General features: G+C 36.5%; 3 protein-coding genes across 5 annotated transcripts in view; 1 reads left to right on the forward strand and 2 right to left on the reverse strand.

Annotated features, from left to right (window-relative positions):
- Sec13 (nuclear pore and COPII coat complex component secretory 13) overlaps positions 1-26875 on the forward strand; it is a 42075-nt gene extending 15200 nt beyond the window's left edge. Inside the window, exons 4-9 of the mRNA XM_090369697.1 lie at positions 868-1019; positions 4023-4156; positions 9036-9175; positions 15957-16077; positions 20437-20580; positions 26691-26875. Coding sequence (XP_090225823.1) covers positions 868-1019; positions 4023-4156; positions 9036-9175; positions 15957-16077; positions 20437-20580; positions 26691-26795 — 796 coding nt within the window. The 3' untranslated portion in view covers positions 26796-26875. The remainder of the gene's footprint in view (positions 1-867; positions 1020-4022; positions 4157-9035; positions 9176-15956; positions 16078-20436; positions 20581-26690) is intronic.
- Positions 26876-47847: 20972 nt separating this feature from the next.
- On the reverse strand, positions 47848-453443 carry LOC150088835 (RNA-binding protein 5-like). 3 transcript variants are annotated; one of them, XM_090369695.1, is made up of 25 exons: positions 453367-453443; positions 415586-415673; positions 385226-385407; positions 372931-373033; positions 370899-371321; positions 339714-339783; positions 313131-313204; positions 267398-267511; positions 249264-249324; positions 240484-240546; positions 223357-223584; positions 207103-207145; positions 189215-189272; positions 182274-182315; positions 174993-175056; positions 151119-151138; positions 143338-143412; positions 133508-133811; positions 129907-129998; positions 122354-122600; positions 114230-114456; positions 106517-106591; positions 63385-63497; positions 54755-54884; positions 47848-48102 (listed from the first exon to the last, which is right to left on the reverse strand). In XM_090369695.1, exons 3-25 carry the CDS (start codon positions 385396-385398, stop codon positions 47977-47979), a joined length of 2925 nt encoding a protein of 974 aa, XP_090225821.1. In that variant the 5' UTR covers positions 385399-385407; positions 415586-415673; positions 453367-453443; the 3' UTR covers positions 47848-47976. The 3 variants fall into 3 exon arrangements, 2 of the variants coding, with proteins under 2 accessions (XP_090225821.1, XP_090225822.1); XM_090369696.1 differs by lacking the exon at positions 415586-415673 and having other exon boundaries at positions 453367-453397; XR_016546742.1 differs by lacking the exon at positions 63385-63497 and having other exon boundaries at positions 47985-48102.
- A 20366-nt stretch (positions 453444-473809) lies between these two features.
- LOC150088836 (phosphopantothenoylcysteine decarboxylase-like) lies at positions 473810-485322 on the reverse strand. Its single transcript, XM_090370935.1, has 2 exons — positions 485137-485322; positions 473810-476196 (listed from the first exon to the last, which is right to left on the reverse strand). The coding sequence occupies exon 2, from the start codon at positions 476172-476174 to the stop codon at positions 475554-475556; it is 621 nt and encodes a 206-aa protein (XP_090227061.1). The 5' UTR covers positions 476175-476196; positions 485137-485322; the 3' UTR covers positions 473810-475553.
- Positions 485323-502050: the final 16728 nt, after the last annotated feature.

The raw sequence follows: 502050 nt of genomic DNA on the forward strand, positions 1-502050 counted from the left end.
GAAAATCGGAAGAATATATGTGATAATCGGAATAATTAATATGCACTGTAATATGTACATAATAACTAGTTGACATTTTTGTTCACTGACATTTGTGGGTGGGGGTTAAAATTTAAAACATTAAAAAGATAAGCAATCAATAACAAAGAACATGGCACACACAAATTGCAAGTAACACGATACGCGCAAGTCAGAATGGAGTAACAAGTTACGAATCTTTAAAAATAGGAATGAAGAGAAGATTATGAAAATTAATTTTTTTATATGATTGAAGATTTCATGGAAGTGTAAACACATTTCACCATAATAATCCACAGAATTCCAGCTTTCGGTATTATCGCAAATTCAGTAAGATCGAGTTTACTATCCATTTATGATAGATTGCGCTAACAGAAAAGCCCAATAAACAGGTGACTGCTAATTGTTTTATGGTTGTGACCTCCAGAAATCGGACCGAACCACGTGGTACGGTCGGAGACAATCGTATGGTGTTCTCCAGTGCTGTGGTTTCCTGCCCCGATTAAACGGCATGTTGTCCCAATTAAGCGAAGTAAACCCTGGCTATTTTATCGATTGGGTTCTGTTTTTTAAGATTTGCCCCAAATAAATGGCCGCCCCGATTAACCGGTGGCCCAAATAACCGGAATCCACTGTATATAAAATAGTGTTGGAAAAATATTTGTTTTTCCAAAACTATATCTTCTTTACTGAACATTGTAAGCTATTTTATTTTGTAACATACATTCAATAAGTAATGAATGAATCATGTTTCTTCTTATGGATTACTATTTTTTAGAAATATATAACTGATGTTTTCTAAAATAAACATTCATTTTGTTTCTTTTTCTTTTTTTTTTTTTTTAATAGACATGGAGGTCCAGTATGGCAAGTAGCATGGGCTCATCCAATGTTTGGGAATTTGTTAGCTTCATGCTCTTATGATAGGAAAGTAATCTTGTGGAAGGAAACAGGTGGAAATTGGGATAAGATATATGAATATAGTGATCACGACTCTTCAGGTTTGTTGCTTGTTATGTACTTGTGATATGATACTTGTTATGGAATCATTTCTTTACTTTATTTCCTTGCTCTCTTTCTGAATTGTACTGGTCCGCATATTGCTACGTATGTTTGAAAACAAAAATGTATGTATGTAAAATAGAACTTAGTTTTTCTCCTAGCAGAGGCAGTGGGATTTATTTCCTTATTATTAAAAAACAACCAATTCAGTGCACAAATCAGCCCACATACAGAATATAATGCAGACATGATACACAGAACATTGTTAATCCCCATTACAATACACAATATAAATCAACATGCCATGTGAACTGGTGCACTATGATCAAAAATTGCTCAAACACTAAAACCACTTGATGCTTGCAAGAAAACTATGTTTTCAATAATAAGAAACATAAACAAATCTAACTAATATCATGCGTATTGCTTATTTTCACATGCCTGCTCAATGTTTGCCTGGGACATTGTCATGGTTAACTACAAATCAGATTGTAACTGTATGGAAGTTTCTTGTCTTACATTCTTATTATTTAAATCCTAAATGGTTTTAGCCAGACCAGTGGTATCTTTGAGTTTAAAAACTTCCTCATGTGTAAATGTGGATTCAAAATATTTCTTTTGCATCCACATTTAGATGAAAGAAATTTAAGTGGACTAATATGGTTAATGCCTTACCTTTTACCATTATCATAAAGAATTCCTTGATTCTGTTCTTTGCAGTATTACTTAAGACTCCATTGGCATGTCTAATCCTCTGAGTGACTTTATTGTAAACTAATTTGTTTACTGTAGGGGTGAGGATCCCCTGATAATTTATAATCATCCCATGTGCCTTTCTCCCTTGTGTCTCTCTGCCAGAAAGGTCATCAGTCATTTTGACATCCATTTTGTTCTGTGCCTCAAACAATATTTTTTCATTGGTATAAAAAGCATGGTAGCTTTTAGAATAACTTTCTTGAACATTTAGCAGTTATATTTGTTGAAATTATCATTTGGTCCCACTGTGAAACAAACTTAAAAGATGTTTAAGACCATTGTAATCCCCATTACAAAAAACAAAAACTCTTTCCCTTTCCTTTAATAGTAGTTATTTCTTTAGATAGGTCCCTCATCGATACACTGTGAGTACTCTTTTTCAGTGATTTCTTTATTTGGAGATTGCTAATATCTGATGAATCTTTACTGATAACAGAACATTCAGAATACAGTGCACACTGCTTAATTGATAACAATAAGTGATGAAACAAGAATGCAGCTGTTAATGTTATTTAATGATGCAGGGTGAAAATGTGTACATAAAAAGGTGTGAAGTGGGAAAAAAAACATTGAAATCAAGCAGTATAAAATATTTTATTTTAACTATCCAATATTTTTTCAAGAGAGTTTTTTGAAGTCATCACTGATAACAAAACTATCATAATATTTATGGAAATCCGTACAAACCATTAAAAACAAATAAAGAAAATATTAAAATCAAGAATTAGAAAATGGCTAATGCTCTACTATAAAACAGTCAGATTGGTAGTAGCACAGTTATAGTACTTTTACCGTTAACATAAAGAATTCGTTGTTATTGTTCTTCACGGAGTAGCAACACCGACAACCACATGAACCATACAGAGCAACATCAATTACTGGACACACAGCATATCAGAGTTCAAGAACAAATCAGGATGTTACATAATTACTTTCACTGCACATGCATAAACTGCAATAAGGGAAAACTTGCTGATTACAAGAAATGTTCGGTTTTTATATGTGTTAGTGCATGTCTGATTGGGACGTCATAAAAGTGATAACATTACGCGAATGATAACAATATATATGACCACAATAAGTGGGGTACACGGTATTTCTTTTCCTTTATACCACAAGGGAAAGAAGTATTCTGATATGTTGATGTAAAGAACGGTTGTCCAGCAAAATTAGAAGTGTCTTACTACTAGGTGAGTGACCAACCCACAAATTCCAGCCATTATCTGTAAACATTAGTTTCTCTCTCCTCCACCCCCTCCGTTGACAAATAATAAGACATCTTGGTTTGCTGACCTGTTTGTCTGCAGAGATGTCAATTATTCTTATCATAAGCATCCGTTTTGGCATAGATACATTTGTTTTTTTATAGGCTTTGGAGTGTACATATGTAAATTTGTTTTCTAAGGTCATTTCATAAACAAATCAAACAATTTTGTTTGATTTATTTACAAAAAATTAATGTAAAAATTATTTTTAAATCTTTCAGTATGTACTAGTGTCTCTTATGTGCATTTCCACCTAGTAGTAGGCAGTTTTAAGATGGTAGCACCAAAATAACTTTGAAAATCAAATTAGATCAACTGTTGTTGAACAACCATTGTTGTCCATTATGGGTTTTAAAAAAAGCCAAAATTCTATGGAATTCGGATCTAGAAGCTGATGAAATTGAATTAAGTGACAAATAAATAGAGGATACTACTTTATTAAAAAATAACTGAAATTTTTTTAGAAAATTAATTTTCCAATTTGGGTTTAAAAAAGCCAGAAGTTGATGAAATTGAATTAACTGACAAATAACTAAATAAGAGGATGTTACTGCATTTATTCCCCCCCCCCCCCCCCCCCAAATAATCAACTGAAATTTTGGAAAATTTTATTACAGCTGTTTAACAATTTTTTTTTAATTCTTACTTGACTTTTGCCAGTGATTTCATTCTACTCTTGTACAGTCAAGTCAAAATAAGAGTAGATTAATATTTGAAAGCATTTGTGGTATTTATAAAGTTTTCATTTTTAAAATTTTTTTTAAACATTCCACAATAAATTTCACTTTACAGAGCCAGCTTGCAGCAAAAAACTTAGTGCTGTAAACGCAGCCATATTTTTGTCAACTCATTCAAGAAAAGGTTTAACAGATAACTGTTATTAATTTGATTGTTCTTTATAAATGATAGCAATTAGTAAAGATTATAATTATTAGTTTCCTTAATCATTTTCTTCATGAAGTTTTGATTTCTTCTAAGCAGTAAACTCATTATCTTGGGCACCTCAAGAATTCGGTCTAATGTTGGCATGTGGAAGTTCAGATGGTGCTGTGTCTGTAATTAGTAGTTCTGGAGATGGCAGTTGGGACACAAAAAAACTGAATAATGCCCATACAGTAAGTTGCTTTACTGCATGACTTTTAAAATTTGCTGAAATTAAAAAAAAATTAAGGAAATGCTAATGTGCATGAAATGAATGTTATTTTGGTTTGTTGTTCTTAGGACTTCTAAGTGGTAATTGCCACAGCTAGGAGTAAAAACCTAAAATGCTTATGCTGGTTTCTAAATGTCTCTAAATTCTTGATGAATCTTTTCTTCAGGCCAGTGAAATTTCTAGTGCTCACTGAGAGAGGAGCTGGGTGGAGTTTCCCATATTTTGGCCTGAAGATATGACATAGCAAGAATTCAGAAGCCTAAACATCATAAATAATCTATTGTTGTTATTGCTAGGTGGGATTGTATCATTTAAAATATTGTTTCCCTCATTTTCATATTCTTTAATAAGCATCTACATAATATCCTCTTCACAATGTGTCGAGTGACCAACTAGCAGTAAAAGATGGGATTGAGTTCAACTAACTCACTCCCATCATCCAAAGAATTGATTACTTAGTCAGAGACAGTCACATTTCTATACCAGGCTGTGTAAAGCAAGTAGTCAGATACCAAGCAATAATGTGTGCAATCCAGCGAGAGAATGGGTCAGCAGCACAGCCTAACTGACTGGTATAGTATGGTTTACACAAGATGTGACATTACAAGTATCAAGGACACTGCCATTGTGCTGGGTTTTTCATGCATCAGCTGCTAACCTGAAACCATCTAGCCAGTGGCAGCTCTGTGGCCTTGTTTATGTGAGAGACTAAAAGAATGGTGAAGAGAATCATACAGTCTGATGGATTTGTTATAGCCAGTCAATTGATGATGCATTACAACAAGGTTGTGAAGAGGTGTGTATCGGAACATGGTGCATCAAGCCGTATTGCATATGTGATATAGCAGCAGTCCATCTTACCAGGTTCCATTCTTGTTATTCAGAAACAAACATTTATGTACAGTGGGTGCAGGAAAATCATCACTAGGCATTTGGAAAATGAAAAAAAGTTGCCTAGGTGATGAATCTCAACTCCACTTGTTCTATATTGATGTCAGAACCTGGATATTAGCATTAGTAGAGGCATATGATGCAAGAAAGCAAAATTATACAGCATCAGCCAAATAAAAACAAAAAAAAAAAAAAAAAAAACATTTCACTCCAAATGTTTGTCTAGTTCTGCCTTGAATTTATTTAAGCAATCCACATCTACATCAACAGATGGAAGTTTTGTTCCAGAATCAACCACCCACTGGCTAAAGGCAAATATCTACACATCTATTCTACAATTATCTTTCCTCAATTTGAATTTATGCAATTAATCTCAGCAAGAGGAAGAATCCCATCAGCATTGAGCTTGCTCAAACCATTCAAGGCTTTATACACCTCCACCTTGCAGGTGCCTAGTCTCCAGACACTGTAATTTGGAAAACTTGAGCCTTTCTTTGTAAGAGCAACCCTTTGTTCCATTCACTAATCTTGTTGTCCTTCTCTGTATTTGTCCCAGCAGCTCTACATCCTTCCTAAATAGAGGCCTCCAGACCTGTATACAGTACTCAATGTCTGGCCTGACATTGCCTTATACAAGGGGATAATCATCTCCTTATCCCTGCTACAAAAATTCTTGTATATCATTGACAAGACCATGAGCTACTCTTGCAAATGATCTACACTGCTCAGAAAACTTCATATCTGACTGCACGATTACCCCCAGGTAATTTTAATTCTCTACCACTCTGAGTGTCGTACCACACAATTCATGCGTTACTCTGGGGTTACTGCTACCCATATGCAGTACTTTACATTTTTCAATGTTAAACTTCAGTTGCCACCACTCAGTCCATCTACCCAACTTTTCTAGACCAGTTGCAGTAGTGTACTGTCATTAGTGTCATTAACAACCCTGCTAACATTCATATTGTCAGCAGACTTAAACATTAAGCCTGATATACCATCATCAATATTATTAATAAATACAGAAAACAACAATGGACCCAAAACTGAACCCTGGGGGGACTCCACTAAAAACATTAGTCCACAAAGAGTAGTGTCCATTGATTACGCTGTCTTTTCCCTTCAACCATCCTTTTATCCATTGTAACAACTTGCCCTTAATGCCTTACTGCTCCAATTTGTATAATAGTCTTCCATGTGCCACAGTATCAAAAGGGTTTCCTAAAATCCAAGTATATGATATCAAAATTATTTTTTTCATCCAGTTCCTTTGTGACCACATCATAGTATCCAATCAAATTGGTCAGACTTCCCCTTAACAAACCCATGCTGTGTCCAAGATATAACTGAAGTGTTGTCTAGATGATCCTGCAGTGCTTCTTTGACCAATGCCTCCATTTATTTCCCTGGAACAGAAGTTAAACTAACAGACCTGTAATTAGTTGTCACCCTTTGATCCTCCTTTGTGAATTGGGGCCACATTTGCACATCTCCAGTCCATGGGTACCTCCCCTGAGTCCAAGGAAGCTCTCATAATTATGACTAAGGGTTTGCTTACTTCCTTTGCTGCCTCCTTTAATATAACTGGATGGATATGATCTATGCCAGGTGCCTTTCTTATGTTTATCTTCAATAGTTTCTGCCCCACTTTGCTCTCATTTATTACAAAATCATTTAGCTCACTGCCAGAGTTTAATACACCTCTGGCATTCTCCTCCCTGAATAACTCCATATGTAAATGTAGATGCAAAATACTCATTCAGTTTGCTAGCTACCTGAGCAGGATCATTTGCTGTTTTTCTTTGCATCCTTTGCCAAAGATTTCTCATAATCTGCCTTTGCCTGCCTAACGTCCTTTGTGACTTGATTTAAATTTATAAAATAAATTTAAATCAATATGAAATAAATTAGCCACACCTAAAAGGTGTGGCTAATTTATTTCTAAAATTAAATGAGAATTGTTGCTTATCAATACCTTACTACTGTGCATGTCAACAACATTCATATTGTGCTATAGCTTGTTTTTTCCTGTACAGATCAGTTTTTGTTTTGTTGCAACTGGTTAAGTTTTGATTGAACCATGCCTATTTAAGTGAAACATTGTTTTAACCCTTCAGTGGAAAAATGAATGATCATAATTTAGAGCAAAGAATTGTTATTAAATTTTTGGATTCAGTAATAACAGGAGATGAATCCTGGATGTTTCAGTATGATCCACAAACCAAGCGTCAAAGCATGCAGTACCAAACTCCTCTTCTCTCCGTTTAAAGAAAGCAAGAGTGTCTCGAAGTCAGTGTTGATTAATTTTGTTGATTGTTGTGATGTTTTTCATCATGAATTTGTCCAGACACTCTACATTGAGATTTTGGAATACTTGGTGAAAAAATTCAAAAGACATGGCCCAATTTATGGCCAGACAAATGGTTTTTCACCATGACAGTGTACCTTGTCATTCCTCTGTTTCAGTGAGAGTTTTTAATGAAAAACAAGTTCACAACATTGTAACACCCACCTTATTCTCCAGATCTGGTGCACCGACTTCTTTCTGTCACAAAAATTAAAATCCAACTCAAAGGAAAATGATTTGAGGACTTAGCAGACACAATGCAATGCAGAAATTAAAGGCAATATCTTCTGAGGACTTTTGGTGCTGTTTTAGATCCTGGAAATTGCAAATGGAGTGCTGCATAGGTGCAGCTGGGGAGTACTTTGAAAGGGATGAACGTTGAAATTTTTGTATTTAAAAATAATAAATTATTTTAAAAATATTCTCATTTCTTTTTAGCCACACCTTGTATTGTTGCTGCCATCAGTTGAGTAAATGAGTTAAGTGCAGCTGTGATAAATTTTGCCTGCAGAAATGTTTTGTAGGTGCAATTCAGTATAACTAGAATCAACTATGTAATTGAATCGTTCAATCACTTGAGGAAAACTTCTATAGAAACATTTTGCCTGATGCAAGAAGCCTATGGTGAGAAAAAACATGACAATGCTGATGTTTTTTCTTTGTATAAAATGTTTTCTTAAAAGTAGGAAATCCAGTGGATGAGCATTGAGCAGGAGAACTTTTATCCAACCAAAATGAAGGTTTGGTGTACATAGCTGCTACTGTTCACAAAAATTGTTGAATGGCTGTTCATTAGCTTGCTGAAGCATTATTAATTTTGATAGGCAGTGCACATTAAATGTTTTACAGACTGACTTAGGAATGAAGCAAAAGGCTCAGTTGTTGGATTCCCAGTTTGACAGTGATGAAATGCATTGCAATGCATTTTGTCACTGCCATTACCATTGAGGAACTGCAGATGTTTCTTTACAATTCCACTACTAAATAACAAAGCAGCCAGTGGAAAACTCCCAAGTTCTCTGACTTCATCAAAATTAGAAACATCAGAAAGTTCTAGAAAAGTAAAGATAGTGTTTTCAACCAAATAAGCATCTTGTATCATTATTTCAATGTCAAGGCATGCTATGTCAACATTTTACACCTAATGCCATAATATATCAGACAACAACCGAAGAAACAGCCAACAGACATTCTCCTTTATCACACTAATGCATCAGAATTGAATCACATCATCCCTGCAGTTCAGATTTAGAATCTTATGAATGTTTCTGGAATTGAAGAAAAATTTTAGATAGATTATTTCTATCAGCTGAGATATGTATAAAGGCTGTGGAAGCAAAGAATGGTTTGGATGATGTGCATCAGTCATGGGTCAGCAGTGGCCACTGATAAGTGCATTGCATTCCAAGGCAGATAATTTAGAAAGACAGATAGTGATCTAGTTGATTACGTATTATATACACTTGTTATTACATTTTGTACATCCCTTGTAGTTCATTTGCTACTTTTTAAAAAAATAGTGCTCTCTTCTCAATGTTATTCTATATATATTTTATAATGTTTATTTTTTATTTATTTTATTATCTTTTTTCTTATTTAGATAGGATGCAATGCTGTAAGTTGGGCACCAGCTATAGTTCCTGGTGCTGCACTTGAGCAGCCTGGATCTCAAAGACCACAAATAGTCAAAAGGTTTGCCACTGGAGGATGTGACAATCTAGTTAAAATGTGGAAATATTCGTGAGTATTTTTTCTTAGAAAATATCACTATTAGATCAATAAATGATTATCATGGCAATCTGAATATTTTTAAAAAATTTTAATGTGAATATTAAAATGTATTCATATATTTTTGAATAAATCTAACTTTTGCACTCTGTTTTATGAAAGAAATGCTAAGAGATTTCTTGAAATTAAGCAGTTTGAAGTAAAAATAAAATTTATTCACTTTAATGGAAACAGTTATGCAAATCACCTTACAGAAAAGATTACACTTTTCTCTAAGATGATTTTTTAATTTCCAAATTAAGGAGGTTCATTGTTATTTTGCTGTCAGTAAAAAAAAAAAAGCCTCTTGGAAAAGATAATCTTATTTTTGGTAAAAATTAATCTTATTACTTAATACTTTGTGAAAGAGATGTAAGTATTAAGTAATACGATTAATTTTTACAACGAACGTTAATTGGTAGACCATAGTAGGCAGAGAAGTGCTTCTTTGGTTAATGTATACTAATCCATATAGGAATTTAGTTATCATTATTTTGTGTGAGAAAAAGCATTGGTTCGAAATTGGAAAAAAAATTATATAATGAAATGTTGGAAAGCTGGTATATAGGCAAGGTGATAAAAATGCCTTTTTCATCTGGCTTTTTTGTTAAGAGTCTTCTTCAGGAGCTTCAGATTAGCGATTAGCTGTACAAGCCATAAACCTCTGATTGTAATCATTGATGCATCATGTTGTGTAGTTATTGTTGCTAGTCATAGATTAGTATTTGATCAAGTGTCATTTCACTATGAACAGCTGAGAGAAAAGTCAGAGAAACAACAGAAAGAAAATCAGAGGTTGGACAGGAATAATGACTGATAGTTTGATTTATCTTGAGCAGTCATTTGGCTTGAGAAAGGGGGGGGAGAGTCTGAGTCTTAGCTTCTGTGATGAGGCAAGCATGTTGAAGTAATGGTGAAAGGTCAGTTTGTTAGGGTTCATAAGCGATAAGATATAGTTTGTTTAGCTGTTGTAGAAAGCGAAAAATAAAAGTGCCAACAAGTTTAGCATATAAACATAAAAACTGGTGGTCAGTTGATGACATCTTGATTAACTCTTCTGTGGGTGTGTACATATATATTTTTGATGTATGGGCTCTGTGTAGTACATATATACATTTCAAGGCCATTTCATGTGTCCATTTATGTATAGACTGTCTATAAATTTTCAGATATATAGGTGTTGCTGTATCTTTTCTGTATTGACAATTAATTGTGATTATAGTTTATAATAGATAGTAGTAAGAAAATAGCTTTGAAAATCAGGAGAAAAACTTGTATGTGTAAGTAATTGTTTGAATTGCATACAAAAGCCAAAATTGAATAAATTCTTGGAATTATAATCTGTAAGTTGATGAAACTGAATTGTGTGATATATAAATTGATGTAGAGAAAAATAGTTGCTTTTTGTTTATCATCAATAAACAAAAAGCAACTGTCTTCTTTGATTATAAACAAAAAATCGACAATGAACTTTATTTTATTATTTTTTTTTTTCACGATTTTGTGCATTAATTTTTTATTTTTTTAAATTCTGGGGTCTAATTTTGGACAATCAAGTCAAAATTAGACTGCATTAATATTTAAAAAGTTTAATATGTAATAGTTAGTACAAATGCATCATTTTAACATAGCTATCTACCAAAGTAGTTAAATTAATTAATTAAATTGGCATCGTTTTGGTTATATCTCATACTTTATAGTCTATTTAAAAAGTTTTATGGTGAAGGTATTCATTTTTACAGAACTTCAAAATTACACAAAGAAATGCACTCCACAGAGCCCATCGCTGTTGAAACTCACTGCCACAGTTCACATGCATATTCCAGGAATTCACTTGCATGAACCCGCATGCATTTGGGGACCTTAAGCATAAGTGAAAGTTATAACTAACGTGATTTAAGCGTTCACAAAAAAAAAAAAAAGGCCATTACATCCTAGTGCACTTGTGCTTATATTCATTTTTTGAATAGCATTGCACTCCAGAGAGGATGTTTAGTATTTACTTACTTTATTAAAATTGATATTTTAAAAATGTTTTTCTTGTTTGTTAATTTTTACATTCTGTCAGCTCTGTGCAATACACATATATAGTATGCCTGAGGTCATATAATGGTGCTTTAAATACAAAAGTGCTTCTAAATTTATTTTTATATTTTTCAGTGGAGCATCCTTGTTGATGTGTTGATCTCCATTTTAGACTCACTCTGCACTGATTACCACATATATTGACTTGATTATACAGCATGTTCTTTGACTTTGTCATAACTTCAGAATGACCTTAGTCATAACTAAGGTCATTCTGAGTGAAAAAATACACTTAATATGATTAGTGTAAAAAAATACACTACAGATTTTTTACAGATTTATACACTAATAACTCTGATTCTCATTGATTACTGAGCTGTGAGTATTTGAAATGTAGATTGATTTGAAGGAGTTGGAAGTGGAAATGGATTTGAAAGAGTTAGGTAAAAAACTATTGAAACTATTGAAAAAACTGTTGAGGAAGAAGGCAGAAGCCTTTGAAAGCTTCAGTTATTTTAGCGCTTTTAATCTAGTATATTTTATTGTATTTTAATTCAGTATTTTATTATCATTTTATTTGTAAATTCACTGTAAACTACATTTGTTTTATCTTATCTTAATTCAGTATTTTATTATCAGTAACATTTTATTTTCATAATCACACTTATTTTGTTTTGTTTGATCTACTGTAAATTTATTGTAAATTTAAATATAAAGCTTTTTAAGATTTTGGTTTTCGTTTTTACTTCAATGGTTGGTGAGAAACGCTAAAAATCATAGTGGAAAAAACATTTTTTTTTATTGGGAAAAAGATTAAATTGCATTGTACATTACATTAATCAAATTGAAACATTATTGCATTGTACAATTTTTGTAATCTAACCATGTTTTCCTCCTCACACACATCCTCTCTTATTGGACATTTGGCTGTCAGTGACACTTGGTGCCGAACAACCTTCTCACAGACCTTGGTGAACATTAATGAACACTCATCAGCCTGGTATTCTTTGTTGTGCAGATCTGATACACAAAAAGAATAACCACATATTCTTCACTGGAAGACATAAATGGCATGTTCTTTTCTGACAGAGCATGATCTGTTTGCTAGTTCACACGTCACTGGTTGAGCTGGCTTACATAAATATCCATGCCTACTGCATACGTATGCATAGACACTATGTTTAAAATACCACTGGTTCCACAAATGTTGAGAATCAGACCATTGATATAACATTTTTCACTCAGAATGATCCCAAGAATTACCTGAAGTTATGACAAAGTTGTCCAATGCTGTGTACTTTGTTTTATATGTACAGTAAATTAGCAGAGGGACATGATGCAAGAAAGCAAGCTTATATAGCATCAGCCAAAAAAAAAAATCCTTATTTCACCCATCCACTCACTCCAAATGTTTGTCAAGTTCTGCCTTGAATCTATTCAAGCTATCAACTTCTATGACAGATGGAAGCCTGTTGAGGCTTCCATCATTAACCACCCGCTGACTAAAGGCAAACTTCCGCACATTTATCCTACAACTGTCTTTCCTCAATTTGAATTTATGCCCGCTCAGGCGATTATTCTGAGCAAGAGGAAGAATCCCATCAGCATTGAGCATGCTCATATCATTCAAGGCTTTATACACCTCAATCAGATAACCTCACAGGTGCCTAGTCTCCAGACAGTGTAATTTGCAAAACTTAAGCTCTTTCTTCGTAAGAGCAACCCTTTTTTCCTTTCACTAATCTTGTTGCCCTTCTCTGTACTCATCCCAGCAGCTCTACATCCTTTTGAAATAGAGGCCTCCAGACCTGTATACAGTGCTCAATGTGTGACCCGACCATTGCCTTATACAAAGGGATAATCACCTCATCCCTGCTAGAAAAATTCCTCTATATATATCATTGATAATTTGCAGACCGTCTACACTGCTGAGAAAACTTCATATCTGACTGCACAATTACCCCCAGGTCCTTTTCTTTCTCTACCACTCTGAGTGTAGTACCACACAATTGATACGTTACTCTAGAGTTAATGCTACCCATATGCAGTACTTTACATTTGTCAATGTTAAACTTCAGTTGCCACCTCTCAGCCCAACTACTCAACTTTTCTAGATCCTGTTGCAGCAGCGTAGTGTCATTAACAACCCTGTTGACCTTCGTATCGTCTGCAAACTTGGACATTAAGCCTGATATACCCTCATCAATATCATTAATAAATACAGAAAATAACAGTGGACCCAACACTGAACCCTGGTGGACTCCACTAATAATATTAGTCCACGAAGAGCAGTGTCCATTGATTACCATTCTCTGTCTTTCCCATTATAGCCTTACTTGCTAATGTTCCAATAAAACCCAACTCTGTCTTCTCCCACTCAACCATCCCTTTATCCATAGCAGCAGTTTGCCTCCAATGCCACACTGCTCCAATTTGTGTAGCAGTCTTCCATGTGCAACAGTATCAAAAGCCTTCCTAAGATCCAAGTATATGATATCAAAATTATTCTTTTCCATTCAGTTCCTTTGTGACCACATCATAGTATCCAATCAAATTGGTCAGACAAGACTTTCCCTTAACAAACCCATGCTGTGTCCAAGGTATAACTGAAGTCTCGTCTCGGTGATCCTGCAGTGCTTCTTTAACCAGTACCTCCATTAATTTCCCTGGAACAGAGGTTAAACTAACAGGTCTGTAATTACTTATGTCGCCCTTTGATCCTCCTTTGTAAATTGGGGTCACATTTGTACAGCTCCAGTCCATGGGTACTTCTCCTGAGTCCAAGGAAGCTCTCATAATTATGGCTAAGGGTTTGCTTACTTCCTTTGCTGCCTCCTTTAATATAACCGGATAGATCCGATCCACCCCAGGTGTCTTTCTTATGTTTATCTTCATTTTCTCCTACACTTTGCTCTCAGTTATTACAAAATCTTCTAGCTAGCTGTCAGAGTTTAATTCACCTCTGGTATTTCCCTCCCTGAATAACTCCTCATGTGTGAATGTAGATGCAAAATACTCATTTAGTTTGTTAGCTACCTGAGCAGGATCATCAACAGTTGAACCATCAATATGAAGTGGACCAATCTGATTCATCCCCTTCCTTCTAGAGTTTACATAAGTAAAGAACTCTTTGCTGTTTTTCTTTGCATCCTTTGCCAAAGATTTCTCATATTCTGCCTTTGCCTGCCTCTAACCCCCTTTGTGACTTGGTTACATCATAAATTGGTTCCACTGTGTAGAATTTAAAAACTGTCTCAGACCACCGTAGTCACTTTTACGAAAGCAAAAACCCTTCCCTTTACCCTTGATGGCAGTTACCTCTTTGAGTAAATCCCACTTCAGCACACTGTGATCACTGCAACCTGGTGGTTCTTTTATCTGCAGATTCTTAATGCATGAAGAGTCACTACTGATAATCAGATCCAGAGTATTACTCCCTCTAGTTGCCACCCAAACATGCTGCTGTAGAAAACAGTCATCCAATAAATCCACAAAAGCCTTGCTAGTGTGCGAGTGGCAATCCACAAATTCCAGTCAATATTTGGGAAATTAAAATCCCCCGTTATAAGACAATCTGATTTACTGGCTCACTGTATTTCTCTGTACAGTTGTTTATACTCATCAGAGTCATTAGGCCTATAACACACTCCTACTCTTAATTTTGCTTTCCCAGTGCTTATGTCACACCAAACTGACTCAACACTGCATTGTTGAGTCAGTTTGAGTCGAGTCATTACATGCCTATCCTGTCTCCCCTCTCCCCTTCCTATGCTGTCTCTCCTTCCTGTACACATTGTACTCCCCAAATTTGTTTTCTGAATTCCTGTGTGATACCACTTCTCTGATACCCTAACAATATCTGCCGTTGATGTTTTGACCAACACCTCAAATTCATCAAATTTATTTACCAAACTCCTAGCATTGGTGTACACACAAATATACATGCACCTGTTCCTATTCTTAGCTACCCTAACACATCCCATGTATTTACTTGTTCTGCAGTGACTCCCAGCAGTCTCTGAAATCCCCTGCACAGTGTTTTCCAGGCTGCTGCTCATTCCAATAGAAGTAATTCCTATTATAACACTCTGCTTATAGCATTCTCTTGATTTTAACACTTTTCTTCTAGTTCCCATGGTCAATTGTGTGAAGTACCATGCATTTGTTTTTTTAACATCTGTATAGTACTCCTGTTGCAGTTTGTGTGTGCAGGTTTTTGATTTACTTTTAAGCCATTGCTTCATAAACATTGCAAATAAAAAAAAAAAAAAAAAAACCCTGAAAAATCAGTGTTATTCTACCAAAATATTGAAGAAATATAAAAAAATAGCCACAAAAAGGTGATTCTGCTTATAACACTTTTCCCTTTTAAAGAACTATAATAGGAGTTTACTGTATTTGTATTAAAACAATAATATAGTATATTCATTTATTATTTTATGCAGTAAACTTTTTAAAATTTTCTACATATTTAAATATTCTCCTCGTTATCAAATGGAATCATGTTTCAAATATTTTTTAGTGAATATTAATGAGATGGATTACAGATATTAACCATTATTAAGGGTAACACTGAAAATGGTAAAGAAAATTTTTAGTGAAGTTGGGCTAGAGGAAAATCGTCTCCAACTTCAAGCTTGTTTAATTCTTAATATTTATTAATTGATAGCTGTAATCAAAGTTAAACTGTTGAATCTAATATTACATGGTACTTTTTAATTCTTGCCAGGGAAGAAGAAGAGCAGTGGGTAGAAGAAAATAAACTTGAGGCACATTCTGACTGGGTTAGAGATGTTGCTTGGGCTCCTTCAATTGGTCTTCCAAGGAGTACTATTGCCAGTTGTTCGCAGGTGGGTGAACTGTTCCCAATAGCCGTTTAACTAATAGCACCAGCATTTGTAAAGTTTAGCACACCAAGTTATTTTCAATGTATTTTAAGAATTCTAATGGAATTCTAATCGTTAGGCTTGATATGTTACAGTATATTATCATTCATTGTTCCTGTATCGGTATCCTTTATTTTAGCATTGCATCAGTAAGAATACTTTGAAAGTTTTTTACACTGTTTTAAAAGGATCTTAACCAGCATGTCTTTTAGTTTATTGATATTAAGAACTCACAGTCAGTAGTGCATGTTACTTTGTTTCTTTGGGTATTTCTCTCACTTCAGTTAATTAATTGTTGCATTATGCATGTAGTTGAATAGGTTAGCTATGTATTGTCCTGGATCCCAAGTGGTAGATGACTCTCATCAACTGGTGCAATACTACCACTTTGCTTATTGGAGGCTTGAAGTGGTGAAATCCATGTTTAGTTTCTAGAGCAAAGTTTCCAGCATCTCCCCCCCCCATACTTCTCTTTCAACCCATGCACGGTACTAAGTACCATAGGTTTTAATACCTTTCGTGTTTGGGGTTTTCATAAAAAAAAAAAAAGTGGTTCTTATGTAGAATCATTTTCAATACTACCTTTCAGTCTATTTACTGGTCCATAGGCATACATTTGGAGACAGCAACTATTTTTGATTACATTCCTATCACTTCTGTCAGTATTTGTCATCATTGACTGCACCGTAAAACCGAAACAAAACGTTCTCGGCTCATGCATAAAAGTCATTGAATTATTATTATTTGGTTATTATATTAATCACACCCAGAACATTAAATGTGTTATATTTTCAAGTTATTAAAATCCAGGAAGAAATAAGTAAAATTGCATAATGAAAGCATTAAGAGTATACTAGGATTATTTAATTTATTAAATAACAGAGCATGAAATACATATTGCATTTCGTGTACCATTGATTATAAAGTATTATAAAACGTGGAGTTAAAAAGTAAAATAAAAAGTTAAAAAAATAAAATATTGTCACGAGGTATGTGCAGCAAAGTGAAAACAATTACTTTATATATTATTAGTTAATTTGTAACAAGATAATTAGATTTTTACTTTTTGCTTCTATTAATCACAGAAAAAGAAAAGTCAATTTAAGAAATAAAAATATAATGCACCTGAAATATGTGTACATCAGCTAACTTGTTTAGGCTTTTATGAGTTTGTGCAGAATAATTATAAGGTGTGGCTACAAGACTTGCAATAAAATAAATAATGAAATATTTTGTACCTTATAAATTATCCCCTTCAAAATGGAATGTTTTTCATTCTTAAATAACTTACGTAATTTTTAAAGAGAAGTATATCTTTCTAGTCAGCTGTCACTCCACATTTTTGTTGCCAGTTGTTCTTTTGGATTAGAATAAATTATATGAGATGCTTTAAGTATTAGTTTTTTTTATACTCTCCAAACAGAACCAATATGCTGTTATAAAGTTTTGTGTGCAGAGAACTTGCCCAGATTATGGTATACAAGATTCCATTACTACTTAAGCAGGATCATTTTGCTATTATGCAGGTTTTTTTAAATGTAAATTATGTATATTAACTCGTGTTTCTGAATGTAAGTTGCCATCCACATATAGTAAACCAAATTAAAACTGGGTTTTTTTTGTGTCCTGTGAAATGGTTTTGGGGATATTGGAATATTTCCACCACCTTACAGCTGGATGTCTGTCTGATTTTCATATCTTTACCTCTAAAAAAGGGCACTGAAGGGATGTCAGAGCCAGCTGTACACAGAATGCTGCTGGTTGCATGCTTTTAGTGGAACAGTGGGATGCATACCTAATGCTAGAGGTATTCTTGTGAAACTTAACAGATCAGAGGCAAGTGCTCTCAAACAAAACTGAGGTTGATTTAATACAAACAGTTTTTTTTTTTTTATTTAATCAACCTTACATTGTAAGAAAATTGTATTTTTCCCATGTACAGGGTAGTGTATACACTACCCTCCAAATATCATCTGGCCACCCCCTGTTTTCATGGTCTATTGTACCTTCCTGGGTAAACAAGTGACTCAGACTGATATATAAGGAAGATGTATGAGGCATTCAAGTTTGTTCTAATAATGGTATGTGGAGCTGAGGTGATTGATTTCGAGAGGAGTTATCATAGTTGGATGTCACGTTTCTGGCTTGTCAATTAGTGGAATTTCTGACAGCTTTCACGATCCAAAGTTGACTGTTGGTGATGTTATGAAATGGAAGTGTAGCTGTACCACTACTGTCCAGCAACATATAGCATTAGTAGAGGCATATGATGTAAGAAAGCAAGCTTATACAGCATCAGCCAAAAAAAAAAAAAAAAGACCCCATTTCACCCATCCATTCACTCCAAATGTTTGTCTAGTTCTGCCTTGAATTTGTTTAAGCTGTCAACTTCTACGACAGATGGAAGTTTGTTCCAGTGATCAACCAGCCTCTGGCTAAAGGCAAATTTCTGCACATCTATTCTACAACTGTCTTTCCTCAATTTGAATTTATGTCCCCTCAGGTGATTAATCTAGGCAAGAGGAAGAATCCCATCAGCATTGAGCATGCTCAAACTGTTCAAGGCCTTATACACTTCAATCAGATCACCTCGCAGATGCCCAGTCTCTAGACACTGTAATTTGCGAAACTTAAGCCCTTCTTCGTAAGAGCAATTTTTTTGTTCCATTCACTAATCTTGTTGCCCTTCCCTGTACTCATTCCAGCAACTCTACATCCTCCCTAAAATGTGGCCTCTGGACTTGTATACAGTACTCAAGGTGTGGCCTGACCATTGCCTTATACAAGGAGATAATCACATCCTTTTACCTGCTAGAAAAATTACTGTATATCATTGACAAGACACCATGAGCTACTCTTGCAGACTGTCTGTACTGCTCAGAAAACTTCATATCTGACTGCACAATTACCCCCAGGTCTTTTTCATTCTCTACCACCCTCAGTGTAGTACCACATAGTTGATATGTTACTCTTCGGTTGTTGCTACCCATGTGCAGTACTTTACATTTGTCAATGTTAAATAGACAGACTATGGAAGCTCACTCTGTGTGATCAGAAGATAGTTGGAAGGGTAGTATGACAAGCTCATCTGAAATCCCTGCAGAACATCAACCAGGAGTTTAAGGCACCAACAGAGATTGAGATCTGTATGAACACACTGCACACAGCTCCACAGCCTTAGTTTTTGTAGAAGAGTAGTGGTGCATATGCCAAACATTACCCACTTCAATCAGCGATCTTTTCTTGCATGGTTCAACAAATGCTGTTTGTTCATAGAGGAGTAAAAATCAGTTCTGCAGTGTGATGAATCTCACTACACTATTCTAATCAGATGGGTGGTTGCGGGTGCTTAGTTGATGCCTGGAGAATGTTTGCTGTTGGAGTACATTGTGCCTAAAACAGCTGACCAACAATGGTGTGGAGCTGTTTTTTCATGGTATGGCCTGGAACCTTTGGTGGTTAGATGGGAACCACAATCATCAGTGCCTACCATAACGTTCTTGCATGGTTCAACAAATGCTGTTTGTTCATAGAGGAGTAAAAATCAGTTCTGCAGTGTGATGAATCTCACTACACTATTCTAATCAGATGGGTGGTTGTGGGTGCTTAGTTGATGCCTGGAGAATGTTTGCTGTTGGAGTACATTGTGCCTAAAACAGCTGACCAACAATGGTGTGGAGCTGTTTTTTCACGGTATGGCCTGGAACCTTTGGTGGTTAGATGGGAACCACAATCATCAATGTCTACCATAACGTTTGGACAATTATATACCCTGTACAATGTGGTATGTGCCTACTGCCAGTGCTGCTTAAGAATGGACACGAATCATTCTTGCTGATGTACAAAATATACATCGGCAAGAAGTACAAAAGTTGAATTGAGATGGCTGGTGCAAAGTTCTGATTTAAACATTTGGAACATGTATGGAATGAACAGTAATGTTGTGTGGATCCACATATCCTACCCTGATAACTTAGCTGCTCACTGTTCTGCAGGAGGAATGGAGAGCTATACCACTGCAATTTCTCATACATTGGTGGAAAGCCTGATCAGGAGGGTGAAGTGTGTTGTAGCAGCCAAAGGGGGAACCCACTCACTATTCAAGTGAGTGGTAGTGACATCAGTGTGAAACCCTATGTATGTCCCAATACTTTTTCGGAGACTAGTTCAAGAAAAATTATTGGCTTTTGTACTGAATAATTCAAGATTAATATTAAATGAGCTAGGCATCGAATAAACATTAATAGTTCAAGAGAAACTTATTCTTTTAAAAAATGTATGAATCTGTGAGAGACTAATTGAGTGTATTAATCTCTGTACTAGGATCGCCGTGTAATCATTTGGACTAATGATGGTACTACTAGTAATTGGTCCTACAAAATTTTGCATACTTTTGATGATATTGTTTGGCACGTTAGCTGGTCTGTCACAGGGAGTATTCTGGCAGTATCAGGTGGAGACAATAAAGTAAGTTTTGCATTTTAGACATGTATGTATAAAAATTTCTATAATATTAAAATATAAATGTTAAGAAGTTTTTTTTAAAAATTTTTTTCCAAGAGTTCATAAGACAGTCCACATCACAGAGCCTACTTCATTTCTTACTAACACAACTATGCACTTTTTTTTTGTTCAACTGTAGCACTATTATTGATTCAATTTCAAATAAATATGTATTTAGTCCCAGTATATACCAAGTGGCCACATTTATTAGATACACCAATTTAATAGCAAGCAACACCTCCTTCAGCCTTCCGAACAGTCTTTATGTTCTGTTAGAGCCTAGACTCCATGAGGTGCCAAAAGCATTCCACACTGGCCTTTGCAGTCTTAACTGCTTTCTGCATTTGTCTCATTTTGAACAGTGGTAGATCCTTGCCACAAACAGTCTGTTCCACTTCATCCCACAGATGCCAGACAAGCTGTAATTGCTACCTGGAAGTCTAAAACGCTGATGGAACTGATATTTGGGTGACCTTCAAGTCAAGTGGACCAATTTCGGCAAAGTCTGGATGGTCTGCAACAGCCAAATCCTCTGCTTTTGCACCTTCATGATGGTGGGACTGTTAGTAATCCTGGGTATAACCTCCATGCACAAGCACTGTGGGTAACCACCCAGATGTGAATCAACGTAAGCAGGGGTCAAGGTGTGGCACCCACACCACATGGAGGAATGCCATCCATCTGTGTTACCGGGCAATATTAGGTGGTAGATGACTCTCATCAACTGGTGCAATACCACCACTTTGCTTATTGGAGACTTGAAGTGGTGGAACCCATGTTTAGTCTCCAGAGTTAAGTTCCGATCAACCCTTCCCCATCTCTTCCATCATGCAGTATGACTGGTGACTTTTGAGGTTATGATGAACATTATGGTGAGATCCAATCTTCCTTACATTTCGAGAGTACAGCTCTAAAATGGTGTTCACAGGCCAGCCGCTAGTTAGTACACTGGACCGAACCTATTGGTAACTCTATAGGAGGCTTCTTGATCAGCTAGTGTTTAATCTTGCTACCTCTACTCTGCCAGATAGTGACTGGAGGGAGTCCGAGTAGTGTGTATGCGGAGGGCATTGTCAAAGCCACGTTATGTTCAAGAATCTGGGTATATTCTTACCATGTGTATGCTATATCCAAAAATTTCATTACTTCATACTTTTTCTTACTATTGAATACACCATGAATTGTCAAACTAATAAGTTTATCTGCGAAAAGATCTAAACCTCCCAAACACTTCCTAGTTCATTTCACAAATATACGTGGTCTCAATTCTAATCTCAGCAATGTCCATTTCCACTTTCAGTCTGCTAAACCCCATGCACTTTTTCTGACAGAATCTCAGTTATTGGTTGATTCAACTACTGCTCATCTCAGTTGCTCAAATTATTCGCTGTATGATTCATTTTGCCTCAAAGATGGTACTTGTGCATATGTCTGTTCCAATATTCCCTGTCAGAGACTTGGTAATTTGGAATCTTCTCTGGCTTAAAATCTCTCTCTACCTCATTGTGTCAATTCATCTGTTGTCTCTACCATTCTCCAAAATCATTCTCTACTAATCACTTGGAGCTCTTTGACTACCTCTCTTTGCTACTTGACTTTCTCCAGTCCAACTTTCCTAACAGTGAGGTAATTTGGTGATTTTAATGTTCACAACTCCAGCTGGCTTCCGTTTTCTAGTCACACTGACTCAGCTGGTCAAGATGCTGAGGCTTTTGCAATTACCAATGACCTTGCACAGACTGTTCATTTACCTACAAGAATACCGGGCAATCCTAACCATACAGCCAATACACTTGATCTTTTTCTCACAAATAACCCTTCTAAGTACACGGTCGAAGTGAGTGGTCCTTTAGGCACCTCAGATCACAACTTGGTGATAGTCTCTTCTCCAATGGAGCCTTTATCTCGACGCTATTCCAAACCTTGTGTTGTTTGGCATTGCGAGATTTCTTTTCTCTTCCTTGGTAGGATTACTGTTTCAAAACTTCTGATGTTAACGTTTGCTCAGATCGTGTCAGTGAAATTATTCTTGTAGGAATGGAATCCTTTATTCCACACTCCACTTTAAAATCTCATCCTTTATCTAAACCTTGGTTTTCCAATAAATGTGCTAAGGCTGTTCAAGAGAAGAGCGTTGCATATCGTAATTGGCTTGTTTTCAATTCTTCAGTTTCATTTTTTGCCTGCACCAAAGCTCGCAACATTTGTAAAGCAGTTATTAATCAGTCCAAACTAGATTTTGAACAGGCTAAGAGTAGGAAACTTGCTTCTTGCCCTAATGGTAGCCGAGCATTCTGGTCTTTTGCCAAAGCTATTGGCTGCAACTTTTGCCCATCTTTGCTCCCACCTCTGTCAAAACCAGATAGTTCTGTTGTCACTTCAGCCAAGGATAAAGCTGACCTGTTAGCATCCCATTTTCCTTCCAACTCATGTATTAATGATCTTGGTAAAACACCTCCCACCATTCTCAACACACTCCATTTAATGCCTCCTGTGGTCTTCCGTCAAAGGATGTCAGAAGGATTTTTACGAATCTTGATTCTAAGAAAGCTCCAGGTCCTGATGGTATTTCTCCACTTGTTCTCAAAACCTGTGCTCCCAAAATTACTCCTGGCAACCCAAAGGTCGCGGTTTCGAATCCCGCTTCGGGCTTGGATCAAAGTACTGCAAAAACCTTGGGAGGTGCATTATGGCCACAGAAGCCAATGCGCCAACAACTAACAAAAAAAAAACTCCTGTTCTTTGCTGCCTTTTTTCGCTTTCTTATTCCAAAGGTGTTTTTCCTTCTGCTTGGAAATTTGATCATATCCAGCCAGTTCCTATAAAGGGTGATAAATCCCTCCCATCCAATTATTGTCCCATTGCAATTACTTCTACTCTTTCTAAAGTAATGGAGAAATCAATTAACTGCCAACTCTTAAACTACCTAGAAACCTTCCGTCTGATCAACGATCGCCAGTATGGATTCCATCAGTGTCGATCCACTGGTGATATTCTTGCTTATGTTACCCATCTATGGACAAATTCATTGGAAAAATTCAGTGAAACACAGGCAGTTGCTCTTGATATCTCAAAGGCTTTCGATCGTGTTTGGCATAAAGGTCTTTTAAACAAGCTTCCATCTTATGGTTTGCCAACTGTTTTCGTAATTGGTAACGAGTTTTCTCTCTGATCGCTCACTGAGGGTGATGGTAGGTGGCTCTCTGTCTTCTAACTTCTCACTAATGCTGGTGTCCCCTAAGGTTCAGTTCTTTCCCCCCACTCTTTTCCTCTTGTATATTAATGACCTTCTTCCATGGACTGGAAATCCTATCCCATAGTTTTGCCAATGATAGCACATTGCATTCCACTTTCCATTTTGGCCGACCGGGCTAGCCGAGTGGGTAAAGTACCTGCCCGGCAACCCAAAGGTCGCGGGTTCGATTCCCGCCTCGGGCTTGGATCAAAGTACTGCAAAAACCTTGGGAGGTGCAATATGGCCACAGAAGCCGATGCGCCAATAACTATCAAATCAAACTTTCCATTTTGAGAAACCTTGCCCTGCTTAATCAGCTTCTGTTACCAATTCCTTAAATGCAGATGTCCAGTGGGGCAAAGACAACTTAGTTGATTTTAATCCTTCAAAAACTCAGCCTTGTCTTATATCTTGCAAAAAGGATTATTTTCTGCTCCTACTCTTATCTTTGGTGACACTCCGATTTCTAGGCAAAATTATATATCTCTTTTGGGATTACCCCGACTTCTAATCTCTCTTGGTACAAGCACATTACAAATATTGCTTCCTCTGCATCTAAAAAAACTTGGGTTTTCCTCTGCATCTAAAAAACTTGGGTTTTCCTCTGCATCTAAAAAACTTTGTTTTCTCTTTTGCTCTTGGCGTTACTTTTCTTCCAAACAGCTGTTCACTCTGTAGAAATCGCAAATCCTCCCTACCATGGAATATTGTTCCCACATCTGGGGCGGTGCCCCCAAAACCTCTCTCAGGCTTCTAGATTCCATTCAGAAGAAGGCTGTTAGGTTAATTAATGACTCGTCTCTAACAGAGTCTCTCCACTTGCTGTCTCATAACGTACTGTTTCTGCTGCATGCCTTTTCTACAGATACTTCCATGGGCACTGTTCTTCTGAATTGGCTTCTATTATTCCCACTCTCTCTTTCAAAGCAGTCCGAACATGTGCCGCCACCAACCAACATCCATTTACTGTCCAATTTCAAACTCATAGAACCAACTTTTCATCTTCCTCGTTTATTCATTCAACTGCTGTTTTCTGGAACAACCATCCTTCGTACTTATTTTCTGAAAATTAGTCTACAGAAGTTCGTCTAATGTCAACAAATATCTTCTTTTGTCTTCTCAACCTCCAACCTAAGCATGGTACCAAGTACTATAGGTTCTAATACCTCTCGTGTTTGGGGTTTTCATAAAAAAAAAATAATAAAAAAAAAATGCTCAGTTTCGTTGAGATCTAATGACTGAGCAGGCCAATGTATGGTAAAATCACTCACCCTCATGTTCCTGAAGTAATTCCCAAAATGATCCCTGCCTTGTAACACAGTGCATTATCTTACTGGAACATTACCAGATGGATAAGTTGTGAGCATGAGGGAATGCATCTGGTCGGCAGTAGTGTTCTAGCAGATTTTAGCATTAAGACATTGATTCACCACTAACAGGGGTCCTAATGTGTGTCCCAAAAAATTCTGGCCTGCAATATAGACACCTTTCATGATGGATCCATTGATTTCTGTCATTGCCACAATAACCTTCTCCTGCCATCAGCATGAAACAATTAAAACCAGGTTTTGTTGGCCCAGACAACCTTTTTGCAGCCCTCATGTCTCTGTGTTAGTGTTCCTGTGCCCCCATGTCTGCTTGTTTTTAGCCGATAAGAGTGGAACCATGTTAGGTCATGTACTGCTGTACCAGTCTAAAATCGAGGGTTTAATGTCAGGCAATGTTAACTACAAAATCGTTTTGTATTAACTGTTTTTATAATTTTCTTGTAACCAAGAAAAAGTCATTTGACATTTTCTTGGTTTACTGGAAATGTGCTTATAGCCCAAGCTAACTTTTAAAGTACTAGAGAGAGACATTTCTATGACATGATATGCATTGTTATTTGTATAAAGTAAAACTAAAGTTATCTATCTCAAAACAAAAATGCAATTTTGTAGTTAGTTTTCTGACACTAAAGCCTTGAAATAAGGTGTGAAATACTGTGCATTTTGCTGCAGCCCTTTGCACATTACTGTTGTGCTTTATTTTCATATGACTGATTGTAGCCTTTTGGTAACATTGCCTGTTTTTTTTTTTTTTTTCCCCTCCACCTCTTCCAGCCTCCTAGATCAACAAGCTGTCTCCTGCCACAGGACTGCTGTTGGCTAGATGTTTTCTGGTTGTTGCACCATTCTTGGTACCATTCTAGACACTGGTGTGTGTGATAGTGCTGTTGTTTGCTAGATATGCCAGTGCATGGACCTCTGTGTCAGTGTCCAGTCCATTATAATTGCATCAGCACACCTAACAACTATCATACCATGCTTAAAGTTGTATAGGTAATATTGTTGACCAGTTCTCTTGCTGAAGTGTGCACACATGTATACACATGCATCTTGGTTTATCTGATTTATATGGCATGTTATGGGCATATGGCACTGTTACTGATGTTTTAATTGATTTATTCAATGATAGGGATGTAACTAGTAAACCGGCCACTTGATATAAATATACTAGACTTTTATATGTAGGTGCCATACAAATTCTCCCAGTACAAAAGAATTTTGTACTGAGGATCAAAGTTGATCGTGATTAGTAAGAGGTGTTATATATTTTAAGAATAAAATAAATCTAATATCTCATTTTAATGGGATATTGGACCATTCACTATTAAAATTCGGGTAGTTAAAGTTTACATTAATATCAGTATTTTTATTAAAATAAAAATCTATATTTTTATATTATTAACATAAAAATAATTAAAATATCCATAACTTGATCAAAATAAATTAATCTTTGGATGCATATTTGTATATTATATTTCTGTCTTCTATGTAATTTTTTTTTTATTTTTAAGGTAAGTCTTTGGAAAGAGTCATTGGATGGTCAGTGGGTTTGTATCAGTGATGTTAATAAAGGGCAAGGTCAAATCAATACTGGAACATCAGAAAGAACTTTGTAGGATGTGTAATATGAATGATGGCTTTTATTTTGATTTGTGAACTTACAGTTTTTATGGACTTGTTGAAACCTACATTAAGAAATTAAATAAAAAAATAAGTTTTTGATAGCATGGTTTTATTATTTTATTAAATCTGTTTACCATGTTCTATTAAATTAAGCTTGTAATTTAATCATAATTTCCTTAGAAAGTATTTACCATGTTCTATTAAATTAAGCTTCTAATTTAATCATAATTTCCTTAGAAAGTGTTCCGATATGTATAGTAGTTACTAAAATAAGTCTCGTTAAAATTAGTATAGTGGAGATCCTGCTGGGTTGCACTTTGTAATAATTGATTGTACCAAAATGATTGTTACTTATGGAATTTTTATATTAAAAATATAATAAAATTGAGTGCTGTCAGAAGTGCAGATATAAATAAATGTGTATCATGTTTACAGAAGTGTGTATTCATAGCCAGTTTTCTGGATAAAAACCCAGCATATGCCATGGAGGAAAACCACAGTAGTTGGTTAGGTTTTTAAAAAGTACCACTGACTTTAATGCTGCAGTTCATACAGTTTATCATATTGCAGCTTCTTCAAATTGCACTGGTTTGAAAGATACTTTCCAGAAGATATGGAGAAGTTTGCATGGATCCAAGACCCATTCAAGGCTAAAGCCCCATCTGAATTTACCTCTGCAGAAGCAGAAAATCTTATTGAGCTGTCTTGTGACAAGGCTTTAAAAACAAAATTTGGCAACATGGAACTGAGTTTTGGATATCAACAAAAGATGAATATCTGCTGCTAACTGCTAAATCTCAGCGAATCCTAATTCCATTTGCAACGTTATATCTTTGTGAAGCTGGGTTTTCAATGGTTGCTGTGATAAAAGGCAAGTATCGTGCAAAAATCAATGTGGAACAGGAAATGAGGGTGGTGGCATCCGGTCCGATTCCAAGGTTTGAGTTGTGCAGGGCCCATCAGGCCACGTCCCATTAGTATGTAATTGTGGTTATTTGAGAATGAAATAAAAATATTATTTTTTCTTTCAATTTATTTGTATTATTTTTTCAAATGGCTACCAAGTTGTTTGGATCTAACTACTAAATAAACGGAACTGTTCTGTATTTCTTTTGGCCTAGGGGCACCGTGAACCGAGACAGTTTGGGAACCTCTGTGCTAATACAAGAAAGTCGAAGCTCAGTGAAGTGTCAAATGCAGTTCTGTCTGTAATAAAAAAAATAAATAAAAAGTACACTGTTAGTGATACTTTTTAGTATTTTATGAGTTGTGGTATATCCACGAAACTACTATTTCAAACCGAAATACAATGGCTTTCTTGTGGAAAGATATCACTGTCATCCCACAAAAGGTGAAAAGGCCTGAGTTCAACTTCTCAGTGATGCAAGGAACTTTATAGGCTTTTTTTCACATGGCTTGAGTTAGTTGGTCTCAAGCAAGGGTTGCATGGATTTTCCTTCCAGCAACTTAAGGTTTCATCCAGCAAATCAACCAAATACAGACACCTCATAGCCTCAATTGCTTTGGTGCTTAAAACAGACAAACACACACCCCATTGAAGGGTGTTGAGGTATGGAACCTGAACTTTGCTTATTTCTTTGTGATACAAAACCAGATATATCTGTCCATTTTAATGGTCAGGAATTTCATGCACAGACATTATTATGCCTTAACAATTTTATTACTACAAAAGATATTCCACTTTCGACTAAAATTTGAACAGTTAAAATGGACCAAATTAGTTTTATCCACAAATATTTTCTGAATTTAAATAAGGATAAGTATATACATTTGGATAAGAACACCATTTTCTACTGCTTTAAAATCATTTTTGCAGTCAGCTCAAGAAGTGATGGAAATAAGATCACAGCCTCTGTTCTTGAAATAGATTAAGCAAAAGAGAACTTAAGGATTTTTTGATAAGGCAAGAAAAAGAAGATCCATCAGTTGCTAAAGTTGCCTGAGATATCATAAATCCTTTTTCCATCAACATATCTTTGCAAAAGTGCATTTTCATCATTTTTGATACTCAAAAAGAAGCACAGGGCATACCTTTCAGCACAAGCTTATGAGGCAAATATAAGAATGGCCATTTCAAATATTGCACCTAATATTAATTTATTGTGCAAAAAATATACAGTCGTGCCCATCTTCATAAAATGGCATGTAATCTTGAAAGGCTACAATAAATTTTAAGTTCATTTTGGTAATTTTATGTAATTGTGAATTTTTTTTTTTGTATGTAAAGGAAATTTATGAGTATTAAGTACAAAATGCTAAAATAATTATATATTGTTATTGGTCCTAAAATAATTGTTATTGGTTGTTGTGTGGAGCCTTGAAGCTTTCTAATCAAATCTGGGACATCACATGATAAAAAAAAAAAAAAAAAAAACTATTTACACTTCTGTCTTTGCTAGTCATTTTGAATTCAGCTGTGAATTCAAAATGACTAGCAAAGATTCTCTGTAGATCTTTTTTTGCTTTTTCTCCTGTCCGTCTCTCTTCTCTCTCCCCCTGTCTCTCTCTGCGTCTGCACTCTTTTTTCTCCTCTTTCTTCATCTTCCCTCTGCATATATACAGGGTGTTTCAGTTAAACGTTTCAGAACTTCTAAGGGGGGTAGGGTACATCCTGACAACTCGAAATCATATAGCAATGTGGGGTCGGAAATGCTTTCCTGAAGCGGTGTTGTACACAGAAGCACCATAAAAAGAAAAGAGACCGTAAGTGAGAAATCGTTTTAATAATACATGAAAAGAAGCAAAAGGTACATGGATTAAAGTAAGTGTTCGAAGTTTCTTCCACGGGCTACAATGCACGCCTCACATCTCCGATGCATGGACATCCGAACATTCTGGAATACTCCAGGCAAATTTCAAATTTCTTGAACAAGAACGCCAAGTTAGTAGGATGGATGATTACACGAACGCAGAGTTAGCCGATATGCATTTGGCATACGGGGCTGCAAATTGTAGTGGGCCAGCCGCACAGCGTTTATACGCGGAACGATATCCGACGAGGCGTATTCCCAGTCATAATTTCTTTGCAAGACTGCACCAGAGGTTAGCTGAGAGGTTCATTTGAAAGAGCTGACAGGGACAGGGTAAGAACAGCACGGACTCCAGCCGTTGAACAGAATGTGCTGCAGCATGTACAGGGGAATCAAAGAACGAGTACACGAAGTCTAGCAAACGCAGTCGGGGTTTCCCATTGCAGCGTCTGGAGGATTCTCCGAGAACAAGACATGCATCCGTTTCACGTGCAGCGTGTCCAGACAGCAACCGGAGGATTATGCACCTCGTATTGCTTTCGCACAGTGGTACCTTGGAAAATGTGCTACAAATCCCCTTTTTCCTGCTGAAGTGTTTTCTGATGAGGCATCCTTCATAAGGGAAGGAATTTTCACACGCATAACAGCCATATCTGGGCGGTCGAGAACCCGCATGCAATACGACGTCGTGCAGCAGATTCGATTTTCGGTCAATGTATGGGCCAGTATTATGGGAGATCACCTCATCGGACCTTACCTGTTACCGTGTCGTCTAACCGGACCTATCTACTTGATCTTTCTGCAGCAAGTATTGCCACAACTTTTGAGAGATGAACAGATTTCTGCATCGACGCAACAGACAATGTGGTTCCAACACGATGGAGTCCCTGCCCATTATAGCGGAGATGTTTGTAACTACCTAGATGTCACATTTGGTCAACAGTGGATCGGACGTGGTGGTCCCGTGCGTTGGCCTGCTCGGTCACCCGACCTATCATGTCTTGATTTTTATTCCTGGGGTCATATGAAATCGCTAGTTTATGACACCCCTGTTGACAATGCTGAGGAGCTGGTTGCAAGAATCGCAGTAGCTGCCAAAGAAATTCGAAATTCGCCTGGAATATTCCAGAATGTTCGGATGTCCATGCGTCGGAGATGTGAGTCGTGCATTGTAGCCCGTGGAAGAAACTTCGAACACTTACTTTAATCCATGTACCTTTTGCTTCTTTTCATGTATTATTAAAACGATTTCTCACTTACGGTCTCTTTTCTTTATGGTGCTTCTGTGTACAGCACCTCTTCAGGAAAGCATTTCCGACCCCACATTGCTATATGATTTCGAATTGCCAGGATGTACCCTACCCCTCTTAGAAGTTCTGAAACGTTTAACTGAAACACCCTGTATATGTCCCTTTTTGAGTTTCCTCCACTCTTATTGGTCAAAAGGCTAGTTTTGTGGGGAAATGAAAATTCCAGGGACTTATCTTGGAGACCTGACACAGCTGAAATGGAATTTATGAGGAGTAAAGGAGAACTTCATATCTGCATGGGCTGCATCTCTAGACTACCCAGCGGTAGTTACCAGATATAAAGTCTGCTCACTCCTACACAAGGGATCTCCAAACAATAAGCACCCCATAGTTACCTGGTTCAGATCACACCCAAAAGTATGTTCCTTAACTGACGTTACTCTCCTTTCTCCGACGAAAGTCATACTTTCTCACCGTTTTTATAAATATTACGTCCACGACGTTCGTCCGATTCCGATTGAGTGACGATCTCTTGCTGTGAACCAGCCGGACTCGTAACGGCAGAATAGTGTTTCAACTGTTGCTTTCCCTAGCACGGTGTCAACAAGCGTCTGCTAGAGCGAAAGAAAACAAAAACAGCCTTTTACAGGAAGTGGATGTTATTCTATAAATATAGTAGTGGCAAAAATATCAGGTGACTGCTCTTAAAGGCAAACAAAAAGTAAAAATAAAGACATTTTTACAATAACCAATATTATCTCCTGATGTCGGATTGAACTGAAGCTGGTAGGCCATCGCTCAAGGTTTGGCTTGATACTTCGAAGCTTATTGTTAGGTGATTTTCCCATGATAACTGCCATTGGCACACGCATTTTTTCTGGATTATTAGTCGATAGTCTTGATGAGGTACTTTCCACTTGTTCTCGGGTAGTAGGTGAGCCGATTTGGCAGCATTGTCCGCTAGATCATTTCCAGGAATTGCCATATGTCCTGGGACCCAGCAGAAGTATAAGTTTTTTCCAAGTTCTGATAAGGTATGTAAAGAGGTGACTATTCCTTTCACGAATTGGTGGATGATGTTTGTGATGTTTTTTAGTGCTTGAAGTGCACTTAAATAAAAGAATCTGAAAATTATGATGTAAATATCAGGACTCAATGTAACCTGAATTGCTATTATTTCGGCTGTAAATATACTGAATTCATGTGACAACTGATAGGCTAATGTGACGTTTGGATAAACTGAGGCGATTCAAATGCGGGCATCATTTTTCGATCCATCTGTATGTACTATGACAAAGTTGGGAAACTGGTTCACTACTGCATGGTATAGTTGCAAGAAGTTTTCTCTATGTAATGTAGATTTATTCCATTCATGTATATGTAAGTCACATGAATGTAGAGTGATATTTCAAGGAGCAAGAGAGGATGGGAGACTATGTGCCACATTGTCTAAGGTTAAATTTAGTTCTTCTAAGAGGTGTTTTATTCTCGTACCCAAAGGACGGTTAGCATCAGGGCAGGTTTTGGGATAACTTGCTGTACTGTGATGTGAAAAGTATCTGCCAGTTTGGTTGTTCTGGCATAGATCTAATTTTATAGGCATAACGTGGTATCAGTTGTCATCTGATCGAGAGAGGGATTCGTGTGCTTCGGCATATAAGCTATGTATTGGAAAGGTGCAATGCGTATTCCACTATGATGGATAGGATCAAGCCAGTGAAGGGCACTAGGTCTTGCTGAACTATACACTGGTGCTCCGTAGTCAAGTTTCGATCTTATTAAGGCTCTATATAGCCATAATAAATCAGCTCCCCACTTAGTTGCAGAGAGAACTCGGATGATATTTAGTTTTTGTTGACATGATGTTCTTAGTCTTTTTAGAAAGTGAGTTTATGGTCTAAAGCGATTCCTAAGAACCGTATGCTGTGATGAACTGATATTGGTTGGCAAGTCAGTTGTAGTTCCGGATTGGGGCAGAGTTTGCATTGCCGGCAAAAACGGATGTAAAATGTTTTTTGCGGACATAGTTGAAATCCATTAGTCTGAGCCCATGAACAGATCTTAGTTATTGCCCCTTGGCTCAACAGTATTCATGTTTTTTGTATGACACCAAATACTAAGGTTGTCTACAAACAGTGCTTTATCAATAGTGTTTGGCAATGGTGTTTATTGCAATTATAAAAAGTGAAGCACTGAGTACAGAGCCTTGAGGAACTCCTTGTGAAAATACTTGGGACAATGGGATTTTAAATCGAACCTAGAATGTATGCTTGCATAGGAAATTCTGTATGAAACTTGGGAGGTGACCTCGAAGTCCATGGCGATGTAGATCACGGAGTATTCCATACTTCCACGTGGAATCAAAGGCCTTACTGATATCAAAGCAGACTAATACATGATGTTCCGATCTGAGGAATGCATTCCGAATGGAATTCTCTAGTCTTACTAGTATATCTAGTGTAGATGTGTTTTGTCGAACACCGAATTGTGCAGAATGTTGCAGATTGAAATTTTCCAGGTACCAGATCTGTCGACGGTTCACCATCTTTTCGAGAATTTTGCAAATGCAACTTGTCAAGGTGATAGGTCTATAATAAGTGGAATTTGTTGGGTCTTTACCTGGTTTAGGGAAGGCAAGGACCATAGCATGATGCCATTGTTTAGGGAATTCATCTTCCAGGAAGAGTCTATTGAATAGATGAAGAAGTGACTGCAATGATTCGGTACTTAGTTTCTGTATCATCGAATAATGAATATTATCTGGTCCTACAGCACTGCGTCTAAATGTTGACAAGGCTCTGTGCAGTTCGTGGTTGGTAAAAGGTAAGCTGTATTGTTCATCTCCTTTTGAAGAAAAGTTTTTTTGTTTTTCTGAACTTGTTTTCAATTTTCTGAAGGTCGGTGTATAACTTTCAGGATCATTTACAATCTACCCTCTCCATTCCATGATTGGCAGGTGTCATTTGATATTTGCCACTAATTTTTCTGATTTCTTTCCAAATTTTATGTGTAGGAGTTGCTTGATTGATAGTTGAAGTGAAGCGGATCCAAACAGCCTTTTTATTGCAGCGTCTAACATATCTTGTTCTTGCTCTAGCGTGCTTATATTGAATGAGATTGGTTGTAGTTGGATTCCGGCAAAAAATATTCCAAGCTTTGCTTTGCTCTTTTTTAGCCACAAGGTATTCATCACTCCACCAGATTTTTGGATGAATTGGTAATTTTGAAGAGGATTTCGGTACAGTTTGTTCTGCTGCATGTAATATTGTTTTCGTGACATAGTCAACCGCTTCTTCAGTTTCGGAATTTTGGGATCAAGCTTAGTTAATTTTTTATAGGACTGCCAATCTGCTTTATCAGTAAGCCATTGTGGAATTTTAGTAGGATGATGAGAGGGCTTATTAAGTAATTCAATTGTTATGGGGAAATGATCGCTATGTAGTGGATCATTGTTTATTGTCCACTTAAGAGTAGGATACAAAGGTGCTGAACAGGTAGACAAGTCTATTGTAGTACTTGTTCCTGAAGGAAGGTGACCCATCATTTAGAAGGTTTTTATTGTCTAGACACTGTTCAATTAGTTTTCCTCTTTGATCGATGTTGTTACCGCATAGAGTGTGATGACCATTTCCCAGAATGAGGAAGGTATAGCTTCTTGGTGGGGATGTATAAGGAGTAGATTGTGATATGGATGTCAGCAGCTACACGGCCTGCTATTGCCTCGAGGGGGAGGTCAGTAAGACCTGTTTGGTAGGAAAATGTGGGTTTGTTAAAACAGCTACATCACCACATGCAATATTCTGATTGGTTGTCTTTTCTAAAAATATTATACTAAGATTTTGGTATATTTTGGGGTTTTAAATATGTCTCTTGGAGGCACAGACATTGGTGAGTATTTACAGGTAAGATCGTATAGATCATCGATATTGGCACGGAATCCACGACAATTCCACTGTATTATTCTGTTCATTATTTATCGCTTGTTAGACTTTCTGAGCATTTTCGTGTTGCTGAGGTTTTCTGTTTTTCACTCTTGTTTTTATCTTTTTTTTTGGGAAGGAAGGCCTTTCTGTGTCCATGTCTTCTTCAACAAAAATTTGAAGGACAGGGTTACCTGCTGATTTTTCTTTAGTGTCCATTTCTTGTTGGTAACTAGAAGTTAGGATATGTTTTTCTTTGAGTCCTTGATCGATCCGGGGTGTGGAGATTTTCGAGTGGTATGGAAATTGGTGTATTGACTACTTGGGTTTGAGTTGCACTGCACAAAGATTTTGCCTAATTCGAGGAGGACTCTTTTTGGGGTACTGTTAGTTCAGTTTCCTATGCAGTTGATTGAAATTTTTTTGTGGCTTGGGCATGCGTAGGTCTGTTTGCATGAGTTGGTGGTGAGATGATTCTCTTTGCTTCTTGATAAGAAACATTATGGTTGATTTTATATTTCTGGATACGTTTCTCACTTTTTCAGCACTCACATGTTCTATCATAAGCAGGATGATCTTTTTTGCAGTTCGGACATACTGGTTGAAGAGCATTACAGTTTTCGCAATCATGTTCTACTGAACCACACTTTGCACAAGTAGGGGTTCCCTGGCAAACTGTCTGGGAATGTCCGTACTTCTGACATCGGAAACACCATAGAGGGTTTGGGACATAGGGTCTGACATTGCATACCAGATATCCAGCCTTAATGAATGATGGACGATTCGGTGTATTAAAGGTCAAGATCAGATTGTCATCTTTTCTGTTGAGATTCTCTTGCCATAAATAACTCCTTGTTCTTTCAGTTCTTCTAGCATTTCCTCTTCAGATACATCTAGTAAGACCCAGTCGAGATCATTCCTTTAGAGGTGGTCAGTGATCTGTGGGGCGTTAGTTACTGGGAGTCCTGCAAAGAAATTAATTCTCAGAATGTTTGGCATTAGATGTCTCAATGAGAATATCTCCTGACCTGAGTCTTTTTATGGATTTCGGAGATCCAGCTCTACTTTCCAATTCCTTTTGAACTCTAAATGGAGAAAGTTTGCCAACTGCATTCTCACCAGTTGAGTGGATAATCAAATAAGTTTGAATTGGATAGGCCTCTGGCTCAGTTTTTTTGGCACTTTGCAGTTCCTGCTGTGGAATTACCTTTCTTTTTAAATATATCTGGGTTGTGTCTGGCAGCCCAGATAAGTCTGAGTTCGACTTACTCATGATATGCTCTTTTTGGCCCTGGGAGAGTCTTTTTCACCCAGGTTACCAGCCCTGCCACATGGAGGCAAGAGCTGTACCACATAGTGACCCAAGTGAAGAAGAGGGTTAGTTTTAACTAAAAATAAGAGGGATTAAAGATTGTTTGTTTGTTTGGTTTGGTTTTATTGGCGCATTAGCATCTAAGGCTATAATGCGCCAAGACCAGGTAATATATAAAAATTTATCATCTCAGTGACCTAATTAATTAGGCCACCGTGTCCAGATCTAATTACAAAGATAAATCAATAAACGAAATAATAATAACATAAATTTTAAATACGATTAAAAACGTTTATTGCTTTCAAAAAGCTAAAAATAGCAGACACATTGTCATTGTCGGATAAAATCTGACTGAGTGTATACGGCTCAGTCAGATGGTTAAAAGCGGTAAAACGGATATTGCTAAAATCTGGACAGTCAACTAAAATGTGTCTAATAGATAAAATTGTGCCACAGGACTCACACATAGGAGGGTCATCAGCCCTCAGCAAAAACGAATGAGTCAAATGACTATGTCCTATGCGGGTCCGGGCGAGAACAACTTCCTCTTTACGATTCCTGCGCAGACTAGACTGCCACGGTTCAATTAAAGGCTTTATACAATATAGTTTATTCGCAGTCTGTCTATTCCACGAATCCTGCCATTGGGAGTGTATCTTTTCGTGTATTATTCGCCTGCAGTCTGTATAAGGGACTGACAGGCAGCGATTATTATTGGGAACTGCTGATTTGGCTGCGGTGTCAGCCAAATCATTTCCCTTAATCCCAATGTGGCTGGGAATCCAGCAGAAGCGGATATCATATTCACGTTCTCGGAGGAAGTGAATCTTCTGCTGAATGCTAGACAGAACTGGATGAGAATTATATCTCACAGATATTAAAGCCTGTAACACGCTGAGAGCGTCGGTATACAGAATGAACCGTTGGTATTCGCATTTACTAATGTGATCCAAGGCTAACTCTATAGCGAGCAGCTCTGCAGTAAATATGCTGCATTCAGAGGGAATCTGCTCTGATGTAATTCTGTCTGTAAAGACAGCAGCAGATCCCACATATGATTCCGACTTCGAGCCGTCTGTGTAGACTGGCGCGAAGTCAGAATATTCCGCTCGGTGTGCTGAATAAAGCTGCAGGTAGACAGACGATGGAGTGTCCGACTTTCCCCAATTTCTAAGTGACAAGTCACATGCCGGGAAATGAGCATGCCAGGGTGGAAGGGGTTGCTTCGGTGTTTGGGCAACCTTGTCTACCTTGATATTAAATTCTTTGAGTAGCTCTTGGACACGAATACCAAAAGGTCGGTTGGCAGTCTTACGGGTGTTATACAAATTTTCCCATCGTGGCTCAAAAACGGATAGCCACGTAGGATGGTCTGGCAGGGATTTCAGTTTGAAAACGTAGTTTAGAGACAACTGCTTACGACGAAGCGATAACGGCGGTTCGTTTGCTTCGACGTATAAGCTCTGGACTGGAGATGTTCGATATGCTCCAATAGCGGTACGGAGTGCCAGATGATGGACAGGATCAGGGATTAAAGAAAGGTGCCTTTCCTTTCTAGGTTATAGTATTTGAATATATCTATTTAATTTATAATACTCAGGAGTTAATGGACTTCCGAAACTCAGGAAAAACGTATTTACAGTTAAGCTACTATATAATCACTCTGAAAAGGCGCTGTGGTCACTTATATCACTTGGGGCCTTACCAACAGCAAATTCTAAGGCCGAAGCATTCAAGGAGTTAATCATGGAATCTACTAGGCTTTTCATACCGATTATGAAATATTGTTCAAGGTTTAGGCCTAAATGGATGTCAGATAAACTAATGAGACTCGTGGCAGAGAAGAAAATGCATAAGATAGTCTCTAATCAAGTAACAAAAGAGATTAGGCAAGCGAAGGCAGATTATGAGAAATCTTTCGAAAAGGATGTTAAGAAAAACAGCAAGGACTTCTTTACTTATATAAACTCTAAAAGGAAAGGAATGAATCAGATTGGTCCACTTGATATCGACGGTTTGACAGTTGATGATCCTGCTCAGATAGCTGATAATCTGAATGAGTATTTTGCATCTACATTCACACATGAGTTAAAGGAGGAAAATGCCAAAGTTTATCCAACTGTGACAGGGTGCTTAATGATTTTGTAATAACTGAGAGCAAAGTGGAGGAGAAATTGTTGAAGTTAAACATAAGAAAGGCATCTGGGGTTGATGGTATCTATCCAGTTATATTATGAAAGCTTCCTTGGAGTCAGGGGAAGTCCCCACGGACTGGAGATGTGTAAATGTATCCCCACTTCACAACGGGGGATCTAAAGGTGACACGAGTAATTACAGACCAGTTAATTTAACTTCTGTTGTGGGTAAAATAATGGAGTCACTGGTTAAAGATGCATTGCAGGATCATCTAGACAAGACTGCGGCAATAATTCAGACAGCATGGGTTTGTTAAGGGAAAGTCTTGTCTGACAAATTTTATTTGATACTATGGTGTGGTTATAAAGGAACTAGATGCAAAAAATTTTAACATATACTCGGATTTCAGGAATGCTTTTACACTGTTGCGCATGAAAGATTACTGTATAAATTTGAGCAGTATGGTATTAAGGTGGTTGACTGGGAGAAGACAGAGTGGTAATCAATGGGTGCTGCTCTTCATGGACTAATATTATTAGTGGAGTCCCTCAGGGTGGTTCGGCATTGGGCTCACCGTTGTTTACATAATTATCAATGATATTGATGAAGGTATATCATGCTTAATGTCGAAGTTTGCAGATGATACAAAGGTTGGTAGGGTTGTTAATGACAGTAATAGCAGTGTGCTTCTACAACAGAATCTAGAAAATTTGGGTAGATGGGCTGAGACGTGGCAACTGAAGTTTAACATTGACAAATGCAAAGTACTGCATATGGGTAGAAGTAACCCCAAAGGAATATACCAACTGTGTTGTACTACACTGACAGTGGTAGAACATGAAAAAGACCTGGAGTGATTGTGCAGTCAGATATGAAGTTTTCTGAGCAGTGCAGACAGTCTGCCAGAGTAGCTCATGGTGTCAATGATATACAGGAATTTTTCTAGCAGGGAAAAGGAGATGATTATCCCTTTGTATAAGGCAATGGTCAGGCCATGCCTTGAGTACTGCATACAGGTCTGGAGGCCTCATTTTAGGAAGGATGTAGAGTTGCTAGAACAAATACAAAGAAGGGCAACAAGATTGGTGAGGGGAACAAAGGGATCCTCTTACCAAGAAAGGCTTAAATTCTGCAAATTGCAGCAGCTGGAGACTAGGCACCTGCGAGCTGATCTGAGGTGTATAAGACCTTGAATGGGTTGAGCACGCTGAATTCTGATGGGATCCTTCCACTTGTTCAGATTACGAACCTAAGGGGGCATAAATTCAAATTAAGAAAAGACAGATGTAGAATAGATGTGCGGAAATTTGCCTTTAGCCAGCGGGTGGTTAATTGCTGGAACAAACTTCCATCCATCTTTGTGGAAATTGATAGGTTGAATAAATTTAAGGAGGAACTGGACAAACATTTAGAGGGAATGGTGTGATTTTTTTTTTTTTTTTTTTGGCTGATGCTTCATAAGCTCATACATTTGCTTTCTTGCATCACATGCCACTACTACTACTGTTTGTAAAAAAGCTGTACAATGATAGGTAAAAAGGTTTTGAATTTTTGAAATGTCAAAATCTATGCAGACGAGTGTAATCAGATGAAGAGCTAGTGGTTCATTCATCCTGAAATTCTTAATGCATGAAGAGTAACCATTTTCTCTCTAACACACTGCTGTAGAAAGCATGTCACACATTGCATCCAGAAGAGCCTTGACACTGTGAGCTGCCTACCACAAGTTCCAGTCAAAATCTGGAAAGTTAAAATCCCCCATTATAAAACATTCTGATTTGCTGGCCTATTCTATTTTGTCTGTGTAGTTGTTCATTATACTCTCATTTTTGTTTTCCCAGTGCTTACATCACACCAAACTGAATGAACATTATAACAGCCACCAACATTAATTGGGTGCACTTCTTAGATTCTATGTGCTGCTTCATCAAAAATGCAACTCCACTTCCTGCCTCCTCTCATTTATACACACAAATTTTACTCCCCATATTCTGATTCTGCATCCCCTAAGTTTCTGATACCCCTAAGATGCCCACATTTGATGACTTTGCCAATACTTAAAATATGTCAAATTTATTTACTGTGCTTCTAGCATTAGTTTTTACACTAGTATTTGGCATATAGTGCAGGGAAGCCACAGGGTTTTGCTGCACTGGCAAAAAAAAAAAAAATACAATAAGAAAATACAAATTACATGCTTCGTTCCTCACCCAGGTAACTTGCATTTACTCAACCTATCAGCCTCAACTATCTGCAAGGACAACTTGTCCAGCAACCAACGACCACTGGCTAAAAGAAACTTCCTACAATCTTAATCTAAACCTTAACCCCTATAATTTCAATTTATAGGCCCTAGTTCTTGAATTATTTATAACTGAAAATTCCACATTCAATCATTTTACTAATCCCTCTCAGAGCCTTATAAACTTTAATCAGGTCACCCCTGGGGTGCCTCGTTGCCAAGCTCTGTAGCCGCATAATCAACCTTTCCTCATACAGTTGTCCTTTTGTGATCTCACCGTTTGAGTTGCCCATCTCTGGACCTTTTTAAGAAGCTCAATGTCTCTTTTTTTCAAATGAGGTCTCCATACTTGAACAGAGTATTTGAAATGTGTTCTAATAATTGCCTTATACAGTGGGATTATGACATCCCTATCTAGACAGGATAACATTTGATAAATCAATAGGACATCATGGCTTTCCTGGCTGCCTGTATACACTGTTCAGAAAACTTCATATCTTCCTGTATTGTAACTCCCAGATTTTCTTTCGACGGTTTTGAACAAAATCCAAGCTTTACTATGGAAGAGGTAATACAAGTACACCATGATAAAAAAAAAAAAAAAAGGAAAAAAGAGCATCAGTGAAACAAAATGATATAAGAAAATTTTTTGAAAAAAGCAGTTACTATTCCTAAAGAAACCAAGAAAATGTACCCTCTACTACAGATGAAGCATTAGAAGAAATGGCACCATCTACATCTAAAGCAGACATATTTGAAGGAGGATCAGCTAGAATAGAAAATTTTTTTTCTGTTTTATCTTTATGTGCAGTTAATAAAATTGTATTCTTAATCTCTATTTCTTATTTAGCCTCATTATTTCTGCATTAAACATATTAAAAATAAAACTTTCTAGATAACGGGAAAATTGAAATAACGGCATCTTAAATCCCTGAAGGTGACATTATTCTGAAAGTCTGCTATATCATTAGCTTTAGCCCCTGGTCCTATTCCACTATCCTTGTTACTCAATACATTCCACTTCTCTCTACAGTGGAATAGACACTGATAACCACTTTTCTTCTGCCATTTAACCAGTTAGATGCATGGGAATGGGCATGAGTGCTTTCGTAGTGAAGTACCATCATTTTCTCTTTTCACTTCATCACTTCCTTTTTTTACTCATTTTCCTCTGTTCATTGCACACATGAAGGTTATTGACTGGCACCCAATCCATACTTCCTGGTGATTGACCGGATCTACTGTTGAAGCTGGGAACATGCATTAATCTGCTTACTATGGATATATGAAAAGCAAGTTGACCAGTGTCTACTGATGATACCAGCTAACCATGATTTGGGGGAGGGGAACACATATATATAGCCTCTAAATTTTAGTATATGAATATCATTTATTTGATGAATTGAGACATCTTTAATCACATTTTAAAAAAGGCTGGATGTCGATTAATAAAATCATGGACTGCACATAAGCAACCAATACTACCAGAGGAAAGACTTGTTTTTACTTTGCAGTAATAAAATCAATTAGCATTAACAAACATTTCTCTGCAGCATAGCATTCCTATTTGAGACTTATTTGTTCCACATTGTGCATTTTAATAAATACATGAATAGCCAGCACTGACAATTGGCAAAGTGAAACTAATATATAGGGTGTCTCAAAAATATTGGTACAAACGTTTAGGGGAGATAGGTAACATCTAAAGGAATGTGAATCGGAACCCATAACTGGAAACGTCACTGTAAGTCGGTAGATGGCGCTGTTCATCACTTTGCGAGAAGGAAAATTTCTGGTTTACTCATTCAAGCAGTAGTCGCCGCACGAAGAGCATGCACCTAGTGGATGGATTAGCAGAGGGCAATGGACAAGCCGCTCAACGAATTTATGGAGAACGCTTCCCAGACAGACATGTACCAGACCACTGTTTGCATCAAAATTTTGCGATTATGGGTCATTTAGAGGTAACAGTAGTGCGGGCAGACCACGTTCGACGCGAACTCCCGCCAGGAAAAAAGTGTGTTGAATGCCGTCCAGAATAATCCTACCAGCACACGTGCCGTTGCCTCTGCCTTAGGAGTGTCTTGTTGCAGTGTACAGCGTGTCTGGCATGACGATTCCTTACACCCCTTTCATCTCCAAAGGGTTCAGTTACTGCTCCCCCAAGATCATCCTGCACGTGTGGCTTTTGCGCAGTGGTTTCTCCAAGAAAGTGTTCAAGACTGAATTTTCCAGCCTATGTTTTGTTCACGGATGAGGCTTATTTCACTCGGGAAAGCTTATTCAGTCAGCACAATGCTCAGGTATGGGCTCACGACAACCCATATGGTGTGCGCCCCCATGTGGCACAACATCGCTTTGCAATAAATGTGTGGGCAGGTATGATCGGTGACTGATTAGTCAGCCCATACCTGTTACCATCCCGCATGAACTCCACTAAATATCGGATCTTTCGTGAACAAGTTCTACCAGGGTTACTTGACAATGTTCCAGCAAACGTGAGACAACATTTGGTTTCAACATGACGGGGTGCCTGCCCATTATGGAAGGTGTGTTCATGACCATTTGAACAGGCATTTTGGGCGTTGATGGATTGGCTGTGGTGGACCTGTTGCCTGGCCCCCACACTCACCTGATTTATCGAGCCTTTATTTCTTTCTGTGGGGGGGGCCCCTCAAATATATCGTTTATGAAACGCCTGTGGAGACGGAAATGGATCTCACGGCGAGACTCATCTGTGCTTCTGCCACTGTCAAAGAAACTCCAGGTGTGTTCGACCATGTCCGCCAATTCATGCTGCGTCGATGTGTCACGCATGCATCCATCTTGTACTCCATTGTTGTTAATATTATGTCAAATGAATGTTTGCCACTAATTACTGTCTTGTGTCATTTCTGCTTCTTGTGCCTCTGCTACTACTTTCCCGTGACGTTTCTGGTTATGGGTTCCTATGCGATTCATATTCCTTTAGATGTTACATACCTCCCATAAACGTTTGTACCAATATTTTTGAGACACCCTGTATATTCCGATAAGCAGACAGATAAGCACAGCTGTGCCCCCAACCAGTTCCAACTTTTACTCTGTACTCCTCTGGGTTTGATTTCTGAAATACTCTTCAATCAAAGTTGTACTTAGCTGATCTTGGGCAGAGGGAGTAGGGTTTCCCTGTGAGTTATTCTAGATTTGTCAGTTCACATAATATGTAAACTGGCCTGTGAATGCATGCATCTACAAGCAAAAATACAAAACAGATATGAACAACTCTGGTGTCCAAATAATTTTTGAATTTGTGTGCATGCATTAACTTAATGCCATTTAAGCTGATTATCTGGAAAGCTGTTTATCACAGAAAGAATGTTGCCACAAAGCAGGCAACATGCTTTATATGTGTTTGTACCTTAACATACTTCTGCTGCACAGACAGACCAATGAAATTTATATTCGCACGCCTGAGATAATACACAAAAGCACGGGGTTTCTGGCGCAGTGCACAATATTCGTGAAGAGGTGTCAAAATACTTTTTGGTCATACACTATATGTCTTTCGTGTGAAATTAGTGCCTGAAAGACAGTAGGGGATTTCTTCAGAAGCTTGCTGAATCGAGGAAGGCATGACAGCATATCAAAATGCAGGTCTTGAATGCTGTCACAGTAGTAACCCATTCAAGCTCTTTCTTGAATGGGTTACCAAAAATTGTAATTTTTTTTTTTTAGCAAACCATTATTTTATGTTGCATATAGTTTCCCTTTTTCATTTACTTTCTAATTCTTTAATTTATAACAGCAAGATCTAAATGAGACTAATAAACAAATTTGACCAAAAGCAACTGCATGATATCACACTTAACTAGAAATGGTATCTTAACAGTTTTCCCAAAGGAAGTTCAAAGAAACGGAACATATCTTATTAAAGCAATCAGTACAGGTAAAGCTTTTGATAATTTTAGCCCAAGTCGATATTATTTCCCAATTGAAGTATAATTATCTGTTTTGGCTGCTTCATGATATCATCATGCTACAAACAGATACTGTATATCAACAATATACAGTATCTGTATATTGTATATCACCTATACCAAAAAAGTTATCAAAGCAAGCATTAGTGGATTATTATCTAAGTCATATGCTTAATACAATTACTGCTGTAAAATAAAAATAAAGAGAGGTCAAACTAACATTCCAGGTTTTATTTTACATTCTTTGTCACCACTCATTCTTCACTACCCTGTGTATCTGCTTAATTTTCCTTCGTTATATCTTCAGTGCTGGCAATGGATATATAGCAGCAAGTTCTGGAAAGTTACAAATACCCTGTTCTGTTGATTTGAAAAATTCACTGAAAATAACATATTGCCTTTATACAAAAAAAAAAAAAATAATAATAATAATAATAATAAAATAAAATAATCTAAATTTTTTTTGAACTTGCTCAACTGGCATCATCAATTGTGATATTGGCATTGGATATTTTCATGATATATGAATATAAAAACTTTTGGCATAAATTGACTTCTCTCTTCAATCCAGGACGCAAATGCTTGTGCTGGATATGAGTTGTATTATTTATTTATAGTGTAAAATTAAGTACACTAAGGATAGGTTAAGGAAAGTGATGTGCTAGAAATTCAGTGGACATCCAGTAAGACAATTACGATGCCATGGTTTTTAATAGTTCATGTAGTGGAATATGTGAAAGTGGCTACAAGTAATAAACATAAAACAATCAGAGCAGAATATTATTAGTGGGAATAGAGATGCAAATTTGAAATCTGTTTAAATCCTTGTCTTAAGGGTTTCAGTTAATTTATATCACAGAATGTAGTGTACTCTTAACTGGTAGTGCAGTTACCATGTAATGCACTACCAGTTAGATATAAAGATCAAAAAGGCTCACAGGTATTCTTATTCCAAGATAATTCTTCTGAAAGTCTTCACTTACAGCAGGGGTCGGCAACCTTTTTTTGAGTGAAGAGCCATTTTTGATCTAATTTAAAAAAAGAGAGAGAGAGAGAGAGAATCCACAGAGCCACCCCTCAGCTCTGGGAGTTTTAAAGAAATGGAATAGAGTGGGAAGGTGTTTTATTAAAAATATATATACAGGAAACCCTTGATTAATGCGGTTTTGAACAATGCGGTTTTAATTAGTGCGCAAAATTTTTTTTATACTATCCCCTTAATATATGCGTTATCAAATTTGATTAGTGCGCTGTTTTTTTCTTGTGGTGCTTGGCAACTCACAACGGCAACTAAAGTGGCAAATACGTGACACGCACTCACCAGGGTCTTCTAACTTAAATGAATGGGAATCGACTCCAAAATGCTCGACAGCAGCACCCCATACCACTCTGAAATTGAAATTTGCTCTGGTAACTCGTATTCTTTTATTATTAATATTAAACTTCTTTAATATTATGATATTAAAGAAGCAGTTGAGAATATATACAAATCGTGGGAAGAAATGACGAACAGCTGCATGAGAGCTGTCTGGCAGAATCTTTTGCCTGAATGCGCAAATGATTTTTGCGGTTTCATTAATCCTGTCAACAAAGTTATTGATGAAATTACTACAATTGGAAAAGACCTCGGCTTTGAGGAAGTAGATTCAGAAAACGTTAGAGAATTATTGGAATCGCATTCAAAAGACTTAAGTAACGACGATCTTGAAATTGAGCATCAACATGCATACGAGGAAGAAGACGAAAATGAAGCAGAAGAAAAGCAATTTGCTCCCAAAGAAATTTCATTCAAAAAACTTGAACTATTTAATACACTTTAAAAAGCAAAAGAACTCATACTAGAGATTGATCCAGATGCAGAGAGAAGCATGAACGTTCGTTGAGGGTTAGATAAGCAAATTGATTGTTATCGCAAAATCATGGAGGAAAGGAAGAAAGCTACCACTGTTCAATCGAAGTTAGATAAGTTTTTTTTGCAAAAAATAAAATTTAAATCATACTATCTTTTTTTAAATTTATTCCTCAATAATTTAAGAACTATGCAGTGCATTATAGGTACGTATTGAGTAAGAAAAAAATACATTTTTACAATTTCATAATTTTCAAGGATTCATTATAATTATTCCCATTGTTTCTTAAGTTTGATTAGTGCGGTATATTTCAAGGATTCATTAACCGCACTAATCAAGGGTTTCCTTGTATTTTGAAATATTATTTATTAATTGAAAAAACAAACAAACAAACATCCAATTAGGTATGAATTAACATTACTTTTGCTGCTGAACTTCTTGAGCAAGTCTCTCACAACAATCAAGCAAGTATGCCGTAATTTTCATCTTTAAAGATGCTGGGAGACTTGCCTTGTTAAAACGGTTCCTTGGTTTATTTTTAATATAGTTCACGTTCGAAAATATTTTCCCACAGAAATATGTCGAACAAAAAACTGAGAAGTCCAAACGCAAATATTTTCAAATTTATATACTTGTCCAGTAAACTACTCTGTGCACAATTTCGTCTTGCTTTTTCAACTCATCTATCACCGTCCATTTGTGTAGAATTGCAAGGGCAGCCTTTTGCCTTTCCAAATCGTCAATTTCAGTTTTAAGGCATTTTAGTCATGCACTCCACATATCCTTGATTTTTAAGTCCTATAACTCCATTTTAAATTGTGCTTCATGTGGGTTAAAAGTTAGAGCCGTAGTTACATGTTCAAAGAACCGCAGGTTGCCAACCCCTGACTTACAGCATACATCCATGGTATATTTTAGTCTTTTCAATGTTGAATAATAATTTTAATATCTTTTGAAGGATACATCCTGTGCACTCAACTTTATTCTGAAACAGGCTGCAAAAGTACAACTTGGTCTGAGTCGAGAAAATTATAGGTCAAACTCCAGATTTTGACAAATGGACAGGAACAAAGCAGTGATTGGCAGGTGCCACTCACTGCTTTCCCCTCCCCTGTCCTCCTTTATCCCCCCCACTTACTGCTATTTTAAAATCAGGAACTCGTTTTCCCGATTTTAAAACAGTAGGATGGGGGATAAACAACCTACCTAAGCTAAGCACACACCCTCCTTGACAACACAAAACAAAACACCTTCGCAAAAATCACCCAATCACAGAACTCAATTGTACAATCACTCCATTCTATGACCACGCCCACTGTGCAGAGACAAGTGGTACCCAAGTAATAGATTTTAGCCAAATTATATTTTTAAAAAGAGTGAAAAATACATATTGGTTATACTTCATCATACTTTCAAGTTCAATCATAATAACACAATAAGGCTTTATGGTTACTAGTGATTAATTATTATTCTGATTTTATGATTAATGGTGTATTGCTGCACTTCTTACTGTATTTATTTTGGAAAAGATTTATAATGTAAATAATGTGCCACAAGCAGAATATATAGAAATGAATAATAGTTGTTTTATTTAAGATAGGCTGATAATGTTATGCTATGACACAGGGGAAAAATATACAAAATGGCATAAAAAACAAGATATCTACAACCACTAGTAACAAATTCCACTTGGTGGGACATCCTCCTTGTTAGAAAAATCATTTTAATGTACACTTATGATAGTTCATTGTATCTCGTTTGCATTGCCTTCTTAACTGCATCTTTATATGAATCACCAGCTGTAGTACCATACGTGGCCCCTTTCATTCCTAATCCTGCAGTTGCTACACGCCTTTGAACCTGAAATTAAGAAGTTATTAAATGATACTATCAATAAACATAGATGGCATTTATTTTGTTTAAAATTAAAATAAATATGAGATTTTACTTTTTGGTATGAAAAGTTAAAGGCCAAAATATGGGAATTTTGCTGGAACAGCCTTAAAAAAAAAAAAAAAAAAAAATCATATCTTATTAATGAATTATACCTTATGATCATTGATATCAACAATCCAGTTGCTCCTTAAATTTTTGTTAAACTTTCAAATTCATGAAATTCAGACTAACAGTTCTCACAAAAGTAAGTATTTATACCAGCTTATCTCTGTCTCCCTCTTTCAATGTGAAAATTCCAACTTCACTTTGCCCTTCAAGTGACACACCATGATCAGATCTTCTTCAAGATGCCTGTTTTCCAACCTCTCTAACCACATATTCATATGCTTGTCCCTTTGTTATTTCCACTCATATTTTGAACCCTTTCAAGAAGATTGTTGTTTTCCTTTAAATGCAGCTTCCAGACCTGAATAAAATATTCCAAATGCAGTCTCACCACTGATTTACATAATGGAACTATAAATCCCCTTCTCCACTGATATAAAGGCACAACAGATCACTGATAAGACATCACGCTTCTTCCTATCTGCTGAATAGAAACTTTCATGTCTAACTGTAGCATTACTCTTATCATTTACACTAAAACTCCCCCCCCCCAGTGTGGAGTTAGTTGACCTACGTAGCATAGATAAGGTGTCAGTGGTTCAGTAGGTAGTAAAATTCTGAGTGTGATGGGTAAAAGGAAGGATTTATCAGACTATGGTAAAGGATAGATTGTGGGTGCTTGACAAGCTGGTGCCTCAATTTCCCAAACAGCTGACCTGGTGGGGTGTTAGAGAGCCGCCGTTGTTAAAGTGTACCAGGACTGGCGTCAAAATGGTCAAACAACTACCCGATTGCAAAATTGCAAAGGTTGATGTTATGAAAGAATAGCTGCTGTACTGAGGGCAAAAGGAGGACCTACAAAGTATTAGGTAAGTGGTCATAATTCAGTGATCACTCAGTATATATTATAATGGCAAGTTGCTATAATGGTGAGTGCCGGGTCTGACGACTCATCCAGGCGAACAGGCACAGCACTATTGAAGAGTTGACTACCCATGGACCAACCCCAGAACAATATCTGTCATGACCATTGCGTTGCACACTTGCACATATGGGCTACACCAACAGACGAATACTACTACAGCATCCACTCCAAACCAAGGTTCATCGGCGTAAAAGACTTGCCTGGTGCAAAGAGCATGCAAGTCGGACCTTAGAAGACTGGAAGAAGGTGTGCTGGTCGTGTCATGTTATTTACTCCACACTGTGGATGGTCGTGTACGGATTTGGCATCAACAACGTGCTCTTGATCCATCATGCATGGTATCAAAAGTGCAGGCCGGTGGAGGCAGTCGTATGGTGTGGAGCGTGTTTCACTGGCACGAACTTGGATCCCTGGTGCATGTGGAACAACAACCAGTGGTTTCTGCTATCGTCAACTGCTTTCTGACTGTGTACACCCCGCTATGTTACACTTTTTCCAGAATGGCGATGGTGTCTTCCAAGATGACAATGTGCTGAGCCATCGGGCACTTGTGCAGGAATGGTTTGAGAAACACAGTTCTGACTTCCAGCATATAGAGTAGCCTCTGAACTCCCCCAATATCAATCCCACAGCACACTTGTGGGACACTATGGAAAGGCATATCAGGCATCTGGATACACCAATCACCTCTTGGTTGGCCGTACCTCCTGAACTCTTCCGACATCTTGTTGAATCAATGCCGCGTTGGATAGATGCTGTACTGAGGGCAAAAAGAGGACCTACAAAGTATTAGGTAGGTGGTCATAATTCAGTGATCACTCAGTGTATATTATAATGGCAAGTTGCTATAAAAGCTCCAGCTTTTATAGCAACTTGCCATATGGGACCAACGTCAAACACTTTGCTCAGTCACTATACAATTCAAAACTATTTCTTGCATCCAGCTGTGGTTATAATAGTTCATCATGGTTGGATAAGCAAGGGTTTCTCTTTGTAAAGAGAAACTTGTTGTGATCTGTTCTGCGATCCATTTAAGATATTATATGGATGGGGGCATACTTCTCCAATACAAGGTGATTCCCCCACCTCCAAAGTTCAATGATGAACCCTAATATTTTAAGTAAATGAATGGAGTTATATTTCAATAAAGATGTTGAAATAATATTCTGCATTATATTTTTCTGTATTGCTGTCTTGGGGAAGCTTTGGCCTACCCAGTGAGAAATCTGGGTTTATGCTTACTTCAGAAACATTGTTATCCATAAGTTGACCTAAAATTAATAGTGGCATAGTATTTAGGGTTAAGCACCACCTGTGGTTTCCGACATCTACGCTTTGACCTAAAAATTAATATCATTTTCAGTCAAATAACATCTTACAGGTGACAAAATCCATTACTCATTAAAAACTCAAACAATATATCAAATCTCAGTGAGCAGCCAAGCAGTGTGCAGAATCAAAATATAATTCAAAGGAACATTTTTATTATATTATTTAAACATAATCATATTAGCTTTAAATATTAAGTTGAAAAATAATATAAAAAATTCCTTAAAAGTGTACATTTGAATGCCTTTGTCTTTCGTGATTATTGTGATCATCCAAAACCAAGAACCAGATATGGCTGCCTACGATAGTTTCATCCAACTTTCTCTTCATACCTCTTCTCCATTAACTATGTCCTGCTGGGATCTCTCTCCACTAACAATGCCCAGATTTGGTCCAAAAACATCCAGATGAGAGGTCAGGTAATGGAGGTTGACTGACATTCTGCATCTCATTTTTCTTCTTTTTTTCAATAAACTTACCAATGAGTTGGTAAGTTTATTGAAAACTTCACACCAGCATCTGCTTAACTCGTGAACCCATAAATTTTGAATCAGATAATTAGGAAACATAGAATCTATATGCTTGAAGGTATCACCTTGAAGATTCAATGCTATAACGAATCGTTTGACCAGTTCCAGCATGACATGGAGTAGTGAAAGCAAGACTTAGTTTTGGTGGAACCAAGGGATTGTTTACTACACTGTGTGTGCTAGGCGTAAACAGTTCTGGCAGATCATTCTTTTCTCCTGTAGTGCTGATCTATGCTGTCCTAGAGGCAGAGAAAGCAAGGGAACTTGGTGAAACCATCTTGGAAACCTAGAAGAAATCTCAGAATCTTGAAGTCACCAAGTCATTTAATTTATATTGGTTATACTTGATCTTCTCTAACACATGCTTCACATTTCTGTAGTCTTCTTTAATATTAATAGTGTACAACAACAGAAATCAATGAAAAGATGCCACTCTTCTGGACTGACTAATACCAATTTCTTTATAAAGACCAATCAAATTAAAACAATAGCACAGGAATTCTGCAAGTATAAAAATGTGCATAAGAGAGATGAAGTCTTCCAGCTGAGATCCAGCAGATTCCATTCTTTCAAGCTCTGCACTGGATTTGGTTAGACCCTCAAGTCCTCTAACAAGTCATCCAATTCTTGATGATTAGGGAAATGTGGCACTTTACTTGAACAGGCTTCTGAGGTGTAATACCAATTATCCTGCTCACTAGATTCATCATCCAATTCTGAAGTCCCTTTTCTGGAAGGTGCACTGAGTGGCAGGTCTTTACTGAGTAGCACTAGAGCAATAGAAAATACACTCTATTGCTCAAGTATATAGGATCCACTATAATTTTTCAACGTGCACGCACATCTCCATATTCGAGGTATAGCAAAAGGCATACATTTACAGCTACCACCAAACCATCCCTCTAATGTTGATCTGCAACTACTCCAGCGGAAATGAGGTGCCTACAACACTTTGTCTTGATAAACCACAAGTATTCCAAAAGAGGCTTCATATATACTGTAAACGGTAAGTACTATCAGCAGTGTTATACCTATTTCAGACCTATATACACTGTAAAAATGTATACAAATACTACACGATGATGCTCTTATGACGGCACAGGATTCACCATACTACATACATCTCTCTCTCTCTCATACACGCACACACACGATGACTTCACTAGATGTCTATAGGGATCTGCAGCCATGCTGCCTACAAGGCTTTCCAGAATATCAGAATAGAAGATGGTCATGTGTCCATATACCTCACTTCCTGTTTCAAAAGATCTCACAATTGTTAAATTGAACTGAAGTCATGCAAATTTGGAGGCCAATGAAGGTGGGTGACATTTTCACTGTGTTTCCGAACCACTCATGCACTGTGGGCTTGATGACATGCCACATTATTGTTTTGGAAGATTCTGCTTCTATCTGGGAAAAAAATGCAACATGACGGGTGCACATGGTCTCTTAAGAGCTGCTGGTAGGCCTCATCAGTGAAACACTGGTTCATAGCACCAAAGGTCCTAGTTCTTGCCAGCAAAACATGCCCTATATTAAGCAACTACTGCCACCTGCCTGGATATTGAGGCTGTGCACAATGGGTCCACAGACTTGTGTGACTTGCTGCAGGTATTTGGACTCATCTAACCAGCACACCCGTTTCCAGTCCTCTTGGGTCTTATTAGCACGTTGACACCACAGTATTTGCTGTCGATAATGATTAGCAGTGAGGAGAGGGTGTCTCTTGGACTGTCTGCTCTGGAATCCCATACGTCTGAGCATTCAGTATATCATTTTAGGATATGGTTCTTGCATTCCCCATATTATTTTGCAATGTCAACTGTTGTGCAGTAACTTGCTGTTCAGTCCATACAACATGCTACATTCTTCGCTCACTACGAATATCCCCCTTGCATAATCCTTTAGAGTTCTGTTGGCAGGTGGTCGTTTGACCTGTTCAACACCATTTTTTGTACACCTTAACCACAGTAGCCCATGAACAACTGACAAGATGTGCCATTTCTGATATGGAAGCACCCAATGCATGAGCTCCCACAATCATGCCCTTTTGAAACTCCGTGATATCTTTACTATATCCCACAACTTTATCAATTTGACTCGCACAATCAGATGCAATTACCACTGTCCTAGAGTACAAAGCCATTTGGCTTTTTATACTGCAAGCTATGCAGCATAGTCCATTATGGATGGGGTATTCATAATTCAGTGATCACCGAATGTATAGTCAAGTATATATATATATATATTTTTTTTTTTCTTCTTCTTACATAGTATTACCAATTATTTTTAACCCACAAAAATTCCTACTTCAATTTAATCAGAAGTACTTTCTGCCATCACTGAATTATATCCTGTCTAGACAGAAGAAAGTATTTTGAGATCCAGATATCAAAATGCTTATATTTGTTTTCAATCTGTTGATTATTGGAAACCCTCGCACCAAAGATGATTAGACACAATTTTTTAGAAAGGCTTGCATGCTTGTGAAAATCCTTTCACTTTCATTCAGAGCGAACAAAATACAAATATGCTGTCTTATATAATTTATTTTCATTATAAATTAAGAAGACTTACAAATGTTTCACAAGCATAAACATTCAATAAAGTAAAATACTATTAGACAGGTAGGGAATAGAGTTAATACACATCAAACTAGCCCGAGTTGTGATTTAAATGTTACTAATTTTCACATAACACTACCTTTTCATAGGTAGCTAGTATTCACATTTAGAAAAATTTGTTATGATACCGATACACCATTCATCACTTCACAGTGAAAGTCAGGCATATACTGAACTACTATAATTCAGAGTAGTTTGGGCTCCATAATAAAATGTAATTACAGTTGATGGGATGGGGAAGAATTATAGGGGAAACATATAGTCTGAACAACATTTTTTATTAACTGTTAGTACAAATTGGTAACACAACCAGTCTTAAAAAAAAAAAAAAAAAATAAATAAATAATAATAATAAAAAGCCTATTATTAATAGCAATCTTATTTCTGATTTTCAGCAAGTGTATTTAAGTCCCTCGCTTCCTGCCATGATGGACTTAATGTACCTTTCATTTGTTAATTCAAGGCTTTGATACATTCAGTAGAAATTATTTATTTATTAATTTATAAATGAGAAACCTGCAAATTCTTTAGCTATTAAAACTTTCCAATTTTATTAAGTTCAATTATTAATATTATATATTTACAATTGAAATCACTATCTTCTGGCAACAGCACAAAATCAGGTTTTCCAAGTTGTGCGGGAAAATAAGATTACATGAAATATTATGGACCTTACCAGTGTGGTATAAACAAGTTTTTAAAGTTTTTTAATTATTTTATTTCATAACAAACAAAAAGACTTATGGCACACTTCTTTATGAGATTTCTACTTCATTATTTCTTTAGTCTTTTTACTCTTTGCAATTCAGTGAGTATGCATTCATAAAAAGTAAAACCATAAAATGAAAAGGTCACCTTACCATATATATTAGTTTACCCAGTGATAAGTCAGGTTCCTTAACTGCAAAGCAAAATAACAATGCTTTCTTTCTTTAACAAAAGCAATCTTTCATGTTATAGCTATGTTGATCAGTTATTTTATACATTCCAAAGAAGTAAACACTGTGGAGTGATATTAAAGATATCATTATGATTTATTTATACATAAAATTTTTTTTTTTGTTAATTTATAAATGAATTTCTATTTTCAAAGAACCTACCTCTACAATGCCAGACCTCCCCTGTCCTGTTTTTCCAAGTCCTTGGCCTTCACTCCATCCCATTGCTTTTAACATTTTATTACCTATATTATCACTACCAATTCCTTCCTTTGTGGGTTCCTCGTACGGTCTACAAAAAAAACAAACAGAGAAATAAACACACTTCAAAATAATGTATAGGAAAGGCAGCTTTTACATGCTTACTTGTTATAAGAATTACAGAAAATATTTGTTTGGGCTGTTTAAAAAGTATCCAGGTAAGGTTTCACTGATGAATAATGCACAGTGGATCAACCTAGAATTCAACAACTTTCTAACAAATCACTACTTAGGGATGGAATCACCAGACCAACTTATATAATTTTAAATTTAAACTTATCTATGAGTACTGTGTGTGTGTGCAAGCAAACATTTTTATACTCTTTGCATGTTAACATGTGTTGTGTACCGTACAATAATGATAAACTGTATTATGGTGCTTTTTAACAGTTTTGAAATTTTTACATAAAAAATAATAAATAAAATAAATCTACTTTATCAGAAATATAACCAAAGAATCTCTTCTCCTTTTCTATAACATAAATGAGTGTAGTATAATATCCATGCTTAACACCTTGAAACCTATAAATTCACAATGAACCAAAAGCACTGTGCACTGTTTTAACAGTTTCAGGAATTGTATCAACCTATAATTATTATACGGGGGAAGCCATCTCTCATTAGGTTTGAGGCAGCTCCATTAACCAACAGTATTCATTAATAAATACAAAACAAAAAATGGCAAAAGTTACAAAAGGAATCTTTTCATAATGGCATTAATCTCATTTGTAAGATTATCACATATCTTGGATTACACACTATTTGCATTACAAATAAATAGCATTATACTTTCTCTTATGATAAATGATGTTCACTTATAGTGCAATACAAAGACAACTCTATAACAGCCTCAAAAATGAGATTAACGTCACTGCAAAAAGTTTTTTTTCTATTCCAAACTTCAGTCAAACAAATGCCTATTTAATAGCAAAGGTGTAAGTTCTGCTATTTTTCTATTAAATAACTCTTAACATAAAGGTGGAGATATACATTATAATCAGAGTGGGGCTTATTCTTGAAGACTTCCACCTCCTCCACAAAAAAAAAAAAAAAAAGCTTTTCCTTAGTGTACCTCTATTGGTTAAATCACACAAAACTTTCAAAACCAGGAAGCTCAATCTTAAATTTCCTTTTAAGTTAAGGCCAGTGTTTGAATTGAGATAATGCCTGTTTATCATTCAAAATTCAAATAAACCAAATAAAAATAATAAATTCTTGATTATCCACCGTTAGCAGGGCAAATATCCCATTAACAGAAAACCAGTGAAATCCTACAGCAATAAAAAAACAGTAAACATAAAGGATGCTCAGTTCTACAGAATGTGTATTGCACATATTATCCTAAGGGAGCTTACAGGTTTTGCATATTATTTGTAGTAACTACTGAGTGAAAGTTATCCTTTAACATAGAGTAAGAAAGTGATTCAACCAACGTAGATCAAAGAATTTTGTTTGTGATGTTGCTATGGTAGTTTTTGGGGCAAGGGCTACATGTCATTCTGCACCTACCAACAAGAATATAATCAAAAGGAGTCAATGTAATTGTATTTTTTTTATATATGCAAAACATTTCAGATTTTCATTAAGATAGAGAGGACATATTCAACAAGTATATGCTCTCCTGTAAGGGGGAGTGTGGCAGTGAGTAAATGGGGAGAATGGATCATACCTTATGAAAAGGAATGGTGAAAAAATCATGTGTGACCTATGGAAGTTGAAGGTTCACAATCGTGACTAATGTTTAACGTTTGCAGGGATTTATGTGCTTGATTTGCTATATTAATCTACAGTGACTTTTACAGATTCTTCTTATAGCAGACCTCTAATGAAGAAATAGTACTTGAAAATATGATAAAAGCTGTACCAGATGAATGTTTCAACACCATGGCCTGCACATTTTTTCCTTGATACTCCATTGGCTTTGGGATGCCACTGTTCAGAGATATTTCAGTTGAGATTTTGTGTATTTTAGTAAGGAATGGATAAGAAGAGGTATTTTTTTGCAAAACTAATAAAGCACTCTATGAGTGCATAATTTACGTTTTTGAAAGAAAGGTGGAGAATATTTTATAGTGCTACTGTTATTGTTATTTTGGTTTTTAGGAGCATTAGCAACTAAGGCCATATCGCTCTGGGATATGCGGTGGTCATTCCCTGACCTTTCCGCATCCTCCATATTTGGTGGTGACGGGCTCGAACCCCGGTCTAATCAAGAAGCGTGTGCTACGCACTGCTGCTCCTTCCCACCTGGCTACGGAGGCGCCTATTTTATAGTGCAAGCTTCATGATGTGTAATTCAGTAATATTAGGGAAAGCAGCTGCAGCATTCACATTCTTATCAAATTTTGAACCACCCATGTAAAATTTAGCAAAATGCAGAAACTGTGTATGAACTGGTAGTTATTAAATATGGACACCTAATGAATGAATGATTTTATCAAGGTGAACATTACAGCACTGTGTTAGAAAAAAAGCTTTGATCTGATGAGGATGAATGTGAACATTTCATCAACTAGATTTGGAAATGTTGTCAATCCAATTGTTTTTTCCAAAAGTGCAGATGGCTGTGCACTAGGGTGGTAAAGTTTAAAAAACTCACCAAAGGAGAAGTGTCAAAGAAAGTTATAGTGATATAAGTGAAAAGAATAGTGCTGAGTGTACCTTCTTAACAAATTCCAACCTGGGAATTGACATGTTATTTGCTACAAATGTTAGGATCTGTTTTGGAAAAGTGCTGGGGCAGTGGCTACCAATGTGATGACAATCTTTCACTAAAGTAAGCAAGGAACAGACCTAAAACAAATGCAATGCACATTTCAGATCTAGAAATGTCACAAAAAGAGCTGGTTATTCTAGGCAAGGAAAGATTTTATCTAACCTTAGGAGTTTTAAAAATGGAGAGAGGATAGAGATGGGCCTGAAATCAATTAGATCACTACATGAAGGGCATTTTGGGACAGTCAGCTCCAAGTCAGTAAAATAAGTGGAATACAGGCTTCATAAAAGATTGTTGAAAAGGATAGTCACTGTGTTCCTGACAAAGCAGCTTGCTATCCTCAGTGCTACTAAAGGTGTTGGTAGTAGGGAACTGAAGATAAGTTTGAAACAGTGACTTGAGACTGGCTGGATTTACATAGAAAGTGATGGGAGATTCTTCAAAAGTTCTGAACTAGAGTACATGGATGGTCCACTATTCTATTTTCCAGGTGAGGTTGAATGGGCCATTAGAAGAAGAGAAGATTCATTTGTCATACCCAAATCTTGGTGGTATTAAGGGAGTTCCTGCTTCATGGCCCGAAAGGTAGACCTACTGGTTGTGAAGTTGCCATATATAAGTTGAGAGGATTGCCTTCATAGGTAGTACAGACATATTGCTTGTCTCTAAAGGCCCTGGTGAAACTGGCATCACACCATAGTTTGCATCTTGTGCAAAGTTCATATACATGGCATTTTCAACAATTAATTCTAACCATCTAGAGCCAGGAGGTTGTCGGAAAGATCTGAATCAAGATATGCCATAGGAAAAGATACAGCCAATACAATTTAAGTAGCTGGGACTGTAGTTTTGCTTAGTGGCTGCTGCCGAATTTCTAGATTTCTGCCATGGATGATGGACAATTCAGAATGTAATTTAAGTTGGAGATTGAAAGGATAGCTCAAAATGAATATGGTAACTTAAGTTACTTGACACAATTAATAAACATTCAAACTTGTAGTGTTTTATACATTCTAGAGGGAAAGAGGAATCTAGTTTAGAGAGAAGGTCGCTAGATCAGAGGAAAACTTGGCCCAGAGTTTTTAAGATCAGTGAAGTAGCAGAGTTACATATCAATGATATTAAGACAGTCTTTATGGGTTACCTCACAGATGGCTGGAGGCAGAAGGTAATGGCTGATAACTATTAGGAGGCCAACAGCAAGGAAGAAGGTTTCCATTGTAGCATCAAAGTGAGCATTAATAAGCTTAACAGATTTGATAACACTGAAATTTTTTGAGAAACAAACAACAGTGCCCCTGCTCTTCTCATTATTTCATTTCAAAACATGCGTCAGGTGAGTTTTGGTGTTTAAGAATCCATATAAACTGAAAGGCACCATCTGGAATTGAGGTGATGATTTACCCCCCTGCCTTTTTTTTTTCTTTCTTTCACTCTTTGCAAGAAAATTCTAATATTCATTACCTGGATGGATTTTATTAGCTAGGGGATCGGAATGCAGTTGTGGCACTGTTGTAACAAACTGTAGTCAAGTATTCCACGGAATGCAACTCACAAACAGGAATTCTATTATGCCAAGGAGGAGTTTTTCTTTTCCTTTGCTCACCATTTTTCCAATGATCTGTTCACAGTACAGCAAGAAATAAGCAAGCAGACAACAGTGATGGAATCATGAGAGGCTACTGTTCCAGTAATGCAGGGAGTGTAGTATAACACACCAAAGGGACAGAAATAACAGCAAGGTATTAAAAGTTACCCAAAGTTGTGCATCCACAACTTTTGACGGCAAAGGAATTATTGCAGGTCAACACAGGTAAAATTATTGTAGCACACATGCATTTGGGCAGTCACACACAAAGCACAGCAATGCCATCAGACCTGCAGTAATGAGCAAAAGCTGAAGTCAAACGAAGAAATCAAGTTATGTTTTTATAAGTTAAAACACTGTTCAAAACAAGTGGAGGATAATTCAAGGTCAACCTCATTTGCAACAAAACATATGTTGTTTTCAAACATTACATTAATTTTGTTTTAATAATAGTGTTCTAATGCAAAACCTGATTATGGATTTAAAATAGTTCAATTGTAATGAATTTTAATGAAAGAGAATGGAAAAATGTTAACCACTCAGTTATGATATCACGAGATATAGAGAGGTGAATTTTATTTAAACAAAGAAAACTATGGGGTATGGCCACACTAACATGCTCCTATGAAAGCACAAAAGCAGGGTAACCACCATGAACAACAGTTCACTGAGGTATAGACAATATTTATGAAGTGTGCATATTCTATGGTTAGTTGGTTTTGTGGGAAGAATAACCCAAGTTGCTAGAAGGGAAACTATGCAACCTGTGGGTACAGGCTGCTTCTTACTTTGACTCCATTTCCACAACTGTTCAACACAAAGTGGAGCGTATTTTGTGCAAAACCCATGATTTATCTTGGTGGGCAAGTTTTATACTAAAATACATGTGGTATATCTTTTTAACAATTTTTTTTTTCATAGCAAGGCAACAATAAATGTAACAAAATGTGTCAGGTTTATTTTCACAGCCTTTTACAAACAGAAATATAAACAAAGTTTCATTTGCATAATTCTGTATGAGCAACCCAGGGAATGATGCTTCCTTGCAAGATGCTGTTCACTAATATACTAACTCTCTTAACTTTACTTTTCAATAAATTATCTACCTAGGTACTTTCCATAGTTATATTTCAATGATTCATGATTTACCGTGTTCCTACATATCTCAACTTGAATCATACTAATTCTGATCCCACTATTTTTAGGTTGTGCTGCTGTAACAGGAAGAAGGAAAACACCTGTATCAAATTATAGATTTGTTGAAATTGGAGCATCATTTAGTCATCAAGTTTCTCACCAAAGAAGGAAATGGGCCAAAGGCCATTCATGAAAGGATGGTGGCTGTGTACAGTAGCAGTGCACCTTCAGAGTACCAGGTGAAATTCTGGTCAACACAATTCAAGTGGAGTAGCGGATCCATGTCCAGGAAGGCCTGTGACAGTGACCACTCCAGAAATGTGCCATGCTGGGGAAACACTTGTGCTGAATGACAGATGTTTAAAAGTGTCCCAAATCTCTATGGAATGTGACATCTGAGGGAGCAGTTATAACCATCCTCTATGAACATTTAGGCATCACTAAGGTCAGTGCAAGGTGGGTCCTCAGATTTCTGACTCCTGTGCAGAAGCAATTCAGAGAATGGTGTTGTGAGGAGAATTTAGAGCTTTATGGCAGGGATCCTGAAACATGGGTTCATCACTGGGATAATGAGACCAAGCAAGAATCAATGCAATGGAAACACAAGGGTTCTCCCCCAACCCAAAATATTTCAGACACAACCTTCAGCTGAAAAGATTATGGCCACCATTTTTTTGGGATGCTGAGGGAATTTTGTACATTCATTACGTGGAACACAAGCAGACAGTCACTGGGGAGTCATATGCATCCCTACTGTACAACCTAAGGGATGTAATAAAGGAAAAATGCTGTGGAATACTTTCCAGAGGTGTGCTGCTTCTTCAGGACAGTGCACAGGTCACATGCTGTTGCTTTGAGGGACTGTGACTTTATTTAAAAAAGTGTATTGAAGTTCAGGGGAGTTACAATGAAAAATAAAAACAGATTTTTGCATCTATCTCATTACCTTCATAGGCAGGTAAATAATTTATTGAATGCCCTCATACATACAGAGAGAGAATACCTTTGCATCTTTTATTCAAAAACATGAAGATTATGCAAAATTGCATAATATCATCATATTAAAGGGGGAAAAAAAAGCCATGCCCTGCACAGATTTACTTGATCAACAGAGATCTCCATGTGGGTGCTGTGATTTTCTGATCACGTAAGTGTGATGCTCGCTTAACCAGACAGCAGCAAGAAAGGATAAAAAAAAAGTTATAAGTAGATATTGCCATTCCATTACATGCAACACTCAATATTTTTGGGAAAAGAGCAAGAAACAATTTAAAACAGTATAAGTCAATTATATTCCTTACTCTGGCACTATACACAATAATCAGAACAAATACAAGATACCGTACAAATTACTATTACAGTAAGTCCCCGACATACGTAAGCGATACATTCCAGGACTTCTTACATAAGTCGAGTATTATGCAACTCGGGAATGACTAATAAAATAGTGCTACTATATCCCTGATATGCTAAAATTACAAAAACCACACAACATCCTCAGAAGAATGAAGAAAAATAGTTATATATAGTTTTAATTAAAAACTTTATCTGGGTACAGTGGTGAAGTAGACAGAGTGGCACATAAGAAAAGAAAATATAAAAAGAAGAAAAAACACACGTTACTGTAAAAACTGATATGCATTTCGTAGCTTCGGTTATTATAGTTGACTTCGCCACTTCTCGCATTCTGTCTTTTGTTTTTTATTATTGTGTTTACTGTTGACACTGACATCTAAATTCCACACAATACTTGTTAATTTTTGACCATTTTCGTACATCCTTTATTATTTTAATATTCTGATCCAAATCGATCACTCCTTTTCTTGGTACATACCACTGTTACACTTCACAGGGTTATGGCAGAAACACTATTATTACCTCACATTTTACTAAAGCACATTTCCGAAGGTCACTACCATAAAACAATTTGCAGTTTTTCCAGTTTACTGGGCTTTTCTGTTGGTGCAATCTGTTATAAATGGATAATAAACTCGATCTTACTGCATTTGTGATAATACCGATAGCTGGAATTCTTTGAGTTTTTACATTATTATGGTGAAATGTATGTCCCCCTTCACTGAAATCTTTGGTCAAATAAAGAAACAAATGAAATCTTTAGTCATAAAAAAAAAAAACACAAACTTTTCAGAATTTTTTCTACATTTCTGTTTTAAAGCTTTGTAAACTTGTTACCCCAAATCTTACTTGTGCAATTTGTGTGTGCTGTGTTTGTTGTTATTGATTTATTATTATTATTTTACTGTTTTAAATATTACAATCCTTTAAAAAAAATTGATGGAAGTCCGAAGTTATGTAACTCGGGGACTTGCTGTACTATTATCATGGGCCACATGTTGTTTGGGCTGAAAAACCTGGATAGATCATAGGGCAAACTTTATTCCCTCTGCCTGAGATCAGTTCTACAGCCTCAAATGAAAAGGTTTTAGAAAAAATACTCCAGTAATCAATGGGAACAGGACCCAAAGTTCTCCACATGAGTGATAGACAGTGCTGTATTGTGCTGGCTAAAATGCCACAGAGGATAACAAAATTGGAGTTTTTGGGCTTTTTCAAAGCCCACAAACTCCAATTTTGTAACTGAATTTCCCTTCATAGGAGCATGAAAAAGTGTAGCAATATTTTTTGTGATTCTATAATTCATTTTTTACACTTGCAGAAAAATAGGTTTAGATTCTACATAAATTATATTAGATCAGTTGTATGGGCAGGAATATTGTAAATAACCAAAATGTGTAATTTTTTGTATCACAAGAAAATGTCATTATTTGTCTTATATATATATATATATATATAAAAAAAGATTCATTATTAAAAGATTGTGTGTAAGAAATCAATCATGTAATTCATTCAACAAGCTAAGCAAACCTATATGTCATTACCAAATGGACTAATGAACATGATTATTGAAGAAAAAACACATCAACATGCACATTAATAATAATATAGTTTTAGGCACATGATCCAGGTTACAAAGATTTTATAACTACCTAATTTTTTTCTTAAAATAATAAGTAAGAAAAAAAACAAAGAGAATGTAGATTATAGTTTGATTTATAAAAAATATCTTACACAGGCTGTTGTTCCAATTGTTTTAGATACTTGGCCTTCAACTTGTTGGGATGTGGAGGATCTGGCTGGCCAAATTTCTCTCTTCGCTCCTTAGCTCTGTCTCGATAGCCAGCCTGCATGGAACCATCCATTTTACTGTATAAACCTTAGTTACACAAGATTTAATTAACCTAGCCAGTCTAATTTCCAATGCAAATCTCAAGCTGGAATATACCTGTCACTCAATGCTAACCATCCTACAGAAACTCCAGAAGCAAAGGAACTTTCAATGTACCAATGCACGTACATGTGCAAATGTTTTGAAATTTTTTTTTTTTACAAGTTCAGAATAAACTGTTTGCTTATTTCTTTGAAATATATGACATTTGTCTAATGTGTATATAAAATTAACATATATGAGGGTGTAAAGTATAAACAATACAAAGAATAAAGTAATATTTAAATGGTGGTCTTGTCCTACTGTCATAAAAAATAAAAAAATGCCATACCTTTCATGATTACACTGGTATGTAAAAAATTATTTCTTTACACAAATAGCACACACCACTGATAGTATTATTAATGAAATTTAAACTTGTGTAGAATAAGTGAGTAAAATTTAATTTTGTGCAAAAATTCAATAAACCTAATAACAAAGAATTAAAGAATGGGTTCCATAAGTTTTCATTTGTAATAAAAAGTGCAATGGAAGATGGATAACATTTGTCTGAATGTAATTCTATGCAGAGAAAACTATTAAACTTTCCCAACTCTGATTTTGTAAAATCACAAGGCAGGTTCATTCCTATTAACTGACTTTCCCAACTTTTTGATTGAAAATTTAGACAATCTAAAAATACAACAGATTATATAACTGAAAGCCACCCTCAATATAATGTTAAACTCCTCATTAAAAATTTAGACGTTCTGTCTGCAAACATAGCAGATTATTTAAGTAAATTTTTTTGGAGCATATAACATGCAGAGGATATAATAATGTCTTTAGAATGGATATTACAATGCAATTTGTCAAAATTCACATCATAGGTAATGCCTTAAAAAACCTATATTTTTCATAGCATAAAAGTGGAAAGGAATTTGGAGTGTAAAATGGATACTATCTTGGATGGGTGCTTGCTAGACAGCAAATATCCATCCATAACATAATGAACTATATATGTCATATTTAATTAGTACGCAACATGGATAATTATATGCTGAGACTGACTGAGTGAAGAGGGTGTTGTGTGTTTTTTTTTTTGAATTAATTGTACAGATCCAATAAACAATGTAAATTTTGTTTGAAACTCTGTAACCTCCACTTCTACTGAATGCTAATAACCTAGTTCACAAATATCACCATAATTTTTAAATAACAGGGTGCTTAAAGGATAAGAATAGCATATATGGCATAAGCTATCTACATTATAATGAAACTTATACTACAAAAAAGTTACTGAACTTAACCTTACACTCTTACTTTATATAGCTACAAAAAAGACAAAAGTGCAGTAAAATTATGTTTTAATAATACTATTATATATTACTGTTTTATTTTAGAGAAGTGCCAAAGGACAAAAGATACACAAAACAGTTTTTCTTCATTATATATATGCCTACAATCAGGGATGCACTGTTATAATGGCTCAACCAGGTTCGTAAGTTATATTTTGAATGTTCTGCTAAGCTCAGTTAACAAGCCCACTACTGACTGGCACTGGCAGCAAACCCATGCCTACAATATGGAAGGATCATCATTATTTTATGATTATAATAGAAATATGTATAGAGTTTAATATTAATTTAGAGAAATAAATACAATACAATGTTCAACACTGTGTTCAAAATGAGTTTTGGACACAACTGATGAAACCAAAGTCATGCTCATTGTTCTCATACTAAATTTTCTGTTAAAACAAATCTATTATTTGTATCTGAACAAGTACCATTTTTCTGAATTGTCCCTCATTTAAAATCAGTACGGACGCCCCCCTCATTTAAAATCTGCATGGATGCCCCCCCCAATTCTCAATTTATTTATGCACCTCAAATTTTGCCCTTTCAGATCGGTGCAGCTGTAACTGCAAAAAAAGAATTTGTTATTTTTTTTCATCTACTGGTTACGGGTTGAATAAAACAATAATAATAATACAGTTACAGTAAATTAGTTATTCAGAATTAAGGCATGTCTTCTTTACTGTTCTAATTAATTATGGTACAAGGAAATTTTTTAGCAGGGCTCAGGATAGCAGTTGCTGTTTGCAAGCAAAATTAGGAAAGCTAATAATTTTTCAGCATTGAAAATATCACTAAAAAAAAAATCTGCCGCCAGGTGTGACTGGGTGAAGACGTAGACTACTGTAGCTGCTGCAAGTCAATAAGTTTCCTTGAAATTTTATCGTATTTTTCATTAGTTTAACATATTAATTTGTTTTACAAATAGATTAAATAGGCTTAGTGGCCTTCGTTGGCTTATTTATTACTTGGCTTTTTTGAATGTGGCTAATGACTTTGTAAATTACAACTCGCTATTCATACCACTATCGTAACCAGTGTTTTTGGAGGGAATATTGCAGCACGACCAGTAGTGCAGAAGAATAGTAAGGTTTAAATTGTAATAAATAAGTATTTTGAAGGTTTTAATCACTTTTTGGTTATATATCTTTTGTATTTTATCATATTTTAGATTAGTTAACGTATTAATTTATGTCTTACAAATAGATTAATAGGCTTAGTAGCGTTTGTTAACATATTTTTTTAAAATTTAACTAGTGACTTTGTAAGTTACAACTCGCTACTTGTAATGGTGTTTTGGCTGGAATATTGTGGCATAACCAGTAGTGCAGAAGAACAATAGGGTTTTAATTGTAATAAATAAGTATTTTGAAGGTTTTGATCACTTTTTGGGCATATATCTGTTGTATTTAGCTAATTTAATATTGTGATTGTTATTGTATAGCGTATCTCGAACTTGATAGCTAAGGTATAGGGTAAAACTATATAGCGGAATACGTATTACTGGATTAGCTTAGTACAGTATTGTATAGTCGAGTATAGTATAGTAGATTAATCAATTTTTATTGTTAATTAATTTCATCGTATTTAAGAAAAATCATGCCCCAAACTAGAGCAGGAAAGCAACGTGCACAAAGTAGCAGGAGTGCTGTGGATCGAGGAAGAACCGAAGGGGGTGATTCTCCAATGCATCACAGCCTAAAAAAAGTCCAACTTGTGAATGTTTGCAGACCTATCTGAAACAGGACATGATCTAGCTGAGGAGGATATTTTAGTACGTGCTAGGGGCAGCACAGGGTATCAAGAAATTAGGCACCAACTCAGCATTCTGAGAGGCATCTATGAGAGTTTGAAGAATAGGGTAGATGCTCTTGAAGGAATTGAAATGGGAGCCCATCAAACTCTCAGCTGACCAACTCAACACCAGAGCTCACTCTTGTGAGCTCTGGCGTTGAGTTGGGCAGCTGTAACCTTCAGGGCAGAATGGGATGGTCACACAAGGTGCTAGTTATTGTGGGTGACTATTGTCAGGGAGATGGGAAATACAGTGAAACTTCTCCTAACGGACACCTCTCGTTAACGGACATTTTCAAATTCCCCAACTCACCTCCATTGGTTTTAACGTGTTTGCAGCTTCTGTCTAACGAACATTCTCTGTAACGGACGCAGACAGGCAATTTGCACTGTTTCGTTTAGATTAGCACTTAATTTGATCTCCCCATAACGGACAGCGGGCGAGCTCACGGCCCTTTTTCTAGGAACGTTTCTTCCACGTATTGCCTCAATTGTGTGTTTATTTTCTATTTCCGATTCTCTGAATTTTATCAAGGTTTACGTCGCGGTTCTAAACCCTTTTTCAAGAATTTTAAGGCACATGTAAAACTTCTGATGAATTCGGTATGTGCAGGGAGGGAGGGGGGAATATGGTCGGCCTTTCGTCTTTTCAGTTTTGTTCAGTGTCGTGTGAAGTGCACAATGTCTTCTCCTAAACATTTAACTTTAAAAGATAGCCGAACTCATTAATGCGTATGATGGGCAAAAAAATAGTGTTCGCAATCTCGCTGTAAAATTCAAAATCGGGAAGACGCAGGTAAGCGACATCCTAAAGAAAAAAAATGAACTGCTCAAACAATTTTGGCAACACGTAAATGATCGTTTGTTTGTTTGTTTGTTTTTTAGGAGCATTAGCAACTAAGGCCATATTGCTCCGGGAATATGCGGTGGTCATTCCCTGACCTTTCCGCATCATCCATATTTGGTGGTGACGGGCTCGAACCCCGGTCTAATCAAGAAGCATGTGCTAGGCACTGCTGCTCCTTCCCACCTGGCTATGGAGGCGTGCCCGTAAATGATCAGCAAAAATCATTCCCGAAAACAGTTGTACTTCAAATTTGTCGCGCACGTGCTAAAAAAATTCCCATTAATGGGCCTATTATTAGGGAAAAGGCTTTGGAGGTTGCGAAATCTATGGGAGTAAATGAGTTCAAAGCTTTTGTGGGATGGCTAGACAAGTTCAAAACTCGGCATAAAATTTCTTGGAAAACCGTAAGTGGTGAAGGTGGATCTGTTGATACTGGGGTTGTAACAGAGTGGACCGTCAAATTGGAAGATTTATGTCGTGATTTTGAAGCTAAGGATATTTACAACTGTGACGAAACAGGGTTGTTTTTTTTAAAGCTCTTCCTGAAAACACGAGTCTAAAAAACGAAAAGTGCCAGGGCGGAAAAATTTCTAAGGGACGCTTGACTGTACTATTGTGTACAAATATTCTGGGAGACTTTGAACAACCTCTTGTTATAGGAAACCCACAAAATCCTCGTTGTTTCAAGGGCATAAAGTTGAATATTTTGGATGTTGACTGGAAGTCTAATAAAAAAGCGTGTATGACACGAGATATCATGAGCGAATAGATAAGTCACTTTAACCAAAACATGATTCGTCAAAACAGAAAAATTATTCTTTTCATGGATAATGCTGCATCTCACCCGCACATTGAATTGTCCAACATTCAAATCATTTTTCTGCCACCAAACACATCTGCAGAGTGTCAGCCCTTGGATCAAGGGATAATAAAAAAATTTAAACTTCACTACAGAAAACGTGTTTTAAGACATCTCATTGCAAACATGAATGATGTAACATGTGCGAGTGACCTTGCAAAGAAAATCAGCATCCTAGATGCGATTCAATGGATTTCCTCTTCAGTAAACGCAATTAGAAAACAAACTGTCGTGAACTGTTTTGTAAAGTCTGGCTTCTCAAACGCAAAAATTGAAGTTGTGAACAGCAATGTGGAGCACCGAGAAGAACAAGAACTTCAACATCTATTGATAACGTACGATACTTCCGCTACAAGTGATCCTAGCTACAAAGATATAGACTCAAACCTCACCACGGAAGATGGTGCTCTAGATATCAACGACATTATCATCGATATTGTTCAAGAAGTTCCTCATGAGGATGAAGAAATGGAAGGAGGTCATTCTGTCGAAGAACATATTAACGACGAACCACCGATGAAAATAGAAGCGCTCATACAAATCAATCGTTTAAAAATGTTTTTCGCCGCTGAAGAAGATACTTCGATGGTTTCGAAGAAGGACTTTTCGATGGTTTCTTCACTCCAAACAAATGTTGAAAACAAAAGTATCAGCCGGAAGAAGGTGCAGAAGAAAATAAGTGATTACTGTATGTATTTTTCTTAAGATAAAGTCATAATATGCATAGCACAATTGTATGTATATTATTTACAAAAATATTGTGCAAAATCTGTATATAATTTAATTTAATTTTACATTAAACGTTTAACGATTTTTCTTTCTTTCTTTCTTTTTTTTTTCTCCCTCAGACTTCTTGTTAGCGGACACTTCTTTCTAACGGACACATTTTCGTTCCCCATGGCTGTCCGTTAAAGGGAAGTTTCACTGTATATAGTGCAAAGAGGATAGTTGAATTGGACCAGGGTATGTCTGCCAGGGGCAAAAGTTGATGACGTTGTAGAGCAGATATCATCTTTTAAGAGCACAAAGGGTGATATTGTTGTACACGTTGGCATTAATGACATTAAGATTAGGAGATCTGCGGACTTATTTAAGAAGTACAGGTCAACGTTGAAAAAAATTCATAAGTTAGGGTTAAATTTGAAAGTGTCTCCAATTCTGCCCATACACGATGGGAGGGAGTATATGATAAGAGCCTTGTCAATCAATTCGGCCCTGGAGAGACTGTGCCAGGCTCATGGGGTAGAATTTTTCTCAGTGTGGTCTGTGCTTGTTAACAGTATAGTAGATTAATCAATTAACAGGAGAGATTGTTTCTACAGGGATGGGATACACTTAAATAGAAAGGGTGCAAGAATATTTGCTGATGCTATCAAGGCAATGTTAGGTGGGTTGGAAAACTGCTAGCTTGGGGGGAGGGGGGGATTCACCATTCTTGTTTGTTTAAGGGCTTTACGGCGCAAGGCCATAATGTGCCTAACTATGGTGATGTTAAATACATGGTTTATGTACAAAAATGTTGAAGTTCATACTGCGTTGTACAGTTGTATCTGTTTTAGGAATGAAAAAATTTGATCTGCCAGGAAGTCAGCAATACTGAAAGGAATGTTCATCCTGGAAAAAGAGGTAAACATAGCTTGTCGGTCAGTATTGTATTTGGGACAATCAATGAGTACATGTTGGACAGTGAGCTGAGTGTTGCAGCTTGTACACAGTGGTAGGTCAGTGGCTGCAAGCAAATAAAGATGTGTCAGGTGCGTGTGACCTATCCGTAATCGGGCTAATACGACTTCTTCATGTCTGTTTTCACGTATACTAGATTTCCATGGTTTTAGATTTTTTTTTATGCCAAGTAGTTTATTGTTGCCTTGATTCTGCCAGATATGTTGCCATTGTTCAAGGCATCGTTTCTTTAAAATATACTTGTCGTCACATGCAGGTGCAGGATTGGTCTACAGCAGGGGTGGTCAACAAGTCGATCACGCCTTTAATTTCGGTTGATCACGTAACAACGAACTTTAAATACTGTATAAATAAAAAAATAAATTAACCAAAATCTAAATGGTATTATTATGCACCCCACTGCATACGTTTATTACAAATCTGCTGAACCACGTGACTACTCTTGTTGTCGCACAGCTGCTAGGCTTGTCTAGTGAAAATTCACACAGTTATGTTGTGGAGAGCAGTGCCTGTCGAATTCTTATTTAGCTTACTTAATATTAATAACTGGACAGTATTTATACGTTAATTTAATACCCTTTGATTTAAAATGAATACTATGAAAAAGAGTAAAACGTATCATTTTCATCAAGAGTGAGAAGTAGAATACTGTACAGTTTTGTAATGATAAAAGAAAAATGTTTGATTTGCAATGCTTCCATGGCTTAAAAGTGCTCTTCAAGATCTGCAATTATCTCGAAATACTGTGTGCGATGCATCAAAAAAATGAGTAAAAATGTGAGCGAACAACTGCGTGCTCATATTGCTAAGTGAGTTTCCTTTTCTTTACAACTGGATGAATCTACGGATGTCAGTGATACAGCTAAATTGTTCGTTTTTATTTGTATGGTTTTCGATGATTCTGCCACTAGCGAAGAACTGCTGGGTATGGTTTTGTTAAAAGAAAGAACTAGAGGTGTTGATTTATTTAATATACTTAAAAATTTTATTGAAAAATTTAAATTACCATTATTTAAGCTCGTATCAATAACAACAGATGGAGCTAAAGCAATGACGGGGCATCTTAACGGATTCATCACATTGATCCAAAAGGATGATGAACCAGCAAAAGATTAAATACTAAAAGTGTTATGGCTGTAGCTTTCAAAATTATGAATTCCATCAGAGGACAATCCCTTCAAAGGAGACACTTCGAAATGCAACTCTATGAAAATGAACCAGATCTGATATTACATGCACATGTGAGGTGGCTGAGTCGGAGTAAGTTTCTACAGAGATTTCGGTATTTGCTGAATGAAATTTTAAAAATTGTTGATCAAAGGGGAGATGATTATCAGCAGCTACAAGATACGCAGTGGTTGTGTGACCTGGCTTTTTTTGTCAGATTTTACCAGTAAATTAAAGTGATCTAAATTTGAAAAAAATTAAAATGTGGGTGACACGATTCATTTTGAAAATATGCAAGATCATTTGCAAAAATATTATTTATTATTATTATTAGCCATATGGTGCAAGGAAGTCCGAGGCTTATGCTGCACCAGCCAAAAAGGTTTTCTGAGAGACCGAGAGAGAGAAGTAGAAGGAAATCACCAAGAAAGAGAAGAATGATGATATCTAGCTCAGGGCCTTAGTTATGCCAAGCTCATACTCACCAGATGTGAAATCCTGCTTTTGAATTTAATAGTGAGAAATATGTTTCTGAAATTGAGAAAGTTATGGATGATTTTGAAACCAGATTTGGTTATTTTAAAACAATTGAAGACATTGTTCAATATATTTTTATCCATTTAATGTCGACTTAGATACGAAACAAAAATTGCAGAAAAAATTGCCGAGATTCTTCACATGGAGAAAATATTACTTGAAAATGAAATTATTACAATGCGCAACAATATCTTCCTAAAAGCCAGATCAAAGTTTCCCTCTACAACCAAGCCAGTTTTCTCATCCGAGTATTGGCTTCTCAAGTGGGCGTGCCACAAACTTAGCAGCCTGCTTCCCCAGCTCTGGACCACCACTTTGGCCAACGAATGCACTTAACATCCCAAGGCTTAAGTCGCTCATTATTGAAAGGAAGCTCGTCACAACAATCAAACTCAGGACCGGTCTCATCTCCTCCCCCTCCTTCTGGGACAACTGTGCATGGAGGATCCCCAGCTATGCCCTCTGCAAAGACACCTCCACCTGTCAGACAGATGCTATCTCAAGTCCAGGACCCAGGACTTAGATGCCGACTTCAACGAGTTCTGTCGAGATCGACAATATAGGAAAAGAATACTCAATGGGATGGTCAAGGCTACTACTATTATAATCTGAGTCTTGAACAATGTGCATTCTTAATCCAACCAATTATATACATATTTATGCACTTCAATGTATATCCTGTAGTATGTACTTTTAAAAAAATGGTTGTACACTCACTTAGTGTTCCATATAAGTAGTATACTCGTCATTTCTCCATTTTCCTGTACTTTATTTCACTTATTTATTGTGCTATTATTTATTTATGTATTTTTGGCTTATTGAAGCAATAATATCTTTGTAGTACATTGTTAACCCCTAGCCACTGTGCCGTGACAGGCTGTTGCAACTAATATTATGTAAATTATCATTTTAGACATTGCAATAAAAATTCTTCTCCTTATCATCAGAAAAAGACTTTTGGAAATATGTTTGCCGAGAGAATATCTGAATGTAAAAAAAGAGTACCTAAATGTAAAAAAAATGCAGTGAACTTTTAAATTCCTGTTTTGGTTCCACATATCTATGTGAATTTGCCTTTTTGTATTGAAACAAAGATGAAGAATCACTGTACTCTTACGGACTTGCCTACAGGAGATTCTTTACTGTCTTATCACAGTAAAGAATCTTTGCCTTATCACAGCATATCCCAGATTTTGAAAGCTTGGTAGATGAAATAAAGACATAAATTAAAAATTTAAATATACGTTAATTTAAAGTAAGAATTCTGAATTGTATTTAATTTTAAAATTTATAAACAACAATTTTCAATATGTGTTGATTACCTTTTTTAGCCATGTGCAATGAAATTCTTGAGTTGTAGATCGTGACACATTTTGAAGAAAAAAGTAGATCGCATCACAAATTAAGTTGGCCACCCCTGGTCTATAGGATCAGTAGCAGTTTTGGCAGCTAGGTCAGTCTGTTCATTTACAGAAATTCCAGAGTGACCAGGGATCCAACAAAAGAGAACTTGTTTCGTCTGGTTTAATTTAGTCAGAGTATTCCAGGTCTGTCTAAGTAAGGGGTTATCATTCTTTGCATTGTGTTGTATAGTTTGGATAGCACTAATGGAGTCAGTATAAATAATGCTGTGCACTCTGGTTCTTAAGAGTGTGTAGTTTAAGGCTATGTGGACAGCACAAAGTTCTGCAGTATAGCATTCAGTGGGGAGTTTTTTTGGACATGATGTTAGGAAATACTGCTGCTTCACCAACATGCTTTTCAGTTTTAGATCCATCTGTGTAGATCAGTGTGTACTGGTTGTGCTGGGTTCTGAGATTAGTGTGGCATGTATTTGTAGCATGTTCTGTTGAGACATGGTGCGTTTTCCCCAGGCTGTGAATGAAAAGTCACACGGTGGTATATGATACATCCATGTTGGGATTGCATGAGAGGCAGTAGGCTGTATCTTACTCAGATCAATTTGCCAGTCAGCTTGTAGTGAGCAAAGACGTATCCCAGTAGGTGGGTTTATAGATGGGTAAGCTCTATAAAGGTTTTCCCGTTTAGGAGAGAAAACACCATTCCAAGTGGGGTGTTTTGGATGTCCTTTGAGTTTTGCGGCATAATTTAATAAAAGAATTTGTCTGCGTAGCTACAAGGGTGTTTCATGTGCTTCAGCATATAGGCTCTGAACCGGTGATGTAGGGTACGCCCCCGGTGCAAGACGAAGAGCGCTGTGGTGTACAGGATCAAGCCAATGTAAAGCGCTTGGTCTAGCAGAGCTATATGCTACAGAACCATAGTCCAGACGTAACGGTCGGCTCCCCACATTGTGCCTGATAGAACCCTTAAGATGTTAAGCTTTTTATGACAGTTAATCCGGAGCATTTTTATATGATCAAGGAAAGTGAATTTTTGGTCGAATATTACACCAAGAAAGCGGACACTAGGGACCACTGGTATGGCTTGATTTTCTAGTCTAAGTTTCGGATGTTGGTGTAGGTTACACTTCCCACAGAAGTGTATCCCAACCATTTTTTGGTGTGAGAGATGAAATCCATTGTTTTGGGACTATTTAGCTATTTGTTGATGGCACATTGTAACTGTCTTTCAATCATTCGCAGATTAGGCGAATGGCAGGCGATACTGAAGTCATCAGCATACAGGGTAGTGGATATTGTTTGTGGTAGGTTGTGTGTTATTGAATTCATTATTATACTAAAGAGAGTGGCACTTAGCACTGACCCTTGTGGTACTCCTTCCTGGATGAATTTTGAAGATAAGTGGTTGTGAACTCTAACTTGAAATGAGCGGCAGTGCAGGAAGTTTCTGATAAACTGTGGTAGGTAGAAAGAGTTCTGTAGAATGGTGATGGGAAAAATGAGGTTTTTTTTTATGACAAATGAAAACTACTGACTATTAGCACAACTGGGATGTAGGGTGCATTCGTATAGGGTTTGCATAATACCATATCTCCAAAAAGTGTCAAAAGCTTTTTCGATGTCAAAGAAGACCATTGCAAGATGTTCTTTTTGGACGAAAGCGTCAAATGAATGTTTAATTCTGTCTTGATCAAAAGGTCAAGAGTGGATCTACCTTCCCGGAAACCATACTGCACTGGATTCAGGAGATCATTTTGAGCTAGAAACCAGGTTAGTGAGGAGTTGACCATTTTCCCCATGATCTTGCTCATACAACTAATAAGTGCAATAGGTCGATAATTTTGTGGATTTGTAGGGTCTTTGCCTGGTTTTGGAAAAGCCAGAATGTATGCACAATGCCATTTGTCGGGGAATGTGTTTTCTTTGAATATTCTGTTATAGAGGAGTAACAGAGCCTTGAGGGTCGGTTCGGTGAGTTTTGCTATGATGCAGTGGATTCCATCTGGCCTTGCTGCACTGAGTTTAGTTGTCGACAGAGGCAACTCTGACATTGTGAAGGGGAGATTGTATGCAGAAATTGATGCTGATTCAAAATTGATAAGGTTTTTTTCAGATTGTGCTTTGTGTGCTTGAAAATATGGCGAGTATGATGTCATAACCGATATTTCCATGAAAGATCTACCCAGGGTGTTTTGCAATCTCCTCTGGTTTTGTGATATCATAGCCACTGACAGTGAGCATGGGTGTTTTGCATACATCCGCTGTATTTTTGCCCATATTGTTTGAGTTTTTGTCGTTCTTGTGATTGTGGAAGCGAAGCGTTTCCATGCTTCCCTTTTCCTAGTCTGCCTGAATCGTTTTGCCTTTGCTCTTGCTTGTTTAAAGTGGATGAGGTTTTCTGTTGTTGGGAACTTACCGAAGATATTCCATGCTCTATTTTTCTGTTTTTTAGCTGCACTGCTTTCATCATTCCACCACACTTTTGAGCTGGCCAATATTTTGGTGGATTGTTTTGGAACTGCTTTGTCTGCTGCCTGCAGTGTTTGGGAAGCTGTATCACAAATTCTTCTAAGTCGGCACATAGCTTATATTTTGTTAGGTGGCAAGTATAATGACACTATTGTTAAATCAAAGTTAATATTAACTCGTGCAGCAACTGCCTCGAGGTTTGTTTTTAGCGGAAGTGGCTTTGGGGGTATCTGGGGGTTGATGATCAGTGCTACTCCTCCACGGACAAAACTGTTTGAATTTTGTGCAACACGATCTTGAAGATGTATTATGTATTTCCTGTATATATACTAACAGATTAGAAAGAATACTTTATGACAATCAACCAAAAGAGCAAGCTGGCTTTAGGACAGGATTCTCAACTATGGATCACCTTCACGTAATATCACAGATAAAAGAAAGAAAGCAAATGAATATAAAACACCATTATGGCATTTGACTCTATACAGCATAAAGCAATGTTTCGGGCAATGGAAAGACAAGGCATAGATACCCCATATATTATGATTTTGAACAAAATATATGAGAATGCTACCTCCTTTATTAGACTAGACAAAGACAGTAGCAAATTTCAAATTGAGAAAGGAGTTTGACAAGGAGACACAACAACGGAGATGGACAGATGAAATTCACAAGTTTGTGGGTAGTAAATGGATGGCCATTGCACAAAACAGAAGGAACTGGAAAGTTGCTGGAGAGGCCTTCATCCTGCAGTGGATTGAAAATGGCTGATGATGATATGTATTTCCGAAGGGAAACGTTTATATTTGATGTCAGATTGGTTTCCTGTAAGCAAATAGGGTCATATTGTGAAAGGCGATCTCGGATGTTGGACAAATAACTACGATAGCCTCTGCAATTCCACTGTAAGAAGGTAAGCATTATTTGGGTTTAGTGGAACCTTTGACTTCTTTTCGAGGGACAGAAGGTTTACATCGTTCAAGTTTACCTTTCCCCTTCTTTGGGAAATAAGATTTCCTGTATCCATATCCTCATTGGTGAACACTTCTAGAATCTGTTCATCTTGATTTAAATTGTCTTCTAAGTCCATGTATTCCATGAAACAGGAGTGGTAGATACTGTTGTATTCTGCTGTTGAACGACATCTGGTTGTACTGCGATTGGCGTTTTTATGGCTTTGCTTTGTTTTTCGTTTGGTGTTTTGGTACTGCGGACAACAGTGACCTTGCCCATTTGGCTAGTGATTTACTTGGTGGTATGGTTACCTCTGGTAGAAATTGATATATGTAGTAGTAGTAATCATGGCATGTGATGCAAGAAAGCAAGCATACAACCATTCCCTCTAAATGTTTGTCTAGTTCCTCCTTAAATTAATTTAACCTATCAACTTCCACAACGACAGATGGAAGTTTGTTCCAGCAATTAACCACCTGCTGGCCAAAGGCAAATTTCCACACATCTATTCTACAGCTGACTTTCCACAATTTGAATTTATGCCCCCTTAGGTTCGTAATCTGAACAAGTGGAAGAATCCCATCAGAATTCAGCGTGCTCAACCCATTCAAGGCATTATACACCTCAATCAGATCACCTTGCAGATGCCTAGCCTCCAGCCGCTGCAATTTGTAGAACTTAAGCCTCTCTTGGTAAGAGGATCCCTTCATTCCCCTCGCCAATCTTGTTGTCCTTCTCTGTACACCCTCAAGCAAACTACATCCTTCCTAAAATGAGGCCTCCAGACCTGTATGCAGTACTCAAGGCGTGGCCTGACCATTGCCTTATACAGAGAGACAATTACCTCTTTCCTGATAGCAAAATTCCTGTATATCATCGACAAAACCCCATGACCTGCTCTGGCAGCCTATCTGTATTACTCAGAAAACTTCATATCTGACTGAACAATTACTCCCAGGTCTTTTTCATTTTCTACCACCCTAAGTGTAGTACTACACAGTTGGTACGTTCCTCTGGGGTTACTTCTACCCATATACAGTACTTTGCATTTGTCAATGTTAAACTTCGACTGCCACTTCTCAGCCCATCTTCCCAAATTTTCTAGATCCTGTTGAAGTAGCACACTGCCATTACTGTCATTAACAACCCTGCTAACCTTTGTATCATCTGCAAACTTCGACACTAAGCCTGATATACCTTCATCAATATCATTGATAAATACAGTGGATTCCAGTTAATTGGGGCCGTTTATTTGGAGCAAATCTTAAAAAACAGAAACCAATCGAGAAAATAGCCAGGGTTTACTTCACTTAATTGGGACAGGAGACCACAGCACTGGAGATTACCCTACGATTGTCTCCGACAGTACCACGTGGTTCGGTCGAAATTCTGGCGGTCACAACCATAAAACAATTAGCAGTCACCTGTTTATTAGGCTTTTCTGTTAGTGAAATCTATCATAAACGGACAGTAAACTCGATCTTACTGAATTTGCAATAACACCGACAGCTGGAATTCTGTGGGTTATTATGGTGAAATGTGTTTACACTTCCATGAAATCTTCAATCATATAAAAAAATTAATTTTCAGATCTTCTCTTCATTCCTATTTTTAAAGCTTTGTAACTCGTTACTCCGTTCTCACCTGCGCGCATTGTGTTACTTGCAATTTGTGTGTGCTGTGTATGTACATATTACAGTACGTATTAATTATTCCGATTATCACGTATATTCTTCCGATTTTCACGTATCATTTAATTTTTTTTAATTGGTGAGGTAATAAAGGGTAAATTTGTGCTTAATATCATCTGAAAACTTCGACACTAAGCCTGATATACCTTCATCAATATCATTGATAAATACAGTGGATTCCGGTTAATTGGAGCAGCCGTTTATTTGGAGCAAATCTTAAAAACAGAAACCAATCGAGAAAATAGCCAGGGTTTACTTCGGTTAATTGGGACAGGAGACCACAGCAGGAGACTATAGCCTGTGGATAATATTCCTCGTATTTTCGCTAATTAAAATCGCTGTTTAATAGAATTAAAATTCAATTCACAAACGTGATCACAATGACCAGCACTTACTACACATCATATAGTGAACGGTACTTTACTATGGTGAGTTCGTCATAACGTGATTTGATTGTACAGTGAACCAATTGTAAAGGGGGGGGGGTTTACATTGTATTTTTAACTATTTACGTGAAACTTCGGATAATTGGGGCAGCCGCTTAATTGGGCCAAAATTCACTAGTCCCAATGTGTTCCAAATAACTGGAATGGACTGTATACAAAACAACAGTGGACCCAACACCGAACCCTGTGGGACTACACTAATAACATTAGTCCACGAAGAGCAGCACCCATTGATTACCACCCTCTGTCTTCTCCCACTGCACCATCCTTTTATCCATTGTAGCAACTTACCCTTAATACCACTCCGCTCCAATTTGTACAGTATTCTTTCATGCGCAACAGTGTCAAAAGCTTTCCTGAAATCCAAGTATATGATATCAAAATTATTTTTTGCATCCAGTTCCTTTGTAACCACATCATAATATCTAATCAAATTTGACGGACAAGACCCTTAACCAACTCATGCTGTGTCTGAATTATTGCTGCAGTCTTGTCTAGATGATCCTGCAATGCATCTTTTGTTTCGTGGTTATTTGTGCATAAATGGGCTTATTAGTATAGTAGGGATTTTTTAGCCTCTTTGTAGGTTACATTATGTTCAGTTTTGTACCGCTGTATCTTTTTTTCACGTTTCCAAAGGGAACACTCCTTGGATTACGACGGATGTGCCCCTTTACAGTTAAGACAGATTGGTGCTGTGATCCACATGTGGCACAGGCAGCTACTCCTCTGCAGACTGTGAGTGCCCAAACTTCTGGCACTTATAGCAGTGTAATGGGTTTGGGATGTACGGTTTAACTCGGAAGTTAAGATAGCTTGCTTTTATCACTGCTGGTGGCTTGTGGTTGTCAAAAGTATTATGTTCCGTGAAGGAACTAGTATGCTGTCTTTCTTTGTCATAATTCTTCTGACATTAATGATTCCCCGGTCATGTAATTCTTGTTTTAGTTCTTCGCCTGACACATTCATGATGTCCCATTCGGTGACGACACCTCGACATGTTCAGGGAAACGTGGTGAAACTGTGACAGAAGTTCCACCAAGTTTTCAGTTTTTGTTGTTGCTCAGACTGTCGAGCAGTGGCAACTTCAACTAGTAGATCTCCTGATCTTAGACGACAAACTGTTTTGGGAGTACCTATTGTGCTTTCTAGGCATTCTGCAATAGGAATGGAGAGAGTTTTCCAACTGGTTGTTCTTGAGTTGACTGAATAATCAAGAAAGTTGGAGTTCGGATTCTGCCTACATCAGTCTTTTGACGTTTTGCTGCGACAGAACCAGACTCTCTTGTTATTGCCTTGTTAGGGTTTCTTCTGTGCACCCAGTGTTTTTCTGGGGTTTATGAACTTCTTGCTCCATTTCGCCCTGGAAGGGAGACCTTTTCCTCTCCAGATTACCAGCCCTGCCACATGGCGGCAGGAGCAATGCCACCTTTGTGACCAAGCGGTAGTGAGTTAGTAGTAAAATGCAAATAAAGGAAAAAAGAAAGACGGTTACTTTTCCTCCTGATCAAGTAAAGTTATTTCTTTACTGAAGCTTATTTAATTGATTGTTAGTGTAATGCTGTAAATAAAGAAGACGATTTTATTTATTCAAGAGAGTACAAATTCAATGGCAAAGACACTTGATCACAAAATCACTTGGCACCTGGGACTGGGGATTCACAGACTAATAGATTAATGCTAGCCAAGGGCAGAGGTGAAAGCGATTCTTGCACTGCTTCTATTGGAATGAGCAGTAGCCTGGAAAGTGAGGTAGGTACTGGGGATTTCAAGGGCTGCTGGGAGTCATCGTGGAACAAGTAAATATATGGCTTGTGTTAAGGTAAGTAAGAGTAAGAACAGGTGCATGTACACAAATTCTAGGAGTAGAGTTTTCTATCAGAGACATGTCGCACAGAGATAAGGAATGCAGAATTGGAATTTAGGGAGTAAAATGTGTACAGAAAGGATAGACAGGGAGGAGGGGTGATGCTGTTAGTTAAGAAAAGCAAAATCTAAGGAAGTGCATCCTGAGACCTTGTTGACAAGGATGGACAGTGCAGTACTGAGTCAGTTTTATGTGACATAATCACTAGGAAAACCAAGTCGAGAGTAGGAAAGTGTTATAGGCCTAATGACTGATGAATACAATGAACTGTACAGAGAAATTTGGAAATGGGAGATTTTAACTTCCCAGATATACTCTGGAACTTGTGGGTTGGTCACACACACACTAGCAACACTTTTGTGGATTTATTGGATGATTGTTTTCTACAGCAGCATGTTCGAGTGGCAACTAGAGGGAGTAATATTCTTGATCTGATTATCAGCAGTGATTCTTCATGCATTAAGAATCTACAGATAAAGGAAACACTAGGTGGCAATGATCAGTGTACTGATGTGAGATTTACTTAAAGATGTAACTACCATCAAGGGTAAAGGGAAAGGTTCTTGTTTTCGAAAAGGTGACTACAGTGGTCTCGGACAGTTTTTAAATATACAGTAGGACAAACTGATGATGTTACCAACTTAAAATTCTAAATGGGAATCATTCAAGGAATTAATCTTGGAAGCTACTAGGATTTTCATACCAATAAAAAAATACTGTTCAAGGTTTAGGTCTAAATGGATGTGAGACGACCTAGTGAGACTCGTGGCAGAGAAGAAAAATGCATGGGATGCATATAAATTATCAGGAGACACAGATGCCTATGGCTGATATAAGATAGTCTGTAATCAAGTCACAAAGAACGTCAGGCAAGCAAAGGCGGATTACGATAAATTTTTGGCAAACGATGCATAGAAAAACAGCAAACAAATTCTGTTTGTCAGCTACCTCAGCAGGTAGCTGACAAACTGAATGAGTATTTTGCATCTACATTCGCACATGAGGAGTTATTCAAGGAGGTGAATGTCAGAAGTTTATCAAACTCTGCCAAGAAGCTAAATGATTTTGTAATAACTGAGAGCAAAGTGGAGGAGAAATTGTTGAAATTGAACATAAGAAAGGCTCCTGGGGTGGATTGGATCTATTCAGTTTTATATCATATACTTGGATTTTAAAGGAAGCAGCAAAGGAAGCAAACCTTTAGCCATAATTATGAAAGCTTCCTTGGACTCAGAGGAGTCCCCATAGGCTGGAGATGAGCAAATGTGTCTACCTAATTCAAAAAGTGGGATCAAAGGGTGACATGGGTAATTACAGACTGTTAGTCTAACTTCTGTTCCAGAGAAAATAATGGAGTCACTGGTTAAGGAAGCTATGCAGGATCATCTAGACTAGACTGCAGTTATAGTTCAGACATAGCATGGGTTTGTTAAGGGGAAGTCTTGTCTGACAAATTTGATTGGATACTATGGTGTGGTTACAAAGGAAATGGATGCAAAGAATAATTTTTATATCATATACTTGGATTTTAGGAAAGCTTTCGATACTGTGGCACATGGAAGACTACTGTACAAATTGGAGCAGTATGGCATTAAGGATAAGTACAACAATGCATAAAAGGATGGTTGAGTGGGAGAAGACAGAGAGTGGTAATCAATGGACACTGCTCTTTGTGGACTAATGTTATTAGTAGAGTTCCCCAGAGTATGGTGTTGGGCCCATTGTTGTTTTCTGTATTTATCAATGACACTGATGAAGGTATATTAGGGTTAATGTCTAAGTTTGCAGATGATACAAAGGTTGTCAGGGTTGTTAATGAGAGTAATCATAGTACGCTACTGCAACAGGATCTGGAAAAAGTCGAGCAGATGGGCTGAGAGGTGGCAACTGAAATTTAACATTGACAAATCTAAAGTACTGCATATGGGTAGCAATAAATCCAAAGTAACATACCAACTGGGTAGTACTACACTCAGGGTAGTGGAGAATGAAAAAGCCAGAGAGCAATTGTGCAGTCAGATATGAAGTTTTCTGAGCAGTGAAGACAGGCTGCAAGAGTAGCTCATGGTGTCTTGTCAATGATATACAGGAATTTTGCTAGCAGGGATAAGGAGATGATTGTCCCTTTGTATAAGGCAATGGTCAGGCCGCACCTTGAGTACTGCATACAGGTCTGAAGGCCTCATTTTAGGAAATGATGTAGAGCTGCTGCAATGAGTACAGAGAAGGGCAATGAGATTGGTGAGTGGAACAAAGGGTTGCTGTTACCAAGAAAGGCTTAAGTTCTGCAAATTGCAGCTTCTGGAGACTAGGCACCTGCAAGATGATCTGAGGTGTACAAGGCCTTGAATGGATTGAACAAGCTCAATGCTAATGGGATTCTTCCTCTTGCACAGATTTCTCACCTGAGGGGAGATAAATTCAAATTTGAGGAAAGATAATTGTAGAATAGATGTGTGTAAACGAGACAAACATTTGGAGTGAATGGATGGGTGTCATGGGAAGGTTTTTTTTATTTTTTTTTATTTTTATTTTGGCTGATGCTATATAAGCTTGCTTTCTTGCATCATATGCCTCTGCTAATGCTAATGCTAAATATAACTAGTCACAGAAAACCTCACAAGTTTTTTAGTTGTGTGGTTATTACTTAAAGCATCCATTGATAATGTAATGCATTCAATGAAAATAAATCAGAAAAAAGTTACTCCTGGACTAATTTAGATTTAAAACATGATACAATAACTTTCAAACACTGGTATCTGACCAAAAAAAGATTTTTAAAGGTTATTCACCAATTTCAATGCCACTTAGGACTAAGTGGGAGAAATCATTGCTGATGCTCTGGATATGGGTGGTAAACTGAATTAAAGTTCAAGCAAATGATGGTTCAGGAACTCAACAAAGTGCCACAACTAAGAAATCATTTCTCAAACTAAACTTCTAGCGAATAATAATCCTCTAAAATGTAACTCATGTTATCCATTATTTCCTTTACATTTTTCTAAAATTATATGAAAAACTTAGAAGAAAGTAAATTTAAATTTTCTTGGCTTTGTGAACCCCAAGTCGGTCTATAAAAAGCTTTTTTTTTTTTTTTAAAAAAAAAAAGAGAAATACAATTATTATTATTTCTCCCTGAAAGGAGGGAGGGGTTCCAACCTACAACAAGTACTGGTACCAAGTGCACAGGGTGGTTGTTATGTCTGGTTGTTATTACTATTGGTTGAGGAACTCTCTTACTATCCTACAGGTATTCAGGATTGTGACTTTCTGGAGTTCCTTGTAGGTGTTCTCTGGCAGGCTTACTGCTGTTAGTCTCTTGTTTCGAGTCTTTCGGCAACATGCAGGTGGTTGACGTGGTGATTGAGATGGTCATTTGTTCCACGTGCCACTTTGTGCCACAAATGTGGCATATCTTCCTGATGTTTTCCTTGTAGGTTTTCTGGAGGTTGCCAGTGTTGGAGACCACTATGTCAAACAAATAGGTAGCCTTTTCCTTCTTGTGGAAGGGTTATGTCCAGTCTGTTTGTGCAGAAGACTTACATTACTAAATTAGCAAGATTACAAGTGATTTTTTTTTTTTTTGCTTTTAACTGTTTATATTTCCTAAGCATTCTTAATTGATTTTATGTTTTATTTAAAATCAGGAAGGCAAAATAGGGAGTAACTCGCTAGATGTTAGGGAGTACCGTCATCTGTCTGCATGTGTCACTTTTGACTCTACATAAATACTGCACCACTTAACAAATGTACTGAAATAAAATTCTGTGTATTATAGTCAGTAAAGTGGGGAGGGAGAGAGAGAGAGAGAGAGAGAGAGCACGTGCTACCAATCATGCATTATAAGTTGGCAAGCAGTAGACATTTTTCAGGTGGGTACCCGTAATCAGGTATCGGACAGACCAATGTTTCAATTATAGCTACAGAAATCATGTTTCTGTTTTAGTGTTATGCAACATCTCAGTTACAATGAAATATACCAACCCATTAGCCCTGTTTATAATAAAATAGAATAGCATTTATTTTCTAACCTAAGTGACAGTAAGGAGTTGTTCCAACAAGAAGCTTATGAATTGGATTGTCTCTTATAAACAGTAGACATTCCCTGCTAAAATTTTTTTCCATGTTATATTTATAATTTAAATTGGCAGAACAGAGGGCATTTAAAAGAACCTTAATTCAAAAACAGTGCATTCCCTTAGTGCTCATTTCAAAGTGGGTGGAGTATACAAGACTTCTATGGCTCTTAACTAGGCAGATATGACATGGAGGAGTCTAACCCACCTGAAAAATGTCTACTGCTTGGCAACTGCCAATGCAACATTAGTGGCTCTTCCCTGTCCACCTTCATAAGTACACACAAAATTTTACTTCAGTACTTTTATAAGTGGTGGGAAAGTGTTTACATAGAGTAAAGTGATAAATTCTGACAGATGAAGTACTCCCTAACATGTAACCATATTTGCCTTACAAATTGGGATGCTATTTTCAGTTTAAGCCTTACATGAACAAATACATCTCTCACCTGAAGGTTGTCAATACTGCAACACAAGTTAGTTACTTTTTTGTTTAATTATTGTATTAAATGGTATCTTGTCTCAATTATTACTATTATTTAATTAATAATGGAAGTGATTAATAGTTTAATGTTTAAACTTTGTTTATAACATTTTATTGTTTCCAAATGAATCAATAAAAGCTTTATGTTAATAATAACAAGTGTAAAAAAAAAATTAAAAATAAATAAAAATTTAAATTTATAAAACATAAACAATGAAACACTATCCATCTACTTTAATGCTTTATGATGCCAAATTGTAAACTGTGCCAGTACTTCTGCACTCTAGTTTAGAAAACTTCACACTTTTAAATCCACTACTGTAATATAAATATGCAATAACATGCCACTTGCAGCTATACATGAAAATCTGAAAATTGCTTGGCATGCTAGAAAAACTGGGGAGGCTTGATTTAGAAAAATGATACTAGTCAATACAGGAAAAGCAGTCGAATATCAACTGTTTTAATTTGAACAATTACTATGAATTACAGAAATTATAATTCATAAACTTAATTTCTGAATAGATATATGTCAGAGGTTACATCTTTCTGCACATACTTTCTCCAAATTAATGTTTGTACCATACTTTAGTGACATCTGCTCTAAAGGAATTTGAGAAAATCAGATCTTAAGTTTCTATAGAGCAGAATCTTTATTTCAAAATAAGAAGCACTAGTGGCCAATGTGATTTCAACTGGTAATGCGAAAAACAATTTTTCTTTCAAGAGAACAATGCTTTTCTACAATATTTAATTCAGGTAGTGGTGTATCACTTTGCCTGTCACTTAATTTCATGTTTATTATCATATGATAATGACGAAAAGGATGTTTTAAAACAAATTTATCTATACTAACAAAAAAGCATGCCAGACTGGCAGCTAGAGCCAATTTTGTTTCAGCACAACTTTGCCATCCACTAACCAGCAGAGGAGCACTCCACGGTGCATGTGTGAGTTATTTGCTATATGGACAGAATGAGAGCCAGTTTTAAAGTGACACATCACTTCATTCTTGACTTACAAATACACTGTATAACAATTAATTATTTATAACAATACAAAATAATACAAAATACATACAAATCAGTAATAAATACATAAAAGTATTTACTTTTTTATTAGCATTACTCTAGTAGTGCTATGACTTGATGACACTATATAGCCAGTTACCACTCAATAAAAGTGCTTTATATTAAATCTTTACCTATAAAAAGCAAATTTGGCAGAATTTTATCAAGTGCCATGCTTTTCCAGGAGGGTAGCCTACTAAAAACACAATGTTCACAATAACAACTAATACTGTCCACTGACAAACAAACAAACAAAAAAAAAAAAAAAAAAAAAAAGAAGCAAAAAGGTATCTAGTTACAATTTATTGTTGCTTTCTCATGCTTTAAACATCCATTCTAATCACAGATTGTTTTCATAACTCTGAAGAATGAACATGGCATCTGTCAAGTTGCATTGAAACAGTAAAAATTAAACAAGATATGCATTTTCCAAAACATATATTTCACTCATTATAACTATAGAGTTTTCCTATAGTTGATATTATTAAACTGGCAGTATATTAACAGTACATTTTATAGTACACTTCAGTGTAGTTAATACCTTAGAGTGCCGAAATTCCAAAAGGGCCAGCATTTATTATTTTTTGATGCTGGTGCCATAAAATAATTACAGTAAGCGCCGGTTATTGTGTTCATGTTTGCAAATTGAATTTTGATTCTATTAAACGACAATTCTTATAGGCAAAAATTGGAGGATTAGTATCCACAGGCTATAAAAATGAAGACATAAAGGACAAATTTACACTTTTATTACCTTACCAATTAACAAACAAACAATGCTGAATCAACAAATGATCAACAAACTGAATGCTGTCCAACTCAACTACTCTTGCTGAAAGGAGTGAAAGATCTTGGCAGCAAAGAAACAAAGTTTGAAAGTGGTGCAGCAAAAAAATAACTAATTATTTTCATTAAAGGCCTATACATGTGTCACTGTTGCTCAGAGTTCCATTTTTTCCGTTACCTATGAATAAAAATATGTAAGTACTACTTACTGTTTTGATTTCTAAACTTACTAAACCTTTTTTTTTTTTTTAGTCTCCAGAACAGTATTTTTGATAAGTTCGAAAATCCAAACAAATTGGAAATCCAAACTACCCCCCCCCCCGCACCCCAGGTCCCAATTAGTTTGAATTATCGACGCTCTACTGTACTATGATATCATAAGCTAATGATATGTGCATAGAACTGATTACTTTATTTTATACAATGCAGTAACAATAAATACTCCTTTGTCCTTTTATTTTTAAAAGTTATCTCATAACTGATGTTAATTGTAAGTTGCATACATTAACTTTCACGTACGTAACGTAACTTCAAGAAGCCATGTGTTGTTAGGCATTACAATATTGTTCAATGGAATGATCTACATGATTCTATTCCTCTTTTCCTTGGGTGGAAAGCTAACTTTAAAATCAGATATACTTTAGCTATATCACTTAGATCTTTCTATTAGAAATGAAAACCCTTTATTCCTATAATCAAACCTCCCATCCACAGCACAAATCTTGGTTTTTCAAAATATCAGCTAAAGTCATTCAAGACAATAATAAAGTATATCAACTGTTTTGCTACAAAACTGGAGTTCATAATAACTGTAAGACAGTTATAACTATAAAGTGTTGTTACATTCAAGAGTAAGAAACCTGCCTCAACGCGTTCTGGGTCCTTCAATAAAGTCACTCGTACTGTTTCTATCTTTCATACCATCACCTTCAGCACTACCCAATCCTGGGGAATTTTATCACCTAAAGAAACAGCTGGCCTACTAACATCCTACTTTCCTCAAACTTCACTGACTATTTCAGCAAAAGCTTTCTCTCTAAATGGAAAATTTATTAAATAAAATATAGGTAGTTGTTGTTGTTATTTGGTTTTTAGGAACATTAGCAACTAAGGCCATATTGCTCCGGGGATATGCGGTGGCCATTTCCTGACCTTTCCGTATCCTCCGTATTTGGTGGTCACAGGCTCGAACCCCGGTCTAATCAAGAAGCATGTGCTACGCACTGCTGCTCCTGCCCACCTGGCTACGGAGGTGCCAATGTAGGTAGTATAGATGAAGCTAAATAAAAAAATTTCACTGTAGAACCTTTATTTAAAAACTATAAAACGACAATACATTTATCAGGTGGCACTGGCATCACACGGCAATGCCACGTGATCATTGTTATGATTATCACTTAAATACAGCTTCTTCCAGCAACACTTCTTTTGGCTTTTTTTAATGTCTGTCTATTTGATACACTGCTTTTATCACTTCCCACATCGAATTTTAAAGAAAACATCTTTATAGATTCTTCTTTTCTTTCTTTTTTTTTTTTTTTGACAGTCTAATGGCCAATTAGACTGTGTCAGCAATTTTTTTTCCGCAGGAACACCATTTTCAAGTTGTTCTATCACTTTCAGCTTGTTAATAATACTTAAAGTAACATGTTTATTAATGCAAATTCTTTAGAACCCATAATTATAAAATATGTTCACTTATGTACATATATATGTATAAAGAAGTATGCAAATGAAGAGATATAAGCATTAACATCCATCCAACTCAGAGTCAACAACAATACTGAACAACAGGCAAGACAATGTAACGTATGGTCCATCTCTCTCTCTCTCTCTCTCTCTGCGCAGTCAGAGTGACTCATCTTCCTTCCTAAATCCCATGTCTTTCAAAGTACTCAACTGTGAACAGAATTTTATTTTTCATATTTCAATCCGGATTAGCGAGGGTTTACTGTATTTTGAAATGGCACGATTGGATTAAGAATTTCAGCAACACTTATACTATTCTTATAAACAGTTCATACTGCTCAACAGAAAGAATGGGAAGGGAATTTGTTCAAGAGTAGATATGTGGCTTTTGTTCACTTCATGTCTCTAGTAAGTAAACAACAATATCATACCAAAAGGGTAGAACAGATACAGTGCAACTTAGCAAGAAATTCAACTGCAGAAAAGATCCAAGCAGGTCACAAATAAACCGGTTGGTCCAGAAGTTTAAAAATATGGATGCTGTAATCAACAATAAGAAATGCTGGTAGAAAGGGAATGGCATTGCACATGTTAACTGTTTCAAGAGTAAGTGTTGGATGTTGGGAACTCAATGGGATAGTGGGCCCGACAAAGTTTTGTACGAAATTTTCAAAATTTCGTAAAAATGAAAAGTTGTACATAAACATTTTAAAAAAATTTTTTTCCAATGAGGCAACAATCATTGGTGCCCAAAACTGGAGTGAAACTGTCAGTAATTAAAAAAAAAAAATAAATAATAATAATAATAATAATAATAAAAAAAAAACACAATTACGGAGAAGTTCAGCTTTTGCAAATTCAAATAAGACAATGCTGGAAGATAACTGCGATCTCTGCCAACTTTCAAATCTATTTTCATACTGACGTCCATTACAAACTGTCTACAATTACTTGAAAACAACACACAACATATAATAGTACTTACTGGAAGATTTCAAAGCAATTAGTTGTTAATAGACATGTTAACTGAAATGACCTTTAATAATGGAAATGATTAATAGTTTAATGTTTATGTTTGTAACATTTTATTGTTTCCAACAGAATCAATAAAAGCTTTATGTTAAAAAAATTTAATTTTTTAATGAAATCCTAAACTTAATAAATGGTAACAATAGCTTAATTTTTAGTACTCACCTTGATATAAACTGCAGTTGGATTTAGAATAAGTGGAGTAGGAATTGGCTAAAATTGAGGTTAATATGGGTGAGCTTAATTGTTTTGAACAGAATTAAAATGTGCTCAAGGAAGTAGAAGTGCACATCTTCATCCTTGGTTGTCATGAAATAAATTGAAAAAATTTGAAACTTGAGAATGTAATCACAGAGACCAATAGTCATAACGATTGGCTTTCGCATTAACGTCTTCAGTTGGTAATAGTGAAGAAGAGAGAGCGTGTGAATATAAAGAACTCTAAGTTCCTGTGATGCTCTTTGATGCATGCGGGAATCTCAGGTGTGTGAGATTCCAGACCGGGAAGAGATTATATGGTAGTTTTGTGTTTAATACATTAAATTCATAATGATGTCGGAACCATTCTATGATTAGGGCTTCATACTGGTAAATTCTGAAACTGGATTTTAATTTAATAATGGGAACTGCTGAATCTACTAGAGGGGTGTGGTTATGTGATTGTACATGTGACATGAGTTCTGTATTTGATTGTCCGGTTTTAAAACTATTATAATAGTAGTATGTTTTTGTAGAGCCATATTTTGAAGTGGTGCTTCTGATATAACATGCATTACATTTTTGTTGGCATTTTATTAAATATACTATATTGTTCATATCACTAATTTGGTATTTCTAGGTTTATTTATAAGAGTTGAACATGGATCCTAATTTATTGTATGTAGAAAATGTGAGTGTAATATCAGTATTTTTAAAAATCCGCCTGAACTGTTTAACAAGGTCACTATGATAAGGAAGAACTACGTGTGTGTTGTTGTGTGTGTTATATTTGGGTGGATTATTGATGTTATTCTGAACATTAGAAATTGTAATTCATTAAATAGGTCATTCTGTGTGGAACTATATTTGATGGCATTGTATATTTGATTGTATAAGACTGCTTTTTTGGTATTAAAGGAGTGATGTGATTCATAATGTAAGTATTTCCCAGTGTGGGTATTTTTCCTGAAGATCTTAGTTCTGAGATTAGTATCGGATTTATATATAGTTAGGTTAAGAAAATTTAATTGTCCGTTTTCTTCTAATTCAAGGGTATATTTTAATCTATCGTGAAAAGAATTAAATTTAGTAAGAAGGCTGTCAATTAAAGTTTTATTACTAATTATAAGAATGTCATCGGCATAACGCGTGTATAATTTTAATTCTGCAGGGTAAGGTTGTAAGATTTTATTTTCTATGGAGGCTAAGTATATTTCAGATAGAGGGGCTGAGATCCCCAGTTCCATGGGTAAACCAAATATTTGTTGATATGTTTGGTCATTGAAACGGAAGTGTCTAGTGTCTAATAGAAAGGAGGTAAGTTCTAGTATACTACTGATTGAAAGGGAGATGTGATTAATTAGGGTGTTATTATTGGTTAGAAATTCGCGTAGGGCCTGTAAAGCAGTTGGGTAGATGTACATTGGTATATAATGAAACTACATCAAAGGATGCTAAAATATCTGTGTTGGAAATAATAATAGGATTTATTTTCTCGAATGCTTGGATGGTATTGTTAACTCTAAATTTATAAAATCGTGTGAGGGGGGAAATAATTTTAACCAGAAAGGAAGAAAGGTTGGCAAAAGCTGATTTATTAAATGAGATTATCGGTCTTGGTGGTTGGGTTTATGTAGTTTGGTAATTCCAAACATATGCAGAAGGATGTTATTTCGTATGCCGATTTGTTGTAAGGTATGTAGGTTGATTTCTTTATTTGTCCTTAGATTTCTTAAAATAATATCAAGTCTATTTTTATGTTTGGTGATATTATATGTGTTATCTGGTTTGTTTGTATCTGAATCAGAAAGGATTTGGTTCATTTTTTCGATATATGTACTTTTATTTAGGATAACTAAAGTGTCTTCTTTATCTGCTTTTTGTATGATAATGTTTGGGTTATTTCGTAACTTTTTTATGTCCATTAACTGTTGTTTATTTATACTGGGTTGCGATTGGAATTTGGATTTTAGAATGGAATTAGATTGGTGTATTATGCGGCATTTAGATAAAACGCCCCCAGTAAATGGCGCATAATACACCAATCTAATTCCATTCTAAAATCCAAATTCCAATCGCAAACCAATATAAACAACAGTTAATGGACATAAAAAAGTTACGAAATAACCCAAACGTTATCATACAAAAAGCAGATAAAGGAGACACTTTAGTTATCCTAAATAAAAGTACATATATCAAAAAAATGAACCAAATCCTTTCTGATTCAGATACATACAAACCAGATAACATATAATATCACCAAACATAAAAATAGACTTGATATTATTTTAAGAAATCTAAGGACAAATAAAGAAATCAACCTACATACCTTACAACAAATCAACATACGAAATAACAACCTTCCGCATATGTTTGGAATTACCAAACTACATAAATCCAACCACCCACTAAGACCGATAATCTCATTTAATAAATCAGCTTTTGCCAACCTTTCTTCCTTTCTGGTTAAAATTATTTCCCCCCCTCACACGATTTTATAAATTTAGAGTTAACAATACCATCCAAGCATTCGAGAAAATAAATCCTATTATTATTTCCAACACAGATATTTTAGCATCCTTTGATGTAGTTTCATTATATACCAAGGTACATCTACCCAACTGCTTTACAGGCCCTACGCGAATTTCAAACCAACGATAACACCCTAATTAATCGCACCTCGCTTTCAATGAATAGTATACTAGAACTTACCTCCTTTCTATTAGACACTAGACACTTCCGTTTCAATGACCAAACATATCAACAAATATTTAGTTTACTCATGGGACTGGGGATCTCAGCCCTTCTATCTGAAATGTACTTAGCCTCCATAGAAAATAAAATCTTACAACCTTACCCTGAAGAATTAAAATTATACACACATTATGCCGATGACATTCTTATAATTAGTAATAAAACTTTAATTGACAGCCTTCTTACTAAATTTAATTCTTTTCACGATAGATTAAAGTATACCCTTGAATTAGAAGAAAACGGACAATTAAATTTTCTTAACCCAACTATATATAAATCCGATACTAATCTCAGAACTAAGATCTTCAGGAAAAATACCCACACTGGGAAATACATTATGAATCACATCACCCCTTTAATACCAAAAAAGTAGTCTTATACAATCAAATATACAATGCCATCAAATATAGTTCCACACAGAATGACCCATTTAATGAATTACAATTTCTAATGTTCAAAATAACATCAATAAACCACCCAAATATAACATACACAACAACACACACATAGTTCTTCCTTATCATAGTGACCTTGTTAAACAGTTCAGGCGGATTTTTAAAAATACTGATATTACACTCACATTTTCTACATACAATAAATTAGGATCCATGTTCAACTCTTATAAAGAAACCTAGAAATACCAAATTAGTGATATGAACAATATAGTATATTTAATAAAATGCCAACAAAAATGTAATGCATGTTATATCGGAAGCACCACTTCAAAATATGGCTCTACAAAAACATCAAACACATGAGCATACTACCATTATAATAGTTTTAAAACCGGACAATCAAATACAGAACTCACGTCACATGTACAATCACATAACCACACCCCCTCTAGTAGATTCAGCAGTTCCCATTATCAAATTAAAATCCAGTTTCAGAATTTACCAGTATGAAGCCCTAATCATACAATGGTTCTGACATTATTCTAAATTTAATGTATTAAACACAAAACTACCATATAATCTCTTCCCGGTCTCGAATCTCACACACCTGAGATTCCCGCATGCATCAAAGAGCATCAGGGGAACTTAAGAGTTCTTTATATTCACGCTCTCTCTCTCTCTCTCTCTCTCTTCTTCACTATTACCAACTGAAGACGTTAATATGAAAGCCAATCGTTACGGCTATTGGTCTCTGTGATTACATTCTCAAGTTTCAAATTTTTTCAATTTATTTCATGACAACCAAGGATGAAGACGTGCACTTCTACTTCTTTGAGCACATTTTAATTCCGTTCAAAATAATTAAGTTCACCCATATTAACCTCAATTTTAGCCAATTCCCACTCCACTTATTCTAAATCCAACCGCAGTTTATATTAAGATGAGTACTAAAAATTAGGATATTGCTACCATTTATTAAGTCAATTAAATTGGTAACTTAAGGAATCCTACAATTCATCTAATTGAAATCCTAAACACAAAAGATATTAGAATTTATAGTACTTAGTACTGTGCATGGTTGATGGTTGAGAAGATGGAAGATATTTGTTGACATAAGTATATACTCCAAAGTGTCCACTTATGAAATTCCCATATATGGGTACCCATCAAAAGTTCAATGAAGCAATTCAGCAAATTCTATATAAATTTGTGAAATATCTGTTGCAACAGCCAGCTGTGTCATGAGCATCAATTAACAGGATCTGAACAAACGATCAGGCATCATTTCTGCATAAAATTCATACACACCAAAGATTTCCTTGAAAAAAAAAAAAAAAAAAAATCACAGAAATTTATACAAAATTAAATCCTTCAGTTCTTCAAATCATCTGGTTTACAGACAAGGTCCATTTTCACTTCTACAGTTATGCTAACCAGCATAATATATGAATATTGGCCACAGAAAATCTCAAAACATTAATGGATGCACCTACTAACATGCACAAGAACAGTGTACTGTTTCAGTAAGTGGAACCACTGGTTCAATTTTCCTTGCCATATGTTGATATCCAAATATTATTGAGAAGTATTAGCCACAGAGTGCATAAAGTTAGAAGATTTTGTTGCACCAGCAAAAAAAACCCACCCCATAACAAAAAATAATAAAATAAAAACAATGTATTTCTTTCCTCATGCAAGTAGCCCCAGCTGACCACAAAGGCAACTTATTCCAGTAATTAACAACTTGATAACCAAAGGAAAACTTCCTACAAGCCAGTTTACAGTCTAAATTTATTTCACCATAATTTGAATTCATGGCTCCTAGTTCTTAGAATTATTTATACCACTAAAAATTTCACCTTCATTCATTTTACTATCTCCACTCGGAGCCTTTAAACCTCAATCAAGTCCTCTCTAAGGTGTGTGAATCTCCATTAAGGTGCTTCTTGCCAAGCTCTTCTGGAATAATTTATACCACTGAAAATTTCACCATCATTCATTTTACTATCCCCACTCAGACCTCAATCAAGTCCTCTCTAAGATGCATGATCTCCATTGAGGTGCTTCTTGTCAAGCTCTTCAATCCATATATTCAAAGTAAAAAGAGAGGCAACCAAGCAGATTGCCATCTTTGAACCCTTTTAAGAGGCATGGTATCTTTTTATATGTGCAGTTTCCTTACTTAGCATTAGTATTAGTAGAGGCATATGATGCAAGAAAGCAAGCTTATTCAGCATCAGCCAAAAAAAAACAAAAAAAAAAAAAAAAAAACACACCACTCCCATTTCACCTCTCCGTTCGTTCGAAATACCTCTCCAGTTGAGCCTTAAATTTGTTTAGGCTATCAACTTCAACAACAAGTGACGGAAGTCGGTTCCACCACCCAACCATCCGCTGGCCAAAGGCAAATTTCTGCACATCTATCCGACATCCGTCCTTCCTCAATTTGAATTTATGCCCTCTGAGGTGATTATTTTGAGCAAGATGAAGAATCCCATTGGCATTGAGCATGCTCAAACCATTCAAAGCCTTATACACCTCTATCAGATCACCTCGCCGGTGCCTAGTCTCCAGACTCTGTAATTTGCAAAACTTAAGCCTTTCTTCGTAAGAGCAACCCTTTGTTCCATTCACTAATCTTGTTGCCCTTCTCTGTACCCGTTCCAGCAGCTCTACATCCTTCTTGAAATGAGGCCTCCAGATCTGTATACAGTACTCAAGATGTGGCCTAACCATTGCCTTATACAAGGGAATAATCACCTCCTTATCCCTGCTAGAAATATTCCTGTATATCATTGACAAGACACCATGAGCTACTCTTGCAGCTCGTCTGCACTGCTCAGAGAACTTCATATCTGCCTGCACAATTACCCCCAGGTCCTTTTCATTCTCCACCACTGTCTGTGTAGTACCGCAGAGTTGATATGTTGCTCTGGGGTTACTGTTTCCCATATGTAGTACTTTACGTTTGTCAATGTTAAACTTCATTTGCCACCTCTCAGCCCATCTGCTCAACCTTTCCAGATCCTGTTGCAGCAGCATAGCGTCAGTAGTGTCCTTAACAACCCTGCCAACCTTTGTATCATCTGCAAACTTGGACATTAAACTTGATATCCCATCATCAATATTATTCATAAACACCGAAAACAACAACGGACCCAACACTGAACCCTGAGGAACTCCACTAATAACATTAGTCCACGTTGAGCAGTGTCCATTGATTACCACTCTCTGTCTTCTGCCACTCAACCATCCCCTTATCCATAGCAGCAATTTGCCTCCAATGCCACACTGCTCCAATTTGTGCAGCAGTCTTCCATGTGCAACAGTATCAAAAGCCTTTCTAAGATCCAAATATATAATATCAAAGTTATTCCCTGCATCCAGTTCTTTTGTGACTACATCATAGTATCCAATCAAATTGGTCAGGCAAGACCTGCCCTTAACAAAACCATGCTGCGTCTGAGCTATAACTGAATTCTTGTCTAGATGATCCTGCAGTGCTTCTTTAACCAGTGCCTCCATTAATTTACCTGGAACAGAAGTTAAACTAACAGGCCTATAATTACTTGTGTCAGCCTTTGATCCTCCTTTGTGAATTGGGGTTACATTTGCACATCTCCAGTCTATGGGTACCTCCCCTGAGTCCAAAGAAGCTCTCATAATTATGGCTAGGGGTTTGCTTACTTCCTTTGCTGCCTCCTTTAATGTAACTGAATAGATCCCATCCACCGCAGGTGCCTTTTTTATGTTTATCCTCAACAATCTCTCCTCCACTTTCCTCTCAGTTATTACAAAATCATCCAGCTCACTGCCAATGTTTACTTTACCTACATCATTCTCCTTCCTGAATAACTCCTCATGCGTGAATGTAGATGCAAAATACTCGTTTAGATTGTTAGCCACCTGAGCAGGATCCTCAACTGTTGAACCATCAATATCCAGTGGACCAATCTGATTCATCCCTTTCCTTCTTCAGTTTAAATAGGTAAAGAACTCTTTTCTGTTTTTCTTTGCATCCTTTGCCAAGGATTTTTCGTAGTCTGCCTTTGCCTGCCTAATCTCCTTTGTGACTTGGTTACAGACCAACTTATATCTATCATAGGCTTCCATGTCACCCATTAATTTGTATGTATCCCATGCATTTTTCTTCTCTGCCACATGTCTCATTAGTTCATCTGACAACCATTTAGGCCTAAACCTTAACAATATTTCTTAGTTGGTATGTAAAGCCTGGTAGCCTCCAAGATTAGTTCATTGAATGCTTCCCATTTTGAGTTTGCTGTTGGTAACATCATCATCAGTTGGTCCCACTGTATAGAATTTAAATACTGTCTCAGACCATCATAGTCGCCTTTACGAAAACAAAAACCCTTCCCCTTACCTCTGATGGTAGTTACCTCCTTGAGTAAATCCCACTTCAACACACTGTGATCACTGCCACCTAGTGGTTCATTTATCTGCAGATTCTTAATGCATGAAGAATCACTACTGATAATCAGATCAAGAGTATTGCTCCCTCTTGTTGCCTCACGAACATGCTGATGTAGAAAACAATCATCCAATAAATCCACAAAAGCCTTGCTAGTGTGCGAGTGACCAATCCACAAATTCCAGTCAATTGTAGTACTTGGACACAGTACTTCAGGTGCAATCTTACAATTGCCCTGTACAGTGGAATTAGGACCTCCCCATCTCTGGAAGCAAATGTTTGATAAATCAATGGGATACCATGGACCTTTCTTGCTGCCTGTCCACACTGTCTGGGAAACTTCACTCATATCATAACTCCCAATTCCTTTCTTCTACTGTTTAATTCAAGCCTACAGAGTATAAATTATTTTGACTACCACTTTTCTGACTCCTTTAAGCTGGTCCAAGTCATCCCATATGAGCACTGCTTGGTGCTGATCATTAAGCACTCTTCCAATCTTCATACTGTGTCCTCCATCACTTCACCATGTCATATATGACCTTTAAGAAACAACAGTAATGACAGAACCAATTCTTGTGACCCCACTTCTAATGTCACACAAATACCAAGAGTAACCATTAATCATGTCCCTCTGCGTCCTACCCTGGGATCCATCTTCGAATCTTACTCACAATCCCAATATGTTACAACTTATACAGCAAAACTTCATGAGGGACTGAGTCAAATGCTTTGCTAAAATCCAAATAATCAATGGCAAATTTATTTCCAACATATAGCTCATGAATATAACTGTCAAAATAGCTAACCAAGTTAGTTAAACAAGATTTTCCCTTAACAAAACTGCATTTGTTTAACCTTTAGAATTTATTTCTATCTAAATGACCCTGTATTGCATATCATTGCCACCATGATTTTCCCTACCACTAAGTAAAGACCGGTCTCTAGTTACTCACTTGATTCTTAGAATTGCCTTTATGTATTGGTGACATAGTGGCACTTTTCCAATCCAGAGCAATCTCTCCCAAGTTCAAAAATTAATGTTTAATAGTTTGATACAGTCTCTTGCCACCTCCTTCAAAATTACTTGGTATATGCCATAAGCTCCAGGAGTTTTACTTGCCTTTAGACTCATTCTTCTAATAATCTGTAATCATCTGTAATTTCAATATCAAATGATTTCATACTGCTGAACCTCAACTGCATGAAGGAGCTTTCATTTGTAAAGATTGATGAAAAGAACCTGTTAAAAATCATCAACATCAGCTGGGTTATTTACAGCTTTTGCAGGCCAATTATTCAAGAGTCTGATTTATGTGTATTAATACAAAGAATTCCTTCTTTGTATTAATACACATAAAAAAAAAATCCTTGGCCCTATTCTTTTCTCTTTTAGGCATGATTTTTTATATTCAGCCTTTGCCAGCCTAACTTTTTCTGTGGTACTATTACAGATCAACTTGTAGCTGTTATAGGAAGAAGACTTTATCCTGTTTCTCCAACACATGGGTGTTTAGTATGAGTAAATGCTCTTCCATCAGGATGGTACCTGACTGCATATAGCATATACAAATTTGGATTCCACCTGAGCATTCTGGCAATTTTTTATATTGAATTACTTCCTTGGAACATCTGGCTAGGGATGGTCTTGGCCACCACATTCTCTCAACCTCAATCCTTGCAATTGCTTCTGTACAGGTGGTCTGAAAGGACACGTGTATGGACACAATCAGCTATAAACACATGGATTTTACATCACATATACAAAAATAATCCCTATACAGTTTGATGAACTGAAAGCAGAAAATGTATGTGCCGGTATTACAATCACTGCTGACACTCCAAGCAGAGCAGTTGTCAATTTTCAGTGCTAACTTTAAATAGTGTTGGATGTCAGTGCGATCACATGATGAACAAGTTTTGCATTAACAGAGGACTCTCCTAAAATTTTTTTTATTATCTATCTCTAAACTTTCTGCTCATAGATTAGGTTTACTTAAATGTACACTTAGTGATTCCAACAATGTTGATTCTATGATTACATTTACAATATGTTCTACCAATCTTGGAATAAACAGTTCAAGCTTGGTCTCCTTATTGTGTTGGTCACGTTAAAGTTTTGGAAAGTCTACAATCCAATTTTCTCAGATTTATCTATTGTAAGTCTGAATTAAACTATTTTACAAAATCCTATAATGACTGTCCACCCATTTTGATTTATTGACTTTAAAGGCAGTGGACTAAGGTCTAGACCTTAGTCTTTGGAATAAAATTATCTATGGGCTCCGTTGTTTGTTCCCACCTCTAAAAAAAATATCGTCTTTAACTGCTCTCCAAGAGCAGTTTTTTTTTTTTTTTTTTGGTAGTTGTTGGCGCATCGGCTTCTGTGGCCATAATGCACCTCCCAAGGTTTTTGCAGTACTTTGATCCAAGCCCGAGGCGGGATTCGAACCCGCGACCTTTGGGTTGCTAGGCAGGTACTTTACCCACCCGGCTAGCCTGGTCGGCCCAAGAGCAGTTAAAGACAATATTATACACTTCTCAATATTGTAATAGACAAATCTTGCATGAATCCATTAGCTTCTCAGTTCTTTAACAGAGCTGCAAAATCATTCAATGACATGAATTAGGACATATTCTAATCAAACAGAAAACTTAATAAAGATGCTTACTCCCATTTTTTGAAAAGCCCATCTAGCTAATCTTGTATTTTCGTTACTTTGATTATTATGCAATTTTGTTCCATTAAATATCATTTTACTTTCTTTATTATTATTTTTTTTTTATGAACGCAATCAATGATGCAAGTAAATTATTTGGAGACTGTTACTTCCAACTGTTCCCTAATGTTCTACTATATACTGTAGATATATAATGTTTTGAAAATACACTTCCCTTTGTAATGTGTACATTTTTGTATTATTTAACTCTATTCTGTTTCTGGCAATAAATAAATTAAAAAGAATGTGACTACTATGCTAATTAATAGCAAAATCATTTCTACATATCAAGTATATCAAAAATAATAAGCAAATTACACCAATGCTACTTTTTTGATTAACCCTTCATTATTAGCCCTACAAAGTTTCATTAGCTCCATTATATGGAACTTTGTATGTTTACTTATTTTAACAGATGATAATGTCTTGACTGCTGATGCATTCAACAGCTAGCATAGTTAGAAAGAACACAGCACACCTCACTGCTTAACAAAACCAGAAATTTATTATAGTTTATTATGTGGGAAAACTACAACAGCCCACACCTTCCATTAAATAATCCTTAGGTTTTATATTCACTTTGGCCTTTGTGCGTACTGAATAATATTCTGAGGCTATTTACATCTCTATCAGCATCTCTTAAACCGAACGCCTTGGGAATGCCAGGTACTGGTTCAGCATCCACCCATCACCACCTTGTGGTAACATGTTAGTATGGAACCAGTTATATAGTTACTGAACAAATGGGGGTGGGATGACAATATGGAATTATGGTGGCCAGACTGGATAACTCAGGATTTTTAGCCAGGGAAGCATGCCCTCCAAAAATGTACCAATTCCCCCTCACCATTTCATTTTTCAAATTTGAATTTTTTTCACCACATATTTTATTTACAATATTTGAGACCAGAATAAGACGACAGGGCTGTATAAAATAGTTAAGAGTCTTTGGGATAACTTACAGGCTGAAAACTTATTGCTTTGATAGGATAAAGTAGTTGAGGTGCATATCAGCTGGGTATGCACCTCAACTGCTTCATATGGATCAAAAAGGTCCCCACTGATGTGTCTATCAGGAAACCAGGATAGTGTGCTAAATATTCTACTGGAACAACAACCATCAAAGGCATCATCAATTTTAGAAGGTTAAATAGCAAAATGTTGGAATTAGCAGAACATTAGGTTTAGGTCATTATAATCTCAGAATCAAAAAAAAAGGATGAATACTGAGGAAGGGGGAGTTGCAGCTAAACAACAATTATAAATTAATTTATCCTGGAGGTAAGGTACACTGCAAGGAAGGTGTAGAAATAGCCCTCAGATCAAGTTTGAAAGCAAATGTAATTGGCTAGAAAGTATTTAAGATGGAAAACTGGGTGATGAAATTTTGCTAGACAGGTGGTCCAGATGAATGCTTATAAAAAGATGAAAGACATGCCACAGAATTAAGGATTTTAAACGACTAGCTGAAGATACAAGGGTATATAGAGAATTTGAAAATGAAAAACTTGATTTAAGCTAAAAAAATAAAATAAAATAAAAAAATAACTCTTAGATTGTTAATTACAGGAACATTTGCTCCAAGGTAGATGGTATTCCTACAGAACCTAACATTTGTAAACTAGCTGAGCAATATGGATCTCATTAGAATTGCTTGTTGAAAATAAATACATGCATTGCTCTACCGTTCTAACAGCTTTTTGGTTTATGAAGTGTGACCTTGCTCTCTTTCATAATCTGAACACCACACAGAAATATTTTGACATCTCTATTCTACTTCACTTCCTCTAAGCCTGACTAATCCGGTCTTTCATTATGAAATTTTCCCTTTATCTTATCGTATGTCACCCAAATATTTTCTTATCAGTTCATTAAATGCCAAGCTTGGATTTCCCATTATGTCATCTCAACAACAACTGCACCGACAAACTGAAATAGTGCCTTACTCTTCAGTGTTTCATAACTCTAATCACTGGTCAAAGCAACTTCCTCAACACCTGGAGTCTTCTTCAGTGATAAATTCTGACCAATACCACAGTCACTATGTCAGTGGATGTCTCTAGTCTAAACTGTCTCTGTGGGAATCTGTATTCAGTCACAACTTTCCAGAATAAACAGATTTCAATCTTCATTTGTATATATCACTGTCAAGCTAGCCAATTGTTTTGATTTAAACCTTGATGCCTGGTTCCACAACAACATATACAGAAAAACTATTTTAGACTTATTGATATCAAATTTCTAACTTTGGCAGACTTGTTATCTCCAGTTTGAATGAGCTTTTTATGTTTTTATTTTATTCCTTTGTTAGAGCCTCATTTACTACTTTATATGTTATTATTATCTTTTTATTCAATATAAATTCCTCTAGACTGACTGTACCAGGAAACTGTACCTTTACCATATTGGATAGCAATATATATATATATATATATATAAAACAAATACAAACTTGTGTATTTTCTTATCTACCAATGATTATTCTATAGTTATGGCATAAACTTATTAATTAAGTAAGTACATATGCAAATTTCTGGAGTTTTTCAAAGGAAATCAATTAAATAGAATATAAAATAGTTTTAGATTAATACATTCACTGCTCCCCAAAAGCAAATATGTGGCTTTGGATTTTAATCCACTTAGAGGGGGAACCAACCTACTTGTAGAACTTTTTCTTCCAACTTGACAGAAGAAAAACTGGATAACTGTCAAGCAACCTTCAAAAGGAGGCTGGTTAATTCAGTCATAGTGAGAAGAAAGCCGAAAAATGTTTCTGCCTTTTCCAATCCAGGGTCAAAAAGGTCATCAGAAAAGCCAGTAAATTTTTATGTACATTAAATATTTTTTTAAACTAATTTTATATAGGAAAAATCATTTTGATTTCCACGAAAGGTATGTTGAAAATAATATTTCACAAAAGCTAAGATATGGGACTCCCCTCATTGGAAGTTCTATGCAGCCAGTAAATGTAGTTAATGGATGGAAAAAAGTGTTGTGTCCTCAGTACATGCTATTAATCCTCATATTATTAGCCACATTGTCTATGAGACATCATAGTAAGTGTGACTAATAATACTGGTGTCGGGTTTAATGTACTTTTATTTCAAGTTAAAATCTTTCAAAAGTGAATAGCTTTGTAATACAAAGCATTTATCTTTTTTATTAAATCTGTATATTACTCAATTAAGTATTCACAGATTAGCTCCTTATTTTTTGTGTTGGCTAAGAAGGTTGCAATGTCTCTCGAGACTTTTGTATCCCTACTTGAAATTATAAAATTGATGTATTTTATCCCTTTTGATCATGATTGTGATTCTAAAAAGTTTAATATATTTTAAACTAAATAAATCAGTTCAATTCTGCATACATTGGATCATGAAATGAAAGACTTTGAGACAGGCTTCAAATTTACTACATGTATTTTATTTATTTATTTATTTTTTTCTTTTTCTTTTTTTTTAGTAGCTGGGCAATGAAATGAGTGCTGTGCACTCATTTCATTGCCCAGCTATTAAAAATGAGTGTTGTGCACTCATTTCATCGAAATATGTACTTGTAGATTTAATGTCAACAAACCCTCATTTAAGTCTCTAACACTCATACGGACTCACATTTTCTTTCATTAATATGTACGTAGACTTTTTTTTTGAAAAGCTATTTCTGTCAGCTAATGCTTGAGATAGTAATAATTGAAAAAGTAGGAGGACTTGAAAGATCAGTCATGCTGCACTGCAAGCATATATGTACAGGCCCAGCAGTACTACAGAGGGGCGGAATGTAATTAAGGAAAGGGGTTATGATCTTAATTGCAACTGATACCAGACAGTTTCAAGCATCTTGTTATCTCCTCAAATCAAGTCTAAAGCCAAAGTGTGTTATGTTAATTTTACGATGCTTATACACCTGAGAGTATGTATTATTTTTAAATATTGTTTCCCCAGAGCTGCACACACTCGTTCCCATGATACTGCAACACAAGTATCTCACTCTTGTAGAATGATTCATCTCTTCATTTGTTTTGATTTACTGTCCAATCCAAAATGAAATTTTAAGTGTGGGAAACAAAAGATCCAACAACGAAAAATTTGGTTAAAAAGGCAAGTACAGGAGCACTGTCTAAGAGAAACAAAGAACTCTCTGCAAGCATTCCTTTTAGACTTATTGACAATAATCATCTTTACATGAATACAATCATTAACTGTATAATTTAGCAGCCATGATGAGTGCTCAAACCATGGTCAACTTAAAGACATATTACTGCACTCCAGTGTTAATAACTTGCTGTGTCAACCAATGTAATAAGTTAGCATACTATACTCTTGTTAGTTTGACCTACAGTCCTATAGTGAAATATATTGACCTATAGTAAAACATAGTGAACCATAATTATTCCTTTGTAATCCCAAAAGATTGCCGCCATCACCTTTCCTAGCTGATGAACTGTTTTCGCCTTATATGGAGCCAATCCTTTTATCCAGGCTGATAGATTCACAACTCATCCATGGTTACAAATGTTGCAACATAAAAAAAAAAAAAAAAAGTTTTCAGATCCACTACATAAAGAGCCAACAATTCTGAGGAAGAATTGAAGCAACCACATTTTCGACTGGGTGCCAGAAGCTGTTAAATCCAGCTTGTAGAAACCTTTGACAAATTTAATTCTTCTCTCACTTATGCCCTACTTCTTGGATTGATAACAACCAGTCTGCTATCATAACATCCTGTATTGCATCAATACTTTCTCAGAAATTAGGCACTGGTGGAAAAAAATTCCCATTTTTTCACCATGGCATATAACAGAGCAGATGTACCAAATCATCACGGATTTCTTTTGGTGTCGAATACGTCTTCTGCAGGTTATCTGAATAACCTGCTGAAGAAGTATTGATGACAATATCCACAATGACGGCATATGAATTTACAGTATTCAAATTTGAATACTGTGGCACAGCATTCAAATTTTTCCATTATTCAAGGAAAAGAAAACACTACATTTAATGGGTTCTCAAGCAAAATGTGGTAGAAGTTTTATGACACAATAATTTTGCATTTGAATCCAATAACCAAGCAAAATTATATTCACAATTTTAGTGTCATTGTTTCTGTGTTAGGAAAATAACTCTCCAACATTCCCTCAGAGATTCACAATTATTGAGGGTGTTTGAGTAACAAATTTTCCTGGATAATCAGCAAAATGAAAGAATTTGTAAATGAGACTAAAATATGAATAGATCTACAGACATATTTATTTATATCAGAAAATTTTGCAAACAAGATTAATTTATTCTTATTTTTTTAACATATCATATGTTTTCAATAACATTGTATCCACTCATTGAAGTTGATATTTTGGTATTTTTTTCATGTTTATTGATGAACTGTAGTTTTTCTTCAATAGAAAGAACCCGTTTTCATTCTAACATGGTAGGTGCATACAGACACAGATTTATAAAAAAAAAAAAAAAAAATTAATGTTAAAATCATCCACACAATAAAACTGAAGGATTACTGAAATATGAATATACTGAGCTAGTAAGCAGAAAGTAAAGGTGAGGATGAGATTTCTGAGAAATTCAAGAGTGCCATCTACAGAAACACTACAAATTGTACACAAATACCACTTGTAATGTATTCCACACATTTATTCTTGTTATCTGACTTGGACTGATTTAAACTTCTACAGGCCATAGTGACCTCAGTTCACATGCCTGGGATAATGGCAAATCTACTGTATTATAATTGAGTAAATAATAAAAATCTTGGGATAAAAAATTTATAATTAACGAAGCAAAGCAAAACTATATTGCAAGTACAAAAGTTAAGAGAAGGGAGATTAGTTGAACACATATTTGAAGCAAAAATGAATGGTAATGGTAATGGTAACAGACCTAGGGAGATATGAAGATGAACTGATAGTGTCAACCAAACATTACAGGAAAGAGGCTTATTCTGGGTAGGACTAAAGATCTAATTGCAGGTAGGGTAGCACAAGTGTAAAATAGCAACTGGAAGGCTGATGATCCAGAAGAGATGGTCTATACTACCATAACAACTTATATTCCCCTGGATTATAATAGATCTGTATGACAGTGATTTCATATGATGAAAATAATATTTCCCAGATACCAAGAATATAATGAACGTCATGGCGTTTGCAACTTAGGCAACACAGATGCAACCAAGTACAGCAAAGACTTATTTATTTATTTTTAAAGTGCATCATATTAAATACAATGGATACATTGTATTTAATATGATGTTTAAAATATATATATTGTTTTAATACTAGCAAGTAATGCAAAATTTTTACTGAATTATTTGTTATACCTCTCTTTCCTTCTTTTCCAATTCCTCCAGTTCTTCAGCAGATAATTTGGTCCTTTTCAAAACTTCCAAATTTTGCTGTAAATATTATATTTAATCAATAACAAATTAAAGGGAATCTTAAAATACAATAAAGTGACATTCAAGAAGTCATAGTGCTAAATTATCTTAATATTTAAGAAACTTTATAAATTTCTCTAAATGAAAATTTATAAATTTCAAACTACAACATACAACTGAATTTGGGGGGGGTCCTCACAAGATTTTTCTAAAATTAATTTAATCTTGTTCAAATGATAGAAAAACAATTGACCACAAATAAATTTTATGTTGCCTTTTATTGTGTTAAAATAGGGTTACAGATCACAAGAAATTATCCACTGGTAAAATGTAAAAGTTTCCAATTACGGAGTTTGTTTGTTTTCCCACTGTAATACTTTCCACTTATCTTTCATATAAACAATCTGAAAAACTTAAATGATGTTTATGTTTATACTCAATTGTTAATGGCAGGTGGTGTTATCCACCCCTCTTCAAGTCCGATGTCACAAATTGCGTGACTGTCAGTATTTCTGATTATGAAATTTATTTTCCTGGTATTCTGGCTCAATTACTGTACTGTCATCCATTTATACTTCGTATTAAAAAATTTTTAAAATTAATTCATTGTTTACTGATGTTTAAATTCAATTGTTAATAGCAGGCAAGGGTTTTTTTCAGTCATCTTCAGGTCCAATATTACAGCCTTGCAATCATTGGCATTTCTGATTATGAAATTTGTTTTCTTGCTGTGCTGGTGCAATTATTGTACTGCAATCCATTTACACTTTATATGAACGATCTGAAAAACTAAATCAAAATTTACTGATGTTTATATTAGTGTTAATGGCAGATGCTCCCCCTCAGTGTAAAAGTCACAGAGTAACTTCACTGTGCGCTAGACTGAAGTATTTAGACATTCCATCAGGATCTTGTGAAGGAATTTCTGATGAAAAAAAATTTCAGGGGTGGGGGGTGGGTAAAGTTTTATATAAATAGGGTAGTTTTAAACTCTTTAATAAGGTTGTAATTGGGTCTTGGTCACATTAAACTAAAGGTGTTTTTGGGATTATTATTCTACATGGAACTAAATGAAAAAAAACTAATATAAACAGTGGACCAACAGAAATGAATTTTTAAGAATGCATTTAGCAGGAGGAAATTTTTGCAGATATTTTGGATGTTGCATCTCTGCACACCCACAAAAGGACAAAAAAAGGAATCAAAGTAGGTGCTCTAAAGTAAAAAATATTATTATCTAGAGCTTTTAAAATGATTTGCCATGCTGTTTTATGTACAGCCGATTATGTACAGCCAAAATGCACTAGTCCCGATGGACTAGTGCATTTTGGCCCGATTAGGCGGCTGCCCCAATTATCCAAAGTTTCACTTCCGTTTTCTAGTCACACCGACCCAGCTAGTCGAGATGCTGAGGCTTTTGCAATTACTAATGACCTAGCACAGATTGTTCATTTACCTACAAGAATACCGTACAATCCTAATCATACAGCCAACACGCTTGATCTTTTTCCCACAAACAACCTTTCTAAGTACACGGTCGAAGTGAGAAGTCCTTTAGGCACTTCAGATCACAACTTGGTGATTGTCTCTTCTCCAATGGAGCGTTTATCTCATGGCTATTCCCAATCTCGTGTTGTTTGGCATTACAGGAATGCAAAATGGGATGGCCTGCGAGATTTCCTTTCCTTGGTCGGATTAGTTTCAAAACTTTTGATGTCTACGTTTGCTGAGATCATGTCAGTGAAATTATTCTTCCAGGAATGGAATCCTTTAGCCCACACTCCACTTTAAAATCTTGTCCTTTATCTAAACCTTGGTTTTCCAATAAATGTGCTAAGGCTGTTCAAGAGAAGAATGTTGCATATCGTAATTGGCTAGTTTCTAATTCTTCAATTTCATTTTCTACCTACACCAAACCTCGCAACAATTGTAAAGCAGTTATTAATCAGTCCAAACTAGATTTTGAACAGGCTAAGAGTAGAAAACTTGCTTCTTGCCCTAATGGTAGCCGAGCATTCTGGTCTCTTGCCAAAGCTATTGGCCGTAACTTTTGCCCATCTCTGCTGCTCCCACCCCTGTCCAAACCAGATGGTTCTGTTGTCACTTCAGCCAAGGATAAAGCTGACCTGCTAGCATCCCACTTTTCTTCCAACTCATGTATTAATGATCTTGGTAAAACACCTCCCACCATTCCCAACACGCTCCATTCAATGCCTCCTGTGGTCTTCCGTCAAAAGGATATCAGAAGGATTTTGATGAATCTTGATGCTAAGAAAGCTCCAGGGCCTGATGGTATTTCTCCACTTGTTCTCAAAACCTGTGCTCCTGAACTTACTCCTATTCTTTTCCGCCTTTTTTCACTTTCTTATTCCAAAGGTGTTTTTCCTCTGCTTGGAAATTTGCTCATGTCCAGCCAGTTCCTAAAAAGGGTGACAAATCCCTCCCATCCAATTATCGTTCCATTGCAATTACTTCTACTCTTTCTAAAGTAATGGAAAAATTAATTCACCGCCAACTCTTAAACTACCTAGAAACCTTCCGTCGGATCAACGATCGCCAGTATGGATTCCATCAGTGTCGATGGAACCCATACTGGCTTATGTTACTCATTTATGGACTAATTCAATGGAAGATTCGGTGAAACACAAGTAGTTGCTCTTGACATCTCAAAGGCTTTCGATCATGTTTGGCATAAAGGTCTTCTAAACAAGCTTCCATCTTATGGTTTGCCAACTGTTTTTAGTAATTGGTTATCCAGTTTTCTCTCTGATCGCTCACTGAGAGTGATGGTAGAATGGCTCTCTATCTTCTAACTTCTCCACTAATGCTGGTATCCCCCAAGGTTCAGTTCTTTCCCCCACTCTTTTCCTTTTGTATATTAATGACCTTCTTCCATTGACTTTAAATCTTATCCATAGTTTTGCCGATGTTAGCACATTGCATTCCACTTTCCATTTTGAGAAACCTTGCCCTGCTCAATCAGCTTCAACTTGTCGAAAATCTGCTACCGATTCCTTAAATGCCGATTTTCAGGTAATTCTCCAGTGGGGCAAAAACAACCTAGTTGATTTCAACCCTTCTAAAACTCAGTCTTGTCTTATATCTCGCAAAACGGATTCTTCTGCTCCTATGCTTATCTTTAGTGACACTCCGATTTCCAGGCAAAATGATATATCTCTCTTGAGGTTTACCCTGACTTCTAATCTCTCTTAGCACAAGCACATTACAAATATTGCTTCCTCTGCATCTAAAAAACTTGGTTTTCTCTTTCACTCTTGGCATTACTTTTCTTCCAAACAGCTGCTAACTCTGTATAAATCACAAATCCACCTTGCCATGGAATATTGTTTCCACATCTGGGGTGATACCCCCAAAACCTCTCTCTCAGGCTTCTTGATTACAGTCAGAAGAGGACAGTTGGGTTAATTAATGATTCATCTCTAACAGAGTCTCTCCACTTGCTGTCTCATAGACGTACTGTTTCTGCTGCATGCCTCTTCTACAGATACTTCCATGGGCACTGTTCTTCTGAATTGGCTTCTATAATTCCCGCTCTCTCTTTTTTTTTTTTTATGTGAACCCCCAAACACGAGAGGTATTAGAACCTATAGTACTTAGTACCGTGCTTGGGTTGGAGGTTGAGAAGACGAAAGAAGATATTTGTTGACATTGGACTTCTGTACATTATAATTTTCAGGAAATACGTATGAAGGAAGGTTGTTCCAGAAAACGGCAGTTGAATGAATAAATGAAGATGATGAAAAGTTGGTTCTGTGGGTTTGAAGTTGGACAGTAAATGGATGTTGGCTGGTGGCGGCACGTGTTTGGACTGTTCTGAAAGAGAGAGCGGGAATTATAGAAGCCAATTCAGAAGAACAGTGCCCATGGAAGTATCTGTAGAAGAGGCATGCATCAGAAACAGTACGTCTATGAGAAAGCGAGTGGAGAGACTCTGTTAGAGATGAATCATTAATTAACCTAACTGCCCTCTTCTGAATGGAATCAAGAAGCCTGAGAGAGGTTTTGGGGGCACCACCCCAGATGTGGGAACAATATTCCATGGCAGGGCGAATTTGCTATTTATACAGAGTGAACAGCTGTTTGGAAGAAAAGTAACGCTGAGAGCGAAAGAGAAAACCAAGTTTTTTTGATGCAGAGGAAGCAATATTTGTAATGTGCTTGTGCCAAGAGAGATTAGAAGTCGAGGTAATCCCCAAAAGAGATATATCATTTTGCCTAGAAATCGGAGTGTCACTAAAGATAAGCATAGGAGCAGAAGAATCCTTTTTGCGAGATATAAGACAAGACTGAGTTTTAGAAGGGTTGAAATCAACTAAGTTGTCTTTGCCCCACTGGAGAATTACCTGAAGGTCGGCATTTAAGGAATTGGTAGCAGAGTTTCGAGAAGTTGAAGCTGATTGAGCAGGACAAGGTTTCTCAAAATGGAAAGTGGAATGCAATGTGCTATCATTGGCAAAACTATGGATATGATTTCCAGTCAATGGAAGAAGGTCGCTGATATACAAGAGGAAAAGAGTGGGGGAAAGAACTGAACCTTGGGGGAAACACCGGCATTAGTGGAGAAGTTAGAAGACAGAGAGCCATCTACCATCACCCTCAGTGAGCGATCAGAGTGAAAACTGGATAACCAATTACTAAAAACAGTTGGCAAACCATAAGATGGAAGCTTGTTTAGAAGACCTTTATGCCAAACATGATCGAAAGCCTTTGAGATGTCAAGAGCAACTACTTGTGTTTCACCGAATCTTTCCATTGAATTAGTCCATAAATGAGTAACATAAGCCAGTATGGGTTCCATCGACATTGATGGAATCCATACTGGCGATCGTTGATCAGACGGAAGGTTTCTAGGTAGTTTAAGAGTTGGCGGTGAATTAATTTTTCCATTACTTTAGAAAGAGTAGAAGTAATTGCAATGGAACGATAATTGGATGGGAGGGATTTGTCACCCTTTTTAGGAACTGGCTGGTTTTGATTTGATTTGATTTAAGAATTCTTGGCGCAAGAGCTACTGCGGCTAAAATGCGCCTGTAAAATTTTATATAATGGTTTTGTTTTTAATTCGTATATTGCTGCTAATGATTTCCAAGGGTAACATAGAATGACTATAGCTTGTTTTAGAAATATTTAGTTTTATATTTGATTGTAGTAATTTATTTTCTTGAGGAACTGAAAAACATCTGCTATATTTTTTCTATCTTCCAGTATGGTTTTGAGAGTGAGGGAGTGGGAACTGGCTGGACATGAGCAAATTTCCAAGCAGAGGAAAAACACCTTTGGAATAAGAAAGTGAAAAAAGGCGGAAAAGAATAGGAGTAAGTTCAGGAGCACAGGTTTTGAGAACAAGTGGAGAAATACCATCAGGCCCTGGAGCTTTCTTAGCATCAAGATTCATCAAAATCCTTCTGATATCCTTTTGACGGAAGACCACAGGAGGCATTGAATGGAGCGTGTTGGGAATGGTGGGAGGTGTTTTACCAAGATCATTAATACATGAGTTGGAAGAAAAGTGGGATGCTAGCAGGTCAGCTTTATCCTTGGCTGAAGTGACAACAGAACCATCTGGTTTGGACAGGGGTGGGAGCAGAGATGGGCAAAAGTTACGGCCAATAGCTTTGGCAAGAGACCAGAATGCTCGGCTACCATTAGGGCAAAAAGCAAGTTTTCTACTCTTAGCCTGTTCAAAATCTAGTTTGGACTGATTAATAACTGCTTTACAATTGTTGCGAGGTTTGGTGTAGGTAGAAAATGAAATTGAAGAATTAGAAACAAGCCAATTACGATATGCAACATTCTTCTCTTGAACAGCCTTAGCACATTTATTGGAAAACCAAGGTTTAGATAAAGGACAAGATTTTAAAGTGGAGTGTGGGCTAAAGGATTCCATTCCTGGAAGAATAATTTCACTGACATGATCTCAGCAAACGTAGACATCAAAAGTTTTGAAACTAATCCGACCAAGGAAAGGAAATCTCGCAGGCCATCCCATTTTGCATTCCTGTAATGCCAAACAACACGAGATTGGGAATAGCCATGAGATAAATGCTCCATTGGAGAAGAGACAATCACCAAGTTGTGATCTGAAGTGCCTAAAGGACTTCTCACTTCGACCGTGTACTTAGAAAGGTTGTTTGTGGGAAAAAGATCAAGCGTGTTGGCTGTATGATTAGGATTGTACGGTATTCTTGTAGGTAAATGAACAATCTGTGCTAGGTCATTAGTAATTGCAAAAGCCTCAGTGTCTCGACCTGCTGGGTCGGTGTGACTAGAAAACGGAAGCCAGCTGGAGTTGTGAACATTAAAATCACCAAGGAAAATTACCTCACTGTTAGGAAAGTTGGACTGGAGAAAGTCAAGTTGCAAAGAGAGGAAGTCAAAGAGCTCCAAGTGATTAGTGGAATTGAGAGAACGGTAGATACAACAGATGAATTTGACACAATGAGGTAGAGAGATTTTAAGCCAGAGAAGATCAAAGAGAGGAGATTCCAAATTTCCAAGTCTCTGACAGGGAATATCAGAACGGACATATGCACAAGTACCACCTTTGAGGCGAAAGGAATCATACAGTGAATAATTTGGGCATCTGAGATGAGCAGAAGTTGAATCAACCGATAACTGAGATTCTGTCAGAAAAAGTGCATGGGGTTTGGCTGACAGCAAGTGGAAATGGACATCGTTGAGATTAGAATTGAGACCACGTATATTTGTGAAATGAATTAAGAAGTCCTTGGGAGGTTTAGATCTTTTCGCACATAAGCTTGCTCTATTAGTTTGACAATTCATGGTGTATTCAATAGTAAGAAAAGGTGGGTGGGACATGCTGTATGAAGTAATGAAATTTTTGGATATGGCGTACACATAGTAAGAATATACCCAGATCCTTGATATAACGTGGCCTCGGCAATGCTCCCCGCATACACACTACTCGGACTCCCTCCAGTCACTATCTGGCAGAGTAGAGGTAGCAAGATTATACATTAGCCGATCCGGAAGCCTCCTAGAGAGTTATCAATAGGTTCGGTCCGGTGTACTAACTAGCGGCCGGCCTGCGAACACCATTTTAGAGCTGTACCCTCGAAATGTAAGGAATATTGGATCTCGCCACGACGTTCATCATAACCTCAAAAGTCATCAATCATACTGCATGATGGAAGAGATAGGGAAGGGTTGACCGGAACTTAGCTCTAGAGACTAAACATAGGTTCCACCACTTCAAGCTTCCAATAAGCAAAGTGGTGGTATTTCACCGGTTGATGTGAGTCATCTACCACCTAGAAGCTCTCTCTTTCAAAACAGTCCGAACGCGTGCCACCACCAGCCAACATCCATTTGCTGTCCAACTTCAAACTCACAGAACCAACTTTTCATCTTTTTTATTCATTCAACTGCCATTTTCTGGAACAACCTTCCTTCATATGTATTTCCTGAAAATTACAGTCTACAGAAGTTCAAGTCCAATGTCAACAAATATCTTCTTTCGTCTTCTCAACCTCCAACCCAAGCATGGTACTAAGTACTATAGGTTCTAATACCTCTCGTGTTTGGGGTTTACATAAAAAAAAAAAAAAAAACTAAACATGTCTGTAAAGAAAAATATATCAGTTATATGTGAAAACAGCATAAATTTTAACCAACCTTATGCAAATCTGATAACTGCTGATGCCTCTGGAGGGCTTCTTTATTAGGAAACTGTCTTTTGCATAAGAGGCAAGCCATTTTATTAAAATCTGTTAGTTTTAATTCTTCTGCTTTTACTACATCTTGTATATTAGAACTGTCATCATGGGTTCCTTCGGGTTCAGACTCCGAGTCACTCTCACCACCATATGCTGCTACTAGAATTGGCTTTTCTTTTGGTGTAACTGCAAAAAATAAAATAAATAAATAAAAATAATAATAAACAAATAAAATAACATATATGAACACTAAACCTCTTTTTCTATATAAAGTGACATCTGGATAATATGAACTCACATTCTGAATTACCCAAGGTGTGTTTTGTAATTAAAGGTAAAAGTATAATTTCAGTCACTCTTCACATTTTAGAGAAGTCCAGATTCCAATCCTGTTTGAGACTGGAGGAATTCTTAAATGCCTCCCATATCAAGGCTGTAAAGGTGATCTCAGGTAGACTTCTCCCCTGCTACTATGCATCTATACAGACATATTTTATGTTAAACCATATAAAACAAGGTCACCATGACAAAAGCATTCAGCATTCCAAAAATGAAATGAGGGGTTCTACAAAAAACGAACAGAACTAAAAAGAACTATTTCTAATTTGTCACTGTTATGTGTGTCCACATTTCAGAATAAATAATGCATAAATGTGTCTCCCATATCAAAGTGAAAATGTGTGACTATTTCAGCACATTCAAATGGGCAGAACTAGGTTTTTTTTCACTGTCTTGCACAGAGTGAAAAAAAAAAAAATCCAAGTCCATTTAAGTAGTACCTATGAGCAATGGTATGAGTATGAATCAAGTACATAAAATCTGGTTGTTAATTTGAAGATCAAGGGACCAAAATATATCCATTTCAATTCAAAGGTTCGAAGTAGCCATACAAATTCAAATTTAAATTAGTCAATTTCTTTAATATAGTAACAAGTTTCGTTTTTGCCATCATAACATGCATGAACTATGATGTATACTACTACAACACAATGCTTGTAAAACACGTGTGTCTTGTTGTTTATTATGTATAATCATGCACAACTTTGAGATTGAGAATCCACATTTTGGTAAGGATAGGTTATGTGCAAAAACGAGTGCCGTTTTTCTCGTTTTTGTATTATCACTTTCAATAAATGTCATAATTAAGCACAAATTGCTCTTACTAATCACATTATGTAAACCAGCTTTGCATCACTTTAAAACAGCTGGAAAACAGTTTCATTACAGCTGCAAAATTTTATATTGTGTGTGTGTGTGCACGTGCGCGTTTTGAGTGTGTGCATAAATAAGTTCTAATAATGGAAATGATTAACATCAGAAGCTGCATTAAAGAAAATATTACATGAAACTAAATACTAAAATAAATAATGTATAAAGGGGAAAAAACTTGTTAGAGAACTGTCCAATTTGAATAAGGAGTTATGTAGTAAATTTTTCATATCTTTTGTCTTTTAATTTGGCTCAGCAAAATAGTACTGAAAACAAGTTTAAAGCTACTGAAGCAGCTTTATGGCTAATCTCATCTGTAAATATCAACTTTTTAAACTGATGGAAGCGGGATGGAGCGTGTCTTATATATAGAAGAGCAGCAGATGTAGTACGCAATAAGACTAACTATGGAAAATAGGATGCTCAACCCCCCCCTCTAATGGACGAGTTGAATCTAGATATTCTTCTCCTTCAGGAACCATACTGTGTCCATGGAAGGGTCTCTGGTTACCCCCTGGCTTTCAGGAAAATCCAGACGACAAACCAATTGTGCCTCGCTGCTATCATCGTCCACAATCCAGACCTAGTAGTAACACAAATAGAATCACTCTACACTCCCCACCTAGCGGGGGCTACAACAGAAGGCAGCTTCGGCCGTATTGTGGTCCTAACAACATATTTCCAATTTGGTACAGATATCCTCCCGCACATAGCTCGACTGGAATAAGCTCTTGACCTCCTGGAGAACACTGATGTCATTATAGCAGCAGATTCAAATGCCCGGTCGACACAATGGTTCAACACCTCTACTGATGCAAGAGGAGACATGTTAGATGAATTCATTGCCTCATGCGGCCTTGAAATCATCAACAGACCAGGACAACCAACACCTTCGGGAACTGGAGAGTAGTCAGTGTGATGTCCAGGTTACTCTTCGGGAACTGGAGAGTAACCTGGACATCACACTGACTACTTCTTCTCTTTGCAATAGACTCCTTCATTGGCAAGTGCATGACACGGCCACTACTAGCGACCATCGCCTCATCACTTACAGTGCCACTGATTCTGCCCTCCCTCGTCAAGTGCCTATCCAGGATATATTGTAAGATTCTCTACTAAAACAGCGAACTGGGACCAGTTTGACAATGTAATTCAAGATGTTCTTCATGACCCAGCTAGCAACTTCTACAAATCAATGAACAGTGCACAGAAAACAGACTTTGTGCAGAGTCTGCTCCTCAATGCTTCAGAGGCTTCCATGAAAAAATGTTCCAGGAACCCAAGATCTGTACCATGGTGGTCGCAGGAACTCACTAACCTGTGCAATTCTCTGAAGCGCACTCGCAAAGAGTACCAATGCAAGAGAAGGACTGAACCTGCTCACATCGTAGAACAGTATAGAGACCGATTCAAAGCAGTCCGCCGTGAATATACATTTGTACTAACAAAATTTACCATGCCAAGCAAAGCTCGTGGCATTCCCTTGTTGAGACTGAGGGGAACCGGAATCCATGGGGTTTAGTCCACAAACTTGTGAGGAATAAGCTGGGATCCACGGATGTCATACACTCTGTCCGCTCTGATGACTCACCCGAGACGACACACTGGGAAGATACAATCAACCGGATTCTGGATGAACTAATATATCAGGACAACACCAACTCTGACACTGACATCCACAGGAAGATAGCAGTACAAAATTCCAGCTTCCAGCCAGACATTATGGAGGAACCATTCGATGCAACAATTAAAAAAATCAAAAAAGGTAAAGCTCCTGGTCTGGATTTTATTGAAGGCGAGAACTGTGCAACATCTCTGGGCCATAGCTCCTTCTTCAGCTCTTCAACACCTGTCTGAATGAGATGCTTCCATCACTTTGGAAGCATGCTAACCCGAGTCTCTTACCTAAGGATCCCACAGGTACCTCCAAGGCATATCACCCGATTGCACTGCTTCCCATTATCGGCAAGGTTTTTGAAAGACTGCTGCTCTCCTGCTTCCAACCCCGATATGAAGCCAGTGGTTTGGCATCCTCACTTCAATTTGGATTCAAACAAGGGTGCTCCACAATTGATGCTCTATCTAAAACCTTCAAAGTTGCAGAACAGTCAATGAAGATTGTCAGTACTTATGTACTGGCAATCTTCATTGACTTCAAAGGAGCTTTTGACACAGTGTGGTGGCCGGGCATTCTTCAGAGGGCCAGAGTCTCTAACTGTACCTGGAATTTCTACCACTGCCTCAAAAGCTACTTCTCTAACCGCAAGGTCAGCATCAAAACAAAATATCACTGCATCACCCGACATCTAACCCGAGGCTGTCCCCAGGGCTCCATCCTGGGGCCAGCTGTCTGGAATATGATACTCGACGACTGGCTCCTGAGGGACTACACTACTCAGCTTTCTTACGCCGACGACATGGTTATCATCATCGAGGGCCCCACCTGCACCACCACCATAGAAACCCAGGCTACAGTTGTTCTCTCTGCTCTGTCCGTATGGGCCACAGAAAATAAACTCTCAGTCTCCACTGAGAAGAGCAAAACCCTCCTATTAAAAGGCAAACTGGACTTCTCCAGACCTCCTACCATACGTTTTAATAGCCGCCCACTGAAAAACTACCGATCGGTGAAGTACCTAGGAGTAATTTTGGACGACAGGAGAACTTTCATCCCCCATATCCAAGCTATCGAAGAAAAGATAAAAAAACAGTTATGCCAACGAGGTCTTTCATCGTCGCTGGCATCACCTGCAACTCCCGAACACTACTCCTGGATAACCTCCTCTAGACAGCAACTGATACCCTGCACCGGAAACTTCCAGACATGAAACTGCAAATTGCAGCCAGCCCTGCCGACGCCACTCCGTGATTCTCCATTGTGACGATCCTGGACTCTTTAATTTGAACTTTACCTATTCTCTTCTTCCTACCCACAGTCCTTCTCCAGGACTCCCACAACTGCACCTAGCACTCTTCCTGCTCCTTTTTGCCTGGGAGGATGCCTACGCTCTGTCATCCTCACTATCTTGCCTGTCTTCCACTTTCCTGTCTCTCCTCTGCTCTTTCCTTGACCTTCCCCACTCTCGCTCCTGCAGGAGTGTGGACGACCCGCCAGATGTCTTTTACTCCCTGGTCCGGCTCCTTCCTGGTGATCGTGCCTACCAGTAATGAAGAGGCCAGTCAAACAACACATAACCCACACTGACTGGCTTTGCTATGTTAACAGAGTATTTAACGCGGATTTTTGGGAAACCACAGGAACAGCATAACAATAACACTATGTCCACTATGATATAAGCACACGTGCATACATCTCAAAACATGGAGATTTCTCTCTCTCTTTCTCTGTAGAATGTATGTACAATTAAACATAATAAACAACAGTGCTTGTTTTAACGTACAATTTGTATACATCAAGCTGCATGACCATTCTGGAAGCAAAAATAGAACTCTGTGATCTCTGTTATATTATGTATGAGAAATACAGTGGTGGACAAAAAAACTGCATCACCTTAAAAAAAAAAAGTAAATTTGTAGTGAAAAGTATAAGATATTCTTTGATTAGTCATTTTGTTTGTGGCAAAGCAAAGGTATTGCGTCAGATAACACTTCTATTGCATCAGACAGTAATTGCAAGGTATTGCATCATTCATAACCTGAGTGACAAGGAGTTAATGAATGAACAGAAAGAATTATTAACTCTAGGCCCCAATTTCAGTCTGGTTTCTCATATGCTCCCCATAGCAGATATAGCAATAGGTATAGAGAAGGATGTGGCTAATCTACCTGAGGTCACAGCTAACGAGATCCGGATTAGGACATTGTGCGTGTCAGGTTCAGCACGCAAAGCCTCTTCCAATTTAACAGCTGCACAAAGAAGAGCATTAGGGGAATTAAAACAAGATGATAGTATTGTGGTACTACGTATGGACAAGGGAAGATCTATGGTAGTGTTGAACAAAGATAATTATCAGGAAAAGGGGCTTAGTTTATTAAATGATAGGTCTACGTATAGGATCATTTGTAAGAACCCCCTGGGCGAGCTGGAACAACAAGTTAACAAATTAGTCCAGAGTTGGCTCAAGGCGGGAAAAATATCCGAGGAGGTTTCCTGCGTTGGGTTGTCATTTGCCTAGATTTTATAGCCTGCCTAATGTGCACAAGGCTGGGGTACCTCTCAGGCCCATTGTGTCATTTGTGGGCAGTCCGACGCATGCACTATCCAGATTTTTGACTGAACTTGTATCCCCTGTACTGTGGCACTCGGATTACACCATTAAAAACAGTAGAGAGTTTGTGCAGTTCGTCCGTGCTCAGGAGGTAAAAGAGGGTGAGATTATGGCATCTTTCGATGTCGTTTCTTCATTCACATGTATACCCGTTGAACATGGCTTGGTTTGTGTGAAAAAGGCTTTGAGTAGGGATGGTACTTTGAAGGATAGGACAGCCCTAAGTGGTGAAAACATTTGTGAAGATGTTAGTTTATGCTTATCTAGTACCATCATGTTATTTCAAAATGTTATTTACCAGCAGGTCAGCGGTGTGGCCATGGGTTCACCTATTAGTGCAATTATAGCCAATTTAGCCATGGAAGAGTTCGAAGCCAGGATGTTGGGGAGCTCTAGCCCACCCCCATTACGGGTTTGTTTGTTATTTGGTTTTTAGGAGCATTAGCAACTAAGGCCATATTGCTCCGGGATATGCTGTGGTCATTCCCTGACCTTTCCGCATCCTCCGTATTTGGTGGTGACGGGCTCGAACCTCGGTCTAACCCATTACGGGCATGGAAGAGGTATGTTGATGACACGTTCATGGTATTACAAAGAGGATACGAAACAGAAGTACTTAATTGGTTGAATAATGGTTTGTCCTATATTCAGTTTACCTCGGAAGTTGAGCGGGGGAGGGGGGCTTCCGTTCCTAGGTGTGTGCGTGCGCGCGCAGAGAAGGCTGACATTTGAAAACTAAGGTTTACAGAAAACTTGTGTGCCGTGGCCAATACACACACTTTAAAACTGCTCAGGCTGGTTGCCACAAAAATAGTGTGGTTAAGGCCTTAATGGGAAGGGTGGGGTCCACTGCTCTTCATCTGAGGAGGGGGAACGAGACTAAACAGGTTACGGCTGACCTAGTAACATGCGGTTACCCCCCAGAGCATTATTGAGGGGTGTTCAAGAGATATGAGTAGCAGTCGCAGGGATGATTTTATACCTGTTGCCACCACATACATTCCCTACTATCCGGGCATTTCAGAACCCATTTCCCGTTCGTGTAAGATACGCTGTGTGCAGCTGCCGGGTCGGAGACTGCATATGGTAGTGTCCACAATCAAAGGTCCTATTGCAGGTAACGACACTAGTGAGGTCATATATGAAATTGAGTGTCCGGATTGTGGTGGAAACAAAATGAAGGCTGTGTGATCGCCTGGGAAAACACGATAGGGCCCTCAAGACAGCCAATTATGTGGGTTCAGCCGTAGCTGAACTTGCCTAGGAAACAGGACATGGCATTACAGCTAAAGAATCTGTGATCGTGGATAGAGAGTATGGCTTTTGGAACCGGAAATGGCTAGAGTTTAAGGATATGTTCATCTGGATGCTATAGTCTTAAAAGGGATAAGGGCTGTCACATTCATCCACTCTTTGAAGCCCTTTAAAAGTTTGAAGTTCGTTTGGAGAGAGACGAACGGTTTAGAGTGGTTCATTCCGTTTCTGGTTCCAACACACGAGAAGTGGACCGTGCGCAGGTGCCATAGTTTGTGTTGCGGACCTGCTGGGGCATATTTGTACATATATAGATTGTCAGATAATCTGCAACCATTATTGCTGATGAAGGTGGCCACTGCTGCCAAAAGCTCCTGTTTTAGTGGTTTTTAGTGATTTTAAACATCTTTTTAGCACTTAATTTTATAGCATTTTATTCTTGTTATATACCATCTTATTTTATTTTTATTTTAATATACAGTTTATAAGTCAGTATGTGCATTTTTGTTTATTGTTCAATAAAGGCATTTTATTGATTTGAGTCAGTGTTTTAGTAGCATCATATATGAATCATAGAGTTCCTGACTCCAGAAGCCAGATTTTTTCATTTCTTCAATGAAAAAAATCAGGTGATGAGCAACTTGATGGTACATCTTGCAAGTGATAACTGACCACTGCTGAAAATGAACTGAAGATCACCATTCAGTCAGAATCAAATCAAACATGCTAAGTCCTTGTGGAAAGATTCATTATGAGCAACAAAACCATTTATTTGCATTGAATGGGAAAAGCTTGCAAACTAAGAAATTCAGTTCTCCACAAAAACTCACAGCTGTCATGCTCCAGGGACTATCAATTTGCTTGTTGCTGTCAACAACAATGTGCCATTTTTGGACCGACTCTTGACATGTGATGAAAAATGGCTTATTCCTAGCAATACCAAATGATCACATCATTGATTATCGTTCTGGGAACCTGTGCTCCACACTTCAAAATCCCACTTCATCAACAAAAAATTTTTGCATGTCTGGAGGAATGCAGTTGGTATCATCCAATAATAGTTCTACCCTCTGGCCAAAAATTATCACAGGGGACAGTAAAGTGTTACTGTTCTTTTTTTTTTTTTTCTTAAATTTGTTTTATCCTAAAAATTTGCAAAAAAGTTATTTTTTTTGGGTCATGTAATACCTTTATGCTATAAACTAAATGGAAAAAATGGAATTATTTTAATTTAAAATTAATTAGATTTTGAATTCTTATTAAGCATACTGTTATCCTAAAGGTCAAGGAATGCTGCTGATTTCAAACACTGTGAAATAACAAAAAAATTGAAATATGGCAATCGTATTAAAAAAAAAAAAATTCACATAAAAGTCAAGAAAGAGAAGTACCTGAAAATGACATCAGCTTCTTCTCCTCTAAATCTTTCTTTTTTAGGGCTTCAGTGAGTAGGGCTTGGCGCTCAGCAGGAGATGATCTTTTCTCTAAAATAGCAAAACCAGCATCAGCAGCAGCAGAAGGCCTGGAAGCTTCAGATAGAATTAAACCTGGAGGAAGCAATATAGCAGTTGTAGCAACTAAGCCCAATTTTGCATTCTCCTTCTTTTGGTTAAGGGTTTTAGCCCATCTCTCCATATCCTGTCATAACAGAATTACAATTAACATTTTTTTACAGTGAAAATTCCTATTACACTTTCTGAAAGCACAACACTATATTAGTTAAATTATGAAGATAATTTCTAAATAATAATTATTACTATGGCAGATTTAAAAAAAACACAAACCTATTCAACATGCATAAATTCAGACTGACTGAAGATTACTATGTCTAGATGAGTCATAAAACATGTAACAAGTCACAACTTGCTATGGTGCTGCAATTTCAAGATGAAAAATCAGTCTCCAAACGTTCTGATCCCAACTTGTATGCACAGTAAATTACAAGCATTTGTTATCCTTACACTATCAATAAAAAGTTTTCCAATTTTGCTATAGAAAAAGAAATTCCTTACATCTTAACAATTACTTCTTATTGTTATGAGACTTCGCAATATATTACTCGAATTTGTTAACTAGAAATTGTAAAGGATATTATATGACAAAGTATTACAACATACTACCCATATAATGAAAGGAAAATCAAGTGGCTCCTCCAATTATAGTTATTCGAAAGTGTGAGCACAAATGCTATACAAGCAGTCCATCAGATATGCATAGCATTTGGGGAAGATACAAAATAAATGTGCAGCCCAAAAATGGTTCAAAAACTTAAATCAGGCGATAAGTCACTTGATGAGCCTCACAGAGATGATCAACTCACAACTGATAACAAGTGAAGGCCACTACTGAGACTGATTCAAATCAAACATTCCAGGTGCTTGCAGAGACATTTAAATAATCACAAGGAAACCATTCATTCATGTAAACTGGATGTAAATGCATTTGGATGACTGGAAAGTTTGAACTAACCATGAAAGAAGCACATAAGAAAGATAAATATGTTATTTTTCTATACAATCTCCCTTCTTACTAATATACTTTTCCCACCACTTCAGCAAAGCCTGAATGTCATTCTTAAAAGGTTTTACCCTAGTTTTCAAAGGTCACTGAGAGCAGCCAATGACATTCACATCTATATGAAAATGAATCCTAGTCAAATGTTTTTCTTTAAGTTAAAAAAACATTTGAAGTCCAATGATCAGTATTAAATCAGGTGAATAAGAGTGATAATCAAGCAGTTCAACCTCACAATCACAAACAGTTCCTATTGCAGCCACTAGCTGGTGTGCCAGTGCACTGCACTACTTTCATATGAGATGGCTCCCTTTGTAAGCTATTCATGCTGCTTAGCATTGATATTATCCTTCATTTTTGCACATAACTAATACAAAAGAGAACAATAATATTTCTGTGATGGACCACTTATAAATAATCCACGAACAACAAAACCCTCAGACTCCCACAACAGTGAAAATATAAACTTGCTAATTAAAGGAACAAACTTGGCATTTTCTGGATAGGAGTTGAAGGGTGCTTCATTTACATAGACCACAGTTTTTCCAAAAATGTGGACAATGGCCTGGTATCAACAACAATAAGAAGAAGAAGCAGCAGCAGCAGCATAATATTCACAAATGTGGAAAGCTGTCTTTGCATCGTTTTTGGTTTTCTTTAAAACAAGTACAGAAAGACTGAATACACTGGTCAGCATCAATTTCCTCTCTGAAATAATTTTGACATATTTTTGTAGGATACAAGTTCAAAAACTCTGTTTTGTGCTTAAAAAGTTCTCACCACCCTCAGTTTTCAAATATCATAGGTTAATGACAAAAAGCAAAGACTTGTAGTTGGTCTAATCATCTTTTCCGTCTATGTTATTCATTTATTTTTTTATAGAACATTTGAGAGATTTCTAGAGCATTTGGGAGCTTACTACAACATTCAAGAATGTTCTGAAATGTTCTAGAATATTGTTATGTGCAGAAGAAAGATCAGGACGTTTCTGGAAGGTTCTAGAACTTTCAGTGGAGTTCTCCAGAAACATCGTGAGTCTTCCAGAAACTTCTCTACCAGTATATGTATATGAGTGTGTTCTGCACCAAGCAAGCATTTTGTAATTTCCAAAAGTATGTGTTTCAGAGTAAATGGTGAATGAGTGTTTTAATGAATTAGTGTTTGTAAACAAGTGTTGTGTGTGTGTTAGAGTAAATCGTGAACTGTGTTTAAATGAAAAATAAAAACCTACAATTTCTTGATCGTGTTCTATGTGCGCATACCTCAACTGTACATGAAATATGCCACGTTCTTGCTGAAATAAGCCTGATAGCTTTTGCTACACTTGAGGAGAAGTGATATTAAAATCACAGCAGAAACCACTGACAAAACTTGTGAGAAAAGCCTAAGATCAGAGATCAAGACAAAGTATGGGCTCCAAAAATTTCCTGTAGCTCATGTTCAAGGACATTAACAGGCTGGCTTAGAAGTAGTCATAAATTGATGCCTTTTGCTGTTCCGGTGATATGGCGGGAACCTCAAGACCACATAAACAATTGTTACTTTTGCATGACCAATATTACTGGTTTTTCTGGGAAATCCAAGCAAAAAATGAGTAACCCATCATACCTTCTGCTCTAAGGCCGGTTCCTTGCCCTCAACAATGATACAATACTAGTGCCATAGCCACCAGAAACTATAGACTTGGCTGTGATTCAAGGTCAGAAAAGGAGTCTCCAGGAGATGCAGAACCCAGAAAGAGTACAGATCCAGTCTTTTCAACTCTTGATACTGCAAAACTGCATCTAATCCTTCAGGCAGAAATGAATAATTTGGTCAGAGATTTGGACCTCTCCAAAACCAAGGCTCAATTACTAGGATCACAACTTCAACAGTGGAATCTTCTTGAAAAGGACGTCAGGGTGTCTTTTTATAGGAAGAGGCAACCTAATATAATGACCTATTACTCCATGGATGGTGCTTCGGTTTATTGTAACAATGTCCAGGAATTAAAGAAAGAGTTACATCTGGAACATATCCCCGAGCAGTGGAGGCTTTTTATTGATTCATCCAAGGTAAGATTGAAAGCAGTTTTACTCCATAATGGAAAAAAAGTATCCATCTATACAGAACCGGCTCCAGGTTTATCAGCGCCCTGTGCGAGATTTTTTGGTGTGAACTCTCCAACTTCCTATTGAAGTTGTAGAGGGCAAGTTGAGTGCCAAGTTTATTCATTTGAATAAACAATAACTGAAATCTGAACTTTGGTGTGAACTCTCCAACTTCCTATTGAAGTTGTAGAGGGCAAGTTGAGTGCCAAGTTTATTCATTTGAATAAACAATAACTGAAATCTGAACTCTTTCAATTGCTCAAATTGGAACGTAAGCTTGACTTCATATTGCAGTTTTCGGAAGATTGCAACTTGAGATTTACAGGAAATCAGTGAATTTGCGGGGCATTTTGCACCCTTAAATTTTGCCGCCACATCGATACCACTGGCCCATGCAGTTCACATGAAGGAAATATACAAGAACCTACAGGTTCTTTTGCGAAAAATATGCTGTCGGGAATACAAATGGAATATCTGTGCTGACCTAAAAGTGGTAGCTTTGCTGACTGGTTTGCAAGGTGGATACACTAAATACTGCTGTTTTTTATGTGAGTGGGATGCCAAGCAAAGGATAGCCACTACAGGGAAAAAAAATTGGCCAGACCATTCAGAACTAAACCAGGCCAGAAAAATGAGCACTTAACGATCTAATCAACAACTACAGATAAATAAAAAGAAATATGCCTATGATGTTAATCAGCATTACAAGATTGACAGTCATAGAAATAATGACGCTAACAATGCCACGAGAACTCTACTTGTTCCTCCACTCCATAATATTTAGTTCATCATTACTGCATTACTTTTCACAAACAAAACTAATCAGGTCAATGGTAAGAAGAATCTGCAATAATGCTTTGGTTTTGTTAATTATTACACAATTTCTTGAACATATAATTTACAAAAGCCATAGATAAAACACTAAAGGTGTTTTTAAGGCTGTTCGAGTACAAAGGTTGTCCACTTGAGTGGCAGACAAGTTCTGAGCAGTTTTCAGTTTGGTCATTCACAGGGCATTCCAGATACCAGTAAGCTGGACAGCAGAAGTTTTAATAAATTAAAATTGAAAGCATATCTGTGGTGAATAATAGTGCAGAGAGAGAGAGGAGAGGGGGGAAAAAAAGTCATTGGCGATGCTGTTTAACAAAAATGATATTGGGGAAAATATCAATATCAGAGCAACAAAAGTCATTAATAATTTTTATTAATAAAGTCAAGATGATTTTACCCACTAGACTTTAAAACATCATTAAAGCATTACTACATGTTTTATTTTCAGTAAAAAATACTACAAATTTCCAGAAATATTTTAAAAGTACTTTTGGTGAAAGTTAAAGACAATTTTCTAATTTTACTTTCCATTATAGTCTAAAATCTACACCAATATACTGTAAGCACTGTTTTAGTGTTAAAATTTTTATACAAAAATTATTCCTGTTGTATTTTAAAATGTACTTGTTTTTGCTATCAATTTATATGATGATAAATATCAGAGTAGAAATTTCTGTTTCTGCTCCCCTCCAAATTAATATAGCTTCTTAAAATTTCATAAATACTTTTGATATAAAAGGGATACTATATGTTATTGCCTTGTTGAACATAAAAATACAGTAATCCCTCGATTAATGCACTAATTTTTTTTTGATACAAAAATCAATTAGTGTGTTACAAAAATTCGATTAACGTGGTAGCTATAATGCGAGTCCATATTTTTCGAGCGTTTATTTAGTCACTGCTTTAATTTCTGTGTCCGTTTTTTTTTTTCAAGCATTAATTTAGTCACTGCTTTAATTTCATATAAGTGAAATCTGAAAGAAAACTGCAATAAAATATTTTCTTTGTAAACCATGAGTTTTTTTTTATGTATGTATGGTTGTCTGCTAAATTAATTTAGCAGACAACCATACTTTCGGAGTCTACTAAATTAATTTAGCAAACTTCCGAAAGTATGAATACGGTTGTCTGCTAAATTAATTTAGCAGACAACCATATCAACTGCTAACAGTACATATTTTTTTTTGTTTTTTCTTAAAAGTTTAACTAATACATAATTTACCCTTCAGCTATGAGCAAAAGAAATAGTGAAGTGAAAATTGATTGTATAAAGAAGAGTCAAAAGGTTATTTCCTTAGAAAAAAAACTAGAAATAATAAAAAAGCATGAATGCGGTGATAGTAGAATAAAAATAAGATGGGACCATGGGATGGGTGAATCAACAATGAGCAAAGCAGATGAGTACAAAGAAAATGGTAAGGTTGTGTCGAGTTCCGAAAGTATGCAAACAACTAGAAATAGAAGCCTTAGAATGATTGAAATGGATCAACTGTTGTCTATTTGGATTGAAGACTGTAACCAAAATCAAATCCCACTAAATACCAATATTATTAAATCAAAAGCATCAAGTCTCTCATCTTTGAGAAAGAAAGAAAAGGCCACAGAAGATGAACAATGGGAAAATGAAGAATTTGGTGCTAGGTCTTTTTTTTTTTTTTTTTTTTTTTTTTTATTAGTTGTTGGTGCATTGGCTTCTGTGGCCATAATGCACCTCCCAAAGTTTTTGCATTTTACTCTGATCCAAGCCCGAGGCGGGATTCGAACCCGCGACCTTTGGGTTGCCAGGCAGGCACTTTACCCACCTGGCTAGCCCTGTCGGCAGTGCTAGTTCTGGATGGTTTGAGAGGTTTAAAAAAGAGAATCAGCTTGCATAATGTTCAAATCACAGGTGAAGCTGCAAGTGCAGATAAAGAGGCAGCTCAAAAAATATCCAGACACGTTGAAGGAAATTGTGGGAGAAGGAGGTCACAGTGATCAACAAATATTTAATGCTGATGAAACCGGATTTTTTTGGAAATGAATGCCTTCTAAGACTTTCTTGGCTAAAACAGAAAAATCACAACCTGGTTATAAAGTCGCCAAAGATAGGCTTACACTTTTATTAGGGGGTAATGCTGAAGGAGATTTAAAATGGTTGTTTATCGTGTGCGGAATCCTAGGGCTTTTAAAAGCTTAAATCAAGGATCACCCCCTGTAATTTGGCAATCTAACAAGAAAGCGTGGATAACTAAAGCTCTATTCAAAGAATGGTTCACAGGCTGTTTTTGCCCAACAGTTGAAATTATTGCAGAAAAAAATAATCTTGATTTTAAAGCTTTATTAATTTTGGACAATGCTCCTGGTCATCCCATTGCTCTTGATCCCTTGTGTGAAAATATCAAAGTGATATTTTTACCACCTAATACAACTTCCTTGCTGCAACCGACAGATCAAGGGTCTATCACAACTTTTAAAGCTTACTTACTAAGAAGGACTTTTAAACAGGCAATTCAAGCAACATCTGGAGAGAATGAAATTTCATTGATATAATTCTGGAAAAAGTGTAGCATCAAAGATGCCATTGAAAACATTAGTAATGGCTTGAACTTAGATCAAGCAATATGAGAACCGTGTGGAAGCATCTTCTTCCTCACTGTACAAATGAATTTAAAGGCTTTCCAAAAGAAATGGAAGGCGTTGTTGAAGAAATAACTCACACCAGAAAGGACTTGGTTTTAATGAGTTAGACAACCAAAATGTTCAAGAATTAATTGAATCCCATTCCGAAGAACTGAGCAATGGTGATCTAAATTTAGATACCCAATGAGTGTACGAAGCTGCCGGCCAATGATTGTTCAACTGCTAAAATCAAATCAGAATTTAAAAAAAAACTTCTACCCAAAAGAAAGAGGTCATTTGAAAGGAGTTTGATGAGATTTTTCGCCTACTGAAGCACACGTTTTTAAGCAGCAATGCTTAGATGCTGACCCTGATGTAGAACAACAGCAGTCGAATTTGTTGAAAAGTGGAAGAAGCTTTAATTCCTTGTCGACAGATGTACGATAATAGGAAGAAGGGAATACACATCAACCTACACTTACTAAATTTTTTTTTAAAAGTAGAATATTTTCTTTTTTTTTTAATTTTTATTGTGCTTTGTAATATAATTTGTTAAAAATTTTTTTTAAAAATACAGCACTGTATATTTTTGAGAATAAATAAAAAAAATCAAGGAACCAATTACATTATTTTTGCACTTCTGCTTAGTGTGGTACTTTTGCGAGACACATTAAACGCACTAATCGAGAGTTTACTGTACCTCACACCTGTACTCGGTTAGTTAAGATTTAAAATAATAATAATAATAATAATAATTAAAAAAAAACCATCACACTGTATTTCCTGAATTATCATTTATGTATCTGAAAATGCAAATGACAAAAGTGCAGAACAAAGATTTCTCAGTTCCACTAAATAATAACATGAAATCACACAAAAAAAATTTATTTTAAATCTAAAAAACAAACCTTAGCAATTTTTTTTGCAATTTTGACTTTATCTTGCTTCTCCTTCTCTTTACTCTTTGATTTATCACCTTGATTGGAACTATCTGCTTCTGCTGCTATCAAATATTAAAATGAATCAGTATTACAGATAAAGATGATGAAATGTTATTGTCTTAAATACTTATATACTTGACACTACCATAAAAGTTAAAATTTTATGTGACCTGCTGGTAGATGTAAAGCACTATAATTACATTACATATGTGACAATAGGCTACATCATGCTAAACAAAAGTAAATTATTAAGTTTTCTCTTGAAATTTTGAAAATTTCCAAATAAGAAAATTTCACATAAATGCTTTTAAATATTAATTAGTTCTTATTTTGATTGGTTGCTGAAGAGGGCGAAGGCACTGCTAAAATCAAATCAGAATTTTAAAAAAAAATTGCAAAAATGAATAAATAAAATAAAGTTTACCTCCTTTAAAGTTTACCTAAAAGTTTTTCCCCTAACTTTTAGGGGGAAATCCCCCTAAAAGTTAGGGGGAAAGGAGATAAGACTGATTCAAAATGAAAAAGACCTAGGTGTTATGATTCTGTCTAACATGAAATTTTCCATGCAGTATAACCAGGCAGCTAGGGAAGCAAATGGTGTCCTGTCCATGATTTATTGGACTTTGCAAGTAGGGAGAAGGATGTATTATCCCTCAATATAAGACAGTGGTTAGACTGCATTTGGACTATTGTATTTGGCTCAAGAGATTGCACATGAAAAATTTTTTTTTTTTTTTTTTTTTTTGTTCCCCAAATGCATAACCTTATGTTTTGAAGAATTAAACTTTGGTTTCCATTTTTCAGACCATATAATGCAACTGATCCAAGTCTTTTTTTGAAGCATCATGGCCTGACCCAAATTGTTAACCACCCACCTTCAAATAATCAGAAAACTTAGACTGCTTCCCTTGTATATCCCTGTCAATATCATTTATGAAAATCATAAAGAGAAGGGGAGCTAACATTGAGCCCGAGTGATCCCACTTGTTGTTATTTGGTTTTTAGGAGCATTAGCAACTAAGGCCATATTGCTCCGGGGATATGCAGTGGTCATACCCTGACCTTTCCGCATCCTCCGTATTTGGTGGTCACGGGCTCAAACCCCGGTCTAATCAAGAAGCGTGTACTATGCACTGCTGCTCCTGCCCACCTGGCTACAGAGGCGCCACCCCACCCCACCCTACTTGTTACACTGGTCGAAATCGAAAACTGACCCACTTATGACAACCTTCTGTCTTTTAAATTTTAGCCGGCCTCAACATGCAAATCAGAATTACTGATCCAACAGAGGATCATACCAGCAGACTACAACTTCTTTCACTTCCCATAGTAGCTTTCCATGAGGGATAGTATTGAAAGCGTTACTAAAATCTTGGTACATAATGCCAAAATTGTTACCAAAAGTCTATATAGTTCAAACTTTTGCAGATGCTCTAAGAAAAATTTTAATGAAGTTAATAGAATTCCTAAAGGGTAGTCTATTAAGTCTTCTAAGAGATTTGGTTCTAGTGAGGAAGTGTGAAATTAACTTTCAAAAACTGCTCAATCAATCCTACGTGAAATAAAACTATTATGGACAAATATGTGATTATTGAGGCAGAATCTGAGAATTATTTATCTAAGATACAGAAATAATCTGTAATAAAGGAGACTGGACTTAGAAGCCCAAGATTAACTGTGTATGAAGAGGAAAAGGCTGTTTGTAAAGAAGTATTAGAACAGTTGTTGTCATGCAATTTCTTATTGGTTGGGTGCAAGGAAGCCTGAGGCTTATGCTGCACCAGCCCAAAAGTTTGGGAAACACTGCTCTAAATGATGGTAAAAAGGCAAACTGCAGCCATTATCAACCCACTGCAGGATGGAAGCCTCCTCAACAATTCATGCTGAGGGAAATGGACCATAATCTGCCATGCTGGTCAAGTGCAGGTTGGCAGATTGACCGTATTTAGCAGTCAGGGGCTTGAACCTCGGTCTACTCAAAGAGCACGTGTTACTGCACTCCCGCTCCTGACCACTCAGCTATGGAGGCTGTCATACTCTTCTGCAGTTTTATGGCACTTCTACTCAGAGTGTATGAACCGACATGCAGAGAGCAGACAAAAAAATTTTTTTTGATAGAAAAACAGGGATTACCAAAATATCAATGCTACATTCAGTACCCTGTTATTTCTATTACAAAAGTGGTAACCAAGATAAAAAACGAAATTTCATTTTAACTGGAAACCAACAACATTTAGGAATTGAAATACTCAGAAAGAGGGGATAAAAAAACCTTAACATTGGTAATGTACTAAAGGCTACTGTCATCCAGTATTATAATGGTACCAGAAGATCACAGTGAAACTTAACGTTATACAGATGGAGAGACATACATTATTTGAGGACTTACCATCAAATATTATTGGGCTTCATTAAACTTTGCATTAATATTAATGCAAAGTTTAATGAAGCCCAAAAATTTTAAACAGCAAAATAACCCATCTATCAAGATCTTTTCTTAAGTATCTGAAAAGAAGAACACTAATTTATATAACTTTAAAAATTTATACTGGAGTTAAAATACTCTAAGCTAAAATAATTTAAGCTACGTATATTGAACAGAAAAATGCATACTGTGTATGAAAGATTAACTGTGTATGAAGAGGAAAAGGCTGTTTGTAAAGAAGTATTAGAACAGTTGTTGTCATGCAATTTCTTATTGGTTGGGTGCAAGGAAGCCTGAGGCTTATGCTGCACCAGCCCAAAAGTTTGGGAAACACTGCTCTAAATGATGGTAAAAAGGCAAACTGCAGCCATTATCAACCCACTGCAGGATGGAAGCCTCCTCAACAATTCATGCTGAGGGAAATGGACCATAATCTGCCATGCTGGTCCAGTGCAGGTTGGCAGATTGACCGTATTTAGCAGTCAGGGGCTTGAACCTCGGTCTACTCAAAGAGCACGTGTTACTGCACTCCCGCTCCTGACCACTCAGCTATGGAGGCTGTCATACTCTTCTGAAGTTTTATGGCACTTCTACTCAGAGTGTATGAACCGACATGCAGAGAGCAGACAAAAAAATTTTTTTTGATAGAAAAACAGGGATTACCAAAATATCAATGCTACATTCAGTACCCTGTTATTTCTATTACAAAAGTGGTAACCAAGATAAAAAACGAAATTTCATTTTAACTGGAAACCAACAACATTTAGGAATTGAAATACTCAGAAAGAGGGGATAAAAAAACCTTAACATTGGTAATGTACTAAAGGCTACTGTCATCCAGTATTATAATGGTACCAGAAGATCACAGTGAAACTTAACGTTATACAGATGGAGAGACATACATTATTTGAGGACTTACCATCAAATATTATTGGGCTTCATTAAACTTTGCATTAATATTAATGCAAAGTTTAATGAAGCCCAAAAATTTTAAACAGCAAAATAACCCATCTATCAAGATCTTTTCTTAAGTATCTGAAAAGAAGAACACTAATTTATATAACTTTAAAAATTTATACTGGAGTTAAAATACTGTAAGCTAAAATAATTTAAGCTACGTATATTGAACAGAAAAATGCATACCTGCTGCAGCTGCAGCTGCTGCTGCCGCTGCAGCAGCAGCGGCTGTAGCTTGAGCCATTCCTGAAGATGCTGAGGCAGAAGATGGTGCAGGAAGATAAGTTTGTTTCTCTCCATCCCAGTATAAATACTGCTGGGTTTCAGAATTGTAATAGTATTGGGAATTGGCATCATAATATAAACCAGTGGTGGGATCATAATAGTAACCTGAAGAGTCATCATACTGGTAAGTGGACACATCTGGCACAGGGTACTTTTGATAAGTAACACTATTCACAACAACAGTGCCTAGATTGGAAACTTGAGCCTATAAAAATATTTTTAAAGTTTCAAACCTTAAGCCTACACTTCTGGATTTAATTGATAACCATCTACTTACATTACTTATTTAAGTAATGTCAAATAACAAATGAATGCAACAGTTTGAAGGTTTTTTGATGGCAATAACTCATTTCAGGTAGAGAAGAAGAAGTAAATTCTTGACCATAACTCAAGAGTGCTATTATTAAAAAAACTAAAATTAACATATTACAAGCAATGGAAATTTTCTTGAGCACATTATACCTATCTACCAAAATTAAGTACAATGCATTGATATGACCAATAAATAAACTAAAAAATTCTGCTTTTGGCCAATTATCATTCCCAGCTAAAATTTGAAAAATGTTTTGCTATATGAAAATAATGTGAAAGTACTGAATTAGTTGTTGTTGTTGTTGTTATTTGGGAGCATTAGCAACTAAGGCCATATTGCTCCGGGAATATGCGGTGGTCATTCCCTGACCTTTCCGCGTCCTCCGTATTTGGTGGTGACGGGCTCGAACCCCGGTCTAATCAAGAAGCGTGTGTTACGCACTGCTGCTCCTTCCCACCTGGCTACGGAGGCGCCTACTGAATTAGTGATTCATTAATTATACATATATAGAACAAATAAATATATATATTTAGAGATAAAAGTAATAGAGAGAAAACAGAAATAGAAGAGTGAAGATATTATTTCTGTTCCTATCACAAATATTAATTTTCACTGCATATAAGTTATGTACATATTGGTGTGTGTGCAAGTGCATATGTATTACCATATACACCGATGAGCCAAAACATTATGACCACCTACCTAATATGATGTTGGTCCTCCACATGCAGCCAAAAGAGCTCGTACCCAGCGAGGCATAGATGCTACAAGATTTCTAAATGTGTCTTGTGATATCTGGTACCAACACATAACCAGCAGATCCTTTAACTCCTGTAAGGTCCGTGGTTGAGATGCCGCAGATCAGAGTTGCTGTTCCAACACAAACCACAGATGCTCGATGGGAAGTCTTCCTCATGTTCCGCAAACCAGTCTCGAACAATCTGGGCGATGTGCATTATCCTGCTGAAAGACGGTATTGTCAGAGGGGAAGACCGTTGCCATGAAAGGGTGTACCTGGTCAGCAATGATGTTTAGGTAGGTGGTAGATGTCAGAGTGCCTGGCACATGGATGACTGGACCCAGGGTATCCCAGCAGAAAGTTGCCCAAAGCATGACACCAGCTTGTTTTTGTCCCATGGTGCATCCAGGTGCCATCGCTTCCCCAAGTAAACGATGCACACGTATCCTGCCGTCCACATGATGCAACAGGAAATGTGATTCATCGGACCAGACGACCTCCCTCCAATCACTCAAGGTCCAGTTTTGATGCTTGCGTGCCTACTGTAGGCGCTGTCGCCGGCGAACTGTGGTTAGCATGGGCACTCGGAGCGACATGTGGCTAAGCAGTCCCATTTTCAGCAGGTTTCGATGTACTGTGTGTTGTGCAATGTTACTTCTGTCACCAGCATTCCAATTACCAGCAAGTTGGCCACAGTCGCCCTTCTGTTGAAATGTACCATCTGGGAGAGCCTCGCTCACCTCGAGCATTGATGAGCAGTGGTCATCCAACGCCTTGCTGACGATTTGTGGGTTCCCCCCCCCCTCCTCCTCGGACCACTTTTGGTAGGTACTAACCACAGCTGACCATGAGTACCCCACCAGCCATGTCGTTTCAGATATGCTCTGACCCAGTCATCTGGAAAATTACAATTTGGCCTTTGTCAAACTCGCTTAAGTCTGCTGCCTTTTCCATCTGAAGAACAAGAGTAACACTGATTAAAGGAGCTCGGTATCAGGTGTTTTTTATACCATGTCCCGACCCACACCGTAGTTCACCTGCAGTTCCTTCGATTTGCATATGGACTCACTGGTCATAATGTTTTGGCTCATCGGTTGTATGTGTATATACTTTAATATTTAACTGCTTCTATTCTACTCATTCCTCTAATAACAAAGCCCTCTATTGACAGGTTTGGTTTTAGAATCCCCAACATACCTGAGCATTCATTTTTATTAGCTGCATATTGCCTTCTATTTGAATTATTTTGAAATTTCTGCATAACCTTTTCTCACCATACACTTGTTTCTATCTCCTCCCTCCTGTCCACCTACAGCACACAATTTTGATGATGTGTAGTAGCAACAATATTCTGCATGCACTAGTGTTCATCATATTGTAGGACAGTGAATTCCATAATGGGGTGAATGGGGATACCTTTATTGCAGTTAAAATTGTGGCCCACTGGAAATATATAATCTCAAGCCACAAGCACAAATGGAAATTGTGCTATCAGTTAATAATCTAAACATTAATGCAGCCCAATCCAGTTTCTCATATTGTTTATTCCAGTAATACTCAGCAATGGCAGAGGGAAGAAAAATTGCCATGTCAACAGCCTCCTCGTGATCATGAATATGGTCTTAATCTCATGAAGATTCACCAATGTAACATACTCCACAATTCACGCACCTTTTGTCACAATCAAAATCACCCTGCTATAATTAATGTATAGAGATTTTTAATTTAATAATGAGAACTGCAATTTTCTGCCAGGGAGTTGTATGCATCTAATGTGGTAATTCCACAGTATCCTGGAAAAATGCTTGGAAATGACCAGATAGTGGGTGGATGTTGTAATGAGCCTGTAGCTCAAGTTTATCTAGTACATGGGATATTCACACCTTATTAAACCCACCTTTATTTTGGCAACCTCAGTATTTCTGTATACCATGTAACTGGAATAGGACCCATCCAACTAAAAGCATGAGCAGTGCTCTACAGATGCCCAGGGGCATGCATGTGTACCCATACTATGTAAACTGGCCCACACAATGTACCATCACATCTATTAAAGGAAAACCAATGTTGGCCTCTAATTCTATGGTAAAGTGGATGTAGAGGAGGGAAGAATTAAGATAATGGAGAATTACAGGTCACAGCCCATCCCTCAGGGAATGACTCTGAACACATCATCAATATAGCACCATCACAGCTGGATTAGAATTGGCAAAGTTGAAAAAACATTAACTACTAGCTCTTCCATAGCAATGTTGGCTATGATGAAGCTGACAAGGACACCTGTGATTGTATCCTGTCTGCTGGTATAAAAAATGATTGATAATAATGGCTTGGTGGAGGTGAACAGAAGCAAACAAAGAGATTATGTAGAATTAAATAATGATCTAGCCTTCAGAAATATCAGTCTCTATTAGCCTGGATAAATTGAGCACTAATACTGATAATATAATAAATTTTGCCAACAACAGGTTTTAACAGATAAGAGGGTTCCATGTATTGCCCCCAGCTCACAATGATGGGATTTATGGATCTTAGGGTTACCTAAGCTCCATAAATCATACATCCTAATTTTATCCTAAATAATACATCTTAATTTTAATAAATTATTTTCCCAATTTTATGGAACTCATAAAATTAAGAAAGCTGGCAGCCCAAAACATGATCTCCAATATAGTTCTTTATCAATCTTGTTCTGCAAACACCAAGAATATACAGCTGATTAACTTCAGACTCCAAATTCTTTACTATTTTAATCGGAGGATCTTTCACAGACTTGCAGGAAAGACAGGGCCTTCTAAATATAACCAGACATGTTCAAGACAACAGTGTGATAGCCCCTTTCTACGGGGAGGACAATAATATATCATGATCTCAGAGTGAAATGAAGGTTCTGTGTTGGATGCAGTTAAGCATGGAAGCTATGCGGCGTATATGCTGTACCTTGAATCGGATTTCCATGATTTCTTTGTGCAGTTAACTGACAGAATCTTTAACCCCCACTAAACCATAGTCAAATAAGTCATGGGTCGTTTGTAGGGTAATACGGAAAATTTCAAGCCACAATTCAAGAGTTGGCATTGCTCTTTACTGCTTAAGTGTAAGAAATATTGAGAGATATTGCTACAATCCTCATTGTGAAAAGAATAGTCATGGGCAAAAGAGATCTCATAGAGTAAATTATTAAATTTATTTTGCTGCCTCCTGTAAAAGGTAACAGTCTTGTATAGATCCTGAGCACATAGCACACTAATGAGGATTTAAAAACAGAAGTAATAATCATACTTCTTAAATCCTGGATGGTTCTGGCTTCAATGAGATAAAGATCCCTAAGCCTGCAATGGATGACACAAATGCGAATCCTGAGGGTAGAAAGTCTAAAATTCAGCAGGCATTTCTTATACAATCATCTCAAAAAGGTACTTTAAATTTGAAAACTTTGGGAACAGTGCAATGAGCTTTATGATAGCTGGTTAAGTGAAAATGCTGTATATTGCAGACTTTTATCAAAACAGCCTCTGCAATTTTTTGAAAGTGCCACACATATATTAGAAAAAAGACCTTGTGCATTTTGAAATAGCACTTCTCTGCATTATGTTTTTTATTCACTGTCTGGGACTCTTGTTCATCCAGTGACTGACAGCATTCAGAATTAAGCTCTTTAGAAACCATTACATTTGTTCATGTAGTCAACTTAGAGTAACTAATATTGTTTTATTTGGATAACATCACATATTAGACAAAGCATTGTGAATAGTTTTTGATGGATAACAGTTTTGCCTAATGGGTAATGTTATCTGGTTAAAAGAGATCAGTTACTTTTAAGTTGACATGCAGACAAATGTCATTTCTAAAGAGCTAAATTCTGAGGACAACAACTTCGCTAGAGGGACAACAGCATACTCACATGGTTGACTGAAAAACACAACACAGAGAAGCAATATTGATAAGGCTATTTCAAAAATTACCGACAGCTTTATTTAACTAAATATACAAAAATAAGTTAAAGAAAGGCTTAAGTTCTGCGAATTGCAGCTTCTGGAGACTAAGCACCTACGAGGTGATCTGATTGAGGTGTATAAGACCTTGAATGGTTTGAGCAAGCTCAATGCTGATGGGATTAGTCCTCTTGCTCTGATTACCCAGCTGAGGGGGCATAAATTCAAATTGAGGAAAAACAATTGTAAAATAGATGTGCAGAAATTTTCCTTTAGCCAGTGGGTGGTTGATAGTTGGAACAAACTTCCATCTGTCGAGTGGAGTGGGGTCAACAACTTAAATAAGTTCAAGGCAGAACTAGACAAGTATTTGGAGTGAATGGATGAGTGAAATTGGAAAGTTTTTTTATTTATTTACTTATTTTATATTTTTTTGTCACCAGCATTCCAATTTTTTTTGGCTGATGCTATATAAGCTTGCTTTCTTGCATCATATGCCTCTAGTAATGCTAAAATTGCAGAATGTAAGTGAGGATAAAATAAATTAAAATCACAGAACATAAGCAAGCAGCTTTCAGGATAGGGTGCATCTTTGTCAACTAAATAGTATGTGGCATGATACAATATAAAATGCAGGTCTGTCATGTGACAAGGAAAATCAAGATGTAACAATGCACTCCCTTGCACATACATACAGGAATACAAAATATTTTGACGACAGCAGAGACAAGGAAGTGATTACCTCGTATAAGACAACTGTTAGGCTGCACCTTGAATACAGCACACACATCTGAAAGCCTAATTTCGGGACGGGTACAGATCTGCTGGAACGTGTGCAGAGAAGAGCAACAAGATTAGTCAGAAATATAAAAGGATACTCTTACTAAGAAAAACTTCAGTTCCTTCAAATTGAGGGCTTAAGATGAGGCCCTGGTGAGAAGATCTGATTGAAGTGTTTAACGCTTTGAATGGATTGGGTAAACTAAATGCTGATGGCATACTTACTCTTGATTGGGAAACACATATAAGGAGACAAATTTATACTGAGAAAGGATAGTGCAGGATATAGGTGAAAAGACTTGCTTTTAGTCAGAAAGCAAATCTTCACATATCTAACAGAACAACAAATCCACACCCTTCCTGAATTGTTGGAACAAATTAACATCTGTTGTTGTGGAAGTGGGTAGTTTGAATAAATTTAAGGAAGAATTAGACTAATTATTAAAGGTGCTGATGTCCCATAATTTGTCACAATTTTGTCAGTCAGCACAATCCTTGGTGTTTTAAGCCACCATGGCATTACCCATATCAGATTTTGCAAATGAATGGAGGCATCTTTTAAACTTCACTTCTCTAGAAATTTTGGATCTTTCTAAAATGCTCTTCTTATTGTCATAGTTCTTCAAAGATGGTGTCTAATTTACAGTATCCTTGATGTTTGGAATTTCAGATACTACTGTGGTGAGCAGGTCTGAAGCTAAGGTCTTTTTTTGTAACTTCATGAACCAGAGACAAGGTTCCCCCCTACTTAAATTTATGGCAATAAGACAGAGGTTTATATAGAAGAATTTGGCCTAATTTTTAGCTGTAATCATACAACCAAAAAATGAGTCATAAGGCATCTTAAAATGATTTTCATCTTAATTTTAGACAGATATGTTTCTGCACTTTTTTCACACTATTTGTTCTTTATTTGATTTAAATGGGTTCCTTATCCAGAATTTGTCAGTATTAATAAATCAAGAGAATTTTTTAGTCAGATACACTGCAGATTTTTCTAATTCTCATTTAAAATATTAATAATAATCTTTTAATTTTGTTGTGACAGACATTCATGAATTCATTTAGTATGTTACTTTAGTCAATACAAAAAGATTGAGCTGTGGTGAAATTCAATAAATTCTCTAAGGTGATAAGAAGACTGCTAAGTTTCATTTTTGCTACCATTACTAATTATACAATTTGATGTATACAAGCTGTACATGAATGTAAAAATAGAGGCTATGTTGTTTATTTTATATAATTGTACATACCTGCTGAAAAGAGAGGATAGCCATGCAAAGATGGCAGATTATTATTATTATGGGTTTCAGTAAACTTCATAATGAAGTGTGAAGTGCATTTACAAATTACACTACACAAGCCAGAGGAAAGCTTGATTTCACTTCAGAACACCTGAAAAATGTGATTACAGTTGTGAAACCTTACCTTGGTTGTGTGCAATTAAATCTTCTTTATATAAGTTGATATTTATGGAAAAGATTAACCGTGGAAGCTGCCTACAAGGAAAATATTATGCACAACTATATGTTAAAATAAATATTGCAAAAAAAAAAAAAAAAAAAACAAATTTTCAAGGCATTAGAACTGTTAAATTTGAACATGGGGCATATAACACAAAATTTTTCTATCTATTGTCTTTTAACTCGCTTCTTCAAGTAGTAGTTGTGAAAATGAGGTTAAAGCTCCTAAGATGCTCTGTAGTTCTCTGTATAAACAAAAACAGATTTAAATTTACACCACCAAAGTAAAATCACTCTCTTTTCACTCTCATCCTCTCTAAAACTAGCTTAAGAAGTTGCAATTAACAATCAATAGACTCTCTTTAAAAGGTATGCACAAGTTATACATAATAAACAACTCTGCTTTATTTTTTAATATACAACTTGTACACATCAAGCAGCATTAGCTATTATGGCAACAAAAAATTAAACTTCCTGATCTTTGTTATTATATTAATAAATGGAAAATTACTTCAAATTCTTCATTTAGAATTTCTCAAGAATAATTAATTCTTTTATAACACTACATGAAAGTATTTTTTTCTCTGAAGCAAATTTATTATCATTTTCTCTTAAAATCGAGCGTGTACATGTGGTGACCTGAAGATGCACAATACCTCTATTTTTGGTAATTACATTTTGTATCATTAGTGACCAGATTATTATTTTATTTTTTTCAGTAGCATACACAACTTAGATTATTTGTGCACCTGTAAACACATCTTACAGTTACATGAATTCTCTGCGATTTCACGGGCAAAATCCTTCAGGAAGTGAACAGAAATGTAAAATTAAAATCTGCCATATACTGTATAATGATATTACATAGTGTACTATGTCAATTTCCATTAGAACTCCATTCAATTTCATTATAACAATGTTTGCCTGTAGTTTGTCTCAGCAGTCTTTTTGAATCAGACAAGATATTCACAAGTTGCAGGATCTAATTCATTACAGATGTATTTCAAATTATCCATATCAAAATTCACATAAAATCTTCTATTGCTAGTAGGGGAAACGGTACAGAGTTTAAAATACAAAGCATTTTGAATAATCCAATACTGAATTAATTTATAAAGATATACCTATAAAGATTGAGTCTGCATAAAATAATACTCTGAAATATGAAATTATCAACTAGCAGAGGAACTGAACCATGTGGTAGCACGTTCTCTGCCTGTATGCAAACTTGTGTCAAAACGAATTGCAATTTTTGTGCCTTGATGCAAACATGTGTCCACTGAATTGCAGTCAATAAATGAGTGCTGTAAAGGAAAAAGCACATGAAATGAACAACTGAGTGATATTCACACACTGATTGAACCATGAACTACTGCATTATTGCTGGAATTTTGCTTAGCGTTAATCGCACCATATAAAGAGTGCTATAAAAGCTGTATACTTGGTCATATGTTCTTTGCTTATGTGCTGAAATTGTTTTATCTAGTTTAGTATTTTCCACAAGAAGAAAAAGTAAAACTTTTTGAAGATTGTTTACTGAATTTTAATTCTTTAGTTTGTGAAAAATAAAACATCATCCTTAGTATGTATCTAATGATAAAATTTTGTGTAAAAAGTTTTTTTTGTTTTTTCCTATAAATTTTTCCCCTAATAAAGGGTTGTTATATAATGGATCCACAGTCTGGGACCTCACACTGAAAAGGAACAGGTGTGGCCAGTATGTTGAAGCTGATGACATTGAATCAGTTCTTTATAATATGTCATCTGATACCGAAATATAATTTCATTCAAGTTATGCAGATTCTGAACATCATTAAAATGCATCTATTGATGTTGGAATGCTACAAACAACAGATGTCGACGTTACTTGGACTGATTATTCTTCACAGATGAAATCATTTACTAAAAAGCAGTGTTTACTTGTTCCAGCATCCCACAGAAGTGCCCCATGGCACAAATAAAGGACCCTAGCATATATATGCAGCAGAGAATGTGTTTTAATGTACGATATCAGTTGTCACTTTTGCATCTGTAGTCAATACACAATCCTTAATGTTCTGTTTTTCCACTTCTGCTTTCTACGGAACATCACTGTCTTCAGTTCCATCCAATGCAAGTTATATGAAACTATCACAAGGGATATGGGATCTATCAGGGCCCACTAAATTGAGACTTTACTGGAGAAACAAAAAACAGGGACAGCTTTCTGACTATTTTGGATTTCCAGTTTGTAAAAATTCTATATGGATATTTCAACATTAAACAGATTATAGTACAGAACTCGATCTCCCCTTTTAGCTTTTTTTTTTTTTTTTTTACTAATATGGAAATAGTTGGGAGAGGTCACCTCAGTTTTGTTTTGAGTTATTAAGAGTATAGCCAATTCAACAATACAGTTGTTTACAACTGGGCATATAAGCTGTATAATAGTATGCATATACATACAATGCTAAAATAATCATCGTATACATTAAGTGTTAAGTATTATCACCAAAACATACCACATTAGTAACTGATCCAGGAGGACGATTACTGTGCGATGTGGGTGGCTGTTTCTTGTTAGAATCTTCTGATTTCTAAATACAATAAGAATTTTTTTAAAAACACATATAATTTTTGGTACAAATATTTTATTTTAATTGAAGATAAGTGAAACTAACTGATTCTAATTTTTAAATTATAATTATGCACATATATGTCTATGCATGTATGTGCACGCGCACGCACGCGCACGCACACACACACACACACATTCTTGTTTAGAATCTGATCATTGTTGAGGATAATCACAGTTACAGATGTAGCAATTTTTTTTATGAGAAACAAAACAGAATTGGGTATTTTGACACCTTGATCTTCATGCTAATGCTAGTCCACAAGCATTTAAAGTACCACTCAGCTTTTCACATAGGCATTTTTTTTTTGCTGATGCTATGTAAAGCTTGCTTTCTTGCATCATATGCCTCTACTAATGCTAATGCTAACAATAACATAATTCTAACAATCCCACCAGCATAAAGATGTAAGCAGGAGATTCAACTACTGGTGTGGTTTTAGGCACATCAGTGACTCAAGCCACGTTGCACCATTATGTATTAAATCTTCATGTCTGCAAACATTAAATTTTCGAAGCTGGAGATCCATTACCTGTAAGAAAGAGGAAAGACAGGACATTTTTTGGTCAAAACCAGAGTTGGTTGCAAAAGCAGGAAGAAAACAGATTTTTGGAAAAAATCCAAGATTACTTTGAAGTCCACAGTGCAGTATAAATTGAATTCACTGGCAACATACAAATGTGTTAATGTACTGTTTATCAGTACAGTATGCTATCAAACATTATCTTTATAGGACATTTCTGTCTATGGATTTCTATTAGGATTGTCTGTCAGGTATCACCTGATTATGATTGCTTCAAGAAAGATACCATTTGTGTTTTGCACTCCTTCAAAAATTCTGAGTTATAAAGTTTTGTTTATGACAATAGCACTGCACAGAATTGGTTACCAAAAGCATGTACCATTTCTTGCATACAATTTATACATTCTCCTGCCTAATGGTGTTATAGGAAAGGTAGCACCTATTCGTGGATTCTAATTAACTGAAATGTTGTTTATAAAACTTCTCTTTAGGAATTGTCATATACCTGACAGGGAGTTGCTTGTAGCTACACACTATGTAGTAGCACCAGTCAGCAATGGTGTTTTCAGTTTACTTTTGTTTTCCAGTCACTCTTCGTTTATATATTGTTTATGGACACACTGTGTTTACACTATTGATTTTAGTTCACCATGTAAGTAATTTTCACCCTTTTTTTTTTTTTAAGGCTGTGAATGGAAAGGGGAGAAATGCAACGGGATGCACCAAGAATTTTTGAATGCATACAATATTAAATATGCCATTGATAATACCATTAATGTCTGGAAGGATATGCAGCGAAAAGTGATGGAGTGTGGAGAAAGCTTTAGGAAGACTGTGTTGAGAATTTCAATATTAAGGAGGTTAAAAAAATAGTAGAGCATGGCAACGATAGCTAGATTTTTTGTAGGTTACTACTTAATATACGTAGAACCTTTATCCGTTTGAAACTTGCCGCCACTGTTATAGTACATTAGATTGTACAGTATAGCGTAGCGTAAAACTTGAACTTGATAGCGTAAGGCAGTGTTTCTCAACCTTTTCATTGTTGTGGCACACTGCAATCAATAATATATACTTGTATGTATTATATACACATATATATAATATATATTTATCATATATTCACAAAATGGAAGTTATTTCTGTTGGGTATATTTAATAATACACTTATTATTTGTTTAAGATGCTTTTAACGTTACTTTTTTGAACATACATGAAATTTGAAAGAAAATACATAAAAAAAATTAACATAATTATATAAAAATATACAATTATAACATTTTAAGCAGTAAGGTGGTCGGGTTTGATGGGAGGCACAGTTATTTAATACGAGGATTTATTGTGGATAGGCTTGCTCTCAGCACCTCTTGTACTGACTTCAGTTTCTCTCACTCTCTCTCTCTCTCTCTCTCTCTCTCTTTGTTTAATCTCGTTTAAAGTGGAAAGCCCTGTTTCACACAAGTAGGAAGTGGAAAATGACAATAAAATTCTAACTGCCTTTTCCGAAATTTGTGCAAATTGGATCACTATGGATCTCAGCCAATTCTTCTTCTTCTTGCAAATTAAGCTCTAATGTTGGAAGGTTTCTTGTTGCAAATGGGTCTCTTACCCACAAATATTTTTTGGTATTAAGTAATGCTCAATTTTTGTTTTTAACAGCTCTAATATTTCACTTATTGCATTAATTATTTTATATAATTCGTTTTGGAAGTCAAGGGAAACATTTCTAAATTTTTTTTCATTTGCATATTTTTTCCATATACTCAACTTTTCTTTAAAGGCAAACAACTTGTCAGCAGAAGTGAGTAAATTTTCCTCTGAGCCTTGCATACTGATATTTAATTTATTTAGCTGCACGAATAAACCTGCTAGAAAAGCTAATTTACAGCACCAAATTTCATCACTTAAATAATCACAAAATTCTGATTGCTCCAGTGAAAAAAATATAAGCATTTCCTCATGCAACTCATACATACACATAAGTACATTACCTTTCAATAGCCACTGAATGTCAGTATGCATTATTAAAGAAAAATGATCAGACTACAGTTCCTTGCATAATTTTCCAAAAATACGTATTTTTTGTGGTCTAGTTTTGATATAATTGACCATTTTAACTGCTTGATCAAGTACAAGTTTTAAATCGGGTATGACTGTCTTTGCTACTAGAACGTCTCTGTGTATAAAACAGTGTTGTAATAATATTCAAATTGCATCGTTTTACTAAGTTTACAAATCCTTTCAGTGCTCCTGTCATCGTGGGAGCACCGTTGGTACAAATGCCAACATACAACTTCCATAATATACAACACTTTTTTAAATAATTATTTATTACTTTGAAAATGTCTTGGCTGCTTGTTCTTTCAGTGAGTTCTTTACAACAACAAAAAAATATGATTAATAATTGTGTCGTTTTCGATAAACCTGACAAATGCTATTAACTGGGCGGAAAATGTTAATATCTGTAGAATATCTACTAATTAAATGGTCACCTAAAATTATTAAAAGGTTGAACAATTTGTTCTTCAATATCATCGGACATCTTTTTACGCCTGCTAATTGTGATGTTCAAAAGTAATATTGTCATTGTTTTTTTTTCAGCTACCTCTCCAAAAATGCTTTTCACGATTACCTGACATGCTGTTAAAATCCGATTTTCTGCAATCAGGTGAGATTTCCCCCCCCCCCACTAGTTCATCTACTAAATAGCTGGCTTATTGCACTTCATCAGATATTTTAGCCACATTATAAAATTCTGTACCTTGTTTTCTAGTAGAGGCCTGCAGTCTTTTAAAATATTCGATAGTTTTGGATGATAAATCTTACTTGGCACCGCCGATTCTTTTGACAATTTTAAACCACATACCACACATAAAGGTTGAGGACAATCTTGGGTACCAATATAAGAAAATCTCATCGCCAAATAATCATCGTCATATTTACAACGTTTTTTTTTATGTTGATTGTTGCTCGTTTTTGTCATCAACACACATTGGTGTGCTGCACACAGATTGAGAAACACTGGCATAAGGTAAACATAAAACTTAAGAGCATAATACTGCATTGAGGAATCTGTTAGCTTAGTGTAGTGTTGCCAAATGATCAATTAAATTTATTAATTTTCATTGTGAATCAATTAAATTGTATTTAAACAGAAAACATGCCCCAAACCAGAGCAGCAAAGCAAGTGGCGCGAAGTAGCTGGAGTGATGTGGCTCGGGGGAGAACAGAAGGGAGCGATTCTCCAATGCATTACAGTCTAAAAAAATGTGCAACTTGTGATATGTATGTGGCCCTTTCTGGAACAGAACATGATCTAGCCAAGGAGAATGTCTTTGTATGTATTAGTTAGAGAGTGTGAAGAAATTAGGCACCAACTCAGTGTTCTGATGGACGTTATGAGAGTTTCAGGAGCAGGACAGATGCCCTCAAAGGAATTAAAATGGGGGAACCCATCGAGCTCTTGGCTATCCAACACAATGCAAACCTCACTCTCATGCAACAGGCAACATAGCAGCAATCTTCAAGGCAGAATGCAGTGTTCCCACAGGTGCCAGTTATTGCTGATGACTTGATTGTCAGGGAAATGGGAAATATATTGTGCAAAAAGGATAGGTGGAATAGGACCAGGGTATGTCTGCCAGGGGAAAAAGTTGATGACTTAGTAGAGCAGATATCATCTTAAGGGCACAAAAGATGATATCATTGTACACATTAGCACTAATGGTATTAAGAGTAGATCTGCAAATTCAATTAACAAAAACAGGTCAATGTGGAAAAAAAATCACGAGTTAGGGTTAAAATTGAAGGTGTCTGCAATTCTCCCCAGACACGATAGGAAGGAGTATATGAGAGCCTTGTCAATCAATTTGGCCCTGGAGAGAGATTGTGCAAGGCTCATGGGATTGGATTTTTCTTGGTGTAGTCTGTGCTTGTTAACAGAAGAGAAGACTTTTACAGGGATGGGACACACTTAAATAGAAAGGGTGCAAGAATATGTGTTGATGCTATCAAGACAGTGTTAGATGGTTCGGAAAAATGTTAGTGTGGGGGGTTAAAGACCAATAGATTAACAGTAGCCGCAGGTGGAAGTGATTCTTGCACTGCTTCTATTGGAATGAGCAGCAGCGTAGAAAGCAAGTTGCTGGGGGTTTCAGGAACTGCTAGGAGCCATCATGAAACAAGTAAATACATGGGCTGTGTTAGGGTAACTAAGAGTAAGAACTGGTGCACGTGTATACAGTAGAATGTCGGTTATTCGGAAGTTAGTTATCTGGAATAATTTAAATGGCTGATCTTTCTTCTTTTATTTTTAGCTCCGGTTATAGTGATCATGTTTGCAAATTGAATTTTGATTATAATAAGCGAAAGATTGAGTTTACTACCTGTTTATAACAGATTGTACAAACAAAAAGCCCAATAAACCAAAAACTGCAAATTGTTTTATGGTTGTGACCTCTAGAATTCTATGTGATCTTCAGAAATGTGCTTTAGAAAAATATCACAGAGACTACAGGGTTTTTTCGAAAATTGAGAGTCAATTTCAGATTAGTTTAGCTCCAGTTTCGGTAAGAATATTGGTCTGAAACTGTGCGATTTATTATTTTTCTCAATTTTTAACAGTAAAATGAACGAAAAGAAAATGCGTAGTTTTAACACTGCAATGAAAAACAGAAATTATTAATAGAATGAGAAAAGGTGAAAATTTAGGAAATCTATCCAAAGGGTTTAATGTAGGGATTTCAACAATTTAGGACATCAAGAAAAATTCCAATGCTATAACAGAATTTGTGAAGATTATGAATAGTGAAGGAGGATCTAGCAGGAAAAAGACAATGTCGAAACCTGAAAGTGCTGCTTTAGAGAGTACACTCAGTTTATTTTTTTGTTTTCCTCAGAGCGAAGTTTCAGTGAACTAGTGTCTGGCTGAATGTTGTGTGAAAAAGCCCTGGATTTTAATTGAAAATTAAGAGGTAATAAAGTTTTTATGGCAAGCACAAGTTGGCTGAAAAACTTTAAACTGAGACACGATATACTTGAACTAGATATTCAAGGTGAGAAACTTTCTACAGGTGAATCAGCAGCTGTGTCCTTTGAAAAGTAAGTTTGCTTCAGTTATAGCAAATTATGAGAAAGGGTAGAAAGGGTGTCCAATGTCGTATAGGGGAGAAAGGGTGTCCAATGTCGAAAGTCTGTTAATTCGAATGTAACCTTGGGGGGGCATTTTTTTATTGTTCTTAATGTAAAAAAAAAGCTTTAATGCAATATACAGTACTGCACAATACAAAATTATGTTGCAATTTTGGCCTTTGATTTACAGATATCAGAAACAGTTTAAGTTCACACACTTTCTTTTAACTCCTCTACCACTTGATGCCATTTTAAATTGTAAGGATTGCAAAACTATTTAATAAATAATAGTCACAAATCAAAAATCACAGAAACACTCTGTATACAACCTGATAGCTTGAGGCAGACTGAGACCGAAACAAAGCGAGTCGGTAGACCTGCAGTTTAGTGTCCCGAGTCACATTCAGTTCACAAGCCACCGCTGCTCTTATCTGCTATTTGGGAAAACAGCTATTTGAACACGTTCTCAGAAAGAATAAAAAACAATTTCCTGAATTTGATTATAAAAATAAAAGTAGGTAATTATCAAAACAATAATGGAAATGGGTAATTATTATTAATTTTTAATTAATAACAACACTGAAGTTTTGTATAACCTAAAAAAAAAATAATATGGTCGAGATTAATATGTACATTACTGTATTATTATTTGTCTGGTCCGTTAAATCCGAAATCTGTTATATCAAGGTCCGTTAAATTGAGGGTTTACTGTACTGCCATTTTAAAAAAAATGAAGGGATCACTTTCCCTAAACAGATTATGCAAAATGAAAAGAAACATGTGCTCTATATATCAGAGTCAGCAACTTAAGGAAATCATTCCAAAAGTGACATAAAATGATTTTGAACAAAACCTAAAGTGTTTTCATTTAATTATTCCAAAGAAATATCATCACAAATGCCAGAATAACAGTTCTAACATGTTTTAATTAATTGTAAAATCAAGATTTCTAAATACACTTTTTATATACTTTTGTACTATACAATATTGGTGTAAATACACCATAGTTTACCCATAAATTTAACTACATAAGTAGTGTAATGGCACTGTTTGATTATATCTCATTCCCCCCCCCCCTTGTTAGTTGTTGGCACATCAGCTTCTATGGCCATAATGCACCTCCCAAAGTTTTTTTGCATTTTACTGTGGTTCAAGCCCAAGGCGGGAATCGAACCCGCGACCTTTGGGGTGCCAGGCAGGCACTTTACCCACCTGGCTAGCCCGGTCGGCTATATCTCATTGTGGCTACTTTCAACGACGAGATACCAGGTATGCACTACTTTGAATAAATAACGCTTCTCTATTAGAGAAGACTACTGTTATTTATTCTTAGTAGGCAGCACCAGCCAGACACATTTCTGAGCTTGTTGGCTCATGCATCAGTGGGTGGGCAGGTACCCTGATAATGCAGACATGCCATCACGGTTGCAAAGTTAATTTTCCAACATGAGAAATGCCAAATGGTGAAGATGATGATAATATTTTGAAGTGTAAATGCACGAGGCATTTAGACTTCAAATGGGTTGAGATTAACTATATAATATTGGTGTAAGTACACCATATAGTTTACCCATAAATTTAAATACATAAGTAGTGTAACAGCATCGATTGATTATATCTCGTATTGTGGTAGCCACACGAGATATCAAGTAGTGCACTACTTCAAATAACGCTTCTCTAGTAGAGGAGACTACTGTTATTTATTTTCAGTGGGCACCACCACCCAGATGCATTTCAGGGCTTGTTGGCTCACTCAAGAATCGTTGCTGACTCCTACTCTATATTGTTTAGCCCATCCACCTGATAATAAGCATAGTTTCTTTTTAACAAATCACTCCTGAGATCTGGTGGGGATTTTGATGCCAATATTATGTATATTACAAAAGTGTACTGATAAAATTACTTACTATTTAACAAAGTACCCCAAAGTAGAAAGAAGAAAAAATACTTTGTAATAAAAAATAAAAATTACAGTTCAAATTAAAAAACTAGCACAAAAAGAGAGCATACTTACAGTGGAAGTCTGAGAAGATCCTGTTATTAAAAAAATTAAAAGTTTTAATCAATCACTATGGCAATGTCATCAAATAAAAAAAAATACAAATCAATAGAATGAAAAAGTTATTTGTAAATGCGGAAAAATAATACACAAGAAAATGCTAAAAAGTTTCTGGATTGTTCTGCTAGTGGAGAGAATTCAACATTTGGTTTGAATTAGCTTCACAAGGCATTTCATCCAAATGTGTGCAAGATGTTGCACAAACTTGTGGCAGATTAGTGATACACCAACCAGGATGAATCAGGCCATGCCTTTTGTTGAACATTTGAGGGCACTAATGATTTATACACTCATGTATAGCAAGATGCAATTATCTAGTTTCCAGGGCTCCTATTATTTTAAATTGGCTCAAGGGACACAAGAACATAAGTGCAAATATGGTGGCTTGGCTAGCCAAGTCACCATATTTATATCCTACAGAGAACGTATGGGACTAACTTGAATGGAAAGCGGAAAACAATAAAAGCCTCCATGAAACCTAAATGTATTACAGGCTCAATTGTTTTCAGAATACTGATATAAATTATTTAATGCACATATGGGTTGTGAATCCCTATCAATGAGAATTTATAGCTAGGTCCATAATGTGACTATTGTGTACAGTCCACATACTTATAGTAATAGGGGCATGTGATGCAAGAAAGCAAGTGTATGAGCTTATGTAGCATCAGCCAAAAAAAAAAAAAAAAAAAAAAAAATTGCACACAACCATTCCCTCTAAATGTTTGTCCAGTTCCTCCTTGAATTTATTTAAGTTATCAACTTCCACAATGACAGATGGAAGTTTGTTCTCGCAATTAACCACCCACTGGCTAAAGGCAAATTTCCGTACATCTATTACACAACTGTCTTTCCTCAATTTGAATTTATGCCACCCATTCAAGGCCTTATACACCTCAATCAGATCACCTCGCAGGTGTCTAGTTTCCAGCCACTGCAATTTGCAGGAATTAAGCCTCTCTTGGTAAGAGGATCCCTTTTATTCCCCTCACCAATCTTGTTGCCCTTCTCTGTACACGCTCAAGCAAATCTACATCCTTCCTAAAATGAGGCCTCCAGACCTGTACACAGTACTTAGGGCATGGCCTGACCATTGCTTTATACAAAGGAATAATCACCTCCTTTTCCCTGCTGGCAAAATTCCTGTATATCATTGACAAAACCCCACGACCTGCTCTTGCAGCCTTGCTGTCTGCATTGCTCAGAAAACTTCATATCTGAAGTTTTCTTCATTCTTCATACTTTTCAATATCTTCCTCTATTATAACCAGTTGCACAACTGAGTACATATACAAGTTTATATACACATACTAAATAATAAATCTATATTATATCTCAAGTAAAACAGCAAGAAGAGTCTTACTTTAAGAGGTGGTAGATGACTTCAACCGGTGAAATACCACCACTTTGCTTATTGGAGGCTTGAAGTGGCGAAACCTATGTTTAGTCTCTAGAGCAAAGTTTCCGGCATCCCCCTCCCCCATACTTCTCCTTCAACCCATGCACGGTACTAAGTACTATAGGTTTTGATACCTTTTGTGTTTGGGGTTTTCATAAAAAAAATAAATAAATAAATAAAAAATAAACAAAAAACACTACAGGATAATCGTTTGGAAGTGATATAGCTAGCAACTGCATTGATATTACTAATGAACACTGGAATAAGTCAACAAATTAAACATTCTTCCATATCTAAGATAAATATAATACTTCAGTGTCTAAATTTATGCTCAGAGTAATTTTAAACTGATACTAACTCCAAATTACAGGTCCATACTTTCTAACTTTTGACTTCTGAAAAGATGGAGATCAGATAACTGTAAGCAGGAGGAAAACAGAAGCTTTTTAAGAGCAAGAAGGAGGAAAGTGGGAAAAATTTTGTTTAATACAAACTTTGGCCTTGATTGATGCTATATAAGCTTGCTTCTTGCATAATTTACCACTACTACTACCTAATATTTTCTGTCTATGCATTGATCTTTGAATTGCTTGTTAGACATCAAGTGATTATGAATGTGAAAGATACTGATGCAAACTTTGCCCTCTTCAGAAATGGTGAGTCAAAGTTTCCTTTATACTGGGCTTATAAGATGTGCGGCATGGAAGATGTGCCCTAATTTTGGAACAGTAAATTTAAGGAAAGATAACTTTCGAAAAAAATTTATTGTTAATACAATGGAAATTTAAAATTCAATAAAAATAAAACCCAAAAGCTAATAAAGAAAGGTATAGGATTATGACACTTATTATTTTAGTATTATTCAACTTCAGATTCATACTAACTTGTTCATCATCATCCTCTTCACTAGTATCACTGTCACTCTCATACAATAAATGATCTTCAGTGCCATCCATTGTATTACTTATACCACATTTTTTAAAGGACTTGCATCACCTTTAAAAATGCTCAGTCTTAACATCAATGCCTTGACTTCAGCACTCACTCACACATTTGTGCTATTAATGGACGTTTCATTCCTACCCGTAGACATATCGCAGTTCCTCTCTATCATCCATTTATTCCATTGCTGACTGTATGTTATTCTTGGATGGCTTATTGATGCTAACATCTAGCGGCTGTAACTGGCTGGTCCGAAATATACGCATCATCCTCCCATACAATGAACTTGCCGCACGATTCTGCCGTGTGTTTAGAGGTACTGACATCGCCCTTATTTTTTAAGCTTATAATAAACTTGGATCTTTATTCAACACTTACAAAGATACACACAAATACCCAACCAACGATTTGAACAATATAATTTACTTGATTAAATGTCAACCAAACTGTGATGCCTGTTATATTGGTAGTACTACTACCAAGTTTGGTTCTAACAAAACCTCCAACACTCGCGCATACTACCACTATAATAGTCTTAGATTGGGACAAGCTAGTACAGAACTCACAATTCATGCATAAACCCACAATCACACTCCTTTAATTGACTCCGCTATCACCATTATAAGACTTAAAACCAGCCACAAAATTCTTCAATATGAAGCACTCATTATCAAATGGTTTTGACACAATACTAATCTCAACATCCTAAACGCAAAACTTCCTTTTCACCTTTCCTCGGCTTGGAATCTCTCACATCTGAGATTTCCACGTGTCCTAAAGAGCATCACGAGAGTATAGAAAATTCTTTAAATTACAGCACACGTTACTTCTCATTTAACACTGCCAACTGAAGATGTTATAACTTAATGAAAGTCTGTCATCACAACTATTGGCAATATCAATTCTTTTATGTTCCGGATTAACTATTTTCTACTTTATGACAACCAGGGACGGAGTAGTGCACTTCTGCTTCCTTGCGCTTATTTTAAAATTCTGTTAAATTAAATCTCATCCCACCTTAATGCATTAACTTAACCATTCCACCTTATATTTAGCCATCAGCCTTTTCATAAAACTATTGCAGATTATAATCAAGGTGAGTACCACACTTTAAGCATTTCGCTATTTTTATATTTAGTCTATTATCACGGTACTATAAGAATTCTTTAACTTTATACTTATTATTTTTTTTTTATTTTAAGATATTTAATGGCTATCTATTAAATAATCTTTATAAAACACTCATTTTTAATATAAAAATGAAGTAATACATGTAAGAAATACCTATTTTATGTTTTGTTGGGGAATGAATTACAGGAAATCAATGTATTATTGGTTTCAACTTACAATATTTGCAACATACAATGGGTTTTGTGGAACAAATTACCATCGGATGGATTGGGGCCCACTGTATTTCTCTTCTTTAGCCATTCTTTCTAGACATTAATATTTAGAAATTTACATCAAATATTTATCTACTTTCACAGGAAGGAATGCACTTCCTTTTTTATGACAAATTAATAAGATGACAAAAACAGCCCATTACCACCAAGTACTCAAGCTCCTCTTTTAATCCTCTTCCTATTCCAGTTCTTAGGCCTATATCATAAACATTATCAACACTTAGTATCAGAGTTTTTTTTTAAAAAACAAATCCATGTGCTTTCAGACAGAGGTTCAGATAATTCAGAAGAAAATGCTTAATATTGTAATCTGTAGTCACTTTCCAATGCTTACAAATGAGAGCAAGTTGCTTTCCAATTTCATTTTTTTATTTTTATTATTTTTTTTAAATTAGGAAAGGTCATCATGATGGGGGATACAGCTTGAAATCATATTGATTACTGCAACTCTGCAACTTTTTTTTTTTTTTTTTTTGCTAGTTCACTGTTAAGAAACATGTTTTTGAATGATTAGCACAACTCACAGGAAGATGATGTTAATACTAGTAGTGACAACTGATGCATTAGCAAAAAAAAAAAAAAAAAAAAAAAAGCATCTTCCAACATCTCATGTCTATCTCCTCATATAATTTGTCTAGCTTTCAGACATCTGCTTGTTCCAACACTCAATCACCCAATGGCTGAAGTAAAACTTCGGCACATCTGTCCTGTAACCATCCTTCTTAAACTTGAATTTGTGCTGCTCCCGTGTGTAGGCTGAGCAAGAGGAAGAATTTCATCAGCAATGAGCCTATTGAATTCATTCAAAGCCTTAAACAATTCAATCAGATCACTCTGTGATCTGATCGAGTTGCCTAGTCTCCAGTAGAGGTTTGCACGAGCCCAGGCTTCAGCCCAACCCAGCCTGAGTAACACAAATAATGTTCAGGCTTGGGTCGGGTACAAACAATAGTAATAAATTGTAATTTAAATTCTTAAAGGATTTTTAGAAAGCATGTGTATTATTTGTCTGTTGACACTTTTAATTGTCCAATAATAAGGCACACTTGGTCAACGTCTACAAAATTCACTGAAATTTGTACTCTTTCGTGGAAATGACCCGGTCTATATTTTTGCTGAGTAAAGTAGCCTTTAACCTTGAGCGGGTATTAAGTTTTAATTTACATTACATCAAGAGTATGATCCAAGATTTTGAGTACTTTCAATTCTAAGAATAAGATACTTTCAATTCTCAGAACATTCACTCGTAACATTTTCTAACTGCTTCTTTCACATACCCAATATTTACCAATAATTTAGAAATACAGGTAGGCTGAATGCTTACAGATCATTCATACAGTAGAATTGCCAGTGACAGAAGTGACAGTTCCAATTTTTTACTTTAAGTATTAATAGTACTAGGTGGAGCCCTCATCATGAATGTTGATGAAATCAAAGCAAAACTGAAAACGGGACAATATATAGTAAAATGAAAGCATGCTAAAAGTGACGTATGGAAAAAATTTAAAGAAGTACACGATGCATCTCTGGATGAAAAAATTGGTGCTGTTCAGTGCATAAAAAAAATGTCAATCAATTTTAGGTTATTCTGTGGCAAAAACAGGACGTTCCCATTTAAATCGCCATTCTTGCAGAATTCCAGTCAGTGTTGGCCCAAGTTCTATCGAGAAACATTTGCATTCACAACTGTCATCTTTAGCATTAGTAGAGGCATTTCATGCAAGAAAGCAAGCTTATGCAGCATCAGCCAAAAAAAAAAAACCCACTTCCACTTCACCCCTCTGTTCGTTCAAAATACCTGTCCAGCTGAGCCTTAAACTTATTTAGGCTATCAACCTCCGCCACAAGGGATGGCAGTCTGTTCCACCAACCAACCAACCACCCGCTGGCTGAAGGCAAATTTCCGCACGTCTATCCTACATCTGTCTTTCCTCAATTTGAATTTATGCCCTCTCAGGTGATTTTTCTGAGCTAGAGGAAGAATCCCATCAGCATTGAGCATGCTTAAACCATTCAAGGCTTTATACACCTCTATCAGATCACCTCACTGGTGCCTAGTCTCCAGACACTGTAATTTGCAAAACTTAAGCCTTTCTTCGTAAGAGCACCCCTTTGTTCCATTCACTAATCTTGTTGCCCTTCTCTGTACTCGTTCCAGCAGCTCTACATCCTTCTTGAAATGAGGCCCCCAGACCTGTATACAGTACTCTAGGTGTGGCCTGACCATTGCCTTATACAATGGAATAATCACCTCCTTATCCCTGCTGGAAAAATTCCTGTATATCATTGACAATACTCCATGAGCTACTCTTGCAGCCCGTCTGCACTGCTGAGAGAACTTCATATCTGCCTGCACAATCACCCCCAAGTCCCTTTCATTCTCTACCACTGTCAGTGTAGTACCACAGAGTTGATACGTTGCTCTGCGGTTGCTGTTTCCCATGTGTAGTACTTTACATTTGTCAATGTTAAACTTCATTTGCCACCTCTCAGCCCATCTGCTCAACCTTTCCAGATCCTGTTGCAGCAGCATAGTGTCAGTAGTGTCCTTGACAACCCTGCCAACCTTTGTATCATCTGCAAACTTGGACATTAAGCTTGATATACCATCATCAATATCATTTATAAATACAGAAAACAATAATGGACCCAACACTGAGCCCTGAGGGACTCCACTAATAACATTAGTCCACGATGAGCAGTGTCCATTGATTACCACTCTCTGTCTTCTCCCCCTCAACCACCCCTTTATCCATAGCAGCAATTTGCCTCCAATGTCACACTGCTCCAATTTGTGTAGCAGTCTTCCATGTGCAACAGTATCAAAAGCCTTTCTAAGATCCAAGTATATAATATCAAAGTTATTCCCTGCATCCAGTTCTTTTGTGACTGCATCATAGTATCCAATCAAGTTGGTCAGGCAAGACTTCCCCTTAACAAAACCATGCTGTGTCTGAGCTATAACTGAAGTCTTGTCTAAATGATCCTGCAGTGCTTCTTTAACCAGTGCCTCCATTAATTTTCCTGGAACAGAAGTTAAGCTCACAGGTCTATAATTACTTGTGTCAGCCTTTGATCCTCCTTTGTGAATTGGGGTCACATTTGCACATTTCCAGTCTATGGGTTCCTCCCCTGAGTCCAAGGAAGCTCTCATAATTATGGCTAAGGGTTTGCTTACTTCCTTTGCTGCCTCCTTTAATATAACTGGATAGATCCCATCCACCCCGGGTGCCTTTCTTGTGTTTATCTTCAACAGTTTCTCCTCCACTTTACTCCCAGTTATTTCAAGATTCTGTAGCTTACTGCTAGAGTTGAATACATCTCTGGCATTCCCCTTGCTGAATAACTCCTCATGTGTGAATGTCGATGCAAAATATTCATTTAGTTTGTTAGCTACCTGAGCAGGATCATCAACAGTTGACCCATCAATATCAAGTGGACCAATCTGATTCATCCCCTTCCTTCTAGAGTTTACATAAGTAAAGAACTCTTTGCTGTTTTTCTTTGCATCCCTTGCCAAGGATTTCTCGTAATCTGCCTTCGCCTGCCTAACCTCCTTTGTAACTTGGTTGCATATCAACTTGTATCTATCATAGGCTTCTGTGTCATGTGTTAATTTATATGTATCCCATGCATTTTTCTTCTCTGCCATATGCCTCATTAGTTCATCTGACATCCATTTTGGCCTAAACCTTGAACAATATTTCTTAGTTGGTATGTAAAGCCTAGTAGCTTCCAAGATAAGTTCTTTGAATGCTTCCCATTTTGAATTTGCTGTTGGTAACATCATCAGTTGGTCCCACTGTATAGAATTTAAATACTGTCTCAGTCCATCGTAGTCGCCTTTACGGAAGCAATAACCCTTCCCTTTACCCCTAATGGTAGTTACCTCTTTCAGTAAATCCCACTTCAGCACACTGTGATCACTGCCTCCTAGTGGTTCATTTATCTGCAGATTCTTAATGCATGAAGAATCACTGCTGATAATCAAATCAAGAGTATTACTCCCTCTAGTTGCCTCCCGAACATGCTGATGTAGAAAACAATCATCCAATAAATCCACAAAAGCCCTGCTAGTGTGTGAGTAACCAGCCCCCAAATTCCAGTCAATATCTGGGAAATTAAAATCTCCCATTATAAGACTCTCTGATTTACTGGCCCACTCTATTTCCCTGTACAGTTCCTTATTATACTCATCAGAGTCGTTAGGCCTATAGCACACTCCTACTCTCAATTTTGATCTCCCAATGCTTATGTCACACCAAACTGACTCAACACTGCACTGTCCAGCGATGTCGACTGGCTTCACTTCCTTCGTTTTTATGTGTTTCTTAACTAATAGCATAACCCCTCCCCCCTTCCTATCCTGTCTATCCTTTCTGTAGACGTTGTACTCCCCAAATTGCAGTTCTGCATCCCTTATATCTGTGTGACACCACGTCTCTGATATCCCAACAATATCTGCCTTTGATGTTTTGAGCAATACCTCAAATTCATCAAATTTATTTACTAAACTCCTAGCATTGGTGTACACGCAAGTATACCTGCACCTGTTTCTATTCTTAGTTACCCTAACACAACCCATGTGTTTACTTGTACCGCAATGGCTCCCAGCAGTCTCTGAAATACCATGCATCTTGTTTTTCAGGCTTCTGCTCATTCTAATAGAAGCAGTGCAAGAATCTCTTTCACCTCTGCCAGTGGCTACTGTCAATCTATTGGTCTTTGTCTCCCCCCAAGCTAGCAGTTTTTCGACCCACCTAACACTGCCTCGATAGCATCAGCAAATATTCTTGCACCCTTTCTATTTAAGTGCATCCCATCCCTGTAGAAGCAATCTCTCCTGTTAACAAGTACAGTCCAGGCTGAAAAAAATTCTACCCCTTGAGTCTTGCACAATCTTTCCAGGGCCGAATTGATCGACAAGGCTCTCATCATATACTCCCTCCTATCGTGTCTGGGCAGAATTGCAGACACTTTCAAATTCAACCCTAATTCTCGGCTTTTGTTCAACAGTGACCTGTACTTGTTAAGTAATTCTGCCGGTCTCCTACTCTTAATATTATTAGTGCCAACGTGTACAACTATATCACCTTTTGTGCCCTTAAAAGATGATATTCGCTCTACAACGTCATCAACCTTTGCCCCTGGCAGACATACCCTGGTCCTGTTCCACCTATCTTTTTTACAAAGTATGTTCCCCGTTTCCCTGACAATAGAGTCACCAACAACTACTAGTTCCTTCGGGACCAGCGCATTCTGCCTTGGGGGGTTGTCTCTGTGTCACGCGATGCCCAAGTGCAAGCTCTGGCGTTGATGTGGGCAGCTGAGAGCTTGATGGGCCCCTCAATTTAGTTTCTTCGAGGGCATCCACCCTGTCCTTCAAGCTCTCATATAGGCCCACAAGAACGCCGAGTTGTTGCCTGATATCGATACACTCCTTGCATCGCGCACACACAAAGACATCCCCCTTGGCAGTATCATGTCCCGTACCCGATACTGCCATGATCTTCACATATATCTCAAAAAATAAAAGAAGAGGTAACTAAATCATGTGTTTTATTGTGTTGCAAAGATGTCAGAACCTTTGAAGTTGTAAGTGGTACAGGTTTTGTAAACTATTCTCCGAATTTAAAAAAATATGAGCTCTCCATTGAAATTTAAATGTTAAGGATTTACTGCCACATCCCACACTATTTCTCACAATACACACAAGGAAGCAGAAAAGTTACAAACAGCACTTATTCCCATCATTTATCCTTTAATTAATTCATAACAATGTGGACAGACGAATATATGGACATGTGGACAGACGAATATAAATATTTATCGTACACAACTTTGACATTGCACTATATCGAAGAAAATTGGAAGCTTTGTCTAAAGTATTATTCACATGTGAATTTCCTGAAGATAAAAAAAATTGCTAATAACATAAGAAATAAATTGAATAGCAGACTTGAAAAATTAGGAATAGAGCCAAATGTTCTCTCTAAATTAACTGTTGTCACTGATCAAGGAACTATTGTGTGTGCACTTCAACAGTCTATCAGACTGAATTGCAGTTGTCACATAATAAACACAATACTACAAAATACTTTAAAAGAAAACTAGCTGAAAGAAACTCTACGGCTCAAATTACTTAGGGATGAAGTTAGATGTTATGACATATCTGAAGCAGTCTACTCCCATTCGTCACCTGAAAACCACTGTTCGTCAAGAGTGTGATACTAACTGGAATAAGAGAATTGACATGTATGAATGTTTTGATGTCAATTATGACAATATTACAAATATTCACGTCGGATGTCGGGAAGAAGAGAGAATGGTCTGTGTCCAACAAGACAGCCTTAAAATGTTGATTAGTGTCCTGAAACCATTTAAAGAAGCTTAATTGGAACTTGAAGGTGATACAGATCCAACGTTGCAGCCTGTTTTGCCAACAAGATTTAGCCTATTGGATCAAGTGACAATTTCGGTTTCTGACTCTAATGATCTAATTGAACTCAAGAATGAAGCTCATCAGCTTTTAAATGAAAAATTTACCATACATAAATTACATAGAATTGCATTGCTCCTATGGCCAAATTTCTGCAAGTTAAAGATGTTGTCAGATCAAGAAAAACAAGAAACAATAGAGGACTTACGAGATTTAATAGAAGAATATAAATGTGATGGACAGTCACTATCTTCGCGTATAACAATGCTAAATATAACAATGAAACTAATGCTAGCAATTTTATTTATATAAAAAGTTTCAGTCAGGCTGTGATAAAAATCAGTGTGGGCGAGTTGGGTCAGGCTGGGCCAGTTAAAAATAAAAAATGTAGGCCCATGCAGAACTATAGTCTCCAGACAGCAATTTGCACAACTGAAATCTTTCTTAGTAAAAGCAACCCTATGTTCCCGTCTCTTCACCCATGCCAGCAGATCTACATCCTTTTTAAAATGAGGTCTCCCGACTGTATGCAGTACTCAAAATGCTGTGTAAACCATGCCTTGTATAATAGGATAATAACCTTCTTGTCTCTGCTAGAAAAGTCTCTGAATATCACTGAGAGAACCATATGAGCTGTCCTGGCAGCCTGTCTGCACAGCTCAGAGAACTTCATATCTGACTGCACAATTACCTCCAAGTATTTTTCATTCTCCACTACCCTGTGTGTACTACCACACAGTTGGTACATTACTCTGGGGTTACTGCTACTCATATACAGTACTTAGGATTTGTCAATGTTAAACTTCAATTGCCATTTCTCAGTCCATCTGCCTAACTTTACTAGATCCTGTTGCAGTAGCATACTGTCATTAACCACTGCCAACCTTTGTATCATCTGCAAACTTGTACATTAAGCTTGATATGCCTTAATTAATGTTATTAATGAATAAAAAAAAGAACAGTGGTCCCAACACCAAACCCTGGGGAACTCCACTAATAACATCAGTCCATGAAGAGTAGTGTTCATTAAAAACCAGTCTTCCCCATTCAATATCCCTTTATCCACAGCAGCAACTTGCTCTTAATGCCACCATACTGCTCCAATTTATACAGCAGTCTTCCTGTGCAATGGTATCAAAAGCTTTCTGATCAGTTAAACCACTGACATCCCAATCCATGCATTTTTCTTCTTTGCCACAAGTCTCATTAGTTCGTATAGCATCTATTTAGTTGTCAGCCTTGATCATATTTCTTAGTTGATATGAAAAGCCTAGTAGCTTCTACAATTACTTCCCTGAATGCTTCCCATTTAGAATTTAGTGTTGGCAACATGATCAGTTGGTTCAATTGCACAGAATTTAAAACTGTCTGAAACCACTGTGGTCACCCTTAAGAAAGCAAACACTCTTCCCTTTATCCTTAGTAGTAGTCCTGTCTTTAAGTACACTGTGAATACTGCCACCCAGTGGATCTTTTACAAGCAGATTCTTAATGCATAAAGAATCTGCTGATGATAATTAGATCAAGAGTACTGATTCCTCTTGTTGCCTCTCTAACATTCTGCTATATCTGTTTTTGGATTTTTTTTCTAGACAGTGCAGTGCACATTGTCCTCGTGATTATTTATTTTCAAATTGTTGCTTATACTGCATTCCTGCCACTTGAAATTGAAAAAGCACATCTACATATAGTATACAAAGCAAATTTGTTACATTTTTCAGATTTTACAATATTATGAAAAATCTCATATCTTCTGAAATGTCACATTTTGCACCTTACTGAAGGATATGGCTAATTACATTTGCACCAGGCAAACAAAAAAAAAAAAAAAAAATAAATAAATAATAATAAAATAAATAATAAAAATAATAAAATAAATTTAAAAAAAGGAGGAAACATGCAGTCACACAAGCGAGAACAACATTAATGGTTAAGTAACATATCCTCTGATGTCAGAATTAGGATGCATGTATTTATATACCCCCCCATAACACACATGCACCCTTCCACTCAATAACATGCATATATCGGCGCCTCCGTAGCCAGGTGGGAAGGAGCAGCAGTGCGTAGCACACGCTTCTTGATTAGACCTGGGTTCGAGCCCATCACCACCAAATACGGAGGATGCGGAAAGGTCAGGGAATGACCACCGCATATCCCGGAGCAATATGGCCTTAGTTGCTAATGCTCCTTAAAAAAAAACCAAATAACAAATAACATGCATATATCACATATATCTTTAACTCCCCTTCATCACTTCCACACTGATCCACAGACAGCATCCCCTATTCCACATTGGAATATTAATGTACAGTATGCAGCCTCACCAACTGCCATCATTTACTTAGATGAGAATGAGCTCCATATAGAAGCTGAAAGCTATATATTCATATTGTGTTTTTATCAGATTTATTACTCATGTATTTTTTAACAGTCATAAGTAGCTTATTTTAATTGATTACATATACAGCGTGGAAATAAAGATCCTTGACTGGTACTGCCGTGGTCATGTTCAATGAGTTTGAAAACAAACTCCTCAAACATGACTTCATCTAGACTTAATTTCCTCGACTGTATTTTCAGTGGAGATGAGTGTTGAGTGTTTCCGTATAACCCAGACACAAAGCATCACGGTATACAGTAGACTTCAAAATCATCACCAAGGACCAAAATGTTGTTTTGTTTACAAAAATCCAGGATCAAGACAATGCTGACTTTTTTCTTACACAAACAGCGTGATTCAGAAGGAATTTGTACCTGAAGGGGAGCGAGTCAATGCTGAGTTACACGTACTAGTGCTTTCAAGACTATTGAAGCACATTTCCCAGGTGAGGCTGCAATTTCATGAGAAAGGCAGCATGAAATGCCACATCCATTCCATACTTGTTGTGAAGGCATTTCTGATAAAACATAGCATTACACAGATTAACCAACACCCTACTCTCACAATTTAAACGCGAGGACAAAGAAAAATGTAACTACTGAACTGAACGCCATCTCTTTGGATGCCTTTGCTAACTTTTCAGAAACTTTAATAAGTGCATTCAATCAGATGGTGATTAGTTTGAATAAAAATCATCGAGGCCTTCACTTTCTGTTCTTTTTATTGCATCAGCCTGGGACTTTTTCCACACCTTGTACGTGCGCATGCACGCACACTGAACAATTTTGTGATAACTACGAGGAAAGTGGAGGAGAAATTGTTGAAACTAAACGTTAAAAAATCACTTGGGATGTATGGGATATATCCAGTCATGTTAAAGAAGGTAAGCAAACTTTTGGCGCATCAGTGGATTTGGGGGGGGGGGATCACAGGGACAATGAATACGACTTGTTACCTTGACTTCTGTTCCAGGGAAAATACTGCCACCAATAATGGAGTCACTGATTAAAGAAGTAATTCAGGATCATCTCGACAGGAATGTAGTTATACATTATACTGCAGTCGCAACATGGATTTGTTAAGGAGCAATCTTGTCTGATCAATCTGATTGTATATTATGACTCAGTAAGAAAGGAACTTTGATATCATATACAGTAGAGTGTTAAAAATCTGAATGTCAATAATTTGAAATGCCAATAATCCGGACGAACCAGCATTTATTTTTTTTATGCTGGTGCCATAAAATAATTACAGTAGGTGCTGGTTATTGTGATCATGTTTGCAAATTAAACTCTGATTATATTAAACAACAATTCTAGTAAGCGAAAATTGGAAGAATATTACCCACAGGCTATAAAAATGAAGATATAAAGCACAAATTTACACCCCCACCCCTAAGCAATTACAAAATTAAAGGATACATAAAAATTGGAAGAATATTGTCCACAGGTTAGCAAAATAAAAAATTTAAGCTTACATACATAGCTTAATTAACATATATACAGTACTAACTAAACATAACACTTTGTAATCTGATATTTCTGATCACTCACATTTTGTTTGGGATGGGAGGTTTTAAAATCTAAAACAGTAAAAAAAGATAAGCGTCAATTGATAATAAAACACAGCACGTAGAAATTGGAACTAACATGATATGTGCAAGTGATATGGAGTAAAAAGATTCTGAGAGGAGTTTTTGCAGAATTTTATTTTATGTACCATAGTTTTCTTTGTCTTTTAAAAGGAAGCAGAAATATTTACCAATTGAACTGAAGATTGAGATTTTAAACAGATTTTCAAAGGGAGAAAGCAGGCTTTTGTTAGCAAAATTTTACAAGGTTGGAAAGTCAACCATAACAGACATTAAAAACAAAAAGGAAAAAAATTTAAAGTTCACATCAAAACTTGATTCATATGGTGCAAAAAAAAGAGGAACTATGAGAATGGCTAATGGCCCATCCCTCGAAGATTCCATTTATTTGTGGTTCACACAGAGACGAAGTTTATGAGAACCCATATCTGGATCTTTCTTGTGTGAAAAGGCATTGGATTTTAAACAAAAAATTAGGTGGTCCCTCAGATTTTAAATCCAGTGTTTTTATTTCTAAACTTACTAAACTTTTTTTTAGTCTCCAGAATATTTTTGATAGGTTTGAAAATCCAAAAAAAGTCGGAAGTCCGAACTATCCCTGGTCCCAATTAGTTCAGATTATTGATGCTCTACTGTACTTAGATTTCAGAAATTCTTTTGATATTGTTGCAGATAAAAGTCTGCTATACAAATTGGAGCAGTGTGGCATTAAGGGAAAGTTGCTGCTATGAATAAAAGGACGGTTAAGTGGAAGACGGAGTGGTTATCAATGGGCACTGCTCTTTTTGGATTAATGTTATTAGTCAACTAGCATATCTGATGACTAATTTGTTAACAAAACCAAGAAATTTGCAAATTTTTAAAAGAATTTCTGAATTTAAGGGTAAAGCTGCAGTTTTACCATTTTTATGCAAAAAATGGAGGGAAACCACTTTAATCAAATCAAAAGATGTTCAATCAAAAACAGATGGACTTGCCATTGTAAATCCAGAGCTGGAAGGTATGATGGTCTCACAAACCATTTTTCCATTAAAGGAATGCATTTTCTGTGACAATTAAAACCATAAGTAACAATATAACATCTGACTGGCATACTTATCAATTGGCACTGCTTTTTTTGGATTAATATTATTAGTCAACTAGCATACATGATGGCTAATTTGTTAACAACAATAAGAAATTTGCAAATTTTTAAAAGAATTTCTGAATTTAAGGGCAAAGCTGCAGTTTTTTTTAAGGGTAAAGCTGCATTTTTATGCAAAAAATGGAGGGAAACCACTTTAATCAAATCAAAAGATATTCAAATCAAAAAAAGATGGTCTGGCCATTGTAAATTCAGAGTTGGAAGGTATGATGGTCGTACAAACCATTTTTCCATTAAAGCAATGCATTTTCTGTGACAATTAAAACTATAAATAACAATATAATATCTGACAGGCATATTTTGGAACAATTACTGATCAACAAGAATGGCATTTTACAGCAGTAGCTGAACTGTAACTTTCATACAACAATGAAGGTTTCATATTTTGTCAATAAATATGGATATCATGTATCTCACCCAAGAAATGTGAAATATAATGGTCTAATAGTACCTTTCGTGACTAACATTTAGTATACCTTGTTCAGAATTTCATTGACAATGAAAAGACATGTCTATTTGTTAATCTCAATTATAGTGGAAAAATGACTGGATCACTTCAAGATTTAATTGAAACATTTATGTGATTAACTGTTCTTAAAATAAACTGATTTGCAGTTCAAGTATGACTACTTGAACTTGAGTGAAGAAGTGGTCGATAAGTTTATAGCCTAGTGTAGGAGTTTCCTGATGTTGACTTTACAGTATTTTTTGATGTTGTCGCCTTGGGGTTTTTTTTTTTTTTTGGTAGTTGTTGGTGCATCGGCTTCTGTGGCCATCATAATGCACCTCTCCCAAGGTTTTTGCAGTACTTTGATCCAAGCCTGAGGCAGGATTCGAACCAGCGACAGGCACTTTACCCACCCGGCTAACCCGGTCGGCTTGTCTCCTTGTAATTCAATATTTGTAAAAGAATAAGAAGTTTGCCTCAATATGATACATAGAACACTTCCGTATGATACTCTCCAGAAATTAAAACGAAAACATATCATCAAAGTTTCTTGCGACGACCGACTAGTCGGTCGTCGCAAGAAACTTTGATGATATAATGCAACCCGACACACAAGGCCAGTTTTCTAATAAAACGAAAATAATTTTAAAAAGTCAAAAATCTTACATTACAGTAAGAAATAATTAACAATAATTAAAAATCAAATGAACACAAAATTCAATTTTAATGCAATTAAAAATAAATTTAATGAAAAAAAAAAAAAAAAAAAAAATTCAAATGATTTTCCTTCCTGAAGCTGACAATGCTTTTCAACCGCATGTCGTGATCACAGGAATGAAAATTACTGAATAGGGCTGAGCATGGAACTTAAATAGGGATTATTTGTCTTCGACATATGAACGTAAAGGACCACGAGTTGGAGATTAGATATGGCCGGTGAACATTAACAGAATTCTCATGTAATTTAATTTCGATGGTTTCTGCAATTAATAGCCTCATATAATTACATTGGATACTAAGTATTTTGGCCTCGTTAAACAAAAAAGTATGTTTTTCATTAACAGCATGAAAGACTAATTCTGATGCTGCTTAACGAGAAGCACAAACTGAGGCTGCATGTTGATTAACACAAAAATTCAGAGGAAACCGCGTAGAACCCTGATAGGACAAGTCACAATCACTGCAAGAAATGTATACTAGGTCATTTATTTGTGTTGTGAACGAGGAAAGGACTGAGTGATTGTTCAATATAGTGTGTAATTTCTGTATTGGTCTGGCTACAATTTTAAATTCGGTATCTTTAAAGACTCTGTTAAGTTGTTTGTGCCACTGTTCAACATATGGGACTGAAATAAAAAAGTATTTTTTGATATTACTATTGTTGGTTGGTGTATTTTTTTGTATTCTATCCTTAGCTTGTACCCTAATTCTGTCTGTTGTAGCAAGTGGGTAACCCCTGTTTAAGAATCTGCTGGTTAATATTTGTATTTCTGAGCCCAAAGCAGATTCTGTCGTCGAATATTTATAAGCACTGGGAAATTGATTAAAGACAATCGATCTTTTGTAGGTGAATGGGTGATAGCTGTTATAATGTAGAAGCATACCAGTGTTTGTAGGTTTACGATAGATGTTAAATTTAGAAAATTGAATGACTTAGTATCCGTATTCTCCCTCTCCAATGTAAATTTGAGTCTGGAATGAATATTATTAAACGAATGTAATTTTTTTTTTTTTTTTTTTTTAGTAGTTGTTGGCGCATCGGCTTCTGTGGCCATAATGCACCTCCCAAGGTTTTTGCAGTACTTTGATCCAAGCCCGAGGCGGGATTCGAACCCGCGACCTTTGGGTTGCCAGGCAGGCACTTTACCCACCCGGCTAGCCCGGTCGGCATGTAAAATGTCTTTGATAGTGCTACTATTGGTAATGACTAAAACATCGTCTAAATACCTCCCATAGTATGTTATACAGGATAGAAAAGGTGTCAAATGTATACTCTCAATCATTGAGAGGTAGATCCCTAATATTAGGCCGCTCAGGCTTAATCCCATTGGCAAACCAAAAATTGTTTGTATACTTTGTCTCGAAAGGTGATATAGTTGGCTTCAACTAAGAGTTTAATTAAGTGAAAAATTTCCTTAATAGGTATCGAGTTATTATTTAACATATCCCAAAAGAATATCTAATGTATATTCAACGTTTACATTTGTATATAACGAGGTAACATCTAGTGAGAATAAATTATCATTACCGCCATGTCTACAGTCCTTAAGGTTATTAAATAGTGTATCGTAGTTCTTAATCCCAAATTTTATTGCCTGTCTAAAGGGTTTTATAATGCTATATACATGTGTGGCCAAGGATGAAAATGCTGAGTTTTTGTAGGAAACAATAGGCTGTATAGGAAAGCCGGTCTTATGTAATTTTACCTGAGCGAAAAGTGCGGGAATATTGTATGTTCTGGCCTTCAATTCCTTTAACTGAGCCATAGTAATATAGTTGTTTTTTTCAATATGTGGTTAACATTTTATTGTATCGATTGACCAAATTGGTAAATAGTGCTGGGTCTACTTCAAGATAAGTGGAGGTATCTGATACAACTGACTAACTTATTAATAGAATCAGGTTTATTGAGTATTAACACTGTATCTCCTTTGTCAGCTCTCCGAATAATAATGTCTTTATTTTACCGAAGTTCACGTAAAGCTGAACTGTCATGTGTATTCAATTTAGGCAGTGGCATTTCTTTTGTTATTTGCCACCTGGTTAACTTGTTAAATGAATAAATCTTTTTGTGGAACTTTACGAAGTCCAAATTCAATATCAATTACGCACTGTTTTTTAGGCAGTTTTCGAGGTGGTAAATTGAAATTTAATCCTTTCAATAAAATTGAAATCTGGTCCTGCGAGAGCATATACGAGGAAAGAATTGTAACCTGTTGATATGTCGGTTTGTTGAATGTTGGGTGAGGGGGTGTTCGCGAACTAGCTGAAGTATTCTGCGGTAGACCGCTGTGCATATGTAGTGAGGGGTCGTCACACTCTTATGCATTTGGTCGCAAGCTCGCAACAATGTGTTAGAACTCGTATGAATGTGTCTTGATCCTCCTGATAATGTATTTAATTTGTTAACGTGTCTGTCTTTTTTTTTTATTTCTGAGACCTGTGCTTCATGTTGCGAATCTATGGAGGTCTTCAATACAGACCAATCATTAGGATGCAGATAATTTTTTAATTTGTCACAAAGTTTCCTAACTTGGGAAAGGTATTTTTGTTTATCAGAATACCGAGATCTTAAGGCAAGCTTAAAAAATTATCTGCATCCTAATGATTGGTCTGCATTGAAGGCCTCCATAGATTTGTGTTGTGAAGCAATCCAGTCTAAATTTCTTTCCCTGTAATTTGAACTTCTAGCCCCCAGTTCTGCTATCATTTATAACTGTGAATTCACATCTTCAATCATTTTACTATACCCTCTCTATACCTTATACACCCCGATCAGGTCCCCTCTAAGGTCTGCAGCACACATATCAAAATCTCTCCTCATGTGGACACACTTCTGGCAAGATTGTCAAGCACACTATCTCTCTTTCAACCCTTTCAAGAAGCTTTTTTCATCTGCAGTCTCCATATTGGGACAAAGTATTACAAGAGAAACCTTACAATTGCCTTGTGTAACGAGATGCCCTCCTTATCTTTAAATGAGAATGCTTAATAGATCATATAGGACACCTGTCTTTGCTGCATGGAGAGTTTCAAGTCTATCAATACTGTAACCCCCAAATTCATTTCTTCGTCTACTATTTTGAAATCAATAGCCACCAAATGTTTTAGGAATGCTATTCCCCAAATGTAAAATCATGTATTTTGCTGTGTTAAAACAGAGTTGACACTTTTCTGGTCACCCTTAACATCTATCAAAGTCATCCTGAAGGAGCACTGCATGGCACTGATTACTGAACGCTATTCTGACCTTCATATCATCTCCAATTTTGACACTGCACCCTCTATCCCTGTTGATGTATTTATGAAAATAAGAATCAACAATTGTTCCCAGAATTAACTCCTGTGAGATCCCATGTCTAACGCTGCACCAATCTGTGGGGTAACCATTAATCAGCCCTCTGCATCCTTCTCCGAAGCCATTTGGTAATCCATCTAAGGATCTTAACTTTGATCTCAATAAGCTCTACTGAAACTGATTAATGTTAGACCAAGTGAAATGCTCCGCTAAATTCTGAATACACAAACTAAAAATTATTTCCTATATTGAGCCCATTAGTGACTGCGAAAATAGCTAACCAGGTTGGTTACACCTATTTTGCACTCTTTTACATTGCCTCCACAATTTTGCCTACTTATTACATTAGAATGACCGGTCGGTAGTTATCCACTTCACTTTTAGTACTGCCATTAGGGATTGGTGGCACACTTGCATTTCTCTAATCCAAGGGAATCACTCCTGAGCCCAGAGATGCCCTCATCAGTACTTATCAGATACCCTTAATAGTTCAGTGCACTCTCTTGCAGCCACCCTCAAAATTACTGGGTATGTGCTTTCAACTCCAGAGCCTTACTCAGCTTTAGGTTCAAAAGGTTTTCTAATTAAAAATCTTCTGTAAGTTCAACATTGCTAATTTTATACTGCCTAACTTTAGTTACAATTTCTCCTCACCAGGAAAAACTGTGAGGGCCTTTCATCTGTAAATAACAATGCAACATACCTATTGAATTCATCAACAACATCAGCTGGGCTATCCAAGGCATTTTGCACCCATTACACAAGCATCTGATCTGATTCTTTCTCTTCTTTGTATTCACATACATTAAAAACTCCTTGTCCTCATTCCTTGCTCTCTTAGCCAGCAATTTCTCATAATTAGTCCCATATGTGGTGTGGCTATTAAATAACGAGACTCTTGCAATAAAATAAATATAATAAAATATTTTGTGTCTTACAAGTTATCCCCTTCAAAATAAAGTTCTGATGCAACCATTCTAATGCCTTGGGCTTGCACACACACTGTTCCATACATTTATTCCAAGCACAGAAACATTTCTGTAAGAAGGGGCATATTCAGGGGTGAGCAGAGGGGGCATATGCCCCCTTAACCAAAAATTTGAAATTAAAGAAAAAAGAATGCAAAAGGCATTCCATAAAAAAAAAAAAAAAAAAAAAAATCATCTAAAACCTAGTCATCAAGCTTCCCCCCCCCCCATGATGATACCTAGATACGCCACTGTCTGTAAGCCCTTTTAACACTTTGGTCATTTTTTTTTTCTGAATTTACCTGAAATGAACTGAAAATAGGTTCCCTTGGGTACACTTTTCAGTATAGGGAAGAGGGGAAAAAGGCACAAGGTGCTAGGTCTGGAGTAGGGTGATGCTCACACACAGGGTTTTGTTTTGTGGCAAGAAACTGGTGAACAGAGAGAATGTTGTGTGCTGGAACATCCAACCACCCATCCTTCCACAATTCAAGTCTCTTCCTTTGAATTTTGTCTCACACCTTTGTCAGAACTTCAGTGTATTGTGTTTGACTGACAGTCAGATTTGGTTGAATGTATTCAGGCATAATAATTTCTTTAATCCCAAAGAAAACAAGCATGGTTTTCATTTTTGATTTTGTCATTCTTGCTTTTTTTTTTTTTTTTTTTTTGATTTGGTAGTTATTGGCGCATCGGCTTCTGTGGCCATATTGCACCTCCCAAGGTTTTTGCAGTACTTTGATCCAAGCCCGAGGCGGGAATCGAACCCGCGACCTTTGGGTTGCCGGGTAGGTACTTTACCCACTCGGCTAGCCCGGTCGGCTTTGGTCTGGGGGATTGTTTTTTTCTTCCATTGCATTACTGTCTTTTAGTTTCTAGGTTGTACTGAAACAGCAACTTTCATTGCAAGTAATTACAGTACTCAATAGTCTGGGAAGTCTTCTTCAGCTTTTTTCATAACATCTTCACAAATTTGGAGTCTTCTCATTATTTAATCTTCATTCAAAATTTTTGGCATTGCCTTGCCACACATTTTTTCTCATCCCTAAATTTTCAGTTAAAATTTGTCCAACTATTTCTTTGTCCATATTGAGTTCTGACACAACCATTCTAATGCTTAAATGATGATCACGTTTAATCAATATGTCTTTACCTAGTCCACATTTTCATTAGTTTTCATGGATACGGGGGGGACTTAATTGTTCATCATCTTTCACATTCTCTCTCTTCCTTCTAAAAACCTTTTATGCCATTCAAACATGCAAGCTCCTGACACAGTAACCTTCCACATAAACTTGATGTTACAACTCATAACTTTCAGTTGGTGTTTTCTTTAGTCTTGCTTAAAAATTTGAGGTTGATTTGTTGTTAGATTCTTTTGTATGTAATTTTTTTTGGCAAACTGCAAAAACACAAGGTAATGAAACCTGTCTCACTACAAAGCAAATGGGCAATTTGAAACATGATTTGGCAGACAACTAGGGAAAGGTTCGAGTCAACTGCTGTGCAGCCACATATGCAGTCTCGTTATTTAATAGCCACACTGTAGTTTGGAGCTTTGTTTTTGCTTTTCTCAATATTTAAGCAAGCAGTAAATAACTGCTTTCTTAAATATTGTTTTGTTCAGTGAATTGAGTGAGTTGAGCAATTTTCAGTCAAAAGAAAAAAATACTATAAAGAAAAATTAAATTAAAATACAGTAAATGCATCTTTGGGGTGAAATTATACAAATTCTGTTATTTTTTGTTTGCTTGCTTTTCAGTGATGCATTAAAAAAACATTATTCTGAAAAAAAATAATGTGATTAGAATTGCTTATTTCTGCAGAACAATGTTCATCAAGGCATAAAGAAAAATGTACCAAATAAATTCTGTTTGGTTCTCGCATTCCCTTTAATTTTGGCTGTTTTATTTATTTTTTAATTGTAGGTCAAATTTCATCAGCATGACAATGCAGGCATAACAGCAATGGGAAAGCACAACTGACTTTGTGAATGAAAACCTCCTTTGGTTGAAATATCAGGCTCATGGACTCAGCTTAGCAAAAATGAAATTTGCCTCTGTGTCCAATGAGCAGTAAATCTGATCTTGCATAATAATGCTTAATTGCTCTTGCTATTTTCATCACTCACTTTAAGAAACAACTCAAAGATACATGATATCTTGTCCACTAACTGAATCCAACCTACAGTTTGTATGGATTAATTACACTATTCATATATCACCAAACTTTTACTTTTCTGCCACAACCTTAAAAACAGAATTCCAGGTCACTTCTCCTGGACTCTTACATAATTCGGTGCAATTTTCTTAGCATTATTAATACTACTTATATAATCTTTTCTTAATGTCCTATATATTCTGCTTATATTCATTTATCAAGTCTCTCAACCCAAGCTTTCTGCTTTTCTTAGTTCAGTATTCCATCAAAACAATTTAGATTTTTTCATTGACACCTCAGATGCAATAAAACTGTATAGAATAGAGTTTGTGTAATACTAACCTTATTTTCTGCACTTAATGAACGTCAACCTATGTTCTGTAACTTGCTAAACACCTTAGTGACAAATCTGTCCCACCAGGAAGACCTAACCAGAAATCTACCACTTTCATGTAATGATCTACTACCAATGAACATATCAATTTCAAATACAATGCATTTCAAGTCACTGGTAGTTAAGTCATAATGCACGTCCCAATTTTTAATCCTATTCACCACAGAATGAGTACTAATTGCTAAATCTATATATGAGTTTCCATACATAGATCTTTGCTTACCTTCCAAACAAAAAACCCTCTTTCATGGTAACAGGCTTTGTAACAAAGAGAATGATACGAAGATACTAGTGGGGTTATTTGCTTGCTCTTTGATAATACTGTCTTTAATTCATAGTTCAAAATGAATTGGTATATGCATATGAATTGGTATATGGTATATCCATATACAAATACAACCACATTGGTATATGGTTAATACTAAATAAATTTCACAGTCACCTTTAAATATTGCACTTATGTATATTGAAAATTATTAAAATACCTAGATCACATTTTGCAATATGTATGAATTTATATATTTTACTGGGAAAAATTACCTTGTTCTCCATATGAGCCATAATTATAATTGTAATACTGTCCATAGGAAGTATAATCTGTTCCCTGAAAGTTAAGAAAAACATGAAGGCTTATAATGATGTTTAAATGCTATTAAAACAAGTCAATCAGCAAGTTCTGCACAGGCCTCAATATTGAATAAAATATAAGTAGTGTAAATTGTGTTTATATAACTTTTTTTTTTTTAATTTTATGGAATATAAACTGAGAAGTTCACTGATATCATTTACTCTGTTGCAGAATATGAAAGACAAATGTGAAGGCATGGTACATGGTCACAGCCATGCAAATAGTTGCCAAAGGAGGACAGAGAATTGTGAAAGCTGACACAAGCACATGGAAAATCTGCATATCAATTCTACAAGAAATCTTTGAGGAAGGTTTGATAATGCAACCCTCAGCTGGGAGACACCTTGATTTGTCACAAATGAGAGAATAATTGAAAAAATTACAAAAATTGTTGCATGTTGTTGGACACAGTCACGGTACAATTTATGCCACTTTGACAGAGTGTTTGGAGAAGGGAAAAATAACATTTCATTGGGTACCACCGTTCTGTATGAAGCCGAAGGATAATCATCAGAAAATTGCATATTTATTACTATACAGATGGAAAAAGGGGTGTTTCAGTGAGAGTGAATCACTGTATTTGATGAAGTATGGTTACATAGTTTTGAACTTGAATTAGCACAACAATCTGCTGCATGGCACCATCCTTCACTACCCAGATCAAAGAAAGTTCAATGAAGAAAAATGAAACTAATGCCCACTACTGCTTACATTTCCTCAAGAAAGCAAGCTTATACAGCAGGGGAGAAACTTCCAATATCACCCATCCTTCTCCTCTAATACTTTGCCTAGTTCTTCCTTTAATTTATTTAAACTATCCACTTCTACAATTATTATTTCTAAGGTAAAATAAGTTTCATTTCTAAGGAAATTTTTAAGAGCTGCCCCGTAAAGGCAGCAGCCAAAATTGAAAAGTGAGGTCCACTGAATGTGCATGACAATTCACCTGTCACAAAGCGTTGCCTATATAGTGATTGATTTGTTACTGGAAAACAAATGGAAGATTTTATTCCACCCTGCAATACTTCAGATCCTAGCCATGTTGGTTATTTTCAAAGCTGAAGGAGCCTTGTGTGTGGGGGAGATTCCAAGAACGGTCACCTGAAGCAGTTTTCTGCTCCCAATACCAATATGAAGTTAACAGAACAGTGTGATTTTTCAGATCAAGTTCTGAAAAATCACACTGTTCTCCTTTTACTTGTGGTAAAAGGAGAGTGACAGTGGGATACATTACAAGCCAAATGATTCTGAAAAACATGACAAAAATCTCTTTAAGTAACTTAAATGGGCAAACAATTGTAAATGATTTACTATGGACAACCTCAGCCTACAACTTAGAGACTGTAAATTGTGGACTGGCAATACAATGCATGGAAACACTTCTTTTTTTTTTTTTTTTTTTTTTGAGCCATCCAGATGACTGTTATTTATTCCGGCACCTCAGAGAAAGTATAAGGGGCTCAATACCTTTGTCCTAGGATATTATTAGTTCTAACCAAGTATTCAAACTGCATCCAAAATCTGACAGTACAAGAAAGAATAGCAAGCAGTGTCCAAAGAAACTTCTGTGGTTAAAGAAAAAATGGGAGCTTCAATTGCAACAGAGGACACTATAGTGGACTAAGGTATTTCTTGGGCACATTTAAATGGAGAAACAACTATATGCCTTTCAATATGAAAGGCATATAGTTGTTTCTCCACGGGAAATATTCCAGTGATTTATCCTGGAAGCCAGAAACACATTCATAACATCGCAGAAATTCTGCATAAAATTCAAATATGGATGACAAGAGAGGTTAAAGGTTTAAATGAGCAAAAAGAAAAAATATGGCACGGTTACAGACTATTGCAGGACATTCATTTACATAAGTATTAAAAATGTATATGTAACAAAAACAGTCACCAGATTAGATATGCGAAAGCTGTGTGTGAGATATCACTAGCAAAAACTGCTAGGCATGGAGACAGAGTTCTACTGGTATGTGAATATGAAAAATAAGAGTAAATCAGAGAAGCCCCCCCCCCACTTGATCTACATGGAAAAATCACAGACAGCCCAGCAGAGGTGGTTGAATAGGTACTTCGTCAAAATATTTACAGTTGAAAGACCGGCTCTAGAAGGAACAGTGACAATAAGTCACATTGCCATAAAATAAGTGTATGGCAATCTCAGAGGACTAGCAGAAAAGCTACTGGAACTGAGGAAAGGTAGGCTCCAGGGTAGTGATACACATACATTCCTGTTTAAAAAAGACTGCATGTGAGTGCATCAGCCAGTTGAGAATCTTAATGAGATCATCATCACACTCCTGGATAATCACCAAGGATTGGAGAAAGGGTAATGTCTCCCCAGTCCACAAAGAGTACAAAAAGTGTGATGAGCAACTACAGACTAGTGAGTCTGACATCAGATAAGTAGATAAGTTCATGAAGTCTGTGGCTAAGGACACAGAACAGAACAGAACTACCTTGACAAGAATATCCTTAACAGATCACACCATGGGTTTGCGAAGGGTAACTCTCACCTGACTTTCTAGTTAATTATTATAATGAAAGTAAATAAAATAGATGATACAAGAAACAACTTCAACATTATTTACCTTGACTTCATGAAATCTTTTGATACTGTTCCTCTGAAAGGAAAATTGGGGTAAATTGGTATTACTGGTAAAATCTTTCATTGAATCAGAGTTTGGCTAAAAGACAGGCGACAAAGAGTATTCATAAATGGACATTCCTCGTGGTGGGGTAATGTTTTACTAGTGGAGTTCCCCAGGGATCAGTATTGGGGGCCCCTCCTCTTTCTAATCTTCTTTAATGGCAATGATGAGGAATACAGGGGAAGGTGTTAAAAGTTTGCTGATGATTAAACAATTCAGAAGGTTGGTTAATGATCGGTCCTGATCATGGCTTGAATCGGTTGCAGATTCAATGGCTTGAATCAGTTGCAGATATGATCTGAAAAATGAAGTTTTAATTGAAGTTTAATGCTTTTAAATGTATGATTTTGCACCTGAGGTAGAGAAATTCAGGGGTTACTTATAAACTAGAGGAAGAAGTGTTAAAAGTAGTTCAGGGCAAAAAAGATTTAGGGGTTATGATACAATCATATATGAAATTTATCATGCAGTGTAAATTGCATGGCTAGGAACACATGTTGTTCTGTCTCATTTATATGCCTTTGAAAGTAAGGATTCAGATCTGGATACCACACTTAAAAACAATAGGGCTTCTAGGAGAGTTCAGAAAGGACAACCAAACTGTGACAGGCACTAATCGATATCCAATGAAGAGTAGCTTAGGTGTGGACTGCAAAACATGCCAATATCTGATAAGGACCTGACTGGGGTAGATAAGGCCCTGTTGGGAACCAGAAAATGAACAAGGAAAGTATATTTTCACTTGCAGGAAAGACAAGAGGGCACAAATATAAAATCTTAGCAAATAACAGAAAGGATATCAGAGTTTACCTTTGGGCAGCATGTTGTAAAATTACTAGACTAAATTACTTGCTAGAGTGGTGTAAGTGGAGAGTTTTTTGATTAATTTCAGAGTGGAATTGCACAATTAATTTTGGAAATGGGGAAGTATAAAAGACTGTTTTTTTTTTTTTTTTTTTTTAATGCAGAAATAGTCTTTGCAGTTTTTCACCATTTTGAAAGATGGCATTAGCCATCAACCAAAATAATGAAAAACTGCTACTGACAGGAGGAGATACAATACAAGTTTCATAATTGTACTTTGCAGATTTAATAAACTGCCATTTGTGAACACCTGTGCAGAACTTGACTGACTGGTTCTCGTAGCTGGTATATCATAAACACTAGTAAAAGGCTGAAAATATGAATTTTATGTACCTCCTTTCAATTCCCACTACCATCAAATTTGATTATATTCTTCTAGAATTTTATAACTATACACCTCTGGAACATTTTAGTACAAAGAGAGGAAAATTTGTTTGTAGCTCCATTTTCTGCCATCAGATTTGTTTGTAATAATTTAAACACAAATAAAGAAAAAGTCTTACCATTTAAAAAAATTAATATAATTAATCAGTTAAGTATTATTACGCATAAAGTTGAAATGCTATGGAAAGTGAATTCTACCATGCACATAGCCTCACCACAAAACATTATCAAGTTGGGCTGCACATGATTTAATAAGCAATAACTGCATCTGTTAACAAGCCATATGCAGAGATTTATGAGCTATGTAGGGTCAAACTTGCACCACCAGATCCACCCCACAGTAGCAACAGCAGGTGAGTCATGGCTTGTCAGCTAGAGGTGCTTATATCAACCGAGTGGAATGTACTTTGAGCAACAGTGAAGATATTCCCATAAAGATCTAATATCAGTGACAGATAAACCATCCTCTGTTACAACAAATTTGCACCGAACTCCGGGGGTTACTTCCTGATCCATTCTATCCATTAGAGACAATTTCCCTACGAGAGAAATGAGCGAGGCGACTTTAAAAAGCTGAAATAATACGGACCTCACTTTCTCAAAGAGGATACACAAATGAACAAGTAGAATCGTATCAGCCCAAGCACACTTTTATTTAAGATCGTGCTAATCACACATTACTATTATGTGAGACAACTATGCAGGAACACCTCTAAGATAACATTATTTCTCACAAATTTCCTTGTGAATAACTAACATACTTATTGGATTGACCAATGTTCAATTTATGCTGTTGATGAAATGATCCATTATCAGCACCATGTAAGTTTTTAATAAACACACTTGGCAACAAAAGATGGCAATATACTGCCATGAAAATTTTGATCTCAGAAAATCTTGAGTCAATGTTCGACAGCAAACCCAAACAAATTTTCAACTCTGCAAAAGTAGTTGCAGACAGATATAGCAGCAAATCCTGGAAGAAATTTGATAATTACCTAGTATATTAAAATTAGATTATATAAAATTTCTTAATCACACTAAGAGCTTGAACATTATAATGGACAAGTATTTTATATAACTTAACACAAAATGAAATAACCTTTGATATTCAGTGAATTAGAAGTTTGAACACATAATGACCAAGGTAAAATTTCTCAAATTAGTAACTATGGTGTTTTTTTTATTATTATTTATTTATTTAATATGTACTAGGGGGTTTTGCCCCCTGCTTACTGTGCTCACTTCTTTTGATAAAATAAAATAAAATACTTACAGAAGCTTTCGACTCTGCGTGTGTCTCTTCCTCAGCTACGAATACATAAATATGTTACTATATCTATATAATATCGGTGTAGATACACTATAGAGACAACTCTTAAAGAAAAACTACGATCATAGTGTGAAAGGCATCATTTCATCCGTATCTCATATTCTGCTCATCCTTCACAAAGAGTTACCAAGTATTGCACCACCTCGAATAAGTAACGCTTCACTAATAGAAAAGACTACTGTCACTTATTCTCGGTGGGCACCACCACCACCCAGATGGCACCATTTCAAAGCTAGTTGGCTTTTCATCGGTGGGTGCTTTTCACACTATGATTGCAGTTTTTCTGTAAGAGTTGCCTGTGGTGTATCTACACCAATATTATATAGATATAGAATCTTAAACTCTTAAAATATTATGCCTTGTTGCATTTAGTTTATTTAAATAAATACGTTACATATGGAAATCAAGAATGGTACCTCGTGGTCATGTTAGATAAACATAGTGCGTGACCATGCTTTTAAACAGCTTGTTTTAGCACAGAAAAACAAGCTTCTGTTACGTATTTTAGTATTTGTTACATATTACCACGTAACCCACATCGCTCTTCTCCCATTGGCTGAATAAATATCATTAGGAGGAAAATTATTTTAATGTATAGAACAAAATATATTATTTTATTTTCTTAATACAGTTTTCCACATAACTTCATAACCAATTTTACAAAACTAAGAACATATTACATGGGAGGCAACTCACACACAAAAAAATAAATAAATAAATAATAATAATAAAAAAAAAAAAGAAAGAGAGCAAACAGACAAAAACTGCACAAGGAACAAAGCAGAATTAGAATAAGCCTACAAAGTAAAATAAAGGTATAAAAGCGAGCCTAAATCATTTAATGATTTAGGCTGGCTTATAACAAAAGAAAGAAAAAAAAAAAAAAGTTTAGCAAGCTAAAAACAGGAGCAATCAAACTGTATTCCCACCAACCAATTATACTTGATAATAAGCACTTGCAAAGTTAAAAGGAAAACAAGTACTATGTAACATTTAGGAGTCATGCCCAATATCAAACATAAATAAGCCATGTGACCACATACAACATACCTTTAAAAAAAAAAACCTGAGTACATCTGTAATATTTACAATTCACTTTCAATTATTCAGTATTCAAGTAAATAAATCCATGTCTTTTTACTGCAAAGAGTTTGGATCCTATTCAAATTTGCCATCCCATCATGAAATATAGGTGAGTATTATTGTTTTAAATTAGCACCAAAGCAGCATGAAACCAACGTGGTATCACTTTATCTGTAAATTGTGAGTTCTAAAGCCAATTTGTCCCTCTGTAGGATGACGCAATCTATAGGAGAGGGGATCCTACATCTCTGTTTAAGAATGATTGACTCGGTGCCTTCGAGAAGAGGCCTCATTTAAGTTCCTCTTATTATCAATAGATTTGAACCTTAAATAGATGGCAAGAACTATTTAAGCAAAACAAAAAATACAACAGTAACATACAAAAATCCTAAAGTAAAAAGAGAAAGCTGAAGCTAAGCCATGACATAACACACTAAAGAATTGAACAGAAAAATTGCCCAAGGAACTTCCCTGAAACGATGCAATATACAGCACCACAAAAAAAAAATATAAACCCATATGACATTTATCTACAAACTTTATCCAAATGAACAGAAATTACAGATTTTACATTTAATAAGTTTCCAAAAAAAATTAAACTGCAAATTGAATGTTTCACTAAGAATTCATTATAGGTTCCTTTGTGTTTAAGTTATGAAATAAAATTATCAGGATTTCTATAGCTATTATCTTATTTCACATTCTTCATCATACATGAATAAACAGCTATCATACTAATTTCACAGAGAGAGATAACTAAGGTGAAGAAATTATTACCTGAGACAAGATTGCAAATTAAAAATCATAGCCAAAAAAAAAAAAATAATTCTTTATACTTTTTAACAATATATTTTCTTTTGAATACACACCTGATATTGCTGATATGTCTGCTGATTTGACTGGTCAGTAGCCTATAAATAAATAGGACTTTTTCAATTACAATCATATTTAAACATAATAAATGGTAATCATCAATCTGAAACCAATCCATATGATCAGTGCCAGAAAAACAGTAAAAGTCCTTTATCAGGTTGGTTATGATCTGAGGTAGACTGGATACCTGGACTTTTTGCCCACCCCCCAAAAAATTTTAAATCCTGTACTCACCAAAAAGAAAGCTGACATTCATTCCACTTCTGGTCTTCACAATGTAAAGACTGTTATATTTGCAATGTCATGTATTCCACGATCATAATTTGAGTTAACTAGCTTGAAGCATAGTAATAGTGGCATGTAATGCAAGAAAGCAAGCATATGAGATTATGTAGAATCAGCCAAAAAAAAAAAAAAAATCATACAACCATTCCCTCTAAATGTTTGTCCAGTTCCTCCTTAAATTTATTTAACCTATCAACTTCCATGACAGATGGAAGTTTGTTTCAGCAAACCAAACCACCCACTGGCTAAAGGGTTCTGCACATCTATTCTACAGCTGTCTTTCCTCAATTTGAATTTATGTCCCCTTAAGTTTGTAATCAGAACAAGTGGAAGAATCCCATCAGAATTCAGTGTGCTCAACCCATTCAAGGCCTTATACACCTCAATCAGATCGCCTCGCAGATGCCTAGTCTCCAGCCGCTGAAATTTGCAGAACTTAAGCCTCTCTTGGTAAGAGGATCCCTTCATTCCCCTCACCAATCTTGTTGCCCTGCTCTGCACACGTTCAAGCAAATCCACATTCTTCCTAAAATAAGGCCTCCAGACCTGTACGCAGTACTCAAAGTGTGACCTGACCATTGCCTTATACAGAGGGACAATCGCCAACCGGGCCAGCCAGGTGGGTAAAGTTCCTGCCTGGCAACCCAAAGGTTGCGGGGACGAATCCCATCTCAGGCTTGGATCAGAGTAAAATGCAAAAACTTTGGGAGGTGCATTATGGTTCGTGCTGATGCACGAACAACTAACAAAAAAAAAAAAAAAAAAAAAAAGAGGGACAATCCCCTCCTTTTCCCTGCTAGCAAAATTCCTGTATATCATTGACAAAACCCCATTACCTGTTCTGGCAGCCTGTCTGCATTGCTCAGAAAACTTCATATCTGCCTGCACAATTACTCCCAGGTCTTTTTCATTTTCTACCACCTTAAGTGTAGTACCACACAGTTGGTACGTTTCTCTGGGGTTACTTCTACCCATATGCAGTACTTTGCATTTGCCAATGTTAAACTTCAGTTGCTACTTCTCAGCCCATCTGCCCAAATTTTCTAGATCCTGTTGCAGTTGCACACTGCCATTACTGTCATTAACAACACTGCCAACGTTTGTTTTATGATATTAGGATGCATTAAGCATGCGTTCTCATATCATAAAAGCAGCCGCTATTTGGATTGTATTAATGTAATCATGATTACATAATATTACAATAAATAATATTATTGTAATATTTATTCACTATGTTATATGATTAATGTTATAAAATTGTTGATTTTGCATTTATATTATAAAATCAATTAACTATACTGATTTTCTGTGCAAGGTTTCAATGTAATATGTCACTACCAAGATAAGTGTTGCATCTGGCCATGTACCTGGTGTTATGTAACAAGCGGAGTTCGTTATGGTTCATTGGGAAGGAAGAAACAAGCTAAAAACCGCTAGGAGATCAAGACAAAGCTGGGAAAAGCTACTCGTCATAATAACACCTCTGTATTCGATTTACATGGAGTATGAGTCTTCAATGTTTCTGAAACTAATTTAAGTACCTTATAGCTAATACAATAGTTTTAAGGTTATATTGATATTTAATCTGTGCTTAAAATTGAACTGGATTGTGTGGATTAGTACCCAAGACATGTCAAGCCATAAGCATATTGCATCTAGAAATGAAACTTCTACTTGAGACCCAGTAACTCAGTCTCACTTATAAAGTACTCTATATTCATTGTATTACTGATAGGATTTTTAACTTGTCCTTTTTTCCAAATGGCAATATAATTAACTGCTCAGACAGAGGGATCCTAAACTGTTGGCTTGCTTTTTTTTTTTTTTTTCATGCTGACAAAAATTTGGTAAATTTTCAAGTCAGCGTACAAAATACGAGGTGTGACAATAAAGTTCCCAGACTGTTGCAATAAAAAACACATACTGAAGGAGATCAAAAATAGTTTTAATTTTATTCAAATTAAACATCACCTGATTGAATGCACTTATAGCACCATTCTAAAAGATTGTGAAAAAGTCAGCAAAAGCATTCAAAGGGATGATGTTCAGTTCAGCAGTTATGGTTTTCCTTATGCCCTCAACATCCTGAAATCTCTTTCCTTTGGGAGCAGTTGTCATCTTTTTCTCTTTTGAGTTTTTCTTCAGAGCACTGGGTTACACCTTGATTAAGTGGCAAAAGAGCTGATGTCACATTACGTAGGAAGTACCCAACAGTGATTGCATATAAGCCACTCACTAGGCAATGAGGGATGAAATTATTTAAAAAACAGCCAATTTTTTTCTATTCTCCCAGCTCATCTTGTGATCTTAGTCTCTGATCCGTTCTTTGTAGATTATTGATGACATCCAAGAGCCTTTTGATTTGCACTACATAGTACAGTTGGCAGTGTCTTTTAACCATCAAGGCTTCTAGGCTTTCCCAACGATTAGAGAGGAAGCTTCTCTGTGCTACACGCTTTGCCACCAGGAGAGAATTAATCTGTTGTTTTGCCCACCCCCACTACATTTCTCACCTTTAAATGCAAGCATTTCATCCAGTATAAACAATAAAAAAAAATTTTTCTTTCAGTAATGAAAGTGTTGTTCTTATCAGCAGAACATTTTTAAAATGATTCTCCCTCCGTTTTTCATAGTTTCAGTGTTGACAGCTGAACTTGTGCTGTACCTCTTTTTTTTTTAAGACAGTTCACTAGGAGTAAAATTTCTAGACAAAATACATCAGAACACTTGAAATTTTTAATATTCATCCAATATCCAAGCCATTCATCCTTAGTTTTTAAGTTCTTAATTTCCATCTGTGGCAATGATTTTTGCCAGCAGCACCATCAACCATTCCAAGATCCAATACTTCAACTTTCGTGCTCTGATCCTACCCAGTGCAGCTTTCTCTAAGCTTTCAATCTTTTACAACCATTCAGAATGGTGAACAATGTACTTTTAAGAATGTTGAACTATTTAGTGATGTAAATCTTAGAATGCTCCTGTTAGTTAAGAAAAACAAAATCTAAGGAAGTGCATCCAATTGATGTGGGTGGACAATGCAATGTTGAGTCTGATTGGTGTGACATAAGCACTGTGAAAGGAAAAATGAGAGTAGGTGTGTGTTATAGGCCTAATGAATCCGATGAGTATAATGAGCAATTGTGCAGAGAAATAGAGTGGGTCACTCAATTAGAGTGTCTGATAATGGGAGATTTTAATTTCCCGGATATTGACTGGAATTTGTGGTTTGGTCACTCACACACTAGCAAGGCTTTTGTGGATTTATTGGATGATTGTTTCCTACAGCAGAAGGTTCCGGAGGCAACTAGAGGGAGTAATACTCTTGATCTGATTATCAGTAGTGATTCTTCATGCATCAAGGATCTGCAGATAAAGGAACCACTAGGTGGCAGTGACCACAGTGTGCTGAAGTGGGATTTACTCAAAGAGGCAACTACCATCAAGGGTAAAGGGAAGGGTTTTTGCTTTCGTAAAGGTGACTACGGTGGTCTGAGACAGTATTTAAATTCTATACGGTGGGACCAACTGATGATGTTACCAACAGCAAATTCAAAATGGGAAGCATTCAAAGAATTAATCTTGGAGGCTACTAGGCATTTCATGCCGACAAAGAAATATTTTTCAAGGTTTAGGCCTAAATGGATGTCCGATGAACTAATTAGACATGTGACACAGAAGCCTATGATAGATATAAGCTGTTCTGTAACCAAGTTACAAAGGAGGTTAGGCAGGCAAAGGCAGATTATGAGAAATCTTTGGCAAAGGATGCAAAGAAAAACAGCAGAGAGTTCTTTACTTATGTAAACTCTAGAAAGAAGGGGATGAATCAGATTGGTCCACTTGATATTGATGGTTCAACTGTTGATGATCCTGCTCAGGGAGCTAACAAACTAAATGAATATTTTGCATCTACATTCACACATGAGGAGTTATTCAGGGAGCAGAATGCCAGAGGTGTATTCAACTCTGGCAGTAAGATAGTAATCTTGTAATAACTGAGAGTAAAGTTAAGGAGAAATTGTTGAAGATAAACATAAGAAAGGCACCCGGGATGGATGGAATCTATCCAGTTATATTAAAGGAGGTGGCAAAGGAAGTAAGCAAACCCTTAGCCATAATTATGAGAGCTTCCCTGGACTCAGGGGAGGTACCCATAGACTGGAGATGTGCAAATGCAACCCCAATCCACAAAGGAGGATCAAAAGGAGACAGGTAATTACAGGCCTGTTAGTTTAACTTCTGTTCCAGGGAAATTAATGGAGGCACTGGTTAAAGAAGCATTGTAGGATCATCTAGACAAGACTTCAGTTATAGTTCACACACAGCATGGGTTTGTTAAGGGGAAGTCTTGTCTGACAAATTTGATTGGATACTATGATGCAATCATAAAGGAACTGGATGCAAAGAATAATTTTGATATCATATATTTGGATCTTAGAAAGGCCTTTGATACTGTTGCACATGGAAGACTGCAGCACAAATTGGAGCAGTGTGGCATTGGAGGCAAATTGGTGCTATGGATAAAGGGATGGTTGAGTGGGAGAAGACAGAGAGTGGTAATCAATGGACACTGCTCTTCGTGGACTAATGTTATTAGTGGAGTCCCTCAGGGTTCAGTGTTGGGTCCACTGTTGTTTTCTGTATTTATAAATGATATTGATGATGGTATATCAGGCTTAATGTCCAAGTTTGCAGACAATACGAAGGTTGGCAGGGTTGTTAATGACACTAATGACAGTAAACTGCTGCAACAGGATCTAGAAAAGTTGAGCAGATGGGCTGAGAGGTGGCAAATGAAGTTTAACATTGACAAATGTTAAGTACTACATATGGGAAGCAGTAATCCCAGAGTAACGTTTCAACTCTGTGCTACCACACTGACAGTGGTAGAGAATGAAAAGGACCTGGGGGTAATTGTGCAGGCAGATATGAAGTATTCTGAGCAGTGCAGACGGTCTGCAAGAGTAGCTGATAGTGCCTTGTCAATGATATACAGGAATTTTTCTAGCAGGGATAAGGAGGTCACTATCACCTTGTATAAGGCAATGGTTAGGCCACACCTTGAGTACTGTATACAGGTCTGGAGGCCTCATTTTAAGGATGTAGAGCTGTTGAAAAGAGTACAGAGAAGGGCAACAAGATTAGTGAATGGAACAAAGGGTTGCTCTTACAAAGAAAGGATTAAGTTTTGCAAATTACAGTTTCTGGAGACTAGGCACCTGCGAGGTGATCTGATTGAGGTGTATAAAGCCTTAAATGGTTTGAGCATGCTAAATGCAGATGGGACTCTTCCTCTTGCTCAGAATAATCGCCTGAGAGGGCATAAATTGAAATTGAGGAAAGACGGTTGTAGGATAGATATGTGCGGAAGTTTGCCTTTAGCCAGCGAGTGGTTGATTGCTGGAACAAACTTCCATCTGTCGTTGTAGAAGTTGATAGCTTAAACAGATTCAAGGCAGAACTTCACAAACATTTGGAGCGAGTGGATGGGTGAAATAAGGGTTTTTTTTTTTTTTTTTTGGCTGATGCTATATAAGCTTGCTTTCTTGCATCATGTGCCTTTGCTAATGCTTTATCTACAACTTGTAAAATCTCAATATTTTCTACAATTGGCATATCTATAAACATACAGTCTATACATATTGCATAATGAAATGAACTTTTGAAGTTCATTTCAATGCATCAATGAGTATGAGAATTTCTAATGAGCATAGGAAATTGCCAACAAGTGATCTCTCATGGTCAGCCTGTAAGCCTGTCATTAGCTTCAATAAATTAGTATTTTCATTTTGAAATGTGAATACTGTTAAAAAAATAAAATAAAATAAAATAGAATGGCAGATATGTTTGGATCATTATCATTACAGAGAATGTGGCCCCTCTTTCAAGGTTGTTATAACAAATTTAAAACATATTAGGTTTATGGGTAATCAACTAAGACCATTATATCAACTAAGTTGTTATAATGTGCTCTGGACATTAAAAAGAGGGTTGTTATAAAGAGCTTTGACTGTAGATATATTTAGCTAAGAAGAATAACTAGACATGAAAAATAAAGCAAAATTGTGCCCCCAAAAAAAAGTCATCAGGACATTAGGTCCAAACCTGGAGGGAATATGGGAATAAGCAGGACAACTGGTCACTAAGCTCACAAAGAACTATGTGGTATACCCTGAATAGTTCTAGAGGAATGTTAGTAAATTAGAACAACCAGAAACAGCTTTCAGGGTTAATTCATTTCCATAAATAGCAACTTATGGCACACAAGGAGGGAGGGGGGGGGGAGTGAAATCCATATGAAGTCAGGAATCTCCAGATTTTGCCAAAGCATGACTTTATAATGCAACAACAGTCATGATGTTCAAAGGACCTTCTATACTGTGAAGAGAATGAAGCTTCTAATGATATGGCAAAAGTGCCTTTGTTAAATTTGTTTACTTAATAATTTGAGCTAGATGGTTCATTTCATCATTCTAGTAAGAATAAGAGTAATAAATATTGCATAATGAAAAGAGGCAGGAATTTTTCTAAGAACCATAAGCAAAATGCAATTTTATGTTTTTTACCAATACAACTAAGATTTCTGGAAATAAAATGTTTGTATATAAATATAAATAAGTAGATGTAGAAAACCTGGTTAGTTCCTTACCTGGTTAGTCCATTGGGCAGCTGCCAAAGCTACGCTTGCAGCATTTGCACTTGCGGCACTAGAACAAAAAAGTTAATTCATTTTGAATATACACAAAATTCAATGTAGTTGCATTTCATTTGAATAAAATCTATCAGCACATTTAAATTCCTAAGCAGACTCTACATTCATTGATCAATGAAATACGAACAACCTTAACACTGTGAATAGCACAACATGCTGACACTATTTTAAAGGACTCGTGTGGCCCACCCTAATCAGCTGTTTATGGAACGTTCATTACACAGAACTGTCTCATAGTCTGATATTAAATGTAGCAACCACAAGTAAACAGTGCAATTTAATTAACTACAAAAGGCATATGGTCATAAGTATCAGGATGCTAAGTGCCGAGCCAGTGCCAGTGATAGAACATTTATCACTGACCATTCCCACACAGTATTAAAGTTAGAGCAGCAGCTCGTGGAAAAACATGCAGCAATCCCAAGCAGTCTAATGGAAAATATACTACTTCAGAGGCTGAGAGAAGAGTAGGCAATCTGATTCAAGCCAACAAGACAGTTATGGGGGAAATTCCACTGTGCATTGGCACAGCACTGATAATGGACATTACCAAGAGTAGAATGGGCCATATACTTCTGTCTTCCATAAAAATAGAGGTTACTCTGCTGCTTGGGTGAAACGAAGTGTTCACCCAAAAGCGATGTGTTAGCGGTTTCTATCACCACTAACACATCACAGACAGATGACATATACAGTGCCAATAAGCTCATCAGGTTTCATACTTCATTAATGTATGAAGTACGAAATATAAGTATGAAAACTTGATGAATATTAAATACTTCATTTATATTTCATTAATGTTTCATACCATGCAGACTGGCAAAGTAGGCACATGTGTAGTGGGAGCATTAAGTCAATAGACTCCTCATGTGCACACAACAGGCCAATATCAATAACAATGCTAGGTCTAGGACAGGCATTCTATACCTGGTGCTCACATACACCAGTACTACCTTAGGATTATGTGCTCTGCAAGAAGGTCATGAAATGGTGTTCATAACCACAACATTCCCTGCATACAGTGTAACCGATCTACATTTAAAAATGCTTGGTTCTCAACAAAGAATGGCTAACCTATTAAAGCAGTCACCACCAAAAAAAGCTGAGAATTTCTGGTCAAGAGGATATTTTATTGTGGGATGTCTGGCACTTGCAACAATGTTTGACAGAAGTAGACTATATGAATAGTGCTGCATACCAGATATATACATATTAATATATCCTGTGTTACACAATGGTGGTGATAAATATTTTCCAGCAGGACAATACATATATATATCATGGCAATGGACCAAGGCATGATTCAAGGAAGATTTCAACTATTTCTTCTTGTTTGAACTTTTAATACTATTTAGGAGCTTGGAGGGCAGCTGCCAACATACGAATCTGTTTCAAATTTCTTTTACTTAGTTAAATGCATATCAAAGAGAGGTGCTGTAACAACAATTTTCAATAACCTGTTTCAGTAAAAATAAACGGCACTTGAAAGCAGCATTTTTGTCCATCATGCACTTTACAGCTGTGGACAGAGAAGGCAAAAGCAATTCAAGAGTATTTCTATGTGCAACGTATCTGCAAAAAATTAACATGGAGAAAAATTACCTTTTGAAAATGACATGATTACCAGATTTTACAAATTATGAAATTGCTATTTACTTTTACTGCTAAATCCAGACAAGTGCAGATTTGTATGTTTTTATATTGGTTCAACTGAATTTATGTATATTATAATCACTATTTGGGGCTCGTTATTTTATTTTTTTTTATATATATGACTTGCCTTATATTTGTGGTACATTTCAAAACTCTAAATGTGTGCGGCATGTGCATGCCCATTTCTTGTTTCAGCAAAGGAAATGGGATGCATTTATTTCAGTGATAAAATTAATGTATCATAAGTTACATTAATTGTGTGTATCATACATTAAGCAGTACTTTTAAAAAAATAATGGAGATAAGTTCCTTTTAATACTGAATGAAAGTATATTATAATCATAACTTATACCCTTGTTAGCATTATATATAATATATATATTATATATAATATTATTATATAATATATATAATATATTATATTATTATATATATAATATATATATATATAATATCGGTGTAAAGACACCATAGTTAACCCATATATTTGAGCTACGATTGTAGCGTAGAAGGCATCGTTTTAATTGTATCTCATAATGTGGCTGCCTTCACAACCATATAGCTACTATTGAATTACTTCAAATAAATAACGCTTCTCTAGTAGAGAAGACTACTGTTATTTATTTTCAGCGTACCACCACCCAGACGATAGTTTCGAAGCTTTTTGGCTTCGTCATCAGTGGGCGGGTAGGTAATACAATATGCCATCTCAGTTGCGAAGTTATATCCACATTATGAGAGATGCCAGAAGGGTGTGGTGGTAATGTATTTGGAAAATTAAATGCACTAGGCATAATCCTTATGGGTTTTGATAATTAACTATATAATATCGGTGTAAATACACCGATATTATATAGTTAATTATCTATAAACTATGGTGTATTTACACCAATATTATATAGTTAATTATCAAAACCCATAAGGATTATGCCTAGTGCATTTAATTTTCCAAATATATATATATATATTTTTTTTTTTAATTAGTTCAATAAAGTATAAATTAATTTTATTTAATTACACTGAACAACAAATTTTGGGTCAAACCTTGTTACAGGCATGAAAGTAAGTTTACTTTATAGATTTTGGTGTGCTAAACACAGAAATAGTGCTTAAAATGGCAGATTGGCTTTTGTTTTCAATATGGTTTTACGAAAGGCTCCTCTTTGGAGCATGCCATAAATAAGGTGATCATCAGAACCAATGAGTTTGATAGGTGTTATGTTCTGGGCTTGTTCATTGACTTTCATGGGGCATTCGATGCCCTGTGGTGGGGTAGTGTCCTCTGCAGGATTAGAGCATCCTACTGTCCCGGTGTGCTTTACTGTCCTTTGAAGGACTATTTCCATAAAAGGTTGGAAATAGCCCTTACTATGACCAGATTGAGAGATCTGTGGAGAAAGGCTGTCCACAGGGTTTGATCCTGGGGACGGTTGTCTGGAATTTTGTTCTAAATGAGTATCTTGCCTTGCATGATGTGGAAGGTACCAATACTGTAGCTTATGCACATGATCTCATCCTTCTGGTGGGGGAAACTCACACAAGGAGTTGGGGGGGGGAGGCTGAAGCCAGCTTGACCCTTTTGTTATAAGTTACAAGTTTCTGAGCATAAGTCTAAGGATGTGCTGCTGAGGGGACGCCTCAGCTGGTCGTGGCCACAAGTTTGTCACTCTGGGGATTTTTCCCTTCATGGGACAGAAAGTCCTGTAACCAGGGGTTTACCTTGAGGAGCGGCTGATGGTTCTGGCTCAGGTCAGAAACATCAGCTTATGGGCATATGACAGGCTCCAGCGAGTCACCCGCATGGATTGGGGCATTAAGGGAGGAGCCCTCCACCCCCTTTATGATCTTTGTCCCAATCCTAACTTATGCAGCTGGGGCTTCGGGAGGGAGAGTCCGGCCTCTGTTCAGAGAGAAGGATCCAACATGTCTGTTAGATTCTTCTCTCTGAACAGAGGCCTGCTCTTCTTGGTATAACCAGGGCCTGTAGGATAGTGGCAACGGATGCTTTGTGAGTGTTGACTGACAAATTGCCAGCCGACCACCAGATTGCTAGGGCCCACCTACGATACTGCTTCAAGAGAGGGATTCCTGAACCGACTTTTGGCACATGGTCATGACCAGCTGGGCGCGGCCTTTAACATAACAGCAGGGCGTATGCAGATTAATAATGAGTAAGAAACCATATCTTCAAGAACTGCTGGGAGTCAGAATGGATCAAGTAAAGATATGAGCTATGTTAGGATAACTAAGAGTAAGAACAGGTGCACGTATACTTGCAAAAGCCGAGAATTAGGGTTGAATTTGAAAGTGTCTGCAATTCTGCCCAGACACGATAGGAGGGAGTATATGATGAGAGCCTTGTCGATCAATTCGGCCCTGGAAAGATTGTGCAAGGCTCAAGGGGTAGAATTTTTTTCAGGCTGGACTGTACTTGTTAACAGGAGAGATTGCTTCTACAGGGATGGGATACACTTAAATAGAAAGGGTGCAAGAATATTTGCTGATGCTATCAAGGCAGTGTTAGGTGGGTCGGAAAACTGCTAGCTTGGGGGGAGACAAAGACCAATAGATTGACAGTAGCCACTGGCAGAGGTGAAAGAGATTCTTGCACTGCTTCTATTAGAATGAGCAGAAGCCTGAAAAATAAGATGCATGGTATTTAGCATTAGCATTAGCATTAGTAGAGGCATATGATGCAAGAAAGCAAGCTTATTCAGCATCAGCCAAAAAAAAAAAAAAAAAAAAACCCTCTCCCATTTCACCCCTCCGTTCGGTCGAAATACCTGTCCAGTTGAGCTTTAAATTTGTTTAGGCTATCAACTTCAACAACAAGTGATGGAAGTCGGTTCCACCAACCAACCACCCGCTGGCCAAAGGCAAATTTCCGCACATCTATCCGACATCCGTCCTTCCTCAATTTGAATTTATGCCCTCTGAGGTGATTATTCTGAGAAAGATGAAGAATCCCATTGGCATTGAGCATGCTCAAACCATTCAAAGCCTTATACACCTCTATCAGATCACCTCGCCGGTGCCTAGTCTCCAGACTCTGTAATTTGCAAAACTTAAGCCTTTCTTCGTAAGAGCAACCCTTTGTTCCATTTACTAATCTTGTTGCCCTTCTCTGTACCCGTTCCAGCAGCTCTACATCCTTCTTGAAATGAGGCCTCCAGACCTGTATGCAGTACTCAAGATGTGGCCTAACCATTGCCTTATACAAGGGAATAATCACCTCCTTATCCCTGCTAGAAAAATTCCTGTATATCATTGACAAGACACCATGAGCTACTCTTGCAGCTCGTCTGCACTGCTCAGAGAACTTCATATCTGCCTGCACAATTACCCCCAGGTCCTTTTCATTCTCCACCACTGTCAGTGTAGTACCGCAGAGTTGATACATTGCTCTGGGGTTACTGTTACCCATATGTAGTACTTTACATTTGTCAATGTTAAACTTCATTTGCCACCTCTCAGCCCATCTGTTCAACCTTTCCAGATCCTGTTGCAGCAGCATAGCGTCAGTAGTGTCCTTAACGACCCTGCCAACCTTTGTATCATCTGCAAACTTAGACATTAAACTTGATATCCCATCATCAATATCATTCATAAACACCGAAAACAACAATGGACCCAACACTGAACCTTGAGGAACTCCACTAATAACATTAGTCCACGTTGAGCAGTGTCCATTGATTACCACTCTCTGTCTTCTGCCACTCAACCATCCCCTTATCCATAGCAGCAATTTGCCTCCAATGCCACACTGCTCCAATTTGTGCAGCAGTCTTCCATGTGCAACAGTATCAAAAGCCTTTCTGAGATCCAAATATATAATATCAAAGTTATTCCCTGCATCCAGTTCTTTTGTGACTACATCATAGTATCCAATCAAATTGGTCAGGCAAGACCTGCCCTTAACAAAACCATGCTGCGTCTGAGCTATAACTGAATTCTTGTCTAGATGATCCTGCAGTGCTTCTTTAACCAGTGCCTCCATTAATTTACCTGGAACAGAAGTTAAACTAACAGGTCTATAATTACTTGTGTCAGCCTTTGATCCTCCTTTGTGAATTGGGGTTACATTTGCACATCTCCAGTCTATGGGTACCTCCCCTGAGTCCAAAGAAGTTCTCATAATTATGGCTAGGGGTTTGCATACTTCCTTTGCTGCCTCCTTTAATATAACTGGATAGATCCCATCCACCCCAGGTGCCTTTTTTATGTTTATCCTCAACAATCTCTCCTCCACTTTCCTCTCAGTTATTACAAAATCATCCAGCTCACTGCCAATGTTTACTTTACCTACATCATTCTCCTTCCTGAATAACTCCTCATGCGTGAATGCAGATGCAAAATACTCGTTTAGATTGTTAGCCACCTGAGCAGGATCCTCAACTGTTGAACCATCAATATCCAGTGGACCAATCTGATTCATCCCTTTCCTTCTCGAGTTCAAGTATGTAAAGAACTCCTTTCTGTTTTTCTTTGCATCCTTTGCCAAGGATTTTTCGTAGTCTGCCTTTGCCTGCCTAATCTCCTTTGTGACTTGGTTACAGACCAACTTATATCTATCATAGGCTTCCATGTCACCCATTAATTTGTATGTATCCCATGCATTTTTCTTCTCTGCCACATGTCTCATTAGTCCATCTGACAACCATTTAGGCCTAAACCTTGAACAATATTTCTTAGTTGGTATGTAAAGCCTGGTAGCCACCAAGATTAGTTCCTTGAATGCTTCCCATTTTGAGTTTGCTGTTGGTAACATCATCAGTTGGTCCCACTGTATAGAATTTAAATACTGTCTCAGACCATCATAGTCGCCTTTACGAAAACAAAAGCCCTTCCCTTTACCTCTGATGGTAGTTACCTCCTTGAGTAAATCCCACTTCAACACACTGTGATCACTGCCACCTAGTGGTTCATTTATCTGCAGGTTCTTAATGCATGAAGAATCACTACTGATAATCAGATCAAGAGTATTGCTCCCTCTTGTTGCCTCACGAACATGCTGATGTAGAAAACAATCATCCAATAAATCCACAAAAGCCTTGCTAGTGTGCGAGTGACCAACCCACAAATTCCAGTCAATATCTGGGAAATTAAAATCCCCCATTATAAGACTCTCTGATTTACTGGCCCACTCTATTTCCCTGTACAATATATTATTATACTCATCAGAGTCATTAGGCCTATAGCACACTCCTACTCTCAATTTTGATTTCCCTATGCTTATGTCACACCAAACTGACTCGACACTGCCCTGTCCATCGATGTCAACTGGCTTCACTTCCTTTGACTTTATGTGTTTCTTAATTAATATCATAACCCCTCCTCCCCTCCTGTCCTGTCTATCCTTTCTATATACATTGTATTCCCCAAATTCCAGTTCCGCATTACTTATATCTGTGTGACACCACGTCTCTGATATCCCAACAATATCTGCCTTTGATGTTTTGAGCAATACCTCAAATTCATCAAATTTATTTACCAAACTCCTAGCATTGGTGTACACGCAGGTATACATGCACCTGTTTCTATTCTTAGCTACCCTAACACAACCCATGTGTTTACTTGTAACGCAATGACTACCAGCAGTCTCTGAAATATCCTGCATCTTGTTTTTCAGACTTCTGCTCATTTGAATAGAAGCAGTGCAAGAATCACTTCCACCTCTGCCAGTGGCTATTTCAGAGACTGCTGGGAGCCATTGCGGTATAAGTAAACACATGGGTTGTGTTAGGGTAGCTAAGAATAGAAACAGGTGCAGGTATACTTGCGTGTACACCAATGCTAGGAGTTTAGTAAATAAATTTGATGAATTTGAGGTATTGCTCAAAATATCGAAGGCAGATATTGTTGGGATATCAGAGATGTGGTGTCACACAGATATAAGGGATGCAGAACTGCAATTTGGGGAGTACAACGTCTACAGAAAGGATAGACAGGATAGGAAGGGGGGAGGGGTTATGCTATTAGTTAAGAAACACATAAAAACCAAGGAAGTGAAGCCAGTCGACATCGCTGGACAGTGCAGTGTGGAGTCAGTTTGGTGTGACATAAACATTGGGAGATCAAAATTGAGAGTAGGAGTGTGCTATAGGCCTAATGACTCTGATGAGTATAATAAGGAACTGTACAGGGAAATAGAGTGGGCCAGTAAATCAGAGTGTCTTATAATGGGAGATTTTAATTTCCCAGATATTGACTGGAATTTGGGGGCTGGTTACTCACACACTAGCAGGGCTTTTGTGGATTTATTGGATGATTGTTTTCTACATCAGCATGTTCGGGAGGCAACTAGAGGGAGTAATACTCTTGATTTGATTATCAGCAGTGATTCTTCATGCATTAAGAATCTGCAGATAAATGAACCACTAGGTGGCAGTGATCACAGTGTGCTGAAGTGGGATTTACTCAAAGAGGTAACTACCATTAGGGGTAAAGGGAAGGGTTATTGCTTCCGTAAAGGCGACTACGATGGACTGAGACAGTATTTAAATTCTATACAGTGGGACCAACTGATGATGTTACCAACAGCAAATTCAAAATGGGAAGCATTCAAAGAACTTATCTTGGAAGCTACTAGGCTTTACATACCAACTAAGAAATATTGTTCAAGGTTTAGGCCAAAATGGATGTCAGATGAACTAATGAGGCATATGGCAGAGAAGAAAAATGCATGGGATACATACAAATTAACACATGACACAGAAGCCTATGATAGATACAAGTTGATATGCAACCAAGTTACAAAGGAGGTTAGGCAGGCGAAGGCAGATTACGAGAAATCCTTGGCAAGGGATGCAAAGAAAAACAGCAAAGAGTTCTTTACTTATGTAAACTCTAGAAGGAAGGGGATGAATCAGATTGGTCCACTTGATATTGATGGGTCAAGTGTTGATGATCCTGCTCAGGTAGCCAACAAACTAAATGAATATTTTGCATCGACATTCACACATGAGGAGTTATTCAGCGAGGGGAATGCCAGAGGTGTATTCAACTCTAGCAGTAAGCTACAGAATCTTGAAATAACTGGGAGTAAAGTGGAGGAGAAACTGTTGAAGATAAACACAAGAAAGGCACCCGGGGTGGATGGGATCTATCCAGTTATATTAAAGGAGGCAGCAAAGGAAGTAAGCAACCCTTAGCCATAATTATGAGAGCTTCCTTGGACTCAGGGGAGGTACCCATAGACCGGAAATGTGCAAATGTGACCCCAATTCACAAAGGAGGATCAAAGGCTGACACAAGTAATTATAGACCTGTGAGTTTAACTTCTGTTCCAGGAAAATTAATGGAGGCACTAGTTAAAGAAGCACTGCAGGATCATTTAGACAAGACTTCAGTTATAGCTCAGACACAGCATGGTTTTGTTAAGGGGAAGTCTTGCCTGACCAACTTGATTGGATACTATGATGCAGTCACAAAAGAACTGGATGCAGGGAATAACTTTGATATTATATACTTGGATCTTAGAAAGGCTTTTGATACTGTTGCACATGGAAGACTGCTACACAAATTGGAGCAGTGTGACAGTGGAGGCAAATTGCTGCTATGGATAAAGGGGTGGTTGAGGGGGAGAAGACAGAGAGTGGTAATCAATGGACACTGCTCATCATGGACTGATGTTATTAGTGGAGTCCCTCAGGGCTCAGTGTTGGGTCCATTATTGTTTTGTGTATTTATAAATGATATTGATGACGGTATATCCGGCTTAATGTCCAAGTTTGCAGACGATACAAAGGTTGGCAGGGTTGTCAAGGACACTACGGACACTATGCTGCTGCAACAGGATCTGGAAAGGTTGAGCAGATGGGCTGAGAGGTGGCAAATGAAGTTTAACATTGACAAATGTAAAGTACTACACATGGGAAACAGCAACCCCAGAGCAACGTATCAACTCTGTGGTACTACACTGACAGTGGTAGAGAATGAAAGGGACTTAGGGGTGGTTGTGCAGGCAGATATGAAGTTCTCTGAGCAGTGCAGACGGGCTGCAAGAGTAGCTCATGGAGTATTGTCAATGATATACAGGAATTTTTCCAGCAGGGACAGGAGGTGATTATTCCATTGTATAAGGCGATGGTCAGGCCACACCTAGAGTACTGTATACAGGTCTGGAGGCCTCATTTCAAGAAGGATGTAGAGCTGCTGGAACGAGTACAGAGAAGGGCAACAAGATTACTGAATGGAACAAAGGGGTGCTCTTACGAAGAAAGGCTTAAGTTTTGCAAATTACAATGTCTGGAGACTAGACACCAGCGAGGTGATCTGATAGAGGTGTATAAAGCCTTGAATGGTTTAAGCATGCTCAATGCTGATGGGATTCTTCCTCTAGCTCAGAAAAATCACCTGAGAGGGCATAAATTCAAATTGAGGAAAGACAAATGTTGGATAGACGTGCGGAAATTTGCCTTTAGCCAGCGGGTGGTTGGTTGGTGGAACAGACTTCCATCCCTTGTGGTGGAGGTTGATAGCCTAAATAAGTTTAAGGCTCAGCTGGACAGGTATTTTGAACGAACAGAGGGGTGAAGTGGAAGTGGGCTTTTTTTTTTTTTTTTTTTGGCTGATGCTGCATAAGCTTGCTTTCTTGCATCAAATGCCTCTACTAATGCTAATGCTAATGAGCTATGTTAGGATAACTACGAGTAAGAACAGGTGCACGTATACTTGCATGTACAACAATGCTAGAAGTACAACAAATACATTAAGGACAAACAGGGTAGGAAGGGAATAGGGGTTATGCTGTTAGTTAAGAAATACATAAAATCTAAGGGGGTGCAACCAGTTGGCATTGGTGGACAGTGCAATGTTGAGTCAGTCTGGTGTCACATAAGCACTGGGAAAGGGAAAATGAGAGTAGGAGTATGTTATGGGCCTAATGACTCTGATGAGTACGATGAACAATTGTGCAGAGAAATAGAGTGGGCCAGTAAATCAGAATGTCTTGTAATGCTGGCTTTGGAGGACGTCCGATCGCTAGATAGGGTGACATACCTCCTCGTGGTGGGTACTGTAACTCAGGGAGGGAGCGGAGATGCCATCCACAGTGCAAGGCAAAATTGTTGTTCTGTCTTAAGTGTCTTTGCCAGTTGAAAGAAAGAACTGTGTTAGTCACTAATTTGTTTGTTTGAATTACTAACCATATATCATGGTTCTGTTTCGAATCATGGCCTGAGCACCAAGCTGCATATGGGTGGAAGCCCAGGTAGCAGTCTTGGGATAAAGGTTCTTTCAAATGACAAATGTCCAGAGTATGGGAGCAAAGGTCATCCCAGGCTTCCACTATACAAGGATCCTGGATCTGAGATAAAAACTTGGCACCAGCAGCATGGTCTGATGATAGGCATTAGTAAGATCCTGAACCAGCCTGCACACCAACCCTGATGTCAACAGTATGGAAGCAAAGGTTACCCCAGTCTTCTAAGAACTCCAGATCCAGATAAAAATGTGGCCTGTCCTATTGGCTACTGGAGTTAATCCCTATCCTATAAATTACTGCTGACAGTGCCTCTTGCCTGTATGAACTTCAGGTTTCTGGGAGTACTGGCAAGAGGAGTCTGTCAGCGGGTAAGAATTTAATCTCTGAAATTGTCTTAGATTTCCTGTTTTCTATTGTAATGGCAATTCAAAACTTAAAATTTAATACTTTAGGACCATTATTTGCAAATTGTAATTGTATTAGTAAAATATTCAAATTTGTAACCCTTTCTATTTTTCTGTTCCCCCCCACCCCCAACAGCTTGGTATGATGATGGGAATCGGTAATATACCAGAAACGTCACCTTAATGTATAGTAATGTAGGCAAACAGCCTAATAAACTATATTATTAATTTACACATGGTATAAGAGGGGTTTTAATATAATAACCTTAATGGAAAACAACCATGTAGTGTCCTTCCCTAACTATATGAGGCCAACTCCTCTTCTCATAGTCCATATCCTTGGCATGACTATTCCACTTGCAGAGAAAGCAACAATAATTAGTGTAACCCTTTTGTAGTCCTAATAAAATGGCAATTACCTTTAAATCACAACATATCTGCCACTCATACTTCTGATAGTGTACACCTTAGAGGATGTTCTCCATGTTTGCATATTTCTTTTTTGTGGATGGCACACACAAGAAGTTTCGAAGGCATATTTCCATTGTGTAATAACACAGCCTTAAGGCTAACCTTAGAAGCATCTATAAATAGTCGCCATTCTTTGGGAATGTACCTCATGTTCATTGCTGCCATTAGACCATCAACATCCTTACAAAAGTGAGTTCACCTTGTGTTTGATAGAATTTATCAGTCTTTGTTTTCAGTACAAAATGTTGTCACTTTCACATAATGACCTAGAAGATTCCACTGTCGTAGCCTTGAGGCCAAAAGCTCTGCCTTATTCTTTGGCAGTTTGAGGTCCATGATGAGGTCATTAAGCTTACTTTCTGTGATCTTATATGGTTCAGAAGGATAAAGGTTTGGACAAAATGGTGAATCCCTTGATGTAGGTAACTGCTGTACTTCTTTGTGTATATCAAGTTGATATTCATTAGTGTCTTCATCTTCATCAGGGTGTACAGAAAAACTATAGGGTGGTTCAGGACTAGGTAGTACTTCACCGAGAGGGACGAATTGCAGATGGTATATTTGGGTATGTCACTGTCCACTTCATTGTCAACCCTCTTCTAATAGGAGGCACCATACAGAAGTAACAGTCTCTGACACGATTTGTTGGCTCTCTCCATATCGTGGCCACTGCAAAAGGCATAAAACATCCCTTTCAATTCACCCATGAGTTGAGTTTGGTGAACAGGTAGTGCAGCATATGTGTGGAGACTAGTTCTTGTTCTCCTCACCTAATTTACACTCAATCCGGACTATTCATACAATTACAGGGCATCTTACACAACACAAATGCTGTGCAAAAAGTAGAAATCACACAGAAAACAAATCATCCAGTATATAGCTGTATTCGAGAATTACTGCAACACAGTTGAAGACTCATTTGAGGGGACAACAACAACTTATCACGTGATGCAGAGAGAAGCAACAGTTGCCAATCACGTGATAAGAGTGTGGTTATACTGAAACTGCGGTGTTGCCATGCGTCTTGCAGAGCCGTAGTTGATAATGTAGAGTAACTCGCTAATATGAGACCCCAACTGTAATTTGAAAACAAGAGCCAATCGACAAATTCTAATGTGATTTGTGTTCAGCAGCATAATATTATTCAAGATTGGGTATTTTCATTTTTGTAACCTTTTACCAGTGTTATGTACACATTCTGGCAAAAAAATAACGAACCTTTATTCAGTATTGAATTGGGCTGCCCTTGTTTCGAATAACAGCAAGAGCACAGCATGGCATGGGCTCTATAAGGTGTTTTGGTCCAATTGTAACTATTCTTCCAGCAAAATATCGTGCAGCTGCGAAAAAGCTGAAGGGCATATCTCACACATTCTCAACAGGATTGAGATTGAGTGAATGTGGGGGCCAGGGAAGATAATGGAAATCCATGCAGCATGTTCGCTGAACCACTCTTGCATTATTCTGGCACAATTTACTGCTCCACTATCATCCATAAAGTGGCCATCATCTTTGGGATAAAAGTGTACACATTGCAGGGTGTAGTAAATCTGATACCAAATTCAGGTATGCCCTGGATGACATTTCACCTTCCACCAGTATCCAAGGACCCAGCCCATGCCAACAAAACATTCCCCATACCATGATTCCACCACCAGATGCTTGGGTTTTCTTATCAAGGCTAGAAGGAGCCATCACTTCACGAGGTTCTCGCCACACTCTCCACCCACCTTCGAGATAAAAGTGTAAACATTGCAGGGTGTAGTAAATCTGATACCAAATTCAGGTACTCCCTGGATGACATTTCACCTTCCACCAGTATCAAAGGACCCAGTCTATGCCAACGAAACATTCTCCATACCATGATTCCACCACCAGATGCTTGGGTTTTCTTATCAAGGCTAGCAGAGGCCATCACTTCACGAGGTTCTCGCCACACTCTCTGCCTACCATCAGTGCAAAACGAAGTGTATCATGGTTCAGCTGACCACATGACTGACTTTCTTCCATTGTCCCACTGTCCAATCATGATGTTCTCAGCACCACTGCAGACTGATTTTTCTGTTCTTATCTGAAACGGGTGGCTTCCAAACTGGCCGGCAACTGCTGACACCCAATTTCTTCAATTCCCTGTGCACGGTACAGATTGAAATATGAAGTTCTGGGCTTGGCTGAATTCAGATGTTATTTGCTGCACACCAGATGTCCTTTTTTTCATACACTCCTCCTTAAAGTATCATGGCTTCACTTTTGAACTATTATTTTTCGGCCACATTTACTCCTTTGACATGTGGAAGAACCGCTTGCTTTCTAATCATTAAAAACCTTTGAGATGGATGGTTTAGAGAAAGCAGTTATGCCTTTCATTTCTTGAATTGTGGCTCCTGCTATACGTGCACCCACGATAAGACCTTTTTCAAAGTTTGAAAGGCCACGCATATTCCTCATTCTGACTTCAAATTACTGCAGTTGAACAACCTGTGCAGTTCTTTACACTCAATGAGGCAATACATCATCACCCCACATCAGAGTTTTCTTTGCATCTATTTGCATTTCTTCTGTCTGTTTATTTAATTTTTTTTTCAACAAAACCCCAAATGAGAGGTATTAGAATCTATAGTACTTAGTACAGTGCTTGGGCTGAAAATCAAGAAGATGAAAGAAGATACTTAGATTTGAATTTCTGTAGATTGTAATTTTCTGGAAAGGTTTGAAGTTGGACAGTAAAGGGTGTTGACTTGCTGTGGCAAGTGTTTGGACTGCTTTGGAAAAGACAGAGAATGGGAATTATAGAAGCCAATTGAGAAGAATAGTGTCCATGGAAGTATCCATAGAAAAGGCATGCAGCAGAAATAGAACATTATGAGACAGAAAGTGGAGAAAGACTGTTGGAGATGAGTCATTAATTAGTTAAGTATCCTCTTTTGAATGGAATATAGAAGCCTGAGAAAGGTTTTAGGGGCACTGCCCCAGATGTGGGAACAATATTCCATGGTAAGGTGGATTTGTACAGAGTGAACAGCAAATAATGCCGAGAGCAAAACACAAAACCCAGTTTTTTTAGATGCAGAAGAAGCCATTTTTGTGATATGCCTATGCCAAGAGAAATTTGAAGTCAGGGTAATCCCCAATAAAGATATATGATCTTGCTTAGAAATCACTGTCATCAAACATAAGCATATAGGCAAAAGAATCCTTTTTTAAGATATAAGACAGGACTGAGTTTTAGAAGGACTTAAATCAACTAAGTTTTCTTTGTCCCACTAGAGAATTACCTGAAGATCAGCATTTAAGGAATTGGTAGTGAATATTTGAGAGAAAGTTGAAGGGTTGCAGGGCAAGGTTTCTCAAACTGAAAGGTGGAATGCAATGTGCATTATCAGCAAAATTAAAGTAAGATTTCTGGTCAATGGATGAAGGTCATTAATATACAAGTGGAAAAGAGTGGGAGAAAGAACTGAACATTGGGAAACACCAGCATTAGTGGAGAAGTTAGAAGACAGAGAGTCATCTACCAGCACCCACAGTGAGCAGTCAGAGAAAACTGGATATCCAATTACAAAAAACAGTCGGCCAAACATAAGCATGCTTGGCATAAAATTCTTCTTATTTAGAAGACTTTTATGCCAAACATGATCAAAAGCCTTTGAAATGTCAAGAGTAACTGCTTGAGTTTCACCAAATCTTCTATTGAATTTGTCCACAGATGGGTAACATAAGCTAAAATATCACCAGTGGATTGACACTGACAGAATCCATACTGGTGATCAGGTGGAAGATTTCTAGATAGTTTAAGAGTTGGTGGTTAATTGATTTCTCCATTAATTTAGAAATAGTAGAAGTAAGTGCAAGGGACGATAATTTGATGGGAGGGATTTGTCACCCTTTTTAGGAACTGGCTGGATATAAGCAAATTTCGAAGCAGAAGAGAAACACTAGTGGAATAAGGAAGTGTAACAAGGTGACACAGAATAGGAGGAAGCTCAGGAGCACAGGTTTTGAAAAGAAGTAGAGAAATACCACCAGAACTTGGCACTTTCTTTCTTGGCATTAGACTTCAAAATTCTGACATCCTTTTGATGGAAGACCATGGGAGGCACTGAATAGAGTGTACTGGGAATGATAGGAGGTGGTTTACCAAGATCATCGATACATGAGTTAGAAGAAAAGTAGAATGCTAGCAGGTAAACTTTATATTATGGAATTGTCTGGTTTTGACGGAAGTGGGAGCAGAGATGGGCAAAAGTTGCAGCCAATAACTTTGACGAGAGACCATAATGCTCAACTACCATCTGGACAAGATGCAAGTTTTCTACTATCAGCCTGCTCAAATTCTAGTTTGGACTGTTTACTAACTGCTTTACAATTGTTGCAAGCTTTGGTGTAGGCAGAAAATGAGCCTAGGATTCTTACCTTGAACAGTCTTGGCACATTTATTGTTGTTGTTGTTGTTTGGTTTTTTAGGAGCATTAGCAACTAAGGCCATATTGCTCCGGGAATATGCGGTGGTCATTCCCTTGACCTTTCCGCATCCTCTGTATTTGGTGGTGATGGGCTCGAACCCCGGTCTAATCAAGGAGCGTGTGCTATGCACTGCTGCTCCTTCCCACCTGGGGCACCTCTGTAGCCAGGTGGGAAGGAGCAGCAGCAGTGCGTAGCACCCGCTTCTTGATTAGACCGGGGTTCGAGCCCGTCACCTCCAAATATGGAGGATGCGGAAATGTCAGGGAATGACCACCGCATATCCCAGAGCAATATGGCCTTAGTTGCTAATGCTCCTAAAAACCAAATAACAAACAAACAAACAAACCTTCCCACCTGGCTACGGAGGAGCCTGCACATTTATTGAAAAAGCAAGGTTTAAATAAAGGACAAGATTTAAGGTGGAGTGTGGAATAAAGGATTTCACCCCTACAAGACTAATTTCACTGGCACAATCTGAGCAAACATTATATCAGAAGATTTGAAACAGTAATCTGACAAAGGATTTGAAAGAGACAATCATAACAACTTGGTGGTCTCTTCTCAAATCTTGCAAATCATCCCATTCTGAATTCTTGTAATGCTGAACAAAACAAAGTTGGGAATGACCATGAGAGAAAGGCTTCATTGTAGAAGAGACCATCACCAAGTTGTGATCTGAGTTGCCTAGAGGACCACTCACCTTGACCATGTACTTAGAGGGTTGTTTATGAGAAAAAGATCAAATGAGTTGGCTTTGTGGTTAGGATGGTTTACACTCTGGTACAACCACCAGGCCAGTAGAGTTTATAATAAATCATCAATACAAATGTTAATTATATTTAGCAGTCATGGGCTTGAACCCTGGTCCACTCAAAGAATACACATATGCCATATTTTAACCTAAAAATAAAATATTTTTGGGTTAAAATGTAGCATACACATGGGAAGAATATAACTGGCTCCTTCACATAATGTGGCCTCCGCAATGCCCCCTGCATGCACACTAACTTGGACTCACTCCAGACATTATCTGGCTGAGTAGGCAGCAAGATTATATACTAGCTGATCGACATACCTCCTAGAGATTTGGTCCACTAGAACACTCAGAGGATCTGGCTGTCACAGACTGACCGGACTCTGCCAAAATTAGGTCCACTTGACTTGAGTGTCACTTTATGCAGCCAATGTACAAATGGCATGGGAAAGTAAAGGCATGGGAAATTAGCTGCTCAATTCTGTTGGCACACTGTGAACTCTGTGCTATTAACAGCAATGCTTAATTTTTGTTTAAAGATTGGTACACATTTCTATTTGTTTTTTGCTTGTGTTCAGGATAGTTTATGTAAAGGAACAAACTTCTGATAAAATCTGACTTTTGTTCTGATTTCCAGCAAAGCCCAAAAGTGTTTGCTTTAGCTATGAATTCCAGACTTTTACTTTTCAACTATTATTTACAAGTTTTTGGTATGTTGAGGATTTCAGACGCTGTCATTTCTCAACATTCTGAAACTTACACCACACTGAATGCCCTCCCTGAAATACAGGTGGCAGCTAATGTGCTAAAACAAGCAATCCCAAGAAATAACTCCCCAACCCCAAATGTTTTCAAGCATTGTTCATTTACTTACCTATTCATAGCTGTCAATGATCGCTTTGCATAAGACACAGTCACTGCAAAACAAAGTTAGTTATTACTATTATTTAAGTATTTCAATTCCTAATTTATATTGGTTATAAAATAAAAAACTAATTAAAGAGATATATTATGCTGCTGAAAAATATAATTATATTATATATATATATACCAGGTAAGAAGACTAACATACTGACCCCATTATCAGTTAATACAAAGTTACAAATGCTGAATAAATCCAACATTCCAAAATTCAAAAAGTAGAATTAAAAAATGATGATTGGTTTTAGATAAATTATAACATACGGTTCACCTGCTCTAGCGTCAAAGAACTATAACTGAGTTATGGGTTTAATGCTCCTATTCTTTGTGGTGACTAAATATTCCTTTAATCTGAGATATATGCATATAGCGATGTAAAATGTTTAGAATAAATACCAGGAAACCAAAATAAATGCTGAACCCTCTAGTAAACCCTATAAAACTGAAATAAAAATTTATTATATGAATTTTTATTTGGGTTTTATTTCCTTAACTTCTCAAGGATCAAAAAAAAGTAGTGAATGAACTTATAAATTGCAACAAATGGAAAGTGGTTTCGAGGTGTAGAAAAGTTCCCATATTCACTTTCATCACTTTACCATAAGTCTCTTCCTGCTTCACTTTCCACCTACAGGATGTCATCCTTTGATCTGTCCATGTTGTTTAATAAGCACCATTTTAAACCTAAAGATAAATGATTTAAATAACTGTTTCAGTATGCAGTTCTCATTTACAAAAACACACTCTGGCTTTTTTCATATAATGATGGTGATAGCCAATTAATTCTTCAGTATAATTTGTGTGAAGCTTTTCAACCAATGGAATAGTTCATTGTATAACCCTCTATACCACAGAAAACTCATCTGAAAATCTTGTATAGAATCACAACCATTACTTTTTCCAAGACTTTCTCACTCATAAATAAGCAGTGCTTTTTTATTCTTTAAAATGGCTCCTGAAAAGTGAGATCTATTATACTAAGTCTATACCACTGTTTTAACCCTTACAAACTACAAGCCAAATTCAAGTAATGTTCAATCACTGTTATAAAGTGGTACAAAAACAAACAACACTATTAAATTAGCATTACCACACTTACAGAATCATTAAGAAAATGATGCATCAGTTCTGAGTATTTTTTCACACTACACTGGTGAGTATGGTGTCATTAAACACATAAGACATGGCAGTTCATTGTTTAAGCAAAAACATTCAATATGTGATCCTTGTCGATCAAAGACCATTTACAGATGTCAAAATGAAGTTCACCCTAACTGCAGGCCATAGTTTCAACTTTCGATGCTTTGATGGTGTATGGATTATTCCTATATTCACTATTTTGCAGAACAGAGCAGAACAGAACGTAAAATAAAATGGGGGCCATGTTAAAGCTGGTTTAATACTAAATACATACAGTAACCGGCAATACAAAAAGCTTTCGTGCTTTATGTAATCCTTCATCAGTTAACTGCTGGACTGAAAGTTTTAGGAACGTTGTTGTTGTTGTTTGGTTTTTAGGAGCATTAGCAACTAAGGCCATATTGCTCCGGGATATACGGTGGTCATTCCATGACCTTTCCGCATTCTCCATATTTGGTGGTGACGGGCTCGAACCCCGGTCTAATCAAGAAGCGTGTGCTACGCACTGCTGCTCCTTCCCACCTGGCTACGGAGGCGCCTATTTTAGGAACGTAGAACGTAAGAGCGTGTGATGGCAGTCATGTACAGTGAACTGCATGATGCAACAACTAATCGTTGGAAGTTAAAGCCTGTGATGTATGGGAACGTTGTCAACGTTTGTCAGTCATGAGAATGGTTGCTTCAATAATAGGATGAACACGAAATCCTCTGTTTCTGTTGACAAAAGTATTAGAGCACGTGATGTGCAGTGATTCCAACCAGATGCGGCGTCGGTAATGGTGGGACTGATCGACAACCATGACATCGCAGCGTGGGTTAATGTCATGTCGAATTGACCAGAAGTGCTCGGCAATGGCCAAGTGTTCATTATCTGCTAAGCAAATGGCTCTTTCATGTTCTGAAATATGTTTCCCAAGTCTTCTGCAAGTTTCCCCAACGTAGTATCTAATGCAGTCACAGCAAGAAATGCAGTAGATTAGCCCACTCTGTAGTAAGATGGGAATGGATGTTTACACTTTGGAGATGAGGGATCACAACTTCCTGCATAGGAGTTGTACGCACCTTATCTGATGAGATTTTAGGACCCTAGAAACCTGCTGTGAAAGGTTTGGATAGTATGGCAGTAGAGCGCACCCCCCCACGTCGGACCTTTTGGTGTTGCTACGTGGATAATGTGTTTGTAGTCATTCCCAGGGATTCGGGCAACTGACTCTTAGACCACCTTAACTCTCTGTCACCTTTCATAAAATTCACTAAGGAACTAGAGTCGGGCAATACCCTACCATACTTGGACACCCTGGTCTGACGTGATGGCACGCACTTGAGAACAACAGATGAGAGGTGCACAGAGATTGCTAGGGTCAAAACAGATCTCATGAGATGTGGCTATCCCACCACTACCCTAGACAGGTGCGACCTGCAAGCTCGTGACCACGTAGTGACTGACAGGACCGTCCAAGGTAATGACTCCACCCCGAGCGCCTTTATCCCATACTACCCAAATCTTTCAAAGCAAGTTTCTAGGGTACTAAAATCTCATGGGATAAGGTGCATACAACTCCCAGGCAGGAAGTTGCGATTTCTCATCTCCAAAATGAAAACACCCATTCCCACCTTACTACAGAGTGGGCTAATCTACTGCATTTCTTTCCATGACTGCATTAGCTGCTACGTCGGGGAAACTGGCAGAAGACTCTGCAAGCATATTTCAGAACATGAAAGAGCCATTCGCTTAATGGACATAGAACACTCGGCCACTGCTGAGCACTTCTGGTCAACTCAACACGACATTAACCTGCGCTGCAATGTCATGGATGTTGATCAGTCCCACCATTACTGACGCCGTGCCTGGTTGGAATCACGGCACATCACATGATGTGCTCTAATACTTCTGTCAACAGAAACAGAGGATACTGTGTTCATCCTATTATCGAAGCAACCATTCTCACGGCTGACAAACGTTGGCAATGTTCCCATACGTCACAGGCTTTCTTTAACTTCCAACGATTAGTTGTTGCATCACGCAGTTCACTGTACATGACTGCCATCGCACGCTCTTAAGTTCTATGTTTCTAAAACTTTCAGTCCAATGAGTAACTGATGAAGGGTTACATAAAGCCCGAAAGCTTTTTGTATTACCGGTTACTGTACGTATTTACACATATTCTGTTTTACAGTTTATTGCATGTATTTAGTATTAAACCAACTTTAACTACAACCCGTCATTTTATTTTACTCTCCATTCTGCTCTGTGCTGCAAAATAGTGAATATAGAAATGAATCCAGAGCGCATAGGCCTTTTTATTTACGGATTATTCCTATACACCAGGTTTCAAGAATCCTCAGACGAAACAATCAAAGATTCAGATATGATGAGTACAGCAGCAAAGAACATCTAATCCAATATTGTCCAGGGTTGGTGATCAGAGATTACTCTATCATAAAAATTATCCTTCACGAAATGAACTGCATTTATGATATTTATTCTTGTTCCATCTTTGGAAACTTGTCTTGAAAGAGTATTCTTCACTAACTGTGCTGCCAAGGCAGACCAGTCCAATTATTCCAGCTGATGTACTGAGCATCATAAAGGGTGTGGCTATTAAATAACAAGACTGGATGCAGAGCCACTACACACTGAGTACCATGTGAGAAACAAAAGCATAACAGTTGACCTTGAACTTTTCCAAAGTTGTCTGCCAAGTCAGGTTCCAACATGCTCATTCACTTTGCAGTGAGACAGGTTTTCATTACCTTGTTTTGGCAGTTTGCCAGAAAAATAACATACAAAAGAATCTAATAATGAATCAACCTCAAATTTTTAGCAAAACTAAAGAAAACACCAACTGAAAGTTATGAGTTGTTAGTTCAAGTTTATGGGGAAGGCACTATGCCAAGAGCTTTCATTTTTGAATGGCTGTTGTTTTGTTTTTAGGAGCATTAGCAACTAAGGCCATATTGCTCCGGGAATATGCGGTGGTCATTCCCAGACCTTTCCGCATCCTCCGTATTTGGTGGTGACGGGCTCGAACCCCGGTCTAATCAAGAAGCGTGTGCTACGCACTGCTGCTGCTCCTTCCCACCTGGCTACGGAGGCGCCTTTTTTTTTTTTTTGAATGGCATATTAGATTTTTAGAAGGAAGAGAGAATATGGAAGATGAACAATTAGGCCCTACAATATCCGTGAAAACTGATGAAAGTGTGGACCGGGTAAGGACAATAACTAGAAGTGATCATCGTTTTAAGCATTAGATGTTTAGGAACTACCCCAACCTTGTTTGATTGGTAACTTGGTACAAGGTTATTACCGTGTAGGCCAAGATTTCTGCAGCTCTGGCGAACGCTAAGTTTTTATATACATTTAGTTGTTTTACTGACTTAATTGTTATACTAATTATTTTCAATAAGTAGCTTTATAGTCCTAGTCAAGCTCCTTGGTTTATTTGAATTCAGATAGCGATTTTGAAAGTTAACACTTAGAGTCCGTAGATCTTACTGTTCACAACTAGAAGCCATTGTTATACAATACGGAATAGCGTAACGTAAATCCCGAACTTCATAGCATAAGGTTAAACATAAAAGTAAATAGTGACACACGTGCCACTGTATTAGAAATCTGTTAGATTAGTATAGTATTATCAATTAATCAGTAAAATTTATCAATCTTATTAAATTCCATTGTTAATTAAATTATACTTAAAGACAATCATGACCCAGACTAGAGCAGCAAAGCAGCGAGCACAAGTAGCGGTAGTACTGTGGCTCGCGGGAGAACTGAAGGGAATGATTCTCCAATGCATCACAGTAAAATAAAATGTGCAAAATGTGAAATGTATGCATGTCTAGAACAGGACATGATCTAGCCAAGGTGGATGTCTTTGTGTGTGCTAGGTGCAGAGACTGTGAAGAAATTAGGCATACTGTTGTACACATTGGCACTAATAACCTAAAGAGTAAGAGATCTGCAGTTTACTTAACAAGTGCAGGTAATTACTGAAAAAAAGTCGCAAGTTAGGGTTAGATTTGAAAGTGTCCGCAATTCTGCCCAGACATGATAGGGAGTATATGATGAGAGCCTTGTCAATCAATTTGGCTCTTGAGAGGTTTTGCAAGTTTCGTGGGGCAGAATTTAGGGTAGATGCCCTCAAAGAAATTAATATTAGGGGCCCATTAAGCCCTCAGCTGCCCAACTCAATGCCAGAGCTCACTCCTCTGCATCAGGAAACACAACGGCAATCTACAAGGCAGAATGCATGGTCTCACAAGAACTAGTTATTGTCAAGGAGACAGGGAATACATTATGCAAAAAGGATATGTGGAACAGGTCAAGGGTATGTAGAGGAGATAGCATCTTTTAAGGGCACAAAAGGTGATATTGTTGTACACATTGGCACTAATACCTTAAAGAGTAAGAGATATGCAGTTTACTTAACAAGTACAGGTAATTACTGAAAAAAAAGTCGCAAGTTAGGGCTAGATTTGAAAGTTTCCGCAATTCTGCCCAGACACGACAGGAGGGAGTATATGATGAGAGCCTTGTCAATCAATTTGGCCCTGGAGAGGTTTTGCAAATTTCATGGGGCAGAATTTTTTTCAGCATGGTCTATGCTTTCTAACAGGACAGACTGCTTCTACCGGGATGGGATACACTTAAATAGAAAGGGTGCAAGAATATTTGCTGATGCTATTGAGGCAGTGTTAGGTGGGTCGGAAAACTGCTGGCTTGAGGAGATTCACAGACTAAAAGAAGCCGCATGCAGAGGCGAAAGTGATTCTTGCACTGCTTCTATTGTAATGAGCAGCAGCCTAGAGAGCAAGTTGATAGTGATTTCAAGAGCAGCTGGGCGTCATCATGGAACAAGTAAATACATCGGCTTTGTCAGGGTCACGAAGAGTAAGAACAGTCGCGTGTACACTTGCATGTACACCAATGCTAGAAGTATAGTAAATAAATTTGATGAATTCAAAGTGCTGATCAAGGCATCAAAGGCAGATATCGTTGGGATATCACACAGATATAAGCAGTGCAGAATTGGAATTTGGGGAATAGAATGTGCACAGAAAGGATAGACAGGGTAGGAAAGGAGGAGGGGTTGTGCTGTTAATTAAGAAACACAAAATCTAAGGAGGTGCATCCAGTTGACATGGGTGGACAGTGTAATGTTGAGTCTGTTTGGTGTGACCTAAACACTGGGAAGTAAGCAAATCCTTAGCCATAATTATGGGAGCATCCTTAGTCAGGGGAGGTTCCCATGGACAGGAGGTGTGCAAATGTATCCCCAGTTCACAAAGGGAGTGCAAAGGGTGAAACAAATAATTATAGACCTGTTAGTTTAACTTCTGTTCCGGAGAAAATAATGGAGTCACTGGTTAAAGAGGTGATACAGGATTAACTAGATAGGACTGCAGTAATATTTCAGACACAGCATTGGTTTGTTAAGGGGAAGTCTTGTCTGACCAATTTGATTGGATGCTACGATGTGCTCACTAAGGAACTAGATGCAAAAAATAATTTTGATATCATATACTTGGATTTCTGGAAACGTTTTGATACTGTTGCACATGGAAGACTGCTGTACAAATTGGAGCGGTATGGCATTGAGTGCAAGTTGCTTCAGTGGATAAAGGGATGGTTGAATGGGAGACAGTAGAGAGTGGTAATAAATGGACACTACTCTACGTGGACTAATGTTATTAGCGGAGTTCCCCAGGGTTTGGTGCTGGCCCACTGTTTTTCTGTGTATTTATCAATGATATCAATGAAGGTATATCAGGCTTAATGTCCAAGTTTGCAGATGATACAAAGGTTGGCATGGTTGTTAATGACAGTAAAGACAGTATGCTACTGAAACAGGATCTAGAAAAGTTGGGCAGATGGGCTGAGCAGTGGCAACTGAAGTTTTAACATTGACAAATGCAAAGTGCCCCATATGGGTAGCAGTAACCCAAGAGAAACATACCAACTGTATGGTACACATTCATGGTGAATGAAAAAGACCTGGGGGCAATTGTGCAGACAGATATGAAGTTTTCTGAGCAGTGCACATGGGCTGCCAGAGCAGGTCATGGAGTTTTCTCAATGATAAATACGAATTTTGCTAGCAGAGAAATGGGGGGGGGGTGATTATCCCTTTGTATAAGGCAAGTCAGGCCACACTCTGAGTACTGTGTACAGGTCTGGAGGCCACATTTTAGAAAAGATAAAGAGTTGCCAGAATGAGTACAGAGAAGGGCAACAAGATTGGTGACAGGAACAAAGGGGTGCACTTACAAAGAAAGGCTTAAATTCTCAAGTTGCAGCATCTGGAGACTAGGCACTTGCGAGGTGATCTGATTGAGGTGTATAAAGCCTTGAATGGTTTGGTCAGGCTCAATGCTGACAGGATACTTCTGCTTGCTCAGATTAAGAACCTGAGGGGGCATATATTCAAATTGAGGAAAGAAAGTTGTAGAATAGATTTGCAGAAGTTTGCCAGAACAGATTTTCATCTGTTGTTGTGGAAGTTGATAGCTTAAATAAATTTAAGGCTGAACTAGATAAACATTTGAAGCAACCGGATGGGTGAAATGGGAAGGCGTTTTTTTTTATTATTATTATTATTTGGCTGATGCTGCATAAGCTTGCTTTCTTCCATTGTATGACTCAACTAATGCTAATGCTTGCATCAGAACTCAATATGGACAAAGAAACAGACAAATTTTAACTGAAAATTTAGGCATGAGAAAAGTGCGTGCCAAGATGGTATCAAAAATTTTGAATGAAGATCAAAGAATGCAAAGGCTCCAAGTTTGTGAAAAAAAATTGAAGATTTTGCAGATTTTGAGTACTTTAATTACTTGCAATAAAAGTTGCTGTTTCAGTACAGCCTAGAAACTAAAAGGCAGTAATGCAATGGAAGAAAAAAACAATCCCCCAGACCAAAAAAAGCAAGAATGACAAAATCAAAAATGAAAACCATGCTTGTTTTCTTTGGGATTAAAGAAATTATTATGCCTGAATACATTCAACCAAATCTGACTGTCAGTCAAACACAATACACTGAAGTTCTGACAAAGGTGTGAGACAAAATTCAAAGGAGGAGACCTGAAATGTGAAAAAAACTATTGGATCTGCCACCAAGACACTGCTCCAGCACACAACATGCTCTCTGTTCGCCAGTAATTAATCGGTACAGGCCGACCGGACTAGCCGGATGGGTAAAGTGCCTGCTTGGCAACCCAAAGGTCACGGGTTCAAATCTCGCCTCGGGCTTGGATCAGAGTAGAAAATGCAAAAACCTTGAGAGGTGCAACATGGCCACAGAAGCAGATGTGCCAACAACAACAACAACAAAAAAAAAAAAAAAAACACGGTATAGAGTTACTATTTAACATTTTTAAAAAATAGTTAAATAGTAAAAAATAATGACAATTTATTCTCACTAGATGTTACCTCGTTATACATGAATGTAAACATTGAATACACAGATATTATTTGGGATATATTAAATAGTAACTCTATACCGATTACTTATACAAAGCTTCCTATTAAAGAAATTTTTCACTTAAGTAAACTGTTAATTGAGGCCAACTATATCACCTTTCGAGTAAGGCCAAAATACTTAGTGTCCAATGTAATTATATGCGACTATTAATTGCAGAAACCGTAGAAATTAAATTACACAAGAATTCTGTTAATGTTCGCTGGCCATATCTGATCTCAGATTCATCGGGTTTTACATGTATATGCGAAGACAAATAATCCCCATTTAAGTTTCATGTTCACCCCTATTCAGTCATTTTTATTCCTGTGATCACAACATCTGGTCGAAAAGCATTGTCAGCTTCAGGAAGCAAAATCGTTTTGCAATTTTTTTTGTTACATTCTTTTAATTAATTTTGTTAATTTTTAATTGTGTTAAATTGATGTTTAATTGCATTAAATTGTGTTCAATTGATTTTTAATTATTTATTACTGTAATGTAAGATTTTCAATTTTTTTGTTTTAATTTCTGGAGAGTGTTCTATGTTTCGTTTTAATATGGAAGTGTTCTATGCACTATACTGAGGTAAACTTCTCTTATTATTTTTACACATAAAAGAATTATACTTCTCAATTAAAATTTTTGGGTGCTAATATTTATTACCTTATCAGTGTGAACCTTGACTTTGAAGAAATGATACCAAAACTTTGAAATTAATTTCTCCCTTATGAAGATATAATTGCAGATTTTCTTCCAAATGTGATGTCAACAATCTTGCCCTTTTTTGATTTTGATATTGTATATTAATGAAAAAGCACTTTCACACGTGTATGTTGATCCAAACATAGAAAGTACTTTGAATGCTTCTCTTTGTAATAAAGGAATTTTTTTTAATTCGGAAGAACCCCAGAATTTTAAAATAGTTTTGTGTTGGAAAAGACATTTCAGAGCTAAAGACAACTGCATTATCAACAAGTTCTAACTTGGCAGCTGCTACTTCATTTTGAGTGAAATTTTTTTCCAAGTTACTGATTTCAAAATTTCTGTAATTTATTGTTAATTCAAATTTTGGGAGGTGCTCTTTCAAGTATTCAAATCTTTCTTGGAATTGGTCACTAAGGTCTTTGATTACATTCATTACGAACAATCGGCACTCGCCAGACGTTTCCTCCAGACATTTTTTAAGAGTAGGAAAATTAAACGAATTTTCTTTTAAAACTTGAAGTTTTTTCTCAAAGAGAGTAATCTCTTCATATAAAACTACCACAAATTTATCTTTTCCCTGTAGCCTTAAATTTAACTCATTTAAATGGCTGAAGATGTCAACCATGAATGAAAGTGTAATCTTGAAATCTTCAGTAAAAATTTCATTAAAAAGGTTTTCACTGCTTTCTATTAGAAAAGCTTTTACTTCTTCAAACACCTCCCAAATTCTGGAGTGCCTTTACATGACTGAGCCCGCAAACCTCTGTATGGATAATAAGATCAGAATGCAGTGCTTGAAGATCTTCCAAAAATATTTTTATTTTTTTGGAAGATTTTTCCCTAAATACGCAATAAGTCACGTATTTAGGGGTTTAGCAATAAATGGTTGATGACTTTACCAATGACTTCAAGACATTCTATTTCTTTTTGATCTTTCATCCCGGAACACAAGTCCTCAATATGAATCAAACAGCGATAATGCACAAAATTAAGTATCCTTTCATCTCTATTAAGATAAGCAATAAGGCCTTTGTTTTTACTTATCATGGAAGGTGCACCATCGATAACAATTGATAAAAGTTTGCTCAGATCAATTTTGTGCACTGTGAGGAATTTCATTGGTGCATCGTATACATCTTTTCCAGTTGTATGACCAATAAGCGGCAAAATAGCCAAAAAATCTTCTTCACAGCTGCCATCATGCTGAATCAAACAAAGCACAAGTTGCAATATGCCCGAACAATCAGTCAACTCAAGTACCAATGAAAAAAATACACAACTTTCGATTCTACCTAATAATTCATTCACTGAATATTACATCTGCCGTTTTATGAACTTGATTTGAAACTGTATCATTACTCAGAGGAATATTTTTGCTGGAGCTAATTAAGGTAGCTTTGTTTCTCTGGTAAGACCCTAGCAAGCACTTCTAATGATGACATTACACAATTTTTTATTATTCCACCACTAGTGTAAGGCAATTAATTGTTTGCAATTATATTTGATAAAATAAATGAAATTTCATTTGCTAACACTATACTACTATTAGCTTGGCCTCAATTTAAAATATTTTTCTGTCTTTCAAGTTTATTTTTTTCTTCCTGAAGTTTAGATTTTGTATATCACTAAATTTGAGAAAAGCTTCATGAAAATTCCTATGGCATATTTTGTATGGTAATGTCTTTCACGATTCGACTTCCAATAGCCAGCCAAACAATCCTGACATAATAAATAAATTACACCACTTACAGTACTATTATCTATTAACAAATAATCATATTCCCAAGAGGACTGAAATGCATACTTTTTAATTTTTTGTTTCTTTGCATTTGGAAAGTGTAGGTCTAAATCAGACAACTGCAAAGGTAGCTTTGATGCATAATTTTTTTCCCTCATCATCTTCATTCCTTTTTTTTTTAAAAAAACTTATTCATTTTGAAAGGGTTTAGTAACTTTAATTAAATCTGTTAAAAGAAAATACATTTAAGCATTTGCACACAAAATCAAAAGATTTCTTACTATAACACTTTCATCACCGTTAAAGTCAGCACTATACATATACAGTACCTATTGTAGCTGGGCAATTGAGTGAAACCCAGTAGAAACCTGTTCTAATCTGTTAAAACCAGAAAGTGAGAATCACATGAGGCAGTATCCTAGGTCTGTAGCAACACTACAGCAACAATGACCATACTCTCAACAAAGTATTTTGTAAAAATTTTTCTTACTAAATAAATGTCAAATTAACAATAATTAATAAGAAAAAATTTTAAGAATACAGTGAAACTTCTCCTAACGGACACCTCTTGTTAACGGACATCTCTCTACAATGGACATTTTCAAATTCCCCAACTCACCTCTATTGGTTTTAACGTGTTTGCAGCTTCTGTCTAGCGGACATTCTCTGTAACGGACGCGGACAGGCAATCTGCACTGTTTCGTTCAGATTAGCACTTAATATGATCTCCCCATAACGGACAGCGGGCGAGCTTACGGCCCTTTTTCTAGGAACTTTTCTTCCACGTATTGCCTCAATCGTGTGTTTATTTTCTATTTCCGATTCTCTGAATTTTATCAAGGTTTACGTCGCGGTTCTAAACCCTTTTTCAAGAATTTTAAGGCACGTGTAAAACTTCTGATGAATTCGGTGTGTGCAGGGAGGGGGTGAATATGGTCGGCCTTTCGTCTTTTCAGTTTCAGTTTTGTTCAGTGTCGTGTGAAGTGCACAATGTCTTCTCGTAAACATTTAACTTTAAACGATAGTCAAACTCATTAATGCGTATGATCGGCAAAAATCGCAATCTCGCTGTAAAATTCAAAATCGGGAAGACGCAGGTAAGCGACATCCTAAAGGGAAAAAAATTAACTGCTCAAACAATTTTGGCAACATGTAAATGATCAGGTTCAAAAATCATTCCCGAAAACTGTTGGACTTCAAATTTGTCGGGCACGTGCTAAAAAAATTCCCATTAATGGGCCTATTATTAGGGAAAAGGCTTTGGCGGTTGCGAAATCTATGGGAGTAAATGAGTTCAAAGCTTCTGATGGCTAGACAAGTTCAAAACTCGGCATAAAATTTCTTGGAAAACCGTAAGTGGTGAAGGTGGATCTGTTGGTACTGGGGTTTGGAAACCCTCCAAACCCCAGTATCAACAGATTTTTGTAACAGAGTGGACCGTCAAATTGGAAGATTATGTCGTCATTTTGAAGCTAAGGATATTTACAACTGTGATGAAACAGGGTTGTTTTTTTAAAGCTCTTCCTGAAAAAACAATGAGTCTAAAAAACGAAAAGTGCCAGGGCGGAAAAATTTCTAAGGAACGCTTGACTGTACTATTGTGTACAAATATGCTGGGAGACTTTGAACAACCTCTTGTTATAGGAAACCCACAAAATCCTCGTTGTTTCAAGGGCATAAAGTTGAATCTTTTGGATGTTGACTGGAAGTCTAATAAAAAAGCGTGGAGGACACGAGATATCATGAGCGAATGGATAAGTCACTTTAACCAAAACATGATTCGTCAAAACAGAAAAATTATTCTTTTCATGGATAATGCTGCATCTCACCCGCACACTGAATTGTCCAACATTCAAATCATTTTTCTGCCACCAAGACATCTGCAGAGTGTCAGCCCTTGGATCAAGGGATAATAAAAAATTTTAAACTTCACTACAGAAAACGTGTTTTAAGACATCTCATTGCAAACATGAACGATGTAACATGTGCGAGTGACCTTGCAAAGAAAATCAGCATCCTAGATGCGATTCAATGGATTTCCTCTTCAGTAAACGCAATTAGAAAACAAACTGTCGTGAACTGTTTTGTAAAGTCTGGCTTCTCAAACGCAAAAATTGAAGTTGTGAACAGCAATGTGGAGCACCAAGAAGAACAAGAACTTCAACATCTATTGATAATGTACGATACTTCCGCTACAAGTGACCCTGGCTACAAAGATATAGACTCAAACCTCACTACAGAAGATGGTGCTCTAGATATCAACGACATTATCATCGATATTTTTCAAGAAGTTCCTCATGAGGATGAAGAAATGGAAGGAGGTCATTCTGTAGAAGAACATATTAACGACGAACCACCGATGAAAATAGAAGAAGCGCTCATACAAATCAATCGTTTAAAAATGTTTTTCGCCGCTGAAGAAGATACTGAAGGACTTTTCGATGGTTTCTTCACTTCAAATGTTGAAAACAAAATTATCAGCTGGAAGAAGGTGCGGAAGAAAATAAGTGATTACTGTATGTATTTTTCTTAAGATAAAGTCATAATATGCATAGCACAATTGTATGTATATTATTTACAAAAATACTGTGCAAAATCTGTATATATTTTAATTTAATTTTACATTAAACGTTTTTACGATTTTTCTTTCTTTCTTTTTTTTTTTTTTTTTCTCCCTCAGACTTCTTGTTAGTGGACACTTCTCTGTAACGGACACATTTTCGTTCCCCATGGCTGTCCGTTAAAGGGAAGTTTCACTGTACCATCAAAGTGACTGTTTTTGATTGACTTTGGCTGTTTTTCAGATTTAAATGTTGCAAAATATATAATTTTCCACCAATCACTAACAAAAGAAATCATAAATTCTAGGGGATATAAAAAATTTTTTGATTGCATGTGTTTTTGATTGCCTTCGTTCAGTTTGTTTTTAGCTATTAAAAAAAACTGATTGGTCAAAGTTAAAATCATATAGGGCTAACTGTGACCCCTATAATTTTAATTTTGACCAACAACAGAAAAACGACTGTTTGATAGAAAAATAGAAATATTAGTCTAAAAAAATTTGTAGTCAAAGTTAAAATTTATGTGTGTATAACATTGGCAAAGTTATACTTATTGGTGCAAAAGGTATCTCTAAATTTTATTTTTAAGAATACTTTTGTAAAACTCTATAAATTTGCAAAAATTTTCCACATATTCACTAAAGAAACATTTAGTTAACTAACCAAAATCAACAAAAGCAAAAGGGCTCAAAATTTTGTTTTTGTAAAAAGAAATTGACTAACTATTTCAGTGCCAAAGTACCAGCTTTTTGTTTTATGAATTTAACAAATTAAACATCACTTTTATAACAAGTTACTGCCCCCAGAGCAATGTGAGACAAGTATTCTAACTAAAATTGGAGATTTTGTACCAAAAATTGCTCATAATATGACTATTTTGAAAAAAAATCTATTATCATTTATTGGTTAATGTTTGACTGGTGGTTAAAGTCAAACTTTGACAGTATTAATAAAATTGAATATTTCCAAGAGAAACATCGATAACAGTGCTTTTTAAGTGTCAAGTTTACATCATAAATGCAATGGAGGCAAACAACTTATAAAGCCATTTTCATTTTTCTTTCCAAGAAGGTTGGAGAATATCTCTTACAGAGGTTTTTGATAGAACAAAGGTAAATCAATCAGGTGGTCACTTGCATGTTTTCTGTTGAGGTCGAGTTCTGTGTCCACTGTAAACTAAATTCTACGACATTATTAACTATTCTATGAAATAGCGATCCCACACTATTTCATAGAATTTGAGGCATTGGGTGAAAAAATAAGGATTTTCTGGCGAAAATTGGCATGGATTTTTGTACAATATCTCAGAAAGTTGAGAAATAGAACACACCTTTTTTTAAATACAAATATTTATATATAAAGTTTTAAGCTTAAGCAAAGGTGCTTGCGATCACCCATTTTAGGATTGGTCACAAGCGAAATTTATTTTTTAAAGAACACAATGGTGTTCATGAGCACCAGGTTAAGAATCCTTGCTGTAGAATATAATGAAAGCATAAATATAAAATGCCTTGATATAGCTTTGATTGGTGTTGTCAGCCAAGGTGACATTAATAAGCAAAAAATCTTAGTAATGGTGGTGAACATAGTGATAACATAATAATAATTTCCATTTATTCTCTGAATAGCCAAGACCAGAAGAGTTTACAAATTTGTTGTGACTGCTTAATATTGAATTATGAAAGGCAACTATATTTTCAATGCTCCACTTCACAATGGGCCATGCATTTTTTGTGGTGAGATACAGGCTCGAACAAGTAACCTTATTTGTGGTTATGCATGCTACCCAATTGGACAACGGCCAGCCTGTGAAGGGAATTTGCAGAACAGTTTCTGATAGTGATGTTATACACAGTAACAGTGTAGGCACTTATTCATGAAATTCTATGCAACAAGTACAGTTGGTGATTGCAAAGGGTTTGGCAGTCAGTCAGTGTTATCATTAACAGTATGCTTGCTAAAACTTCACTGTTAATCATATTAACATGCTCATTCAAATTAATCTGCAGGCAATCCTAACAGATACTGCTAGGATATTTTTAGGTGAAGAAGTGTGACTTCAAACTATTCAGCAATGCTGAAAGCCAAAATACTCATGCATGGTGAGCAGAAAAGTACACGAAACAGTCGAGAAAAAATTGAACATGAAAGTTAGCACGTGCTGACAATCTCATATTAAGAGATAACTGGCCACATATTTTTCCAAATGGCAATCAATGTAAAACACTATAACTTCAATCTTTACCTCTTACTGGGGAGAAAAATGAAAAAAGTAAAACAATTTCAAAAAATATTTGGTGCCCTCTATTACTGTGATTTCACACCTGCCAACTTTTTTTATTTTTATTTAATCTCGTAATGTTTTATATTTTGCCTTATATCACCTTTATCATACTTCTACAGAGGACACTATTTTTTAATTTTTGAAAGGGTCTCACACCAATAATTCATTATTGGTGTGAGACCCTTTCAAACCAATAATGAACTAGCTTTTTGCTTTTGCAGTTGGACTAAAAAGGGACAGTTATTATAAATAATAGTAACAAAACAGCAATATAAACAACAATTTTAAAACTAAAGCAAGAACTTTTATTTAATACCTTGTCTTCCGTCAACATAGAACTGTCCACCCATTGACAAAAGTAAGTCATGGAGCTGAGTTGCTTCAGAAGTAGAATGAAGTTCTACGAAACAGAACCCGCGAGATGTATTAGTAAGATGATCTTTAGCTACCCGCAAACTTTTAATTGGAAGAGAAGTAAGCTGACCCAGCATAGCCAGTATACGTTCTTCAGTTGTTAATATATCCAAGTTACGAAATAAAAGAGCTAAAACAAAAGTTTGAGGACTGCTTAGTTAATGTACTCTTAAAATATTAATAATTATAATAAAATGTATAAATATATATATATATATATATATATATATATATACACACACATAGTTGCCAATTTTTGAATTTCAAAAAGATGGACATCAGTTAACTGTAAGCAGGAAGAAATCTGATTTTTTTAAAATCCATACACTGGTATTAGATCTTGAAATTCATTTTTTTCAAAAACATATGATTTTATATTAAAATGCACAGAATTTGTTTACCAGTACAGTATGCTTTCACACAGCTGATTACTTAGGATTTTTATCTTTGTGGATTTGTTTCAAATGCCTGTTAGAAATCATATGATTATAACTGCTTCAAGAAGCAAGTGTTGCAGACTTTGTTGCTCTCTTCAGGAATTTTTAAATGAAATGCTACTGGCAACCAAGTAATAACAATGGCCCTGCTGTCAAGTTTTGACAACAGGGCCATTGTTATTACTTGATTGCCAGTAGCATTTCCAAAGTTTCAACAGAAAGAGAAGATCTACAGTGCTTTTTTTTTTTTAATTAAAGCTTCCTTTTTAATCTAGTGTCCTTGGCTAGGGAACTTCCAGTTCCCCAGGACACTAGGTTTAGTAGCATTTTTATGTTTATATATATTACTAAATACATATATATTTTACTAATTTTCTAGAGTGATACTGAGTACTGGGGAAAACACTGGTGGGGCATCTTTATACTGACAAATATGTAAAGAAATTCAATGTTTTAGTTAATATCAGCAGTACTATGCAACTATTTGTTCTCCAAAGCTGGAATTACAGACGGGAACAGGACATGATACAGCCAAGGAGGATGTGTTTGTTTGTGTGTGCTGGGTGCAGAGAGTGTGAAGGAATTAGGTGCCAACTCAGTATTCTGATGGGAGTTTATGAGAGTTTGAACAGTAGGGCAGATGGCCTCGAAGGGATTAAAATGAGGTCCATCAAACTCTCAGCTGCCCAACTCATTGCCAGAGCACACTCTTGTGCGTCAGACAACCCAGTGGCAATCTTCAAGGCAGAACGTGCTGGTCCCAAAGGAGCTAGTTATTGTCAGTGACCCTATTGTCATGGAAATGGGAATTATGTCATACAAGAAGGATGGGTGAAATAGGACCAGGGTATGTCTGCCAGAGGCAAAAGTAGATGACTTTGTAGAGCATATATCATCTTTTAAGGGCACAAAAGGTGATACTGTTGTACACATTGGCACTAATGATATTGAGAGAAAGGGATTTGAGGATTTACTTAACAAGAGCAGGGCAATGTTGGCAAAAAGTCGTAAGTTAGGATTAAATTTGAAGTGTCTGCAATTCTATCCATACACAATAGGAGGGAATATATGCTGACAGCCTTATCAATCAATTCTGCCCTGTAAAAACTCTCTCCTGTTAACAAGCACAGGCCATGCAGAGAAAATTGTATCCTATGTGCAAGGCTCATAGGATGCAATTTTCTCTGCATGGCCTGTGCTTGTTAACAGGATAGACAGTTTTTACAGGAATGGGATATGCTTGAATAGGAGTGAATGAATATTTGCTGATGCTGTCGAGGCAGTGATAGCTGGGTCGCAAAATGGCTAGCTTGGGACTAAAATAATTCTTGCACTGCTTCTATTGGAACAAGAAAAAGACTAGGAAGCAAGGTGTCTAGAACCTCAGGTCCTGCTTGGGTCATCATGGAACAAATTAACACATGGGCTGTGTTATGGTAACTAAGAGTAAGAACACATGCATGTATACTTGCATGTAAACTAATCCTAGAAGCACTGTAAATAAATTTGATGAATTTGAAGTACAGATTAAGTCGTTGAATGCACACACTGTAGATATAGCAGACATGGTGCCAGTCCAACGTAAGTGATGCTGAATTTAAATATGGGGGAGTACAGTTTATATGGGAAGGACAGACAGGACAGGAGAGGTGGAGAGGTTATGCTCTTAGTTAAGAAGAATATTAAGTCTAAGGCATTGCATCCAGTCGACTTCGGTAACGAGTGCAATGTTGAGTCAGTTTGGTGCAATATAAGCACCGGAAAAACAAAACTGAGAGGAGGTGTTATAGGCCTAATGACTGTGATCAGTATGCCAAGCTATACACGGAAATAGAGTGGGCCAAAAAAATCAGAATGTCTCATAATGTGGGATTTTAACTTTCCAGAGATTGACTAGAATTTGTGGGCTTCTCACTCACACACTAGCAAGACTTTTGTGGATTTCTTGGATGACTGTTTTCTACAGCAGTAAGTTAGAGAGGCAACAAGAGGAAGCAATACTCTTGATCTGGCTATCGGCAGTGATTCTTCATGCATTAAGAATCTGCAGATAAAAGACAATTTGATGGAAGAAATCACAGTGTACTAATGTGGAATTTAATTAAAGACAACTACTGTCGACGGTAAAGGGAAAGGCTTTTGCTTTTGTAAAGGTGACTATATAGGTCTCAGACAGTTTTTAAATTGTGTGCAGTGGAAACAGCTGATTATGTTACTAACAGCAAATTCTAAATGGGAAGTAATCAAAGAAGCTACTAGGCTTTTCATACTAATGAAAAAATACTGTTCAAGGCTTAGACTTAAATGGATGTCAAATGAACTATTGAGACATATAACAGAGAAGAAAAGTGCATGGGATGCATATAAATTATCAGATGATACAGAAGCCTATGGTAGATATAAATTAGTCTATAATCAAGTCACAAAAGAGATTAGACAAGCTAAGGCAGATTATGAGAAGTCTATGGCAAATAATGCAAAAAAAACCCAGCAAAGACTTCTATGCTTATACTAACAGTAGAAAGACGAGGCGAATAACATTGGGCAACTTGATGATTACGAGTTAATTGTGAGGACCCTGCTCAGGTTCCAGACAAATTGAATAAGTATTTTGCATCTACATTCACATGTGGAATTCTTTGCATCTACAGGTGACCCCCGCTTAACGCTGATAATTCGTTCTGGAAAAATGGAGTGCTAAGTAAATCTGCGCTAAGCGAGTGCCCCATTCCCATAAGGTAACATATGTATTTGTGAGTTGCAGTCGGGGCCATAGGATATTTCATAATCAATAATAAACGGTAGTGAGAAGATGCCCAAATGTCAGTCAAAATATTTAACATTCAAATATTTGTATATATAAAATATTCTGCATTACATGGTAATATTATTATGTGGTAACTACTTATGTATCAAAATTAAACTTAAAATTTCAATTAAAATCATGAATTTAAATGATGAATTTAATCATGAAAAATGTGTCGATTTTGGGTTGTACTCTGGCCCTCTTCCTGGTAAACTAAAAGGGGTTTTAATTTAAAATCCCCCGCAGCGTTACACTCAACAATAAAGTCAACCGATCCTTGGCTACGTTGAAACCTGGCATGTTTTTTCTTCTTTCAATATGAAACTTCTTTTAGGCATTCGTTTCCAAAAAAGTCCTGCTTCATCTATGTTAAAACTTGTTGAGAAGTATAACACATAATACCCCTCTTCAATAATTTTAACAAGTTCTTTTTTGAAAGTTTTGATCTGCACTTGCAGCTTCTCCCTGGATTTTAAATTTATTCAACCAGCCCTTTCTAGTTTTATAAGAATACGGTTAAATGGTTCTGCATTTTTTTTTTTTTTTTTTTTTTTTAAGGTGAACTTTCTTCAGATCATCATATAGGCTAATCTCTCTTTTTTTTATATATATATATAATATTTAACTTAACTGAACTCTGCATTGGATATTATCTTCAATAAAAGTAGTTAAAGTCTCTCCATTTCAATCCTAATAGCCGGCCTAGCCCTAGCTGCTTGCAGTGGAACAGCTGTCTTTCCCACTGCTAAAATTAATTCTTTATTTTTATAATTGTTCTTACAGTTAAACCTGCCAGTCTTAAATTATGGCACACATCCGCTTGCCATTGACCGGAATTGATTTGCTTCAAAAGCGTCTAATTTAATTTTCAAATTCAGTCTTTTTCTTGCATTTGTAGTCTTTGTACTGTGTCCAGACGTTGTTGCTTTTTCATTTTTGTCCACCATTATTAACTCTTCGAAAATGTAAGTTTTGGTTCAATGCAGTTACATTTTTTATGATTCAATGTTCGAGTAAACTGTCCGTTACGCACAATGTCCAATACTATACTGAGTGATGACTGGACTTCGGATAAATGCATATAACGCAAATATTACAAGCAATATACTTGATCATTTTTTAAAATGTTGATCTCAGAACTATGTAACAAGTCACTGTACTGCAATTTAATTAGCATGTGAGAAAATTTCACTAAGCGTGGGAAAATTTCTCAAGTCGGCATGGGAAATGTTTTAATGCTGTTTTGCTATTTGTTTTCAAGTTATCAACTCCATCAGACGAAACATTTTCGTTAAATATGCCAAGAATGCAATCTTCTGTATGCTGGTAAAAGAGCATTATAATGATTTGTGACAGTGTTATAGTCAGATACGGGTTTATAATATAAGAACAGCATTATAGCGAATCAGCGTAAAGCGAACCGCGTTATAATGAGGGCCTGCTGTACATTTACACGTGAGGAGATGCCAGAGGAATTCTTTGCATCTACATTCACACATGATGGGATACCAGAGGAATTTTTTGCATCTGCTTTAATACATGAGGTGTACCAAAATTGGTCAAACTCTAACAAAGGAGCTAAATGACTTTGTGATAACTGAAAGGAAAGTGGAAGAGAAATTGTTGAGGATGTATATAAAAAAGGCACATTGGGTGGATAGAATATATCCAATTATATTAAGGTAGACATCAAAGGAGGTAAGCAAACCCTTATCCATAATTATGAGAACACCCATGGATTTGAGGGAAGTCCTTATGGACTGGAGATGTATGACTGTATCTCCAGTTCATAAAGGGGGATGAAAAGGCAACATAAGTAATTACAGACCTTTTAGTTTAACATCTGTTCCAGGTAAAATAATGGAATCACTGGTTAAAGAAGTAATGCAGGGCCATTTAGACAGGCATGCAATGTACTGCACTCAAAGCATGAATTTGTGAAGGGGCGGTCTTTTCTAACCAATCTAATAGGTTACCATGATGCAGTGAGCAAGAAACTGGATGCAAAAAATTATTTTTGAATCATATTACTTGGATTTCAGGAAGGTTCTTGATACTGTTGCACATAAATGTCTGCTGTACAAACTGGAGCATTGTGGCAGTAAGGGCAAGCTACTGCTTTGGATAAAGGGATGGCTAAGTTGAAAAAGAGAGAGAGTGGTTATCAATAGGCACAGCACTTTGCGGAATAATGTTATTAGTGGAGTTCCCCAGGGTTTAATGCTGGTCCATTGTTGTTTTCAATATTTATCAATTATATTGATAAAGATATATCAGGCTTAATGTCTAAGTTTGCAGATGATACAAAGGTTAGCAAGGTGGTTAACAAAAGTTATCAGAATGAGCTACTGCAACAAGATCTAGGAAAATTGGGTCAATGGGCTGAGAAACAGCGTTTACATATGATATAATCTGAAAAAGATTTAGTGATAAAGCCTCAACTTACAGGATATTCACTAAACATAACAGGTTAGTGAACTTACATCACGTTTGTACACAGTGAATCACTGAAAATGGCAAAATGGCATTGTTTTATCACATCTGATATTATGGCTACCTTCACAATGAGTTCCCTAATATTGCACTGCCTCAAATAAGTAATGCTTCACCAGTGGAGAAGACGATTGTTAATTATTCTCAGTAGATACTCAGTGGTTTCCTGGGGGGAAGGAAAGCAAGTTGCTGGGGATTTCAGGAACTGCTGGGAGTCATGAAACAAGTAAATACATGGACTGTGTTAGAGTAACTAAGAGTAAGAACAGGTGCATGTATACTTGCATGTACACCAATGCTAGGATTATAGTACATAAATTTGATGAATTTTAAGTGCTGGTCAAGACATCAAAGCCGGATATTGTTGAGATTTCGGAGACATGGTATCACACAAGAGGTAAGGAATGCAGGATTGGAATTTGGGGAGTACAATGTGCACAGACAAGATAGACAGGATAGGAAGGGAGGGGAAGTTATGCTATTAGTTAAGAAACATAAAATCTAAGGAAGTGCATCCAGCTGATATAGATGGAGAGTGCAATGTTGGGTCAGTCTGGTGTGATATAAGCACTGGGAAAGCAAAAATAAGAGTAGGAGTTTGTTACAGGCCTAATGATTCTGATGAGTACAATGAACAATTATTCAGAGAAATAGAATGGGTCAGTAAATCAGAATGTCTTATAATGGGGGATTTTAACTTGCCAGATATTGACTGGAACTTGTGGATTGGTCACTTGCACACTAGGAAGGCTTTTGGTGGATTTATTGGATGATTGCTGTACAGCAGCAGCATGCTAGAGTGTCAATCAAAGGGAGTAACACTCTTCATCTGATTACCAGCAGTGATTATCCATTAAGAATTTACAGATAAAGGAACCACTAGGTGACAGTTATCACAGTGTACTCATGTGGGATTTACTTAAAGATGTAACTATCATCAGGGGTAAAGTTAAGGGTTTTTGCTTTTGTAAAGGTGACTACAGTAGGGCCAACTAATGATGTTACCAACAGCATATTCTAAATGGGAAGCACTCAAGGTAGTAATCTTGGAAGCTACTAGGGCTTTTTGTTTCAACAGTTTCCCAAATTATTCGCTATACGATTCCTTTCGCCTCAAAGGTGGTACTTGTGCATATGTCCGTTCCAATATTCCCTGTCAGAGACTTGGTAATTTGGAATCTCCTTCTTCGATCTTCTCTGGCTTAAAATCTCTCTAAATCATTAGGTCAAATTCATCTGTGTCTCTACCGTTCTCCCAATTCCACTAATCACTTAGAGCTCTTTGACTTCCTCTCTTTGCAACTTGACTTTCTCCAGTCCAACTTTCCTAACAGTGAGGTAATTTTCCTTGGTGATTTTAATGTTCACAACTCCAGCTGGTCGAGATGCTGAGGCTTTTGCAATTACTAATGACCTGGCACAGATTGCTCACTTACCTACAAGAATACCAGATAATCCTAACCATACAGCCAACATGCTTGATCTTTTTTTCACAAACAACTCTTCTAAGTACATGGTCAAATTGAGTGGTCCTTTAGGCACCTCAGATCACAACTTGGTGATTGTCTCTTCTCCAAAGGAGCCTTTATCTCATGCCTATTCCCAACCTGGTGTTGTTTGGCATTACAAGAATGCAAAATGGGATGACCTGCAAGATTTCTTTTCTTCTTTTCCTTGGTGGGATTACTGTTTCAAAATTTCTGATGTCACCATTTGCTCAGATCGTGTCAGTGAAATTATTCTTGTAGGAATGGAATCCTTTATTCCACACTCCACTTTAAAATCTCGCCCTTTATCTAAACCTTGGTTTTCCAATAAATGTGCTAAGGCTGTTCAAGAGAAGAGCGTTGCATATCGTAATTGGCTTGTTTCCAATTCTTCAGTTTTATTTTCTGCCTACACCAAAGCTCACAACAATTGTAAAGCAGTTATTAATCAGTGCAGACTAGATTTTGAACAAGAGTAGAAACCTTGCTTCTTGCCCTTATGGTAGCCCAGCATTCTGGCCTCTTGCCAAAGCTATTGGCCGCAACTTTTGCCCATCTCTGCTCCCACCTCTGTCCAAACCAGATGGTTCTGTTGTCACTTCAGCCAAGGATAAAGCTGACCTGCTGGCATACAATTTTTCTTATAACTCATGTATTAAGGATCTTGGTAAAACACCTCCCACCATTCCCAACACACTTCATTCAATGCCTCCTGTGGTCTTCCGTCAAAAGGATGTCAGGAGGATTTTGATGTTAAGAAAGCACCAGGTCCTGATGGTATTTCTCCACTTATTCTCAAAACCTGTGCCCCTGAACTTGCTCCTGTTCTTTGCTGCCTTTTTCTAATTTCTTATTCCAAAGGTGTTTTTCCTTCTGCTTAGAAATTTGCTCATATCCAGCCAGTTCCTAAAAAGGGTGACAAATCCAATTCTCGTCCCACTACAATTACTTTTACTTTTTCTAAAGTAATGAAGAAATCAATTAGCTGCCACTCTTAAACTACCGAGAAACCTTCCGTGTGATCAACGATCGCAAGTATGGATTCCATCAGTGTCGATGCACTGGTGATATTCTGGCTTATGTTACACATTTATGGACAAATTCAATGGAAAAGTTCAGTGAAACACAAGCAGTTGCTCTTGACATCTCAAAAGCTTTCGATCGTGTTTGGCATAAAGGTCTTCTAAACAAGCTTCCATCTTATGGTTTGTTAACTGTTTTTTGTAATTGGTTATCCAGTTTTCTCTCTGATCGCTCACTGAGGGTGATGGTAGATGGCTCTCTGTCTTCTAACTTCTCCACTAATGCTGGTGTCCCCCAAGATTCAGTTCTTTCCCCCACTCTTTTCCTCTTGTTTATTGATGACCTTCTTCCATTGACTGGAAATCCTATCCATAGTTTTGCCGATGATAGCACATTGCATTCAACTTTCCATTTTGAGAAACCTTGCCCTGCTCAATCAGCTTCAAATTCTCGATATTCGAGAATTTGAATCTTGGCGTTACTTTTCTTACAAACAGCTGTTCACTCTGTACAAATTGCAAATCTGCCCTACCATGGAATATTTTTCTCACATCTGAGGTGGTGCCCCCAAAACCTCTCTCAGGCTTCTAGATTCCATTCAGAAGAGGGCAGTTAGGTTAATTAATGACTCCTCTCTAACAGTCTCTCTTCACTCACTGTCTCATAGACATACTGTTTCTGCTGCATGCCTTTTCTACAGATACTTCCATGGGCACTGTTCTTCTGAATTGGCTTCTATTATTCCGACTCTCTCTTTCAAACAGTCCGAACATGTGCCGCTACCAGCCAAAATCCATTTACTGTCCAACTTCAAACTTTTCATCTTCCTCGTTTATTCATTCAACTATTGTTTTCTGAAACAACCTTCTTTCATATGTATTTCCTGAAAATTACAGTCTACAGAAATTCAACAAATATCTTCTTTCATCTTCTCAACCTACAACCCAAGTACAGTACTAAGTACTATAGATTCTAATACCTCTCGTGTTTGCAGTTTTCATAAAAAAAAAAAAAAACAAGAAATACTGTTCTAGGTTTAGGCCCAAAAGGATGTCAGATGAACAACTGACTCATGGTACATAAGAAAAATGCATTGGATGCATATAAATTATCAGGTGACACAGAAGCCTATGGTGAGTGTGACTTGATTACAGACTCATATAAGTGAGTCTGTAATCAAGTCACAAAGGAGGTTAGGCAAGCAAAGACAGATTATGAGAAATTTTGGCAATGGATGCAAAGAAAAACAGCAAAGACTTCTTTACTTATATAAACTCTTAAAGGAAGGGGAGGAATCAGATTGGTCCACTTGACATTAATGGTGTGACTGTAGATGATCATTCTCAGATAGCTGCCAAACTAAATGAGTATTTTGCATCTACATTCACACATGAGGAGTTATTCAAGGAGGAGGGGGCCAGATGTTTATTAAACTCTAACTGGTAGTTAAATGATTTTGTAATAACTGAGAGCAAAGTGGAGAAAATGTTGAAGTTAAACACAAAAAAGGCACATGAGGTAGATGGGATCTATCCAGTTATATTAAAGGAGGTGACAAAGGAAGTAAGCAAACCCTTAGACATAATTATGAGAGCATCCTTAGACTCAGGAAAAGTCCGCACAGACTGGAGATGTGCAATTGTATGTCCAATTCACAAAGGGGGATCAAAGGGTGACGTGAGTAATTACAGACCTGTTAGTTTGACTTCTGTTTCTGGGAAAATAATGGAGTCACTGGTTAAAGAAGCATTGCAGGATCATTTAGACAAGACTGCAGTAATAATTCAGACACAGCATGAGTTTGTTAAGGGGAAGTCTTGTGAATGGATGGGTGAAATGGGGAAGGTATTTATTTTATTTTTTTTTTTTTTGGCTGATGCTGTATAAGCTTCTTGCTTTCTTGCATCATATATCTCTATTGTTGTTGTTGTTATGTAGGATCATTAGCAACTAAGGCCATATTGCTCCAGGGATATGCGGTGGTCATTCCCTGACCTATCCGCATCCTCCATGTTTGGTGGTCATGGGCTCGAACCCCAGTTTAATCAAGAAGTGTGTGCTACGCACTGCCCCTCCTGCCCACCTGGCTGTGGAGGTGCTGTCATATATCTCTACTAATGCTAACTAATGATACCACCCAGATGACCGTTTCAAGGCTGTTTGGCCTCTCATTGATGGATGGATAGGTATCCAAGTGTTGCAATTAAGTAACAACTCAGTTATGAAGTATAATTTCACAATATGGGAGATACCAGGTGATGTACAATGGGGGAGGTCAAAGGGTGAAACGAGTAATTACAGACTTGTTAGTTTAACTTCTATTCTTGTCTGACCAATTTTATTGGATACTACAATATGGTCAAAACCAGATGCAAAAAATAATTCTGATATCATTACTGGTTTTCAGGAAGGCTTTTGATACTGTTGCACATACAAGTTTGTTTCTACATTTATTAACGATACTGACAAAGGCATATCAGGCTTAACGTCCAAGTTTGGAGATCATATAAAGGTTGGCAGGATGGTTTTGACAGCACTGACAGTATGCTAATGCAACACGATCTAGAAAATTTGACAGCACTGACAGTATGCTAATGCAACAGGATCTAGAAAAGTTAGGCAGATGGACTGAAAAATGGCAAATGAAATTGAAATTGATAAATGCAACGTACTGCATGTGTAGCAGCAGAGTAACACATAAACTCAGGGAAGTGGAGAAGGAAAAAGACCTGAGGATAATTATGCAGTTAGATATAAAGTTCTCTGAGCAGTCCAGACAGGCTGCGAGGTCAGCTCATGGGATTTTGTCAATGATATACAGGAATTCTGCTAGTAGTCATAAGGTGATTATCCCATTGTATAAAGCAATGGTCAGGCCACATACAGGTCTGAAGGCGTCATTTGAGGGAGAATGTAGAGCTGCTGGAACAAGTACAGTAAAGGGAAACGAGATTGGTGTGGGGAACAAAGGGTTGCTCTTACCAAGAAAGAGATTCAGTTCTGCCAATTTCAGCATCTGGAAACTAGGCACCTGTGAGGTGATCTAACTGAAGGATTTAAGGCTTTGAATGGTTTGAGCAAGCTCAATGTTGATGGGATTCTTCCTCTTGCTCAGACTACATATATGAGGGGGCATAAATTCAAATTGAGGATCACGATTATGATTTTTATGGTGCAAAAATGTCAAAGGTTATAATGTGCCAGGAATATTCAAATTGAGGAAGGACAGTTGTGGAATAGATATGTGGAAGTTTGCGCCTTTAGCCAGCGGGTGGTTGTTGCTGGAACAAACTTCCATCTGCTGTTGTGCAAGTTGACAGCTTAAATAAATTCAAGGAAGAACTAAACAAACTATTGAATGGAATAGATACATGAAATGGGAAGGTTTTTTTTTTTAGCTGCTGCTGTATAAAATTGCTGTCTTGCGTCACTTTCCACTACTACTAATAATAATAAAAGCTCTGGGAAGTGAAAGTAAAATGAATTAGGGTGGAATTTTCATCGTTATAATTTCAGAACCAAGTGTCATAAATTAAGTAAAATAAAAGTAAAAGTAAAATGAATGAGGGTAGAATTTTCACTGTTATAATTCCAGAACCAGGTGTCATAAATTCAAATTACAACGGAAGAGGTTTAGAGTGGATTGTAGGAAGTTTTATATTAACTGACAAGTTGTTAATTACTGAAATAATGTATCTCCCTGAGTGGTTGAGGATGACAGCTCCAATCAAGGAAGGGAGTCAAATAGTGTACTTTATTTTATTTATTTATTTTTTTTTTTGTGTTTTGGCTGGTTTGCATATCTCCAAGGATATGCTAATCAAGGAGTACCTGTTATTCTTTCACTTGTCTACTTAACTACGGTGACCATTAGAATATGTGGCTGAGTTGTTCCTTATTTTCCATTTACGAAGTGTACTGTAAATTGGATTCCTTTTAAACATGTTCTCAATCAAATGTATGACTGTTATAAGAAATTGAGAATTTTGAAATTTTTTTTTAAGTATATATGAAGCATTGCCACCAATATTTTTATTTCAAGGACAGCATTATTAAAGAAACGGTAGTGATAATGGATTTGCCATTTAAAACTTTTAACCTATTTCATCCTCTGATGACAAAATTGGGATCAAAGAAAAGTTGGGGGGGGGGGGGCAGAAACATGCACCATGAAATTTGCTTACATAAAAATACTTAATTAATAAGTTACCTCTGAGTCATTTTCTATTGTTAAAAATTTGTAAAAAACTGAATAAATTTTATTTTTGGCTATTATTGCATTCCTTATAAACAAGGGTGTTAAAACTGATCACTGACAACCATGTTATATCGAGGTTACACTGAATTTATATCTCAAAAATTAATTATTTTTTTTATTTTTTATATTGCTTAGGGTAGTGTTGACCAGTGGGGGGATTAATAATAAATATTCCCAAGCAACTCTATTATGAACATAATCATATATTGCTGGCTAGAGAAAATATTTCAATGAAAAATATCTATTCACAACCACATTACAGGAAAATTAAAAGCGGTTAACTTCTGACTTCACATACACTTACAAATGGAAAGTTTTACAAAATAAGTATTAACATATGAATATGATATTTTTATTTTTTAAAGTTTTAAATAGCACAGCTGACTAGACAATAAAAATTTGCAAGATATACTCAAATGGTCAAACCACAAGCATTTAAAGCATGGAACAGGACACTCCCCCATACATTAATCCTGTCAACAGTGGCACTGCCAACTGTTGTTACAGCAGAACATGGCATGACATGATAATCCCCAATTTATTTATTTACTATTTTTTTAAAAATTCTGAATAAAAATTTTTAATTTTTTTGAATTCAGGATGTTTTATACTAATGCTAGACCTTTAACTGATGAATTATGATGCTTAATATATATACATATATATATATATATATATATATATTTTTTTTTTTTTTAACTTTTTTAAAATTCAGAAATAGAAATATGTTTTTTAATCCTTTTCAGAGTGAGTGTTTTGCCAATGTCTCTGTGCTGAGGGACATTCCTTCATGAAATTTCCTAGAAATAAAAAATTTGTACATAAATACTTTTACATATATTAATTGTTTTTATTTTGACTTAGAGGCATGATATTAGAATGAAATTATTTTAAACTAAAATCGCAATTTAAAAAATGCAAAAATTTTAAAAAAAAATTTTTAAAGGAAAAAAAAAAACTAATAATCAAAAAAATTCGTAAAAAACAATGTTACTTATCTCCTCTGTTTATTCGTGTATTATTTGATTCAGTGTCATCAACTCCTGGATCTGAATTTCAGAGAATTTAAGCTTCTGTAAGCCAAAACTAGACAACATCAATAGGCACAATCTACTCCTCCTCCTTCATTTTAAAATCTTTTTTTTTTTCCCTCCCTATCATCTATTACAAACAAGCACAGATAACAGATGATTGCACTTACTGGAAGATTCGTAGTGTAATCTGAACTGTTATTTGAAACAACCTTAGAAAATGTCCACTATCTTACCATTAATATCTAAACACCTGCATATATACAAATAACCTTTATTTACAGGAAACTAATAACGTATGCTGAAACCTTTAGCCTTTATGACAGATTCTAGTCTCTGTGAAACATTTTCTGCAAATTCGCCTTCAAAGTTCTGTTTTTTGGGCTGTCTCTCTTCGAATGCACTAGACAATCCAATTCATCCTAGACGTTCTCTATAGCATCAAGATCGGGGCTTAGGACTGGCTAGTGCAACTTTTTGATGCTCCTGTCCTCAAACCAGTCCATCATAGAGTATGACAAGGAACGTTGTCCTACTGACACAGGTATCAGCCTTCCCCAATGTACTGCCACAATGTAGGCAATGCACTATTGACCAGAATGTCTAGACAGACCTCTCCATTCATGATTTTGTTCAAAACAACCAATGGTCAAACAGCTAAAAACAACCCCAGACTACTACACTGCCTCCACCAAACTTCATTGTTGGGATGATACAGTCTGGCAGGTAGCTTTCTCCAGGTATCTGCCACACCCATGCACAACTGGCAGACCATGTGCCCTAACTCATCACTCCAAATCACAGCTTTCTGTTGGCGTACAGTCCATGAATGGCAGGCCTTACATCAGGCTAGACAGCATCTGGTTACCATGGTCATGCAGCCATTCACAAGCCACATCAGTGTGATGTGGCTTGTGAATGGCTGCATGACCATGGTAACCCATTTCATACAACACATTTCACTGCTGCTGACATATTGTCGGTACCATGCCAAAACCACGAATGGGCAAATTTGGCAGTTTTTACCTAAATTCATTCTTGAGGTTGTTTCTTAATCAACTATACCCAGCCAAAGACGCATACGTGTATTTCAAAACTAAGTGGTTGAAAATGTTACACATGAATTTTCACTTATCTGTGAAAAAACACTTCTCACCATGCAGACTCAAGAATGTAGCACTTTCGTTAGTTTGGCATGGTAAATACTGATAGAGCAATTTGCAAAAGATACCATATTTGTGTTTTTGACATGTACAGTGGGGTGGGGGAAGCCAGCTGGTACATGCTGTTACATGTATGGTTTTGTTTGTCTCGGTTTGCCAATCGGTATTACTTTTTAATTGTCCTTTGTAATATCTAATTTTTGCAGTCAAAGGTAAAATTTGGAATAATGAGTACAAGAACATGAAAAATTCTTGCAATGTGTTCCTCACTTCCAATGGAATCTGATTTAGAAGATGAATATTGCAATCTCTTGAATGAATTAGAAGTTTTAGACTATGATGAAAATTATGTACCCTCTGATAACGATAGTGACTCATCACTTATGGCTTCGATGTGCACGTACTTGTTAAAAATTATCCCCAGTTTAAAAACTGTTAGAGAGATACTTTTTGAGCCAGGCCATTCAGAAATGGAGTAAGACTCAATGCACTCTAAAGCTGGGAGAAAAGCCAAGTATGTACATGAGGGATGAGCCCAAATAATTAGAGGCACAATATTAAAATCTATACCATTCTGTGTAAATATCATGCAAAACAATCACTTTTACAATTTTACTTTTCTCGCCAAACAACTTCAAGGCACTGTTCCTTGGAGAAAAGTCTGCTGCCTTGAATTCCAAAAAGGACAGGATGGGCATGTCACAATGTTTTACAATACAAACTACAAAGATGAATTTATAACAGTAAACCTAAAAAGACCTAAAGGAAGTCCCAGCAATGAGCAACCTAACCTTCCCAAAGCCTATAATGAGAAACTTTGAAGGTACTTAAAAAACAACATTTAGTTAAAAAACTAAAAAAACTTGGTTTTTCCAAATTCAAAGAATCTTTAAATGAGTTTTTCTCAAAACTATCTTTTTGCAGATTCATGGTTTTGGTGGGCTCAGTGATATGTCCCAATTGTCTCACTGAGGGAATGTGTATGCTGCAACATCAACCTGCATTTTGAACAGATGATTTTTTTCAGTGCTCTATTGCCACGTTCCACCAGCTTAAGAAGTATTCCAGGTCATTTCAAGATGGTCTCAGCACCAGTCCACTTCCATTTACAGATCACACCACCAATCATTGACCTAGGGATCTTCAGTGCCATTAAAATGTCATATACACACCAACCGCTAATGTGGAACCCTAATTTCATTCCATGCTGAAAGTCTATTGGTTTCACTGATCACAGCATCTTACATTCACAATCATACTACTGTCTCCTCTAAGGACAATAGTACAATTGTGAATATATTTATAGTTGTGGCTGACATGTGGTGCTAGGGTAGGATGAGACCAACTATCAACAGAGAGGTGTCCAGATATTAATGGCATGCCAGTGTATGTATATATACATATGCCTTAGAACCTACACATGACAAAAGTGGAAAGATTAAAAAAGATTAAATATAATGCTTCTCTGTGTTAACTTTTTGCAGTTAACTGTCAGGAGAATGCTGAGGTCTCTCTAGTGATGGCAACAGTGCTCAGGGATGGTTCTTTAGAAATGATTACAACTGTAGTTTTTAATGTTATCAACTTTTGTTTTTAATGTTATCTATTATAAACAACACACTGCTGTGACTAGTTTCAGAACTTACAGCAGATAGTCCTCTTAGCAACCTTGTGTTGAATGGATGTATCAAACCTAATTGAGCAACCAAGCAGTAGATCAGAAGAAAACTTCTGATTGGAAATATAATGAAACCAGTCACGTCGGTGCCTTAAGGGTTTAATGGATAAGAGATTCACCTAAAGGGCAATGTTATATGATTAAGATATTAATTATTTTAAGTTGACTACATGGAGAGTTGTAGTCATTTCTAGAGTCATGGCCAAGTGCTGTCACCGTCACTAGAGACCACACTTTCCCTTGATGGTTGCCTACAAAAGTTAACACAGAGAAGCTGTTTGAATTTGCAATAACTTACATTTGAAACAATTTCCCTTTTATTAATTATATTATAAAAGTGGCAAGATGAAGGAGAAAGCAAAAGGAATTAAGACAAACAACAGCATCTCCTTGTCTGTGGGCATGTTTCACGTAATTATTCTGCATGAACAATAACTTGTACCTCCAAAACTACAAGTATGTACAGTTAGGAAGGCGAAAAGAGGTAGTGCTACTAACCTTGAATAGGCAATGAACCCTCAACGGATATTTCAATGAAGAGTTCTCAACAAATATTTCACTTAACAGGGATCAGCTGGACCATGTGCCACCACTGCAGGGTTAAGGAACTTATCAAAACATGATTAAATAATTTAGTAATTCACATTACTTACTATTAGATGGGGATGACCCAACTTCATCAAAACCTTCACCTCCCTGTCTTCCAGCTTCTGCCTCTGAAAATAAGAATTTAATTAAAACGTGAGGGAGCAACAGAACATTTAAACTATTCTTGGAACACCATTGTCCAACAGACTTTCAGGTTCACCGACTTGTGGCAACTACATCATCATATTCAATGTCACAAAATATACATAATATTAATAAGGTAATCGCTATAAAATAAGCTTTAGACTAGGCTTTATGAAAGTACTGTACATGCTAACAAAAACGGTTGTGTAGAACATACAAATAAATATATTACTACAAATTTAAGCTTTCGATGTGATATCTGGCAGTCTTTTTCTTTTGCCAATGCTGGAAATCAGGGTGTGGGGGACCAGTGGTCCTCTGCCCCCTGGCTGCAAAATGCCAGGTGCTGGTACTCAACATTCAACACAACCCACACACACTTGCCAGCATTGGCACTATGTCTTGTCAGATGCATTAGCGGCTTATAGGGGAAACCCTGGAGACCGCCGTACAATACATAAATACTTTAAATACTTTGCCAATGCTGTTGAATTCTGATAAAACTTTTTGCAGACTGAGTATCTCAAAATTATCTGCTCTGCTCAAGTTTGCAAATATTTCATCATTGCATTGTATGTACTTTTTAAGTTTTAATAAAAATTTTAAAGCATGCTGTTTTACACCTTTTGTTTGCAAAAAAAAAATTTTTTTTTTAGTTATAAATCACAAATTATTACTATTTGCTAACACCTGAAATGCAGCACTCTGTTTACACTGTTGTTAAGTAAGAAATTAAGTAAATGATGTGTTTGTTCAAATAACTAACAATGTAAATCAGTATATTATATGCACAACAATAACAGCTGAAGCAATAAATAGTGTAATTGGATAAAAGTGTCATGTGTTTTTATTACTTTGGATATATGTGATCAAATCCAAAGTAAGAGCCCCCAACAACTACTCCTGGATTCTTTTGACAGAAAAACTGGCATTGTGACTTAAGTAAAAAATACAGCGACTTTCCAATTTGTGTGTTTAAATTATGCAAATTTTTAAAAAAATGTGCGACAACAATATTTACAGAAAGCACCATGAGAGGCTATCATGATAGCTCGCCATTTTCTCATTTTGTTTTGCTGAAATTGTCAATTGGTTGTCTATTGGAAGTGCATAATTTTTTTTTTTTTCCCTTTGTGCTTATTTTTACTTATTTTGTTTTTATTATTGCCCTTATGGCTAGTAAGCATACTCATAGTTCTAGTGGAAGTGATTGTAAGCGCTCAAGGAAATCGATTTCGCTTGAAATGAAATTGGAAGTGCTTAAGTCCTATGAAAGAGGTGAGAGCACGGCATGCATTAAACATGCTCTTAGTCTGAGTGAGAGTACAATATGTACTACTGGAGATAGTACCGATAAAATTAAAGAAAGTATTAAGAGTGGTGTGACCTTAACTGCATAAAAGTCATTGTATGCCCAGTCAAGTTTGATGGAACACATGGAGAAAATGCTTGCTATATATGGATGAGTGACCGAAATAAAAAACATGTTAACATTAGACAAGTGCCAGTGCAAGAGAAAGCTCGTAGCCTTTATGATGATTTAAAAGAACACGAGGATGGGAAGTTAAGCCCTTTTCGACAGGATGGTTTGTGAATTTTCATCAACGATATAGTTTTCGTAATATGAAAACATGTGGAGAAGCTGCAATAGTGAATAAAAATGCTGCAGATGCATTCCCTGCAAAGTTGATCATAGAGGAGGGAGAGTACACACACAAACAAACATTCAACCTCAGTGAAACAGGTTTATATTTGGAAAAAAATGCCTGATCGCACTTATATTTCCATTGCTGAAAAGACTGCACCTGGCTTTAATGTGGCGAAAGATCAGCTGACACTTCTGTTTGGTGCTAATATGGAAGGTCATAAACTGAAACCTGTGTGCATTTGCCACTGTCAAAACCCTCGTGCCCTTAAAGGTTGCAACAGGTCGTACATGTCCGTATAATGGTACACAAAACCTAAAGGGTGGATGATTGCTGTTATTTTCGGAAGTTATCTTGGATCTTAGTTATGACCAGAATTGGAAATGTATTGCAAGGCAGAAGTAATTCCGTTCGACATCTTACTTATTCTTGATAATTCCACAAGCCATCCACCCAGTATTGTTGTCATCTGTTCCAATATCAAGGTTGTTTTTTTCCCGGCAAATACAACCTCAATACTCCAGCCTATGGAACAACGTGTGATTAAATATTTTAAGGCTCAGTATTTAAAGTGCCTTCTGGCTGATCTAATTGACAAGACCGACCACGAAAAGATGAGTGTGCAGCAATATTCGTGTGCCTTCAATACAAAAGATGCTTTAAAATTCATTGGTGCTATATGGAGTAAAGTTCCACATAACTGTAATTAAAGTTCATGGCATAAGTTATGTCCAGATCCTAGCAACCCCTGCAAAGGCTCTGATACTGATGAAGATTATGCAAAAACTAAAGCCAAATGCATGAAAATTCTCTAAATAGATAGGAATCACTAAAGTGAAGCCAACTGATGTTGATGATTTAACTGATTCGAATAATCCGAAAGCCCAGAGGTTAAAGAAGAATGGAGCCTGATGGTGAAATGAATATCAAAAGTATTAAATCTTATAGATGAAGGCTCAGAAACGAGCTGCTTTACTCAAATTAAATTACTAGAACTCTTTGCATTTCAAGGAGTTACCATGCAAATTAAAAAATACAGGAAGCTCTGTAAAATCTAGCACTTGACAAAATAATCATTTTAAAATCTGACAATTGTATCAATGATTGCAATTGTCTTTAAAAATCCATGCAAAAGTGGAGAAATCTCTCTCTCTTTTAGTGATATGCCTTACTCAGTAAGGTTTGTAACTTGTACAAACTGCAGTGCAATTTGGTGAAATATTAATTTACAAAGCAGTTTTATGTGGCTGGTCACACAGTGCTTGTGTAAGCAAGTGACCAGTTTGACATCACCTTAAAATAGCTGAGAAAAAAAAAGATAGAAAATGTCCAGCATGAACACAACTTTAAAAAATAACCTAAAATTACATCTGTGGTTAATCTCTTCCATACACAGTAACTTACTGAAGTTAATTAATTAATTAATTTTCTTAATTTTAATTGTGTTAAATCAATGTTTAATTGCATTAAATTGATTTTTAATTGTGTTCAATTGATTTTTAATTATTTATTACTGTAATGTAAGATTTTCAATTTTTTTGTTTTAATTTCTGGAGAGTGTTCTATGTTTCGTTTTAATATGGAAGTGCTCTATGCACTATACAGTGTTCTAAGCACTTCCTAATTCATTTCACAAATATACGTGGTCTCAATTCTAATCTGAACGATGTCCATTTCCACTTGCAGTCTGCCAAACCCCATGTACTTTTTCTGACAGAATCTCAGTTATCGGTTGATTCAACTACTGCTCATCTCAGATGCCCAAATTATTCGCTGAATTATTCCTTTCGCCTCAAAGGTGGTACTTGTGCATATGTCGGTTCTGATATTCCCTGTCAGAGACTTGGCAATTTGGAATCTCCTCTCTTTGATCTTCTCTGGCTTAAAATCTCTCTACCTTATTGTGTCAAATTCATCTGTTGTCTCTACCGCTCTCCCAGCTCCACTAATCACTTGGAGCTCTTTGACTTCCTCTCTTTAAAACTTGACTTTCTCCAGTCCAACTTTCCTAACAGTGAGGTAATTTTCCTTGGTGATTTTAATGTTCACAACTCCAACTGGCTTCCATTTTCTAGTCACACCGACCCAGCAGGTCGAGATGCTGAGGCTTTTGCAATTACTAATGACCTAGCACAGATTGTTCATTTACCTACAAGAATACCGGACAATCCTAATCATACAGCCAATACGCTTGATCTTTTTCTCACAAACAACCCTTCTAAGTACACGGTCGAAGTAAGAGGTCCTTTAGGCACTTCAGATCACAACTTGGTGACCGTCTCTTCTCCAATGGAACCTTTATCTCATGGCTATTCCCAACCTCGTGTTGTTTGGCATTACAAGAATGCAAAATGGGATCACCTGCGAGACTTCTTTTCTTTGGTCGGATTACTGTTTAAAAACTTCTGATGTCAACGTTTGCTCAGATCGTATCAGTGAAATTATTCTTGCAGGAATGGAATCCTTTATCCCACACTCCACTTTAAAATCTCGTCCTTAATCTAAACCTTGGTTTTCCAATAAATGTGCTAAGGCTGTTTAAGAGAAGAATGTTGCATATCGTAATTGGCTTGTTTCTAATTCTTCAGTTTCATTTTCTGCCTACACCAAAGCTCGCAACAATTGTAAAGCAGTTATTAATCAGTCCAAACTAGAGTTTGAACAGGCTAAGAGTAGAAAACTTGCTTATTGCTCTAATGGTAGCCGAACATTCTGGTCTCTTGCCAAAGCTATTGGCCGCAACTTTTGCCCATCTCTGCTTCCACCTCTGTCCAAACCAGATGGTTCTGTTGTCACTTCAGCCAAAGATAAAGCTGACCTGCTAGCATCCCATTTTTCTTCCAGCTCATGTATTAATGATCTTGGTAAAACACATCCCACCATTCCCAACACGCTCCATTCAATGCCTCCTGTGGTCTTCCGTCAAAAGGATATCAGAAGGATTTTGAGGAATCTTGATGCTAAGAAAGCTCCAGGTCCCGATGGTATTTCTCCACTTGTTCTCAAAACCTGTGCTCCTGAACTTACTCCTATTCTTTGCCGCCTTTTTTCACTTTCTTATTCCAAAGGTGTTTTTCCTTCTGCTTGGAAATTTGCTCATATCCAGCCAGTTCCTAAAAAGGGTGACAAATCCCTCCCATCCAATTATCGTCCCGTTGCAATTACTTGGAGGCTTGAAGTGGCGAAACCCATGTTTAGTCTCCAGAGCAATGTTTCCGGCATCCCCCCCCCCATACTTCTCCTTCAACCCATGCACGGTACTAAGTACTACAGGTTTTGATACCTTAGTGTTTGGGGTTTTCATAAAAAAAAAAAAAAAAAAAAAAACTTCTACTCTTTCTAAAGTAATGGAGAAATCAATTAACTGCCAACTCTTAAACTACCTAGAAACCTTCCGTCTGATCAACGATCGCCAGTATGGATTCCGCCAGTGCCGATCCACTTGTGATATTCTGGCTTATGTTACCCATTTATGGACTAATTCAATGGAAAGGTTCGGTGAAACACAAGTAGTTGCTCTTGACATCTCAAAGGCTTTTGATCGTGTTTGGCATAAAGGTCTTCTAAACAAGCTTCCATCTTATGGTTTGCCAACTGTTTTTAGTAATTGGTTATCCAGTTTTCTCTCTGATCGCTCACTGAGGGTGATGGTAGATGGCTCTCTGTCTTCTAACTTCTCCACTAATGCCGGTGTCCCCCAAGGTTCAGTTCTTTCCCCCACTCTTTTCCTCTTGTATATTAATGACCTTCTTCCATTGACTGGAAATCCTATCCTAGATCTGCCGATGATAGCACATTGCATTCCATTTTCCATTTTGAGAAACCTTGTCCTGCTCAATCAGCTTCAACTTCTCGAAAATCTGCTACCAATTCCTTAAATGCCGACCTTCAGGTAATTCTCCAGTGGGGCAAAGACAACTTAGTTGATTTCAACCCTTCTAAAGCTCAGTCTTGTCTTATATCTCGCCAAAAGGATTCTTCTGCTCCTATGCTTATCTTTAGTGGCACTCCGATTTCTAGGCAAAATGATATATCACTTTTGGGGATAACCCTGACTTCTAATCTCTCTTGGCACAAGCACATTACAAATATTGCTTCCTCTGCATCTAAAAAACTTGGTTTTCTCTTTCGCTCTCGGCGTTGCTTTTCTTCCAAACAGCTGCTCACTCTGTATAAATCGCAAATTCGCCCTGCCATGGAATATTGTTCCCACATCTGGGGTGGTGCCCCCAAAACCTCTCTCAGGCTTCTTGATTCCATTCAGAAGAGGGCAGTTAGGTTAATTAATGATTCATCTCTAACAGAGTCTCTCCACTCGCTTTCTCATAGACGTACTGTTTCTGCTGCATGCCTCTTCTACAGATACTTCCATGGGCACTGTTCTTCTGAATTGGCTTCTATAATTCCCGCTCTCTCTTTCAGAACAGTCCGAACACGTGCCGCCACCAGCCAACATCCATTTACTCTCCAACTTCAAACCCACAGAACCAACTTTTCATCTTCCTCATTTATTCATTCAACTGCCGTTTTCTGGAACAACCTTCCTTCATACGTATTTCCTGAAAATTGCAATCTACAGAAGTTCAAGTCCAATGTCAACAAATATCTTCTTTCGTCTTCTCAACCTCCAACCCAAGCACGGTACTAAGTACTATAGGTTCTAATACCTCTCATGTTTGGGGGTCACATAAAAAAAAAACTGAGGTAAGCTTCTCTTATTGTTTTTACACATAAAAGAATTATACTTCTCAATAAAAATTTTTGGGTGCTAATATTTATTACCTTATCAGTGTGAACCTTGACTTTGAAGAAATGATACCAAAACTTTGAAATTAATTTCTCCCTTATGAAGATATAATTGCAGATTTTCTTCCAAATGTGATGTCAACAATCTTGCCCTTTTTTGATTTTGATATTGTATATTAATGAAAAAGCACTTTCACACGTGTACGTTAATTCAAACATAGAAAGTACTTTGAATGCTTCTCTTTGTAATAAAGAAATTTTTTTTAATTCGGAAGAACCCCAGAATTTTAAAATAGTTTTGTGTTGGAAAAGACATTTCAGAGCTAAAGACAACTGCATTTTGAGTGAAAATTGTTCCAAGTTACTGATTTCAAAATTTCTGTAATTTATTGTTAATTCAAATTTTGGGAGGTGCTCTTTCAAGTATTCAAATCTTTCTTGGAATTGGTCACTAAGGTCTTTGATTACATTCATTACAAACAATTGGCACTCCCCAGAAGTTTCCTCCAGACATTTTTTAAGAGTAGGAAAATTAAGCGAAATATAATGAAACCAGTCACGTCGGTGACTTAAGGGTTTAATGGATAACAGATTCACCTAAAGGGCAATGTCATATGATTAAGATATTAATTACTTTAAGTTGACTACATGGAGAGTTGTAGTCATTTCTAGGGTCATGGCCAAGTGCTGTCACCGTCACTAGAGACCACATTTTCCCTTGATGGCTGCCTACAAAAGTTAACACAAAGAAGCTGTTTTGAATTTGCAATAACTTACATTTGAAACAATTTCTCTTTTATTTTCATTTTCATTTTATTTTCAATTTGGTGTCATACTAATTTACAAAGCAGTTTTATGTGGCTGGTCACAAAGTGCTTGTGTAAGCAAGTGACCAGTTTGACATCACCTTAAAATAGCTGAGAGAAAAAAGATAGAAAATGTCCAGCACGAACACAACTTTAAAAAATAACCTAAAATTACATCTGTGGTTAATCTCTTCCATACACAGTAATTTACTGAAGTCCAAAAATAACAGGTTTGATTCACTTCTACACAACCAAGGTTTCTCCCAAATTATAACTAGTCATGCAGCTCATAAGCTATATGACTAGTTATGTTGTTGTTGGTGGTCTGATTTATTGGTGGAAGGGCTACTAAGGCCATAATGCACCTATTACAATATTATTTGGTACAGGCTTGATATGTCTAGTTATAATGGCAGAAAAAATTAAACTTAGTAACGTTTGTTATTACATGTGAGATAATGATAATTTATCCATAGTACATTGTTAAAATAAAAATGTCATGTAAATTGATAAAGATTTCACATATCTCATAATTATTCCTTAAGGAAAAGTAGTGAATTTTTTTAATGTCCAATGAGAAAGAATTTTTTTCTCTGAGGCACATTCATTGATGATCTCTCTCTAATAGTGAACTAGGCTGCCTAGCTCACTATTAGAGATTTAAAACTAACATTACAGTACATGACAGTATTTGATGTGACTTCATTTATTTTCATTTGTTTACATTTAATAAATTAACTATTATTTGCATTTTTAACTACTAGCACTACCTTTATCTTTTAGTCATTATAAATGTTTACAGATGCAAATAAAAGTTCAGTTGTTAGTTCTTAATATTCAATGAAATGTGCTTCTGAAATATGCTTCTTTGAAACTGCTCAAGCACTAAGTATACCTCTCTCTCTCTCTCTCTCTCTCTCTCTCTCTCTCTCTCTCTCTCTCTCTAAAATCTGGCACATCTCAGTCCTTGAGGGTGGGTGCTTGATTTTATTGTCCACAGTTTCAAACAACTGTAGAATAGGATTTGAATCTGTTAGTACTGCTTATTCCTGAATAAGCAATACTACAGATTATATAATTTACCTTTCCTACTGGCATGCATATAAATCCATAAGTGTAACAAAACATAGAAAGTCACTAAAATTTAAACTGTGCATTTAAATCTGTCTGACAATATAATTCACCTTCCAAAAGTCAACTAGAGAAAGTAATTCAAAAACTAACAAAAAAAAAAAAAAAAACAGGGTAGATAACATAGCATAATACTTATTACTATTAGCATAATACTTAGTATTAGATTATTGAATAATAATATATGATAATAGCTCAGAGAAAAACAATATGCACTAAATACGATGAATGCATCAATTATACTTAAAGTGCAACTTATCAACTAAGCTATAAAACAGTTCAGCTATAAAACAATCATTTAATTTCCAGAAGGCTGGTGATGATAATAAATCACTTATCAAACTCATTAAATGAAGATCTATAATTTCTTACCTTCCCTAGGTGCATTGCATTTAAAACAAAGGTCTCTCCTCCTAAAATTGTTAACACCACACTGGAAGAAGAAGAGAAAAAAAAAAAAGGATTCTTAAGGTTTATAAAACACTATGGAGATGTAGGATATTAAATAAAATAAGTTTTTGCTACTTTATTTTTGACTGTCAAGATTGACTTACATTTTACACAAGAAATTTGAAACAATTCTTTAAACTGCTTCCCACAATTAAAATAGATGTCACTGGTACCAAAATCCAACATTGTAAGTAAGCATTTCTTTGTATAATTATAAATAGTATATTCAAATGTGCATGAAGAAGGGTAATGTCACTAGGCAATCAATATGTGATAGCATCATGCAAAACATTATATCCAGGTAGATGCCAGTTTGCAGATTAGGAATAATGTGTCTGGAGGAGTCAATGGTATTGGGCACCACTTGTGGTTGTTCGTTTGTTTGTTTGGGGATTTTTCAGGCTCATCGGCATCTATGGCCATAGTGCACAAACCGCTTATGGTAACCATGTTTAGCACTGGCAGTGACAAATGATGAAAGGAAGCAAGTTTATACAGCATGCAAAAAACCCCCCGCACACAAAGGTGCATTGCATTTAAAATTCACTTCAATTGCCCATCCCCTAATAATTTGTCCGTTTCTTCCTTAAATTTATTCAGATTACACACCTCCATAACACAACACGAGATTAACAATTTGTCTGAGAGAGGAGTCCATGGTATTGTGCACCACTTATAAAATCTTGTGCTTAGCAAAAAGAAAGCAAGTCCATACATCAGCACGTGCACACACGCACCACTTGCCCATCCCCCTATATTGTCCAGTTCTTCCTTAAATTCGTTCAAATTATACACCTCCAACATCACCAGATTTGTTCTAACAATTAATTGCTCTCTGGCTGATAAATATTTGCACATCTATCCTGCAATCATCCTTTCTCAATTTAAATTTATGCTCCTTATATGTGTTTTCTGGGCATGAATAGTTTGCCATCAGCATCCAGTTTACTCAATCCATAGAAAGCCTTAAATATCTCAATCAGGTTTCTTTGCAGGGGCCTAGTTTCCAAGTGCTGTAATTTTCAGAACTGGAGTCTTTCTTGGTGAGAGTACCTTTTTGTCTCCCTGACTAATCCTGTTGTTCTTCGTGTCTGTTCCAATAGATCCACATCCTTCCTAAAATGAAGTATCCAAACTTGTATGCAGCATTCATCATGTGGCTTAACCACTGCTTTTTACAATGAAATGATCATTTCATAGTCCCTGTCATTATGTACAGAACCCCATGAGCTATCTTAGACGCCTGTCTGTACTGCTCAAAAAATTTCACGTGACTATACAACTGTGACTAGGTCTGTTTTCATTTTCCACTACCTTCAGTCTGGTACGCCAACTGATATTTAATTCTTGAACTGCTGCTACCCAAATGTGCAGCAACCTTGCATTTATCAATGCTACACTTTTACACTTCAATTACCACATCTCTGCCCATCCTCCTAATTTCTCTAGGGCTTGCTGTAGTGGCACACCCTGATTCTTGTCATTAACCACACATTGCCAAACATCAGCAAACTTAGACATTAAACTCTATATGCCTTGATCAATATCATTAATATTGAAAACGTTAAGGGACCCAGCAATGAACCCTGAGGGACTCCACTAATAACATTAGTCATGAAGAGCAGTAGCCATGAACCACCACTGTCTTCCACCACTCAATTATCCACAGTAGTAACATGCAATGTCACATTGATCCAATTTGTACAGTAGTCATTTATGAGGAACAGTATCAAGAGCTTCACTGAAATAAGTACATGATGTTAAAATAATTTTTTTGCACCCAGCTGGTTGAACCTTCTCAAAGAAATGTCTTATAACAAATGCAGTGCACCAGTCAGTAGCATAACACAGTACTCTTCAGTTTGAAAGTCTTAAAATGTTCCAAGGCAAATTACCCATGCTACTCAATCCATCCTAGCCAGCAACTGAGCAGCAAAATCTAAACATGCTCGAGTTCACTCAGAGTGAACCTGAGACATGTTTAGATTTTGCAGCCGAGCTCTGAAAAGTCCACCTGCAAAGCATGCTAGTATGGTACCAAAAGCAGCATGCTTTGCAGAAAGACAGCTGACCATGTAAGGTTCATTTGTAGCAACCACTCAAACTAGTGGATGAATGTGCATTACATGTGTGCTCAGTCATTGCAACATCATTTCATCAATAAAACTTTCAAAAACTAGTTGCCTTTCTCTGCCATAGCACCAGTTTCTCTTCACTTCAAATATCTGTATCACTGTATAATTCATTTTGTGACAGGGTCTACGTCTAAATCTTTTCCATCATTGGTATTTGTGAGTGGCAAACCAGGGATTACTTTTGTCCTGATAATAGAGCTTATTCAACAAAGCAAGATCCTTCATACAAGACCCATGGTGAATATGTGTCTCAATCTATGTCCCAATTTGAGAACAATTTTCATAATTTTTCAATACAACACCATTTTCTGATGTACCCCCCAAGTGGCACAATAAAAAAAAAATCTCCCCACTTTTAACATCACTCCTTTCCATATTGCTTGCATAATGCCCATCAAAGTGATGGCGTAATTATAACCATTGTGCATATGTTGGATGTGAAAATCAGCCCAATGAATTACATAATGATAATTCTAGTGGTTTTTTTTTTTTTTTTAAGTGTTATGAATTTTCACCAGTTTAACTGATTAGAATTATGGCCTGTTACAACATAAAATCACTAATCGGTGAAGATAGGATATTAGAACTGGAAAAAGAATTAGAAAATGTGAATTGGAATATCATCGGCTTGGCTGAAACAAGAAGAAGACTACTGTACAACAGTGGAAACAGTGAAAAGTGCAATGGTGGAGTTGGCTTTCTGGTCCATAAAGATATAAAAACAACATTTTGGAATTCAAAAGTACATCAACAAGGGTATCGAGACTTCTTTTCAGGATTTCTGAGAGGTACAACCTAAAGGTTATAATGATTTATGCACCAACGTTGAGCCATGATGATGAAGAGATTGAAGAAATGTACACTGAAATTGAGAGACTTCTAGACAAACAGAAAACTCACTACATCATTATTATGGAGGACTTCAATGCTAAGCTGGAAAGTTGGAAAGAGACAAAACAGCACAGAAAGGGGAACTATTTAAGGATTTTTGGAATTGGCGAAAGAAATGAAAGTGGTGAAAGACTTGTGGAACTTGCAGAATCTCGAGAAATGTAAAGAAAATGGTGAACAGAAAGTGGACAAGGAAGAGCCCAAATGGATTAATAACTAATAAAATCAACTTCATCCGCACTAACAGAAGATATATTGTGAATTATGTTACCTGAAAAAGGTAAGTGTTGGAAGCGATCACAGAATGGTAAGATGCACACTTGATTTGTAATGTAAGAAAAGAAAGGAAAAAACTGACTCAAATAAATAATACAAAGGATTTTAAGATAACAGAAGATGAGAAAAAGCATTATGTACTGGAACTTAAGAACAAGTTTGAGCTTCTGAAGACCAAGATATGGACAGGGAATACAATAATTTTCTGAAAGTAATAAAACCCGAGAAATCTATAGGTAAAAAGAAATCCAAAGAAGAAAAAATTAGTTAAGAAACACTTGTCATGATAAACTAAAGAGACGAATGAAAAGCAAGATAAACACTGACAAGGACAAAATTGATTATACTGAGTTATGCAAAGCCATTAGAAAGAGACTCAGAGAGGATATAAGAAGATATAACACAAGAAAAGTAGAACAAGCATTAAGGGAAAACAAAGGACTTAAATCAGCAGCCATGATCAGTAATACAGAAAAACAAATGATACTGAAACTGAAGAATAGCATGGTGTACTTATAAATAGCAGAGAAGGCATAATTCAAATGGCAGAAGACTACTATAAAGAATTATATAAGGAGCAAGGGAATGATGTCAGCAGTGGGGAAGATGGATCACAAATTAGCAACAACATGACATATCCTTCCTGATGAGGAAGAACATACAGTGAAGGTAATGAAGAATCAGAAAGCCCCAGGTAAAGATGAAGTTACTGTACAGCAGCAGCTCCCAACATTTTTTTTACCCATGAACCCCTTTCAATGTAATATTTTTTTATCGCAAACCACTAAGCCTATATTCTCTGAAATCGTATAATATTTCTGAATTTTTATTATAAAATATTTCCAGTACTATGTTTTTATAAGTGACATTGCAAAATAATCAAAATTATTATTAAGTATTATTTATACTTTGTAAAGCAGTTATTAATCAGTACAAATTAGATTTCGAACAGGCTAAGAGTAGAAAACTTGCTTCTTGTTCAAAGGGAAGCCGAGCATTCTGGTCTCTTGTCAAAGCTATTGGCTGCAATTTTTACCCATCTCTGTTCCCACCTCTGTCAAAACCAGATGGTTCTGTTGCCACATCAGCCAAAGATAGAGCTGACCTGCTGAGCAAGGCCTCCTGTGGTTTTCCATCAACAGGATATCAGAAGGATTTTGATGAATCTGATGCTAAGAAAGCTCCAGGTCCTGATGGTATTTCTCCACTTGTTCTCAAAACCTGTGCCTGCCACTGAACTTACTCCTGTTTAAAGGTATTTTTCCTTCTGCTTGGAAATTTTCTCATATCCAGCCAGTTCCTAAAAAGAATGACAAATCCATCCCATCCAATTATCATCCCATTGCAATTACTTCTACTCTTTCCAAAGTAATGGAGAAATCAATTAACTGCCAACTCTTGAACTATCTGGAAATCTTTCATCTGATCAACAATTGCCAGTATAGATTCCACCAGTGTCGATCCACTGGTGATATTCTGGCTTATGTTACCCATCTATGTACAAATTCAATGAAAGAGTTTGGTGAAACTCAAGCCATTGCTCTTGATATATCAAAGGCTTTCAATCGTGTCTGGCATAAAGATCTTCTAAATAAGCTTCCACCCTATGCTTTGCCAGCTGTTCTTTGTAATTGGGTATCCAGTTTTCTCCCTGCAGGTGATGGTAGATGGCTCTCTGTCTTCTAACTTCTCCACTAATGCTAATGTTCCCCAAAGTTTAGTTCAGTGGTTTTCAACCTTTTTTTAATAACGGCACCCCTAAGTAATTTATTTTAATTTGCGGCACCCCTACTCAATCTACTCAATTTTCTGTCTGTTAGATCTGATTCTGTGTGTGTGTGTGTGTGTGTGTGTGTGTGTGTGTGTGTGTGTGTGTGTGTGTGTGTGTGTGTGTGTGTGTGTGTGTGTGTGTATCTACAGTGGAACTTCTCTATTGCGAACTTCTATTTAATGAATTTCATCGCAAAACATTCCACCTTGAAAGGAAATTACAGGTAAAATTAACTCCATATAGCGAAGTGTTAGTCTCTCTATAACGAATTTTTAAAAAAATTAGTAAAAGCATTTTTAAAAATTTTCAAGCATTTACTGCTAAACAGCCGCTCAAATATACTGCCTCCTTCCTTCCGAAATTGCGCATTAGCATCTGGAATTAAATAATCATCCTTTTAGTGAACACTTGTGGCCACTGATACCCATAGGAGGGACTTTGTTTCATTTTTGTTACAGTTATTAAACCAAATGGGTTTTCTTAAACGTGGCCGTAAACTTTACAATAAATAGGGTAGATTTGTAAATTGATGTTGGCTCAGGGGAAAACGAAATTCGCTTTCGTTTTCAGTTTTTAGTAACGCCTACTGAGTGACATCCGTTTCTCACCTCAACTGTACCACGTGACCTTCCTGTCAATCATTATATGATATGTCCGTTCTCATCTAACTGGACTCCCAGTAGATGGTTTTAATGATTTTTTTTTACATTTCATTCGTCATCAATCACATAGGCTATGTATACGCTCTGGTATTTTTTTTTTTCTGAAAAGTAACATACAGCATACATTAATCATAAATTTTCTTTTGTGTATATATGAATTAAAGCAGAATAAAAGAAATTCACAAAGTCGTTTATTTCTTTAAAGTGATTGATAGGAAAGGTCCCTTGAAACTGTTGAATTGGCAAGCGAACGTCATTGAGTAGGCGGTAATAACAATTCACTATATGGCTAGCGCAGCGAAGTTTGCAGTGTATGTATCGGCAAGAGCTGCAGTAGAGTAATTTTTACGATTGCGGAAACAATGTTGAAAAGAAAGTGTTTAAGTATTAATGATAAAGCAAAGATTGTTATGATATTGACAAGGGGTTTTAAGAAAAAAGATGTTGCGGAGAAATATGGCATACCTGCAGGCAGTTTATCTACGATTTTAAAAAATCGAGAATCAATTTTAAATGCAATTGAAGGAGGAGCCGGCAAGAAGCGAATTAAGTTGTGTATACATATGAAGATGTTGATAAAGCTGTTCTAAAATTGGTGCAAATGATACGTGAAAAGAATATACCAATATCGGGCCTAATAATTAAGTAACAAGCTCTGAAATTTGCACAGTCCCTTGGACATACAGGGCGCCTCCATAGCCAGGTGGGAAGGAGCAGCAGTGCGTAGCACACGCTTCTTGATTAGACCGGGGTTCGAGCCCGTCACTACCAAATACGGAGGATGTGGAAAGGTCAGGAAATGACTACCGCATATCCCCGGAGCAATATGGCCTTAGTTGCTAATGCTCCTAAAAAAAAAAAAACCCCAAATAACAACTGGACATACAGAATTTAATGCGAGCACTGGGTGGCTAGATAAATTTAAAAAGCACCACAGAATTGTGGAAAGGTTATTTGTGGACAAAGTGTTAATGTAAGCGAAGAAGATTGCAACAGTTGGAGGAACAATACCTCAAAGAAGATTTTGGAAGAATATGAGCATAAGGATGTTTTTAATGCTGACGAAATGGGTTTATTCTTTAAATGTTTACCGAATAGAACACTTGCTTTTAAGGATGATAAATGTTTTGGCAGAAAACAAAGCAAAGAAAGAATCACTGTGCTAGTCGGAGCAAATATGACAGGAAGTGAAAAATTAAGATTTTTAGTCATCGGAATATCAAAAAACCCAAGATGTTTTAGAGGCACAAAATCTTTGGAAGTTGACTACACCTTTAATAAAAAAGCATGGATGACAAGTGATATTTTTGAAGAATGGATATTAAAACTAGACAAGTGTATAACAAAAGAAAAAAGAAAAATCGTGTTGGTAAATGACAACTGTCTGGCACATCCTGCCAAACTTAAAAGTGCGAAGTTGTTGTTTTTACCACCAAACGTAACGTCAAAACTCTAGCCAATGAACCAGGGCATTATTAAAAAATTTTAAATTTCTTTATCGAAAGAGAATAATAATGAAGATTGTCAATGCGCTATCAGAAAATAGAACTTGGAGGTCACAATTAACCTTAGAGATTGCATCTCTGAACTGGCAAAAGTTTGGACAAACGATGTCACTGAATATACTATTCAAAATTGTTTTTCGAAAGTGGGATTTGCATTGAACACAAAAGTTGAACAACAACTGGACGAACAAGATGAACTGGCCCTTTCACAACCGAAAAACTTTTGGACATTATTAGAATCATCCAGAAACATCCAAAATGAAATAACACTGGATAGTTATGCTTATGTAGATCACAGCAGAACATCCAAATGAAGATGAAATACTGCTGAACAGTGTTAGACGTGACCATGATCACAAAAAAATTAACGATGATGCTGAAGATGCATCAGAACAACCCGCAGAAAGCCAACTCGCAAAGAAATGATTAACACTTTTAAAATGGTATGGGCCTACAGTTTTGTGAAAATGTTCCTGATAATGTTTTTAATGCTCTGAACAAATGTGAGGTTTTCTTTGAGAATCAGACAATTTTTTAATTGTACTGTGCAAACGAAAATTGCAGATTTTTTTTTAATTTGTGATACTTACTAGCGAAAATTGTGTAAACGTAATTTAAATAAGTATGTTTTGGAAATAAAATACATTAAAAATAAATGTAGATTTGTTTCATTTTCTAATTAGATAACAAATTCTAATAAAAAAGATATTCTCTGTATAACAAAATTTCTCTATAATGAATTTTTTCGCTGGATTTATCGAATTCATTATTTTTCGACTGTATATATATATATATATTAAAAATTTATATGTCATATGATAGTTATTACGATAATATAATTATAAAAATTATATTTCGTAAAACGAATTATATATATATATATATATATATATAGTATATAATAATTTTATTCTTTATATAGAGGTACTAAGTAAATATAAATTATAGATCACTACAAAATTAAAAAGATACTGCACACCTTTTTTTAATGAAATAAACATATAAATTTTAAAAAATAATAAGCTTAAGTAACTTAAGCCCAAATTACGTGGCACCCCTGGAATGTTGTTACAGCACCCTAAGGTGCTGTGGCACCCCGGGTGAAACCACTGGTTTAGTCCTTTCTCCCACTCTTTTCCTCTTGTATATTAATGCTCTTCCATTGGCCGGAAATCCTATCTTTGGCTGATTTTGGTGATGATAGCACATTGCTTTCTGCCATCCAGTTTGAGAAACCTTGCCCTGCTTAAACAGCTTCAACTTTTCAAGTATCCACTTTCAATCCTTAAATGCCAATTTCAAGGTAATTCGACAGTGGGGGCAAAGAAAACGTAATTTCAATCCTTCCAAAACTTAGTCCTATCTTATATCTCGCAAAAAGCATTCCTCTACTCCTATGCTTATCTTTGATTATGCTCCGATTTCTAGGCAAGATCTTGGGGATTGCCCTGACTTCTAATCTCTCGTCATAAAACATATTACAAATATTGCTTCCTCTGCATCCAAAAAACTGGGTTCTCTTTTTAGCTCTCGGCGTTACTTTTCTTCCAAACAGTTGTTGACTCTGTAGAAATCGCAAATCCGCCCTACCATGGAATATTGTTCCCACATCTGTGGCGGTGCCCCAAAACCTCTCTCAGGCTTCTAGATTCCATTCAAAAGCGGGCAGTTAGGTTAATTAATGGCTCATCTGTAACAGAGACATCTATTAGACAGAGTTTCTCCACTCTCTGTCTCATAGATGTTCAGTTTCTATTGAATGCCTTTTCTATAGATCCTTGCATGGGCACTGTTCTTCTGAATTGGCTCTGTAATTTCCGCTCTCTTGTTCAAAGCAATCCGAACACGTGCCGCAACCAGTGAACATCCTTTTACTGTTCAAGTTCAATCCCACAGAACCAACATTTCTTCTTCCTCATTTATTCATTCAATTCCTGTTTTTTGGAACAAACTTCCTTCATATGTATTTCCTGAAAATTACAATCCACAGAAGTTCAAGTCTAATGTCAACAAGTATCTTCTTTCATCTTTTCAACCTATGCATGGTGCTAAGTACTATAGGTTCTAAAAAAAAAGTACCCATACATAACAATGATCCTTGAGAATGAAAAAAAAAAATTAGTACGGAAAATATATTTATCTAAAACAGGTTGTTTATGCATGGGTAATGCACTTCCATCATTTCTACGACCCACGTAATATGCATACATCTTTCAATTATATCTCACACAATGAGTTGCCGAGGTATTGCACTTCCTTGAATAAGTAACGTTTCAGCTATAGGGAAAACTAATGTTACTTATTCTCAGCAGATACCACCACCCAGACGGCATCGTTTGAAGAATGGTATAGGATAAGTTACTCTGTTATCCACATACTGTCCCTATTAGACTTTGGAAAGCAAACAAAGGTGTAGGAAAGTGATAGTAGGAGAGGAAGAGGAAAGGAACAGTTACTCCTCATACTCACTGAACTCAAACATCCATGAATTACCCAAATAGGCAACGTTTCCCCATTAGGGAAGATTGTTGTTACCTATTCATGGTAATGAGGGCCTAATCAAGATCCCCCAGATGGCACCGTTTTGGATCTAATTGGCTCCTCTTCGGTAGGTGGGCAGGCACCCTGGTGTTGCAATAGTGACAACCTAGTTATGAAGTGTAACTCTACAATATGAGAGATGCTTGATGGTGTGTATGGTTTAATCTAAAACTATTTCTTCACTAAATGTGTAAGAGTATGAAAAAGGTTGTTTATGCATGGGCAATGCACTTCCATCATTTTTACTACCTAGTTATTATGCATGCATCGTTTATAATAATCATAATTATATCTCGCATTACCCATGCATAAACAACCTTCTTTGTACTTTTAGAAATTTAGTCAAGAAATACATTTAGATTAAACCATGCACACCATCAAGCATCTCTCATATTGTGGAGTTATACTTCATAATTGGGTTGTGACTATTAACAACAACAGGGTACCTGCCCACCCACCAATGAGATTATACCAACAAGCTTCGAAACGGTGCCGTCTGGGTGGTGGTGGTGGTGGTGGTATCCGCCAAGAATATGTGACATTAGTCTTCTCCACTGGTGAAGCGTTACTTATTCAAAGCAGTACAATACCTCAGCAACTCATTGTGAAGGTATTCACAATATGAGATGTAATCAAATGATGCATGCACACTACCTGGGTAGTAGAAATGATGGAAGTGCAGTACCCATGCATAAACAACCTTTTTCATACTCTTAGACATTTAGTCAAGAAATAATTTCAGATATTTATCTAACATGACATACTGTAAGATAGTAAAGTAATTATAAGGATTGTGAGAGTTGTGGTTTCAAAACCACAGAAAAGGACCTTGCCTCTTAACCATGATTTGTGTGCTGAGTGCCGATCAAGACCAAATTCTCTTGTCCGGTATCTTTTGACTCCCATTCCCTTCCCCCACTCGCCTAGTGGAGTTTACTCCACCAAATAATTTTGAAGATGCCTTCTTCTATGCCTCAATATTCCTGCCTATTTCCCCCCCACAACACTTGACTTTCATATTCCCCAATCTCTATCTGCTTTTTTTTTTTTTTTTTTTTTTTAATATAGGTCCTGTCACTGAATGCTCAGGCAATTAGGTGGCTGGACCTGCCAGATAATAATGGGCAGCCTGGCTTACGTCCTAGCAGTGTGTAGGGACAACGTGGGGCCCCATCAGGTCTCCTGCAGCCAAAAGCTTCATGTAATATTATAACAGAACCAAACATAATACTTCTCATATGCAACACACAATATTTTTGTCTGGCTTTTACAGAGTAATGAATACTTCACAAGAGTATGTATGGCGCAGTTGTGGGAAACCACTGGTGGCATCCCCTCCCTAAACACTATATGCCCATCCATTTGGTCCAAAAGTTTGTTATGGATATGAAGCAGATTATTCATATAATTACTTGTCCTGGGAGAAACATTATAGGATATAGTCCTAAATTTTACTGTAATAAATTCTGATTTTTGAAGTCTACCATATCCACACATGAAAATAACTTTGCAAAACCTGGCTAACTAAGAAATCACCAATGGATTGTTTTTTTGTAAACAATGTCATTACATTACTTCCACAATGACAATTTTATCAAATAAAAAAAAAAAAAAAAAAATTTTTAAAAATCAGACAGAAATTCCTACTGGCTGCAATACTATAAATCTAAAATCAAAAGATTTTTGAATTATGTTACAATTTTTTTCAAATACCCATTACCAAGATAAGGTGAAGGAAAAACACACTTTTGCTTTAGTTTATTGTTATTTCTGAAAAGACACCTCTGATCATTTTTTTTTCCCTAATGAATATATGAATTGATTAAAAATAACACAGACAGAAATTTATACAGAAATTAAGTGCTGAGATTAAAAGGGTCGTTGAGTGGGAGAAGACAGAGAGTGGTAATCGATGGACACTGCTCTTCGTGGACTAATGTTTAGTAGAGACCCCCAGGATTTGGTGTTGGGCCCACTTTTGTTTTGTATATTTATCAATGATATTGATGAAGGTATATCACTTAATGTTCAAGTATGCAGATGATACAAAGGTTGACAGGGTTGTTAATGACAGTAATGGCAGTGTGCTACTGCAACAGGATCTGGATAAGTTGAGTAGTTGGGCTGAGAAGTGGCAACTAAGTTTAATGTTGACAAATGCAAAGTATTGGATATGGGTAGAAGTAACCCTAGAGTAACGTACCAACTCTGTGGAACTACACTTATGGTAGCAGAAAATGAAAAAGACCTGGGAGTAATTGTATTGTTATGACGTTTTCTGAGCAGTGCAGACAGGCGGCCAGAGCAGGTCATGGGGTATTGTCAATGATATACAGGAATTTTGCTAGTAGGGAAAAGGAGGTAATCATCCCATTGTATGAGGCAATGGTCAGGTCAAGCCTTGAGTACTGTGTACAGGTCTGGAGGCCTCATTTTAGGAAGGATGTAGAGTTGCTTGAGCGAGTACAGAGAAGGGCAACAAGATTGGTGACGGGAACAAAGGGGGTCCTCTTACCAAGAAAGGTTTAAGTTCTGCAAATTGCAGTGTGTGGAGACTAGGCACCTGCGAGGTGATTTGATTGAGATGTATAATAAGGCCTTGAATGGGTTGAGTAGGCTCAATTCTGATGGGATTCTTCAGATTACGAACCTCAGGAGGCATAAATTCAAATTGAGAAAAGACATTTGTCAAACAAATGTGCGGAAATTTGCCTTTAGCCAGCAGGTAGTTGATTGTTGAAACAAACTTCCATCTGTCGTTGTGGAAGATGATAGCTTAACTAAATTCAAGGACCTGGACAACTTTTAGAGGGAATGGATGTGTGAATTTTTTTTTTTTTTTTTTTTTTTTATTTTGGGCTGATGCTATATAAGCTCATACGCTTGCTTTCTTGCATCACATGCCTCAACTACTACTACTATTAATATATATGTATATAAATACTGAATCCATCTTGTAATCCTCTTATGTGATCTTAATTACAAAAAAGAACACCATTAAATGACATGTGAGTTGAGCAAAAACTGCACACCAATATAAAATGAAATTACAGCAACAATGTCTTAAACCAGTGGTTTTCGACCTTTTTTTTTAATAACGGCAACCCTAAGTAATTTATTTTATTTTGTGGCAACCCTACTCAATTTTCTGCCTGTTAGATCTGATTCTCTCTCTTTATATACAAAGGGTACTAGGAAAGTTTTGCAATACAGCTTTGTTTATTTAATTTTTTCAAAGTAATTTCCTCTACATTCAATACACCTCTCCATCCTCCGAAACCAATCTTTAAACCAGTTCTGCCAAGTTTCACTAGGGAGTAAAGCACACTCGTTGTCCCAAGCCCGTAGAAGGTCCTCTTCACTGCAAAACCGCCTCCCTTTTAGCTTCATTTTCACATGCAGGAACAGTGCAAAGTCACAGGGAGCAAGGTCTGGACTGTAGGGAGGGTGCTCAAGAAGTTTCAGTCCTGTCGTGGTCAAATATTCGGTGCAGGCTTTGGCACGGTGAGCTGCAGCATTATCGTGATGGAGGTACCAGGTGTCCATTCTTGACTTTGGCCGCAGGTTCTTCATAGATCCAATGACTTTAGGCAGGCATTGTTCAGTATACCACTTAGCTGTGACTGTCTTCTGCGTGTCCAAAACGACACGTTCCACAATTCCACTCGATTTGAAAAATACAGCTATCATTTTCTTCTTTACAGATCGGGATTTTCTGACAATTACGGGCGTGTCGTCATCATCAAAGACCCAAACTTTGTTTTGAGCCTTGGTCGGCAGATCGTAATAGTACAGCCAAGTCTCGTCACCTGTCACGATGTTGTTCACATACCGAGATTGTCCCTTATCAAACTTTTTTAACATCTCCCGGCACCAAGTCACACATCGTGTCATCTGCTCTTCAGTCAGTTGATGCGGTACCCAGAGAGAACAAAGTTTCTTCACGTGCAAATGATCTTGCAGAATCGAACGAATTGCTGGTGCATTTAGGCCCAAAGTATCCTCTATCTGTTGGTAGGTCACTCGCCTGTTTTCGTCAAGCATTTTCCTCACAGCAGTAACGTTTTCCTCCGTAACTGACGTTCGTGGCCTTCCCGGCCTCTCAGAATCCTCCAGAGTGAAATTTCCCCTTTGGAATTCTCTATACCACCTGAATATCGTTGTACGATGTGGACAATCATCATCTAGTGTAAGAGTCATTTCTTCTAAGCACTGGTCTATGGTTAAACCACGCACGAAATTATACCGCAAAACTGTCCTTATCTCATTTCGTGACCACGATGCCATCACAAGCACTTTACACTCTCACTACTAATGAATAACTGAGCCCATCGACTTGGCGCGGCGGCTACTATGCACGTATGAACATGTCTCAACATGCAGCAATAAGCAGCTTCCTGTGATTCATTGTTGCGTCATATTGCAAAACTTTCCTAGTACCCTTTGTACATTGGTATTCAAAGAAAGTGCATCACCTAGGAATTTTAATTTCTAACCCTTTTTCGCGATGGTATGTTACATTAATGACTAGCATCACAAATAGAAATATAAACAAAAGATATTTATTAACAGTTAAGGCAAAGCTAATTAATATTTGACAGGTGCTCTCAAAATATTCCAAAATGAGCATTTGCAACCTTTACACAACAGTTTTGATAAACACGACAATTATGGCTGAAATGTTATCGGAAGCCCTCAATTTGCTTCAGTTTATTGTTTTAAATGGAAAACAAAATGAAAAGTGGGTTCCAAACACGAATTATGGCTTCCTGAAGTTCACAAAGGGTCTTTGGGTTTCTTTCTGGCAACTGCAGATTCCACACTATGCCAACAGTTCTCTATAGGATTCAGGTCCGGGCTGTTTCCTCGCCAGCTAACAGTCGTAATGGACCGTTCTTCCAACAATTTTTTCACCTGTAACAAATGTAAGCACATTACTGTCGAACTTCTAAAGCAACTACAAAAGTGCCTACTTAGACCTTTTGCCAGATGAAAAGGAGCAGTGTCATCCTGAAAGATGCAGTTACTTGGCAGGTTGAAATGGTCTCTAATGGTTGGCAGCAAATTGCCTTCCAATATAGCCAGGTATCCATTGGCATTTACGGAACCTTTTATAAACTGCAGCTGACCTACTCCACGATACGAAATGCACCCCCACATCATTTGGCTGGTAGGGAATTTCACTGTAGACACCATACAGTCTGGATGGTATTCTTCACCACGTCTACGGCAAATTGTTTGTCTTCCATCAGAGTCAAGAAGGTTGAATTTCTTCTCATACAAGAAAATAACTGACTTCCACTGCTCAGGGGTCCATTTGACATGCTCCTTACACCAAATTAATCGGACCTTTTTCATATTTTGTATGAGGAATGGCTTCTTCTTAGGACGGGCTATAAGTCCATTTTTGAAGAGGCATCTTCTGACTGTTACTGCACTTGCTACCACTCCTGTATGTTCTTCTCATTCTCTTTTCAGCTCAGATGAAGAACTTTATGGTTTTTAAGGCATAAGCGCTTCAAAACGTGGTCCTGTTTTGGCATAGAGACTCGTTTGCGTCCGGTTCCTTTTGCCTATCAGCAGAACCAGTATTCTTGTTTGGAAAGAAACCTACTCACCAACTGATTACAAGACACTCTAAAGCAATATGATGGGAAGAACTTCCTTCCTCAAGTAAAGCAACAATAGCAATCTTTCTTTGTGGCATCAACTGCACGTAACTTGCCATCCCGACACAAACAAGGAATGACTGCAACTCTTGCAGAGTGTGCTTATATAGCTGAAAATAACAGCTGATGCAATCTGTAAGAAATATTGCCATATACTTACGTTATTCGGACAACAATTACAATTTTAAGGGGTGATGCACTTTCTTTGAACACCAGTGTATATATATGTGTCTAATATTAAAAAAGATATGTTATATGATAGTTATTATAATAATATAACTATAAACAAAATTACAATTCATAACACAAATTATATATATATATATATATATATATATATATAATAATTTTATTCTTTATATAGAGGTACTAAATAAACATCAATTATAGATCACCACAAAATTCAAAAGATACCGTACACCATTTTATAATGAAATAAATATATAAATTTTTTAAAAAAATAATAAATAAGTTTAAGTAACTTAAACCCAAATTACATAGCACCCATGGAATGTTGTTGTGGCATCCCGGTTGAAAACCACTGCCTGAAACTGTAACTGTACCACAAGTCAGTAATGTGGTTTTTACAGAGGTGTCATATGCTTTGTGCACTACCTTCCTGCTATTGGATGGCTTTGTTGAAGTTATACCAGCCTTTGATCTGACTGCTGAGACTGTTTTCCCAATGACCACTGGTTGTCAATGTTGCATGGAACTGTGGGTAGCAGGCAATAAGGGAGAAGAGGAGAAATCCTGGTAGAATTAGAAAACAGAGGGGGTTACTTTCCCACTATTCCTGTTTATATTGTTGGATGGTGAATACACCAATATCGTCTTCCCAATCATTCTGTTTTCTGCTTACTACCAGTATTTCTGACCATGTACCCCAGCCCAGTGTCAATGGAATTCTCCTTCATTCTGGATTTAATTTTTCTAATGTAGCAACTTGATATGGTATGTTACCCTGTACTTATTGTTTCCCTTGAAGTAGACTAATATTGCTGCTCCTGCCTATTCAGGTTGGTAAGAAAGAATCAGGAATTGGGGATGCATAGTTTTGAGGATTAGAGACAAAGGATAACTAGTGATAATTTAAGTTTGTTTTACTCGTGCCAATTCTATTTATATTTCAAAGGAGTTGCACAAGCATAGGATCCCTGTGGACAAGGCTCTTATTATCCTCAGCACCACTAAGTTGGTTGAGAACCGACAGTTAATACTATACTGATATCTGCCAGTTAGCAGTTAATAGCAGTATAAATGTGACTGTATTTCTATGTTGATAAATGAATCAAAAAAATGATAATGTAAGGAGAGTTTCATTCAAACCAAGGTTGAGTGTTTCCCCCTCTCCTTGTATCGAGAATTTAAGCTGATTATTAAAATGGTGGAAGGAGTTTATTTCATGGTTTCATACTACCAGTACATCTTCAACAAATCTTTCTCAAAAGGTTGATTTTTCCAGATTAAAACAAATATTCTGCTTTGGGCAGTAGGACCCTGCTCAGCCCTTTCTTTTAGAAGTATAGAATCTCTGAATTGAAAGTGAGGTAGTTTTTTGTATTTATGAATATGGGATAGCTATTGTTAAATAAAATTTGTGTTACTTGTGTAAGCACAATTTCAACCTATATCCAGTCAGCATCCAAAAACATAAACAGCAACAGAGGAAAAGTAATAATTCACCCAGTTATTGTTTTCTAATTCTATCAAAAGGGGTTGCTAATCTTCCTCCATCCTCTTCTTATATCTGATCCCCTCCACAGTACCTCAGACCACTTGCAGTCTTGTCTGCACAGAAAAAACATCTGCCAACCAGGGATCAGTGGGGAATCAGCCCCAGTAGTCAGGTCATCACACCAGTAAATCCATCCATTAGCAGAAATGTAGCACACAAAGCACATGGTTAACCTTTGTCCAAGTCAAATGACAAACTCAGGGTGCAATCACATTTTAAGATATTCACTGGTTTTATCTCATTTCAGTGTATAAGTGTTTTGCTTATGTGATATGTAATTTAATATTTTTGTATATTTTAATTAACCCCACTGAAGAGGGTTGCAGTGTAGGAAGTAGATGTATGATTTAAATGATTTATGATTTAAAATAGTGTAAGGGTGTATATATTTATCTATTAATGTCAATTAATACTAATATATTATACAGAAGTGTTTTTTTCATAATTATCATAAAGTATGCATAATCATGCCACTCAGTGACCCTTATCCCGTTTATAACGTCAGTGTACTAGAATACATGTAAATATAAACTAGCTCAACAGCCTTAAATAACAACAAAATTCTTCAAAGGCAATGTTTTACATGTATTACACTATCAGCAGCCCAAGGTTGAAGAATTCACATATCAACAAATTGGACAAAATCCATCCTTTGCAAGAACTACAAGATAACTCGGAAAGATGTGAAGGATGCTACTGTAATATCAAATGAAAAGTGCTTAAATAATAGTGGTAAATACAGCAAAAAAAAAAAAAAAAAAAAATTACAAATAAGAAAGGTGTTTTTTTTTTTTTTTTTTTTTTTAGCTCAGTATACTGAATTATAATGGCAACAAAACTAAATTTTTTTTAAATGTAGAATGTCTACCTTTGTGCAGTTCCAGTCAGCTTTATTAGCTCCCCCACGATCTGGTCCACTGCCTTCTTTTGGTATACTGTAGTGCAGAGTTGCACGATACTGCCCACCAAATAATATGACACCCTAAAATAAAAGAATAAAGAAAATTAGTTTATGAAATGGGACAATATCTACCCTTAGCCACACCACACACTTTGGTGAACTGAGGACAGCCCACACACCAAGGAAACCAAGGAACCATATCCAGTGAATCAATCCCAGGCAAGAAGGTGGTTAGCAGGAGGCAGTGGGGACTGCACTCCTGGAATATTTCTCAGTGACTGGGGTGAATTATACAACTTTGTAATATTAACCCCTTTAGCATGTACTAATACTTAATCTAAATAGGCATTCTGTTTTTTTTTTTTTTGTTTTTTTTTTTGTTTTTTTTTTTTTTTTAATTATTAAAAACACCTCAATTTCAATATGTTATTGTTTATTGTGAAGTGCAATAATTTTATCTCAGTTTATATAAACCAATTAAAGACCAATGAATCTAAAGTGTACATTCACTTGTAGTTATGTTAATTAACAGCAAACTAATTGAATTATAAAAGTAAAAAAAAAAAGAAAAAAAAAAAGTCAAATGAAACTTCTAATTCTCAGAATGCAATTCAATGCAAATATTTAATGTAAAATATGCATAACAAAGTGATCTTCAAAGATGTTCATAATAATAACAGAAAAGTTTGTATTATGAAATGCATTCTTTCAAACAGGAAGGAGAACTGTGAACTGATGTATTTGAAAAGATTTGATTAGCAAATGTTATGAACAAAAAATATCATAGATTCACAATATACTAATATGAAAATTTGCCATTAAAAATATATTTATAAAGAATGGAAAAACAATACCTTTAAAACTGCAATTTGATCTCTATTGGTAGGGTATAATAATATGCAACACCTGAACAAGGATGTATACAAAAATGAGTGGCATGTTAATAAGAAACAAAAAAAAAAAAAAAAAAAAGTGAGTGGAAGTTTAAAATTGAATATAAAATTAAGGAAATTCATATTCCTGTTTATGTGATATGAAATTAAAAAGAAAAATAAACTTTATTAACTTATTATTAATTATAAAAAATTACAGCAACTTAGTGAACTTTACAGAAAATTTCCGAATGAAATGCCAAATATAAGGTAAGTATTATACATAAACAAATCTTACCTACCACAGCATATCATGCAAGGATGAAAAAAAATAAATGTGGGATTTGAATCCATCAATTAACAAATGGTATGTGTGCAATGAACCTGCTGATCCATGCAATATAATGATCTCTTATGACATATACTCAAACATGTCAACAGCTCATATATAAAAAAGCATAATGAAATATTAGCTTATGGCCATGATCCTAGAGTAGTTACATGTAAACTAGTATGTTACAATGAATCTATTTTCCTCTTCAAAAAATGTTGGTATCCTGATTGTCATAAAGCAGTTACAAACTATCTCTAATCACCTTGGAGCTACAGAGTATTAAAAAATATATAATAATAAAGACCACACAAAGTATTTAAATTAGTTTATTGGTATGAAAAACAACTGATACACTTAGACCCCAAACAGTCCCAATAACTAAATAAAATTGGCTACCTTCTGAATTTCAATGACAAAATCTGTCTTCAGGCTGGATTTTTAGCTTAAGGAGTTTGCAACTTACCATTAGAGGCCAAACTGTACCACACTAAGAAACTGCAACTTCCTTAATGCAGAGTTTCTCCGTGTGATCCAGTTTGGTCTCTAATGATCAAGTTATAAATTCCTCTTAAACCCAAAAATCCAGGCCCAAAGATGAATTTCAACATTGAAATTTAAAAGGTAGCCAATTTCATTTAGTTACTAGGATTGTTTTGGGTTTAACTGTATCAACGGCCTTTTCGTATCAATAAACTAATTAAAATACTTCACAGGCTAAAATATCTTTAATTAAACTTTCTTATTTAGTAGTGCTCCGCATGATGTTCTTCTTGAGTAGGGTTGCCAGGTATCTGGTTTTGAACCAGACAGTCCAGTATTTCAGATTACTGCTCAGAAGACAAACTGAGCAAATACCAGACATTTACATCTCATATTTCTGAATTAAGTAAATTTTATTATTTTATACATTTGTTAGCTTAATTTTAGTTATATATTTTCATTATAGTTGGTTTCTTGAGTTTTAATAGTATGAACCAGAGCTGTAATGCTCAATATGTTCTACGTTGAGTTTTAATAAATTTTGCAACTATTGTTGCTGCTCAGGTAGAAATGTATTATTTAATCTTTATTATCCTTACATAGCCAGAATTCTAAAGTTTCTATTTCAATAAAACAAATTTCTTTGAACAGATGAACATAAGTTCCTGCATCAAATCTGTGCAACTTCAGATTTATATATATATATATATATATACCTGTCAATTTCTTAGATATGAAAGGTTTCTTAAAGGGGGGGGGGACTCAAAAGTTGCACACTGATATATGCTATATATCAGAGGTGGCCAACGAGTCGATCGCAATCTACCAGTCTATCGCGACGAATTTTAAATATACAGTCATCCCTCGATTTGTGCACCTCGTGCAATGAAATTTTTGAGATGGTAGACCACGGCACATTTTGAAGGAAAAAAGTAGATCGCATCACAAATTAAGTTGGCCACTCCTGCTGTAGATTATTATTTTGAATAAATTTTCAATTCAGTTCTTATAGTTTAGATTAGTATTTCTTGCTATAATCTATCCCCTTGGAGTGAAATTTTTATTTTAATTTTTTGCCAAACTTTCTCCTGTATGTCTGATATTATTACTGAAACATCTACGAAGCCTATCTTCTTTGAAGCTATTTACATGAATGCACTAAACTGAAAGCTACGTACATATGAAGCTGATGGCTGTTCAGTTTTTCTGAGAAGTTACCTGGTAACCCTATTCTTGAGTTTAAAAAAAAAAAATTTTTTTTCCCTCCGCACTGAGTAGCATATTAATATATTGTGACAACCACATAGAAAAAGAAATGAGCACACTGATAATGTCAGTCACACCAGCCTCATGGCAATGGAAAGTTACACCATGTCCACTGCAGGCACAATGGAAAATTTCTATGCCACATCCGGTCAGTTTCTGGTCACAAGGTTTCTTTTGGGACTCTTCTATACTTTTCCCCTTCTGAAACAGAAGAATGCCAATGCACATGCAAATATTCAAACAATGACTGCAATTGTCAGGATGGGACTATGGCCACAAACTGAACTCCAACTGCTATCTGCATAGCCCAGAAAGTTTGGGAATTTATCAACTAATAAGAACTAAAATTAAGTTTCAAAAGTGATTTAATAAAAACAAGCACTATTATATAAAGGAAGTATTTTACACTAAGCTTTATGGCATCTTCTAAAGAAATTTTATTAACATGATTAAGATATTAAGTGTTATTCTTAAGATATTAACCTGTCAGGGTATTATCTTAATACCCATTTAATTTATTGCTTGGTGTCCACAAAAACTATCAGGAACTAACATACTTCCTGAACACATATAATGGAAATTATAATAAAAATAATCCTGCAATAACAGTTATCACAGTCAATGCACAAAAAAAAAAAAAAAAATGAATGTAAGAATAATCACCAGAAAAAGCCAATGTGAACCACTCATTCAAATATCAAGGCACAAATAAAAACTTCAATTTATAAGCAGCGTTAAAAAGCAGATAAGCAAATTCCAAAGTTTGACTTGTCTTTCTGGATAACTAGGGAGTTGACAAAATAGGCCCCGGGAAGGGCAAAGTAATAAACATTAAGAAGGGTATACAGCCACTCCCCCCCCCCAGCTAATGTAATACTCGACTTACGGAAATTCGACTTTACATAAGTTTTTGCTGGCCAGTGCAAACTTTAAAAAATTGCGGAAACGTATTTTGCATCCCGCAGGAATAAATGGAGGTATCATGAAAAATATCGTAATGTGTACCCAATAAATAACCCCCCCCCCCTTTTTGGTAATTTGTTCCAAGACCTCGGAAGTTGAAATTTTCGTGATTTACTGAGAGTTAAACTCAGCTATTTATCTCTCTAAAAGGTCATTTTTATAATGTAAATTTCACTACACTTTCATCATTATCACATGTTCCGTTAAAAGAATCAATTTTGAATGCATTTGTGATATTTTTCTAAAACACATTTCTGGAGGTTGTTACCATAAAACAATTTGCACTTTCCGGTTCATTGGGCTTTTCTGTTAGCGCAATCTATTATAAACAGGTAGTAAACTCAATCTTATTAAATTTGCGATAATACCGATAACTGGAATTGTGCGGGTTTTTATGTTATGGTATTAGGGTGAAATGAGTTCCCCTTCACTGAAATCTTCAATCATATAAAAAACAAATAAATTTTCAGTTATTTAGTAAATAGGAATCTTCTCTTCATTCCTATTCACTTATTACAATGGTGAAGGGAAAGGGACCAACGGAAAGTGCAAGTGCTGGCAGTGCTAGGAAACGAAACAAAGTTGAATTAGAAATGAATATGATTAATTAAGAAGTACGAAGCAGGACGAAGTTTCTCATCTATTGCACGGAATTAGGTCTTGCAGCTTCAACAGTGAATACTATTTTAAAGGGCAATGCACATATAAAAGAACATGTCAAAGGATCAACGCATTTAAGATCAACAGTGATCACATAACAGCGTTCAGGTGCTATATCAAAGATGGAAAAGCTATTAATAATATGAATGGAAAATCAGATTCAGAAGCAAGTGCTCCTGAGTTCAATGGCCATTCAAGCAAAAGCAACAAGCATTTATGAAGATATTAAGGATAAGTATGGCATGCCCCAAGCCAAGTTCGTGGCAAGCAATGGGTGGTTTAATAGGTTCAAGCATTGCGCTGGTTTTCAAAACATTAAAGTATGCGGTGAAGTTGCCAGTGCTGATTCTGCAGCTGCAGAGAAATTTTGTGATGTGTTGGAAAAAACCTCTATGACCTTGTCAATTTCTGATACATAGCATTTTATGTCGAATTTGCAATTCTCAACAATTTCCCTAAAGAATGCTTCCTTATTACTCTACCCATCTCAAACCCATTTTGTAAATTTCCCTGATGAGTCAAAAAGTATGTCGAGTTTTGGAATTCACACAACCAATTTGACTTTGTTAACACATATTAATGACTTTGTTTTATTTCATTTTTGGACTTTAATGGGTATTATATTGGCTGTTTTGGAAAATGTCTATAATCATGGGTTTCTACATCAACTAATACAGGTTATTTTTATTACTACTTTAAATCTACCACTAGATACTTTTAATAAACATACAAGGTTTGGTAATTAAGTTCCAGGCCTGGATCTAATGCATACAAGTCAAAAAGCACACAGGACCATGTTGCAATACACTGTGGCAATTGCCCTACATGGTTTTTTCTCTCTACAAGTATTTATTACTCTAAGTCAGACACATACTGCTGTGTTATTCAAGGGGTTTGTTGCTGTGTTAAGTGATGGAGCAAAGATCAAAGATTAAAATTTGTTTCAAGTTGAGAAAAGTGCAACTGAAGTGCCTACAAACTGGTAAAAGAAGTACAGTAACAATGCACTATTTTGCTCATGTGCTTTTCAATGGTTTACGCAATTTCAGGCTGGCTGTGAGGATCTGGAAGTTGACAGCTTGTGAAATGTCCAATGATGCTTCATTCATAATAAAAAAAAGTTCATAAACTGATTGCCGAATGACTCTTCAAATGATGGAAAAACAACTTCATATTAACAGAGAAACATTTTGTGTGATTCTGACAGATTTGAACAAAGAATTTGAACCAGTTGGACTGATGAACAAAAGCTGCTCAGACTTGATATCATACCAAGGTACATTCAAAATGTTGATGTTGATCCCTCCTTGCTCAATTTGATAGTAACAGGCATTTCAAATATTCTCAAGCAAAGAGACAAAGAATGGAAATGGTATCAACAAACTTTCAGAGACAAAAAAATCTGATTTCTGAAAACAAAATTTTTTGTCGTCAAAAATCAAATCCCAAAGTGCCGACCACTTTCTGCAATAGCAACAGAATCATTCAAAAGGAATTTGTTCCACCATGTAAGAGAGCAAATAAGGTTGATAAACAAAAGTTTTGGATTGCCAGTTCCTGTTGCATAACAATGTTAGACCGCATTCTGCATTGACATCAACAATACTTCACACAAAGCATGAAATTGTAGAGCTAAAACTCACCCTTTATTGCTCTGATTTGAAAGGATATGATCTGAGTATGAAGAGACCATTAACCCTATCATCCTTATTAGTGGCAAATGCCACTAGATAGTGTAATTGTTAACTTTATTGCAGTTATTCTGTATATACCCTATGGTTGCAAACATCATATAGTTACTACTCTTCAATGCAGTCCATAACAGTGCCATCTCTTTTTGCTTGGGTGAGATACATTGTCAAACATATGTAGCTACTTGGAGAAAATAAACATGTTGTTCGTTAGTGAGCTGTATTTTAAAAAAATTTTAAAAACATATCCTTCTTCCCACATACAACCTTTGGTTTGTTGTCTTTACAACCTGTTCTTATTGTCACTAATCAATTTTGCATTAACAATGAAAGATTTTTTCAGGAGTAATCCTTTTCCCCTTTGTAGGGGTGTCCAACTAAATGCTGTGCACTGGCAATGCAATTATACCTTCCAAAGAGAAAACTTTCCATAAAACAGTACATACACAGAACACCCTATTCCTGGTGAATCAAAAATTTTCTATCCAGACCATCTGGGACAGTTATAACTTACTTGTTTATCAAGGGAAATATGCATCATTTGATACAGATATGAAGTGGGCCTGCCTAGCTAATTTTGCATATGAGGCAAAGAGTTCATGCTACACTGCTGCACCCTTACAACTTAAAATTTATTTCAGATTTTGTACCCCTAGCAGAAATGTACCTTGGATGATTCTCATTCACCTGTGCCTTGGCACCACCCTGTAGATGCTACTGTAATGCAGTTGCATTGTGAATGCTAGAAGGCTATGGCCATAAAATAAAATATATAAATTATAAAAATAATGACTATTAGTTCTCTTACTTTTTCATTCTTTGTAACTTATTCTGTATTTCCAAAATAATGTGGACTACAAGTGTGGAACTTAAATATTGTCATTCTTTTAACATGTCTTTTAAATTTATTAATGAAAAAATACAATAGTCCTGCAGCATAAAAATTCAGGGACAAAAGGGTTGTGAGAAATGTGACACAGGAACTGGTGGCAATTCAAATGTGTTAAAAAAATGTTTCCAACAGTTCTATGGGCGATCTCACAAGTGTGTAGGTTCTAGAAGCGATTACTTTGAAAAATGTTAAAAGCTGTTTTCATTCTAAAATTCAGTTATCTTTAAATTGACTCAGTCCTGGAACTTAATTTTCAAATCTAGGGCTTAATTGTATTAGTACAAGTTTTACAGCTAACCAGCAATAAATCAGGACAGGTATTTCCATATCATTTAACTTAAAACAGCAAGGTAAACTTGAACATTTATATTATGGTATTTCACATGTACAGCATTAGGGTCTTGCCCTTGACAGATTTTTGAAGGTAATACTGCATACAACTGCTAATAGTAAAGCATACAGGTAACGAACTACTGTAGAAAGATTACGCAAAGTTCCAACAGAGCAGTGAAGCAATGTGCTTGTTGATGTAAACAAACTCTGCTCGCTGGTTTTTCCTAATTCTGACTGATAACTATTGTAATTCAAACTAAGTTTTTATCAACTTAATAAGTGAGCAGGCACTTTCTTTCTTTTTTTTTTTTTTAATTAAAGTTTATGAGGCCTGAAATTGCTGCAGCAACAGTTTTGTTGTACCTGCATTTCTTGATTGTGGACTTTGTTTTCACTATGTTATATGCTAAACTCTGACAAATGATCCAAGAGGGATACTATCATTTTGGTGCAAAAATTAAAGGCTATTATATTTGTTTGCATAATTAATTCTCACTATAATAAGTAGTGCAGTAGAAACAAAAACCCACACTCAAGAAACACACATGCAACAATGTTGCCAGTGTCATTTCTGGCATCTCATTCTACAGTTTGTAAAATATTGAGTGGCATTTGACTTCAGTCAAATACAGTGAAACACCACTTATTTAGGTGCCCTTGTATCGATTCCAATATGTCAACAACGCGCGAACAGTTTGCTCCTCATTCGTGTTCTCACATTTCTGCTTGTCCCAGACAAAAGCACAGAAATGCAGACTTTCGTCATAATTTGGGTTATGTTGAGTTAGGTTAGCTCGACTTAGGTTTTTCTTCTTATTCTTATTGTTTCTTGTTTTTCAAGTTTACACAATGTACAGATTGCATGACAGTAGCTGTCTATCATCACAATAAAAAGCAACCAATGAAACATACATCACAGAGTTTGATTATCCTTAATTAATAAACTGTCCAACATAGTGTAAGTTTTACTGAAGGGAACAATGAACTGCCTTTGGAAAGTTTCCCACAGTAGTATACAATTCATAACTGCTGAAACAACAGCAGTCAACAAAGCACAGAATGTGCAGAGTACTCTGTATATTTTATTTATTATTTACTTTTTTAATTAAAATTTTCAGAAAATGCAAAATTCTTGATTTATGAAGTCTTCCTATATATATATATAACCCAACTTGTTTAATATTTTAAACAGGATATTTTATTATGGGGAATGAGAATGGAGCCATACATATCAATTTACTATGACTAAATTTTTGTAGCCTTTTTAGTCCTTTTACAAAAGTATAAAGGACTTCGAGGATGACAAGGACAAAAAACTCAATGTGTTTATGGAAGTACAGAAATTGGCAATAACAAATAGGATTGTAAAATTCTATTTAACTTGACCTTATAACAGTATTAAGTGTCAAATATTGATTGTGCCACTTAATACTAGAGATTAAATTATTAGTTTTTTTTTTTACTTAACTTAGCTTTTAAATATTTATTATAGAAAGATCCCAATATATATATATTAGAAAACAAGGATATGTGCATTCACTACCTGTGAATTCATAAAAAAAAAAAAGCAATGTAAATTCAAAAGAATTCATATAGACTTTTTTTATTATTAAAATTTTTATGACCATTGACATAAATTTGACTCCTAACATAGGCACTAAAGTGAAATCATGTTTCATTACTATAAAATAATCCATGCTCAAATGCTTTAATTCATTTAGGCTATGTGACCAAGTGGTTTAAAGCTCCCAAATGCCTATTACTGTAGGCCCTCAACTTCTGAAATTTTTGGCTTTATGACAGGATTAGAGATGTAGCGAGTATGCCACTAAAGTTATTATGCTACGTGTATGTATGCAAGAACAGAAATATGATTTAATGTTATTCAACATACTGATTTGTCTCTATACCCAGCACCATTGCTACTGGATTGAAATTAACATGATTCAGGAAGCAGAAACCTGACGACCAGAAACCAATTCCAGTCATCAAGATTTCAAAACATTTATTTTCATACCATTCTTTGGAACTGAAAGGTGTAACTGTGGAGAGGCAAGTAACAGTACAACCACATTAACCTATATAATACATCTGACTGGTTGGTTGACTGATGGTTTTATGGTGCACTGGCTGCAGAGGTCACAGAATACAAAATTATGCTCATAAGTGACACAATTCCCAATAAAGTTTCAACCTCATTTCTGATAGTTGCAAGTACTTTTTGTCAAAACCATATCTTAAATGACATATGAATGAATGTGGAAATAAATATATATATTTGGAATGACTCCACACTTCAACAAAATAAATGTGAGTACACACATGCTTTAGTGCACCCATTTTTTTTTAAACCACAGAATACTATTTTAAACTCTAGTTCTAAAGGTGATGCAATGAATCAGTATATTTCTTCTCTTAATCATGTAAACAATGAAAGAGAAATCTGAGGTGTTTCGTAAAGTAGGGTTTTAAAAAAATCCTTACCTTTTAATCCCATTCCAATTTAGTAGTTTGTGACATTCAAAAAGTAAAAATTAGCAAAAATCCTTTATCTTTAATTTTCCATTTATGAATTGCAGTATTACTTATCTCAAAAATCTTAATTCAACTGTGGTGATTTCTTTTCTTAACCAATAATACATCTGATTAAATGAAAGGGCTCTTATATCTACAAAGTGTTTGCCATTAAAATTCTGTTGTGTTGAAACCTGAAATGGTAGATGTCATTTCTTTTATTAATGACATTACCGTATTTTAAACGAGATCCTTAAACTGAAAGAATTCAATGTTTATTTTTTTTTTCTTTTTTTGGTGAAAGTAATTATAAAAACATTGAATTCCTTTGTTTTCAGAATGCCAGCACAATACTGCCAATATCTTTTAAATTACACAAATACAAATTTTGGGAGAGGAAATAAAATGCTGAATGAAAATTCCATCTGTACCACAAATAATGTAATGAAAATCTTCCTTTAAAACTGAAATATGTAAATAAATTTCAAAGACATTTCATAACATGCTAAAGGGGTTAACATAATTTTTTTGTAAAATATAGCTAACCAATAAGAAATGGTTGAAAATAAATATTTTTGATAAGGAAAATCTGGCATGGTGAAGTATATATTTAGTGGGATTTTTTTTTTTTTTTTTTTGTCATAATCTACAAACCAAACTGTGGGTGCAAGCAATAGGATAGTAAAAGTCAATTTCTAATACTGAACCCATTCTCTCTCTCTCTCTCACACACACACACACACACACACACACACACACACACACACACACACACACACACACACACACACACACATTCTTTTCTGATCCCCATCCCTTATACATCAGCACTCAATTCTCTTTCCCCCATGCACACTCTCTTTCCTAACAATACAAATACAACAAAACACTCACTTCTTTATCTCACATGCACACTCTTTCATACACAAAACATTCTCATTCTCTCTCTCCACACACACATCATTCATAAAATAAAAACCCAGCACATTGTTAAAAAAATAATACCAAAATTAATTAAAATCTATATTTTAACACTTAGACTGCTCTGAATTTAAAATAAACACAAAAATGTACCTTTTAGTCCCCCCCCCCAACTAAAGATTTGATTATCCTAAAAATTAAAGCAGATTTCATGCAAAGAGCAAATATCTGTTTTTAAAGAAAAGTTGCCTTATAAATATATACAGTGTATTCAGTCTTCTTTAATTATTCAAGTGGCCCAAACGAGACAATCATTTTTGTAAAATATGACTAACCAATAGCAAACAGTTGAGAAGAAATGTTTTTTTTTTTTTTGATGAAGAAAATCTGGCATGCTGAAGTATATATGAGGGCTATTCAATAAAGAATGATAATTTTTTCACAAAATAACTTTATTAATCATCCATATTTTGATGGTCATTTTAAAAGTAGTCCCCCCCCCCCCTTGATGAAATGCACTTACTCCAGTGTTTCTGCCATTTTTCAAAAACATGGTGGAAGCCATTTTTTTTTTAAATGCATTTGAGAATCGCCTCTGATATCTTTGTAACTGCTGATGACTGGAAATGTTTTCCTCACAATTACTTCAACTTTAGAAATAAAAAAAAAATTGAAGGATGCAAGGTCAGGGCTGTAGGGAGGGTGGATGAGGTACACATTTGCAATTAATGCTGGCTAAGTACTCGATTAAGGTATGAGCAATGTGAGGCCTTGCATTGTCGTGATGCAGCATCCACGCACCTGCATGTAGTAGTCATTTGCCATAAATGTGAACCTGCAAAGAGTGCAGTGAAATTCTGTAGTAAGGTCCCATAACAGTCATATGATGTGGCATAACATGCTGGTAAACCATCCCTTGAATGTCAAAAAAAGAGATGACCATAGCATAGTGTTATGGTCATCTCTTTTCATCAGTGGTAGTGCAGTAGGGTTAAATTGTGTAAATAAGTAGCTTGAAGGTTCTAATCACTTGTTGAGCATATATCTTTTTGTGCTTAGTTAAGGAATTTTACTTTTTAGTAAGGATATAACTGCAATAGTAACAGCATAGCATAATGTATATCTTGAACTTGATAGCATAACATATATCTTGATTGATTTTTTTTTTTTTTGGTAGTTGTTGGCGCATCGGCTTCTGTGGCCATAATGCACCTCCCAAGGTTTTTGCAGTACTTTGATCCAAGCCAGAGGCGGGAATCGAACCCACAACCTTTGGGTTGCCAGGCAGGCACTTTACCCACCTGGCTAGCCCGATCAGCCATATATCTTGAACTTGATAGCATAAGGTATAATGAAAACCTGATAACATATATGTATCACTGCATGCAGGAATCTATTAGCTTAGTGTAGTATTGTCAATTAATCAACTAAATTTATTAATTTCATTGTTAATCAAATAAATTCTATTTAAACAGAAATCATGTCCCAGACTGGAGCAGCAAAGCAACAGGCACAAAGTAGTGTGGCTCCAGGGAGAACCAAAGGTAGCCATTCTTTAATGTATCACAACCTAGCCAGCAGGTGGTGGATTGTTAGAACAGGCTTCCATCTGTTGTTGTAGAAGTGTATGGGTTGAATGAATTCAAGGAAGAACTAAACAAATTATTGGAGGATACATATGAACAAACTGTGTAGGTGTTGTTTTTTTTTTTTTTTTTTTGGCTGATGCTATATATAAGCTTGCTCTCATGCATCATTTGCCACTACAGTAAACTCCCGCTATTCGCGGGGGTTACGTTCCTGAGAAATGCCGCGAATACCGAAAACGCGAATACTGAGTTATGGCTCCCATAGTAATAAAGGGGTTCCGTTCCAAAGTATATAAGAAAAACTAGTCTAAAATTTTGTCTATGTATGTATTATATGTACCTTCATAATATGACTATGTACATAGACAGTACATAGTGAAATGCAAGCATATGGCATCGAAATGAAAATAAGAAACAATTTAATATTAAATGTAATATTTATTAGAAATTTCAAACCAGCGTCTTTGCCAGCTGAAAAACCTATCCCGCCAGTGCTATCACCAGTTTCGCTAAAGTGTTGATAAAGGAGTTTTGGCTTTTCGCGAATGATGAGTGAACTTAACGGAATTTTATTTTGAGTTCGGTCTTCTATCCACAGATTTAAAGCTTTTTCCATTTTTTCTAATTTAACATCAGGAGTTACAGAGCAAATTTTTGAAGCAATTAGCGCGTTTTCACAGACACTACGGCGGATTTTTTCTTCCGATTTCTTGATTGATCGTACCGTTGACTCATTGATTTTATAATGTTTTGCAACTGAGGAGACACTTTCACCATTAGAAATTTTATCTAATAACTCAATTTTATTCGCTAATGTCATCACCTTCTTTGATATTTTCACATTTCTCTTGTTATCCGTAGTCATATTTTTGTAGGGGTTAGAAAGAACTTGTCCACAATAAAGTCACTTTCTTCCGTTAACACACTCGAAAGTCTGTTTTACACTGCAAAACGGTAGATTTATCACTTTTGTAAGCATATCAATTTATAAATTGATAAATTTATTCAGTTTATAAGCGTATAAATTAAAAGCAAACGACGAAACCTTCCATAACAAGCGCATAACACATATTGAACAAGGATTAGCGAGAAACATCCACGCTCGCGATTTTGTCACCCCTCATCCCCCACCCACTGAGCTCTGTTTTGACCGGAAAAGATAATTTTAGCTACCCCCATGTTTTTTTATGGCGGAAAATATTTACGGCGCTTTAAAATTCACATTTTTTAGGTTTCATTTTATATTAAATCGGCGATCGCGAATACAGATACCGCGAATAGCGGGGGTTTACTGTACTACCTTTCCTGTTTCTTGCAGAAGCCAAAATTTTTGCCTTTTACAGTGCTGGCAATGACAGATTTCCAAACAGAGATTTGTTGCTTATTGTGTTGAAATGCTGAAACCATTTTTCATCTGCTATTATCACCTTGTGCAGACCCTTACCATCTTCAGTAACCACCCATTACAGCTCCTGATAAACCACCATGCAAACCTGCTCAGGTGTGAGTAGTCTTGAAACCCAGCATGCACAAATGCATGTCATATGCAAATTGTCATGCAGAATAATGTGCATGCTTCTACTGATATTCTCAACATCTCTGCCAATTGTCTTACTGTTATACAACGATCTTCTCTCACGATTTCATGGTTTCTGTGGTGAGAGCAGTGGTTGGAGCTCCAGGACTGCAGATTTTTGTGATTGAATCACATCCATATTTAAACATTCTAAACCACTTGCAAGCTGTGATATATGGAAGCACAGATTCACCATAAGCCTCTCTTAACATTTCATATGCGTCAGCTGATGTTTTCTTGAGAAGGAAACGAAATATGAGAGCAGCATACTGTTCCTCGCGTGTCATATCCATTCTTATGTAGGCAAAACTGAACAGGCATAAACTTGACTGGAAGGTCACAAAACATGCGCACAGTTGCTATGTGATGCAGCTTAGTTTGGTTTTAAATTCTGTAGCTCGGCTAGAAATAGCAGCAGTTCGGTTGTTCACAAAAAATTATCATTCTTTATCGAACAGGCCTCAATTAGTGGTGGTTTTTTTTTTTTTCATAATACGCAAACTTTTTTTTAAAAAGAAGGCTTTATTTGTCAAATACTATAAACATTACACCATATGAGAAAGAAAAATCCCACAGAATACGAAACTGTACAATGGAATTTTACTGAAAATTTCATCTGAAATGCTGTGTATTCTTGAAAGACTGAAACTAATAGGTACACAAACACCTTTTATGACTAACCAATGGTATTTACATTCACCACAATCAGGTAGTTCCTCTAATGTAACGATGCCCATACTTAATCTTTTTTTAATAGATAATGACATTCTACCTGTCAAATTTACTCAAAAGGGGTATTTGACAACCGTGTCCTGAGTCAAAAATTTCTTGACTTATGATACCTTCATTTGTCCAATTTGAACCTGTGACTTTTGCTTATAGGCTTATTTAAAAAGAGTGGCAAAGCACTCTCCAAACAGTAGTCCACAGACCAATTATTTCTTCTTATACAATTACAAGCACACTACAGACTATTCCAAATGGCATCACGAGAATATTTCATTTAATCATCCTAAAAAAGCAGGAAAGTTACCATAAAAACAAATGTGACACCAACTCACCCTGTGTGCACCCATTTTTACTCAAAAGCAATACTTGATTTTTCTTAGATTCCCAAATATCGTGTACAGAAAGTGAAATATACCTCACTCTTTAATATAACATGACCTCAACAGTGCCACCTACACCTTGAGCCCCCACACACACAAAACTTGTACTGTAAGGTCAAAGCCAGGAGAGTAGAAGCAGGAAGATTATAAAATAGTTGATCCCGATGCCTACCAGAGTAGTACCAACAGGTGGATGCCTCCTGGAGCATTAACAATAGTTTCAGTCCAGGGGACTATCTACACTAGGACTATCTACACTGGAGCATTAACAATAGTTTCAGTCCAGGGGACTATCTAAGACCAGTCTGTGAAAACTACTGTAAAAGTGTATCCTTGAAATATAAGGCATACTGGATCTCACAGTGGAATCCATCATAACCTCAAAAGACAACTTATACTGTATGACAGAAGAGATGGAGACTCAAAATGGTTTTTGGCACTTCAAGCCTCTTTCAATAGTGAGTTTCTTGAATATGTGAAAGCTCCTAGTAGTGAGTTTCTGAACAGCAGACTCTGAAGAAAGCTTTTTTGTGGAATTTTGAAGTTTATAAAATGAAAACTTTGTATATATAAATGCTTTTAAACTTTTAAATATTAATGTGTTCTTGTTTTGACTTGATTACTGAACATTAAAGTGAAATTATTGTTGAATATGAAATCAGGATTCTTAAAAAAATCATTAAAAATCAAAAAAATGAAGAAAAAAAAGACTGTTTGCTACTTTTTTTTTTTTTTTTGCATGCAATAATATCCTCTACATTTCTTTCTTTTTGCCCCCCCCCCTTTTTAATAGAAACCCCAAACCTATAGCATTTAGTACCGTACGTGGGTTGAAGGTTGAAAAGACAGAAGAAGACTCTTGTTGACATTAGACTTGAATTTCTGTAGATTGTAATTTTCAAGAAATACATGTAAAGGAAAGTTGTTTCAAAAAGCTGAAGTTGGAAGGATAAATGAGGAAGAAGAAAAGTTGGTTCCGTGAGTTTGAAGTTGAAGAGTAAATGAATGCTAACTAGTTGCAACACATGTTCAGACTGGTTTGGAAGAGATGGGGAATTACAGAGGCCAATTCAGAAGAAGAGTACTCATGGAAGTATCTACAGAAAAGGCATGCAGCAGAAACAGCATTTGTACAGAGTCAGTACTTGTTTAGAAGAAAAGTAGTACACTGAGATCAAAAGACAAATACCATTTTTTTGGATGCACAATACATCTATTTGTGAATTGCTTGATTCAATTTTACTAGCTTCCAAAATTGAATTCCAAAGAATTTCTTCAATTTCATACATACACCACTTACACTGAAGCAACATAATTAAGTAACAACCATCTTGTGACTTCCTGGTAGTGATCAGGAATTTTCCTCATCCTCAAAATCCCTTGAAACATGCAGAAGATACATAATTTAAATGCAATTAATCATTATTACACAGGTTGATCATTTAATTTGTGAAATGAGCCAACCTTAATTTTAAATTCATCACTGCAGTCTGCCGGTGCTCTCTCCTCTGAAATGTATATACTTGCACCAATAAACCCACTTATACAAACATTCCAGGAAGCAATTTCTTGATAAGTCTTTGAGTGGTGATGTGGCCACAGATTCTCAATTTTCTTTAATCCAGCTGTGCCACTTGAAAATTGTAGTTTTTGCTAAACACTTGTCTCCATAAAGCTCTGACACATATCTTAATCTCTGTAGCACTCATCAAACAATAGCAAAAATCAAACCATTGATTTATGTTATCGTGTTAAAACTGAATTAAATCATTTTAATAAATTTATTTTTTTTTTAAATTTAAATAAATTTTTAGATAAATTAAATTAAATCATTCAATCAAAACTTACAAAACAGTTCAAACTTACAAGCACATAACTTAAGACCACTTTGAAACTAACAGACAAATGTCAGAACTGGCAAATGTGTCAGAATATTCTTGGATATACACTCCTGTCATTTACCAGCAATGTGCCAAAACAAGTGGTTGTATGGTGACACTTTCTTTCATTCTGTAAATTAAATTATCAGCTATGTAATTTGATTTGCAGAAGTCTCCAAAACAAAGTTAAGTTATGAACAGGCTGTACATTATCTGAATTTCAAATTTCTATGGGTGACCTTGTTACCCACAAAACTATAGCATATTTGTTTGTGTGAGGGGAGAGCATTTTCACCTGGACTTTTTTTTTTTTTTTTAATCATATAGTTGAAACAGTTTTTTAAAAATGTGCTACATGTACTTCAATATAATAACAGGCTCTATGAAATAGTAATTGTTTGATTGTCACAGCAATCCATGTCAGCACAGAATAAGGTAAAATCTCTGCACGTCTAGTCTGAACTAGAATCATGTGCACTAGAAACATTATTCCACATTCCACTGATAGAACAATGTATTATTGTTAAGTTTTTCTCCACAGAAAGTGAGAAAGAGTTTTTGAATGGAGCAAATAGTTCAGTTGGGTTACAAATGTATGCCAAACAAAATACACAAAACAAAGCCAGCAGCTGCAATCAATGCTGCGACAACTGCCAAAATTGATGAATTCATATAAATAAATATTCTATTTATATTCAGGTCAGAGTTCACGAGAGAGAGAGAGAGAACACAAACATCATACCATATCTAATAGTCATGTGAGCTTGAACCAAAGTCAACCAAAGCATGCACCTGACCCCTACAGGGACCGTATGGTTTAACATAAGAATAACAGTGAGCAAATTAGCAATAAAACTTAATACAGTCAGTCCTCGTATAGCACGATAGTTGCATTCCTAGAAACCCTCGTGCAATGCAAAATCATGCAATATAAACAACAGGCCCTATGGGAAAATTGGGGTTAGGTGCCGACCACCCAAGTTGAACACACATTTGTAACCAAAACATTACCAAACACAATAAATTATCGTAATAAAATACTTACGCATTTTATTATGACTATTACGTAATAAAATATTGCTAATGCTTTTATTTCTATCGTAAGCAAACTTGTTTTTTGTTTGATTTTCTATCCAGATGACAGGCATTCCATCTCTTCCAATTCTTTGTGTCTTAATCTAATGGATTTTAATTACACTTTGAGTTGTTCCTGCTATGAAAGTTGTTTTTATTTTCTCTGCATTCTTTCTAATTCCCGGCGTTGCCTCATTTAGGTCTGTAGAACGTGCAATATCACATGGTCTTTAATTTCGCTCAAAGCGTTTCACAATTTCACATTTTTTCTCTATTGACAGAGGCGGACTGGACATAAGCCTTACCCGGGAAACCCCAGTGGGCCGGAGACTGGTGTGATCTTGGCCATAAACCATAGTATGAGGCCACTATAAATTTTCCCGGGTAAGAATTTTTGACCCAGTCCGCCTCTGTTTATCGATATCGCTTTTCTTTTTCTCTCTGAATCTGCAGTGTCTTCACCAGGACGCTTCCTAAAGCACATTTCTAGGGGGTTACTACCATAAAACAATAAAAACAATTTCCAGTTGCATTCCTGCTAGTGGAAACTGTTATAAACTGGTAGTAAACTTGATCTAATTGCATTTGCGATTATACCGATAGCTGGAATTGTGTTGGTTTTTACGTTATTATGGCGAAATGTGTTTCCCCTTCACTGATATAAAACACATAAATACATTTTCAGAATCTTCTCTTCATTCCTATCGTGTTGCGTTCGGTTGGGGGGTGATTCCGCGTTCGACTGCCATTTCTTGTAAACACAAAGGCGAATTGTGCATAAGCGAATTCGGTTCGTGTTATATAAGATATCGTTCCCCTATTTATAAATCGTGTATGATCGAATTCGTGTAGTGTAAACACGTGTTATACGAGGACTGACTGTATCAGTATTGGTAGCACTAACACATAATTCATAGCAACCAGGTATCCAGTGAAGTCAGCACACAAAGGGTGCCCAAAACAGCTGTTGCAAGGCAATGCAAGTTCACATTTCATTGCTTTCGAATGAATAGTTTCAAAAATTAAGGAATAACTATTTGAATAGCATCATAATCACAAATAAAAAACAGGTCCATCACTTTACTCCTAAGAGTAAATGTTCCTATATGGAACAGAATATACATGAATAAAAAAATGCAAGCACACAACCTCAGAAAACTTTATGAAGTTAGGGCCACCAACTTTTTAATGGTATGCTTTTTGAATTAACACAATCATGCAGATTGAAAGTCAAATTCATGATGAAGGAATACTAAAATATACACTGATGATGCTTTAATAAACATTTTTAAATGTTCATATTTTTTGGAGCACAAAATACATCATCCACCAAAAAAATTTTATATGTAAATTCATTAAAAAAAATAATGAATACAATGAATGAATGCAAAAAATGCTAATAACTTTAAATATAGTTCTACAATGTTGCAATCCATATCCAATTAATGCTAGCATTGGGGGGGGGGGGGAATTAATCTATTACAAATGCATCCATAATGGATAATAAATGGTAATTTTTTTCTGGGCACTGCATACGTTTTAAGAGAAATGTATGAGTTAAGCAGCTCTATTCACATATCATGTTTGCCATGGGAGTGTGTGTGTGTTAAAAGAGAAATTTATTATTGCACATTTTTTTTATAAAGTCTTAGATTGGAAAATAAAATACAGGGTCTGCCAAAAATTGGTATAGAGCTCTTACACACACATTTTTTATAATCTTCAATTTGTACAATTAAATTTTAATGTATGAAAAATAATTCCTGGCAAATGACCACTGCTGAATGCCACAGTGCTTTTAAAATAACATTTTTAATTCTTGTATTAACTTCTGAAGGGTGCAGACAAGTTTTCCTAAGTTCTTGAAATGAAAACAGGTTTTTAAGTGCATGTACACATAAGTGGATGAGTTTTTCTTGGTAAATTTGAATAAGCATACAATTTTATAAAACAGATTTACTATTCAGAATATTTTTAAAGCATATCATTGTACAGGGTGTCCCAAAGTCACACAACCTAAGTTAATAATTTGTCAACGTGATAAGAGAACTTTTTGTGCCCAGAAGCAATCCTGAATTCCTATTATTCTAATAAATTGGTGGATTGACAAAGCTTCATTTCTTTGCAATTTAGTCAATTGCTTTTGCAAAATGCATCATGCTGTTTTCAACAGAAGGAACTTTGTTTTTTGAGGCATCCATACACAATGACTGTAGTCATTTCACAGAAACTGATTGTTGGCTACAGCAAGACAGTGCAACTTTGTCCCACTTCAAATGAAACAAATGAAAAGTTAAGAATTCTCCAGTGATCACCTATTTCTAGAAATCTGTAGCCCTCTAATCTCCAGTTTAAAAAAAAAAAAAAAAAACCTGCACCACTGTTGAAATAAGTTATATGTTAAAATAGTTGAATAAAATCTACAAAGTGGGGAAAAACTTTAAATATGTTATTATTAAGTAATTATACTTTCATATATAATTACAATCTAATACCTATAAGAAACATGAAATTCACTTTCAGTCACTAGATTTTTAGGGCACCCTATACTATAATTAGTACTGTACTGAGCACTGTGATACTTCTATAATTTTAGATATCCTAGGATTTGTATTAGGGTGGACATAAAAAAAAAAAGTAATCCTTTAGTTACAGCTGCACCTAAAGAACAGTTTTGTTTTACTTTTTTCTCTTTAAACCTGACTTTGAACAAGTTTTCTTCATGGGGTTATTCATTAAGATTAGTTTTAGCTTCAACAGTAAGTGGCTTAACAGTTAAAGCATACTTAACTTAATAGAAGCCAGTCTTAGTTTTACTGATTATATTATTTTCTTATATTAGTAGTATTGGGTTTTTTTTTTTTTTTAGGAGCATTAACAACTAAGGCCACATTGCTCCGTTAGTAGTATTAATGGTAGAAAGATGCCAAAAGGAATCAAGCTTATACAGCATCAGCCAAACAAAGAAAAACTATCCACTTCATTTCTCCTTCCCTTTAAATAGCACTGGTCAGTAAAATGAAACATTTTTTCTTTGTCAAAGATGTAAACACTTTTTTAAACCAGTTTGCACTCTGAATTCAAATATACTCTGTTTTTTCCTAGCACCTGTACTTTTTGTAATACGACCGCTGATAATATCAGTACAAATTAATGAAAACAATTTCATTACAAAACACAGGAGACTGATTACAGTTTACTTTTATCACTTTTACATTTTAAACCCAATACACGTCATTAAAATAATGCAGCAGACTGTTATTAAAAAATATGTACAATTTAAAAATGTAAGTCCTTTGGTACACTTTGTCTGGGATGTCACAGTACAACATCAAACAGTAGTCTGCCAACATAGGTTTTTTCCAAAAACCGCGACAGTAATTTCCACTAACTTAATGGAATCATTCTCCCTGCTTGTCATTCACAAGGTTTTTGGGCAGTTTCTGAACTGCATCTATGTACGTGAGAACTCTGGTTACGCAAAAAGTTTTCACAAGGTAATCTGAAAGCCAGCCACCCTTCAGAAGCTCTCTGATCTACTGGAACCACACATAAGATCCTCAGATCGATTACAGGATGGCTATATGACAGGAAGCAAATGGTTGTAATTGGTGGTTATTCTCCAGAATGGGTTACAGTTAGAAGTTATTGTTTGTTATTTGGATTTTTAGGAGCATTGGCAACTAAGGCCATATTGCTCCAGGGATATGCGGTGGTCATTCACTGACCTTTCCGCATCCTCCGTATTTGGTGGGCATGGGCTCGAACCCCAGTCTAATCAAGAAGTGTGTGCTACGCACTGCTGCTCCTGCCCACCTGGCTACGGAGGCGCCCACAGTTAGAAGTGTAAAACAGGAGTGGACCAAGTACTGATCCCCTGAGGGATCAGTACTTGGTCCACTCCTGTTTCCTATAAAACACAGATGAAGGGATATAGGGCTTCATGTGCAACTTTTAAGAAGTGAAGATGAAAGTGGTTAATGACCTATGCCTAAAAGAGCTACTTCAGGGATGGTCAAATAAACAGAAACTACATTTTAATGTTGCAACAATCAAGGTTTTACACTTAGGAAATAATGACAAAATGATATACACCGGTTTGTTTGTTTGTTATTTGGTTTTTAGGAGCATTAGCAACTAAGACCATATTGCTCCGGGGATATGCAGTGGTCATTCCCTGACCTTTCCGCATCCTCCGTATTTGGTGGTCACGGGCAAGAACCCTGGTCTAATCAAGAAGCGTGTGCTACGCACTGCTGCTCCTGCCCACCTGGCTACAGAGGCACCTGATATACACTGGGAAAGACTGAGTTTAAAAACAGTAGAGGAAGAACAGATTTAGGGATTATAGTGCAAACAGGCAGTGGGGGAAGAGCAAGCTATTAATGATTTACTGAGAAATTGCTTGCAGTAATTGGGAGATTATAGTTCTACTGCATAGGGCACAATTGCCAGATGTTCTTGGAGTAAAATGAATGAAGGGGAAATTTTCACAGTATTAAATGATGCTAGAGAGAGGGGGGGGGAGTAAATTCAAATTAAGGGAAAAGAATTACAGGCTGGATTATAGGAAGTTTTTCTTTAACCAGCAAGTTGTACATCACCGAAATAAATTACTTTTGTGGTATTTGGTGGCTTTGGTAAATTCAAAAGCTAGAAGGACAGGCACCAGCACAAGCCGACAAAAGTTTTTTTTTTTTTTTTGGCTGGTGCTGCATAAGCCCCCAGCTTCCTTGTACTGATATTATGGCTAATACTAATAGCCACAGTCAATATTTCCCTTATGTTAATTCTGAATTCACTGGATGTTCATAGTTCTGAATGGCATACCCTCTCCTTTAGTTATCCACACAATAAAAATTCTGCTGCTGTCAAACCTGGTGATTGGGCAAGCCAGTTAATAACTTAGCACGAAATTAATCTGTTAAGAAACATCTCTTCGGCATGCTGTTTGTGACTCTTTCTTCATAACAAGTGGATCCACCTTCCTGAAACCATAACTTGGATGTGTACTGGTGTCTTTTACATTTACCTCTATGCTCTTGATCATTTTCAAAGAAGTACAGCCCAATTACTCTGCTTTGCATAATTCCACACACACACAGTCATGTTAGGTATGTAGCTTTCTGTGATGCACACTTTTTAGATTTTCTGTGGTAAAAAACTGATAATTCTGTTTGTTTGTTTATAAAACTGTTTAATTGAAAATGCACTTTGCTGGACATTATCAATTTTGAAACCTCACCATTATCTGCAGAAGGTCCTGACATAATCCTCGCAAATAATAACTATGTAACATTGCCATTTAGTCAGATTTCTTGTATAAGCTATACTTTATTATAGAGACAGCACTTCAAGTCTTTCTTCATAATTAGCCTCAGAGATGTTTCTGTAATTAAAAATTCTGATGAACATTCTCTGACTGATTTTTGTAGACTGCTCAAAACACTTTGGTGCAACAAGCTCAATTTTGTCCTCCACTCTTGCAAACTTTCTTAGTGATTGTTGCCCATCCCTATTTCTACTTTTTCAAAATCTTGACATGCACTAACAGATATACGTATTCAGGAGGTGCAAATTTCATACCATTTCTTTTTGATATGCTCATTAAGCAATGACAACGTAGAAATTGTTTTTAAATACATTTCCACAATTTAAGAATGCTATAGGATTTTCTACCTATCCACGACAGAAATTTTATTTATTTATTTATTTTATTTATTTATTTTTTGTTAGTTGTTGGAGCATCGGCTTCTGTGGCCATAATGCATCTCCCAAAGTTACTCTGATCCAAATCAGGATTCGAACCCACAACCTTTGGGTTGCCAGGCAGGCACTAATTTTATTTTTAAATCTGAAAAAAATATAAAGGGGGGGGGGGGGGTTGGATCATTATATTAGGAAATATATGTTTAAAATCACTACACTAATTTTGATGGACCCTGTATTAATTCATTAATACAACAAATATTCACCCTTTGATTCATAGTAAAGGAAATACAGAAATTCACATGTCAAAATGCAGTCTAAGTGTTAACATTACTTATGTTAATATCCAGTTTGCACTTCATTTAAAATTACTCCTTGAAACCCCCTTTATTAACCATTTAAATTTTAAACATTAACAATTTGTCTCCTTCAAGCTATACTGCAATTTATTTAACTATATTAGAAATTGAGAAATTTAAGATTAGTAAAGAAAAAACAGCATATAGGTATTCAAAAAAAAAATTTTTAACTTTTGAATAGTTACTAAATTTTTAAGACTTTTAATGTCACTGATATCTGCTGACACAGTAATGTCACATTTTACCAAAAATATGAATATAGACATGTTACAATATATGTGGCATGCATTATTTAATACATTTTATACATGAGAAATGATTTTTGAAGTATCAAATCTAGTTATTTTGTAGAAATACCATGACACATATTTAAAAATACTCACTTTTCTTTTTAACTGCAATAAAAATATAGAACAATGTCTAGTAACTATTCAGATTTTTAGAATAATCAATAAAATCTGTTTCTAAGAATGTTTTCTTTAAAAATTTGTGTAAATTATTTACAATAATAAAAATACAAGTATGGAACTTCTTATCAAGCAAGTTAATAAGGTCATGAAGGTACTGCTTTTAAAAATTTTGGCAATTTTTGGGTCTGGTTTACATCTGAATTAAGCAGAAAATGTAAAGATTTTAGAAAAATTGAGAATTTTGATAATAAATGGAGAATATTATTTAGTAATTACCTGAAAATTAATTTTTAATTGGTTATTATAACTGAAATAATACACTATGTAGGCATAAATCCAAGTGAAGTTTGAGGGTGGGGTGGGGGGGAAGAGAGAGAGGGAGAGTTCAAGATTGTTTACTCTTCTTTTCAAAAAAGAACCCAAGGCTGCTGGAAAGTTTTTGAGTCATACCACGCTTTGTTGGTAGCATAAGTGGCATGCTACGTTCACTGATTTTTAACAATAACTTGAGAGGATATCCTGCAGGTGGCTTTATTGTCGGTTCCCAAATTAAGGGCATCCTGTCTGGCTATTCATCAAAATTTCCTATACTCCACTTGTTATGCTCCATGTAGTACAAGAAAGACACAAGAGCAGCAGAGGTCTGGTACAAACTTGGTGAGATCAAATCCAGAGATTTCCACAAAAAACACACTCAATTGCTGTTGCACTGGTAGTTCGGCTGCAACAAAACACTTTTAATAAAGTTGTCACCTCCACCATTAAATGTACCAAGCAAAATGAAAATTTACTTATTTTATTAGAAGCCCACAACAGAAAAATGAACACAAAACATTTTTATATATGCATTTTTTTCATAGCAGGCTTCTATTAAATATTGTAGAATCTTAAATATATATATACAGTTGTGCCCCCATATCCCCTATGTTACATTGCATGTGTATTAGTACATCTTTCAATATTCTTTAAATAATTAAGACTGAAGGAGAAGCAGCACTAATTACTTATTGGAGATATTTTTAGACTTCTGACTTGGTCAGCAACTTGACCAAAGTATTAAAAGAGTTGCATGTACCTTGAAAATAAACCTTGTTTTTGTGAGAGGGTATCATCCCTGGGCTGTGTCATTTGTGCTGCGTTAGAAATTAAAAACAGAAAACAAAGTTTGCCATATGTTTAACTGCATATTTTGCTTTTGCCTTTTTTAAAATTATGCTGTACAGCTGTTTTTTAAGGTCATACAGCTGCTGTATGACCTTAGAAATAAATTTGGTAAATTGTGGACTTTGATGGCCAGCAGACTTCCTATTTCAGTTCATAAAACCACAGCATTTACTTATGGAAGTTAAAGGTTTGCTAGCTGCCAAACACAGACTGCATGGCAGAGAAACATACTCTCACTGACTTTCCAGAAGCATTGGGTTAAATATCATTTAACTTTAATTTAAATATAATCATATTCAGAGAACCAATTTTTCATCCAATAGCACTCCTTAGAGAAAAAGTTTTGTGCCAAATTAAAAATGAACTATCTGAAATTTATCTAAAAAGTAATAGATAAATAAATAAAATAATAATAATAAATAATCAATTCTTAAAATTGCCCAAATTTTTGAGTTCTCTCAGTTTTCATGATGCCAGATAAGGAATTCAATACCTGTACTAATAAAACACACTACTTTTAAAACCTAAAGCTTAACACAGATACAGCAAAATCTGGCGAGATATTTTTATAGTTAAAAGAAGGTAGCTTTTCAATATTTGGTCCTTGTTAGGTTTCAGAGTTCCAGTTCAAAATTGTCCTGGATTATGAATTAAGATATTAGAACCTTTCCAAATGAATGCTGCAAAATTCCTTAATAATTTTGACATCCATTGAAATTGATCTGCACCAAATTCCTCCTATTTCAACAATACCAAGGTGTCATTGAATTGTAAAATGTAAATTTATACAATGTTATATGTAAATTTTAACTGTCTTTGTATGATTATAATATCTATTTTTTTATGCAATGGGAATATCTCTTGCATAGGGCTGTATTAGGGTTAATTATGTATTTAATATATAATACTTCATCTGGTGTAAAGGATAATTATAATTATTATTATTACGCCATTTTTCAAGAGGATGGCAGAGTTTATTTAATTAGTCTTGAAAACAGAATAGTTCATGTTTTATAAATTTAGCCAGCTCCTAATTGAGCGATAAATGTCAAAGATTTAAAGGCATCACTAATCTCTCATAAACTGAAATTTTCTGCAATTTACCTAAAATTCCACAAGTTGGGTAAACTTCTCAATATAGTATGTATACTGACAGTCACTGCTGTGAAAATCAATATAAATAACTCAAAGCGAAAGAAAAACCCACAAATTTATTTTGCTGTCACTGTCATTTTTGACTTATGCAGCATCGAGCGTGCGTGTGTGTGTGTGTTTTTGAGTTAAGTTGTTTACTCTTCTTTTCAACCCAGTTAAATGTGTGAAGAGTGCACAAACTTTCATGTCTGTGTTCAGGAACATCGGCATTATCTTCCACAAACTGTCATGAAATGTTCTATTCAGAATAAGGGTTTTGGTGTGCACACTTGTATTCTTCCTCCTCCCTCCAACACCTTCCTAATTAACTATACACAGTCTTACTTAATAGTAGGTTAGTATGAACCTAGTAGTACTACTAGGTTCATACTATTAAGTTCATACAGTCTTACTTAAATAGTTTGGAAGTCATAAGTTATTGTTTACTTTAATAATTAAGCTAAATATCCTGGGAGATGAAGTGCTAGTGTTGGTTACTAATTTTGCTTTCCATGCCACCTTGCCACTTTTAGTTTCAGTGTAATGTAAATGAACATATTTCTCAACAGATGGTTGCTGTTTTAACACAGAAATTAGGTACTGTTTTTATGTCTAATTATTATATAAAATTGTTTGTCTAATTATTAGCAAGGACACTGCCCTTTTCTGGTCACAAATTGTAAAATGCAAAATGATTTATTATTTCAATTATTATTATTATCTATCATTTATTTATTTGATAAAATTTGTAGGTGTAAATTTTTGTGTGCTTTACAGTTTTATACACTTGAAAATATAAGTGACTAAAGTTTCGTGTTTATATTTCATGTTTAAATACCCCTAGCAGAATAAAAGTTTTGTTTCATTGTAAATAACAGGTAAAAACAACACATTTTTAAATTGAAATTTTTCATTAAAAAAATAATTAATACATATCGCAGTCCATTAGTAAGAAGTCTATCATTGGTATACAAAAAAACTGAATTTAAAAAAAAAAACCAAAAACTTTTTTCAAATAAAATGTGGTGTCTCTCAGATTAGTTTTGTTTATAATAATAGTTTCCACCATTATTATAAACAAATAGTAGTGCCAATGCTGCTGGGTTAATTAATTATTAATATCTGGGGTGATTAATATAATATGAATATAATTAGTAATACAACCAATTTCTAAACCGATGCCTCTACAAACGTGAATATTTCATATGAAAACAATCTGATTATGTCCATACCTTAATTAGTTTTGCTGAGGTTTTTTCTATTGTTTATTCAAGAAAGAAACCTACAAGTTTTATTTTTAAGGATGGTGAGCAACTGGGATTACAAAAAAACAGTAAACTGCAAAGTTCTCAAGGGTCAGTATCCCTTTATAAAATTCCCCCAAGAAGAACAATTGCTTACCAATGAAAATGATACTTTAGGATTGTAATCACACCCTGACTCACCAATCACAAGAATAAATTAAATTAATGTAGTGCTTGTAGGAAAAATTCAACCTGAATATTACTCAACATGACAAATATTTTAGGATATATAGCAGTAGTAATAGTTTCGTCCCATGCACATAGGCATTAAAGATGTGTGGGTGTGAGAGAGAAATGGCTAGTGGTAAAAAAATAATGACAGTGGAGTGTGCTACACAACAAAAGGCTGCAACATGATCAAAATTTCTTTATGCAATCTTAATGAGCAAGAATAGTTCCTTGTTATAAGCAGCTCTAACTTATCTCTTATATACTGGAAATCACAGTCCATCAATAAACTAAGCAGGATAATTTTTGAACCAACTGGATAACTTATTTATTCCAAAATAGCAGAGAAAGTACAGTGGGATAAAGATCTTGGCCTGGTCCTCATTAAGGCTTTGTGTAGTTGCAAAAATATTACAGTGCAGGAACTGACAATAGTGATCACAATGAAATGTGATGGGTAGTGGTCAAATGAAATGTAATGGGTAGTGGTTAAAGAAATGAATTATATGGATGTTTACGGGAAAGTAGAGTGGAAGCCACATACACATTACATTCATTCCAGTGGGAAAGTACCACAAAAGATGCCAAAATAGAAGGGAAAAAAGCTTAATTTTAGTGGCTTAACTGAGCAAAATAAAAAAGTGGGAATAATTACAAACTACTGCAGAGCATTAATTCATACAAAAATCAGAATATATATGTAATAAAAATATTGATAGAGGTTCCCACCCCCCAATAAAACTGCATTCTGCATAACTCCATAATTAGAAGTGTGAAAAATTATATAACTTATATGGACCTTACCAAAAAAAAAAAAAAAAAAAAAATGCTAGTTGGCATTCAAAAAGATAAACTAATGTATCTTGCATTCCCATTCACAGGGCCCACATGCTTGTTGCATGCAATAAACTTTGAAGTTTCTTAATGGATTTCAGTGCTTTTGCACAATACTATAGCTTAAAAATAGGATGGACTCTTAAAATTTCCTGATTTGAAATGAATGGCTTGGGACAGTGGGGTCTTGCAAAAAATGTCTCTCTAGGAGTTTAGACATTTCTCTTAAGCAAATCCACTCTTCTGATAAAGAATTCAGGCAGCTACTACTTAATTTACTGTTAAAGTGATTAGAAGGAATCTTCACATTAAAATGCTTCTTTCAGAGCTTTTCTCACCAGGCCAAAGATTTGATAATCACATGGGGAGAGAATACCTTACACATCCCAGTGAAACCTATCTAGTTTAATTTTCATATCTGTCATTCTGTGTGTATGCATACATGGATAAGGAGTTTTGTCGTATACACTACAGTTTTACATCTGTATGTGTGTATTAGCAAACCAATTTGCATACTGTGCGAGCTAAAAAAAATCCAAATAAGGAAAAACATTTCCTCGGCCTAAAAGTGACCAACTACTGCCCTGACTGAAGAAACCTTTAAAAATTCCTTTAGTCTCTGGTGGGATTTGAACTCTGCCCTCCCCAAATGAAGAAGCATGGCAAAACTACTATACTAGCCTGGAGGACTAGGTGAGGAGGAACAGTTTGGAGTAATACAGCACTGGCACTCAACATATCTGGATACGCTGCATTTATCACCTGCTAAAATACAGTGTTTCACAATAATGCCAAACAACAAAAACTCCAGAGTAACAGTCCTTGATAATTAAGTGAAAAGCAAAGCACTATAGCAAAGTGTTAATTTTGTTTATTGTACAATGTATAAATACCACATGCATGTACATTTTCAAATGTAGCATATATGCATAGAGTCTGTGTGGTTCAAACTAGCTTCTCACTCTCTTCGTTTTTTTTTTTTCATTTGAATTACTTTTATCAAGCTATACCATTAATGCCACATAATCGACATAGGGAATGATTCCTTGACCAAAAATAAACCTAAAGCATTCTAAACAGTTTTTTGATCTAATGCTTATGTAATGAGATATTCACAATTTTAAATTCTCAATGTTAGATAATTTAAAAGGAAGCCATTCCAGCTTGTGAAGAAATCAGACATATGAACAACAAAAGGACTGATCCTGAAGAGATGAAATATATGGCTAATGAGTACTGTGATGCATATCTTGTGTTGGGATAGTGTCGAAGAAGTGTACATGGCACTGCTTGTGCATATTGCAACAATAAGCAGGTCAATAACACCCAACAACTAATGTCATCACCTGATAACATTGGTGGCTGGATGCTATCAGCCTGCATCTAAGTAGTGGCCAAAGCATATTACCTATGGTTGGTAGAGACAAGGATAGGCCACATTCAAGGCAAACGCCTAATTGGAAGAAGTGCTGTCAGCAGCATCCAGTCTGATGAAGAGCACCTGCAGACTAGCTCAAAATATAGGAGTGAATCACATCACTAAAGTATAAGCAGAAATGGTTTGTATCCAATCACTCTCACTACATTCAAGAGCACGTATTATAATGCTACATGCCCTTCTGTAAATTAGGTTTCTGCAACAACAGGTTACTGATAAACAGTTTTGCAAGTGCATTACATGGGCTAATAAAACAAATATCATACAGGAGGGCATATAACTGCATGTTGACAATCTATGGTAGTGGGGCATTAGTATCCTTTGAGACCAAATCACAGATCACTATCTGCTCTTCAATTGCCTGACTGGGATGCATTACATCTCATTTTTGTTGCTACTACTGACTTACCAGCTGACCAGCCCTTGACAGGTGCCACACAATGTGGTTCTAACACAATGGCAGTTTAGCATTACTGTTCGCTGTGCATTTTAGCGCTACTGTCCATTAATATCTTAAAACTGTTTTCCCTGGGAGATGGATAAACTCTGGCATTCCTACTGCATGGCCACCCAGATTGCCTTGTCTAAATTCATTATTTTCTCTGGAGCCATTTAAAGAAACAGACTTAGGTCATATCACCTTCAGGCTTGGAAGATTTAGCTGAGTGGCTCCATACTACTATCACTATGGTAGATGCCTATATGTTATAGAGTGTCTGTGTGGCAACAGTACATAGTATTTAGGATCAATCGGCACTGGCAGTTTCCCATAACTCTATGATCAGTTCTTGTGTCGAATATAGTACCCTGTAAAGGCCAGATACTGAGAGTGATATGGGGTTTACGTAATGTAGTGTAAGGTTATGTTGTTCATTTGGCCTCTTAGCCTAGTGGGCCATGGAACACCACCAACCCCTAGTACAGAAGGTTAATTCAGCCGTTTGAAACGATTTTGATAGGCATTTAAAACTACGAAATTGTGTGCCGCCACCACCACCGGTTGTGTTCTATTTGTTTTCCCTGCTCATGGACTGTCACACGGCATCATAATTTCCATTGAAGTAAAGCACTCTGAAAAACTGCCAAGTTGAACTTGTCCCATTCCTGCTGGCACACTTTCCACAAACCTTCAACAATTCTGGGGCGGCAGTTTCCGAGAGTTCTTTTCAAAAGTCTGAATGTACAAAAATCCAAGAGTGTGGCATCAGATGATTTAACAGGTATATCTTGAAATGGGATCAAACGAATACTTGTTGCCACTTCCATTCTCCGCAAAGAAGCGCAGGTAGAACATGACGTATGGCTGGACGTCTTATTCTGGTGCACCCAGACCTTTTCAGCATCAGAACCGTACAATGTGGGTATTTCACATTCAAACAACAGCTGTATAACTACAGTCTGATAATACAGTAAGTGGACTTTCATGTTTTTAGCGACTCTGCGCAACTCAAATTTGACATTATAACAAAAACTGGCTACAACTATAAAACTTCAACCAAAACTTTCCTTGCAGTGACGCACCCATGTTGGAAAGGCCTTGTCACCCTGTGGACGGTAATAAATTGGCTGAATTTCATTGCAATCTGAGAGGTATACTCACGCTTCGTCCAATGTTGCTACGAATTTCCACCTTTCAGCTGTCAGATATTTTTCGTAGAGTTTTCGAGCATTGACCGGCCACTCTGCAATGTGCCTTGCTCCTAGGTGGTGTATGTTGGTCTTGTGCTTCTTCTCCAGTTGCAAATTTTCATTGATTATGTGACAAATTGTTGACTGGGAAGTTCCCACACGTGATGCTATAGCTCTTTGGGTTTTTGGAATTTCACCGACAACAAGAGACTGCACTTTTCGTACTACCTCCCTCGTTTGACTTGGAGCAGGTTGCAGTTTCTTCAGTGTTTTCCGCCCACTTGCAGCAGCTTCGCGGAATTTTCCTTTGCCATTCAAAACCTTATGGATACCAAACTTCGATACATTAAATTTTTGACTTGCACCTATCAATAATTTTCACATAACTGTACCCTTCTTCGGAAAGCATGATTATGTAACCTTCCAACCATGGGTCCAATTTCCAAGGCATGTCGACATTAAAACAACTTCTACAACTTATGCACCTGTTCATAAGGTTTGGGACTGCGCCTGCATGAAAAAAAAATTTACACTGCTGCCGTATGTCATAAGCAGGATTAATGTCAAAATCGTTATCAAAAGGCTGAATCAACCCTCTGTATTCGTACCAGGCTTGGGGAGCCAGGCCAAGTAGTAGCATCAATTTCTCTGGCTAGGCAAATTCTGCCATCACCTGAGCTTGCCAGTCATGCACAGAAGGCATTTCAAAAATCTTCTTTGGGGGCAAACCTTCCCTTTCAGCAGCCAAGAACTAACCAAAAAGATTCACTTCTTCAGATATTGTACAGTGTTCAATCACCATTGCATGCAATGAAATAAACTGTTACTTGCTATTTGTAAGCTCATTTTTTCTGAATACTCGGGGCTCTGTTTTTTATTAATCTGATGCTTGTCACATTATGAATGCAAATCAAAATCACAGTTCAAAAAATTGTTCTCAGAATATTTTTGGTCTATTTTTGCTCAGAATCATTTTCCATGCCAATTAGGCAACATAAACAGTAAGTATGTATCGCCTAGCATGAATAATTTTAATTTTTTCCCTATACTCTTTAAAACTTCTGCACAGCCTTTATTCTACATTACGTGCATAGTTATCTAAAACTGTTAGAAAGAAATCACTTAAAATTTTTGGTGAAATAAATTCAAAATATGCACATAACTTTTTTTAGGTTCTCAGCATCAAACAATAATGGTTAAAAAACAGATTGAATGACCACTTAATCTTGTAAATATATACAGTATATATGCATGTATAACAAATCATTAACATATTATGAAGGAAATTAAAATTACATGGTGAAAATTTAAAGATATAATAATAATAATAATAATAAAAAAGAGTACAATTCAAAATAATAAATTAAAAAAAAACAACAAAAAACAATTTCTTCCTTGTCATAAAACAGAGCAAAATAGTAACAAAAAATGTATAAGTGGATTTAAAAATATCACATTGTAAATTAAATATTCAATATACTCACACTTGGTGGATAACTTTGCTTTCTTTAATCAATTTCATCAAGATCAAAGCCAACTGTGGTAACATATCTAAGCTAACATATCTAAGACATATTATAAGCCAAAAAAATAATTCAGAAGAGAGATATTTGTATGGTATGGAAGGAGGCACAGGACTGGATGTCAAAGATCAAATTAGGTAACCAAATGAAAAAATTTGGACACATTTAAGTTTCAATGGTTTTTTAAATTATTCTGATAATTGTGATTTCATCTGAAAGTTGCCTTAACTCTCTCCACAATAAAAAAAATTAGAATATTTTTTAATAGGCAAAAGCTTTTTGCACTAGTAAGTATGATTCCAGAGTTTCTCTATCAATGAACTACTTATAATTAATAGTATCATTAATTTAAAATGTATATTTACACACACACACACACACACACACACACACACACACACACACACACACACACACACACACACACACACACACACATATATATATACACAGTAGAATGTCAGTTATCTGAAATAATCTGAAAGACTGATCTTTTTTCTTCTTCTTTTTTTTTTTTTATTAAGCTCCAGTACTGTAAGCTCCAGTTATAGTGATCATGTTTGCAAATTGAAGTTTGATTAAAATAAGAGAAACATCAAGTCTACTACCTGTTTATAACAGATTGTTCAAACAAAAAGCCCAATAAACCGAAAACTGCAAATTGTTTTTATTGTTTTATGGTTGTGACCTTCAGAAATGTGCTTTAGAAAAATATCACAAAGACTACTGGGTTTTCTCGGAAACCATGAGTGAATTTCAGATTAGGTTAGCTCCAGAATCGGTAAGAATAATATTGGCCCAAAACTGTGTGATTTATTATTTTCTCATTTTTTTTAGGGTAAAATGTGAACGAAAAGAAAACGCATAGTTTTAACATTGCACCAAAAAACGGAAATTATTAACAGAATTAGAAAATGTGAAAATTTAGGAAATCTCTCCAAAGAGTTTAATGTGGGGACTTCAACAAATTACAACATCAAGAAAAACTCCAATGCTATAACAGAATTTGTGTCCATTATGGATAGTGAAGGAGGATCTAGAAAGAAAAAAAAAATGTTGAGACCTGAAAATGCCACTTCAGAGTGCACTCAATTTATTTTTTTGTTTTCTTCAGAGCGAGGTTTGGGTGAACCAGTGTCTGGCCCAATGTTGTGTGAAAAAAGCATTGGATTTTAATCGAAAATTAATAGGTAAAAGAAGATTTTAAGGCAAGCAGCAAAGGTTGGCTGAAAAACTTTAAACTGAGATGCAGTGTACGTGAACTAGATATTTGAGGTGAGAAATTTTCTGAAGACGAATTGGCAGCGGCGTCCTTTGAAAAGTAAGTTTGCTTCAGTTATAGCAAATTATGAGAAAGAAAACGTTTATAATGTTGATGAGACGAGCTTATTATGGAAAGCATTATCATGAAAAACCCTAGCCACTAAAAGAGAAATGCCTGCACCAAGTTTTAAGATGAGAAAAGAGCGAGTTCCAATTGCTATGTGTGAAAAGGCCACTGAGACACGTAGATTGTCCATGTTCGTTATCGGTGAGTCAAAAAAACCGAGGGCAAGCATTTTTAAAAATATTTCTAATTTTCCTGTTTTGTATAAAAATCATAAAAATGCCTGGATGGATGTTTCTGTTTTCCAAGATTGGTTTATAATTTTTTTTAATTTAATTAATCTTATTTAATTTAATCGTAAGGTAAGATTAAATCGTAATCGTAAGGTAAGATTAAATAAATTTAATCTTACCTTACGATTCTAACAATGCTATTAAATTTATTTAATATTATCTTACGATTAAATTAAATTTCCAGTAAGATTAAATTTATTTAATGTTACCGGAAATTTTACCGGTTAGATTATCCGAAAAATTTGACTATCCAGAAGAGGTCTGACATCGATTATTCCAGATAACTGGCACTCTACTGTGTGTGTGTGTGTGTGTGTGTGTGTGTGTGTGTGTGTGTGTGTGTGTGTGTGTGTGTGTGTGTGTGTGTGTAATTGATAATTAATATAAAAATAAAAATAAAATTAATACATATGTCAGTAGTACGGCAAAATTGTAGAGCGAAAAATTAACATAAAAATTAAATCAACAGGGAAGAGAAAAGTAAAGATAACAAGACTGAATCTGTAGCTGAAAGTCTCCAAATAATTTAGTTCAATTAATAATTTAAAATATAAAGCCAATTATGTAATAATTTAGCAGAACCCCCCTTGTAAGGTACCAGTTCCAAGAGATGTGAAATATCACAAAATGGAACTAAAAACGAACTACTAAAATAAAACAAAGTAACAAAATAATAGACTGACCATTATGCCCCATATCGACAGAGGACCACAAGGCAAATAATGGTCATGGAATCGCTGCATTTCAATCGCTAGATAAATCATCGCAAAGGCAAACCAATATATATATATATATATATATTTATTTTTTTATGAATGCATGGTTATTACTCGCTGACTGCAAGATATATATAACATTCCTGAAGAGTTGAAAAATGTGGAAATAATTTTTAAATATTAATAAGGTAAATTATTAATTTATGTTTTTTCCTCATGGTTAAACTGTTCTATAAGACCAACCTCAAACAGCACTTGTATTAATTTCAGTGATAATTTTTAAAATCTATGCATTTTCTTATCTGTTAATTATAATACAGTATACTCTACTTCTTCCTTTTCCTACTAACAAAGTTCAATTAGATTTTTTCTATGCAATTCTCTTGTTGATTCCAACACCTCTTCCACCTTTCACTCCTGTAGATTTTCAAATTCTTCTCCTTCAACATGCTTCCCAAGCTCAAACCCACTAACACTGGGAAACCCTTGATAATCACTAATACAATTCAGCCAGTTTCTTCCAATGCAATTCACCGTGGTAGTTTTGACTCCACATCCCAAGCTGCGCTTTAATGCTGTCAAGGCGTTAAAATCTTTCCAGAAATCCCGAAGTTAGAGGATCAGCTCTTGCAAGATATTGCTATAGAACCTTGCAATAACATTTTAATAATATATAGAGAAATTAAACTCAGTAATGGCTGAGCATCACCTGTAGCCAAACCAAACAGAGTAGAGTGTATGGGGATATTGGCTTTTAAAAGGTTTGCAATTTCCAGGGAAACTTTCAGGGCATGCCAGGCGCTCATACAATTGATGACATTATGAAGTATGACATGCCAACTAATATGTTAATAATACACCAACATATTAAACGAATGTAGCAAGTGAATTTATAAAGCAATCTGTTGCTAATTTGAGAGTGCCTCATGACTTTGAAAAGCTTACATTCTGAACAAATTTCTTAAGTCACTATCTCCAATTTGTTTAGAGAGGTCTGGGTTTGATTCGCATCAATGATCTCAAACAGATATCAGCTAACTATAGTTTATCCACATGAGTTATTCCAGGATTTTCAATCCATACAATGTGCAAATCAAACTATGAACAAGCACACACTACTGTAGACAAAATAAAACAACACAGATATATTTTGATTTTAGAAATAGATTAAAAAATACTACACTCCACATAAATTTTGAACAGATTGATCAAGTTTATTGAAATAAATGGATGTAAGAACTTCACAAAAAACATTCTGATAATCTGACTATTTTTAATACTAATTCTGATAACACTTCAAAACAACAGGTGGTACCAAAAAAAAGACACATACACACATCTGGTTGGCCTCAAGCTCACATAATGTGTTCAATAATTGAGAATGAGAGAAGTTCATGCTTCACACATATTGTCTGCAGTAAACAGAGCTAGGAGGCTACAAAAATATCAATCAGTACAGAGAGAGCTGCATAGCCTTGGATTCAACGGTATAGCAGCTCTGCATAGGTCTTATATTGTAACCATTAATGTGAAATGGCACTTGGGAGTGGTATCATTCTCCAAACATTTATGAACTCTAGAACAGTGGCAAAAAGCATTATGGAGTGGTGGATCTCACTTCACAATGTTTCATTCTGACATGTGTTTGGGGGTTTGGAGGTGATCTGATTGTATGGGGCTGTTTCGGCAGGTTCTGATTTCGTCTATTCAAGATAATGCTTGAAATCATTAATCATCACCTGCTCATATGTTTCAGAATTATGCACTACTGTGTGGAAGTATTACATAAATGGCCTCAGCAGGACAATGCTATTATGACATACAGTGAGGGTCACAAAGGAATGGCTTTTGAACAAGGCCATCAAAAGGCTAAACTGGCCAGCTTGGAGTCCAGACTTCAATATCCATTAAAGGCAGTTTGAACCAGAGTGTCAATTAAGCTATGGCAGTTGCTTGCTTTGCAGGAGGAATGGAGATTAATTCCAGATGACACCTACCGGAAATTGGTAGAAAGTATGCTGAAGAGGATTAAGGCCAGCAAATGGGCCAAAAGGTGACCCTACTATGTATTAGGTTTTGAAATTAAGCCTTTTTTGCAACAGGCTATGTGTGTATGCATGTGTCCAAATACAGTACTTTGTTCATACAATGTAACTGAAAAACCTACGAAAGAGAGAGAGAGAGAGAGAGAGAGAGAGAGGGGGGGGGTTCCCCTCCCTTTCCTTCAACATTAAATTGGATGTAATGAAAAACATTACAGAAGCCATGAAATTAGGATGAGATGTAGCAGGTGATGGATTTTTATATTTAAAGAATAAATTCCTAAAAATAAATGGAGTAAAAATCACATAGTAGGATTACACTGGCACACAAATAAAAAAAAAAAAAAAATCACTTATGCAGGGTGGCACATTCCAACCTCTTCCAACATAGTCACCACTAACTTTCTAGATAATGTTACAGAGCATAAAATTATATTAATATTGCTGAGGAAATGCTGAATGGGCTAAAAGATAATCTAAAATATGTCCTAAACGATTCGTTTCTTCCAGATTTTTTCCAAAAAGATTTGGATGGGCTCAAGTGATGAACACAGTGAAAGTTTATCGAGAAATATCTAATATGGAAAAGCATTGCCAGAAAACTGGTCTACTATTTCTGGACCCTGATCATAGGAAAACTCAATAAGAGTTTTAAAAAAAAAAAATTTAAAAAGAGAGAGAGAGAATGAACAATGTTGTATATAACTTTTCCAAAATTATGCATATACATAAATGAAATATATATATACATTTTTCAATGTAAATGTATATTTACATTGAAAAATCAAAAAAAAAAAAAAAACAAAAATCAGACAGTGCCAGCTAGTAATATAGTTACTGAAATGTAAAAACAACATTATATAATAAATCATCAGCCAGGATTGGACCATAATTTAAAAAAAAAACTTATTTAAAAAAGTTTATTATAAAACTAATGCTAATAACTGTCTTTGCACATTGATAAGCATTTTGTCTGGAACCAACACCCATCAGTGCATAAATAATATATAATCAGCTTAATTACTATCTGTTTCTGCACACTTTACACCAGCATCATAGGTCTGATGATGAAAGCCTTAAATAATAGCTTTATTAAGTATGGACATATACAAAGTATTTTGTACTGTATAAAGGGACCAATGGCCCAACAAATAGTAACATGATTTAAATTATGTTAAAGAAAAACTTCTAAACATATCTCTTATTAGCAGTGGGATAACTGAAATCTGCTTTTGAGGCCATAGCTTTCGATAAAATGGTGGATTCCACTTCTTAGAATCACATTGGGAAATTGAAAACTGATTCAATTATGGGTGGGGGGGGATTGATAAAAATAATGTTTGAAGACGACTTATTTTCATTTACAGTAATTATAAATTTTATAAATCCTACAGTAAATTAATTTGAAAATATACTTAATAAAAACACATAAAATAAAAATAATATGAAAAAATATGTACAGTATCTTAAAAATAATATGTAAAATTGTAATATATCATATCATGTTGAAATAGACTAATTAATTAAAAAATTACCTAAAGCTGACTGAATCAGGTTTTATTTAAAATAAAAAATTGTATAACTTTCTACATTATACAAATGGCTGAAATCATCAGACTGCCTACCTCTTAACACAAACTTTCTCCTTGAGAAAGTCAAAGGTTGTCTAACTTCTTTTGAAGATGGTAATGGCAACAATGCCACTTCCTGGTCTGTCTTCTTCTTTCTTGTTTTCATCAGTTTGTGTTTTTTAAAATATCAACTGCAAGCTCATGTTCGGTAAAATGGGAATTACTGCAATATTACCAACTATTAAATTCTGCCTATATAATTAATTTTTCATCAATTTCTATAAAATCTTCATTCCTTTCCATAATTTTTGTCATCCTGGATAAATGATGCATTTTTGAAACAACTATATTTACAGTTACATCATCCAAAACTTTTTTTTTTTTTTTTTTTAAATATATGAACAGCATCAAGTAAATTAAATTTTTAGCAATTTCTCCAGAACTTTTATTTCCTTCTTCAACAGTTATATATATAATCATTCTCCTCATGTCTTTTCTGTAAAGGCTTTTTAATGCTTTTATTCTTCCATGATCTTGAGATTGAATGAGAGATGTACTTTTGGCAAAAAGTACAATTTATATTGCTGGTGCACACTTTTGTATGCACTGTGCAATCATCCAAAAGAAAAGCAATATTTTCTTTGAAATTGGCACCTTAGCACATTCTATTAAAACATCTGAAAATATGTTGCTAGTCATTCACGTATCTGTTGCTCATATATTTTAATGGTAGTAATATACTTCAAAAACAAAGTGGGCTTTTGCCTTTCCTATAACCATCAGTTCCTTTTTTATCAATACCTGCTATAAGAGGTATGCCATTAAGGGTAAGTTGCTGCAATGGATAAAGGGATGGTTGAGTGGGAGATGGCAGACAATGGTAATCAATGGACACTGCTCTTTGTGGACAAATATTATTAGTGGAGTTTCCCAGGGTTCAGTGCTGGGCCCACTGTTGTTTTGTGTATTTATCATTGATACTGATGAAGGTACATCAGGATTAATGTCCAAATTTGCAGATGATACAAAGGTTGGCAGGGTTGTTAACGACAGTAAAGACAGTATGCTACTCCAACTGAATCTAGATAAGTTGGATAAATGGGCTGAGAAGTGGCAACTGAAGTTTAACAATGACAAATGCAAAGTACTGCATGTGGGTAGCAATACCCAAGAGAAACGTATCAACTGTGTGGTACTACATTAAGGGAAGTGGAAAGTTAAAAAACCTGGGGGTAATTGTGCAGTCAAATATGAAGTTTGCTGAACATTGCAGATGGGCTGCCAGGACAGGTCATGGAGTCTTGTCAATGATATATAGGAATTTTGCTAGCAGGGACAGGGAGGTGATTATCCCGTTATACAAAGCAATGGTCAGGCCACACCTAGAGTACTGTGTACAGATCTGGAGGCCTCATTTTAGGAAGGATGTAGAGTTGTTAGAACGAGTACAAAGAAGGGCAACACGATTGGTGAGTGGAACAAAGGGATGCTCTTACCAAGAAAGGTTTAAGTTCTGCAAATTGTAGCGCCTAGAGAGTAGGCACCTGCGAAGTGATCTGATTGAGGTGTATAAGGCCTTGAATGGGTTGAGCAAGCTGAATGCTGATGGGATTCTTCCTCTTGCTCAGATTAAGAACCTGAGGGGGCATAGATTCAAATTGAGGAAAGACAGTTATAGAATATGTGCGGAAATTTACCTTTAGCCAGCGGGTAGTTGATTGGTGGAAGTTGACACTCTAAATAAATTTAAGGCTGACCTGGACAGGTATTTGGAACAAATGGAGGGGTTTAATGGGAGGGGTTTTTTTTTTTTTTTGGCTGATGCTGCATAAGCTTGCTTTCTTGCATCATATGCCTCTACTAATGCTAATACCTTTTAATTTTCATTACACGAATTCGATCATAAACGATTTATAAATAGGGGAACGACATCATATATAACATGACCGAATTTGCTTATGCACGATTTGCCTTTGTGTTTACAAGAAATGGCAGTCGAATGCAGAATCATTCCAACTGAATGCAACATACGAATGAAGAGAAGATTCTGAAAATATATTGTTTTTTTATATTGGTGAGTGTTGTTGTTGTTCTTGATTTTTAGGAGCATTAGCAACTAAGGCCATATTGCTCCGGGGATATGCGATGGTCATTCCCTGACATTTCCGCATCCTCCATATTTGGTTGTCATGGGGTCGAACCCCGGTCTAATCAAGAAGCGTGTGCTACGCACTGCTGCTCTTGCCCACCTGGCTACGGAGGCACCTATGTCGGTGAAGGGGAAACACATTTCACCATAACAGCATAAAAACCCGCACAATTCCAGCTATCGGTATTATCGCAAATGCAATTAGATCAAGTTTACTACCAGTAACAGATTCCACTAGCAGCAATGCAACTGGAAATTGTTTTTATTGTTTTATGGTAGTAACCCACAGAAATGTGCTTTAGTAAAATGTGAGCTAGTGAGGTGTTAATAGTATGTCTCTGCCTTTACGATGTTGTTTATTCAGTTGCTATACGTGTGCAGCTTTGTTTTATGTATATCAAGCATGTCTCCTCATTTTGTAATTGTGCTTTATTCCCTAAAAATGAGTAAAATATTTAAAAGGTGTGAAAAGGAAGTGTCCTGGTGACACTACAGATTCTGAGAGAAAAAGAAAAGCAATATGGATAGACAGAGTCAAAGCAGACTGGGTCAAAAATTTTTACCCCTGAAAATTTGTAGCAGCCTCATACTAGCATTTATGGCCAAAATCACACTGGTCTCCATCCTCTTCTGCCCTCCCGTCTACCGGGGTTTCCCTGGTAAGGCTTATGGCCAGCCGCCTCTGTCGATAGACAAAAAATATGAAATTGTGAAACACTTTGAACGAAACGAAGACCATGTGATATTGCATGTGCTACAGGCCTAAATGAGGCAACGCCGAGAATTAGAAAGAATGCAGAGAAAATAAAAATAAAAAATGTAGAGAATGTAGAGAAAATAAAAACAACTTTCATAGCAGGAACAACTCAAAGTGTAACAAAATCCATTAGATCAAGACACAAAGAATTGGAAGAGATGGAACGTCTGTTTGGATAGAAGATCAAACAAAGAACAAGTTTGCTTACGATAGAAGCAATAGCATTAGCAATATTTTATTATGTAATAGTAGTAATAAAATATGTAAGTATTTTATTACAATTATTTATTGTGTTTGGTAATGTTTTGGTTACAAATGTGTGTTCAATCTTGGGTGGTCGGCACCTAACCCTATTTTTCCCATAGGGCCTGTTATTTATATTGCATGATTTTGCATTGCACGAGGGTTTCTAGGAACACAACTATCATGCTATACGAGGACTGACTGTAAATTCTCGATAAAAAAGACTGTTTCATCAGTATTGTATATCCTCTGGATTATAATTTTTATGTAATTTTTGGGACTGTTATTATCCATTCATTCATTGGTTCATTTGTATCTTTTTTTTGCCATGAAATTTTTTGTAAACAATGTTATTTCTGGTTTCCATCAGATAACCAGCCATCAGTTGGTTTAAAATTTCTTCTACATACAGAGTTAAACTGCAACTTTCTCCATAACAATTTCTCCACTAATAGAAGCATTTAACATTCTAGCTTGGGTAAGCTAATGTAATGTAACAAGGGCACTTACAACAGTACAGCTTTTTTTCTTAGCATTTTCTTTTTCTACTGCAATTCTTATTAGAGAAACTAGAATTGTATAACCGATTGCAATTTTTTAGAAATTTTGCATTGTGAAGTTTGTGATGTGCTCAGAGCAGTTAAATCCTTTTGTTAGTTTGGCTTCGACATTTAAAACTTCATTTTATTTAAAAGTCTATACATAAAATATATGCTAATTCAAACAAGTTTAAACTGTTACTTACCAAGAACACTGTTTTTATAAAGTTTTATGTGAAAACTTAAGACATTCACTGAATAATTAATGCAGAACTTTCCTTTTGAAAAGATTACTATTGATGGTATTCTAAAATTAGTCCAATTTTTATATTAAAATATAAAATTAGTCCAATATTAAAATTAGTCCAATTAGTTCATACATATATAATACAGTACAGTCCATTTGTGGAAAAGGGAGACAACCAGCAGTAAACAAAGGGGATGAAATTATCATGTAATTACCTCTGACAATGACCTCTAACTTGAAGTCAACAGATGTAAACAGCATACATAGTGCAGTAATACATAAGTACTGGATCATTTGATTGTGCACTCATATAGTTGTTTACATGTGCTGTCTCCATTCCACAAATTGAGCAGTCCAATAAAATTAGAGACAAAAAAAAAAAAAAAAAAAAAAATCTGAAAAATCCCAGACTATTATATAGCCCTACATATTTTATGATTCTAATAAGAGAATTTTAGACATAAAAGATTTGGGTTTTCAAGTTTTGATTTAACAAAGTAGCTGATTCAATTAACCAGTGATTCCTACAAGTGGACCCCAGTATACTACTATTACTACTAATAATAACAATTCATACTCTTTTGATCCCTTAAATGAAAAATGAAAAAAAAAAAAAAAAAAAGAGTTTAGTCATTTTTTAAAAAAAAAGTTTCAAAACATTTATCATATTAGTATTAATTACTTAATTTTATTCATATCTAAACCTTTCATTTCCTTTCCCTCGAAAATGACAGGTAACAAAATTTTAAACTCAGACTTAAATTCAGCATATTCAAATTTGCTAAAATCCTCTATTTCAATTTAAAAGAGAGGAACATTTTGTTTTGGTATTCAATGAAATGGTCAAATACCATTACAGTCAACATCAAAACTTTGGTTGCAAACTTAAAATTTTGTTGTGGCAGATCTATTTTTGTATATATGTTGAAAGTACCTTACAAGTGTGTCTGTATTTAATTATTAAATTCCGTCTAACACGAACAGCCTCAGTTATTTTGGAGACCAATTTATAAGCGAGTCTATATTAACAATGATTATTAAATTATTCTAATAATGATTTTAAATATTAAAATGTTTGCTAATAAATTTGAAATATTAAAATTGAAGAAATAATTGTTTTTCTGATAATAATAAGTACCAGCCTTGCACACCAGATAAAATCTTTGACCCAATGACCACAGAATTCAGAACTGTAATTCTTCAAAACAAAATTACAAGAAACAGATACACAAAATAACAGTAAAATTGCAAGATCAATGTTAATGAAATGAAATAACTACATGTTGTACAGCAAAAACAAATGAAATAACTTTAACTGAATACTATAATATCAGTATTACACTGTTAACTGACTAACTAAAGTTAAATTGAAAACATGCTTAAGTTAATCCTCATCCTAATTCCTTCGTATATACTATTAAGGCCATTCAAAGCCCATGAATAAGCTAGTAAATCAAGTTTTCATGTCATAACTATAAGACAATGTAATTTGTCTCATTATCACTAACAACTTAAATTTTTGTCTTACATTACTTTGTTGCAGTTGCAATAGGAACAATATAATTATCAATGTTGTCAGTGCTGTGTTGAATACAAAATCAAAGCAAAATTTAGTATTCACTCAAGTTTTCATATAAAAATTGTTTCAGTTATAATTTGACACTGTAGGGATAATATATATTATCTAATCAAAATTAATTAGGAAAATAACTGTATAATGAATTCTGTACACAGATTATATAATTTATTTAACCTGAGGAGACAAATTGTTAAGCAATGTGATATCTATATATTAAAAAACTTAAATGTATATATACATATATACAAAGACAGATATATAGATAGAGGAGCACTTGACAAATCCTGCTGATATCTTCATCACTTGCTACCCATCAGTGCAACTGGCCCCCACACATTACCCAAGATCCCCTTAGAACACAGGAAGTAGAGAAGTACAAGGGGGTAGTGTAAAGGGTAGTAGTAACAACACCTGTGTAAGTTCCTTCCAGCGCACGGCTTCGGAGAGTAACTGAAACTCCACAAAAGCAAAGCCGCGGGACGCACCTGCACGGGCATGTACAAAGTGGTATAAAGCATTAGTGGGAACAGTCAAAAAAAGATTGAAAAAGTAGCACACTTATTACAAGCAATTTTTGTCATGGCTTTTTTTCCTTTAAATTCAATGTAAACTTGGCATATGAAACAGAAAGGTTGTGCTGATATTAAAATTAAAAACTCAATTTTTAAATTTCCCTTATATATATACATTTTACAGAAAAACAGGTATAAATATGAAATGTAAGCAATATATAACTATTACAATCTCTTTTAAGAATCAAATTAAATAAGTAAAATTCTTACTATGTAAGGACAATTTAGTGAAAAATTAAGAGATTCAGTTATAGCCAAAATTGCTCGCTTAATATTACAAAAAAAAAAAAATCTTTTAACACAGCTATATTTTAACAGGAGTTCGATATGACACTATTTGACATGTTTAATGTCCAACTATGACTCAAAACATCTTGCATGACAATTTTTATAAATATTTTTAATTTAAAAATATAAAATTGTTATATAGTTATGTCAAAGAAGGAAAATTCTTTAAACTTGTTTAGCCAATCATAATAATTGGTGCCATCAATGTTAGGAGCTTAAACAGCAAGGAAGTGGAATCAGTAGAACTTATTCGAGCTAGTTCAAAAAACACGTGCCTGAATTGGCCATAGTTTAAGAACACAAAATATTTTTTGACAAGAATGCAATCTTTAACTGCTAAATACAGTTAAAGATTGCATTCTTGTCAAAAAGTGACTTGTAAACTCCTCTGATCAATGTGGTTGTGCCCAAGTACAAACAGAACAGAACTATAATTAATTATAGATTAATAATCTATAATTATTATTTACTATATCTCACTTTCAGGATAAATAAAAAACTGATTTATCCGGAAAGTAAGATACAGCATAATACAGTAGCAAGAACTTTTAGGATTAATTTGGAAGAAAATTCAATTGGTGGAAAAGCATCTACTAGAATTGTGTGAATAAAATTTAAAAAGGAAAGTTGAGTGGCGAAGTTTCTGCACATATGCAGACATTTCACAAGTCAACTATGAAGATGCAAGGAAGATGAAATAGAAATGCTCTTCAATACGTTATTAAAAAACATCAGAAAAACTAATGCCAAAGAAAAATACAAAGTAATGACTGGAAATTTAATTATATTGAATTAAGGTCAAAACTGCTCTTAATTCAATACTGTTAAAATGAATGTTACCTCTTCTGACCTTAGATGACCTTAGGATAAATATAAATTTATTATAAAATTCCAAAGTAAAGTAATCAAAAATGCTAAAGCAAAATTACAAAGAGAATATTTTAGAAGAATGGAGTTTGTTTGTTGTAGTTTGTTTATTTGGTTTTTAGGAGCATTAGCAGCTAAGGCCATATTGCTCCGGGATATGCAGTGGCCATTCCCTGACCTTTCCGCATCCTCTGTACTTGGTGACGGGCTCGAACCCCGGTCTAATCAAGAAGCGTGTGCTACGCACTGCTGCTCCTTCCCACCTGGCTACGGAGGTGCCCACAAGAATGGAGTAAACACTTTGATAATTGCTAAACAAAGGAACTGAAGACACTAAGGAAGGGGAAAAGGTTAAAATGAAAATTTCAGATACTATCTCTATTGCTGGGATAGAAAAGATCATGGAAAATATCAGGTGTGAAAAGGCAGCATATATAAAGTAAATTAGACCTGAAATGCTGAAAGTTGAGGAATAATATTGCAATATTTACATCACCATATCCAGGGGTCATTTCCAGGCCAATTATAGAAAATCAGAGGCAAAATATTAATCACACAAATATATGTAAAAAAATAAACAAACTTAAATGTAGTTATCAGACGAGTTTCACTCCTGTATACTAGAGGTTGGTTGAACAATTGTTTAGGGTGTTTTTGGTACATCAGTTTCTATGATTATAGTGCACCAGTTCTTATGGCAGTGAGTGAGACAACTTTTCAATTAAATTCTTTGGTTTTATTCATTTATTTAGTCTTGCATGTGTGTGCACGCACTCATGTTTAACTGTGAGCCAGTCAGTTCAAGCACACTATGCTCTATGATAGATGGTATGATAAAAGCTGATGAATTTTAAATATATGAAAACATCTACAATATTGCTTAAGAGGGGTGTGTGTGTGTGTGTGTGTGTGTGTGTGTGTGTGTGTGTGTGTGTGTGTGTGTGTGTGTGTGTGTGTGTGTGTGTGTGTGTGTGTGAGAGAGAGAGAGAATGAAGCCATCTACAACATCACTTAGGAAACGTGTGTGCATGTGAGACTATTCTCTTTTAGATTTCTGTCTGCACATATTCCAAATTCTAACTTTTGTTTCAACTTGAAATTATTTGATGCTTTCTTTTGTCAGGACTGTTGCAATTTTAATCAGCACAATTTACCATACAGCTCATAACATGCGTGTGGAATGTTAGAAAGGTGATGGAGAGGTTGTACGACCTTGAGTGGCTAACTTGTTCCGTGTTATCCCTAAAATGTTCAATTATTCAACAGAAGTGTATTCCTTGTTTATACTCCAAGATTATTATTTTTTTTTAAATCTGTGAAAAACTGGTAAGATTATATTTTAATGGTCTTCGTGCTAGTACAAAAACACGTTTAAAGTCTCTTAATGAGTACATGAAAATCACAATTTTTTGATAGGCTGTATTTTAGAGATTTAGAGATGCTGAAGTGCTAACGATATTGCAAAGATTTCTACTACAGTCCATTCCAATTATTTGGGACACATCGGGACTAGTGCATTTTGGCCCAATTAAGCGGCTGCCCCAATTATCCGAAGTTTCACATAAATAGTTAAAAATACAATGAACCTCACCCCCTTTACAATTAGTTCACTGTACAATCAAATCACGTTACGATGGCGTCCCTATAGTAAAGCACTGTTCACTGTACGATGTGCAGTAAGCGCCGGTCATTGTGATCATGTTTCTGAATTGAATTTTAATTCTATTAAACAGCGATTCTAATTAGCAAAAATAGGAGGAATATTATCCACAGGCTATAAAAGTAAAGATATATTAAGCACAAATTTACCCTTTATTACCTTACCAATTAAAAAATTAAATGATACGTGAAATTCGGAAGAATATACGTGATAATCGGAATAATTAATACGTACTGTAATATGTGCGTACTAACTAAGCTAGTTGACATTTCTGTTCACTGACATTTGTGGGTGGGGGTTAAAATTTAAAACAGTAAAAAGATAAGCAATCAATAACAAAGAACACGGCACACACAAATTGCAAGTAACACAATACGTGCAAGTGAAAACGGAGTAACGAGTTACAAAGCTTTAAAAATAAGAATGAAGAGAAGATATGAAAATTAATATTTTTATATGATTGAAGATTTGATGGAAGTGTAAACACATTTCACCATAATAACTCACAGAATTACAGCTGTCGGTGTTATCACAAATTCAGTAAGATCAAGTTTACTGTCCGTTTATGATAGATTTCACTAACAGAAAAGCCCAATAAACAGGTGACTGCTAATTGTTTTTATTGTTTTATGGTTGTGACCACCAGAATTTCAACCGAACCACGTGGTACCGTCGGAGACAATCGTAGGTAATCTCCAGTGCTGCGGTCTCCTGCCCCGATTAAACAGCATGCTGTCCCAATTAAGCGAAGTAAAACCTGGCTATTTTCTCGATTGGTTTCTGTTTTTTAAGATTTGCCCCAAATAAATGGCTGCCCCGATTAACCGGTGGCCCAAATAACCGGAATCCACTGTATTTATAAACATGGTACAATGTGAGAGTGTAAATTGTGGGAAGGTAGCAGCAGCTCCAACTATAATTTCCAACCTCAGTCCATTTGTGATTAGCATATATTTTGAGAAATGGTAATAAGATGAATGCAGTTACAGTTTACAGCTGGAAAGAGTTTTTTTGCTTCAGTTTTGACAGGACAAATCACAAGATGCCTCTAATTATTCCACGGTGGAAAGAGATGGTTGTGTTAAATTACCTTGTTCGTGGTAAGACTGTGCCCTGCTAATAAATCTTCTACCTATATGCCAAGAGGTTTATTAATATGGAGCACTTATTTCTACAGATATTTTCCCACTTTAGCTTCCAAGGTAAGATTTTCTGTCATGGACGTTATCTTGCAGAAGTGTAGTTTAAAGAAGACATTTTCAAAAGGTCTGCAGTGATTCACTGGCTTCTACATAAAGATGTGTTACAATCTCTGTGTGGAACATTAAAAAGGTGATTGAGAGGTTGTATAGTCTTGTTTACAGTGTAGCACTCAGTACAGAGTCTTGTGGAACTTCTTGAAAGGCTATAGATAGTTCACATTCTGCCCTGAAAAGGTTTGATTCTTCAGTAAGTATGTGTAGGAAAGCAGCCTTGAACTTCCATTTAAAAAATAACCTTCATAATACCATAATATTTCCACTGTGTCATAAGCCTCTCAATATTAAAAACTATTGCTACTAAATATTGTAAAGAGATTATACATATCACAAATACTATTTGCAAATTAAAAAGGTTGGTCAAGCATTGATCTACTGTTTCTAAAACTGCCTTGTGCATTGATGAAAACATTTTCCCCTAAGAATGATACAAGATGTGTGCTGATCATTTTCTCAATATTTCGTAAGGGCTTTGATTAGCAGCCACATAGGTTTGTTTTATGATTTTGAAACAAAATGATTGCATGTACCACATGTTTGGAAAGCAATGTCCTAATAAATAAATAAATAAATTTTCTGTTTATACTCCGGATGACCAAATGGTCAGAGGAGTTCACAAGATAGACAGAATACAAGAAACAGCACCATATTCAGCAGTCACGGGCTTGAACCCCGGTCACTCAAGGCATGTGTACTTATGCACCCGTGCACCTGACCACTAAGCTACGGCAGCTCAGATGTAAATTATTAGAGACTAAAATTGATTTTTCACTGGCAAGTGTTTTATCATTTCGTAGCATACCTCATCTGTTCCCACCGCACTAGCATGGGAGAATGCTACATATAGTTCATTTATTTTAAAGGGTTGATTTTATTGTTCTTCAAAGACAAAACTGAGTCTACTTTTTTATACATATATTTGATGTTTACTTGCTTGAAATTTGGGCAGGTAAAAATCTTTTGCCACTGGCTTTTCAGTGGATACAATGATACTGTGTCCTTTTCTTTGAGGTATCATAGATGGGAATTTATATACTTGCCTGTCATTTTATAGATTTCTTTTCCATACTTCTGGTTTTCATTCACCTATGTAGAGGTGATTTGAATCCATGTTTTCTTGGCCTGTTTTCAACTTTCAAGCATGAAAACTTGAGTACCTTCAAAATTGATTCCAAGTCCCAACTTTACTGTTTTCGGTACATTCTGTCATCCATTAAGGCGGGATGGAAATGGATTGAGATTTTGAAGATAGATTTTCTAGAACTTCTGTTACTATATCTATGACACATGTTAATAATCTATGAGGGATTCTTTTTTAAAGATTTATGGATTTAGTACTGCTTTGGCACAGTATTCCTCCCATTCAGCATTTTTAAATTTCCATTTGGAATTTGTTCAGGCCAATGTGTCAGATTTAGTAAAAGTGGTAAGAGGAAATTATCACTGCCTTAACAGTTTTCAACTAACACCAAGGGTGGCAGCCCTCAAAATGGAAAATGGACTCCATGAGATGCTGAAAGCATTCCATAAGGATGCTAAGCCATGTAGATTTCAGTGCATCCCACAGCTGCCTTAGATCGGACAGCTATGGATCCCTGCAGTGAACACAGCATGTTCTACTTCATCCCATAAATGCTCAATTAGGTTCAGATCCAGTGATCAAGCAGGCAATAAAATATAGTAAAAATCATTATCATACTCCTGGATAGCAACAAGGTTCAATAATACCAGCAGTTTTCAATGCGGGGCGTCAAAGGTGGCAATAATAATAGTGTTTATGTAACAATTATATACAGGGTGATTCACTACCAGTGTGACAAACTTGCAGGAGGTGTAGGGGGCACAAAGACGAATCGGAATCACATAGCATTGCAGGGTCCGAAATGCCTTCGTCATGCGGTAGAGGACGTTGAATGGGAGGTCGCGTGAACAGCGATCCCGCTGGAAGTCAGCATTTGCGAACTGGTTCCCAAGGCAGTAGGATGAACGAGTATTCAAACGTTGAACTGGCCGACGTGCACCTCGCGTATGGAGCTGCGGACTGTAATGGGCATGCCGCTCTGCGCTCGTACCAGGAACGTTTCCCGCACAAGCGTTCTCCTCATCATACGATTTTTGCACGTGTGCACAGAAGGTTACGTGAGACTGGTTGTTTCACGAGAGGTACCATGAATCGAGAGAGAACGACGAGGATGCCAGACAATGAGGAGAATGTCCTACGTCTTGCAGAAGGCAATCAGAGTACGAGTACTCAAGCGATAGGCCAACGATTGGGTATTTCCCAATCCACTGTATGGAGGATACTGTCAACAAACCAAATGAGTTCATACCATCTGCAATGCGTCCAATCATTGGAGCCTACGGATTATCCACTCCAGAGGACTTTTGCTACTTGGTTTCTTCAACAGAAACGGTTCGCAGATGCTGACTTCCAGTGGGATCGCTGTTCACGCAACCTCCCGTTCAACATCCTCTACCGCATGACGAAGGCATTTCGGACCCTGCAATGCTATGTGATTCCGATTCGTCTTTGTGCCCCCTACACCTCCTGCAAGTTTGTCGCACTAGTAGTGAATTATCCTGTATAAGCTGCTTAATGACACCTGCAATATCAAGTAAATTTCCTTATGTGCTATGAGTGGCAGCTACCTAGGCCCTCTTATTCATTCCAGGTGCCTATTGCTTTGCCTAACTAGCAATGATTGGTAGAAACCAGCTGGCACTCTTGTCATTTTTTAGTATTAGTAGTGGCAAATGATGCAAGGAAGCAAGCTTATACAGAATCAGCCAAAAAATAAAACATCATTTGTCTATCTCTTCTTTAAATTTATCCAAACTACCAACTTACACAACAGCAGATTTGTTCCAGCCAATCTGCAACAGAAATGTATGAAAAGTTATAACTGTTTATGGTGATGAAATGTTAAGCCATACCAGTGTACTTGAATGGTATAAGTAGTTCAAGGACGGATGTGAGGATGTTCGCAACAATCCAATAATTGGGCATCTGTCAATCTCTCAAAACAAGGACAGAGTTTCGAAGTTCGGGAAATTGTAGCAAGAGAATGTTGTCTGAACCTCAGAAAAATGGCTGATGAGCTGAATATGAATAAGATGATTTGTCAAATTCTGCATGAAGATTTAGGGAAAAGGAAGGGCTATGCAAAATCTGCACCACTCAGCCTCACAGATGAGCAGAACACAGAAGAGTGTCATCATGCAAAGACTTCACTCAAAGATTTGTAAAGACAATCCTAATTTCCTCAACTGTATTGTCACTGGATACGAGTGTTGGATGTTTCAGTACAACCTAGAGATGGAGCATCAGAGCAAGCAGTGGACTTCGAAACCATCAGGTATTTCCGTAAATAAACAACAAAAATTTGTCAGAAAATGATATTTTCTGACAAATTTTTGTCAGAAAAACACCACGAAAAATGGTGTTTTCTGACAGAGAGAGAGAGAGAGAGAGATCCTTTTGGTTCTTAATGCAATTTGGTTTCAAAGTTTGTTAATGATCTCTTTCTCAGTTACATCACAGCTTCTAACTTTTGACTTTAAAAGGGCTGGAGATCAGATATTTTTAAACAGGAGGAAAAAGGTTTTTGGCAAAAACAAGCAAACAGGAGGAAAATGAGCTTTACTCCAAAAAATCAGGTTTTTTTTAAAGGTCCACACTGCACTATAAATTAAATTTTACTGGCAAAATATACATTTTATATTAAAATACAGCCACTGGATTGTTTGCCAAAACAGGTTGCTTTTAAATCTTAGTTTACCTAACATTTTTAGACATCAGCTGATTTTGATTGCTCCAAGAAAAATACTATTGAAGATCTCTTCAGAATTGTTGAGATTAAGTTTTGCTCATAAAAATGGCCTTGCTGTCTAAGACTTGGCTGTCTAAAACATCCACAAAAAGCTTCAGCAGAAAGAAAAGATCAAAACTCAGTTTTACATCATGGCTAAATATCCTGTCACACTCAACTCTGCTATGAGGGATTATTAAAATAGTAATAGTGGCATGTGATGCAAGAAAGCAAGCATATGAGCTTATGTAGCATCAGCCAAAAAAAAAAAAAAAAAATCACCTAGGCCCTCTTATTCATTTCCCTCTAAATGTTTGTCCAGTTCCTTTGTAAATTTAACCTATTAACTTCCACAATGACAGATGAAAGTTTGTTCCAGCAATTAACCACCCGCTGGCTAAAGGCAAATTTCCGCACATCTATTCTACAACTGTCTTTCCTCAATTTGAATTTATGCCCCCTTAGGTTCGTAATCTGAACAAGTAAAAGAATCCCATCAGAATTCAGTGTGCTCAACCCATTCAAGGCCTTATGCACCTCAACCAGATCACCTCACAGGTGTCTAGTCTCCAGCCACTGCAATTTGTAGAACTTAAACCTCTCTTGGTAAGAGAATCCCCTCATTCCCCTAACCAATCTTGTAGCCCTTCTCTGTACACACTCAAGCAAATCTACATCCTTCCTAAAATGAGGCCTCCAGACCTGTATGCAGTACTCAAGGCCATTGCCTTATATAGAGGGACATCACTTCCTTTTCCCTGCTAGCTAAATTCCTATATATCGACAAAACCGCATGACCTGCTCTGGCAGCCTGTCTGCATTGCTCAGAAAACTTCATATCTGACTGCACAATTACTTCCAGATCTTTTTCATTTTTTATCGCCCTAAGTGTAGTACCACACAGTTGGTACGTTCCTCTGGGGTTACTTCTACCCATATGCAGTACTTTGCATTTGTCAATATTAAACTTCAGTTGCCACTTCTCAGCCCATCTGCCCAAATTTTCTAGATCCTATTGCAATAGCACACTGCCATTACTGTCATTTACAATCTTGTCAACCTTTGTATCATCTGCATACTTCAACACTAAGCCTGATATATCTTCATCAATATCATTGATAAATATACAAAACAGTGGGCCCAACACCGAACCCTGTGGGACTCCACTAATAACATTACTCCAAGAAGAGCAGTACCCATTGATTACCACCCTCTTGTCTTTTTTTTTTTTTTTTTTGGTGTTGGTGCATCGGCTTCTGTGGCCATAGTGCACCTCCCAAGGTTTTTGCAGTACTTTGATCCAAGCCCGAGGCGGGATTCAAACCCGCGACCTTTGGGTTGCCAGGCAGGCACATTACCCACCTGGCTAGCCCGGTTGGCCAACCGTGAGTGAGTGAGTGAGTGAGTGAGAGAGAGTGAGAGTCAGAAGTATAAATCACCACGAAAGAGAAGAATGATGATAACCGACTCAGGATGTGCCAAGCCTATACTCACAAGATGTGAGCCCCTGGATTTGCTGATGCGCCTAAAAGCCTACAGCAACCAAATGATTCTCGGCTGGGGTAGTACCGTGGCGTTTCCACTGAAACATCAGCTATGATTATCTATGGTGTTGCCGTTTTCTGCAATCACTCAAACAGATTGATTAATACAGTATTGTATGATGATTCTCGTTAGAAGTCACTAAGCTCAATGCCTCCATCTATGTGAGCACAATTGCTCTCATCTATTGTGAAAAAATCCAATATGAAGTCCTCACATTATTGACAGGACTCAAACTGGGTCCCCCCCCCTCCTCACCCGGAAAGAACAGTGCCTATATGTGTCGTGCTACCACGAGGGCATCAATTGAAAGTTCTCTCGTGGTAGCACAGTTGGTACAACCATCGCTCCTCCCACACCATGCAGAAAAGACCCAAGTTCGAACCCTGTCAGTCAATGCGAGGAATTTTTATTGGCCATTTTCACGTGGCTGAGTTAGTTGGTCTCAGGTGAGGGTAGCATGGCTTTTGATCGAAACTCGAGTTCTTCACCCAGCAAACCGACCACAGAACACACATAACTCACAGACATACACAGTGCAATGCAGCCTAAGCCACCGATGCGCCCCAAACCCTACAACAACAACCAACCAACCAACCATCAATGTAATGTGGAAGCAGTACTGGAAACATGGTCAAATTTAGTGGTGTAATAGTGATACAATTTCTATTTGTAAAAGGTACCAACACTTATGTGATTAAAAATTTTATTGCCAAGTGGTAGATGTGTACAGACCAAACATTATGCCGTGGAAGCAGGCTTAGGTTTGGTGCAATATATTTTGTTAATGGAAAAACAGACATTCAAGGTCAGCAACGACCTAGAGGCTCATGCCTAAAAGTATGGCTGATAATGTTTATTACACAGATGACTTAATCAAAGAAGTCATCTGACTTGTATGCTATTGTGGATATTCAAGTGGTATAATAGCACACAAGTACAATAGTATTCAAGTGGTACCATGTTATAAATTAAAGGCAATAATTTGTCACAAAAAGGTAGCACCTTTCATTTTTAATCTAAAGCAAGGCAACTTTTAGTGATGAGGGCCACAGGAGAGATTAATGCTATTATAAAACTGGTTTGTCTTTAGCCTAATACAGCAAGCACCAATGAAAAGGATACACAACTCCTAATTAATTCAACAATAATAATACGTGAGTGAAATGAAATTTGTACCATTTTTCAATAGTCCCCACAATTATACATATTAGATATTTTTTTACCAAGCTGCAAAGGCTGCAGTAAAGCATTCTTTAAGAATATGTTTATCTCATTAGTTAAGTGGCACAACATACTGCTGATTGGCTTGGAAATGCCCTGCCATGAAGGGAGTCTTTCATTATTGAAAACAACTGAAAGTAACTTGATATGGTGTACAACAGGTATGTACAGGTTATGGTATGACCTTAGATTTGTTTTTCCTAAAAAATTCATACACATGAGCAGCACAATGGTGACATGCATTATTGTAGTGAAAGCAAAGATGATTCACGAGATGGATGCTTTTTTGTGGCAAGGCTGAGAGGAATGCATCCCACAGAACTGCTTAACTGTTCCCTGTAGCTATTGTGCCTCAGGAAAACAGCATGTGAGGATGATACCATCAGCATCCCAAATAACTGTGGCCACCATTTTTTCTGCACTTGGAACGAAAAATATTTAGCAGCAGTGAATGAATACACTTCCATGGGAAGATTGGTGCTTGGTCTCTAGACTGAGTAGTGGAATCCAAGTGTCTCATCCATAGTAACAATTAAGGAAGAAAGTAACATGCATTGTAGTAATAGATGAAAGCAGCAGGTTGAACAAGTTGAATTTATTATTTATATTCTTGGGTAAACACTTCCCATGACACACTTTATGATGCACTTCCAACATTTTCTGGTAAACCATGATAAGGATTTCTCAGCTCAGATGAAACGTATGATGCCAACATGCTCTTTTTCAAGGAAATTGGCACCATTTTCACTATGTCACGCACGCACACATGCACACACTTAAAACACTGCCAACAACTTATTTAGTCTGTACAGTGGCACCATCTTGTGGGAGGCACACCTCAAATAACCAAGACATCAAGCAAAGCCATTCATAACACACATATGACATACACAGGGTGATTTGGGAGGAATAGTAAATATTTTGAGATGTTATAGTAACAATTTTCAATGGATACGGAGATACAGCTGTTTGAAACTGGCATGCACAAAGCCACTATGAGAGGTATTAAAGAATGATAAACGACTTATTGTTTGCATTTACTGACTTTTTGAATGATACAAAACACAAATAATTGACTAATTTTTTACAGTCCACAATAAATGTTCGAAAATCTCACCGCCAACCTCAGCGCACTTTGCAACCCTTGTGGTAATATGATGTGTTGTCTTGGCATTCCTTTATGATGGCACCAGTATGCAAGGAAAAAAAGGGGGGGAGCAATTTGTCTGTTGTATCTACATTTTCTTTGTATACTGCGCTTTTCGTCCATTCCCACAAACAAAAATCTAACAGAGTGAGGTCTGGAGACCTCAGTGGCCAATGTATGGGACCATGGCGGACAGCAGATCCATTGTCGGGTATAATGTGCAGGAGCTCCATCATACTGAAAGTACATACTAATTCTTGTAGCCAAGGGAACATCCTCCAATAGTAGTGGAAGGTCATTTTGCAGTTTCTAAGACGATTTTGAAAAACAACAGGCCCAATCAACTGATTGTTGATGATACCGCACCACAGAGAAGTGATGTTGAAAATTTGTTTTTATGGTGGCATGTGGATTTTCGTCTGACCACCTATAAGAGTTACGAGTGTTGTTGATACCGTCAAAGGTAAAAGTAGCTTCATCGCTGAACAGTATTAATGGAATTTATCGGTGATTAGCATTTACCCAACAACAAAATTCCAATCATCTGCTGGTTGAAGGTGTTGCACCCACTGTATGTGAAATGGATACAAGCCGTAATGTAAGCCATACTCTTGTCTGTGGAATGCCGATACACGTAGAAATTCTTCTACGTGTAGGACTACGTTCTACTGACTGAAGAATGTAATGTGTTCTATTTCATCCACATTTTGTTCATTTGCACATTAAGAAGAAATATGCCGAGAACTAAACCAGTTTGGTGTAAATGCTCTTGAATCCAGTATTCTCTACAAGCAGCAGTAGCACTTCCACCACAAAAAAACGTAGAAAAACACTATATCGGCATATTCAGAATGTGCGAAGATGTTCGCAACAACACTTCTAAAGCCAAACAGTATCAGGTTATAACTGCTTCTTGGTAACATCTGATTCAGGGAGCTGTGCGCGCCAGTTTCAAACAGCTGTATCTCCGCATCCATTGAGAATTGGACATGCTTATATGAACTTTTTTACTCAGAATAATCGATACCTTCCAAAATATTTACTATTCCTCCCAAATCACTCTGTATATTAGTAGGACTTATAACTTGAAACCACCTTGCAGAAATAACAGAAATGTAGTGCTAGGGATACTGTCCTTCTTTAGAGAAAATAAGAACTTAATTTTTTGATCACTAATGTTATGAGTTAAAAGTTCACCACACGTGGGAAATAAATAATTATACAAGGTTATTCAAACCAGTGCAACACAAATATTAGTAATTAAACTTATTTTACACCTTTTATTATCACATTATGCAATCAAGTACAGCTACTCCCCGATTAAGGTAAGGGTTACGTTACACGTAACATTACGTAAGTCTTAATTTCCCTAAATAAGCATTTAGGGAAATTCCGCGCTCGCAACTATGTGCGCCGAAATCGCTGATAGAAGCAAAAAAGAAATGTTCAATGAACATGTAAATAGAATTATTTAATTTTTTTTATCTCATGCGCAGGAAAAATTATAAAAGTGTACAAAATTACAAAAATTTCAAAATTATAAAATTAAAAAAAAGAGAGAGGAGACGCATAACGTCAGCAAGTTTTACCTTTTGAGCATCTTTGCCAGAATTAACTCTCCAGCTGATAAACATGCCACTATGGAAGTTGAGTGCTGTGGAGATTTAGATGGGATTTTCCAAAACATCACAAAATTTCTCTGCAGCTGCAGAATCGGCACTGGCAACTTCATTGCATACTTTAATCTTTTGGAAACCAGCACGATGCTTGAACCTATTAAACCACCCATTGCTTGCCACGAACTTGGCTTGGGGTTTGCCATACTTATCCTTAATATCTTCATAAATACTTGTTGCTTTTGCTTGAATGGCCATTGGACTCAGGGGCACTTGCTTCTGAATCTGATTTTCTATCCATATTATTAGTAGCTGTTCCATCTTCGATATAGCACCTGAACACTGATTTGTGGTCACTGTTGATCTTAAGTGCATTGATCCTTTGACATATTCATTTATACGTGCACTGTCCCTTAAAATAGTATTCACTGTCGAAGCAGCGAAACCTAATTCCCTTGCAAGAGATGACAAACTTTGTAATTCTTAATCATTTTCGTCTTCATTTCTAAATCAATTTTGTTTCATTTCCTAGCACCGCCAGCACTTGCACTTTCCATTTGGTCCCTTTTCCTTCACCATTGCAATAAGTAAATAGGAATGAAGAAAAGATTCTGAAAATTTATTTGTTTTTTTATATGATTGAGATTTCAGTGAAATGGAACACATTTCACCATAATACTGTAACATAAAAACCCACACAATTCCAGTTATCGGTATTATCGCAAATGTAATAAGATCGAGTTTACTACCTGTTTATAACAGATTGCACTAAGAGAAAAGCCCAATAAACCGGAAAGTGCAAATTGTTTTCATTCTTTTATGGTAGTGAACTCCAGAAATATGTTTTAGAAAAATATCACAAAGGAATTCAAAACTGATTCTTATAACGGAACATATGATAATGATGAAAGCGTAGTACAATTTCCATTATAAAAATGACCTTGTAGAGAGATAAATAGCTTAGTTATATAGTGAAAATTTCAACTTCCAATATCTTGGAACGGATTACCAAAAAAAAAAAAAAAAAAAAAAAAAAAAAAAAAAGTGTGTGTTACTGGAATGCAAATTACGTTTCCATGATTTTTTTTAAGTTTGCACCGGCTGGCAAAAACTTACGTAAAGTCGAATTTTCATAAGTCAAGTATTACGTAAGTTGGGGAGTTCCTGTAATTATAATAATTACAATGAAAATGTCCACCTTCTACAATACATGCAAAAACTTTTCTTCGGCATATTTAATACCTTTTTTAATGCTTGAACATTATGCTCACAATTTCATTGTGAACACTGACATTCAGTTCTGCCAATGTGTGGAAATTATTTTTATTCATTACATTTCAACAAGCCCTACAAATAATAATAAGCAATATTAAATCTGAGAATCTTGGGGGCCATATATTTCATAAAGTACTGCCAATGTCTTCTTGAAACCAACAATAATGTTCATCACTGATGAATAGCACAAGCTGGCGTATAAAATCCTGGTATACATTTCCAACAATTGTGTTTAGCATTAGCAGCGGCAAATGATGCAAGAAAGCAAGCTTATACAGCATCTGGAAAAAAAAAAAAAAAGCACTTCCCACTTGTTTGTCACCTGTAATATTTTGTCTAGTTCTTCCTTGAATTTAATCAGAGTACCCCTTTCACAGCATCAAATGGAAGCCTGTTCCAACAATCAACTACCCACTGGCTGAAGGTATCATTCCCTCAATTTGAATTTATTCCCCCTTCATGTGCATAGTCTGAGCAAGAGTAAGGATGCAATGGAAGCCTGTTCCAACAATTAACTACCCACTGGCTGAAGGTAAACTATCATTCCTCAATTTGAATTTATTCCCCCTTCATGTGCATAGTCTGAGCAAGAGTAAGGATGCAATTAGCACTGAGCTTGCTCAATCCATTCAAAGCCTTAAACACCCTGATCAGATTTCTTCACAGGTGCCTAGTGTCCATTCAGATGCTGCAGTTAAAGAATCAATGCTGCAATTACCAAGAAAGGCTTCAAGATCTACAGCCTTCCTAAAATGGGGCTTCTAAACCTGTATACACTACTCAAGAAGTGGCCTAGCCATTGCCTTATACCAGGGGTCGGCAAACTACGGCCCACGGGCTAAATTCGGCCCACCCCCTCTTTTTAATCCAGCCCACGGGTTAATATTGTTTTTTACATTAAAAAAATTAAAAATAAATCAAATTACGCCCTGCAATAGCTGACAGTCGAGTTGAGAATAATGACCACATGTGGCACTACTGGCGTCGCATATTCGCTTTCTGTCATCTACCGTAGAACAAGTGTTGTCAGCATTTCTCTCAGTTTTGCTTTAGCGGCGCACGTGGTATTGTCTGTCATAGCGCTCTGCGATCTTTTTTTTTTCCCTTTTATTTATTACCCACCGTTTCCATGTCACCCTCAAGACCAAATATGAAGAGAAAAGTGTACTTGGAATTTCATGCTTTTAAAGCTCAAAGGAGTGTGAATTATTTTGTCATAGAAATAAATGACAAAGTATCATGTTTATTACGTAATGACACAATAGCTGTGCGAAAAGAGTACAATATACGTCGTCATTACCAAAGTAAGCATGCGGCACAATATTGAAAACTCACAGAAAATCAACGGAAGCTAAAATTGGAAAGTTTAAAACGTAATGCATCATCACAACGAAATTTATTCGTTAAAATAAAAAATTATAATGAAGCAGTAATTAAAGTAAGCTTACGAATATCTCATTTATTAGCCAAGAAAGGGAAACCATTTACCGATGGTTAATTAAATCATGTTTTCTTGTGGCAGCCGAAGAAATGTGTCCAGAGAAAATGGATTTGTTTCGGTCTGTCAGTCTTTCAGCAAGAACAACTGTTAGAAGAGTTGAGGACATCGGGAGCCACATCAAGAGTCAATTAAAAGACGAGGCAAAAAATTTCAAGTGGTTTTCGTTGGCTCTTGATGAGTCTACAGACATTACTGATACTGCCCAATTGTTGCTGTTTATTCGAGGAGTCAATACTGAGTTTGAGGTTACTGAAGAATTAGCTTCTATGAATAGTCTGCACGGAATAACTACAGGCGAAGATATCTTCAAGCAAGTCGAGAAAACGCTAACACACTACAATTTGCAATGGAATCAGTTAAAATGTGTCACAACTGATGGTGGTAAAAATATGTATGGAAGGGGGGGGGGAGGATTAGTTGGACAAACTTTTAAGGCCTGTGAAGAAGCTAAATGTTCAAAACCTCTGGTAATTCATTGTATTATTCACCAGCAGGCTCTTTGTGGGAAACAACTCAATTTGTCATGTGTTATTGAATCAGTTGTGTCAGCAGTTAACTTTATTCGCTCTCGTAGACTTAACCATCGTCAGTTTCATGATTTTTTATTAGAGATTGAAGCCGAATATCCTGATTTGCCCTACCATACAGCAGTTCGATGGCTCAGCAATGGAAAAGTTTTATTGAGATTTTTTGAACTCAGAGAAGCAATAGAAATTTTTCTAAATGAGAAAAACTGCCCACAACCACTATTATCTAACAATGAATGGCTATGGAAATTAGCATTTGCTACAAACATCGTGGGATATCTTAACGAATTTAACTTAAAATTACACGGGAAAGCAGTGCTCATATGTGAAACGTATTCTATCGTAAAGTCATATCATCAAAAATTTGCATTGTTTGAAACACAAATCACATTAACCAAGTTTGACCATTTTCCATGCTGTAAAAAATTTCAAATATTAGCAAAATCCCCATTCCCAAAAAAATTTGCAGCAGATATATTTTCTGAACTTAAACTACAGTTACAACAGCGTTTTTCAGATCTTGATGCAAGTGCAAAAGACATTTCCATATTTCAAAATCCATTTGGCTGTACAATTGAGGAGCTTCCATCAGACCTTCAATTGGAAGTGATTAATCTGCAAAATGATGATATGCTAAAGGTTAGGTTTAAAGAAATGGATCTAACCCAATTCTATAAATATCTTTCGGAAGATAAATACGGTCAATTCAAATCATATGCACAGGGATTTATATCTGTATTTGGGAGTACTTACATTTGGGTTTCATGAATTTTGAATTACCCTGTACCAGAAACACTCTTTGCATATGATTACTTCAAACTTTTTAAAAGTATTCAGATGTTTTTCATCAGAACAGTGTCTAATGTGATCCAAACTGGACAGTGTGCTCATACACAGACAGGTAGACAAATATAATTAAGCCATAATTAGATGTAACATATACTTCTCTCTCTTATCCTGCTGTCTTGGGGATGTTCTGTTCTGTTCTCTCCTGTGACAACTACTAGCTTGGCTTAAGCTCACTTTAGAATGAATTGATACCCATAAATCAACTTAAAATTACTAATATTGTTTTAACTGAATACATCACCAAAAGAGACAAATCTGTTATTCATTAAAAACTCAAAGGCACTCCTGTGACAGCTGATTCAGGTGTTCCTGAAACAGTAGATGGCCTCAATTAGCAACTGTATCAAAAGGTGAAGCCTATCCAAACAGCCAAGGGACATGTGGAAGGAGTGAGGATTTTATTTAAATGCACATACAGTCAGTCCTCGTATAACACGTGTTTACATTACACGAATTCGATCATACATGATTTATAAATAGGGGAACGATATCTTATATAACACGAACCGAGTTCGCTCATGCACGATTCGCCTTTGTGTTTACAAGAAATGGCAGTCGAACGCGGGAATCACCCCAACTGAACGCATCACGATAGGAATGAAGAGGAGATTCTGAAATGTATTTATGTGTTTTATATCAGTGAAGGGGAAACACATTTCACCATAATAACGTAAAATTCCAGCTATGGGTATTATCGCGAGTGCAATTAGATTGAGTTTACTACCAGTTTATAACAGTTTCCACTAGCAGAAACGCAACTGGAAATTGTTTTTATTGTTTTATGGTAGTAACCCCTAGAAATGTGCTTTAGTAAAATGTGAGGTGTTAATAGTGTATCTCTGCCTTTACGGTGTTGTTTATTCAGTTGCTACACGCGTGCAGCTTTGTTTATGTGTATCAAGCGTGCCTCCTCATTTTGTAATTGTGCTTTATTCCCCAAAAATGAGTAAAATACTTAAAAGGTGTGAAAAGGAAGCGTCCTGGTGAAGACACTGCAGATTCAGACAGAAAAAAAAAAAAAAAAAAAGCAATATCGATATTTTTTTTTTTTTCTTTTTAGGAGCATTAGCAACTAAGGCCATATTGCTCTGGGGATATGTGGTGGTCATTCCCTGACCTTTCCGCATCCTCCGTATTTGGTGGCTCACGGGCTCGAACCCCGGTCTAATCAGGAAGCGTGTGCGACGCACTGCTGCTCCTGCCCACCTGGCTACGGAGGTGCCTCAATATCGATAAACAGAGGCGGACTGGGTCAAAAATTCTTACCCGGGAAAATTTGTAGTGTCCTCACACTAGCGTTTATGGCCAAAATCACACCGGCCACCAGGGTTTCCCCGGTAAGGCTTATGGCCAGTCAGCCACTGTCGATAGCGAAAAAATATGAAACTGTGAAACGCTTTGAGCGAAATGAAAGACCATGTGATATTGCACGTGCTACAGACCTAAATGAGGCAACGCCGAGAATTACAAAGAATGCAGAGAAAATAAAAACAACTTTCATAGCAGGAACAACCCAAAGGGTAATTAAAATCCATTAGATTAAGGCACAAAGAATTGGAAGAGATGGAACGGCTGTCATCTGTTTGGATAGAAAATCAAACAAAAAACAAGTTTGCTTACGATAGAAGCAAAAGCATTAGCAATATTTTATTACGTAATAGTTGTAATAAAATATGTATTTTATCCGTAAAAAATACGTATTTTTTATTATATTATAATAAAATATATAATAATAATAAAAAATATTATAAAAAATTATAATATTATTTTTTATTACGTATTTTAATCGTTATAAAATACGTAAGCATTTTATTACGATTATTTATTGTGTTTGGTAATGTTTTGGTTACCAATGTGTGTTCAATCTTGGGTGGTCGGCACCTAACCCTATTTTTCCCATAGGGCCTGTTGTTTATATTGCACGAGGGTTTCTAGGAACACAACTATCGTGCTATACGAGGACTGACTGTATTGAATTACACAGTAATGCTTCTCTGCATTCTATTTTTCTGTCCAATGCAGAAAAGTGTCTATAATCTAATTATTTCAATGCCTACCATGAAATAAAAACCCTGATCCAACTAATAATTAAGGCCTACTATACTAATTAAAATGCATAAATTTAACAGGAAGACAAAATTAGTTTCTACAAACATGTTATGTCCAAGTTGTATTTTAACAAAGTTCAGGAGAGTATACAAGGTACCAAGTGCTTGAAAACTCATAATGATGAGGAAATACATTCTACAATCACCTTAGGTGAATTTGTAAGTGGGATGCATGGAGTTCTAAGACAAAGCCTAATGACTTGGTGGAAATCTCCCAAGTGGGAATTCTGGGTAAAATGACAGAATACAAACTTACAGGAAAGAAATGTAACCTTCCAACCTTCCACAGCATCACATAAGGCCATGCTTTCAAATTTAAAAATCAGATTTTGTTGGCAGTGGAGCTGCACCACAAGAGGAAAGATTTTATTGAAACATTAAAAGTCAGACCTCTCACTAGCTAAATATTTGCTCCCATTCCAACAGGTGCATCTCCTTCCTCAACCCAGATACCATCTCTGCTCATCTTCTTCTCCTCCCATCTGTCACACCCCCCTCAGCTTTTGACACCACTTTTAGTTTTCAAGGTATTCATCACAGTAATGTTAATGCTCTGCCTCTCCAAACTGATTCCCCCTGCGAAAGCTAAGTTCAGCCATTCTTGTAAGAAAATGCAAAATGCTCAGTAATTGTCTCTCCTCTTAAGGTCTTTTCTTTAAGAGTAAAGAAAACACTTTACACTAAAAATTATTCCATGTTCACCAGAAAAGTGTGCCACATGCCCATTTCTATATTAATTTTCAATGTTTCCAGGTTTTCTTTTTTTAAGTGCATTAGCATATATGCATAATATGCCTACTGTCTTCACCTTGTCTGTTCAATTGCTTGCATGTAATAACTTGGGCTCCTAATGGATGGATTTTCATGAAATTTTATATTTCGGCCTTTTAAAAAAGATTTATTCAGCCATCCCAAATTTCATTAAAATCAAACCAAGAGAAATTAACATTTATTATTTCTTTGTCCATTCATTCATCCATCTACATGTAATAACTTGACACAGTAGAATTTTCATGAAATTTTATATATATATATCTGCTCTTTTATAAATTATTTCAATAATGTATAAAAGAGCAGATATATTTGTCAAGCCTTCCCAAATTTCATTAAAATTGAACCAACAGAAATCCCACAATTATTATTTATTTTTTCATACATATCACAGAGGCTATCCATATACTGTAGATCATAGCTGAAGAACCACATATTACATCTGTTGCCATGTGCTTATTGGAGAAACGAACAGACATGGTGGATGCACAGAAATGAAATGTTCTTGTTTCAAGAAAAAAGTCAATGTTTTTTTTGTTGTTATAAATCATGAATTATAACTATCTGCTAACATGACTGAAATGTAGCACACTGCGCACATTAACTAACTTGTTTTAAACCAGCAGTTTTGCTACCTTGAGATATAGCATAAAGCAATCAGAATTTTTTTTTAAACTCATTATACAATATAATACCAAAATTAAGAATAAAATTTTAAATTATTGCTCCTGCTTTTTCTCACCAAAAAACTGATTGGCGAATAAAATACAAGTGCCTGCTAAAGTGTTAACTTCCTATTGAAGAAGTCCTTAAGATAGGAGTCATAATATCTAGTGCTACATTTATAAAGTTCAAAATTCCTATTAAATGTTTTATTCTATATTGAAGTGCACCTTAATTACATCAAGAACAGCTGACATTTCCTCTGTACCTGCCATTTAAGATGATATAGTCTGTATTGGTTGGCACAAAACAGATGTATTGACACTATTAACTGCAATAACACTTCTGTTTCATGCCATTACAGACCATATCATCCAATGAATTCTGTGTAATTGTTAATATTTTAAAACCACACATGAATTATTCTAACATTTTTGTTAATACTATTTCATATAGCAAGTGTTACTAGGATAATACTGCTAATTTCCTGAATATTTATAGTTAAAAAGTTTCAGTTCATTTACAGCTGTTGAGAAGAGTGACATGTCAACAACACAATCAGAGATGGTAGACTCCAGATACAAATGCAATCACAATATGCAGTCTTATACAAACTGAACAAGGAATTTAAACTCATTACTATGCAAGTCCAGTATTTCAAAACTACAACAGCTATCTTTCAGACTGTTTCACAGAATCACTGTCTGTCAGTATACATAATTTTTTTCCACCTCTTCCTTATAACTTGAAATTAAGTTCATTGTGATACTTGAAGATGTTGAAAAAGTATACAGGACTGATGCATTAAACTGATATGCTCTAATTCATTGTGCATAACTGTCAAAATCTGCTACCATGTCCCACAGTTCAAACTCAAACACCCTATAACCCCTTCATCCAGCAAGCTCTTTGTTGTGAACATTTCATGACTGGAAAGAAAAGTGAGATCTGAAACTCTGAACTTTGCATGAAACTCTGTCTATTTTCAATCATAATTACAGTACACAAACTTACCCAATCTGCAATTGTATTCCACTATATACTCTGGAAGTTTCTTTCAATTAAAGCAATATTCCTTAATGTAATTCACATTAGCAAGGTCTATGATACAAGTTATTTACTAGTAATGCCCACTCATTTGTTGACTTGAAATAAAAATTCTACAACTATTCAATATTTCTTCAACTGCTGTTAGATCCACATTAACCAACATGTCATGAATTCACTGTTGATAATGACAAAAAACAAGATCCTTTTTATTGTCTTTGCTGTTCCAGCATATTTTAGATTTTGCATAATGTGGTGTCAGCATACTGTCTGCAAATTGTGCTTGTTCTACAATCTGATTTCCTGTTTTGCTGGATGGGTTTCCATACAAAAAAAAAAAAAAAAAAAAACAGTTAAAAAAAACAAGAAAAGTTACTTAATGCTTCTGGAAGGAAAACCAAGTAACTGTTCCTCAAATATAGACTAATTCAACAACAGTAAAAAGGCACAGAACTTTCCAAGCATTTCACACAGAGTGTGAAAGAAAAGCAATTATAACTGCTTCATGTCCAATTATGACTTATTCTACCCAACACATATCAGAAATTATGACTTGTATAATTTCTTCATGGTGAATAACAGAACATCTTGTCTACTCTTCTGTTTCTGTGTCCAAAAGTATTTAAATTACTTAGTATTATCCATTTATTTAAAATATATGGCACTGCCATAGCAGATTACTTGACTTATTAGTGCTTTGTCACATGGCGGTTTATTAATAATACAGGAATACCTTGCATAGCGCGGTTTCGAACAGCACGGCTTTTGCTATAGCACTGTTTACAAATTGAAAAAAAAAATTAACTGCGTTATGCACCAATGAATTTGATATGTATGTATGTATTATAATGCCAGCACATAGGCCAATGCATTATGGATTCAAGGCCATGCTAACTGTTGTCGCAACTCCCTTTATATATGGACTCTGCTAGCATTCATACATTAGTAAACAGTCTAGATTCCGAGTAGTGAGGTCGTTCACAGTGCATAAGCTGTACAAATATTTTCCACCATGTATTTTTATTAAAGATTATTTTTTTAAAAACGTTACACATTTATATGCAAATATGAGTGGAAAGAAGAAATGTAACTGCACTGAGAGTTCTTCTAGATCCAAACATCGAACGAGGTATGAAAGTAAGGCAGGTGTTGCAAAATGACATTCGATGTTATAAAGAGATGTATGCAGATAAAAAGAAAAGAACTGTGCAAACTAAGCTGATCAGTTATTTTTCAAAATAAAAATACAGTACATACTTCACTTATATTCTTTTGGTATGTACATACTGCAATAAAAAATCTTTTGTACTGTACTTAATAGTATTTTTCATTTTTATCATTTTAATTTCTTTTTTTGCAAGAACTTCGTGTGCATCAATTTAAAGTAAACAAACACATATTTTTGCAACTCGACCCATATAATCAAATTGTCGGAATGCATTGCATTAAAATATATACTAATAATACCTCGATCAGCGCGGTTTCGCATAGCGCAGTATTTTTTTGGCACGAATTAACTGCACTATGCGAGATATTCCTGTATATAATACTAATAAACACAAAACGATAGTGAAGAAGTTCAATATGAGCTATCATGTGGTACGTGGAAGTAGAACTTCAAAATTATAAAAAGTAAGAAGACTAACCTTTCTTCTCTTAGGTTTTTGTGATCAGCAAGATTTCTTTGCAATTTTCTTCGCATTTCTAAGAGAATAATGATTCTGCCAACAGTGTGTGCATTTTTTATGAAAATAACTTCACACCTTTGTAAAACAGCATGACATTTATTCCCATAGTAGGCTCTTGTAAAGCCAATCTGTAGACTCTTGTGAAGCTATATAGTTTCAAGTTCAGATGCTGCAACCTCATGAAGAAAGACTGCATCATTTGATAATTTTCTCTACAAATTAGATAATTGGATGTAGCTTCCACACATCTAAAAATCACTGACAAGTACCCCTTGGCATATTTCTTATTTATTATATTTTTATTATTTGCATATACACCATGCTTCAGTACTACAAGCCTACTTTGTTTATTTGAATTTGCCAGAATGCCACTGTATTTTAATTACAAAATAAATAAATAACAATAATAAACAACAAATCACCAATCAAGTACTATCACTCCAACAAGGCAAAAACATAGAGAAAATACTAAGTTTCAGATGTATGCATGCAAAAGGAAATATAATACTAATGGCATTCAGCACAAACTAAGACAAGGTTGTAGTAATGAGAGACTTTGTTAATGGTACATGTTACTGGGACTAACTTTTCAAACCTTGATGCAGTTTAAAATCAGTTTATGGCAATGGTGACTTAAAACAGTGAAAAGTTACTTAATGTTAAATTCTATTTAAATTTCATATTGTACTGTTATGTTCTGGAGTACTCAATGGGTCATTTTTATTATTATTCCAAGAAATTTTCACTAACATACAAATAAAATTCGGTAGCACCTTCAGTAAACTGTCAACTGAAAAACAGTGAATTAGCCCATACTACTATGAAATGGATATAACTGAAGCTATTAATTCCATAGTAAGATTGATTAGAACTATATTCAATAGTTTCACTATTTTATTATGAAACTATTTTTAATAATTTTATATTCAAATAATTAAAGGAAATTAATTTATAACCATAATAAGAAAAAAATAGTATATCTCAAATAGGAAATTCCACTTCAAATTTGGAGCCATGAATTTAAAAAAATAATTTTAAATGAAACAAAAACAGCATATTTCAAATTCTACTTCAAAATTTATATCTTTGAAGTTAGGTGTGGTGAAAAAGAATTGGTTGCCTTTATGTTTCATAGCCAACTAAAATTAAATCAATAGCCTCAAAGACCAACACTGATATTTTATAATAAAAAGCTCTACAAAAATAGCAGATACTTGAAAAAAGAATAAAAATATATACAAACATATAATACTAACCTCTACCAATTTCAAATTAAAAAAATAAAATAATAAAAATTTTTGAAACTGAAATTAAATTTAAAATATTTTTTTTCAAGTAATCAAGAAATGAAAACTATTCAGATATAATTAACATAAATTTTAATTTATTGGATAGTAAAAATACCACTATTAAAATATTACAGAAATGAGCTTTGCATAAAAAAAAAAAAAAAACCCTGATAATAGCAATTATACTATTAGAACTTTTCATTTAAAAATATAAAAATCTGTGAAAATAACAAATAACCTGGAAAAAAAGAAAATTATAAGCATGTTAAACAATATTAACAATATGAAAAGTTAATTGAAACACAAAAGCATATAAATTTAATGGTTAACTAAAATTCACAAAGATATTGCCTTCTAAGAAGAAAATGATTTACACAGTTGTATAAAATTATATTCTAAGATCAAAATATAGCATGACAAATCTTAAACTGGTTTGTAACCAGCAAGTAACTTTCTTAAAAAAATGTTATGGTTTACCAAAGAGCTATATTAGCCAAAACAAGAGCACAAAACAGTTTCCAGAGGAAACAAGAAATACTGAATAACAACAAAATGTCACTGATATCAGAGAATCTTCTTGAATGTCTCCCAAACCACCAGTTTCAGAGTTTCTATTATCTGGTAATAGTAATCGTAAGTATCTTTCTATATGTGCACACCTGAGAATTCTAATTTGCAGCTTTGAATTTTATTGCTCTTGCAGTTTAGTAAACCAGTTTCATAAGAATCTCAAATGCTGAGCAGTTTTTTTTTTTTTTTTTTTTTTTGAGATGGATCTGTGTTATCTGGTGACAGATGATTAAATCACAGAAAGAAAGCTTTATACTTTTTTCCCCATCTCATCCAATTTGCTAAAAGTATGCCTATAATACAAGGCACACACTAATGAAATTTGAACAATGTCATCCAATTTGCTAAAGCAGGATGCACTTTTAGTTTAAACAAGCGACACAAATAATAAAATCAAAGTTCAAATTTATGGTTATCAGTGAGGTAGAGGCCAGTAACAAGTTATCACATTTAATGCTTTAATATCTTTTCTTCCCCCCACCAAGGATAAGGTTACAATTTATTTTTATACATTACTGAACTAGTCAAAAATACAAATTACATAAGAAACAATCAATATAATACATAATATACAATAACAAGAAACATTTTAAAAGCAAACTGAACAATGTTGGCCTTCTTGGTCAAAGATGTTTAGCCATGACTGAGGTTCAACTTAATATGGCAATAATAATAATAATAAATTATAAAGTTAAAGGATAAATCATTAGAAGGATTCTCACCTGTATCTTTCTTCCTCATTAATCTAATATCTTTAGGCTCCAAACCATATCTGGTGACTTCATTCCTAAGCTATTAAATAAGAAGGAAAAATGTGCAGACAATTAGAAATTTTAAAATTTATTCTAATAAAAACAACATTTACCTTAAATTTAATTATTCAGCAAGCAGTACAATTTCATACTACAAAAAGTGAACCTCATATAACAACAGTTCACAAATTAAAAAATCATGTATTATTAAATGGTACAATTATTAAATAGTACAAAATAAGGTATATAAAAAAAGAAGCAACTAAATTCTACATAGCATAATTTTATCTATATGAGCAATAGCAATTACATCTGAAATAACCAAATTTACAATAAAATATAATGATTAGTAGCCATTCTGTAATAGTAATACAAAATCATTATAGCAAAATAATGTGTATCAATATTTATATGGTAAATACTTGAAAATCATACTATTAGAAAATAATCTTCAATTACAAGGAATGTTCAATAAAGACTATTAACACCTGATCAACTGCAAGTTTGCATGGAGGTGTGTTAAGAGCTGCAACAGATGGTTACTGAAGATGACAACATAAGCTGTTTGGAAGTCGACATCATTGCCAACACCAAAAAAAGCAAAAGTTGTGGCTTCAGCAGGAAAGGTTATGGTCATCTCTTTTTTTGACAGTCAAGGAATAGTTTACCAGCATGTTATGCCACATCATATGACTGTTACATGACTTGGTTACAGAACTGTGCTACACAGTTTGTGGGATCACATTCATCGTGAATGACCACAACTGCACACAGGTGGGTGGATGCTAAGACAATGCAAGACCTCACAGTGCTCATACTGTCATCAAGTCAAGCACTTAGCCAGCATTAATGTCAAATGTGTTCCTCATCCATCCTACAGTCCTGAACTTGAACCCTACAATTTTGTCAAAAAATGGTTTCCACCATGTTTTTGAAAAAATGCTGGAGTAAGCATTTCATGAAGTGGAGATTACTTTGAAAAAGATCATAAAAATATGGACGAGTAATAAAGGTAGGTTTAGAAAAAAAATTATAAGCATTCTTTACTCAACAGCCCTTGTAGACATACAAAACTCAAGACAAATATCGTGAACAAACATATATTCAAGAACAGTTTTGATAATGTATAAAAGATCATTTTAGAAGTAAACTGTTTAGCAAAAATATTCAAAAAAATACTTGGTATGGAATGTTGCAGTACAACGTCCAGTAGTAGTCTGCCAACATAGGTTCATTCCAAAAACTTGATAGCGATTTTCCACTGGCCCAATATCTTAACAGAATCATCCCCTGTGCTCATCACTCATGGTTTTCAGGAAAGAAGTACAGGAACTCCCCAACTTACATAAGGGTTGTTCCATGGAATGCTACGTAAGTCGGAATTTCCCCCATGCTTGTGCAGCACTCGCAACTGTGCTCACTGACTTGATTGAATCAAAAAAGAAATGTTCAACGAACATGTAAATAAAATTAATTATTGTATGAATTCAATTTTTTTATCTCATGTGCAGGAAAAATTACAAAAGCGTGCAATTTTAAAAAATTTCAAAATTACAAAAAAAGAGAGGAGACAGGCATAACATCAGTAAGCTTTACCTCTCGAGCATCGTTGCCAGAATTGACATCTTCACCTGATAAGTAGGCTGCTGCGAAGATTGAGGGCCGTGGAGATTTAGAAGGGGTCGGCTGCTCAACCTTACGAAAGAACATATTAACAGATGACTGGAAAGTGACTTTTTTCTGTTCATCATAGTTTTCTTTGTAGCAAGCAAGCATATCATTCACCCCTCTGTTAACTTTTAAGAATCGTTCGCTGTCAGGATCCATCTTCTCAAACCTCGCCATTGCCGATGTAATTTCACAAAATGCCATTGCCATTTCTCTCTCTCTGGTGAAGCGTCTCGGCTCCTCATTTGGTTTATCTTGAGCTTCGTCTGCATTTTCTTCTTTCACTATCACTGTCTGCAAGTCAATAAGTTCTTCGTTAGATAATTCCTTCTCTTCTTCCTCTATTAACTCCACGTCTTTGGCATCAACCTCCAACTGAAGTAGCTCTACAACCTTTACAATCTTATCTGTAACCTCTTCATATGATTCTTGTTTTCAAATCCTTCGAAGCCTTTTACGTGCTGTGGGCATATTTTCTTTCATGCACCATTTAAACAACTTTTAGTAATTTCTGCCCAGGCCTTATTAATGTTTAAGATGGCATGGTAAATATTGTAAGATTTCCAAGTCTCTTAACGTAAAATTTTTCTCATTATCTACTGCAGACAATGCCTGAGCAAATGTTGTGCGTGAATAGTATGCTTTTAAATTCGAAATAACACCTTGATAACCCAAGTTGGATGAGTGAAGTCGTGTCTGGCGGTAGAAATATGACTCCCACGTTCGAATTGAAATCATCTAGATGCATAGGATGTCCAGGAGTATTATCTAATAGAAGCAAAATCTTGAAAGGAACGTCATTTTCTTTATATTTTTCAACCTCAGGAATGAAGCAGCATTTAAACCAATCCTCAAATAGAGATATTTTTATCCATGCTCTCTCTAGTTCGATCGGAAATGCACGGGTAAGGCGGCTTTACTGATGTCCTTAAATGCACGAGGATTTCCAGAATGGTACACAAGCAATGGTTTTAATCTGTAATCTCCTGCTGCATTAGCCCTAAGCAAGAGCATGGCCCTATCTTTTGACGCCTTGAAACCTGGCATTGTATGTTCGATCCGACATTTTTTCCAACACATCACAATTTCTCTGCAACTGCAGAATCAGCACTGGCAACTTCACCTCATACTTTAACGTTGTGGAAACCAGCACAATGCTTTAACCTATTAAACCACCTATTGCTTGCCACAAACTTGGGTTAGGGTTTGCCGTACTTATCCTTAATATCTTTATAAATACTTGTTGCTTTTGCTTGAATGGTCATTAGACTCAGGGGCACTCACTTCTGAATCTGATTTTCCATCCATATTATTAACAGCTGTTCCATCTTCAATACAGCACCTGAACCCTGTTTTGTGATCTTAAGTGTGTTGATCCTTTGACATGTTCTTTTATACGTGCACTGTCCTTTAAAATAGTATTCACTGTTGAAGCAGTGAGACCTAATTCCGTGGCAATAGATGACAAACTTTGTCCTGCTTCATAATTCTTAATCACTTTCACCTTCATTTCTAAATCAATTTTTGTTTCATTTCCTGGCACTATTACCACCTGCACTTTTCGTTGGTTGCTTTCCCTTCATCATTGTAATACGTAAATAGGAATGAAGAGAAGTTTCTGAAAATTTGTTTATTTTTATATGATTGAAGATTTCAGTGAAGCGGAACACAATTCACCATAATAGCGTAAAAAACCCACACAATTGCAGTTATCGGTATTATCGCAAATGCAATAAGATCGAGTTTACTACCCATTTATAATTAGATGCACTAACAGAAAAGCCCGATGAACCAGAAAGTGTAAATTGTTTTTACTGTTTTTGGTCGTGACCTCCAGAAACATGCTTTAGAAAAATATCACAAAGGCATTCAAAATTGATTCTTATAATGGGAACATATGATAACAATGAAAGGGTGGTGTAATTTCCATTATATGACCTTTTAGAGAGTTAAATAGCTTAGTAAAGCAGCAAAATTTAACTTCCAAGGGCTTGGAATGAATTACCAAAAAAAAAAAAAAAAAAGTGTTATTGGGTTCACATTATGATATTTTCACGATACCTTCATATATTTCTATGGGATGTAAAATACGTTTCCACGATATTTTTTAATTTGCACTAGCCGTCAAAAACTTACGTAAAGTCGAATTTCCGTAAGTTGAGTATTGCATTTGTGTAGTTCCTGTATAAACACACAAATGCAAGAAATGAAGTTTCAGTGACACATGAAATCCCATTTCTTTATATGCACTGAGCAGTTTCTGAACTCCATCTTTATATATGTGGGAGACCCGTGGTTACTAAAAAAGTTGACACAAAGCAATCTGAATGCCTGCCATGTTTTTAGTTCTAATACAATGATGCATTTTTCAAAGCTGTCATTCTCCAGAAGCTCTCTAATTTGAGGCCCCACAAAGATCTCTCTTTTAATTTCACAGCTCTGACCTTTAGAAATTTTCTGCTTAAGTAATAAAGCCTCTCCAATTTATCTTACCCACGGTTTTTATGAAGCTCTTCATTAGGCCAGGTTTAATGTTGAAGGAGAATCTTCACTGGATCCACTAAAGGCACATACTGCACACTTATTGATTCCTGTTATATGTGCTTCTTTGAGGCCAGCCAGGTCTGATTTAATGGTCTGCAGTACAATGGCTGTCCCACAGGCATAGGAAACAATATTAAGAGAGCCTTCCTTGCATGCCCATTAACATACTAATAACTTTGAGGTCACAGTAGATATTCCACCGATGGGTGCGTATTGAATGGCTTCATGTTACAGTAGTAGTAGTAGTAGAGGCATGTGATGCAAGAAGTAGAAGTTTATGTAGCATCAGCCAAGAAGGGGGGGGGGGGGGAAATCCATAATAAGACATTCATACATCATACACTTGCCTGTCCATTCCATCTGCAGCTAGAGACTCATCATACTCTTCACAATCCTCTGGTCTGTAGATTACCGCACACATTTTATTCTGGCAGGCATAACTTCTGACTCGGCAAAAGCTCTTTTCATGCTCGGCTGCTTTTATAAGAAGCATTACCCCACCACCCCTCCTATCTTTCCTAAATACATTATACATACCAAAATGGAACTCATCATCCCCAAATTCTATGTTGCACCACATTTCTGTTAACTCATTTATGCCAGTATTTATCCTAACCAGGAATTCAAATTCACCCATTTTATTGACAACACTCCTGACTTTACTGTATACACAGTTAAGACTAAGTATTCGTCTATAATTAACTACTATAGACAACTGACACTATACCCTCATGTGTAATCTGAGCAACAGGAAGGATGTCATCAATTTAAGCTTACTTAATCCATTCAAAGCCTTAAACACCTGAGACACCCCTTGAAGTTATTTAGGCATGCTTTCCTAGCTTTATGCAACAGCCTTCAAACTTCATTGCAAAGAACTAAAGAAGCAATATCATTCATATATAATGTGTATTTGTGACAATTCCCTAAAATCTCCACTGATATTATGGCAGTAGCAGAGTGTTTACAGTAAAGAATGTCTACCAAAGCTTTTTTCTTTTTCAATAATGAGACACTTTATATGTTCTTCTTAACTAAGAATTTCTGCTTTAGTTTAGAAGTTTGGCTTTATCTTTGGAGAGATTAAGATCTGTGATGAGATCATTCAGATCATCTTGGATAAACAGCTTCAGCTGTGATCTCGTCATTGGGTGGTACTCAGGATTGGCTGAAGTTCCATTACTATTAGTAGTGACAAATGATACAAGAGAGCATCAGCCGAAGGGGAAAATAAAAACACCAATACTTCTCATATCACCTGTCCATCTCATCAAAGTGTCTAGTTCTTCCTTCAATTTATTCAAACTACCTACTTTCTACAACACCAGATGGAAGTTTGTTCCAACAATCAAGTACCTAGCTGAAGAAAATTTCTGCACATCTGACCTGCAGTCATCCTTCCTCAATTTGAATTTATGCTCCCTCATGTGTAGTCTGAGCAAGAGGAAGGATGCCATCAATTTAAGCTTACTTAATCCATTCAAAGCCTTAAACACCTTGAGCAGATCTCCTCACAGGTGCCTAGCCTCCAGGCACTGAAATTTGCAGAACTGAAGTATATTCTGGTAAGAGCAGTCTTTTGTTTCCCTCACTAATCTTGTTGATTTTCTCTACACTTGTTCCAAAAGATCCTATTCAAATGAGGCTTCCAGACTTGTATGCAGTACTCAATATGTGGCCTAACCACTGCCTTATAAAATGGGATAATCACCTCCTGATTCCCTACTGGCAAAATTCTTATATATCAATGACAGCCCCATGAGCTGTCCTGGCAGCCTGTCTGCACTACACATTCTCGGGTCTCTGCCAATTACACCATCATCATATTCAATCTCATCTTATAAAGAATCTAGTTCATGCTGCAGGGGCACCAGAATTGGCATACTATCATCATGATTGATTTCATTATCCAATCCAGGTTCAATAAACAATCTTATACTTATTCTTCACAGAACTCAATTACATTCACATTACAAAAGTAACAATCACCATTGTAGCCTTTTAACTCACTCCATATCATGGGTATTGCAAATGGTATCAGCTTTTTCCTGTTGTTCAACCAGTCACAATCTGTTTGAACAAGTGGTATAAATACTGTGGTGCTCACACCTCATTCTAGTCACCTACAGAATACCTAAGGTATGAATGGTAAATTTTCTGAATATCATCATGTTTGTGCACCATTGTGATTTAGTTAAAGAGCTGCACACAGAATTTGTTGGAGTGATTTCTGCACTTTCAAGGCAAAACAAAGAATGTGTTTCGGTGATTCACCAGATCTTACCTGAAACAATTTATAATAAAATAATTAAATTATGAAATAACAAGGATATAGGTATATTCAAACAATGACATAAATGTATATATATAAACAATAATAATGAATAAATAACTATATTCATGTAGGCTGAATGAATAAGTATGCAAGTAGTATAATCAATTTCATTATATTCATGTACACAAAAACTGGACATGCTAGAAGGATACCGAAAACAGACTTAGAATCAGTGTCTAAAGGACTATTTAAATCACATATTTTTTTACACTGAAAATTACTTGCTGACTTGTGTAATCAACTGCTACCATCTACTTGGCTCCTAAAATTTTAGTCAATCTATCCAGCTGTACATTACATTTATACACCCACTGCTACCACTGGCATTAAGGAAATTTCAGTCACAAGGATCCATTACATACCATCTTTAAAGCAGTAGGACCTTTGATCTTAAATAGTATTCAGATATTTTCATGATTACTGCCTTATCTAAGCAGTGATTAGAAGGAAATTCTTGTAGGGGAAATAGCTTTTTTTTTTTCCATCTTTCGTAGTAAGCAAAAAACAAAAACTGACTTACGTGTATGATAATATTAATGTACAAAACAAGTTCAGCTGAAATGCTTTAAGAGTATGAATCGATAAGATAAATGAATTTTATATCATTTTGTAAATGCAAGAGATGAAAAGAATCTTCTAAGTTTGATATTTATTCTATAATTTACAAGATATGAATGAAATGTTCCCAGATTATATTTAATAAAAGTGATTCTACCATTGCTTGATGAATTTCTGGGATGGTTATTTTTGATCGCCTTGCACATCCTGCACTTTTTTTCATGACACATTCAGCAAGGCTACCGCTGAATATTTTATGCCCACAGTTGAACAAGCAAGAACCAATGACAGAGAGGCCTGATCTCGGAGCGGCTTTCACTCCCCCTCCTACAGCAGCGAGAGGTTCAGAATGGAAGCAGAGGGTGCTAAGTAGGGCTAACCGGTTTTATAAACCGGTTAAATCCGGTTTTCATATTGAGTTGTTAAAACCGAAACCGAGCTTCTAAAACTGGATTCGAATATTTTCTTAGTTAGCCCTCGAATATAGTTTTTTGTTACGCATATTTTCTTTTGTTTGTTTGTTTGTCTGGATCGTTCAACTGCTTTATATTTTAAACATGTTTTTTTTTTTTATTTTGTTTAGGTACGAATCTCATGGGCAAGTGGCCCAAATCTAGGAGGGATACCTTTTATCTTCCCACCTGTATCATGGCACGATACAGGTGTACTCATTTACGACTGAGTGAGTCGGAGCGATAGCGTAGAAAACGCCCAACATTTCTCCGTTCCATCTATCTTGCTCGCCGGGCAAGTTATGGAACGCCTTATTGATGGTTACCCACTAGAAACAGATTCGCTGAATATTGCATCAAATTTCAATCGTAGAAAGTTTTTTGCTTCTTTATTCTTATTAAATTTGCGATCAAATGTTCTCCAAAAAGCAGCTTCACCAAATTTAGCTTTTATGTAATTTTGAAAATACAATAGATTTAATTGGGGGAAAAAAATTGCAAGTAAATAAAAAATTTCTTTCGTGAAAATTTTGAAACTTGCCTCGTTTAGACTCTTCATTCAGTGCTTGCGGGAGTGACGCATAGTATTGTGCCTTTGTTATCTTCAATATTTTTATTTAAAATTGTCGGTGATATAAATTTATACTAATTAATATTTATTACTCTTAATATGTCTAAGATGAAATCAAATGTATGGAATTATTTTGCTCGAAAAAACAAAGATGAAGCACAATGTTCGAAATGTCAGAAGATAATGAAGTCGTCTGGAGGATCTACATCATCTTTAATGTTGCATTTAAAGAAAATGCATCAGATTGACATTAAACAAGATAACAGCGAACCTCCCGTAAAAATGGTAAGAACATTAGAAAACTTTATCGTTAAAAAATCTATGGAAGAAGAGATTTCAAAATTAGCCGCTTTAGATGGATTTTCTTTTAATTCAATTGCCAAGAGTGAGTTTATACAATCAAGCCTTCACCTTCAGAGAAATAAATACGATAAATTACCACCAGCCTCAGTGAATGGAATTAAAAATATAGTTAAATATACATAGTTATATATTAGAAATTCATTGGTTTTGGGTGCACAGTGTTCATTGACTCTAGACGAATATACAAAATAAAAGGTATATGAATATACAGTAAATGTGCATTCAAAAGACAATCATTGGTCGTTAGGTCTTATTGAGATTAATGGTTCACTTGATAGTAGAAGAACTGAGCAAATTGTGAATGGATACTTGAAGGAATTTGGTTTAAACTTGGATGAGGATATTGTTTCCTGCACCACCGATGGAGCAGCAATGATGATTAAGTTTGGCAAGCAAATTACGCCTAATCATCAACAATGTATAGTCCATTCTATACATCTGTCAGTTATAGATGTACTTTATGAAAAAGCAATCAATTATGGTGCCACAGTCTGAGTCTCCCAAAGACAATGAAGAAAATGAAAATAATGAGGAAAGTAGTGATGATGAAGAATTTGAAGAAAGCCAGCAAGGCATGCTTTATCAAACCGACTTTACCAATGAGCTCATTTATTTCTTCAATCCAATGGCCAATATTGCACAAACTATTAACAAAGTCGGAAAAATTTGAAAGCTTTTTCGAAAATCGCCTACCAAAAATGACATATTACAAAATTTTGTTAAAGCAAAATTTAATGGGAAAGAATATAAACTTATATTAGATTGCAAGACCAGATGGGATAGCACATTCTATATGATTGAGAGATTTTTGAAATTGAAAAATTGCATTCCAAATGCTCTATGTGCAGTAATGTCAACTGAAGCTGTGTCTGACGATGCCTGGAAAACACTTGAATTGCTATGGGAAACTTTGCAACCAGTTGAAATGATTCTGAAGGCTATAACCTCAGAAGATATAGACTTACTTAAAGCAGAGTCTTCAATAGAATTTCTGTTTGCTAAGCTTGATACAGCAGAAAACCCATTTGCTTTAAAGTTTCACCAAAGCCTTTTGCAGCATTACAATGTAAGACGAAATTGCCAAACTGTGGCTTTGCTAAGCTATCTACACAACCCCAAAAAGTTTAGGAAAGAAGATTCAGGTTCAAGAACTGTTGATTTTCCAAGTAAGCAAGTTTTGAAAAAGCATGCTGAAGAGATTTATCAGAGATTATTTGCAAAACATTCCGAAGGAGTCTTAGCGTTGAATGAAGAAACTGAAAATAAACGAACTGTTCTTTTAGAAGAAAACAAAGACTTGTCTAGTTCCGATGTTGGAGATACACTCATGCGAGAGTATGATAGTGTAATAAAGAGATTAACTGAAGAGCCTTCAAAATATCTTAGTGAATTGGAGATCAGCAAAGAATTTAAAATTTTGGAGGCAACTAGCAGTAGAAGTGAAAAGCTGGAGAAAGTTTATAGAGCACTGCTGACCATTAAACCAACAAGTGTCCAATTTGAGAGAGTGTTTTTGATCACTGGTCTCTTTAACACTAAAATAAGGTTAAGTCTATCAAGGAAAAATGCTTAATATATACTGTGTTTTTTAAAGGATCATTTTCAGAAAAAAGCTGAGCAATAAATAGTAAAGTAATTTCCCCAAGTTGTTTTTTTCACATTATTTTTTTTTATTTATTTATTATTATTATAGGGCTTATTATTTTTTTGTTTACTATACGAGAAGATAGTTTTTATTCAAAGGATTTGAATACAATTTGTAATTTTGTATAATCTCAAGCTGGTTACTTTTTTGGAGCATTTTAATTTTTTTTACTATAAGAGGTGATAGACTTTGTTTAAAAGATTTGATTACGATTTGTACAATCTACCCAAGATAAAATAAATACCTGTGTTATAAGCTTTTAATCATTTTCCCTAAGCCTGAGAAAATCGGTTTTAAAAGTAAACTTCGGTTAAACTCGGTTTTGAAATTTCTCGGTTTTATGCAAGCCCTAGTGCTAAGAATCTCTGTGTACGAACAGACTGCCATGCATGGAAACTGAACTTGGCCTGTTACAACGTAAGATCGGTCCTCAGTGAAGATAACATATTAGAGCTAGAAAAGGAATTAGAAAATGTGAATTGGAATATCATCGGTTTGGCTGAAACAAGAAGAAATGAGTCACTTATAAGTTTATTAAGTGGAAATCTGCTGTATACCAATGGAAACAGTGAAAAGAGCAAAGTTAAATTGGCTTTCTGGTCCATAAATGTATAAAAAACAACATTTTGGAATTCAAAAGTACATCACCACGGGTGTCAAGAGGGATTTCTAAGAAAAAATCCCTCTTGACACCTTCTCAGGATTTCTAAGAGGTACAACCTATGGAAACAGGTTATAAGGATTTATGCACCAACATTGAGCCATGAATCATCATGGCTCAATGTTGGTGCATAAATCCTTATAACTTCATCAGAAGAGGTTGAAGAAATGTACACTGAAATTGAGAGATTTCTAGATAAACAGAAAACTCACTACACCATTATTATGGAGAACTTCAATGCTAAGGTTGGAAAGACACAAAACAGTGCAGAAAGGGAAACTGCAGGAAATTTTGGAATTGGTGAAAGAAATGAGAGGTGAAAGACTTGTAGAACATGTAGAATCTTGTGGAATGCCAGTAATGAACACTTTTTTCAAGTAAAAGGTGAACAGAGAGTGGATGTGGAAGAGCCCAAATGGATTAACAACTAATGAAATCAACTTCATCCTCAATAACAGAAGATATATTGTGAATGATGTTACCATCATGAACAAGGCAAATGTTGGAAGTGATCACAGAATGGCAAGATGCACACGAATTGTAATGTAAGAAAAGAAATCCAAGTATATGATATAAAAATTATTCTTTTGCATTCAGTTCCTTTGTAACCACATCATTGTATCCAATCAAATTTGGCAGACAAGACTTCTCCTTAACAAACCCATGCTGTGTCAGAACTATAACTGCAGTCTTGTCTAGATCAGTGTTAAACAACTGGTGTGCCGCCACAAGATGACAGGTGTGCTCTAACTCTGCTGAAGTTGTATACCTATAAATAATACTATACATATTATGATTGAAAATTGACAACTGAGAACTTTAACCTATTTTAAGAAATTAACTGTACATTATTTACTCCCAATTATAGTTTTTATATATGTTTGTAATGCCATTTTTACTGAAACACAATGTTGTACTTGTGGGACAGTAAATTATTCTTTGTGTGAGTATTCAACACTCGCTTTCTCAAGTTATTTGTGTGTTTGCCCTTCCAATATTTCTCGCTGCACTGACTGAAATAAGATGCCGCTTGTTAAAGTTAGATACGTATGTGCTGTTCCTTCAAAGTGTAAGAATTAGCAAAACATAACATCCCCCATCTTTTATTATTTTATTGGCTTGTTTTGATATTTGTCCCTGCTACTTAAACTTTATTACCTTGTTCCTGCCGATGCACCCCTCCCTCTGTTCGAAGAGTATTGGTCCCGCATCTATCACTTTCAGTTTCCTCACAGCTGTGCTCTGAAAGTCAGAAAACTCTGATCGCAAGCCATAATATTGTTGATTTTACTATTTTCTTCTTTTAACAATGGACAAGTTCCTCGTAAGGAGTATTCTGTCCACGAGTGCAAGTTCTGAAAGTGACGAGCCCAAAAAAAAAAAAAAAGAAACAAAAATTAGTGTGCAGACAGTATATAGTGATAATACATGCCCAATCCCAGAGTGTGTTGTGTGGGAGAAAAACTGAGCAATGCTGCTATGATTCCCAGTAAACTGAAAAGCCATTTCTCAACAAAACATTCTTCTCTGGCATGCAAAGACAAATTTTCGATGGTTGTTGCATCAAAACAAAAAACAGGCAATGTTCGTGACTTCGTCAGTACGTGTTTCGGAAAAAGTATAGGAAGCTAGCTAAAAAGTAGCTGAACTTATCGCAACGGTCAAAAAGCCACACACCATAGCAGAAACTGTTAATGCCAGTTTGTTGTAAAGAGATGGTGAAAATTAGTCATGGATCCAGAGCTTGATTTTTGGATTCATGATTTTTGAAATTTCATTAGCAGAGATCTGCTAATGAAATTTCAAAAATTCCACTCTCGGCTGACACAATCAGTTGCCTAGCCAGTGATTAGTCCAGTGACATTGAAGACATTAGGAAGGAGAAAATCAACAGCAGTCAGAAGTACTCACTTCAGATCGACGAGTCAACAGATGTTAGCAGTCATGCTCAACTTCTTGCCAAAATTCAGTTCATCGATGGAGATGTAATTGCAACATATTTCTTTTTTTTGCAAAGTACTACCCGAGCGAGCCACCAGTGAAGAAATATTTTGTGTTACCAATGAATATATGCTCCAAAATGAATTAAATTGAAATGTGTTAGTGTTTACACAGATGGAGCTGCTTCCGGGACAGATAGAATTAAAGGCTTTGTGGCTAAAGTGCACAAAGTGAATCCTGACATACAATGTGACCATTGTCTTATTCACTGTGAAGCTATTGTTGCCAAGTCTTTGCCATCTGGTCTGAAAGTTGCGATGGACAAAGTAGTAAGTCATTAATTTCATCAAATCGCAACCCCTCAATTCACTGCTTTTTTTTGTGTCAGAAAAATTAGATCTGAACACACCACACTCCTGCCACATACAGAACAGTGGTTGTCATGTACTAAAGTGTTAATATGCCTGTTTTGAACTTAAGGAGGAGGTACAGACAGTTTTAACAGTTGAGGGGCATGAGTATGCAGTTATTTGCAGATGATGAATGGGTGACCAGGTTGGCTTATCTTTCTGATATTTTCGTTCGTTTGAATGAGCTGAACCGAAAAATGCGAAACAAGAACGAAAATCTTTTTACGAGTATGAATAAGATTCAAGGCTTCCAGAATAAGCTGGATTTGTGGATACAACACATTGCAAATGGGTTGTCTGAGATGTTCCCAACTGTATGGCTGCTTGCTGCTGGTAATAAAGTGGTGATGGACTTCATTAAAGAACATTTAGATAACTTGAAGCAAAAGTTTAAGGATTATTTTGGAGAGGAACAAGAGGAACTAACAGATCAAAAGGCAGACAGAACATTGCAATAAAAACATCATGAAGCACAATTGGACACATTTTGGTTGTCAATAAGGAAAGAATACCCAGATAGCTCCGAGATGGCAATTAATATGTTATTACAATTTTCCACTACATATTTGTGTGAACTGGGCTTTGTGACCTTGACTGAAATTAAAACATCAAAGAGGGAGAGACTCAGACCAATTGATGAAGAAGTGAGGCTTGCATTGTCAACGATTCCGCCACTTATCAGCTGTCTGTTTTCAGAAAAGCAGGCACAAATACTACATTAAAGGTATGCATAGTTATTTGGTTTAATACTAATAGATTTTTTTTTTTTTTTTTTGGCTTTGCTTTTGCACAGTGATTTAGGATTCATAAAATGTTAACGTATGCATGAGCCAATTTCTGTTGGAACAATAATAATTGATTCTATTGTGACATAGTTTATTTATATTAACACTACTGTAAACTTTGCTTTTTGAGGATTAAGATTTTGATGTGCCATTTTGTGTCATGGATAATTTAAGGTGTGCCACGAAGAGAGATAAAGGTTGCAGAACACTGGTCTAGATGATCCTGCATTGCTTCCTTAACTAGTGACTCCATTATTTTCCCTGTAACAGAAGTTAAACTAACATGTCTATAATTATTCATGTCACCCCTTGATCCCCCTTTGAGAATTGGGGACACATTTGCAGATCTCCAGTCCATGAGGACCTCCCCTGATGTGTCCAAGGATGTTTCCATAATTATGGCAAAGGGTTTGCTTACTTCCTTTAATATAATTGGATAGATCCCATCCACCCCAGGTGCCTTTCTCATGTTCAATTTCAACAATTTCTCTTCCACTTTGCTCTCAGTTATTACAAGATCATTTATCTCCCTGCATCCTGATAATTTATATGCGTCTCATGCATTTTTCTTCTCTGCCACAAGTCTCATTAGGTCACCTGACTTCCTTTTGGACTAAACAACCTCGAACAGTATTTCTTAGTTGGTGTGAAAAGCATAGTAGCTTCCAAGATTAATTCCTTGAATGCTTTCCATTTAGAATTTGCCGTTGGTAACATCATCAGTTGGTCCCACTGTATAGAATTTAAAAAATTTCTCAGACTACTGTAGTCAACTTAAAGAAAGCAAAAACTCTTCCCTTTACCCTTGATGGTAGTTACATCTTTAAGTGTAACTAGCAAGGCTAGTTACACACTAGCAAGGCTTTTGTGGATTTATTGGATGATTGTTTTCTACACCAGCATGTTCGGGAGACAACTAGAGGGAGTAATACTCTTGATCTGATTATCGGTAGTCATTCTTCATGCATTAAGAATCTTCAGATAAAGGAACCACTAGGTGGCAGTGATCACAGTGTGCTGAAGTGGGATTTCCTCAAGGAGGTAACTACTATCAGAGGTAAAGGGAAGGGTTTTTGCTTTCGTAAAGGCGACTATGATGGTCTGAGACAGTATTTAAATTCTATACAGTGAGACCAACTGATGATGTTACCAACAGCAAATTCAAAATGGGAAGCATTCAAGGAACTAATCTTGGAAGCTACCAGGCTTTACATACCAACCAAGAAACATTGTTCAAGGTTCAGGCCTAAATGGTTGTCAGATGAACTAATGAGACATATGGCAGAGAAGAAAAATGCATGGGATACATACAAATTAATGGGTGACATGGAAGCCTATGATAGATATAAGTTGGTCTGTAACCAAGTCACAAAGGAGATTAGGCAGGCAAAGGCAGATTATGAGAAATCCTTGGCAAAGGATGCAAAGAAAAACAGAAAAGAGTTCTTTACCTATTTAAACTCAAGAAGGAAAGGGATGAATCGTATTGGTCCACTGGATGTTGACGGTTCAACAGCTGAGGATCCTGCTCAGGTGGCTAACAATCTAAACCAGTATTTTGCACCTACATTCACACATGAGGAGTTATTCAGGAAGGGGAATGTCGTAGGTGAAGTAAACATTGGCAGTGAGCTAGATGATTTTCTAATAACTGAGAGGAAAGCGGAGGAGAAATTGTTGAGGATAAACATAAAAAAGGCACCCGGGGGTGGATGGGATCTATTCAGTTATATTAAAGGAAGCAGCAAAGGAAGTAAGCAAACCCCTAGCCATAATTATGAGAGCATCTTTGGACTCAGGGGAGGTACCCATAGACTGGAGATGTGCAAATGTAACCCCAATTCACAAAGGAGGATCAAAGGGCTGACACAAGTAATTATAGACCTGTTAGTTTAACTTCGGTTCCAGGAAAATTAATGGAGGCACTGGTTAAAGAAGCACTGCAGGATCATCTGGACAAGAATTCAGTTATAGCTCAGACACAGCATGGTTTTGTTAAGGGCAGGTCTTGTCTGACCAATTTGATTGGATACTATGATGTAGTCACAAAAGAACTGCATGCAGAGAATAACTTTGATATTATATATTTGGATCTTAGAAAGGCTTTTGATACTGTTGCGCATGGAAGACTGCTGCACAAATTGGAGCAGTGTGGCACTGGAGGCAAATTGCTGCTATGGATAAAGGGATGGTTGAGTGGCAGAAGACAGAGAGTGGTAATCAATGGACACTGCTCAACGTGGACTAATGTTATTAGTGGAGTTCCTCAGGGTTCGGTGTTGGGTCCATTGTTGTTTTCTGTATTTATGAATGATATTGATGATGGTATATCAAGCTTAATGTCCAGACGATACAAAGGTTGGCAGGGTTGTTAAGGACACTACTGATGCAATGCTGCTGCAACAGGATCTGGAAAGGTTGAGCAGATGGGCTAAGAGGTGGCAAATGAAGTTTAACATTGACAAATGTAAAGTACTACATATGGGAAACAATAACCCCAGATCAACGTATCAACTCTGTGGTACTACGCTGACAGTGGTAGAGAATGAAAAGGACCTGGGGGTAATTGTGCAGGCAGATATGAAGTTCTCTGAGCAGTGCAGACGAGCTACAAGAGTAGCTCATGGTGTCTTGTCAATGATATACAGGAATTTTTCTAGCAGGGATAGGGATGTGATTATTCCCTTGTATAAGGCATTGGTCAGGCCACACCTTGAGTACTGTATACAGGTCTGGAGGCCTCATTTCAAGAAGGATGTAGAGCTGCTGGAACGAGTACAGAGAAAGGCAACAAGATTAGTGAATGGAACAAAGGGTTGCTCTTACGAAGAAAGGCTTAGGTTTTGCAAATTACAGAGTCTGGAGACTAGGCATCGGCGAGGTGATCTGATAGAGGTGTATAAGGCTTTGAATGGCTTGAGCATGCTCAATGCCGATGGGATTCTTCCTCTTGCTCAGAATAATCACCTGAGAGAGCATAAATTCAAATTGAGGAAGGACGGATGTCGGATAGATGTGCGGAAATTTGCCTTTAGCCAGCGGGCAGTTGGTTTGTGGAAGACTTCCATCACTTGTTGTTGAAGTTGATAGCCTAAACAAATTTAAGGCTCAGCTGGACAAGTATTTCGAACGAACGGAGGGGTGAAGTGGAAGTGGGTTTTTCTTTTCTTTTTTTTTTTTTTTTTTTTTTGGATGATGCTGAATAAGCTTGCTTTCTTGCATCATATGCCTCTACTAATGCTAATGTAAATCCCACATCAGTACACTGTGATCACTGCCACCTAGTGGTTCCTTTATTTGCAGGTTCTTAATGAATCAAGAATCACTGGTGATAATCAGATCAAGAGTATTACTCCCTCTGGTTGCCAGTCGAATATGCTGCTGTAGAAAAAAATCATCCAATAAACCCACAAAAGTCTTGGCAGTGTGTGTGTGTGTTTGAACAACCCACAAGTTCCAGTCTATATCTAGTATGTTAGAAACCCCCATTAAAAGATAATCTGATCTAGTGACCCACTATTTCTCTGTACAATTGTTTGTTGTACTCATCAGAGTCATTAAGCCTATAACACACTCCTACTCTCAACTTGGTTCTCCCAGTGCTTACGTCACACCAAATCTAACTCAACACTGCACTGTCCACCCATTTCAACTGGATGCACTTCCATAGATTTTGTGTTTCTTAACTAATAGCATCACCCCTCCTTCCCTTCTATCCTCTCTATTCCTTTTGTACACATTGTACTCTCCAAATTCCAATTCTGCATTCCTTATCTCTGCATGACACCATGTCTCTGATATCCCAACAACATCAGCCTTTGATGTCTTCACCAGCACCTCAAATTCATCAAATTTATTTACAATACTCCTAGTATTGGTGTACATGCAAGTATACAGCACCTGTTCTTACTCTTAGTTACCCTAATGCAACTCATGTATTTACTTGTTCCATGATGACTCCCAGCAGCCCTTGAAATCCCCAGTACCTTGTTTTCCAGGCTGCTGCTCATTCCAATAGAAGAAATGCAAGAATCACTTTCACCTCTGCCTGTGGATACTGTTAATCTATTAGTCTGTGTATCCCCACCAAGCTAGCAGTTCTCCAAACCACTTAACACTGCCTCAATAGCACAGCAAATAAGCAAATATTCTTGCACCTTTTCTATTTAAGTGTATCCCATCCCTGTAGAAGCAGTCTCCTCTGTTAACAAGCACAGAACACACTGACAAAAATCCTACCCCATGAACCTTGCACAATCTCTCCAGGGCCAAATTGATTGACAAGGTTCTCATCATATACTCCCTCCTATCGTGTCTGGGCAGAATTGCAGACACTTTCAAATTCAACCCTAACATGTAGTTTTTTTCCAACATCAACCTGTACTTGTTAAATAATTCTGCCGTTCTCCTACTCTTAATGTCATTGGTGCCAACGTGTACAACAATATCACCTTTTGTGTCCTTAAAAGATAACAGCTCTACAACGTTATCAACTTTTTTCCCCAGGAGACATACCCTGGTCCTGTTCCACCTATCCTAGGGACCAGCGCTTTCTGCCTCGGGGGTTTCTGCTGTGTTGGTGGTTGGTCAAGTAAAAGTTCTGCCAATGATGTGGGCAGATGACAGAATGATGGGCCCCAAATTTAATTCCTTCGAGGGCATCTGTCCTGTTCTTCAAGATCTCATAAAGGTCCATAACAACGCTGAGTTGACACCTAACTTCTTCACTCTGCTTACATAGAGCACACACAAAGACATCCCCCCCCCTTGGCAATATCATATCCCATTCCAGAAAGGTCTGCAAACATTTTTTAGCCTGTAATGCATTGGAGAATTGTCTTCGGTTCTCCCCCATGCCACAGCACTCCACTACTTTGTGCACATTACTTTGCTGCTCTAGTCTGGGGCATGATTTCCGTTTAAATACGATGTAATTAACAATGAAAATTAATGATGTTAATAAATTTAAATGATTAATTTACTATACTATACAATACTATAGTAAGCTAATGCTTACTATATGTAATCTGCTATAGTACACCCCCGCTATTCGTGGGGGTTACGTTCCTGAGAAATGTCGCGAATACTGAGTTATGGCTCCCATAGTAATAAAGGGGTTCCGTTCCAAAGTATGAAATATAGTATATAAGAAAAACTAGTTTAAAATTTTGTCTATGTATATATTATATGTACCTTCATAATATGACTATGTACATAGACAGTACATTGTTAAATGCAAGCATATGGCATCGAAATGAAAATAAGAAACAATTTAATATTAAATGTAATATTTATTAGAAATTTCAAACAAATTTTTAAACCAGCGCCTTTGCTAGCAAAAAAACTTATCTCGCCAGTGCTATCACCAGTTTCACTAAAGTGTTGATAAAGGAGTTTTGCCTTTTCACGAATGATGAGTGAACTTAACGAAATTTTATTTTGAGTTCGGTCTTCTATCCACAGATTTAAAGCTTTTTCCATTTTTTCTAATTTAACATTACGAGTTACAGAGAAAATTTTTGAAGCAATTAACGCGTTTTCACGGACACTACAGCGGATTTTTCCTTCCGATTTTTTGATTGATTGTACCGTTGACTCTTGATTTTATAATGTTTTGCCACTGAGGAGACACTTTCACCATTAGAAATTTTATTCGCTAATGTCATCATCACCTTCTTTGATATTTTCACATTTCTCTTGTTATTCGTAGCCATAATTTTGTAGGGGTTAGAAAGAACTTGTCCACAATAAAGTCACTTTCTTCCATTAACACACTCGAAAAAAGTCTGTTTTACACTGCAAAATGGTAGATTTATCATTTTTGTAAGCATATCAATTTATAAATTGATAAATTTATTCAATTGCATATAAATTAAAAGCAAACGACGAAACCTTCCATGACAAGCGCATAACACATACTGAACAAGGATTAGCGAGAAACATCCACGCTCGCAATTTTGTCACCCCTCTCCCCCCACCCACTGAGCGCTGTTTTGACCGGGAAAGATAATTTTAGCTACGCCCATGTTTTTTTATGGCGGAAAATATTCACGGCGCTTTAAAATTCACATTTTTTTAGGTTTCATTTTATATTAAATCGGCGACCGCGAATACAGATACCGCGAATAGTGGAGGTTTACTGGATATTGTTTTACGTTATACTTCAGGTATTGTGTTGGGCACTGGAAAGATTTTGATTATGATTTTGAAGAAAATATATGAGAACACTACCTCCTTTATTAGATTAGACAAAGACAGTAGCAAATTTAAAATTGAGAAAGGGGTTCAACAAGAAGAAACAATATCTCTGAAACCCTTGAAGAAGGGTTACTGCTACCCTTGAAGAAGCTTTCAGAAGATTGGACTGGTCACAAAAAGGATCGTATGTGTGGGAAGTATCTAAACCATTTACGATTTGCAGATGACATTGCGATCATAAACCACAATGCCAAATAATTAGAGGAAAATCTTAATCAGTTATGCAGAGTTAGTATTTTGCAGAGTTAATATAAGTATTTTGGACCAAAGATGAATATGGCTAAAACAAAAGTAACGATGAACAAGTATGCCACAGAAAGGGATATAATGATTGAAGGAACAGTGATTGAAAAGGTGGATTCATATACAGTGGTACCTTGGTTTGCGAGCATAATTCGTTCCGGAAACGTGCTCGTAATCCAAAGCACTCGTATATCAAAGAGAATTTCCCCATAAGAAATAATGGAAACCCAGATGATTTGTTCCAAAACTCAAAAATATACGTATACTGTAAAAATGATTAATACAAAATACATACCTTTTTATAATTTTAATATTTAAATTTAATATACATAAAGCAATCGAATTTATTAATTATTGGGTAGGACGACTTTCACTGTCTCTAACGGAATCACAGCTATCTGTTGACTTTTTTCTTTTTGTGCGACTTTAACAAGGAATCTTTCCAACGACACTTGCTTTTGCCTCCTTTTGAGGATTTCACGGAAATCAGATTCATCGCTCGCACTATTACAAAATGAGGAGGCACGCTTGATACACATAAACAAAGCAACGCGCGTGTAGCAACTGAATAAACAACACCGTAAAGGCAGAGATGCACTATTAACACCTCACATTTTACTAAAGCATATTTCTAGGGGTTACTACCATAAAACAATAAAAACAATTTCCAGTTACGTTCCTGCTAGTGGAATCTGTTATAAACTGGTAGTTAACTCGATCTAATTGCATTTGCGATTATACTAGCTGGAATTGTTGGTTTTTATGTTATTATGGTGAAATGTGTTTCCCTTTCACTGATATAAAAAACCATAAATACATTTTCAAAATCTTCTCCTCATTCCTATCATGTTGGGGTGATTCTGCGTTCGACTGCCATTTCTTGTAAACACAAAGGCGAATTGTGCATAAGCGAATTCGGTTTGTGTTATATAAGACATCGTTCCCCTATTTATAAATTGTGTATGATCGAATTCGTGTAGTGTAAACACGTGTTATACGAGGACTGACTGTACTCGTATTGCAAGACCTCACTCGTTTATCGAGTTAATTTATTAAAAATTTTTGCTCGTCTTGCAAAACACTCGCATACCAAGTTACTCGTAATCCAAGGTCAAGGTACCACTGTACTTATCTGGAACAAGTCATTAGCTGTAATAATGATAAATGGCTGGAAGTCAAGAGAAGAATAAATTTTGGATGGATAGCATCATTCAGGAAATATAGTCACATACTGAGGAGTAACATCCCAATTTATCTGAAACATAAAATAATGAACTAGTGTATACTCCCCACCATGACTTATGGAAGTGACACTTGGGCACCCACCAAAATAATAGAAGAGAAGCTGAAAACTACACAGTGAAGAATGAAACGAATTATATTAGGAATCAGACTATTAGATAAGAGAAACACATGAATTAGGCAGCAAACACAAATAAAGGACATTATTATTAAAACTAAAGAACTGAAATGGTCTTGGGCAGAACACAACTTGAAGACATGACAGACGGACTAAGAAAATAACAGAATGATACCCAACAGGAGCTAAAAGAAAACTCGGAAGACAACAGAGGTGGACAGATGAAATTCGCGAGTTCGTGGGTAGTAAACGAATGACTATTGCACAAAACAGAAGGAACTGGAAAGTTGCTGAATAGGCTTTCATCCTGCAGTGGATTGAAAACGGCTAATGATGATGATAACCATTTGTTTTCATTGGTTGGAAGACTAGGCACTCTAAAGAAAATGAGCAACCAAAGAGATTCAGTTATCCTTATTGATTTACTTATTTTGTTTTTTGTACAGTAAGAAAAAGTACGTTCACTATTACCAACATATACAGTATAACACAAACAATTGAGAGAGAGAGAGAGAGAGAGAGAGAGAGAGAGAGAGGAGGGGAAAGGTTGGATGGAGGGTGGCCTTAGGCAGATTGATGAGAGGGATTGTCATATTCAGATTCTGTTCCCTCGAATTCAGACCAGACCAGATATGTCGGGGTGGGGGTGCTATGCTGACCCAGGAGGTGGAGGACTCACTTCACTGCCCCCTTGAGTTAAAAAAAAAAAACTTTAAATACAGTTATGTGAAACTTCACACCATATAGCATCAATGTATTTTAAAGCATCTTCTGTATCGAAGGCACACTTGAAAAAGGAATCAAGAGTTAGTTGCTTTGCACGTTGCCTCTTCTCACGCAACAACTCATAGTAGCAACCAAGTTTTAGCGTAACTTTACTATGCTGCACTTTAGAGCAACGTTCAAAATTAAGGACTTCGTCGGCTAACAGATTTATGGCTTCATATATAAGATTTAATGCTTTCAATATTCATTTCACTGTCCGGCTCCATTCTTCTTTAACCTCTGGGCTTTCGGATGCTGCTGCCTCCTCCACTTGAATGTGATGCTGCTCCAGTGCAAACAAATCTTCATTTGACAATTCTTGATGATGCGAATCAATTAAATGATCAACATCAGTTGACTCCACTTCAATAAATCCTATCTTTTTAGAGTTTCGTGCATTTGTCTTTAGTTTCTGCATAATCTTCATCAGTATCAGAACCTTTGAAGGGGTTGCTAGGACCTGGGCATAACTTATGCCACAAACTTTAAATACAGTTATGTGAAACTACATGCCATACAGCATCAATGTATTTTAAAGCTTCTTTTATATCGAAGGCACATGAATATTGCTGCACACTCATCTGTTCATGGTTGGTATTGTCAATTAGATCAGCCAGAATGCACTTTAAATACTGGGCCTTAAAATATTTACTCACATGTTGGTCCATGGAGTATTGAGGTTGTATTTGCTGGGGAAAAAAAACAACCTTGATATTGGAACAGACATCAACAATACTGGGTGGATGGCTTGTGGCATTAGCAAGAATAAGTAAGATGTCGAAAGGAATTACTTCTGCCTTGCAATACATTTCCAATTCTGGTCATAACTAAGATCCAAGATAACTTCTGAAAATAACAGCAATCATCCACCCTTTAGGGTTTGTGTACCAGTACACAGGAATGTACTACCTGTTGCAACCTTTAAGGGCACGAGGGTTTTGACAGGGGTAAATGCACTCAGGTTTCAGATTATGACCCTCCATATTAGCACCAAACAGAAGTATCAGCGATTTTTCGCCACCTTAAAGCCAGGTACAGTCTTTTCAGCAATGGAAATATAAGTGCGATCAGGCAATTTTTTTTTTTTTTTTTTCAATATAAACCTGTTTCGCTGAGGTTGAATATTTGTGTGGGTGTGTATTCCCCCTCCTCTATGATCGACTTTGCAGAGAATGCATCTGCAGAATTTTTACTGGCTGATGCAGCTTCTCCACATGTTTTCACATTATGAAACCATACCATTAATGAAAATTCACAACCATCCTGAGCTTGTTGAAAAGGGCTTAACTTCCCATCCTCATATTCTTTTAAATCCAATAAAGGCTATGAGTTTTCTCTTGCACTGGTGCTTGGCTAATGTTAATGTGGTTTTTATTTTGGTCACTCATCCATGTAGCAAGCATTTTTTCCATGTGTTCCATCAAACTTGACTGGGCATACAATGACTTTTATGCAGGTAAGGGCACACCACTCTTTAACGTTTTCTTTAATTTTATCAGCACTATCTTGAATAGTATGTAATATACTCTCACCGAGACTTAGAGCATGTTTAATGCTTGCTGCATTCTCGCCTCAGTCATAGTGCTTAAACACTTCCTATTTCATTTCAGGCAAAATTGATTTCCTTGAGTGCTTACCATCACTTCCACCTGAACTACGAGAACACTTATTAGGCATAAGGGTAATGATAAAAACAAAATAGGCAAAAATAAGTACAAAAGAAAATAAAAGTTTGCGCTTCCAATACACAACCAATTGACAATCTTCAGCAAAACAAAATCAGAAAATGGCGGGCTATTGTGCTAGCCTCTCGTGGCACTTTCCTAAATATGGTTGCTGTGTGTTATTTTAAATTGATATAATTTAAATATGCATAAATTAAGAAGTCACTGTACTAGTATATGTCTGATCGGGAATTCATAAAAGTGACAACATTATATGAATAATAAGATTATCTGTGATCCCATTAAAAGGCATGAACTGTATATATTTAATTCCCTTTGAAAGATTTGTTCAGTTTTCATATTATACTTTTACAAAACTTCTTGTGCTTGAAAAGAGCATTAAGAGGGGAATACTACTAAGCAGGGCTCTTTTTTCCCCCCTGTTGGAATAACACTATTCCAGCAGGGGGGAAAAACACAACATAACACTATTCCAGAAATTAACTTATAAGATTAAATATTATTATTTCTAATGCATAAATGACAGTCACAATAAGACCTACATTTTTTTAATAAGAAAATTTGCACATTTTGCACCATTATTAAAAAAATTCCCCAGGGGTGTCCCACGAACCCCCCCCCCCAGTAAATGGATGTTGGCTGATGGCAGCACGTGTTCAGACTGTTTTGAAAGCGAGAGCGGGAATTATAGAAGCCAATTCAGAAGAACAGTGCCCATGGAAGTATCTGTAGAAGAGGCATGCAGCAGAAACAGTACGTCTATGAGACAGCGAGTGGAGAGACTCTGTTAGAGATGAATTATTAATTAACCTAACTGCCCTCTTCTGAACGGAATCAAGAAGCCTGAGAGAGGTTTTGGGGGCACCACCCCAGATGTGGAAACAATATTCCATGATAGGGCAAATTTGCGATTTGTACAGAGTGAACAGTTGTTTGGAAGAAAAGTAACACTGAGAGCGAAAGAGAAAACCAAGTTTTTAGATGCAGAGGAAGCAATATTGGTAATGTGCTTGTGCCAAGAGAAATTAGAAGTCAGGGTAATCCACAAAAAAGTTATATTATTTTGCCTAGAAATCAGAGTGTCACAAAGTTAAGCATAGGAGTAGAAGAATCCTTTTTGCATGATATAAGACTGACTTTTAGAAGGATTGAAATCAACTAAGTTGTCTTTGCCCCACTGGAGAATTACCTGGAGATCAGCGGTTAAGGAATTGATAGCAGATTTTCGAGAAGTTGAAGCTGATTGAGCAGAACAAGGTATCTTAAAATGGAAAGTGGAATGCAATGTGCTAACGTTGGCAAAACTATGGATAGGATTTCCAGTCAATCGAAGAAGGTCATTAATATACAAGAGGAAAAGAGTGGGGGAAAGAACTGAACCTTGGGGGACACTAGCATTAGTGAAGAAGTTAGAAGACACAGCCATCTACCATCACCCTCAGTGAGTGATCAGAGAAAACTGGATAACCAATTACAAAAAAGAGTTGACGAACCATAAGATGGAAGCTTGTTTAGAAGACCTTTATGCCAAACACAATCGAAAGCCTTTGAGATGTCAAGAGCAACTGTTTGTGTTTCACCGAACTTTTCCATTGAATTAGTCCATAAATGGGTAACATAAGCCAGAATATCACCAGTGGATCGACACTGACAGAATCCATACTGGTGATCGTTGATCAGACAGAAAGTTTCTAGGTAGTTTAAGAGTTGGCGGTTAATTGATTTCTCCATTACTTTAGAAAGAGTAGAAGTAACTGAAATGGGACGATAATTGGATGGGAGGGATTTCTCACCCTATTCAGGAACTGGCTGGATATGAGCAAATTTCCAAGCAGAAGGAAAAATGCCTTTGGAATAAGAAAGTGAAAAAAGGTGGCAAAGAACAGGAGTAAGTTCAGGAGCACAGGTTTTAAGAACAACTGGAGAAATACCATCAGGACCTGGAGCTTTCTTAGCATCAAGATTCGTCAAAATGCTTCTGACGGAAGACCACAGGAAGCATTGAATGGAGCGTGTTGGGAATGCTGAGAGGTGTTTTAAGAAGCTCATTAATACGTGAGTTGGAAGAAAAAATGGGATGCTAGCAGGTCAGCTTTATTCTTGGCTGAAGTGACAACAGAACCATCTGGTTTGGACAGAGGTGGAAGCAGAGACCAGAATGCTCGGCTACCATCAGGAAAAGAAGCAAGTTTTCTACTCTTAGCCTGTTCAAACTCTAGTTTGGACTGATTAATAACTGCTTTGCAATTGTTGCGAGCTTTGGTGTAGGCAGAAATTGAAACTGAAGAATTGGAAACAAGCCAATTACGGTATGCGACGTTCTTCTCTTGAACAGCCTTAGCATATTTATTGGAAAACCAAGGTTTATATAAAGGACGAGATTTTAGAGTGGAGTGTGGGATAAAGGATTCCTGCAAGAATAATTTCACTGAAAAGATCTGAGCAAACGTTGACATCAGAAGTTTTGAAACAGTAATCCGACCAATGAAAAGAAGAAAAGAAGTCTTGCAGGTCATCCCATTTTGCATTCTTGTAATGCCAAACAATACGAGGTTGGGAATAGCCATGAGATAAAGGCTCCATTGGAGAAGAGACAATCACCAAGTTGTGATCTGAGGTGCCTAAAGGACCTCTCACTTCGACCGTGTACTTAGAAGGGTTGTTTCTGAGAAAAAAATCAAGCGTGTTGGCTGTATGGTTACGATTGTATGGTATTCTTGTAGGTAAATGAACAATCTGTGCAAGGTCATTAGTAATTGCAAAAGCCTCGGCATCTCGACCAGCTAGGTCGGTGTGACTAGAAAACGGAAGCCAGCTGAGAGTTGTGAACATTAAAATCACCAAGGAAAATTACCTCACTATTAGGAAAGCTGGACTGGAGAAAGTCAAGTTGCAAAGAGAGGAAGTCAAAACACTCCAAGTGATTAGTGGAACTGGGAGAACAGTAGAGACAACAGATGAATTTGACACAATGAGGTAGAGAGATTTTAAGCCAGAGAAGATTGAAATGAGGAAATTCCAAATTACCAAGTCTCTGACAGGGAATATCGGAACGGATATATGCACAAGTACCACCTTTGAGGCGAAAAGAATCATAGAGCAAATAATTTGGGCAACTGAGATGAGCAGTAGTTGAACCAACTGATAACTGAGATTCTGTCGGAAAAGGTACATGGGGTTTGGCAGACTGCAAGTGGAAATGGTCATTGTTGAGATTAGAATTGAGACCACGTATATTTGAGAAATGAATTAGGAAGTGTTTGGTAGGTTTAGATCTTTTCGCAGATAAGTTTACTCTATTAGTTTGACAATTCATAGTGTATTCAATGGTAAGAAAAAGTAGGTGGGACATGCTGTATGAAGTAATGAAATTTTTGGATATGGCATACATATGGTAAGAATATACCCAGATCCTTGACATAACGTAGCCTCGACAATGGCCCCCACATACACACTAATCGGACTCCCTCCAGTCACTATCTGGCAGAGTAGAGGTAGCAAGATTATACACTATCTGACCCGGAAGCCTCCTAGAGAGTTACCAATAGGTTCAGTCCGGTGTACTAACTAGCGGCCGGCCTGCGAACACCGTTTTAGAGCTGTACCCTTGAAATGTAAGGAAGATTTGATCTCGTCACGATGTTCATCATAACCTCAAAAGTCATCAATCATACTGCATGATGGAAGAGATGGGGAAGGGTTGACCGGAACTTAGCTCTGGAGACTAAACATGGGTTCCACCACTTCAAGCCTCCAATAAGCAAAGTGGTGGTATTGCACCAGTTGATGAGAGTCATCAACCACCTAGTACTGCCTGGTAACATAGAGAGGCGGCATTCCTCCATGTGGTGTGGGCGCCACACCTCAACCCCTGCTTACGTTGGTTCACACCTGGGTGGTCACCTACCATGTGTTTGTGCATGGAGGTTATACCCAACTAAACTTTAAATCAAGCATACAAGACAAAAAAGATAAGCTTAATTAAGAGGTTGGAACTTTAATGTCATAGAACCACTGGAAACATACTACTAAAATAAACTGTGAACAAATTCAAGCCATAAAAATGTCTCTAACAATATGGGTAAATAACTAATAAATATGTAAAAATTAGGAACAAAACACACACTTAGAAAGACCACCACTTGATCACAGGAGAGAACCTGAATGTAATGTACAGGGTTGTTAAAATTAAAGTATCCCTATGTAGAGGGCTCTGGAGCGAGTTCTAAGGCTTGTACTGAAGAGAAATTTGGACAACAGATACAATAAAGAATACGCTCACCATTTATTGGGAAAAAAAATTAGTTACAAAATGTCACTATATGGTGCTGTGGCAATACAAATCACTCGTACAGCGCTACAATTGTTCAATGTGTCCTCCATTGGTCAACAACAGTTTCCAATCGAAGAACAGCATTTTCTACAGCAGAAAGTAACATGTCAACTGAAATAGCTAGCACATGATGTTTAATGCTGTCCTTCAGATCTGCCAGAGTTTGACATCCTTCCCGATACACCTCATTCTTCAAAAAACCCTACAACCAGAAGTCGCATAGGGTGAGGTCTGGTGATTGGGGTGGCCAAGTTGTCTGGAAACAACGGCAGATGACCCGTTCGTCTGTAAAGTGTTGCCTTAGCAATCTTTGGACACAACGGTGGATATGGGGTGGTGCACCTTCTTGAATGAATATGGTATCCTGAAGGCACCCACGTTGTTGCAGCTCTGGTATTGCAAAATTTGCCAACATTTCAAAATATCGCTTTCCAGTGGCGAAACAGGAGCAGGATTCAGTCGGTGTTACCTGTTCAAAAAAATATGGCCCAATCATGAATGTGGCACACCACATTTATGCATGAATCCACACCACACTGTCACTTTTGGAGAATGCAACAGGACCTCTTGGATAACTAAAGAGTTTTCTGTTGCCCAAATGCGACAGTTGTGCATATTCACTTGTCCATTTAAGCAGAAGTGGGCTTCATCACTCCAAAGGATGTTCCATGGCCAAGTGATATATCCGCTGTCATTCGTGCCAGAAACTGAAGTGCGTATGTGACCGAATATCTGCATCACCATGCTTTAGCTGCTGTAGCATGTGCATCTTGTAAGGATAGTACCGCAACACCTGACATATTACTAGCTTTACAGTGGAATACGGCATGTCCACTTCACGAGCAACAGCTGGCACATTTGCACTACCACATGAAGAATGACTTGATAAATCCACAACAGCCGTAGCCACATCTTCAACACGAGAGGAGTCCACTTGTTTTCTACCTCTACCTGGTTGAACACCAAGATGTCCTGTCGCTTCAAATTTCGCAATCATTTTGCAGACAGCACAAACAGTCGTAGGTCCATGCCTTATGCGCTTCTGATACAGAAATTCTCTGATAGCTGCAGCTCCATTGTTGCTGTTCTGATAGTACAGCTTCACTAATAGTGCCTTTTCCTGCAACATTGTTGGCATTGCTGCTGTAATGCAGGCAAACATCTACTGTATGATTTTGAAGAGACTATTCATAATAACTGCACAATCATACACCAACCATTATTAAAATTATAAATAGTGTTATGTTATATTAAAATAATGATGTAGATAAATGAAATAAATAGAATGATAAAATTCCACTGGATAAAACTAATAAAAAGGTAACTGTCTGTACAATAAAATATGAAATTTTAAACTGCAAAGAATTATTTACAATAAAACAATGTAGATAAAACGCAGGATGATAAAAGCACTAAAACACCGTAGCTTTCAGAGGCATCCGCCTCCTTTTTTAACAGTGAGGTTTATCGTACGGCACATCCTTAAATATCAGCAGGCTCACAGTTCTCAGCACGTGGTTCTACAGGAGCATGGGCAGTATTCTCCTCATGTGCACTGGAACCGCAAATCTGTGTTTTACATACATTGTTTTTATTGTAAATAATTCTTTGCAGTTTAAAAATTTCATATTTTATTGTACAGACAGTTACTTTTTTATTAGTTTTATCCAGTGGAATTTTATCATTCTATTTATTTCATTTATCTACATCATTATTTTAATATAACATAACACTATTTATAATTTTAATAACGGTTGGTGTATGATTGTGCAGTTATTATGAATATGAATATTCCCAACCCCAGAGGCCTATTTGAAGAGACTACTTTGCTTTTATACATACAGTACAGTAGAGCTGAATAGTGGTGCTGTGGCAATAACTTACGATTATGCAAATAACTTACGTTATTTGCATAATCGTAACTAAGATAGTTACGCGCATCAGTTATCCGCATCAGTACATAAAATTAGTGTTTTGTGAAGTCCTTTTTTAATTCTTTGATACCACTGTATTTATACTTTTGTTGCATGTATAAACAGTGACAAATTTTATACCTAATTTTTTTTTTCTAATAAATGCCGAGCGCATTCTTTATTGTACCTGTTGTCCAAATTTCTCTTCAGTACAAGCCTTAGAACTCGCTCCAGAGCCCTCTACATAGGGATACTTTAATTTTAACAACCCTGTACTTAGAAACACCAGCTACACAAATAACAGGAAAAAGGACTAGATGCTGGAAACTTGATAACACTAAACAGCCAATGAGAATATGCCAACTAACACTGACTAGCCAATGGGAACACTCATTTAATTAAACCTATTTCTTTTATATATAAATCTGACAACCCTAAAAAAAAGTGCTGGGCACTTGTCTAATATTTCTGTGGTTAGATATACATGGTACATAAAAGTTGGAAAAAAAAATACTGTAATGTACTTCATTAATACCTGAAAACAAAGAGAATTACAGTATTATTACTTAACTGTGATAAGTCTGGAATAACAGGATCAAAAATACACCAAGTAACTAAACTTCAAGTCAATAATAAAAAGAACATATAAACGGAATCCAACTTACATCAGCTTCAGTAAGATGTGATGCTAATCCTCTAACCATGATAGTATGGTTCGGAATCTCTTCTCTCCAATCTCTCTCTCTTCCACGATCTCGGTCTCGATCTCTATCACGGTCTCGATCCCGTGACCTGTCTCGATCCCTATCTCGGTCCCTGTCTCTGTCTCGATCCCTATCTCTGTCTCGGTCACGTTCACGCACACGATCTCTGTCTCTGTCACGACCTCTATCACGGTCTCTTCTTCTCTGCCTATCTTCTCTATCACCAAAATCATCAGACCTATCATAGCTATAACCACTATCTCTACGATTTCCAAAGTTCCTATCTTGCTCGTGTTCTCCAGAATAGTTATCTTCTTCATTAAAATAACTGTCCCTGTTGCTATTATAACTGTCATCATGTGAGTATCCATCATAATTTGTTTGCTGGTTCAGGAAAAAAAGACACAGGTTTTTTTTTTTTTTTAAAAATCTCAGATATAATAATAATAATTCAATTTTTTATGCACACACTAAATTATAACACTTAAAATTTCCAAAAAAAACATCTGAACACCAAACTAAACTCTCTCGACCCCTAAACGTGTGAGCTGCAGAAAGATACAAGGTTGGATCAAGAAGTTCAGTGATTGATCATGTTTATTCCCAGATACATGCATTAGATACACATAAATACCTGAAAACAAAGAGAATTACTTTGATCAAAGAGGGTCACTTAAATTTACAGACAAGCACTTATAATACAAATCTCTGGTATCTCTTTTGTTATCTAAGTGGTAAAGTGGTGCAAGGAACGGACCATTTTATGTACTGCTAATACTAACCCAACTGAAGTTGCTGATGAATTGAAGGAGCACTTTGCATCAGTCTTTACAGAAGAAAGATCCTCTGCAGAGAGAGGCAAAACTGCAAGTCAAGCTGGACAGTTTTGCCTCTCTGCAAAGATGACCTATACTGAAAGTAAAGACTGTTTATTAGAAAAACTTTCAAACCTAAAGGCAAGTAAGGTTGATGAAATATACCCAAAAATTTTGAGGGAAGTGGTAAGAGAGTGCACTGAACCATTAAGATTAATTATGAGGTCATCAAACTCAGGGAAGGTTCCTTTGGAGTGGAGAAGTGCCACTATATTGCCATTCCACAAAGATAGTTGGTTCTAAAAACAAAGGGAGTAACTACAGACCAGTCCAACTTCAGCAGTAGAAAAATTATGGAACTATAATTAAAAAGGCAATACAGTGGCAACTATATAGATATGGTATTCTGAAGGAAACATAGCACAGTTTTCTAAAGGAAAAATCTTGTTTAATTAATGTGATTAGATATTTTAAGTCACTCATGAGCTGGATATAAGAAATAATTTGTCATTGTTTATTTGAACTTTAGAAAGCATTTGGCTCTGTCCTGCACAAGAGGTTATTACAAACTGAACATGGTGGTATCAGAGGAAGTATCCTTAGTTGGACTGATTACTGGATAACAGGAGGCAGAAGGTTGTGATTAATGATTACTCTTTAAAATGGGTTAGTGTTAAAAGTCTCTCAACAATCGGTACCAAGACCATTGTTGTTTCTGATTTTCTTAAATAATCAGTGACAAAGGGACATAAAGAGTGATCACAAAACTTATAAATGATATCAAGATCACACAAATGACCAGTGCCAAGCAGTGTTTCTTCAGAATTACTTGGGATACAACTGTCTTGGGAAAGACAGTTGTAGAATAGATGTGTGGAAATTTGCCTTTAACCAGCAGGTAGTTGATTGATGAAACAGACTTCATCTTCTGTTGTGTAAGTTGACAGCCTAAATAAATTTAAGGCTGAGCTGGACAGGCATTTGCAATGAATGAAGGGGTGAAATGGGAAGGTTTTTTTTTTTTTTTTTGGCTGATGCTTCATAAGCTTCATCGTATGCCTCTGCTAATACTAATACTAACACACACAGCAATGAAGGTCACACAATTTCGTGATGTTCAGTATAAAGCACTACTATGGTAATCATGCATATGTTAAAAAAAAATAATAATTATATACCTCTTCATAATTATAAAAACTATCCTCATTTCTTTCATGACTACGATCCCTGTCTCTATCTGTTTTGTAATCTCTATTTCTTAAACGATCTCTACGCCTGTTCCTGTAAAGAGAAAAAAAAAATATATATATATATATATATATTAGGATTAAAGAATATAAAGATGCCTCTCGTAATAATGAAATATTTTAAACTATCAGTTAAAATACACAAATGAAGAAAGCATATAATTAGTAATCAAGATTCTTTACAATGAAAGCAGGAGGAAAAAATCTGAGATGCATCAGAATACAAATTGTCTCCTTTCAGATGATGAAACAAAAAAGAAACAAATTTATTCCTTATTAAGGTAGGGTACAGACACAAAAATGATCACATTCATTTCTTGTGAAAATTGCCATGTGGCAAAAAGAAGTTGGTGTTAGATACGCTGCATGCTCAAAAATAATCAAGAAGCCAATTCTAATTAAATCTAATCTAAGAGATTAGATATTTATTCAGAAAACTAATAACAGAAAGGTCAATTTAGCCTTGAGGTCAAATACAGTTTGGAGAATGCTCACTGAATGCTTCTTACCTGATCTAGCTCACATAACAGCTTTAGAATGAGACGAAAAGCAGGATCACAGTATGCTAGTCCTCTCTTCAAATGTGCAAGTGACAAAATGTTTTGAAGGAAAAGTGCATCAAAATATCAATTACCAACTCCATAAATTACAAGTATTCTCCAGATGGCAGTGATTACAATGAGTCCACAGAGAGCCCAGATGTTATTAATTCTTTAAAAACATGCTCTCATGAAGAAATTCATGAGCATGTCAATATTCATGAGAGCATATCAATTATCATTTATTCAATATTTTGCATTACTATGCCGTCCCCTCCACCTCCAAAACAATGCATATTATTGTAACTTCTTTTTTTTGATTTGGTAGTTGTTGGTGCATCGGCTTCTGTGGCCATATTGCACCTCCCAAGGTTTTTGCAGTACTTTGATCCAAGCCCGAGGCGGGAATCGAACCCGCGACCTTTGGGTTGCCGGGCAGGTACTTTATCCACTCGGCTAGCCCGGTCGGCCATTGTAACTTCATAAAACAGACTAATAAAATTTATATTAATTACATGCAAATATAATAGAACTTCATTACAGATATTTTCCCTTTGCAAATTGTGAATAGCTGATCTAATTCAAAAAGACTGTTCAAGCCAACTACAGGCAAGCACTGTTATAATGCAAATTTGCTAGCGTGATGCATATAGTATCATTATATAGTAGAGGTAGCCAACCAGTGTCACTTGTGACCCCAGGCAGAGTTAGTGGCATGCCTCCCAACATGGAAGGGAGAAATTGCAGAAACTAATCTTTAGAGATGATGCTAAACATGTACAGCAAACCTTTCCAAAGCAGACATCGCATCATGTCCCAAAGGATGTCACCATGTTGGCATCACATCAGCATTGTTTCATTCTGATTTCCTTTCACTACACATTCTGATATAATTGACTGATTAAAATATAATTATGTTAATACTTAAAAAAAAGTTATGTTTATTTCTTCATGTGCTTGATAATTGGAGGTCATTGAGCTCTGAACAAATTCTTTCTCAGTGAAAACTAAACACTGACCCTAGTCAATTTTATATAGTCTTTGTTAAGCTTGTGTATAGTAAGACACACCTTCCCTCTCTCTTACTCCTGTTAACATATTTTTGCCCTTAAACAAAGGAGGCTGCATATTGCATACCACTGCATTTATTCAACTTAAAGATCAGGAACAAAAGTTAGTAGAAGTGCCAAATTACAAAATTCTAGGTAGGGTGTCAAATTATTTTTAGCATTTGCGTAGTGTGTTGGCATCAAAAAAGTTTGTAAAGCCCTAGCATACAGTTTCAATTCCTTTTATTGCCAGCAAATAAGACCTAGGCTTCAGCTTGGTGGAAACCTTATTTACTGGATCATATTTACCGACTCTGAGTGTTAATTTAGCACGAGGATGCTCATCACACTCCTCACAACATCAATTCTGTGAGGGCAAACATTCATTTGTTAACCTATATTAAATTTATTTTATGAATATATAAATGTTTTTTTATTATTATTATTATTACTACAAGTGCTTAGCATAAAATTCCTTTACATAGTTAGCAAAAACATTTCATGGTACCAGGCATGGATCAATGAAGGAGCTTCTGGATCCATCCATAAGTGGCACACAATGCATTTCCAACATAATATGTAATATGCAGGATGCTACATATTATGCCACACAAAAGGTTAGCCACTTGTTATATATGGCACCTTTACATTTTACATTTCTATTATTTCCCCAAGAAATGCATACGGAATCAGTGACTTCACATAATTAAAATATGGTTGCACATGTAATCCATATCATTTACACCACCAAAAAAATAAAAATAAAATAATAATAATAATAAAAACCACTATTTGATAACAATACAACATACTTTATTTCCCAATGCAGGTATCTGTGCAAGTCACCACATGTATGCATTCAATATGAGAGAGAAATACAATGAATGTACCTCAGAGAAAAAAATAATTTCAGATTGAAGGATTTAAAAAATTCAACTATTCTTCTTAAGAAATTCACAACAAGAAATCTTTTTAAATTTCTCACTTATAATAATAGGGATTGTTGCGTTTAATTTTTGCAGCCATAAAAGCCATGCGACTCGAAGTACACAAGCTATGGATTAAAATAATGCACTTTTTTGCTTATGTATATTTGCCATTTAAAGAGAGTATCCACGATTTGGGATATTATTTGCTTTTTAATACTTGCAATCCATGCAAAAAAACAGAGGCTTTTCTCTCTTCTAGCTCTACCTCTCATTCAGTAAACTTTAGCATCAGCAGAGGCATATGACGCAAGAAAGCAAGCTTATACAGCATCAGCAAAAAAAAAAAAAAAAAACACTTCCCATTTCACCCATCCATTTGCTCCAAAAGTTTGTTCAGTTCTTCCTTGATATTTAAGTTATCAAATTCCACGACAGATAAAAATTGTTCCAGCAATTAACTACCAGCTGGGTAAAAGCGAATTTTCACACATCTATTCTACAGCTGTCTTTTCTCAATTTGAGTTTATGCCCCCTCACATTCGTAATCTGAGCACAAAAAAGATTCCCATCAGCATTAAATTTGCTCAAACCATTCAAGGCCTTATATACTTCAATCAGATCACCTCGCAAGTGCCGAGTCTTCTGAGTGGCTGCGATTTGCAGAACTTAAGTCTTTCTTGATAAGAGCACCCCTTTGTTCCCCTCACCAATCTTGTTGCCATTCTCTGTACTCATTCCAGCAAATCTACATCCTTCATAAAAATTAGGTCTCCAGAACTGTATACAGTACTCAAGGTGTGGCCTCACCATTGCCTTATACAAAGGGATAATCACCTCCTTATCCCTGCTAGCAAAGTTTCTGTATATCATTGACAAGACCCCATGACCTGCTCTGGCAGCCTGTCTGCAGTGCTCAGAAAACTTCTTATCTGACTGCACAATTATTCCCAGGTCTTTTTCATTTGCCACTACCCTGAATGTAGTAATGCATAGTTGGTACATTTCTCTGAAGTTACTGCTACATTTTGCAGTACTTTGCATTTGTCAATGTTAAACTTCAGCTGCCACTTCTCAGCCCATCTGCCCAACTTTTCTAGATCCTGTTGCAGTAGCATACTGTCATTACTGTCATTAGCAACTCTACCAACTTTTGTATCATCTGCAAACTTGGACATTAAGCCTGATATACCTTTATCAATATCACTGATAAATATGCAAAACAACAATGGGCCCAACACCGAATTCCAGGGGACTCCACTAATAACATAGTCCACGAAGAGCAGTGTCCATTGATAATCACTCTCTGTCTTCTTCTACTCAACCATCCCTTTATCCATTGTAGCAACTTGCACTTAATGCCATACTGCTCCAATTTTTACAGTAGTTTTCATGTGCAACCATATCAAAAGCTTTCCTGAAATCTAAGTATATGATATCGAAATTATTTTTTGCATCCAGTTCCTTTGTGAACACATCATAGTATCCAATCAAACTGGTCAGACAAGACTTCCCCTTAACAAACCCATGCTGTCTGAATTATTACTGCAGTCTTGTCTAGATGATCCTGCAATGCTTCTTTAACCAGTGACTCCATTGTTTTCCCCGGAACAGAAGTTAAACTAACAGGTGCGTAATTACTTGTTGTTACCCTTTGATCTCCCTTTGTGAATTGGGGATACATTTGCACATCCTCGAGTCCAAGGAAGCTCTCATACCTATGGCTAAGGGTTTGCTTACTTCCTTTGCCACCCGCCTTTAATATAACTGGATAGATACCATCCACCCCAGGTCCCTTTCTTATATTTAACTTTAACAATTTCTCCTTCACTTTGCTCTCAGTTATTACAAAAGCTCCCTGTTAGGGCTTAATAAACTTCTGTCCTTCACTTCTCTACAGAATTCCTCATGTGTGAATGTAGATGCAAAATACTCATTCAGTTTGTCAACTATCTGAGCAGGATCAACAGTTGAATCATTATTGATATCAAGTGGGACCAATCTGATTCATCCCTTCCTTCTAGCGTTTATATAAGTAAACAAGTCTTTACTATTTTTCTTTTCACCCTTTGCCAATGAATTCTTGTAATATGCCTATGCTTGCCTAATCCCCTTTGTGACTTGATTACAGACTAGCTTATATCTACCATAGGCTTCTGTGTTGCCTGATAATTTATATGCATCCCATGCATTTTTCTTCTCTGACAAGAGTGTTAGTTCATCTGACATCCATTTAGGGCAAAACCTTGAACAGTATTTCTTAGTTGGTATGAAAAGCTTGGTATACTTCATAACATAGCACTAATTCCTTCTGCTAATTACAGCTACGTAAGCTACTTAGAGTGCTTGCATGTATTGTGACTAATTTCATTTCACATTACTTTAGGGGGGAGAGAGAGAGAGAGAGAGAGAGAGAGAGAGAGAGAGAGAGAATGCAGTGTGGTGCTACTAAGTACATTTGATTTCAATTGTAAAATTTTACCTTTACTGTTTGGCATTAAATCTACTTTTAATGCATGTAAATTAAGGTCACTATTTAGGTAAAATATTAACTATGAAGCTGCTTTGAGAGCTTTTCTCTCATTTTCAATACTACATAGCTAAGCCAAAAAGATATAAAAACTTTATTGCATATTCTTGAATTCGAACTGAACAGTGGTCTCCTGAAAAATCATTTTTTATTATTATTGTGCATTATTTATTTAAGTATATAGTTGCATGTAATATTTTTCTTTCAATAAGAAGCTTCCACAGCTAAACTTTTCAGGAAATTGTAACTTTTTTACAAAAAAACCCCAAAATATATATACAGTTGTGCCCTGTATCCACTGATTCAGTTACCTGCGGTTAACCATGGGGGGGAAAAAATGAAAAAAACTTAACACGTACTACTCACGTGTCCAATACAATGCTTCCCTTTATTTTTTACGATGTTTCATATGTTTTGGCCACCAACATTATCATGGTTCATTAAAGATTTAACAGATGCACTGTTTTCAAACTTTTGAATAATTTCAAGTTTTTGTTTAATTTGAAAGCACAACTCCTGCGTTTGCCCATCATTTTTGCGATTTCTAAACAGAAAAAAATAAAATAAAAATAGTTACTATATTAAAAAAAATCCTGACATTCCTGACATAAATAACGAAACAAAATTTGTCCTTATACGGTGCGACAGAACACAACAATCAATGCAACGCACTAACTCAAACTAAACATTTGGTCGCTTTTTTTTTTTTTTTTTTTTTTTTTGTTAGTTGTTTGCGCATTGGCTACTGTGGCCATAATGCACCTCCCAAAGTTTTTGCATTTTACTCTGATCCAAGGCCGAGGCAGGATTCAAACCCAACTTTTTTTTTGAGCGGTAGGTATGAAGCCAGAGGGGGTTGCAAGATAATAGGTACACTAATCTCCCAATGACGACTTATAACACCGATTCTTGTCGCTTATTTACAACTTGCAAAATATCTGTTAATACCTATTCTAGTTGTTACTTGAATTTTATGATTTTTGTTTTTTTTTTTTTCTTTATTTGGAGTCAAAGTGTCCCAGTTAACCTAATCCTGGTAAATCGAGAGTCTGCTGTACTTTATCATTACCGTATTTAATGTTGGTAATGTCTTACTGTGTGTGTTTAATTTAGGAATTAAACTTTATTATATGTATGTATGTATGTATGTACAAGAAAATCAAGTTATATATGGGGTCAGCAGGTGTCCACTTATATCCGTGGATGGCTGAAACCACGGTAAGTCTTCAAACGTATCTCCTGCGGATACGGGGGTTTTACAGTGTGTGTATACACACACACACTGTAATTGGTGTGTGTATATATATATACACACACACACACCAATGAGCCAAAACATTATGACCAGCGAGTTGTTATGCAAATCGAAGCAACTGCAGGTGAACTATGTCACGTGTGCAGGTCGGGACACAGTATAAAAAACAACTGATACTGAGCTCCGTTAATCAGTGTTATTCTTGTTCTTCAGATAGAAAGGCAGCGGACTTAAGCAAGTTTGACAAAGGCCAAATTATAATGGCCGGACGACTGGATCAGAGCATATCTGAAACAGCACGGCAGGTGGGCTGCTCATGGTCAGTACCTACTGAAAGTGGTCCAAGGAGGGGGAAACCCAGAAACCACCAGCGAGGTGTTGGACGACCACAGCTCATCAATGCTCGAGGTGAGTGAAGGCTCTCCCAGATGGTACGTGGCAACAGAAGGGCGACTGTGTAGCAACTTGCTGGTAATTGGAATGCTGGTGACAGGAGTAATGTGTCACAACGCTCAGTACATCAAATCCCGGCGAAAATGGGGCTGCATAGCCGCAGGCCGCTCTGAGTGCCCATGCTAACCACAGTTCACTGACAACAGAGCCTATAATGGACACACGAGCATCGAACCTGGACCATGAGTAGTTGGAAGGTCATCTGGTCCGATGAATTACGTTTCCTGTTGCACCATGTCGAGTGCAACAGGATACGCAGGCAGGGTACATGTGCGTTGTTTACCTGGAGAAGTGATGGCGCCTGGATACACCATGGAACAAAAACAAGCCAGTGGCAGCAGTGTCATGCTTTGTGCAATGTTCTGCTGGGATACCCTGGGTCCAGTCATCCACATGCTGGCCACTCTGATGTCTACCACCTACCTAAACATCATTGCTGACCAGGTACACCCTTTCATGGCAATGGTCTTCTCCTCTGGCAGTGCAGTCTTTCAGCAAGGTAATGCGTCACACCACACCGTCCGGATTGTTTGAGACTGGTTCTCAGAATATGAGGAAGACTTCCAGCTATTGTCCTGGATTCCAAATTCCCCAGACATCAATCCCATTGAGCATCTGTGGTTTGTGTTGGAACAGTAACTCTGATCTGCAGCGTCTCAACCACGGACCTTACAGGAGTTAAAGGATCTGCTGGTTACATGTTGGTACCAGATACTTTTAAAGGGGAACAGGTATTGTATGTGTTATCAGACACTGTCTAAAACACTGATGGATCCAATATCTTTCTATTACAGAAGATTTAGGAGAAGTCCAGTTACGTCACTTAGGTGGCAACAAACGTGTAGAGTGGTTCTCTTCAAGACGCCTGGTCAGCTTGAAGAGGAAAAGCCCAAACCCTCCAGCATATGAGAGCACAACAATACAAATGGCCCTCAGTCCCCAGCGGCTTTCACTCCCCCTCTTACGGCAGTGAGAGGATCAGAGTGGAAGCAGAGGGTGCTAAGAATCTCTGGGTACAACCAGGCTGCCATGCACGAAAACTGAACTTGGCCTGTTACAACATAAGATCACTCATCGGTGAAGACAGGATATTAGAACTGGAAAAGGAATTAGAAAATGTGAATTGGAATATAATAGGTTTGGCTGAAACAAGAAGAAGAAATGAATCACTTATAAGTTTATCAAGTAGAAATCTGCAGTACACCAATGGAAACAGTGAAAGGGGCAAAAGTGGAGTTGGCTTTCTGGTCCATAAAGATATAAAAAACAACATTTTGAAATTCAAAAGTACATCACCAAGGGTGTCAAGATTTCTAAGAGGTACAAGCTAAAGGTTATAATGATTTATGCACCAACATTGAGCCATGATGATGAAGAGGTTGAAGAAATGTACACTGAAATTGAGTCTTCTAGATGAGCAGAAAACCCACTACATTATCATTATGGGGGACTTCAATGCTAAGGTTGGGAAAAGACAAAATAGTGCAGAAAGGGGAACTATAGGAAATTTTGGAATTGGTGAAAGAAATGAAAGAGGTGAAAGACTTGTGGAATTTGCAGAATCTCAAGGATTGTCAGTAAGAAACACTTTTTTCAAGAAAAGGGTGAACAGAAAGTGGACATGGAAAAGTCCAAATGGATTAACGACTAATGAAATTGACTTCATCCTCACTAACAGAAGATATATCGTGAATGATGTTACAGTCCTGAATAAGGTAAATGTTGGAAGTGATCACAGAATGGTAAGATGCACCCTTGATATAGAAGCAAGAAAAGAAAGGGAAAAACTGTCTCGAGTAAATAATACAAAGGTCTTTGAGATAAAAGAAGAGGAGAAAAAGCAGTATGTACCGGAACTTAAGAACAAGTTTGAGCTACTGCAGACTGTTCGGGACCAAGATATCGACGAGGAATATTACATCATTCTGAAAGTGATAAAGCCCAAGAAACCTATAGGGAAACAGAAATCCAAAGAAGAAAAAATTAGTCAAGAAACACTTGTCATGATGAACCGAAGGCGACAAATGAAGAGCAAAATAAACACTGACAAGGAGAAAATTGAGTATACTGAGTTATGCAAAGCCATTAGAAAGAGACTCAGAGAGGACATAAGAAGATTTAACACAAGAAAAGTATAAGAAGAATTAAGAGAAAACAAAAAAATTAAATCAGCAGCCATGAGCAGTAATACAGAAAGAAAAATGATACTGAAACTGAACAATAGCAATGGTGTACTTATAAATAGCAGAGAAGGCATAATTCAAATAGCAGAAGACTACTATAGAGAATTATACAAGGAACAAGAGAATGATGCCAGCAGTGGGGAAGATGGATTGCAAAGTAGCAACACATACGACATACCCGATATTCTTCCTGATGAGGTAGAACATGCATTGAAGAAAATGAAGAATCGGAAAGCCCTGGGGGAAGATGAAGTTACTGTAGAGTTGTTAAAATTGGGAGGAAGAGACATAACACAAAAACTGGCAAGTCTCTTCACAAAGTGCATTAGAAAAGGTGTGACGCCTAAGCAGTGGAATAATACAATCATAGTTTTGCTGCATAAGAAAGGAGATAAATCAGAAATTGGAAATTATAGACCAATTAGCTTGTTATCCCACATCTACAAGTTTTTCACAAGGGTCATTACTAACAGATTAGAAAGAATACTTGATGAGAATTAACTGAAAGAGCAAGCTGGCTTTAGGACAGGATTTTCAACTATGGATCACCTTCACGTAATGTCACAGCTAATGGAGAAAGCAAATGAATATAAAATACCATTATGCCTGGCATTTGTGGATTATGAAAAGGCATTTGACTCCATACAGCATAAGGCAATGTTTCGGGCACTGGAAAGACAAGGCATAGATATCCCATATATTATGATTTTGAAGAAAATATATGAGAATGCTACCTCCTTTATTATACTAGACAAAGACAGTAGCAAATTTAAAATTGAGGAGTTTGACAAGGAGACACAATATCTTCAAAGTTGTTTACTGCTGCCCTTGAGGAAGCTTTCAGAAGATTAGACTGGTTGCAGAAAGGAGTCAATGTGAATGGAGGGTACCTACACCATTTACGATTTGCAGATGACACTGTGGTCATAAGCCATGATCCCAAAGAATTACAGGAAAATCTTAATCAGTTATGCACAGTTAGTAAGGATTTTGGACTAAAAATAAATATGGCTAAAACAAAAGTAATGATGAACAAGTATGCCACAGAAAGGGACATAATGACTGAAGGAGCAGTAATTGAAAAGGTGGAGTCATATGCTTATCTGGTACAAGTTATTAGCTGTAATAATGATAAATGGCTGGAAGTCAAGAGAAGAATAAATTTGGATGGATAGCATTAAGGAAATATAGTCACATACTGAGGAGCAATATCCCAGTTTGTCTGAAATGTAAAATAATGGACCAATGTATACTCCCCACCATGACTTATGGAAGTGAAACTCAGGCACTCACCAAAAGGATGGAAGAGAAGCTGAGAACTACACAGCGAAGAATGGAACGAATTATATTGGGAATCAGACTATTAGATAAGAAGAGAAACAGATGGATTAGGCAACAAACTCAAGTAAAGGACATTCTTATTAAAACTAAAGAACTAAAATGGTCTTGGGCAGGTCAGATAGCTCGAAGACATGATGACACATGGACTAAGAAAATAACAGAATGGTAACCCAAGAGGAGTTAGATGAAAACCTGGAAGACAATGGCAGAGATGGATAGATGAAATTCATGAGTTTTGTGGGTAGTAAATGGATTTCCATTGCACAAAACAGAAGGAACTGGAAAGTTGTTGGAGAGGCCTTCATCCTGCAGTGGATTGAAAATGTCTGATGATGATGACCACAAGACACATTTAGAAATTTAGAAAACTAAAATGGTCTTGGGCAGGTCAGATAGCTCGAAGACATGATGACACATGGACTAAGAAAATAACAGAATGGTAACCCAAGAGGAGTTAGATGAAAACCTGGAAGACAATGGCAGAGATGGATAGATGAAATTCATGAGTTTTGTGGGTAGTAAATGGATTTCCATTGCACAAAACAGAAGGAACTGGAAAGTTGTTGGAGAGGCCTTCATCCTGCAGTGGATTGAAAATGTCTGATGATGATGACCACAAGACACATTTAGAAATCTTGTAGCATCCATACCTCGCTAGGTACAAGCTGTTTTGGCTGCATGTGGAGGACCAACATCATATTAGGTAGGTGGTCCTAATGTTTTGGCTCATTGGTGTATATATATATAATAAAATAAACAAGTTAATTCCATGTAGCCAAGGTAAAATTTTGCAACTGTAATAAAAAATATATATGTTTACAGCTGTACTCAGAAACTAGACATTTTCTGTCTACCATACTCAGGTGTTCTAAACTGACGTCAAAGTGGTTACCAGCTTGCACAGTGTAATCAACAAGAGAAGTATGAGCTTAGTTATGAAGTTCACCAAAAGTGATAACAAAAAAAAAAAAAAAAAAATAAAGAAAGAAAGAAATATCACCTATTTTCACATGTATTACAAATAATAAACACTAAATATCCCACGAGAAAAGGATTTTATAATGCCTATTTTATATGTAAGAGTAGAGTATTGTATAATAATTATATTAATTATATTTTACCTAATGCGATTTTATATTAATGTATTGAACATAGTACCGGAAGTAAAAACAAAACTCTGCAATCTTTTTATCAAGTGTGAGAAACTTAATTTTTCCCAAGAGTAATTGTTATCTTTCTCATATTTACTGAATTAATATACATTAAAATATTACTAAATATTATTATTTTAAATGAGAATTACAAAAATTTGACAGTATTAATACGAGTATCTGATTAAAAATTTTCTCTTGATTTATTAATACCATGTTCTAAACTTGTATGAATACTTCAAAACTATTTAAATCAAAATGAATGTATTTTGACCTCCTGAACTTAATATTAACTAGGTTTAACTGCATCAGATGTAACTTTCTATATCCATGTTATATAACTTCTCAGTTTTATACAGATGGAACTGTCTGCTCTTCGTAAATGGCCAACTACTAGTAAAGTTCACTGCAGTAAAACACTTGTCACTATGTCATTTGTTACCCCAGAGATGCTCCTCATCCTAAATCCAAGGAGTTTGTTTGTCATAACCTGAATAACATGTTTTTTTTATCCAAAATAAATAAATCCATGTAATGCATTATCACATGGCTCATGTTTTGGCAGCACAAATGTGATGTAATGCACAAGAAAATCCATTATGTTACTTATTCTAATGATGTATATACCGCCATCTTTGAAACACAAGTGCTTTATGTTCTAATAACTTCATTTAATGATACTGGTAGCATTCACTTTCTTGGAAAGTAGTCATGTCCAAAAGTACCTCTGGGAGTACAAATGAGTGGAAATTTTTCTCTGCACCTAAAATAAACAATATTAACTAGAACAATGACCTACCTGTCCCTGTCTCGCATACGATCCGAATCCCTTGAAGATGTATTACCTAATTCAGAATTATGATGATTATTCTGATTTGAAATACCATCACTGCCTTCACTGTTACTCATACAATCTTGGAGACGAGAATTAGATAATGGTTCATAGTATTCTGTACCAGGTGGTGGATCCATTGCTTATATCTGTAGAGAGATTTTAGTAATCAGTGTCGCCTGAAAGCAACTACCACAGAACTACAAAATTAACTGATTTAAAAAAAAAAATCAAAACAAATTACTCCATTATGAGAAACTAGAGGCATAGACACCATGCTCTCTTCACCCTAACTTTAATCCTAACATAAACAAATATATGTAATAGTCTTATTGGTCAACTGCTCAACAACAGTGATACTTTGTCAACTAAGTGAGAGCTTTGCTCTATGACATACATTTGTTTATGTCAGGATTAGAGTAAACAGGCTTTGGATACTGACATAATACAGAATTTCAGTGTTTTCACTGAATTGCATATTTTGAGAGTGACATGAGATAGGAAGGTCATCCACATACAAATATGCATTAACTCTGTCAGGTATGGTTAGTTATAGAGCTAATCCTGATAACAAAGAGTGGCACTTAACACAAAGCCTGATAAATTCCCTCTTCTTGCAAATATGTTCTAAAAAGAGAAGAATGGAAACATACTTGAAAGGTTCTATTACTCAAGAAGTTCTGGATAAATTTTGAGAAATGACTCCAAAAGCCAGATTTATGCAGGTCTTGAAGAATCCCACGTTATATCAAAGGCTTTTTCAATGTCAAGACATATGAATAAGTGTTCATTTCTGAGGAAAGCTTCCAAATATCTGCTTTTGCATCAGTCATGAGATCAAGTGTCAATCTACCCTTCCAAAAACCACTGACTTAGATTTAGGATGTTGTGTGCACCTAGGAACCATGTCAGGTAGGCATTAACTATTTTTTTCTAACATTTTCTCTAAACAACTGGTTAGAGAAATAGGGCAGTAATTTGTTGGACTGGTGTGGTCTTTCTCGGGCTTAAAAAAAGCTAAAACACAAGAATGGTACCAACTAGTAGAGCAATATTCCTCAAAAAAAATTTCTGTTGTTCAATTGTGAGAGGCAGATAGAGACTCCTCACCTATTCTTCTATGTAAGTGCACTGCACAATTTGATCAATCATGGTTAGCAGCAGATTACACGAATGACAAGCAGCAATGAATGCACTTTGTATTTTTCTGTCATGGATTTCACCTACTGAGACTGGTTCATATGTGATAACAGCTAAAAGTGTTTAAAACAAATTACCTTATGCATTAACAAATTCAAGAAATTTAAAAATTTCTTCCCTTTCAGAAATAAAATCAGAAGTTGTGAACAAGTGTTTACCATTAATTCCAGATTGTAGAGGTACCTGTTGACCTGTTTATGGTGGCAACATAACATACCCATGCTTCTTTTTTTCTCATTTGTCTTATACGATAAGTTTTAGCCCTTGCTTTCTTAAACTGTATGACATTAGCTGTGGTTGGATGTTTACAAAACAGATTCCAGTATTTATTGCTTTCTTTTTGAGCAATGCTGCAGGCTTTGGTCCACCAGATTTTCGGATGGATACAGACTCTGGTAGATGATTTTGGGATAGCAGATTTAACTGTTGTCATTATTTGTGTAATACAGTTTACTGCAGAATCAGTTGTGTGGATTGTAATGACAAAGGTATCTAAATGAGCTATTTCTTGATATTTAATACAATTAAACTTGTAAAATTAAAACTAACATAAGAACAACGCAGGTTGTTCTTATGTTAGTCTGAGGACAAGAACTTGTCCATATAGCACAGATGATCAGGAAGTGCTCACTACTATGAAGGTTGTGACTGTCCAGTCCATGGGAGGAATTATTGTGGTGAGCATATTGAAAGATCAATAACAGAGCTTGATCCAGATGGTAGATGCATGTAAGTGTGAGAACTGGTGTCTAACAATGTTAGTTTTGTCTAGAATTTTTTCCGTTAACTGCCCTCTGCACTGAGAACCCTATAAGGGACAACCTTCATTCCAGTCACCCATGATAAAAGAGGGGGCAGGTGTTTGCCTTACTAGATCACCTAAATCAATGAGAGTATATGTGTGATTTAGAGAGGTACGATGAAACTAATTTTATTGCTGCACCAATGGTAATACGAGGCTGCAACTACCTTTGCAAAGGGACAGGTCTGGAGGGAGTTCCAGAATTCACCGACAATGCCATTCCTCTGTGTGCTATATTAGCAGTTCTATCTTTTCTATATATGGCATACTGTTTTATTGCCATAATATTATATTGGTTAGGTTTGTTTCTTATGCATACCGCAACAATCATATTCACTTAACAGATCACATACATCATCTGAATTAGCAAGACGTCTATGCCAATTCCACTGAATCATTGTTTTTTCTTAATTGATATATCTGTTTGTCTACAGTGTTTTGTTTGTGCCTATCTACTTTTTTTTTTTTTTTTTTCCTTTCTTAAATGGTCTGCCAATGTCCATATCATCCTCTGGATGAATTTCAAGAACTGGATCATTCTGATCTGCTTTTTCAACAATGTTCATGATATTACCACTATATATTTGTGCGCGGACAATGTCAGTTCCCAATCGGGGCCCGGCGGCCAATAAGCCAGAGGAACAATGGGCACAACCCACACACTTTTAAATCTCTGGTTTGACAGTGTTCTGTTTCCGATACAATGTGCATACGCGGAGATGGGAGAAACCCCAGATGCTGTTTGACCCGAATATACCTTATCCTTATACATTTGTGCATTTTGCCTATTTCAGAGCTCTTGGTTTGTTCATTTGTGACTGAATAGGATTCTTATCTGGAGGTAATGTTACCGGCATTTACTTCCTGAGTTGAATACCTGAAAGTAGATTGTTCCTCTGATGAGGAAAGGAGTGATCTCACCCAACCAGAGATATGTGGCAGAACTAAGCAGTCAGTTTGAGTTTCTACAGAACACAGCCGTTTAGTAACTAAAGCATATGTAGATAATTTATGCTGATACTATAAACTGTTCCTTTGTCTCTTGATGTGGCACTTTGTGCTCTATCTTATATTTCTGAATATTCTTTTCTCGTTTCCACTGGATGCATTCCTTAAAGAAGGCAGAATTATCACCTAGGCAGTTTGGACTACTATGTGTTTCTGTGTTACAAATTGTTCATGTGTATGTTCTTTTGATCCACAAGTGGCTATACACCTGCACACTGCTTGCAGGTGATCAAATTTTGGCACTTAAAGCAGCAGACTGGATTGGAAATGTAAGGTTGAACTTGCCATCTTAAGTAACCAGCCTTTATAGTTGTTTTCAGGTTTGGAGTTTTAAATGCAAGTATAAACGTCTGAGTAGGGAGAAGCTTTTTTGATGGCAATTCTTTTGGTGCATACATTCTAGTTATTTAGTTTGTGAAAAAGTTCATTGTCAGATACGTTTAACAGATTTCATTCTGATATTACGCCTTTAGAGGAGTTCAAAGTGCCGTGTAGGGATAACCATTATGGGAATTCCACCGAAAGTGGATATTTACTAGCAGAAATTGCTATGCATATATACAAATATGCTCAGTCATCTCCATCAGTAAATCTCCCTATCTTAGTTGCCAGACCAGTCACATTTTCAAAACATTTCTTATTAAAAATGGGGAAAGCTAACTCAATGGCTGGTCTGTGGAGGAGTATAGTATTAAAAAAGAGGGGATGATAATCCATTCCTCCTTTTTTTGAATAGACTTTTTGAATATGGAATATGTCATCTTTGTCTGGGACAACTGGACCACAGGATCCATAGGTGAACTGTTTTGCACTGTCCGTTCTTGCTCCTTTTAAGCCCTGTGAGAGGACTTTATTCATGTTTCCAGCCCTGACATGTAGAGGCAGGAGCAGTACAATATGGAAATACGCTTTACCACATTAAACCATTTTTGCAAGAAAAGAAAGATATTTTGTTTTTAGAAGTTCTTTCCCGACCTTGTAACAGGTCTATTCAACAAATTCTTCTTTCATCTTGGTGTTATTTTAGGTTTTCAACATATCCTTCAAGCATTTTTGGTATTCTTTGTAGTAACTTTGCAGCAGTTGCTCATTTTCTCAACACTGAATCTGACAGCACCACCAAGGGATTTTTTCAGACATACGGCCTTCCTCACTAAGAGTAATTTCTTCCTAACAGAATAGTTATTTTGCCACTGGTCATTCATTCATTTGGAAAGGTCCAAGTTCAAATCCCATTGTAGACAAAAAGAATTTTAAAAGGCTTCTTTAATGGGAGCAGATGGAGTAGGGCACTCCATTAATTATTCCAGTATTCCAGGTTTTTCAGCCCACACAACATGTAAATCAGCTCCTGAACACACACTTGTGCAGGCAAGTGAGTTTATAAAATGGTGCAATATGGTCCAAATGGACGATGCACCTAAACCAACAACAAAGTGTAACTGCTTTGACATGGTTCGAAAACATCCAATTAATTCTTTTAATTGCCTTTGGTGTTATTTTATAACTTAATGCACAAAGTATTTTAAGAACTTTATACTCCATCATTGATGCATAATGTACAACTAATCATAAAATAATGCATCATTTAATGTAAACAATGCTTAACTGGACACTGTGAGTGGCACAACACAAACAAGCAATGATCGTGTGTTTTTATGATGTCTGTAACCATTCAAACAGATACACAAAACTGAAACAAAATATTGCAAATTGACACATTAATCTAAAATTGGGCATATTTCATTAAATTGCATTTTTTTAAACAACAGCTATAAATATCAACCTTAAAATACATTTTACACTACAAATAATTAATATTGGTCAGATACAAAAACATTAAGCGACTGAAATATCAGAAGGATATTTAAATTTAGAATAAAAACAAAGTGTCCAGAAAAGTGGGTTGCTGTACGTTACAATACGCAACAACAATTACGCTAAATTAAAAACTAAATTTATTTAAAAATATACATAAGTATAAAACACAGACTGGCTAAAAAAAAAAAAAAAAAAAAAACGAATCTTTATTCAGTGTCAAATCGGACTGCCTTTGTTTCAAATAACAGCATGTGTGTGGCACAGCACAGACTCTATAAGGTGTTTTAGTGCATTTTGGTCTAATTGTAACCATTCTTCCAGCAAAATATTATGTAGCTGCAAAAAAGGTGAAGTCAGAGAACTTTGTTGCCAAATATCTCTCTCCAGAATATTCCACGCTTTCTCGACAGGATTGAGATTGGGTGGACGTGGGTTCCAAGGAAGATAATGCAAATCCATGTCATGTTCTCCAAGCCAATCTGGCACAATGCGCTGTGGCACTGTCATTCATAAAGAAGCCATCACCTTCAGGACAAAAGTGTAACGTTGCAGGGTGCAGTGAATCTGATACCAAATTCAGGTACTCCCTGGTTAACATTCAACCTTCCACTGGTATCAACAGACCAAGTCCATGCCAACAAAACTTTCCTCATACCATGATACCACCGCCAGATGCTTGAGTTTTCTTAACAAGGCGAGCAGGGTTCATCACTTCTTGAGGTTCTTGCCACACTGCCTACCATCAGTGCAAAACAATGTGTATCGTGATTCGTCTGACCATGACTTTCTTCCATTGTTCCACTATCCAAACACAACATTCTCAGCACTACTGCAAGCAGATTTTTCTGTTTTTCTCTGAAACAAGTAGCTTCTGAATAGGCAGGCAACTGCCAATACCCAACTTCTTCAATTCCCTGCACAAGGTATGGGTTGAAAATAGGGAGTTTTTGGTTTGCTTGAATTCAAATGTTATTTGCTGTATGCTGGATGTCATATTTTTTCCCATACAGTCTTCCTTAGAGTATGATGGCTTCACTCTTGAACTACTGTTTTTCTGCCACATTTACTCCTTTGAAATGTGGAAGAGCTGCTTGCTCTCCAGTCATTAAAAACTTTGAGAGATGGATGCTTTTGAGAAACCAGTTATGTCTTTCATTTCTTGAATCGTGGCTCCTGCTAAACGTGCACCCATGATAAGACCTTTTCCAAAGTCTGATAGATCCCGCAATTTCCCAGTTCTGGCTTCACATTCCTGCAGTCTTTACATTCAATGAGGCAACACATCATCATCCCAATGTCACAGTTTTTTTTTTACATTTCCTTTGTCTGTGACTATCTTAATACAAAGGTACGTAATTTTTTGGCCAGTGTGCATATTTAACCATAAAGGTATGGTGATGAAAATATGAATTCCCATTCATGGGGGGGGGGGGCGAGCAGTCCTTATACAACTTGAACAAGAAGAAAAAACTTTCACCATATCTGCAGTATAGTATATGATGAAACAACCATTACATGAACAAAGCTGCATATTTTTGACAGGAATTCTCACACTGGCAGGAATGGAAATAAATCAGTCTGAAGAAACTGTAAAATAAATTAATTCTTTTCATGATAATCTGTTGTAGTAGGCTTTTTCACGTATCTTCATAATATTGTTTAACAAAAAAAAAATAATAATAATAAGACATCATCTCCATAAAGCAATGTGACTTTGACTTTTCTCAAAAAAAAAAAAAATCACTTGGGAGTCACCTAATTAGTCTGTGCCATTATCTGGAACCTTTACCTCCTACATGGAATCTATATGGAGACTTTTTTTTTCTAACTTGTAATCTTTCCCATACAATAACTTTAACTATGTATAGCATTTGATATTTGCTAATAATAAAAAATGATATTTGCTATAATTATATATATACAGACCAATGTTTAATTTTGTGTTTTTGTACAGAAAATACTGAAGGGGGTGTTTGATATGCTTCTAACCTTTCAATAGAACAGAGATGTATTTTTGGTGCACATATTTTTTCAATAACTGGAACCTTTATATGAATGCATGCAAAATTATCATTCATAACGACAACAATTTTTTTTTTCAGCCATTGTGGGCCAAGCCTGCATGAATGGAAAAAAACTAAACACCAAGCAGAATAATATGTCTTTACAAAAAGGAGTTACTGAGCAAGGATATTCACAAAGACATAATAAACACATCAGGAGAATATGCACCATTATGTTAAACTGTAAAAAATTGGATGACTGAATATAACATGGCAGAACCAAACATCTGAGATGAACAATGTAGTGAATATACATTAATACCACTCCAGAAAACATCAAAAAAAGTTTGATACAGCAAGCGCCAACCAGTGAATAACTGTTACAGAAATAATAGAGGCCACACGTATCTAAAGTGAACGGTTGCAAAAAATTTAAGTTATGACAAAGGTTTCTGTATAATGGATTCCCCAAAGCCACCTTTTAACATCTTCGATTCAAAACTCCAAAGCAACTTCTCATTATCAAGCAAAATGGATTGGAATGGATTCTGTTAGTATTGATCAACTGGGGATATATTAGCTTATGCTACCCATCTTTAGACAAATTCAAAGGAAGTCTGGTGAAACCCAAGCAGTTGTAGTTGATATATCTAAGGCTTTTGATAGTGTTTGGCATAAAAGTCTTCTAAACAAGCTCCCAGCTTATGGACTGACAACTGTCTATTGGGTATCCAGATTTCTCTCTGATCAAAGTCATCTACCATCACTGTGAGGAACGTTAGATGACTGTCTTCTAAATTGTCCACTAACGATGTTCACCAAGGTTCAGTTCTTTCTCACACTCTTTTCCTCTTGTATATTAATGACCTTCCACTAACTGGAAATCCTATCTATAGTTTTAATGATGATAGCACAGTACATTTAAACTTGAGAAACCTTGTTCTGCACAAAACAGCTTCAAGTATTAGTAATGGCAAATGATGCAAGAAAGCAAAGCTTATACAGCATCAGAACACACACACACACACACACACACACACACACACACACACACACACACACACACACACACACACACACACACACACACACACACACACACACACACACCCTATCCAACAGTTTCTTCCATGGATTTATTCAAACAACCCACTTCTACAACAGATAGAAGTCTGTTCCAAAAATTAACTACCCACTGGCTGAAGGCAAACTACCACACATCTAGCCTGCAACCATCCTTTTGATTCTATTTGAATTTATGCCCTTCATATGTATAGTCTAAGCAAGAGAATGAATGCCAACAGCGTTGTGCTTGCTCAATCCATTCAAAGCCTTAAAAACCACAATCAAGTCACTTCTCAGGTATTTAGTCTCCAGATGCTGCAATTTGCAGAACTTAAGCCTTTGTTCTCCTCACCAATCTCATTGCCTTTCTCTGTACTCATTCCAGCAACTCTACATCCTTCCTAAAATGATCCAGACCTGTATGCAGTACTCAAGGGGTGGCCTCACCATTGCCTTATACAAAAATAATCACCTCCTTATCCTTGCTAGCAAAATTACTGTCTATCATTGACAAAACTCCATGAGCTCTTCTGTCTGCACTGCTTAGAAAACTTTATATCTGATAGCAGAATTATCTCCAGGACTCTTTCATTCTCCACTACCTTGAGTGCAGTACCGCACATTTGGAATGTTACTCTGGGGTTACTGCTACCCATATGCAGTACTTTGCATTTGTCAATGTTAAACTTTAGTTGCAACCTCTCAGCCAATCTGCCCAACTTTTCTAGATCCTATTACAGCAGCATACCATTGTTACTGTCATATTTAACTATAATACTGTTGTATATACTATAACTATAATACTGTTGTAGTATAGTATACTGTTGTATATACTATAACTATAATACTGTTGTATATACTATAACTATAATACTGTTGTATATACTATAACTATAATACTGTTGTATATACTATAACTATAATACTATTATATTGAAACAGCTCATCGAACAGGTTTACTTTGGGATTACTGCTATCCATATGCAGTACTTTGCATTTTACAATGTCAAACTTCAGTTGCCATTTTTCAGCCCATCTACCTAATTTTTCTAGATCTAGTTACAGTAGCAAACCATCATTAACCACCCTGCCAATCTTGTATCATCTGCAAACTTAGACATTAAGCCTGGTGTACCTTCATCAATATCATTAATAAATACAGACAACAATGGGCCTAGCACTGAACCTTGAAGGGACTCCACTGATAACATTAGTCTACGAAGAGCAGTGTCCATTGATAACTCTGGCTTCTACCACTCAACCATCCCTTTATTCATAGCAGTAACTTGCCCTTAATGCCACAACGCTCCCTATTTGTACAGCAGTCTATTATGTGCAACAGTATCAAAAGTTTTCCTGAAATCCAAGTACAGCAGACTCGATTTTCCGGGATAGAAGGTAAAAAAAAAATCCCAGATAATCCAAAAATACAGAAGTCCCCAACATACATAAGAGATACGTTTCACGACTTCTTACTAAGTCGACTTTTACGTAACTCGGGAATGACTAATAACATATTGAATTTGGCACAATGCTTGTTAATGTTTGACCATAATCGTACATCCTTATTATTTTAATTTTCTGATCCAAATCAATCGCTTTCCTATTGTTGGTAGATTTACTAGTACCACTGTCACTTATTCTTAGTTGGCACCATGATAATGATGAAAATGAAATTTTCTGTAAAGAACTTCACAGTTAAAGCAAAAACTCACTATTATCAACCCCACACGAGCTCACATTTTACTAAAGCACATTTCTGGAGGTCACTACCATAAAAACAATATGCACTTGCCGGTTTACTGGTCTTTTCTGTTAGTGTAATCAGTTATAAACAGGTAGTAAACTCAATCTTATTGCATTTGTGATAATACCAATAGCTGGAATTCTGTGGGTTTTTACGTTATTGTGGTGAAATGTGTGTCCTCTTCACTGAAATCTTCAGTCATATAAAAAAAATATAAATAAATTTTAAGAATCTTCTCTTCTTTCCTATTTTTTTGCTTGTTACTCCATATCTCACTTGTGCAATTTGTGCATGCTGTGATCGTCGTTATTGATTGCTTATTATTTTTTGTTTGTTTGTTTTAAATTTTACAATCTTAAAAAAAAAAAAAAATGGGTGAAAAAAATTTACGTAAGTCTGAAGTTGTGTAATTCATGACTTACAGTATTGAAAAATGTTCAGCTACCTACTTAAAAAGTATGGCGATAGATAAACGAAAAAACTCACCACGCACTACTTGTGTGTCCAATACAATGCATCCCTTTATTTTTTACGATGTCCATTTTAAATCTAATAGCTTCCCTTTATTTTTTACAATGTCGTACACTGAGTAATCACTGAATCATGACCACCCCTATGAAAACTGAATGCGACCCGTTGACCACGTGAAGTATAAGAGTGCGCAGTTAGTCGACCTACATAGCATAGATAAGGTGTCAGTGGTTCAGTAAGTAGTAAAAGTCTGACCGTGATGGGTAAAAGGAAGGATTTATAGGACTTTGATAAAGGACAGATTGTGGGAGCTCGATGAGCTGGTGCCTCGATTTCCCAAACGGCTGAACTGGTGGGGGTGTTCGAGAGCTGCCGTTGTTAAAGTGTACCAGGACTGGCATCAAAATGGTCAAACAACAACCCGATGGAAAAACTGCAAAGGTCAGCAAGGTTGATGTTAAAGGTAAGCACTAGGTTCTACGACTCATACAGGTGCAGCACTGTTGAAGAGTTGACTACCCAATGCAAGATGAGCCAACCTGGAACAATATCTGCCATGACCATGCGTCGCACAATCGCAAGTATGGGCTATACCAGCAGACGACCCCAACTGCATCCTCTCCTAACCAAGGTTCATCGGCATAAGACTTCCCTGGTGCAAAGAGAATAAAAGTTGGACGTTAGAAGACTGGAAGAAGGTGTGCTGCTCGAATGAGTCACATTATTTACTCCACACCATGGATGGTTGTGTACGGATTTGGCGTCAACAACATGAGGCTCTTGATCCGTCATGCATGATATCAAAAGTGCAGGCCGGTGGAGGCAGTTGTATGGTGTGGGGCATATTTCACTGGCAGGAACTTGGATCACTGGTGCAGGGGGAACACTTATCAGCGGTCTCCGCTATCGTCGACTGCTTGCTGACTGTGTACACCCCGCCTATGTTACACTTTCTTCCTGAATGGTGATGGTGTCTTCCAAGATGACAATGTGCCGAGCCATCAAGCACTTGATGTGCAGAAATGGTTTGAGGAACACAGTTCTGACTTCCAGCATATCGATTGGCCTCCAAAGTCCCTCGATATCATTCCCATAGAGTACTTGTTGGACACTATGGAAAGGCACATCAGGCGTCTGGATACACCAATCACCTCCATACCTGCATTGCTAGCTGCATTACACACAGCTTGGTTACCATACCTCTCGAATACTTCCGACATCTTGTTGAATCAATGCTACATCGGATAGCTGTCGTACTGAAGGCAAAAGGAAGATCTATGAAGTATTAGGTAGCTGGTCATAATTCAGTGATCACTCAATATACAGGGTGATTCACTACCAGTGCCACAAACATGCAGGAAGTGTAGGGGGCACAAAGACGAATCGGAATCACATAGCATTGCAGGGTCCGAAACGCCTTCGTCATGCGGTAGAGGACGTTGAACGGGAGGTCGCGTGAACAGCGATACCGCTGGAAGTCAGAATTTGCGAACAGTTTCTGCTTAGAACAGTTTCTAAGTAGCAAAAGTCCTCCAGAGTGGATAATACGCAGGTTCCAATGATTGGACGCGTTGCAGATGGTATGAACTCATTTGGTTGGTTGATAGTATCCTCCATACAGTGGATTGGGAAATACCCAATCGTTGGCTATCGCTCGAGTACTCGTACTGCCTTCTGCAAGACATAGGACATTCTCCTCATTGTCTAGCGTCCTCGTCGTTCGCTCTCGATTCATGGTACCTCTCGTGAAACAACCAGTCTCACGTAACCTTCTGTGCACATGTGCGAAAATCGTATGATGAGGAGCACGCCTGTGCGGGAAACGTTCCTGGTACAAGCGCAGAGCGGCGCACCCGTTACAGTCCGCAGCTCCATACACGAGGTGCATGTCAACCAGTTCAACGTTTGAATACTCATCCATCCTACTGCCTCGGGAACCGGTTCGCAAATGCTGACTTCCAGCAGGATCGCTGTTCACGCGACCTCCCGTTCAACGTCCTCTACCGCATGACGAAGGCATTTCGGACCCTGCAATGCTATGTGATTCCAATTCGTCTTTGTGCCCCCTACACCTCCTGCAAGTTTGTTGCACTGGTAGTGAATCACCCTGTATATGGTTTGGTCACCAACATTATAATAGTTCTTTAAAGATTTAATGGATGCACCGTTTTCAAACTTTAAGTTTTTTTTGTTTAACTGAAAGCACAACTCTTTTGTCTTTACCCATCATTTTTGCGATTTCTAAACAAAAAAATATTTACTATAAAAAAAATTGGCATCCCTGACATAACAAAACAAAATTTGTTTTTTTGCGGTGCAACGGAACACAAGAATTGACGCAACATGCTAAAACAAACTAAACATTTCTTCTCTTTTTTCTTTTTTTTTGAGCGGCGGTGTGAAGACAGTGGGAATATTAAGATAACAGATACATTATCTCCCAATGACAACTTAACGACGCTTCTTGTCGCTTATTTACGACTTGCAAAACATCTGTTTATTCTATTCTAGTTATTACTTGAATTTTATGATTTCTGGTTGATTATTTATTTATTTTTTTAATTTGCGTCTTGAACTGTCTCAGTTAATCTGATTCCGGTAAATCGAGAGTCTGCTGCATAAGTAAACTGGATATAAAAAATAAATTTTGATATTTTCAATATCAAAATTATTTTTTATATCCAGTTGGTCAGAAATCAAATTGGTCAGAAATGATTTCCTTTTATTATGATAAGGAAATTAGGATAGAATGCTCTAATATATATATATATATTTATTATAGTAAAAGTATAATATGTACTATATAGATGCTGAATATGTATATAAACATAACAGTATACAGCAGGCCATAAGGCCAAGATAACTTATAAAGACTAAGATAGCCTATGTAGGTCTACAAGGCCATACCCTGGAAATAAACAAGTAATTAGTAATAATATATAAATATTTAATACAATAATGATTATGCAGTTAATTATTGATATATAGATACATTGAAAGGGACTTTTTCAAGGGCTAACCCTTTCAATATATCCCACCAATAATTAACAGAGCTATCTGTTTCTGATTGCTATCTGCTAGGTCCAATTCTTAAACTTAAACATAAGGTTAATTTAGTTATAATTTAGCAGCAAACAGGCAAGATAACATTTAGTCTGACAGATAACTTCAAAACGAATATATAGAAAATAGAAGGCCAACTATAATTTTAAATTTCTGTTGTGGTAGTTTTATTTGTTTTATATTTATGCAAAAGAAAGCTATTGCTGACATAAGGAGAAAGGAAGTAGGGATAAGTATAGTAATAGTACCTCAATTTCCCTCGAATTGCTCTAATAGATCTTGAAGTATAAAAAATTAGGGTTAGATAGTAAAAGGTGAAAAGTAAAGAAAACAGCTTTATATAATTGTACAGTCGGTCCTCGTATAACACGTGTTTGCATTACACAAATTCGATCATACACGATTTATAAATAGGGGAACGTTATCTTATATAACACGAACCGAATTCGCTTATACACGATTCGCCTTTGTGTTTACAAGAAATGGCAGTCGAATGCGGAATCACCCCAACTGAACGCAACACGATAGGAACGAAGAAGATTCTGAAAATGTATTTATGTGTTTTATATCAGTGAAGGGGAAAACATTTCACCATAATAACGTAAAAACCAACAATTCCAGCTATCGATATAATCGCAAATTCAATTAGATGGAGTTTACTACCAGTTTATAACAGATTCTACTAGCAGAAACGCAACTGGAAATTGTTTTATGGTAGTAACCCCCAGAAATGTGCTTTAGTAAAATGTGAGGTGTTAATTGTGTATCTCGGCCTTTACGGTGTTGTTTATTCAGTTGCTACACGCGCGCAGCTTTGTTTATGTGTATCAAGCGTGCCACCTCGTTTGTAATTGTGCTTTATTCCCTAAAAATTAGTAAAATACTTAAAATGTGTGAAAAGGAAGTGTCCTGGCTAAGACACTGCAGATTCAGAGAGAAAAAAAAAGAAGCAATATCGATAAACAGAGGCGGACTGGGTCAAAAATTCTTACCCGGGAAAATTTGTAGTAGCCTCATACTACGGTTTATGGCCAAAATCACACCGGCCTCCGGCCCACCGTGGTTTCCCCCATAAGGCTTATGGCCAGTCCGCTTCGGTCGATAGAGAAAAAAATATGAAATTGTGAAACGCTTTGAGCGAAATGAAAGACCATGTGATATTGCACGTGCTACAGACCTAAATGAGGCAACGCGGAGAATTACAAAGAATGCAGAAAAAATAAAAACAACTTTCATAGCGGGAACAACTCAAAGTGTAATTAAAATCCATTAGATTAAGACAAGAATTGGAAGAGATGGAACGGCTGTCATCTGTTTGGATAGAAAATCAAACAAAAAGCAAGTTTGCTTACGATAGAAGCAAAAGCATTAGCAATATTTTATAACGACTTACGTATTATAATTTATACTTACATATTATAAAATACGTAAGTATTTTATTACGACTATTTTATTTAATATAATAAATTTTTTACGAATAAAATACGTATTTTATCCGTAAAAAATACTTTTTTAGTATTAAAAAATACTAAAAATACTTTATTATAAATACAATATTATTTTTATTACGTATTTTAATCGTTATAAAATACTTATGTATTTTATAACGATTAAAATTACCAGATTATTTATTGTGTTTGGTAATGTTTTGGTTCCAAATGTGTGTTCAATCTTGGGTGGTCGGCACCTAACCCCACTTTTCCCATAGGGCCTGTTGTTTATATTGCACGATTTTGCATTGCACGAGGGTTTCTAGGAACGCAACTATCGTGCTATACGAGGATAGACTGTACTTAGGATATATACCGGGAGTGTAACTGGTGGGATATATTGAAAGGGTTAGCCCTTGAAAAAGTCCCTTTCAATGTATCTATATATCAATAATTAACTACATAATCATTATTGTATTATATATTTATATATTATTACTAATTACATGTTTATTTCCAGGGTATGGCCTTGTAGACCTACATAGGCTATCTTAGTCTTTATAAGTTATCTTGGCCTTATGGCCCGCTGTATATTGTTATGTTTTTGGAAAATTAAATGCACTAGGCATAATCCTTATGGGTTTTGATAATTAACTATATAATATCGGTGTAAATACACCATAGTTAACCCATAGATTTGAGCTACGATTGTAGCGTAGAAGGCATCGTTTAATTGTATCTCATAATGTGGTTGCCTTCACAACGAGATAGCTACTATTGAATTACTTCAAATAAATAACGCTTCTCTAGTAGAGAAGGCTACTGTTATTTATTTTCAGCGTACCACCACCCAGACGATCGTTTCGAAGCTTTCTGGCTTCGTCATCAGTGGGCGGGTAGGTAATACAACAAGCCATCTCAGTTGCGAAGTTATATCCACATTATGAGAGATGCCAGAAGGGTGTGGTGGTAATGTATTTGGAAAATTAAATGCACTAGGCATAATCCTTATGGGTTTTGATAATTAACTATATATCGGTGTAAATACACCGATATTATATAGTTAATTATGGTGTATTTACACCGATATTATATAGTTAATTATCTATAAACTATGGTGTATTTACACCGATATTATATAGTTAATTATGGTGTATTTACACCGATATTATATAGTTAATTATCTATAAACTATGGTGTATTTACACCGATATATAGTTAATTATCAAAACCCATAAGGATTATGCCTAGTGCATTTAATTTTCCAAATACATTACCACCACACCCTTCTGGCATCTCTCATAATGTGGATATAACTTCGCAACTGAGATGGCTTGTTGTATTACCTACCCGCCCACTGATGACAAAGCCAAAAAGCTTCGAAACGATCGTCTGGGTGGTGGTGGTACGCTGAAAATAAATAACAGTAGCCTTCTCTACTAGAGAAGCGTTATTTATTTGAAGTAATTCAATAGTAGCTATCTCGTTGTGAAGGCAACCACATTATGAGATACAATTAAAACGATGCCTTCTACGCTACAATCGTAGCTCAAATCTATGGGTTAACTATGGTGTATTTACACCGATATTATATTGTTATGTTTATACTGGGTGTCTCAAAAATATTGGTACAAAAGTTTAGGGGAGGTAGGTAACATCTAAAGGAATGTGAATCACATAGGAATTCATAACCGGAAACGTCACCGACCGTAAGTCAGTAGAGGGTGCGGTAGTCGCCGCACGAAGAGCATGCATCGATATACGAAATGTGAGCTGGCAGACATGCACCTAGTGTATGGATTAGAAGAGGGCAATGGACGAGCTTCTCAACGAATTTATGGAGAATGCTTCCCAGACAGACAGACATATACTCTACCACCGTTTGTTTGCAGATGCATCAAAATTTGTACGATTATGGGTCATTTAGAGGTAACAGGAGTAGTGCGGGCAGACCACATTCGACGCGAACTCCCACCATGCAAGAAAGTGTGTTGAATGCCATCCAGAATAATCCTACTACCAGAATATGTGACGTTGCCTCTGCCTTAGGAGTGTCTCATTGCAGTGTACAGTGTGTCTGGCATGATTCCTTACTCCCTTTCATCTCCAAAGAGTTAGTTACTGCTCCCCCAAGATCATCCTGTACATGTGGCTTTTGCACAGTGGTTTCTCCAAGAAAGTGTTCAAGACTTGAATTTTCCAGCCTATGTTTTGTTCACGGATGAGGTTTATTTCACTCAGGAAGGCTTATTCAATCAGCACAATGCTCATATGTGGGCTCACGAGAACCCGCACGGTGTATGCTCCCATGCGGCACAACATCGCTTCACAATAAATGTGTGGGCAGATATGCCCACACATTTATTGCGATCGGTGACTGCTTAGTCGGCCCATACCTATTACCATCCTGCATGAACTCCGCTAAATATCGGATCTTTCTTGAACAAGTTCTACCAGGGTTACTTGACAATGTTCCAGTAAATGTGAGACGCAACATTTGGTTTCAACATGATGGGGCCCCTGCCCATTATGGAAGGTGTGTTCATGACCATTTGAACAGGAGTTTTGGGCGTCGATGGATTGGCCGTGGTGGACCCGTTGCATGGTCCCCACGCTCACCTGATTTATTGAGCCTTGATTTCTTTCTGTGGGGGCCCCTCAAATCTATCGTGTATGAATCGCTTGTGGAGACAGAAATGGATCTTGTGGCGAGACTCATCTGCGCTGCTGCTAATGTCAAAGAAACTCCAGGTGTGTTCGACCATGTCCGCCAATCCATGCTGCGTCGGTGTCACGCATGCATTGCGTCTCATGGGGGAACCTTCGAGCATCTGTTGTAACATCATGAAATGCATCCATCTCATACTCCATTGTTAATATTATGTCAAATAAATGTTTGCCACTAATTACTATCTTGTGTCATTTCTGCTTCTTGCACCTCTGCTACTACTTTCCCGTGACATTTCCAGTTATGGGTTCCTATGTGATTCGCATTCCTTTAGCATCCCTTTAGATGTTATCTACCTCCCCTAAATGTTTGTACCAATATTTCTGAGACACCCTGTATACATATTCAGCATCTATATAGTACATATTATACTTTTACTATAATAACTAGATTACAGACTGATGTAATGTTCAATCTACTATTGATGGCATTAATCTGATCTGGCAAAAAACTTTTACATTTATCCCTATTTTTTATAACATATATATATATATATATATATATATATATATATATATATATATGTTATAAAAAATAGGGATAAATGTAAAAGTTTTGTGTTTTTTATATACAGTGGATTCCGGTTATTTGGGCCACCGGTTAATCAGGGAAGCTGTTTATTTGGGACAAATCTTAAAGAACAGAACTCAATCAAGAAAATAGCCAGGGTTTACTTCGCTTAATTGGGACAGGAGACCGTGGTACTCGAGATTACCCTACAATTGTCTCTGACCATACCATGTGGTTCGGTCAGATTTCTGGAGGTCACAACCATAAAACAATAAAAAGAATTAGCAGTCCCCTGTTTATTGGGCTTTTCTGTCAGTGCTTCAATCATATAAAAAATTAATTTTCAGAATCTGCTCTTCATTCCTATATTTTAAGCCTTTGCAACTGGTTATTCCATTCTCACTTGGCCATATCGTGTTACTTGCAATTTGTGTGTGCCGTGTTCTTTGTTATTGATTGCTTATCTTTTTTACTGTTTTAAATTTTAACCCCCACCCACAAATGTCAGTGAAAAGAAATGTCAACTAGTTAGTATGTACATATTACAGTACGTATTAATTAAGCTATGCACGTAAGTGTAAATTTATTTTATTTTGCTAACCTGTGGAAAATATTCTTCCTATTTTCACGTATCATTTTACACGTAATAAAGTGTAAAATTGTACTTAATACAGTATATCTTTACTTTTATAGCCTGTGGATGATATTCCTCCTATTTTCGCTAATTAGAATCACTGTTTAATAGAATTAAACTTCAATTCACAAACATGATCACAACGACCGGCGCTTATTACACATTGTATAGTCATCGGTATTTTACTATGGTGAGTCAATTGTAATGTAATTTGGTCTTACAGAAAATCAATCGTAAAGCTGTATTTTTAACTATTTACGTGAAACTCCACATAATTGGGGCAGCCACTTAATCGGGCCAAAATGCACTAGTCTCAATGTGTCCCAAATAACCGGAATCGACTGTATATATATATATATATATATATACAGTAAACCCCCGCTATTCGCGGTATCTGTATTCGCGGTTTCACGTATTCGCAGTCACTGATTTAATATAAAATGAAAAAATGTGAATTTTAAAGTGCCATGAACATTTTCCGCCATAAAAAATCATGGGCGTGGCTAAAATTATCTTTCCCGGTCAAAACAGCGCTCAGTGGGTGGGGGAGAAGGGTAACAAAATCGCGAGCGTGGATGTTTCACGCTAATCCTTATTCAGTATGTGTTATGCACTTGTCATGGAAGGTTTCGTCGTTTCCTTTTAATTTATATGCTTATAAATTGAATAAATTTATAAATTGATATGCTTGCAAAAGTGATAAATCTACCGTTTTGCAGTGTAAAACAGACTTTTTCGAGCATATTAACGGAAGAAAGTGACTTTATTGTGGACAAGTTCTTTCTAATCCGTACAAAAATATGGCTACGAATAACAAGGGATATGTGAAAAGATCAAAGAAGGTGATGACATTAGCGAATAAAATTGAGTTATTAGACAAAATTTCTAATGGTGAAAGTGTCTTCTCAGTGGCAAAACATTATAAAATCAATGAGTCAATGGTATGATCAATCAAGAAATCGGAAGAAAAAATCCGCCGTAGTGTCCGTAAAAACGCGCTAATTGCTTCAAAAATTTGCTCTGTAACTCGTGATGTTAAATTAGAAAAAATGGAAAAAGCTTTAAATCTGTGGATAGAAGACCGAATTCAAAATAAAATTCCGTTAAGTTCACTCATCATTCGTGAAAAGGCAAAACTTCTTCTTCAACACTTTAGCGAAACTGGTGATAGCACTGGCGGGATAAGTTTTTTAGCTAGCAAAGGCGCTGGTTAGAAAGATTTGTTTGAAATTTCTAATAAATATTACATTTAATATTAAATTGTTTCTTATTTTCATTTCGATGCCATATGCTTGCATTTTACAATGTACTGTCTATGTACATAGTCATATTATGAAGGTACATATAATACATACATAGACAAAATTTTAGACTAGTTTTTCTTATATATTTCGTACTTTGAAACGGAACCCCTTTATTACTATGGGAACCATAACTCAGTATTCGCGTCATTTCTCAGGAACGTAACCCCCGCAAATAGTGGGGGTTTACTGTATTGTGTTTTTTATTATTATGAAAACCCCAAACACGAAAGGTATCAAAACCTATAGTACTTAGTACCGTGCATGGGTTGAAGGAGAAGTATGGGGGGAACTTTGCTCTAGAGACTAAACATGGGTTAAAGCCTATGTGATTATTTCTTCTTTATCACTTGCTACGTTAATGCTATTGTCATATGGTAATTTGACATTATACGTGCTTGATATATTACTGGTTAATTGAATAAATTGCTTCGATTTGGTATTTATTTATTATCTATATAGGTATGTAGGTGTATCGGGAACAGGAAAACCAGTTAGCATGCACAGTCTTCCTGGGGGTCTGTACATGTAATGGTAATAATAATAATAATAGTAATAAATGAAGTTAATATTATATATTTCAAACAAACATCAAATAAACAACAAATCAATGTCAACTAAGGTCATCTACCCGCTACTTCATCTGGGGCTTTGAGCGGATCGATAGCCAGATTAAAGGAATGTCTCATACCTACCCGTTTCTGTTATCCCTTTATCAGTTTTGCCTTTTTAGTGATATTTTTGTATATAATTAATTAATTGATTTTAGATAAACTTTAATTTTAATTTTTAGAAATATTTTTAATCTTAGAATCAGAATCAGCAAACTGGTATAGGTGATACAAAGCCCAACGGGTAAGTATCTGAATAAGCGAGAAGGTTTTTACTTACAGTCATTTGTCCTGTGGCAGTCTGTCGGAAAAGGGGGATTGGTCCCATTCTCTGTTTATTTTATTGACCGATCGGTTTTTAGTGCGCAGACGTGCCTATTGTTTGTTATGGCGTGATGTCGATATATTTGCAAGTCATGAGAGGGTTGATTTTTACGTTTGCCGGGGGCGGGGGGCTGAGGTCGGGGGAATTCTTACGAGTTGAAATGATGTGTTTTATGTATATACAAGCCCGATGTATTAGAAAATTACGTGGTGAATATTATTGATGATGAGGTTTTGATGTAAAGGATGATTTTATGATGGAAGGATGTTGCTCCTTTACATTATTTTCATGAATTTATTATTTACATGATTTTGCCATTGCTATTTACATGAATTTGTTATTGCTATCCCTTGGACTGGGCCGGTATAGCTTTTCAAAGGCATAACGGCCCGTATTGTCCTAGGGGGATAGCTACTTACATATATACAGCCTCTTACCTTGTGAATGTTTACCTTGTCTCCTTGTGCTGTTTAGCTTAAATATGTTCTTTGTATGATGCTATATTTCCATTTTGGCATTCCTAAGTTTTCTAGTTTTTAATTTTTATAGATGGGTGGGTTAGTATAGGATGACAGATTACAGTGCGGTCAGAAGACTAGCCTCTTCTGAGCGCAATAAATCTGGGCCTCAGTTTAGGTAGTATTTATCCTGCATTTTTAATTTAGACTTTGGTTACTTATGGTTTATAGCTGTTTTATGGTGTTTTCAATAATTTTATATGGGCAGACGTTTGGTTGATTTTTGATGTTCATATGTATGGCCGCTTTAATGTGGTGTTTGCTGTAATTGTTGGGTATATTGTTTTTGGTGAGGGTTTTTATTAGTTTTTTGATTGCTTCCGTTGTATTTTCTGTATTATTGCATATGTTTATTAATCTGGTTGTTTGGTTCCTAATTGTGTTTTCTTGTATGTGCTTAGCAATGTTGCTATCCCAGTGGATGAGCTTTATGGCAGGGAAGTTGAAGTAGTCTCTTTTGTCATAATGTTTAGTGCCGATATTGTCTTTGGTGATAGTGATCTGGCTGTCGAGGTAAAATGCTTGTAGGTTGCTGTTTGGGTTGGTACATTCAATGCTAAGGTCTGTGGGGTAGATTTCCTGGGCTAATGTTTCGAAGTTGTCATAGTTGATGACTAGAACGTCATCGATATATCTATATATGTTGATTTCTTCTTGGATGTTATTTTCAAAGTGGTGTAAGTAAAGGTTGGCTATTGCGCAGGAGCAGCAAGATCCCATGGCTATCCCTCTTGTCTGTAAGTAGATGCTGTTTCCCATCATTATGTAGTTATTTTTGACGTTGAGATTGATTAGATCGTGCCAGTATTGTTTATTACATTTCAAATTTTTTTGGTGGTTTTAAAAGTAGTATAAGAGGACTTTAATTAGATTGTCATGTGAAATGCTAGTGAAGAGGTTTTTGAAGTCATAGGTGTAGATGCTTCTGATATTGTTGTTTTTGCTTTGGATGTAATCTAGATATTTTTTGTTGTTGGTGATGATTTTGGTGTTAGTTATTTCGCTAATTATAACTTTAAGTTTGTCTTCCAATAGATTGCTGGAAGGTTTTATGTAACTGCTTTTACCAGAAGTGATGAACCTTTTTCCGGTGGGTATTTTGTGAAATTTTGGGATCCAGTAAATGAATGGGTATTTGGTAATATCTATTTTCAGCTTGAGTTTTTTGTGTAATGCTATGATTTTCTTGCTGATGCTGTTTGGTGTGGAGTTTATTTGTTTGTATATTTCACTGTGGTTCATTTCTTCTTTAATTGTGTCTATGTAAAACTTTTTGCAAATTATACTAAAGTTGTTGTTGGCCTTGTCTGTGTTTGTTATAACGAATTTGCTTTGTAGTTCTTTCATCTTGTGGTTAATGTTTTTTTAATTATATTGTTTAACGTAATTTTGTAGTGTTAAGACTTCTTGGAATCTATTCATGATTTTTTCTGTGGTATTGTTTATTCATATTTGAAATGCCTCTATAGGTGTGTTAAATTTGTATGCAGTTTTGAATATGAATTGTAGTAGGTCCTTGTATATAGATTTTCATGTGCTTTTTAAATTGGTTGGACTATTGGGTCTGAACTTGGTTCCTTTTTCCATGATCTCTTTTAGTGTGTGATCCTCTTTAATGCTAAGGTCGCCTGTGATGATGTGGTTGTGATGTGGATCTATGTATTTTTTATATTTCTTATTTTGGCAGTGGCAAGGTTGTTCTGTGTTGTTCATATTGCTAATGGTGTTCTTGTAGTTACAAATGGTTATGCCTATAGGTTTTGTGAAACTATTTCTAACTTTTATGCTAATGTTTTTGTTAGGTAGGAACTTCTTGGTGTTATCCATAATGTCACAGATGTTAACATGGTTGAATGTCCAGTTCAGGAATTTGATTGTGCGGTATTCTTTTTTTGTTCTGTCTGTGTAATCAGTGCCAATTCTGAATTTGAATACATCTTCTAGGGTATGGTTGAGGTGTATGTTCTGAATATTGAGTTTTTGGTGAATTCTGTATAGCGCTTTTAGCTTACTAATTTTAAGTGTAAATAGGGTGTTGTGGATGTTTTTAACATTGATGGGGGTCCGTATCCCATTCTGTGATGAGTTTTTCGAAGTCGTTTAGGTTTTGTATTTGTCATCTTCGTTGTTTTCTTGTCTAATTTTATTATGTTTTAATCCATTTTTGTGCGTTTTTGTTGAGCTGAAAGATAGTGTATGTACATTGGTCGGGGTTGGTGTATGTGACGTTTCTGCAATTGAAACTGTTATTGAGTCCGTATGGGTATAGGGATTTGTACATTATTATAAGCATGTCCTCCATGTTTTCTCTTTTGGCGGTATTTTCTATTATGGCTAGGATTGCAATAGTTATATTGATGAACTTGTGCTTTTGAAAGTGTTTGTATTCTATTTCATTGGTGTATTTGTCTACAGTATTGGCGCTGTTGCCCTTTGTGGGGTTTTCTCCATATTTATTTATTTGTGATCAGTGTAGGTTTATTCTTATGTGCAGTTCTGTGCTGGTTTGTCCTATGTATTGTATTCTGCATGCTTTACAAGTAATTAAGTAGATAATATTTTTTGTGTGGCAGAAAGTTGGTGTGCTATCTTCGTTTTGTTGGTGTATGCTATGCATTTGTGGACATGTCTTGCAAAGTTTACTGTTACATTTTTTAAATTTTAGTTTATTCTGGTTTCGAAGGATTTCTCCGTAGTTTTCTTTGTATGGGAGGTTGTGGTGTTTGGATCCACTAGGTTTTTTACTATTCACTTGTGGTGTGGTGTGGTGGCATTGAATGCTATACGACCGTTTTCAGGAAATATCGGGTCCTGTGTAATCATGTATTAGTAATAAATTAGTAATATATTACTAATTTATTACTAGTTTATATTATACTAATATAAACCCATGTATTAGTAATAAATTTCTAATACATCGGGCTTGTATATACATAAAACACATCATTTCAACTAGGAAGAATTCCCCCGACCTCAGCCCCCCCCACCCCCAGCAAACATAAAAATCAACCCTCTCATGACTTGCAAATATATCACCCTACAGCAATATCGACATCACGCCATAACAAACAATAGGCACGTCTGTGCACTAAACACCGATCGTTCAATAAAACAAACAGAGAATGGGACTAAGCCCCCTTTTCCGACAGACCGCCACAGGACAAATGACTGTAAGTAAAAACCTTCTCACTTATTCGGATACTTACCCGTTGGGCTTTGTATCACCTATACCAGTTTGCTGATTACGATTCTAAGATAAAAAATATTTCTAAAGATTGAAAATATTTCTAAAAATTAAAATTTATCTAAAATCAATTAATTAATTATGTACAAAAATATCACTAAAAAGGCAAAACTGATAAAGGGATAACAGAAACGGGTAGGTATGAGACATTCCTTTAATCTGGCTATCGATCTGCTCAAAGCCCCAGATGAAGCAGCGGGTAGATGATCAGGTAAAAGAATGTTAGTTGACATTGATTTGTTGTTTATTTGATGTTTGTTTGAAATATATAATAGTAACTTCATTTATTACTATTATTATTATTATTACCATTACATGTACAGACCCCCAAGAAGAAGTTAGACTGCACATGCTAACTGGTTTTCGTGTTCCCAATACACCTAAATACCTATATAGATAATAAATAAATACCAGAAAATAGAATAAATCAACCAAATCGAAGCAATTTATTCAATTAACCAGTAATATATCAAACAATTTATTCAATTAACCAGTGTGTATATATATATATATATATAGCTAACTATTTGGGGGGGGGGAAGGAGAGGACAACTTTGTGTTGGTCTGATTTTGATGAAATTTGGAATAACTTGAGAAATTTTTATAAAATTGATCCAAATATAAAATTTTCTACTAAATCTGCTAATTAGGAGTACAGTTGTTATAGACAGAGAGAGAAACATAGTAAAGACAATAAGCAATTCATACATTTGGGAAAGCATCAAAATATGATTAAGGTTTTTTTTTTTTAATTTTTAAAAATTAAAAAATTCAATAAATTGGAAAAAAGGAGTATTACACAAGGACTTTTATTATTAGGTTATCTTATGGTATAGTTAAATTAAGAAAATATATTATCTAATAATACTGACTAGACTTAATACAATAAACTTCAAAATCCAACACCCTCAGGGACTGTGAGGTGCCAGATATTAAAATCTTCCAGATTTTAGAGAGATATACATAGAGGTTCAGCAGTTTTGGAGAAACACTTTTAAGTGAATATTAAACACTTACAACTGAACATTTTTAGATCTGTGAACATTTCTAATGACTAAAAGATAATACTGGTAGTTAAGATATAGATAACAGTTTGATATGTTAATAAAAAATTAACAATCCTTCCTAAGAAATAATTACAAAGTATGTACAATATTTATCGATTTAATTAATGTATGTGGAGATGTACATTCAATTTCTTGCAAGTAATAACAAAGATCATTAAACTTTGCTTTTGCTGCCATTAATAACTATAGCAGAAAGAAAAACAACAGGGAGTACAGGTCAACTAGGCTTTCTCTTCCGTGAAATTAATACAGTAGCCAAGCAATGAGCTTGAGCCACCTGCAATTTTCTCCCACTTTAGTTGTGTACATTAGGAACTGTTTGACTAGTTATAATGGCTGCAAAAAACCTTGGTTGTGTGGAATTACATCTAGTGTGTTTGTGGGTCTCAGCAGCTCTTTCTGGAAGAGATTAACCAAGATTTAATCAAGCATATATTTTTCCTGCTGTCCCCATATTGGGAATTTTTAATCGACATTTGTTTAGCTGTTCTTAATTGACATTAAACTGGTCACCATCTCGTGCAAGTGCTGTATGACTAGCCACATAGCTGTAATTTTCAAAAGCAGAACCGTGTTAAGTTAAGAAGTTTACTGGAAAGTTTACTGAATAAGAGACAGCACTAAAAGAGAGAAATTCAAAATTATATTACAGCCAAGGCTATATTATGGTCTCAGAATAATTATAAGATGTTTTGATGACTATCTTGCCCTTTCACCTGTTGCTGTGGCCAGCAGGATTTAAACTGCATCTATAATGCAATGGTTTAATTCTCACAGCAGAACAAACTTGCCTTTGTAACAAGCTGCCTTGAATTACACCACTTTCTAACAGATGGCCTTGCCAAAAGGTTAATTGGTCATTTGTTTAAAACAATGGTTCACAAACTTTTTCAACCACCATACCCTTGTTTCCATAAACTCATCCCTGGTGTCCCCTACCCTACCCTACCCTATAAAAAGCATTATTCGGACTAGTAATTTGCATGATCCACTAAGGAAGACAATAACACAATAAAATTCAAAACAATAACAATTAATTGCGCATTTATTCAAAATTCAGTTAAAACTTATAGTTTAATTAATTCAACAAAACTAATAAACTTCATACAGTGATACCAGCTTTTCAAAGTCTGACAGTCATTTATCAAGAGTCTTAGATACAACATTTAAAAACATTCATTTGGTGATAGGATTACCCAAAAACTGAAGGGGGGGGGGGGTGTATACTGGTGCTCATCTTCAGTTGTATAAGCATATATAACTGAAAAAGAACAGATTAATTCTCAAGAAATATGCTTCAGCCCACCAGAGTAAATTACCTCACAAGAAATTGAAAGCTTAGCAAAATTTAAGGAATTGGATAGGTACTTATTATCAGTTGAGAGGGTCATAATTAAACAAAAAAAATGGGGGGGGGGGGAAGTTTAGCAATAGCAAAGGCACATGATGCAAGAAAGCAAGCTTATATAGCATCAGTCAAAAAAACAAAAAAACAAATCTAATTTCATCCATACACTCGCTCCAAATGCTTGTCTACTTCTGCCTTGAATCTATTTAAGCTATCAACTTCCACAATGACAGATGGAAGTTATTTCCAGCAAACAACCACACGTTCGCTAAAGGCAAACTTCCGCAAATCTATCCTGCAACTGTCTTTCCTCGATTTGAATTCATGCCCTCTCAGGTTCTAAATCTGAGCAAGAGGAAGAATCCCATCAGCATTGAGCATGCTCAAACCATTCAAGGCTTTATACACCTTAATAAGATCACCTCGCAGGTGATTAATCTCCAGACACTAATTTGCAAAACTTAAGCCTTTCTTGGTAAGAGCAACCCTTTGTTCCATTCAATAATCTTGCTGCCCTTCTCTGCACTTGCTCCAGCAGCTCTACATTCTTCCTAAAATGAGGCCTCCAGACCTGTATACAGTACTCAAGGTGTGGCTTGACCACTGCCTTATCACTGCTAGAAAAATTCCTGTATATCATTGACAAGACACCATGGGCTACTCTTGCAGACTGTCTGCACTGCTCGGAAAACCATATCTGGCTACACAATTACTCTGAGGTCCTTTTGATTGTCTACAACTGAGTGTAGTGCCACACAGTTAGTATGTCACTCTGGAGTTACTGCTTCCCATATGCAGTACTTTATATTTGTCAATGTTAAACTTCAGTTGCCACCTCTCAATGGTCAGGCCGTGCCTTGAGTACTGTGTACAAGTCCGAAGGCCTCATTTTAGGAAGGATGTAGATTTGCTTGCGCGTGTACAGAGAAAGGCAACAAGATCGATGAGGGGAATGAAGGGATCCTCTTACCAAGAGGGACTTAAGTTCTGCAAATTGCAGTGGCTGGAGACTAGGCACCTGTGCAGTGATCTGATAGAGGTGTATAAGGCCTTGAATGGGTTGAGCGCGCTGAATTCTGATGGGATCCTTCCACTTGTTCAAATTACGAACCTAAGGGGGCATAAATTCAAATTAAGAAAAGACAGACGTAGAATAGATGTGCAGAAATTTGCCTTTAGCCAGCGGGTGGTTAATTGCTGGAACAAACTTCCATCTGTCATTGTGGATGTTGATAAGTTAAATAAATTTAAGGAGGAACTGGGCAGGCATTTGGAGGGAATGGTGTGATTTTTTTTTTTTTTTTTTTTGGCTAATGCTGCATAAGTTCATACACTTGCTTTCTTGCATCACATGCCACTACTACTACTATCTGCACAACATTTCTAGATTCTGTTGCAGCAGGGTACTGTCTTTAGTGTCATTAACAACCCTGCCAACCTTTGTATCATCTGCAAACTTGGACATTAAACCTGATATACCCTCATCACTATCATTGATAAATATACAAAACAACACTAAACCCTGGGGAACTCCACTAACAACATTAGTCCACGAAGAGCAGTGTCCATTGATTACCACTCTGTCTTCTCCCACTCAACCATCCCTTTATCCATAGCACCAATTTGCCTCCAATGCCACACTGCTGCAATTTGTGCAGCAGTCTTCCATGTGCAACAGTATCAAAAGCCTTTCTAAGATCCAAGTATATAATATCAAAGTTATTCCCTGCATCCAGTTATTTTGTGACTGCATCATAGTATCCAATCAAATTGGTCAGGCAAGACTTCCTTAACAAACCATGCTGTGTCCGAGCTATAACTGAAGTCTTGTCTAGATGATCCTGCAGTGCTTCTTTAACCAGTGCCTCCATTAATTTTCCGGGAACAGAAGTTAAACTAACAGGTATATAATTACTTGTTTCACCCTTTGATCCTCCTTTGTGAATTGGGGTCACATTTGCACATTTCCAGTCCATGGGTACCTCCTCTGAGTCCAAGAAAATTCTCATAATTATGGCTAACAGGTTTGCTTACTTCCTTTGCTGCCTCCTTTAATATAACTGGATATATCCCATCCACCCCAGGTGCCTTTCTTATGTTTATCATCAATTTCTTCTCCACTCTGCTCTCAGTTATTACAAAATCATCCAGCTCACTGCCAGAGTTTAATTTACCTCTGCTTTCCCCTCCCTGAATAACTCCTCATGTGTGAATGTAGTTGCAAAATACTCATTTAGTTTGTTAACTACTTGAGCAGGATCATCAACAGTTGAACCATCGAAATCCAGTGGACCAATCTGATTCATCCCCTTCCTTCTAGAGTTTACATAAGTAAAGAACTCTTTGCTGTTTTTCTTTTCATCCTTTGCCAAAGATTTCTCGTAATCTGCATTTGCCTGCCTAACCTCCTTTGTGACTTGGTTACAGACCAGCTTATATCTATCATAGGCTTCCGTGTCACCCATTAATTTATATGTATTCCATGCATTTTTCTTCTCTGCCACATGTCTCATTAGTTCATCTGACATCCATTTAGGCCTAAACCTTGAACAATATTTCTTAGTTGGTATGAAAAGCCTAGTAGCTTCCAAGATTAATTCTTTTAATGCTTTCCATTTTGAATTTGCTGTTGGTAACATCATCAGTTGGTCCCACTGTACAGAATTTAAATACTGTCTCAGACCTCTAGTCACCTTTCGAAAGCAAAAACCCTTCCCTTTACCCCTGATGGTAGTTACCTCTTTGAGTAAATCCCACTTGGGCACACTGTGATCACTGCCACCTAGTGGTTCCTTTATCTGCAGATTCTTAATGAATGAAGAATCACTACTGATAATCAGATCAAGAGTATTACTCCTTCTAGTTGCCTCCCGAACACGCTGCTGTAGAAAACAATCATCCAATAAATCCACAAAAGCCTTGCTAGTGTGTGAGTGACCAATCCACAAATTCCAGTCAATATCTGGGAAATTAAAATCCCCCATTATAAGACTCTGCTTCTGCTCATTCCAACAGAAGCAGTGCAAGAATCACTTCCACCTCTGCCAGCGGCTACTATTAATCTATTAGTCCGTGTATCCTCCCCCCAAGCTAGCAGTTTTCCGACCCACCTAACACTGCCTTGATAGCATCAGCAAATAGTCTTGCACACTTTCTATTTAAGTGTATCCCATCCCTGTAGAAGCAGTCTCTCCTGTTAACAAGCACAGACCCAGCTGAGAAAAATTCTACCCCTCTTCTTCTGTTTACTTCTGTGCATCAGTGCACCTTGGCCATTACTAAATAAAATAATATTAAAGTAAAATAATACTGAAGTAAAATACATTACAATACATTAGATTGCTAACTGGTTTCAAAATCTGATGAATTATCAGATAATTTTGATATCTTTAAAAACTACAAAAATACTTTGGAAAAAAAAGGATCATTACCTGTAGCAGGATGATAGTTATAAGTTTTCCACAATATTTGTAAATGTAGCACTACTTGATGGCTCATAAGTCACAAACTTTCAAAAAGCTAATATTAAAAAAAATAATCATCATCATCTCCATTTAAGAATCAAGCATTCATCAATTTGCAATCATTTTTAACTTACCAATCTGATTAATTATTACAAAATAGAAGTAATCACTATTTTACCTCCTTCAAAAAAGGAGGTAATTAAAGTAAAAGTAAGCTCTGCCATGTGCATTATCACAGTTGTTGTTGTTGTTGTTGTTTGTTTGGTTTTTAGGAGCATTAGCAACTAAGGCCATATTGCTCCAGGGATATGCGGTGGTCATTCCCTGACCTTTACGCATCCTCCGTATTTGGTGGTCACGGGCTCGAACCCCGGTTTAATCAAGAAGCGTGTGCTATGCACTGCTACTCCTGCCCACCTGGCTACGGAGGCGCCACATTATCACAGATTCACACTAACACAGTTGAATTAAGTTAGACTACGATTCACACATTTGGCAGACTGGTGTGAGGTCAGAAATGGGGTCCATCATTGATCAGTTCTTGGGCTACAGACAACTCCCGTATACTTCTACAACACGGTATTTATGTAAAACGGTTTTGCTCTAACGCGGTTAGAGAATTGAAGAAAACCCAGCTATTACATTGGATGTAATTTTTCAACATTTCCATTTTTTTTGTGAATCCTTGCTGTTGACTCGCTAGTCATTATGCAAAAAAAAAAAAAAAATTAAATTACAGTAAACCCCCACTATTCGAACGATAAGGGTTATGTTCCTGAGAAATGCCATGAATACCGAAAACGCGAATACTGAGTTATGGCTCCCATAGTAATAAAGGGGTTCCATTCCAAAGTATGAAATACAGTATATAAGAAAAACTAGTCTAAAATTGTGTCTATGTATGTATTATATGTACCTTCATAATATGACTATGTACATAGACAGTACATAGTGAAACGCAAGCATATGGCATCGAAATGAAAATAAGAAACAATTTAATATTAAATGTAATATTCATTACAAATTTCAAACCAGCACCTTTGCTAACTAAAAAACTTATCCCGCTAGTGCTATCACCAGTTTCGCTAAAGTGTTGATAAAGGAGTTTTGCCTTTTCACGAATGATGAGTGAACTTAACGGAATTTTATTTTGAGTTCGGTCTTCTATCCACAGATTTAAAGCTTTTTCCATTTTTTCTAATTTAACATCACGAGTTACAGAGCAAATTTTTGAAGCAATTAGCGCGTTTTTACGGACACTACGGCGGATTTTTTCTTCCGATTTCTTGATTGATCATACCATTGACTCATTGATTTTATAATGTTTTGCCACTGAGAAGACACTTTCACCATTAGAAATTTTGTCTAATAACTCAATTTTATTCGCTAATGTCATCACCTTCTTTGATCTTTTCACATATCCCTTGTTATTCGTAGCCATATTTTTGTACGGATTAGAAAGAACTTGTCCACAATAAAGTCACTTTCTTCCGTTAATATGCTCGAAAAAGTCTGTTTTACACTGCAAAACGGTAGATTTATCACTTTTGCAAGCATATCAATTTATAAATTTATTCAATTTATAAGCATATAAATTAAAAGCAAATGACGAAACCCATGACAAGCACATAACACATACTGAACAAGGATTAGCGAGAAACATCCACGCTTGCGATTTTGTCACCCCTCCCCCACTCACTGAGCGCTGTTTTGACCGGAAAAAGATAATTTTAGCCACGCCCATGTATTTTTATGGTGGAAAATGTTCACGGCGCTTTAAAATTCACATTTTTTTAGGTTTCATTTTATATTAAATCAGCGACCGCGAATACAGATACCACGAATAGCGGGGGTTTACTGTATTGGGAAATCCCCTATTTTATTTTTTTGGAAAATCCCCATGTTAGGTTCTGTGCTATTAGCATTAGCAGAGGCATTTGATGCAAGAAAGCAAGCTTATGCAGCATCAGCCGAAAAAAAAAAAAAAACCCCACTTCCACTTCACCCCTCTGTTCATTCGAAATACCTGTCCAGCTGAGCCTTAAACTTATTTAGGCTATCAACTTCCATGACAAGGGATGGAAGTCTGTTCCACCAACCAACCACCTGCTGGCTAAAGGCTTTGTGTTGAACTTGTGTTGTGGAAAAATCTAGATTTCAAAGTTTTATTACTATTGGATAATTCGCCAAGCCATCCAAAAGAATTAGAAGTCATTCAAATGCTAAAGTAATGTTCCTACCACCTAGTACAACATATTTAATTCAGCCATTAGATCAAGGCATTATAACTACCTTTAAACGCATTACATCAGAAAATCATTACAATGGATTTTGGAAAAAATTGATTCCGAATCAACTGAAGTGATGGAGGCATGGAAACATTTTTCAATTGTGGATTGTATCGGCTTTATCGCTCAAAGTAAAACCATCAACATGTGCGTGTTAGAAAAATATATGGCCAGAGTCAGTTCATTCAGAAAATATGGTTGAACCGGCAGAAAATGGAATCGATGCAATAGTAGAACTTGCTAAGTTGGTACGAATGGAAGGTTTTGATGATATGACTACTGAAGTTGTCCAGTTGGTAGAATTGCAGTTCCCCCAGCACCGAGTGGAAAAGACCTGAGTTCGAATCCTGTCGATGACAGGAGGAATTTTTATGGGTCTTTTTCACAACTTGGCTGAGAATCTGTCTCGAGCGAGTGTAGCATGGTTTTTCCGCCCAAAAACTCAGGTTTTTCATCCAGTAAAAGAGAAAATTGATCTCAGAACACAAGAAGTTTATTGACAATATACATAGAGCAACATGGCCTTAGTCACCGATGCTCCTAAAAAAAAGATATGGTTACTGAAGACGCTCAAGAATTACTGGTAGAAAAAAAGAGGCTGGTGAAACAGATTTGGCAGAAATGATATCGGAGATAAACTAAATGAATTCAGAGGATGATAGAGCAGATGAAAATTCTGAACTTCAAAATTTTACACTAAAAAGCATATGGGAGGACAAAGTTAGCCAAACAATTAGAAACTTATTTTTTGAATGCAGATTCTTCGACTGAAAAAGAGTCCAAAATTCAAAAGGGAGCTTCAAAAATGCTTAGTTCCATACAAAGTTTAAAAAGATCTATCAAGAAAAAGCAAACAAATCCAGATTACTGATTTTTTAAAGAGAATGGAACGTACACGAAATTTGGAATGGTGTATTTTTGTTAGCTTTTGGAATGTAATGCTCCTTTTTGTACTGGTTCTTAGTCCCATATAACACGGTTTCATACTACACAATATGTTATAGGAACCTAACTACAGTGTTATATGAGTGTTACCTGTACTGCTGTTTCTGATTTTCATAAACATCAACAATGAGATAAAAAGCTTGATGTCAGAATTAGTAGATGGTGTAGAGATTGGTAGAGTAGTTAACGATCAGCACCAAGCAGAGCTCCTTCAGGATGACTTGATCAGGCTACAATAATGATCAGAAATGTAGCAACTATATTTTCATGCAGCAAAATGCAAGTTCTTACACTTGGGAAAGAGACCCCAAAATAAATTACACACTTGGTGGGGTTGAATTAAAAAGCAGTAGAGGAAGAAAGGGATCTGGGAGTTATAATACAGGCAGATGTGAAGCAGCATAAACAGACAGCCAGGAAAGCTCATGGTGTTCTATCGATGATTTATCAAACATTATCCTGTAGAGATATGGAGGTCATAGTCCCACTGTATAAGACATACCGTGTTCAAATAACACAGTATGTCTGAAAAAAAGACACTGACCTTCTTGAAAGGGTCCAAAGACAGGCAACCTGCATGGTGAGATTGGAAAATGGGGGACCACATGACGAAAGATTCCGAATATGTGGGCTACAGAGCTTGGCAACCAGGCACCTCAGAGATGACCTGAATGATGTTTAAAAGGCTCTGAGAGGGGTTAGCAAAATGAACGAAGACGGAATTATCACTGTCATTGAGAATTCCAGAACTTGTGGGTGTAAATTCAAATTACAGGGAAGAGGTTTAGGCTAAAATGTAGGAAGTTTGCTTTTAGCCAGCGAGTCATTGAGGCTGACAATTTGAATTTTTTTTTTTTTTTTTTAGGAGCATTAGCAACTAAGGCCATATTGATCCGGGGGATATGCGGTGGTCATTCCCTGACCTTTCCACATCCTCGTATTTGGTGGTCACGGGCTCGAACCCCGGTCTAATCAAGAAGTGTGTGCTATGCACTGCTGCTCCTACCCACCTGGCTACGGAGGCGCCACAATTTGAATAAATTCAACAGTCAACTGGATAGTTACCTATGTGAGGAAGGAAGCAAATAATTTGTATTTTCTTATCTACTTGTGTTTGGTTTTTTTTTTTTTTTTTGTTCGTTTTTCTCAGCCAGTGCAGCAAAAGCTTCTGGCTTCCTTGCATTGTATGGCTATTACTAAACTCTCAGATTCAGTACCACATATACAACTATTGTATTAAATTGGAGCAATGTGGCATTAGGAGAAGTTACTACTATGGATAAAAGACAGTTAAGTGGTAGAAGCAAAGAATGGTCACTGCTCTTCACAGGCTAATGTGAAGAGTGGAATTCCATAGGGGTCCAAGTTGGGCCTTTACTATTTTTAAAGTTTCTAATGATATTAATATTAGCAGTGCTCATTATGCAAGGAAGTAAAGCTTAAACAGCATCAGGAAAGGACAAAAAAAAAAAAAGAACTTCCCACGTCACCAGCCTACCCCATCTAATAATTTGTCTAATTCTTCCTTAAATTTAATCAAACTACCCATTTCCACAACATTACATGGAAGTTTGCTCAAACGATCAACTACCCACTGGCTTAAACCACCAGACATCTATACTGCATCATCCCTTCTCAAATTAAATTTATGTTCCTTTGTGTGTTTTATGAGATGCCAACTTTTCCAAATGGTACCATTTATAGAAATGAAGTCTTTCTTGATAAAAGTACCCTTTCGTTCCCTTCACTAATCTTGTTGCTCTTCTCCATATCCATTCCAAAAGATACACATCCTTTCTAAAATGATACTTCCAGACCTGTATATATGCAGCACTAAAACATGTGGCCTATCCAATGCTTTATACAACAGAATAATCTCCTCCTTATCCGAGCTAGCAAAATTGCTGTGTACACCATGAGCTAGAGGTCTACCTGTGCTCAGGCCTAGTAGTACATAATGGTTGTACCAAGTAGCACTTGGGTACGGTTGGGTAATAGTACAGTTCAAATTTTATGAAACATGGTAACACATATTTCAGGCTTCCTTGGACAATTTTTTTATTTCAAAGAAAAGGTTTTGTTTTAGCACATAGCTCATGATAGAAAAAAACACAGAACATAGAGTTATCTGGCACTGTGTTGCAATCAAAAACAATATGTGGAATAGGAATACCCGATTGCTACTAGAGAAAGGGGAAATCCTGTATTATTATAAGCAGACTGGAATAGGAATACCCAATTGCTACTAGAGAAAGGGGAAATCCTGTATTATTATAAGCAGACTTCTGTCAACCCAATATGGTATTTCATTTTTTTGTTATTCTCTTGTGCAATACAGGATGCATGTGTCATGTGACATCTTAAGCCACATTTGCAAGATGCCTGATTCAGCAAGCTCTGACTAATTGGGTAGGTTAGGGTTTTCCAAACTATGCATGGCTGGGGGCAGTTTTTAGCAGTATCGCTTTTTGCAGCCCAAAAGTACAAATGCATATATGGAAAAACACTAATATTTTAAAAAATATAATATTAGTGTTTATTTTTTATAAAAATATAAAAAATAAATCAATATATGTCATTCTTATAAATAAAATTTTATTTCATTTAATCTTATACCAATAAATCATTTATATGTGTTCACTTTATAATTAATATGATAGATGATGATTAGCATCACATACCGAAAAGGGCAGTTAGGTTAATTAATGACTCATCTCTAACAGTCTCTCCACTCGCTGTCTCATAGACATACTGTTTCTGCTGCACGCCTTTTCTACAGATACTTCCATAGGCACTGTTCTTCTGAATTGGCTTCTGTAATTCTCACTCTCTCTATCAAAACAGTCTGAACACGTGCCACCAACATCCATTTACTGTCCAGCTTCAGACTCACAGAACCAACTTTTCATCTTCCTCGTTTATTCATTCAACTGCTGTTTATTGGAACACCTTCCTTTATACATATTTCCTGAAAATTACAGTCTACAGAAGTTCAAGTCTAATGTTAACAAATATCTTCTTTCCTCTTCTCAACCTCCAACCCAAGCACAGTACTAAGTACTATAGGTTCTAATACCTCTCGTGTTTGGGGTTTTCATAAAAAAAAGAAAAAACATACCAAATTTATATCAGGAACTATTAATTAAAATTTGCAGTTGAATTTTCAGCCTCAAAAAGAAGGCTGTTTTCTACAAAAGTTACGTGGAAATAAGTCCTCAGATTCATCAGACTGAAGCCAGAAAATTTCAGTTTTAAAAAACAAAAACTGTAAAATCAGAGGGATTTACATTTGTGTTAAGAGCAGTTTGTTGAAGTTCAACCACTATACAACAGATGACCAGTAGTCACTGCAAAGTGCAACAATACAGAAAACAAAAGACTGTTAATAATTTATACTAGCCTGACATGAGCCATTTGCATGGGCAGACAGATCATTATAGCAAGCCCAAGTGGGCAGACTGCTCAATATGGGATGGTGAAATTTTAAATACGAATAAAAAAATATCTGGTGTGTAACAAAGTAAAAATCATAAACCAGCTCCTTAGTCATATCTTGCAGCATTCATGAAATTTGCACAATAATAGGAAGAAAATGCATCTCCCCACCCACAGACAGTTGGAGTTTTTTTTTTTTTTCCAAGGCTCGATAAAGTGAAGATGCAACCAAAGAGTTGAAAAACCAAGGAATACCTGCATATTGACGAAGATCATGCTGAACTTAATGACTTACTTGACTGGTGGAGAAACCATGGACAAAATTCAATTTCTATCAAGAAATGCCAAACATGTACTTTGTGTATCTGCCACCAGGCTTGTTGTGCAGGAGCATCAAACCTCTTTAAAGTAGGGGTTGATTCCTTTTTAGTTTTCGACAATAATATGAATAAAAGGCCCCCAAAGGGTGTTCAGCTTGAAAGTATGTTGAATGTGGTGAGGTGAGAATTTATTTAACACTTCACTGATTAGCCTTTAAATGTTTGCAACTCTGTTTATTTTTAAATTTCTTTTATGGATTTTTGTAGTTCCCCCCCCCCTCTGAAATACTTTTTATCTAAAAACATTGCAGAATACACATATGTGATTTTATCTGTCAATTCGTTAACAGTAAATTATGTACTAAGTAACAGGCAGAGCTACAAGGCTCAATATGTCCTACGCAGTATGTCAATTAGTAATAAAATGAGAGAAATTTACCTCTATGTTAACTGTAGAACACTTCTGAGCACGACACTTCAAATTTTAAAAACAAACAGAAAACTAGTTTGAATGAATTCTTGCACCCAAAGAAACATTAATGCTTTAACACATCCAGAATCCAGGTAATGGAGCTCCAACCCAACACTAAACAATCAAATCACCAACAAATAACTGAGTAAATGAAGACATTTTGTCAATTTATAAAACTGAGTGAAAACTATTTCAAAAACGATATAAAAAGTTTAAAAAAATAACAAAATTCTGTACTAAGTACACAATATGTCCTGCTGCTAGCATATTTAATGTGTTTTACATTAAGAGTCATCGGCAGGTGTTAAAAACCTTTTAATTTTCAAATATTAATAAAATTCATGGATAATAACGATGTTTTTATTTTATTAATAATAATAATAACATATCGGTTACTGAAAGTATTGGTCTGTGATGACTACAGTAGGATATATAATTTTTACATTGAACAGTTCACGACTAAATACACCATCTATAGTTGTTCCATTACGTGTAGTATTTATTGAAAGATCTGATGACATGTCCAAGTTGAAGAATGTTTTCATAAATGTGCAGAACTCTTTTCCAGCCTCAGAGTTAAATAGTAAAGAAAAATATTTACGTTCAATCTGAAAACACCAGGCGACTTAAAATCAGATGTGTTTTCGAATTAGCGCATTTCCCAGTTTCCGAAAGTTTTTTTGTATCTTAAAACCTTAATATTTCTAAATTCCTTAGTTTTCCAACAATATGCTATACATCTACATTATCCCGTTTATTACGTGAGAAAATTTCCTTGATGTTCATATTTTCCACTATCCAGGAAAATCAACTACAATTTTCAGGGGTTTGGAAGTTTTTCCTCTAGTATAGAGCTAAGATGAAACTCTGCAAAATTTCATTAAATTTGATCCAGTAGAAGATAAATTATTATTGCCATCATACAAGTATGATTGCAACAATACAAGTTACAATAATTTGCTTCTAGTGGAAGCTGAAGATGACGTCACTTCCATAATGCTTTTTGCGTGACGGTTTTTCATTGTGAAACTAAAATTACTGGACATCGTAAAATTACGATGTCCATTGGTTTACGATGGACATCGTAAACCAATTTACCAACTTCCGGTCAGCACATGCGTGTAGCCACTTCTTACCACTGCACAAACCTTGCTAACTCGTGCCTAGACACACTCTAGCTCTGTAAATGAGAGGCGCACCGAAATTGTAAAAGTCAAGGCGGATCTCACGAGGTGTGGCTATCCCATGTGACCTACAGACACATGGCCATGTAACGACAAACATCCAAGGTAATGACTCAGCCGCGAGTGCCTTTATCCCATACTACCCAAACCTATCACAACAGGTTTGTAAAGTCTTAAAATCACATGGGATAAAATGCGTACAACTCCCAGGCAGAAAATTACAATCCCTCATCTCTAAGGTAAAAACACCTGTCCCCACCTTACTACAAAGCGGATTGGTCTACCGTATCTCTTGCCGTGACTGCACTAGCTGCTACATCGGGAAAACTGGGAGACGGCTCAAAAACACCTTTCCGAACACAAAAGAGCAATCCGCTTAGCGAATGTGGAGCACTCAGCTATTGCCGAACACGTTTGGGCAACCCACCATGACATTGACCCACATCGCGATGTCGTGATTGTGGATAAGTCCCGCCACTATCGCCGACGCGCCTGGTTGGAATCGTTGAACATCAAATGCTCCAATACCTCAGTCAACAGGAACAGTGGATGTCAAGTCCACCCTATCACTGAAACAGCAATCCTGACTATTGACAAATGCTGGCAAAGTCCGCATGCATCACAGCCACAGGCTTCAACATCCAACAATTAATCACGCACTTCACTTACAAGATTGGCAGTACACATCCTCATGCTCCATTCTTAACTGTCAGTTTAACTGAGGAAGGTTGACAAAACAGCCGAAAGCTTTTTGTTTGTATGTATCTAATCTAATATATGTATATTTCCCATTATTAAACTTAGTCACAATCTATTTTTGTATCCGTTTTCCCTCTGTGTTACAGTAATTTTAGTTTCATAATGAATCCAGAGTGCACAGGCCTCTTTAATCAGGTTTTTCATTACAAAATTTTTGGAATAACGCCAGTAAAAACGTTTTTAATGTCAATTTCCTTAACTTCCTAGAATTTAAAATTTACTTTTGTTCCTTAAGCTGACAGGGCTTTTCGATGATAGTCATGATCACAGGACAGAAATGCAAGATGTGTGCGTACGGGAATTTATAGCAAAGAGATTAGTTGTTCACCTGGTGCATGCATATAAAGGACCATGAATTAGAGATCAGATAGTGGCAAAGGAAATTAATAGTTTTGGTGTAGTTTAATTTCAAGTGTCTCCGCATTAGTAGTTCATGTAACTGTGCTGGATGTTAAGTACCTTGGCTTCATTGAATAAAAAGATGAGACCCTCACTTGATATGATGAAAACAAATTCTGAAGCTGTAGAAGGGAAAACATGGACAGATGCAGAGTGTTGCTCAATTCTCAAATCAAGCATACAAAGCACTGAACCTTGGTAAGACAAATCGCAATCTTCACAAGATATGTTGTAAACCAAATCGCTTATTTGGAACGCAAAGGTGGATTGTACTGAGCAATTGTTTAGTACTGTATGAAGTTTTCTCATGAGCCTGGCTACAATTTTGAATTCTGTATCTTTAAAAGTCTGTTTAATTGTTTGTACCATTGTTCAATATATGGAAAGGAAATAAAGTATTTTTTGGTGTTACAATTATCAGTAGGCATGATGTTTTGTAAATTGTTTTCAGCATGTGTTCTGATTTGGTTTATCTAGTCAAAGGGTAACTAACCTCTATTTAGAAATCTGTTAGTTAATATCCCTATCTCAGAATTTAAAGCCAATTGAGATGTGGAACATTTATAAGCATTAAGAAACTGGTTTAATGTGATGGACTTTTTGTAGGTAAAAGGATGATAGCTGTTATAATTTAGGAACATCCTGGCATTTGTGGGTTTCCAGTATAGGCTAAACTGGTCCTTATCCGTATCCTGAGTGAGTGAATGTAAAGTTTAAAAAATTTAATGATTTCATTTCATTGTCTTCTTTTTCCAATGCGAAGGTGTGGGTTATGACTAAGTATACAAAGTTTGGAAGGGTTGTTAATATCGATGGTTCGACTGTTGATGATCCTGCTCAGATAGCAAACAAACTGAATGAGTATTTTGCATCTACATTCACACATGAGGAGTTAAGGTTTGAAAATGGCAGAAGGTTATCAAATTGTAGCAGGGTGCTTAATGATTTTGTAATAACTGAGAGCAAAGTGGAGGAGAAATTGTTGAAGTTAAATTAAGAAAGGCACCTGGGGTGGATGGGATCTATCCAGTTATATTAAAGGAAGCAGCAAAGCAACTAAGCAAACCCTTCGCCATAATTATAATAGCATCCTTGGACTCAGGGGGAGTCCCCATGGACTGGAGATGTGCAAATGTATCCGCAATTCACAAAGGGGGATCGAAGGGTGATACGAGTAATTACAGACCAGTTAGTTTAACTTCTGTTCCGGGTAAAATAATGGAGTCACTGGTTAAATATACATTGCAGGATCATCTGGACAAGACTGCAGCAATAATTCAAACACAGCATGGGTTTGTTAAGGGAAAGTCTTGTCTGACAAATTTGATAGGATATTATGATGTGGTTACAAAGGAACTGGATGCAAAAAATAATTTTGATATCATATATTTGGATTTCAGGAAAGCTTTTGACACTGTTGTGCATGGAAGACTATTGTACAAATTGGAGCAGAATGGTATTAAGGGTAAGTTGCTACAATGGATAAAAGGATGGTTGAGTGGGAGGACAGAGGGTGGTAATCAATGAATGCGTTCTGCTCTTCGTGGACTAATGTTATTAGTGGAGTCCCACACGGTTCGGTGTTGGGTCCACTGTTGTTTTGTATATCTATCAATGATATTGATGAAGGTATATCAGGCTTAATGTCGAAGTTTGATGATACAAAGGTTGGCAGGGTTTTAATGACAGTAATGGCAGTGTGCTACTGCAACAGGATCTAGATAATTTGGGCAGATGGGCTAAGAAGTGGCAACTGAAGTTTAACCTTGACAAATGCAAAGTACAGTCAGTCCTCGTATAACACGTGTTTACACTACACGAATTCGATCATACATGATTTATAAATGGGTGAACGATATCTTATATAACACGAACCAAATTCGCTTATGCACGATTCGCCTTTGTGTTTACAAAAAATGGCAGTCGAACGCAGAATCACCCCAAACGAACGCAACACAATAGGAATAAAGAGAAGATTCTGAAAATGTTTTTATGTTTTTATATCAGTGAAGGGGAAACACATTTCACCATAATAACGTAAAAACCAACACAATTCCAGCTATCGGTATAATCGCAAATGCAATTAGATCGAGTTTAGCATTAGCATTAGTAGAGGCATTTGATGCAAGAAAGCAAGCTTGTGCAGCATCAGCCAAAAAAAAAAAAAAAAAACCCCACTTCCACTTCACCCCTCTGTTCGTTCAAAATACCTGTCCAGCTGAGCCTTAAACTTATTTAGGCTATCAACCTCCACCACAAGGGATGGAAGTCTGTTCCACCAACCAACCACCCGCTGGCTAAAGGCAAATTTCCGCACGTCTATCCTACATCTGTCTTTCCTCAATTTCAATTTATGCCCTCTCAGGTGATTTTTCTGAGCTAGAGGAAGAATCCCATCAGCATTGAGCATGCTTAAACCATTCAAGGCTTTATACACCTCTATCAGATCACCTCGCTGGTGCCTAGTCTCCAGACACTGTAATTTGCAAAACTTAAGCCTTTCTTCGTAAGAGCACCCCTTTGTTCCATTCACTAATCTTGTTGCCCTTCTCTGTACTCGTTCCAGCAGCTCTACATCCTTCTTGAAATGAGGCCTCCAGACCTGTATACAGTACTCTAGGTGTGGCCTCACCATTGCCTTATACAAGGGAATAATCACTTCCTTATCCCTGCTGGAAAAATTCCTGTATATCATTGACAATACTCCATGAGCTACTCTTGCAGCCCGTCTGCACTGCTCAGAGAACTTCATATCTGCCTGCACAACCACCCGCAAGTCCCTTTTATTCTCTACCACTGTCAGTGTAGTACCACAGAGTTGATACGTTGCTCTGGGGTTGCTGTTTCCCATGTGTAGTACTTTACATTTGTCAATGTTAAACTTCATTTGCCACCTCTCAGCCCATCTGCTCAACCTTTCCAGATCCTGTTGCAGCAGCATAGTGTCAGTAGTGTCCTTGACAACCCTGCCAACCTTTGTATCGTCTGCAAACTTGGACATTAAGCCCGATATACCATCATCAATATCATTTATAAATACAGAAAACAATAATGGACCCAACACTGAGCCCTGAGGGACTCCACTAATAACATCAGTCCACGATGAGCAGTGTCCATTGATTACCACTCTCTGTCTTCTCCCCCTCAACCACCCCTTTATCCATAGCAGCAATTTGCCTCCAATGTCACACTGCTCCAATTTGTGGAGCAGTCTTCCATGTGCAACAGTATCAAAAGCCTTTCTAAGATCCAAGTATATAATATCAAAGTTATTCCCTGCATCCAGTTCTTTTGTGACTGCATCACAGTATCCAATCAAGTTGGTCAGGCAAGACTTCCCCTTAACAAAACCATGCTGTGTCTGAGCTATAACTGAAGTCTTGTCTAAATGATCCTGCAGTGCTTCTTTAACCAGTGCCTCCATTAATTTTCCTGGAACAGAAGTTAAGCTCACAGGTCTATAATTACTTGTGTCAGCCTTTGATCCTCCTTTGTGAATTGGGGTCACATTTGCACATTTCCAGTCTATGGGTACCTCCTCTGAGTCCAAGGAAGCTCTCATAATTATGGCTAAGGGTTTGCTTACTTCCTTTGCTGCCTCCTTTAATATAACTGGATAGATCCCATCCACCCCGGGTGCCTTTCTTGTGTTTATCTTCAACAGTTTCTCCTCCACTTTACTCCCAGTTATTTCAAGATTCCGTAGCTTACTGCTAGAGTTGAATACACCTCTGGCATTCCCCTCGCTGAATAACTCCTCATGTGTGAATGTCGATGCAAAATATTCATTTAGTTTGTTAGCTACCTGAGCAGGATCATCAACACTTGACCCATCAATATCAAGTGGACCAATCTGATTCATCCCCTTCCTTCTAGAGTTTACATAAGTAAAGAACTCTTTGCTGTTTTTCTTTGCATCCCTTGCCAAGGATTTCTCGTAATCTGCCTTCGCCTGCCTAACCTCCTTTGTAACTTGGTTGCATATCAACTTGTATCTATCATAGGCTTCTGTGTCATGTGTTAATTTGTATGTATCCCATGCATTTTTCTTCTCTGCCATATGCCTCATTAGTTCATCTGACATCCATTTTGGCCTAAACCTTGAACAATATTTCTTAGTTGGTATGTAAAGCCTAGTAGCTTCCAAGATAAGTTCTTTGAATGCTTCCCGTTTTGAATTTGCTGTTGGTAACATCATCAGTTGGTCCCACTGTATAGAATTTAAATACTGTCTCAGTCCATCGTAGTCGCCTTTACGGAAGCAATAACCCTTCCCTTTACCCCTAATGGTAGTTACCTCTTTGAGTAAATCCCACTTCAGCACACTGTGATCACTGCCACCTAGTGGTTCATTTATCCAGTTTATAAGATTCTACTACCAGTAGACTGAGTTTACTACCAGTTTATAAGATTCCACTAGCAGAAACGCAACTGGAAATTGTTTTTATTGTTTTATGGTAGTAACCCCTAGAAATGTGCTTTAGTAAAATGTGAGGTGTTAATAGTGTATCTCTGCCTTTATGGTGTTGTTTATTCAGTTGCTACACGCGCACAATTGTTTATGTGTATCAAGCGTGCCTCCTCGTTTTGTAATTGTGCTTTATTCCCTAAAAATGAGTAAAATACTTAAAAGGTGTGAAAAGGAAGTGTCCTGGTGAAGACACTGCAGATTCAGAGAGAAAAAGAAAAGCAATATCGATAAACAGAGACGGACTAGGTCAAAAAATTCTTACCCGGGAAAATTTGTAGTGGCCTCATACTATGGTTTATGGCCAAAATCACACCGGCCTCTGGCCCACCGGGGTTTCCCCGGTAAGGCTTATGGCCAGTCCGCCTCTGTCGATAGAGAAAAAATATGAAATTGTGAAACGCTTTGAGCGAAATGAAAGACCATGTGATATTTCACGTGCTACAGACCTAAATGAGGCAACGCCGAGAATTACAAAGAATGCAGAGAAAATAAAAACAACTTTCCTAGCAGGAACAACTCAAAGTGTAATTAAAATCCATTAGATTAAGACACAAAGAATTGGAAGAGATGGAACGGCTGTCATCTGTTTGGATAGAAAGCCAAACAAAAAACAAGTCTACTTACGACAGAAGCAAAAGAATTAGCAATATTTTATTACGTAATAGTCATAATAAAATACCTAAGTATTTTATTACAATTATTTATTGTGTTTGGTAATGTTTTGATTACAAATGTGTGTTCAATCTCGGGTGGTCGACACCTAACCCTATATTTCCCATAGGGCCTGTTGTTTATATTGCACGAGGGTTGCTAGGAACACAACTATCGTGCTATACGAGGACTGCCTGTACTGCATATGGGTAGAAGTAACCCCAGAGAAACGTACGAAATATGTGGTACTACACTTAAGGTGGTAGAAAATGAAAAAAAGACCTGGGAGTAATTGTGCAGTCAGATATGAAGTTTTCTGAGCAATGCAGACAGGCTGCCAGAGCAGGTCATGGGGTTTTGTCAATGACATATAGGAATTTTGCTAGCAGGGAAAAGGAGGTGATTGTCCCTCTGTATAAGGCAATGGTCAGGCCACACCTTGAGTACTGCGTACAGGTCTGGAGGCCTCATTTTTAGGAAAGATATAGATTTGCTTGAGGGTGTACAGAAAAGGGCAACAAGATTGATGAGGGGAATGAAGAGATCTTCTTACCAAGAGAGGCTTAAGTTCTGCAAATTGCAGTGGCTGGAGACTAGGCACCTGCGCGGTGATCTGATTGAGGTGTATAAGGCCTTGAATGGATTGAGCACGCTGAATTATGATGGGATCCTTCCACTTGTTCAGATTACAAACCTAAGGGGGCATAAATTCAAATTAAGAAAAGAAAGATGTAGAATATATGTGCAGAAATTTGCCTTTAGCCAACGGGTGGTTAATTGCTGGAACAAACTTCCATCTGTGTTGTGGAAGTTGATAGGTTAAATAAATTTAAGGAGGAACTGGACAGGCATTTGGAGGGAATGGTGTGATTTTTTTTTTTTTTGGCTGATGCTGCATAAGCTCATACACTTGCTTTCTTGCATCACATGCCACTACTACTACTACTACAGTAAAAACAATATGCTGCTACAACAGGATCTGGAAAAGTAGGGTAGATGGGCTGAGAAGTGGCAACTGAAGTTTACTATTGAAAAATGCAAAGTATTGCATATGGGTAGCAGTAACCCCAGAGAAATGTACCAAGTGGATGGTGTTGCACTCAGGGAAGTAGAGAATGAAAGAGACCTGGGGGTAATTGTCAGTCAGATATGAAGTTTTCTGAGCTGTGCAGACAGGCAGCCAGAGCAGGTCATAGGGTCTTGTCAATGATATACAGGGATTTTGCGAGCAGGGATAAAGAGGTGATTATCCCCTTGGATAAGGCAATGGTCAGGCCAAACCTTGAGTACTGAGTATAGGTCTGAAAGCCTCATTTTAGGAAAGATGTAGAGCTGCTATGCACTAGACACATGTCAGACAATCTGATTGAGGTGTAGAAGGCCTTGAATGGATTGAGCAGACTCAATTGTGATGGGATTCTTCCTCTTGCTCAGATTACAAACCTGAGGGAACATAAACCGAAATTGAGGAAAGACAGCTGTCGAATAGATGTGCAGAAATTTTCCTTTAGCCAGCAGGTAGTTGATTGCTGGAACAAACTTCCATCTGTCGTTGTGGACATTGAAAGCTTAAATAAATTCAAGGCAGAACTAGACAAACATTTGGGATGAATGGATGGGTGAAATGGGAAGAGTTTTTTTTTTTTTTTTTTTAGCTGATGCTATATAAGCTTGCTTTCTTGTATCATATGCCTCTACTAATTAGCATTAGTAAAGGCACAAGATGCAAGAAAGCAAGCTTATATAGCATCAGCCAAAAAAAAACAAAACAAAAAACAAATCTTCTAATTTCACCCATCCACTCGCTCCAAATGTGTCTAGTTCTGCCTTGAATCTATTTAAGCTATCAACTTCTACAACAACGGATGGAAGTTTGTTCCAGCAATCATATTGCCACCGTGTCGTACGCCTTTTCTATATCAATTACTAAGTGCTGTTTTCTTATGAAAGCATTTCTTATATTGTTTTCTGCTTTTATCATTAAGTCTAAAGTGCACCTGTTTTTTCTGAAACCACATCGGGCTGAGTTTAGTAGGTTATGGGTTTCTAAGAACCACATTAGTCTGGCATTTACCATTTTTTCAAGTATTTTTCCAAGGCAGCTAGTTAAGGCTATGGGGTGATAGTGATTAGGGTTTGTGGGATCTTTACTTGGTTTTTGAAAAGTAAGACAATTGTGTGACGCCACTGATTTGGAAAGGAATTTTCTAGGTATATTCTGTTATATAAGAGGAATAATGATGTCAAAGATTTCTAATCTAATTGTTGCACCATCATGTATAATATTTCATCTGGACCTGCTGCACTTTGCTGTCTGTGAAATGGCTTTATAAAGTTCTCTGAGAGGAAATGGTTTGTTATAGGATTCGTTACTTTAAGTGGAGAAATTCAATTTAAGTGTTTCTGCACATGCTTTAAGTTTTTGGAAAGCTGGTTCATAAGACCTACTACCTGATATTTTTTCAAAGGTTCTGCCTAGAGCATTTGCTATGTCTTCAGGCTTAGATATATCTTGTCCATTCCAATTTATAAAAGGAGAAATTCTTCGATATTTGTTGTTTATTTTATTTATTTTGTCCCAAACCTTCCAGCTGTCTATTTTTCTAGTAATCGTTGAAGTAAAATGGATCCAAAATTCTTTCTTATTGATCTTAGTAATGTATCTGACATTTGCCCTTGCCTTTTTGAATTATAAAGTTGATTGTGGAAGGGTAACTTTGGAAAATATTCCATGCCTTTTTCACATTTTGCTAAGGTACATTCATAGTTCCACCATGGCTTTGGATGTATGGGAAATTTTGATGAAGTTTTTGGTATTGTTAATTTTGTAGCTTGAAGGAGTTTGTCAGTTACATATTTCACTACAGAATCAAATGACCCCCTGTTGGATTTGTTGCTCTTCTAATACGGCTAGCTGTTTGTATTTTGCCCAGTTTGCCTTATCTAATCTCCACTTTGAAGTTCTTTCCGGTTGACAAGGAGTCGGTCCTTTTAAAGTATTTTTTTTTTTTTTTTATGAAAAACCCAAACACAATAGATATTAGAACCTATGGTACTTAGTACCGTGCTAGGGTTGGAGGTTGAGAAGACAAAAGAAGATATTTGTTGACATTGAACTTGAACTTCTACTGTAATTTTCAGGAAATACGTGTGAAGGAAGGTTGTTCCAGAAAACGGCAGTTGAATGAATAAACGAGGAAGATGAAAAGTTGGTTCTGTGAGTTTGAAGTTGGACAGTAAATGGATGTTGGCTGATGGCAGCACGTGTTCGGACTGTTTTGAAAGAGAGAGAGCAGGAATTATAGAAGCCAATTCAGAAGAACAGTGCCCATGGAAGTATCTGTAGAAGAGGCATGCAGCAAAAACAGTACGTCTATGGGAGAGCGAGTGGAGAGACTCTGTTAGAGATGAATCATTAATTAACCTAACTGCCCTCTTCTGAATGGAATCAAGAAGCCTGAGAGAAGTTTTGGGGGCACCGCCCCAGATGTGGGAACAATATTCCATGGTAGGGCAGATTTTCAATTTATACAGAGTGAGCAGCTGCTTAGAAGAAAGGTAACACCGAAAGCGAAAGAGAAAACCAAGTTTTTTAGATGCAGAGGAAGCAACATTTGTAATGTGCTTGTGCCAAAAGAGATTAGAAGTCAGGGTAATCCCCAAAAGAGATATATAATTTTGCCTAGAAATCGGAGTGTCACCAAAGATAAGCATAGGTGCAGAAGAATCCTTTTTGCACGATATAAGACTGAGTTTTAGGACTGAAATCAACTAAGTTGTCTTTGCCCCACTGGAGAATTACCTGGAGATTGCATTGACAGCAGATATTCGAGAAGTTGAAGCTGATTGAGCAGGGCAAGGTTTTTCAAAATGGAAATTGGAATGCAATGTGCTGTCATCAGCAAAACTATGAATAGGATTTCCAGCCAATAGAAGAAGGTCATTAATATATAAAAGGATTTTTTTTTTTTTTTTTTGTTATTTGAGTTTTTTTTTAGGAGCATTAGCAACTAAGGCCATATTGCTCCGGGAATATGCGGTGGTCATCCCTGACCTTTCCGCATCCTCCGTATTTGGTGGTGACGGGTTCGAACCTCGGTCTAATCAAGAAGCGTGTGTATATAAAAGGAAAAGAGTAGGGGAACGAACGGAACCCTGGGGGCCACCAGCATTAGTGGAGAAGTTAGAAGATAGAGAGCCATCTACCATCACCCTCAGTGAGCGATCAGAGAGGAAACTGGATAACCAATTCCAAAAAACAGTTGGCAAACCATAAGATGGAAGCTTGTTTAGAAGAACTTTATGCCAAACATGATCGAAAGCCTTTGAGATGTCAAGAGCAACTGCTTGTGTTTCACCAAACTTTTCCATTGAATTTGTACATATATGGGTAACATAAGTCAGAATATCAACAGTGGATCAACACTGACAGAATCCATACTGGCAATTGTTGATTAGATGGAAGGTTTCTAGGTAGTTTACTCGATAATGATCACTACCCAATGGATCACTATGAACTGCCCACTCCAGCAGAGGGTATATATTGATGGAGAGTATATAGAAAGGTCTATTGCTGTACTAGTTCCTGTGGATAGGCATATATATGTGGGTGTCCCGTCATTTAAGAGTGTAAGGTTGAGTTATCAAGTAGTTTTTCTAGAATTTGACTTCTTTTATCTATGTTTATTTCCACATAGAGGGTGGTGGCCATTCATATCTCCCATGATACAGAAAGGAGGTGGTCGTTGAACTACCAGGTCTTCTAGTTCGGTATAACTTATACAGTGGGGCCTCAATTTACGATGACATCGACGTCCAATATTCTCAGCAACTGATATACCGTCTATACGTCTGTCATTTTAAGGACCGATGATATTTGTAGGTACCAATGGCTTTCCAATATAGCTGCAACGATAGATGGGTGGAAATTTTCAGACGCGTGGACAGGGAACATCACTCGTACGATTGTTTCAGATCTATAATGATCTAAAACTTAAAGCGCTATCAACAAGTGGCAGTGCTTGCGGTTTGAAGACTTTAAAGACAGCACAGGCTGGTTCAATCGCTTCAAAAAAAGGGCAAATATCAAAAGTGTTGAAAGGCATGGGAAGGTATCCAGTGCTGATATAAAAAAAAAAAAAAAAAAAAAAACTGAGACCTTTAAAATTTAATTCCAAGAGTTTGTTGATCAGGAGGGTTATCTTCCCTAGCAGGTTTTTAACACTGATGAAACCGGCCTCTTCTGGAAGCGAATGCCTAGGAGAATATACATCACTAAAGATGAGGATAGTTTATCTGGGCATAAGTCTATGAAAGATAGGCTCATTCTCCTGTTGGGTGCCAATGCCTCTTGAGATTTTAAGCTGAAGCCTTTGCTTGTGTATCACTCTAACACTCCCAGAGTATCTAAAAAAAAAAAAAGAAAGTTGACAAAGGAATACTGGCAGTGTTTTGGCGCAGTAACAAGAAGGCCTAGGTTACAGAATATGTCATCAATGAATGGGAGCTTGAAGTTTTCTGTACTTCGGTGAAGAGTTATCTTGAGAAAAATAAACTACCCATGAAGGCATTGCTCCTGCTGGATAATGCACCAGGCCATGTTCCCAACCTTGTTCAATCACTTAAGGCACAATTTAACTTTGTTCAAGTCAAATTTTTGCCGCCCAACACCACTCCTTTCTTCAACCAATGGACCAACAAGTGATTGCAAACTTCAAGAAAATCTACACCATGAAAATGTTTGCAAGTTGCTTTGCAGTGACCTCTGGTGAAAATGCTGTCACCCTGAAAGATTTTTGGAGGTCGAAGTTCAACACGCTAGATTGTGTAAGGCTGATTGTAAGTTCTTGGAATGATGTTTTCACCAGGTGCTTAAATTCTGCCTTGAAAAACATCTGGCCTTTAATTATCCATAACATTGACGGATTTGAAGATGATGATGCTTTGGCAAATGATATTGTCACTCTTGGTAAATCAATGGGCTGGAGGTTAGCGAAGAGGATGTGGAGGACTTTATTGATGCTCATGGGTGTGAACTAACAACAGAGGAGCTACAAGAGTTGGAGAAAATTATGGGGAGTGACGCTGGAGAGGAAGAAAATGAACAACCAAAAAGTGTCAGCTGAAGACTGTCATTTCTTGTTGGGAGCATTTAAGAGAAGTGGTTAAAAAACACCCTGACATTGAAAACACTGAACTCATGATGTGTAAAATGAAAGACAAAGTCATTTCTTACTTCAGGAAGCTACAAAAAAAGTCATTATAAACAGTCCACTTTTTAGACAGTTTTTTTGCCAGTAGCAGCAAAAGACTGAAAAGACACCTGACGCTTGATATAGTCCCACCATGCCACTGTTGATTTCATCAGCTCTGCACTTCAAGTCTAAGGTAAATGCTAATTTATTGTTTATTTTTCGTTTTAAGATGTTTTATGACTATTTATTAAATAATCTTTATAAAATACAATTTTTTTAATGTAAAAATGAAGTATAACATGTAAGAAATACCTATTTTGTGTTGTTGGGAAACGAATTATAGGAAATCAATGTATTATTAGTTTCAGCTTACAATATTTTCAACATACAATGGGTTTCGTGGAACGAATTACCATTGGATGTTGGGGCCCCACTATATCTTGGTTCGGTGGTAGGTAGATGGAGACAATTGTTACATGAAAGTTTACTGCAATGCATACTGTTATCACCTCTAGATTAATCTGCAAAGGAATCTCTTGGGTGGGTATACTGGAATTTACTAAGATTGCTACTCCACCATGTGCAGTGCTGTTTGTAATTCTGTCTTTTCTGTATATATTGTATTGTTTTAGTGATATGTTATTCTGAGGTTTAAGGTATGTTTCTTGCAAACATAGACTAAACAGATTGTACGGTGCTAACTTGGATATCTTCAAAGTTGCTGCGGAATCCTCTACGGTTCCAATGTAAAAATTTATCCAATATTTGGTTCTGATATTACTTCCTGCTTGTTTTCTTAAGTTTGTTGCCTTGTGGTTCTCTGTTTTTGTCTTCCTTTTTTTTTTTTTAGGGAAGTATGGTTTCCCAGTATCCATCCTTTCTGCAAAAATTTCTAGTATTGCTTTTTCTGGTTGATTCTTTTCTTCTATTTCCATGGTGTCTATTTTATTTCCATTTACTTCAGTGGTTCCATCTTGTTTTGTGGCATGTTTATTGCCTGTTCTGGTTTTTGTTTTGGATCAATAAGCTGAGAATGCAGCCAATCTGACATCAATTTTTTGGGTGGGATCATTACTTCTGTGTGTTTCTATTGTTCTATAAGTTTGTGTTACTTGTGCATACGATAGATCGTCTATTTGTTCTTTGTGATTGTTTTTTTTTTTTTTTTGGCTTCCTGATATGTTACATTGTTTTCTATTTTATATTTCTGTATTCTCTTTTCTCTCTTCCATTCTTTACATTATTTTGAGTAAGCATTATGTTCTCCTCTGCAGTTGGAACATCTTGAATTTTGTGCTGTACAGTTGTGTTGTGTGTGTTCTTGTGACCCACATTTTGCACAAATAGCAAAACCTCTACATACTGCTTGAGAATGTCCGTACTTCTGACACTTTTTTTTTATTTATTATTATTATCATTAGCTATAAGATGCAAGGAAGCCTGAGGCTTTTGCTGCACCAGCCAAAAAAAAAAAAATTCCTGAGTTACCCAGAAAGAACATATGGTCTTAGTGGACAGTTCAGATATCCAGCTTTTACAGTTTTTGGGGTGTTAAAGGTCAAAATTATATTTCTCATAGGGATAATTTCTCCTCTTTTAATTGTTATTCTTTTTATCTCAATAACTCCTTGATCTTTCAACTCTCCTTTGATTTCATCTTCGGGAACATTGAGGAGATCCCACTCTGCAATTACTCCTTGCAAGGTATTCAGGGTGGAGGGGGAAGTAACTGTTATTGGAATTTCTCCAAAATTTCTCACTTTTATTAGATGCTCTGCTTGTTTTTGATTTGTCATCTCTACTAGTAGTGATTGAATCAGGGGATTTTAGTCATAAAACTAAAATTCTGATTCCAGTCTTCTGTTTTAGCGGAATTAGCTCTGCTTTCTAGAGTTTTTTGAATTCGGAAAGGTGGCAAACTTCCAATGGGTTGTTCATTCTTAGAATGAATAACTAAGTACAGTGGTGCGACTAGAGGGAGTGCCTCTGTGTTTTGTCACTTAGCTGATATGAATTTATTTCCTCTAGTTTTCTGCTAGTTTGAGTAGCAGAAACATGGTCTGTGTTTGCCATGTTTGCTCCTTTTAGCCCTTGGCAAGAGGACTTTTCTGCCAAGGGTTCTTGCCCCGCCATGGGGAGGCAGGAGCAGTGCCACAAGGAAGCCAAGTGGTTGAAGAGTTGGTTAATGGAACTAAAATATATAAAAAAAGGTAAAGAAAGGCGAGTTTCCTTTCTCTATTCTTTGAGTATCTCTTTTTATTATAGCTTTGAGTATTTCTTTCTCTATTCTAACTTGAAGTACAGAACTGCTTTAAATAAGACTGTTGAGAAAAAGACAGGAACTTAAAAATAAATTTAATCACTTGTCATGAGCACTCAAGTCGCAGTAATGTCAGTTGGCCTCGAAAAACACTTGGCACCTGGAGCCAGTCATTTGATTCTTCACCTTGAGAACTCCATGCAGCAGTGTTTATCAGTATGAGCTCAGTTTATTTTTGAGGTTATCATGCCAAACTTATGCTGAAAAGCGAGTAAAATGTCTTCACATAAGCGTTTGAACAATCCCAACTTATTTTGTTATATTTCTGGAAGTTATGTAGTCCTCAAGCAGAGACAAGATATTATAGAATTTGTAAAAAATGTGTATTATGCTCATTTTGGAGTGAAACTCGGTGACCAAGGTAAAAAATGTGCTCCACAAAGTTTTACAAACCTGTGTTGAAGCACTGAGATTGTGTAAAAATTGTAAAAAGAAGGCTAAACCATTTGTAATTCCCATGATTTGGCAGGTGCCTACAAATTACTGCGATGACTTACTTTTGCTTAATTAATGTAGAGGGATACAATGCAAAGAGTAAGAAGGGCATTGTGTATCCTAATATTCCCTTGGAGATAAGGTGCTGATTCCATGCCCTCCACTTATATTGGAGAATGTAGCAGCAGAGAGCACTGAAAGTGAACTTTTGAAGATGAAACTGAAGTCTACACAACTGAAGACATTGAGTCCAGTCCTCAACTGTTTTCACAGCATGAACTCAATAATCCAGTAAGAGATTTAAATTTACCAAAGGGCTCTGCAGAACTCCTTAGTTCCAGACTTAAGTTGAAAAATCTTCTAGCACATGGGACATTTTTCTCATTCTACAGACACAGAAAACAAGAACTAGTCCCCCACTTTTCTGAGGACAATTATGTTTTTTTATGGTAATATAAATGACTTAATGAACTATTTAGGAATTAGTTACAATCCTATGGGGCTCAGAGGGGAACAGGTATCCTGTGTGTTATCAGACACAGCCTAAAACACTGATGGATCCAATATCTCTCTATTACAGAAGATTTAGGAGAAGTCCGGTTGGCCTGCCTCCCCAAAATCCACTCATGCACACCTTCTCGATGGTAAGCCCTGTTATGTCACTTAGGTGGCAACGAACGTTTAGAGTGGTTCTCTTCAAGATGCCTGGTCAGCGTGAAGAGGAAAAGACCAAACCCTCCCAGCATATGAGAGCACAACAATACAAATGGCCCTCAGTCCCCAGCAGCTTTCACTCTCCCTCTTACGGCAGCGAGAGGATCAGAGTGGAAGCAGAGGGTGCTAAGAATCTCTGGGTACGACCAGGCTGCCATGCACGGAAACTGAACTTGGCCTGTTATAACGTACGATCACTCATCAGTGAAGACAGGATATTAGAGCTGGAAAAGGAATTAGAAAATGTGAATTGGAATATAATAGGTTTGGCTGAAACAAGAAGAAGAAATGAATCACTTATAAGTTTATCAAGTAGAAATCTGCAGTACACCAATGGAAACAGTGAAAGGGGCAAAAGTGGAGTTGGCTTTCTGGTCCATAAAGATATAAAAAACAACATTTTGAAATTCAAAAGTACATCACCAAGGGTGTCAAGACTAATACTCAGGATTTCTAAGAGGTACAAGCTAAAGGTTATAATGATTTATGCACCAACATCGAGCCATGATGATGAAGCGGTTGAAGAAATGTACACCGAAACTGAGTCTTCTAGATGAGCAGAAAACCCACTACATTATCATTATGGGGGACATCAATGCTAAGGTTGGAAAAGGGCAAAACAGCGCAGAAAGACGAACTATAGGAAATTTTGGAATTGGTGAAAGAGGTGAAAGACTTGTGGAATTTGCAGAATCTCAAGGATTGTCAGTAAGGAACACTTCTTTCAAGAAAAGGGTGAACAGAAAGTGGACATGGAAGAGTCCAAATGGATTAAAAACTAATGAAATCGACTTCATCCTCACTAACAGAAGATATATTGTGAATGATGTTACTGTCCTGAATAAGGTAAATGTTGGAAGTGATCACAGAATGGTAAGATGTACACGTGATATAGATGTAGGAAAGGAAAGGAAAAAACTGACTCGGGTAAATAATACAAAGGTCTTTGAGATAACAGAGAAGGAGAAAAAGCAGTATGTAGTGGAACTTAAGAACAAGTTTGAGCTTCTGCAGACTGCTCAGGACCAAGATATCGACGAGGAATATTACAACTTTCTGAAAGTGATAAAGCCCAAGAAACCTATAGGGAAACAGAAATCCAAAGAAGAAAAAATTAGTCAAGAAACACTTGTCATGATGAACCGAAGACGACAAATGAAGAGCAAGAAAAACACTGACAGGGAGAAAATTGAGTATACTGAGTTATGCAAAGCCATTAGAAAGAGACTCAGAGAGGACATAAGAAGATTTAACACAAGAAAAGTAGAACAAGCATTAAGGGAAAACAAAGGATTTAAGTCAGCAGCCATGAGCAGTAATACAGAAAGACAAATGATACTGAAACTGAAGAATAGCAATATAGTTGTACACGTTGGCACTAATGACATTAAGAGTAGGAGACCAGCGGAATTACTTAACAAGTACAGGTCACTGTTGAAAAAAAGCCGTGAAGTAGGGTTAAATTTGAAAGTGTCTGCAATTCTGCCCAGACACGATAGGAGGGAGTATATGATGAGAGCCTTGTCGATCAATTCGGCCCTGGAAAGATTGTGCAAGGCTCAAGGGATAGAATTTTTTTCAGCCTGGAATGTACTTGTTAACAGGAGAGATTGCTTCTACAGGGATGGGATACACTTAAATAGAAAGGGTGCAAGAATATTTGCTGATGCTATCGAGGCAGTGTTAGGTGGGTCGGAAAACTGCTAGCTTGGGGGGAGACAAAGACTAATGGATTAACAGTAGCCACTGGCAGAGGTGAAAGAGATTCTTGCACTGCTTCTATTGGAATGAGCAGAAGCCTGAAAAACAAGATGCAGGATATTTCAGAGACTGCTGGAAGTCATTGTGATACAAGTAAACACATGGGTTGTGTTAGGGTAGCTAAGAATAGAAACAAGTGCAGGTATACTTGCGTGTACACCAATGCTAGGAGTTTAGTAAATAAATTTGATGAATTTGAGGTATTGCTCAAAACATCAAAGGCAGATATTGCTGGGATATCAGAGACGTGGTGTCACACAGATATAAAGAATGCAGAACTGGAATTTGGGGAATACAATGTGTATAGAAAGGATAGACAGGGGAGGAGGGGTTATGCTATTAGTTAAAAAACACATAAAATCCAAGGAAGTGAAGCCAGTCGACATTGATGGACAGGGCAGTGTCGAGTCAGTTTGGTGTGACATAAACATAGGTAAATCAAAATTGAGAGTAGGAGTGTGCTATAGGCCTAATGACTCTGATGAGTATAATAAGATACTGTACAGGGAAATAGAATGGGCCAGTAAATCAGAGAGTCTTATAATGGGGGATTTTAATTTCCCAGATATTGACTGGAATTTGTGGGTTGGTCACTCACACACTAGCAGGGCTTTTGTGGATTTATTGGATGATTGTTTTCTACACCAGCATGTTCGGGAGGCAACTAGAGGGAGTAATATTCTTGATCTGATTATCAGTAGTGATTCTTCATGCATTAAGAATCTGCAGATAAAGGAACCACTGGGTGGCAGTGATCACAGTGTGCTGAAGTGGGATTTACTCAAGGAGGTAACTACCATCAGAGGCAAAGGGAAGGGTTTTTGCTTTCGTAAAGGCGACTATGATGGTCTGAGACAGTATTTAAATTCTATACAGTGGGACCAACTGATGATGTTACCAACAGCAAATTCAAAATGGGAAGCATTCAAGGAACTAATCTTGGAAGCTACCAGGCTTTACATACCAACCAAGAAATATTGTTCAAGGTTCAGGCCTAAATGGTTGTCAGATGAACTAATGAGACATATGGCAGAGAAGAAAAATGCATGGGATACATACAAATTAATGCGTGACATGGAAGCCTATGATAGATATAAGTTGGTCTGTAACCAAGTCACAAAGGAGATTAGGCAGTCAAAGGCAGATTATGAGAAATCCTTGGCAAAGGACGCAAAGAAAAAGAGAAAAGAGTTCTTTACCTATTTAAACTCAAGAAGGAAAGGGATGAATCAGATTGGTCCACTGGATGTTGATGGTTCAACAGTTGAGGATCCTGCTCAGGTGGCTAACAATCTAAATGAGTATTTTGCATCTACATTCACACATGAGGAGTTATTCAGGAAGGGGAATGTCGTAGGTGAAGTAAACATTGGCAGTGAGCTAGATTATTTTCTAATAACTGAGAGGAAAGTGGAGGAGAAATTGCTGAGGATAAACATAAAAAAGGCACCAGGGGTGGATGGGATCTATCCAGTTATATTAAAGGAGACAGCAAAGGAAGTAAGCAAACCCCTAGCCATAATTATGAGAGCTTCTTTGGACTCAGGGGAGGTACCCATGGACTGGAGATGTGCAAATGTAACCCCAATTCACAAAGGAGGATCAAAGGCTGACACAAGTAATTATAGACCTGTTAGTTTAACTTCGGTTCCAGGAAAATTAATGGAGGCACTGGTTAAAGAAGCACTGCAGGATCATCTGGACAAGAATTCAGTTATAGCTCAGACACAGCATGGTTTTGTTAAGGGCAGGTCTTGTCTGACCAATTTGATTGGATACTATGATGTAGTCACAAAAGAACTGGATGCAGGGAATAACTTTGATATTATATATTTGGATCTTAGAAAGGCTTTTGATACTGTTGCGCATGGAAGACTGCTGCACAAATTGGAGAAGTGTGGTATTGGAGGCAAATTGCTGCTATGGATAAAGGGATGGTTTAGTGGCAGAAGACAGAGAGTGGTAATCAATGGACACTGCTCAACGTCGACTAATGTTATTAGTGGAGTTCCTCAGGGTTCAGTGTTGGGTCCATTGTTGTTTTCTGTATTTATAAATGATATTGATGATGGTGTATCAGGCTTAATGTCCAAGTTTGCAGACGATACCAAGGTTGGCAGGGTTGTTAAGGACACTACTGATACTATGCTGCTGCAACAGGATCTGGAAAGGTTGAGCAGATGGGCTGAGAGGTGGCAAATGAAGTTTAACATTGACAAATGTAAAGTACTACATATGGGAAACAGTAACCCCAGATCAACGTATCAACTCTGTGGTACTACGCTGACAGTGGTAGAGAATGAAAAGGACCTGGGGGTAATTGTGCAGGCAGATATGAAGTTCTCTGAGCAGTGCAGACGAGCTGCAAGAGTAGCTCATGGTGTCTTGTCAATGATATACAGGAATTTTTCTAGCAGGGATAAGGATGTGATTATTCCCTTGTATAAGGCATTGGTCAGGCCACACCTTGAGTACTGTATACAGGTCTGGAGGCCTCATTTCAAGAAGGATGTAGAGCTGCTCGAACGAGTACAGAGAAGGGCAACAAGATTAGTGAATGGAACAAAGGGTTGCTCTTACGAAGAAAGGCTTAAGTTTTGCAAATTACAGAGCCTGGAGATTAGGCATCGGCGAGGTGATCTGATAGAGGTGTATAAGGCTTTGAATGGCTTGAGCATGCTCAATGCCGATGGGATTCTTCCTATTGCTCAGAATAATCACCTGAGAGGGCACAAATTCAAATTGAGGAAGGACGGATGTCGGATAGATGTGCGGAAATTTGCCTTTAGCCAGCGGGCAGTTGGTTTGTGGAATAGACTCCCATCGCTTGTTGTTGAAGTTGATAGCCTAAATAAATTTAAGGCTCAGCTGGACAGGTATTTCGAACGAACGGAGGGGTGAAATGGGAGTAGTGGTTGTTTTTTTTTTTTTTTTTTTTTTTTTGGCTGATGCTGAATAAGCTTGCTTTCTTGCATCATATGCCTCTACTAATGCTAATGCTAATGTACTTATAAACAGCAGAGAAGGCATAATTCAAATAGCAGAAGACTACTATAGAGAATTATACAAGGAACAAGAGAATGAGACCAGCAGTGGGGAAGATGGATTGCAAAGTAGCAACACATACGGCATACCCGATATTCTTCCTGATAAGGTAGAACATGCATTGAAGAAAATGAAGAATCGGAAAGCCCTGGGGGAAGATGAAGTTACTGTAGAGTTGTTAAAATTGGGAGGAAGAGACATAACACAAAAACTGGCAAGTCTCTTCACAAAGTGCATTAGAAAAGGTGTGATGCCTAAGCAGTGGAATAATGCAATCATAGTTTTGCTGCATAAGAAAGGAGATAAATCAGAAATTGGAAATTATAGACCAATTAGCTTGTTAACCCACATCTACAAGTTGTTCACAAGGGTCATTACTAACAGATTAGAAAGAATACTTGATGAGAATCAACCGAAGGAGCAAGCTGGCTTTAGGACAGGATCCTCAACTATGGATCACCTTCACGTAATATCACAGCTAATGGAGAAAGCAAATGAATATAAAACACCATTATGCCTGGCATTTGTGGATTATGAAAAGGCATTTGACTCCATACAGCATAAGGCAATGTTTCGGGCACTGGAAAGACAAGGCATTGATAACCCCATATATTATGATTTTGAAGAAAATATATGAGAATGCTACCTCCTTTATTAGACTAGACAAAGACAGTAGCAAATTTAAAATCGAGAAAGGAGTTCGACAAGGAGACACAATATCTCCGAAGCTGTTTACTGCTGCCCTTGAGGAAGCTTTCAGAAGATTAGACTGGTCTCAGAAAGGAGTCAATGTGAACGGAGAGTACCTAAACCATTTACAATTTGCAGATGACATTGTGGTTATAAGCCACGATCCCAAAGAATTAGAGGAAAATCTTAATCAGTTATGCACAGTTAGTAAGGATTTTGGACTAAAGATGAATATGGCTAAAACAAAAGTAAATGATGAACAAGTATGCCACGAAAAGGGAAATAATGATTGAAGGAGCAGTAATTGAAAAGGAGGAGTCATATACTTATCTGGGACAAGTTATTAGCTGTAATAATGATAAATGGCTGGAAGTCAAGAGAAGAATAAATTTTGGATGGATAGCATTCAGGAAATATAGTCACATACTGAAGAGCAATATCCCAGTTTGTCTGAAACGTAAAATAATGAATCAATGTATACTCCCCACCATGACTTATGGAAGTGAAACTTGGGCACTCACCAAAAGAATGGAAGAGAAGCTGAGAACTACACAGCGACGAATGGAACGAATTATATTGGGAATCAGACTGTTAGATAAGAAGAGAAACAGATGGATTAGGCAGCAAACTCAAGTAAAGGACATTCTTATCAAAACTTAAGAACTAAAATGGTCTTGGGCAGGACACATAGCTCGAAGACATGATGACAGATGGACTAAGAAAATAACAGAATGGTACTCAGGAGGAGCTAGAAGAAAACCTGGAAGACAAAGGCGGAGATGGATAGATGAAATTCATGAGTTTTTGGGTAGTAAATGGATGGCCAGTGCTCAAATCAGAAGGAACTGGAAAGTTGCTGGAGAGGCCTTCATCCTGCTGTGGATTGAAAATGGCTGATGATGATGATACAATCCTATATAGTGGAGACTTTTTATTGACTCATCAAAGAGGAGTCTCAAAGGTGTGTTGCTCCAAAATGTAAATAAATAGGTCAATTCCAGTAGTTCACTCTGTGCATTTGAAAGAAATATATGAGAACCTGAAGTTGGAAAATATTAAGTATGAAGAACAGGTTGGTTGGTCTGTGCTGATTTACGCATGCTATGTGGACAGCAATCTGGCTACACAAAAATGCCTTGCTTTTTATGTGAGTGGGACAGTCAGGAAAGGAGTAAACAGTGGGATGCCAAGATCTGGCCAAAGAAAGGCAAACAAAGAACACATAAACCACTGGTACACTGCCAAAACTGTCCTCCTTCTACCCTTGCACATCAAACTGGGTTTGATGAAACAGATTTTTGCATAGTCAGATTGCTGTCCACATAACATACCTATCACTTTAAAGTCAGCACAGGCCAACCAACCTGTTCTTCATACGTAATACTTTCCAACAACTTCTTCAAGTTCTCATATATTTCTTTCAAATGCACATAGTGAGCTACTGGAATTGACCTATTTATTTACATTGTGGAATATTGTTCCCACATCTGGGGCAGTGCCCCCAAAACCTCTCTCAGGCTTCTAGATTCCATTCAGAAGAGGGCAGTTAGGTTAATTAATGACTCCTCTTTAACAGTCTCTCCACTCTCTGTCTCATAGACATACTGTTTCTGCTATATGCCTTTTCTACAGATACTTCCATGGGCACTGTTCTTCTGAATTGGCTTCTATAATTCCTGCTCTCTCTCTCTCTCTCTCTTTCAAAACAGTCCGAACACGTGCCGCCACCAGCCAACATCCATTTACTGTCCAACTTCAAACTTACTTTTCATCTTCCTCGTTTATTCATTCAACTGCCATTTTCTGGAACAACCTTTCTTCATATGTATTTCCTGAAAATTACAGTCTACAGAAGTTCAAGCCTAATGTCAACAAATATCTTCTTTCATCTTCTCAATCTCCAACCCAAGCACAGTACTAAGTACTATAAGTTCTAATACCTCTCGTGTTTGGAGTTTTCATAAAAAAATAAAAATAAAAAAAATAAATAAACCACTGGTACACTGCCAAAACTGTCCTCCTTCCACTCTTGTACATCAAACTGAGTTTCATGAAACAGGTTTTGAAAGCTTTACCTCAGGAAGGTCCCTGCTTCAACACCTTTACACTAAATTTCCATCGATCACCTAAGACAGTGGTTTTTAACCGGGGTGCTGCAACAACATTCCAGGGGTGCCACATAATTTGGGTTTAAGTTACTTAAACTTATTATTTTTTAATTTATATGTTTATTTCATTATAAAAAGGTATACAGTATCTTTTTAATTTTGTGGTGATCTATAATTGATGTTTACTTAGTACCTCTATATAAAAATAAAATTATATACTGTATACAGGGTGATTCACTATCAGTGCGACAAACTTGCAGGAGGTGTAGAGGGCACAAAGACAAATCAGAATCACATAGCATTGCAGGGTCTGAAATGCCTTCGTCATGCGGTAGAGGACGTTGAACGGGAGGTCGCGTAAACAGCGATCCCACTGGAAGTCAGCATTTGCGAACTGGTTCCCGAGGCAGTAGGATGGACGAGTATTCAAACGTTGAACTGGCCGACATGCACCTCGCGTATGTAGCTGCGGACTGTAACGAGCGCGCCACTCTGCGCTTGTACCAGGAACGTTTCCCGCACAGGCATGCTCCTCATCATATGATTTTCGCACGTGTGCACAGAAGGTTACGTGAAACTGGTTGTTTCACGAGAGGTACCATGAATTGAGAGCGAACAACAAGGACGCCAGACAATGAGGAGAATGTCCTACGTCTTGCAGAAGGCAATCCGAGTATGAGTACTCAAGCGATAGGCCAACGATTGGGTATTTCCCAATCCACTGTATGGAGGATACTGTCAACAAACCAAATGAGTTCATACCATCTGCAACGCGTCCAATCTTTGGAGCCTTCGGATTATCCACTCCGGAGGACTTTTGCTACTTGGGTTCTTCAACAGAGTGCAGCAGACAGCGCATCTGCTGCGTCCGTATTGTTCACGGATGAGGCAAGTTTCACAAAACAGGGAACCTTCAATCAACATAACGCCCATCTGTGGGTTTTGGAGAACCCCCATGGTACGCGAACACATGCAACTCAACACCGTTTCTCTGTCAATGTTTGGGCCGGCATTGTTGGAGACCACCTCATTGGACCATACCTTCTGGGTGATTCACTATCAGTGCGACAAACTTGCAGGAGGTGTAGAGGGCACAAAGACAAATCAGAATCACATAGCATTGCAGGGTCTGAAATGCCTTCGTCATGCGGTAGAGGACGTTGAACGGGAGGTCGCGTAAACAGCGATCCCACTGGAAGTCAGCATTTGCGAACTGGTTCCCGAGGCAGTAGGATGGACGAGTATTCAAACGTTGAACTGGCCGACATGCACCTCGCGTATGTAGCTGCGGACTGTAACGAGCGCGCCACTCTGCGCTTGTACCAGGAACGTTTCCCGCACAGGCATGCTCCTCATCATATGATTTTCGCACGTGTGCACAGAAGGTTACGTGAAACTGGTTGTTTCACGAGAGGTACCATGAATTGAGAGCGAACAACAAGGACGCCAGACAATGAGGAGAATGTCCTACGTCTTGCAGAAGGCAATCCGAGTATGAGTACTCAAGCGATAGGCCAACGATTGGGTATTTCCCAATCCACTGTATGGAGGATACTGTCAACAAACCAAATGAGTTCATACCATCTGCAACGCGTCCAATCTTTGGAGCCTTCGGATTATCCACTCCGGAGGACTTTTGCTACTTGGGTTCTTCAACAGAGTGCAGCAGACAGCGCATCTGCTGCGTCCGTATTGTTCACGGATGAGGCAAGTTTCACAAAACAGGGAACCTTCAATCAACATAACGCCCATCTGTGGGTTTTGGAGAACCCCCATGGTACGCGAACACATGCAACTCAACACCGTTTCTCTGTCAATGTTTGGGCCGGCATTGTTGGAGACCACCTCATTGGACCATACCTTCTGCCCCCCCCCCCCCCCCCCCCCCCCGTCTCGATGGTAGGGCATACTTGATCTTTCTACAGCAAGTCCTGCCCGAACTTATTGAAGAAGCACATGTTCCTCAGTCGTTGCACCGCTCAATGTGGTTCCAGCATGATGGGGCTTCCCCACATTACACCAATGACGTCCGCCAACACCTAAATGTTACATTTGGACAGCATTGGATAGGTCGTGGTGGTCCGGTTCATTGGTCTGCTAGATCGCCGGACCTATCATGCCTGGACGTCTGCTGGGGTCAAATGAAGACATTGGTGTACAAGACCCCCCCCCCCCGTTGATTCAGTTGAAGACCTTGTCGCTCGCATCTCTGTAGCTGCCGGGGAGATTCGAGACACGCCAGGAATCTTCCAGAACGTTAGGGATTCCATGCGGCGGCGCTGTGAAGCCTGTGTGACTGCTTCTGGTCGAACTTTCGAACACCTTCTGTAGAATGTCTTTTTGCCAATGTAAAACTTATCATTAAAATGATTTCTGTTACACAAACGAGTTGCTGTTTCTGTTCTTTTTCTTTGCTTCTTTGTTCACGCGACCTCCCGCATGACAAAGGCATTTCGGACCCTGCAATGCTATGTGATTCCGATTCGTCTTTGTGCCCCCTACACCTCATGCAAGTTTGTCACACTGGTAGTGAATCACCCTGTATATATAATTTGTATTATGAAATGTAATTTTTATAATTATATTATTGTAATAAAGATCATATAACATATATATTTTTCAATATTTTATATATATATAGTGAGAGAGAGAGAGAATCGGATCTAACAAGCAGAAAATTGAGTAGGGATGCCGAAAAATTACTTAGGGGTGCCGTTATTAAAAAAAAGGCTGAAACCACTGACCTAAGAGAAGCTAAAAGAAGGTTATTTTTGTTGGACCTCAAATTCACAAACTGATGAGGGACCAAGATGTTTGAGGGGGGGGGAAACAAGAATAAAAGAGAAAAACAGGCATGGATTAGCTTCAGGGCTGTTGTTGAGAACTTGTTGGGGAATAACAAGGTTCCAGCCTACAAGAATATAGTTGAAAATTGTTGGAAAGATGCTGGGCTGCAACCAGAGTGTCAAGGTAGATTTTTACACTCTCACATTGACTACTTCCCAGAAAATCTAGAGAAGTGTTTAAGTGAAGACCAGGGTGAGACATTTCACCAAGACATGGAGATGAGGTAGCAGGGTTTACCTCAGGTTAACAGCATTACCAATAGTCAGCCATCATGGTGAAATGTCACCATGATAGCTGACTATTGCTGGATGTTGAAGAGGGACTATAAAGTAGAAGTATCTGCAAGAAAATCAAAGAAATGAAAATCTTACCTATCGTAGATCAGTTTTAAGATGAGGGTGAGTGTTTAGTGGACGTTTTACTGCTGCCCTTTTTCAACATGTATTTAAATAATAACTCTCGAGTAGCATTTTGTTATAATTTCAATGCACAAATTCTGCCAAAATAATAAAAATTTTGTGAAAAATCAAATTATATTTCGTGATTTTGAAGAAACCTGACTTGACGGAAGCAAACAGAAGTCATTTCTGAAATCAGCATTAGAAAAATTCAGAAGCACCCTTTTCTGAGAAAACAAAAAAAGTGCATTTTTTCAAATTGCAGAGTAGTGTTATTTATGACAGAAAACACTTGTTCAACCAGTGCTGATATTTATACATGTAAGGCTTCTGTAATTAGATTTATTTCTAGATTTGTTTTTCAGACAATCATTATTTTCTAGTATAAACTTTTGTCTGCCAATGCTTATTTATTATTGTAAAAAAAGGCACTTCTCTTTATTCATTCACTGAAAATAAATTCAATAAAAACTAACTAATGTTAAAATACAATAAACATACATATCTTCTAAATTCAAGAGGAAAAAATGTCCCCTCATACCACACCTTTGGTAAACCTGCAGTAATGATTCCAGTCAACTACCAGTGGGATGCATGACTGTTGCCCATTTTCACTGGCCTGTCAAGTAGTCAATGGGGCAGTCAGATACGTTGCTAATGTCCATTTTCAATTGCCCACTGAGTGGTCAACTGCCCCATTTCCATAGATCACCTTTCACCAGTCAAGTACAACTTATAACTTGGGTTGTTGAATTCTTGTGTTGTTATTGTGAAAGTTGTAACAGTAGTGTACTTCATATATTTTTAATTTTGCTTCCTTTCTTTGGCTTCTAGAATGAATCTATTCATATCAGATTTTTCTCAAGCCAGGAAAGAATGTTGTTATCCTTTTTACATGAGCAGAAAATTAAAAAATCCTAATTGACATAAAATTTATAAATTATGTCTATAATTTGGTGCCTTTCAAGAATTTTCATCCAGAGAATCATTTTAAAAACCAAATTGGTCACGTAATCCATTATACAACATTATGCCACTCATCTGATGCTAATGTTTACAAAGTGCACCATGTCACAGTTACAAGACATTAAAAAGAAATAATATCTTGTTAACAGCATAAATTAAAAATATTTCACTATGTTTGTTCAAACACAAAGAGCTGCAGCTGACCATAGTCAACTTATTACTAGTGTGCAAAGTTCATCAATATTCCACTGCAGTTCTAATGTGTGGGGGTTGTTTGTAAAAGCAGTTTCAAAGTCTCAGAGAAAGCAGTCAGGAGTATAAATTCGGGAACTGGGGTGGCCAAAAAATGTTCTGTTCACCAAAAAATCTGTCACTGCAATTTTTGTTAGTGTGTTAGTTTATCGCAATCTTGGGATCCACTGTCTAGTTGTTTCTCATAGAAATGTACTGAAAGTTGAATAACCTTTATTTATTTTTTTTTTATACTATGTTTAGAAACTTCGAGCAATGAAATAGAATGTGATAAGTTGTTTATAGCAAACTGCAGTTTGCTATAAGAAATTAATAACGTACGGCAACAATAAGTAAGATTTTGAGTACTGCATATAGATCTGGAGGCCTCATTTTAGGAAGGATGTAGATATTACTATTAGTTATTGGAAAATGATGCAAGAAGCAAGCTATACAGCATCAGAGATATTAAACCGGACTGGCTAAATTCCCCCCCCCCTTTTTTTTCTTTTTTTTTTTTTTTCTTAAAACAAACAGTGCTGCTAATTTCGAACTAGGGAGAAAACATACAATGCTTCACAGGGGTATAATTTCTTATTCTGGACAATGTTTTAAAACTAAGCAACGGCGTTACCTCGGCCTGCCATGTTTTTTAACTTAAAAAAATACTAATATAGCTCTGATATTTTTCACACTAAAATATTAACTTCGTGTTTTATTAGCCGGTGAAGAACGTTCAACGCTAGAATGGTGACTTCAACATATATAATTCAGTTTCAAGTGTCAGAAAACAATGAACAGATTTTATCATTTTCTATAACCCTATTACTGAAATGAATGAAACATAAAAGACATTTACACCAACATAAAGTGGATAAGCTAATTCAGAACATATAGTCACGCATAATAATAATAATAATCTTTTTTTTTTTTTTTTTTTTTCCAGCATCATTTCGATCCAAAGCGTGTGTTGATAGAAGGTACAAATACAAGTGTAAAATTGCTAATGCACGGGTAGTACCAATTTTTCAAAGTTACAACGATCAGTGAATACTTTATTCAGGTCTCATTTAAGTAATGCTCAGAAGAACGAAAAGACACTCTATTATACTTACTTTTCCAAACACAACATAAAATAGAAATAAGCGCTAACAACACACGATTAAAACAAAATGGCGCTGAACTCTATCCCATCATTCCCCTCGAAATCTGATAAACACCGTTCATAACACACACAAAGTAATAATAACTACAACTCCGTAAAATCTGGCAATTGACAATCCGGCCCATTTCACAAAAAAAAAAAAAAAACATTTTACAATCTGGGAATACTATGAAAGAAATCCAGCACTCGTACCAATGATCACATTTATCTTACAAATCAATAAGAAAAGCGGGTGAGATTTTGCTCTAAATGAGATGTTTGCAGGGCTACCTTGCCCTTTAATCTATTTTTGCGGCCAGCAGGATTTAAACTGCACAGATAATCCGAAGGTATTATTATTATTATTAATAGCATATGAGGCAAGGAAGCCTGAGGCTTATGCTGCACCAGTTAAAAAAAATTCTGAATTACCCTGAGAGAGAGAGAGAGAGAGAGAGAACAAGAATCAGAAGGGAATCACCAAGAAAGAGAAGAATGATGATATCCATCTCAGGACCCTGGGTGTGCCAAGCCCATACTCACCAGATATGAGCCCCTGAGGTCTTAACGCTCATAGCAGAACAAACTTATCTTTGCTACGAGTTTTGCTAGTACTGCGCTAGTTTAAAAAAGGCCTCTCCATAAAAAGTTAATCGGCCATTTGTTTATAAGATCAGACTTCTATGACAGCCTGTTTCGGGACTCACTAGTCTCTCATCAGCACCAACACGCACCAAAAATTGTTGAAGTTGTTCAATGCGAGCTGCCACGACCAGTTTTCAAGGTTGTAATATACTACTTTCCATTCAGAACATTATGACCAATACATAATTGTGTGTATATCCTTCTCTTGTCACCTATACTGCCGCAACACGGCGAGGCATGACTCTGACAGGCTTCTGAACGTTGCAGGAGGTATGTCGTCCCACGTCTCCATGACTGCGTTCAAGAGATATGCGATAGTCCGTGGAAGCAGCCAAAAGCTGAACCCAGGTGTGCTCTATGGGATTCACATCCGACTAATTCAGCAACCAAGGTGTCGCCTGAAGGTCACTTTCGGCGAACCACACTCGAACAATACAGGCAAAGTGGTAGGGAGCATTATCCTGATGACACAGACCTGTGCCATCCGGGACTATAGTCACCATAAAGAAATGGAATGTATCTGATCACCCACAATGGATAAGCAGTTTTTAGCATTCAGAGTACAGACTACGGGTATTAGGGCTCAAAATGATTCTCCGGAAAACATCTCCAAATTAAAACATTTTCGCCCCTGCTTGTTTCTGTTGAACCAGAACATCGGAGTGATTACCCGGCGCAGTTTGTTAGTACAATTTTTTTTATTATATTAGGATCATCCGTAATCGATTACATAAAGCCGTATTTGAGTTGCATGTATTCTCTGGTCGATTTACCTGTTTTGCTGGACGAAAAAATCCAGTTTCTGTGGGGGAAACCTTGTTATCTACGCCTGAGATAGACTAACTCAGCCACGGAGGGAAAAAAAGTCTATTAAATTTCCTCGCGTCATCGACGGGGCCCTTTCCCACACGGTGTGGGGAAGACGGTGACGATACCACTGTGCTAAAGTAAAGTGTATTAGGTTTCCGACAGCACCAGGGATTTCCCCCATCTCTGTGCTTGTGCATCACAGTACTCTGTGGAGGCGAGCGATTTAAAAGTGTGTGGGGAGTGGAATGTCGTGTAGTGTTACGTTTTGTTGTTCTTCCCATTTAGCAGTTGGGCGGCTAGTTGGACCCACCGTTGCCCACACGGAGGAGGCAGGTCAGGCACCCAATACATTTTTAAATACTCTGGCAGGCCCTGCCACCTAGTTTCCGAAGATTTCATTGGCAAAGACATATAGAAAAAAAGTGGGGGGAATTGTGGTGAATTTACAGCCGAATTGGGGTATAGATTTAAGTGAGGGGAGTTAAATTTTGCGCTAGTTTGATTAAGTTACTTTATGGGCATACTCGCTAACTAAAACATGTACTATATACTGAAGAGATCACAGCTTCCAATGACTGCAAGGAAAGCAACAAGCAGGAGGGGGGCTAGGCCTGTTAATCACTGCTACTCACAACGATCGATGGGAAGGGGTACCATGTTGTAAAACCTAACCTGAGTACCTACACTCGGCTCTTAATCCAGAGGATTTAAAAAGGGCATACCCGCGGGATTTCTGGGGATAGCCCTTGATACAGCCAACACCTTCAATGCTGAAAGAAAAAGAATAGCCACAAAGCTCCATGAACTTTGGCAAACAAAGTGGTAGCAGGAAACTAGAAGTCTGGTTACCAAAATGTTTCTGCAACAGGTTGCAATGGTTAGCCCAAAGCCACCTAAATGGTATGCCCCTGGACTTTTTGCAACATTTATATTGACAGGTCACGGTTCCCTAAAGGCGAAACTAACCTCCTTAGGGCTGACTCATGACCCAAACTGCACCTGTGACAAGAATGAAGACTGGTCACACATTCTATATGAATGTATAATATGTGGCTCCCCAGAACAGAGCTAATAGCACAGATTGGCTCCCTTCCCAGGGGAGAAGAACACCGGTTCATCATAGAAGAGGAAAATTATACCTTTACATCCTTCACACAGAAAGTATTCGAAAGGCGCAAAACTATCCAAAGAATGGCAATTCAGCCCCCCAGCAATTAAACAATAATCAATAGTTTAAATTGCCCATGTTTCCTACCACGCCCAGACGATGACTTAAAAACTGTCAGGATAGCAGTATTCTGTGTCCTGACAGAAAATTGACATGGCAAAACCCCCACGACTACCCTGCCATTTGTAGGAATCTGGAGCCCCACACCAAATAAGTAACCACGTAGGGTAGGGAGATGTACAGGCAGCCAGGGATGCAGCTTAGCTGAAAAATATCAGTAAGCTAATAGCAAGGGGATGCAATGTAGAATGGAAGAAGAATGAAAGACAGCGTGAATAGGCTGGGCACTGAGTGAACCAGGAATTATGGTCAAAGGGCATAAATGGCAGTTTTGGTGAAAGAAAGAGTGACCTGGCATGAGGGAAAGAGAGAGTGAATGGGAATGAGTGGAAGAGCAAATGTAATTGGCCGAAAGAATCCCCTGGCCTGCAAAAAATTTGCGATTAGGTCTGCACCACAACTGAAGAATAACAGTAAGTTGAAGTGCCAAGAGAGGGCAGTGCAAAAAGTAAGAGTCAAATAAATGAAATGAAAGCCAGAAGAATGAATGAAAGTGTAAGTGTGTGAGAAAAAGAACACAAACCATAAATTCTAGTTAAGTACACACTAACCATAGTTTTAATTAGTATTTAAATTTACACTACACATCATTGCATCCCCCCTGGTGTGTGAGAAAAAGATGAATGAATGAATGAGTGAAAAAAAAAGTACACCCCTAACAATGCTGCCAAATTCTAATCAACATCTAAATTCTGCTGTTTTCTTATAAATCTCTTTCAGCCAAATTCTACTATTCACCCCCCCCCCCCTTTTTTTAGGCTATGTTCTCTCTCTCTCTCTCTCTCTCTCTCTCTCTCTCTCTCTCTCTCTCTCTCTCTTGGGGTAATTCAGAAATTTTTTTTTTTTTTTTTTTGGTGGTGCAGCATAAGCCTCAGGCTTCCTTGCACCATATGGTTAATAATAATAATAAAATCCTTGGAAATTAGGTGGTGGAGCCTCCCAGAGTACTTAAATAATCTACTGGGTGCCTGATCTGCCTCCTTGTGGCAAAGTGTGGGGCCCAACGGCTAAATGGTCAGAGAAACAACAGAACATAAAGCTACACAACAAATCACTCCCCACACACTTTTTAAATCTCTGGCCTCCACAGAGTTCTGTATGACTTACAAAGAATACAACGCTGAGATGGGGGAAATCCATGGTGCCGTCAGACAACTAACACACTTTATTTTACTTTACACTAGTGATATCGTCACCGTCCTCCACCACACCGTGTGGAAAATGGACCGGTTCGAATCCCATCGATGACGCGGGGAACACTTATGGGCGTTTTCACTCCGCGGCTGAGTTAGTCGGTCTTAGGCGTAGATAGCAAAGTTTCCCCAAAAAAAACTGGGGTTTTACGTCCAGCAAAGCAGGAAAAATCGATCAGAGAACAGATGCAATTTATACACAGAATACACATGGGTAGTTGAAATTAAATTTCCAGATGACCCTAATAAAAATAGTTTACCAGTTAGATACAATCTAGCATGAAAATCATGTACACGTGAAGTACACTAATCAGAAGTATGTTTTTTTGTGTGAAAACGCTTTATCTAGGTGGCACTTTTGTTACAGTTCATTGTGAGTTTGGAGCCTTGTTGAACATTGCTCATCGGGGACATTTCTTTTAAATCCAACTATCGGAAGAAATGTTTCCTAGGGCGATTATTCATTTGAATAATCGCTTTCTATTCACGAGCATCGTTTCCAGCTGCCTTCAAAGACTTTTTCCTCTCAAGAACGCAAATCTTATTGCATATGACAGAAACAAAACGCTCTTGCTGTTATTCCACAATGTTGGTCTTTCCGGAATTTTCTTCAACTACATCTCACTTTAAACTCTCTCTCTCTTTCTCTCTGCACAAAAGCCAGTGTGATAACACCTGTTCCTAAAAAGAAAAAAAAAAAACGCTCGCAACTTAACAATGTACACCTCCTTGCTTGCAGAAATTTCCTGGTGGGCTGCATCACTAATAAATTTTAAAACTCCCCTCTTAGATGGTTTAATAACATGAATACCAGCCCAGCACATCACTATCTCACAGGATTTAGAGTAAGGAGCGGTGCTAGAATATTTGCTGATGCTACTGAGGCAGTGTTAAGGTGGTTGAAAAACTAATAGATTGGGAGAAGCAAAGAATAATAGATTAACAACAGCCGCAAGCAGACTTGTTAGTGATCCTTGCACACACATATATACAGTAGGCTCTCGAAATAACGGCACTCCAATAACAGAACATTCGAGCTAAAGGTACATTGAGCTCGAATGTTTACATACAGCGTGGATGTCTCATAGTGCCGAAAAAAATAAAATGGCAAGTCACACGATTACTGTATTTGTTTACCTTCACCATTTTGAAAGTAAATCCTGTCTGATTATACCGCTTTCACATTTAATTTAAATTAACCCCCCCCCCTCACTATGGCTCCTAAAGTTAATAAACCTCATACAGAGGAGAAAAGAAGAACATTAAAGCTTAATGACAAACTTGATATTATCCAAACTATTACATTAAGGTCACCGGGAAAATTAATTCATATAGAACCATGTGGATTGTGTCCGCAAATTGCGTGCGTTCTCTGGTCAATTTGTCTGTTTGTCTGGACGAAACATCCCAGTTTCCTGGGAGAAAACCTTACTACTACGCCTGAGATCTACTTTTACTCAGCCACTGAGCGAAAAAAGCCTATACAAGTCCATTCCTAGCATCATCGACGGGATTCCACCCGGGCCTTTCCCACCTGGTGTGGGGAGGACGGTGACGATGCTACTGTGCTAACCGGGCAGACTAAACTTGATATAATAAAGAAAATAGAATGAAGCGTAAGTAAGGTATTATTGGCAAAATATAACATTCGATCGTCAACATGTTTGTTTGTTTTTTATGTGCAATAAATAAAAATGCATTTTTAGTTTTTAGTCTCTCTATTTCTTATTTAGCCTCACTATTTCTGCATTAAATGTATTAAAAATAAAACTTTCTAGATAACGAAAAAATCGAAATAACGGCACCTTGAATCCCCGAAGGTGCCGTTTGGTCCACACCGGAAAAAAAAAAAAATATATATATATATATATATATACAGTATATATATATATATATTTTTTTTTTTTTTTTTTTCCCTTACTTCTATTGAAACATGCAGCAGCCTAAAAGACAAAGCAAGGTGTCGTGGATTTTAAGGCCTGATGATCCTCACGGAACAAACAAATACCCTCACAAGTCAAAACATTATGAGTACAACAGTATTGGGTTCTTTCGCCGTGATAACCGATTGCATCTGGCGTGGCATCGGCTCCATACTACTGCAGGTGTCTTCAGGTTTCCTAGAGCAACTGGACAGAAGATCGTCTCGGAACGAGGAGCTAACATGAACTAGCCAATGTTGCGTTCCACCGCATCGAACAAATGTTCGATGGGATTGATGTCGGAGAATTTAGCATCCATGGGAGCACACAAAATGATTAGACATTATCCAAAAACTATTCCTGCACAAAGCGAGCACAAAAAATAAATAATTGGACATTATCCAAAAACCATTCCTGCACAAAGCGAGCACACAAAATAAATAATTGGACATTATCCAAAAACCATTCCTGCCCAAAGCGAGCACACAAAATAAATAATTGGACATTATCCAAAAACCATTCCTGACAATGTAAGCCTTGTAACACAAGGCGATGTCTTGTTGAAAGAGTCCAGAGCCATTTGGCTACACCGTCACGATGTAGACCAAAGCTTGGTCCGAACAATGCCTAGGTAGCCATAATGAACATAGGTGATTGTTATCCTGTTCCTGTGCTTTCCACATATCCACGTTAAGTAGTAGTAGTAGTAGTAGTAACAGTGGCATTTGATGCAAGAAAGCAAGTGTATGAGCTTATGCAGCATCAGCCAAAAAAAATCACACCATTCCCTCCAAATGCCTGTCCAGTTCCTCCTTAAATTTATTCAACCTATCAACTTCCACAACGACAGATGGAAGTTTGTTCCAGCAATTAACCACCCGCTGGCTAAAGGCAAATTTCCGCACATCTAATCTATATCTGTCTTTTCTTAATTTGAATTTATGGTCCCTTAGGTTCGTAATCTGAACAAGTGGAAGGATCCCATCAGAATTCAGCGTTCTCAACCCATTCAAGGCCTTATACACCTCAATCAGATCACCCCGCAGGTGTCTAGTCTCCAGCCACTGCAATTTGCAGAACTTAAGCCTCTCTTGGTAAGAGGATCCCTTCATTCCTCTCACCAATCTTGTTGCCCTTCTCTGTACACACTCAAGTAAATCTACATCCTTCCTACAATGAGGCCTCCAGACCTGTACGCAGTACTCAAGGCGTGGCCTGACCATTGCCTTATACAGAGGGATAATCACCTCCTTTTCTCTGCTAGCAAAATTCCTATATATCATTGACAAAACCCCATGACCTGCCCTGGCAGCTTGTCTGCATTGCTCAGAAAACTTCATATCTGACTACTGCACAATTACTCCCACGTCTTTTTCATTTTCTACCACCTTAAGTGTAGTACCACACAGTTGGTACGTTTCTCTGGGGTTACTTCTACCCATATGCAGTACTTTGCATTTGTCAAGGTTAAACTTCAGTTGCCACTTCTTAGCCCATCTGCCCAAATTATCTAGATCCTGTTGCAGTAGCACACTGCCATTACTGTCATTAACAACCCTGCCAACCTTTGTATCATCTGCAAACTTCGACATTAAGCCTGATATACCTTCATCAATATCATTGATAAATATACAAAACAACAGTGGACCTAACACCGAACCCTGTAGGACTCCACTAATAACATTAGTCCAAGAAGAGCAGCACCCATTGATTACCACCCTCTGTCTTCTCCCACTTAACCATCCTTTTATCCATTGTAGCAACTTACCCTTAATACCATTCTGCTCCAATTTGTACAATAGTCTTCCATGCGCAACAGTATCAAAAGCTTTCCTGAAATCCAAATATATGATATCAAAATTATTTTTTGCATCCAGTTCCTTTGCAACCACATCATAATATCCTATCAAATTTGTCAGACAAGACTTTCCCTTAAGAAACCCATGCTGTGTCTGAATTATTGCTGCAGTCTTGTCTAGATGATCCTGCAATGCATCTTTAACCAGTGACTCCATTATTTTACCCGGAACAGAAGTTAAACTAACTGGTCTGTAATTACTCGTGTCACCCTTCGATCCCCCTTTGTGAATTGGGGATACATTTGCACATCTCCAGTCCGTGGGAACCTGCCCTGAGTCCAAGTACTCTGACAACAATGCTGAGGTGTAATCCCGTGGTGAGGGTGCATTTAACGGGGATTATTTTTTTTAATGTAAACCCCAAACACAGGTGTTAGAACCTGTAGTACTTAGTACCGTGCTTGGGTTGGAGGTTGAGAAGACGAAAGAAGATATTTGTTGACATTGGACTTGAACTTCTGTAGACTGTAATTTTCAGGAAATACGTATGAAGGAAGGTTATTCCAGAAAACGGCAGTTGAATGAATAAACGAGAAAGATGAAAAGTTGGTTCTGTGAGTTTGAAGTTGGACAGTAAATGGATGTTGGCGGCACGTGTTCGGACTGTTTTGAAAGAGAGAGCAGGAATTATAGAAGCTAATTCAGAAGAATAGTGCCCATGGAAGTATGTGTAGAAGAGGCATGCAGCAGAAACAGTACGTCTATGAGACAGCGAGTGCTGATACTCTGTTAGAGATGAGTCATTAATTAACCTAACTGCCCTCTTCTAAATGGAATCAAGAAGCCTGAGAGAGGTTTTGGGGGCACCACCCCAGATGTGGGAACAATATTCCATGGCAGGGCGGATTTGCGATTTATACAGAGACTCAGTGGTGTACAGTACAAGCAAGCGATTGATTCACATTGATCCACTTGATATCAATGACATAAATGTTGATGATCCTACTCAGGTTGCTAATTAGTCTATTGTTATTTGCTATAAGTATTAATATTAATGAATGTATTGAAGGCTTAATTTCTAAGTTTACAGATGATACAAAGGTTGGAAAGGCAGCATATCTTGATTAATGACAGTAATCAAGATACGCCAGTGCAACAAGATATGGAAAAATTAAACAGATGGGCTCATCAACGGCAACTGAAATTTAGCATCGATAAATGCAAGATGTTAATCTGGGATTACTGCATATGGGTAGCTGTAATCTCAGATTAACGTCCCAACTGAGCGGTACTATACTCAAACTATTGGAAAATGAAAGACCAGGGAAATGGAAATTTGCTATTTCCCAGGGGAAATTGTTCAGTTAAATATGAAGTGCTCTAAGCTGTGGAGACATTCTTTCAGCATAGCTCATGGGATTTTTTCAATGATATACAGGCATATTGCTAGCAGGGACAATGAGGCAATTATCCTATTGTATAAAGAAATGGAAAGGCCGTACCTTGAGTACTGCATACAGGTGTGTGTGCTCCAATTTGTCTCAAAGTAATAAATGGCTTTGAAACAAGGCTATTAGCCATTACAAGAGAATGAGTGAGTCCAACCTTTTCTCCATTGTTGGAGTGTATGTGTTGATGATAAAAATACTCGTTTTTTTTTCTAGTACTACATGAGTGTAGGTAGCGTATTATTCACCAAAACTTCCAAGAAGGCCATAGACTACATGGTTGCAGACACTCCCATATCATCTCCATCAAACTTAATTTTCAAGACACCACCATTCTGACAGTAAGCGCGCCCGTCAATAGTCACATCCAAACATGTTTACGTTAAAGAGAATGAAACATTGTGTGGAGTGTGATATTGGGCTTTTGCACAGCTGTCCGCTTATGGAACTGAAACCCATGTAGCTTCCTATCAGTGGTTGAGATACTAATGGATGTTTTTTGTCTTATTGAACCTGTTCTGTAATGATTTCTGCAGAAGACATGCATGGGCTATTCTCTTTACACTTTTTGAAATATTCCTTGAACTTTAGGCCTTTTAGACCAATTTTTTATTGAGGTATTAGTTATGGTCTTCCATCATTGAATAATATCTGCATAGTGGCATTTTTTGTTCAGACGAGTCGTAGTTGTGCATAAAGAAACTGCGAGGATATATTTGTACGCTTTTCAGCTGAGATAAATGCATTAGATCATGGTCAAGCCCATGACTTCTAAATACGGTGATGTCCTTGTATTCTCTCAACCTTGTAAACTCCTCAGACTTTTTTGAAGTCATCCAGAGTAAAATGGAAAATTTATTTTATTTACCATCCTATATTGAGTATCAGTTCGAATCCACCACCTATATTGGCTTTTAAAGTATTGCTGCTGCACAGCATGCAATATTTGTGAAGAGATGCCAAATCCTCGTAGTCATAGCATCTAATCTGGTAAATGCAGCGACTTTTATTAAGATAGTAAGTAATCCTAAATGATGATAAGGTTAGGTTAGATACAAACAGATAATTGCACTGAAATGTAAAGCAATGGTTACCTCACATCTTGAGTATTGCACAGGTTTTTTTAACATCACTTTAGGAAGAATGTGGATATATCGCCACAGGTGGGGAGGACAAATCAGCCCATTGTCTGATTTTTTATTTATTAGAAATTATCTAGCTGTTGTTCGATGTCTAATTGGAGTCATGGAAATTATTGCACATTCTTTTTTTAACTTTTTTTGGAATTAGCCAGTTTATCAAGTAACTGTTGACATTTGGTTGTTATTATAGCAGGGTTTTAGGAGCATTGGCAACTAAGGCCATATTGCTGTGTATACTGCCTGTAAATTGTTCTGTGGTAGATTTTCTATTTGCTGGATGAAAAACCCGAGTTTCCGTGAGGAAAAAAAACCATGCCACATTGTGACGGGACTCAAATTCAGGACTTATTGTCCTCCCCACCCATGTGAGGAGGAGGACAGTAAGTCTACCTACTGCACAAACCACAAGGGCATTAGCATTTGGTGCTAAAGGTTAGCAGTCACAGTGAACAGACTTGCTCCCATAATCTTGGAGATTAGAACAGGTCTGGGATCGAATATGAAGTTTCTATTTTTAATTCTTAACTTTATAAATTTGTTCTTTGAAGGCTATTTAATTTTGCTCTGCTAACTATGGCTATGCGATGGAACCATCCACCAGCACCATAGGAGATTACAGGTAATAACACTGCTCTGTAAATGAGTGCCAGGGTTCTGCGCTTGAGACCTCAATCAACTCAGCTGATTCTGGCAATCATTCCGGCATAGTTTTGGACTTTTGTGGCCGAGTATGACAGGTTTGGATAGAATGTTAATTTGGAGTCTAGAATTATGCCTAAGTATTTCAATTCTTGGACCTTGTGAATTGAGCTATTACCTATTTTTATCACTGGCGGTCGTCTTATATTTAGATTTCCTTTCAGTAGGATACTTAGTTTTTTCTGCCGCGATTTTGAGCATTTGGGTGAGGGCCCATTCTTGGAGTTGTTTGATTGCTTTCTTCAACCACCCTTCTGGTGTTGCCTTTTACCAATAAGACAAGGTCGTCAGCAAAGGAATTGCCAGAATTCATTAAGCACACAGTTCCAAAAGGATAGACATAGTACTGAACCCTATGGGCAACCTTTTGTAACTGGGCGTTTTATTTCTTGAAACCGTGCAAACTACTACATGTCTGTTACCAAGATACATCTTTATACATATATTTTTTGGTACATTTGTCTGGTGGAGTCTTCGGAGGATACTTAGCCACCAGAGGGTGTCAAATGCACCAGCATGTACTTTTGATCACTATTATTTACTGTTGTTAGGATTGTGCATGGCATCCTTAGTTGAGGATCCTTGCTTAAAACCAAATTGTTCAGAATTTAGATTGGCTTTAGTATAATATAAATTAAGTCTGTAGAGTAGGCGTTCCATTATTTTTCCTAGAACAGGCTATAAAGCTATAGGTCTGTATGATTTAGGCTCAGTAGGATTTTTTCCCAGATTCTTTAAGATTAATCTAATTACACCCAGTTTCCATGCTTGTGGGAACAAACCCTCAGCCAAGCAGTGATTAAATAAGTTCAGTAGAGTATCAGGAGAAATTTCTGCTAACTTTTTTAGTGGTTTCTATTTCAATTAAGTCAGGTCCAGGGCACTTATTGTTTTGGTTTTTTTTTTAAGAGTGCTGCTTGAAGTTCTTCCATGGTGAAGGGTGGTTCTATTGACATATTGCTATAATTTTCGTTGCTGGCCATTGTCACTCTGAGCCTGGATTAACCCCTGGTTCTCAGACTGGAATAAATGATCGAATATGTTATTTACAGAGTCCGCCCAAGTGTGAGTTGCAGTTCCATCTGCCTTAATTGTAGAGTTCACCACATCATCTCTTCGCAGTTTGTTGGTGACAATCCTGAAGGATACACCCAAAGAGTTGGCATTTCCGGATGTCCCCACCAAGGTCCACCAACATTCCTTCTTTTTTGTCCTTATTAGAGCAGTATATGAGTTTCTGAGATTCCTATAGGAATCTCTCAGAGCATCAACCTCATTCTGGGGCCAAGCTGCCCTTGCTCTCTGGAAGTGTTTTCTGGCCTGGTGCACCCTTCGTCGGAGTATATCAAGTTCAGGGCACCACCAGGGAACAGCATTTTTCTTCGGTTTTCTTTTGGGTATTGCTAGATTGGATGTTTTTTGAAGCATAATTGTGACATTTAGGTTGTTCATCTGGACTATAGTTGTTATGGATCTGAGTCTGCTGCTGTTCTATTTGGTTTTGGATTTCATCTGTGAAAGTCTGCCAGTTGGCTTTCTTTAAGTTGTATCTGATTATATCTTAAGGCGGCTGTATCTGGCTGTCTGTTTGTCTCTTTAAGGTAAAAGTTATAGCCCTATGGTCTGAGGTGGTCCACGCTTCTTGGACCATCCAATCTGTAATTTTGGTAGATATGGAAGCAGTGGCCAAAGTTATATCTATATCACTTTCCCACAGTGTACTACTGTAAGTAGGTAGGTGGGGTCTATTTATTACCAGTATGGCAGAAGTAGCTTAGTCTGTTAGGAGGTGGCCATTACGTGTTTCTGGTCTGTCAACTGTACAGCTGTGCCAAAGGCTTGACCAACAGTTGGCATCCATGGAGACTATTATCTTAAAATTTGGAAGAACTGTCAGTACATTTTGTAGATAATGAATGCTAGGATTTATATCCTGTCATGGAGGTAGAGGGATACAACATGAAAGGTCCTGTTTGACTAATTATTTGTGCACAAACTGCTAATGGGACACAGAGTTAACCTTTGTAACTGTAAGAGGATTTCTAATTACTATTGCTGAGGTTTCATGTTAAGATTGTATTATTCTGTATGTTCTAGGGTATCCCTGAACCCTGATGCGTATATGGCTCTTGGATTATCAGGATATCTATATTATTTTTCCTCTGCTTTAAGCTTGATTTGATCCACAACTGTACGTGCTGTGTGAGCATTTAATTGGATGAACTTTAGAGCCCTGTCACAAGTCTGGTTTAAATTAAGGCCCATAATTGGTTCTCAATTTAAGCTGTTTTACCATTTTTTGATATATGGGACAATTATTCTCCTTAAGACTATGGTGAAAGTCTATTTTGGCCAACTTACATGTAGCACACTTAGGTTGTGTGGTTCTACTTTTACAGTTTTTATAGTCATGGCCAGTGACCGTGCAGTGGCCACAGATCGGGTCTTTTTGCTGGCACTGCCTGGCTGTATGACCAAATCTGTGGCATTTTGTAACTGGAAAATATTCCCTGAATCTATGGTTGGTCCAGCCAGCATAGATTGTCTGCTGAATTTTTAGGATTGTCCATGCCCTTGGAGAAAGTTCCACATGGCATTTAATTGGCCATTTTTTTATTTGTTGTTCCACGTTTGATTTGGAATTTCTTAGCCATTTCATCTAAGGTTAATTGCTCACTGAAATTTTTATAATAAAAGTCCATCGTGACTTCTCTAATGGGTGTGGTCTTAGGCATGTCAAAGATAATGATATTTGGGTTTATACCCTTTGGCTTTTCAGCTTGTAATCCTAGTTTCTGGATTTCAGGATGTTCCTGTATAGTTTCTATATCTTCTTTAGTGGCTGTTTCAATCAGAACACCATTGTTTCTGGTTTTCCTAAAGCTATTAACTTTCACTTCCTTCAGGTGAGGTTTCAATTTAGTCAATACTGTTTCTTTGACTTCTTCACTACTTTTTAATGAGGATTTCTTTGTAGTCTTTAATATTATTATATTTGCATCCTTTTTGGGAAGTTCAGTCTTTGTCCTTGTTATTCTCTTTAGGTTGAGTCTCTTTGTTTGTGGCAGCTCCAACAGCCTGTGCATAAGTTTATACATTTATATGCTTCCTTTTCAGAGTTTAAAGCCTCAACTCTGGCACTTTTGCAGGAAAATGCCCATCTGGGCATTTTCCCATGTTTTGCGATGTCTGTTTTAGTGCATTTTTAGTTCTGGTTTCGAAATCGGCGTCTTGTATATTTTTGCGCATTTTTCTTCGCATTTGTTTGGAGTTTCTGTATCTTAATAGCTTATAAGATGTTAGGAGGCATCAAGAGCTATCCAGCAATACTAAAGTTATGCTAAAATTCACAGAATAACTAGAGATATTAAAGTTGTGTGGGGGATGGAAGTTTCTGGAATTTCTAGTTTTATAACAAAGAAAACTTTTAATTTCGTGTTAAATCCCCGAATAAAGTATATTTATGTACTCTACATGACAGATAAGCTCTATTTCACCGTTTACAATAGTAATATTTCTATTATTTCCACAGTTCTGAGCCTATTAGGTGGTTACTGCACAATCTCTACTAGCGATATGACAATCGTGAAGCAACGCAAACGGGTCAGAAATGTGTAAACAGGCTAATATTATAACAAGAAAAACACTTACCTGTGATTCTTCAACTGCAGTCATAAATACTTACTTTTAGTTTCCTCTGGTCCATGTTGGAAAATGCCAATCCTAAAAAATCTAAACGTGGGTTATTGGGAATGCCTTCCTCCAAAACAATCAAGTAACCCTGTGGGCTCACATCTGGTGAGTATGGGCTTGGAACACCCAGGCTCCTGAGCTGGATATCATCATTCTTCTCTTTCTTGGTGATTCCCTTCTACTTTTCTTCCTCTCTCTCTCTCTCTTTCTCAGGGTAACTCGGGCAATTTTTTTTTTTTTTTTTTGGCTGGTGCAGCATAAGCCTCAGGCTTCCTTGCACCATATAGCTAATAATAATAAGTGCTGCTCACCTCTACACATCTTACCTCCTCGACGGCTCACCAACAAAACGAACAGAATGGGCAACGAGAGATAGATGGATGACTTTACATTCCCATTATGGACGATAACAGCTTTCAAATTTTGTTGTGAGGTGTCGATGCAGAGGCGCAATTCATATATGTGAGCTTGTCACAATTCCCTAAACACTCCATTGTTACCATGAGAATAACAGAGTAAACAGTTTACTGTGAAGAATGCCACCAAAACTTTTCTTTTTGATAGTGAAACACTTTTTAACCAAGTGTTTCTGCTTTAAACAACAAGTTGGGCTTTATTTTCAGAGAAAGTTAATTCTCTAATTAACTCATCTTGGGTGAATAGCTCTTGACTCTGTAAACTGTGCACTCAAGATCAGCTGAAGTTCTCAGGTCTCTGCCAATCGCACCTTCATCGCATTCAATTTCATCTTCCAAAGAATACAGTCCATGCAGTGTAGGTACAATTGACACACTACCATCATGAGGGAACTATCTCATCACTGAAGTTCAGATGAACAATCTTGTGCTTATTCTTCGCTGAGAATTCAATTACCTTAACATTACAAAGGTGCCATCACCACTGTGGTCTTTTTTTATCTCCCCTCATATCAGTGACGTGGTAAATGACAGACTTTTTGACTTTTGTTCAACCGGTCACATATTTCATTCAAACAAGTGGTATGAATAACATGGTGTCTCCATTCTGGTCACATACAGGATGGCGAGAGCATAACAGGTAAATTTCCCGTGGGGGTAATTTTTACACTTTAAAGGCATGACCTTTATTATGTTTCAGTAATTTAACGAATCTTATCCGAAACAATTTATAATCAAATAATTAAATTTTGAAATACTAAAGATACAGATATATTTAATTATACAAATATGAATGAATAAATAATAATAATAAAAATAATGATAATTATATTCACATAAGTCTCATACACTGGCTGAACATGAACATAAAATCAGGCTCATGTTCATGTGATCGGAATCATCACAAAAACAAATTACGTAATGTATGCAGTGCATTACATTTCAGGTGTGTTCGATATTCTCTACATATATCTCTTCGCAAGCGACACCACATTCACGAGTCTTACATAACGCCCAAAGCATGCATTATTCTTACTGTGATGGTGCACTGCTCCCCTCAGAATCTGACATGTGCTGTGGTCACATTTCACCCTCCTTGGCACACCCCCAAATGTACATTTTCTTCAGTCTACAAATTAAATGATCAATTCTTGTAAAACAGTAACAGTGTCTTTTTTTGTTCATTTTGCTATTTTTTAAGACCTGTGAAAAAAAAAAGGATATTTTTAGGTGTTTTTGGTTTTCTCATAGTGGCCAACTTTTGATTATCAACTAACTACGATGTATTTGGTTACTTTCAAATAAGTATCCAAACTGTTTCCAGCAGTATTGTCACTTAATCATTGGGCAGACAGATACTGAATGTAGCTCTGGAAAAAGCTGATAAGAGTAAACCTCAATTAGTATTAGTAACGGCCGTATGGTGCAAGAAAGCCTATGGCTTATGCTGCACCAGCCAAAAAAAAAAAAAAAAAAAAAAATCCGAACAAAACAATGATAAAAACAAAAATTAAATAAATAAATAATAATAATTAATAAATAAATAAAAATAATAAAATGAAATTAAAAATTAAATAAAAAGGAAATTAATCCTATCATCCTATGCGCTTCCCTTACCCGAAAGTACTATCCAGATGACCTTTGAATTTCCCCAAACTGTCGGCCTCTACCACCCATGAAGGCAACGAATCTTATCCAGTAATTTATAACTCGCTGGCTAAAATAGAACTTCCTGCAGTCCAATCTAAACATTTCCCCGCGTAACTTGAATTTATGTCCCCTAGTTCTAGCATCATTTATAATCTTGAAAATTTTGTCCTCATTCATTTTACTGATGCCTCTCAGAGCCTTAAACACCTCAATCAAATCTCCTCTAAGGTGTCTAGTTTCCAAACTCTGCAACCCACATATTCGAAGTCTTTCTTCATAAGGACGCCCTTTTGCCGATCTCACCAGGCGAGTTACCCTTCTTTGCACCCTTTCAAGAAGCTCGATGTCTTTCTTTAGGTGCGGTCTCCATACTTGAACACAGTATTCCAAGTGTGGTCTAACATAGGCCTTATATAATGGGATTATCACATCCCTATCTCTACTTGCAAAAGTTCGATAGATCATCGATAGGACACCATGGGCCTTCCTTGCAACCTGTTTACAATGCTCAGAGAATTTCATGTCTGACCGTATCGTAACACCCAAGTCCCTTTCCTCCAGTACTGGGTTTAGTTGAACTCCACCAAGTGAATAAGTTATTTTGGGATTACTGTTTCCCAGGTGTAATACCTTACACTTTGTTGGATTAAAGCACAGCTGCCATTTTTCTGACCATTCTTGAAGTCTATCTAGGTCTCTCTGAAGAAGCTCAGCTTGACAGTGATCATTAACTACTCTACCAATTTTAACATCATCTGCAAATTTAGACATCACGCCCTCTATCCCTTCATCAATGTCGTTTATGAAAATTAAAAACAACAATGGTCCTAATACTGATCCTTGGGGAACCCCACTTCTTACATCAACCCAATCTGAGGAATAGCCATTTATCACAACCCTCTGCCTCCTGCCCTGAAGCCATCCTTCTATCCATCTAAGGATTTTCCCAGTGATTCCAACCTGTTCCAGCTTATAAAGCAACCGCTCATGTGGGACTGAGTCAAAAGCTTTGCTGAAATCTAAATAAACAATGTCGAAATTATTTCCTAAATCCAGCTCGTGAGTGACCCTTTCGAAATAGCGAACCAGATTTGTTAAACATGATTTTCCCTTTACAAAACCATGCTGAGTATCCTTGAGAATTTCAATTCTATCCAAATGATCCTGAATTCCACCCTTGATCAATGCCTCCATGATTTTCCCTACTACTGAAGTCAGACTGACAGGTCGATAACTTCCCACTTCACTTTTAGAGCCACCCTTATGTATGGGAGATACATTTGCACTTTTCCAATCCAAGGGAATCTCCCCAGAGTCTAGTGATGCTCGCATAACCAGCCTCAGTGGTTCAATGCACTCGCTTGCCGCCTCTCTCAAGATTATAGGGTATATTCCATCAACTCCAAGAGCCTTACTAGTCTGTAGGCTTGAAAGTTTTTTCATTAAATAATCTTGCGAAATTTCAATATCATTAATTACATATTTTTTAACTTCGCTCCCACAATTTCCCATTGCCACAAAAGGCTTTTCATTTGTAAATATCGATGCAAAATAACTGTTGAGTTCATCTGCAACGGCAGCTGGTGTATTTATTACTATCCCCTTTCCCTTACGTAAAGGTCCGATCTGGTTTGTCCTGCTATTCTTGGCATTTATATATGTGAAGAATTCTTTATCCCCCCTCTTTGCTCTGTTTGCTAGTGATTTCTCATAAACTGCCTTTGCCTGTCGAACCTTTTCTGTGGCTCTATTACACATCACCTTGTAGCTGTTATAGGCTTCAGTACGTTTTATTGCTCTGTAACGTTTCCATGCCACCTTTTTCTGCTCAAGTAATGTGGCAACTTCACTATTCATCCAACTTGGAACCCTTCTCGTGGAGTATTTTTTTAATGGTATATACGCATTCAAGGCATCTGTGATTAATGTTTTAAAAGCGTACCACAGTTCAATTGTATTCATTCTCTGCGCGATATCTACCCAGTTAATAGAGGCCATGTAGTACCTTAAGGCATCGTAATTTCCTTTTCTGAAATTAAAACCCATTCCTTTGCCTTTTACTTCTGCTACCTCTCTCGTCATCCACCGTAGAACTCCGTGATCACTTCCTGCTACTGGTTCCTCTACTGTCAGCCCTGTTATGTCATCTGATTCATGTGTGATGATGAGGTCTAGGATATTCTTTTCTCTAGTACTCTCCCTGACATGTTGATGCAAATAACAGTCATCTAGTTGATTTAAAAATTTTGTTCCCCATGTCGAGTTTCCTTCCCATTTACTCCAATCAATTAGAGGCAAATTGAAATCACCCATAATAAGGCATTGACGCTTACTTGCCCATTCCATTTGCATGTAGAGGCTTTTGTCATAGTCTTCACAATCACCTGGTCTGTAGATTACGCCTACTCGCATTGTACCTTTGTTTCCAACTATCTCACACCATACAGACTCTATACTAGCATGTGAAATGTCTGAATCTGGGAAAGCTATCGTCGCACTCAGGCTGCTTCTGATAAGAAGCATTACCCCACCACCCCTTCTATCTAACCTATCCTTCCTAAATACATTATACAAGCCGTACTGAAACTCATCATCCCCAATTTCCGGGTGGCACCACGTCTCCGTAAGCCCTATTATGTCCGCGTTACTTGTTTTAACCAGCAGTTCGAATTCGCTCATTTTATTGACGACACTTCTAACGTTACTGTATAAACAATTAAGATTTACTGTTCTTGTATATTTAACAACCCTAACACAACCCTTGAAGTTTTTTAGGCTCTCTTCCCTGATATTAGCTACCTGCTCACGTGAAACGTCTTTGCCCCCAGAACATCTAGATAATACGTCCAGTTGGGGTAACAGATAAGAACTCTTAAGGTATGTGCAAGAGTTACATTGACCAATATTATCAGATAAACGCGTGTCAGTATTACCCACATCCCCCCTAACTAGCAGTTTCCCTGAGCCTTTAAGGTATCCTCAATAATACTGGCAAAAACTTTTGCACCACCTTTGTTTAAGTGTATCCCGTCTTTACAAAACAAATTCCTTCTACCTACAAGTGTGGGCCATGCTGATAGAAATTTACCCCCTAAAGCCTTGCAGATTCCTTCAAGTCTTGAGTTAATCCACAAGGCTCTTAACATATAATCCCTCCTATCGTGTCTGGGCAGAATTGCAGACACATAGACATTATGGCCAATTACATAAAGACTTCCATTTCAAAGACCTATTCTAGGCCTGTGAAATGGAAGTCGTTTTATGTAGTTGAGAATAGTACAAATAAAAATAAATAAATTATATTTAATATAAATAAATAAAATATAAATAATAAAATAAATAATAAGATAATTAAAAATAATTTTAAAAATAATAAAATAAAAATAAATAAATAAATAGTAAAATAAAAATAAATAAATATAAAAAGGAATAGAACAATTCCACTATCCTACTGCTGGGACAGGAGTGTTTTAATTTTGTGTAAAATTATTTTAATATATTTCAAGATAGAGTAATATAGAATGTGTTTCTGCGAGTACATTGGAAGATAAGGTCAAAACTGCAAAAAAAATTTAAATATTTATTTTTGTTATTATACAAGAAAACAATTAATTATACAAATAGAATGAGCTAAATAAGAATCACCAAATCCATATTTCAAAACTATTGAACTGTTTTAATTATCATCTGATTGTCATTTTGAGTGTCATTCACCATGAGAGGAGAATTTGAATTTTAAGTTATGAATTAACCTGATAAATACAAATAAAACCAGTTAACTAAGATTATCTGAGATAAGAAAGGGAGAGTTTAAAAGAGTCCACATTAGAATGAGGAAGTTCAGGGCAGTTTCAATTAATGTGTGTCATTTTGGCTGCCTGAAGATGTTATGAATTATCGAAGATTTGAAATTTTGAACAGACTGTCTGGACTAGTACTTCCCACACTGTGTGCTGCGAGATTAGGGAAAAACTACAATGGCAATCGCTCATGTGTGCTACATACAAATAGTATATCACTTTCTTCACAAACTCATGTTTTTCTCACAATCAACTATTCACCTTATTACTTTCTTTCTTTTTTTTTTTTTTTTGTCAACAAGCAAAAACTGGTTAACAAAATAACTACTGCTGTGGTTTATCACAATTCTGCTTTGCTAATACCAGAACAGTATTGTAAAAAATTGGTAACAGTTTGCAAAATGCTCTGATCCATCCTACAATGTTTTCCTTACAAACAATATCCATATGCTGCTCTAGTTAATGCCATACGACTTAATGCACAAACTTCTCTGCAGATTCTGGGTAGGATGGAGGTGAAAGACATAGCCTTGAACAGTGCTTGAAATAGAAAATTTTATGAAACATAACACTCATCAGGGTAATAAAACAGAGGGTAGTTAACATGCATATGACAAACAGGAACATGCACGTTATCAATTTAGGTGTGGCTTTCATTCTTATCAGACTATCAATACTTCCTATGCTCTAATATGAGCATCACTCTTCTTATGTTCAAATTTTTTACTTTTTTTTTTTTCTAAAACTAGACTTGAATCACTCCTTGGTATTAAAGTTCGGAAATATGTTGCACTTGTGCTATGGTTTTGCTCGTAGAACTTTTTTCGTGCAAATATTCCCAAATTTTTATGTTTTGAATACTGAGCAACCCAAAGGTTTATTTTTTTATTTCAGCCAGTCATCACTGTTTTTAACATTAACAATTTTACACTGATCATTGTTCCACGAAGCAGCAAAATCATTATTATTGCCATTTGGCACCAATATGAAAGTATTTAACATTTTCATCTGCCAGAAAAACAATATCTTATTGTGGACCTTGTTGACTGTATAATTCATCAGTTTATTTTAAGTGGAGCTTGTAATGATGAGCAATTAGCAATAATATTTATAAAATAATTAAAGAGGATCATAACACAAATGAAATGCCCGTCACATGATGAAATAATGAAGAATCATTTTATTTCATCTTAAAGGGAGCAAAGCAAGCATTAATCAAACTATAGTCATAATAATAGATAAATTAAAAATATGTTGATCAGGTTAAGACGAATGCATTTCTCTCACCCATTTGTGTTATTTCTTATGGAAAATTGTTGTCTGACCAACATGATTTCAACTTAAACAAAATTTTTCAAGAATGCATCTATTGTGTTAGGGACCAGACATACAAATAGCTGTTATGAGGGAAATTTTAGCTTCCTCATATGATATTAACCTGATCAAATAAATTGCACTGTGTCAGTATGTGTGGTTGCATGCATGGTGCAGTGCCAAATGCACCCTAGCATCATTTTTTGGAACCCAGGCAGCCAAAGTGGTATACTTTAATTTTAACCACCCAGTATACATATAAATTAATGATTCTCCAATGTGAATGTCACACAGAACATTTTCTTGGACTAAAAAATAAAACTATTTACTATTAGTATTTCATTTAATCTCCTTGGATAAATAAGAGTCCAGTTCTCCAACCACTCTTCTTACTATAGTTGAAACTTCAGCCATTGCACCATTACCATAGTCACCACAAGCTAGTTTCTTTATAACACAGGGAATTTCTATATAATGAAATGCTTTGAGTTTTTCTATATGTTCTTCTGTAAGTGGGTGATTCCACATTAGGGTGTTCATAGCTGGACAAAAGAGAAGAGGTTTTTGAATATCCCATGCTCTCACAATAGAAGTCAAGAGATTATCACATAAGCCATTTGCCATCTTTGCAAGAGTATTTGCATCTAATGGAGCTATAATAAATATATCAGCCCAACGCCTAAGTTCAATATGTAAAACTGGGTCACTTATTTGCTTCCAACACTGCCACTCGTCTTTATCTTCGTACACTGAAACAATGGACTGAACTTCTTCCAAAGGAAAAAAGTGAAGGGCATGTTGTGTTACCACAACTTTTACTTCAGCTGGAAGACTGCATATGACAATTTCTTTTAACTGTTGGACCAAAAGAGGAAGCTTAATTGCTGCAACACTACCAGTACATCCAACTAAAATATTAATTTTATTTCTAGGTGTGATTTTAACATCATTAGAAGTCATTACTGCTAAAGTTCTTCACTGTCTAGAAACAAAATGAAGAAAATTAACTAAATACTGAATCATTTTGCAAAGAAATAACAAAATTCAAATATCAAAAGGTTTTGCATTCAATTATTTACGAAAAATATATGTAAAAAACTTGAAAGCAATGCCTACTTAAATATAATACATTTTTTTAATGAAACTGATGAGATATTTGTTAAAAGCAACTTTCATTAAATAAAGAAATTAGTCTGCTAAAGGAAAAATGCAAAGTACATTGCACACAGCAAATAAAGGAGTACAACACATTTAAAAAATAATTAAACCCTTGGGGAAAGAAATCACAAATTTTGTGATTTACATCACTCAATAATTCCTGCAAAGTTCTGGGTTTCTGAATACACTGAGATACATTTTGAATAGATTCAGGCCTTAAGTAGGTGTGTCACGAGGTGCTAGTTGTAGTTTTTTTTTTTTTTTTTTTTTGTTCAATGGCAATTCCTGGAATTTTAACAGAGCTTTTCTTAAGCAGTACTTTAATCACCACTGGGTGAACATAGTGGTTTTAAAGAGCAAAATGCTAAAACAATAAAGGCTGAAATACATCCCAAATGTTTATTTATCTTATAAAAATGTGTAGTGTACATATTTATGAGAATGGGCCTGTGGCACTGCTGCACTGGATTCCATAACTTAACATAGAGAATACAGCTGAACCAGTGAAAGCAGTAGCTAAATAGTATATTAAAATTTATTTTAGCTATTACTTTCACTGGTTCAGCTGTATTCTCTATATTAAGTACATATTTATTTGGAAGATTTCTTGGCACAAACACAAGAATTAAATCAAAATTTTAAATAAATATAATATTTACATAGATAAGAATAAAACTAAATAGAATAAAGGAAAATATAAATAAAATATAGATAAAACTCATAAGATTGTTGAATAAAGGTGCTAAAATGGAGTGCCCCTTTATCAACTTAAAAGAACGTACAACACATAGTAGTATAAACAGCAAAGGGTTCAATGTAATACATGGTTGTCTGAGGGTAGTAATGATTGGATGCAGAGAGTTGAATTTGTGTTCATAAAAAAAAACAGTTAATGGCAACATGGAATGGCATCTGCAAGGTACACAGCAGCACTTGTCACATTGCAAGATGGTAGATTCCATAATAGGGTGGATGCAGGGTCCCTCTATCAGGATTCATAATAGGGCCCACAGTAGAAATGTGAATTACCTAGACCCTCAGGCTCTGTTGGTTGTTAAAAGAAATCTTTCACAACATGTTTCCCAACACCCAAAGCCTTAAGATCTTCGAACCACAATGTAACACCTAGAAGAATTTATTTATTTGCATTGAAGCCATGTTTGTTTATGCACCAAATCAACTAAGGCATTAGTAGTAGATTGTATATATTCATGGTTAGCTTTTTGTTTTGCATGAAAAACAAGTTGAAGACATTGGATGTTTTCACTCCTTACTAATTGCTATTACCTAAAGAGCAGGATGTTCCTCATTTGTATCTAGTAACACAAAATAAAAGAATGTTTGTTAAATATTTTTCTGATAGTTATTTATGGGCCACACCTGTATGAAGGTACCAAATGGATGACAGAAAAAAAAAAAAAAACCTTTGCTGTATAAGGTGATGCAGAATGCATTTGTCTCATTAGAAATAAACAACCAAATACATGAAACAATTCTTCTTCAAGTTTTCATCATTGGCTAACAGTCATTAATTCAGAAGACACTGCTCTGTATATTTATAATAATTACATACGTTAACCTGCGCCTCTGTAGCCAGGTGGGAAGGAGCAGCAGTGCGTAGCACACGCTTCTTGATTAGACCGGGGTTTGAACCCGTCACCACCAAATACGGAGGATGCGGAAAGGTCAGGGAATGACCACCGCATATCCTGGAGCAATATGGCCTTAGTTGCTAATGCTCCTAAAAACCAAATAACCAACCAACCATATGTTAACCATGCCAATGGTTAACTTATGCATATGTTGACACTGGAAAGATATTTGACTAAAATGCCCAGAGATACCAGATATTGGTCAAGCATCCTTTTATATTGGGGGTAAAGAGAATTTATTTTATTTTTTTTTTTTTTTGTGCTGATTGTTCCTCTGGCTGTTATGCATAGCAGCAGATGGTCTTTTTCAGTTTCATCTGTGTTGACTATGAAATTTATGGAAGGGGGGTGAGTTAGATGGTACCTGAGAGTTTGTGCCAGGGGGATAAAAATGAAGGATATGAAATAAGCAGACAGAGAAGTGAAGAGAAGAGAAAGAAGAATGTGCTGAAGGTTGATTTCTGTCATTATTGTCAAAAACATGGAGTCATTCAGGGGATGGCTGTTTTCCTTGTTCTACAATTGGAATTTTTTTCCCCTTGTTCTACAATTGGGATGGCTTTTTTCCTTGTTCTACAATTGGAATTTACTTGAATTTGAAAAGATGTCTTGAAACCACATCTTTTCTGAGTCTTGTCAACCATTAGGATTCCAGGCTGTTGCAGATTTAAGTGTACTCTAGGTGTTTTGAAGAGAATAGAACAGAATGCCACATCATTGAAATGTACATTCCTGAGACTGGAGAGTTGAGTTGTCATGATGTGGGGGAGGGGGAAGATCCCAGAATACTTTTTGTTTTACGTTATTTTGTAAGTGTGCTTAATGTTTTCCAGTAAATTTTCACTCCATCCCAGATGACAGAGTACAACAGGGTTCAATCTCAGCTCATTCATGAACACAGTGTTTTGATGAGCTGGTTTTTGCAAAACATTGATGCAACTACTTTCAAAAGGGTATACAGTAAAAGCTTTAATAACCAGCACATACAGGAATTAGGCTGTTTCAGTTATCTAAATTTCACTGATTACTTGAGTGCCCCTATCAACCTAGGAAAAACCAATGGATAACAAGAGTAAAACTAAAATTTTGGATATGTAACAATGTAAACCATATTATAATCAACAAGCACATCATTCTCCTCTCAGAAACTTCCACTATAAATAGGGTATGCAATATCTTCTAATTAGAAAGTGATAACTATTAAGACCCAGAGAGAGGGATTGACAGGTTTAACTGTGTATTTCTAGTTTAAATTTAGGATTTGTGTCTTTGTAATTAAAATCAATTAAATGCATCCTCATTGCAAAGTGAAGTGTTTTTCTGTGCTACTAAGTGGTCAGGAGCGAGAGTGCAGTAGCACATGCTCTTTGAGAAGACAGGGGTTCAAGCCCCTGACTGCTAAATACGGTCAATCTGCCAACCTGCACTGGACCAACATGGCAGATTGTAGTGCATTTCCCTCAACATGAATTGTTGAGGAGGCTTCCATCCTGCAGTGGTATGGTAATGGCTGCAGTTTACCTTTTTTTTTATTCCGGTATCTGCGTACAAATATGCCTTTAAATGATCACATAATGCTTGTACACAGAGGTGGACTGGCCATAAGACTTACCAGGGAAACTCCACTGGGCTGGAGGTCAGAGGCCAAGTTTCCCCCAGTAAGAATTTTTGATTCAGTCTGCCTCTGCTTGTACAGGTATAACATTACAAAAATTATCAAAGAGCTTAACCACCACTGCTCGTTTTCAAAAAGAATATTGGCAATTTTCATTTCTCTTAAGATGTTGGAACCATAATGTAACACCTAGAAGGATGAAGATAAAGGACCCAATCAATGCCAGTAGAATTAAACCTTCATCCACAGAGTGGAGCAACACCTGTTAAGGTATATGATATATAAAGTATATGTAGGTATCTAGGTTAGCATTAGCAGAGGCATATGATGCAAGAAAGAAAGCTTATACAGCATCAGCCAAAAAAAAAAACCCTTCCCATTTCACCCATCCGGTCACTCCAAATGTTTGTCTAGTTCAGTCTTAAATTTATTTAAGCTATCAACTTCCACAACAACAGCTGGAAGTCTGTTCCAGCAATCAACTACCCATTGGCTAAATGCAAACTTCTGCACAGCTATTCTACAACTGTCTTTTCTCAATTTGAATTGATGCCCCCTCAGGTTCTTAGTCTGAGCAAGCATAAGTATTCCATCAGCATTGAGCCTGCTCAAACCATTCAAGGCCCTATACTCCTCGATCAGAACACCTCACATGTGCCTATAGGTTAGCATTAGCAGAGTCTCTAGATGCTGCAACTTGCAGAACTTAAGCCTTTCTTCATAAGCGCACCCCTTTGTTCCTCTCACCAATCTTGTTGCCCTTCTCCGTACTCGTTCTAGCAACTCTACGTCCTTCCTAAAATGAGGCCTCCAGACATGTATACAGTATTTAAGGTGTGGCCTAACCATTGCCTTATACAAAGGGATAATCACCTCCTTTATATCATTGGCAAAACTCTATGACCTGCTCTAGAAGCCCATCTGCACTGCTCTGAGAACTTCCTATCAGACTGCACAATTACCCCCAGGTCATTTTCATTCTCGACTCCCCTGAGTGTAGTACCACAGAGTTGGTATGTTTCTCTTGAGTTACTCTTGGGTACTTTGCATTTGTCAATATTAAACTTCAGTTGCCACTTCTCACCCCATCTGGCTAACTTTTCTAGATCCTGTTGCGGTGACATACTGTCTTTAGTATCATTAACAACCCTTCCAACTTTTGTATCATCTGCTAACTTGGACATTAAGCCTGATATACCTTCATCGATATCATTGATAAATACACAAAACAACAATGGGCCCAGTACCAAACCCTGGGGGACTCTGCTAATTACATTAGTCCATGTAGACCAGTGTCCATTTATTACCACTCTCTGAAGTCTCCCACTCAACCATCCCTTTATCCATTGCAGTAAGGTCGCCGTAGCCTAGTGGTCAGGCACGCGAGTGCATAAGTACACGTGCCTTGAGTGACCGGGGTTCAAGCCCGTGACTGCTGAATACGGTGCTGTTTCTTGTATTCTGTCATCTTGTGAACTCTCCTGACCGTTTGGTGGTCGCAGAGTATAAAAGAAAATTTAATTTAATTTAATTTAATTTAACTTGCCCTTAATGCCATACCGCTAATTTGTACAGCAGTCTTCCATGTGCAACAGTATCAAAAGCTTTCCTGATATCCAAATATATGATATCAAAATTATTTTTAGCATCCAGTTCCTTTGTGACCAGATCGTAATATCCAATTAAATTGGTCAGACAAGACTTCCCCTTAACAAACCCATGCTGTGTCTGAACTATTGCTGCTGTCTTGTCTAGGTGATCCTGTATCACCTCTTTAACCAGTGACTCCATTATTTTCCCAGGAACAGAAGTTAAACTAACAGGTCTATAATTATTTGTGTGACCCTTTGAAACAGCCTTTGTGAATTGGGGATACATTTGCACATCTCCAGCCCATGGGGACCTCCCCTGACTCTAAAGATGCTCTCATAATTATGGCTAAGGGTTTGCTGACTTCCTTTGCTGCATCCTTCATTATAATTGGATAGATCCCATCTGCTCGAGGTGCCTTTTTTTATGTTTAACTTCAACAATTTCTCTTCTCTTCCACTTTGCTCTCAGTTATCACAAAATCACTTAGCTCCCTGTTAGAATTTGATAAACTTCTAGCATTCCCCTCTTTGAATAACTCCTCATGTGTGAATGTAGATGCAAAATACTCACTCAGTTTATAAGCTACTTGAGCAGGATCATCAATAGTCGAACATCTATGTTAGTGGACCAATCAGATTCATGCCCTTCCTTCTAGAGTTTACATAAGTAAAGAACTCTTTGCTGTTTTCCTTTGACAGAGATTTCTAGTAATCTGCCTTCACCTGCCTAACCTCCTTTGTGACTTGATTACAGACTAGTTTATATCTCTTGTAGGCTTCTGTGTTGCTTGATAATTTATATGCATCCCATGCATTTTTCTTCTCTGCCACGAGCCTCGTTAATTCATCCGACATCCATTTAGGCCTGAACCTTGAACAGTATTTCTTAGCTGGTATGAAAAGCCTAGTAGCCTCCAAGATTAAGTCCCTGAAGGCTTCCCATTTAGAATTCGCCATTGGTAACATCATCAGTTGGTCCCACTCTATAGAATTTAAAAACTGTCTGAGACTTCTGTAGTCAACCTTTACGAAAACAAAAACCTTTCCCCTTTATCCTTGATCATAGTTACATCTTTAAGTAAATCACACATTATTCATTATTACTAGCCATATAGTGAAAGGAAGCCTGAGGCTTATGCTGCACCAGCTAAAAGAAATTTCCAAGTTACCCTGAGAGAGAGAGAGAGAGAGAGAGAGAGAGAGAGAGAGAGAGAGAGAGAGAGAGAGAGAGAGTGTGGTGTGTGTGTGTGTAGAAGGGAATCCACCAAGAAAGATAAGAATGATGATATCCAGCTTAGGACCCTGGGTGTGCCAAGCCCATACTCATCAGATGTTCATCAGTACACCGTGATCACAGTCATTTAGTGATTCCTTTATCTGCGAATTCCTAATGCTTGCATTATCACTGCTGATAATCTGATCAAGGGTTACATTGCTCCCAGGGGCTTACATCTGATGAACATGGGGTTGGCACACCCAGAGTTCTGAGCTGGATATCATCATTCTTCTCTTTCTTGGTGATTCCCTTCTACTTTTGACTGACTGTCTCTCTCTCTCTCTCTGGGGTAATTCAGAAATTTTTTTTTTTTTTTTTTTTTTTTGGCTGGTGCAGCATAAGCCTCAGGCTTCCTTGCACCATATGGCTGATAATAATAATAATGCCCACAAATGCTTACACTGCACACTGGCACTAACTGCAGCTATCCTTTCACTCAAGACCTATACTAGTTAAGAACCATACATATCAATAAGTTCGGGAAGCTTTTTTTAATAATAACAGGAGACTAATTAATAAATTTAAAATTTCTTTAAATAGACCCATCAAAGGAAAGCTCTTCTCAATCAGCTGCCTAGGAAATTACAGCAGACAACAATGCACAATTGAAACAGAAGAAAATAACCACTGGAAAAGTGAAAACGGCCTCAAGAATCTACGAGTCTTTAAAAGCTTGTAGCAGGTTAAAATGAATCCATCCCCAAAATGGTCACAAACTTTCACTTTGAAAGTTAAGTGTTACATAACTTTTTAAACTTTGATTTTAAACTTTCTGCTTATCTATAAAATTCAGCTTTTCAAAAAACCTACTTATTCACTGATAAAGTAATTTTTCATACCCACCCTATAATATTCAAATAAACCAAGTGATCTTTATCAAACAATCAAACACACTAAAATAAACAAATTATCTGTTTAATAGCCAATCAAACATGCAGCTCTATTTAGTGATCTGGTTGATGTAAGCACTCTAATTAGTACTTACTATTAAGAATTTCTTGTTAATATCCTTGAGAAAAGAACTTTTAGTTAATGTCCTGTAGGTCCATTAATGATGATATCGAGACTTGCAGTTGATCTATAATTGGAACCAGACCCACAGTGTTTGTGCACCCAACCCAAAAAAAAAAAAAAAAAAAAACTGATACATTAAGAAAATTTGCCTTAACTCTTTCACATATCAGTGATAAAGCAATATAGCTTTAAATTAAAATCAGTATTATCAACAATATTAATATTTTTATTGTATAAAACACTTAAAAAGATTAACGTACAAAAATTATTAACTACAAAAAACGAATGAAAATATATTCATTACATAGCAGAGACAATAATATATATCCTGAAGCCGACCGGGCTAGCCGAGTGGGTAAAGTACCTGCCCGGCAACTCAAAGGTCGCGGGTTCGATTCCCGCCTCGGGCTTGGATCAAAGTACCCCAAAAACCTTGGGAGGTGCAATATGGCCACAGAAGCCGATGCGCCAACAACTACCAAATCAAAAAAAAAAAAAAAATATATATATCCTGAAAATGATGGGATAAATTAAACTATAATTATTTTTCCAGTAAATGTTGCAGGGTCAACCCATTTCCGAACAGTATTAGTATTGCATTAACTTCCTGTTATTAAATATTTTTGTGGTTATACACCACAGAAGGAAGTGGCTTCTTTTGCTTGAATCTGTCTCAAATTACTGGCATAAACTAACCTAATCTTTTTTCACTGGCCAAAAATGAATCTATTAAAAAACCCACTTCTTTTGCTTGAATCTGTCCTGAATTTAGCCATGCCTGCAACACAGTGTATCCATAAATCTGGAGTTCAGCTGTTTTTGTTAATATTAAATGTTTGTGTGTTTATTATTGAGCTCTTCTCTCTGGAAATTTTCTTGTTTTGTATTACATGACTATCAAACTGCAAAAGTTAATGGGGTTCTAGGACTAAAAGATGGGGACTACTGATTTGGTACAAATCAATAAATTGTATCCATTTCTGGGAAATGCATAAGGCAGAATATTTGCAGTATTCCCATATATAATAATCACTAAACATTAGAATTGTTGAAGTGTCAGTAGAATATCATAGCAGGGAAACACCACAAAATCATCACATTTTGTTTTTGAGCACACAATAGGTATAACCTGGTCCAATTCTGTAACTGGCAAAATAAATGAAATTGTGGACCTTATACTACGTGAGACTCTTAAACGATGTGGTTTAATATGTGATAAGAATTAAAAGATGAATATTAAAATTGATATTTAAATCTGATGAAATATCCTAAGCTGACATAACTGATTACAAACTGATAAATAATTTGAAAGAATAATTTATAAAATAAACCTAACTGTTCAAATGGTTGGCTTTTGAGTGTCGCCTTCAGCTGGTGTGGGCTAGTATTGGAACTCTTCAGATGTGAGGAAATCCCATTACAAGTTGACAAAATACATGACTTCTTACCGAGCTACCAAGTTATAACATTAACTTAAATTTAAAAAAAAAAAAGGTGTTTAACCATTTTTGCTGCTGCGATTATAAGTTAAACAACCTGAACTGACTTCAACATAAGTTACTTTAATTTCGCTCACTTTTATATGACAAAAAGATAACGCAAGAAATTGGCATACTTCCTAGAACCCCATCAACTTCTAACCAGCCTCCCCGATGGACGGACATCCAGACTTGAACTATAATGCAACAAACTATACATAAGATCAGTCACATCCCAACTAAATCTCGAAGTGAAATGTTTCGATACCCATGTTGAGTATTTCGCACATTATTTAAAAGAATACTCACTGTCCAGTCAAAACATTACGACCAGACAGCAGTAACATATCTTACTTCTCTGTGATTATGACCTTCCTCCCCGTCCGGTGGCACAAGTGTCGCGATGAGAACCAATAAAACCTCTCTCTCTCTCAGGGTAATTCAGAATGTTTTTTTTTTTTTTTTTTTTTTGGCTGAGGCTTATTCTGCACCAGTCTCGGTTCTCAGAGTCTCATCGGTTCGAACGTGCACTCCATACGAAATACAGGTTACCCTCGTATAACAGGGTAGTTAGGTTCCTATAAAATGTCGTGTTGTGTGAAACCGTGTTATACGGGATTAAGTAAAAGTACAAAAGGGGGGGGGGGGTTATGTTCCAAAAGTTAACAAAAACACACCATTCTAGATTTCATCTATCTTCTGCTCTCTTTAAAAAATCAGTAATCTGGGTTTGTTTTTGCTTGATAAATCTGTGATTTTCATCGTATGGAACTAAGCATTTTTGAAGCTCCCTTTTGAACTTTGGGCTCCTTTCATTCAAGAAGCTGCATTCAAAAAATGATTCTAATTGCTCGGCTAACTTTATGCCTTCCCGTATGCTTTTTAGTGTAAAATTTGGAAGTTTAGAATTTTCATCTGCGCTATCATCCTCTGAATTGATTTGGTTTTACTTCCGATGCCAATTCCACTAAATCCACTTTGCCAGCCTCTTTTTCTACCAGCAATTCTTGAACGTCTTCAGTAATCATATATATTATTTTTTTAATTTTTTAGGAGAATAGGCGATTAAGGCCATGTTACTCTGCATGTATTGTCTATAAATTGCGTTTGCCCTGAGGTCAATTTTCTGTTTTGCTGGACGAAAAACCCGAGATTCCGGGAGAAAAAACCATGCTACTCTCGCCTGAGCCCGACTAACTCAACCACATTGTGAAAAAAAACCCATAAAAATTCCTCACGTCATCGATGGGATTCGAACTCAGCTCTTTTCCACCCAGTGTGAGGAGGAGGGCAATTCTATCAACTGTGCTACCCACGAGGGCTTCAATAGTCATATCATCAAAACTTTCCCTTCCTACCGATGTAGCAAGTTCTACTATCGCACCGATTCGTTTTCTGTCGGTTCGGCCATATTTCCTGAATGAACTGATTCTAGCCATAAATTTTTCCACACGCATTTAACGTTGACGGTTTTACTTCTATCAGCGATAAAGCTATGATTCTGATACAGTCTCCACAATTGAAAAATGTTTCCATGCCTCCATTACTTCAATAGACTCGGAATCAATTTTTTCCAAAATCCATCGTAACGATTTTCTGATGCAATGAGTTTTGAAGGCGAATATAATGCCTTGATCTAATGGCTGAATTGAAAGAGTTGTATTAACCAAGTACAACTTGGATGACTTAAATCTTTTGGATGGCCTGGTGTGCTATCCAATAAAAGTTTGAAATCTAGAATTTTTCACAAGTTCAATAGCACAGAATTTAACACAGGGATTTCCCAACAAAATAAAATACAGGTATTTCTCGAGGTTTTTTTTTTTTTTTTTTTTTTTTTTTTGACTAGCGAGTCAACAGTCGGGATTCAAAGAGTGGAAATGTTGAAAAATTACATCCAACATAATAATAGTAGGTGTCGCCCTCGCAAAAATACCCTATTATGCGAGGTTTATTGAAATTCACTAACCGTGCTGCGTGAGAATTGCCACAATTTATCAATCGTGTTAGAGTGAAACCGTGTTGCAGAATTACCGTGTTATTAGCATTAGCATTAGTAGAGGCATTTGATGCAAGAAAGCAAGCTTATGCAGCATCAGCCAAAAAAAAAAAAAAAAACCCACTTCAACTTCACCCCTCTGTTCGTTCAAAATACCTGTCCAGCTGAGCCTTAAACTTATTTAGGCTATCAACCTCCACCACAAGGGATGGAAGTCTGTTCCACCAACCAACCACCCGCTGGCTAAAGGCAAATTTCTGCACGCACGTCTATCCTACATCTGTCTTTCCTCAATTTGAATTTATGCCCTCTCAGGTGATTTTTCTGAGCTAGAGGAAGAATCCCATCAGCATTGAGCATGCTTAAACCATTCAAGGCTTTATACACCTCTATCAGATCACCTCGCTGGTGCCTAGTCTCCAGACACTGTAATTTGCAAAACATAAGCCTATCTTCGTAAGAGCACCCCTTTGTTCCATTCACTAATCTTGTTGCCCTTCTCTGTACTCGTTCCAGCAGCTCTACATCCTTCTTGAAATGAGGCCTCCAGACCTGTATACAGTACTCTAGGTGTGGCCTGACCATTGCCTTATACAATGGAATAATCACCTCCTTATCCCTGCTAGAAAAATTCTTGTATATCATTGACAATACTCCATGAGCTACTCTTGCAGCCCGTCTGCACAGCTCAGAGAACTTCATATCTGCCTGCACAACCACCCCCAAGTCCCTTTCATTCTCTACCACTGTCAGTGTAGTACCACAGAGTTGATACGTTGCTCTGGGGTTGCTGTTTCCCATGTGTAGTACTTTACATTTGTCAATGTTAAACTGCATTTGCCACCTCTCAGCCCATCTGCTCAACCTTTCCAGATCCTGTTGCAGCAGCATAGTGTCAGTAGTGTCCTTGACAACCCTGCCAACCTTTGTATCATCTGCAAACTTGGACATTAAGCTTGATATACCATCATCAATATCATTTATAAATACAGAAAACAATAATTGACCCAACACTGAGCCCTGAGGGACTCCACTAATAACATCAGTCCACGATGAGCAGTGTCCATTGATTACCACTCTCTGTCTTCTCCCCCTCAACCACCCCTTTATCCATAGCAGCAATTTGCCTCCAATTTGTGTAGCAGTCTTCCATGTGCAACAGTATCAAAAGCCTTTCTAAGATCCAAGTATATAATATCAAAGTTATTCCCTGCATCCAGTTTTTATATGGGGGTTGCCTGTACTTTATCATCATGGGCAAGGGCCGTGATCTGCTGGACTCCTAAAAAGTGATGATTGTTGGGGACCAGTTGAAGGACAGCAGTAATGCAAATCTTGTGGACTGTTTATGCAGTGCTATAGTTAGTTTTCAAGAGTGGACGGATAGTGAACAGAACAGTGGTTGCCGAGCCAATTGGCAGCACTCACACCTCATTGATGGTCATGGTGAACCTAGTGTTTCCTGCCTTGTGCGAGATGATTGACTGAAAACAGTGGAAAGGCTGCCATGGACTTTTTTGCGTGTAGCACAGTGGTAACGTCAATCCTCAACACGCTGGATGGCACCTCCGATGGCGGACTGAGGTACCAGGAATGGACAGAGGCTTGAAGAGTTCCAAGCAAATTCTATCTTCACTGTAAAGAATCAACCCTTCAATCTACCAACATAATGCAACACACTATAGGAATCAACCATAGACATCACGCTAACCACAAGAAACATGGCTCATGTGACCAATTGGACTGTGCAAAATGCCAGGACCACATCGGATCACCACACAATCACCTTCAATACCAAGAGAACGATGCCAAGACCAACAAATGGCAAATACATGGCGAACAGGTTCGCCATCAAAAAGGCAAACTGGGAGCTCTTTCGAGAACAATTGATCTGCAAAGCACAAGCACAGGATGAAGTGACCGGACAGGATGGAAAACGTGGACAGGATGCAGGAGAAAGTCACCCACATTATAACCACTGCAGCAGAAATGGCAATGAAAAGGAAGACACCCTCCACAGGAGCCATGCCATGCCATGGTGGATCCTGGTGTTACAAAGATTACGAAAGCAAGTCCAAATAAAGAGAAAAGAAAACCAGGTGCGGAGAAACTGGCCACCGGCAGAGGTAGCCTATCTGAGACATCAATACCAACAACTACGCAATGCCTACACTGAAAAAATAAAGAAAAATAAGAAATCCCCCCTGGGAGCGACTAGTCTCTGCAACGGGAAATGAAGACCCCTGGGGGTGGTGGTATACAAAATAACCAAGAATAAGCTCCCCAGGGGGGCAAATAACGATGGCAACAAAAACGCCTCAAGGATCCCTCACATGGGATGATTCAATTAATAACCTTCTAAATACAATCATTCTAGAACCCCCAGACATCCTCAGTGACAAGCAGGGAGAAATCTCCCAAGTGAATGAGGCATACACATCGCAAGAAATGGAGCCGCCCTTCACCACGGAGGAGCTACAATATGCTGTGGCACAGATACGAAATAGGAAATGCCTGGGACCGGACCTCCTGGAGCTGGAGCTGATCAAAAAGGCTGTGGAACACATACCTCACCTCCTACTCAAAATATTAAACTGCTGCCTGCAAGCAGGGAAATTTCCAATCTCCTGTAAATCTGACTCATCCTGAAGAACCCTAACAAGCCACCAGAACAACCGGATTCCTACCGACCAATAGCTTTGCTGACTACCCTGAGTAAACTATACGAAAGGCTGTTGCATAAAAGAATTATGAACCACTACAAAGTCACAAACCTAGAATCACCAAAACAATATGGATTCAAACATGGATCAACCATAGCAGTCCAAAACCTTATATTCAAAGTAACTGAATGCGACAAGTACTTCCTAGTCATTGCAGTGGACTTTGCCGGGGAATTCGACACCCTGTGGTGGCCGAGCATCCTTGGCCAGCTCCGGGAGGCAGTGCTTCCAACAAACCTCTACAAGTGTATAAAGGATTACCCAACTGACCAAAGAATTGAGGTGGTAACACCTTTTCTAAAAGTGGCTCGATGGGTCCGCAGGGGCTACCCCCAGGGCTGTCCTGGGGTTACTCCTGTGGAACATTGTCTTTGATAACTTTGTGGCTCAGGACTTGGGCAAATTGAACTGCCAGGCCTTTGCTGACGATTTGGTCCTGATGGTGGAGGCGGACTCCAGATCGGGCCTGGAGACATGCAAACCAGGTGTTACAGGATTGGGCAAAGCTACACACGTTGAAGATCTCACCCATGAAGACTACTACTGAAAGGGGTGCTTGACATCCAGACCACCGCAAATAAAGATAGCAGGAGCAACCATCAAACTTGCAAAACAAATACGATACTTAGAAATTACAATCGACAGTAATTTATCCTTCACCTCTCACATCATCCACCTGAAAGAAAAACAGGAATTACGCAGCATTAATAGCAAGTCTCACGCAGGGACTGGGGATTAAACAGAAAAACCCTGTCCCTGTACCACAAAGCAATTTTCATCCCAGCCATTGCCTACGGATACCCAGTATGGTACAAAAAAGCAGGAACAGTAATAAATAAGACACCTGGATACAATCCAGTGTAGCATTATGCTCATCATGTTTCGTGCATGCAGAACAGTGAGCACGCATGCCCTCCAGGTCCTCCCACTGGACCTGGAGTTGACTCGCTGCAGGCTGATGTATCACTTGTCTAAGGTAACACCCACTACAATCTATGGACTCACCCTAGAACCAAACAGAAAAGCATAGAATCGTGGCTCACCTGCTACAGCTGTGACAGGACAGATGGAGAGCATCAAACAAAGGCGAAGTGATTCATACCACTGGTTGCCAAGACGTATCCAAAAGCCCCCCCCCCTAGTTTAACCTGGGGTTAAATGCAACCTACTTACTAACGGGCCATGGCCCATTCAAGGCGAAATTGAACATGCTGGGCATAACGGAGGAGCTAACTTGCACTTGCGGTGAGCCTGAAACATGGCATCATATAATGCATGACTGTGAGTACTATGAGGCACACAGAAGCGTGCTAATAACAAAAATACAATACATACCAAAAAACCAAGAACACCATCTCTTGGACACAGAAGATGACTATGCGGCTTACAGCCGGTTTGCACGAGAAGTCTTCGACCGAAGATCGGAAATTGCCATCCACAATGAATAAAAGGAAATTGCATAGTTGAAGAAAATCAACCACCCCACAAGACTGCAAAGAGTAAGAGGAAATCAAATGATCATGGAAGAAGACAATCCCGACCGAAGTGAGGTCACAAACGGATCAAATGACCCAACAAAGATCAAAGAAATTAGCAGTGACAAAGAACCTGGTTAGACACAGCCACAGGAACTACCCTATGGTGAAATGATTAAGACAATGTCTATCCACTGGGTCAGATCTCAACAACTACAGGGATGACTGATTGACAGTAACTGAATTATCAAAAAACAGTAATTGTCCCAATTTACTCAGGCTCTGCAGGGGTGGGGCAATCATTCCCTATAGGTAAACCACTGGTTCTCCATCTTTAGGTTCTGCTAAACAGGTTATTTAGTTTTTACATATGTAAAAGTCTATCTCTAACATGAAATATTTAGTGTAACAATTATATTTGGTCCCTTATAGTACAAAAAATAAACTGTCTGTCATATAAAAAATGTCAATCAATCTTATATTCCTGAATATTAAACTTCAATTATATAGAAAATTTCATATTTATTAGTACTGAAAAACATTACATCCTTTTAACACTGTAAGAAAATCATCTGTTGGAATGCATCAAAATCAGAAAAGTGTCCAAAACAACCAGTAATAAAAAAAAAAATATATATATATATCTGGTTGTTCAGTGATAAGGAGAGTTGTTGGTAAAAGTATATCCACAGTTGCTAAACTTATACATTTCATTTAATAAAAGAATTCATAAAAATATACATCATAGAAAAATAATACATCAGTTCCGTATTTAGGACTATGAACTTCAAAATTCAGACATACTGCTTGTTTTAAAACCTATTAGTGTTTTTGTGCTTTTGCCCATCTGTACTGGAATGTAAATGTTAGCACTTCCACACAAAACATTGTTCTGTGTATTTTATAAACAGAAAAATGTCAAAAGTATCTGTCTACAGTACTATGAAATGAAGTTAATCATTTCTTATAGGTGAAATTATACAGGGTGAGGCAGAAATATTGTTACAGTCCTACAACTATTGAATTGTTTTATGACAAAATGTATAATGTTTATAGTTGCTGCATAAAAAAAGGGCCACTAAATAAGTTACAATGACCCAGAAGTTGAATTTCAAGGTCACATTCACTACAATTCAACTCATGCCAATCTGCAAAAAACTAAATGTAACCAAATCATTCAACAACAAAATTCGGCATTTTTGTTTACATTCATAAAACTTTTCTTCAGATTATTTCCCTATTGTGCGTGATTGTGCAAAATTTCTGTGTAGACCATACTTCAAATCAAGGACTATGGACGTAATTGAAACACAAGGAATTGGAAATGTTCCCTTCCAAATCATCTTTGCTTATTGGTATATTTGGGTGGCATCTTTGGAAACCAACTAATTGGTACAATGTTTCCTCAAGGCACATTTGTCACTACAAAGTTAGTGTTGAAAACAATGTGAACAATTTGCCACCTGTCTTTTATAAACAATTTCATTATATCATAGTGCTATTCTCATTATGAAAAACAAATTGACACATAGCTAGACAAATTTCAACATGAACCTTGATGCAATGGTTTGGTATTATAAACCAACAATCACCATATGAATCACCATATAATCTTCTGGATTTTATTCTTTTGGAGTTTCCGATTTTATCGAACAAAACTTGATAAAAAAACAATTTGAGAGGATATTCCAGTGCTGCAAGTCCTGAAAAGTCCTCACTTTAGTTCACACAGACACTTTGAGTTCAATATTATATCACCAAAGGGCACTTGGTCATACAGTTTCCAGTAAATGAAATATCACTAGAGGCTTCTTTCATTTTCAAGAAATTTGCAATTCACTTTTAAATAGATTAAATCATTGGCTGTGGTGTTCAATTTATAAAAGTTGCAGAAATATTAAAAAGTAAATTAGTCATGCCCTTGCAATTACTGGAATCCTGAATTTGGAACAGACTACTGGTGGTTCATGGCCACTGTACTGCTCTCAGTGGGGGGGGGGGGATTAAGTAGACCCAACAATTTAAATGGTCTCTTTTGTGCAATAACTTTAATCACTACACATTTGTAACACTCGTTTGAGTTATAAATGGGATACATAATACTTAGAACAACACAAAAGAGCTCAAAGTAACTAATGACTTGAGCAAAATAAGATTAGACAACAGAATTAGTAAAATTATGCTCAAATAACATTTAATAGTTAGATAACAGGTTGAATCACAAAAATGAGGTAATATGTTATATAAAATTTGCATAAAAAATATCCAATTAAATTCAAAGAAATAAAGTGATGACATAAATTATTTTAAATAATTTTCCACACTTGTGGGATACCCACTAATTGAGAAGTGTGTACTCGTATTTAGAATAATCCACAACATAACATTTTGCCAATTTGTAGTCATGTATATTCCAATTTATGAAGTTTTTCTACCGGTTTTAAGTATATATTTACAGGAAACAGAGGGTCCATTCTGCTTCTTCCTTGGAGGCTTGTCTGTAACATTATTTTTGCTTTACCCTATATATTTTATAATAGTTCAATATACTGTAGGAAGTCAGCCAAACACACATATCAAGCCCAGATATGTTCTGGATAAAACTGGTTATCCCATACAGCACCAGTGTTGTAACAACCGATTGCTATAGCACCATTGTTACACCTGAGAAGGCTTGTGACTTCCCTTTGGCTTTCAAGCATCAAGAAATTTTCTGGTACAAACAAAATTGAGCATTTCTTTTATTGCAAATTTTGTCATTAAAGTTAATTTCCATCATTCTCAAAAAATCTCAACCTTCACTTCAATTTTAAATGAGGTTGCAATGAAATAATGAGAAAAATAACATTAACAAATATACTGTCCTAGAATTTTAATTCAGAACAGCAGAAACTTAAAATCCAGTGTTTCAAATCAATATTTACAAAATATTTCACAAACTTGATTAAATCAATCAGCAGAACAATGCTGAACATGACTTTCAACACGTACTTCAAAATTTGGCATTAAAAGGATTGCTACATAATTTCTGTTATAAAAAATTTCTCAGTGAAATTATATAAGAAACAAGATCTTATATATATCAGAATATAACATGTAGTTGATAAAGTTTTACATAAATAAATCATATATATATTTACATGTATTCACTCTTTTCTATTGAAAGGAAATTAAAATGAATTCCTACTATTTCTAAAGAAATTGTTTCACCTGTAATTATTTCTGCAGTAAAATTAAAGTTGTTACCAATTTATCAGTCACTGAATATGTTAACTGTCCTGATTTGAATGGAAGACAGGAAGCATTTTAACTTTTCCATAAATATCCAAAACTTATGGCAATTCCTATTGTCCATTCCATCTAAATAACAATAATAAATTTAATTTTTAAGCGATACACTGCATTACATCGCTAACAATACATTGCAAACAAAATCACAAATACCAGTATACTGATCTTCTATCTTCACTTAAAATATGCATAAAGTGAAATATTATACTTAACTGTTAATCCCTATTTTTTAGTACACAGTACCCGATTAATGTTTCTTGTAGATTTGTTGTTATAACACTATAGATATCTGAAGAAAGCAAAGAAGCCATGAGTGGCTTATCTGATTGCTATATAAACAGATATTTATATAGCAATTAGTAGTTTAATTAAAGCTAACTGAACTAGGGATTTAGGAGAGATAATCAGTCCCAACAGAAAACGCCTATCAGAAGAATGATGAATTATCTGTGATGACTGCATTAAGGTACTTACTGCAAATTGCCTTAAGATTTTAATTAAACTAGAAAACATAGCCTGCTGCACAGGTAATATGCTTATATGTAACTTACTTGTGCCCAAGTTCTGTCAGTAGCTTTCTTTTCCAATCATAGTAGGCCGTATGAAGTAATTCAGTAAATTTCTTTACACTAAAACTGACAAAACAGATTTTTGGACAGATTCAGAAGATTAAAATAAAAAATAAAAACTACCTATTTCATCGGCACATAACTTACTAATAAACTGTGAATGAATTTGACAAGCTAACAAGACAGATATTTGGATAGATTCAGAAGATAAAATAAAAAAATAAAAATAATAAAAACTGTTTCACAAACCAAATGCTGGTTTTCCATCTCACACTTAACAGACTAAACAATATTTATGCATAACTGCTAACATCATCAAATGAATTTTTTTTATATATATAAGAATAATCTAAACAAAATTATTGTAATGACTAATGCTTCCATCTTGGAGAGATAAATATATGCAAATACAAAAGAAAGCAGCATTAACGATAAAGTACTTGGCTACAGAAGAGAAAGTGCAGTTTAATGTTAAGGAATTTGCATATCCAGTCAAATTTTTATTAGTTCTGAGCATGCATATATCTAGAAATCTCTCTTTCGATCTGTAATGTGAAAAGTTAGATTTGTGGGGGGGGGGGAAGTAATAATCTCTATTGGATTCACAAGTTGACTGGAGTTGCTTTTAACCCTATTACAGGCACAGAAAAAAAATAATATATATATATATATATACATATATATATCTCCAAGTAAGAGCAAGCAATAAAAAGTTAACCAGGTGAAAATAATTTGTGTACTTTATAATTTTTTTCCCCCCCAACATTATACTTGATAATATGACCAAATGATATCTTTAGTAAAACATCTTATTTTTATATATAAATTCTCCAATTACCTTATGGCAAAATCTTGGAGATAAAGTTCAAGGGAAACCGAAATTATGGAAAATTAATACAAGAGTGGGCATGTGCCTACTTCTACATAAAAATTTTTATATGGTATATATTTTTTCAGTTAAACACTAACAACATAGATCAGATATGAATACCATACTGGGGAAATATTAAAATTACTAGTGTAATTCTAGGATATTTAAATTTCTAAATTTTTTTTGGCATAGAAAACACACCAGGTGTCTGTAGAGGGAATAAGTCCTTTTATAATCTGTATCATTTTTGATCAATTTCTGAACTGTTTATGTCAGAAACTGATATAACAGTGATGCTAAACAAATAGTATAGGCTGTTATGTTGCTGAAGGAAATGATATTAACTGCTTTAAGGCCAGTGGTATTCTTAAAACCATAATGATCTATTTGTGCAATTTCTCTAATATTTTTCTGTTATTATATTGTTTTATAATAAAAACTAGATGTATTAATATTACTGAAAGAAATCTGAAGTAATACTCTTGTGTATGCAATTATCTGGAATACTCTCTTGTATTATTTTGGAAAAATTGATAAGTAGGGAAGGGACCAACCATAAGGGCAAGAACATTTCAAAAATGGAACCTTTTTGAATGCAAATATGTAAGTTAAATTTATATAAATTGCCATTTAAATAATATTGCTTCATCTATTACCTAAAATCTATTCTAACAATTTTTTTTTTTACTTAGCTAAAAATTTGACACACAAATTACAAATGTTAGAAATGTACCACAAAGGACAACACTTCTTTTATTTATATCAGTGTTTTATGTTTTACTATCAACGTATTAATTCTACTACTTTTGGTCAAAGATCTACATTTGATATAAAGCAGTATCAGGAGCTATACATATAAAATTTATTTTGGCTGTTCTTTCAAAGGTTGAACATGAAAATTTATAACCAACCATCTTAACAACAGTAGAGTACAACAGTGCTCGTGAAAGAATTAATAGATGTATGGCAGTAGTGCAGTTAAGGAGAATAACCAACTGGTGGTGGCTTTAAGATATATGTATCACTGTTTACAAGAAAATGCTGAGAAATGAAATAAAATGAGCAACTTAAATAAGACACAGGCAACAAAAAAAAAAAAAAATCAGAACCATTTAAAATTGAACACACACACACACACTACATATTTCAAACCAAGAAATAGGCTAGCAATAAATGAAGAGAAACAAACATTGATTTGTAGGGAAGGGATTTGTAGGGATTTGGTTTAATTTAAATGACTTAAGTGAGGAAATAAATGAATAACTGCATATAAAGATCAACGAGAACTTTCCATTGTTATACTATGCTAGCTACATTCTTCTAAAATTACCTATGCACTTTTCAGAAATTAATACATGTACTTTTTCTTTTCTTTTTTAACTAAAGCAAAGGATTCTATCACATCATATTGAAATAGTTACGTACAGTATTCCCAGTCATGAAGTTTAAAGCTTTTAAGCAATTCACTAACTATTTGGCACTATGTCAAGACTCAATTAGGTTACAGTCATTTCATCCAACTAATGAGATGATTGCCATCTAATTATTGACTGATTGAGGTTTATGTCTATTACTGTTTGTCACAAAAAGGAAATACTGCTTCCAAGTAATTTTTTAGATTTTTCTGTTAAACACCAATAATGGCAGAGCAGTTGCAGATAATTGCAAATCCATATTTTAATAATGACATTGGTACCAAAGATATTGTGAATGGCTATGATGATATCTGTAAAGGTCAGATCTGGACAATTCAAAACAAACACCCCCTCATGTAGAATGGCATAGTATTTGTATTTGTTTGAAGATCTCAGGGTATGTAGCTTAATATTGTTTTATAAAAGCTTGTCAATTATGCCACAAACAGTTGGAATTTCAGATACCTCTACATTTGTTTGTGGTCAAGTATTTAACAGGTTTGACATTTTACAGTATATGAAATATCACATATTAGTTGTTGTTGTTATTTGGTTTTTAGGAGCATTAGCAACTAAGGCCATATTGCTCCGGGATATGCGGTGGTTATTCCCTGACCTTTCCGCATTCTTCGTATTTGGTGGTGGCGGGCTCGAACCCCGGTCTAATCAAGAAGCGTGTGCTACACACTGCTGCTCCTTCCCACCTGGCTACGGAGGCGCCCACATATTAGTTAGCTTATTACACATATTATATTAGTATGCATAGTACACGTATTATCAAGGATTTTCAGTATGTGGGTGTTAAAAATTGCCAAACATCAGACAGGATGAATATTGATCAATAGCAGTATGTCAGGAAAGAGTACTTGCCCATATGGTCTGTCAAGAACCCATACCATATATTGCAACCATTACTAGCTCTTCTGGAATAAGAAAAAACAGTACAATACATTTTGCATTAATTCAGTTACGAGTTTCATATCAATAGCCAATTAAACAGAAAATGTTACGTCACAAAGCATGAGCTAACCAGATGATTAAATACTGTGGAGTAAAACTTCAGAATGTTTAATAATCATCTGATTAGTCAACAATTTTTACTGACACCAACTGTCAATTTGAATTTGACACCAACTGTCACACTAGAAAGTCTGGAATCTCTCTGCTTGCAGCCAACTAATAAACATGAGGGGGCATTTGCATGATAATGGTATGGAAATGCTATCTGTACTAGATAGTATTTCCATAAAATGTGAATTGACTTTCATAAAGATGCTCAACTCTGCTGAACACTCAAAAAACTACAACACACTTAACTACTGACCCCATTAGCTAATGGTAGTAAATTAATTTGCCATTAAATTCTTTAATATTACAGCAAACTTTCATTTAATGGATCTCAATTTAATAATCTTCAACAATCACAGACAGGGTGAAATTAACCAGGTTTTTCATATACAGTCTGCACAGGTAGCACATTGATTATAATCACTGTCCTTCCCACACCAGGTTGAAAAGGCCCAGGCTTGAATCCTGGGTAATGATGGGCAAGTTCCTCACAATGATGTGAGGAACTTGTATGAGCTTTTTTTACTTTGTAGCTCAGTTAGTCAGTCTCAGGTGAATATAACAATATTCCCCTCCCCTTTGAAAATTTGGTTTTTCATTCAGCAAAACAGGCAAACCAACCAGAGAGCACATGCAATTATGGATATAATACACATAGGTAGATAAGGAAATTCTCAGGTGACCCTAATACGACAGGTTCCCCCCCCCCATATGTACAGGACCCAGGATTTTCCTCAGTACCAAATTCCATTAGACTGCAGGGGAATGTCACCATTATGTTTAGTTTTTTTAATGCATCATTTAGCATTTTTTTATATTATTATGACAAACTTGGAGACTATGTTTCTTTAGGGCTTAACAGATAATTAGATTTAGCAGACAAGTCTTTCCTCCCTCCATAGTCCACTTAATTAATTTACTGCAGTTAGGATTACAGATTACACATCAAACCCATGATCAATTTAAAATAAAGCATCTCCTCTGTATTTTAAATAAGCAGCACAGTAAAATGATGAATTCTCATTGATCCCAATGACAAAGAAAATCCGTTAGCCTTGAAGCAATATACTTGCTATAAAACTACAATCTGCAAACTAAAATGCAAGTGTTGCGATGTATTGTATATGAAAGAAACAGGAAATAAGTTTAACAAAAAGAAATACAAAAACAAAAAAAAAGTTCGTGACTTTTTAATGAAACCATCCAACTCTGAAATGTCATTAAAAAAATCTTAATTTTTTTTTTAGGTAAGCAACATTTTTTATAATTAGAAATTTCCGAATTTGATTAAAATAAGATAATATAAATAAAAGGTGTCAGACAATCTAGAAATTTAGTTGCTCTTTCTGGGGATAATTTGCATATCCCCTCACAAATTACAATCCACAGAATGTTGTCTTGGACCCAACCTACTCAGGAAGCAGACATTTCCAAAATCCTCACTTACAACAGAGCTTAAATATGAATAAAATAGGTTGTGAAATTTTTTCTCGATGCAAATTAGCCATAGAAGAGCTAAAGAACTTCTGAAACATCTGACATCATGTATTTATATCAATTCTTTTCTTACTTTAATAAAAGTTTGTAATTCCTGAACACACAGAAATGTAGTTTTTATATGAATATTTTCATATCTGCATCTAATATGCCCTTTAACTTTCACATAAGAAATGTTAAGAATCAGAAATTACATTTGTCATAAAAAAAATTGCATATTTATTTATATTTATACCTCAATTCTCATTTCTGTTATTAGAGCAATGTACCTGTTTCCAAACATATCTGTAATTTTATAACACTCATTCACTTAATTATTCTGTATTTTAATTTGTAGCAAAAATATTTGCAACAATGTTTCAAATAGGAAGAAGAGTAAAATAAAAAAAAAAAACAAATGAGAGCCAGAACATAAGGCTTACCCTCTTATAGAGGGTGTAAGTAAAGAAGTTAATGGATCACCATTCTGAAATATTGTTTTAGCAGAACTGCCAAATCAATCCATCAAAATGATATAAACATAACCAAAACAAAAAGAACGTAGAAGGATTTGTTTAAAAAAACTTAGATAATATGTACAGAGTCATTCCAAAAAATTCTCTAATTTTAACTACATATGTTTAGCAAAATAAACATCATACACCAATGTATTTGGTGTCTCTGAACACAGCAGTCTTGGGAGAATGTGTCCCCCTCATGGTAACTTCATGAAAGCAGTATTTGAGCAAGATGGTATACACAACAGAGCAATGTGTATCAATTCTTATTTTATTAAATTGCTGCTGTTATCCAAGTAAAGTGTAAATTTAGAGTAAATCCACTGCAAGAAAGCTCCAAGCAAGTTCATAAGAAACATAATAGTTAAGTTTTAAATGACTAGGGGGGGGGTCCATTGTCAACAATAATAAAGATACTGTCAGTAAAAAGACAGAATGGAAGGAAAAATCTGTACATTTAGTATGCATTGTTATGAAGTCATGAAAAATCTCCAAAATATCTTTCTCAGCAACTTGAATGACAAGAATCATCAATGTACAGAATTGTTCGATAAAGTGTTTCACACCTTTTCAAAGAGATGAGCGTTCCCATATAAAATTCAAATGCAGCAATTCCTTGGCAACAATGATAAAAACAAAGGAGTTGAGTTCTGTGATGCACTTCTGCAAGCTTTAGTTTTGTAAAAAAATAAGCTTTTTTTTTTTTACAAAAAGTTTATTTTTAAGCTTCTGGAATGCCATGGAGATCAGTAGGAATGGAATACCCCCACAAACATGGACACTCCCAGGGGGATTTTTTTAATAATGGCACCAAATGTACAAATTTAAAGCATTTTTCAAATTAAAAAAGTACAAGTAGTATTGTGATCGTCATTTATGTATTAGTAATAATAATACAGATTTTTATTTTATAAGAAATAATTTTTTTTTGTTTTAATATATTTTTATTTTACAAGTTTACACTTCTGAAATGGCACTCCAGCAGAAAAGAATCCTTGCATTTTTTAAAAAATAATCCTGCTGTTCTAAAAAAAAAAAGCATATGGTTCACAGATAAAGCCTGTTATGATTTGAATGGCTATATTAAAAATTAGAATGTGCATGTACAGACCAAACTGCATATCCAAGAGAATATTAAGTGCTGTTTCAATTAATGTATGGTATCATTCAACCAATTTTTCTTAATGATGTGTCTGACTGCTCTTGAAAATGTTCACTGCATTTAGCATTTTATGGTAATTTTATCTAATTAATTTCCTTGCGTATTTTAAGGTATGAATGGTCCTGACTACCATACTCTCCTTCACATCTGAACCTCTGACTTCTTACAAGGTTTTCTTAAGGATTCTGTTTAGAGAAACAATCTCTCATACAGTTCAAGAAATGAAACAAGGAATTTTAAAAACTGCAAATGGCATTAATAAAGAAATTCTGGCTGCAATAACAGAACATATCCAAAAACCAACACAATTTGGATGTCAATGGTACACATAATAGAAGTGTTTTCATGTCTTCCATTTCCCCCAAGACTGAGGAGTTAAAAGGCACCAAATTCATAGATGCTTGTCACATATTTCTGTAAATATATATTTTATGATCTTTTTTGGAAAGATACTAAAGTTTATAAAAATGAATCCTCCATAAAA

The sequence above is a fragment of the Mastigoproctus giganteus genome, chromosome 3, assembly GCF_048544385.1.
Source record: "Mastigoproctus giganteus isolate SK-2022 chromosome 3, ASM4854438v1, whole genome shotgun sequence".
In the NCBI taxonomy this organism is placed as follows: Eukaryota; Metazoa; Arthropoda; class Arachnida; order Uropygi; family Thelyphonidae; genus Mastigoproctus; species Mastigoproctus giganteus.

Bases quoted from the DNA above. Each gene is read 5' to 3' on its own strand.
- LOC150088835 (XM_090369695.1), bottom strand. From the start codon at position 385,398: ATGGATCCACCACCTGGTACAGAATACTATGAACCATTATCTAATTCT. The intron at 114,457-122,353 runs GTACTTCTCTTT...TATTTTTTGCAG, and splicing joins GAAGCTGATGTCATTTTCAG to TTACACCAAAAGAAAAGCCA. The intron at 63,498-106,516 runs GTATAACAAATA...GGTTCCATGCAG, and splicing joins TGGAAAAGAAGGAAAGAGAG to GCTGGCTATCGAGACAGAGC.
- LOC150088836 (XM_090370935.1), bottom strand. From the start codon at position 476,174: ATGACTTCTAATGATGTTAAAATCACACCTAGAAATAAAATTAATATT.